This window comes from Pelodiscus sinensis, chromosome 17, assembly GCF_049634645.1.
Source record: "Pelodiscus sinensis isolate JC-2024 chromosome 17, ASM4963464v1, whole genome shotgun sequence".
Classification (NCBI taxonomy): Eukaryota; Metazoa; Chordata; order Testudines; family Trionychidae; genus Pelodiscus; species Pelodiscus sinensis.
This window is the reverse complement of record NC_134727.1, coordinates 33,537,128-34,094,328: the sequence shown is the minus strand read 5'-3', so window position 1 is coordinate 34,094,328 and position 557,201 is coordinate 33,537,128. Positions and strand designations below refer to the sequence as shown.

Here is a 557,201-nt window from a genome sequence, read left to right as displayed (position 1 = left end):
GGAGAGACTTGAGAGGGCACAAGTCATCCTCTTCAAGAGGACTGGGGAAACAAGCCAGGCTCCTAATAAGTCCTCATCCTTCCTAAGTCAACCAGGAAGGTGATGCCAGACATGTTTTTGCCTTCTTAAGGGAAGGGGATGTCCCCTGCTTCCTCTACTACTGAAGGTGAGTGGCTGGCTCTGAAGAACCTGCTCAGGGTTAACAGGAAAAACTTAAACAACAAAGTCTAGTAACACCTTAAAGACTAACACAACATGTAGATGGTATCATGAGCTTTTGTGGGCACAACCCACTTCAGATGACCTGAGTGTTGGAAGTCCAGATCTAAGAATAAATAAGGGGGTGGGGAAAGGAAGGAAAAAAATGGAGGGGAGGAAGAAAAAAGACAGTGAGTAGATAAGCTTCAAAGGGATAGCTGAGTTATTCTGTAACAAAGTTGAAAAAACAACAAATAGTCTAGTAGCACCTTATCAGCCTCTTGTAACTATTTAGTCTTTTAAGAACCATTAGTTTGCACTTGGAAAGGAAGATGAGCAACACCAGATTCTACAGGGTTAATAGTGAGCCTTACTTGTGAATTTCTCCCTTCATAATCCTCCTTAAAGCAGCACTATTCTTCACTTCTCCTTTGAGGATGTGATTAGGCAGAGAAGCCTGAAAAAGGCAATTTCAGGCTCTAACATTCAAGAACCCAAGAGTGAGATGAGAGGTGGATGCCATTTGTTACTCCCTTTGAAGATGAGCTTTCGTGGGCCAGACCCACTTCCTCAGATCAAATAGTGGAAGAAAGTAGTCACAACCATATATACCAAAGGATACAAATAAAAAAAATGAACAAATATGAAAAGGACAAATCACATTGCAGAACAGGAGGAGGATGCGGGGGGGGGGGGGGGAAGGAAGGAAGGTAAGTGTCTGTGAATTGATGATATTAGAGGTGGGGAGAGTGGGATGTTTGTGAGTTAATGGTATTACAGGTGATAATTGGGGAAACTGTCTTGGTAATGGGTGAGATAGTTCAAATGTTTAAGTCCTTGTTGGCAAGTGTCGAATTTTAACATGAATGACAGTTCAGAGGATTCCCTTTCAAGTGCAGATGTAAAAGGTCTTTGAAGCAGAATGCAGGTGGTCAAGTCATTGAGAGAGTCCCCTTTCACCCCTCCTCTACCTACGGTACATCGATGACATCTTTATGATCTGGACGCATGGCCAAGAAACACTGGAGATATTCCACAGAGATTTCAACAACCTACACCCCACCATCAACCTCAGCCTGGACCATTCTACACGAGAGATCCACTTCCTGGACACCACCGTACAAATCAACAATGGAAAATTAGACACCACTCTCTACAGAAAACCCACCGACTCATACAGTTACCTACATGCATCCAGCTCCCATCCAGAACACACCACGCGATCCATCGTCTATAGCCAAGCCCTTCGATACAACCGCATTTGCTCTAATCCCACTGACAGAGACCAGAAGCTTCAGGATCTCTACCAAGCATTTATAAATCTCAACTACCCACCCAGAGAAATAAAAAAGCAAATTGAAAGAGCCAGACGAATACCTAGAAACCATCTACTTCAAGACAGACCCAAGAAAACCAACAATAGAACACCACTTGTCATCACCTACAACCCCCAACTTAAACCTGTCCAACACATTATCAATAAACTACAGCCTATATTGGAACAGGATACCATACTCAAAGAGGCTCTGGGAGACAGACCCATAGTCTCCTATAGACAACCACCTAACCTCAAGATGATTCTTACCAACCACCACAGGACATACCACACTAATACCAACCCTGGTACCTTCCCTTGCAACAAACCCCGTTGCCAGCTTTGTCCACATATTCATTCTGCTGATACCATTATTGGACCTAACCAAGTGAGTTATAAGATCAAGAACACATATTCCTGCGCATCTAGAAATATAATCTATGCTATCATGTGCCGAAAGTGTCCGTCTGCTATGTACATTGGACAAACATCTCAGACACTTTGCCAAAGGATTAATGCCCACAAAACAGATATCAGACAAGATCACAAAGAGAAAACAGTTTCTTGCCATTTTAACCAGAAAGGACACTCTCTAAATGACTTAGCCACCTGCATTCTGCTACAAAGACCTTTTACATCTGCACTTGAAAGGGAATCCTCTGAACTGTCATTCATGTTAAAATTCGACACTTGCCAACAAGGACTTAACAAACATTTGAACTATCTCACCCATTACCAAGACAGTTTCCCCAATTATCACCTCTAATACCATTAACTCACAAACATCCCACTCTCCCCACCTCTAATATCATCAATTCACAGACACTTACCTTCCTTCCTTCCCCCCCCCCCCCCCCGCATCCTCCTCCTGTTCTGCAATGTGATTTGTCCTTTTCATATTTGTTCATTTTTTTAATTGTATCCTTTGGTATATATGGTTGTGACTACTTTCTTCCACTATTTGATCTGAGGAAGTGGGTCTGGCCCACGAAAGCTCATCATCTAATAAACCATCTTGTTAGTCTTTAAAGTGCTGCATTGTCCTGCATTTTGCTTCAACTACCCCAGACTAACACGGCTACATTTCTATCCCTTTGAAGAGGCATTCTACTCTAGGAAACCCATGAATAGAAAGCTGGAGGTCACGCTTGAAGCATCCAGCACCTTACTGCTTTGCTGGAACTGCTTTCCTGGCTGAACAAAATCTTAAAGCTTCTAAGGACGCTCATCGTTCTGCTTGTGGCTTCATTTTTTAAAAGTCCTCCATGCAACAGTAGACACAGCTCCTATCAGTAAATCTCAAAGAGCTTTACAAAGGTTTACAAACCTTCCTCATATAGCCACCCTCTTCTGTACACAACACGTGCTATGGAATTTTATAGAATCATTTTTCAGCAGGATTCATGTTTTTGTTTTTTTAAATGCAAAGGTTTGACTCTCACAGACCACCTCTCTCTTCCCAGTCTTTCCAGAGAACACTAATCTACAGGATTTAGGATTTAAATACCAGACAATTTTCAGCACCAAGAAAGGAAGTTAGATTAATCTTAGACCTTTTTTAAGTACTAGCTTTTTCACAAAAAACGCCTTCAGTTGGAAATCTGGGAAGGGAGCATAGAGATAGGAATTGTGTTGGGGTAGCTTTTCCCAGTGTCCACAATAGTATTTGCTGTTCTGATTTTTGTGTTAAAACAGCCTTAGATTCTGGCCTGGAATGGCTATTATCAGAATAGGACTATGGTGAAAATCTGGAGGATGCTATGTAATGAATAATGCTGGGATTCATATGCTGAACACGCTGTACAACCATCATATACATTACATTGTCCAGCCAGCACACAATAACACAGGATTTCTGTAGAAAAGAGAATTTAAAACTAGTTGGGCTTTTTTGGAGCAGGGTAGTGTTTGTGAGTAATACAGCTGCCCGTGTATTGCCAATTCTGGCTCTTAAGTTTCCCCCTCCCTCTTTTTTGTATGTTTGAAAGACTCAAATCAATTGACTTTACCAGATGCTACTATTCAAAGCAAACGGAACATTATTAACCCCCCCCCCCCCAAAACTCCACCTATTCAGAACTAATTTTGGAGTATCCCTAAGAGAATTAAGACCTGCACTAGCAGCTATAAATCTATTACTTGAATGCTGTTCTTTGCCCATTGATAAAATACATGAGGAAAGAAGGAACTAGTACCCCGAAGCAGCAGGTAAGTGATATATGGGATGGATGTGAGGAAGGGGTCCACCTAATAGAAACAGCCAGAGCAGGGCAAGAGGGGAAAAGCTAGGAGCAAAATTAGACTGTTGTAAACATTTTCAAAAGAATGCCCTGGATTAAGTAGCACAAAATAAAGTAATTGCCCTGCTTTCCACAGAGCCCCATGGGTAGGACACTGCACTGTGGGGCAGTCAAGTGTCCTCATTCAATATCTGACAACTGCACTATCGGCAAAAAACAAAGCAAACCACTTCTAAGAGTTATAAAGTATGCAAACATATCCCAAAAATTAATACCTCACTTCCACTACTTGTCTAACATGGTAATAGAGTAGATGCTGGTAGTTCAGAGTTGACTAAAATGCCCTTGAGATTTTTTTTCATGTAATCAATTGCTGTGTTTGCCAAAAGGATGTCATGTGAGCCTAGCGGGACATTGATCTGCACACAATATATGGATTGGGAGGTAGTTTATTTTAGGATAAAGTAGATGATACCTTGATCTAACAGGATGTCTTAGGGAAATTTTATTCTTTCGGCTCCTAGCCTTCTCACCAAGTAGCTCTGCAGCTGTGTGTCTAACTTGGTAGCATAGCTTTTATTTTTTTATTCATTCTGTCGTTAGCAGGTAACACACTAGGATGAAGCCCAGGGATGGCCAACCCATTCTGGGCAAAGAGCTAAGATAGCAGTGGATCCAGCATGAAGAGCCAGGGCAAAGTTGTTGAACAAAAAGTCCCTTTTGCCCCTTTAAAAGGAGCCCCCGGTTGAGTTTGGTAAAGCAACAACAACAAAAAAACCCTTTAAGAAAACGCATTTTGGCCACACGAGGCTCCTGACGCCATCTTTAATTCTGCATCTTTCATGGCCGTGCCAGACAGCTCCCCTTCCCAGGTCAGCACAAGGAGCCGGGAGGAGAGGGCCGTTTTTGCTGCCATAAGGGGCGGGGGGGAGAGCCGATAGCTGCATGCAGCTCGTGAGCCTAGGGTTGGCCATGGCTGATGTAGCCCAAAGAATAAAGAGCAATATATATAAGTAGAGCTAGTTATGTAGAAAAAGCATTTTCTCTGACCCTCAAGCAATGCAAAACCATGTGGCTATTCTATCAGTTTTGGAAATCATCTAAATGAAGCAACATGACCTGAAATAGCATACACCTATTCAGCTTTGAGCAACTGAATTAGTACAGGCAGTCCCCGACTTACGTGGATCCGACTTACGTCAGATCCCTAGATACGAACGGGGTGAGGCAACTCCCGCACATGCGCAGCAGCATTTCCGGGGCTCGCTCAGCTGGGTCCTAGGATCCTCCTCCTCCTCGGGCCGGCTCCGACTGGGGTCCCGCAGAGCTGCTGGGCAGAGGAAAAGTGCCTCCCCATGCCTGCTGCCCCCCCCAACCTCCCTGCCAGCAACAGGCTGCCCCCTCCCCTGAGCAACAGGCTGCCGAACAGACAAAAGCAGCCTCTCCGCCCCTCTATACATGCCGGGCTCCCGGAGCGCAGCAGCGTCCCTGGGGCTCGCTCACCTGGGTCCTAGAATCCACCTCCTCCTCCTCTTCGGCGGGCTCCAACTGGCCTCTGCCTGCAGCAGCTGGCCACAGGGACAGGGATCCCGCAGAGCTGCCAGGCAGAGGAAAAGTGCCCCCCCCACGCCCGCTGCCCCCCCCCCCCCCCGCGGCCTCGCATCCTGCACGCCTCCCCCCTCCCCCCCTGCCAGCAACAGGCTGCCCCCTCCCCTGGGCAACAGGCTGCCGAACAGCAGACAAAAGCAGCCTCTCCGCCCCTCCTCCCCCTATACATGCTGGGCTCCCTGGGCAAACAAAGACTCCACCAAAACAAACAAAGTGCTGGCCTCATTGTGTTAGCAAAAAAAGGACCCTCCTCCTAGAACCCTGGGTGGTGTGTGGAAATAAAGCTATTAGCTCAAAGCATGGTGCAGAGCTGTTTGGTATTTGATGAGTTACTCCTTTAGTCCTGAGTTTGTCACAGGGACAGAAATAGATGTGAAATCTTCTGAACAGGGGAACAGACAGCAAAACAAACCTTTCCCTATGCTATCCAAAACTAAAAAAAAATGTTTGGCTAGAGTTTCCCCTACAATATGTACCAGTTCCGACTTACATACAAATTCAACTTAAGAACAAACCTACAGTCCCTATCTTGTACGTAACCCGGGGACTGCCTGTACTGGAAAAAGTACAACTGTGTTATTCACAGACTGAGTTTCAGAGACAATCTGACATGATTTTCTATTAGCAAGTTAACTGCTGAAGGCAACAAAACGTATAAAGATATTGCCATTATCAACAATTACATTCTCTTTTCTGGACATTCCCACAATAGTTGTTCTTTATACAGCCAAATGCAATGCTTTCACACGTTTATCAATAACCAATAAGGTACTTACTTCTGGGAATATTCCAACTATTAACAAAATTTAGATAGGAGGAAAAGTACTACTGCTAATAGTAGGGTCCAGCTTTTCTTGGGGGTGATACCTGACAGATTGCTGAACCAGCCATTTTAGGTTTAGTATTGGTGAGTGCTAAGGGCCTTATGGCTGTACGGGGCTAGGGATGTAAAAGGTTAGCCAGTTATCGGTAAACAGGCAGCCTATCAAATTACTTAATTTCTGCAATCTGAAGGGAAGGGCTGCATGAAGTTGCAAACCCAATAGCAGGAATTTTTAATACATTTTCAAACTCAGGGATTGTATCTTTTGACTGGAGAATTGTTGCTATAGCTTCTATTTTCAAGAAAAGGAAGGAAAAAGTGATGTAGGAAACTATAGGCCTCGGGCAACTCTGCCTCGGGCTTCCTGCAGTCAGCGCTGGTCAGTTTCAGCAGCGGCTGACTTGGGGACGCCTGGGGCAGAGCAGCTGGGGTGCTGCTGGGTTGCTCCAGTAGCACCGCTCCTCGGCGCTACTGGACCAACCCGGCAGCACCCCAGCTGCTCTGCCCCAGGCGTCCTGATTCAGCCACTGCTGAAACTGACCAGCAGCGGCTGAATCAGGACCTGGGGCAGAGCAGCTGGGGTGCTGCCGGGTTGGTCCAGTAGTGCCCAGAGCGGCACTGCAGGACCAATCGGCAGCGCCCCAGCTGCTCTGCTCCAGGGTCCAAAACAAAAGCCTGGTCTGCTGGGGGGGGGGGGCACACTAGCCGCCCCCCCCCCAGCAGACCAGGGACACGGGGAGCAGAGCCGCAGCAGCAGCGGGGTGCCGCGCCTCTGAGGCTTTGCTCTGGCAAAGCCTCAGAGGCGCGGGACCCCCCCGCGGCTGCGGCTTCAGTCCCGGTGCCTGTGGTCTGCTGGGGATGGTCCCCAGCAGACCACAGGCACTGGGACTGAAGCCGCAGCCACGGGGGGGTCCCGCGCTTCTGAGGCTTTGCTCTGGCAAAGCCTCAGAAGCGCGGGAACCCGCCCGGTGCCCCTGGTCTGCTGGAGACGGTCTCCAGCAGACCAGGGGCACCGGAGCAGCTTACGAACGGGGCTCTCTGGCCCCAGAGCTCGCAGGTAGCAATCCGCTACCTCGACCTCCGGGGCGAGAAAGCCCCGTTCGTAAGTGCGGATCCGACGTAAGTCGGGGACTGCCTGTACCAGGTGTAAGGTGATGGGTAGTATTTAGGTAACCTCAAAAGGAAGCAAGCTGATATGTCAGGAGTGATGTGTAACTTGTTTATACCTGTGTATAAAGATGTGCCTTGGAGAGGCTGTCTTTCCTCCATCGGACTGAGTGGAGTCCATTGTCAGGGGTACATGGGTATAGTAGTTCAAAAGAGTCTGCTGACAACTATTTACTTACATTTATTTGACAATAAACCTGGTGCCTTTGATCCTTATTTTATAGTTTTTGGGGGGCTCTTTTGGCATTTGCTATATTGGCTACCTGCACAGAGCCAATGCAGCACATACAACTGACAGCACTGGACAGTGTGAGATATTTGTCACCGGTGTGGTGTCCTGACTTCTGACCACAAACTATAATTGGTATAAACTACAACATATCAACAATAGACTAAATCAAACAATCCTGATCACTTTGAAAATGTGCCAGGAGTTCAGTAAGGCATTTAATACACATCCACATGGGGAACTATTAGTTACATTGGAGAAGATAGGGATTAATAAGAAAACTGAATGGTGGGTAAGGAACTGGTTAAAAGGGAGATTACAATGGGTCATGCTAAAAGGTGACTGATCAAGCTGGAGAGAAGTTACTGGCGGAACTCCTCAGGGATTGATCTTGGGACCAACCTTATTTAACGTGTTTATTGTTGATCTTGGCACAAGAAGTTGGAGTGTAATAAAAATTGCAAATGATAAAAGCAGGGAGGCTTAGCCAACTCAGAGCAGGTCCAGAATATCATATAAGAAAATTGGATGACCTTGTAAACTGGAGTAATAGAAATTGGATGAAATTTAACAGTGTGAAGGGCAAGGGCAAGCATTGAGGGCCTAACATGTTATAAGCTGGGGACATAACATTGGAAGTGAGAGGGAGAGAAAGTCGTGAGTCTATTGATTGATCACAGGAGAACTATGAACTGCCAATGTGATGCAGCTGTGAAAAAGGCTAATGCAGGGCATCAGGTGAAATATTTTAATTAGAAACAGGGAAGTGTTAGTGCCATTATACATGGCACTAGCAAGACCTCATGTGGAATACTGTGTGTAGTTCTGGTCTCCCATATTTAAAAAAGATGAGTTCAACTTGGAATAGTTGCAGAGAAGGGCTACTAGGATAAACTGAGGAATAGAAAACAGATTTTATGAAAAGCCACTCAAAATGAGCTTGGCTTATGTAGCTTAACCTGAAGAAGACTGAAGGGAACCAGGATTACTTTCTGGAAATATATCAGAGGGACAACCCCTGGGCAGACAAAGGAGTTAGTTAAGCTTATAGTATAACAAGACTGCTTGCAATGGCATGTAGCTGACGTGCAACTGTTAGCAGAAAATATCTCCACTGGCTGCTATGGTTCTGATGGGGAGGGTTCTGATTACCACAGAGAATTCTTTGCCAGTGTCCAGCTGGTAGGTCTTGCCCACAGGCTCAATGTCTAACAAAATCACATTTGGGGGTGGGAAGGAATCTTCCCCTGAGTTTGATTAGCAGAGACTCCCGTGGTCTTTTCTTATTCTTCTGCAACATGAGGCTCAGGCTACGTGCAGGTTGAAAATGGTGGATTCTCTGGAACTTTAAACAATGATTTGAGGACTTCAACAACTCAGCCAGAGGTTAAGTTACAGGACTGAGTGGGTGAGGTTCTGTGACCTACAATGGGCAGGAGATCAGATTAGCTGATCATGATAATACCTCCTGACCTTATAGAGTCTCTACACAGGTTATAGGAGCAGTGGCATCCAATCTGCAATTTCCCCATTTCCCTCCACATAATGCTTTGAGAGACCCTTTACAGCAGTGGTCCCCAACCTTTTTGTGGCCAATAGCACATTCAAGTTTTCAGAAGAGTGTAGCGGACGCCAACAATTTTTCATGGCTTAGTTTGTATTTGTACATTAAATAATATTAAATATGATGGTTTTTGTATTACATAAAACTCTGCATTAATAAAAAGGGTGGATGTTCAAATATTGAGCAAAAAAAGCACCCTCCCCCACCAAAATCATGGCACCTTTAAATCTCACACTCCCCTTCCCCACCACCTGCTGTCTCCTCCCCTTACTCCATCAGCTCCCCTGGTGCCTGCTGCCCCCCAACCTCTCTCGCTCCTCTGCTGTCCTGACTCCTGCACTTCTCACTGCCCGGAGTCCTGCCCCCCTCCACCAGCCCTTCTCTCCCCCTTGTGCCTACTCCTCCAGTAGCTCCACTCTGATCATGTGAGCTATCCCCTTTCCTAACACCTCCCTCTACACACCTGCCCTGCCTCTCTCCTCTGGTGCTGGTCCCTCCCCTGCAGGTGTCTGCCCTTCTGCTTCACCCCCAGAATCCCCTGGCAACTGCACCCTCCTGGTGCCCCCCTTCCCTCACTGCCCCTTTGCCCTCTTTTTCCCTGATGCCCCTGTTCCCTCACAAATAATTTGCTCCATCCCCACCTTCCTCATGCCCACCCCCTTCTTTCAAGCCTTATCCCAGCAACTCCCCCTCCAGCCCCCAATGCCCTTACCCTCTCCTCTCCCAGCATCACCCTGTCCCCACTCCCACGGACACCTCCCCTACTGCCCTTTTCCTCATTGTCTCCACTTGGCGCCCTTGGCATTTGTCTCTCCTCCACCCTGTCCCTTGGTGCCTTTCCCTTTATTCTCCTGACTTGCCCCCCTCCCCTTAGCACAAGCCCTTCCTCTCTCACCCCTTCCCCCTATTTCCCCCCCCCCCACCTTCTGTCTTCCAGTTTGAGTCTGTGATCAGGCCCAGCCCCAGCTGCTTCCGTGATCCCAGACCATGTGCCAGGCCTGGAGCTGGGCCGCATGGTTTTAAAATTTAAAGTCCCAGCATGTGACATCATGGCATGCCAGGCGTCTCCCCTCTCAGCTGTTGCGTGGGCATTTGAACACGCTGCGCATGCGCTCCCTCAGATGTCTTGTGAACCTTGTGTCTCCCCTCTCAGCTGTTGTGCAGAGGGGGTGCATGAGACAATTGGAAGGAGCACATGCCCCTGCGCAACAGCTGAGAGGGGAGACACTGGTTTGCAAGACATCCAGATGTCTACAAGGAGTATTTTTTTTGCAAAATAAAATTTTTAAAGATTTTTTTATTTTACTTATTGCTATTTATTTAAAAAAAACCCAAACAGTGTGAAGACTAAGTTCATTTTCATAGTTTAACAAAGACTTTATTGCATAATCACTATTTTATTCATAAGTGCTTTAGAAACAAATATAGTCTATATACGTATATTGTGAAGGCACATTCATTTATACACTTGCATTCTAAAGCTTTTTTTCGTAGACAAACTGTGGAAGGCTGACTCTTTTCATGTTCAACTTACTTTGACCACATACAAAACTGTACATAACTAACATAATATAATGTGGAGTATATTAAAAGTGAGTAGTTACAGTAGAACCAGGGAGTTACTGTGTGCGGGGGAGGGGGGAGAGGGGGGGAGAGAAAGAAAGGTGATTTTTTTTTTTTAAGAGAAATCAGTCAGATGTACAAATGTGAAGTACAAAGTTTAAATAAAGAAAATAGTTTTTTATAAAACTCAGAAACGTGAATTTTCACCTCAGTTTCAGCAGGTTGAGCATATTTTCTATGATTTTTTTAAATTTCTCCTACTTGATTTCATTATGAAATATATTAGCAAAACATTAGCTTTCTAATTCCCATAAATACCATTAGATCTTTTAAATTACTTGACCAGTTTTAGAATGGGAAGTGTTGAAGTCTAAACGGGGTATTGGAATTCAGAGTTTAAAAACCAACATGGCTCCTTCTCCAGGATTCAAATGGTCCTCTTGAAACAACTGAAGCATTAGGAAGCATTAGATGAACATCTCTGAAGCAGTAAAGTATGACATGTATCACAAACACGCACAGGTTTAGGGTAGGATGGCAGTGCAAGTTCATTACTGGAACAAGTGTTGCAAAAGATGTCACCACAGTTTCTACAGTGATGCTACAAGACAGTTTAAAACATAATAAAGGTTGAGTAAGCATAAATGTGCAGTTTAACCTTTAACTTCAGCATGCAATTAGCAAGATGTGATAAGCTCCTGCTGGCACCATCCACTGCTTCCTCCCCAAATTAAGGGCCCACTTCCTTCCACTGAGAGAGACTATACAGCCTTCAATCTGGAGGCTATCTTTACAGCCGCTTAGCCAGAAGGGCCTATTTGTGTATCTTGAGGCATTTATTATTCTTTCAGAAGATTAAAAAACTGACTTTTAGCACTTTCACTTCTTGCTGCTTAGAAAAGGAAGCCACAATGGGAACTGAACTTAGTTTTTCCAAGGGCAGTGTATCATGCTCACAGAAAACTACAAATTCCTGATATCAAGCAACAGCCTCGAAAGCACACGCAAAATTCGGATTTATGAAAAAAAAAAAAAAATCAGTTTTTTTTTTTTTTTTTTTACAAACACATTCAGTTTCTAACATTTTTAAAGAACTTGTTCTCCCTCTCCCATCATATTAAAGGGGTAGATTATTACTCAGTAACATCTATTTTCTCTAGTTAGGGATGTATGACAAGATGTGGAATTAGAGACTTTTAAATAATACTTTTTCCCCCTGGCAAATGAGCTGGGCTACATTAGAAGGGAGATGCACCAAGTTATAATTCTCTTTCATTTACTGCTTTAACAAAAAACAAACAAAAAAACCCCCCACCACCAAGGTATTCTTCCTAGATTATCTACTGAAAACCACTACCTTTCTTCTTGAAATGGAGAACTCCTTCTCACATTGTTTACAGTGGGTTGCTTCATCATCTTTTAGCCAGGTATGACCCTAAAACAAAACAATCACATATGCAAGAAAGATCCATTCAGTTATGAATTACTTGGAGAAAAGATATGAAGTTGAAACTGGTTTAGGTTGCAACACTTGTAATTTACCACAGCCATAACTGCTCAATTTTAAGAATTACTTTCAGCATGAGGTCACGTAAAATAAAATATGTATAATACTTAATTTACATTTTCAAAAAGTGTATATTACCTTTAGTGCTTTATTTACTTCTTTAATATCTTCCATCTTCAGTTTGGATCTGGAAAATAATTTAAGAAGTTAGCTCCAATGTTAACATCAGATAAGGACTACTTTATAGATAAAATGTAGCAGTTCAGATGGAACTACTACAGGAAGGGGGGGTGGGGGAAGGTCCCAAACCCACAATCCTTATTTGTGCAAGTATAAAAAACCCAAAAATCATAGGTTGCCCAAAATCTGTGTATACTTTTTCCATACTTACTTTCTAAAATTCACACATCTGATTTATATAACTGGGATGCTCATTAACTGTAGCATATGTTATTGAGTTTGAAACCCCAACCTCATTTAGTTACATAGTTTGAGTTGTCAGAACTTACTGGCTAAGGTGTAGTCCCATTTCTTGTAGAGCTTGTTCCTGTTCTCCACAGATCTTCTCTAACTGCTGCTTCTCTTCTTGCAATTTTCGCAGTTCCTGTAATTAACACACTAACTCAGAGGTGGGCAATAATTTTTGATGGGAGGCCACTCCAAGATTTTGGAAAGTGATTCAGGGTCACACTATTCCAGGATATTAATGGAGGAGGTGCAAGGTGTGGGACAGAGGCGGGGTGCAGAAGGGAGCTTGAAGCACAACACTCAGCCGAGCCGCCGCAAGGGAGATTGGGGCGGGGCAGTGACGTACATGGCCAGGGGGTGGGGCTGTCTACGTCACCGCCCCCCCGTCCCCTCCCCCCGCCCCCCACATGTGGTGGCCCAGCTGAGGGGTGCATCACTCAGTGCCACGGCAGGAGGAGGAAGGGGGGGCAGTGACGTATACAGCCCCGCCCCTGGCCATGTACGTCACTGCCCCGCCCCAATCTCCGTTGCGGCGGCCCGGCTGAGAGCACAACACTCAGCCGAGCCGCCACGGAGGGAGGGGAAGGGAGCGGGGCGGTGACGTACACAGCCAGGGGGCGAGGCCAGTATGTCACCTCCCCCCTTTCCCTCCTGCTGTGGCACTCAGCTGAGTGCTGCGCCCCTCAGCCAGGTCGCCGGGGGAGCCAGCAGCACAAGGGGCTGTTTGGGCTGCCCCGGGGTGGGAGGGCGGTGATGTACACGGCCCTGGCCCCAGCCGTGTACGTCACCGCCCCACCCCCCCTCCGTCGCGGCAGCCCGGATGAGCAGGCAGCCCTCAGCCAAGCGCCACGGTGGGGGGGAAGGGGAAGGGAAAGGGGGGTAGGGAGAGACGGAGGGGAGGAGGAGGAGGAGGAGAAGAGAAAGGGAGAGTGAAAGGCAGGAGGGGGAGAAGAGAAAAAGATGGAGAGAGAGAAGCAGGAGGCAGAGGAGAGCTGAGCAGGGGGAGGCAGTAGGGAGGGGAGGAGAGAGAGAGAGCGGACGAGCGCTCAGGAGAGAAGACCTGAAAATCCCATCTTTTGACGGGCTAATTGGTTAGTTTTGAAATAACAGGCCATGGAATTCAAAATCTGTACCTCTGCTTTTCATGAGGAATAACACTAATTCCAAACCAGTTATTTAAAAATAACGATATAGTGTGGACTCTCTGGTGTCGCTATGTCAAACTAATTACTCCCCCGTGCTTCCTTGGGCTCCAAGTCCAAGGTAGCATGTCCACATTAATGGAGCCTGCCTTGGACTAATTTTGATGCTTCCCTGTAGCGAGGACACACTAGTTTGATTTTGTTAAATCAGGAGTTAATTGAAATTAGTAATTTCGAAATAATTTCCTAGTGTAGACATGGCCTAAGTGACCCTAAACTCCTCTTATCTGCGTTTTCCTGCACAAAGTAAGTTGAGTTGTTGGGCATTTTCCAGTAACAACTTTAGCAAGTGGGCAATCTGGGGAAGTCTATAGACATTAACTAGTTATTCAAGGCAAGGTGGGAAAATTTTGCACAGCTTCTGTTGACTTCATTTCCAAACTACAGATGTAATAGTGTAGTCAATTAACCAATAAGCAAAATCTTATAGGTTAATGGTATAGACTATAAGCATTTCCCTCTCCCTGCCAGGAAACTTTTTAGCAGGCTGGCCAGCAGCCTGGCTCAGTCCTGGTTGGTGCTGTGTCCGGGACCTATCCCTGCTGCAGCTCTGCATTTCAAATGTATTAAGAGCCAGGCAGGCAGACAGCACAGCTCAGTTCCAGCTCATGTTGGATCTGGGAGCACACACCTACCCTAGACAGGCACAGCTGCCACACTGTGCTGTTGCCTTTCTCTCAGAAGCAGCAGCATAAGCCAACAGGCAGATGGTCTGCAAGGGAAGCTGTTTTTTAAACTGGCTCCCCTCATGGGACCAGCTCCCACCTGACAACCCGCGCTGCTGCCTCTGATACACTGGCTGCCAGCCCCACCCCCGGGGACTAGAGAACAGTCGACTAACCGTTAAAGTTTCATGAGGTTACCCGACTATTCAATTAACCGATATTTAACATCCCTATTCCAAACCACTCACCATGAGCCCAAAATACTTACCTTTTTCAACCCTTCCATTTGTTGCAGTTCTGTTTTTAGCAGACTAGTAGTATCCTTCTCTTGATGTAGCTCGCCTTGCAGAGTCTGTCTCTGTTCTTTTTCAGATTTTAACTCCTTCTCTAGAATTGAGCTGTTAAAAAATACATTTTGGTTTTAACAGAAGCTGTTTTCATAATAAAAGTTAAGAAAAAGAAAGGCAGGAACAGTTGTCCAACTGAGGGCAAAACTGGAAACATTGTCCTCGGAGGTAGGAGGAAGAGACACCTCTTAGCAACACAGAGATAAAAAAATTATGTTCAACAATCTTTTTCTTTGGTCACAGCAAGTGTGGGTTGGAGGAGTTGTGGAATTTGTATTCAGTTAGGTTTTCTTTTTCCTACATATGTATGAATAAGTATTGAACATACAAACCATTACAAGTCAGAGTATATGCGCATGCGTACTTAGCCCCATCAGTGAAATCCTGGAAAGACTTGGATAAGAATTGGCAGCACAGTGGGATATGCATTTGGTATTAATTCTAGACCCTTTTAATGCAGTAAAAGCTTGTTTCTTAATTTGAGCACTGACTCAAAGTGAATCAGATGGGAACAGGATAAGCCACAGAAAGGAGCAAGACAGCATCCCATAAAGCTTCCAATCCACAATCAATTTAAAAACTTTTGGAGGCTACTAGGGGGCTGTGTCCCTTGCTCGCTGCACTTGCCAACCCCCATCTCACAGGGGGTAGGCAATCCTGGCTCTCTTCACAGCCACCTGGGAGGGCTGGGCTACGGCCATGCCAGCCCAGGTCCCTTCTCCCTCCCCAACCCCCGGCCAGCCCAGCCCTCTCTCTCCCCCCAACCATAGCCCCTCCTCTGTCGGCCATAGTGCGTACCAGGCCGGCTCTACCCCTGGCTGTGTGCATGCAGTGCTCCGTGGCACAGCAGCCTGCTGGGGTGGGGGAGGCAGCTGTTGTCCTGACCTCTCCCCTGCGTGGTCCCACCTGCGCTGCTCACTGCCCCAGCCCTGCCCGCCGAGCCCAGGGCTGCCTGTCTGCCCACCAGAAGCAGAAGGCATGGAGCAGACAGGTCAGTGTGGCAGCTCGGGGGCGCTCTGGCAGCTACGGGAAGTGCAGCCTCTGGGGAGGGTGAGTCTCCGCAGAGGCAGCTGGACTCCGGGCAGTAGGGCACCATGCTCCAGTTCCCCAAGAGTCTGCTGCTGCACATAAGCGCAGCTGGGAGCCCAGGGCTGCTGTCCTAAGCACCGTACCCTCCCCCCTTCTGCCCCTGAGCGGTCATGGCTGCAATGTGGGGTCTTGCTGGCTACTGTGGGAAAACAGTGAGGTCAGGCTCAGGCTCAGAGAGGAGGAAGAGGGGAGAGAGGGAGAAGGCAGGGGGGACATAAGAACGGACATACTAGGTCAGACCAACAGTCCTTCCAGCCCAGTGTCCTGTCTGCTGACAGTGGCCAATACCAGATTTCCCAGAGGGATGGAACACAACAGGTAATCCTCACACGATCCCTCTCCTGTCACCCAGACAAAATCAGAGGCTAGAGACGCCATTCCTACCCATCCTGGCTAACAGCCATTGATGGACCTAACCACATATAGCTCTTTTTTGAACCTTGTTAAAGTCCTAGCCTTCACCACATCCTCTGGCAAGGAGTTCCATAGGCTGACTGTGCGGTGATGATATCACTCTGTCACCCCCTAGGAAAAAAATGTTTTACCAGATATATCTTATCTCTAACAGGATAAAGCAGTGTCCATGCATATAGCTAGGAGCTGTAAGGATCCTAGTTTGAGATTTTCTATGCGAGTAAAAGGAATCAAATATTGGTGGGTGTATTTGTGGGAGGGGAGGCATTTGCAAATTTCTAATTAATCATATAGTTCTGTGTAACTATACTGGGTTGCTGTCTTTAAGGAAGCTGTCCAAGTTCTCTGAAGGAACTTTGATAAGTAGGATTCAAGGCCACCCATATAGCAGTGAATAAATCTCTCTCCACAAACACACTTTCCATTCAGCTGAAGCTCAGAGTTAAGAAAAACAAATGTATTTCTAGATTGGCTTATGAGAGTGGTACCATTCTTAGGACTCATTCAGGGACACTAATCTTGTTGAAGATAAACAAAATCTTCAGTCCTAGAACAGGATGTCAGGTTGTTTACTGCAATTCTGAAGACATGGAGGCAGATCTTTACCCCTCCCAAATCCCATTTGTGCCACTCCAGCAGCACAAAGGGGACTGAAAATTGCCTTAAGGCAGCAGCTGAGAATTACCTTATGCTAGGAAACTCATCTGGTATAAAATGCCAGGCTGAATGTGGGTCTCCTTGGAAGCTATTATTCACTGGCACAAATTAAAGCAGCTTGAAAATGACAAGTAGACTTGGGCTACTTTTTAAAACTAGATGTCTCAGTCCAAATAGGGGAAAGAGGGAAATGGTACTTTTACTACTGCTATCATACAACTTTGAAGAGTAGTGTGCTAATAAATTACAAACAATATTTTCTGATGTATGGTCACACAAGTGTTCAGGTTGCCAAGGCAGACCTATTAGAAAATGAAGAGACATCTAAAAATGAAAGGAAAGGAAAGTGAAAACCCTACAGTTCGATCTAAAATTTGATGGTTTATTTAGCACAGGGTTAGGCAATAATTTTGGGGTTGGGGGGCACACAATGAATTTTGATACATGGTCACTAGTCAGCTCCACCTTCGGAAGGGGCAAAGCTTGGGGTGGATGTGATGGGGTTGGGGACTAGCCTCCCCTCAGAGTTATCTGGGTCTGGAGGCTTTGAATGTAAAAACACAGCAAAGGGCTCATGGGCCTACTACTTTCCTTGTTGCCTGGCAGCTGCCTGGGGTTGCTGTGACTAAAGGGCTCATGGCTCTGGCTCCTGTCAGGGTATCACAAAATACTAGAACTGGAAGGGACCTCGAGAGAACCAAGTCCAGTCCCCTGCTTTCATGGCAGGACCAAGCATGGTCTAGATCAGGCATGTCCAAAGTCCGGCCCACGGGCCAATTGCGGCCCGTGTTCCGGTTTAATACGGCCCCCCAGGTAATATGGCAATATCTATCTTTTATGGCCCCCAACGAATCCATATGTATTGAGATGAATACATTGTAAAATCTCAGTTAATGTCAGTTGGTCTAAATCAGTTATAAATATATTTGGACACAACATGTATACTTGGTGTTATGTTCCTGTTCATATTTTTTGAACTTAAAAGTTGACAGACAAACTCTATTACCAATAATATGTAATGTACTTTACAATGTTCCTGACATATATTTCAGCTTCCTGGATTTTTTTTTTAATCTGGCCTTCAGATATGAAAGGCAGAGTGATTTAACACCTGTTTAGATTTGTCATCCATGTGACGAAATGAAAAGTATGCCGTTTGCAATAAACTTTGCATAAAATAGTTAATTTGTGTTTAATTTTAATGGTTCAAAGAATGTCAGGCAAAATGGTCGGCCCTCACGCATGTTCACTTCATCAAATCTGGCCCTCTTTGAAAAAAGTTTGGACACCCCTGGTCTAGATCATCCCTGATAGATGTCTATCCAACCTGCTCTTGAATCTCTCCAGTGATGGAGATTCCACAACCTCCCTAGGCAATTTATTCCAGTGTTTAACCACCCTGATAGGTAGGAAGTTTTCCCCTAATGTCCAACCTAAACCTCCCTTGCTGCAGTTTAAGCCTATTGCTTTTTGTCCTATACTCAGAGGCCAAGGAGAACAATCCCCCCACCCCCGCCCCGTGACACCCTTGTAGATACCTGAAAACTGCTATCATGTCCTCTCTCAGTCTTCTCTTTTCCAAATTAAACAAGCCCAATTCCTTCAGCCTTTCCTCATAGCTCATGTTTTCTAGGCCTTGAATCATTTTTGTTGCTCTTCTCTGGACCTTCTCCAGTTTCTCCACATCTTTCTTGAAATGTGGTGCCCACAACTGGACACAATCCTCCAACTGAGTAATCAACGCAGAGTACAGTGGAAGAATGACTTCTGGTGTCTTACTCACAACACTCCTCTTAATGCACCCCAGAATCATGTTTGCTTTTTTTGCAACACAATGTCACACTGTTGACTCGTATTTAGCTTATGGTCCACTAGGACTCCTAGATCCCTTTCTGCAGTACTCCTTCCTAGACCATCACTTCCCATTCTGTATGTGTGAAACTCATTGTTCTTCCTTAAGTGGAGTCCTTTGCATTTGTGCTTATTAAACTTAATCCTCTTTACCTCAGACCATTTCTCCAGTTTGTCCAGATCATTTTGAATTATGACCCCATCTTATCAGTTGCGTCGTTCCTGAGAACCACGCATCATTTAAATAGGGTCCTGTTGCCTGAGCTGCTGCCTGGAAATTCAGCAGCACGGGCAGCAAGATAATAATAGAAAATGGCCAGATGCAGTCTGTGGGTCAGATCAAAATGCAAGGCAGGCTGGATCTGGTCCCCGGGCCACATCCTGCCCAGCCCTGATTTAGCACATAGCATTTGGTGCGACATTGATCCCTTATGCTCAAAAACCTGAAGTTATTATAACAGATGCCTCCATTAAGTGCATTATTATATGAATTACACTTGTTAAAACACCTGGAATGCTCAAAAACATCCTAATGTACCCTTTCCCATTCTTTTGTCTGAATGATTCCCATTAAGTCTGTAAGCCTTTTGGGTCAGGTATTTATCTGCAGAAGAACTAGCACACTCCCTGATGGGAAAGAAGTTAGTCGTTCATAGCCTTTTGTTATGAAAGAGGCAAAGATGCAGGTTTAATCTATTATTAAAGCATCCATTCAGCATCTTACCTGTGTACATACATAAAGTTAATGATTGCAAATAAATAGTTCTTCATGGATGGTAAATTATTACTCTTTACCACTGATAGAGAAGAAACATAAATCTTAAAAAAATTTAACGTCTTTCATCTTCTTTATATTAAAATATTACAGAAGTAAGCAAAGTACCATTGACTGTCCAGCTGTGAGAGTTGTTGCTGAAGCGTCTCAATTCTGCCATCAAACTCTTGCTTCATCTTCTTGTTTTTACCTTCTACTATCTGCTTAGCCTGTTCTGCCTGCTGCAATCTTAAAACAAAAAAAAGATGGGTGGTGCATTTATTATAATCAATGCACAAAATATTTTTGAGTACACATGATACTTTTTAAATATTCTATTGTATCACTGTATAAAAATGGGTGCAACTGAAAAGGAGTATGCACAGCAATAGGACATTTAAAGCTCTAGCTCATCCACAGAGGTAGTGGGCATGCCTTAACTGAGTGTATGCAGAATACATTACACATGCAGTATGTGTTGTGGGCCAGATCTACATGTATAGGGGCAGAAAGAGAAAGAGGGAGGTCAGCAGGAGACCTTGACACATAGGGCAGAGGATGGTGTGGTGTGAATGGCTGGAAGCTATGCAAAGTTTGGGGGGATGGGAGGCAGTGGAGGGGGGGAAATTTAGCACATACTGCTGTGAAACGTGGGCAGAAGTGGGTCTGTTGAGACAGCCACAGGGAACCCCCCTCCCCCATCACACTGGTCTCTATTACCTAGTTTCCCTGTTCTCATCCATCAGAATAGTCTTATTATTCTAATGCATCAATGTGGCCTGTCACAGACTGACTGGCAATTTCTGCAAAGACTGGAGCTCGGGAGGAGGAAGGCTGTGAAGCTGGACCAGGGAGGCAGCCTATGAGGACAGAGGCAGGCAGCAGAGTGTGTCAGACCCATTAGCGCTTCTCTTAATATATGGGTATGGCAAATAAGGAGAGTAACTGCGTAAGTTTTATACAGGTTGGGCCTTCCTGATCCGGCACCCTCAGGATTTGAGCCGTCCCAAATGAGGGGAGATCCCTTGCTACTGGCCTCCCAAGACCCCGCCCCTCCCTCTGGCTGGCTCCACTTCAGCCCTGCTGCTACGGGGCTTGGGCTTGGCTCCGGCCCGCTGCTGCCTGGGGCTCTCCCGAGACAGAACTCCTTAGCTGTTGTGGCTCCACTTCAGTCCTGCCCAGCTAGGATTTCCCAGGGACTGGGCTTCGTGGCTGCCCCACTGCTGCTGCACCTGGCTGGGGCTTCCCCGAAGATGGGGCTCCATGGCTGTCCTGCTGCACCAGGTCAGGGCTCTGCAGCTGCTCTGCTGCACACGGCTGGGGCTCCCCAGGACAGGGCTTGCTGGTCCCAATGGAGAGGAGAGGCTCCCCACTGCTGGACTCCCAACCGGCTCACACTCCTGGGTGCCAGGAGTCTCTGGACCGGCAACATCCATGATCCTGCCGGACCACAGATGTTGTCAGACCAGAGTCCTGGGTTTAGGAGGTTCAACCTGTATTTATATACATTTATATTTACACTCTATGGGGATCGTGTGAGAAGTGCCTAGAGTTTGGCCTTCATGATGTAAGTACATCTATTTGAAGGCAAAAGAAAGTGTTATGCTGACAGCTCTGCCTCAAGACAGGGGTGGAGTTGGTGGGGAGGCATGAAGGGCCAGTAAATATTACCTCTCTTCCATTTGTTTCATCGTAGACATCATCTGATTTGTTTTTCCTTCAATAGAAGATATTGCTTCTTTTTTCTGTTGCAGTGAACTCTCTGAATTCTGTAGGAAGAAATTTGAACAGATAAATTTCACAAAGTATTCTTTAATATTCCAAAGTATAACCAAAACAACAAGTTTAGGGCCAGAGTTTAGTGCTTGAGAAAGGGAAAAAACAAAACAAAAAAAAACCCCAAACACCCCCCCATACACACAAAAACAATGATATTTTGAAGAATTTGATGCACTTATAAGAAAACTGAAAAAGGCAAGATGGTACTAGGTGTTCTCTTCTTTGAAGAGTTAGGCTATATCTACATTGCCGCGGGGATCCACTGGCAATTAAGCAGCTCTAAAGACTTGGACAAGAAGAGTTTCTCCTGTTGACCCCCCACGGTAACTCGACTTAAGGTATGTTGACTCTAGCTACATTATTCAGTAGGGCCATGTCTACACTAGGAAATTATTTTGAATTTACTAAAGTTCACATTTGTAAAATAAGGTGCCCAGAAGTTGAAGTTGTGTGTGCTCACTACAGGAAAGAATCAAATTAGTCTGAGGCAGGCTCCATTAATGTGGATGTGCTCTCTCGGACTCAGAGCCCCAAGAAGCACTCTGGGGAGGTGCAGGAGGCCTCCTGAAAGCCAATCAGTTCAAATTAGCGGCCCTGGAGCATCCACACTTAACGTTATGTCAAACTTATAAGGTCAGGAATAGCGTTATTCCTCATGGAAAGCAAGACTACAGAATTCGAATTCCACAGCTCCTTATTTTGCAATAATGGGCTTGGCAGCATTGATGCATCACTTACCCCCCAAAAAACAAACAAAAAAAACCCCACCCACCAGCCTGGGGAGGACTAATTTCGGACTAAGGTCCTAGTGTAGACTAGGAGTAGCTGAAATTGTATACCTTAAGTTGACTTTCTGCAGTAATATAAATGTAGTCCTAGAGAGGGAGTAATGGGAGAGCAAAGGTCAGGAAGCTGGCATAAGAAGGGTTCTTGGATCAAGTAACTGAAGGTGGAAGAGATAACAATGGAGGATTGGGAACATTATAGGTTGGGAGGAAAGGAAGGTGACAGTAATTAAAGGGTTATATTAGAAGCTAAGGGGAATTAAGGGTATATAAAACTACTGTTGACACCTTAAAAAAAAAAAAAAAAAAGCTAAGCAAAGGAAAAAAAAAAGATATGACTATAGGACTTATTCAAAGATCTTGAGTCAGTGTTTGCCTTTTATCACGAGCATCAGTTGAAATAGCATTAAAGTTAAAAAGCAAAAGAGGAACATTCCAGTTTCCTCTTTGGAAGCTAACAGTCAGTCACTTAACATATGCAAATCTGTGATAAAGGAGAAGTGAAAAAACCCAAGCCACACCATTTTTAAAGAACTACTTGGTTAGGATGAGAAAAACCATTAGTTAGACCATAGTATTTCAACAGAAGATACACGGGAGCAGATGGACTATTCTCTTACTTCAAAATTCAAAGTAATCAAAAGCTTCTCTTCCTCTAAGTGTGTATTTCTAAAAAGTGAAGCGATTGGGTTGGGTGAACTTGGAGGGTAAGTTAAAGACATGAGTGATGGTGCTCAAAGAAAAAAAAAAAAAAAAAGGAAGTGAAGATGCACATACAGAAGCTGAGACAGGACAAGCAAGGGCAAATGTGAGACCACAACAGGAAGACGTATATGTAACTTTGGAAGTAAAAGTAAATGAAGATACACAAAGTGGTGAAAATATAGGTACAACTGAAAAATGAAATGAATAGATGAACTAAAAAGTACGTCACTATAGTGACTAGAACCCACTGTTATTCAACTATGTATGCAAATATTCATTTGCAAGGGCAAATTTTTGTTGGCTAAATTACACTTCCATAGTACCTTAGTATTATCTTAGTATGTATTTACAATTGTTTTACAGACATCAGGGAATCTTCATAATACTGCCAAGTTAGATTAATATTCTATCCATTTTGGAGGAAACAGGAAGTAAATTACTTTCCTAATCTCTCACTGACTTCCTGTGTGACACTAGGGCTGTGTCCAGACTCAGGGGTTTTTTCGAAAAAAGTAGCCTTTTTTCGAAAAAACTTCCCCTGCGTCCAGACTCAAGCCGCGTTCTTTCGAAATTAATTCGAAAGAACGCGGCTTTTCTTTCGATGGCAGTAAACCTCATTTCACGAGGAAGAATGCCTTCTTTCGAAAGTTCCTCTTTCGAAAGAAGGCGTTCTTCAATGTAAATAGGGCTTCTTCAAAAGAGAGCATCCAGACTCACTGGATGCTTTCTTTCGAAAAAGCAAGCCGCTTTTTCGAAATTTCTTCGTGCAGTCTAGACGCTCTCTTTCGAAAGAGGCTCTTTCGAAAGATGCTTTCGAAAGAGCCTCTTTCGAAAGAAGCCTGCAGTCTAGACATAGCCTAGGGAACAGAATCTAGGGGATTCTATTTTTCCATCCTGCAGAATGCAAGTAACTCCCATCACCAGTTTGATCTTATGGCCCATCTGCTCTAAGCAACTGATATGTAAGCAGTCTAGTGGCTTGAACAGAGGACCAATAATCAGGATTCCTGAGACCCTATTCTCCCCCTGTGCAAGAAATTGATGATCTTTAGTTCATTCCCTTGAGGGTATCAAATGGTATTCCAAAAGGGAATTTACAGCAAAGCCTATTTAATCTACAATAAAAATGCAGAACGTGTGGGAAGAGAAAGCTGTGGAAGCAAAGTTCAGACAGGTGTTAGGGAAGGACCTCCTCAGTGGATTATTGGACAGTAAAACTATCCAACACATAATGATACAACACATATGAGTTTGTAACAAAGAATCATACACTTGCAACAAAGAATGTTTACGTTAACCAAATACCAAAACATTTTTATTTCTCTCTGTCTATAAATTTGATAGGTTTACCTGAGATTTGTGAAACATCTGCAAATTAATAGCTTTAACTTCTTCCAGTTGTTGGCGAAGAGCTACCAAAGTGTCTTGTTTTTCATGAGTATCTTTTTCCAGAAGTTTCATGGCAATTTCCATTTCTGTTTTCATTCCAATCTGCAGCTCCAGCTCTTTCTCGAGTTCCTTAGAAGGAGATTTCCTAGTTATTGCTATTTAGGGCACATAACATATGTAAGAAATTTCTATCGTGCTAAACCTATATAAAACTTGTTTGTGCATTATGTTCAAGGAACGATGTTGAGTTATTATATGTAAAGAGACAGACAGTGCAAATAATACAACATGAGTAAGTAAGAATGGCAAGAAAAAAAAAGCAGCACACAGTATATTGTAGCTATCAGCATTCTTCTATTTTATTTTATTTGCAGTCCTTCTCTAGAAGGTAGGACTGAATGTTTAAGTCTGTCTTTTCCATTCTGGGTATTTCTTGCTAGGTAAAAACTGGCTAGAGGAGCTGAAAGTCTTAATCCAGCCAATCCATAACTGCTGAGAAAATGCTCCACCTGAGAGCTGATTGTTGTAAGTTGCCACAATGCAAGACTGCAAAGAAAATGACAGTTTGTTTTCTTACAGTGACAGTTAAAAAAAAAAAAGTCAAAGTCAAAAATACAGTATTAATTGAAGCAGTCTTTACCTAGAAGCTATATTGGTACGGCACACAAGAGAGGAGGATTGTATTCTTTGGTTTTTTTTTAAATGGACTGTTTGCTGTCCACCTATTTGAGCTATGAGAGATGCTTGAAAAATCTACTGTGCAGCAATGAGCTTAGATTCAAGTAATCCATAGCACTTCCTGTATTACATGCTTAGAATGTTACAGCACTAAAAATTAAGATAACCCCCTCTCCCCCACCCCCATCTCACTTCACCCGCTGCCAGGTAGGGTCCTCACCATCCTAATTCTTTTTTCCTCTTTTAGCTGCTTCCAGACATCACTGTACATTTCATCCAGACCTTGGCGCGACTGTTTATAGGTATCCAGTTCTATTTTTGTATCCTGTATGGTTACCTACATGAAACATTAGGCAAAGGTAGTTTTGAAGTTTGCTTGTAGTTTGGTTATGCACCATAAATATTTTTATTCATTCTTTTAATAGAAAATTTCCTGTGATTGCACAGAATTGATCCTACATCTAATAAAATGGTCAATATTAAAATGAATTCTCAAAAATAAATGTTAGTATGAAGGTTTTTACAGTACAGGACTTTTGAAGATAATTCAGTTCTCAAAAAAAACAAACACCCCCCCCCCCCAAAAAAACCCTACCCACACCTTTGCAGCCTACCTCTACATATTGTACACTAGATACTAACATTTTTAAAAATGTATATCATACGAAAAGCAAATTTTTAAACAGAAAGACCATGTTCAATACCAATGTGCTGCATACTAACAGTATTAGAATTACAATGGTTCTATAATACTAAAGAGGGCTTCCTGTCTTAAAATATTTCCATATTCTTAATTGGGTGTCCAACCTCCACACTCTTTTCACTCTGCTCACGAATGAATTCATTTTGATGTTTTAACTGTTGCTGTTCTTCCTGAAGTGAACCAATCCGATCAGTTGCTGCTGCAAGCTGGTGAAAGAAAAAAAAAATCACCAGTCTGTAGTGATTAAAAACAGACAAGAGCACAGAATCTGGATGAGATTTAAACACACAAGTTAAAATAGTTAGAAATAAGAGTTAGTACAGTATGTTTCATAATACAGCTAATTGAAACAATACTAGTGCCTGCTAAGCTTTACATTATTCATTAAGGGGCTATTTAATTTGGTGAGTTACTACATTTACTTCTCATCGGGAAACACCAGATTGAATTCTGGCACAGAACATAGGAGCTGCATTATTTTAATCATACATAGCTTTGGGATGTGCAAGATTAGGGCTATCATGGGTTGTCAACATAATTATCTTTAGGATGCTCAGAAATGAAATATAAAGCCACACGGACATTAGACCCAACATGCTTTGAGTGGATGGCAGAGCTGTCACAGTCGTATCTCCAGCAGGAATAGAGGGTAGACTTTGCAGAATGCAATGAAAAGTGTGAAATCACACTCAGATTATTTTAAATGATCACATAGGTTGAGAACTGTAGTAAGGTGGGAATCTTATTGTTATTGGCAAATGTTTCTTTGGTTGGAAACTGAAGTGTGAAACCTCCCCCCCTCCATTGTTTCATTTTTGCTTTAGTTTTTCTTCTCAGTTTTAGATAGGAAATGAGAACATGTGCAGACAGAGTTAGGTCCTGTTGATGTGACTATGGAGAGAAACATTTTGAAGAGTAAGTTGAATGAGATATTTAATGCCTCTTCATTATTGGAGAAGTTTGGATTTTTGTTTGTTTGTTTAGAAAAAAAGCTTTATAAGAACACTTGGACAGAGCAGTCTGCAGACATCTTGAAATCTCTGGTATAACAAGGAGTCTTCTTGCATCACCAAATATATTAACTAAAACTTTCTAGGTCTTTATACCACATTTTTCACCATGGCTATTGTACGAGAGAAAGCTTTCACGGTGTTCTGACTCAAGCTAGTCCCATTAGCCCCCACATTTCTCAAGCATGAAATGCATTCCAGATGTCAGGTGAAACTCTGGACCAACAGAAATAAGTAGCAAAACTCTCCTTTTCTTTTTAGGGATGTAATAATGAAACTCTCTCAGTTAACTGTAGAACACATTTGTATTTTAAAAAAGATAAAATTAGCCACCAACCTCTTCCTGGAGTTTTGAATTGGTCTTTTCTAAACAGTCTATCTTGCTCTGAAGATCACCAACGGTACAACTGTGGCAAAAAATTACATTTGGTTTTAAATAAAAAGAATGAAAAATTCAAGCTGGAACCTAGCCTCTGCATGTGACAACTACTTCTTTCACAAGGTGTGAGGAAGAAAGAGAAAAATCATCATCAACTTGCAAAGACATATATTTGGAACAATCAATAGTCTCCTACAATTAGCATACTGCATTCATTTCTCAGGCCCCATTCTGAGCTGGCTGCTCTGAGTTACGGTGGCCTTGAATCATGTTCTGCTGCAGATATACCTGGGTTCCCGCTCCTTTATGGATCTAAAGCTGTGAAAAAGGGGCCAGAGCATGGTCCAGGATTTGGGTCTGAGTTTGAAAAGAATCATAAAACCCCTACATACACCTAAGTTATTTTCCAAGTCAAAGAGTAGCTTTTCTGCGATTTTAAATATTTTAGACCTCACATCTTACATTAGTAAAATGTTTAGTTTCTTGGTATTTTTCTAATACAGAGCCTGTACAAATGGCACCACATACAAAATTATATAGTACTAGTTTTATTTAGTTTTTAAATGGTGCTGATTTTGAATTACCAGATTATCTGGATTTTGACGTAATGTATCTGAGCCTACGGACACAAACATTTAATTAACAGGTAACCAGTAGATAATGGAATGCCAAGTGGAAAAAGTACATACAATGGCTATGTCTACACATCAGAGTTTTTTTGGAATAACTAACGTTATTCTGAAATAGTCCGCATCTACACAGGAAGCAGTTATTTCGACATAATGGTGAAATAATGTTGAACTGTAACCCTCATTTTACAAGTAATGAGGGAAGCTGGAGAAAGAATGCTCTAACAGACTTCCTGCTGCATATACAGTGCCAAAGGCTGAAATAAGCTATTGATGTAGCTGAGGTTGTGCAGCTTATTTTGGCTTTAGCCATACTATATAGATGTGCCCAATGAGATTACCTGTATTTCAATATGGATAATCTCATTATCTACAGGGGATTATTTCAAGTTGCAATAGAAAACAAATAATTAACTTTTAATTATGGTGGAGATCTCTGGTGGGGACCAGTGGTAGAGATTATGCACCCAGAAAAAGAATTTAGGGCTATCTTGGTGGAACCAATCCAGCAAAGCACTCAAAAGCAACTAACTTTAAGCACGTGTAGTACCAGTCAGTTGTCTCCCATAGACACAGCTGGATCAAGGACTATTGCCCTGCTTCAAAATAAATCTTTAACAGAACTATTTGTCAGAGTTTAACCACTGATAAAATCCCAAGGTCAGCTGTAATCCTTGATTTAGTCAGAAGAGTTAAAAATACTGCTCATTGTAATTCTGAAGAGCTGCAAAGTGTCATAGTTAAAATGAAGATCTATCACTGGATTTCCTCTCCAGCCTACCCACAGTGCTCTGTTCATATTTCTACAAGTATTCTTGCTTATTGTATAATTTATTTTTAACATCTAGAACAGTAATACTAGCTTTCTTTTGCAAAAGTAAGTCAGTTCACATTTTAGATTAGGATAAGATTAAGTTTGGTGCAGTCTGTTTACATGAAGTCTGAGAAAAAAGCAAAAAGTACTGGCTAAGAAACCTGAATATATTCTGCAACATTACTGAGATTTCAGTCATTTCTAAAATGGAAGTAATCAACGCTTATTTTGCTCCGTCACTGAAGTTGTTGAATAGCAATATAGTGTGCAGATTAAAGAGAAAGTACTGGTATAGGTGTGGCTGGAAAGATAAGAATTTTGTTTAAACAAGTGTAAACTAGTCATGCTAAAAACATTTGAAGCAAGAGGCACAGTTACAAAACGAGCTATGGAAAAATTAATTTAGTGTGTTGTCAATGTTAAAATAAGTAAAAAAATAGATAAAATTCTAATAAAGTTAATAAAACATACATATAAATACATTGAATAAATTGCAGGGTATTGATTTTTAACAAGGTAAGCAAAAATGCCTGAAAAAAGCAAAAAATATTAAAAAAAACCCACTACTTTTCTCTAGTTAATGTTTTAAAAATGCATATGGCCATCCAAGAAGTCAATACACTGAATACAAAAAAGAAGTTTAATTTGTAGGAGGGATGCTCACAGCAGAATGATTAGAGCTTCTCTAGATTTTCCACCAAAGTTGCGTTTGTTATGCAGATTCAGTCTTGGATACTTCTACTATGCATTTTCATTAAAAAAAAATATCACTGCTAAGATTGTAATAAGTGCCAGAATATATTTAGAAATAAGAGTATGATAAATAATTTTGAATCCACACAGTTGTAGTTCCATCTTCTGATCACAAAAGTTTAGGCAACTGATTTTTTTTTGTATAAAATGATCAAACTGAACAAGATTCCTTTTTTTAAAATTGTATCTCAGTAATATTAATTAATATTAATATCGCTTTCATTTGGAGACTGTGGAGTACTAAGTACAAAGCTGAAAGAGACTTGTTCTAAAATATCCAAAGAAGAAGAAGAAGATGATTTCACAACTGATGAGAAATTAAGTTTCCTTTGGAAATTCACGTATTGTGAAAAGAATCATAATCATTCAATGCAGGGCTGGGGATACGGTTGCCAGATACTTTCACAAAAAATACTGAACATGGCAGGGAGGGGAGGGGGGGGGAGGGAGAGAAAAAAAAAGTCACTGCGCCTTTAAATCTCCCCACTCCCACCAGTTGTGGCAGGGGAGGAATGTCCCACCCGGCCTTCCATCCAAGAAAAATAGAAAATACTGGACATTTTACATGTCCGGTACTTTGTTTTTTTTAAAATTGGACAAAAGCCGCAAATACTGGACACCTGGCAACCCCAACGGGGGAACCTCAGGCCTGTGGGCCAGAGGTGGTCCCCAGCTTGTCTGGATCTGGTCCTTGAGGCTCAGGGGTCATCCCCTCTGTGAGGCTGGAGCACACATACTAACCTCATCCCACCCCCCAGGCTCTGGTGTATGAGAGGAATGTCTTTCTCCTTCTCATAGTCAGGGGCCACGTTAGTGTGGGGGGCTGTTTTTTGGCTCCCCCCCCCTTCTCACTTGTGTGCAGCCCACTGACTGATTTTACTGTGGGTCAGAGGCCCCTAACCCAAAAAATGGTTCCCCACCCCTGATTTAATGTAGACATTTTTAAGTAACTTCTAGAAAAAAAAGTTATAGGAATGGCACAGAGAAAGTCACAGTGGAAAAATGAAAACAGAATGAATGTTTGCACATTCAGACAGACAAATCTTACCTTAGATGACGGTTAAGTTCTTCCACATAATGCTTCTGGTCAAGCACAGCAGTCATCCCTGCATCTCTAATTTTTAAAGATTAAACAATTTTTAAAAGTGTATTCATTTAAGTGTTACTCTGTACTGAACACTACGCACTTTTTACACTGTTAACTGGACACTCTTATTTAACAACCTCTGTACCAGGCTTTAGTATTAGTTTATCTTAAGTGCACTGACAAAGTAGGTCATATTCTTGAGGAAATACAGAAGCGTGAAGGAGTAAAGTAGTAACACTAAAAGCTAAAAAAGAGGAGAGAGAAAGAGTGAATAAAATCTCTCTCTCTCAAAAAAAGGAAACAATAGAATGCCACCAGAAATTTCAAGGATAGAAGTTAGTTACCAAACCCATATACATTCCAAATGAGAATGTTCTTTAGAGCAAATTTAGGGATGCTGATGCTAACAGGGTATCCTGTGACAATGAGAGATTTCAGTTAACCAGACATAATGGAAAAAGTTAGAAAGTAAACAAAGAGCTAGGTATTTAAGTATGTAACAGATGATGCCTTTATAATTCAAGCTGTAAGGGGCAAGGAGGCAAACTAATTTAATCTTAGGAAATGTTAAGAGAAGTAAAAATACGTAACATTTTGGGCATAGCAACCACCTGCATTTGCTCTAAGAGGTAAAAGGGAAAAACAAATGAACTCATTCTAAAGATGTGAAGACATAGCAACAGTTAAATAACAATGTCAACTTAAAATCTAGTCACTTTCAAAGTGCCTTACAGATGCAGCATCTGCCCCTAGTTCATCTAGAAACCATTTTTACATTGACTTTTTTCAATTTTTGTAGATGTCTCCCCTTTGTTCAACTGTGTGAAAATGTCCATAGAGTGTAGGGGAAAATGTAGTTATCTTTCTATGTTCGATAATATAAAAACAAAGTAATGTTTCCATTAACGTTTTAAATACTATAATTATGATGCTGTTTTACTGTGAATCAAGTGGTAAAAAGGTTCAAAAAGTAACATCTTCTTTTGGAACAACCTCTGTTGGTGAAAGAAACAGACTTTAAATTTCCATAGATTTCTCTAGGTCTTTGGAGCTTGAAAGCTTGTCTTCTTCACCAAACAAGTTGGTTCAATAAAATATATTGCCACATCAACTTTGTCTCTTTCATATCATGCAACCAACATTGTAATCAGAAAGAAGTAGAAAGCTTCTTCTGAATGCCTTTCACCCACCCACACAGCCATTCTAGGGATGTTAAAGGACATTTACTAAAGTAACCATGTAACCATTTTAAGATATTTTTTTTATTTTGTTACACGCACTGTGGGCTCTGCAGTATGAAGCTTAAATAAGCAGAGCCCACAGCAAAGATGCCTCCATGGGAGCAGGGTAGAGTTTAACCAAAAGCACTAACCAACGAGCATCAGTTTATTGGTTAATTGGTTAAACTCTAACATCCTTTTCCACCCAGTGAAGAGAGTCACCAAGGAAATCAGATGTTCCCTTAAGGAATTTAATGCACTGGACCCCTCAATACTCAGATCATTCTATTTTAAGGACTATGGGGGCCCCGAGCTCAGGGCATTAACTCTTATCCTGTTCAATATATCTCCAATACTGATGCACTCCAAGGGTAGGTCTACATTAGCTCGTTAGTTCGAGCTAGGTAGGCAAATGAGGGCAATCAGAGTTGCAAATGAAGCCCGGGATTTAAATATCCCAGGCTTCATTTGCATGTTCCCAGGTGCCGCCATTTTTAAATCCCCCTTAGTCCAAACTCCGTGCCCGCGGCTATACGCAGCACGGAGTAAGTAGTTTGAATTAGAGATTCCACGAGGAGTAACGGTAGTTCAAATTAGGATCTCTAATTCGAATTACCTACTCCGTGCCGCGTGTAGCTGCGGGCACAGAGTTTGGACTAAGGGGGATTTAAAAATGGCGGCGCCTGGGAACATGCAAAATGAAGCCCGGGACATTTAAATCCCAGGCTTCATTTTCAACTCCAGTTGCCCTCACTTGCCTACCTAGCTCGAACTAACGAGCTAGTGTAGACATACCCCAAAGGACTAAGAAAGATTCGGCAGTTTAACATTCTGAGTTTTCTATAAAAAGAATAATTAATAAATAAGGGATAGCACATCATTATACATACTGTTTGCAATCATCATTGTTCTGTATATCCTTAAGGTACAAGGAAAAATCAATCACTCCAACCTGATAAAAACAAATTTTAAAAAAGTTACATACCTTCACAATGCAAGTTAGATAATGGTAGCAACTACTGCTTAAAAGACTACATTTCATTTACATGTTTAAGTTTAGAAATTCAATTTTTATCCTCCAAAGCAAAATAAGTTTGCCTTTTTTAATTTAAAAAAAGATCAAAGTGGAAACAAATTATATCCAATGGATTTTATTCAATCTATCCTTGTCCTTTATCCTAGGAAACTGAATATTGCTGACAGTTACTTTCAGCAATGATTCCCTTGAATAGGTACTGAACAATTATTTAAGAGCTACATAGAACAGGGCAACAGTTGCCAGTAGTAATTCAGAAAACAGGACAAATGAATACATGGTAGCCAGCAAGTCTTGTCACACCTTCTGAAATTGTGCAGGAAAAGATTTGTCCATTCTGCACTAGAACTTAAATACTTTTCAATATACATTTGGTACCATCTAACTATAAGAGGTAAGTTTCCTAGTGTAAGCTGTGTTTTGTGAATTTCTGTATTAAACTTACTTTGATTTCTCTGTAATATTCTATATAGGCCTTGTTTTTCACATCAGTAGCCCTTGATCTGATGAAATGTTATCAGTTTTTAAATTTTTATTGCATCAGTAATCCATACTAGAATTATAATTCAGCAGGGGTTTACATAAGGTCATATAAAAACTACAGTAAACTTCCATCTTTGTTGTTAAGCAGGATATGGACTCAAGCTTGAAAGTGATTTTTTTTTTTTTTAGGAACTAAATATCAAGCTGGATTAATTTGCTGGCTGTAAATACAAAATTAAAACCACTATAACTTCTACTAAAGGCAGACATAGAAGGTATAGTCTGGCATGTTTAATGACAGCATTACTTTTCACAAAATTGTATATTTAAATAATTCATTTTCATTTATTGTCTGTGTTACTTGATTTTATGAGAAATGTATCTGCTTCTGACAGCATTAATTCAACTAGCAAATCATATCTGCACATTACTATCCCATTTCAGCATGTGTTTAAGCATAATGGGACCTAATAATATGCTGAAGTTAGAGCCTTTTGAGATGACTTTACAATAGAAAACTAAAGTTTTCACCTGGGAATCCAAATCTTCTCCTTTCAAGCAAAGGTTTGCATCAAGAACATTCAATCCCACCAGCAGACCTATAATCACTGCACCTTCTTCCTCCATCATCAATGCATCAGGTTCATAAAATTCACTAAAATAAATAGTTTAGAGGAAATTGTCACATATTGCGTTTCCAACATCAGCAATAGCACAAGTAGCATTTAACAAGTGTTACATAAAGTGGTATTGTAGCCCTATATTAGTGTATTCTGATCTGCTCCTTATTATATACTGTACAAGAGGAAGATTAGACCTTAAAACCGGAAGGCAACAAATGCAGAACCCCTGTAAGAAACATTTGTTTGCTAACTTGTGAAAGTCATTGCCTCTGTTGCTAGATTTTTTTTTAAATTAAATTGTTAGATTCACAAGCACTAGCATTTGTAGGAATGTAAGGTTTTATATGAACATTATAACTATGACAAAACAGCATTTGAGGACTTGGAAGTACCAACCCTTTATCTATATAAAAGATAGAGAATTACAATCTCTGTTTAAAGAAAGATTACCATTTTAAGGACAAAGATTATGCAAAATAAGCTTCACTGTCCATTGTTTTTAGAATAAGATTTGGTATGTTTTGCTTCAATAATACCAGTATTCTTTTAATTTCTGAGTACTAAGTAATTAATCAATTTGGATTAAGTCATATTAGGGAATGTTGTGCTTGGGATACTATTGGAAATTTTGGTTGTTCAGTAAACTAAGGTTTTAAAGCAACAATTACATTGTATGATCTAAACGCTCATTGTATAGGTTCCAAACTATTTAGAAAGTACATAGAAATTTTGCAGAACTGTTGTGTTCTCTCTCAGATCACCAGACAGGATTTTGAAGAACTGCAACAGCATCCTCTTACAATGTAAAACTACTATTTCAAGCCTTAGATACAAACACTCAGAAGAGAAGGTTGCTATTTAAGTCACTACCTCACATAATTTTTTCATTCCATGATTTTATATGCATATTTTATTTAGTTCAATTCAATCTTGATAGGTCCAGCAAGATTGAAAACGAACACTCAGTTCATTAATAAATGACATGCAGTTTCTGCTCATTTACATCCACTGTCCCCAGCATTTTTCAAATTTAACTCATTCTTTGTTTTTACTTCCCGAGAAGCTTAAAAGTGAAAGGAAATTTATCTCAAAACCAACATGCACAGACATTTCTTTTTCTATATAAGATTGATCATCATCACCACCACCACCTTAATTTGGTGTATAGTTACCTTAATAGATTTTTGTGGTCCAAGAGTACTTTCAAATAATCTGCCAGTTTCTTTTGCATGAGTGCAAGGTAAAGCCAAGCCCTTCCTCTTCCTACTGCTGTCCTAGAATACAATACAGATGCAATATTAAATATTTTATTAAACAAGCACAAAAACCCATGAAAAAATTAAGTGAGAATAGAAGTGTTTCTACAACTATAGAGGAATTATTAAACAAATGAAGTAATTAAGTGAATGGTAAGCATCTGGTGAAAATTCAGCCCAAACAAAGATAGTTTAAGATATAGCAAAAACTTAAGAGAAAAATTCTCTATAATTATTAATGCCAATAAAAACAAAGTCTTTTAAAAACACAAATATTCTGCTGCAATGTTTGTAATCTTCCCATTGCAGCATTCTGTTAGTGTTCAAGAACTTGGAAGTTGTCTAATTTCATCCAAAAGCAAAGGAGACAAACTGCACTAAAAATAATTTTAAAACTGTTTCATATTGAGTAATGTAAAGGTTACTTGTTGCACAGGTAAGGAATTTGTAATGTACTTTTTTAGCCTGACAAGTTCTTTTGAAAGTTGGGATGAGTATACAAGTGTTGAAAACTGATGTCATGAAAAACAAGAAGAGTTTTGTGCTGTATTTACACACTCTCTCCTCAACTGAGAGAAAGAGACTATAGAGGGAATTTTTCTTCACCCAAATTATTGTATTATTCCAGTCTTCCAACTCACTTCAGTTCTGGCAGATTTTTAACACTGGTTGCTAAGTCTGATGCTTCTGGACAAAGTTTCTCCACCAGCTCCAAAGGACCAAAAAATGATTTATTCTGACCAATAAAACTCTTCTTAGCTAAAAGGGAAGAAATATGGTGGTATTAATAAACAGGAAAATGACAAACTTCCTTCTTTAACTCCATAATTGAAAAAAAAAATGCAACAAGAGAGCCTTAAAATATATTTCTTTTTACAGGTTCTCAGTATATATAGGGAGTTCATTGCTCATTCAGGAGATGACAAAGACCCCATGCAGAACATATCAGATTGTAAAGAGACAATGCTATTGATCTTAGCTGTATTCCAATATTTCTCCACAGAATTTTGCTGATAAAATACTAACATTTTACATTGTAATAGGATGTGAAACAACACTACAGCAAATCTGAATTGATTTCCACAGCCTCTCAACATTCTTAGGATTTCAGCAAAATTCATTTAAGAAAGAACTATGGTGCTCACCTTTCAGTCCATGCTTTAGACAGTGTTCCATCACCACAAAGAACTGTTGCAAAGGAGGAAAGTCGGAATCCAGAGTCCTACCCAAGCTCAGTGCTGACTGGATCAAGACTTTGATACTGAGCTTCAACATATTCATCAAGTTTGAACGCTCTTCCATTGTATGGCATTTAGCAGCTAAAAGTTTTAGAAAAATAAGCAAACAATTAAAACATACAAGGTTGTTTGCCCTTAAAAAAAAATCTATGCATGGGAAAAATACCAGCATGAACAGAGGTTCAGTTAGGTGCCAAGTGTGCAGTATGTGGTTTCAGGTTCAAGAATCACCACATCAGATTCAAATTGACAGTAAAACATGGGAAGTATGACTGAGATGTAGCCAACATTTGGCTCTAAAAGAAACTCTTTGTAATAATATAGTTATGAGGTATATGGGTAAACAACCAGCCTGAAGGATGCTCCTGTCACTGTTTCCAGATTCAGGACGGCTCCATGGTACCCTAGACTGTGTCCTTCGATTCCCAAAACCTTAAGCTATTGCAACAAGTATGACACATGGGGAAATGCCACCTTAATCCTTCACCCAGAGAGTGGGAAACTTTGTTGCAATGCAACAACTTTATCCTAGTCCCATACCTCCCCCAGAGAAGTAGGAGGACTGGCAGTAAACACAAGCACACAACTTGTGGTCCTGAACTTCTAATGATTCAAAATCTTCCAGTGGCTCTGAAAGGAAACCCTACTACATCCTTGGCAACTCAGTGGCAGGGTTGCTTGAGTTCCCACAATTAATGTCCATCTAGCATATTTAGGAGAGAAAAAGACAAGTGAAATAACTGGCACCTAACTTGAAGGGGTCCGCTCTTTAACCTCCATCCTCCCACCTCCACTATCCAACTGTCTCTTGTCCTTCCCAATGGGGAGTATCTCCATGGCCTTCTGGCCCCCCAGCATTATTCCCCTGATATCTCCTGCCCCTAACACTCCCTGAGACTTCCATGATCCCCTGCCCCTCCCCCCATTATTCTCCCAAGTGGAACCCCCCTATTTGCAGCTCCTCAGGCTCTGCCCCCCCCCATGGGTGCTCCCCTCCTGCCCCTCATTATAGTTTCCCCATTCTCCTGTTTGCCTTCCAAACAAGGATTCCCCTGCGGCCAGACCCACAGCCCCTAAGCGGGGGGGGGGGGGGGTCACAGGAATGGTACGGCCCCAGGCAGAACACCCATCACTCCCTCCATCCCTGCCCCCCGTTATCCCGCACTGATGTCTCACCCGCTCTAAGTGTTACCAGAGAAACAGCTCCCACCCACTCTCCTAAGAGAGGCCATTGATTGGGCGACGGATGCTCAACATTAACTCCCCATCCAAGCCAATCAGGGCGCAAGGGCCACAAACGCCAATTCCAATTGGCTGGACGTTCAGGCCGGCCCCTCGCACGTTTCCATTGGGGGCGAAAGCCTTCGCCACCTGCCCACCTCGACCCTCATTGGCTGGAAAGAGAGCCGCGCGAGACTTGAGGGACCGGGATGTGGACAAACGCTCCTGGGTCTCTCGCGAGAGGCAGCGGAGCTTAGACGCCATCTTAGACAGAGGGTGCTGGCGCGAGACAAGGCGGGAAATTAGCCCCGCCCTTCAAGCCCCGCGAGTTGCTGACAGTGTCGGTCTCGCGACGCTCTCCCAGCTCGATCGGGAGCGGGAAAAACCTCCTGTCGCGCGCCCTGGTTCGAGAGACGCTTCAGTTAATTTCCCGCCATGCAGTGGGGGTGGGGTGCTGCCTACCCCCGTCCCCTCATTAGTCCCCTTCCTCATCTAGTGGGGGGGGGGGCATGTCTCTCCCATTAATCCTCCCTTACGCAGTGTGTGTGTGGGGGGGTCTGCCCCATTAGTCTTTACTTATTCAGTGTGTGTGTGTGGGGGGGGGGGTCTACCCCCCCTTACCTGCCTATCTGAGCCCCTATTGGGGTGGGAGCTGCCTAATCCTTTTGACAAGATACTTCACCTTATCCTTTTATAACTAGAGACACGTTTTTATGGGGGGCTCTGCCAGCTATTGACTCACTGCCAGACATTTCAAATGGAGAGGGCATCTGTCCCACCCCATGCCAGATTAGGACAGACCTAAAATGTCTTCCCCTGGATCGGATAACAAAGTCCCTCTGCAGAAGCAGTGAGGCAACCGTTTCAGAACTACGTTAAAAGGTGGGTCCCGGTGTTGTTTGTGAGTACAGGACTGCTTGACAGCCTGGATAAAACAAAGTACAGGACTATGTAGTTTCAGCTACACCAGACTAACACGGCTACATTTCTATCTCTGGATAAAACAACTTTATATGTGGTACTTTAGGATAACATCACAGTGGTGAGAAGAGTTATTATTTATGCTACACCTTATGCTTAGCTAAACAAACCTAGAAATAGGAAATCCAGTTACAGCAACATCAACATATCCAGATCGATCTCAGCTCGCGTGAAAAGTTATTACTACGTAAATACTAACAACATGCTGAGAAATCACAACACACTCCTTTCCAACAGACAGCACAAGGTATTCATGAGATTCCTTAAAACCACATTCATAAACACACTGCTGAACTAACTCTATCAGATAACAGATTTCAGGTATATATAATTCATCTTGCTGAAATTGCAGGTAAACTTGTGTTTAAGTGATTTTGAAGAATCTGATGCATGTGCTGTATTTAGATGCACAATACAAGGGAAAAGAAAGTTGATTGTAGAAATAAGGAATTCATGGCTTTGTTTACATATATTTCAGCAGTAATACATGAAGTTGTTGCAATGGTTTCCTAGATCTGAGTTTAGACTGAAAGGAAATACACTTTTGCAACTGTAAATCTAAGGCCTGGTCTACACCTAACATTGCCTTGGTTTAGCTAAAAGTGTAATTTTAAACAGATATAGTTAAGGTGGTGCAACTTTGTTCACGGGCAGTCTTAAATAGATTTAAACCTGACATATTGGTTGAGTTGCACCTGTAACTTAATGCAAATTAAACATGTAAGTCAGTTTTCAACTGATATAAAAGTCTCTGTGCTGGGGTTTGCATCAGTTTAAATAAATTGATTTAAAAATATTTAAGTTAAATTGATGCAATTTCTGAGTGCAAGGGATTGGACTAGATGACCTCTTGATATCCCTTCCAGTCCTATGATTCTATGATTAATGAATGTAGACTCAAAATACCTCAAAGTAAAGTGGTATTATTATCCTCTATTTACAAATGGGGAGCCAAGGCCAAGTAAGAGCCCTTTAATTTCAGGGCCCAATTTGAGATGCTTGATTTTTTTAGAGTACTTATTTATGATAGCATTTTTATATGTCCACTGACTTCAGTTGCAGTTGTGAGTGCTGCAAGAAATATGCAGATTAGGGATGTGAACGAGTAGTCGACTAGTTGATTAACTGATAAGCCTAGGCTTTATTGGTTAATCTGATCGACTGCTCGCATTTCCCCCCCTTGCTGCCTCTCGGTGGTGGAAAGCAGGAGCTGATGCTGTGGGGAGCTGGCTTAAAAGATGGTTCCCCCCAGCACTGGCTTTTCAGTGTTGCCTGCCCACCCCCTTGCGCTGCTGCCTCTAACGAGGCAGGGAAAGCTGTCGCAAAGCATCCTTGGCTCACAGGTGGTCCAAGCTCTCTGTGGACAGGAGCTGCTGCCAGAGCAGCCTCTGTGCCTGGCGACCTGGGCTGGCAGCAGACAGAGGCTGCTCTGGCAGTTTGCTGGGAGGCCGAGCTCCCTGCAGATAGAGGCTAGGGCAGGCTCCTCCACTCTCCCCTTCCAGCAGCCTCTGTCTGCATGAAACCCAGACCCCCCCCCCCGGTGGACAGAGGCTGCTGCAACCCCATGCTGCTGCCTCTAATCACTAAGAATCCATGTGGTTATTTGACTAGTCTTTTACTTGCTATCTAACATCCCTGCTGCAGATCAGATCCCAGCATCTCAAATTGGACACCCAAAAAACTGAGGAGTGTGCAACTGGTGATAACTTGTGGGAAAAAATGTGATTGAAATGACTTGCCCAGCATCACGTATGAACTCTGTTGCAGAGACAGTAAAATCCAGTTACCCAGGCAACTTTCAATTGTCTTTACTATGAAAACATCCTTTCTCTTCTTGCCATCCCTTCCTCATTCAGTACACACCATCCAACTTCTGCAACAAATGAGACAACAGTTTCCTGCACTGGACACAACCTTGATTCCTCCCCAGAGCAGGTTCATTCTGTGCAGTGAACAAGGCATGGATCCTTCCAAGCCAGTCAACCTCCCTGTCCTGTTCCCCTTCCACCCTCGCAAAGTCTGGGTCTTGTTCTCTTTGCATTAGAGTTAGGCAATGCAAAGTCCTCCTCTGCCTGGGTGACAGCATCAGGGCATTGAAAGCACAGGAAAAAAAGTCTCATGACTTTCTATATTTGTATCTGGCACCACAACAGCTATGAGGAATAATTTGAAGGGAAAATTGTGATCAGCTCTGCTGGCTTGGGTTGGAGTATACTCTGTGCAGATGGAATCTTTGAAGACTTTATCTGCCAAACTCTTAAGTCTCTGGGCATGTGTGAACTGTGATTTTTCAGAGGTGTAGCCAGACAGGAACCCCCCTTGTAACATCCATTTTTGCTTGCCTGGATATGCAGGCTCAGTGACCATAAATGGCTGTAAACAGAGATATGCCAATTGCTGACCAAGAGGCTGCAGAAGCGTGCCCTTGCCTTAAACCCATATTGATACGAACACACAGCCATCCGCGGGGGGAGGAATCTCCCGCCCAGCAAAGAATATCCGGCACTCCTAATTTAGCTATCTTCCTCTCTTACAAGTATAAATTATTTGAAACTCCCTTGTAAGAACTGGCGCCACAAAACGGACCAGTACAATTTGGCATCTTAAGATAAGAAAGAGGATACGGGCCCCCAGGGGTATAACGATGGGTCCAGCAGCACATTTACTCTGAGTGTCAATCTACCATCTATTTGCTGGTCGGGTTAGGTGTTTGACCTCCCGAGGTTCCACCTCGTATTCGTCTTTTCTAGGAATTGAGGGACCAGCCCTGGCTTGACCCGCTGGAGTCGAGAGGCACAGAAGGGGTTAAAAATTGTACCTGGATGTGGTCCTTTGTCTTAAGTGTACACATAGACTTGGAGCTCTTTAAAGATTAAGCTGTCACTTGGTACCATTATTTCTATTTTCTACCTTTATTTTCTTCGTAACCATTTTTAAGATCTATATTTGCTAGCAGTTAAGAAATAGAGCAATAGCCATTGTAACCATATGATTTATAAGCTTCTTTAATAAACCTGTAACTGTTTAAGTTTTTAACCTGACTCCTTCAATTGCTGTAACAGAACCAAGCACAACTTAAAAGAACTTCAGCTGGTCATAAAGGACAGGTATAGGAAGAGCTTGGGCGTTTGGATCGTGTCACTTTCAGGTGACAGATCCGTTGGGGCATCTCTCAGTCTTCCCTAGCCTGCCCTCTGCGAAGGGATCCCGTATCCTAGCAGCTAAAATCTGAGATGTAATAAGTTCTTCCTATAAACTCGGGGCGTCTGTCAGCCTGTTGGCTGCCCTCTGCGATGGGACCCCAGTCCTAGCAGTAAAGTCACGAACGTTAAACCCTTTTCTCGGTAACACACACACACACACACACACCCTCCCTTCTAATCCATGATGTTTGGGTGTTTTTTTCAGGAGGGGGGCAGCAAAAAGTATATCCCTGACATCAGAATAATGGCCACATTTTGAGGCCTTGATGGATGGGAGTACTAGGACTCATCAAAGATTTGTAATTTTTTTTAACATGGACTGTAAGCCTGTTTGTTCTCCCTAATCATGTTCTCCAAAATGTATTTACCATTTTAGTTTAAGTTCCTCCAAAATGTGTCAGCCTGAGGAGAGACCAGCCATGGGAAATTTCAACCCAAATGGTTAAAGTTTGGCAAAATTGTAAGCAACTGAAAACAGTCTTATAATGGGAAGTACTGGTCAACCTTAACTATAGGCAGTGCTATCATATTTATCATATCTGCCCCCTTGTAATATTTACAGCAGTGGTGAGCAACCTGCAGCCTGTGGGCAGCATGCTGCTGACTGGGGTTCCATCTATGGCCCGCGCACCCACTGTCTGCTCCCTCCCTCACCCGCACACCTATCGCACACTGGGGCACTGGAGTCCCGGACTTTCTACTCCTCCACCTCTCTCCGAGCACTTTCAGAGCACCATGAATATGCTGATTTGCACTGCATCCCTGCTTCTCCCCTTCCCTCCCAGAGCTTGAACCACATAGAGTCCCGGACCACAGAGGTTCAGCCTGTACAGTAAATTAATTATTGTGCTTTCTATTTATTTTCATGTTTTAAATATCATCAGGATTGCATCAAACAGCTAACTGTTTGCTTCACATCATGACAATGGAATTCAAGTCAAGTAAATAATTTGTTGCAGCTACAAAATATGTGGTTTACTAATCAAAACTAATAGTTATCAACATTCATAATTTACATAATTTAGGATATAGAATAAGAAAAGGAAACTAAAATTAGATTAAAAGAAGTGTTAATTACTGAAGAATGTCACAAAAGCAAGGAATTTAAGGCCGGAAGGGACCACCAAATCATCCTGTCTAATCTGTATATCACAGGCCACCAACACTGAAAGTTAGCGCTAAGTATTACAGCCCACTAGAGACTAAACTATTATATGTCACCACAGGCAAATAATTTGAAGGTCTGAGGTGTACCAATGCCCAAGGCATCAGCAAAGACAGGGAGCTGACATATATCCCGATGATCCTGGCAAGTAGTCAACACTCCACATAGCAGATGGAGGCTTCCCAAAGGTGACTTCTCAAAGAAGTAAATCAGGTTAGTTATGGCACTATCTATCTTTGGTAAAACCATGTTGCATAACATGTTTGTCTCTATACATTTAATTATTCTTTCACAATTTGTTCTAAAACTTTACATACTACTGAGATCAGACGAACTGGTCTATAATTACCTGGATCACTTTCCCCTCCTACCTCTTCCTTACATATGCATATGGCTTTCGCTATTTTCCAGTCATTTGGTACTATCCCTGGATAGACAGAATTGTTAAAAATCCTGGTTATCAGATTAGCAATCTCCCATGCCAATTTTTCAGTACTCTGGATTCAGCTATATATTTTTCTTCAACTTCAGATGTAGCAGTATTTCTGTACACTATCCATATCCCCTTCCAACCCTGGAGTTCTACAACAGACCTTAACACTATCACCACAGATCTTCTTTCATGATCAGATTCAGTTTTGTCCACACTATTACTTTGTATTTTTGAGGGGTTTACTAGATCTTTGATGTACAAAGCTACCTCCACCAATTTTACCTTTATTTGTGACTCTCCTAAAGAGCACATCTTCTTCAGGACTTTTATTCCAGTCATAACTGCTATTTCACAATGTGTCTGTAAGTCCCTAAAATGTCTAATTTGACCTGAACCAGTAGTTCCAGTTCCTCCATTTTATTGGCAAGACTTACTGAATTTAAGGATCTGAGTTTCTCCGAGACCTCACCCAGTTTTCCATCTGGGAATGCAGTGCTATTTAAAAACGTCACACATCTTTATATATTACCAAAGTAATCATGGTTACTTGCTCCTCAAATGGCAAATCTGTAAAGATTTGAAATTTCTGTGGCAGAATTTGTGTGCAAATCTGTGAAGATCTGAAATGTGTGGCAGGAGTTGTATAGCTGCTAAGCTTTAATACTCTGGAGACATCCCATTAATTTCATTACATTGCTCTGTAAGGGTGGCATATACAATTTTAATAACTACACACAGAACCCCATTTAAGCCTGGTCTACACTATAGCATAAGATTGAAATAGGATACCCAACTTTAGCTACATTAATTATTTAGCTGAAGTTGACATCTTAAATTGAGTTTCTGCACAGTGGAAGGCCAATGGGCAGTGGGGTGGATCCTCCAGTGGCCTAATGGGTAAAGTGCTGGTCTCCAGTGTCTGGGGTTGGGAACTTGATTCACACCTCTCACTCGCCCAGGGAACAGAGAGGCAGCAACATGGAGGGAAGGGGGGCACGCCATAGCCGATATATGTGGGGAGCCAGCTTTTAAGCAGCTGGCAGGCAGGAGCCAGCGCTGGGGGAGTGCTACCTCAAAAGGCAGCTCTCCCCAGCACCAGCTCCATTGTGCCATCTCATGGGGCAGGGGCAGGGGAGACTGCAAAGCAACCTCTGTCCACAGCAAGCCTGGGCTTGCAAGCTTGATCACAGAGGCCTGCAGCAGCAGCCCCTGTCTGCAGGGAGCTCAAACCCCATGAACAGGGGCTACTGCCACCTCATGCTGTTACCAATGTATCAGAGGCAGCAGCGCAGGGCAGCAGGCAGCCGGCCTGTGCAGTGAGGGGCTGGTTTTTAAACTGTCTTCCCTTGTGGACTGGCTCCTGCCTGCCATCTTCTGCTGATATAGAAGCAGCAGCATGGGGTGACAGAGGGCTCACTGGCTGCTGGCCCTGCCCTTGGGGACAATTGAATAGTTGTGTAATCACTAAGATTTCATGCAGTTACACGATTATTCAATTACGCAATACATTCCTATTTTTCCGTTTACTGTGCAATTGAGAGCACTATCAGTATTCATGTTCACTGTACCCCACCCTCTAGTTGGTTCTCTCTGTGTACACTAAAACGGAAGGGAAGTTACATAAAAAAGCTAAATATGAATGTTTGTCTTTTAGGTAGGACTTGAACTGTGTTAGATCAGCCTGCCAGGGGACAGAGCTTTCAGTAAGTACAATAGACTATGACACTTCAGGGTCACCTCAGAATCTGATACCTCAATATAGAAATCCTAGATAGAGAGGTGAGCCCTCTTAGAGAATGTAGATAGAGACTTCATGTCCTGCCTTTATCCCCTATGCCTGGGACTATTTTGTCTCTTTTAAATTAATGTTGCATTTAATCTGCAATGTTGGAAGATTTCCAGTTCTTCTGATTTTGTCTGGTAATTTTTGGAAGATTGACAAGAAACACTAGCTAATAGATGCAGCAGTAAACACTACAGAGAAAGTGACATCCTGACCCTACTGAAATCACTGGCAAAACTCCCTTAGACTTCAGTGGAGCAAAGATTATACAGGCAGTCCCCGAGTTACGCGGATCCGACTTATGTCGGATCCGCAGTTACGAACAGGGATTTTCTCGCTCCGGAGGACTGGAGCGGCGGGACGCCTGGTCCCGCCGCCTGCCTCCTCCGGGGCGAGAAAAGCTGCTCCCCGTCTCCCTGGTCTGCTGGGGGAACCAGCAGACCAGGGAGACGGGGAGCAAAGCGGCGGAGGACCCGGGCCGGACCCACGGCGCTGATCTGGAAGCGCCGCGGGTCCGGCCCGGGTCCTCCGCCACTTTGCTCAGCGTCTCCCTGGTCTGTAGACCAGAGAGACGCTGAGCAAAGCCACGGAGGACCTGGGCCGGACCGCGGCGCTGATCTGGAAGCGCCGCGGTCCGGCCCGGGTCCTCCGCCGCTTTGCTCCGCGTCTCCCTGGTCTGCTGGAGGGGGGGGGGACGCAGCTAGTGCCCCTCCCCAGCAGACCAGGGAGACGTGGAGCAAAGCCCGGGGCCTGTGGTAGAGCAGGTGGGGCGCTGCCGGTTGATCCCGCAGCACCGCTCCTTGGCGCTACTGGACCAACCCGGCAGCATCCCAGCTGCTCTGCCCCAGGCGTCCCCAAGTCAGCCGCTGCTGAAACTGACCAGCGGCTGACTACAGGAAGCCCGAGGCAGAGTTGCTCTGCCCCGGGCTTCCTGGAATCAGCTGCTGATCAGTTTCAGCAGCAGCTGACTTGAGGACGCCTGGGGTTCTTAAGTTGAATCTGTATGTAAGTCGGAACTGGTGTCCAGATTCAGCTGCTCTTGAAACTGATCAGTTTCAGCAGCGGCTGAATCTGGATGCCAGTTCCGACTTACATACAGATTCAACTTAAGAACAAACCTACAGTCCCTATCTTGTATGTAACCTGGGGACTGCCTGTACTTATTAAGCAGATTTAAGTTCTGCAAGGACATCCATAAATGTTTGCTAATAAACTATTCAGTTTTTATTAATATTTTTCTAAAATATACATAATTTTAATATATTATTATTAGATTTTTACATCTCTTATTTTATAATTGCTTCATGATGTTTCAATACTGTGTGAATGAGGGAGACAGATTAATGTGATTCGAAAGCAATATATATAGTTTCCTTGTTCTAGTCAGCCCAGCTGTAAGTAAAGAAAGAGACCATACTAGACACTGTTGCGGTCATGCTACATGTAAGCTGAACTTTTCTGGGTAAGTTAGAAAGAAAAATGTATAAAATAAAAAGCCATCCTCCCAAAAATATCAAAAGGTTATGTTTTCCCTGAGCATGTAAAAGTTCGCTGAGATTTGTTCTCTGGGTTCAAAAGTACTTTGCATAAATCATTACAGTATCCACAGGGGATAGGTTTTTTTAAATAAATGCAAAGTAATAATGCATCTCTGACACTTGCAGATTATAACTAACTTATTTGTACACAGTACAAGGAAGTTTACTGAATAAACATAATCATACTTGTTTTTGTTGTGTTGTCATTGCTGACTGGTTTGGGTACGAGTCCTATCAAAGCTGCAGACTTCAGAGCGTTGCCATAGCTCACTGCTAAGTTTTCTGAAGCTTTCTTGGCCAGTGAAAAGATGGGAGCAGACCATCCCGATTCTTCAACAGCTTTTTCTTTCACCTCGTTTTTCAACTCAGTTACATTAGGAATCAGGTTTCTGTCAATTATTTCAAAATCTTCTTTCTGTTTCACAGCAGATGCATTGCAACTCTCTCCTTCAGCCATCTTTAAAATGTCATATGACACTAGTCATGAGCAATCGAGTTAAGCAGAAACTCCCTGCTCTGTAGGTGATAGGAGTTGTTTCATGACAAAAGTGCTGTGCGTGGTTACACAACAACCAGTCGCATGAGCAAAAGTGTCAGATACTAAACATCCTGATTGTGATATGCTCCAAATTATAGCCACAGCTAGTATATTTTCTGGTTACTGATTATCACAACAAATGATACTCTGTTAGATATTGTATAGTGAATGTCCTTTTATATTATTACAATTCTTATTTGTAGCTTTCTGAAAAACCCAATGCAGCCTCTGTACTTCTACACAATATTTTAAGTTAGCATTTTCCCAGAGTATATGAAGTCACAGATTTTGCAGCATTTAAAAAACACATTGAGTCTTTTGAGACTGGATTGTCTTTTCTAAAACGGGACCATCATAACCTAGAAAAGAGTATTGAAAGAAATTACTATATATTATGAAGAGTTTGTTTGTGGATTTGTTTGTGCAAAATAAAGTCATATCCCGATTACCTACAGATACCAAAATTTACATAAACAATCCTGCCACTGAAATGATCTGAATGCACTACTTTTTACACTGGAATATGATGGGTGAAAGGTTTAAATCAGTGTTATTCAAATGGCAAACCGCACCAATGGGGGTACGTCTGCACTGCAACACTATTTTGAAATAAATGGTGCTATTCTGAAATATCTTAGTCCGCGTCTACTCAGCAGGCAGTTATTTCAATAGTGTCAAAATACTGTCAAGCTTGAGGACTTTTTACTCTGACTCCTGTAACCCTCATTGTATGAGGAATAAGGGAAGTCATTAGAAAAGTACTCAAGTTAAGCCTTGCAGTGTAGACATACTCTGGGAGCCGTGAGGCTCTGTAGCTGTGGAGCTAATAAATACACAAACTGGAGCAGCCTGGTATCAGCTTTCTCAGAGTGGGTTCACAGACCACTTTGAGAAACACTGGTTTAAATAGTAATTTTTGGTTTTCATTGGAAAAAAGTCATGACTATTATTATTAGAGTCTATAAAAAATATTTGCTAACAAAATTAAAATCGAGTCGCCTATTCAACTGTCATTTTAGTGCAAAGAAAATTTTTATTGTTACAAATCACAACATAATTCAGATTAGTTATGGAAAGAGTAATGGAAGCTGTATAAGTTTCTGATTCAAATTTACTATGTGTAGTGATTATTCAAGAAAATGAATAATGTTTGAAGTTGAAATCCTACAAATTCAAAACTATTATGTTACTTCCCTTTTGTAAGTACATTAATAAAAAAATCTATTACATATATTTAATTTCTTGAACTTCCTGTAAGTGTAATCTACGCAAAAACGCACCTGGTCAATGTTGGGCCTCACCTTAAGTTTCTTATATATTTTTGAAAGTGAAGTATGCTTCCCTGCAGCATCTACACTACAAAAATAGCCATATTTAAGCAGAGTTGGGAAACATGGCTGCAGCTTAGCCACGATACAACTAGAGATATTAAAAAGTAGGTAATCAGGTACCGTATATTATACTGCTGATACAGAGGCAGCAGTGCGGGGCAGCAGCTGGTGAACGCTGGAAGGTGGCTTAAAAGCATGTACCAGCTCCCAGCTTCCATCCCACTCCCAGAGAGCTGGTTGCTACCCTGCACTGAAGGCTCTAATATAGAGCCAGCTGTGCAGGGTGGCAGCTGGCTTCCTGGGAGCCAAAACTTTATTGGTTAACCGAGTAAACAGTTATCCTATTACATCCCTAGTTACAACATGTCTGTGTGGACAGAAAGGACATATTATAATGATTTTGAGGCAATCAACAAACCTGATCCTGATTAGAAAAATGTGACCTCGCAAATTATCTATTTAGACTAAAACACAGTGCCTTAATATGTCCGTAACATGCAGTTTTCTGTCCAGCAGCAACTATATAACACAGCTGGACTACAGCTTGTTTAAACTTGTCTTAATTATGGTTGATTTCCCTCCCCTGATTCTATACGGTTATTTTTGTTGGATAGTCCTAGGAAATATTTTGTTTGGTGGAAGCTAAAGGACAGGGACAGGTAGGTAATTGGGGACCTCTTGTTACCAACAAACTTGGTAACAAAAGAAATACATCTTTAGGCTAGAACAAGTCCCTTATCTTTTGTTTATTTATTTATTTTTGTTTCTACTTTAAAGTTTTTTATTTGATGCAAAAGAGAGGTGCCAAGCTATAAGGAGAGTTATAGAAGTTTCATTGGGGTGTGTTTACACAGCAGGGCTTATCTCGAAATAAGCTACGCAAATTGAGCTTATTTTGAAATAGCAAAACTTTGTAGCTTATTTTGAAATAGCTTATTTCAAAATTGGGAGCATCTACATAGCACTTATTTTGAAATACAGCACTCTTCCTTTGACTTCCCTTACTCCTCAGACAATGAGGGTTACAGGAGTTAGAATAAGAAGTCCTCCATCTATTTTGACATTATTTCAAAATAACTGCCTGCTGTGTAGATGTGGACCAAGCTATTTCGAAATAAAGCCAGTTATTTCGAACTAGTGTTGCTGTGTAGATGTATCCTTAGTAAGCACAGCATATTTAATAGATAATGGTTAGACAAGACTGATAACAGTGGGGGGAAAGGAAAGAAGCTAGTCATCATGTCCTGTTGTGAAGTAGAGAGTCTTTTTGATCTGGTTAACTTTTGTAAATTAGAAAGATTGGGGCCAGACTGAGGCCCTTTTGTCCCAGGGAAATCTGCTAGAGGGATCTGAGGGAAGGAGTCTGACCATTTCTGTTCTGACCATTACTGATACTATTGAGGCATGCTGGTGAGTGGATGGCCTGTGGTATTGGTGAAACAATGTAACTTCTCCTTCCAGGGCCCATCCTCTGCACCAGTTTTTCTCAACCAGTGGTATGAGTACCCTCAGGGATACTCAAGAGAAGTCTGGGAGGTACATCAACACAACTGAAATTTAGAGAAAACTGAATTTTTGTTTTAAGTTTTACAGTGCTTTATTATTTTTGTACTTTTTACACCCAAAAACTTCATTGCCCGCCCAGCTACGATTAAGTTGTTTAAACAAATGTGTTGCAATGGTAGAAAAAAAATATGTGGGTCTGAAAACTGTAGGTACTGGGGGTACTTATAACTTTTTTTAAGGGAGTACTTATGAATTTTTTTTTGAAAAAGGAGTACTTTATAAAAAAAGGGTTGAGAAATACTGCTCTGCACAATGCTTCTGAGAATGGTGAGTGTGGTGCCAGGGTGGTGGATGAACCAACCCTCTCATAAAGGGAAGGAGAGAGATGTGTATATGTAGATGTATGGAACGCAGTCTGGTCCCAAATATGTGTCTTCCTAACATTTTTTATATAAACTACTGTTCTGCTCTCAGGTACTGTAAAAATGTAAAATTCCACAATTAACTTATTTTCCACAAAACAAATCGCAACTCCTAAGTGTCTGTGAAGGATAAGAGAACCTCTGAACTGAAGTCTGAAGTCCATTATTCACCCAGGATTTATTCAGACTATAGGCTCACTGTTCAGCAGCAGGGTTACAACCATATGTTTTGCACTCCATCTAGTGGGATGAAATGGTATTTGGCACAGTGTCCATGTGTTTGTTTTTTATGGAAAGTAGGACAAAGGACATTTGTTTTGCAATAGTTGTATAAGCCCTAGTCCTGCAATTGACAGTATGGTCAGGGCCTCATAGATTTCATTTTGGGCTCCCCATTAGGTGCAGAGGTCATGTTCTGAGTCAGTTAACAGGAGCAGAACCCCATAGGACTAAGGAAGTCAAACAAGTGTGATATTTCCAAAGACCTTTGATTATATGTCCTCTCAACTGAACTATATGTAAATAAAACTAAATAGATTTCTACTTTCAATAAAGTGGAAGCAGAACAGGGAGGTGGAGGGGAAATAGAAGGCAGAGATTCCTTCCCTTCCTCCTCATTTGCTGTTTCCAACAACTAATGTGTCTGGCAGACACAGATTAATATTACAGTACATACATTCAGTAGCAAAAATATTAACTGGAAGTAAGACACAAACAACAAAAGAATATATGTCCCCTTAAAATAAGAGAAAATGAAAAACTCAAAAAGAAACATGAAAGAGTACAGTGAGATAATAGCAGAACATTTTATTTCAATCTTCCATCATTTGAGCTCAGAAAAGAGCTATTTTACCATGTCCAAGACTACTAACATTCATCCTGCATAGTTTTATATTTTTAAAGTAATGAATAGAACCCAGTTATCTGTATAGCAAAAGTGAATTTAAAGTTAATAAGTCAACTATGGAAATAGCATTAAACAATTCCCCGTTTTTTGGAGGCCAGAGTCCTTTTGGGGCATGTCTACACAGCAGGGCTAAAGCTAAAATTGCGTAGCTTAAGTCAAAATAGCTTATTTCGGCTTTTGATGCTGTCTATGCATCAGGAAGTCAGAGCAAGAGCACTCTTCCTCCAACTTCCCTTACTCCTCATAAAATGAAGGTTACAGGAGTCAGAAAAAGAAGTTCTCCAGCTCAACATTATTTTGATATTATGTTGAAATAACTGCTTGTAGTGTAGATATGGATTATGTTATTTTGGAATAATGTCAGTTATTCTAAAATAACACTGCTGTGTAGACGTAACCGTAATGATATAAGCAACCTGAAATGCTAGGAGTGTTCTAGTTAAGTTCAAATTCCCGTGGAAATTTGAAAGCAACTCAGCATGTTTTAGTGTGGTCAGGCTTTAGCAGAATTGCTGGTATATCACATACTCAGAATAAATTACTATTTGTTTCATATAGCAGGTTGTTACAGTTTATTTTGTTTCAAACCTTTGTTTAATAGCAGGGGCATTAAACCTGGGCTGTGCTTCCGCTGAAAGTTCCCTTTGTTGATACAGATCCCAAAGAGAGTGCAGCGCTTCTGCATGGTCCCCTTCTGCTGTTACATTTTATTTCAGTATTCACCTCTGCCACAGATTGTTAGTGCAGCTCTTACTCTCTGTTTGAAGGCAGAACACAGTTTTCTTCTGACAGCTCATTAAGTTGCCTAGCAAGGTTGCTGAAGAATATAGAGGTCATGCCTGTTCCGTAAGTATCTGTCCTGTTTCTACTTGCCCTGATGTAGAAATCTGCCAGATGCTTCTGAACATGGGCTGCTGTAACAGCCTATCTTTGATACTACTGGAACCAGGTTCTGGTTTCACACAGCTCTTACGTCTCACTGTTGTGTTTTACTATATTTAAAAATACTGTTTTAGATATCAAAATCATACATATGATAATGGAGGGTAACAAGATATATGCTTATTATGGATTCCCAACTTTTATCCCTAAATTACATACTTAGGGATATCTGAAAAAAATATTCACAGGTTTAAACTTTAAGAGGATGACTTATATCAGCGGTGCGCAACCCATGGGTCGTGGCTGTCTTAGGGGGGTCGCAACGCCTTGATCCGGATTGACTGGTATTTTCTTTTCCTGGCTCAGTGCCCATAAATGTGGCGGGGGTGAGGGGAGTGGCAGGAGCAGAGCAGAGCGGCAATTAAAGGGGTCGAGTTTTTTTTTCTCAATGAAAATTTTTCCAGACCCCTTTTATTGGGTCCGGGGGTCGCGAATGCATCAAGGTTGCGTACCACTGACTTATATCAACTGCACTGATCTTCAGTGACATTTAAAAGGATGGAGAAAGTATCACTGACTGAAGTATCACTTAATGTAATTTTACATAAACAGATTCTTCTAGTTCAATTTTTTTCTAGTTCCTTTCTTGAGCTTTAATCTGACATTCAGTAATACAGATTGTAAAAGGTATATTTTTGCTATGGAAAGTAGCCTGATATTTATCAAATGCATCATTCACTTAGTTTCAGTATCTACTAAAGGATGAAATTGTTTTATTATTTACTCATTAATAAACATGCCTCGTGCAGCTGCAGCTTAACTCCAGCCAGGACCGCCTGTGGGGACCCAGACTGTGGTACTAAATATAGCACCGCAGGTGGCCTCTGCTTCAGTCCCGGCACCTGTCGAGCCCAAGCATGTCCCGCCCCACAGCGCACGAGGTGGGCTCCGCGTGGCTCCTGCTGGGGCTCCAAGGAGGCCCAGAGGAGGAGATGGTGCTGCTGGACCAGGACCCCCCATGGCAGAAGTGGTCCCATGGGCAGAGAGAGGGTAGGAGGAGAGGGAAGGGCTTCACGCCACCGGAAGTTGGCTCAGCTGCCATATGTACCCTGCTGGGGGGGAGGGGGAGGAGGCTGCCGCTCTGCGCAGGTGTCCCCATCAAATAGTGAAATATCTAGTAGGGCTTTCCGGGACATTTCATTACTTGATGGGGCACCCGGACAGAGTATTTAAATTTGGGACACACCCAGAAAAATCGGGTAGTATGGTCAGTGTACCTATGGTTAAAATGGGGTTTCAGTTACAATATATGGAAAAAAAAGTTCCCCAAAAAATTACAATATAGATTCTCCAAAGTCAATTCTTAACAGGTTACTAACAAATTAATCCAAATCCCATTCATAAAAATTGGGCCACAGTTCATGAGGTTACATAATATAATTCATTAAAAGGGTGATTTCATGCTGCAGCCCTATACTATGAGGTGTTAGGGTCCGTGAGGTGAGGGGATAACTTGTGTTGGCTGAGTGAGGGGAGTTAAAAAAATAGATAAAGCAGGGGAAGAGCCAGGGCTGGTGTGGGTGGGAAGGGCCTGGGGGGAGGGGAGGGCCAGTGTGGCCTTGGTGCCGGGGGGGAAGAGTCAGGGGCAGGTGGCCTCGGACCCTCCCTGACAGGGGGAAAGCCTCGGCCCGATCCTCTAGTAGCTGGAGGGAGAGAGCTGGACCAGCCTCTGCCCGGCTCAACCCTCTTGGAAGCCAGGAGTGGGGGGAGAGCTGGGGCTGGCCTGGCCTGAGACGGGGGGAGGGCAGCAGCAGGGGGACAGATCCGGGGCAGGCCAGGGCTGCCAAACCTCGGTCTGGCCCTTCCTGGAGGCTGGAGGCATGGGGCCAGGGCTGCCTATCCTCAGAGAGGGGGATTGGTGAGTGTAGTAAACAAGAGGCACCTCCCCCTAGTAGAGAGAAATAACTAGTTCTGACTTTTCAGAGCTTCAGATATAGTAAAGGTTGAACTCTCTGGGTTGACAACATAGATGTTGCTGGACCAGACAGCTCCCTTGGCTAGAGTACCTTTTGGGCTGGCTGGGAGTCCGGTGGCAGAGAGCCCTGGCCAGTGGCTGGGAGGGGAGCCAGTCCGGTGGCTGGGGAGCTGTCTGGAAGCCAGGTGTGGAAATGGGGGGGCCAGCAGCAGGGGGACTGGAATTTAATTCCCTTGGTCCAGCAAACTTCCTCATTTGGGACCAGTCAAGTCCCAAGGATGCCAGACCAGGAGGTCCAACCCGTGTAGTTAACAGAAATGAAACTAATTCAGGAATGTTACCTTAAAGCAGGGCTACTCAACATGTGGCTCAACATGTGGCTCACAGCACGTTCATTTGCGGCCCGCGGGTGGGAGCTAAAACAAAAAGGTAGTCAATATAATGGTCTTCTGTTGATGTGCGTTTTAGTAGGTAAATTCCTGGGCTGTCATTGCCCATTAAAAGTGCTGACATATGGGTGGAAATTGAGTAAATATTACATTTTATTAACATCAGCAGAACTAACTTAAATGGGACCTGTGTGTTGTGTAGTCTTGCCTTAATGTTTGTATTCATGCCCATCAGTGTGAAAGAAGCTATTTGCATATATTTGCATTCAACCACACTTAAGTTGCGGCCCTCGGCATGTGCTGTGAGTATCATTGTGGCCCCTGGGGCTTCCAAAGTTGAGTAGCCCTGCCTTAAAGTAAACATCTACCCTATAGTTGTGGGAGCTGAGTCAATCAGTAGGGCCCCCACTAGATGGCACCGTAACACTTTAATCCCAGGTTAGAGCCTCAGAGAGCAGATTTTTTTTTACCTTGCATTGAAATCAAAGGGAGTTAGACACCAACATACCTTTAAAAATAAGATCCCAATGTCTTGAGAAGCATGTTGAAAGAGCAAGAGGGAAACAGTAACTCCCTGTGGCACCTGCACATTGCATGGACTCTCTAGAACAAATTATAGGTGTCGTATGAAATTACCTGAGACACAGAAAATAACTTGCAAGGATTCATTTTTCTCCCCAAACTCTATGCAGTACTAATACACTGAGTGCAACCCTTAAAATAAGATATTAATTTTGGGGAGACCTTTTAGTGCCTTTGTGTCAGGATAGAGGTTGAAAGCCATGGCATACATACATTAGATATTTTCTGAAACAGTTTTTATTTGAAAGGAAGCCAGCTGATCTGCTTACCTGAGCAACTCCAAAAATCATTATCCCGAGTTAATGTAGCCATGCTGATGGAGGCCATTTTAAGGGAGGAAGGTAGCAGTCTGGAATGCATTTAGAGAAGATATAAAGATGTGATTGGTGAGCATAGGTTACCCAGATCTACTTAGATAATTTTCCCCTTTGGTGCACCTGCAAAATTGGTTAAATCCAGGTGAATTCAGGGTCACTGGAAGACCTGAAAGTCTCTTGTGACCTGATTTTCAAGGGTGCGGAGCATCTGGAGCTCTTGGTGACTTCTGTGAGATGGGTGGGTGTTCAGGGATTATGAAGTAAGAGCGCACATGTCTGTTTAACTTTCTGTGTATGTTAAATTTGTTGATAGTTATTTATGTAATGTTACAAGGCCTTTGTAAGAGCCAAATGAAGTTGCGTGATCTAGCCTACAGTACAAACAATCTGAGGACACCTGTACAAATGGGAAGAGTTATGGACTTTGTAAAGGTCAAAGCTATGATCTACTTGTGTATTTTCCCTCATCAGTGACCCTGTTAATTACTGTCTAAGCCAAAACTGGTTGCATGTAAAAGTATCTCATTCCACGTTGATCCTGACCCAGCTTGAACTGTGGGGGGAGGAGGAAGCAGTCCAGGCCCTGCACACCCGGCGCAGGAACGCCAGCATCTATGGCCGCATGGCTCAGGGGCTGGCCGATAAAGGGCACCACCCAAGGACACTCCAACAGGTCCGGGCCAAAGTGAAGGAACTTCGCCAGGGATACATGAAGGCCCGAGAGCAGAGCTCGGCTTCAGGTGCAGCCCCAGTGCACTGCACCTACTATCAAGAACTGGACCGCATCCTGGGAGGAGAGGAACCTATGTCTGCACCAGTGCTCGTGCAGACAGGGTTGCACACACCAGTGCAGCAGAGCCGGCAGGAGGTCCCCAGGGAAGATGTGGAGGAGGAGGAGGAGCAGACGGAGGACACCCTGACCCTGACTCTGCAGCCTGTCCCAGAGATGCAGGAAGCCTCGCAGGCACCCTCCGACGCTGGAGAAGGAACATCAGGTGAGTACAGGCAGGGTCACAGACACAGCACAGGGGAGGTGGAAGCAGAGAGGATGCAGAGCAGTGTTCACATCTTGGTCCTCCTCCTGGACAGCTTGCATCTCTCTGTGCATGTACAAGCAGGCGGGCAGGTGGTGGGTATGTGGGTGGGGGGCATGGGAGACCCAAGGTGCAGCAGGCCCCTGTCCTACTGTGGCTGCACACTGATCTGGCCTGGACGGCCACAGTGGAGGGTGGGAGGATCTAGGGGGTGGAGGTGGACATTGTCCTAGCCACAATGGGTCCCCTGTGCAGCCGAGGTGGCTGGCAAGGCCAGATGTGGCCTACCAGTAACAACATTCCCATCCCTTGTTGTATGGACTTGTGTGTGAATTGCTAACACTGATCGGTTCTCCCTCTTCTTCTCCACAGCTGGACCTGCTGCTGCTGTCCGCCAAGCTGCTGCTGTCCTGTGCCACCACCCACCCGGTCCCACAGCACCCGCAGGCATTGGAGGACCTACAACGACCTCCTGAGGAGGCATGTGGAGGCCATGGAGAAAATTGAGGGGACCATGGCCAAAATGCAAGAGACCATGGCTGAAAGAGCGAGGGAGGAGGCTCGGTGGCATACTCGCCTGCTGCAGGACTTCCTCCCAGAGTGGAGCACAATGTGTGCCACCGTCCGGGAGTCCCTGGCTGTGCCAGGTCCTCTCCCCTGGCGACTCCTCCTGCCCATGCAGCTCCAGCCCCCTCTGACCCCCTGTCCTCCCCCTCAGTCCCCTCTGACCCCCCTTCTTCTCCCTCAGCCCCTGCCACCCCTTCCTCTCCCTCAGCCCTGCCACCCTTCCAGCCCTGCCCCTCCCCCCCTGCTAGAACAGAATCATTGTCAGCTCCAACTCAAGCCCGAGGACGGCAGGGTCCACGGACAAGGGGTGGCAAAGCCTTGCGGCCCAGGCGAGGCCGCCATTACCCTTAAGTCTGCCCTCCCTCCCTCCCCTCCAGGTTGAAATCCCCCCTCCTACCACAGTTATAAACACAAGTTAATAGTTAAAAAAAAGTTTATTTTTCACAGTTGTTAAACAATTCTATTTTTTATAACAGATCTAAATTCTAACGTTACTCCTTGATAAACATATATTTCAAGTTTAACATGGTGTGTGCGCCTTAACTGTTCAGAGGCTGATGCAGGGATGGATTGTGGGAGGGAAGGTTTTGGGATGGGGGGAAGGCCCACAGACCCCATTGGGGATACCTTGGGGAGTCATAGGGCTCCAGCTGAGAAGCGCTCACGCAGAGCCTCCCGGATGCGAACCCCCGCTTGATGGGCTTGGCGAACGGCAGCTGTCCGAGGCTGCGCAAACCGCCTACCCTCCACTTCAGCCATTGGCCCCCATCCTGGGAGGAAGGCCTCCCCTTTGCTCTCCACCAGGTTGTGGAGGATGCAACATGCTGCCACCACCTCTGGGATATTGTGTTCCCCCATGTCAAGGCAAGTTAGCAGACACCTAAACCTTCCCTTCAACCGGCCAAATGCGCATTCCACCTGTAAACGGGCGCGTGTCAGGTGCGTATTACACACTTCCTTGCTCGGGTTCAGATTCCCTGTGTATGGCTTCATAAGCCAGGGCATGAGGGGGTACGCCGCATCGGCCACAATGCAAACCGGCATCTCTACATCCCCGATAGCAGAGGTTCGCTGGGGGAAGAAGGTTCCTGTCTGCAGCCTTTCATACAGGTGTGAATTGCGTAAGATCCGAGCATCATGTGCCCTGCCCGACCACCCCACACACAGGTCCGTAAATAGTCCACGGTGGTCAACCAGGGCCTGCACCACAATGGAAAAGTACCCTTTTCTGTTGATATACCGGGCGGGTTGATGGGGTGGTGCACGGATGGGAATGTGCGTTCCATCGAGCGCTCCTCCGCAGTTTGGGAATCCCTGCCCTGCAAAACCAGCCATGATCGTGTTTAGGTCTCTGAGGCGGACAGTCTGATTCAGCAGCTGTGAGTTGATGGCCCTCACCACCTGCAAAAATTGACACATACAAACACACACATTATGAAGTCAGAGGGGTTGCCCAAGTCCTTTGGCGACCATCCGCCCCCCTCCCCCCAGTGATTGCTCCCAGTAGTATCATGGTATAAGACACAGGAGCCCTCCACCACCTCCCCTCCATTGCCCCCCCCCTTTTTCGGTTACAGTCCCCTTACGGACTGCCCTCCCCCCGTCCCCAAGGGACTTACCTCCATCAACACAGCACCTACAGTAGATCTCCCCACACCAAACTGCTGTCCCACTGACCGGTAGCTATCAGGAGTGGCCAGCTTCCAGAGGGCAATAGCTACCCTCTTCTCCAGCGGGATGGCAGGGCGCAGGTGGGTGTCCTGTCGTTGCAGGGTGGGGGCAAGCCAGTTGCAAAGCTCCAGGAAGGTGGACTTCCGCATACTGAAGTTTTGGAGCCAAGCCTGATCATCCCACTGCTCCATTACGAGCTGGTCCCACCAGTCCGTACTTGTTTCCATCCTCCAACATCGCCTGTCTGGGAAAAAGTTTGGAGGCAGGAACAGTGCTGCTGCATCCTGAAGGAGGGGCTCCAGTCTGGGCTCAGGTTCCGGACCAGGCATTAACAGCATGATAGTCTCATGCAGTTGCAGCAGCATTTGAAGCACCGTGGAGTGGGGCCAGCACCTGGCCAGGGGAAGCTCTCGCTCCATGGTAAACAAAGGTTAGGAAAAACCTTCAAAAAAAAAAAAAAAAAAACCCCACACTGCTGTGCTGTGTCAGGAAGCAGGGCACTCCAAACAGGCACTGCAGAACCTTTGCTATCCCTCTAGGCAGCTGCAGCAGCAGAGCAATGGCTAGTCGGGGGGTGGCCCTTTTAGCATGCGTCTCTGCAAAGTGCAGGCAGCAGAACAAGGAAGTACATGCTGCTCCTGTGACCTGGCAAAGCAGTTCCGGGTACTTTCTTCTGTCGACAGAGTACCCTGCAGTCTGGACGCTCTCTGTCGACAAAGCAAATAGTTTTGTCTATGGCTTGATGTAGTCTAGACGCGCTTTGTCGACAGAAGTTTTGTCGACAGAATCTGTCGACAAAACTTCTGTTTACAAAACCCTGTAGTCTAGACGTACCCTAAGACAGGGATGGGCAAAAAGACCTCCATGGGCTAGGGATGTAATAGTGTTGTTGATTAACCAAGAAACAAAAGCCTATGGGTTAATGCTATAGACTACGCACATTCCTCCCCGCCCTTCTTCCCCAGCCAGTACATTTTTTAGCAGGCTGGCCAGCAGACCAGCTTAGTCTCAGCTTGCACCAGGTCTGGGACCTACCCCTGCTGTGGCTCTGCATTTAAAGTGTATGAGGAGCCAAGCAGGCAGGCAGTCCGGCTCAGTTCTGGCTCACGCCAGGTCCAGGAGCTCAGATCCCTCCTTCCCCTGGACAGGGGCTGCTGCCACCCTGTGCTGCTGACTCTGTATCAGGGTATGTCTACACTGCCACCCCACCATTATTCCTCCTGCAAGGAGGTTTAATGCTAGTTTGAATTAGGAGCTTTAATTTGAACTACCTAGTCTGTGCCGCATGTAGCCGCAGGCAGGTACTTCGAACTATGGGGCATTTAAAAATGGCAGCTCCTGGGAACATGCAAGTTCGAATGCCTACATTAGCCACCCTAGTTCGAACTAGGGTGGCAGTGTAGACATACCCTCAGGGGCACCAACGCGGGGTGGCAGGCAGTCAGTCTGTGAGGGGAGCTGCTTTTTAAACTGGCTCCCCTTGTGGAACAGGTCCAGCCTAGCACCCCCCACTGCTGTCTCTGATAGAGAGGGAGCAGAGCGGGGCGGCAGGGGGCTCCCCAGGAATGGGGCTGGAGTGCACTGGCTGCCAGTCCCACCCCCCAGGTACTATAGAATGGTCGACTAACTGATAAGAATTCATGAGGTTACTCGACTAGTCAATTAACCAGTATTTAACATCTTTACTGTGGGCTGAATCTGGCCTTCCAAGTGGGTTCATCTGGCCTGTGGAGGCCCTGTCGCTTCCCCGCCCCCAGGCCAATCGGGGCCTGTGGACTCTAAGCCCCGTGTGCCTGAGGGTAGGGAGCAAGAGACTTCGCGTTCCCCCTCTTCCCGTCCCCAGGCCAGTCAGGGCTTGGGGGCAGGGGAGAGCACACAAAGTCTCCTCCCGCCCTGCTCCCATCCTGCAGGGAGCATGGGGCACTTAGAAGCACCTCGTGCTCCTTTCAGGAACAGGAGCAGGGTGGGAAGAGACTTTGTGTGTTCCCCTCTGCCCAAGCCATGATTAACCCGGGGGCATAGGCATGCGCACGGAGTGTGCTGGGTATGCCCAGGCACATCCTAATGTTTCAAAGGGGGCGTGAGCGAAGGAGAGCCGCTTTGGCGCTCTGGGAAATGGACGCTGCGCCGGGTTTGCCGCGCATGCGCGGCCAAAACCGGCAGTTCTTAGGATCCCACGGAAAGAGGCGGGAGGGACGCAGCAACATCACCCGGCCACCCCATCAAGTGAGGTGAGTTTAAACCGTGGGCGGGAAGGCGGGGTGTGTGTGTGCCCTGGGCAGGGGATCGGGTGCAGTGTGGCTGGCCCCGGGGAGGGGGGGGTGGCTGGGGTCGGGGGCAGCCTCACCAAGAGCTGCTTTCCATCCCTCTTCTTCTCGGCCAGTCCCTGCCCCCCAGCCAGTCCCTCTTCCTCCCTGCCCCCCCCCCAGCCACCCAAGATCAAGACCTATGAGTCGGACCCGGTGCAGGAACTTTGGGAGCCAGAGATTGTGGGGTGGGGGTTTGTGGCCCAAAAGGGGGCTAAGAAACCTAAGAAAGACAGAGTAGTGGGAGCACCAGAAGGGTGACAGTCAGGGGGGCCCTAGAACTCTGTTAGGGTATGTCTACACTACCCCGCTAGTTCGAACTAGCGGGGTAATGTAGGCATACCGCAATTGCAAATGAAGCCCGGGTTAGACGAGGGGATGAGGAGGGGTAGCTCACATGATCAGAGTGGGGCTACTGGAGGAGTGGGCACGGGGGGGGGAAAGGCTGGTGGAGGGGGGCAGGTCTCAAGAAGGCTGAGGGCAGTGAGAAGGGCAGGAGTCAGGACAGCAGAGGTGAGTGAGGAGTTGGGGGGGGGGGCAGCAGGCACCAGGGGAGCTGATGGAGCAAGCGGAGGAGACAGAGCAGCAGAGGGGAAAGGTAGAGGTTCATAAGATATTTATTAATAACTTGGGTGCCACAATGGCACATCCAAACAAGCCACAAACTCAGTACTGGTGCACAACACAAAATTTATTGTGCTCATGGGAGAAAACTCTTAGAGGGAACACTTCCCCCAGCCTCTTCACCCCCCGAGTTAATGTCACACGCATTGGGTTAATGCAATTGCAAGATAGTTGCATGAGGGGGGTTTGGTGAGGGCCAAACTAATCCCTATTGGTAAGAGGATGGTGGGAAAAGTCCTTGGGGCGGGTCACGTGACACCTTTTATTTTTGGTCATGTGTCCATATTGCCCCGAAAGTGTTACCTCTAGAAGTGTGGTTAATGGGGGTCAAAGAGTACATTTTAAAAAAATTATTTGGGTGCATACCCTAATGAAATGTGCTGCGCACGCCTATGCCTGGGGGCAGGGGAGTGTGAAGTCTCTTCCTGCCCTGCAAGGGGCATGACACTTCTAAGCATCGCATGCTCCTTGCAGGACAGGGGCAGGGTGGGAGGAGACTTCACACGCTCTCCCCGATCTCCAGGTCTCGTCCCATTGCAAGGGGCATGGGCACCTAGAGATAACCGCCAGCTATTCAGAACAGCTGGTGGTTCTCTCTGGGCGGAGCAAAGACTTTGCATGCCTACCCACCTCCAGACCAATCAGGGTTTGGGGATGGGGAAGAACAGAAGTGTTATGGCCCCACCCCTTCTGCCCAAGGCCCTGCCCCTTCCAAGGCAGCCCAAGGCCACTTAAAAAATTTCTGAAGTGGCCCCTGGTCAAAAATTATTGCCCACCCCTGCACTAAAAGGTTTTTAAAGGGTATTCAATAACTCTATCCTGATATCCCACCAACACAACCGTGGGACCTCTATCTCGTGCTGAATGCTTCAGCTCAGCCACCTTTTGAACCAATGGCCACCACCTCTCTCTTGCATTTATCCATGACGACTGTCTTTCTTGTAGCCATTACCTCAGCGAGATAAGTGGGAGAGATCACAGTCCTGATGGCGGATCCCTCATACACCATCTTTTTTAAAGACAAGGTCACTCTATGTACCTATGACTGGGTGGTGCTGCCCCACACTGAAGCCCAAGGAGTTCCCCTGGCCCAGCTGGCCCAACGGGCTCCACCCCCGCCGTCCTGCCGGGCATGCTCAAGAGTTAGGCCGCAGACAAAAGCCGGGCAGGCAGGCAGGGGGAATAGCTGGAGGGGCAGGAGCTCATGGAGGAGCTCCTGAACTGCCCCAGCCACTCCAGGAGCTGTGCCTACTATCGCTGCCATCCCAGGAGTAGCGCCCACCGCCGCAACCGCCCAGGAGCAGCACCCATAGCCCCAGCCCCAGCCTCAGCCTCAGTGACAGCGCGGGGCGTGGAGAGCGCCGGATTGGGTCTGAACTGGTGAGCAGCCCACAGAGCATCCTGCACAGTGGGGGAAGAGGTAGGAAGGAGCCCAGGGCAGAGGAGTGACCTCCTGGAGGTCGGTGTGTTCCGACAGGCATCCCCGCCGACCAGGCAGTGAAAACTTTTGCTGCCATCAGGGCCCTGGGCTGGGACCTGGTGGAGTGGGAGGGCCCAAGTCCCCCGACCTTTCCACCCCACCACAATTCAGCCTCCAACGCTTTGAGAGGGGCTTATCTAGGAACTAGGCCAGAAGGCTGTCTTCGCCCTTGGAGAGGGCTGAGTACCTGGGGACTAGGCCAGAGGGCCGTATTTCCCCTGAGCAAGGGGCATTGAACTTTGGGAGTAGGCTGGTAGGCTGTATTTCCCCTGAGTAAGGGACATTGAATTTTGGGACTAGGCCAGAGGGCCGTATTTCCTCTGAACAAGGGGCACTGAACCTTGGGACTAGGCCAGGGGGCCGTATTTTCCCCTGAACCAGGGCGAGTCCGTTCTAGGACCTGAGCTCACCTCCTGACAGTACCCAAATTCCTCCGCAAGGTACACTTATCCTTCCACCTTAGTACACCTTCCTACTTTTTCCCCCAAACCTCATGCCAACTCCTTTGAGAGGACAATGCACGTCCTTGACCTATGCAGAGCACTCTTGTTCTACCAACAATGAACTAGGCCTTTTTGAGCGTCTCCGAGACTTTTCGTGTTAATAGCGAACTACAATAGGGGCCAGGCCCTCTCATCAAAAAGACTTTCCCACTGGATTTTGTACTGTATTAATCTCTGCTACCCCAATTTCAAGTGATCCCTCCAGACAATATAAACGCACACTCCACCAGAGCCATGTCTACCTCCATAGCATTCCTCCGCAAAATACCCATAGGAGACATTTGTTCAGCTGCTGCATGGTCCGAGGACTACACTTTCACAAAGCACTATGAACTTATGCAAGGACCACTCTCCAACCTAAAATTTGCTAAGGTGGTCCTTTCCACTGCTTTTCTGCCAGATCCAAAGTCTCCACCTCCCTAATTTGGAATAGCTTTGTAGTCCCCTAATATGGAGCACCCATGGGGACATTTCTTGAAGAAGAGGAGGTTACTTACCTCGACAGTAACTGATATTCTTCAAGATGAGTGTCCCCATGGGTGCTCCACAACTCTCCCTTTTCTCCCCTCTACTTTGGAATCCTGGCCTCCTCACTGGGTAGAGGAGGAACTGAGGAGAGCTGGGGGGCCTCGCGCATGCACGATGCCTGCCACTTAGGAGTGCACAGCTGCAGTCATGCACATGCGCAGTCCCAGGGACACTACTCTAAAATCTCGGATTGATGGCTCAGTGGCGGTGCACCTACCTAATGTGGAGCACCCACGGAGACACTCATCTCGGACACATAACTTGGAATGGACATAAACAGCACATCTCAAAGAACACCAGTTATGGAAGGTAACTGTCTTTTCCCCTCATTCTTTAAATACAAACAACGTCAGTATCTCCTCTCCCTCCATTTCCCCCTTTTTCATTTATCCTTTCTTTCTTCCTCTCTCCTTTCCTTCTTTTATTTCCTCCTCTCCTTTCTTTTCCTTAGGCTCTAGGATTTTTCCTCTGAAGACTGCAGCTAGTAAAGGGTGCCATGTTTTTACACACACACACTTGATAAGCTCTGACATCATCCTATCCAAAAAAGGGCAGTAAATGAGAAAGCAGATAAACCCAGTGTTTTACAGATGTACAGTAAAATTTTGAGGACTCAAAGCTCTCAACCCAAAGTCTTTGGGTAATTGGTTTCTTAGCTCAGACTTTAAAATGTTCCTCATTCTGGTTTCTCCTGATCCCTGAGTGTTTCCTGCTGAGCGGAATCCTCTAAGAACTTGCCCAGCTAGCCTAAGGCTTTTCATATAAGTATGGCTTCAGATGGAAGTCTCTATGAGCTGTAGCTTTCTTGGGCACATGAAGTCATACCTGAAGCCCTATTGAAAAACAAGAATATTGGCTCCGGAGGATAAGTTTCAGGTGTGTACCTAGTTCTGGTATGCTGTTCTGATGTCAGCACACATCATGACCAATATTTCCTCTAATGTTTTCCATCCATATACAGATTTTTTCCATCAGTGTGCATAATAAATTTTACATGCACCAAGACATGTGCTTATATGCACCATCAGGAAAAAAAACCCTAGCTGTGGGTGCTTTGGTAATCAGCTGGGTGGCATTTGAATCTCTTCTCAGTGGCTGCACAAGTGCACAACTTACAAGCTGCTATCACAGTATGTCAGTCATAAGTCTCATGATTTTTTTTTTTACTTTAAAGCCTCAGCTCCTGAAAGCAGGTGACAATGGAAAATCTCAGCTTTCATTAAAAAATAAGGAGATGTCTGCACTATGGAGACTATACATTCAAAATACTGCAACTAGGGGGGATATATCTGTAAAATCATGACTGATGTGGAAAAAGTGAATAAGGAACATTTATTTTTACCTGTTTCCATAACATAAGAACTAGGGGTCACCAACATAACCCTGAGGTGTAGACACAACATTCACCAGCAGAAGGTTTTTTTCTGTCAGTGTCGGAGCATCACTTCCCCAAATGATGGCAGCTGCATCGATTGAAGTATTCTTCCATTGCTATAGCTGTGCCTATGCCAAGGGTTAAGTCAGGATTTCACACTGGCTGATGCAGCTATATTGATCAAACTTTTAAGCATAAACCAGAGCTAAGTTTCTAGTTCTCCTACTTATAGAGAAATGCTTGAAAATATCGCCTGAGTGCACACCCAACATTCAGCCCTCCAGAAGGCAAAGGAAAACAACTTGATGTTTATTTTTAAAAATCTCATCTCATGGATGTCTGATACCTGATTCAGTTTTTCTGAATGTATGGAAGGTTTGCAGTACTGCCATTGAACCAAATAGCTTATGTTACTCCCTTCCCTGAAACTTCATCTTCTAGAAATTTTTCAACATCCATACTATATATGCTGCAAGCTGAGGATTTGCCACGTTGCACATGGTACTCAGACTAGGAAGCATTATAAGTTTTCTGCCCTGAAACAAAGTTGGAGGGAATAGTAAAGCCCAGAATCCTTACATACAGGGGGCAAACCTGGGGGCTGTGTCTACACTGCACCCCTTTTCTGGAAGAGGGATGCAGATGAGACAAGTCGGAATTGCAAATGAAGCGGGGGACTTAAATATCCCCCGCTTCTTTTGTATAAACATGGCTGCCGCTTTTTTCCGGCTCGAGGCTTTGCCGGAGAAAAGCATCAGTCTAGATGGGATCTTTCGGAAAATAAAGCCTTTTCCGAAAGATCCCTTATTCCTGATTTTAAGAGGAATAAGGGATCTTTCGGAAAAGGCTTTATTTTCCGAAAGATCCCGTCTAGACTGGCGCTTTTCTCCGGCAAAGCCCCGAGCCGGAAAAAAGCGGCAGCCATGTTTATACAAATGAAGCGGGGGATATTTCAATCCCCCGCTTCATTTGCAATTCCGACTTGTCTCATCTGCATCCCTTTTCCAGAAAAGGGGTGCAGTGTAGACACAGCCATATTATTCCCTTACTTCATGTAATATATTCCATTTAAAACATCTCTCATATTCAAGATGATTTCTTTTATTTATAAAGCTTCTTTTTGGTGGTGTCCTATGAAAGCTACTGCATTTATCAAATGGTGTAACAGCTGGAATTTATAGTAATCAGGGTGCAAAATAGAGACAAGAAATAATGCTGTATGTGAAGTAAAATGGAGATCTTTTAGGTGAAACTTACCTGAATTGTTCAGCTGTTTGAAAGGGAAAGGGATAACTAAATTGAATTGCTTCTTTGTACAAGTGGGGAGATAAGAACACCTCTAGTGGGCCCCTATGTTTTCTTAACAGAGAACAGTAATTGGCATCCTGCTGTTAAGATTCAGTATCTTGTCATCTTTGCTTTTTTTTCTTCATCCTATTAATTCTAAAAGATTTTACATGTTGCAGTGGCTGCAGTCTGGAAATATGGGGTTAGTCACCATAGCAAAATTTTCAATAGTGCATATGAATAATATCCTCATCTAAAGATGGTCTGGATCACTGAGGTATGAAACTAAAATGCACGACCCTAAAACTAATAAAGGAGGCTGAAGTTAGATACAATTTTATTATTTGTTTTCCCCCAATAAACATAAAACAAACTAGTTCATTTTTTTATTTAATAAGACAAAATGAGATATTGTCATTTTTTCTGTCATTTTCTCAGCCTATGATGTTGTCAGATCTTAAAAGCTAAGCAGAGGTGATTTACATCAGCATTATCTGGGGTATTTTTTCATTAACTCTTGTACTTCCAGGATGTGGTATTATTGATCTTCTCTGAATCATGTTCGGGGTGTCCCCACTATATAACTATACATCTGACATTCAAAAAACTGCAACTAAGGGGGGGATATAAAATCATCACCGGTGTGGAAAAAGTGAATAAGGAAAAGTTATTTTTACTTGTTCCCATAACATAAGAACTAGGGGTCACCAAATTAAATTAATAGCAGATTAAAAAAAAAAAAAGGAAATTTTTCTTCACACAATGCATGGTCAGTTTGTGGAACTTCTTGCCAGAGGAAGTTGTGAAGACCAGGACTTTAATAGGGTTCAAGAAAGACCTAGATAAATTCATGTAGGTTAGGTCCATCAATGGCTACTAGCCAGGATGGGTAGGAATGGTGTCCCTAGCCTTTGTCAGAGTCTGGGAATGGGTGATGGGAGAGGGATTGCTTCATGATTCCCTGTTCTGTTTACTCCCTCTGGGGCATCTTGTCACTGGCCACTGTCAGTAGATGGGATACTGGGCTAGAGGGACCTTTGGTCTGACCCAGTATGGACATTCTTATGTACGTCTAAGATACATTCCAAAAAAGTAGATGTGTAGCGAAATGATGTAAAGCGGGGAATTTTTTTCCCATGACTGACTTCCGTTTGTGCAAACTGATCTTTTTTTTTATGCATGATGTCAGAGTGGGGAATGGGAGAACTTATAATACAACAGTTCCTATTAGTGTCAACAACATTAGTGTGGAACTGGGGCGACATATAGTGGGGACACCCTATGTATGAGTCTTAGTCTCAAACACAGCATCTCTCTTTAGAACAGTAAAGAGCAAATCATATAGTGGCCAAGTGATTCTACAACATACTACTCAAGGTTTCACCCTTCATGCACAGTACTTGGATGAGGCATAGGAAGGCCTTGTATTCCACTTGGTGTCATTTTTCATCTGTCTTCCTGCAATGCCATTATTTTTAAATGCCACAGTCAATCAATTGCAACATTTCAGGGAATTTTTTCAACACCAATGACCAGGACCATTTTGATTTTAAGGAAAATTGTCAGATTGAAAGGGGGAAAAATGGTGGACACATGGAGACAACACCATTTATTTAGCACACCCATAACAGTCAGGCACTTCTACAATTGTCTGTACATCAAACAACTGGATCATGACGCTCATTAACACCATCCAGCATAATAATACGTCACCTCCTCATCCCTTCTACTAGGCTTAACATACCGACACTCTGAATAAAACATCTCTCAGAGGAAAAAAAACAGTGTTTGGGGTGTGTGAGAAAGGTAGAATGGAAAGGGGCAGGCAGCCACTGGAATAGGGATAGAATGGGGGATTCTTCTTCGAGTAGAGTCCCCGTGGGTGCTCCACCATAGGTGCTGGGCTTGCCCCAGCGCTGCAGAACGGAGACTTTTGTGCAGCAGTACTCAGCTGGACCATGCATACGCAGCGGCGTCCTGCGGTGTTCGCACTCTTTTCTGTGCTTGCACGGTCTGGCCCCCTCCAGTTCCTCTCGACCGCTTCAGGCTGCAGGTGGAGTGAACTGCTCTCCTGTGATCTTCTCTTCTGCTTGCGTGAGCCTGTTCCATTCCTAGTTCATTCTCCTCACCTTTCTCCCGAATACCTTCTTGTTAATCTCCTACAAACCCCGCCCCCCAAAAAAACCAGTTTTTCTCTGTTGTTCATAACCCAGTTATAGTCCTACTATACTCCTTTTCCCTCCAGTTATCCCATAGTAATATTGTACATAGTGTGAGATTTAACTAGTTATTAAAAAAAATATATAATATGCCGTTCCCCTCAGGGTTTAAGAAATGTGACGTGTCGTGAGGCAATGCCTGCCTCAGACGGCCACTCCTGTTGCATTTGCTGCCTGGGAGAAGCCCATGTCTCTCAGAAATACCCGCATTGTTTAAAACTGATTGTGCGGGCCAGACGGGACAGAAGGATAAGGCTCCTCATGATTTTATTTGATAAGGCACTTAAACCAGCCTCTTCTGGAAGTGCGGCCTCCTCCACTCAACCTCAATAACATGGGGCTTCTTCCCCTACTACGGCGGCCCATAAGAAGCATAGGGCATCACCTACAAGATCTCTGCCAGTTATAACACAGAGCAGAGTTAGTTCGGGAGATAAGTCAGGGACGTCTGGTACCTCAAAACTGCGCCCCAAAGCTCCGACGGTGGTGGAGATCAAGAAATCGTCTAGACTGGCGCCGGCACCGAGGTCCACATCGGCACTGGCCGATTCCTCGGCACTGAGGGAATCTGCCCCGAGAGCGTCAATGGCACCAGTGGCACCCAACTCACCAACGGCACCGACCGCCCCTGTGACGTGTGATATGGCACCAACCACGCCTGCCGCAATTCCTGCGGCACTGATGCTACACGCACCCGGCACTGATGTGCCCGGCATTGGGACACTGCACCGCCCCGAGTCCATATCGGAGCAGAAGTCGCTCATGCTCTCGATCATTGATTTTTTCACCGTCACCATCACCGCCGGCACCGAGGTCCCCCACGCTACATGATCTGCGTCGGCACCAATTGCTGAGATCCCGAAGGCAAAGGTTACCTTCACCATTCCTGGAGGCTGCCATGACTCACCACCATCATTGACACCATAGTCACCATTCTCTTTCTCCAACTTCATCTAGAGCTTTGCATACTCATTCTCACTCACCCCGTTCAATTCGCTCATCCCACTGGGAACAATCTTGACATACCTACTTTGATCAAATTCCTGAGCTCTCTGCAGCATCTTAAATCAGTCTGGGGTAATTATTGCAATTCCCCAGGACAAATTAAAAACAACTCCAGACAAGTGCCACTCATCAAATCTCAATCAGTATGTGGGATGTGTGCATGTAGCCTTTAAGGGTATGTCTACACAGCCCATGCCCGTGAATCTTCCAGCTAGTTAAAGAGATTTGGGGTTGTAGAACTTGTGATAATGCTCTAAAAAGAGCTTCTAGGCAGCTAAAAAGTATAATACCTAAAAAATAAAACACAGATTTTCAGTGTTGGTTCTTGTACTCAGGATTGAGTTGCCTTTTTACCCCCTTTGCCACCAGCATGAGGGAGACTTGCGTGTGCCTAGCTGGGTGTGAACTCCTTTACACCATTTATTAGCCACTAAAGCACTCTCCTCTGGGCTTTGCCAGCCGCTACTTTTGCCTTGTGGGTTAACAGTACGTGCACTCCAGACTCTGAGACCCTTTGACTACCTGTTATACCCGGTCCCTGAAGGTGTGTCTAGACTACACCTGTCTATCGACAGAGAGATGTACGTTAGGCATGTTGAAATTGCTAATGAAGCCGGGATTTAAATATCCCATGCCTCATGTCAGCCGACGGTCAGGGCAGTGAGTGGTGTGTGTGTGTGCTATACACCCGAGACTTCAACTGCTGAGACCGGGGTCCCTTGCAGTGGGCAACCTGGAGGAGGTTGACGGATGCCCCAATAAGTTTACAGGGAGAGCTTATTACACTTCAGATTTTAGCTGCTAGAATCCGTGATTCCTTCGCAGTGGGCAGCCTGAGGGAGGCTGAGAAGTGCCCCAACGGATCTGCCACCTGGGAGTGACACAAATCCAAACGCCCAAGCTCTCCCTATATCTGTCCCTTAAGACCAGCTGAAGTTCTTTTAAATTGTGCCTGTTCTGTTACAGCAACTGAAGGAATCAGGTTAAAGCTTAAACAGTTACAGGTTTATTGAGGAAGCTTATAAATCATATGGTTGCAATGGCTATTGTTCTATTTCTTAACTGCTAGCAAAATATAGATCTTAAAAATGGTTACAAAGAAGATAAAGATAGGAAAACAGAAATAATAGTACCAAGTAACAGCTTAATCTTTAAAGATCTCTAAGTCTGTGTACACTTAAGACAGAGGACCACATCCAGGTACAATTTTTACCCCCTTCTGTGCCTCTCGACTCCAGCGTGTCAGGCCAGGGCCGGTCCCTCAATTCCTAGGAAAGACGAAAATACGAGGTGGGCGTCCCCATAGAACCTCGGGAGGTCAAACTCCTAACCCGACCAGCAGGTAGAGGGTAGATTGACACTCAAAGTGAGTGTGCTGCTGTACCCATCTTTATACCCATGGGGTCACGTATTTCTCTTTCTTATCTGTGATGTCAAATAGTGCTGGTCTGCCTTTTGTGAGACCAGTTCTTACAAGGGAGTTGTGAACTTAATTTACACTTGTAAGAGAGAGTTGAGAGGATTAAATTGGAAGTACTGGAGATTCTTTTCTCAGTGGGGGATTCCTCTCCCAGGGATGTCTGTGTGTTCGTATCAACATGGGTGCCAGCCGGGCACTTCTCGCAGCCTCGAGGCCAGCTTATTGCCTTAATCGTTCTCTCCTCATATCTATGTTTTCAGCTTCTCAGGATCAGATGAGCCAGCATAAACTATGCTGATTTTATTGCTCCTTCTCTGTCCTGTATGCTTCAGGAACCTCAGAGAGGCAAATAAGATGGATGAGATGGGGGGGGGGGGGTCATTCTGGCTACACCTCATTATCATAAACATGGCTGCCACTTTTTTTCAAAACGGAGTTTTTTTGAAAAAAAAACGGGCAGTCTAGATGCGGATCTGTCGAAAATAAAGCCTTTTTTGACAGATCCTGTAAACCTCATTTTTTGAGGAATACTACCCAGTTTTGCCAGAAGTTTTGAGATTTTTACTTCCATTTCCAACGACTTTCTTGTGTGAATCAGGCTTCTCACATTTGCTTACAATTAAAACCAAATATCGAAATAAATTGAACATGATCTTCGATGTGTACTTGCCACAACAATTCCGAGGATACAACAGTTAGCAAAGCAAATGCAAACTCAACCATCCCATTAATTCAAGTTCAGGTGAAACTGTTTGGTAAAATACTAAATTTTACTTGTTTTTTTGAATAATGTGTATTATGTTTCTAATATTTTTGTAACACCTGTGAGACTCCCAGGCCCAGAGTGTGTCCCCCAGGCCCTGACTCCCAGCCCCTGAGTGTGACTCTCTGTGACTCCCAGCCCCTCCAGCCCTTGAATGTGACTCTCTGAGTGTGACTCCCAGCCCCCCTACTCCCAGTGTGCCCCCCAGCCCCTGAGTGTGAGACTCCCCCTGAGTGTGTGACTCCCAGAGAGACTCCCAGCCCCTCCAGCTCCTGAGTGTGACTCCTCCAGCCTCTGAGTGTGGGGTTTAAGTTGGGGCGGGGAGTGGTTTGGGGACGAGTGTCTTTCCCCCACCACAACTCAAATAAATGTAGTGTTATTATTTTATTACTATATTTTCAGTTTTTCTATGAAATAACTACTATGAATATATAAACAGGAGGGGGCACAATTTTATATTCTTGCCTCAGGCACAAAATTAGCTAGTTATGGCACTGCCCCCACCATCCCCCCATTTTTGAATTACCTTGGATCACCAAGTCTCCCTGAATTGTCAAAATGGGTCCCCATCTGGAAAAGGCTGGGAACTGCTGTTAGGGTACGTCTACACTACAGCGCTAATTCGAAGTAACTTAGTTCGAATTAGTTAATTCGAACTAAGCCAATTCGAACTAACGCATCTAGAACTAAAAACTAGTTCGAATTAGCGTTTTGCTAATTCGAACTAGCGCGTCCACACTGATTGGACGCAGGGGGGCATTTAAGGGCAGCTGAAACCGGTTCTGGCAGGGCATCAGGTCAGTAGTTGCTTTGTGTGGCTGCTGTCTGACGCTATCTCTGAGGCTCGAGCTTAAAGGGACCCCCCTGGACAGCCGGTTCTCAGCTTTTCCTGCTTGCTTGCAAACCTCGCCGAGGGACAGCAAAGCGTTGGTCTCTGTGCCCGTCTGTGTCGGTGCTTCCCTTCGGGGGGGCCGCCGCAGGTGGCAACATGGAGTCACGGCTCGCCCTGCACCTTCTGGTGCACGTTCTGGACTTGCTGCTGCAAGCCTGCCAGCAATGGCTCGAGGCTGCCTGGCACCACCTGGTGAACGTCAGCCCCCTGCCTCTCCGCCTGGCCGCCCTGGGGGCCGTGGAGGAGCCGCGGCGGCGCCCCGGTACCGGCGTGCCCCGCCGCATCTGGCGTCTGGACACCAGCACCGACTGGTGGGACCGCATCGTCCTGGAGCACTGGGAGGACCGACAGTGGACCCAGAACTTCAGGATGAGGAGGGACACCTTCCTGGAGCTCTGCGAGTGGCTCACCCCTGCCCTGCGCAGAAGGGACACTCGCATGAGACCCGCCATCCCCCTCCAGAAGCGGGTGGCCATCGCCCTCTGGAAGCTCTCCACGCCGGACAGCTACCGATCCATCGGGAACCAGTTCGGCATGGGGAGATCCACCGTCGGAGCGGTGCTCATGCAGGTATGGCGCTCGTCGGCCACCGAGCCGGGGGGGAGGAGGGCTGCGAGGAGGGGATGGGCCGCCCCAGGGACAAAGGGGGGGCGGGAGGAGGCGAAAGCGCCCCGCACCGGAGGGGTCGGGCTGCCCCGGCCGTACTACACGCTGCCAGGGGGGTTGCTTCTGGGAGTGGGACGCGGAGCACTGCCAGGGCACGCACGCTCCCAGCCACCCGGGCGCCCCACTGATTGGCGCTTTGCTGTGTCTCTCTCTGCAGGTGGTCAAGGCCATCAACCGGGTGCTGCTCCGCAGGGTGGTCCGCCTCGCCGACCCGGATGCCATCATCCGGGGATTCGGCGCCCTGGGCTTCCCCAACTGCGGGGGGGCCATCGACGGGACGCACATCCCCATCCGTGCCCCGGAACACCAGGCGTCCCGGTACGTCAACAGAAAGGGGTACTTCTCTGTGATCCTGCAGGCCGTGTGGGACCACCGGGGACAGTTCACGGACATTAATGTGGGCTGGTCCGGCAAAGCACACAATGCCCGGGTGTACCGCAACTCCTCCGTGTGCCAGCGGCTGCAGGCCGGGACCTTCTTCCCCGACCGCCACATCAGGGTCGGGGACGTGGACATGCCCGTGTGCCTGGTGGGGGATGCCGCCTACCCACTGCAGCCGTGGCTGATGAAGCCCTACACGGGGCACCTCAATCCCTCCCGCCAGGCCTTCAATGCCAGGCTGACCAGGGCCCGCATTGTGGTGGAGGGGGCCTTCGGGCGACTGAAAGCCCGCTTTCGATGCCTCCTCACACATCTGGACCTGGCCGAGCACAACATCCCTCCCGTGGTGGCGGCATGTTGTGTGCTCCACAATTTGTGTGAGCGAAAGGGGGAGGCTTTCCTGCCAGCCTGGATGGCTGAGGCTGACCGCATGGCTGGACACTACGGTCAGCCCCGCACCGCCGCCATCCGGGAAGCCCAGCGGGGGGCCGTCCGGATCCGGGAAGCCCTGCGGGAGAGCTTCCTGGTGGAGGAGGAGGAGGACTGACCTCTCCCTGCATGCCCCACTGGGGCCTTCTTCCACCCTACCCCCCTTCCCCTTTCCCCTCCCTATCTACTGTAAAATAAAGACACCTGTTTTTGAAACAAAAACGTCTGTTTATTTAACATAACTGGGTGCGGGAAGGGAGGAATGAGGTTTGGGGTGGGGAAGGGGAAACCTGGGACGAGGGAGCTGGAAGGGGAGGGAAGGGAGGAAGGGAAAGGAAAGCTCAGGGGTGGGAGTCCGGCTGCCTCTCCTGTCTTGCCACACTGCGGGTCCGGGGGGCGTCGGTGGGAAATGGTTGTGGGGGGGGGCAGGAGGGACAGGGGGTGTGGAGGAAGCAGGAGCGGAAGCAGGAGCGGGAGCAGGAGGGGGAGCAGGGGGAGCAGGAGGAGCAGGGGGAGCAGGGTGAGCAGCAGGAGGAGGAAATGGGAAGCGGTCGAGCAGGCTCTGGAGGTGGCCTCGCAGGGCACGGCCCTGCTCCTCCAGGGCCTCCAGACTCCTCCGGCGCAGCCTCAGGTCCTCCTGGACCCAGTGGTCCTGGAGACGGAGCTGTTGATCCAGGAACCGGAGGTGCCGCCTCTGGTACTCCTCCTGGTTCCTGGCTGTCCTGCTTGCCCGGGCGTGGGCGGCTGCTGCAGGCAGGGTGGTGTGCCCTGCAGTCCCAGGTGCTGCGGCTGTGGTGCAAGAAGACCAGTGGTCAATTACCCCAGGGGCCCAGGTGTGTGAAACCCAGCTCCCCTCTGCAAGGCCAGGGCCCCTGCAGGATCCCCAGCTGCTGCTCCTTGATGGGCAAAGCCCAGGCACACGGTCCCGGGGCTCCCTCTCGCCCCAGCCCCCTGTACACATAAGGGGAACACGAGGGTACTCACAGGTGGACGCCTCCCAGGCCTCAGACGACACAGGCGAGCGGCTCTGTGGCGTGCCTCGGGGGTCCCGGGTCCTGGGCAGGCTGGCGGCAGGCTCCTGGCTCTCAGAGCCCTCTTCCTCCTCCTCCGTCTCCAGGAGCAGTTCCTCTGCCCTGGGGTCAATCACGTCCCGGGGGGCAGGGACAGCATGAGCCCCCAGGAGGCGGTCCAGGGCGTGGAAGTGGGGGCAGGCCTCCGGGTCGGCCCCTGGCTGGCAGGTCCGGGAGTAGGAGTGCCGCAAGTCCTTAATTTTGCAGCGGATCTGCTCCCGGCTGCGCTGGTGGCCCCTGGCGGCCAGGCTGGCAGCCATGCAGCGGTAGACGGCCGCGTTCCTGTGGCTAGTGCGGAGATCGTGGACATTGGAGGCTTCCCCCCAAACCTCGATGAGGTCCACGATCTCCGCACTTGACCAGGCGGGCGCCCGCCTTTTGCGCCCCCGGGCAGGCTCCTGGGAGCCGCCAGGCTGGTCCTGGGGAGCAGTGGAGGGCTGGGAGCCCTCGGATGGCTGGCTCATCCTGTGGCAGGTGCAGGGTCTGCTGGCACGGGTGCTTGCAGCCTTGCAACTGGCACAAACTGTGTAGCCAGCCCGTGGCCCTTTAAGGGCTCCGGGGCCGGGAGGGGGGCAATAGAGTTTCCCTGGTGTTGGCCAAAGTGGCCACCAGGGAAACCTGGGAAGCCTTAGCCTCCCACTAGTTCGAATTAAGGGTCTACACAGCCCTTAATTCGAACTAGCTAGTTCGAACTAGGCTTAATCCTCGTAAAATGAGGTTTACCTAGTTCGAACTAAGCGCTCCGTTAGTTCGAACTAACTTTGTAGTGTAGACATACCCTAATAGACTAACAGATTTATTGGAGCATAAGCCTTTGTGGACAAAGTCCCCATATGCATCTGACGAATTGGGTTTTTGCCCACTAAAGCTTAACTTTCATAGGCGCTACACATGCAAACCGCTAGTTCGAACTTAATTCGATCTAGCGGAGTGCTTAATTCGAACTAGGTAAACCTCATTCTACGAGGACTAACGCCTAGTTCGAATTAAGTAGTTCGAATTAAGGGCTGTGTAGCCACTTAGTTCGAACTAGTGGGAGGCTAGCCCTTCCCAGCTTTCCCTGGTGGCCACTCTGGCCCCGGAGCCCTTAAAGGGGCATGGTCCGGCTATGGTGCCCATGCCAGTTGCAAGCCTGCCAGCACCCAGCCAGCAGACCCTGCACCTGGCACGGCACGAGCCAGCCAGCTGCTGCCACCCAGCCCTCCGCCTATTCCCAGGACCAGGCTTGCGGCTCCCAGGAGCCTGTCCGGGGCCGCAAGAGGTGGGCGCCCGCCTGGTCTAGTGCGGAGATTGTGGACCTCATCCAGGTTTGGGGGGAGGCCTCCAACGTCCATGATCTCTGCACTAGGCACAGGAAAGTGGCCGTGCAGGGCAGGATAGCTGCCAGCCTGGCCACCAAAATCCACATGCAAACCCAGGAGCAGGTTTGCATGAAAATCAAGGTGGTCCAGTGAGACCCCCAACCCTGAGCCCTGAGTTCAGAACCTAAGAACATGAGAACGGCCATACTGGGTCAGACCAAAGGTCCATCTAGCCCAGTAGCCTGTCTGCCGACAGCGGCCAACACTAGGGACCCTGGAGGGGATGGACCGAAGACAATGACCAAGCCATTTGTCTCGTGCCATCCATCTCCAGCCTTCCACAAACAGAGGCCAGGGACACCATTTCTAACCCCTGGCTAATACCACTCCATGGACCCAACCTCCATGACTTTATCTAACTTCTCTTTAAACTCTGTTATAGTTCTAGCCGTCACAGCCTCCTGTGGCAAGGAGTTCCACAGGTTGACTATTTGCTTTGTGAAGAAGAACTTTCTGTTATTAGTTTGACGCCTGCTACCCATTCATTTCATTTGGTGTCCTCTAGTCCTTATATTATGGGAACTAATGAAGAAATTTTCTTTATGCACCCTTTCCACAACACTCATGATTTCATAGACCTCTATCATATCCCCCCCTCAGTCTCCTCTTTTCTAAGCTGAAAAGTCCCAGTCTCTTTAGCCTCTCTTCATATGGGACCTGTTCCAAACCCCTGATCATTTTAGTTGCCCTTTTCAGAACCCTTTCCAAGGCCAAAACATCTTTTCTGGGGTGAGGAGACCACATCTGTACACAGTACTGAAGATATGGTGTACCATAGTTTGATACTTCCCCTCCTCCTTCTTCCCCTGGCTTCCCCCTTTGAGCTCCCTCCTCCCAGGTTTCCCCCTCCCCTCTCCTACCCTCTCTCTTCTCCTCTCCCACCTCCTTTTCCCAGTCTCCCCAGAGGTTAATCCCCCCCTCCCAGTTTTGTTAAATAAAGAGAGTTTCTATTTTTGAACACACATGTCCTTTATTTTGTACATCAGGAAGGGGGGCTAGGGAGGGGTAAGTGGAAGAAGGTGAGGGAGGAATGGGGTACGAGCCCCTGATGGGGAGGACTGAGGTGGCTCTGCGGGCTCCTCGGGGTGGAAGCTCTCCTGCAGCCCCCCGATTGACCCCCCCAGATGGCTGCCTGCGGCAAGTGCAGCCGGACTGATGGCTGAGTGCTGTGATGTGCTGAGTGTGGGCACTCAGGGCACTCCAAGTCAGGACTGCTTTGCTGTCCCTCACCGAGGCAGACAAGCAAGCGGGGAACCTTGAGAACTGTCTGTCCGGGGTGGGGGTCGGGTCCCTTTAAGCACAGCCCTCGGCTAGCCTGAGACAGCAGCTCCACGCTCTAAGTCCTAACCTGATGCCCTGCCAGCACTGCTTCCGGCCAGCCTTAACCCCGGTTCAGGGTCCACTCAATGTGGACATGTTAGTTCGAATTAGCAAAATGCTAATTCCAACTAGTTTTTAGGTCTAGATGCACTAGTTCGAATTAGCTTAGTTCGAATTAAGTAATTCAAATTAAGTTAGTTGGAATTAGTGCTGTAGTGTAGACATACCCTAAGGTGCCACAGGACTTCTTATTGTTTATCAAGGGAGCTGTGTGGCACGGGGATGGCAGGGCTCATGGGCTGTGTCTAGACTACATGGCTCCATTGATGGAGCCATGTAGATGAGGGTTGTAGGCAAAGGCAAATGAAGCCGCGATTTAAATGATCGTGGGATGAGGTTTACCGGGGCTGCCGACAAAGGGCTTTGATGTCGGCAGGGGAGCGTCCAGACTAGAGCGCTGAGCGGACAAACAGCTGATCAGCTGTTTGTCGGCTCAGCGCAGCAGCCATGTAAATTTAAATGAAGCCGCGATATTTTAAATCGCGGCTTCATTTGCCTTTGCCAAAAAAACAAATCTACATGGCTCTGTCGACGGAGCCATGTAGTCTAGACATACCCATGGTGTCACAAGCCACTTTCCTTCTGCCTTCAGCTTTAAACTATGCAGGAGAAAGGGAGCAGTGGAGTTGTCAGGGGTGTGGCCAGAGTGGCCACAAGTGCGAGGCCTCTAGAGGCCAATTATTTTGAAATAGCAGCTGATCATCCACTAATAACAATTTCAAAATAAGTGTTATTCCTATTCACAAGTCGGAGTAGTTATTTCAAAATAACAGGCCTGTTATTTTGAAATAATTTCGAAATAACGAGCTTGCTGTGTGGATGCTCGCCTTGTCATTTCAAAATAAGGGGAGTTATTTCAAAATAACTCCCTAATGTAGGCATGTCCTGAGATACACTTACAGTAAAAACAGAAATAAGTTTATTGTCAAATTCTAGAGATCTAGGAAATAGTTAGTAAGGACATTGGAAACAAATGGTTACATATAAAATTAAATCATAACACTCTTTCTAAAGACTAAATTTAGCTATCAGGTTAATCTGTCTAAAGGAATTTATTTCATCCCAGTCTTTTGAGTATTTTAAGCCAAGTTAGTCTGAGATTCCATTTTCATGAATGTAAATGCACTGCCCATTACTTTTTAGGGGCAGGATAAGAGGGTGTGTCCTCTTTGTCTCATATGTATATCCCCAAAGTTAATTGCCTGTGCTCAGGGACAGTAAATCCATCTACTGTCCCTGACTGTAGCTTCTCTGTTGACTTCACATTTCTTCATTTATATCTGAATTTGCAGGTAAATGGGCATCCATTATGTTAGCTAATGATGCTTAATTTACATCCTGGCAGAGAGATATACACTTTACTATCTTCAGTCTGAGGAAAACCTGTTTTTCACCTTTCTTGGTAACTAAAATCTTGATACAGATTTGAAAAATGTATTCTCTATATATACATATAGTATTCTTATATATGTTTTAAACCAATATTAACAAGCAGTGCAACTCCAGCTTCTGTTTAAGACCTCACATGACATTCTTTGGTGAAGTAGAATATAGTTCTTCGAGTGGTGTCCTCGTGGGTGCTCTACTGTTGGTGATGGGTCGTCCCGGAGCCACAGCTCAGAGTTTTGATGAGCAGCTGTCAGCTGGACCGTGCACGTGCAGTATGCGCTGCGGGCTGTTCGCATCCTTTGATCTCTCGTGCGGTCTGGCTCCCTCCAGTTCCTTCACTGCCTGCAGTCGCAGAAGAAGCGAGCTCCTTCTCCTCACAGAATCCTGTCAGGAGTTAGGAAACGTTAAATTAGTTAGCTATTTTTAGTATTTAGTGTTAGTTAATCGATTACATTATAGTTTGTTCGTGTTAGTATAAAAAAATTTTGTTCATTAGTTATAGCATAGATAGGACTTAGTTATGCTGGGCTCCCCCTGGTTTTAAAAAGTGCGTCACATGCAGAGACACAATACTGGCTTTGGACGGCCATGCCGAATGCATTAAGTGCTTGGGCGAGGCCCATGTCCCACAAAGTGTGTTCACTGCACCAAGCTTACTGTAAGGGCGAGAAGAGACAGGGAAATGAGGCTGAAGATGATACTTTTTGACAAAGCTCTGCAACTGCCAGAGCTCTCGAAGCCAGCCTCAACCCTGCGATCTCCTAGATCTGAGAAAAGGAGAGACGCTTCACCTATGCTGGCCCCAGACTGAAAGAGACCATCACCAGCCTACCTTCAGCCAGAGAGAGTGTAGGAGACAAGCTGGGAACCTCTGGTGCAGTTGGGCACGGGCAAAAATCAGCTTCAGAGCCAAAGCCACGGCAAAAACTATCTTCAGTGCCACCAGCGGCTATAACGGTCCATCGCTCGGCACCCTTGGCAACCACACAGACCACTGGGCTGGAGTTGGCACTAGCACCGGCGACACCGGCGCAGAAGTGAGTGCCAGCCACTACGGCATCGTCCACATCGGCACCAGTGGAATTGGTACTGTCGACGTTGGTGCCAAACACAGTGGCATGGGGGCGCACAGCACCGACCGCATCGACACTGGCTATCTCACACCCAGAGTCCACATCGGCACCATCGGCATGGAGAGACTTGGTGCCACAATCACCCGATTACATTGTGAGAACATTTTCTAGCCCCATATAGCCCTTCGACCCTGCCCACACCAAGAAAAGTGGCCTGAAAATCGAACCCTCCGGAACAATTAAGCCCTGAGCCTTTGACTGTCTCTCCAGCACCATCCTCACCACATTCACCCTACTTAACAAGAGCAGACTGGCATAGAGCATATCAAGACATCAGGTGTTACAGGTCCAGATATGATGTCTCAGCATTGCCATATAGGGCATACGACTGCTTTCCTCCCCTTTCATCAAGAGGGTCTCCTCGTTCTGCATACTCGTATATTACAGGCATCCTTCTCCATATAGAAGTCATAGCCCCACTTACCATTGGCATTATTCGCTCCATGATTCCAATCACTTGCATCGCCACCAGGAACACCGCTACCCCTGCTGTAGCAATTATTCGAGGTCTTGAGCACCCTCGGCTTCACTGCAACAAGCACAGAAGCAACAGCTGGCAGCAGCATCTCCTGGTGTTCCCTCTACATCTCACTACTCAAGGACGGGAGGATGGAGACCCATTTTAGATCTCCGCAGATTAAACCGCTATCTTCGAAAAAATATTCAAAATGATTACCCTGGCAGCCGTAATCCAAGCACTAGACAAGGGAGACTGGTTTGCGTCCCTCGACTTACAAGAAGCATATTTTCATGTGACTATTCATCCAGCACACAGGCGCTTTCTCCATTTCACGTTAGGATAGGACTACTGCCAATACCAGGTGCTTCCATTCGGCCTTTCCACAGCATCCAGAGTATTTTCAAAGACCCTGGCTCTGGTGGCAGTGTACCTCCTCAGACAGCAAGTAGTTATATTCCCTTACCTAGACGATTGTTTAGTCAAAGGCACATCAGAGGCAGAGATACGATGCATGATTTACACAAGACAAGTATTCAAACTCCTGGGCCTCTTACTCAATGTGCAAAAGTCCACTCTACTACCAACGCACGATCTAGAGTTTATAGGTGCCCGACTAGACGCCGTGTCAGTGAGAGCTTACCTACCGTTACAGTGGTTCCACGCCATTCCAGACCTGGTTACCACTATCACCATCAGCCCTACAGTTACGATACATGTCTTCAACTCATGAGTCACATGGCTGCTATGACGTATGTAGTCAGACATGCACGCCTGCACTTTCGTTGCATCCGCATTGGATAGCTGCAGTTTACTCCCATCGAAAACGACAAGTACACAAGTGAGTATTCCCCCCCCCATTACGGGTACTTCGATCCTTTATATGGGGGACCAAACCTTCCAATATCTTAGCAGGTATACCCTTCCATCGGGTTCAGCCCTCGGTACACATAACCACAGAATGAGGAGCCCTTATGAAAATAATTTCAATACAGGGAAGATGGTCCAGTCGAGAGGCCACTTATATCCATTTCTTAGCGCTCAGGGTGGTTTTCAACACTTTCAAACAATTTGCCATACATATCCAAGGCAAGGTAGTTGGGATATTGACCAACAATATGACAACAATGTATCAGCTGTTGGGGGCACTCGATCCCATCAACTGCGTACCGCGGCAGTCCGATTATAGAACTGGTGCATTCGAAACAACGTTACACTAGTAGCCCCATATTTGCCAGGAATAAACAACATAGCGGTGGACGCTCTCAGTAGGCGTTTTGCACCAGATCACGAGTGGGGAAATCCCCACATCCCCAGTATCTTCAATTCATTTTTCAGCGATGGGGTTTCCAGATATAGACCTATTTGCATCCTACAGCAACAAGAAGTGCGATCAGTATTGTTCCAGAGCTGGCATTGGCTGTGAATCTCTAGAAGATGCCTTTATCCGCAGCTGGAAGGGTTCATTTCTGTACATGTTTCCCCCATCCCTCTCATTCCCAGAGTACTGGAGAAGATCCGTATGGATGAAGCCACGGTAATACTCAGCACCATTCTGGCCACAACAGGTGTGGCTCCCTTACCTGTATCAGATGTCTCTTTGACCTCCCTACCACCTGTTGATCCACCACAGTCTTCTGACTCAGAGACTGGGCACTCTCCTCCACCTGCAACTGCACGTCCCGAGACTCACAGCATTGTTCCTTATTGGTTCTATCAGAGGGAAGTACAATGCTGAGACCAAGTAAAAGAGGTCCTCTTGCATAGTAGAAAACAATCTACCTGGTCCACTTACCTGCAGAAATGGCGTAGATTCCTGTCTGGGTGTTCTAACCAGAATCTGCAACCAATAACAGCACCCTTGGAAAACATTCTAGACTACATATTATCGCTTGTGGATTCAGGCCTTGCCCTTACATCAATAAAAGTACATTTAGTGGCCATTACTGCCTTTTACCAGCCTATAGATGGTTTCTCAATCTTCGTACATCCCACCACAAGAAGATTCTTTAAAGATCTCATGAACTTACACCCACCACGCAGACCACCGTCACATTTGTGGAATTTAGAAATGGTGCTGGACACTCTTATACAAGCCCACTTCGAACCTTCGGCTATCTGTTCTCTTCATATGATGTCACTCAAGGTAATTTTTCTACTAGCAATTACTTCTGCCCGAAGAGTAAGTGTGTTGGTGGCAAGGTGATCACCCCCGTATACCATTTTCACCAAGGATAAGGTTGTACTTCGTCCTCACCCTTCCGAAAGTATATTCCAAATTTTGCTTAAATGAACCCATCAAACTACTGACTTTCTACCCTAAACCTCACAGATCTGCAGCAGATGAAAGATTCCATCTGCTTGATGTACGCAGGGCATTGGTCTTTTATGTGGACAGAACTCAAGCTTGGTGTAAATCAGATTGACTACTCGTATCCACAACGGATTGAACAAAAGGGAAACCCCTATCTTCTCAAAGGATTTCCAATCTAGTGGTAGCGTGCATCAAGCAATGTTACACTATAAGGAATAAGCCACTACCTCAGACTCCAAGAGCACATTCGACGAGAGCTGTGGCAACATCAACCTCTTTCCTTTGTGGGGTTCCCCTCAGAGATATCTGCAGGATAGCAACATGGTCCACCAACACCTTTATGAAACACTACGCAATTCTACATTCTCAAGCAAAAGATACGGCAGTGGCCTCAACTGTCCTATCTATGATAGTAGGACCTTGAATCTGAGCCCACCTTCCTCTGGTCTTGAGTACTGCTACATACTCACCAACAGTGGAGAACTCACGGGGACACCACTCGAAGAAGAAGAGGAAGTTACTTACCTTGGTGCAGTAACGACAGTTCTTCGAAATATGTGTCCCCGTAGGTGCTCCACTCTTCACCCTCCTCCCCGCTTCAGATCTTCCAATTATATCTTTCAGATACCACGGTGGACTCGAGGAACTGGAGGGAGCCGGACCGCGCAAGAGACCAAAAGATGCGAACGGTCTGCAGTGCGTGCTGTGCATGCGCGTTGTGGCTGACAACTGCTCATCAAAACTCCGAGTTGTGGTGCTGGGACGACCCATCACCAACAGTGGAGCACCCACGGCGACACACATTTCAAAGAACCGTTGTTACCGCACCAACGTGAGTAACTTCCTCATATCAGAATCAAGATATTCCTGTAATACACTTGCCAGTTGGTATTAAGAGGTTTTTTGATCACATGGATATGTTTACCTTTTTTCCACCCTAATGCATTCATTTTTATACTGATATTTGACCACAAGTCATGAGATTATCACTAATAATAATAGTTCTTTGAGAGAGACATCCCTGTGAGTGCTCCACAGGAGGTGTTGTGTTCCACCACCACAGATTAGATTCTTCACAGCAGTGATGGGAGGACCCACATATGTGCAGCAAGCATGCGTGGCCTCCCTCCCCTCAGTTCCTTCTTACTAACCCCAGCTTAAGACAGAGCTCGGTAGTGCTCTTCACTCAGTGTCATATCTTGTAGATAAGAAATTTGTTCTTCGAGTGGTCCCCGTGGGTACTCCATTACTGGTGTTGGGCTCATCCCGGCGCCCTGGATCGGAGACTTGCCATAGCCTTGCTCCACTGGACCGCGCATGCACGGCCAGCGCCCCACACTGTTTGCGCTTTTCATCCGTCGCGCACGGTCCAGCCCCGCCCAGTTCCTCTCAACCGCCCTTGGTTGCGGACAGAGCTCCCTCTTCTCCTCAGCGTTCCTCAAACAAGTACCTTTAAATCATTGACAAATTAATAGTTCTTCTTAATCTGTTTAGTCATTCTTAGTGTTATAGTTTTAAAAAGAAAAAAACCCCAACAACCCAGTTTTAAGCAACTTAGTCGTTGCGGATCAGCCGCCTCAAAAAAAAATTACATAGAATCTGAACAACGACAAATAGGAAAACGACGCTACAATGCCTGGTTCTCCAGGTTTTAAAAAATGTACCATTTGCCGCGAGGCAATGCCGGCCTCAGACGGTCATGCAGCATGTATCAGTGCTTAGGTGAGGCGCATGTGCCACAAAAATGCATTCATTGCTGCAAGCTGACTGCCAGAGCTGGGAAGGACCGAGAAATGCGCCTAAAAATGATATTGTTTGACAAGGTGCTCCAACCTTCTGATGCCCCTGCGGCTGCTAGCGCTGAACATCCTACACAAAAACGCAGGGCATCTTCTTCTGGGACTGCTACTTCAAAGACAGTAAGGGAGTCCCCAACTTGGTCCCTACCAGCCACTCCAATTGAGAGAGTGAGCTCGGGGGGATAAACATGGCACGTCTGGGATGGCCACCTCTGGCTCTTGGCAGACTTCGGGTGGCAAGCCAAAGAAATCGGCTAGCACGGCACCGAAAGCATGTCCATCACTGTTGCTGTCAGCACTGGAAAGGCTGCTAAAGCAAACCGGGCCAGCGGCACTGATATCCTTGGCACCAGCCTTGGCATCATCTGTGCCGGCACTGTTACCGGCACTGACATCAACGCCGACGCACGCACTTCCCACTACAGCAGCACTCACATGTTTGCCAGCACCGGGAGAAATGCAGCCGGCACCACACTAACCAGCACCGACAGCGGACAATGCCACGGCACCGAGGAAGGCTGCCGTAAAGACACATTCACGCTGCTGCAAAGACACATTCACACAGTTTCCCTCTCCTATTTTTTCTCTGGAGCCGTCCACCACTTCTGCAGTCTCCTATACCGATTTTCTGTACACTGGCGTGTAGGGACCACCCTCAGCGTAGTCCATCCCCATACCACCAACGCTGCAGGGGCTCTAGCTGTGATCAAAGAAGACTGTCTATGTCGCGTTCTCCTTTGCTGAGACTTTCATCATGCCACCCATGATCACTGATACAATCACCACGTCGAGGTTACTATATCCGACATAGCAGCGTATCATCTTCTAGACATTCGTCACCTACATGCTCAGAACAGTTATATGCAGGGCTTGCCGAACCGCGGCGAGCCCCGCTCGCCAGCTGCACTGTCCGGTGATCTGCGCATGCGCAGATCGTTCTGCGCATGCATAGATCGCCCAAACCCAGCTCTTCCGGGTTACAATCTACTCGCCTGTAGCGAGTAGATTGTATTATTTGTCGAGCCCTGGTAATATGGACACTACCATAAATCATACTACTACATCCCTAGACATGAACGGAGGTCACATTTCTACAGGAGGTCCTCATGTTGCTGCCAATTACCCAGCCCCTGCTCTTTACCCCCCAAATCTCAACGACACTCACCTCTACCACCTCCAAAGAGTCCAACGATTCATTTGGAACAATCGGAACCCGAAGAAGGACAGTTGTCCGAACTGGAGGACCCTCAGCCTGATACATTGCCAACGGGCCATTCATCATCATCACCAGATAAGGCGGTAATTCTGGGCGATGTCTCCCCACCAGATGATCTGAAACAATTTCAGGATCTCTTTAAACATGTGGCGGAGAATCAAGAGGTGCAGTTGCGTGAAATTCAAACAAAACAACATTGGCTACTGAACAATTTACACCCTCAGCACCGGGGTAGGATTGCGCTCCTCATCGATGAGGTGATCACGGAGGCAGCAGAAGAAATCTGGCAGTCTCCAACATCCGTCCCACCAATGAATAAAAAGGCGGACAAAAAGTACTTTGTTCCCTCCAAAGGACTGGAGTTCTTGTTTAACCACCCCCAGCCTAGTTCACTGGTGGTTGACGCAGTCCAACATAGAAACAAAGTGCCTCAATTCAGGAATTCCCTCCCGGACAAGGATAACAAAAAACTGGATATCTTTGGGAGGAAAGTTTATTCATCATCTACATTGTTACTATGTATCGCAAATTACGCCTTCCTTCTTTCAAATCATAACTTCGACAATTATTCGAAGTTACTGGAGCTTATGGAACATCTTCCCGAGATGAAAAGACCACTATTGAAATCAGTGGTACAGGAGGGATACGCCGCAGATCACTCCAAGGACCAACTGTTATCTTCTCAATGCATTGCAAAGCTAATAGTTGCATGTATTACTACTTGTTATTCCATCTGCAATAAGTCGCTCTCATCGCAACCTAAGGCTCATTCAACAAGAGCAGTACCGACATCTACAGCCTTTATAAGAGGAGTCCCATTTTGTGACATTTGCCGAGCAGCAACATGGTCCTCCAATGTCACTTTCATGAGGCATTATGCAGTCATACAGCAGTTTGCTTCAGACTCCTTGGTGGCCTCGGCAGTACTTCCACTCTATCACAAACCTTGATTCTGTAGCCCACCTTCCGGACTGGGATACTGCTCCGAAGTCACCAGTAGTGGGGCATCCATGGGGACCACTCGAAGAAGAAGAAGTTACTCACCTTCGTGCAGTAATGATGGTTCTTCGAGATGTGTCCCCGTGGATGCTCCACGACCCGCCCTCCTCCCCGCTCCAGAATCTTGGTTTTCTTTCTTGTTACAGATGACTGAGCGGATGAGAGGAACTGGGTGGGGCTGGACCGCACGCGACGGATGAAAAGTGCGAATGGCGCGAGGCGCTGGCAGCGCATACGCTGTCTGGCGGAGCACGGCTATGGCAAGTCTCCGATCTGTGGCACCGGGATGAGCCTGACACCAATAGTGGAGCACCCATGGGGACACATCTCGAAGATCCATCGTTACTATACGAAGGTAAGTAACTTCTTCTTTTCACTTGTTTCTTCTCTCGTTACCCTTCGTTTTCATCCAAGTTTGTTTCCCTAAGAAACAAGTAATCAAACAAACTTTTTGTCCAAGTTGTTTTTCCCTATTGCTCCCGTTTTGTCCCCGTTGGACAGCAGTGTCTGGATCACCAGGATTTAAATGCTGCTCCATTTGTAATGATGTGATGCTTGTCTCTGATGGACACTAAGGTGTGTCAGATGTCTAGAATCACATACATCAGGACTGTCACCATTGTGCTAAGCTTAAGGTGCGTACGCACAGGGATAGAGACCTCTGCTTTAAGATGCTTATGCTTGAAAAAGCACAGTATCCATCCTCGGACCCAGGCAGTCAATGGCTGGATAAGCGTAAACCTGACAAAGGGGAAAAAATCCTCTCAGAAATGCACCTTCTCTTTGCCTCATAAATCTCAGTCACACATGCAGCATGTGATCAAGAAATCGGCACTGAAAGTTGAGGCTGCACCAACTCTCACTATCTATGACGTGTCAGGCATCTCTGGCATCAATTGTGGCATCACTAAACAGGGCACGCACAGACCCCATTCTGAGACTACAAGCCTGAATGGGCCTACCTTATGAATTTCAGGGCCCAAGATAGTACTGGCTAAACCAACAGTGGAATTGTAGGTACCAAGAGTACCTGACTCAGCACCGCAAATTGCACCGGCAGTGGACACCGGTACCATTATTACAGCCACTGGTGCCATAACATCTCAGTATTGCAGCAGTCATTGGTGCCAACTACTACCCAATCAACATCGGCACCACCCATGGTGCCGCCATTAATGGCACTGTCCACCCTGGCACTGAGGTACCTCCATCAGAAGAAACTCGCTGTTTTTTCTATGTTTAACTCCCCATTGCTCTGCACTGATACATTGCTGACCACAGCGGCACCAAAGCATGTTTCCCACACCCCTATCCAGTGATGAAGATGATAGAGGGGAGGTATCTTTTTCATTCCAGCTGTCACCCGGCACCAAAGTATTGATCCTGTCCTCTCATCCCAGCTTCAGACATTTGCTGGGTACCGGCATCCCCCCTTGCCGACCATACCCATGGACGCCACCACTCATGCCATATGCCACAGAGTGACAATACTGGTGCCCATGGGCATACAACTACAGGAGAAAGCACACCACAAAGAGGGACAATCAACCTGTGCCCTCTCCTCCACCTCAGTCTCCATCTTTCTGGAGGTTACAGGAGGAAGAACCAGATCCGCAATTGTGTAAATCCGGCCCAGATATGTCTTCTGACACTAATTCATTATCTTCACCAGATGAAGCAGTAATGCCACCACCTCCAATCGCAGCTGACAATTTTATGTCCTTTCAGGATCTTTTCAAAAGAGTGGCGGCAGACCTAAATATCACTATGGAGGAGGTCTCTGAGACCCAACATAAGCTTACCAAATCTACTCTAGGCTGCCCCCACCACAAAGATTGCTCTGCCCATAAATCCTGCCATTATGCACTAGGGATGTAAGTGACTAGTCAACTACCTGATAAACCTAGGCTTATCGGATAGTCAAGTCACTACTAGACTAGTCACTTCCCCCGCCACCCACTGCCTCTGTATCAGAGGCACCAATGGTGGGGGAGAGCAGGAGCTGGTGGGGAGCTGACTTAAAAGCCGGTTTTCCCCAGCACCATCTCCACAGCGGGGCAAGGGAGACAGAGGTGCAGTGGGGGAAACGGCGAGAGCAGGACTGAAGCAGTCCCCGCTCACGTGGGTTCCCTGATGTGCCTTTTCCTTTGAAATGTACAAGAGCTGCCCATGGCTCTTGTATAGTTCAAAGGGAGAGGCACAGCTGTCAGAACCTTATGTGAGAGGGGACTGCTTTGGTCCCTGCTTGCGTGGGTTCCCTGCCTGCGGCTCTTGTACATTTCAAAGGCAAAGGTGCAGTGGGATAGAGAGCATCCCCCCCATATCAACTAATCGAGTAGTTGATGTATCCCTGTCAGATGAGCCATGGGACTTACATTTGGTCCTCAGCTCTCTCACCAAGCATCCATTTGAGCCCATGGTGACCTGCTCGCTTGTCCATTTATCAGGGTAAACTGCATTTTTAGTGGCAATTTTAGTGAGTGGGAGAGATGGCTGCCTTGATGGCAGATCCTCCATATGCTATCTTTTTTAAGGATAAAGTCACGCTATGTACCCATCCAAAGTTCCTCCCCAAGGTATGCTCCTCATTCCACATAAACCAGACCATTCACTTTCCCATATTTTTTTCCCAAACCTCATGCAAATACTTTTGAGGCAAGGATACCCTTGATGTCCACAGGGCACTTTCCTACATTCACAGAATAAGGTCTTTTAGATCTTTGCCCAGACTGTGTATAGCAGAACGCAACCAAGGATAACAGATATCCTCTCAAAGATGATCACATTGGATCTCCGACTGCATCACCATGTGCTATCAGCACAATCACCTAAGGCCACCTATCTTGATATGAGCCCATTCCACCAGAGCCATAGCCACATTAGTGGCTTATCTCTGCAAGATTCCTCTCAAGGACATATGTGCTGCTACCACATGGGTTTCTGACCGGACGTTTGTCAAACACACACAGTTTCTCACAGACCTCCGTCCTCAACTCAGGTTGCTAAGACTGTTCTATCTACAGCTTACCTGCCAGATCCGAAGTCCCTACTTCCTGAGGACATATTGCTTTGCAATCACTTGCTGTGGAATACCCACAGGGATTTGTCTTGAAGAGGAGGAGGTTACTCACTTTTAGCAGTAACTGCCATTCTTCTTCGAGTGATGACCCCGTGTGTAGGTGATGGGTCTTCCCCGGAGCCGCAGATCGGAGACATTTTCTTAGCAGTTCGCAGTTGGGCAACATGTGCGCAGTGAGCCTCTTGTGCAGGTGGCAGTTTGCAGTTGAGCGTGGCCCGACTCCCTCCCTTCATTTCCTCGTCTACTGCAGAGCAATGGGACTCTGAGTAGCCGGGAGGAAGGGATGGTCGAGGAGCACCCACAGGGACATACATCTTAAAGAACAGTTGTTACTGCACAAGGTGAGTAACTTCCTTTTCTTCTTCGGGGGATGTCCCTGTGGGTGCTCCACTGTAGGTGACTACAAAGCAGTATTCACTGTGGCTGGTGGGAGTCAAAGTCACTGCTTCATAATGGCGGATAGAACCATCTTAGCCATTGATGTTTCAGTTGCCAGGTGAGGCATGATGGCATAATGTTTTGAGAACGTGTGGTCCGATGACCATGTGGCTGCCTGATAAATGTCTTTAAGAGGCACCCCCTTAAGGAATGCCATCGACATTTCTGTAGCATGGGTGAAGTGTCCCCGTGGGGCTATCTTTAGTGATTTGTTACCAAAGGAGTGGCACTGGAGGATGCAGCTCATTATTAGTTTCGAAATGCATTGTGTGGAGAGTGGGTTGCCCCTGGAGTAGTTTGCAGTAGAGACAAAAAGGTGTGGGGACTTGCGAAACATCTGCCTTCTGTCGATGTAAAAAGCCAGGGCCCTTCTGACATCAAGGGTGTGAAGCATGGCAAGTGTAGCCGATGTGTGTGGCTTTGGAAAGAATGCAGGTAAAACTATCAGTTCATTAATGTGAAAGTGTGTGTTGACTTTTGGTATAAAGGCTGGATGTGGTCTCAAAGTCACTTTATCCTTAGCAAAGACCATGTATGGGGGGCCCACCATTAGGGCTCCTAACTCGCCCACCCTCCTTTCTGACGTGATCACCACCAGAAACAGCACCTTCATTGTGCTACTCACCACACATGTGCAGTTCCCTTTAGGTACTACTGTAAAGAATCTGCTCTGTGGCACTGGGATGCACCGACACCTGCTGTGGAGCACTTACAGGGATGCTCATCTTGAAGAATGTCAGTTACTGCTAAAGGTCCATAGAAGAGCAACAAGAATGATTAAAGGTCTAGAGAACATGAGCTATGAGGCAAGGCTGAAAGAATTGGGCTTGTTTAGTTTGGAAATCAGAAAACCGAGAGGGGACATAATAACATTTTCAGGTATTTAAAAGGGTGTCACAAGGAGGAGGGAGAAAAATTATTCTCCTGGGCCTCTCATGATAGGACAAGAAGCAATGGGCTTAAACTGCAGCATGGGAGGTTTAGGTTGGACATTAGGAAAAATTTCCCAACGGTCAGGGTGGTTAAACACTGGAATAAGTTGCCTGGGGAGGTTGTGGAATCTCCATGGAGATATTTAAGAGCAGGTTAGATAGACATCTATCAGGGATGGTCTAGGATGGTACGGGGTCCTGCCATGTGGGCAGGGTACTGGACTGATGACCTCTTGAGGTCCCTTCCAGTTCTAGTGTTCAATGATTTTATGAAAGGTGAATAACTTCCTCTTCTGTCAGTGGAAACACATTTGCAATGTACCATATCAAACCAAACCAATGAATTATTATTTTAATACAGTTCTAAATTTGTAATTCATTCCAGTTACTGAGACAGTCAGCCTGGCTTAAATGTCGGAAAATACTATTCAGGTGCATAAGGCTCTAAAGATCACAGCTGACTAGAACACTGAATTTTAATTAGCAAAGAGACCACATAAAACTCAGAAGCTTCCATGCACTAAGAAAGCAACTTTGACATTCTTTGTTCCACTCTGGATATTTGTTACTGACTTTGATTTCCAGTAATAATCTCCAAAGGGTTGTGGTTTTGGCTCACTTAAACAATGGCTTTAACTGTCAAACTTTGCCTATTAAATCATTATTACTAAGTAACACTAGAGCATAGAGCCTCATGAAATGATGTTTTTCTCCATTACGGTTAGGTAACAACATGGTATAAACCAGGGGTGGGGAACCTTTTTTGGCTTGGGAGTGGCTGACCCACAGAAAGATCAGTCAGGGGCCACACACAAGTGAACAAGAAGAAAAAACCCCAAATCCCTCACTGATGGGGCCCCCGACTGAGAAGGAAAAAGACATTCCCCACATTCCCCTCACACACCAGAGCCTAGGGGAGCCCGCCTTGTAGATTTTGTGTGTTCCAGCCCCACAGTGGGGCAGTGGGGATGGGGGGACGGGGGCAGCGCTGGAGTATCACTGCGGGCTTCCCAGTGCTGGGGAAGCGTGAGCCTCGGGGTCCGGATCCAGGTAAGCCGGGAGCCACATCCAGCCCCCAGGCCTTATGTTCCCTACCTTTAGTATAAACCAAAGACATCATTATTTGTCTTTATCTTAGTTTATTTGGTGGTAACTCGAACAATAGCAGTTATTGGGCAATCCCATCCTGTCAGTTTTATGAAAATGTCTTATTGTTTATTTTGTATGTAATAAACAAATGGTTATAAATAGGATTGATTTACACTCATTTGCAATATGTCCTTTCTCGCTTACCAGTGCCATCAGCCCCACTTGCTGACGCTCCACGGCATCACACTGCCAGGGAATACTGCAGTTCACCCCCCTCTATCGGCATTACACTCTTCAGCCTTTCCTCCTCCTTCATTAAGGGTCATGTCCAGATCACGTAGGTCTCCAATGCTGTCAGCACATGCCAGTTATCACGATGATCTCCAGGCACTCCTCCCCTACTAGATACTATTACAACCATCACCGTAGGTACCGCACTCAATATGAACATCCTCGTGCGGCACGCTACTATATTTCACCATGCCGTTCTCGACATTGGTCACTTTGCTGCCATTGATCTGACTCCAGATGACACCATGTTCCGTCTCCTACCCCAGCTGACACCCGCTCTCATACTCTCACACAAAGTACATCCCATCCGCCACAGCAGTCCAACCCTGAGGAAGGTCATCTGTCCGACCACAAACAGCCACAGGCTATTTCTCCCATGGCCCAATCTTCCTCTTCACCCGATGAGGTAGTAATTCTGGGAGATTCATCACCAACCGATGACCTCAGGCAGTTTCAGGACCTCTTCAAGCACCTAGCAGCCAGCCAAGATGTCTAGCTCATGGAGGTGCAGTAGAAACAACACTGTCTTATGAAGAACTTTAGTCCTCTCAAAAATCTAAGGTTGCCCTGCCCGTCGATGAGGCCATTCTAGAGGTAGCAGATGACATCTGGCAAAACCTGGCCTCCGTCCCTGCAACCAACAAGAGAGCGGGCAAGAAATATTTCATCCCCTCCAAAGGGATGGACTTTCTCTTCTCCTATCTGCAACCTAACTCGCTAGTGGTTGATGCAACTCAACAAAGGGCAAGCCACCACAGTACAAAAATAATGCCACTGATAAGGACAGCAAGAGGCTCAACCTCTTTGGCAGAAAAGTTTATTCATTGGCGATGTTAACACTCAGAATGGTCAATTATGCCGCCCTCTTGGCCAACCATGACTTTGACAACTACTACAAGTTAACCACGCTTATGGAACATTTGCCAGATAACAAGCAGCAGATACTGAAATCTGTTGTCCAGGAGGGCTATGCATCTTCTTGTACGGCCCTCCAGATTGCATTGGACATTGTGGACACAGCGGCCCACTCTACGGCAACGTCAGCAGTGATGTGTAGAGCCTCATGGCTTCAGTCAGCAGGGGTTCCTAAAGACCTACAGGCAAAGATCTCCCCTTTGACAGGCAAAAACTCTTAGCAGAAAAAAAATGACAAAGTCCTCCATACCAGCAAGGATTTGAGGACTACGTTGAGAACGCTAGGCATGTATGCAGGTGCTACACCCCGTATCAAAGACATCAGCCCTTCCCGTATTCTGCACCTTAGCTTACGGGATTCGACCAGCACCATGCTAGGCAGTGTCCCCAAAAACGGCTCTCAGAGTGCTTACACTTGTAAGCTTGATTCCTATCATAGAGATATTAATAAAGACATTGGCTGGCTAGCACACTACCTTCCACATTCTCATGATTTAACCAACTAAACAATGGGAACTTAGGGTATATCTAGACTACAGGCTTTTGTTGACAGAAGTTTTGTCAACAGCTACTGTTGACAAAGCTTCTGTCGACAAAGAGCATCTAGACTACATCCAGTTCTGTCGACAAAGCAAGCCGCTTTGTCGACATGAGAGTGTAGACACAAAGGACAGTGTAGACGCAATAATGCCTTCTGTCAACAGAACTCTGTCAACAAAAGTCATTATTCCTCGTAGAATGAGGTTTACATCCGTCGACAAAACTGCTGAGTTATGTCGACAGAACTCAGCGGCAGTGTAGACGCAGGTATAGTTTTGTCGACAAAAGTCCACTTTTGTTGACAAAACCCTGTAGTCTAGACACACCCTTAGACAAGGTGCAAATTGTTCTTATCAGCTTCTTATCATAGAATCATAGAATCATAGGACTGGAAGGGACCTCGAGAGGTCATCGAGTCCAGCCCCCCGCCCTCAAGGCAGGACCAAGCTCCGTCTACACCATCCCTGACAGATGTCTATCTAACCTGTTCTTAAATATCTCCAGAGAGGGAGATTCTACCACCTCCCTTAGCAATTTATTCCAATATTTGACCACCCTGACAGTTAGGAATTTTTTCCTAATGTCCAATCTAAACCTCCCCTGCTGCACTTTAAGCCCATTACTCCTTGTCCTGTCCTCAGAAATCAAGAGGAACAAATTTTCGCCTTCCTCCTTGTGACACCCTTTTAGATATTTGAAAACCGCTATCATGTCATGTTCTCTAAACCTTTAATCATTCTTGTCGCTCTTCTCTGTACCCTTTCCAATTTCTCCACATCTTTCTTGAAATGTGGCGCCCAGAACTGGACACAGTACTCCAGCTGAGGCCTAACTAGTGCAGAGTAGAGCGGCAGAATGACTTCACGAGTTTTGCTTACAACACACCTGTTGATACAACCTAGAATCATATTTGCTTTTTTTGCAACAGCATTACACTGTTGACTCATATTCAACTTGTGGTCCACTATGACCCCTAGATCCCTTTCCGCCATGCTCCTTCCTAGACAGTCGCTTCCCATCTTGTATGTATGGAACTGATTGTTCCTTCCTAAGTGGAGCACTTTGCATTTCTCTTTATTAAACCTCATCCTGTTTACCTCTGACCATTTCTCTAACTTGCTAAGGTCATTTTGAATTATGTCCCTATCCTCCAAAGAAGTTGCAACCCCAACCAGTTTGGTATCATCTGCAAACTTAATAAGCGTACTCTCTATCCCAATATCTACATCATTGATGAAGATATTGAACAGTACGGGTCCCAAAACAGACCCTTGCGGAACTCCACTTGTTATCCCTTTCCAGCAGGATTTAGCACCGTTAACAACAACTCTCTGACTACGGTTATCCAGCCAATTATGCACCCACCTTATCGTGGCCCTATCTAAGTTATATTTGCCTAGTTTATCAATAAGAATATCATGCGAGACCGTATCAAATGCCTTACTAAAGTCTAGGTATATGACATCCATCGCTTCTCCCTTATCCACAAGGCTCGTTATCCTATCAAAGAAAGCTATCAGATTATTTTGGCATGACTTGTTCTTCACAAACCCATGCTGGCTATTCCCTATCACTTTATTACCTTCCAAGTGTTTGCATATGATTTCCTTAATTACCTGCTCCATTATCTTCCCTGGGACAGACCTTAAACTGACCGGTCTGTAGTTTCCTGGGTTGTTCTTATTCCCCTTTTTATAGATGGGCACAATATTTGCCCTTTTCCAGTCTTCTGGAATCTCCCCTGTCTGCCATGATTTTTCAAAAATCATAGCTAAAGGCTCAGATACCTCCTCTATCAGCTCCTTGAGTATCCTGGGATGCATTTCATCAGGACCTGGTGACTTGCTGACATCTAACTTTCCTAAGTGATTTTTAACTTGTTCTTTGTGTATCCTATCTTCTAAACTTACCCTCTCTCTGCTTGTATTCACTACGTTAGGCACACCTCCAGACTTCTCGGTGAAGACCGAAACAAAGAAGTCATTGAGCATCTCTGCCATTTCCAAGTTTCCTGTTACTGCTTCTCCCTCCTCACTAAGCAGTGGGCCTACCCTGTCCTTGGTCTTCCTCTTGCTTTTAATGTATTTATAAAAGGTCTTCTTGTTTCCCTTTATGCCTGTAGCTAGTTTGATCTCATTTTGTGCCTTTGCCTTTCTAATCTTGCCCCTGCATTCCCGTGTTGCTTGCCTATATTCATCCTTTGTTATTTGTCCTAGTTTCCATTTTTTATATGACTCCTTTTTATTTTGAGATCATGCAAGATCTCCTTGTTAAGCCAAGCTGGTCTTTTGCCATATTTTCTATCTTTCCTACACAGCGGAATTGTTTGTTTTTGGGCCCTTAACAACGTCCCTTTGAAATACTTCCAACTCTCCTCAGTTGTTTTTCCCTTCAGTCTTGCTTCCCATGGGACCTAAGTTCTCTGAGCTTATCAAAATCTGCCTTCCTGAAATCCATTACCTCAATTGTGCTGGTCTCCCTTCTACCTTTCCTTAAGATCATGAACTCTATTATTTCATGATCACTGTCCCCTATACTGTCTTCCACTTTCAGGTTCTCAACTAGTTCCTCCCTATTTGTTAAAACCAAATCCAGAACAGCTTCTCCTCTGGTAGCTTTTTCAACCTTCTGAAACAGAAAGTTGTCTCCAGTGCAGTCCAGAAACTTATTGGATAGCCTGTGCCCTGCTGTGTTAGTTTCCCAACATATGTCTGGATAGTTGAAGTCCCCCATCACCACCAAATCTTAGGCTTTGGATAGTTTTGTTAATTGTTTAACAAAGGCCTCATCCACCTCTTCCACCTGGCTAGGTGGCCTGTAGTAGACTCCTAGCATGATATCACCCTCATTTTTTACCCTTTTTAGCTTAACCCAGAGACTCTCTACACAGCTATCTCCTACGTTCATCTCCACTTCAGTCCAAGTGTGTACATTTTTAATATACAAGGCAACCCCTCCTCCCTTTTTTCCCTGTCTGTCCTTCCTGAGCAAGCCATACCCTTCCATACCAACATTCCAATCATGCATCCCATCCCACCAGGTTTCTGTAATACCAATGATATCATAGTTGTATTTATTGTTTAGCAATTCCAGTTCTTCCTGCTTATTACCCATACTTCTTGCATTTGTATATAGGCATCTAAGATACTGATTTGATCTTGTCTCCCTGTTGTGCCCTGACCCTCCTTTCTCCTTGCCATTATAGGCCGTAGTCCCCTCCATTTCCAACCCATCTCCCAGTCCCGCACATTCAGCACTTACCTGTAGGCTTTGCTCACCTGTCCCCGTTATAACTTGTCATATTGATTTCCTGTGGCATGGTGTAAGTTTATTAGACATAGGATTGGTTGACTCCCTAGAGCATGTGTAAAAACCAAGTTTATAAAAGTCTCAATCTTCTTTCATTCTAGTCTAGTAGGAAGGGTTTCTATGATATACATTCAGTTTCTATATACAGATTGTGCTGTTTTCATGAGGGGTATGTTGCTATACCTGTACTCCCCATACAACTAATGATTGATTTAGAGAAGTGTGTCACCTATTGAATTGGTACCACTTCCTATATTATCTACCTATAATATTTCCCATCCACCTATTGACCCTACCTGGCCTAGCAAGAACTGACACCTCAGTGCATGGTTGCAGACCAATAAACAGAGAAAAGGTTGATTTAGGATTGGATCAGAGCAACATAAAATTCAACACTGTGTGTCAGTATAACCACAATAAACCTATCCAGTGGCTGTTTATGTTTACATAAGCCATGCCAACCCTGCAGCCATCTTACATAAGTTCTGTTAGTTGCTATAGTTAATCAATTTGGCATGCAGACCAAAAAGGTACTAAGCCTATGTACATTGAAGTGGAACAATTTCATTAGACAAACTTCACCAATTTGGTTGATAAAATTGACCTAAGCCAAGATGCATGTAGAAAGGCTGGTTGTCGACTGGTAAAGGACAAAAGGAGAGAGTTTCCTGTGTCCAAACAGTGCCATGAGGTAGATGCTTGAGGTTAAAGTGGTCATGGGACGACAAAGAAGATCCACCTGGTGCCAGTGTCTAATTAATTAGATTTAATGTGTGCTCAAAGTATGAGCAACAACTTTGACATTTAGAAGCTTTTTACTAAGTAATAGCATATTTTACAGTGTCCAGATGTTTTCAGTTTGAATAAACTAAAGAGTGTGAATCCTGCAGATGTTAGTGGAAGTGATTTTCACTTTAGGGAGCTGAGCAAACACAAAATCAGCTAATCTAAGGGTCTCTGGAGAGCTCAAACCAAACAGTTAATAACGCAAAGCAAGCTTTGTTAATTGCTTACCTGTGACTGATTTCAGAGGCAGGTTATGTTCTGAAAGAAGACAGGGCCTCACACTAGGTCAGATTGGAGACTTCAGCAATCAGCATCAGAATAAAGACTAAGGGGAGAAGAAAGCAGGAGAGTAAAATTGGCTCTTCAATAGAGAACAGACTGTTATTGTACCTGACTTTTATCCTTCCTGTATCTGTATTAATGTCAGACATTTTACATAGTAGTTTTTTATCTTTGGATCTCAAAGTATTGTCTAAATCTAGGGCTTCATCATACCCTGCTGCTGCAGTAAAATCCATGGAAAGAGGATGAAATGCCAAGGAACTTGGCAACATTGATCAGAAGAGTTAACTTGGAATTCTCTCCTCCGGCCTGATATTGTCCCTCTTGACATGGCTCCCAAGGGCCTATAATGTTTTGGCTCCTTTACCTGAACAAGACTTCTCCCCTTTGAGGCAGGAGTGGGAGTAGAGCACAGGAGTAATGCTACTAAAGCAGCCCTATCACAATAATATCTGCTAGGCGCAGAGTGGCTGCTTTGCTGGCCTCAGCCACTCCTGTCACCTGCAAGCCTTCCCTTCACCCCAACAGGCGTTATGAAAATTGGCTTATTAATATAAATGTGCATAACTCAAAGGTGCTTCGGACAAAATTCCTCATGTAACTTATCAATTTTAATGTTACAGTCTGCTGGATTTGTAAATTTGGTGCATATATCATTCTTATATGTGAATTTAGAAGTATTTAGTATGAGTCTGTTTATAGTTTTAAATGTGCTAATGAGCCTAATGACTGGATGATCAACTTAATGACTTGTAAACATCCTTGTTTGTCCTGCAAGTCTGGAACTCATACTACCTGGTACTGAGACCCATCTTGAATCTTGTAAATTTTCACACAAGGGAAGGTGTAAAAATTCCTGCCCTGGGGGAGAGTCTATTTAAGCAATGGGAAGCTATCAGGCCTTTGTCTTGGGCTGGCCTGTGAAATGGCCTGGCCACAGCCTTAAAGGATACAAGAGAGGGCTGGAGACCCAAGTCTGAGTAAAAAAGTTTGTCTCTGACTTGAATATAATGCCTGAATAGCTCTTTAGGGCAAGAAGTTGATTGTAATAAGTTTCTTAGTGAATTGAAACTAGCTATGCGTTTTCTTTTCTTTTTAATTTAGCAATTTACTTTGATCTGTCTGTTGTCACTTGCAACCACTTAAAGCTTACTGTTTGTACTTAATAAAAAACACTATTACTATCAGGCTCAGTGTAAATAATTGGTACCTGAGAGAACAACCATTGTGCATGTCTCTTGTTCATTGATAAAGTGGGCTTACCTGATGATCTTTCACCGTGTAAAACTTTTACACTCAGAAAGATGGATTTATTTGGGGGTTTTTGGTCCCATTTGGGGGTTGGTGTCTTGGTTGCTAGGCCATAGAACTGCATCCTCCCAAAGCAGAAGTGATTTAGTGTCTGCATTGCTCTGCAGGGGGTCAGTCTTTTCAGTCTTTTCTTTTCCAGACTAAACAAGCCTAGTTCTCTCAATATTCACTCATAGGTCATGTTTTCTAGACCTTTAATCATTTTTGTTGCTCTTCTCTTGAGGCCTAATCGGCACAGAGTAGAGCAGAAGAATTACTTCTCATGTCTTAGTGTACGTCTAGACTACATGCCTCTGGCGACAGAGGCATGTAGATTAGACTACCTGGCATAGGAAAATGAAGCGGCGATTTAAATAATCACCACTTCATTTAAATTTAAATGGCTGAGGCGCTGAGCCAATCAGCTGTTTGTTGGCTCAGTGCGGTAGTCTGGGAGGTTGACAAATGACTTTGATGTCGACCGCGGAGCGTCCAGACTACCGCGCTGAGCCAACAAACAGCTGATTGGCTGTCGCCAGAGGCATGTAGTCTAGACGTACCCTTACTTACAACACTTTTGCTAATACATCCCAGAAAGATGTTAGCTTTTTTTGCAACAGTGTTACACTGTTGACTGATATTTAGCTTGTGGTTCACTATGACCCCAGATCCATTTCTGCAGTTCTCCTTCCTAGACACTCATTTCCCATTTTGTATGTGTGCAACTGGATTGTTCCTTCCCCAGTGGAGTACTTTGTCTTTGTCTTTATTGAATTTCATCCCATTTACTTCAGACCATTTCTCCAGTTTGTCCAGATCATTTTGAGTTTTAATGTTATCCCCCAAAGCATTTGCAATCCTCCCCAGTTTGATATCATCCACAAACTTTATAAATATACACTGTTTGCTATTAGCTAAATCATTGATGAAGATAATGAACAGGACCGGACCCAGAACTGATCCCTATACAACTCCACTCATTATACTCTTCCAGCAAAACTGTGAGCTATTGATAACTACTTTTCTGGGAATGGGGTTTCCAACCAGTTATGCACCTGCCTTATATTAGCTCCATTTAAGTTGTATTTCCCTAGTTTGTTTATGAGAAGGTCATGTGAGACAGTATCAAAAACCTTACTAAAGTCAAGATATATCACTTTACCACTTCTTCCCCATTCACAAGGCTTGCTACCCTGTCAAATAAAGCTATCAGTTTGTTTTGACATGATTTATTCTTGACAAATCCATGTGATGGTTAGTTATCACCTTATTATCATCTAGATGTTTGCATATTGATTATTTAATTTGTTGACCCATAGTATTTCTGGGTACAGAAGTTAAGTTGACTGGTCTGTAATTCCCTGGGTTGTCCTTATTTCCCTTTTTATAGATGGCACTATATTTGCCTCTTTTTAGAATCTCTCCTGTCTTCTAGGATTCTTCAAAGATAATCGCCAATGGCTCCGCAGTCGGCTTCTTGAGCATTCTAGGATGCATTTCACCAGGCACTGGTGAATTTAAGACATCTAACTTGTCTAAGTAATTTTTAACTTGTTATTACCCTGTTTTAGCCTGTGATCCTACCTCATTTTCACTGGTATTTACTATGTTAGATGTTCATTTGCCACCAACCTTCTTGATGAAAACTTTAAGTTTAATCCACTGCTGCTCATCTCCACTACAGACAGTTGAGGGGAGAATATATACCCTAGAGAATTATGGTTAATATTTGTATTTGTACTGCTTGGCCAGGGAGTTAAGTCTCTTACTATATATTCTGTTTTGTAAAAGCTGGTATAGCATGGCATTTAGAGCCTTTTCCTGGGAATTGCTCAGCATGTCTTGTAAGGTACTGCATGCCAGTTCCTATTCAAATGTCCTTCAATGCAGCTGAGAATTCTTATAATCTTATGGGATCTGTCTCTAATACTGTTGCAGTTTGGAGAGTCAGTAGCATTTTCATTTGACAAAATCACAAGCTCACAAACCCACTGCTGCGTTATGTGGTTCAGAAATAAAACTGTAATTATTGCCATCAATTTTAGGAAGAAAACATGTACATTCAGCAGTAGGTATCTGGCTTGTATGCAGAAGACCCTGCTGCAATCAGTAATGGCACTTTTCTTTCATCATAAATGCAAACAATGATACACTGTTATAGAATAGTAAAGGGTGGGCTGTGTAATGGCATTTTCATCATTGCTGCTACCGCAAATGGCCTTTCATGAAGTTCTGAGACAGCAATGCTTTCCTAGGCATATGCAAATCATTCCCTATTGACCTTGGTAAATGTCAAGGTATTTGCATTTTCTGGGAGCAGTTTGTTCCTGCTGTCAATCACAATATTGCTAGGTGCACTAAAATTATTTCAGAGCCGATATTAGTGGTAAGGCAGCCTAAATATTTAATTGGTACTTGGGAGATTAAGATTGCATTAATAGTTCTGTTTTCTAGTATTCCATCATCATGCATAATCATCAATCACTGTAACCTGGAAGTAATCATCAAAAGATAATGGAGAAAATATGGGGACAGTTGTTGCTGTATCAATTTTTGACTGGTTTAGGACCAAGTACAGCCATGGTATAAATGGGTACAACATGTTTGCCTTCACTGGAGTTAAACTTACTTACACGAATAATAGCTCATCAGCTAATGTAAATTCATGTAACTCAACTGAAATTAAGGACAGATCCTTAAATGGTGTAATTTGTCATCCTTCATTGAGTTCAGTGGATGTACACAATATTGTCTGCAATGTAAATGATACACTCCATAGGGAAATATGTTAACATCGCCACCTTTTTCTCTGTTCCTCTGTTTAAACCTTGTTGCATTAAGAATTCATGCAGGCAGGTGGAAGCAGAGAAATGTACCATTTCATTCGTATTTCTCGAGAGTTATTTTTATAACCAAGTTGTCCTCCTGAACCATTAGCTGAACTGCACTATAAAGAATTCCACAGTTCTATAATTTACAGAGGAAATGGCTGAGACTCCAAATAATCAGAACCGTTCATTTGACTCCATGCAGTGGGTTGTGTTGATGTGGCAATTCCTGGCAAGAAGCCAGGACACCACGCAGGGCCCAGCAACTGTCTCCAAAAGTAATTTTATTCAGTCCATAGATGATGCTTACAATTAACTGTTTCAAAATACTTGTCTAAAATGTATATGTTGTATTTTATACATGTTAAACTCATTTTAAATGTTTAAAAATGAAGCATGGGTTTACTCACTAAACTTCCTCTTTCCCCGCAAATCTATAGACTTTCTATGGACAACACTTTTATTTCTGCTGCAGCCAGATGTTAGAAACATAGTGTGCAGTGGATTGTTATCCTTTTTTCTTTTTATACTTAAATTATTTAAATAACGGTTTTGACACAGGAAATTGGTTACTAACAAGAGGTAATTACAGAGCCAAAATAGATTGTAAGAAACATCTAAATTCTTTAGATTATATGTTTGCTACTTTAAAATAAAATTTAAAAAACTGATGACTTTGCAATCTTTAACCTGTATTTATCTGGATTAGATTCCATATGTTTATTTAGATTAAAAATTGTTTAAAGAAACTAATTGGATTCTTTGCTTCAGTACTTCACTACCTAATAAGCTACTGCGATTTATCATTTCAATGACAACAAAATGAAGCTAAAGCTAACATGGATTCCAAAATACTTATATTTCAGTTGTTTGAAGCCTTTTTTTAAAAATCAGACATTTGTATATAATTTGGAAAACAGAAGGCCATTCTATGACACTTTTACCATAAATAGCTAATCAATTTAATTCCTTGGCAGTCATAGTAATATTAATTCAGCTACACTCATTAAGTTTTAATAAAAATATAAAATAGTATGTACTTAATTCCCAAAATATTAACTTATTCAGGTCCCTAAAGATGTGTACTAAGCTTAATTGGCAACTGTACAGAAACCTGAAAGCTACCACATTGCAACTGTCTTTATCTTATTATAAAGATGAGCTCAGAAGGCCCCACATATAGCAGTATTCAGTGTTCCTTATTGAAACAGACAGTACCATCCCGTCCTGGGAGCTACAGTCTCCATAGCTCTTTATTAAAGATTTGGGCAAGTGCAGGCCACATTCCTAAAACTGGGAAACACTGTGAAATCCTTAGGCATGTACAGCATAGTAACAGACCAACACACCTAGTGAGGTGAAGCTTCAGTATCATGTGAGAACAAAACACTATTGGCAGTTGGGTTATTAAACATTCTCAGGTGCCAGTTATAAGACTACAATAAAACTAAGATGGTCAGGCATCTGATGGTCCGGCACCATCAGAACCCGGAAGTGCTCCGGGCAGCCGGACCATTGGAGCTGCTCTGCCCCCAGCTTCCCAGATTCAGCCGCTGCTAAAACTGACCAGCGGCTAAATCGGGGAAGCCGGGGGCAGAGCAGCTGGAGTGCTGCCAGGTAGATCCTGTAGCACTGCCCCTCTGGGCTGCAGGACCCAACCCGGCAGCACCCCAGCTGTCCCCAGTTCAGCTGCTGCTGAAACTGACCAGCGGCTGACTCCAGGAAGCCCGAGGCAGAGCTGCTCTGCCCCGGGCTTCCTGGAGTCAGCCCCTGATCAGTTTCAGCAGCGGCTGACTTGGGTACACCTGGGACAGAGCAGCTGGGGTGCTGCTGGGTTGGTCTGGCAGCGCCAAGGGTTGGCGCTACCAGACCAACCCGGCAACGCCCCAGCTGCTCTGTCCCAGGCATCTGGATTCAGCCGCTGTTGAAACTGACCAGCGGCTGACTCCAGGAAGCCCGGGGCAGAGCAACTCTGCCTCAGGCTTCCTGGAGTCAGCTGCTGATCAGTATCAGCAGCGGCTGACTTGGGGACACCTGGGGTAGAGCAGCTGAGGTGCTGCCGGGTTGGTCCAGTAGCACTGCTCCTTGGCGCTGTGGAACCAACCCGGCAGCCCCCCAGCTGCTCTGCCCCTGGCGTCCTGATTCAGCCGCTGCTGAAACTGACCAGCGGCTGACTCCAGGAAGCTCGGGGCAGAGTAGCTCTGCCTCGGGCTTCCTGGAGTCAGCCGCTGATCAGTATCAGCAGAGGCTGACTTGGGGACACCTGGGACAGAGCAGCTGGGGTGCTGCTGTGTTGGTCTGGCAGCGCTGAGGAGTGGCGCTGCGGGACCAACCTGGCAGCACCCCAACTGCTCTGCTCCAGGTGTCCCCAAGAGCAGCTGGGGTGCTGCCGGGTTGGTCTCGCCGCGCCAAAGGTCGGTGCTGGACCAACCCGGCAGCATTCCAGCTGCTCTGCTGCAGGCGTCCCCGATTCAGCCGCTGCTGAAACTGACCAGCAGCGGCTGAATCAGGGACGCCTGGGGCAGAGCCGGACTACCGGAAGAGGTGGCTATGAGAGGTCTGCGGTGGCATCCCCTCCCACCCCAGACCCCTCATAGCCCCCCCTTGTGATAGTCCGGCAAATCTGATAATCCGGCATTCCCTGGGTCCTAAAGGTGCTGGATTATCGGAAGTTTACTGTACTACTTAAATACTCAGAAAGGAGCAGACATGGTTATGACTCAGAAACAAATCAATTTCTTGTCTGGTGCACAAGTTACACGGCCCCTGGCCAACCTAATTTTTGTAGCAGACATTCAGGTGGTAATATAGTGTCCTCTGCCCTTCAAATGTTTCGTGAAAATCCAGATAGTTTCCCCAATTATCACCTCTAATACCATTAACTCACAAACATCCCACTCTCCCTACCTCTAATATCATCAATTCACAGACACTTACCTTCCTTCCTCCCCCCCCCCCCCCCCGCATCCCCCTCCTGTTCTGCAATGTGATTTGTCCTTTTCATATTTGTTCATTTTTTTAATTGTATCCTTTGGTATATATGGTTGTGACTACTTTCTTCCACTATTTGATCTGAGGAAGTGGGTCTGGCCCACGAAAGCTCATCATCTAATAAACCATCTTGTTAGTCTTTAAAGTGCTACATTGTCCTGCATTTTGCTTCAGCTACCCCAGACTAACACGGCTACATCTCTATCACTATTCCAAACACCTGCTGATCCTTGACAGTGTATTTTTGTTAAGAACTCTCATTGGATTGTTTTTGTTTTTCTCCATAGCTGTCATACATGTCACCATTTCAGGAGGGTTAGGAAGAAATATCTTATCCCGAGAGACTAAAGTAATACAGTCATTTAATTTATCCAAGAAAAGGTTAAAAAATTACTTGATAGTTTTCAAGTTTGTTGATGAGAGAGATTTCTGATTGCAGATAGCTCTTTTATGTAGCAGAAAAAAGCATATTAAGATCCAATGGCTGAAAACTGAAGCTAGACAAATTCAGATTGGCAATCAGGTTTACATTTTAAACGTGGGTAACACTAGATGTGGCAGATTCTCCATCACTTGTATTCTTTAGTCAAAACTGCATACCTCTCTAAGGGTATGTCTACACTACCCCCCTAGTTCGAACTAGGGGGGGTAATGTAGTCATACGGAGTTGCAAATGCAGCCCGGGATTTGAATTTCCCGGGCTTCATTTGCATAAAGCCGGCTGGCGCCATTTTTAAATGTCGGCTAGGTCGGACCCCGCGCCGCGCAGCTACACGCAGCACGGACTACCTAGTTCGAATTAGGCTTCCATCCGAACTAGCTGTATGCCTCGTGGAACGAAGCCTAATCCGAACTAGCTAGTCCGTGCTGCGTGTAGCCGCGCGGCACGGGGTCCGACCTATCCGGCATTTAAAAATGGCGCCGGCCGGCTTTATGCAAATGAAGCCCGGGAAATTCAAATCCCAGGTTTCATTTGCAACTCCGTATGACTACATTACCCCCCCTAGTTCGAACTAGGGGGGTAGTGTAGACATACCCTAAAAGATATGGTATAGATCAAACAGAAGTTTTGGGCTTGCAGAAATTACTGACTAAGGTTCTATCTGTTTGTCAGGGATGGTACTTGGTCCTGCTGTGAAGGCAGGGGACTGGACTCAATGACCTTTCAAGGTCCCTTCCAGTTCTAGGAGATAGGCAATCTCCATTTATTATTATTATTATCTGGAACTGATAAAATATTTTTTATTATAAAATGCATATTTACCCAAACCAAAAGTATTTGTGGGAAAAGATTGGTGTTGACAAGTAAGTCTCCTCATTTAAGAAAATTTTGGAAACAAAATTTTGAAATTGATGAAATGTCTCATTTCAATATTATCAGAATGAATATTTTCATTTTTCAGTTTGAAATTACTTTGTTTTGAAATTATAGTTAATAAATAGTATAAAAGGAACTAATTTTAAAAGGTTAAAATTAAAACAAAATGTTTGGAAATTAATGGAAGCAAATGTTTCAATGGATGTGAATTGAACATTTTTGTGATTAAATTTTTTTTGCAAAAATTTTCAAGTTTTTGACTCTTCATCCCCTACAGGATACATACTTATTTGATTTCTCAAGTATTCTTGCAGGATGGAAAAATGGTTCCCATCCAGCTCAACTTCATGGCGTTTGCAATGCAAGAGGTTAGAATAGATGATCATAAAAGTTCCCTTTGGCCCCAAAACCTATGAATCTTCCCCCTAATTCTTTTTTGAACAAGAACCTGTTACTCTGTCCCTGTTTCTTTGGCTACATATACACATCATATTTATTTCAGAATAAGCTATTCTGGACAAAATATTCTACACAGTGCTGAGCTATTTTGAAATAGTGTCCACACTGATTGGACGTTAATTCACATTTAAGGCCACTGGAACTACTTTAGGCAGGGCATCAGGACAGCAGTTAAAGGGACCCCCCCCTCCATACAGCAGTGTCTCCGGCAAAGGAAGAAAGCCTATCTCCTCAAAGGACAGCAAAGCCTTTTCTTTTGCGGTGGTTGCCCTTGCAGACACCTCAGCAATCCAGCTAAGGAGCCAGAGCTGCCTCCCAGGCCCTGCAGGAAACCAACCCTAACCCTCTGCCCCACTTGGAGACCCTCATCAGCTCTCTGCGGGCATGGCTTATGGTGCTGGATCTCACCCACCCTCCCCTGCGCCCTATACACTGCTGCTTCTGGAGTCTGGACACCAGTTCCGACTGGTGGGACTGGCTCGTCATGGAGTGGTGGGGCGACCAGCAGTGGCTTCAGAATTTCTGAATGAGGAAAGACACCTTTCTGGCACTCTGAGAGTCTCGCTCCTACCCTCATGCGATGGGACCCTCACATGAGACCTGCCATCCCCCTCCAGAAGCAGGTCACCATAGCCCTGTGGAAACTTGCCATGCTGGACAGCTACCATCCTGTTGGGAACCAGTTTGGCGTGAGGAGATTGACCATTGGGGTCCTGCTCATGCTTGTATGGTGCTCTTGTCCCAGAAGGGGGGTGGATTGCTGGAATAGTCCATAAGGGGTAGACATGCCAAGGCTGGGCACCCTGAGGCCCAGTAAGAGGTGCGGGATGGGGTTTTGAAGCCCCTAACCTGAGCACCTTGTGCCCTGGCAGAACCTGGAGGGGGGTGGCTGAAGCCACAAGTCCAGGCTCCCCAATCATTGCAGAAGCTGTGAGGTAGAAGCCCTGACCCCTGTGAGAAGTCATAGGGTGGAAGCCTTGAGCCCAGTTCCAGGACTGCTGCATTGTAGAAGTGAGAGTGTACCACCCTCACTTCTGTGCTGCCTCTGGAGCTAGGTCTGATTTCTTCACTGAGAGTAGTTATGCAGCGGAAGGACACGTCCTGTCCCTCCCCATCCTGGACTATCAGCTTGGAGTCCCCAGGTGGTATACTCCCAGAAGCACAAGAAGATCGAATTTCATGGGGAAGGGCTTAATTTACAGGCTGTGATCTGTTTTTATAATTATATTATTAGGAAATGTGAACTCCATAAATATTCGAGGCATCAGAGTGTGGGTGCATACTCCTTAAGTAAATGAGGTAAATACTTAGAAATTGAAATTTCTAATGAGGATTATTTTTCATTTTTGGCATCTTCAATGGCAAAGTTTTTTTCTCCCTCTACAGGCTTTTGAGTTGAGGGTTGTTGGTCACAGATTTAGTTCAGCATAGTAACTGATTTCTTGTGGTGACTCAAAAACAGTTGAGATTTTGTATGAGCTTGAGTCCTCAGAAAATGTTGTAGAACTTTTATGACCTTAGTGCTAGTGGTGACCAAACTACCAACATATAAAGATCCCATCAAAGGCAACAATTTAACATTTTGGTTTCCTGTCCCACAGAACAGCTGGGGGTCTGAGTCCACATATCCGCAAATATTGTAGAATTCAGTCATAAAAAAAATATGGGCTGGATTCAAATGGAGCAAATTAAATTTACTGGAGGGATTATGGGCTGGGTTCATATCTGTGTTGCTGCCATTGCCCTTGCAGGGTCAGGAGGAAGGTAGCTTGCAACCATGGGACTTCCCTTAAATTGAAGTCCTCCAATGATTCGATGGTTCAGAAGGGGCAGCGAATTACTGGCAGTGGTGTGTGCGTGTTTGTTAAAAATGCCTCAACCATGTCCCAGATTCACCTTCTCTTCAGCCAACCCCCAACTCGTGTGCCTCTGGAAGTGGTGATAAGCTGGAAGAGCTGGCTCTGCCTTTTGTGTGGATGTTCTCGGAAATGAGGGCCTGCACCCCTGGGCTATGTCTACACTCGTGGCTTCTTGCGCAAGAAATATGCAAATGAGGCTAAGCGTGAAATATTGCCGAGCCTCATTTGCATACCTAATGAGCTGCCATTTTTGCAGAAGAGGCTTGTGCGCCAGAAGGAGCTGTCTACACTGCTCCTTGTGCAAGAAAAACCCTCTTGCGCAATGCCGTTATTCCTGAAAATAATCAGTGTAGCGGCATTGCACAAGAGGGTTTTTCTTGCGCAAGAAGGGGCAGTGTAGACAGCTCCTTCTGGTGCAAGAGCCTCTTCTGCAAAAATGGTGGCTTATTAGGTATGCAAATGAGGCTCAGCGATATTCCACGCTTAGCCTCATTTGCATATTTATTGTGCAAGATACTGCGAGTATAGACATAGCCCTGGTGTGGGGTGTAATGCAGCAGGAAAGTGATCCTATTGGAATTCAGGAAGTGTGCCTAACCATGGCTAAAAGACCCTCCCCCAGCCTATGGAGAAGAACAGGAGAGTGGTAGATGGGAAGTATATAAGATCTAGTATAATTAAGGCCTTATTCCCAGAGTATGAGAGAGACCTAATCCTAGACCTAATCCTCCCTCTTCCCCCCATCCCCTTTTAGTCAGGAAGAAAAGGGGAAGGAGAATTGACTAGAATATAGAGGATTATGGCTGTTAACCAGAAGACCAAAATACCAGGGAAGGAGAACCCAAGCAGGGGGGTTTCCCTGACATACAGGCCCAAGGGGATCCTTACCCAAAAGAAAGAAGGTAAAAAGTACACAAAGTGGAAGGGTTTGGGCCCTGAAGTAGGGGGCAGATCTTGATTCCTTCCATGCACTCTTCATTGCAGCAAAGAAGAGTGTGAGATCACCACAATAGTATTGGCCATTTGGGCTATGTTGAGCCAGGAGAAGGACACAGGGCCAGTTTTATAAAAGTATTTAGGTTCCTATATGCATTAAGGATGCTAAATTGCGGTTAATTTACTAGTCGAGTAGTCAATGGAATTTTCATCAACTACTCAACTAGTCGATAGGCACTTCTGCATTCCTCCTTTGAAATGTACAAGAGCCCCCGCTGGGGCATTTCAAAGGAGGAATGCAGAACACCGCGTGCAGCCGGGGCTAGCGGGAAGTCCCACTGACTCTGGGCTGCACGCGGGCCTGCCAGCTTTGAAATGTACAAGAGTACCCAGCTGACCCCGGGCTCCATGTTGTGCTCCCGATTTGAAATGCCATGCGGAGCCCGGGACTAGCTGGGGAAATGCTGTGCAGCGCTGCCCTTTGAAGTACCTCCTCTTCCCCTCCGCCCTTTGCTGCCTCTATCTGATAGAGGCAGCAAGGGAGGGGGGATCAACTAGTCTGACTATCTGATAATCTTCTGCTTATCGGATAGTCAACTAGTCTTTAACATCCTTAATATGCATCTTCCTACATGCATCTTCAATTGCCTAAATCCTTTTGTACCTCTGGCCCTTACTACTTCAGTATCTCACTCATAGGAGCTGACTTCCCCTCCAGTTGGGGGTGCTTGTGCATCTGCCTTGCTCCCATTCCACCCCTTTTTCCAAGCCCCTGCCCTGCCCCCATTCCATCCCTTTCTCCAAGCCCCTGTCCCTGCTCTGACCCTATTCCACCTCTTCCTCCAAGCCCCGGTCTCTGCCCTGGCTGTTCCTTTGCCCTCTCAGAGCTTTCTGAACACTGCAAATCAGCCATTTGCGCCATATCGGTAGTGCTGCAAGGGCAGAGGAGGAGTAGGTCAGTGGGGTTGCTGGTGCTTGGGGGAAAAGGAGCAGAGGGGGGAGCTTAGTGCTGGTGGGCCACTAATTTTTCCCTGGGGATGCATCAGGCTTGGAGTGTGATGGGGTGCGTTCATAGAAGACCTCTTGGAACTGTTCCCTGGTGTGCTGATTCTGCCACTGACCCTTGCCTTCTTGGTCTCTGGAGCTCCCCACCACCCTGTTGTTCTGTGCTGGGTCAGATTCTCTGGTCTCCCCCAGATAAGTCACAGAGCCCCGAGAGAGCAATACAGACACTGAACCATTTCAGCTCTGGGAGAATACAGTTCTAGGGCACAGCACCCATGAAACCACCCTCCTAAAAGGGACCAACCCCCCGAAAATAAATCTGTCTTTCTCTGAGTAAAAAATTTTAAACAAGGAAAGCTCCTGTGGATGTTTGCCCTCTTTAGCAACGAAAGAGAGAATATGCACACTGATTGCTACACTCCAGGTAACAATTATTTACACTGGGCTTGGTAGTAAACAGAAGTGTTTTTATTAAGTACAAACAGTAGGATTTAAGTGGTTGTAAGTGAAAACAGAGATCAAAGTAAGATACAGAATTCAAATGAAAAGAAAACAGATTGCCAGTTCTCATACACTAAAACTTAATACAAATTCACAGGGCTCGCCAAACCGCGGCGAGCCTCGCTTGCCAGCTGCGCTGTCTGGTGATCTGCGCATGCGCATATCATTCCGTTCATGTGCAGATCGCCCGAACCTGGCTCTTCCGGGTTGCAATCTACTCGCCATGGGTGAGTAGATTGCATTATTTGTCGAGCTCTGCAAATTCACCCCAAAACCTGTTCTTATTTCAGGAATGCTTCCAAGTCAAAGTTGATCTTTTTCTCTGACTTGGGTTGTTGGCTCTCCTCTTGTGTGTGTCATGCCAGCCAAAGACAAAGGGAATGATAGCTTCCCATTATTTTTATAGAGATTCTCTGTGTGGGAATCTTTTGTCTTAATCCTCCCCTTCCATGGAAAATTACCTGGTCAAACTGGTATCATGGCACCAGGTGATATGATCACATGTTTTCATAGCACCAACCACTGCTTTAGACTTAAAGGACAAACATGGCTGACCTCAAGCTGTTAAGGCTTTTGGAGTACCATTGATCAGTGTCATTTGCACATTTAAAACCATGAACAATCCCATACTTCACATTTCTAACTTTACATGCAAAAAATGATACATGTACCAAAATAAGACCTAGAGATCCAGCAGACTGTAACATTCAAATTTATAGGTTTACATGAGGTATTTTGTCCAAAGTGTGTCTGAGTTATGCATATTTATAGTCAGAAACCAATTTCATAAGTTACAGGGAAGAACTCGTCACATGGAGCACTCATGGAATTAGTGTCTATGCTTTCACTGCATCTTGAGATGAGCTGGCAGCTACAGCCATCCCTAGATGAAGGGACATATTTGTTGTAAGAAGCCCATTAGATATCACTGAGCAAACTCTGGTTTCAAGAGATAATTTTGTCTCCTTCAGTAAGCTGTCAGTTTATCTAACTCTCACAGGATACTTACTCAGCCTGACACTGTGCTCACTGTCTGAAGCGTGAGGGTCAAATTTAGATTTTACTTATTCCCATGAAAACCCCACTTCCATTAGTGCAGTTACAAGTTTGCAACCGAGAAGACTTTGGAACTGTCCCTACTAAAGTGTTCTTAGAAACAAACCAGAGCTTTATAAAAAAGATTTCCCCTCCTCAACTCTGTGGCAGCTGAATTAGGAAATTAATAGATGAGGCAGGGTTAAGTAGTGTGTAATACATTGTGATCTGAATAATGGATATGTAAAGTACATATATACGAGAATCCGAGCTGTTAAGCAAAAGGCAGCTTGTTTCAAAAGTGAAACAAGGATCAGTATCGAAGAGAAAGGGAAGCTTTTAAAATACAAATTATATGATTCAATAGGTGAATTAAACAAGTTCAAAAGTAATTAGAGCCCAAACTCTATTAAGCATCACTTAATTTGGGAAATTTTTCCTAAGGCTATGTCTACTAAGGCTATGTCTACACAGCAGCGTAGAATGGTTTAATTTATTATTAAACTGATTAAGCATTTCAACTTTCTCATGTTAGTTTAACAAACTTCATTTTAAATAAAGTAAAATATTAATTTATGTCCATCACAAAAGGTTTCAATATTTTCTTTATTTATGGCAGGGTTCGGGAACCTTTTTTGGTAAGGGGCCACTGACCCACAGAAAAATAAGTTGGGGACCACACAAGTAAGAAGCAAAAAAACTCTTCCACAAACCTCCAACCCTCACTAATGTGGCCCCCAACTGAGACACCTTGCTTCTCTGGCACTCCAGCCCCATGGGGTGAAGGGAAAGGACAGGGAGGATTGAGGTTCAGGGCTTCCCATAGGCCAGATTTACTTGTCTGGGGTTCCAGATTTAACAGATCTGTGTGGATCCTCTTAGGCTCTGGTGTGGGGACAAAAATGAGGGGTTCAGTGTGCGAGACAGGGCTGCCAGCGAGTGGGATAGGGATCGGGGTGCAGGAGGGGGTGAGGGTGCAAGGTCTAGATGGGAGGTAGGGTGCAGAAGCAGGCTGGGAGTAGGGTATCTGGCCAAGGGGAAAGGAGCAAAACCAAGGGAGGATGCAGCGTGTGGCCATGAGGGAGGGTGCAGGAGCAATGGTGGATGGGGGTAGGTGTCTGGCCAGAAGGAGGTGCAGGAGCAAGGGAGGGTGCTGAATATGGTCAGGAGGGTGAGTGCAGAGTGTGGCTAGGAGGGAGCGTGCAGGAACAAGGGAAGGTGATCCTGACTCTGGTGTATCTGGTCTTGGTGTATCAAGGATTGGGAAGTTTCAATGACCTTAGAGTTTCCATGGTGGCGACCCCAGCCCATATGCTTCTGTGAAAAGAGAGAGCTACTCTCTCTTTGCAGTCGACCCGGAGCACCATCCTTCACTCCAAATCCCTCCAAACTTTGCTCTGCCCCATAGCTTGTACCCTTCGTGTGAACCCCCAACCCTCTACCCCAATCCAAAGTCACGTATTCCCAGTCCCACCCCAGTGCTCACACTCCCAGCCAGAGCCCTCACAGACTTGCACCCCAACTCTCTGCCCCATGTCTGAGCCCTCTCCCATGCTACAAATCCCCTTGCCTTCCTCACTACATACATTTTGCTATGTGTACCAATAGCAAGGTGATGTGTCTCATATCACCTCCCTGTTGGTGTGCACAGCAAATTTTATGTGGTGAGGGGGTGGGAAAAATTATAGAGAACACCAGTAGCAACCTAGGTTTTTTAATCTAGGGCTTCAGTGTGTACCCTCAATTATAATTCCAGGTTAGGAATAGTTGAACCCTGGGTCCCAACCTGGGGATCCAGTGTCTGTGGGTCCATGTCCAGACTTCCTAAGGCCCTTCCAACAATGTAGCTGCTCTAGGCTTTTCTTCATGGTGCAATGTAGGAAAAGTTGACTGTGCACCAATCTTGACTGCTCAGAGGACAAAGAAGGTTGGCCTATGGGACCGTGGAATACTTTTGGCAGACTCCCATGGGGCTACGTCTATACTGGCAGCTTCTTGTGCAAGAACTGTTTTGCGGAACAGTTCTTGCGCAAAAAGTCTTTCACAAGAGCATGTCTACACTGGCATGTGCTTTTGCGCTAGAGCATCTATGGCAGTGTGGACGCTCTCTTGTGCAAGAAAGCTCTGCTGGCCATTTTAGCCATAGGGGTTTCTTGCGCAAGAAATTCATGTTGCCTGTCTATACTGTCCTTTTGTGCAAGAGCTCTTGCGCAAAAGGGCTTATTCCTCGTGGGGAGAGGAATAACTCTTCCGGAAGAAGCCCTGTTTTCCGATGCTAGACTGTAAATTTACTTGTGCAAGAACACGCGTGCTGTGTAGACACCCGGCAAGTTTTTGTGCAAGAACAGCTGCTCTTGCACAAGAAGCTGCCAGTGTAGATGTATACCCAGATTATGAGTCCAATGGGGCTGCATTTACCCTGCAAAGCAAAAGGGTTTGAACCCTGGGTCCCTATAGGGCCCCTGGGCTTGAGCCTTGGGTTAGTGTGATTTGTTTGTAGACAGAAGGGAGGTTAGTTTCGAGCCTGAGTTTGAATCCTGAACTTTTAGTGAGACATAAGCTTGTAACTCACTGAGGCATTTCTGATCATTTTAACCACCATCTACTATTTCATTGACCTTGTTTGGAGAAAACCAGTGGATTCTAAACACGAGGGTATCTGTTCTTGGGTTTTTTTAAATTCCTTATGTAGCGAATCAAGCTGAATAATTTTCAAACTGCTCAGAAATTAGAACAAACTCAAAGAGATGAATTTTTTGTAAGAAAAGTCAATGTTTAGTGCTCCCTCTGCTGGTTCTATAGCAGTAGTTGTTTGGCAACAATAAATAAACAGCTGTGCAGATTTAGTTATGAAAGATGGTATACAGATAGCAATACTTTGGCATTTGTAACCACGGTACCATATGCTCCCCTGTTTAGACTGCCAGGTGACAGATGCTTTCTAAATATCTATTTAAAAGTTAGGTAGATAGTGGACTAAATTGAAGTTATTTTTTATATTGAACATAAGAGCTACTTTAAGTTGATTTTAGCTCTATTCAAAACAAAGGAATAAAATGTCAATATTTGCTGAATGCAAAGGGACAGATTCTGCAGGAATAAATATTTTTAAACTGTAAGAATAGCATTTTAAACAATGCAGAGGAAATAACAAAGATTAAAAAATGACTTGACATGGAACTTTTAAACGCTGGAAATTCTGAAGCATTTCAGATGGTTACATTTTAAGATGAAGCAAGAGAAGCTAGATGTAAATTAATTTTAACTTACCTAACACAGACTCTTACTGCAAAAACACAAAACCAGATTTGGTTTCTTGTCAGTCAGAAATAGCTAGCACTTCTGTGATAGTGTTCATATAACCCAAATGTATGGCTTTAAATGAGTGTATGACAAGCATTGACTAGACTTCCTAACAGCCGGGTAGATAAGAGGTGCCCACACTATTTAAATAACATTGCCTTTAGGTTGGAACATGGAAACTGTCTGATAGCACATAGTAATGCTGTACAACAATTTAAGGTAGGAAACAAAGTAAGGTGCATACAATTGAAAAGACAGGGGAAATTTAGTTAGGGAGGAAATATTTAAAGGAAATGAAATAACTCCAAAGAGCAGCTGAATAAAGTTTCTTCAGTATGCTGGATACTTTGGGCATGAGTCTGTGTGGTCAGAAGACTTCAATAAGGAGATAAAGTTTTTGAGTATCTCAAAGACTTGGTCTGTCAGCATATGTCCACATTGCAATAAAACACCCGGTCTGGCTCCAGGACTTCCTGAGCTCAGATATTTACACTGTAATTTTATAGCCTTTGTGACTCTGACTCAGCTGACATGGGCCAGCTAAAGCTGTTTTATTACAGTGAAGTCATATCATTGGAACCATATCTTGCAAGCCACTTAGCAGCCTCTATTCCTGCTGATGTGAAAGGGAACTGAGGCTAGGTCTACACTAACAGGTTATTTCGAAATAAGTTATTTTGAAATAATAAATCTTGAAATAACTATTTTGAAATAAGCTTATTCCTCTCCACAAGAAGGAGTTATTATTTTAACATAACAAGCCCATTATTTCAAAATATTTTGGCCTCCGTCGGTCAGTTGACCATGGATGAAGTATCCTAGTTCTCGTCTTGGTTCGTGTCGAATTGTCTGGGACAGCGTCGGGGACAGCGTCGTTGGTGGCTGAAAAGGCCAATCCGGTACAGGCATTCTTTGCCGCAGAAGTCGCAGCTATAGGTGGTCCTCTGGCTGTTGTTGTTGCGTAACTTCCTGCGGGCTCGCTTTTCTTCTGATGCACGCATCATGTTCGTTTCAAAATAACAGGCTTGGTAATGTGGATGCTCATCTTGTTATTTTGAAATAATTCTGCAGAGTAGACATACCCTGAAGGTGCTCACCAACTTTTAGGATATGGACTGGGGTAGAGACCCTATCTTCAAATCTGTTAGCAATAATCTCTGCTTCCTTAGCCTAAGCATGTTATTTAAATAGGCCGAATTTGCTCTGTATTAGAACTGTTCTTTATGTCCCAACTTGGTTTTGTTTTGCATTTTCCATGAGAGCTAGCTAACATTTTTTTCATTTGCACATTCTTTTGGTTGTTAAAAAATGGAAAATTTAAATTAAGCTGAAAAAAAATGTGTGGAAAATTTTCATTTTGGTTGAAAATTTCCTTTTTTTTAAAACAAAATACTATCACATTTTCCTGGAGAAATATTTATTGGAAAGTTTTTTAATCAAACCATTAAAAAAGTTGCACAAAATTCTAAAGCCAAATTTTTCAACGTGTCTGTCAAAATAATTTTGACACTTTACAGTTGGTTGTAGCTTCCTTGTGCTGCACCAACTGGAATCCCATGCTATTTATTGAAGGAAACATGCTGGTTTAGAGAGAGCCTCAGCCTCCATGGCTGGATAGCTAGGAATGCTGCCATGTGTGTGGGGGCAAGGAATCACAGTTGCTATTTTCTGTATGGCATAGAGTACTGTACTACGACACGAAGACTAGCTGGAGTATGTATAAACTCAGATATTTCCAGTTGCACTGGTAATGTAATTTACACCTCAGTGTGCTAGACATACACCCTTCCAGTGTAGCTTTTGTTTCTCTCCCATTGCATTTTTTGCATTTTCAGGACTAACATACAAAAGTTCAAAGGAACTTGAACAAAATTATCATATCACTGATACTCTGTAACTGCCCATACCCTTCACTGCCACTGTAGATTCCTGGACATTTTCTATACAACTATAAAAATATAGCTTTTTAGTTTGCTGCCAGCAAGGATGCAGTTCAAAATTCATTTTTATTGGATTGTCTAAAGCCCTTAAGTGCGTGCACAGACACAGATGGAGACTCACCCCTCCCCAAACAAAATCATATACTGTTTTAGCCTTTTATCTTATTGAACACAGGAGGTTAAAGCGACATAATGAAAAGTCAGAAGCGGGCTGAAGTGGATCAATATATTGCTAAATTTTTATTGAAATTCTAATGCTTTGACTGTTCCATGCAGTTTTATTTCTGCTTAACATTTGCTGAGTAAAAGTCATTGCCCTAGAGATGCAAGCTTTATTGACACAAAGAGATGGAAATGATTAGCTAAAAGGTTTCTCCACAAAGAGAATAAAAATCTGCTGAAACACTACAGGATGGATCATGAAAAGGAGGCTGAATGAGTTCAAACAAGTTATTAATTTTCAAAGGTACTGCATCTTAGAGCTTAGCATGCACAGATCACACCAAACCTTTATTCTATTTCCTTTATAGAATAACATATGTCTCAAAAAAGCTTTGAGTTATGAAGGGTATATACATCCATGCTTTTTAAATTGCATAAAGATATTTTATCATTTCCTAGACAGATGATTATTTTAATTAAAAAAAGAAATGAATGGACTTTCATGGGTTGACATTATGGATGGATCCTACAGTTCTGACAAAGTCAAAACTCCCATAGCAGTAAATTCTGACTATTTGCACTCCTGCCCTCATCTATTTTCTATTTGATCTGTCCTGCAGTAGGGTAGGTGTATTACTTATGAGTGTTTAGTTCTTTAGAAATTTGAGACATGCAGGCATAGATTTTGCTCACTAGGGATGTGAACAACTATGCTTATCAGATAGTTGACAGGATAGTCTATTAGGGTACGTCTACACTACAGCGCTAGTTCGAACTAACTTAGTTCGAATTAGTTAATTCGAACTAAGCTAGTTCGAACTAACGCGTCTAGAACTAAAAACTAGTTCGAACTAGCGTTTTGCTAGTTCGAACTAGCAAGTCCACATTGAGTGGACTCTGAATAGGGCTTAAGGATGGCCGGAAGCAGTGCCGGCAGGGCATAAAAGGAGGACTTAGAGCATGGAGATGCTGTCTCAGGCTAGCCGAGGGCTGCGCTTAAAGGGTCCCGACCCCCACCCCGGACACACAGTTCTAAGGGGTGCCCCGCTTGCAAAGAAGTTCTGGCTTGGAGTGCCCTGAGTGCCCACACTGGGCACATCACACCACTCGGCCATCAGCCCAGCTGCACTTGCCGCAGGCTGCCATCTGGGGAGAGGGAGTAATTGGGGGGCTGCAGGAGAACTTCCACCCCCAGAAGCCCGCAGAGCCAGCCCAGTCCTCCCCATCGGGGGCTCGTACCCCATTCCTCCCTCACCTCCTTCCACTTACCCTTCCTTAGCCCCCCTTCTTATTGATGTACAAAATAAAGATAACGTTTCTTCCAACATTGACTCTGTCTTTATTGAAAAAAAACTGGGGGAGACTGGGAAAAGCAGGTGGGAGAGGGGAAGAGAAAGGCTGGGAGAGGGGAGGGCAACTAACATGATCAGGGGTTGGGAACAGGTCCCAGATGAAGAGAGGCTACAGAGACTGGGACTGTTCAGCTTAGAAAAGAGGAGACGGAGGGGGGACAGGATAGAGGTCTCTAAAAGCAGGGGTTGGGTGGAGAGGGTGCATTCAGAAAAGTTCTTCCTGAGTTCCCATAAAGAAGGACTAGAGGACACCAAAGGAAAGGAATGGGTAGCAGGCTTCAAACTAGTAAGAGAAAGTTGTTCTTCTTCACAAAGCAAATAGTTAACCTGTGGAACTCCTTGCTGCAGGAGGCTGTGAAGGCTAGAATTAGAACAGAGTTTAAAGGGAAGTGAGATCAAGTCATGGAGGTTGGGTCCATGGAGTCCTATTAGCCAGAGGGTAGGAGTGGTGTCCCTGCCCAAAGTTTGTGGAAGGCTGGAGAGGGATGGCACGAGACAAATGGCTTGGTCATTGTCTTCGGTCCATCCCCTCCAGGGTCCCTAGGGTTGGCCGCTGTTGGCAGACAGGCTACTGGGCTAGATGGACCTTTGGTCTGACCCAGTACGGCCATTGTAAGCTCAGGGCTCAGTGTCGGGGGTCTCAGTGGACCCCCTTGATTTTCATGCACACCTGGTCCTGGGTGGCCAGGCTGGCAGCTCTCCTGCCCTAGACGGCCACTTTCCTGTGCCTAGTGCGGAGATCGTGGACGAGGTCCACGATGTCCGCACTAGCCCAGGAAGGTGCCCGCCTCTTGCGGTCCAGGGCAAACTCCCGGGAGCCGCCAGCCTGGTCCCGGCAAGAGGGGGTGGGCTGGGGGGCATCGGGTGGGTGGCTCTGTGCCGTGCCAGGTGCAGGGTCTGCTAGCTGGGTGCTGGCAGGCTTGCACCTGGCACGGGCACCGTAGCCAGCCCGTGCCCCTTTAAGGGGTCCGGGGCCGGGAGGGGGGCATAGAGTTTCCCTGGTGTTGGCCAGAGTGGCCACCAGGGAAACCTGGGGAGGGCTAGCCTCCCACTAGTTCGAACTAAAGGGCTACACAGCCCTTAGTTCGAACTAGCTAGTTCGAACTAGGCGTTAGTCCTCGTAAAATGAGGTTTACCTAGTTCGAACTAAGCGCTCCGCTAGTTCGATTCAAATTCGAACTAGCGGAGCGCTAGTGTAGCGCATAGGAAAGTTAGTTCGAACTAACGTCCGTTAGTTCGAACTAACTTTGTAGTGTAGACATACCCAAAGTCTGTTCTCCCTCACCTCTATCAGAAAGAGGCAGCGGGGGGCGGAGGGGAAATGGAAGGGGTGCTTCAAAGTGGCACTGCTGCATGGAGCCTGGGGCCAAACACTGGGCTTCACACAGTGCTGCAGCTTTAAAACACTGCATGCAGCCTGGGGCCAGCTGGGGTGTCCCCAGGCTGCACGTGGCGTTTCAAAGTGTCAGTGCCTCGTGAAGCCTGATGCTGGGCTCCTCGTGGTGTTTCAAAGCGGCAGCACCTCATGGAGCTTGGAGTCAGCTTAGTCTCTGAGGGTATGTCTACACTACCCCCCTAGTTCGAAGTAGGGGGGTAATGTATGCATACCGAACTTGCTAATGAAGCCCGGGATTTGAATTTCCCGGGCTTCATTAGCATAAAGCCGGCTCCGCCATTTTTAAAAGCCGGCTTGTTCGAACCCCGTGCCGCGCGGCTACACGCGGCACGGGCTAGATAGTTCGAACTATGTAGTTATTCCGAACTATCTGTACGCCTCGTGGAACGCTTGCTCCATAACCTAAGCCATGCAGAGTGCAATGCCCCCTGCGCCTCTTCCTACGGGGCCCCAGGCTCCTGGGCTTCTGGGCTCTTCCTTCCCCCTGGGCTCCTGTCCTTGCTCCACAGCTTCCCAGACTCTCCGATTCGGTGTTCGGGGGAGGAGGGGGGTTCCAGTGTGGGGCAGAGGCGCCCCATTACAGACACACACTTTGCTTCCCTACAGTGAGGATACTAAACTATCTAAACTCCTACATGCCACAAGGGGCCATGACAGTGGTACCCTTAACTCACCCAATAGTGTTAATCTGTTTAGCTACACACTTAGCCTTGCAGAAGAGTCTGTCATACCTCAGCAGTTTTCTTTCTGCCCTACCAGTCCCACATGCACAATACAGTTCTGCGGTGATCTGGAAGCCTACTTCTGCCATCTCCAACTCAAGGAATGTTTCCATCATGCCACTGAACAGTGCAGTAACCCACAGAAACCATCCTACCAACACTAAAAGAAGGATTCTGCATGGTCTCCTGATGATCAAAACAACAGACTAGATTTCTACATAGAGGGCATCTGCTGACGTTCACAGGCTGAAATTGTGGACAAGCGGCATCGCTTGCTCCATAACCTAAGCCATGCAGAGTGCAATGCCATCCACAGCCTCAGAAGCAATTCGGGGAATTCATTATAATGAAAGAGGCCGACAAAGGAGGGGCTGTAGTTGTCATGAATAGGTCTGCACCATCGATGTTCTTACATATTGGAGCTGACAGACTCTGCAGGCCCCTGGGTAGGAGGGGGTTGGCTTTGTGCTTGGGGGAGGGGTGGGACTGAGGCATCAGCATTGCCCAGAGTGTAGCACGTCCTTCCCGAGTCCTTAGTGCTGCCAGGAGCGCACAGTGTGGCTCTCTGGCAGCGATCTAAAGAGCTCGGGGCTGACACCACTGCGCCCTTTTAGTCAGTAGGCCCTGGGGCAACTGTCCCCTTTGCCCCCCATTGTTGGTGGCCCTGCTCCTACAGCTTAGAACAGGACTTAGGCTTCTCTAAGCCGGTGGTTTTTAAACTACGAGTCCTGACCCATTACAGGGTCCTGGAATGTCAGGCCCTGAGCCTTGTTGCTGCAGGGGGATTGGGTGACCAGTGGGGGTGCTAAGGCCGCACCCTGCCTGCCCTGGCACCGCAGACTGTGCTGGGCCCCAGAAGTATCCAGCAACAGGCCAGGCTCCTAGGTGTGTGTGTGAGAGGGGAGAGTGCACAAGGCTCTGCACACTGCCCCTGCCCCAAGCACTAGCAGTCTCATTGGCTGGGAACTTGCTCCTGGCTGCTTCTGAGGCACAGCATGGTCTGCGGTGCCAGGAGAGGCAGGAAGTTGCCTTAGCCCCCTGTTACACTGTTGACTGGGAGCCACTCAAGGTAAGCCCCTCCTGCCCCAGCCCTGACCCCCACACCCCTAAGCCAAAGCCACCTCCTACAGCCCAAAGTTCTCAGCCCAACTCCAGTCAAATTATGTTGGTTGTGGGCATCAACAATTTTCTTCAACTCAGTCATGAGAAAAAAAGTTAGAAAACCACTGCTTTATGCTGTGCCAAGGCTGAACTTGCTCCCAGTTGTCCCAGGGACTGTGGGTAGGCAGCAAGGCGGCACATCTTACAGCACAACTTGACCATATCTAAGGATCTATACTGGGCACTTTTTAAAAACATGGGAACTTCTCAACAAAATTTACTAAATCAAAAAGACTAAATACAAATTACAGTTCAGAGAAAATGAGATGAGAGCTCAGTAAACCTCAAACAAAGCTAGAAGGGTTGAATAAGTATGTATATTGTTGCCAGAAATGTATGGAATTTAATTCTGGTTTCATGCAGGTTTTAAAGCTTTAAGCAGGTTTTATTTTCAATGATTAAATATAATTTTTTCAGTGCTTTTACATGATTAATGTAACAGTCTGAGCCTTCCGGGAGTGCATCATAAATACAATCCACATTGGTGTGCTGTGTATGGTGAGTTTTATTGCCGTAGCACTTTATGAAATTATTCTTTGGGAAATCACAGATAGTCAATGAATAATTCAAGGCACAGAATAAAATAAAATCTAATAAGCACCGGGTATGATTGAACTTTGACATTATTATAGTAAAGTGTATATATAAACCTCCTTGTTCTTCTGGAACCAAGATTCAAATGTAGCATGATTTTTGTAGGAATAGACATTTTCATAAGTAACTCGTTTGAGAAGAAGCGTGACATTGATTTACTAATTGGTAAGCTGTCAACCCTTAAAATTTGGAACTGTTCCAAGAAAAGTGACAAAATAAAGGATAATTGCAGAGGAAATATAAGGTTTTGGATGGGGATCCCAAACACACAAAGCAAAGCGCTGGTCTACACTAATGAGTTATTTTGAAATAATGGGGTGGTTATTTCAAAATCTGTACTCCTGCTTTCCTTGGGGAATAATGCTTATTTCAAGATTGTTATTTTGAAATAGTGTTAGTGTGGATGATCTGGTGCTGCTAATTCGAAATAATTGGCCTCCATAGGCCTCTCACAGCTGCAGGTGTGGCTGCTCTGGCCGCCCTTGCCATCTTCACTGCTCCCCTTCTCCTGTGGAGCTTAAAGCTCCAGGCTGAAGGGCTTATGGCATGTGGTCAGCTTGGCAAGCACTGTGCCATATAGCAGGAGTCAATGGAGCCATGGCAGACCCTAATGCTCCCTCAAACCCTTCCACAGCTGCCAGCACACCTGCAGCACCCCAAACTGCCACTGGCCAGAGATGCAGGAGAGCTCCAGCCTGGACTGATGTGGAGATCCTGGACCTCACTGAGATCTGAGGGAGGAGACCAACCTCCAGGATCTCTGCACCAGAAAGTGGAATGCTGATGTCTATGGCTGGATGGCTGCTAGCCTGGCCGACAAAGGCCATACCCGGACCTTCAACCAGGTCCACATGAAGATTAAAGAGCTCCGGCAGGCCTACAACAAGGCCAGTGAGCAGAGTGGACGCTCCAGGATGGCACCACACATGTGCTGCTACTATAAACAGTCACCTCCCCAACTGTCATCATCAAGTCCGGCCAGGACACACTCAGCATCAGCCTCCACGAGAGTGGGGTTGAAGATGATGAGGAGGCAAACGAGGTGACAATCCCCCCCCTCCCAGGATGCCTCCCAGGCCTTGATCGATCTCAGGGAAGGCACTTCAGGTCAGTTCTATAACTTTCCCTATCTACACATGGGCTGCGAGGGGCTGTGCACTCCTCACTCAGCCTTCTTGGCCTGGGGTGGGGGGTCTCACAACAGCCTGTGCACAAGTGTGTACATGAGCACCAGTCCGGAGCACTCAGCCCCATGATACTCTCACATGGGAAGCCCTCAGTCCTTCTCACAAGGTTCCTGGAGAGACCTGCCTTACTCCAGCCTCTTTGGTGCGACACCTTCCCATGACAAGCCACCACTAAGGAGTCTGGAGCCATGGAACCACACAGCAGTGTTGCACATGGCACAGGGTCATCTTGCACTCAGACAGCATCCGCTCCTGGTCAAGTGCAGCGATGCAGAGGAGACTGATCTCATGTATGGGAACCTTCTGGGAAGGAAGAGGAGGGGAACCCAGTATAACTCTATCCGGAAAGTGGCCTCTGCCGTTAACATACATCTCCCCCCAAGATTCCCACTCAGCAGGCAGGGATAGAATTTCTCTCTCTGCAGGATGCTGGCAGTGCCAGATCCAGAGTATATGAAACACACAAGGAAGCCAAGCCACTCCATCCCCTCTCCCATCCGCAGGCTGCTGTTGACTTGGAACACCAGAAGGCCTCCTGGGACCAGCTGGCATGCCAGCATGATGCCATCTGCACCTCCCTCACCTTGGTGATGGAGCACGTGGCCTTGGGCATGGAGTGGGCCAGCAGCCACCTCCCTGAAACCTCCACCCATGGCTTCCCCTCTTAGCTCCCCCAGGGGCTCCCAGGCCAGAATATGGAGTGGTGGGACCTCTTGGGCAGCTGAAGCCTCCTGAGCTATCCAAGGCAGGCATAAGCCCCAGCCGCAGCCCTGAGCTCCCCTTTCCCTTTCTCCCTCACCCATTCCAGGTTCTTTCCCCAGTCCCTCCACTGTTGCATATTTCCCCAAAACTGTCTTGTTTTTTCAACAAAGAAGGCTTTTTTAGTGACTCTGCGGGCGAGGGAAGGGAAGGTGGGAAGGAGGGTAGGGGAAGGAAGGGCTAGGGGAGGAAAGACACACAGAAGGAATGTAGGGGCCCCTTGTGGAGATGCATGGGAGGGAGTCTCACAGCTCCTTTGAACAAAACTCTCCCTCAAGGCCTCTCTGAAGAGCACAGCCCTTTCATGTACTTACTGAATGGCACTGGTGTCTGGCTGCTCGTATGCTCTGAACGGCTGTTCAAGCCTCTGCCCTCTACCCTGTCAGGAAAGTCTCCCCCTTGCTCTCAGACCACCACCATGAAGGGGTTGTTGCACTCGCTGAGGTCCAGATGGGTGAGGAGACTCCGGAACCTCCCCTATAAGCAGTTGAATGCACACTTCACCACCATGTGGCACCTGCTCAGCCTGGCATTGAAGTGCTCCATGGTGGGGCCTTCCCCAGCCACCTGACATTGATGTCAGTGAAACGTCCCTTGTGAGCCATGAGGGCCAGCAGCACCAAAGAGAAGAACCCCTCTCTGTTGATGTAGTCCGAGGCATGGTGGTTGGGAGCCAGGATGGGGATGTGAGGGACATCTATGGCCCCCTGCAGTTGGGGAAGCCCATGGTGGCAAAGCCATCAATGATGCCGTCTACATTCCTCAGAGCGATGATCCTGCATAGCAGCTGACTTGGAGCTGACATGGTTGCTGGCCTTGGCTACTTGCAGGAGTACGGCCTCAACTGTGGATTTCCCAATGCTGAACTTGTTCCCAACAGAGTGGTAGCTGTCCACTGTGACAAGCTTCTATAGGGCAATGGCGATGTGCTCCTGCATGGGGATTGCAAGTTGCTTGCAGGTGTCCTATCGGCTGAGGCCAGCGGCAAACCACTTGTAGAGCTCAGGGAAGAAGGTGCTCTTCAGCATGCAGAAGTTCTGGACGCACTGCTGGTCATCCCACTGCTGCATGACAATGTGGTCCTTCCAGTCCGAACTAGTCTTCTGCCGTCATAAGTGGTGTTCTGTGGTGTCCAGGGGACTTAGGAGCATATGCAGCAGCAGGAGTGCCAGGACCTGGGTGAGTAGTGCCTATGGTCCAGGCTGGTCCTTGTCCTACTGGAGCAGGGCCTGTGGTCCAGGCTGGTCTTTGTCCTACTGTGGGTGGTGTGGACAGACTGTACCATGAGGCCAATGAGCCTAGCACTGCTCTGCAGTCACTCTAGCTCCATGTTGTGAGTGCTCTGGCATCCACAAAGGCAACCAGAGACACTGCGTCTGTTCTGTGTCCCGTGCGGGGGTAGGCAATGGAGGAGTGGCGTGTGAGACGAGGAGCCTGTGAAAGCATGTGTGTCAGCTTAACTGACCAAGCAGCCACAGGAAATGTCCACTCTCCTGGTTCCTTTCCCAGAGTACTCTCGGGAGCTTTAAGTCTGAGACAGGTGCCAATCAGTATGGACGTGCTATTTTGAAATAATTCTGGGTAATTTCAGTGCTCCCCTGTAATGGGGAGAAGCTATTTTAATTTTGTTATTTCGATTTTAGTAATTTTGAAATCATTTCTTAGTGTAGACAAGCCCTAATTGTCCGCTGGGGGTTGAAAATGCCACCATAAGCAAGACAAAGTAAAAGGGAAAGGAAAGGATGAGTCTCAAGAGAGGATAACACAACTCCGATCCCAGGCAGACTGAAACTGGAGCAGAAATCATGGCGAAAGCCACCAATCCCCCTGCTTAAATTTGAGCAGGGAACTGTAGCTTTGCTGAGGAGAGAAACAGTTACTGTGTTCTTTCTCCCCTAGCACAGTGTCATGCCAGGCCTGCTGGCCTTTTTATGGGCATGAAGGAGACAGAGTGAGAGCTGGTTGGTTTAGGGAGGTAGGCTGCAGAAAGATGAGGATTTAGGGGTGAGACAGAGGAAGACTCAGGCAGGTGAGCTGGTAGTCTGAATGTTAATACTGTATTGAGGCTGATCCTTTCTGGAAGGTTCTGGTGCTTAATTTCCATTCTGTTCCCAGCCTCATGAGTTATGAAACTATCTGGTCTGAGGCCTAGATGTACACTTGATGTTGGTCTGCTAGGAGTCGAGCAACTGATTTCAAATAGAATCTGCACTGGCTCTTCCCATGAACTATGAGGAGCTAGCTAGGGCTCTGATGGGTGTGCATGCCCAAACACTGAGTGTTAGTCACCAGTTTAATCCATCTTTAACATTAGAGATGGATTTAAACCAAAATCCCCAGGAACAGAATGCCTGCTAGCTTTAGAATAAGATAAGATTCAAAATCTGGCCCATCCCCTGTTTCAAACCACACCACTGGATCCAGACTGTACTCATTAAAAACAACGCTGCTCCAACTACTCCTTAGCACTTTCCCATTGATGTATCTATTTTACCCAGCAGAAACACAGGGCCATTTCTGTGGCTGTTGTAAATCAAAGTAGCTCCATTCATTTTAATAGACCTAAGCGGATTTATATTAGCTAAGAATCTGACTTGCTGATTTCAATGGAGCTATACAACCTTAACATCTGGCCCACTGATTTCAATGTAGCGACACTGTTTTACACAAGGTGAGCATATGGCTTGTTCAAGTCAGCTGAGTTACACTGATTTAAAACTGGACCAGGCCCTTTATATTTTTTATTGTCTTTTGCTGGTAATTGAAGCATCAGTAGAAAAAGGAAGTGATGGATAAATGAGCTGTCTAAAGAGATGATAATCAAGGGGGCAGAATTTTCAATTACCTGGACCCGTAAAGATTGGCAAGGATCTTGGTGGATTGCCATGAAAATGACACAAAGATCCATAAATTTGAAATTGCACTTAAGAACTTGCCTCCCTTGTTCTTTAGGGGAGTCTAAAAAATTAGAGCAATTTTCTTTTTCTTAGACTTATCACTATTATGCAAATATGGAAATTTGAAAGTGCCTGGGAATAGACCTGTACTTAATTTTGTTGTGTTTTCCCTGCTCTGTTTGGGGATTTGCACATTTAATTTCTTTTGCTTAGCTTGTGAATTAATGTTTATTTCACTAAGCAAGGGAATCAGCATGATTATTATGGAAGGATCTGGCATAAATGTAAACTAAAATGCAATAAAATACAAAGAAGGAGCTGGTTTGCTCTTGGAAACTGAGTGTAAGAGATCTTGGCCAAAGCAGGTAGGTACATGCTACATATTATATCAAGCTTTTTTGTTTATCAAAAGAAATTATCAAGTTTCAGACAATTCCTATATTGTTTGCAGTGTTGCAGTGGTGTTGATCCCAGGATATGAGAGACAAAAAGTAGATGAGCTGAGGTACAAACTTTCTGAGCTTCATAGAGCTCTTTATTCAGCTGAAGAAGAGCTCTGTGAAGCTTGAAAGTTTGCACCTCCCACCAACAAGTTGGTTCAATAAAAGATATGACCTCACCTATCTTGTCTCTCTCAGTTCTCATATTGTCCGTCTGTGGCTAGTTGATTAGGAACATCATTGTCAATTTGGTCCTGACTCTGTTGTATATTACTGTAATATTTGTGATTGTAAGAAGGTTAATATAGATCCATGTTAATTTTAAAGAACCTAGGGAAAGAATTACTATTTTCATTGGAAACCATAATTAATGGATTGTTTTAAGTCACTTCTCTGTCTTTAACCCTTAAAACACTGGCTAGTCCAAAGAGACCAGATCACAGCCCAGAGAGAAATCAAACTCTTTCCTTGCATAGGTCTTTCAGTTGTTAATGTAGGGAGCAGGAGGTGCTGTAGGGAGAGAAACCCTTAGTCCTACACTGGATCTGCATCAATGAAAAATCGGAGAAATATGTGAAGTTGTAGCAGTTCTAGCAGCACTGGGCAGTTTAAAGTGGGACCCAGTCAGGTGCCATTTTGGTACGATGGGGGGCACATGTGCATGTAGCAGTAGTGTGTGGGGGGCAAGTGAGGGCATGGGGGCAGACTTAGGACAGCAGCTTCAGCAGTGTTACTGAGCATGCTCAATACAAGTCAAACAGCAAATTGGAGGGGGGGGGGACCAATCTTGTTTGCCCTCTCCCTCTGACATCACCTCTTTCCAAGGGCTACTAAGAAAACTTGAAAACTAGTTTTTTTGGCAGACAACTTAGCAATTATTGGACAGGAGCACTGTATCTAATACCTATATAAAAGAAAGAACATTACATAAATATTAGATCCACTCAGCTCTAACACTAACATGTTTGGACATCTTGTGACAAGTCACTTAAGGGACATTGGTTAGGCTTAAATTTTTAAAGCATATTTTTACTTTGTTACAACACTGTGGAGAAAGAGACACACTGTTAGGACCCCTGGGCTCTATCTCAGCTCTGGGAGGTAGGGGAGTCTTGTGGGTTACTGCAGTGGGAAGATATATCTAGGTTCTATGTAAGACTATCAGACTAGTCATACTAGGTCAGACCAATGGTCCAGTATCCTGTCTTCCAACAGTGGTCAATGCCTAGTGCTTCAGAAGGAATGAACAGAAGAGGTAATCATCAAGTGACCCATCCCCTGTCACCCATTCCAGCTTCTGGCAAACAGAAGCTAGGGACACCATCCCTGCCCATTCTGGCTAGTAGCTATTGAACTTATTTCATTCTTATTGGAACCCTGTTATAGATTGAATTTTTCCACCATCCCCTGGCAAAGAGTTTCACAGGTTGGCCATGAAGAAATAATTTCTTTTGTTTTAAATCTTCTGCCTATATATTTAATTGAGTGATCTTCTTGTGCTATGTTAGTGAAGAAGTAAATACCATTTCCTTATTTAATTTTTCCACGCCATTCATAATTTTCTAGACCTCTAGCATATCACCCATTCTTCAGTCATTTTTTCCTAGCTGAAGAGTCCCAGTCTTTTTAATTTCCCTTTATATGGAAGCTGTTCCTTACTCCTAATCATTTCTGTTATCCTTCTCTGTACCTTTACCAAAATCCAATATATTTTTTATTTGATGGGGTGACCGGATGTGCATGCAGTATTGAAGATGAGGACATACCATGACTATATAAAGATGTAATATGATATTTTCTGTCTTATTATCTCAGGAGTGGGCAAAAGGGCCTCCACAGGCCAGATTGGCCCTCCAAGAGGGTTGATCAGGGCCTAGGGACTGGGGAATGTGTGGCGCTTAGAGTCAACCCTGATGGACTCTAAGCCCAGTGACCGGAGGGCAGGGAGTGAGAGACTTCATGTGTCCCATATGCCCCCAGGCCAATTAGGGCTTGGGAGCAGGGGGAGTGTGCAAAATTTCCTTCTGCCCATATCCTGTCCTGCAGGGAGCACATGGCACTTAAAAGAAGGAAGGGGGCAGGGTGGGAGGAGACTTTGCATGCTTCCCCCGCCCCCAGGCTCTGATTGGCCTGGGGGCAGGGGAGTGTGCAAAGTCTCCGCACCCCTGCAAGGGGTGTGGCGTTTCCTTGAAGGATGGGGGCAGGGTGGGAGAAGACTTCGCGTGCACCCCATCACCCCAAGCCCTAATTGGCCGGGGGATTGAGGGAAGTGTGTGAAGTTTCCTCTTACCGCCAGGGGCCCTGATGCCTATAGGGAATCACCACCTGCTCAGTACAGCTGGTGGTTCTCTCGGGAGGGGGGGGCAGCAGGGGCAAAGACTTCACGTGCTCCCCCCCTCCCCAGACCTATCAGGGTCTGTGGGAGGGGAAGCACTGAAGTGTCCTGGCTCCACCCCTTTTGCCTAAGGCCCCACCCCTTCTGGGGCAGCCTGGGGTCACTTCAAAAATTTCTGAAGTGGCCCCCAGTCAAAAATTATTGCCCACCCCTGTATTATCTATTCCTTTCCAATGATTCCTAATATTCTGTTAGCTTTTCAGGTATTTTCAGGGAACTATCCACAATGATTCCAAGATCTCTTTCTGGAGTGGTAATAGCTAATTTACACTCCTTCATTTTGTATCGTGACAGACCTAAGCCAGCAGCCTGCCACAGTCTGGTGGAAGGCAGGAATACAGGGCACTGGATAAGTGGTTTTCTCTTTCCAGAATAAACTACAAGAGCCTGCTGCAATAAAATGAAAGCAGGAAAACACCTGGGGCTAATTAATTAGATTGCTCCTTCAGGCAAGTCACTCAACACCTGCAGCCAATTACAGCCAGTGGAGTTGCTTTAAAAGGCCTCCCCTAAGTAAGAGGAGGGGAAAGACAAAAAGTGTCGGACTGGAAGGAGAAAGGGAGGAACAAGAAGAAGTTCTGTGTGAGCTGAGAGCTGGTTAACAGGTACCAGAGGGGGACATTTTGTAGGGGTTGTTTGGGGACATGGACCAGTGAAAATAGTGCCTAGTTGGAAGGAAAAACAATCTTGACTGCTGCTGCTGCTACTTTAGGGTCCCTGAGCTGGAACCCAGAGTAGTGGGTGGGCCTGGATCCCTCCCAAACTTCCCCCACGCTAATGCAGAGCCTGTCCCAAGAAAGGAGACCAGGACTATCAAGGGGTTTTCACCTCAAAACCATGGACTAGCCTGTAATGCTTATAGCTCACTAAGCTGTGGCTCCTGCCTCCTGTAAAGAGAAATGGGTTGTGTATAGGACCACAGCCAGTCTCTGAGGCTAATACTATCTGTCAGTAGTGTGAGACCCACAGGGCACTGCCAGAACTTTGCACAGTATGTATAGTAGGGATTATATTTTTCCTTGTGCATTATTTTGCATTTATCAACATTGACTTCCATGAAATTCAAGTGTTTAAGTTACAAACCCTATTCTTCCCTACCTGCCAATAGCATCCCAGGACTCATGGGCTTCAACAGACCCCAAAGGCCATCCATGAAGCCAGCTTCTATATTGAAAAGACCTAGAAACTTTTTTCAGTGAAAACTGAGACGAGCATCAGCTCTTGAAGGTGTCTAGAAATCAAGCAACCAGCAGACTTTGCTGGCTTCAGAGATTAGCTCTGCTAAACCATGCCTGAGTGGGGACCTTGAGGCTACGTCTAGACAGCGTTGCTATTTTGGGATACCGGAAGTATCTTGAAATTGGCAGAGCGAGAACTAGAATACTGAAAATTCTGTCTTTCTCTGCTCAATCATCCAGAGTCCGGACTATATTATTTCTCAGACTAAAGGTGAATAACATGTAAGTAATAGAAATTAGACTGAAATATTTCTTAGACATCTGTTATGAAATTTAAGAGGTTCTTGAAACTATAGCAAGATTTACAAGAGTTGAGTCAAAACTAGAATCTTTCTTTTATCTGAATCTTAATGATCTATGATGGTTTGGTTGGAGCAAATGGAGCTATACTAAATAATTGAGAATCTGGGCTTTGAACTGCAACTAATTTTTAGAGCAGCATATCATGCCACAGTAAAGCTGATTATACAACTTTTGTTCTGGAGTTTTGTTTCTTTCCTTATAATGGAAAGGGGATCTGGCTGTCTTGGCAATTAAAGAAACCTTAACTTTATGGGACTTTGTTAGACACCTGCAGCATCTATTATACATGAGGGGATCAGTTATCAAAAAGGTGACTTTTTAATACAGGATTAAGGCTGAAATGATAAATTTTCCATCTGTTAAACAGACTCAATTTCTGGTGACATTATAAACTGAAAAGGGCAGCAGGCTCCTTTTTCATCATACACCAATCTCAAAGAAATTACTGTATAAAACCTGCTCAGAACTGAAGGTACAACACATCCAAGTCCTTGCTGAATGGTCTGAAGAATGCAATTTATTATAATGTCACCTGATGCTTTTGCTGGATGCCATTTGGACAAATGTATCTAGTTAAAATCTCACTGAATTTTGTTGTGACTGATAGAAATTGAGGAAGATTGGCCCATCTCAATACCCAATTAAATACTCCAGGTATTGCATAGTACTTGACAATAGTGAGTCTCCAATCTTCTAGAGTAGGGGTGGCTAACCCGTTCCCCCATTCCAGACGAAGAGCCACAATAGCAGTGGAGACAGTGTGAAGAGCTGGGGCAAAGTTGATTATTTAAAAAAAAAAAAAAAAAGCAGCTATGGGCAGTGTACCAGCACCTATCTTTCCCCAGCACCTATCTTTCCCCAGTGTGGCTTTTTTTAACTCAACAAAAGGGCAGGGCCGTGAAGACCCGGGGAAAAGTTGAGAAGGAAAAAAAAAAGCCATGCTGGGGGAAATAGGTACTGGTACACTGTCCCATGGCTGCTTTACTAGACCAACTAAATTGAACTGGAGAAGATTAATCGTGGTAGCGTCTATCTTCCACATAGTGAAGATGTGGCCTAGGGAGTGTGCTGCTGTCTTTAGTCCTCCCAGTATAGATGCAGAGTACACCCACAGAGTTCTTCTGCTGGTGTAGAAACAGTACCTTGACATCTGCTGTGTTGAAATAAGCACTTTTCTGTTGACATTGCTGCTATATGGGGCTTTTGTCAGCATAACTCTCTCTGTGTTCTTTTCACACCTCTGAGCAACATAGCCATGCCTTGAAAGAGGGTATACTTGATTGGAAACACTGAGTTTGGAATGTAGTTTAATTGGAAAACTGGACCTGAAGGGTAACTGTAAAGATAAGAGGAAACGTCCTCAAAAAATCTCAAATTTTTAGAAATGGTTCTAGCTAGTTTGAATGATAAAGGAAAATCAATGTGGCTTTTAGCTTTGATAATGACAGTCAATATGAAATCCCTTGTTTGTTATATAATAAACATCACTGCTGTATAAAAGAACCAATCCTACATAGTCATTCTGGAGCAAGCAGTTCGTGATGAGAGGGTAATCCCTGGAACAGATCCTTTCATGAGTATTTTGATCAAATGCTTATGTCTCTGTTACTGTGGGATGTATTAACTGTTTATTATTTAGGCTTTCTAGACAGGCTTATACCAATTATACAAAGACCACTCAGCCTTTGGAAATAATAAAGGAGTTTAGATCAAATTGGTGTGATGGTAATATCCCATATAAAAGAATATCAATAAAATCCCAACATTTCCATGAGAATTCAGATTTTTTTATTTTCATTTTTTCTTTTAACATTTTTTTTAGTTTTGTTGAAGTTTTTTTTAAACAAATCTAAAAATATTCAAGGCAAATAGCTTTTGATGAATTGAAGAGTTAATTAGGTCAAATTAAAGGAGATGGTATTTCTTTTAGGGCACATCAGGTTGGCTTCTCATTTAATCAGTTGTTTAATAGTCAGGATGTCTCACATCCATTACATAGAACCAACTTTACATTGGAAAAACAGCAAAGCCTCTTAATTGCATCTGACACTTACATTGAGGATGGAAAGCCAATTAATACACTTAATGAAAGCCTGACTTATCACTGGTTATCCAAGAAAGGCATATCATGACAATAGCTATAGTGCTGAATCCTAGAGTCTTTCAACAACACGCTAAAGAGCAAGGAGCTTATGTTCTTCTCATCAAGGATACCTTTTAGGGCATCAGAGGTAATTTCACTTTTATGACTGGGCTGATAAAGATTCAGGCAATTGTAGCTTACAGCATCTGCCTTAGATCTACTTCTAAAAACAGTGGGAACATTTTCAAGTAGAAGATAAGACAAAGAGGAAAAAACAACTGCTTCAGCTCAAGTTGTTGAAAATCTGTGCTTCTGAAGCTAGAAGGTTTTGGTTCTGTTCCCACTGCCCTATGAATACACTGCACACCCTCTGCTGTTCTACACAAGGTCATAGCCATGTTAATTGCCTGACACCTTGTTGTCATGTCCTCCCTGTAACAAGAGCCTGCTTGCGGGAATGAAAAGAAATGGTGAGTAAAGAGAACCATAAAATGAACTTTTTTCCATGGAAAACTTTGACTTTTCACAGAAAAACCAAGATTGATACTTTTTTTTCACCAAACTGATGGTTTTGGGTTTGTTTCAGCCATGACTCCCTGCAGAAGGCACACCCCACATCACAAAACATTTAGTTTTAGATGAATCCCTAAATTTTTGTGGAAAAATAGTTTAAACAGAAAACTTTCAACAGTTCCCTCCCACTGACAGGTTTGCAACTTCTTTTACTTGCCCCTAATGTGTGCTGGGCTCTGTTTCCCAGTAGTAATGTCTATAGCCTGATGCCTGTTCGCTGTCCTGAATGAATTATGCGTTCAATGCCTGAGATTGAAAGCCTCGATCCTTCAAAAGCTATCGGTGATTCTACCTGCCCCATACAGCTGAAGACCTGTGGAGAGGCCAGACTTTGTGTACATGCGGCCGGTTTTCAGATTATATTCAGTATTCAATGTATTGCCAACTATAAACATTCACAAATCATGACTTGCCATATCAAAACATTTACAAATCATGATCCCACAAAATCCTGAGACAGGCTTAAAAATAATAATTTCAGATTCTTCTTCAAGGAGTGTCCCCATGGGTGCTCCACCGTAGGTGCTTCAGTGCCACTGTGCATGAGATTGGAGACTTGTGACAGCAGTGCCCCGGCCAGTCATGTCCACGAGGAGCTGGTGTGCGTTCTGAGTAGGCTTTTGCACATGCGCAGCCGGTCCCCCCTCCCCTTCTCAACCGCCGCTGGCTACGGTTGCAGATCAGCAGTCTCCTTTTTACCTCAATCAATACTTACCAATCTGTAAATAGTTTACCTCAGAAAACCTGTCCTAATCTCTATTTAACCTTTGTTAGTGGTAGTGGCCCCTTACCCTTTGTGGCCAGGATGGAGTGACCCCTCCCTGGGAGCAGGGGCTGCTCTAATTTGGCTGAAGCGCCCCTGGCACGGGGATAGGCCTTCCACAAGTAGGGGTTGCTCTGGCCGGGCTGGAGCAGCCCCAGGGTGCTGTGGGCAGGGGCGCTCCACTCCAAGCTGGAGCAGCTGGTTAACTGTAACCAGTAAGCATCACCCAGTAAGGTGAATTTGTAAACTAGTTCCCTTTTTTGGGGGTGTCTGACAGTAAATAATGCAGGCATTGGCCCAGTCAGGAACATTCACAGTAAGACATTTCTATTTTCACTGACACAATGAGGCTGTTTAAGAGCCAGGTTTCTAAACAGGTTTGTTAAGAATGGAGAAACTAGCCTGAAGTTGTGTGTGTGTGTGTGTGTGTTTTTTTTTTTTTTTCCTAGTCACTCGGAGGACACCACTAAGGTAGGCTGGGTGCTTCGTGTACAGACCAGATTCACCACAGTGCTGCCCTGACTTCCTGAAGTTGGACATTCTGCTCCCAGCACAGTTCCAAGGCCACGCTTCTTTCAGCCTCTTCCACCAGGCTTCTGTGGAGCCTCTGGCAGGAAAAAAACCACAGCCTTTCCCTCCTACCACCCCTGAAGAAGGGAGCAGGTGGAAATGCCACCTTCCCTGGAATGGAGTGCACCTGATAAGGGTGAGGCTTACTAATTAACCAGTGAACCTTTACATCCCTAATTTGCACTCGTGTGATGCTGGCCCAATCTCTATCATCGAGAAATACAATACAAATCCATGTTTACCAAAGATAAATGTGGCTTGTGTGAACTCACTGACAGTCTTCGAAAAGGTCAGAACTAAATGCAGTACAGCCCCATTTATCACAGTGAAACTGGAGACGCGGCATTCCTTTGGATAAACGGGGAGAATAGAAAAGTAAGTTAGGACAGAGCTGTGAGTGCCAGGAAGTTGATCTGCATTGGTTTCTCACAAAATGGTGTACATTATGTAACATGGTGTCAGTGGTGTAAAGTTTATACCATCTGCATAGCTGATGAAGCGGGCAGCTATTGAGACCTGTAGATCAGATCTGCATGCCTGAGCTCAGTTGGGGTAAATGGAAGCAATGGAGCTTTGACTTTCACCAGCCCACCACTTGAATTCAGTGCCAACTATAGGGAAAATTAGCATCCTGGGTGAAATTGCATTTTGGTGCCCCAGACCCCATGGTTGTGGTGCTCCCCATTGCTCCTGCTCCTTAGGCTCCTCATTCTCCCTTCCCCCTCAAGCCCTGCACATCCCTCCTGGACCCCTAACCCCTGCAGTGTGCCCCCTTCACTCTTACCCCTGCAGAACATAAGGACAGCAGTCACCTTGAGGGACAGCAAAGCCTTTTCACTGTGTGCGCTGGTTGCCCTTGAGGACACCACCGCTCTTCTGCCATGGAGCTGGACTTGCTGCCAAGCAGTCTCCAGCTCCTGGACCTCACAATGCATCTCCTGGTGCAATTTTTGCAGGCTGCCCACATGGTACTGCAGAACCAGGACCCGTAGCTCCCTGCAGGGCACTTCCTCATCTCTTTCCACATGCTGCTCATGCAGCACAGCCCCTCCTGTCCTCCCCTGAGCACCGTGCAATGCCACTTCTGGCAACAGGACACCAGTTCCGACTGGTGGGATGCCCAGCAGTGGCTCCAGAATTTCCGCAAGCGGAAAGACACCTTCCTGAAGCTGTGTGAATGGCTTGCCTCTGTCCTCAGGTGATGGGACACCCACATGCCACCCACCATCACCCTCCAGAAGCAGGTCGCCATCGCTCTGTGGAAACTCGCCATGCCGGACAGCTACTACTCTGTTGGGAGCCAGTTCGGTGTGGGGAGATCGACTGTTGGGGTTGTGGTCATGCAGGTATGGCACTCTGTTATTGGGAGGGAGGTGAACTGCTGGAATGGGGTTCCCTAGGGAAGGGCAGGGGTGGAAGCTCCATCCATGGGAGGTTTTCTAGTCCCACCTTCACAAAGCCCTGCCAAGAGATGGGGTAAGTAGGGGTTGGTCCTTGTGAATGTCCCTTCCACTTCTTCCCTTCCTGGCAGGCTCTCCTAGCAAGGGCTTGGTGCCCTCTGCCTCACTGCACTTGCCCAGGAATGCGTGCTGCTCCGAGAGACTGGGCATGCCCATGTGCCATGCACAGCACTGCTGTGTGTGTCCCTGACACCCTCCTCCTCAGTGGTGTCTTGTGGTGGGAGGGTGTCCCACCACGGAGTTGGGAGTAAAGCAGGCCTCTCCAGACACCCTGTGAGCAGGATCATAACAGTTCTCTGAGTCAGCCTCATTGGAGCTCTGTGCTCTGGACTGGTGCTGCTCTGGACTGGTGCTCCATGTGCACCCACGTGCACAGGCTGCTGCGTGATCCCCTGGCTGAGAGAGCTGGGTGAGGAGCATGCAGCCCCTTGCTGCCCACTGCCTCCCCCCATGTGTGCCTAGGAAAAGTAATGGAGCTCACCTCATGTGCCTTCCCTGGCTTCGACCGATCCATGGGCAACATCCTGAGAGGGTGGTACCAGCTCCAGGGACTGGCTGAGCTCCTGGCTGGCAGGCATTGTGGCTTCACTGCTTGTTCCTCCTCCTCCTTGGCCACAGGCCTGCCTTCTGGGAGGGCCATGATGGGCGTCTCCAGCCCAGATTCCACAACAAGGGAGGGGGAAGGGACTGGCCTCCCCACCCAGGATGTGGTGGAGCTGGTCAAAGTAGGGGTAGGTCTGGGGTTCTGTCCATGAGCAGGATCTGCACTCCCTGGCCTTAGTCTAGGCCTGCCTGAGCTCCTTGACTTTCACGTGTGCATGTGCCCCCTCTGACCCAGGCTGTCGGCCATCTGGCCATAGATCTCAGTGTTCCTGTGCCTGGTGCGGCGATCCTAGAGGTTAGCTTTGTCTCCCATTTCTGCACCAGTCCAGGATGGGGCCTGCCTCCTTTGCCCCCAGGCAGGAGCTTGGGGGCAGCCTGCAGCGGTGCTGGCAGCCATGGAGGGCTCAGGAGGCATGCTGGGATCTGCCATGGCGGGAGGGAAGGTAGAGCTGGGTGCTGCAGTGTGGCACGTAACTATCAGGGCCTGCCTTGTGCCACAAGCTCTTTCCCCTGTAGCTGCAGCTTTAAGGGCTACCGGGGAAGGGGAACTATAGAGTCCTGATGAATGCAGGCAGAGTGTCCACCAGGACACCTGTAGGAAGCCACTTATTTTGAAATAACCACAGCTGCTCTGTCTACACACAGCCTGTTTCAAAATAACTGTTTCGAAAGAGGCATTATTTGTAAAATGAGGGTTACAGAATTCGGAATAATGGGCTTGCTGCGTAGAGCTCACTTTATTTCAAAATAACACTGCTGGGTAGACATGGCTACTGAACAGCCTCTCTCCACCCTCTTTGGCACCCCCCCTTCAGGTAGTTGAAGGCTGATATCAAACCCCCCCCCCTTATCTCTTCTGTAGACTCAATCCCAGTTCCCTCAGCCTCTCCTCATAAGTTGTGTGCCCCAGGTCCCTAATAATTTTTGTAGACATCCACTAGACTCTCTTCAATTTGGGTACGTCTAAACTACATGGCTCCGTCGATGGAGCCATGTAGATTTTGTTTGTTCGGCAAACAGAAATGAAGCCGCGATTTAAATAATTGCGGCTTCATTTAAATTTAAATGGCTGCCCTGCTCTGCCGATCAGCTGTTTGTCGGCAGACTGGGGCAGTCTGGATGCTCCCCTGCCAACATGAAAGCCCTTTATTGACCTCCCCGGTAAACCTCATCCTACGAGGCATAACGGGGAGGTCGATAAAGGACTTTCAGGTCGGTGCGGGAGTGTCCAGACTAGTGCACTGAGCCGACAAACAGCTGATCAGCTGTTTGTTGGCTCAGCACAGCAGCCATTTAAATTTAAATGAAGCCGCGATTATTTAAATCGTGGCTTCATTTCCCTTTGCCGATCAGCCTAATCTACATGGCTCCATCAATGGAGCCATGTAGTTTAGACACACCCTTTGTGTACATCTTTTCTGTAGTGGAGGGCACAAAACTGGATGCAATACTTCAGATGTGGCCTCACCAGTGGCAAACAGAGGGGAATAATCACTTTCCTCGATCTGCTGGCAGTGCTCCTAATCAAGCCCAATATACCGTTAGCCTATTTGCAACAAGGGCACACTGCTGGCTCATATCTAGCTTCTCTATTGTAATTCCAGTGTCCCCTGCAGAAATGCTACTTAGTCAGTCCCTAGCCTATAGCAGTGCATGGGATTAATCTGTCCTTAGTGCAGGACTCTACGTCTTAATTTGTTGAACTTCATCAGATTTCTTTTAGCCCAATCGTCCAATTTGTCTAGGTTGCTCTGGGCCCTATTTTTTCCCTCCAACGTATCTAGCTCTCCCCCAGTTTAGTCATCTGTGAGCTTGTAGAGTGTGCAATCCATGTCGTCGTCCAGATTATTAATGAAGATGTTGAACAAAACCAGCCCCAGGATTGACCCCAGGTAGACTTTCAGGCTATGTCTACACTACAAGGTTTTTGCGCAAAAACCTGTGGCGCGTCCATACCTCAAATGAGCTCTTGTGCAGTTAAATGAGCAGTTAAACGGCAGAACAGATGGCTTTTTCCACCATAAGTAAACCTCCTTTTCTGAGGCATAACTGCTTTTAGTGCTACAGATGTTGTGCAAGAAGGCAAGTGTGGATGCTCCAGAGGGGTTTCTTGAGCAAGAAACCCCTATAGGAAAAAACTCAGGTGCTGTGAAAAAGCACATGGCAGATGTGCAAAAGGCTTCTTGCGCAAGAAACATGTAGTGTAGACCTAGCCTTAGTCGTTGATCACTACCCATTGAACCCAGACAATCCAGCCAGCTTTCTATCCACCTTATAGTCCATTCATGCAATCCATACTTCAACTTGCTGGCAAGAATACTGTGGGAAACCATATCAAAAGCTTTGGTAAAGTCAAGGTACATCATGTCCACCGCTTTCCCCATATCCATAGAGACAGGAGCTCTTTCAAGCTCTTTAATAACATTTAATTCCTTCTTTCCTATTGTATCCAAATACTGCAAATAATGCTATTTATTGTACTGCGATGCTGGCTCATTGGTTCTGAGCAATAACTTTCCCTTAGTTCTGTTATCCAAAGATTAATATTAGTGTGATTCATCTGATTTTTTTCAACCTATTTCAGTTTTATAGACCTTACGCAAATAGATTCTATTTGTTCATCTTTATTTTCCCCCTCGCAATCACCATTCCCTGATATTAAGTCTTCCAGTTGCCTGCATCCTTTATATCAGGGTGTGCTGTTGCTGAGCAACACAAGATTTGCTCTTTCAAATTATCCCAGGGTTTCTACAGCCAGCTTTCCGAGCTGTGCAGTGGGGAAGCAGTAATACTCCTTAATGCTCTGAAAATATGCCCAGGTTTAGTTCAAATTATTTATGAATGTTTCTAGTACTTGGGCCATAATATACAGACAATTGACAATATATCTGAAGTTATATGATATAGTTTCACTTCATTTTTAATTTACTCCTGCTGTGCAGATCGATCGATCCTATATTTTATTTTATATATATATATAATTAAAAGCATAAATATAGTTAGAAAAACATTTCTAAATTGAAAGATTTATAGCTAAAATCTTATTTAACTTTGCAGACAACCTAAAAAGCCTTTGTCCTGTTCTGCTTTCAAAATGCAATATATCACATTCCCCGCCCCTGGGGTTTTAAGTGAAACACCATATATTGTGAGAGTTGGCAAGACTATTATAGTCTAACCTGGCCTTAAAAACTGAAGGCCTATTATCTAACAATGTTTTAGGTGCCTTTTTCATCATTGCCCCTGTTCAGTCAGGATCAGTCTTGATTGCACCACCATTGACGTCAGTGGGTACGTCTAAACTACATGGCTTTGTCGACGGAGCCACATAGATTAGTTTACGCGAAAAAGGGAAATGAAGCAGCGATTTAAATAATCACCGCTTCATTTAAATCAAAATGGCCACCGCGCTGTGCCGATCAGCTGATTGTTGGCACAGTGCGGCAGTCTAGACGGGGATCTGCCGACCCCAGAACCCTTCGTCGGCAGATCCTGGAAGCCTCATTTCACGAAGCATAAAGGATCTACTGATGAAGGGCTCTGGGGTTGGCAGATCCCCGTCTAGGCTGCCACACTGTGCCGACAATCAGCTGATCGGCACAGCACGGTGGCCATTTTGATTTAAATGAAGTGGCAATTATTTAAATCACCGCTTCATTTCCCTTTGCCGTCCTGCCTAATCTACATGGCTCCGTTGACAGAGCCATGTAGTCTAGACACACCCAGTGTGTTGGCACAGGGGTAAATGACATCATTTTGCCAATATTGCTGTTTGCCAGTCGCTTGGTCATTGTATCTACACTGCTAGGGGGCCCTCAGAGCACCAAACCACTTTGATAGTCCATTTTGTCAAGATTTTTAGGGTTCAATTGCCTAATACACCTGTACAATGGGAATAAAAATGCTATATTTAAGGCAGCTCCTTATGTGCCACCATGGACTATCCATAGAACAGGATTGAAAATGGGAGGGAAAAGCAGCTGTGAAGGAGTGGGCACGAGTGATGTGCAAGGACAGCCTTGGCTCTGCCCAGGCTTACCAACCGGCAGAACCAAAGTGGGCAGCTTCCTGGGTAATTCAAAAGGGTCAGGGGTTACTGGCTGCTACTGCCACCACTGTGGAAGCAACAGTGGCCAGAGCCCTGGATCCTTTACATCACTGCTGGAGCCCCATGCAGCATTTTCTGGAACCCTTGGTGATGCTGAGAGGCCGGCAGAAGGGAGGCTAGTCTCAGCCCTGCCCTTTCCGCCCAAGACCCAGCCCCTTCCAGGAGTGCAGAGTTGCACCCCCGCCACCATTGGTTCAGCAATTCTGTTAGCCCCCAGGCTTTGCCACCCCTTCTAATGTGCTGGGCAATGCAGCTGCCATGGAGGAGGAAATGAGGTAGGCTGGGTAAAATACTGGTTCAGCTTTCTCCCCACACTAGGACAAGGGATAAGTAGTAAAGGTACTGTCCTTGTAAGTCACAATTTGATCCTTGTCTTTGGGCAGTGCAACTATAAACTCAGGATTTATGTACCTGCATGACCCATCCAGCCCTGGAAGTCTTTACCCTCTGCGAGGTTATTAACTTGATCTTTTCTATCATTCATGTTTATTATGAAACAAGCTGTATTAAACACAACATAGGTTGATCCTGGATTGGTTCGTCCCTGCCTCCCCCAAACTCCTAGAAGTCGACGGGGAGTTTTGGTGTACAAGGAGTGTAGGGTTATGCTCTTTGTGGATAAATAATGTTCTCTGGATTCCAACTTTCAGAATCCATATGGTGGGGGAGGATGGAAAACTCGCCTCAGCTACAGCTTTTGCCCTTTCCCCTCTTTTCTCCTGTGCAGATTAATGCAGAAATGTAAATATTTAGAGTGGCAATGGGAGCAGATCAGCACCACATCTGCTAACTTGTAAGAAACACATCTCCAGAAGGCCTAAGGAGTTTGGCAGTGGATATGAAGGGACTAGTGTGCTCTGTTGTAGAGCAGGGTTTTCAAACTTTTTCCTCATGATCCATTTGAAGAAAATCATTGATGCCCAGGACCCAACATAATTTGACTGGAGTGTGGGCTCCAGAGTGGTAATGAGGATGAGAACTTTGGGATGAAGGAGGGGGCTCTGGCTTTAGAGGGGTCAGGGCTGGGACAGGAGGAGCTTCCCTTGAGTGGCTCCCCATCAGAGGTGCAGTGGGAGTGCTAAGGGATAAGGCAGACTTCCTGCCTCTCCTGGCATCACAGACTATGCTGCACACCCGAAGCAGCCAGTAGCAGCAGGTTCCTAGCCAATGGGAATTCTGGTACTTGGGGCAGAGGCAGTGCACAGAGCTCTGTGTGCTCTCCCCACCACACCTAAGAGCCTGGCCTGCTGCCGGCTGCTTCTGGGGTACAGCTCAGTCAGCAGTGCCAGGACTGGCAGGTAGCTGCCTTAGCACCCTACTGGTCACCTGACACCCCCCCCCTGCAGCAACAAGACCTAGGAACTGACATTCCACTACCCAGTACTGCAATCTATAGTTTGAAAACTACTGCTGTAGAGGGCTCTGATAATGTAGGTGCGGGGTAAGTAAGAAGTTTAGGCTCTAATAATAATTAAAAAAAAAAAAAAGGCACATGCCTAAAGTTCAGCGCATGCTGCATTGCTTGTCTGAATCAGGGCCTGAGGCTGCAAAAGTTTGATTTATAAAATTGGCTGTTGAGGTGTTTCCTACACTGCTTTAAAGAAAAGCAAATCAGGAAAAATGAATAAAACCAAACAAGGTCAAAATGGTAAATGAAAATAGTCTGCAGCTGGTGCCTAGAAACTGCCAGAAATATTAAAAAAAGAAGACACTTCCATTTTTCATTACCTTCTGAGCAATGTTTGTTTGTAAGGTCTGGTTCTTGTACATTGATTTGAGCGGGATACTGTAGAACTAGGCGTGTTTTTCTGAATGTTGTTAAAATTGCTCACATTTGCATCTGTACTCTAGGGAGAGAGGACAATGGGAGGATTCATTTCTTGGTGATTATGCTCACTTGCAGTTTTGAGAACTTTGAATACTTCCTGTGTTTGATTTGGATTGTTGGTTTATTTTTGTTCTCTTCCAGGCCAAAAGCACAATGGGGAAATACTTGGGGAAATATCTGATCTTGGAGATCTTATTTAATACATTAAAGAACGAAACACAAGTACTTACATAAGAGTGATTAAGTGGGCATTGGAGCCAGCCATCTTTACATCTAGGAATGTAAAGGGTTAATCGGATAGATATCATCCTTATCACTCTTCAAACTACTTGCCACCTTTTCATTCCTGTACTTCTTGATGAATGTGACCTTTACTTCGGCCAGAAGAATAGTCAGATGGGGCACTCATGGCTGATCTCCCATACACATCATTTTCCAGGACAAAGTCACCTTACGTCCACATCCAAAATTATTTTATTACCAAAAATAACTACTGCATTTCACTTGAATTAACTTGTTCACCTCCTGACATTTTATCCTAAGCCACGCAGTAACCCAACAGAGGCTTCCCTACACACTCAAGATGTGAGAAGCACTCTAGCATTCTACCTCAAAAGAACAAAACCTTTCCAGAAATCCCCTAGGGTTTGTCTAGATTACATGCCTCTGCTGACAGAGGCACGTAAAATAGGCTACCTGACATAGTCAATGAAGCTGGGATTTAAATATCCCCGGCTTCATCAAAATAAAAACGGCCGCCGCGCAGTGCCAGCACAGCTGATTGTCGGCACAGTGCACGAGTCAAGACGTGGAACAGTCAACAAGGGAAGCCTTTGTCGGCTGCTCCTGTAAACCTCACTTCATGAGGCGTAAGGGAGCGGTTGACAGTCTTTCCTTGTCGATGATCAGCTGAGCTGGCACAGCACGGTGGCCATTTTTCTTTAATGAAGCCAGGGATATTTAAATCCCTGCTTCATTGACTATGTCGGGTAGCCTATTTTACATGCCTCTGTCGGCAGAGGCATGTAATCTAGATGTACCCCTAGATTTTACCTCTACGGCCGAGCGTTAGAAGGGGGATGCTATTCACTCAGACTCAAAATCTGCCGTCTCCCAGCTCTAGCAAGGAATTGCTCTTGCTCTGGCCCTGCAGCTGTTCTTATAGTGCCCTGCTGGATCCTGATTGGCTGCTTCCCATACAGCCACTCCAAGTAGCTTGGAGTCCCTCTCTACTTGCCCTTGTGGGGTGTGGCAAGACCATAAGTTCTCTAGCAGAAGGCTTAGTGTACCTCATCACAGTTCCTTAATGATGTTCTGTTACTAGAAATCTGTAAGGTGGCCACTTGGGCCTCTGTCAACATATTCATGACCTGTTATGTAATTAAATAGGATTGCAGAACTGATGCTGTAGTGGCCTTCCAGTACTTACTGTAATGACTGAAATTAATCCAAAGTCCCCCCCGGCTCTCAGAGGGGCACTGCCCTACAATCACCTGAAGTGGAACACCCACAGGAGCTGTCCATAGGATAGTTAGGGCAGCCATCCTAGGCCACACGCTTTGGAGCATTGGCCACTGTTGGATGGATGGACCTTTGGTTTGACTGGGCTGGATGGACCTTTGGTTTGACTCACTATGGCCTTTCTTGTGTTCTTTTCTATTGTTCAGAACATCAATTGAGTTTGCTGGTGACGGTTTGAGTCCAAATGACCACCTACAATCCCTGATTCACTTAATTGGGAGAGAGGCGTGTGCACTGCAGCCAGGCCTGGTGTTGTCTCGAAGTCCATTATCTAGGACATAAACACAATAGGGTAAATGTCATTGCTTGAAGAGCTGAATAAAGTTCTAACCTAACAATATCAGTGTATTTTCTTCTTTGCTTTTGGCCTTTTGTCACTTACTTAGGTCATTTGGCCTTCAACTTGTGCCCCTTTTCTGGGAAAGCTGCCAGGAATTTTCATACAGAGAAAGCACAGAATTAATTAAGCACTAATGGCTGACAGGAGGGCGTTTCCTGGCATTTAATGACCAAGTGCAAGAGTTGAGAGCTGGAGACTTCTCTGCACCCAGTTGATCATTACCTGCCAAGAAATACCTGACACAAAGGACATTATTGATGCTGTAAACCTGGTGGAAGGCTTTTTCTTTGGGAGTAAGTGGGGAAAAAGACTTATTAGGCTGTTTAGGAGGAGAAATCATACTATGAAGCATGAGTGTATAAACACACACTAACAGGTTCATTAAATTAATGAAGAAGAGCTCTGCTTTCACTTAGCAGGCTTAGAAGTCTCTGGGCAGAAACTTCTCAATTGTGCAGCACTCTGGGATTCTAGATATGTGGGAAATGGAGTGATGACATGCTTTCTCTTAATCAAGTTCATGCCCATTATAGTCAGTGATTTTAATTTAGTATTGTTACATTATGATTAATTAATGCTATATTTTATATGCTTATTGTATGTTAATCATAATTGATTTGTAGGATTATAAAAGCATAAGTGATTAATATTTAGAGGAGCTAGGCATTAGACAAGCTGAAATTCAATAAGGCTGTAGGTCAGGGTGGGCAAGATACCACCTATAGGCTGGATTCAGCTTGCCAAGCCTCTGAATCCAGTCCATGGCCCATCCCGCTGGGACCCTCAGACACGGACCAGCCCCAAGCTCAAAGGGATGAAGGCTGGATTCACAGGCTGCACCCACCCCTAGCATAATCTCTCAGTTCCCATTGGCTGAAACACCCCAATTCCCTGCCCCAGGTCACCACCCAAACCCTCTGCACATACACCCCCCCCCCCCCACCATCCGCCGCAAGTCACAACTTCCTTATAGACCTGGCATCCACTCTTACCCCCTCCTCCAAGCCAGAATTCACTCCTCCAAGCCAGAATTAACATAACCCATATTATCTCCCAGACCCTGCACCCCAATCTTCAGCCTCACATCACAGCTCCCTCCTTTACCCATTCTCCCTCTCAGACTCCACACCTTCTCCTGCCCCCCAATCTTATGCCCTGATCTTCCTTTTGCACCCTACCTTTGTCCCAGACCCATAGAAAAATGTAGCCCTTGACCACTTACCAAAATCTTGGAGTGGCCCCCTATCAAAAATTATTTCCCATCTCTTCTACAGGTTGAGCAAGACCTTAGCTTAGCTATTTTAGGCCTTAGATACAAGAAATGAGGATATAATTCAATGACCGAGAAATAACCTAGAAATTGTGGGAAGGAAAAAAAACTGGTAATACTGCGAAAGTATAGTTGCGAAGGTTAAATTTAAATAATAAAATGCTGTATCAACAAATATTGCCTTTAACAGGTGCCTTGACCACTAGACAAAGGTGCTATATCAATCTACACATCCAATAGAATTCAGGGTCCCTTGTGTTTCCAGGGCACACAGACCAGTCAGAAAGAGAGGGATGATGCCTTCATGTACCTGTGAAGTATGTAGGTATAGACAGAATCTCATAAAAATGGGATGCCCAGAATGGAAAACTTGAGTTTTTTATGAGAAACACAAGCAGGAATCACTCTTGTATTGACAATCACTCTGTGTGATATGTCTGTAGTTATAGTTAATGCATGGTAAATATCTTTCTTTGAAATCATATATGCTGTGACTTTTATGATTTTATTTGAAACTTTAATAAAGCTACTAAAAGATAGATGCTCTTGTAATTTTATGTGTTACTTGCCTATGGTTTCATGTGTTCCTATGGGCTCCAGATCTAACACAAACAAAAATAACTCTAAACTCAGGGATGCCAATGGGGGTGGGAGGCATAGGGGACAGCTGCCCTCCTGCTTGGTGATCTAAAAGGGGCTCAGGGCTGGTACTATGGCAGCAGCAATGGCTGGAGCCCCAGGCCTTTTAAATTGCTGCCAGAGCCTTTAAATTGTGGTGCTGTGGACTGACTGGGGGCAGCTGGGGAACACAAGTCTCTAGCCCTTCCCCTTCTGCCTGGAGGCCCAAAAGCTGGAGCTGAACTCCCCCACATTGCCCTGGGCCCTGGCAAGTCTATTACCAGTCCTATAGCCCTGAACTGTAGCCACCAGAGCTAAATCCAGAAAAGCATCATCTTACTATATATTTTAGAAATGTGCATCTGTCTCTTCATCCGTCTGTGAGTCTTGATTGTTTAAGATCTCCTCCTAAAAGGTAAGCGCTAGGACCACCAAATCTGGTGTACAGCTTCCTCTGTATAACTTAAAGCAAAGTCAGGGTTTGCTTATGCCAGGACAATGGGATGTGCCTGGAATTTGATTTTTCTCATAAAATAGAAAGGGAGGGGTCTGGTAGGAGGGACAGTTCTATTGTACTGGGACAGCTATAACTCCATTAGGCCAGCAGGAGGCAGGGGTGGATAAAGGGACAGCTAAGTACTATATATTTCAAAGAGTTTGTCTGTTTGTGTGTCTGTTTGTCCATGTATCTATATGTCCCACAGCTAGGGGACATGCACCCTTCCTCCAGCTGTGTCTGCTGCAGCAGTTGCAGACAGGCACTTTTCACCTTTCCCCAAGCTGCTGCGGTGAGAGGACTGGGGCTGCCTTCTCTCCCCAGGGCAGCCTGCATACTGAACCTCTCATTCCCAGCCGCACCCCAGAGCAATGGTATAAAGGAAAAAGACCAAAAATTAACTGAGTTAAGGACCGAGCAATGTTGGGTAAATCTTCTAGGTAATGTTAAATAAAATAAAAAACGACACCATGCACGGTTGGAACTCTGTGGACTTGGAGGGCCTTTTGGCTAATTTTGGCTGCTGTATGTAGCATGTTCCCCTCCACAGCCAGCTGGAGGAAATGTGTGTGAAAGATTCACAGCTCTGAGTAGCACTAATTTCGAAGTGTTCCTATGGGCTCTAGATCTAACACAAACAAAAATAACTCTGAACTCAGGGATGCCAATGGGGGTGGGAGGCATAGGGGACAGCAATTGCTGCCAGAGCCTTTAAATCATGATGCGTGTGGTGCTGTGGACTGACTGGGGGAGGCCATGGCTTCCAGGGCACAGGTATGAAGGAGGTAGCCAGAGGTGACATGCCTGAGGAAGGAGTTGTAGCATGGAGGGGTAGACACAACACACAGATGCTCTGGGATCTGTAGAATTTGCCCACAAATCTTTGGATGCCCCTGGGGTTTTGCAGTTGCCATCTCTACTCCTCTAGGAACCTGAAGGCTGCAGGAGCTCTCTGAGTTCAGAGTTAATGAGGCATTTCCTGTAGGTGTTGTCATGGAATGGAGAAGGGGCAGAGCGGGGAAGGGGAGAAAAGGGAAGTGGGGAGCTTCAGGACAATATCTTTGTGTGCACCCATGGTACTGCTTCCAGAGGAGAATGTAAGCAGGAATAGGTGGGCTCTTCTCTAGCAGAATTTCCTCTTTATTAACTATCCTTCTGTGTGCAGTGCAGAGAGTAATGTACAAATTAAAGATCAGTTTTAAATTAAAAAATACTAACCCCAAAAGAAGACAAGAAGGAAGCTAGGGAGTTGGTGCTCAAATGCATCTGCTGACCATAGAAAGCCAGATAAAATGCCTTGGCAGTCATTGCAGAGGAGGTGAGGAAAAGAATCACAACAAATAACAATCAGAAAATGAGGCTCATGTTTTCCAAATGGCTAGAGCTTCTTGAAAATTTTGGACCAGCATAGGGAATATACCTAGGAGACCCAAAAGGTAATTACTGAGGAGCTAATACATCTCGGCAATAAGACAAAACTGGTATCAGGGGAGAGTCTTAGAATGAAGTGCTGAGGATGAAAGGATTTCTTAAGTCCAGATGTTTCTCCATAAATCCATGGACAGCAACACTCCCTTTGAATAGCACTTTAAAGCTCTCCAAGGAGAAAATTCACATTTGCAAAGTGAACATTTTATAGGCAGTTAGGAATAAAGACCCCATAATGCTCTCGCTCTTTGGCAATCAGCTCCAGGGAGGCGCTCCCCAAGAGAAGGTGTACAAACAGAACAAGAACCTGTACATGGTGCTTGTTGACTTGACCAAGGCCTTTGACATGGTGAATTGGAAGAGCATATAGAAATGCCTTCATACAGTTGGTTGCCCAGAGAAAATGACTGCTGTTATCCTCTCACTTCACGATGCCACAATGGCCAGGGTAATAAGCGTGGTGACTCACCAGAAGCCTTTCCTATCACCAGTGGCACTGAACAAGGATGCGTATTGGTTCCAGTACTAGTCTTTGCCATTGTTTTTTCAGCCATTCTTTTGTGTGCCTTTCAGGACTGTTACAGATGTGTACATCTCTCATTTAGATTTAATTGGGGAAGGTGTCTAGTCATCCTAGAGCAAGTGAGGACCTGCTCCAAAGTAATCAAATGGCTACTAAAAGAGTTCCAGCTCATCACAACTGACAGCATGCTTTTCAAAGGAAATTCTTGAGGAAATTCTCAAAGGAAATGCTTCCAGCGATGCCATGTTAGAATCATAGAGCTGGAAGAGACCTCAGGAGGTCATCAAGTCCAGCCCCCTGCCCAAGGCAGGACTAATCCCAACTAAATCACCCCAGCCAGGGCTTTGTCAAGCCGAGACTTAAAAACCTCTAGGGATGGAGATTCCACCACCTCCCTAAGGAACCCATCCCAGCGCTTCACCACCTTCCTAGTGAAATAGTTTTCCTAATATCCAACCTAGATCTCTCCCACTGTAACTTGAGACCATTGCTCCTTGTTCTGCCACCCCTTGAAGTGACAGGAGAATCCATCGTTCTCATCAGATGCCAAGATGTTTGTACTGAATTGGTTCTAAAAAAGGGTTTCTAAGTCAATGATCTATGTGACCTCAATTTTTGTTTGGTTGTAAACTTTCCCATTTCTTCATGTCCTTTCCATTAAGAGAGAATTAAAGCCACTTCACCTTGTCATAATACCAGTTAACGCCTCTGCAAGACTGCCAGTTTTCTGTTTCAATTGCATAAATTGTCACTTTAAGTTCCAGACAAAATCTTGCAGAAACAACACAGCCGGATCAGTTAATTAACAGTTTGATAACTGGAGCACGTAGCTGAGAAAGGAAGAAAATTTCATAACAAATAAAGAACGCTCTTTCCCACTCAGTTGTTTGAAAGAGTTCAAAGAGGGTGAAATATGGACACACAATCTCCAATATATCACACAAGCAGGTTGTTATGAATTTGTTGAAGGTACTACGGCTGTGATGGCACAGGTTGAACCTCCTGCTTGGGGACTGCCAGGCTATAGATGTTTCAGGACCAGAGAGTCTCGGCTGGGAGAGGAGCCAGGAGCCCAGTGTCAGGGCTGGCAGTGGAGTCAGTCCAGGGGCAGGGAACCATCAGCACAGAGCCCCGTGGCTGGGGTCAGGGCTGACAGCAGAACCCAGCTAGGGGCATGCAGCCCACCTGGTGGCTAGGGCTAGACCCGGCAGTGCAGTGTGGCTGGGGGTGCAGAGCCTATCCAGTGGCTTGGGCTGGAACTGGACCAGCAGCGCATCCCGATGAGAGATGCAGAGCTTGGTTGCTGTGCCCAGCAGCCAGGATGGTGGTCAGAACAGGAGCCAGAAAGGCCAGGTGGGAGAGAGCCTGGAGTCCATCAGTAGAAAGGCCAGAATTTACCTTCCCTGCTCTGGCAAAATCCCTCAGTTGGGACCGGTCAGGTCCCAATGGTGCTGGACCAGGGAGGTCCAACCTGTATAAAATTTTGATCCACTCAGCTAAACAAATTTCTAACAACTCTGGTAGCAAAATGTGCAAGAATACATCTTATTATTTGAACTACATGAAGCAGAGATTAGCAAAAATCCCGAAAGATGAAAGATGGTTTTTATGACATAATTGATATTTCAGAATGTGTAATTTCAGGTTTTGAACATTGCACGTTACAGTGAATGCCACACATCATTATCTAAAACAAACATTCTATGATTTCCCACTGCACATCCTGGAAATAATGATCACTTGCTGCCTACAGAAATTAACAGACAAATATTGTACCGGAGATGGGATGAAATTTGCACTGAAGCACTTACCCATTCTCACTTTGAATTTGCACATTAGACAGATGGCATCTAGAAGAGTCTTTATTTACACACCTATAGTTAAACTAATTAAAAAGCATTGCCGCACACAGGCAAACTTTAAGCTGTATATTTGGTTTCCAAAATCTCATTAAGTTATTTTACTTTTCCTGCATTCCCTCTGACTACAGAATCACTGGATATCGTGCTGTCTTCTAACAATGAACAAGGAGCTTTATTAAAATAAGGAAAACAATTTTTGTTAGTCCAAGGAAAATTATTATCCCCAAAGCTACTTTGTCTCTCTCTTTGCTTCCTTGTAAAGTTTGTGTCTAGGTTTTGAACCAGCTTTTGACTACAGTTTTAAAGAAACAGTACACATATCTTCACACTGTCCCAACATTGCATGGGCCCACACATGAGACTATGCACCATACTTGGTAGGAAAAATTTGCAGGATAGGCCTTTGGGAAATAGAGTCAGTGTGTTAGTTCATCTCCATGGAACTGATTCTGATGTCACATACTTTATTGGAACACCACTGAATGAACTAGGCAGGAAAAGCAAGCTAAGTAGAAACAGGGCCAGCTTTAGGAAGTGCGGAGCCCAATTCGATCAGTTTCGACGGGGCCCCGGCAGCCAGGATTTTTTTGTTGAGCAAAAAAAACCCCCCACAAAAAAAGAGTCACAGCCCCTTTAAATCCCCAGCTACTGGGCAGTCATGTCCCATGCCAATCCTCCCCCTCCCCTGCAGCACAGGGAAACCCCTGTGCTCGACTCCCTCCTCCTGTGGCGCAAGGAAGCCGCTGCACTCCTCCTCCAGGGCTGACGCCCCCTCCCGCAGCATGCCCAGCACGCCACAGAGCTGTGGGAGGGGAGCAGCCAGCACACTTCCGGAACGCCCGGAAGTGGCGCGATGCTGCAGGCAGGACTTCCGTCCACCCCGTGGGAAGCCAGCACTATGCTGGAGGTAGGTAGTGGGGCTTCTCGGGGGTCAGGGGAAAATGGAGAGTGGGGGGGCCCGAACGCCTCGCGATCAACTGGTTGAGGCCTTGCGATTGACCAGTCAATTGCGATCGGTTGGTGATCACGGCTTTAGGGCACGGGGCCCTCATAGACGTGGGGCCCAACTCAGGGAAATCGGTAGAAACCGCCTAAAGCCGGCCCTGAGTAGAAATAAAGATTCTTACATTCCAAGGCCCTTGTTGACCATCTAGTTTGATCTCTTGTATAACCCAGGTCATTAGAACTTCCCCAAAATAACATCAAGAGCAGATTTAAGAAAAAAAAAATCTAATCTTGATTTTAAAATTGTCAGTGATGGAAAATCCTTCACAACCCTAGATACATTGTTTTCAAGGTTATTTACTCTGGGTTAAAAAATTGTCTTAGTTCAAGTCTGAATTTGTCTAGCTTCAGCTTCAGCCATTGGCTTGTTTATAACTTTCTAGTTTAGACTGAAAAGCCTGTTGTTAATTATTTGTTCCCTTGTTTTACATTAAACTCTCCAGCCACACTGAACTGTGGAAACTGATGGAGATAGGCCAGATCCATCCCTCCCATTCTGACTTCTGAATTTTTGGGAATTTGGATCTAATGGCTCAGAACCAACTCTATTCATTAGCAACAATGGAATGGAGAATGTAGAAAAAGCAACAAGGTTTTGGAAACATTAAGCAGCTGCTTGTCTTCATTTCGTGATACCATAGGAAACATTTCCTGGGGATTGCAAGATGAACCATTTCCCCCCCCCCCCCCCAGAGGAAACAGTGGCCGTAGGTCACAGAAAGCCAGGGGATAATGCAGGAATGGCCCTATTGTCTCCTGACAATATCACCATTATTTTTGCATGCTCTATTATATGTGTATTTGTTTGTATGTGATAGTAAGTGCTTAAGGTAGCAAAAGAAAACAGTAAAAAGCTGCTGCCTTACAGGGTCTAAATAAAAGGGCTCTTGCATACTCTGCAAGTTCTCTGTGGACATAAACACACAGTCATTCAACACTGCAGTGAATGGCTTGAAGTGTACTAATAAAATGTTATGGCCAATCATTCAAATCTTCCTCATGCAAATACAGATTGTACTTTCCTGTCCAGCACCCTTGGGACTTGACCAGTCCCAAACCAGGGAATTTGCTGGACCAGGGCAGGTCAATGCTGGCTCTTCTGCTGCTGCTGGCTGTGGGGCTCTGCTCCGGCAGTAGCCGGGGGCAGACATTGACTGAGCGAGGCCTGGGGGACACTGGAAGGAAAGGCAGGGTGTCTGCGGAGCTCCGCAGCCGGGGGCCAGGAGCTCAGCCATGTGGGAGCACACCAAGACTCTCGGCTGCCAGATAGTACTCCGGACCACCAGGTTGCTCACAGGTCACCCTGCCTCTTCCCTAGACCATCCCCCCTGCTTCCCTGCTCCTCGCTCTCCCTCCCTCTCCCTCCACAAATGAGCATCCCCAGGGATGCCGATCTGCAGATGTTGCCAGACAAGGGAAGTCTAGAATATAGGTCCAACCTGTAGGTCTCACTGACATAATGATCTGGTTGAAGTCCATGTGGTTGTCTGCATGAACAAAAAATACTTCTGTGAATAAGGCTGACAAGATCAAGCCCTTGCTCTTTTGCTGCCAACTTTCAGAAAGTCTTTCTTAAGCCGTTCCTTATGAGAACTGGGTTACTATTAAATATGGCCTCCAAAGTTCTGAACATTAAAAGAAATTTGGAGGTTTGGGCACCTGCAAACAACTAGGGTTGTTTGCTTATTTTTCGAACCCCTGGTTGAGTAGCTTCCACAGGCAAGACTCCCACAGAAGTAAAGAATAATTTAAACTTCATAAAGAGTATAAGATCAGCTTTTCCCAGGGTATTTGATTTTAGATGTTTCCATCATAAGCACTGAAATAATAAAGGGCAACTCCAGCAAGTTAATAAGCACCTCTTACTTCCGCTGAATTCAGAGATGAAGTCTCCAGGAATGTGATATCCAGGCATACGTGATGTACCAAAGCACTATTGAGCAAACATGGTTCATGAGGCTGAGCTTGCACCTACTGAAATCAATGGCTCAGCTGATACAGAATTTGACCGCTGGTCTCTTAATTCCATGTTTTCATAAACAATATTTTTGAAAAATGATACAAATGATACAAATCCATTTGCAGTTGGGTAAATGTATGATCGTTACATACTTGACTTATCTAAACACTTTGGCCTACATTCAGAAGGCTAAAGTTTTTTCAGTGTTGTTTTAAACTGGAGTGACATTTAGAATTCCTCTGGGTATGAGTAATAAGACCAGCACTCGGGAAGAATTTGTCTGTTGCATTACAAAAACAAATCAACCCCCACCAACATAAATAAGAGGCACAAATTTGTTGTTCTCTTCAGTCCTCCTCCTTTGGAAAGATCTCACATTTTAAAACTAAGAACAGACTTAAAGAGGAATACAGCAGAAACCAAGCTGTCTTTCTACTCTTAGGCCATGTCTACACTATAAGGAAGATTGATGCTGCCAGGGTCGATCTTCCATGGTTCAATTTAGCGGGTCTCGTGAAGACCCACCAAATTGAACTCAAAGGGCACCCTCATTGGCAAGAGTAAGGGAAGCCAATGGGAACGTTTGCTCCCAGTGACCTCCCACTGCGTGGATGGCGTGGAAAGACAATTTAAGATACGTTGTTGACTCCAGCTATGTCATTAACGTAGCTGGAGTTGCTTACCTTAGGTTGATCTTCCACTTTAGTGTAGACCAGGCCTTAGGAACTCAATTTTTAATAATATGGCTAATATTTATTCTTTGACTTCTTGAACCAACTCTACAATCACCTTAATTTTCATTGTTGCTGTTCCATTGAAAAGGTGCTATGTGACATGTACATATTTTATTAATATCCATATTCACCCAAAACATCTTGCAAAACATCTACAGAACCAGCCATAATTATTAATATAGTGCCATAGGTACTTTGCAGACAAATAATGCTAGAATGACAGATTTCTGCTTCAAAGAGTTTACAAAGTATGGTTCTAACCCTGCAAAGATTTATGTGTGTGAATAACTTTAATAACCTGAGTAGCTTCATTGACTTCCATTGAACCATTTGTATGATTAAAGTTAGTTGGGTGCTTAAGTGTTTATAGAACCAGATCTAAATTAGACACAACATGGCAAGAGATAACAAAGAGTGAAGTTGTTTTATAATAGTGAAATGTCAGAGCCCTATGAACTTGATAGATACACATCACATCAGTTATTTTTTATGTAGCGCCATACCCCTCATTCTTCTCTCTGCAAGTGCCACTAGAGGAGACAGTACACCACACCCAAGAGGTGTGTGGGTTACAATTCATTGGTGTAACTTAAATTGTTCCAGGAGATGGCTTATAAATTATACTGACGTCAGTGGTAGCAGAGACCTAGCCTAAGTCTGTTAGCTCAGACTTTCAGACTCACCAATCACTGTCCTCTTACAGGGGGACAGAGCACCACACTGAGGCTACGTCTACACAGGTTCCTTCTTCTGCAAAAGCCTATGCAAATGAAGTGTGGATTAACATATTGCCGTGCTTCATTTGCATAATTAATTAGGAGCCGTTTTTGTGCAAGAGGTTTTTGCGCAAGAGCCATTCTTCCTCATTTTTTCAGGAAGAATGGCTCTTGCACAAGAGAGGGGTTTTGCACAAAAAGGCACTGTGTAGACAGCGTCTTTATGTGCAAAAACCTCTTGTGCAAAAACAGCTATTAATTATGCAAATGCAGCATGGCAATATGCTAATCCGTGCTTCATTTGCATAGGCTTTTGCGGAAGAAGGAAGCTGTGTAGATGTAGCCTGAGTGAGTGGGATGGTTTTTGTTTTAATTAATATTTTAACTAATATGATTAATGGTTAGCATTGAGAATATAGGTGAAGAAGGAAATCAAGCAAGTATAATTTCCAGTCTAACCATACGTAGTAGTAATGTAATAAATAATAAGGGTTTTTTTAGTTATATAAATAAAAAGAAAATGAGAAAGGATGAAGCTGGGCCACTATGCATGTGGATGGAAAGGAGATTAAAGATAATTTAGGTATAGCTCAAAACTGATTGAATATTTTGCGGATGATAACGTGGAATATGGACATGAAGGCAGGTATGCTGATGGAAATGTGTGTACAGAAATGGAAATTACTACATCTGAGATGGAAGAAAAACTTAAAGCTGAATGTGCTGAAATTGAGGTTGGGGGAGCTGAACAATTCCCATCCTAGAATACTGAAAGAACTGGCACATGAGATTGCTAATCCAGCAGCAAAAACTGTCAATAAATCTGATATGGCTGGAAAATAGCTAACGGCATATTCATATTTAAGAACAGAAAAAACAAGAGAGATCTGGGAAATTATAGACCTGTTAGTTTGACCTCAGTAGCATGCACGGCTTTAGAACAAATCGTGAAGGAAAGAATAACTAAATTCATGGAGGTAAACTCTGTTCCAGGGATGCAATGCAACACGGATTCACCAAAAGTAGCTTGTTCCAGACTCACCTAATTTCCTTCCTTTGAAGAATCAGAGATGGCTGCAGCGAGAGCTGGGACACTGGTGGGGATGGGCGAGTGATTTAAAGTGGCATTGAGCCTGGCTTTCTTCCAGGTGCTTGCTTGGTTGGTTCTTGCTCACATCGTTAGGGTCTAGCAGACCACCATCTGTGGAGTCAGGTTGGCAATGACCTGAGGGGTTTACACCTTCCTCTCTAGCTTGTGTGTGGGGGTCACTTGCCCGGCGTATTTGGGTATATCCCATTGAGTTATTACCCTGCTATTATGGAGGCCTTCACAAATGCTGTACGTTGGTCCCTTCTATTCTCTGCCTATGGCATTATCTATTCTCCTAGGGGCCGTAGTGTTTTTGATCTAATTTTAGTAGTTTGGTTTAGTGTATGAGTGTTGGGTGGTGATAGTGGCTAGCACAGGGGTGGGCAAAAGGGCTTCCATGGGCCGGATGTGGCCCGCCAAGCAGGTGGATCTGGCCCATGGAGGCCCTGCTGCTCCCCCACCCCCAGGCCAATTAGGGCCTGGGGGTGAGGGAGTGCCCGAAGCCTTCACCACTCTGCCCCCGCCCTGTGAGCAGCATGCGGCTCTTCAAAGCGCCGTGTGCTGCTCGAAGGCAGTGGGCAGGGCGGAGAAGGCTTTGCACATTCCCCTACCTCCAAGCCTTAATTGGCTTGCGGGTGGGGGAGCACATGAAGCCTCCTCCCAACCTACCAGGAGCACGTGGCACTTGGAAGCGCCGCGCTCTGCTCTCAGGGTGGGGGAGAGAGTAGAGGAGGCTTCGCACGCTCCTCTGCCCCCAGGCCAACCAGGATGTAGGGACAGGGGAGCTGCTTGAAGCTTCCTTCTCCCTGCCCCGGCCCTGCGAGGAGCCCACAGCACTTCAAAGTGCTAGGTGCTTCTTACCGGGCAGGAGAAGGCTCCTTGTGCTCCCCTGCCCCCAGGCCCTGATTGGCCTGGGGGTGGGGGAACGTGCCAAACCTCTTCCAGGGCATGGGTGCCTAGTGGGAAGGCGGGTAAAAGGGCTCCCCCACCCCCAGACCAATCATGGTCTGGGGTTGGGTAGCTCCGCCCCATCTCGTTTAGGCCCCACCCCTTCTGGGGTGGCCCAGGGCCACTTCAAAAATTATTGCCCACCCCTGGGCTAGCAGGTCAGACTAGATGACCTGGTGGAACCTTCTGGCATTAAACTCTGACTCTGTGGGTAAACTTTTATTTCTGGAATTGCCAGCTTTGGAAAGTGATTTTCCAAGAATACTGAGCCATGACCAATGTATCAGTTTCTGATTCTCTATTCCCAATAGCATCATTTTTAGGAGATTCCAGTTTCTGAAAAGCTATAGAAATGCATGTGCCTTTATTTGGTCATATCAGCATCTGTGTGGCGATGGTCCAAGTAGTACCTCAAATATTGAGGTACACAGCACAAAGAATCCTTCCACATAGTATGAGGCATCACAATACTAACCAGAGATGTACTTATTTACATGGAAACAGGTAATGGCTCTTTTTTGTGTAGATTCAATTGTCTTCAATATGACAGTGATACTAGTTTCACAAAGATCTCTGGCATATAACAGGGATCTAGAAACAGTACATGGCAGACAACCTTAACTTTTAAAAGGTTATTGAGTTTATTTCTAATGGGGAAGCCGACAGTGCTGAGAAACATAAAGATAAAATATTACCAATGGCTATTAAGGGACATCCATCTCTAAAGGTGGATTTTTTTTATTGCTGAAATATATTATGCTAAAATACTCCCAAATGGCCTAATTAAAATTGGGAAACACAGTAAATGTACTCTCAGTGCTGTTAACCTATAGGATGTGCATTTATGCTTGAATAAAGCTCATTAAGGATCATATAATTTCAAGGTAAGAGGTGAAATCAGTGATAATGAGGTGATAAACTCATGACTGTATATTTTATGGTAGTTATAATGAGCTGCAGAAAACTCCATTTAGTAACATTAGGTTTAATACAAATAGTATCTGGAAATCTTGAAACAAACTTTGATTTCCTCTGTACAGTTGTGCATATGAGATATTGAATTCAAACCAGGGTAAATTCTACACCGGGGCTTCTTTCAGGGCTAACTGCATCATAGTCCAGATGCTGGTTAGCAGTCATTGCACTAATACAGTATCCTCCTTGGATATAATCAAAGATGAGCCATGAGAAGAGTTTGTTTAGTGGAACCAGGTCAAAGCTGACCTTTACATTGCATCCTTAGTGTAAATCTTAGCTTATGGGGCAACAGAACTTGTACTTTTAACCTTCATCTCTTAGGGAAGCTTAAGGCAGGAACTGGCTAAGAGATTTCCTACTCATACCAAGGCTGCTCTGTTCTGGTACACAGTTTAAACTGACACTCTGTCTCTCAGGAATTTCTTCTTTTTTTTAGTTGTTGCAACTCAGGGTATGTCTACACTACAAAGTTAGTTCGAACTAACAGACGTTAGTTCGAACTAACTTTCATAGGCGCTACACTAGCGCTCCGTTAGTTCGAATTTGAATCGAACTAGCGGAGCACTTAGTTCGAACTAGGTAATCCTCATTCCACGAGGATTAAGCCTAGTTCGAACTTACTAGTTCGAATTAAGGGCTGTGTAGCCCCTTGATTCGAACTAGTGGGAGGCTAGCCCTCCCCAGCTTTCCCTGGTGGCCACTCTGGCCAACACCAGGGAAACTCTATGCCCCCCTCCCGGCCCCGGACCCCTTAAAGGGGCACGGGCTGGCTACGGTGCCCGTGCCAGGTGCCAGCACCCAGTCAGCAGACCCTGCACCTGGCACGGCTTGAGCCAGCCACCCGATGCCCCCCAGCCCTCCCCCTCTTCCCGGGACCAGGCTGGCGGCTCCCGGGAGCTTGCCTGGGACCGCAAGAGGCGGGCACCCGCCTGGGCTAGTGCGGACATCGTGGACCTCGTCCACGAGCTCCGCACTAGGCACAGGAAAGTGGCCGGCTAAGGCAGGAAAGCTGCCAGCCTGGCCATCCAGGAGCAGGTGTGCATGAAAATCAAGGTGGTCCACTGAGACCCCCGACCCTGAGCCCTGAGCTTACAATGGCCGTCCTGGGTCAGACCAAAGGTCCATCTATCCCAGTAGCCTGTCTGCCGACAGCGGCGAACACTAGGGACCCTGGAGGGGATGGACCGAAGACAGTGACCAAGCCATTTGTCTCATGCCATCCCTCTCCAGCCTTCCACAAACCTTGGGCAGGGACACCACTCCAACCCCCTGGCTAATAGCACTCCATGGACCCAACCTCCATGAATTGATCTCATGTCCCTTTAAACTCTGTTCTAGTTGTAGCCTTCACAGCCTCCTGCAGCAAGGAGTTCCACAGGTTGACTCTTTGCTTTGTGAAGAAGAACTTTCTGTTACTAGTTTGAAGCCTGCTACCCATTCCTTTCCTTTGGTGTCCTCTAGTCCTTCTTTATGGGAACTAATGAAGAACTTTTCTGTATGCACCCTCTGCACCCAACTCCTGCTTTTAGAGACCTCTATCCTGTCCCCCTTCCGTCTTCTCTTTTCTAAGCTGAAAAGTCCCAGTCTCTTTAGCCTCTCTTCATATGGGACCTGTTCCCAACCCCTGATCATTGTAGTTGCCCTCCCCTCTCCCAGCCTCTCTCTTCCCCTCTCCCACCTCCTTTTCCCAGTCTCCCCCAGTTTTGTTCAATAAAGACAGATTCCATTTTTGAACACAATTGTCCTTTATTTTGTACATCAAGAAAAGGGGCTAGGGAAGGGTAAGTAGAAGGAGGTGAGGGAGGAATGGGGTACGAGCCCCCGATGGGGAGGACTGGGCTGGCTCTGCGGGCTTCTGTGGGTGGAAGCTCTCCTGCAGCCCCCCCAATTGCCCCCTCTCCCCAGATGGCAGCCTGCGGCAAGTGCAGCCGGGCTGATGGCCGAGTGCTGTGATGTGCCCAGTGTGGGCACTCTGGGCACTCCAAGCCCGGACTGCTTTGCAAGCGGGGCACCCCTGAGAACTGTCTGTCCGGGGTGGGGGTCGGGACCCTTTAAGCACAGCCCTCGGCTAGCCTGAGACAGCATCTCCACGCTCTAAGTTCTCCTCTGATGCTCTGCCGGCACTGCTTCTGGCCATCCTTAAGCCCTGTTCAGGGTCCACTTAATGTGGACGTGCTAGTTCGAATTAGCAAAACGCTAATTCGAACTAGTTTTTAGTTCTAGATGCGTTAGTTCGAATTAGCTTAGTTCGAATTAACTAATTCGAACTAAGTTAGTTCGAATTAGCGCTGTAGTGTAGACATACCCTCAGGCATTGTCTATTCTCGCATATGGCTTCGATTTTTTTCCCCACTGTTTGCTGCAGTACAGGTTGGATCTAAATAAATATCCTTATTATTAGAGGTCCTGCACATGGAGTGTCACTGCTTGGACACGGGCAATCAGATGTAATAGTCAGAACCACAGGCTATCGGGAGTCTGGGAGGTCAAAAGCAGGAGACATAGTGGAGATCATAACTGTGAGCAGGGAACCAGAATCAGGGTAGATCAGGATACCAGAGAGTCATAGGAGGACCCAAAGTGGATCTCAGGAACTATAGATCAGATGCTGGGAAGCTAGCTGGTTTGAAATGTCAGGAAATCAAGGAGCACTGTTTAGAGCGGGGTGAAGCTCAGTTCAGACAGCTTCCTGTTCCTGCTGCTGGCTTAAGTAGGGCTACTGGGACAATCAGTTGCTCTGGGAATCTACAAGTTAGACCTCAAGGGAGTCCAGGTAAGGCATTATCACCAAGCAAACTGACAGACCAGACCCCGGGCAAAGTTGGGGGAGGCCATGGCTCCGTGCTCCTGGAAGGGGTGGGGCATCAGCAAGAAGGGGCCGAGCTGGGGCAGGTGGTCCTGTGCACCACCCAGATTGCGCCTCCTCCCCCGCTGCATCATCTGGGCCATGCTGCCCAGGGCTCTGCAGCATGCCACACAGGGCTCTGGTGGCAATTTAAAGGACTTGGGCTCTGGTTACTGCCACTACCACAGTAAACACAGTGGTGGTTGAGAACCCCAGGCCCCTTTGAATCACTAGTCTCTGGGGCAATTGCCCCCTTTGCCTCTCCTGTCAGGTGGGTGTGATTGTCACCCAAGTGAGGGGTTGGAGTAGGGGATCACTCATGAGTCTTGTGGGTCAGGCTTTGAGACCCAGGAGCCCCTATTGAAGTTGTAAAGGCTGTGTCTACACTACAGGATTTTGGCGCAAAAACCCACGGAGCATCCACACCTCAAGCACATTTTTGTGCAAAACCAAAAATACAGTAAATGGACAGGACAGAAGGCTTTTGCCGGTAGAGTTATTCCTCTCCCCCCGAGTATTTTTGAAAAGGACAATTATATCAATCTCCTGCATTTACTATCTAGCAGAGTGTTGTGCTTTAAAAGATTCATCTCTTTAAAATAGGGATTTTAAATGCTATACTAGGATTAATAAATTTATTATTAATTTAACTAGTACTATGATAGGACTAGTAACCTAAAACAAAATAACACAGTGAATGAAATAATGTGGGCTAAGTATATACAGCAAGAAGAACTGAAAAGGACCTCCCTTTGGTACTCGAAAGTCAACAGATTTTATTTTTGTAATGGCTAAACTATGGTAAAATGGACTTGATCTTTGGTGTTGGGTCCCTACACCTGTCATAGAATGTGCTCAGTGCTTTTTAGGGTTAGGTGATAAGGCCCTGGATAAAAACTGCAAATGTGGCATAAAACAGAATGTAATTCTTTCTGAACAAAACTATTTTCTGCTGTTGTAATACTGGGAAAAGAACATATCAGTCTGACCCAGGTTTAATTAAGTGAATGTGAAAGAGCCAGACACATGTTTAAGAAGGTCCTCTTGAATGGGAGTGGGATATATAGTACGCAACACACTGAATTTGATATAAATATAAATAAATATGAGAAGCTACTACAGATAAAACAGGGAGCAGAGGAATGTGTAAGAACTATTTCCATGTTTTCTATGGCTTTTGTTCCTCCAAACTTGCAGACAAGCTTTAAACATGAAGTAAGGGCATCCAATTGTGGTCTGTCTTTCTTGGAAGATTTTACTAAGTCGTCTCATCTGATAGCCTCCATACACATTACTAGAGCAATTAAAGGTTGTGACCCTCAGTATTTCTAGATAACACACTGTATGGCTACATCTACAATGCAACATTATTTCAGGATACCAGAGTATCCTGAAATAGCTATCTCATGTCTTCACAGAAAGCCCGTTATTTCAAAATATAATGGGCTCACTATTCTGATGTCCCTGTAAACCTCATTCCACGAGGAGTAAGGGACATTTCAGAACAGTGGGTTATTTTGAAATCTGGTGCTTTGTAGACAGTGCCAAAGTATGAAAAAAGCTATTTTGAAATAAGATCGAAATAAGATACGCAATTTGCACCGTATGTGAATAACTTTGGGTAGCCTGTTACAATCTGGTAAGGTTTTTAAGACTGTGGTTAACTTAATAAACGTGGTTGAAGAGGATTGAAGGCAGATTATAAGAGGAAATTGTGTGTTTCTACTTGAAGATAAAGCAAAAATATGAAATATGTATTAGAATTCATGTGATGGGAGAAATTGGATTCTAATTGTTCTGGCTATGGGATGGGGTTCATGAAAATCATTGAGGAAATTAGCAATAAATGAGCAATATGATCATGCCATGTCCAGTAAATTCTGGACTTGATTAAAGTTAATTAAATTTAAGCACATGCTTAAAATAAAATGCCTAGCTGAGTGGTGATATACTGTTTAAACTACTACAGTTAGAGGCAAACATCAGACAGCTGTGAAAGCAGGTCTACAGGAAGTAAAGTTTCCTGCTTTTCCTGAGTATTTTGGTGAGCTATCAGAACTCTTTTGCCAATAATTACAACCAGAAATATCCCCCTTCACAAGTTTTGACAAGACTAATGAGATATTGAGGTAAGATATTAAGGCTACTACACTATATGATATGGATCAAGTTCATTTTTGGTGTTAGTCTACAAAGTAAACGGAGTTACATCAAAGATGATTTTATTCTTGTGTTTTCCAGTCCACATCAACCGGATACTTTTTGCTAGATCTAAAGTTTTATTGGCCTCCACCTTTTCTCATCAGCTGAGGCTGGAAACTCCTGTTCTTCATGTCCAATCATTCTTGTCACGTACATCTTCCAGTCCGACACAGATCTTCTTCATATCCTTCATCACTATTTCAAACCACCTTTTGGGGGGGTTTTCTTCATTGTTTTTATCCTGTGACTACTAGCTCTTCTCCTCTTTGGCCAACATATCCCACATCTTGTCATCTCACATGATTCAGCCATCTCAGTAGATACTCCATGAACTTTTCTGTGATATGGACTACCTGCACTGTGCTTTGCACTGTTTCATTGCATAGCTTATCAGCTGTTTTCTTACTCAGAGTCTCACCTGGGCAGTATGAAGTGATTTTCTTCTTTTTTCCTTGCTTGCTGACCCAGGGTGTGTCTAGACTACATGGCTCCGTTGACAGAGCCATGTAAATTAGTTTATTCGGCATAGTCAAAGAAACGGGGATTTAAATAATCCCTGCTTCATTAAAATAAACATGGCTGCCGTGCTGTGCTGACGATCAGCTGATCCGGCACAGCGCGGCAGTCTAGACACGGAGCAGTCGACAAAGGAAGCCTTTGTCGACCGCTCCGGTAAACCTTGTTTCACGAGGCATCCTGGAGCGGTCAACAAAGGCTTCCCTTGTTGACCGCGCCGCGTCTAGACTGCCCCGCTGTGCTGATCAGCTGATCGTCGGCATAGAGTGGCGGCCATGTTTATTTTAATGAAGCGGGGCTTATTTAAATCCCCTCTTCTTTGACTATGCCAAATAAACTAATTTACATGGCTCAGTTGATGGAGTCATGTAGTCTAGACATAGCCCCAGACATTGTTGCAGGCCTAATCCTGGTCTTTGCTTGTTAGTTTAACTGGTGTATTCATATCACAGAGAATTCTTATCAGTTCCCTATATCTGCAGTTCACATGGCCTCTGACATCAGCATCCATATTCCCATGATGGCTTAATTCATATACTTCCATTCAATGTTATTTCACAGACTTTAACTCTATAACATCTAGTTCTATTGGCCTTCTGGCTGCCCCTTTCAGTAAAGCATTGCATGTATGCTGTTGTATGTTGGCTGATTAGTGAACCATTGTTTATTATGCAGCTCTCCATGATTGTGGATCCCTTTCCAGTTTTTGCAGAACAGCAAAATGTCATCAGGGAAAACCATGCTTTGTGGCACTTCTCTAATCCCTTGTGTCAACTTGACCATTACAATAACATACAGGAAAGGGTTTAAGGCTGATCCTTGATGTAGACCTACTCTCCTAGTAAATGGCTCACTGTAGTTACATATCCTTCTCCTCACTCTCTTGCTACCCTCATATATCCATGATAGTCTGAACATATGTTGGTCAGATTGCGTGATTGCAAGAAACGCCATAACAATTCTCTAGGAATTCTGTCATAAACCTGTAAATCAACAAGCACTAAATGTAATTCCTGGCATTTCTCCCTATACCTTTGCAATATTCATGCTGAAAACAGTGTATTCTGTGTTGACTTTCTTGTCATAAACCCAAATTGGTAGTTGCTTACATGATACTCCAGTGTGCCACTGAGAGTTTTCTCAATAGTTTTCTTTTGAACTATTTTACTGTGTGATTCACTCACCTGAAGCATTGGTAATTACCACATTTCTCTTTATACTTGAAAATGAGGAGCAATGTGCCCCTTCTCCACTATTTAAGGGCACATCTGCACAGCAGGGCTAAAGCTGAAATAAGCTACGCAACTTGAGCTACGTCAATTGCCTAGAGTAAGTCAAAATAGCTTATTTTGGCTTTTGGCACTGTCTACACAGCAGGAAGTCTGAGAAAGAGTACTCTTCCTCCACCTTCCCTTACTCCTCGTGAAATGAGGGTTACAGGAGTCGGAGTAAGAAATCCTCCAGCTCGGCACTATTTCAACATTATGTCGAAATAATTGCTTGTAATGTCAAGGCGGACTTTGTTATTTTGGAATAACTTCAGTCATTCCGAATAATGCTGGTGTGTACATAGCCTAAGTATTTTCCAGTAAGGAAAATTAAGTTGAAGAAGTGTTATATTAATTAAGATGGAATATATGGCCCCAAAAAGTTCAGGATATTAACATAATCCAGTGACGGTCCAATATCAATAATTTTAAACCAAATTTAGGGTTTGGTATATAGACTTCTCAGCCTGTTTATTACCATGGCAAAGTCATTACAATTTTTTTAAACCTTTAATTAAAGATACCGGAAAAAAGGAAAAACAGTTAAAACCTTTGAAATGTAATTTTAAAGTAAGGCTTTCATTTTAACAACATCCCTTGTTCCTTTTCCCTTTATGGGTTGAGAAAAAAAAAATCCTTGTTTGGCAGTCTGTTAGATGGTAATAACTGTTCTTCTGAGGAAAAGAGGAGAAGTTAGTCAAGATGGGCTGGAGTTATTTTTGTTCAAATCCAATCCCATTTCTTAGAAGACTAAATAAGACAAACATATATAAGAGGGGTAGAACAGAATACCAAACATAGAAAATGCAGTTTCTGTCTCTGGTGTTGACTCTCACATCCAGCCTTATTGCTGGAAAAACACTGGAACAGCACATGATCTTATAAGCCACTCTAAGACCTGGCAAACTCGTACTGGCATCAGACAATTTAAGGTATTGTGTGTAGTTGCCTCTCTTCTGGTCACAGTCTTACAACAGTGTTGTAAAATATGCAGTCTTGGCTTGCTAAATCAGACACTTATTAGACAGATGGAAAAAGGAGAGGGCTAGGGAAGAGAAATAAGATAAGAAGGAAAAAAGAACACAGAAAGCATGTGGGGGAGATAAAACCTCACATCTGAGGTGGTATTTGTGATTTAGTTGGAGATGATGGAAGTGGCAATGTCATGTTGGTCTCTCTCTCTCTTTGGTCCGGTTTGGTCAGAAGAGCTCTCAGGATTAGGATGGAGAAGGCCTGGAGCCCTAAGAGATGTCCAATACTTTTTCTTGTTATGTTTCAGTTATGATTATTCATATTCCATTCCTCTTTGCTACTGAGCCATAATACAGCGTCTGCTAGCCCTTCCCATGGATTTTGATTCCTCCTATTTTGTCTCAGACAGCAACATGCACACTTCTTCTTTTCAGTCTCTTGGCTTCTTCCCTTATCACGGTTCCCCCAGGGAAGCCAGCTTTCATATTTGGGCCACACGCTCCCAGAATAGAGTCACCTTTGTCCATTTTCCATGGCTATTAGGTGAACCCACGATGTATTGATTCTGAGGGATGGCAAAGCATTGTACTAACATATCCCTGAAGGTACAGACCAACAGAGAGGGCGTGATTGGCACAACTTTTACATGCCTGCTGGCGAGGCCTAACATTCTTGTTTGAGATCCAAGTTCTTTCTCCTAGGTCAGTGGTCCCCAAAGTGGTGTCCGTGGGTGCCATGGCACCCGCCGGGGCATTTATGTACACCCGCCTTGTGACCAGGGCCAGCCCGAGCCATTCTTGTGCCCCGGGCCCCGGGCACGTGGCACATGCGTGGTCCCTTCCCCGGGCGCATGGTGCATGTGCAGCCCCACCCCCAGGCACCTGGCAGCCTCAACAGGTGGACTGCCTGCCAAAGCTGCTAAGCCCAATCAGTGTGGAGCAATCTGTGTACAAGGTGGCAGACACCTGCCTTTCTCTCCCTTTTCCTGCTAAGAACACATCTGCCATGAAAATGCAAAAGGTAGATATTTAGCAGTTGGAGGCTGTATATTGTGGTGGCGGAATGTCGCCTTTTCTAGGTAGTGACAGCCTGTCCTCAATCTTACCTCAGCCATGACAGCTCTCTAGATCTAAAGTTATTGGCTATGGTAATTAATCATCACATATGTATTTTTCCTGCAAACAGGACTTGAACCTGGTAGTTAACATCGCTAGATAACCAGCATCTCCGCCCAACACCAGCTGCAACCTGGTTGATCCCTGTGAGCAACAATCTCCATGGGACAGCCTGCCAAGAGAGACCTGAGTGACTGTTGCCTTAGCAATCATTGTTTGGCTTCTTAATTCTATACAAACCTCTGGGGCCTAAAAGAAAGTGCCCATGCAACACTGTGGATCCCTGCCTAGTTGCCATGAATGACCTGTTTCTGATTTGGTATTAACCTTGGCTCTGACTCCTGACTGACCCCTAGAACCTCAGCATAGACCCTGATGCCTAGTTCATTCTCCAGGTCTGACCCTCAGGTCGATCCCAGAGACTCAGGTCGATCCCAGAGACCCCCCCTCAGGTCGATCCCAGAGACTGACTCAGGCTTGATCCTCATCAGGGCTCTGAACCCTGCCTCCCAAACTTCTGCCACTAGTCCTGCCTATCTTCACGGAGGCTACTGCAGCTAGTCTGGGAGATTCTAGCCCACTAACACTCCAGCAATGCAGGAGCTAAGGGTACGTCTAGACTACATGCCTCTGTTGCCAGAGGCATGTAGATTAGGCTACCAGGCATAGGAAAATGAAGCGGCGATTTAAATAATCGCCGCTTCATTTAAATTTACATGGCTGCCGCGCTGAGCCAACAAACAGCTGATCAGCTGTTTGTCGGCTCACCGTGGTAGTCTGGACGCGTGGGTGTCGACATCAAAGGCATTTGTCGACCACCCAGGTATGCCTCCCAGAAGTGGCTGGTACGCATCTCTCCCTGCAGCAGCATGACCCTGGGAAGAAAGACTTTGGGAGTCTCTGCCTGCTGGCCTCAAGCCAAGCACTGACTTTGCAGCTCCCATTGACTGTGAAGTGCAGCCAATTGGAGCTACGGGGGCAGTGCCTGTGGGCGGGGTAGCACACGGAGCTCCCCTCCCTCCTAGGAGCTGCTGCCAGATAGATGTTCTGGTTGCTTTCAGGAACCACCTGAAGGAGGTGCTGTCTGACTGAAGCTTGCACCCCTCACTCCCTCCTCAACCCCCAGCCCAGATCCTACACTGTATCCTCCTCCTACACCCAACTCCCTCTCAGAGATCAGAACCTGCACCCCTCACTCAAACTCCCTCCCAGAGCCTGCACCACCTTTTGCACCCCAAGTCCCTTCCCCAGCCTAGAGCCCACACCCAAACTCCCTTCCAGATCCTGCACCTTACACCCCTTCGTGTATCCAGCCCCCCCACCACAGAGCCTGCACCCTCATTTCCTCCTGTACCCAATGTCCCTGCCCCAGCCCAGACCCTGCACCCTCACTGCCTCCTGCAACCAAATCCCATGCCCCAAACTGGTGAGAAAGAGTGAGAGCAAATGATAGAGGGAGGGGAGATGGAGTGAGTGGGGGGCATGGCCTTGGGAGAAGATGCAGGGCCTTGATGAAGGGGCAGGCAATGGTGTTCAAGTCTGAGCAATTTATCAATTGGCAACCCTCCTATTACTAAACTAAGACCAAGGAGAGGTCGGCCTATTGCTCAGTAAGGAGGGAGAAACAATAACAGTAAACTTGGAAAGGGCAGAGGGGCTTAATGACTTCTTTGTTTCGGTTTTTCACCAAGAAGTTTGATGATGAAGAGATGCCTAACATAGTGAAGTCTAGTGAAATTGGGGTACATTTAGAAGATAAAATAAAAAAAGAACAAGTTAAATATTACTTAGAAAAGTTAGATGTCTTAAAGTCACCTTATGAAATACATCCTAGAATACTCAAGGGCCTTATGAAATACATCCTAGAATACTCAAGGAGCTGATAGAGGAGGTATCTGAGCCTTTAGCTATCATCTTTGAGAAATCATGGAAGCCAGGAGAGATTCCAGAAGATTGAAAAAGGGCAAATATAGTGCCCATCTATAAAAAGGGAAATAAGAACAATTCAGGAAACTGCATACTAGTCAGTTTAACTTCTGTGCCAGGAAAGATAATGGAGCAGGTAATTAAGGAATTAATCTGCAAACATCTGGAATAAAATAAGGTGATAGGTAACAGTCAGCATGGATTTGTAAAGAACAAATCATGTCAAACCAGTCTGATAGCTTTCTTTGATAGGATAAAAATCATGTGGATTAGGGAGAAGTGGTGGACGTGGTATACCTAGACTTTAGTAAGGCATTTGATACAGTCTCACATGACCTTCTTATCAATAAACTAAGCAAATACAACTTAGATGGGGCTACTAGAAGGTGGGTGCATAACTGGCTGGATAGCCATTCTCAGAGTGTGTCTAGACTATATCCCGCTTTCGACAAAGGGATGTAAATTAGGCACTTTGAAATTGCAAATGAAGCGGGGATTTGAATTTCCCATGCTTCATTTGCATAATCACATCATGGTGCTCTTTTGAAAAAGTGCTATTTCGAAAGTAAAACCACAGTCTAGACGTGGCTTTTTCGCAAAGAGAAGACTTTTTTTTCCTTTCTTTCCCTTTTTGAAAGAACCGCTTCTAGACTGTGGTTTTACTTTCAAAATAGTGCTTTTTCGAAAGAGCGCCATGACACAATTATGCAAATGAAGCATGGGAAATTGAAATCCCGGCTTCATATGCAATTTCAAAGTGCCTAATTTACATCCCTCTGTCAAAAGCGGGATGTAGTCTAGACACCCTCAGAGAGTAGTTATTAATGGTTCACAGTCATGCTGGAAGGGCATAACAAGTGGGGTTCCGCAAGGGTCTGTTTTGGGACCAATTCTGTTCAATATCTTCATAAATGATTTAGATGATGGCATAGAGAATATGCTTATTAAGTTTGCAGATTAAGTTTCCACTCTACTTTGTGCTGATTAGGCCCCAGTTGGAGTATTCTGTCCAGTTGTGGGCACCACATTTCAAGAAAGATGTGGAGAAACTGGAGAAGGTCCAGAGAAGAGCAACAAAAATGATTAAGTATCAGAGGGGTAGCTGTGTTAGTCTGAATCTGCAAAAGCGGCGAGGAGTCCTGTGGCACCTTACAGACGAACCAAAGTGTTGGAGTATAAGCTTTTGTGGGCAAAGACCCACTTCATCAGATGCATGATTAAATGATTAAAGGTCTAGAAGACATGTTCTGTGAGGCAAGGCTGAAGGAATTGGGCTTGTTTAGTTTGGAAAAGAGAAGACTGAGAGGGGACATGATAGCTGTTTTCAGGTATCTAAAAGGGTGTCATAGAGAGGAAGAGTGGGGGAAAATTGTTCTCCTTAGCCTCTGATGATAGGACAAGAAGCAATGGGCTTAAACTACAGAAAGGGAGGTTTATGTTGGACATTTGGAAAAACTTCCTACCTGTTAGGGTGGTTAAACATGGGAATAAATTGCCTAGGGAGGTTGTGGAATCTCCATCACTGGGGATATTTAAGAGCAGGTTAGACAGACATCTATCAGGGATAATCTAGATAGTGCTTGGTCCTGCCATGAGGGCAGGGGACTGGACTTGATGAGCTCTTGAGGTCCCTTCCAGTTCTAATGTTCTATGAAACTTAACAAACAAGTAATCATTTTTAGCTTTTTAGAGTGACGTATACTAAACAATATGAGAAATATGCAATTTCATGTCAATGCACAATAGTTAGGATGTGTCCCATAAATGACCAATACTGCAATAATAATACCTTTCATCTAGAGTATGGGAGGGCAGTCCATATGCCCATAGCTATGTGCTGTCTCTATAGAAATCATTAGTGATTCGGGGCTTGGTCTTTCCACTGACTTCAGTGGAAACTGGATTGGGCTTTTAATAATCAAGATGAGGGGAAAGGCAGTGTGCTGAATGAGTAGTGGCTGGCTGGATATTTATCTATGAATACTGATATGCAATGAGGACAGGTATTGTAACTGACCCGGTCAGTGAGTTAAATTACTGTATAGTTGTAGTAAGTTTTGGAATTTCCTATATGACTGTATTGTTCTAACTCAATAAGGGTATGTTTATGCTACAAAGTTAATTCGAACTAACAGCCGTTAGTTCAAATTAACTTTGATAGGCGCTACACATGCAAACCGCTAGTTCGAACTTAATTCGAACTAGCGGAGCACTTAATTCGAAGTAGGTAAACCTCATTCTACGAGGACTAACGCCTAGTTCGAATTAAGTAGTTCGAATTAAGGGCTGTGTAGCCACTTAATTCGAACTAGTGGGAGGTTAGCCCTTCCCAGCTTGCCCTTGTGGCCACTCTGGGCACAACCATGGAAATTCTTCTGCCCCCCTCCTGACCCCGGAGCCCTTAAAGGGGCACGGTCTGGCTACGGTGTCCGTGCCAGGTGCAAGCCTGCCAGCCCCCAGCCAGCAGACCCTGCACCTGGCACGGCACAAGCCAGCCACCCGCTGCCACCCAACCCTCTGCTTCTTCCTGGGACCAGGCTGGTGGCTCCCAGGAGCCTGCCCAGGGCCGCAAGAGGCGGGCGCCCACCTGGTCTAGTGCGGAGATCGTGGACCTCATCCAGGTTTGGGGGGAGGCCTCCAACGTCCACGACCTCCACACTAGGCACAGGAAAGTGGCCGTTTAGGGCAGGAGAGCAGCCAGCCTGGCCACCAAAGGCCACATGCAAACCCAGGAGCATGTTTGCATGAAAATCAAGGTGGTCCAGTGAGACCCCTGACCCTGAGCCCTGAGCTTAGAACCTAAGAACATAAGAATGGCTGTACTGGGTCAGACCAAAGGTCCATCTAGCCCAGTAGCCTGTCTGCTGACAGCAGCCAACACTAGGTACCCTGGAGGGGATGGACCGAAGACAATGACCAAGCCATTTGTCTCGTACCATCCATCTCCAGCCTTCCACAAACAGAGGCCAGGGACACCATTAGTACCCCCTGGCTAATACCACTCCATGGACCCAACCTCCATGACTTTATCTAACTTCTCTTTAAACTCTGTTATAGTTCTAGCCTTCACAGCCTCCTGTGGCAAGGAGTTCCACAGGTTGACTATTTGCTTTGTGAAGAAGAACTTTCTTTTATTAGTTTGACGCCTGCTACCCATTCATTTCATTTGGTGTCCTCTAGTCCTTATATTATGGGAACTAACGAAGAACTTTTTTTATGCACCATCTTCACACCACTCATGCTTTTATAGACCTCTATCATATCCCCCCTCAGTCTCCTCTTTTCTAATCTGAAAAGTCCCAGTCTCTTTAGCCTCTTTTCATATGGGACCTGTTCCAAACCCCTGAACATTTTAGTTGCCCTTTTCGGAACCCTTTCCAAGGCCAAAACATCTTTTCTGGGGTGAGGAGACCACATCTGTACACAGTACTGAAGATATGGCGTGCCATAGTTTGATACTTCCCCTCTTCCTTCTTCCCCTGGCTTCCCACTTCCAGCTCCCTCCTCCCAGGTTTCTCCCTCCCCTCTCCCACCCTCTCTCTTCCCCTCTCCCACCTCCTTTCCCCACTCTCCCCAGAGGTTAATCCCCCCCCTCAGTTTTGTTAAATAAAGAGAGTTTCTATTTTTGAACACACATGTCCTTTATTTTGTACATCAGGAAGGGGGGCTAGGGAGGGGTAAGTGGAAGAAGGTGAGGGAGGAATGGGGTACGAGCCCCCGATGAGGAGGACTGGGGTGGCTCTGCGGGCTCCTCGGGGTGGAAGCTCTCCTGCAGGGTCTCCTGGATCCTGACAGCCCCCCGATTGACCCACCGGATGGCAGCCTGCAGCAAGTGCAGCCGGGCTGATGGCCGAGTGCTGTGATGTGCCGAGTGTGGGCACTCAGGGCACTCCAAGACAGGACCACTTAGCTATCCCTCATCGAGGTAGACCAGCAAGCGGGGAACCCTGAGAACTGTCTGTCCGGGGTGGGGGTTGGGTCCCTTTAAGCACAGCCCTGGGCTAGCCTGAGACAGCAGCTCCACACTCTAAGTCGTAACCTGATGCCCTGCTGGCACAGCTTCCGGCCAGCCTTAACTTCGGTTCAGGGTCCACTCAATGTGGACATGCTAGTTCGAATTAGCAAAACACTAATTTGAACTAGTTTTTAAGTCTAGATGCGCTAATTCGAATTAGCTTAGTTTGAATTAACTAAGTTAGTTCGAATTAGTCCTGTAGTGTAGACATACCCTAAGGGACTGTGGGGAGAGTAAACAAGAAAGCAATGAAAGAGATCTGGATAAGGACAGCCCAGTACATATCCAAAAGACAACGAGTCAAGCTTTTAGCTAACTTAGTGGCTTTGTGGAAATGGGGAAGCCAGGAGTTTGGGGACTCTCGACACCTCAAAGGAGTAAGACTCCGATGCTTTGTAATTAGCTGCAGATTCTGCAGTTTATGGAACATGTGATGGGATATACAAACTCCACGCTGAGGAAAAACCAGTTGAGGAGCTGCTCTGGATCCAGGTGGCTCCGCCCCAGCGCAACTGCAAACCCTGCATAAGCTTCCAGTTCATAGCCTGCATCGAACTACTCCACAGGTGCTTAAAAGAGCAGTCGCTCACTAGTAGGCCGACGAGGAAATGAGCTGGCCTGTGCTCTGCACTCCTATGAAGGAGCATCTCAGGACCACTTTCTGTATGAGGCCTGGCGATAGTGACCTGACCATCCCTGCACAGGAGGCCCTGGTGACTTTTTGTAGATCAGCAATTGCATTTTTGTGTGCAGTGATTTGCTTCACTCTGAGGGAAGAGAGGACACTGGTAGAAAGTGATCCGGGGGGCAGTTGCATAGCACCCCAAGGTGTGGCGCTTAGCTGCCTATCCTTGGGTCCTGGATTGGAGCCAGGTGGAGAGGGTGGGCTCCCCTACCAACCCATAAATGCGGTAGAGGGGGAAATCATAGAAATCTATCCCTTGGCAAGGAGCCAAGTTGAGGAAGACCCTGAAGATACAAGGCTCCAGACCTCAAGACACTAGAAGCCCAGAAGCCCTTGCTGAGTTCTGAAGATTCCCCATCATGGAACTCTTTGGGCACCCTGAAAGTGGTGGACTTGGACATGTGATCTGGGCAGAGGCTGAGCAGTTTAAAAGACAGACCATTGCAGTGCAGCACTGTAGTGAGGAAGGGGAATGCCTGGACGGGAGACTACCTGCCACATCCCTGCGTGACCACTAGGTGGAACTGGTGATGAGTGTTCCCTTATGCAGGGAAGTTCTCTGGCATATTTGTCATAGCTGCTTCATTAGTAACAGTTTAAAGACCAGTAAGTTTACCTCTGCTAGTATGGAGTAACAGGTCAATACTTGGCCCAGGTTTAAGCCCCTTTCCAGTAACTCTTTACTGTGGCTCTAGAAGGAAAGAGGCCATTGTTTCAAATGATAAATTGTCCTTATATGAGGCTATGCTTCAAATTATTGTCCAGTCATATTAGCAACTTTGTTGAAGGTCACACTAATACTTCAGTGGAATTATTTTCCACTGACCTTCTCTTTTCACTGACCTTGTCATTTTTACATCAAGGAATACCCTTGTTTTTTCAGTGAGGTCCAGAAGTCATTGCTTTTTTAGATGAGCCAGTTGGATAGCTCATCATACTTCCATTGAATCTCACTTTCCTTCCGTTACACATGGCTGACAGTTGACAATTGACATAATCCGCTCTTCAGGAAGGTGTCCTGCATGTGTTTCAGTATGACTGATATTTATTTTAATTTTTACAGCATGCATGGAGTTTTATATGTCACTAACTCCTTTCTCCACTTTCGACTCCAGGATTCTGTTTAAAACTAGCATTTTTAAAAGGACCCCAATAGCTGGACACTTAACTCCTATAGGTTCCTTTGACAATCTCAGTCTAAGTGAATATTTGTTGAAGCCCATGTTATCTTCATTTTTTTGAGTCTGCTATAAAGGATCTGAGCCAAGCAGTAGAAACAAGGTCTCCTGCATTTGCTCTGTTATTGCTGGTATAATGTCTGCATTTATCCTTTATTTTACTGATGGATGATGGCCTGCTGTGAAGATTTTACAATACAGAACTTGAATTTTCATAGAACATACATCTTTAAAAAATTCTAAAAGTTGCTAAGAAGGGTGGTGACATCATTTAAAAGTGAGCTAGCAGCCATTGTATTACATACCTGCATGTATTTGTAATACAGATCCCTCCTGGGGGGAGGGATAGCTCAGTGGTTTGCGCATTGGCCTGCTAAATCCAAGGCTGTGAGTTCAATCCTTGCATTTGGGGCAAAAATTTGTCAGGGATGATACTTGGTCCTGCTGTGAAGGCAGGGGACTGGACTCTACTCAATGACCTTTCAAGGTCCCTTCCAGTTCTAGGAGATAGGCAATCTCCATTAATTTAAAAAAAATTAATTGAATACCTGCCAAAGAGATAAAGCAGTCTTGCAGGACTATTCATCATTACCTGAGCTTCTGAATTTTAAAGCCACTGTATTTTAGAACTATATGTATGCATATAACACTTAGGACTACAATCAGAATTGGTCTGTGATGAATACTTTTCTGGTTTATACCTGAAAAGACTCTTTCTGTTGCCAGCACAGACCTTTCCTGTAGAAGGGAAAACTGAGTTCAAATTTAGGACACTTGCCATTTGGAGAGAATATGCTTAAGCCATCCAGATACAATGAAATTTTGCAATGACCCTTAAAACCTGTCACTGCAGAATTGAAGGTTAATCTGTCTTATACCTCAATCAACCATGAACAAGCAATATAGTACATTGAGCAAAAGAACAGGAGATTTCAACATGGTAATGAGTTAGACTCCCAATGTATCTATAACAGGAATTTTAATCCTTTCTGTTGCAAGCCTGAGTCTGTAGGTCATAGTAAATGATCCCCAATAAATTCTTAAATCTATTCAAAACTCCTGTCAAATAGATGTACATGGATGTCTCGTTTGACAAGCATGCATCAGTTAGAAACACTTGGTATTTAGTCCCTTTAATGATTATGAATGCTGTATGGAAAAAGAAGGAACTATGGTATTAGGTGACAGTTACCAACTCACTGACATAATACAAGGACTACTAAACTTATCTGAAGCAGTGTGGTAGAGGGCCACATTTTAATCTGTTCTGGTGGATGAGAGTTACAGGACTCCAAATTTGTTTTTTGAAAATGGAGCTTAGAAGTATCAAAAAATAGTTGTACATTTCAAACTGCATCTGTTATCTTTACCCCCACTCATTATTCCAGGAATTAGTGCTGACTGCCAAAGATGCCAATAAAAGATGTATTCTTTCATTCCCCAAATATAACGTACAGGAATGGTGTTTGAAGTGATCTGGGAGTAAGCCAAAAGGGATGGCATAGTGATGTAAAGATCAGTTTATATCTAGATCCAACAATAAATTCTGGTATCTACATTATTTTTAATAACTGAGAAGCCAATTGCATGATAATATACAGGTAGTATTGATCTTAGCCAGGAGCATCTGAGTGCCAATCCTGGTTTTGACATTGAATGCCTAACATATGTCACTTAACTTCTCTGTGACTTCATTTCCTCATTTGAAAAATGAGGATAATAATCTATACTTGCATCATAGAATTGTTAAGGATCACTGTAATTAGTGCAGCATTTTGAAAATGAAAGGCACCATGAAAGGTAAGTGCTAAGGTTCTTTTTTTTAATAAATGTAGTTAACAAGTGAGATCAAAGGTTTTTCAAATCTTAGGCTTTAAGAAAAGTCTATTAGAATTTAACAGGGATTCTATGGCTACTTCTCTAAAAATGTATGGAATTTAGGAGAGTAATACCTTTAACATAGACATTTTAAACCAGACTATAGGATTTAAGAGCGATAATATCCCTGCTACAGAATTGGTTATTTTAAAGTTAGAAAGGATGTAATTCTTTATAACATTTAGTATGTAACTATAATTGAACCAACTTTTGTCATATTCGTGGTAAATTATACAAAGGGGGGGATGGTAAACATGTAATTGGATACACTGGAAAAGATTAATTAAAATTGCAACGATTTATTTAAAAATAATTTTATATAGCATATGATAACTGCTCAGTGCATCTGATTTTAATTTGCCTAGTTGACAACTCATTAGCAGCTTTGAAAAAAACCTTGACAAAACAAAGAGGGAACACAGCCTCTACTTGGGGGTTATACACAAACTCCAATAAGATAAAAAATGACAGTTAACAAAATTCTGTGAAAATAATTTAAAAGAGTAATCACTGCCTAATTTTAGAGCTGTGTCTAGTATAAAATACGTATTTCTGGAGGCGAAAAATAATTTTTATATTCCTCATCTTTAATATTTCATTGAGTTTTGGGATGGCTTATTTAAAGGTTACATATTAAATGTTTATCGTGCATTGGACATCTTCGGAAGTGTGTATTATGAATTTGCAATTTTTATAAAACAGCATTCCTCATAACATCCTCAGATTTATTTTTAAAAAAATGTAGTGAGCCTTTGGATTGCTTAACAGTTTGTTTGTACAGTAGTGGTCTCTTCTGCCTTTATTTGCATATAGCTCCTATTAAGACTAACGGGAATGTATGCACATGCATAGAGAGGAGACTAAATGGCTTAATTTTCTTGCATCTGGGAGACATCTATACTTTACAACTAGATTGTACTGGAAAGTGCATAAAAGGGATAAGGAATAGTGCTTTCTTTCCTGTTCTATGCTGAACTAGTTCCCACTGTAATAAATGCACGATAGAGAGTGAAGTATTAGCGTGTCCAACTGCTGCTTAAAATTTTACAATTGAACCCATGGGGAGCATGTATGCCAAAAATTAGCTGTACTGTATCTCCAAACCATTCTGTATTTCTGTATTCATGTAACAATTTAAAACCCACTGTGGATATATTACTCAATTTGAACAATACATTGTGTCGGGGGGAGGGGGGGGGGGAATCCCAGCCATATAATAAAAACCAGAGTCAGCCCAAATGATGACATTCTAACTCTGGAGTAGATCTGTGCATAATTACGGAGAGACCTTTAGTGTACATCTTTTTAAAAATGCTTCTTTCTACAGCACCTCTCGGTTCAAGCATTTCTGGCTTGTATGATTCTATGATACACAATTAGTAGTAAATGTAGGTTGTGTAGTGCTCAGGGCAGCCAACAGCCTCCACAGCCTCCTAGGCAAGATGTGGGGGCTGGCTCTGTGCTCCCAGAAGGGATGGGACCTTGAGCGTAACGGGCGGGGCCAGAGGCCGCTGGCCATAAGCCCCACCTAGAGCATGGTGTGCTCCCCTCGACCCCCAGAGCTGCATGGAGCATGCTGCATGGCATTCTGGCAGCTGTTTAAAGGACCTGGGGCTCCAGCTGGCATCACTGCCACTACCACAATAGCAGCAGTGGAGGTCGAGAGGCCCGGGCCCCCTATTCCCCTCCGGTCAGCGGGCCTGGTAATGCTGGATTGATAGTGCTGTAGACCATGGTCTGTTTATTCACAGAAAAGGAAAAGAATGAACAGCGAGCATTGCTGTCATGTTCAGCATTGGTTATGTGTGTCATATACAAACACACTTTATTGTCCACAGCCCAGCAAAGGTTAGCAGTGAAATCCAGGCCCTATTAAAGTCAATGAGAGTTTTGCCATTGCCTTCACTTCAGCATGACCCAGATTTTCCTGTAGGCGAATAGAGATGTTCAAAGGGTCTGGCAGTGCACTGCAGCACTAGTAAGCAAGATCATTTGTTCAGTTAAGATACTTAAAATCGTTCATGCCAGCTGTCTGTCAGTGAGAGGAAAACTGGCTTATCTGACAAATCATTACACAGACAACTTGCTCTAGGGGCAGGGATTGGCGCTGAGCAACCCTGTCACAGTTGCAGGTTCAGGTGTCAGGCCTTACGCTTTCACCTTCCTGGGAGAGGATTTTTGCATTTCTCATTCTTCAGTCAGGCCCTTGGCCCTATGCATCCACTGTGCTTCCCCAGCAGGTACAATTGAGTTCAGCCCCTTTGTATCTACCCTTAGGTCATGTGTAGAGGAGCTATGTGGAGTCAAGAACCCCCCTTCGCTGATTTCTTCTTGGCCAGTTGTGGCAGGGGGGAGGATGGAGAGGGATTCTGTCCTACCACTGGCCAGTCCCCCACACTCTTGGCCCCAGTCCCGGGCAGCCAGGCCCTACACAGGGAGCAGAATCACTGAGACAAGCCACTTCTCATATTGGCTGCTCCAGTCACTGCTCTGTGCAGAGCTGCTTGAGAGAGAGACCCTGACTGGGGAAGTAGTGGTGGCGGCAACAATTTGAAATACGAAGCATTTAATCTAAAAAGCAACATCTCTATTCTGACATGCCTCTTGGGGGTTGCAGTTCCAGTCAGTTCTGCATGCTCCAATTCTCCTCTATAGACTGGGCTCAGTGATCAGACTACATCTCTCATGACGTACCTTGATCTCCCCACCTAGTGAAGGGTGACAGTTGTATCTTGGCAGTTACATGGCCCTGGTGCACCATGGGAGATGAAGTCTTGCTTGCAGGCATGGGCCACAGAGGAGACTGAGAACATAAGGAACCTGAACTATCTGTATGAGGCACTGTGGTAGCATTTCAGAGCAGAAATATTTCAGTTTTCAGGCATTTAATTTTTCAAGCAAAAAAATAAAAATGTCCGTGGACAATAGATACATTTTTAATGAAAAATGTGTATAATTGAAAACCCAAGTTCCTGTTGAAAAACTGGGTGGAATTAGATGCAGAATTTTTGATCACCCTGATCCTGGACATTTTGAATAGATTTAAAAATATGCTGTTCAAATAATGGAATTTTTCATGTGCTGGCAATTCAGAAAAAACAAAAACAAAAACCCCAAACCAAAACCCAGAAAACCTCACTTTTGGTTGAACTGAAAATTATTTTCAGACATTTTGATTTTCAAAAATGTCAAAGAAAATTCAATTTCAGGTGGAATCAACCCAGTCGATCGCCCTGAAATGAAATGTTTCACTTTTGAGAATTTTTAAGAGTTGTTATTTTTTTTTAATTAAAATTGTGAATTGAAAAATTGAAACATTTCATTTTGAAAATATTGAAAGGACACCTTTCAGTTTTCTATTTGCTTTTAATTTTTTTTACCCAAACCAAAACAATTTGGTGAAATTGACACAAATAAAAAAGCTTTGGTTGAAAATCTTCACCCAGTTCTACTTTGAAATGATGGCTCTGATGACAAGAACCTACCCTTGGAAGTGTGAGATGCATGGTCTCAGACCTTTGTTGCCTTAATCTCCCTCCATCCCTCATAGGAAAGGTCAGAAGATAAATTTTGTAGCAAAACCACAAACCCATGCTGGATTCAGGCAACTTCTGAGATCCTTATTCTACTATTCCACTCACAGTGGACACACAGGGTACATCTAGACTACAGGGTTTTGTCGACAGAAGTTTTGTCGACAGATACTGTCGACAAAGCTTCTGTCGACAAAGAGCGTCTACATTACATTCAGTTCTGTCGACAAAGCAAGCTGCTTTGTCGACATGGCAGTGTAGACGCAAGGACAGTTTACATGCAATAACGCTTTCTGTTGACAGAACTCTGTCGACAGAAGGCGTTATGCCTTGTGAAATGAGGTTTACCAGCGTCGACAAAACTGCTGAGTTCTGTCGACATTATGTCGACAGAACTCAGCGGTAGTGTGGACGCAGGTATAGTTTTGTCGACAAAACCCTGTAGTCTAGACACACCCACAGTGATGTGTTTTTTCATCTGATTCCTGACATAGCTGAGACTGCCTCACGTTAGCATAATTATTGCTTCTCTGCACATATACCGAGCAGCCAAGCAACAGCACTTGTTAAGGCTTCCTTCCCATTCTGCAAAGTTGCCTTTGATGCTGGAAGCAATCTACTTTTATTTTCAGAACCAAATTACAGCTACGTTTCTTTTCTTTCCTGCATTATGTGTTGAAATCTGCAGGTCATTAATAACTAAGAGATTAGTTAAAATGAGGTGCCTGGTACAATACATATCATCCTTCATGTAAGTGATACAGTGTTATAAACCTATTTGATGCAATACAAACTTGTGATGAAATTAGAAAATGTAGCCAGGACTATATGCTGGACAGAAGAAAGTGCTGGGAGCTTGTCCAAACACAAGAAGTGCAATTTTTTGAAAAGTTAAAAAATTTTTTTGGTTTAGTCAGATACAAAACAGAACCACTTTCCCCCTCAAAAATTTTTTTCCCAAATGTTTTTTCATAGAAATTTTTATTGAAAATGTTATTAATTTTTCTTTCAAATTGAAAAATATCCAATCAATAACTTTATGTTTGGGTTAAAAAATTGATTAAAATAATACTTATTGTAATGAGCTAGCCAATCCCAAACCCCATGCAGACCTATTTTGATAGTGTCAAATTTGCATATGAACTCCAGCTCAGCAGTTTCACACTGCAGTCTGTTTTTGAAGTTTTCTTGCTCAAGTATGGGAGCTTTCAAGTCTGTAAGGGTATGTCTACACTGCATTCCTCTTTTGAGAGAGGAATGCAAATGCAGCCAAGCGAAATTGCAAATGAAGTGTGGATTTGAATTTCCCGTGCTTCATTTGCATAATTGTGTCCGGCCGCTATTTCGAAATACCCTATTTTGAGATAAAAAATGCCGTGTAGACACGGTTATTTTGAAAGGCACCCCTTCTTTCGAAATAACCCTTAACGGGTTATCCTGCATTTGCATTCCTCTTGAAAGAGGAATGCAGTGTAGACATACCCTAACTATGTACAGGGAGGTTAAAGTGCTCTCCTATTGGTTTTTGTATGTCACTTTGCCATTCTTGATGTCTGATTTGTGCTCATTTATTCATTTGCATAGAGACAGTCTGGTTTGTCCAATGTATATGGCAGAGACGCATCATTGGGACATGATGGCATATATCACATTGGTAGATGTGCAGGTGAATGAGCCCTTGTTGGTATGGTTGATGTGGCTAGGTCTTATGATGGTGTCACTACGGTAGATGTATGGACAGAGTTGGCATTTGAGTTGGTTGCAGGGACTGGTTCCTGGGTTAGTGTTTCTGATGTATGGTGTGTAGCGGTTGGTAAGTTTTTGTTTCAGGTTAGGGGCTGCCTGCCTTCAGGTTGCAAGACTGACCTTCCTCCCAAGGTCTGTGAGAGTGAGAGATTGTCATCTAGGGTAGGTTGTAGATTCTTGATGATGTGTTGGAGAAGTTTGCTGGGGGCTGTAAGTAATGGTCAGTGGCATTCTGTTGCTTTCTTTGTTGGGTCTATCCTGTAGTAGGTAACTTCTGGGTACCTGCCAGTCTCTGTCAATCTGTTTCTTCATTTCCCTCAGTGGGTATTGTAGTTTCAAGAATCCTTAATAGAGATCCTGTAGGTGTATGTCTCTCTCTGAGGGACTGTAGCAGATCCAGTTGCATCTTAAGGCTTGGCTGTAGACAATGGATCATGTGATGTGTTCCGGATGAAAACTGGAGGCATGTAGATACGTATAGAGGATGTGGTCAGTAGGTTTCTGGTATAGCGTGGTGTTTATGTGTTATGACAAGGTCAGGCTACAGGGCTGCTACAGAGTGGGGGAAAAGGCAGCTCAAAGGGTAAAAGGCCTGATAAGTAAGGGTGGAGAGCTACAGGGCAATTAGGAGCAGCTGGCAGGGAGCAGGCTTAGGCAGATTGGAGCCAGATGACTCCACTTCAGGCCTTCTGGAGACCTTTAAAAGCCTCCCCAGTTAGAAGGGAGGGGGGAGCGAAGAGAAGAGAAAGAGACAGAGCCCTCCCCTACCCCTGACAAAGGCAGAAGGCTGTCAGCCCAAATGCTGGCCAGAGAAAGAGGGGCCCTCGCCACAGTGTCCATCACTTATTTGCATTGTAGTGTCCAGGAAGTGGCTCTCGTGTGGAGTAGTCCAGGCTGAGACTGATGGTGGGTTGGAAATTGTGGGAGTTGTGGTGTTTTGGAAATCTGTACCATTAACTTTGAGGTGGAAATAGGGTTGCCAGATGATTTAACCGAAAATACTGAACCCCCCCCCCCAAAAAAACCCCAAAAAACCACTGGGGGAAATATTCTGTTGAGAAAAAAAGGGGGGGAGACCAAAGTTGTTAAGCAAAATAAATAAATAAATAAATAAAATAATAAAAAAACCCACAGCATGGCCCCTTTAAGAAATGCTTTTGAGGCTTTTTGGCCCTAACAGGCTGCTGGCAGCCATCTTGTCTCCCTGCTCCGGGCCGGACAGCTCCCCTGCAGAACCCGGTAAGCACTCAGGATTTTCACCTTCTGGCCGGGAAAAAATCAGAAAATAACCGACATTTTAGATGTCAAGTATTTTCTGAATTTTTTTACTGGACAGGAGGCAAAAATACCGGATGGTCCAGGTCAATACCGGACACCTGGCAACCCTAGGTGGAAGGGAATTGTAGCTATGCAGCACCCGCCAGGAAGAGTTTCTGTGCCTTGTTTATTCAGGTTTCTAACCCTTGGCATACTGTTGATAGTGAACTGATTGTTCAAATAAATGTGTTGAAATGTTTTCAAAACAAGCTCCCATAAAGATGTAGTTCAATTGATGCTTATGGGAATGAGCATCTTAGAAAAACCACCCCTCATACTACTTGCTGCAATACTTCTTGTCCCTGGCTGGGGCATTTGCTTCCATTGGGTTTTTAATAATCCCTTTGCTATCTTTAGTGCCTTCTACTCCCTTGATAAACAGCTTTATCCATATACTGACAGCAGTAGACAGTTGGTATAATTGTCTGAATCCTTTTGAAAACGTTATGAGGCTGGCAAGCATATTGCAAGGATAAGGTAGGTCAGAATAAATGACATGGTTTTAAATTGTCATATGGAAATATATTGGGTTATAGTGAGTACAGTATCTATACTCCTAATTAAAAGCAAAGTGAAACAAAATACACATTGTGAATTGTCATCTCCTGCAAGCTGGGCAGTAATTTTCATTATTAATATTGGCAGATCCAAAGACTCTGAAAGGAGCTTAGAATCAAACGATTCAAGAAGAACAGAAGAACAGAACGGCCATACTGATTCAGACCAAAGGTCCATCTAGCCCAGTATCCTGTCTGCCGACAGTGGCCAATGCCAGATGCCCCAGATGGAGGGAACACAACAGGTAATTCTCATGTGATCCCTCCCCTGTCACCCATTTCCAGACAAATAGAGTTTAGGAACACCATTCCTACTGTGTATTGAATGAATGGACTGTATTTTTCATTGCCTTGCACCTTATGTTATGAGATACCCCAGCACACTGATTTGTAATTCATTCCCATTGTGATTTAATAGCATATCACCCTTGTTTTGTACTCCCCTTGCAATGAGTGGGTGACTGCAGAAGGTGCAGGGTAATGTAGAATCTGTGGAATAAACTGACAATTTGGCTCACAAATAATCTTCTTGAAATTATTCTGATTTTTCCCCATCAACTGATATATTTTTTCCCTTTTCATTTGTGATTTTACAATGGATATTTCATTTTGGCTCCTGCATATTCATTCTAAGTCCACATTCCTATTCAGTTTCTGCATGGTTTTGAAGATTCACTGACTCACTTGTTAGAGCTATTCAGGTTCCAGTGTCTAGCAGACTGGGACCTCTTGTGCAAATTTGAAAAGCAGAAGATAACCTAAATTTGAAGATCTGTGTTTAAAAAAATTGAAAGATTTCATGCGGTTATTTTTGCTTTGGACTCAGGAAGGTCTTTACCTAGCTATAACTGCAGATATATCAACTGGTACGTGTCAGTTTTAATTCTAGTTGGAAGGATTTATAGAAGGTGTGTGGTGCCAGCAGTGTAGGCAGATACGGAAAACAATAAACCAAGTCTCCCAAAGAACCATAATTCACATGCAGAGATTGCCTGGGAGCAGAACCTCTATTTGGCTTTCCGGGAGGTTTGAATTCTTGCATAAAGTCTGGCAAGATTTCAGGCTTCTCCCCTGGGGGGGAAATCGACCAGCATAACTATGCGGAGGCTAATTATTCTGCTCTACCTATGTCGGTATAACTCTCCTTGTCACTTTGGAAGGGGATTAATTATTCTGGAATAAAATCACTTTTATTCTGAAATAGAATATCCACATGGGAGTTGTCGTGGCATAGCTGTAGTTCAATAATTATTCTTCGACAGCTAATCAAGTCAGTTTCCCTTTGGAGACAAGTCAAGAAGGACGGTCAAAAGGCCAAACTGTTCTAATATTTTGTTTGTCTGGCATGTAAGAATCATGTAAAGCTTTAGTCACATGTAGGATAGGAGCATGACGTGAACTGGGCAATGCACCTTCAGAGACCTTTATGCTTTCTCCCACGCCTTTGCCCCTTATGCATAGAAAGGTCTCCTTTTACAATTTCACACCGGTGCCATCAAGTTCCTCCCTAAGATTCTCTTCTGCCATGTTGCCTAAAGAACCCCCTCTGCTGGTCATATCTAGTCAGGTGATGCACTGGTAACAGGTGTGATCCAATCCAGCAATTCCTGCATAACATAAGGCCAAATCCTGAGAGATGCTGGCTTCTGTGGGAGTTGCAGGTGCTCACGACCTTTCAGATTTGGCACTTGTTGATTTGTCTAGAGCTGTAGCAATGAAGAACTTATGGAACCAGATGTCTCCTTGGGGAAAAAACTAGGTGGTAGCTCCAGAAACCAAGCAGCGCAGATCTGTTCCAAAGCAGTCAGAAGAAAAGTGATGAAATCTGTTTAGTTTCTGGTGTCAGACTGGTGTCAGACTGACATGCGCAGATACATGTTTGATTCTTCCCATTTTTTGCAATGCTTCTTATCTATAGTCATGGGCTAATTTAAACTCTAGGGTCATTGTATTGTCATCAGGGATGAGCTAAGCCACTGTGCCAGGTTAGAAAATGTTTGCACAAGGAAAGTGACAAGGACCCAGGTGTGAAATGAAAAGTGAATAGCTTGAGATGCCGATCATTTCTAAAAAAAATAAAGCGTGACAGTCAAGGGTGAGATCTTTACCATCCTGCACACTGTTTTGTTTCCAGGCTTCTGATTGAAGCATCTGAAATAATTCCTTACTAGGTTCCATGCTGTTTATTGGCCAGGGGATGTGGTGTACATGCTGTTGCTGGGAAACTGAGACTGGGAAGAAGAGAGAGAGAGAAGAAAATGCAGCAGGTAGAAGCAGCATGTGGAAATGCTCCATTTAGTTTTAATGCGGTTTCCAAGTGTCCCTGGTTTAACACTCTCTCAACTGCTGGTGGTGTTTGGGGAACATAGGTGTATTTCTCACTGAGAGAAGCTTGGTTTGAACAAAATGAAATAAGGTTTCAGAGAGATTTACTCTCCTTATGTCACACTGCTAGGGGAGAAAATAGCAGAATCCCAGCAATGGTAGGAGAACTACCTAATTTGTGCTTGTGAAGGTTTTTCCACTGCTCAAAGAGTGAAGCTGTTAGCTACTAAGAGGCTTAGTGTAGTGCTATGGGGGAAAACAGATGGGAAAATATTTAGATTGTTAGTTCTTTGGGGCAGGAACTCTTTTTGTTACGTATGTACAGTGCGCGTATGTCTAGACTACAGGTTTTTTTCAAAAAAATTTCCCCTGCGTCTAGACTGCTGCCACGTTCTTTCGAAAATAAATCAAAAGAACGTGGCAGATTTTTCAACCGCGGAAAACCTCATTTAATGAGGAAGAACACCTTTTTTCGAAAGCGCTCTTTCGAAAAAAGGCGCTATGTAATGCAAATTGTGCTTTTTCGAAAGAGAGCATCCAAACTGCCTGGATGCCCTCTTTCAAAAAAGCGGCTTGCTTTTTTGAAAGTACCGGTTGTAGTCTAGATGCTCTTTTTCGAAAGAGGCTTGCAGTCTAGACGTAGGCTGTCCCAAGGTGTCCTGATTCCGGGTTGGGGACTCTAAGCACTACCTCAACACAATCATAAAAGCAAGGAGAGGATCAGGATCAGCAAGAACATTCATAGCTAGGAGTGTCACAAGATTGCTACTGGCACAAGTGCTCCTCATTGAGGCAAACCCGTTAAAGAGAATGGACCAGAAAAAAAACAAAAACAAAAGAGGTTCTCTCCTAGAGATCCTGGGAGGTGCCTTGCCCTTGGAGTAAGAGTACATGTGATCTCTGCCATTTTGGCCATTACACTTGTACTTGAACTAGGCTCTTTTAACGCTCAAAGTATGAGCAGTTACAGCATGAGCTAAAAGGACAAGGCTCCCTAGGGTGGGCTGTAAGACTCGCATCCTCTGTAGGTTGGGCATAAAGGACCGACCTGTAACACCCCCATGGATTGCAGTCAGACCACAGTATAAATTAACAAACAACATGATTTGGTCTACAAGCCATGGTCCCTCTCCCTTGATAGCTAATGTTGTTTCTACAGGCAGCATGCTGAATCCTGATGCTGATGCAGAACTGTGGCAGAGGAATTTATGGAGTGCATATCTGTCATGTTAATCATGATGTGAAAACAAATGATCATGGACTAAAACTGGCTGAGAACTAGAGAACGGATGTGCTTCTTTACTTTTAGATAGCTGTTGAAAATAGAAATGCTTTTCTTTCTTCCAAGGAATAGTCTGACCTAGGTCATTACAGAAACTTTCTCCCTGTTATGTTTTGGTGACTGCTGAAAAAGAACTCAAACCACCAATTCTTCCCCCCCTTTTTTAAGCACAGAAGAGAGCAAATAGGGTTGTTAACCCTCCCAGGTGGCCTGGAGTCTCCTGGAATCAGCATTGATCTCCCAGTGACTATTGAGAGCCATCCGGGAACTATTAATAGGATATTTTAAGAAAAGGATATTACTTCATGATGGAAAAAAATCTCCAGAGTAGCTTCAGTCAGAGTTGGCAAGCCTAAGAGCAAATGAGCTGTAATCCTTCATAAAGGAGAAACCTCTTCCTCAGCAGTGATAATCTGCAACTTCTTTCACATTCCTCCATCAAACCAGGTGAAGGAAACAGGCTACGATACCAGAGGAACGTAACAAGCCCACCCTCAGAATAAATGAGTGGATCTGAAATGTAGGATGACCAGGTGTCTGGTTTTTGATCAGGACATCCAGTCAAAAATGCACTGTGGTGGCTTTGGTCAACGCTGCCGACTGGGTCCTTAAAGTCTGGCCAATGGTGCTGTGGAGCTAAGGCAGGCTTGTCCCTACCTGTCCTGGTTCCACACTGTGACCCAGAAATGACCAGCAGATCCAGCTCCTATGGTGGGGGCGGGGCACAGGGCTCTGTGCACTGCCTGGGCCCTGAGAACCAGCACGGCGCTCCCATTGGCTGGGAACCATTGCCAATGGGAGCTGTGGGGGCAGTACCTGCGGGTAAGAGCAGCACTGCATGCAGAACTACCTGCTGTGCCTCCCCCTCAGAGAAGGACCTCTGGCACCAAGACAGGCAGAAAACCTGCTTTAGCTCCTCTGCTGTGCTGCTGACAGGGAGCCGCCGGAGGTAAGCCCATGCCCAAACCCTGGGCAGCAACTCTCTGAGCCCCCCAAACTCAGAGCCCTCTTCTGCACCGCAAACTACTCATCCTTGGCCCCATCCCAGAGCCCACATCCCATCCCATCCCATCCCCCAACCCCATGCCCTAGTCCTGTGAAAGTGAGTAAGGGCAGGGGAGAGCAAACCACTCAGGGAGGGGGAATGTAGTGAGCTAGGGACAGGACCTCAAGGAAAGGGCGGGATGAGTGGGTTTGACCTCAGCAAAGGGGTTGGTGTTTGGTTTTGTGGGATTAGAAATTTGGCAACCCCACAAATGCACAAAAAATTAGAAGGGCATAGGGCAGCACTGGTATATCATATGCCCCTATATAGATGGTATATGCCCCTATTCAGTTGTTTCTGTATCATTGGTTCTCTGGGCTTTAAAATTGTTATCCTCTGTATTCCAGTGGCACCTATGGGCCTCAGCCCCATTGCATCAGGCAGTATTCAAACATATAACAAAGAACCCTGAAGAACTTGCCACGAGCATCAAATTAATTTCAGCCACTCCTGCTTTTGTTCCTGTTTAGCTTGCCACAATACGAAGCTTATTATTAAATGGGTTTAAACTGGAAGGTATCCAGTGCCTTTCAGTCCCAATAGTTTGGCAGGGATTTACTGAGCACTTTGCAGGAGTAGGTCTAGTTTTGCAGAACAGCAGGAGATGGGTGAGTGTTAAACAGGAGCAAGACTACATTGTATCCTCTTGTGTGCCCTTGTGTCTTGTGTGTGTGTGGGTTTTGTTTTCCAAAGGAAAGAAGGGTTCTAAAGGTTGAACCTCTCTAGTCCAGCACTCTCAGGACCTGACAGGTGCCAAACCAGAGAATTTGCCGAAGCATGGGAGATCAATATTGTCTAGCAGCATTGCCAACACGTCCACTGCTTGCTGAGCTCATACAAGACATTTAGGGGGTAAATTAGAGCTAAATAACAGCACAGAACACTGACAACCAGGACTGGTGGCTGTAAACAAACTTTATGGGACCACGAGAAACTTAGGCACACTCATGGTAAGTTGACATCCAGCTAATTAAAATCATGCCAGACCACGGATGTTGCCAGACCAGAGAGTGCTGGAATAGAGAGGTTCAACCTGTAGTACTTTCTACTCCCCTCCTGCCTGCTCCTTTCCCCTCCTATATGTTTGGCTGTGCAATGAGGGGCAATGCAGCTGTAGAAATTGGCCCATATGGCCAATTAGACTGTGAAATAAATTACACCAACATGTAAATGACACTAATGATTAGGAGTGTGAATCTGCTTCAAAATTGTTTTCAAAATTAATATGCGCATTAACCGACAGGGAAGACATATTCCTAGACATGGTATTAAGTGATACTGGAGATATGATTGACTATATAATGAAAGAGAAGTACAGTAAAACTCCAATAGTCCGGCATCCAATAGTCCGGCACTCCTGATAGTCCGGCATCAAAATGGCAAGAGCCTAGTGAGTGAGCTTCAGCAAAAAATGAGTCACAAGGTAACAGCGGCAGCAGCTGAACTGAGCAAAAAGGGTAAAAAAGGCTTAAAAAAACCTAAAATATTACAGTATACTGTATACAGTATGTATAATAAAAAGGGTTAAGAACACTTTATATACAGTATATAATGTATACAGTATATATATAAGCATCTTATAGTACCTCCTGATAGTCTGGCATATCTGATAATCCGGCACCACCTATGTCCCATAGGTTCTGGATTATTGGAAGTCTACTGTATCTGTAAAGCAGGGATCACAATGACATTAGGTTTGGAATTAACACAACAATGAAAGTAAAGAGAAGACGGCAAAAATATTAAACGTAGAAAAGGAGTGACAGGGCCTGCAAAGTCACAGGGCTTTAAATGGCACAGAGTTATTAGAAGCAGACAGTTGGCTCATGTCGAGACAAGAACTCCTGTGAGATCCTTATCCACTGCTGTCAAAGGGAGTCTTGCCATTGACTTGAGTAGGACCAGGATTTGACCCCTAGAAGAAACCATAAGAACGGCCATACTGGGTCAGACCAAATATCCATCTAGCTCAGTATCCTGTCTTCCGACAGTGGCCAGAAGGAGTGATCAGAACAGGTAATCATCAAGTGATCCATTCCCTGTTGCCCATTTCCAGCTTCTGAAAAACAAAGGCTAGGGACACCATTCCTGCCCATCCTGGCTGGACCTATTGTCCATGAATTTATCTAGTTCTTTTTTGAAATCTGTTATAGTCTTGGCCTTGACAGCATCCTCTGGCAAGGAGTTCCACAGGTTCACCATGCGTTGTGTGAAGAAATACTTCCTTTTGTTTGTTTTAAACCTGCTACCTATTACTTTCATTTGGTGACCCCCCCTAATTCTTGCGTTATGGGAACAAGTCAATAACTTTTCCTTATTCACTTTCTCCACATCCATCATGATTTTATAGACTTCGATCATATCCCCCCCTTAGTCATCTCTTTTCCAAGCTAGATCATCATGAACTCGGTGGAACTGTGGTTCCAATAACAATTCTATACAATGTTCTGAAATAAAACTCCTTCTTTGTTTTAAGAAATAATTTTTTCTTAGTGACATGGCACAGGGGAGAGGACAAAAACTCCTGGCTTCTAAACCCTCTGCTAACTCTCTGAACATGGAGTTAAATCACTCACTATTTTGGCTTCGGTCTTCTCTATCTACAAAATAGGATAATCTTCACTGGATCAAGGATCTTCAACATAAGGTTGTCCATGATGTTTGATGTACTTTAACTGGACTGACCCTGTAGGGAAATACAATGCATATTGCTTAGTCTTCACTCAAGCAAACCTTTTTGGATTGACAGGAGTTTGAGTTAGGAATTGAGGATTTGTTCTTCCTCTAAATCATGTAGGCCATATCTTTCTTCTGCATGTGGATAGTCCTGTCCTTGAAACGCTCCCAGGATTTAAAATCACCCTCTGTCTTTCACTTTGACATTTCCTGGATATACGATGATTAACTGAATTGGAAGCAAGATTTAAAATGAGTCCTTAGTTAATCTCAGTGATGAAATTATTTGGATAGATTTATTAATAACAATTATTTATATTATAGTAATACCTGGAGGCCTTAACCTCCTCTTGGGATCCATTAAGCCAGGCACAAAATAAGTCAGGCTCATATCCTAAGAGGTGTTTAGGTGCCTAACTAATTCTGAGGGGATGGGTCTCAATCCCTCCCCCAAAAGCTGCAATATATGTGGCTGAGGCTTCCCAGGTGGGATATTTCTAAATTGCCTAAGCAAAGTATTTGCTTAACTCCCTATGGAAGTCAGTGGAGTTGACTTTCAGTCATCTTTGGGTCAGGTCCACAACATAACACCAGTGATATGTGCATGAAGAAGAGACTGTGCCTCTTTAGGAGAATTCTCAGATATGATCCTGGTATGTCAAAGAAGAAAATGAATGGTCGGCCATCTGCAGTCTTAGGTTCTTGTTCTGCCACCTTTCCTCAATTTGAGTTGAAATCAAAGGGACTTCTCACACTGCAAAGTACTCCTCAACATACCATTTGTAGCAATAACACATAATTGATTGCAGTGGGTATACTTAACATGCCAAAGGGCTGACAACCCTCAGTAAATAGTCTAGAAAACAAATTGATTTTTTTTTACTCTTCATCCCTATGCGTTTCAGCTTCATTCATTATATAACATCCCCATAATCATCTTGATACATTACAAATTGGGTAGCAATTCAACAACTAAGCTTGTTCTTTTGATTTAAATCTCCCGTTATAGACAGTAGACACAAAAAGATAAATATAAATGTATTATATGTAAAATATGAATATTTCTATTGCTTTATTAATCTCATGCAAAATTCCAATATTTTAGAATTCCTAACGCATTCCTAAAATATCTTGGATCAAGAGGTGCACATAAGCAAATACCGGAACCTCAGGGGAGATGCGCCCGTGAAAGCTGTTAGGCAGGCACCATGCCCAAATCCTTTGGGCAAAAAACTCAGCTGAACGACATACCGGCAAGTTATCCGCCAGTTAGGAAGTAAAGTAGGAGGAAGGGATGTGACTTGTGCTGACTTGTTTTATTGGCACACGTGTCTGCAGAAAATGAGTTTCAAAGTGGCACGTGCAAGCACATGTGGAAACTGAATTTCACATTTGCAGGGTTATTTGCACCCTAAGTATTGCATTCATCCAGTCAGGGAACAGGAACAATACCACCCTGATTTATCTGAACAAGAATAGGCAGCCATCACAGCTTTCATGGCCAATACCAAGTACTCACAGAGAAGTGTTGGTAATTAATCTTTGGGGGTTTTAACTGCCAACATGTCATGTACTAATTTCAGATAAGGAATAAATCAGAAGATATAATTTGATAGTCTATTCATGGCGTATCTCCAAGCAGTGAGAGGTTAAACCTGTCAGATTATTCATACTGGTTTATTCTCTCAGCCATTATCCTTTCAGCAGGAAATCCCTGCCCCAAAGAATTTACTGTCTAAGAGGGGGAGAAAGGAAGTAGTAATATTGACATTTTACAGCTGGAGGACTGAATCACAGAGACTGACATGCCTGAGGACATACAGAACATCTGTGGCAGAGTTGGGAATTCAACTCTGATTTCCTGAGCTCTTTAAGTCATAAGGCCATGCATCCTTTCAGTTAAGCCACACTGTTTTCTAGAGATTGCTCAGCAGTTCTCTCTTTATGCCTGAAGCCCTGATTCTGCAATGATTATCTGGCGGTCCATAGCAGTGCCATTGACTCTCTACATGACTTCTTTTAACAAAGACAAAGGGTTAAGGTTAAGAATGGAATGAATAGAAGTTTTGATTTGGATTTGTGCAGGGAAATGTGGGTGAAGGGTGGACTAGTTAAAACCTAAATGGAAAGGTTCTTTGGTTTATCTGTGGTTTAGGAAAAACATTCTCTCCATCGACATGACTTCAAAAGAAAAATCAATAGAAAACTAGTGTGAGTTATAAGAATTAAAAAAAATCATATCATGAAGTCAAGCTCATTTAAAAGGAGACAGGTTTATAAAATAATTGGTCCTTTAGTTTAATATTGATTAGAGAACTATCTTTTCAAACTGAACATAATTTCTGTAGCAGATTAATGAATGCTACTAATAGGCAAGAAAGAGGGAAGGCAATATAGACTAGCATAATAAATCCAGCAAAGATTTATCTTATTGCATATACAAAAATTAATTACAGATGCATCATTTTAAAGTTACTTAGCATTATTCACCATCTTTATTAGCAGGTGTAACATATCTTGTAGCCTACCTTAATTGCGGTAGCTGATCCAATTAACTATTTAATCAGGTAATTTTTTAATAAAAGCTGTTATCTAAACTGTGAGAGGAGTGAGAGATGTGAGCAGTTAGAGCTTTTTAGGAATTCCTTTAATTCTATAGGCTTGAAAAAACCTTTAGAGTCTTAGGCTACGTCTAGACTGGCCTCTTCTCCGGAAAAGTCATGCAAAGCAGGTTAGTCAGAATAGGGAAATCCCGCGGGGGATTTAAATATCCCCCGCGGGATTTAAATAAACATGTCCGCCGCTTTTTTTCTGGCTTGGGGAAAAGCCTACTTTCAGGTAGGAATAAGAGATCCTCCGGAAAAGGGCTTTATTCCGGAGGATCGCGCCAGTCTAGACGCTTTTTTCCGGCTTTTCCCCAAGCCGGAAAAAAAGCAGCGGACATGTTTATTTAAATCCTGCGGGGGATTTTTAAATCCCCCGCAGATTTCCCTATTCTGACTTACCTGCTTTGCATGACTTTTCCGGAGAAGGGACCAGTCTAGACGTAGCCTTAGTGTATTGTTTCTGAATTAAACAACACCCTCTTTGTAGAATACAGGCTGAGAAAGCATTGTGGGACAGTGGTCTGAACATGGGACTGAATGATACACTTTGGAATTGGAAACTGCTTATTAATTCATTAATATGGAGTTCTTTACATATTATCACTATTGGATTTAGGTCTGATCTAAATACCCACCTGAATTCTGTGACAGTCCAGATCCAGAGGTAAATACTGCATTTGCTCCAACTAATAGCCAGATTAGTTGTTATTCTGTATATAATTAGAGGACTAAGTCTGCCAGTGCAGCATCTCTCATGAGCCGTAGTTTTGCTTTTTAAAGGTAAAGTATTTTTCAAAACAAAACAAAACAAAACAAAACAAAACATCCCCCCTCCCTATTTACAAGAGCCTTAATTGAATTTAAAAAGTTTGGTTGTGTTTTCAGTGCATAGCCAATAGTAATTGAAGCCTATCTAAAGGGTATATATTCTTCCTCTTACAGCCAGCCTTCTCTATTGGTTGACACAGGGAGAGTGAAAGGCTACAGTTCCACTAATCGTCTACCCAGTTGCTTGTGCTAGAAGCCATCTGGGGCACAGTCCCTGTGCTACAAGGGCCTGATCCAAAGCTCATTGTAGTTAATGGATAGATTCGGTAGCCTTTTATTTAAAGTAAATATTGTAATGTGTTCATATACCAGCATGCATTTGGCTGTAGTGGCTACAGTTTCAGGCTTAACAGAGTGAAAGTCCCTTCTGCTACTTGCTTGAGATCTAGAGTCTGTAGGAACACATGAAGACCAAGGTTAGTGACTGCACATACATTCAAAAGTGCAAGTCTCATTTGTTTGACAAGTTTTATTAAAGTTACAGTTGTAACCCTTCCCCCTGGAGCTGGCAGCAACCAGGGCTGGCTTCAATGTCGAGGGGATCCTTTTCAACAATATAACACTGAACTGACTTGAGCCCTTCCCAGTAACTTGGGAAAATTATACACCACCAATGTTCCTTCTAAGATTTTCCATCCATGAGCAGTGCTAGAATGGTGCGGAGCCTGGGGCAGAAGTGACAAATCCGTCACTTTTGGGACCCAAACCATCACTTTTGGGGCCATCTTCACTGACCAGTTGTGCTGGGGGCCAGATTGATCATCCCAATTCATCATATCCTAGGGACAGCTCGGCCTCTGAGAGGCGCTATTCCCCACTTGCAAGCACTGAGGCTGAGTGTAGTAAAGAAATGTTTAATGAAAGGAGAGAAGTCACCCAACATTAATTAAGGAAAATACCACAAGCAGGATTCATAATCATAAAACTGTGAGCAGGACATCCACCCCAGCCATGCCTTCTGCTTCATGTTCCTGAATTCTACAACCCAAAGTTCCTTTTCTGTGACCCTCTCTTCTCCGTTGCCATACCCCATGCACAGGGGTTGTCCTTGGTCAACCTGGGATTCTTACATCGATTGGGGGGAGGGGTATCAGAGGCATTTAGTGGAGACTAGGCCTTAGAAAAGCTGTTCAGCTACTTATATTTGTGTTTGCAGAAGTATCATAAGGAAGGAAAACACACTTAAATGATTCTCAAAGAAACAGGCAAACATGCATGTATTCAGGGAGCTGTACAATTGATATATCATTGTATGGAAAAACCCTTTCCTTATGGAAAGATAATAGTGTGAATTGAATGAATTTACCTCAGAGGTGAACATCAGCCAATGCACTGCCAGGTATGCTCTTCCTTGATAGAGCTGGCTAGATAAAGTGACTGGATGGTCATACGTATAATATACAAGCTCAGTGCTGCAAAATGTGTTCTCTAGAGGTAGCTGACAGGAGGATATTTTAATTAGTCTGGGATTCTCAGTGGGAAATTGCAGGACATGCAGAGAATAGTTAATTATGTTTAAAATGTCATGGAAAAACTGAGCACCAGGCTTCTGTTAAAAATTAGCAGACAAGTTCACAAACCAAAGGGAATGTGTTCACCTAGTGTGCATGTTAAAGAGGAGTTTCCCAAATTTCGTATCACTTTACCCCTTTAGCTCTGAAATAGGGGCACTAAAGCTGTCGGGACAAAGCCCTCAGGATATTATGATAGTCAAACCGAGTCTGAATACCCTCACGTGCTTTGATAAATCCACCCAATAAAAAGACAATAGAGGTTGAACCTCTCCAGTCCAGCACCCTCGGGACCTCACTGGTGCCAAACCAGAGAATTTGCCAAACTACAGGAGGTCAATATTGTCTAGCAGCATTGCCAACACTCCCACTGCTCACTGGGCTTTGAGAAGACATTTGGGGGTAAATTAGAGCTAAATAACAGCACAGAACACTGAGAGCCAGGATTGGTGGCTGTAAGCAAACTTTATGGAACTGTGGAAAACTTGGCCACACCCATGATCAGTGGACACCTGGCTAACTAAAATCAAGCCAGAACACAATTGTTGCCAAACCAGAGTGCTGGACTAGAGAGATTCTACCTGTAACATGCCTTTAAAAGAACAAGCTGAATCCTTTGTAGAAGGATGCTTCCACAGAGTACAGATCAGTCCGACTAGCTTCTATTGGGCAGAGGACAGGGCCTCGGTGTTAATGATGGTGAGATACTTGAAGTCAACATGGTAACAAATGCAACCATAGAACATAACCTTTGGAAGATACTGAATTTGCTATTGCACTGTCACTGCCACGGCTCCCTGGGTTGTAGCTCCGGAGGAAGCGCCAGGATAGACCAACTGCAGGCACTTGAGCTACTGTGACAACAGAATAGTCAAAATGTCCATGGCCAGTCTCATATGTGCTTTATGGCTACTGCTGGCGGAGCTCCTGCACAGAGGGGAACAGCAGCAGGAAATTTTAGAAAATAAGGCGGGTGTGGACACTTCCAGTTTGCCCATGAAATGAGGTAGAATAACATTTTCTAGTGATGCATCTAGTAGCAGATCAAGGAATAGACGCCACATACCCTGAATCCCATTCCAATGCTTTATCTGCGATGTGGCTCAGTTCTGTCTATACTTGCTACATCTACACTGCCCTCTATTGTGCAAGAAAATATGCAAATGCGGCGAAGCAGTGAATATTGCCGTGCCTCATTTGCATATTTAATGAGCCACCATTTTTGCACAAACCCCCCTCTTGTGCAAGAGCCGTTCTTCCTGAAAAAAAGTAGCAGAGGAGCTCTTGTGAAAGAGGGTTGTTTGTACAAAATGGTGGCTCATTAAGTATGCAAATGAGGCACGACGATATTCACCGCTTTGCCTCATTTGCATATTTTCTTGCACAAGAAAGGGCAGTGTAGACGTAGCCTTGTAGTTCACTTGCACCGGCGGTTGATGCTCATTGCCAGCAATGGGCAAATTTCCTTATGGATGGAGAATTTGTTAAGCCCAATGCTTCCTAGAACTCCCCTAGGGCCCTGGGGCTCTGTGCTGCCTGCAAAGCCCTGTGCTTTAAAGGTGCAATAGTGCAGGTATGGCAAACATAACTGAGAAGAGAGAAATAATGCTGACGGAGGGGAGGGGGCAAAGAGGGGAAGTGCCCCAGTGCCTGGCAATTCAAAAGGCTGCTGCCACTGCTACTGTAGCAACAACAGCAGCTGGAGTCCCAGGCCCTTTAAGTCTCCACCATAGATCTGGGTGGCTCTAAGCACTGGTGGGGAGGCCTGCGGTGTGCTCTGGGGGGGCACTGAGGCTACCTGGGAGAGGCTAGTCACAACCCTGCCCCTTCTTCCTGAGGCCACACCCCTAATCACACAAACCCAGACACCCTTGCCCCATCCCTTCCCTGAGGCCACACGCCTGCCCTGCCACTTCACCAACCTCCCCTCCTCCCCGACTCCATTCTCCTCCCTTCTGTGGAGTGTGAGAGGGGGCTCCAGGCTGAGCCCGGAGCAGGGTGTTGGGGTTCAAGAGGAGTGCAGGGTGCAGGCTCGCCTCCCTCTCTCCCTCCCTCCCTCCCCCGTCTCTGTAATATCCTGGAACAAATACTGCTACAACTCCCTGCAAATATGTTTCCTCATATTCTTTTGCTTCATGAAAGAATCAAACAATGGTTGTTTGCAGGACTGGATTTAATACAACAGACATCTCTCAAAATCAAATCTGATGACAATTATTTTTAAACTATGTTTTCTTTATGATTTAAACTTTTGAGTGGGAGCCTTATTACAGCTTTTGGTATTAAAAAAGAGCAAGAAATCCCAGACACTTTATATGATTTGATGTGCAGATTTACTCAATTCTAGTACAAAGCATGAAGGAGGTAATAAAAGATGCAAAAAGGTTGCCTAATAGCTATACCTTGCATTGAGTGTTCCATTTGCTTTTTTACGAGGAACTGAGTGGCTTTGTGGATGGAAAACTAAAACCAGTTTTGAGTATTAGTGTTGACAAGTATGAGTGGTGGCTTGGCAGAGTCAAAAAATGAGTTTCACAATATTTGGCTTACTTCCTTTAAAATATAACACTGCTCACATCCATACGGATGTAAAAGATATTATTAATAAATACTTGATGTGGGACGAGAAATTTTATAAATGAGCTCCAGCCGCTGCAATGCTTTGGAATACATTTATGTACATGTTTTTTCTATTTGAACAAAGTTGTTTGTGTCTTCTGCACTATGTAATTCCATATAATTGATTAATCCATAAGAGCTATTGAATAGTTTACATGATCTTTTACTAATACAGGCTAAATACTTGGTGAATTCAAAGATTTTTTTTTTTTTACAATAAGGCATATAGCTTCAAAACATTATCACTAGTTTAATACATGCCAGGCACTTCAGTGTAGCAAGATGTCTAATTGTGAAGGTTCATTTATGGTAAAGCTGCCCTTTATAGGGAGTTAGGGCTCAGTCAACCAGGAACTGGTTTGCGAAGGCCTCACTTGTGGGTAACTGACTGCCCAGAAGTCTGATTCATAAATGAGCACTGGGGCTTAATATGGGTTCCCATGCTCAGCTGAGGGAACTTCTAAGGCAGTGATTCTCAAAGTGTGGTCCACTAGTGGTCCATGACCATCTTGCAGGTGGGCCACAGGCTCAGGGCTTGCCCCACCCCCTGCAGAAGGGAGCCTGCATTGGTGCTCCAACTTAGGGCAAAAGGGGAAGCGTTGCGGGCCAGATCTGGCTTGTGGGGGAAGAAAGGGCACTGCACACTGCTGCTCCCCCTCCACAGTTGGGGAATGGCAGTGCAGGAAACAGCTTGCCTGGAGGCTTTCCCTGCTGTTCTTATTGGCTGGAATTACAGCCAATAGGAGCATCAGGGCGGTGGTGCCTGGAAGCGGTGGGAGGTACGTAGCCAAGTAGATGCCCTCAGTACTCCTGCTGCCCAGTCCTCCCACCCCTACCCCATTCTTACACTCTCCTTCCCACCCAGACCCCCCTTACTCCTGCACCCTACCTTCCTCCCAGATCCCCCACCCTCAGCCCCTTCCTGAACTCTACTCCCCAGCCAGACCCCACTCTTCCACCTCCTCCTGCACCCATTTTATTATCATGGATGGATGGATGGTGGTCCACGGAAAGGTCTGTGTTGAGCGAAGGGCAGGTCGCTGACCAAAAAGTTTGAGAACCACTGTCTTAAGGAAAACAGAAAGATCTTGTGGAGAGGCATTTCCAAGAGAGGACTGTGTCAGGAAAGTGAGTAGGGAGCCTAAAAGGTTATCGCTCAAGGGAGTTATCTCCTACCAGAATGAGGAGCCTGTAAGAGATGTTTCTAGAGCTGGATTCTCCTACATGAAGGGCCACATTTGACAGGCCTCAGAGAGTAACTTGTCCTAGCCATGAGGGGTCCCAGGACAGACTTAGGGTTCAAAGTTTTATTTATGTTCCGGGTTGGCATTTTTGTTAATGTTCATAAAGGAGACCGTGTGTTTTTTAGCACCTGCTATGTGGACTTGTTCATCTGATCTCCTTTTTTGAGAAAGTAACAGATTTTTTAGATAAAGGAAATGCAGTGGATCTAATCTACCTCGACTTTAGTAAGGCATTTGATACAGTACCACATGGGGAATTATTGGTTAAATTGGAAAAGATAGGGATTAATATGAAAGTTGAGAGGTGGATAAGCAACTGGTTAAAGGGGAGACTACAGTGGGTCATATTGAAAGGTGAACTGTCAGGTTGGAGGAAGGTTACTAGCGGAGTTCCTCAGGGATCAGTTTTGGGACCAATTTTATTTAATCTTTTTATTGCTGATCTTGGCACCAAAAGTGGAAGTGTCCTAATAAAATTTGCGGATGACACAAAGTTGGGAGCTATTGCCAATTCAGAAAAGGATCGGGATATCATACAGGAAGATCTGGATGATCTTGTAAATTGGAGTGATAGCAATAGGATGAAATTTAATAGTGAGAAGTGTAAGGTTATGCATTTAGGGATTAATAACAAGAATTTTAGTTATAAGCCGGGGACACATCAGTTGGAAGTAACGGAGGAGGAGAAGGACCTCGGAGTCCTGGTTGATTATAGAATGACTATGAGCCGCCATTGTGACATGGCCGTGAAAAAGGCGAATACGATCTTGGGATGTATTAGGTGAGGTATTTCCAGTAGGGATAAGGAGGTGTTAGTGCCATTAAACAAGGCATTGGTGAGACCCCATTTGGAATACTGTGTGCAGTTCTGGTCTCCCATGTTTAAGAAGGATGAATTCAAACTGGAACAGGTACAAAGAAGGGCCACTAGGATGATCCAAGGAATGGAAAACCTGTCTTATGAAAGGAGACTCAAGGAGCTTGGCTTGTTTACTTTAACCAAAAGAAGGCTGAGGGGGGACATGATTGCACTTTTTAAATATATTAGAGGGATAAATACCAGGGAGGGAGAGGAATTATTTAAGTTTAATACCAATGTGGACACAAGAACAAATGGATATAAGCTGGCTAGTAAGAAGTTTAGACTTGAGATTAGACGAAGGTTTCTAACCATTAGAGGAGTGAGGTTCTGTAACGGCCTTCCAAGGGAAGTAGTGGGGGCAAAAGATCTATCTGGTTTCAAGATTAAACTAGATGGGTTTATGAAGGGGATGGTTTGATGAGATAACATGATCTTGGTAACTAATTGACCATTCATTATCAGTGGGAAATAGGTCAATGGAGGGATGATAGGAGTTATTATAGAGAACTTTCTGGGTGTCTGGCTGATGAGTCTTGCCCACATGCTCAGGGTTTAGCTGATCGCCATATTTGGGGTCAGGAAGGAATTTTCCTCCAGGGTAGATTGGCAGAGGCCCTGGAGGTTTTTCGCCTTCCTCTGTAGCATGGGGTACAGATCACAGCTGGAGGATTCTCTGCATCTTGGGGTCTTCAAAGTATTTGAAGGCTTCAATATCTGAGATATAGGTGAGAGGATTATTCTAGAAGGGGTGAGTGAGATTTTGTGGCCTGCACTGTGCAGGGGGTCAGACTAGATGATCATAATGGCCCCTTCTGACCTTAAAGTCTATGAGTCTATCTGGACTTGACTCATCTGTAACACCCGGCAGGGCCAACAGCCACCATGGGTCCTGTGGCAAGGTATGGGAGGGGCCTGCCTCCATGCCCCAGAAGGGGCGTGGCCTTGGATGGAAGGGGCGGGGCTTTGGACAGTTAGCCCTTAGTACCTCCCAGACTGCAATGAGCCCCTCACCTCCAGCCCTCAGAGCTGTGTGCAGCAGCATTCCGGCACTCCTATGGCAATTCAAATTGGTTTGGGGTTCCAGCTGCAGCCGCTGCTGCTATAGTAGCATCAGAGGTGGCCAGGAGCTATGTTCCCTATTTTCTCCGAGGGCAGCGATTAGTGTATTGCCCATAGTTATAAGTCATCACGAGGGTTCTTTTAAGCAAGCACATTTATTCCTGTGGGAAAAATAGTGTGCATGCTAAAAAGATTTCTAGCGATCACCCCCTACTTTAGGTCTGGTAGGTTTTAGTCCTTGAAGACTCACCCAAGCTGGGTTTTTTCTGTGATTAGGAATTCATCTGCTTTTGATCCCAAACCAGAACACAAGCTGGACAGATCAGCTGTTTCTTTATACAAGTGGGGCCTTTGATCTTGGCCTTCTGAAGCAGGTAGTCAGCAGATCTTGTCCTCAGGGCATAGCTTCAAAAGACTGGGTTTTTGCATAACTGGAGCTGAGGAATTTACATTAGCTTCTCCCTAGGGATTCCCCCAGAATCCTGCTTCACACATGTTGTCCCCAAAGTCCAGACTTTTCTGGCACTTTTTCAATGCAGTATTCTGAACTACCAGTCTTTCTGAATTTTGTCTGTCACATTTCTTCCTCACTTTTGCTTTCTGCCCCCAAGAGGATACATACAATCCAACCCACAATAATGCTAAGCTGCATACCAAAACGGCTTCTTAAGATACTGCAAGAAATTGCCTTATGAGTCATGTTTCATAGAATCATAGGACTGAAAGGGTCCTCTAGAGGCCATCCAATCCAATCATGTCCATGTTACTGTACATTTCAAGATCATGACATCCCTTGTCCCTAAATATTAACAGTGCCACCTAATGGTGGAGCAAACCACCAGCAGTTCAAAGACAGCACGGTCTTCAACTATTTCTTTGCTACGAAGCAGATGCAAAAATTATAATTGCTACTCTTTGTGCTATGAACAATTAGAATCTCTTAATGAGTTTGTTGCCCAGACTGAATGTTTAAAAACAAGCAGCTTGATGTAAATTATGTGATCTTGGAAGATGATTTTAGGTGCCTAGGAAATGGAACATCTGTTCTATAGGTGAACAGAATGGCAGCTAATCTCCTGTTGTTTTGATCTGCTTATTCTCAGACTTCTTGTTTGATGTGTGGCTATCATTTGGTGTGGAGTGATGAAGAAAGGCCTCCTTTGACAAGACAGTGCAAAAAAGTATTTGAAACTTGGGGATGGCTGATTTGAAATCTTCTGCCGTAAGATGGTTAGGCCAGCTGTTGAAAAGTAGTCACTGTATGCATGTGCTACAGTCAAAAGACACAATTACTAAATAAACCATATATCCTTTAACGTCAACCAAACAGACTTTGACTACTTGAGCTAAAGGAGGATGACTTCGGCCAGCACTAGAATTGGATTCTTTGTCCAGTGTGCCACCTTTGAGAGGGAAATATTACTCATACATAGAAGCAGCATTATCAATAGTTCTCAATGACATTTCTTAGCTTGAGAGAGATTATTGAGCCTCCTAAAAGACATTGGGTTGCAGTCACACTTCTCAATGGGAGTAGCTTATCCCAGAAAAAATGGGAACGGGCTTCATTGTTTTATGAGTTAAGGATTTGTTTTTCTAATGGTAAATGAGCCCTCAGGGATTCATTAACAATGGATTGTTTTTGTCATATTTTGGAGAGACAAGGGAGCAAAGATGAATTATTTTGGAAGAAAACAGTTGGAGTGAGTTGCTTTGAACTAGTCTATCAATTTAACTGGGATGCAAATATAAATCTTGAGCCAGATTCAAATTGTATGCCTGTACAGAGGGATGTAAAGAATTTTGCTCTGCATTGTTCCATGATATAGCATGGAGTGGGATGAGGAGTGGAGGTGGGTGATTGGATACTTATTTCTTCTTTACCCACAAGCCTCCTGAAGAATAAAGTAAGGTCGTGGCCTATAAACCATGCCGATTAGCTGAGGTCCTCATAGGCCACGGTATCCTTTACATTTGCATCAGCTTCCTCTCCTTTCTCCCACTTGCTCCCCTGAAACACATTTCTAATGGCAGGGATGAGTCATTAGGAACTATAGAAAAGCAATGCAGCTTTTGCCAGTATTTCAGAGGAAAGTAACCTCTATGGGGCACGTGTGCATTTCTAGGTGTTGCCTGCCCGCTCTTTTGTTCCACCCATTCCTTAGCCTCTCCTTTTCATGTGAGAGGTTGGCTTTATGCATAGAGGATCCCCTTCCATATTCCAAAGGAGACTCTTTAGGCTTAGAATCAAAGGATGCTTTGGACCCACACCAATGTGGAAGGAGCAGAGTAGAATTTTGTCTTCATTACATATCTGGACAAACATACAATTCATACAACAGACAGTAGAGAGTCTGCGTATTAATTGCCCTCTCATAGGACATATCTAAACTACATCCCTCTTTCGAAAGTGCAAATGAAATGGGAGAATACAGGATCTTTCAAAAAAGTTCTTTAAAAAAAAACCCGTGTCTAGACAGAGGTTTCATTTTCAAAATACCCTTTTTCAAAAGAACGCTGTGACGCAATTATGCAAATGAAGCGCAGGATATTTAAATCCCTGCTTCATTTACACTTTCGATTTGCCTAATTTACATCCCTTTTTCGAAAGAGGGATGTAGTTTAGACATAGTCATATTGTGCCAGTATGGAAAGTACAGCGACTTCTTAGTTGCTACACAATGGTTTGTTTAGAACATCACAGTAAGAGCAAGGTTAAACCACAGATCCTAACACTCAAAAAGCCCATGCCCCTCTCACTTGAGTTAAAAAAGAGGTCTCTCCTTTAGCTGCTATCCAAACAGGACACACACACACATACTCTTACTGTAACCCACGGAAGGCATCGGTCTCCAAACTGTGGTTGATAGAGCACTTTTTGGTGGCCTATGGAGAGCGGGCTAGTCACATGGTACTTGCTCGTTTCCATGTCTCCAGATACAAAATTGCATTTAAAAGACAGCTACCAATAGCAATAATTTTCCAGTACTTGCTGCAGTTGCTACAGCTATTGTTATTGTGTATATAGCAAAGGAGGTGATCTAAGTCAGGGTTTCTCAACCAGTGGTACAAGTATCTGTAGGTTTCGGGGGTACTTCTCATTTTTTTTAAAAAAAGGGATACTTCACAAAAAAAGGTTGAGAAACATGGATCTAAGTAATCATCATGGACTAGGAAAGGCCTGTGAGGCAATGCAGAAGGGGAAATAGGTGTTCCCTATAAGGAGCTGCAGACAGGCAAGGAGAGGTGGGAGAGTATATTGCAGGAGGAGACAGTCCCTGTGAGGCACATGGGGGTCAGGGCCAGCTTGGAAATCCTAGCAGGAAATTGTTTTTGGACAATCAATGGAGGCTGGAGGGATAGGTTGCCAGATGGTTTCAACAAAAATACTGGACACACTTGACATGACGTCACAATCTACATTACATCTTATTTAGAAAATACTGGACATGTATATTTTCTCATTTATATTTTCTCAATTTGTTTCCCGAACAGAAAGCTCAAATACTGGAATGTCCGGTTCAAAACCAGACACCTGGCAACCCTATGGAGGGAAGAGACAACTATTGATTTGCATGTGGTTGATAATTCCCCAAACCAATGAAGAAAATTGCTAGCTTGCACCCCTGCAGTGGCTCATTATTATAATGAGTGACGGTCCCTCTTCACCTCTCCTCTGCATTCAACACATGCTAGCCATTACCATCAACGCACGTGACTATTGCCTGTCAAGTTGTATATTGTCTGACTAGCCTTGTCACTGAGATACTCAGATGAGCTCTTGATTTTGGAGGAACACAGTGTTTTGGATACAAATCCAAATCCTTTGAAATGCTGTAATTATTTCATTTACTGTAAGTATGGTTTGGGAGCGGAAGTCAGTGGGGAATGTCTGTAACAGTTGCATTTTGATGGGAGAAGGGACAGATTACTAACAGCTGCTGGATGCTGAGTTCTCTTTGTAAGAAGAATGTGATTTGCTGGATACCAGTGGTGTAGCCACAAGGGCCCACTTGGATAGGCTTCCACTTTGGGTAGGGAAGTAATAATTGGGGTGGTAAGTCCCCATGCCCCAGCCCCACTATCCGGCCAGGGAGCTCCGCTCCTTGGCCAGAGCTGCAGGCGGAGTGGGGTCAGCCCTCATGTCCCAGCCTGCGTGGGTGAGTCTGACTGAAAAGTGGGTGGGGCATGGCTCATTCAGGCCCACCCGGGCTATGCCACAGCTGGGCACTGAACACATTGGAAAATCTGGCCATTCCATAGAAACTCCTTGAACTGCAATATGCTGTAACACCGCTCTTGATCAAGTGATATTCATGTAAATAAGTTAAATGTGTAAATGTAAATGTGCAGTTCTGTGTCATCTGAGCACATCTTATTCTGAAACTGCAGATAAGCAATACTTTGGGTATTTTAAGGCCACCCCTTTACCACAGTCCTCTGGTGCTAGAGATGTAAAAACTCTCTTATCACAGAAACCTCAGAAATATCCACTAGACAGTTTTCTGGGGGAAAACCACAATCATAAATTCCTAGGAAACTGCTAGTTACAATAAGTCATACTTCAGAAGAAACTGTCAATCGACACTTCTTACCATCAACTTACAGAAATATTGACTTTCCCCATTATTGTTGTAAAGATTGTTAGCACCACTAATAAAATGTTCCTTAAGTTCCACAGCTTGATGGGTTTCCTGTGGAATCATATAAACCCTTCCAATCCTCACTGTTTTCAATATTAAGAAAAGTATTTGCAGAGCTACAGTACCAGAATGAGGCCACCTTACCCGGGAAATACAGCTCCAATTACAATTTTATTGAAAAAAGGCCAACAAGGCCATAGTTGAGTGCTTGTAGCCACATTTTTCCTGTCATGGGTGGAATGCTAAATTATTACCCATGTGCAGAGCTTGTGTCTAGAACTGAATCTGCAGTAGGACGCTTCATACCTTGAGACCAAGAAGGAGACAACAAAAGCAAACGCAGGGGAAAGCCTGCTCCCATTTACCATTATCTGCCATTCATATAAGGCTTTGCTTGTCTGCCCCTTTCTTTGCTGTGGGGTTCCTGTCTCCTTTCCAAAACCCACATGCCACACCCTTCATCCTCCTGAATTCTTTACCACTTTCTGGCATTCATTTGCTGTGTCTCAATCAGAAACGTCTGCTCCTCTGATTCTTTTTTTCTTCTTAAATAAAATTACTTCCAGTTCTTTTGGAGAAGTGTGCATGGGAGACTACTTCTCGCATAGATATCACTGGGCGTACAGAGTAAAATCAAAATGCACACATGCAAGTTCATTTTGAAGAGCTGAAAGTGGATTAATCTTCCAAACTAGTTGGTAGTTAAAAATTAAACTGATCCCTCCTGTAAACGGGTCTATAGGGTGCCCTGTTGGCACCACGTCACCCCCCTTGGTCCCATGCTTCCTTCATCCCTTTTTGAGTGCCCTCCGGCGTCCGAGTCTGTCTTAACAGCAGTTCGTAGGCCCTCCCCTAGGTTGGGGCTTCGCTGGCCCCCGAGGCGGGGCCGTCCCCGTTCCAACCATGGGGAGAGGGGGGTCCAGGCCCGCCCCCTCTCATGGACCCCAGCCCAGGGCCCTAAGGACACGAACGCCTATGCCGTCCTGTCCGGCTGGCGGGGCGTCTGCCGTAACTCGCCAGCCCGCAGGCTCCCTTTGCCCACCCTGGGCTACTTCCTCTCTCCGCAGTCCAACATGCCCTTGTCCTTGGGCTCACCTCCTTGCCTTGGGTCCCATCCGTTGCGGGTCCCCAATGCGGAGCTGCTCTCCCCGCTCTCTTCCCTTCTCCCAGCATCTTCTGGGCTTTAAATCCCTGCTCCGGCTCCTGGTCCACAGGGTCCCACCCCTTCCGGCGTGCCCCCGCTTCCGCCCAGCCGGGGCCTCCCAGGAACAATGGTTGCACCACTGGTAGGCAGGCGCTGGCGCTGCTCAGCCCGCAGTGCACCCGGTGCCGCAACTCCGTCCCTGCCCTGCCATATAAGCGGCCGCCGGCGGGACTGGAGTGCGGGGCGCTTCCGCCCCATCACACCTGCACTTTCAGCTTGATTTTCACTCCCTAAACATTGTTGTTTTCTTTTAAAATGTCCATGGTTGTCATTTTTTGAGGTAGATTTAAAGGGAGTATTTTAATGTTCATCTCTCCATCACTTAACCTTTACCCGTTGCTCAAAGATTTTGCCTAAATTCTGTTAACTGGATTTTGATCTTCCACTGCACAAGCCTGCTATTCTAAGCATAAATGTTCTTTTAGCTAGCTAATAGGCTGCATTCATGAAGTGCAAACACAGACCCATAGGAATTATCATGTTGGATCACACCAGGAGTCCATCTAGTTCAGTACTAACTGTAGCCAATTCTAGATATTCCACAGAAAGGTGTAAAATCCCCATGATGGGTACTTAGGAAATAAATTGTTAATAGTGGTAATCTAATTTCTGAAACCCAAGACATTAGCAGTTGGCTTATGCTCTTGTCCTATGAAATGTAACTAACAATCTTTATCTCATTCATAAATGCCCAAGTCTTTTTGAACTCCTTTTGTCTTGCTTACAGTGATCTCTTATGAGTTTACTGGTCAATTTTTTGACTAAAAAAGGAAATAGGTTTTTAAAAAGTCTTAAGTTTGCTGCCTTTTGTTTTTATTGACATCCCCTTTGTTCTTGCTTTATAAGATGGTAAGTAAGTTTGCAATTTATCTTCACTATAACATCCTCCCTTACTCATCTGATTCGTCAACTGAAAGTCTTGTAAGGACTACGTCTACATTGCGCATTCTTGCGCAAGAAGATATGCCACTTATTTTCAGGCAGAATGGCTCTTGTGCAAGAGGGGGGTTTTGCGCAAGAAGGAGCAGCATAGACTGCTTCTTTTTGCGGAAAAGCCCCATGCGGAAAAATGGCAGCTTATTAGGTATGCAAATGAGGCATGGCAATGAATATCTTCTTGCGCAAGAATGCGCAATGCAGACATAGGCTTTTTCTACACTGGCAAGTTTTGTTGAGGAAAAGTGCCTTTTGTTTACAAAACTGCATGAGTGGTCACACTGCAACATGACTTTTGTTGCAAAAATTGGCCACGTTTGTTAAGAAAAATCTTCCAGCTCCACAAGGACTTTTGTCTTTTCCCCTCCTCTTGCAATAGACAAATATGCGGTGTAGACACCTTGTGGTATTTTGTCGCTGATTCTGGCCTCCAGGAAGTGGCCCACAATTCCCAATTAGTCCCAATTACTCAGCGTTTTTAAACCCACTGCGCTGCAGCCAAGTAACCAGCTACTCTCCCCACCCCCTTGCAAGCCTTGTGAAATTTAAATCCCATTTCCTTCTGCCTGAGCCCCTGGCATTCCCCCCACCTCCTGCATGCTGGTTCAGCAAGCAGTTGTCTCCTGGCATCTTCCCAGGTGCCCATACCTGGCTAGTACACCAAACGCTTCCGCATTTGGAGCACCGAGGAGCTGTTGTGTCCAGTCCCAGCTGCGAGTGACCCATAGGAACTGACACACATACGGGCACATTTCTTGATCCTTGTGTGAATAGTGGTACGTGTGGGACACACTGTAATGCATATTGAAAATTAAAGAACGGAGACAAGATAAGGCCTGTGAAGTGAACCAGTGCTCCAGTACTTCAGTGAAAACCTGTCATTTCTATAAGGAACTGGAGACTATCCTGGGCAGTGACCTCACCTCCACCGCCAAGAGCCCCATGGATACATCGGAGGACATGGAGGACCCTAACCCAGAGGATGAAATTGTAGCTGAGGAAGTTGAGGTAGACAAGGACTAGGTCTCCCCCCTAGTCGCCAAGTGTGTCTGGCAGCTAAGAATTGTTCTCCACTGGTGACGGATAGAGACAATCTGAGCAACCACATTCCGGGGACCAGGAAGCAGGGGATGAGACACATGGTAATGGCTACGGCTAGTGGGGCAGGGCTGAGAGCGTGGAAAAGGGAGAGGCTGGCTGTGTTTCTGTGAGCTGCACGTAGCCCTGTTTAGCTAATCAGTGTGGCTGAGTAGGAGGTTGATGCTCGCCAAGATCTCAATGGAACCCTGCTGAGAGAGGCTATCGAAACTTTTGGAGAGGTATTTGTAAATGTTCTGCTTCAGATTCCATGGCCGTGCAGCTTTGTTCCTTCCCCCATTGCAGGTCGCTAGTCCATACCATTCCGCAATCGATTGTACAGGAACCAAAGTGGAACAGACGTGGGCTGCATATGGAGCAGGGCGAAAGCCACAAGCCTGGAGAAGTTGTGCCCTGGTCTCCTTGCTTACCCTGAGGAAGGGGAGGTCTGCCAGGGTGTTACCCATCTGTGGAGAAGTGGGGCATCATTAGAACTAGGTTCCTGCAAAGGGAATTTTTTAGCCTCAGCTGGAATTTCTTCTGTCCGCATTCACAGCTGCCAGACACCCCCATCCCCTCACTCACCATGATTATGGTGCTTGCTGAGATGCGTTCCTTGCAAGGGTCAGTGGGGAAGTGAGTGGAAATGTTGGAAAAAGGTTTTGTAAATGAATCGTTACAGTGTAGGACTCTATGTGCACAGCCTCTTTTTTTGTGCATAGTGCTGAACAGCGGAGTCTTGGACCGCCCCTCCAGGCTCCATGGCAGAGAAGTTGCAATAGGTAAGGAAATGTCTGAGAAAGAACAGGGAGGATTGGGTTCACAAAGTGCTACAGCAATCCACGAGTGAGAGCAGATATTGGGAACCACTTCTGTAAAGGGAGCTGAGGAACTGCGAGGACAACCAGGCCTTCGCCAGGCAGCAGGGACAACCCTCACGGGGTTCAGGGCCTGTCTCCACCCCCAGTCTCCTAGGCACCCTGCCACAGGCCCCACCCCTGCCCAGTCTCTGCTCCTAAACCATCCTATGGATGGCTTTGCTAGGCAGGTCACAGAATGCACGATCAGGGTCATAGAATCATAGAATACTAGGACTGGAAGGGACCTCGAGAGGTCATCGAGTCCAGTCCCCTGCCCCCATGGCAGGACCAAATACTGTCTAGACCATCCCTGATAGACATTTATCTAACCTACTCTTAAATATCTCCAGAGACGGGGATTCCACAACCTCCCTGGGCAATTTATTCCAGTGTTTAACCACCCCGACAGTTAGGAACTTTTTCCTAATGTCCAACCTAAACCTCCCTTGCTGCAGTTTAAGCCCATTGCTTCTTGTTCTATCCTCAGAGGCCAAAATGAACAAGTTTTCTCCCTCCTCCTTATCACACCCTTTTAGATACCTAAAAATAGCTATCATGTCCCCCCTCGGACTTCTCTTTTCTAAACTAAACAAGCCCAATTCTTTCAGCCTTCCTTCACAGGTCATGTTCTCTAGACCTTTCATCATTCTTGTTGCTCTTCTCTGGACCCTCTCCAATTTCTCCACATCTTTCTTGAAATGCGGTGCCCAGAACTGGACCCAATACTCCAACTGAGGCCTAACCAGCGCAGAGTAGAGCGGAAGAATGACTTCTCGTGTCTTGCTCACAACACACCTGTTAATGTCATGGAGGAACAGAGTGCAATCCCGCAGCATTTAGTGAAGCAGCACAGTGAGCCAACATGGGCTCACCCTTCCATCCAGCAGATACAAAATTCTATGTCCAGCAATGCCCCTTCTCTGCCCTCATGTTCCTTTTCCCTCTTTGGGAGTCCTCAATTTTCCCATGCATTCCACTCCCTGTCTCAACCTGGACCTACACACATTTGTGAGTGAGTAGCTCCTCCCTTACCAGCTCTCAGGGGGGCTTTCTTGTGTTTCAGTGCACTGTTTTCTGATGAATAAAGGCACACTTTTATCACATTTCTATGCTTTGTTTACTGTTTAACATTGTCACAGACCAGTGACTGCAATCCTTGGTGCAGGCATTAAAGGCATATTGCTGGCTATGTTGGGTGGAGGGGAAGGCCACAGAGTAACAGGGGTTTATTTCAGTGCCCCTCATTTTCAAAGTGCACCTTCAAAGTCTCCCTGAGGTCAACAGCAGCCCTGTGAGGTGCTCTGATAGCTCTAGAATCTGCCTGCTCAAACTCTGCAGCCAAGCACTGTGCCTGGCTCCACCCCTGAGCAAACAAGTCCCCCTTAGAGTCACATAAGTTATGCAAAGTGTGTCAGAAGGTGATAACCATGGGAATATTGTCCTCAGTGAGGTCTAGCCTGCCATAGAGACACCTCCATCTTGCCATCAATGTTCCAAAGGTGCATTCGACCACCAGACAGCACCTCTCGGCCTGTTGTTAAAATGCTCCTTACTGCTGTCTAGATACCCCGTGTATGGTTGCATGAGCCAGGGCTGCAAGTAGTAAGCAGGGGCTCCCAGGATCACAATAGGCATTTCCACATCTCCCACTGTAAGCTTGTGGTCTGGAAAGAAAGACCCCACCAGCAGGCCAGTGTTTCTGAAGATGCATGAATCATGCACCTTTGCAGACCACTCCATGCTGATGTCTGTGAAATGCCCACAGAGATCCATAGTTGCCTGCAGCACCATTGGGAAGGGCCCCTTCTTGCTGATGTACTTGGTGGCAAGGTAGGCTGGGGCTTAAACCGGAATATATGTGCCATCTATTGCCCTCCCCCCCTCCCCAGCTGGGAAATCCCATGTCCACCGTCCGCCACTATGTCATGCACGTTTCCCAGAGTCACAGTCCTCCATAGCAGAAAGTGGTTTGTTGCCCTGCACACTTGCAGAAGTACAGCCCCAATGGGGTAGACGCAGGGGTGGCTCGTGACTATAGGCGGACTCGGCTGCTGCCTAGGGCGCCACCGCCTGGGGTGCCCGATGATGACGTCAGTCCATTGACGGCCCTGCAGGCGGGGGTGCCGATTGCGCATTCTGCCTGGGGCGCCAGCTGCCACAGTTGGCCTCAAACCACTCCTGGGTAGATGTTCCCACTGCACGCTGATTTACAACTGACCAGTAGCAATTGGGAGCCATTAGCTTCCACACAGCAATTGCCACATGCTTCTCAACAGAGAGGGAAGCGCTCATTCTGGTGTTTTTGCACCACAGTTTGGGAGCTAGCTCAGCACATGGCTCCCGGAAGGTTGCTTTACACGTCCGAAACTTCTGCACTCACGGCTCTTCATCCCACACCTGCCTGACGATGCGATCCCACCAACCATGCTGGTTTCCCTAGCCCAAAAGTGCCAATCTACCCTGCACAGCTGCTCTGGGACTGCCAAATGCAATGACAGGTTGCCACTGTCCATATCATGCACACTGTCAGGCTCCTCCGAGTCTTCTTCCTCTGTCAGAAATGTCAAGACGATCTCTGCTGCCGTGCATGAAGTCCTCACAACAGTTAACAGAGCGTGCAAGAGAAGTGCGGGATTCATTCTTTCTCACTGCAGATGCTGGATTGCACAGCAGAGAATGGCAGTGAGAAAAAAGGCACAAAAGCATGCTGAAAGCCCTTGAACAAAGTGGGGCCTGATGGGACGTTTCGCTCGGTCCCAAAATGCCCCATACACTGTTCTGTGCTCCCACAGCACCAAGCAAGAGAGATGGTGTCACCAAGCACCTGAAGTCGACTGGGGGAGCTAAAGATGTGGACACAATCTGTCGACAGAGGAAGTGAGTGGAAGCATGGTTTGGCAAATTATTTTTAATGACTTCTGCTTGTTGACATTAGTTCCCTTGAGAAAACTCGGAAATGTAAACACTCTCCTATTTTTTTAATTCTCCCTGTTCGTGTTGACGTATTCCCAGATCTGTACTAACGTTCATCACCTTTCCGCGGACCTCTTTATTTTCCTGAAAACACTTACCTGGACAGTCCCACAGGGGACTTGTGTAAAGTATGATGGCAGGTGAATAATCGTGGGACAAAGTCATGTGTATGTGTGATAGGATGTCACACTAGTGTTGCCATATGAGGATTCAGCAAATGATCTAGGTGAACATGTATGTGTGAGGTCAGACTGTCCATGTATTAGGTCAGTGGTTAAAGTGTGGTCCGCGACCGCCTTGCAGGTGGACTGCAGGCTCGGGGCTTGCCCCTCCCGCTCTGGAGTGGGGAGCCTGCACTGGTGCTCCAACCATGCAGGGGAGAGGGGAGCCTATTGAGCCAGCTCTGGCTTGTGGGAAAAGGAAGCGGCTCTGCATTGCCCACCACCTCAGGAAACTGCTCACCTGGGCTGTGTCTAGACTGCAGGCTTCTTTCGAAAGAGGCTCTTTCGAAAGCATCTTTCGAAAGAGCCTCTTTCGAAAGATCGCGTCTAGACTGCAGGCGGATCTTTCGATAGAGGAAATCCGCTTTTTCGAAAGAGAGCACCCAGCGAGTCTGGATGCTCTCTTTCGAAGACGGCCTCTTTACATTGAAGAACACCTTCCTTCGAAAGAGGAACTTTCGAAGGAAGGCGTTCTTCCTCGTGAAACGAGGTTTACCGCCATCGAAAGAAAAGCTGCGTTCTTTCGAAATAATTTCGAAAGAACGCGGCTTGAGTCTGGATGCAGGGGAAGTTCTTTCGAAAAAAGGGTACTTTTTTCGAAAGAACCCCTGAGTGTGGACACGGCCCTGGAGGCTTTCCCCGTTGCTTCTGTTGGCTGGAATCATGGCCAATGGAAGCTGCAGGGAGTGGTGCCTGGGAGGGGCAGGAGGTACAGAGCCAGATAAGTGCACCCACTCCTGCCAAGACCCCACCCCACCCCTGCATCCTACCTTCCTCCCAGGCCTGTCACCCCCAACCCCCTCCTGTACCCTACCTCCCACCCAGATCCCCACTCCCAGCCTGCTTCTACACTCTCCCTCCCACCCAGACCCCCCACCATCAGACCACTCCTGCACCCTACCTCCCACCCAGACCCCCCACCATCAGACCACTCCTGCACCCTATCTCCTGGGCAGACCCTGCACCTCCACCTCCTCCTGAATCCATGTTGTCATCATGGGTGGTTGGCTGGTGGTCCGTGACATCAGATTATCAGTGACTGCTTATTTGACTGGCTTCTAGTTACTGCAGCTACTCTTCATATCTGGATGGTGTTACAGTACAGGTTGAACCTCTGTCAACCAGGACTTCCTGGGGGGCCTGTGGAAGGACCCTGGATGTTCCAGGACCAGAGAGTCTTGGGGGAGGGCTGGTGACGGGGCTCCCCGCAGCTGGGCTGTCTGGTACACCCCAGGTGGGCTGCCTGGTGGGACCAAGAGCCCAGCTGGGCCCTCTAGCTGGGCTGGAGCTTTGGCTGCTTGGCATAGCAGGGAAGGGGGGACTGGCAGAGCAGCGAGGCCAGCGGCGGTGAGGAGGGGAGAGCCATCTGGGAGGCCGGTGGCCAGTCCAGGGCTGGGGGGCTGGCAGCAGGGGGGCCAGATATGACCTCCCCTGGTCTGGCAAAATCCCTTGTCTGGGATCGGTCCAGTCCCAAGGGTGCCGGACCAGGGAGTGCCAGCCAACCTGTATCTGCAAACTGTGAATATGATTGGGTGCAGATGATGCTGGCTCCTGGAAGTGACCCAGAGTGTATGTGTTCACCTGTCCTCTAATGGATGGAATTAGAACGACATCAGCATACACGAAAGAGCACCTCTCCTCGCTCACGCATGGGGAGCCTTTGCTTTTGAAGTAGAAATATCTGGGTTCTACGTCCACTATTGCGAATTTCACAATAGTGCTGTGAAGTGCCCACATGATCACAGGTTGGTTACAATAATAATCTAATTGAGATATTAAATCTTACACCAGCCTATCAAAGCATTAGTTACTGTTAGGAAAGATTAGTTCACTAACCTGTTGAGTGATATGTGGGATGTGCTGAGAAGGGGCCAACATGCTGAGCTCTTAAATTGGTAAATAGCTAGCTGAGTGGGGTATTTTAACTTTCATTACAAGTCTGTGTGGTTTAAAGTCTTGTTACAAATTCAAAACCCAGGCCAGGTACAGGAGTCTGGGCCAGTGTTCTCTCTAATCTTTTCCATCCATGTGTGGATTTTTTCCATCCATGTGTGGAATTAATTTTTTTATGCATGTGTGAATGTGCACCACCAGTAAAAATGAAGAAAACCCACACAAGCACACAGCTTATAGAGAAATCTGGTCTGGGCTGATCTATGGTTTTGGAGAGACAGCCACGTGAAATTCAGTGGCTTCAACATGCAACTTGGCAAAATTTGGCTGTGGTGCAGTTGTTTGAACAATATTTTGAGGGCGAGATGAGAAATCTCATATTCTTGTGGACAGGACAGTAGGCTATGAGGCAGGAGATTTTGGTTCTGTCCTATGCTCTGCCATGGAACTTTTGGGCAAGTCACAGCTTCTTTCTGTGCCTCTTTCTCCTCCCACCTTTTGTTTGTCTTGTGTGTTTATAACGTGGGCTCTTTGAGGCTGTCCATTGACTGTGTGCCTATACAGAGCCTAGCACCATGGGAGCCTGGTCTTATTAATGGTTCACAAAACTGTTGGAAAGGTAAAACAAATGGGGTTCCGCATGGGTCTGTTTTGGGACCGGCTTTGTTCAATATCTTCATCAACGATTTAGATATTAGCATAGAAAGTACGCTTATTAAGTTTGCAGGTGATACCAGGCTGGGAGGGGTTGCGACTGCTCTGGAGGATAGGGTCATAATTCAAAATGATCTGGACAAATTGGAGAAATGGTCTGAGGTAAACAGGATAGAGTTTAATAAAGACAAATGCAAAGTGCTCCCCTTAGGAAGGAATAATCAGTTTCACACATACAGTATGGGAAGTGACTGTCTAGAAAGGAGTACTGCAGAAAGGGATCTAGGGGTTATAGTGGACCACAAGCTGAATATGAGTCAGCAGTGTGATGTTGTTGCAAAAAAAGCAAACGTGATTCTGGGATGCATTAACGGGTGTGTTGTGAGCAAGACACGAGAAGTCATTCTTCCGTTCTACTCTGCGCTGGTTAGGCCTCAGTTGGAGTATTGTGTTCAGTTCTGGGCATCGCATTTCAAGAAAGATGTGGAGAAATTGGAGAGGGTCCAGAGAAGAGCAGCAAGAATGATTAAAGGTCTACAGAATATGACCTATGAAGGAAGGCTGAAAGAATTGGGTTTGTTTAGTTTAGAAAAGAGAAGACTGAGAGGGGACATGATAGCTGTTTTCAGGTATCTACAAGGGTGTCATGAGGAGAGAGAAAAGTTGTTCATCTTGGCCTCTGACTATAGAACAAGCAGCAGTGGGCTTAAACTGCAGCAAGGGAGGTTTAGGTTGGACATTAGGAAAAAGTTCCTGTCAGGGTAGTTAAACACTGGAATAAATTGCCCAGGGAGGTTGTGGAATCCCCATCTCTGAAGATATTTAAGAATAGGTTAGATAAATGTCTGTCAGGGATGGTCTAGACAGTATTTGGTCCTGCTATGGGGGCAGGGGACTGGACTCGATGACCTCTCGTGGTCCCTTCCTGTCCTAGTATTCTATGATTCTATGATTATGTAAGACCCCCAAATGTTATGGTAATATGTGGATTGCAGGGAATAGTAAAAAGAAATTCCTCAAGCCACTGCAAACTAAAGCTATTAGATAACTAAGGGTATGTCTACACTACAGAACTAATTCGAACTAATTAGTTAATTTGAACTAAGCTAATTCGAATTAGCACATCTAGACCTAAAAACTAGTTCGAATTAGCGTTTTGCTAATTTGAACTAGCATGTCCACATTGAGTGGACCCTGAACCGAAGTTAAGGCTGGCCAGAAGCAGGGCCAGCAGGGCATCAAATTAGGACTTAGAGCGTGGAGCTGCTGTCTCAGGCTAGCCGAGGGCTGTGCTTAAAGGGACCTGTCCCCCACCCCGGACAGACAGTTCTCAGGAGTTCCCCGCTTGCTTGTCTAACTCGATGAGGGACAGCAAAGCAGTCCTGGCTTGGAGTGCCCTGAATGCCCACACTCAGCACACCACAGCACTCGGCCATCAGCCCAGCTGCACTTGCCGCAGGCTGCCATCTGGGGAGGGCGGGAGAGGGGGTCAATCGGGGGGCTGCAGGAGAGCTTCCACCCTGAGGAGCCCGCAGAGCCACCCCAGTCCTCCCCATCGGGGGCTCGTACCCCATTCCTCCCTCACCTCCTTCCAGTTATCCCTCTCTAGCCCCCCTTCCTGATGTACAAAATAAAGGACACGTGTGTTCAAAAATAGAAACTCTCTTTATTGAACAAAACTCGGGGAGACTGGGAAAAGGAGGTGGGAGAGGGGAGGGCAACTAACATGAACAGGGGTTTGGAATAGGTCCCATATGAAGAGAGGCTAAAGGAACTGGGACGTCTCAGCTTAGAAAAGAGGAGACTGAGGGGGGATATGATAGAGGTCTATAAAAGCACGAGTGGTGTGGAGAGGGTGCATAAAGAAAAGTTCTTTATTAGTTCCCATAATAGAAGGACTAGAGGACACCAAATGAAATGAATGGGAGCAGGCTTCAAACTAATAACAGGAAGTTCTTCTTCACAAAGCAAATAGTCAACCTGTGGAACTCCTTGCTGCAGGAGGCTGTGAAGGCTAGAACTAGAACAGAGTTTAAAGAGAAGTTAGATAAATTCATGGAGGCTGGGTCCATGGAGTGGTATTAGCCAGGGGATAGAAATGGTGTCCCTGGCCTCTGTTTTGGAAGGCTGGAGATGGATGGCACGAGACAAATGGCTTGGTCATTTTCTTCGGTCCATCCCCTCCGGGGTAGCTGGTGTTGGCCGCTATTGGCAGACAGGCTACTGGGCTAGATGGACCTTTGGTCTGACCCAGTACGGCCGTTCTAAGCTCAGGGCTCAGGGTCGGGGGGGTCTCACTGGACCACCTTGATTTTCATGCACTCCTGCTTCTGGGTGGCCAGGTTGGCAGCTATCCTGCCCTAGACGGCCACTTTCCTGTGCCTAGTGTGGACGTCGTGGATGAGGTCCACAATCTCTGCACTAGACCAGGTGGGCGCCTGCCTCTTGCGGCCCCGGGCAGGCTCCTGGGAGCCGCCAGCCTGGTCCCCGGAAGAGGCGGAGGGCTGTGTGGCAGCGGGTGGCTGGCTCGTGCCATGCCAGGTGCAGGGTCTGCTGGTTGGGTGCTGGCAGGCTTGCACCTGGCACGTGCACCGTAGCCAGCCTGTGCCCCTTTAAGGGCTCTGGGGCCGGGAAGGGGGCAGAAGAGTTTCCCTGGTGGTGCCCAGAGTGGCCACCAGGGCAAGCTGGGAAGGGCTAGCGTCCCACTAGTTCGAATTAAGTGGCTACACAGCCCTTAATTCGAACTACTTAATTCGAACTAGGCGTTAGTCCTCGTAGAATGAGGTTTACCTAGTTCGAATTAAGCGCTCCGCTAGTTCGAATTAAGTTCAAACTAGCGGTTTGTATGTGTAGCGCCTATCAAAGTTAATTCGAACTAACGTCTGTTAGTTCAAATTAACTTTGTAGTGTAGACATACCCTAACACTCACTATACGGAGCACATTATGCCGATGCTCCAGCACCTGCACTGGCTTCCGGTAGGTTTCTGGGCATAATTCAAGGTCCTGGTTATGATCTATAAAGCCCTAAATGGGTTGGGACCAGGGTGTTTGAAGGACTGTCTCTTCCCATATGAACCTGCCCAGGGATTGAGGACAGCTGGGGAGCTGGTTAACATCTATACAGGGCAGGGCCTTCTCAGCCTTTGCTCACAAGCTATGGAACTCCCTTCTCGCGGACATTCACCTGGTGCCAATGCTGGCATTGTTTCGGTACTAGGCTAAAGCCATTCCTTTTACCCGTGCTTTTATTGGTGTTTGAGTTTGTGTGTGTGTGTGTGTGTGTGTGTGTGTGTGTGTGTGTGCGTGCGCGCGCGCGCGCGCAGGCCCATACGCAGGTGTGTGAAGGGTGTGAAAGTGTAACCCATACGCCTAGTGTGGTTACTGAGCAATGCAAGTGGTATCTAGACCACAGCAACAGTTAAGATGAAGAGACCTCTACAACATGTGCTGGGAGGCATCTGGCTTTTAGCTCAGCAGGTGGAGGCTCCTATACTCTGTTTTAGAGGTCCCAGGTTCAAATCTGCCTGCTGATGGTTACAAAAACACCCCCAGAGACCCCCAAGTAAGCATGCTGGCCAGGGGAAGATAGGCACGCTGCCGAAGCCTCCTTCCCCTGTGCTCTGGCCTGCTGGGGAAAGGCTGGGGCTGATTTCCCTTCTTACATGGGGGTTCATTTGCACCCCTGCAGTCCACATTTACGAAAAAAAGCACCTCCCACTGAAGTTCCTGCATACAGGCCTGGTGTGTCTCTGTGTGCGCCCCTCCTCTTGCTGTGTCTTAGTAGATTTTGTGCTTCCCCTTTGGGGTCTTTTATTTTACTCTTTAATATATTGAGTTTTAAAATTTTATAAACCACCTCGAATATTTTAAATAGAAAGGTGAGGTAAACATATTTTAATTAATTAATTAAACAACTAATATTACACCGCTATTAGTTAATGCTCCTCTCCTTTTCTTCCTCTTTTGTACTGATACTCTGTTAATGATGTCAAAGTTAGATGTGGCCGAGCTGCAAAAATCAGAGAGAGCTCTCAAATTGCCTCAAAGTTTGAGGGGCGTTTGAAGTGAACCTCCCCCTAGTTAAGGTCAGGACAGGATTAGGATATTGCGTAATAAAGGTGGTCACCAGTAGCTTAGTTTGCATTTCAATTCTCTCCAGTTGGAGAGCAGAATTGATAAGAACTTGCGGTCTACTGTCAAGTTCTCTCATTTCCATATGATTTGCACTCTCTTCTCAAACACCCATTTCCCTTCCTTCCCTTTCCCTGCTGCTTTTAACTCCCTGCCTGCAGAATGGGAGAGCAGCAGCAGCAGCCAGCGATTGACAGTCTGCGCTGTTACACCCGTGTCTGTGTTACAATTGCATTAGAAAAGGCGAAGCAGGGTGGAACACGGTAAGTGAGACATAAGAGCCAACATTAGGAACTTTCCAGTGCCAGACAATTATGGATAGGAATGAATTGCTGTGTTTTAGCAGCCTTTGAAAAGGACAAGGATTTAGAAATGCTTTGCTTGATCCAGGCTGTGAGGCTCTTGGGCTGTTTTATGTATCCCCCTTTCTCCCCCCCTTCCCCAGAGACATAGGCAGCTAGTCACTTGAGTACTGTACCCTTCAGAGGACAGAAATATTGTAGGCTTCTTAAGTGCACCAAAAATATTTGTTGTGCTAACTACAATGTTTTGTCTCTTGTTCTTTTTTGGAGGGGGGACTACTTGTGTTAAAATCTCAATAATTGTATCAATTTGTGAGAGAAAACATAACACACATGAATCCTGGTGGATAAAAGATTCACAGTAGCATGTAATGGGGTGGACTAAGCCCTGAGGCTACCTACTGGAGGCCTTGTGGTCCTGCTACACCCACTCCAGAAAAGGGCAGTAAACAGGTTCTCTGAGCTTCTGAGAGCAGCTGTGCAGAAAACAGCCAATCAGGGTGTAGCAGGTCAATATAAGAAGAGCTGCAGGGCCAGTGTATGAGCAGTTCCTTGCGATAGCTGAAGGAGAGGAGAAGGTGTCCTGGGCTGGAATGCCACTGGGACAAGGCCCTGAGGTAAGGGTGAATGTGCAGGAACCAGGAGGAAGTGGCCCAGGGGATTATAGCAGCAATGCAATTAGTCAGTTGCTTTCTGCAGGGTCTCTGGATTGGGACCTGGAGTAGAGGGGGGGGGGGGGGGTCTGAGTTCCCTGCAATTCCCTCCATAAGCTATGGGGGAGAAGAGGACTGGCCTTTGAGGGACCCCAGGAGGGGAGTTGTGGCCAGAAAGGTCCAGCAGGGCAAAGACATTACTTCCAGGGAAGGAGTACTGCTCTTGTCCAGAGCAAGACTTTAGCGGGCACTGAGGCCCTTGTTGCACTTGTACTCCAGAAGTGCTTTGCTTTGTTTCACATATGGGCTGTCTGTGTCTTGGATGGAGTCACCAAAGAGCCATATGAGAGTGCAGGCACATACTCTGCTGGGGGTGCTTGGGAGAGGTGAGTGCATCCCATTACATAAAGAAGAGCTGTGCCCTGAGATCTTTGAAGAAGTTTATTTTTCTGCCCTTGAGGGTGGGATTATTGTGTGGAACTTGCTCTACAGCTGAATTTGCAGTTGATTCACTGATTTTTATCATTACATTGGCAGGTAAGAAACCCCCCTGCTTCTGTCTGTATTCTGGGCACTATCCAGGGGTTTGCCTGGTGGCTCACTGGCCGAGAAAGGGAACCTGTTGGTAATATTGACCTAGATCATATAGAAGATTCCTGCGGCTAAAAATAAGATGGGTAAGTATCACCTCCATGCATCTGACTAAGTGGTTTTGACCCATGAAACTTTTACCCACATCAATCTGTTGGCCTTTAAGGTGCTACAAGACCCCTCACTGTTTTTCCTAGGGTTAACTACAGCCACCAGACACGTTGACTATGGCATATGTTTAACATATGTTCTAATACAGTGTAACTTTGCAGTGTAGACATGGCCCTTGGTAAAGGCCTCACACTGAGCTTATTTTTGAAGCCTGAGTTTTGATTTTAGTTCCTTGAAGGTGTGGATACGTGTAAAGTCAGAGTGAAGTATGGCGGTGGGAGACAGGGCATAGAAACTAGATAATCACTAACCCTAAGAATCCTCCCCTCTTCTCTCCTGCATGTCACTCACATCAGTGCATGTATATCTTATAGAACAGATATTTGCTGTGAACTTTCCCCAGCAAAGAATGAAATCCCTCTTATGAGGACAGATGGAGAGTTATGCAACTTCGGGAGGATTATGCAGATGTGTATATGCGGTGAAGTCACCCAGTAGATTACAAACTTGTGTAGTAGCAGCAGCACAGGTATGAATTTTAAAAAGCTTAACTTTCTTAGATAGTGAATTCAGTGTTTATATAAAGGGCTTGCAGGCCAGAGTCCTCACTATCAGTGCAGCTGTGCACTGTCCCTTTATAGTGTCTGTCTGAGGTGTGAAATGCATTGTTCAGAATCCGAGACAATGCCAGTTCAGTCCTTGGGCTCCCTGCTGATACCAGAAACAAACTGGCAAATGGCAGTCTGGTTTTGTAATGTGGATGCCTTTCTTACTAGTAAATCTCAGAGGGCTACCTGTGTTAGTCTGTAAACTTCAAAAAGTAGTAGTCCTATGGCACCTTGGAGACTAATCAAAATATATAGAATCATGAGCTTTCATGAGTAAAATCCACTTCATTGGATGAATTGGAGTGGAAATAACAGAAATCAATACAGGCAGTCCCCGGGTTACGTACAAGATAGGGACTGTAGGTTTGTTCTTAAGTTGAACTTGTATGTAAGTTGGAACTGCTACATATTGTAGGGGAAACTCTAGCCAAACATTTCTCCAGAGCTCAGTTTTATTCTCCCACACCTCACTTTCCTCAGTCCTTTATTCTCAAGCTGAGGTGTCTGCTAAGAAAAGCCGCTCCATGTCAACCTGGTCTGCTGGGGGGAGCGGGGGCGAGCGGGGGGGGGGGGGGGAAGAGCGCTAGCTTCGCGTCTCCCTGGTCTGCTGGGGGGAAGCAGCTAGTGCAGGGTTGCCTCACCCCATTTGTAAGTAGGGATCCGATGTATGTCGGATCCATGTAACCCGGGGACTGCCTGTACTACTTCTGCTGATGTATATAATCTGTCAGTTGTAGGACCTGTGTTAATGAGGCTAATTTAGTGGGCTGGATGTGTCCCAATCATAGCTTTTGATATAGAAATGCAGATGTTAAAGGCAGGAGAAATTGACTTTGTAATGTGCCAACCAGTAATGTCTTCGTTCAAGCCCAGGGTAATGGTGTCAAATCTGTAGACTAATTCCAGTTCTGCAGACTCTCTCTGTAACTGGCTAGTGAACATCCTTTGTAGAAGAAGGGCTACTTTTAAATCCATGCTCGAGTGACTAAGCAGATGAGTGGTGGGCAACCTACGTGCCTCATGCAGCCCATTGGGATTCTGTGTCCCATGAGACACTTTGTTTACCATTGTCCATGCACAGAATTGCCAGATTCCACTGGTTTCCATCCGTGTAGGTGACACTTCAGTAATACTGGCAGGGGAAAACCTATGGAAAGCAAGGGCATTTGAGGTGCATGCTGATTGCACACAGCACTGACAGTGAGAGCCATGCGCTCCCTCTGCATCTGATGAAAGCACCATTGGTTCAGTTGGCACACCTGTAAATTCTAGGCTTGCAAAACTGCCCTATCTGAGGAGACTGTCTTCCTTACAACAGTCCTGTGGCCCCCTGAGATGGAGGGCCACTCATGCAGCCCACTCACTAGCCTAAGTTGCCTATCACTAAACTAGTCACCGGAGTCGATGTCACAATCACCTGGGAAATGATTACTATAGACCTATGATTGAGAGAGATGTAAGGGTATGTCTACACTAAAAAGTTAGTTCGAACTAACGTCCGTTAGTTCGAACTAACTTTAATAGGCGCTACACTAGCGCTCCGCTAGTTCGAACTAGGCTTAATCCTCGTAAAATGAGGTTTACCTAGTTCGAACTAAGCGCTCTGCTAGTTCGATTCAAATTCGAACTAGCTAGTTCGAATTAAGGGGTGTGTAGCCCCTTAATTCGAACTAGTGGGAGGCTAGCCCTCCCCAGGTTTCCCTGGTGGCCACTCTGGCCAACACCAGGGAAACTCTATGCCCCCCTCCCGACCCCGGACCCCTTAAAGGGGCACGGGCTGGCTACGGTGCCCGTGCCAGGTGCAAGCCTGCCAGCACCCAGCCAGCAGACCCTGCACCTGGCACAGCACAGAGCCACCCACCTGATGTCCCCCAGCCCACCCCCTCTTCCCGGGACCAGGCTGGCGGCTCCCGGGAGCTTGCCCTGGACCGCAAGAGGCGGGCACCTTCCTGGGCTAGTGCGGACATCGTGGACCTCGTCCACGATCTCCGCACTAGGCACAGGAAAGTGGCCGTCTAGGGCAGGAGAGCTGCCAGCCTGGCCACCCAGGAGCAGGTGTGCATGAAAATCAAGGGGGTCAATAAAGACAGAGTCAATGTTGGAAGAAACGTTATCTTTATTTTGTACATCAATAAGAAGGGGGGCTAGGGAAGGGTAAGTGGAAGGAGGTGAGGGAGGAATGGGGTACGAGCCCCCGATGGGGAGGACTGGGCTGGCTCTGCGGGCTTCTGGGGGTGGAAGCTCTCCTGCAGCCCCCCAATTGCCTCTCTCCCCAGATGGCAGCCTGCGGCAAGTGCAGCCGGGCTGATGGCCGAGTGGTGTGATGTGCCCAGTGTGGGTACTCCGGGCACTCCAAGCCAGAACTTCTTTGCAAGCGGGGCACCCCTTAGAACTGTGTGTCCGGGGTGGGGGTCAGGACCCTTTAAGCGCAGCCCTCAGCTAGCCTGAGACAGCATCTCCACGCTCTAAGTCCTTCTCTTATGCCCTGCCGGCACTGCTTCTGGCCATCCTTAAGCCCTGTTCAGAGTCCACTCAATGTGGACTTGCTACTTCAAATTAGCAAAACGCTAATTCGAACTAGTTTTTAGTTCTAGACGCGTTAGTTCGAATTAGCTTAGTTCGAACTAGCGCTGTAGTGTAGACGTACCCTCATAGTGTCACTGGTTAAATGATTAACTGATACTGGCTACGTGCAATCACCTCTCCTTCCTCCCCCTGTGACTCTGCATTTTAAGTTAGGATGTTAAATATTGAGTAACTTAGTAGTCAATGGAATGTCCATCAATTAGTCAATAGGCACTTCTGCATTCCTCCTTTGTAATGTTCAGAAGCCCCCACTGGGGCTCTTGTACACCTCAAAGGAGGAATGCAGAACTCCGCATGCAGCCCAGAGGCAAGTCCCACTGACTCGGGGCTGCATGTGGATGCCAGAGTCCCCTGCTGACCCTAGGCTCCATGCTGCGCTGTCCCACGTGGAGCCCAGGTCAGCTTTCAGGCTCCGCGCAGCATTACCTCCAGTACACGGGATCAGCTGGGGACTCCCCAGATGACCCAGGCTTCATGCAAACGCCACGGTGGCATTTCGAAAGGGCAGCGCCACACAGAAGCTGGGGTCAGCTCTGTGTAGTGCCGCTTTGAAATGCCGAGGTGGCTGTTTCAAAGGAGCAGCACCGAGCTTGGCGCTCTTCCGCTCCCCGTCTCTATCTGATAGAGGCAGCAAGGGGGTGGGGGACGGGAATTGACTAGTTGACTCGACTAGCCGATAAGCAAATGCGCACACCTCCCCAAATACTTTAAAGATATTAAAGCAAGCATGCTGGCTTGCACTGGGTCCGACAGCTACTCCTATGTGGCTCTGACAGGATGGGTATAGGTGTTACTTTTTGTGACTGATTTCTGTCAATTCAATCAACGTGTGTCTCTTAACCAGAGGTGGTAGCTGCAGGAGGTCTCCCAAGGTCCAATGATCTATCTTCAAATCTGCACTGGAGAATTAATACACACTCCTTGTGTACACAGGCTAAAAAGAAGCTATTCTTGTGCCAAAATTTGTGACAGACAAGATTCTTAGACCATCGTCCCTTGTGGATTCTTTAGTTCTCATAAGCTGCCACTAAAGGAGACAAGACATATGTTGTTACCAGTGGAAACATTTGTTTGAAAATGTGAAACACACCTGGTTGATCACTGAGATACCATCTTTTATATAACATCACATTATTTCTCTGGAAGTGAGAACAGATCAGTAAAACCCTGTACCTCGGTTTAACTACTTTAACTTCAAACAGCACAATACTTCCCTGGGCATTCTGAATACATTTTTGGTAAACAGCTAGGATATGACATTGAAAATATGAAATCTGCCTAGTGCACTGCTTGCTTTACTTTCTGCATGATAGGATTGCTTTGCTGGCTGACTATGAAATGCCCTTGAATAACTTCCAATCTCTCCCATGTTAGAGGATCAAACATTAAGCACAGAGGTCTAAAATAATGGGAAAATGTTCTTGTAAACTCTATCTAATATATAGACATTGAACCCGATTCCCATTGCAAACCAGGAACTGAGTATAGTGGAGTTACTTCTGTTTTATATTACAATAAAAGGGAGGAACAATCAGATCTTCATGTTCTGCAATCAGTGTGAAGAACCAGATAGCCAGGAAGGCTGCTATATAGCTTTCAGGTCAATGAATATAATCGACTTGTCCACTGTTGGTTAAAATTGTAGCAAGAATTGGCCTTAGTATTGCTGAAAGCTAAATATTTGAATGAAAATGACTTTTTAAAATTTATTTTGTGGAAATGAGGAGGTGATTTGAAACATTCATGTTTCTCCCTCCCTGCCCCAGGATCTGTATGTATTTGCTGGAAGGAGGCTTTTCCACAGCTTTGAGGTTTCCAAGTGAAAATTATTATGCCGCCTTAACTTCCATTTATATCCACTTGCCTTACTAGTTTTACCAGACTTAAACTAGCAGTTCAGTAGCAGCTACCTTTGGACCACAACAGTAGTCTTGTGTGTGTGCGTGTGTGTGTGTGTGTGTGTGTGTGTGTGTATCAAGTTTTTATTAGTTTATAAAGAAAATATACAATGTGCCATTCAAATAAGGGCTCTTCATATTACAGATGACTCCCTAGTGCAGGAATGGGCAATGTTTTTTCTTTGGGAGGGGGGATTCCAAGAATTTGGTAAGTGGTTGAGGGCTGCACTCTTCCATGATATTAATGGAGGTGGTGTGGGGTCTGGGTGCAGAAGAGAGCTTGGGGTAAGGGATTGGGGTGCAAGGAGGGTGTGGAATCTGGGAGGGAGTTCAGGTGAAGGGGGGGGGGGACTTGGTGTAAGGGACTGTGATGTGGGCAGAAGGAGGTTGTGACCTGAGACAGGGGATTGGGGTCCTGGATCTAGGAGTAGGTAGGGGGACAGAGGGTTTGGGGGTGTGGGGTGGGGGGCAGACAGGGAGAGGGAGGAGGTGGTGCCAGAGGCAGGCACTGGCTGGAAGACTCTTACCTGGGTGTCTCCCAGCAGGTTCCCCAGCCAAGCTCCTTGCCTTCCATGCCACTCAGAGCAGCTGAGGCTGCAGAACCATGTGCCTCTGAATAGTTTCAAGCCCAAGGACAGCAGGGAAGGGATACTTTTGCACACTGCCTGTTCTTCAAACAAGCATCTCCCATTGGCTAGAAACCAGCCAATGGGAGCTACAAGATTGTGCTGGAGGCAGGGGCAGCGGGTGAAGTCTCCCCTCTTCTCGCCTCTCCTCCAGCTTGCAGCTGTTCAGACAAACAGGGCCTCGCAGCCAGCTTTTCTGAGTGGTGCATGGGGGCAGAGAGCCTGCCTGAGGCTCCCCATGGGCCAGATCCAGGGGCTTGGAGGGCTGGATCTGGCCTGAAGGCTGTATTTTTGTCCAGCCCTACCCTGGTGCATGATTTATAGAATGCACCCAGGAGCGTCCGATGTCTTTATTGTTTTACTATGTGCACTTCAATAATGGCCAAAGGTGAAAGAGCTGGTGCACCCTGCTGTAGCCCACCGGTAAGAGTGGCTCGCTGGAGGCAGGGCTCTGCATGCTGCTGGCCATCATACATGGGTAAGGTTCCCATGTTGGTGCTAGGTATGGGTGGCCTGGCCTACCCTTACCCTTCTGCCCTTCGTCCCCATGACTCCCAGCCCCAGCATTGAATGGCAGGGGGGTGAGGTCCCAGCTCTGGTGGGTCCAAGCCAGCATCCAAAGCCCCTGGGCAGCACATCTACATCTCCCCTAGGCTCCAGTCCTGGTGCTTGAGGCTGGGCAGCATGGTGGCTCTTCTCCAATCCCCACCCCACCCTGTCCCCTACCCTGAGTACTCCTCCCCCCCCGACCCCCACTGCCTGTCTTGACTCCTGAACCGCCCCTTCCCTTCACTTAAATTTCTTACATGGGCTGTCCTATTGCACCTCCATGACGAAAGAAAAACCACTTCAAATATGAGCATCTGGTTGGCAGTATATTTTCCTTAACCTAATTTGTAAGGACTTAACTCGGGGATAAGTGTGGGTACCATCAAGTGAACTCAATATCTCCACTCCTACTTATGCTTTCAACTCCTCTCTGAAGATACAATTAGTTACACTTTTCTCCCTTTCAGTGTCAAGGCTTTTGCCAGCCCAAAAGGCACAAGTTTAAAAAAAATACATGTTTTTTTTACAGTATTTATCTTCAGTTTCTAAGCTGCAAGTACACTGGCATCATTGGAGGTGGTAATATAGGATAGTGAGAATAGAGAAGGGAAAGAGCTTGTCTCTCATTGCCAGGGGAAATGCAAAGTTATTCACCTCACTGTCTGTAAATATGAAGAACAAAAAGCTCAAAGGTATGTTTAAAAATTATTCAGCATTGTAAGAACTTAATGTGAGTGCAGTGTGGATAGGGCATTGGACTGGCAGTCAGAGGCGGATATAGGGCAGGGCGAGCAGGGCGGCTGCCCCATGCTTCGAGAAGTCCCGTGCATGTGCCATGGCGTCACGGTGCATGCGCTATGTCAGGGGGGAGGGGGAGTGCGTGAAATTGTGCTGCTCTGGACCCTGCAAAATTGTCGACTGCCCCTGCCGGCAGTCAATCTATTCCCTCCTCCACCTTGGTAAATTACTCTTCTACTGCCTGTCTTCCCTTCCTGCCTTTTGTCAGTCTGATCTAGTTAGACCCATACACTTTTTGCAGGAGGGACTGTTATGCTATGTGTTTATACAGTGTATAACACAATGAGTATCCCATCTCCTCTCCACTGTGGCTTGGAGGCACCTCTGTACAGTACTACAGAAAAATATTCTGCACCTGGCGAATCTCAAATATGCTTTTTTTTTTTTTTTTTTTTTTTTTAATAAAGGGGGATTTCTGTAGAGGAGAACAGTCTGTTCAGAAATGCATCGTCAGACCCAGGGCTGCAAAACAGAAAGTTTAAAAATGAAAATCTGTAAGGTCTCTGGCATTGTAGCTAGTCCAGCCCTCTGGCCACACTGCTATGATTAGCACAGTCTGTGGGTATGTCTATGGGGGCTGGGCAGGACACCTTCCAGCTCCATTGTAGACATAACTTCAGGCACAGACTTTAGGTCTAGTCGCGACCACTGTGGGTGGTCAACCTAAGTTATAGAACGTTAGCTATGTGAATAATTTAGCTGAAGTCCATGATCTTACCTGTCCTTACCATGGTGTCTCGCCTGCACTGTGGCAATGGCAGATGCTCTCCCGTTGACTCTGCCTATGCGTCTCATTCTGGAGTACTGGAGTCAACAGGGAAGCGCTTGGAGGGGTGCGTGTGTTGCTTTCACACCTCTAGATGTGATAAATCGGCCCCTGCTGCCCGGAGTGTATGTCTCCATTGCCATTAGACACCCGGGGCTGGCCTATGCCAGCTGACTCAAGCTTGCAGGTCTTGGGCTGAAGAGCTGTTTAATTGTGGGATAGAGCAGTGGTTTTCAAACTATGGGTTGTGACCCAGTACTGGGTCATGGAAGGTCAGGCCCTGAGTCTCCTTACTGCAGCAGGATCAGGTGACCAGTGGAGGTGGGCTAAGGCAGCTTCCTACCTGTCCTGGCACTGCAGCAGGCCTAGCTCTTGGCTAGGGTGGGAAGAGAACACAGGGCTCCACACACTACCCCTGCCCTGAGCACTAGTTCTGTGCTTCGATTGGCTAGGAACCAGCTGCTTCTGGGGCATGGCATAGGCTGCGGTGCCAGGCGAGGTGGGAAGCCTTTTCTAGCACCCCCACTGCACCACTGACTGGGAGCCACTCGAGGTAAGCCCCTCCTGCCCACCCAAAGGCAGAGCCCCCTCCTACATCCCAACACTCTCAGCCCCACCCTGGAGCCCACACTACAGTCAAAATATGATGATTATCAACAATTTTCTTCAACGGGGTCATGAGGAAAAAAAGCTTAAACTGCTGGTATAAAGACATTCAGGCTCAAGCTAGCGCACCGTCTCTGGGACCCTGTGAGGTGGGAGGCAACATTGCTCGTACTGCAGCCGGAATGTCAACGTACCCTTAGGGTGCAGCAGAACATGAAATGGAACTTGGCTTTCACCAATTCCAGGGTAGGGCTCTAACCACTTAGGCTATGTCTACACACTTAGGCTATGTCTACACAGTACACTCGTGGCGTCTTGCGCAAGAATGGTCGTTCCTGTGCAAGAATCCGCAGAGCGTCCACACTGCCCACCCACTCTTGCACAAGGAAATTTACAGTAGGGCGTAATTTTTCCGTTAAAAGCATTTGCGGAAAATCATGCCAGTCTAGACGTAGCCCTTATGTTGTATTAAAGTGGGAACAAGTAGAAAGTTGTATGAGAGCCTGAGACAGCAATTTTGTAAAATTGCATAATCCCTGAGTACATGGATGTTTGAAGTGGGCATGCGTAGACTGACTTGCACTAAGCATCTCCAGGGTGAGCTTTACCTCATCTGTACACTGCAACCCTCCCTCTTAGCTTGCACCACACAGATAAGGATCTGTGCAGTTGTTTCTCTTGCTCCGTCAATTCCATTCATCCATGTAGTTCTGCCTTAATGTTAGGAAGAGTGTCTTCAACCAGCTGTCTAGAAACATTAGAGAGGAATGAAGACCAGGGGCTCAGTGGTGGTAGGGGCTAGAGCCTCCTGACTAGAGCTTGACGCTTGGCCTAGCCTCTCCTCTGTCAGGCTAGAAAGGCTGGTGAGCCAAATTTGAGTGGAGATGTGACCCCAAGTGCCTGTTTGTACCTCTTCCCCCTCCCCAACCTTTACCATTGTTCCAGTACCTATGGGCACCCTTAGCCTATGCTAAGGAGATGAATCATAGAATCATTGAACTGGAAGAGACCTCAGAAGGTCCTCAAGTCCAGCCCCCTGCTCTAGGCAGGCCAATTCCAACTAAATCAACCCGGCCAGAGCTTTGTCAAGTCGAGACTTAAACACCTCTAGGGATGGAGACTCCACTACTTCCCTAGGTAACCCATTCCAGTGCTTCACCACCCTCCTAGTGAAATAGTTTTTCCTAATATCCAACGTGGACCTCTCCCACCCCAACTTGAGACCATTGCTCCTTGTTCTGCCATCCGTCACTACTGAGACCAGCCTCTCTCCATCCTCTTTGGAACCTCCCTTCAGGAAGTTGAAGGCTGCTATCAAATCCCCCCTCACTCTTCTCTTCTGCAGACTAAACAGACTCAACTCCCTCAGCCTCTCCTCAAGTCATATGCTCCAGCCCCCTAATCATTTTGGTTGCCCTCCACTGGACCCTCTCCAATGCATCCACATCCTTTTTGTAGTGGGGGGCCCAGAACTGGACACAATACTCCAGATGCGGCCTCACCAAAGCCGAATAAAGGGGAATGACGACATCTCTAGATCTGCTGGCAATGCTTCTCTTAATGCAACCTAATATGCCATTAGCCTTCTTGGCTACAAGGGCACACTGTAGACTCATATCTAGCTTCTCATCCACTGTAACCCCCAGGTCCTTTTCTGCAGAACTACTACTTAACCAGTTGGTCCCCAGCTTGTAACTATGCTTGGGATTCTTCCGTCCCAAGTGCAGGACTCTACACTTGTCCTTGTTGAACCTCATCAGATTTCTTGTGGCCCAATCCTCCAATTTGTCTAAGTCACTCTGGACCCTATCTCTGCCCTTAAGCGTATCTACCTCTTCCCCCTCCCCCAGCTTAGTGTCATCCGCAAACTTGCTGAGGGTGCAATCCATCCCCTCATCCAGATCATTAATAAAGATATTGAACAAAACCGGTCCTAGAACCGAACTTTGGGGCACTCCACTAGAAACCGACCACTGTCCTGACATCGAGCCATTGATCACTACCTGCTGGGCCCGGCCTTCTAGCCATCTTTCTATCCATCTTGCCGTCGATTTATCCAATCCACAATCCCTTAACTTGCTGCAGAGCAGAAGGCACCACACACTCCCAGAGGGTGGAGTATTGGAGCTGGGCTTTGGGTACTTACTAGGGAAGTGGAGATGCAGGATGGTGTCTGGGACTCTCATAACCACCTGGCAGGGATGGCGCACTTCAGCATGATGGTCTCTCTGGGCAAGAACATGGGGCTGAGTGCAGAAGGGAGCATGGGATACCTAGCCCTCCTGAGCTATGGGGGAGCAGCAGGGGAGAGATGTGAACTGGATGAAGAGGGAGGGTGCAGGGATGGGAAGAGAAACCTCCTCTAGGGAAGAGAAACCTCCTTCAGGAAAACTCTGGCTGCACTTCTGGTTGGTGCACTCGCCTGAAACATAAGAAATCTGGCCTCAAGCCTGTCTCAGGCCAAGGTGACACAGGAAGTCTGACCAAGTCTCTGAACTACCAGCTCCCTGCTGTGGTGGTATCCATTTTGCTGGGGGAAGTGCTAAGTATATCAGGGTATGTCTACACTACAGCGCTAATTCGAACTAACTTAGTTTGAATTAGCTAATTCGAACTAAGCTAATTCGAACTAACGCGTCTAGAACTAAAAACTAGTTCGAATTAGCGTTTTGCTAATTCGAACTAGCATGTCCACATTAAGTGGACCCTGAACCGGGCTTAAGGATGGCCGGAAGCAGTGCCAGCAGGGCATCAGAAGAGGACTTAGAGTGTGGAGATGCTGTCTCAGGCTAGCCGAGGGCTGTGCTTAAAGGGTCCCGACCCCCACCCCAGACAGACAGTTCTCAGGGGTGCCCTGCTTGAAAACCAGTCCTGGCTTGGTGTGCCCGGAGTGCCCACACTGGGCACATCACAGCACTCGGCCATCAGCCCGGCTGCACTTGCCGCAGGCTGCCATCTGGGGAGAGGGGGCAATTGGGGGGCTGCAGGAGAGCTTCCACCCCCAGAAGCCCGCAGAGCCAGCCCAGTCCTCCCCATCGGGGGCTCGTGCCCCATTCCTCCCTCACTTCCTTCCACTTACCCTTCCCTAGCCCCTTTTCTTGATGTACAAAATAAAGGACAATTGTGTTAAAAAATTGAATCTGTCTTTATTGAACAAAACTGGGGGAGACTGGGAAAAGGAGGTGGGAGAGGGGAAGAGAGAGACTGGGAGAGGGGAGGGCAACTAAAATGATCAGGGGTTGGGAACAGGTCCCATATGAAGAGAGGCTAAAGAGACTGGGACTTCTCAGCTTAGAAAAGAGGAGACGGAGGGGGGACAGGTTAGAGGTCTCTAAAAGCAGGAGTTGGGTGGAGAGGGTGCATACAGAAAAGTTCTTCATTAGTTCCCATAAAGAAGGACTAGAGGACACCAAAGGAAAGGAATGGGTAGCAGGCTTCAAACTAGTAACAGAAAGTTGTTCTTCACAAAGCAAAGAGTCAACCTGTGGAACTCCTTGCTGCAGGAGGCTGTGAAGGCTAGAACTAGAACAGAGTTTAAAGGGAAGTAAGATCAAGTCATGGAGGTTGGGTCCATGGAGTGGTATTAGCCAGGGGGTAGGAGTGGTGTCCCTGCCCAAAGTTTGTGGAAAGCTGGAGAGGGATGGCATGCGACAAATGGCTTGGTCACTGTCTCCGGTCCATCCCCTCCAGGGTCCCTATGGTTGGCCGCTGTCGGCAGACAGACTACTGGGCTAGATGGACCTTTGGTCTGACCCAGGACGGCCATTGTAAGCTCAGGGCTCAGGGTCGGGGGTCTCAGTGGACCACCTTGATTTTCATGCACTCCTGCTCTTGGGTGGCCAGGCTGGCAGCTCTCCTGCCCTAGACGGCCACCTTCCTGTGCCTAGTGCGGAGATCGTGGATGAGGTCCACGATGTCCGCACTAGCCCAGGCGGGTGCCCGCCTCTTGCAGTCCCGGGCAAGCTCCCGGGAGCCGCCAGCCTGGTCCTGGGAAGAGGGGGAGGGCTGGGGGGCATCGGGTGGCTGTCTGGATCCGTGCCAGGTGCAGGGTCTGCTGGCTGGGTGCTGGCAGGCTTGCACCTGGCACGGGTACCGTAGCCAGCCCGTGCCTCTTTAAGGGCTCCGGGGCCGGGAGGGGGGCATAGAGTTTCCCTGGTGTTGGCCAGAGTGGCCACCAGGGAAACCTGGGAAGCCTTAGCCTCCCACTAGTTCGAATTAAGGGTCTACACAGCCCTTAATTCGAACTAGCTAGTTCGAACTAGGCTTAGTCCTCGTAAAATGAGGTTTACCTAGTTCGAACTAAGCGCTCTGCTAGTTCGATTCAAATTCGAACTAGCGAAGCGCTAGTGTAGCGCCTATTAAAGTTAGTTTGAACTAACTCTGTAGTGTAGACATACCCTCACAGAGTGAAGAGCTCAGATCCTACATGCAGGGGGAGCTCTGGAAGCACAACAGATCCCTGGTGCCTTCAGTGTTTCTACCACCAGTTAAGTTCTGGCCACTGATGTGGTGAAAGTAAAGTATTACAGAAACATCTGGATGGTCTGTGCTACGCAAACAGAAGACTGTTCTTCATGGCAAAGCTCATTCAGCCCGTGCCCCCAAAGCTGCAACCAAAGGGGACTTTCCAGTGTTTAAGTTTACCACTAATGCTGCAGTATTCCATGGTGTGGAATACAAACTGAGCCTGCACAGCAATTAGGATGCGCTATTGGTAGAAGCACATCATAGGTTCTTCCATACTTTTTTAATAGGTAATTGCAATCTGTTCTGTTACGCCACTCACAAATGCACGCACCATTACAGCTATTATCTCCTCAGTCCTCTGTCTCTCACTTTGACCTATGTTCCCAAAAAGACTAAACTGCAAAGGAGATTGTGGCAGATGAAGTAAGAGGTGTCGCACTAAATCTTAGGTCTTGGAGTTGGGAGGCTCCATCAAATGCCTCCAGAAAAGGGTCCTTCTGTCACTAAGGGTGTGTCTAGACTACATGCCTCCGTTGACGGAGGCATGTAGATTAGCCAGATCGGCAGAGGGAAATGAAGCCGCGATTAAAATAATTGCGGCTTCATTTAAATTTAAATGGCTGCCCCGCTCTGCCGATCAGCTGTTTGTCGGCAGATCGGGGCAGTCTGGACGTGCCGCGTCGACAAAGAAGCCTTTCTTGATCGTCACAGGTATGCCTCGTGAAACCAGGTTTACCTGTGCCGATCAAGAAAGGCTTCTTTGTCGGCGCGGCGCGACCAGACTGCCCCGATCTGCCGACAAACAGCTGATTGGCAGAGCGGGGCAGCCATTTAAATTTAAATGAAGCCACGATTATTTTAATCGCGGCTTCATTTCCCTCTGCCGATCTGGCTAATCTACATGCCTCTGTCGACGGAGGCATGTAGTTTAGACGTACCCTAAGAGAAAATCCATCCACAGCACGTGAGAACGGCCATACTGAGTCGGACCAAAGGTCCATCTCGCTCTTCTGAAAGTGGTCACTGTCAGGGGCCCCTGAGGGATAGAACAGGTAATCACCAAGTGATGCCACCCATTCCCAGCTTCTGACATACAGCCTATGAAGTCCTAACATTGGGCTTAACTGGTACTTTAAGAGCCCATTTGAGCCCCACTGCACACAGCTGACTGTCCTTCTATTTGGTTTTTTTGCAATATTATTGTCATTTCCTTTTGTTTCTCTAGTCAGTTGTTTTCCCGGCAGTTGTTGCTTCTGTAGAGGCTTCTTTAGTTGCCTCTCTTTCAGTGTCTCTGGCACTGGAAACAGCTAGTCCTGCTGTCACCTTCTCGTACAAATGAGTTATCCAAAAGAGCAAGAACATTCACACGGATGGACTAACTGTTGCATCAGGCCTGGCTTTTAGTTACATTTTCTTTTTGTCACTGAACTCAGGCTAGGGGGAGGGGAGGGCTGTTTCAGTTTTAGCTGCAGCTTTTTGGCATGCAGTGCTGCAAAATAAAGTTTAAATATATGTTAGGTAGTGTCTAGTACTGCCACGTAACAGGGATAAAAAGGGTTCAAACAATAGAGTGCCTGGAAATGTCAAGTGTGGAGGAAATGAACTGGCACGGCACTTTAATTTTTCTTCCTTTTTAATTAAGATTTATGATGGTACATAGCCATATGTATACATACCAGTTGGGAGTGAAGGCAGAAAGCCACGATCTACATGAAAAACACAAGCAGCAGATATAGTCCTTTCACGTAAAAGTAACACCGTCCCCAATAAGAAGTCCGAAATAAAATTTCTTCAAGATTCTCCTGGGGCATTGGGGAGGACCAGGGGCCATGTCATGCCATTAGATTTTAAGCAGAACTCCCCCTAGGAATTTCACTGGGGGGGAACTTCTGCTTAAAAACAGATGGACTAATGCACTTTGGAGAAGGCAGAATGCCATTAAGGCTTCCCTTCCTCTTCTCTCCCCCCCCACCCGAAAAGCTTCAGTTCAAAAACATAAGGAAGAAACGAATTTCTCCACTATAACAAATAAGGGCTTTGAACTCTCGAAATAACACGTCCACACTACAAATCCCCATCGAAATGGCGCAGCCGCACTGATTGGAGCCTGACTCACATTTAAGCCCCGCCCACCGCCTCCCAAAACACTCCAGGCAGGGCATCAGGACAGCAGTCCTTTCCTGTAGCTGCTACCTGAGTGATCTGAGGCATGTGCTTAAAGGGGTTCCCCGCTACGGCCAGGCCTCAGACCCTTCTCCATTGCCTACTTCCTTGAGGGACAGCAGACACCACACTGCATGCTCTGGTTGTCCTTGCGGCCACCACAGCACTTCCACTATGGAGCTGGACCTGCTTCAGAACAGTCATTGGCTCTTAGACCTCCTGCAACTCCTGGCACCGTTTATGTAGACTGCCCTCGTGACACTGCTTGAGGACAATGACCAGCCTGGAATGGGGGACCTCCTTACCCAGGCCTGGGCACTTCTCATGTACTACCGTCCCCCCTCCTCCCACCCTGCACACTGTGCACTTCTGGCGACAGGAGACCAGTTCTGACTGGTGGGACCGGATCGTCATGGAGCGGTGGGATGACCAGCAGTGGCTCGAGCACTTCCGCATGTGGAAGGATACCTTAATGGAGCTCTGTGAGTGGCTCGATCCTGCTCTTCGGCGACGAGACACCCCCATGTGACCCGCCATCCCCCTCCAAGAGCAGGTCGTCATCACAGTTTGGAAGCTCGCCATGCCAGACATCTCTGTTGGGAACCAGTTCGGCGTGGGGAGGTCAACCGTTGGGGCCATGCTTATGCAGATTTGACTCTTCTGTTGTTCTCAGGAGGGTGGAGAAGCACTGCAATGGGTTCCCTAAGGACGGGGTGGTAGTGGAATCTCCCTCCCTGGAGGTTTTTCAGTCCCATCCTCATAAAGCCCTGCTAGGGAAGGAGGTACTTGGGTTTGCTCCTACTGTGGGGAGGGCCTTGAGCTCAGGGAACTCCCAAGGGCTCTGGCAATCTTGTGAGTCTATGATTTTTATCACTGTACAGGTGGTGAGGGCCATCAACACCAGGGTCGTCACCCTAAGCGACGTGGACCCCATCATCACCGGTTTGCTGCCATGGGCTTCCCCAACTGCAGGGGGCCGCTGATGGCACCCACATCCCCATAGAGGCCCCCGACCACCTGGACTCTGATTACATCAGTTGGAAGTGTACTTTTCCATGGTCCTGCACACCCTCGTGGACCACTGGGACCGCTTCACGGATGTTAACGTCATGTGGTTGGGGAAGGCGCACAATGCCAGTGTCTTTTGTAACTCTAGCCTTCTCCAGAGGATGCACCAGCCGTACCATCAGGGTAGGGGATGTGGACATGCCTATGGGCCTCATGGGCAATGCAGCCTACCTCTTTCTCCCCTGGCTTATGAAGTCCTTCACAGAACACTTAGAAACTGAGGGGGTGCCACATCAGGGTGGAGGGCGCCTTCGGCCCTCTCAAAAGGAGGTTCCAGTGTCTCCTCACCTGCTTGGACCTCAGTGACCAGAACATCCCCCAGGTGGTGGTGGCCTGCTGTGTCCTCCACAACCTTTGCAAAAATAAGGGGAGACTTTCCTGCCAGGGTTGGGGGCAGAGGCCAAGCAGCTTGCAAGGGCTTTTGAGCAGCTGCATACTGCTGTCATCCAGGAAGCCCATCAGGGGGCTGTGTGCATCCGGGAGGCCCTTAGGGAGAGTTTCAGACAAGGCCAGCTGTGAGACTCTTTCCCCGGACTTCCCTACAAGGGGCCTCTGCATAGCCCCTGTGTGCCTCTTCCCTTCCCCCCTCCTCTCCTGCAGACCAAATAAACCAGAGTTTTTTTTATTTAAAACTTTTTTTAAAATGTGGGGAATCTAACTGGGGAGGGACTAGAGAAAACCTGAGAGGAGGGGCTCAGGGATAGGGCTGGGAGTGGTGCCTGTCTTGGGTGGTCTCACTGCCTCATGGGTGGGGCGCTCAGCCTGGGGCGGGGGGGTCTAGGAGGAGAACCCAGAGTGGGTGCAGGGGAGGGGGGGAGCTGCTGGACCACTCCCTGATGTCAACCATGCACTTGACGGCGTTGGTGTAAGCTGCGCACGTGCTCTCCTGCTGCCAGGACAGCTGCTTCCAGATGGTGCCGCACAGCTTCCAGTCAGCACAGTGCTCCTGGTGGTTCTTCTCAAAGTTTCTCTTGAGGGAATGGAGGCACTCCAGGAGTTCCCTTGCTAGGTCATCCTGGGGTCGCCTCTGCTAGCAGGTCTTGCAGGGTCAGGAAGATGGCGGTGGGGAGGGGTGATCAGTGTCCTCCACATTGCTGCACTTGACTCAAAGTATGCAGGCAAGAGTGACTCCAAGAGTGCAGGCATGACCCTGTGCTGTGCTGTGTGATGCACTGCTCTGTGTTTCCCTGACCTCAGCCTCCTTAGTGGTGGCTTGTTATGGGAAGGTGTCCCACCACAGCGTCTAGAATAAGGCAGGCCTGTCTAGGAACCTTGTGAGAAGGAGCAACAGGTTCCTGTGTGGCAGCTTCATGGGGCTGTCTGCTCCAGACTGGTGTTCCATGTGCACCCACTTGCACAGGCTGCTGTGCAGTTCCTCCAGAGTTTTGAGGAGTGTGGACAGAGTGACCACCAGGGCAGCTCTGAGAAGCCCTGGTGGCCAATTATTTCAAAATAAGCACAGCTGCACTGTCCACAGTTGCCCTATTTTGAAATAGTAAACCCTCATTTCATGAGGAATAATGCCTATTTTGGAATAAGAAGCCTGTTATTTTGAAATCATTTCAAAATAAGAGGCTTGCTGTGTAGATGCTCACATTATTTCAAAATAACTTTGTAGTGTAGACATACCCTGGACATAGGCTTTTACTCCAACAGAAGTTAATAGTATTTTTTTCTGAATAAATATGTAAGGATTTAATTTAATGAAAAATTAAGCCTAGAGTTAGAGGAGAGAGAGAGCCTGAGTGGTGCTTTGCCGATTCTGTCATATAGGAAATTTTAAAGTTTTATGCTTGAGGCTGGCCGCAGAGGAAGCAGCTTCTACCTTCATTAGACACAACGGAGCTGTTGATGGTGGGTGGTCTAGTTAATTTAGACTTCCTACACTGGATTACTCAGTTGTGTTCCTTGCTGCAAGGATTCCTGTTGTGGCAGATATTATACCAATTCGGAGAGACTTGCCTGCTCTTGTGATGTCAGAACAGAGTGCAGAAAATTTGTATCTGCAGCCACAAAAATGATCCATGGATATCCAAACATTTGCAGGGTTGTAGATACAACACTAGTATGTTCATCCTTATTGGCAAAAATGAGCTACAGATATCTGTGGATTTGGATACCGGCAGATATAAAACATTATCCACAGACTTGTAGGGCTCTATTAATGGGACAAGTGCAATTGCATCTTGAATTCCAATTAATTTCACTCTCTGAGGCTCTGGTCTTGGGAGTGCCTGGGACTGTTCCCATTGACTATGACAGCACCAGGGTTTCACCTATTAACTTTAATGGAACTTACGATGATTTATAGCAGCTAAGACTCTGGCCCCATCACTTAGACTGTGTCTGCACTACAAAATTAAATCAACCTAACTTCAGTTGGCATAAAGCCACTGCAGTAAGGGTGTTGCTTGTGCATGTCTACGCTTTGCTCCTTGTGCTGATGGTGTGTGTCATCACCAGGAGTGTTTGTATTGATTGTACTGTCAGCAGCACGGGGCATTGTGGGAAGGCTCCTGAAAGCCAGTAATGGTAGACAAAAGCAACACAGCGTCGAACCTTGCCACTGCATTGAGCTAACTACATCGACTTTATGCTGCTTGAGGAGATGGAATTACTAAATCGGTATAGCGGGGCAGTTATGTCCGTTGGAGTAAAATTAAGTGTAGACACTTCCATAGTTAGGTTGACATAAACTGCCTTGCATTGAACTAACTCTGTAGTGTCTCGGCAGTCACTCGATAATGAGTAGGACATCTTCTTGTCACCCTCCTATTTGTGGATCCATTGATGGCTGACCAGGCCAATTCTGGAGCCGCAGGTCTTATCGTGGAAGGGGCAGGTGCACATGGCTATTGGAGGGATGCAGGGCAGTTTTTGCTGCTCTTTTCTCCTTCACCTCACCTCGTCTGCGCTGTGGCAGGACTTCTCAAATTGTGCCACCCTCTCATGGATTACCGCTCTCCACTGGGGACGGTTGTGGGCAAGGTTCTCCAAAGTGTCAACACCAATGCTGCCCTTTTTCATATTTGCCTTCAAAATGTCCTTATTTCACTTCCTCTGGCTCCCAATGCTCCTCCGTCCTTCCTTCAGCCTGGAAAACAGAATCTGTTTTGGAAGGTGCTGATCAGGCATCTGGACCACGTGACCAGTCCAGTGAAGTTGTTGGAAGATGATGATAGCTTCAATGCTGGTCATGTTCAACTCTTCCAGGACACTAGTGCTCGTGCGCCTGTCCTCCCAAGGGATATTTAGGATTCATTATATAGTTCAAGTGCCTTCAGGTGACTCTTATATGTTGTCCAGGTCTGTAGTGTAGACCATACCTGAAACTCTCACTAATTATTGATTTGTTTCCATTCTTTCTTTTCCTAAGGGAGGGTTACTGAGAAGATTGTAAGCAAAGCAGTTCTGGAGGTACCAGGAACCCATGGATTTCCTTTGATTTTGTTTGGCTGTGGTAAAACAATAACAACTGCATGTGAAACTAATTTTCTCCTTAGAAATAAACCTTCCACAAGTTTCCCCATCTCACACTTCCTTGCTTATATCACCATCATCCTTCAATGCAGCTCTCATCCATATTAAACAGATTTGCTAATCTCCAACTCTTCCAACTAGATTCCATCTCAATTAACACAACCGTCTTGTTGGCCAGTCATATTTTGTTTTTCCACAGCATCTGTTGTCACTGTACTCTCTCTGACACATATGCACGTGAGACCTTTGGTAATCAACATGTGGCCTGTTCGTGCTCCCGTCAAAGTCAGTGGCGGAACACCCGCTCAGTAAAGTCAGAGCAAGACTGGAGCAATTGAATCTAAAGGAGCCATATCAGTTTAAAAGCCCCACACTGGGGCTTTACTAGCGATGGAGCTGTATTGATGAGCATAGATGGGATTCTGTTGCCCAGGCTTCCCCCAAGGAAAAGGGCATCCAAGAAAATCACTTAATAGAAGAACAGACATACTGAGTCAGACCAAAGGTCCATCTAGCCCACTATCCTGCCTTCTGACAGTGACCAATGCCAAGTGCCCCACAGGTAATCATCAAGTGATCCATCCCCCTGTTGCCCATTCCCAGCTTCTGGCAAACAGAGGCTAAGGACATCATCCCTGCCAATCCTGGCTAATAAGCATAGATGGACCTGTTCTTCATGAATTTATCTAGTGTTTTTTTTTAACCCTGTTATAGTCTTGGACTTCACAACATTCTCTGGCAAGAAGTTCCACAGGCTGACAGTGCTGTGTGGAAAAAGACTTCTTTTTGTTTATTTAAAACCTGCTGCCTATTTTCATTTGGTGACCCCTACTTATGGGAAGGAGTAAATAACTTTTCCTTTTCCACTTTCTCTGCACCACTCATGATTGTATAGACTACTATCCTATCTCCTCTTACTCATTTTTTTTCCAAGCTGAAAAGTCCCAGTCTTATTAATCTCTCCACTTATGGCAGTCCTTCCATACCCCCAATTATTTTTGTTGCCTTTTTCTGAACCTTTTCGAATTACAATATATCTTATTTTTGTAGATGAGATTACCATATTTGCACACAGTATTCAAGATGGGGGAGTGCCATGATGGATTTATAAAGAGGCAATAAGATATTTTCTTTCTTAATGAAGCCTTGCAATCTGTTTGCTTTTTTGACTGCCGTTGCACATGAGTGGATATTTTCAGAGAACTATCCACAATGATTCCAAGATCTATTTTAAATGCTAACAGCTAATTTAGACCCCATCATTTTATATGTATAGGTGGGATTATGTTTTCCAATGTGCATTACTTTGCATTTATTAACATCAAATTTCCTCTGTCCTTTTGTTGCCCAATCACCCAGTTTCGTGAGTTATGTATAGCTTTGTAAATAGTTCAGCTCTTACCGATATCTATCAAAATAACGTTTTCCTTTTTACCAGCTTTAAAGATCAGCCTACCCAAAAAAAGGGGGGGGGGGAGACAAAGGGAGATAGACATTGCCAGACTGAATCAGAAGTGAGGTCCATATCCCATATCCCATCTCCCATCTCCCACATTAACTGGTACCAGATTTTTCTTATAGGCTTATCTTGCTCCAATATCTTTATCTTTGTGAGCTGGTCCTACTCCTTTCTCTCAAGTGTAACCCCATTGGAGTTAAAGGAGTTAATCATGTAAAGGCTTCATGATTGAGCCCTTAATTATGCAGGATTAGCAGTAAACAGGAATAGCTGATGCTCTGCCATACCATTTTTCCCAAGGAAAACTTAATCCAGGAAATTATCAGATGCAACAATCTTTGGGATGCAAAGCATACAAATCTACTTTTCAATTTACTGTGAGTGAGACCTTAAACCAGTGACAGCAAAGAGGCAAATTTCCACTCCATGCATCTGACAAAATTATTTTTACCCACAGAGCTTATGCCCAAATAAATGTTAGTCTTTAAGGTGCCACAGGACCCCTTATTTTTTATAGATACAGACCAACATGGCTACCCCTCTGAGACTTGTTTAGCTTTATTTAGCAATGCTGGGAATTTCTAGGGGATGTAGCAGTTAATCAGACAAGAACTTAGATGCGTCCTTCAATTTATAAAGTATTTGAGATCCTATAACTAGCTCATCTGAGGAAGTTGGTTTTGTCCACTAAAGTTCACCATGCTATCTATATATTTTTTGTTAGTCTCTAAGGTGCCACAGGACCACTTGTTGGTTTTTAAAGTTACTGACTAACACGGCTACTCCCTAATGGCTTTTTGCATTTTATTAAGAGGGGAGCTGACTTGAGTGGCAAAGTTGAGATCCAAAGAAGGTAGTCTTTACTGCAGGGGCAGGCCAAGTTTGGCTTCTTTGGGAGAGGGGCCTGAGTTGAGGTCTGGCTCCAACTTTCCCCCAAGGTAGGCAGCACCATAACTAGTTTGCACCTGAGGCAAAATATTTAATTATGCATCCCCTCTCCTTAGGTTAGCAGGAGCCCTGCTCTTTACTTCTGCAGGTTATTATTTTTAGGTCTTTGTGCCCCTGATTATGATGCGCCCTGGAGTGAGCACCCCCCTTGTCCGCCCCGCTTGTAGGTGGAGGATCTGGTCCAGGACTTTGGATCACCCTTCTCCAATTCATCTGATGAAGTGGGTTTTACCCGGAAAGCTCATCCTTCTCTGTATTTTGGTGAGTCTCCCAGGTGCAAGGGGCCCCCATGCCTTGCCTTTGGATCAGTGAGTCCTGGACACCGGCTGAGAGGAGAAGCGCGTGGGCTCCTCCTCCTGCGGGCCCGGGGGTCAACATGATGTCAGGGCGCAGGAAAGCACCAGAGCCCCCGGCGGGGCGTCTCGGGACAGGAAGGCGAGCGCGTTAGGACCTGGAGGGAGCATGGCTCCCCCCCCTTCCTCCGGGCTGCTGCGAGGGAAGCGCCAAGGGCGAGGAAACGTGGCTGTGGACGCGGCGGGTGGGGAAGTGTCCCGCCGCCGGAGTTGGCTCCACGAGGGAGGGGAGCCGCGGGCCGGCTGCCAGGGCTGCGCGGGGTGGCAGCGCCTCTGTCAATCAGCCTGACTCGCTCCAGCACGCCCCGTGCTCTCCGCGCGGCGCTCCCGCCGCCTCCTGCTGGCTCTGCCTCGCCGCGAGCTCTCGGAGCGGCGGCCGCTGCTGCTGCGCCTGGCGCGGGGTGCATGCCCCCCGGGGAGCCGGGCGGCACCGAGGCGTCCCAGCCGCTCGCGGGGCGGCGCCGGGCCGCCCCTCGATGGTGGTGGGCAGCGGCGGGGAACTTTGACGCGGGCTGCAAGTCCGGGGCTCGGGCTGCGGGGCCATGGATCCTCCCGCGGGGCTCGCCTGTCTGCTGCTCTGCTGCGCGCTCCTCCTGCCCGCCGGCGCCCTGCAGAGCTCCGGGGACAGAGGTAGGTCGGGGCGGCTCCATCCCTCGGTCCCCCACGCCCTGCTGCGACTCGCGTGGCTCGGCCCCCCTCGGAAGTCCTCGCCCGCCCGGGGGCTTTCAACTCCCCTTCAACTTCTTCTGCCAGCACTTTTGGCCAGACTCGCCCTGGCCGCTCACCTCTCCCGGCCGCGGCAGCGAAGGGGCGGGCGGGCGGGTGGGGGGGGGGGGGCCGTCTGGCATCCCCAGGAGGGACCCTTCCGTGCCAGGCGCTCTGTAGCCCCAGTGGGAGGCCAACCCTCTGCACAGACGGGGCTGCAAGAAAATCGGGTTAAATCCCAGGTCGCATGAGAGAGTTGAGTCGGAGACGGGGAATTGGGAACCTGGAATGAACTCTGGCTCCAGTGTAGCACAACTGACAGATCAGAGTTTAGTGTGTCAACTCCTGGAATTCCATGTGTCCAGTGAAACACATGGTAGCAGCTCCCCCCTTCAGACAACACGAAGTTAAAGGCTCCAGAAGTCAGGGACACATTCCCGCTGGTCCCAGCCTGAGTTACTAGTTGTATATTGTCTGGGGGAGGAGGAGGTAGCCGGGTTAGTCTGGATCTGCAAAACCAAGGAGTAGTCCTGTGGCACCTTAGAGCAGTGGTCCCCAACGCGGTGCCCGGGGGCGCCATGGGCACCCGCCGACAACCTGGGCTGGCCCCGCCCCCGGCGCACGGGAGGCGCCGGCCCCAGGCACGCGACACGCACCGGCGCTGGGTGCGCGGCGCTCGGGCGGCCTCAGCCCCGGGGCACATGCGAGCGCTCGGGCGCGCGGTGCTCGAGCAGCGCCGGTGCCGGCCCCAGGCGCGTGGCTCGAGCAGCAGTGCCGGCCCCGGGCCCATGGCACAAGGCGCTCGGGCGGCCCCAGCACCGGCCCTAGGGCACACGCCGGCACCGGGTGCAAGGGCATCCCAGTCCCCTGGTGTGTCCCCGGGCGCCCGGCGCGTGAGTGGCCCCCACCTCCCGGGCACCCGGCGTGTGAGTGGCCCCACCTCCCGGGCGCCCGGGAGCCTCTAAAGGTTGGGGACCACTGCCTTAGAGACTAACAGATTCATTCGGACATAAGCTTTCCTGGGCGAAACACACGATTGTGTCTCCTAATCACACGCTTTTAACTTCTTCAGGGTTTGAGGCACTTCTCCTGGCTCCCGCAGTTGTTTTGGGGCAAAACATAGTTGCATTTTAAATCTATGACCTGCAAATGTTGATACTATACACGTTTCCTTCCCCCTAACCTCTGTGTGCAGCCCTGCTCAGAGGTCAGTTTAATAGACACTGGAACATTCTAAAGGATTGTGCCAGCAGTCCCCAGAAATTCAGCTCAGCTGTCTGAACTGATTTCCTTTCATAAAACATCTGGAAAGGGGACACGGGGCGCTTATTGTGTCGGACGACTTTGTTGTCCTACATTTTCTTATAATTGCACTTCGCTATCTGCTAAGGACTAAGCAGTCTGATGAATGACCTGTGCACGGCGTGTTTAGCCACACTGACCAATGAAATGGCTGTGGAAAATGCGGTGGTCATTTCACTTATGTCATCGTCTAATGGGGGGTAATGGATCATGGACTCATAATTCTCAACCGGGGGTAATTTTTAGTTTTAATACTTTTTTTTATCTTTAAAGATCACATTTTGAGGAATATAGAGGAATACAGACTCGTTGTCCCAATCAGCACAGATTCCGAGGGCAGGTTCCTCTCTAACCTGGTGTCTGGATCTCCAAAGGGGCGCTTCCGAAGAGATGCTGAGGATGTGCAACATGAAGATTCCAACCAGCTACTATTTTATAATGTCACTGTATTTGGAAGAGAGTTTCACTTCAGGCTGAGGCCGAACTCTAGGTTGGTTGCTCCCGGAGCAACAATTGAATGGCAAGAGGATTCTGACATGACTCATATTGAACCACTCCATGGGAATTGCCTATATGTTGGGGATATCACTGATTTGCCTAACGCGTCAGTTGCTATAAGCAACTGTGATGGGCTGGTAAGCTGCTTTGCTATTATACCTAGTACAATTACTTTACTTATTTTTCCTATAGTACATATATTTAAAACGTGTTGAACCTTGCCCTTAAAACTTGCACCTCTTATGGTGAATTCAAATTTCAGAGAGGTAGCCGTGTTAATCTGTTTCAGCAAAAACATTAAGGAGCCCGATGGTACCTTAAAGCCTAACAAATTTATTAGGGCAGCTTATCCGTTGTTAGTCTTTAAAGAGCCACAGGAATCCTTTTGAATTCAAATTAACTAGGTGTTTCTTAACATAGGGGGAGCTGTGTTGTGACAACCTTTTTTTTTACAGGAGCTTCAGGGGGTAGCCGAGTTAGTCTGTACAGAAAAAAACAACAAATGGTCCGGAAGCACTTTATAGACTAACAAAACTCAGTGGTGATTCTCATTCGATCTTACCTGAGGTTTCTAGCATTTAAAAGAGAAGACCAGGTGCCTGTGCTGACAACATATTTAATCTTTGTAATATGGATTTTCCCTTTTCTCATTTCAGTTTAGGGTGAGAAGGGGACTTTTAGACAAGGGGAGCATAGCAGAGAGATTTGACATGTGTTCTGCTTTTGTCTTTGAAAATGAAACTTGTTCAAAGGATTGGATTGGATTGTTACAGTTTTATAGATCTTTCACTTGAGTGAGTTCTATTGCCTAACCAAGTGATTTATGAAAAATATCAAAAGCATTAAAGGGTTTCATCTACAGGGAGCAATTTATGTTGCTGGGTACATGAGAATTTGTTATGGTTTTCTATTCAATGGCCAAATGATAGCTGTTTGTCAGACATCTGAAAGAAGCATGCTGTTGTTTTAACAGTAATTGCTATGGAGAGCAAACTTTGTTTAAATGATGAAGTGACTTTATTTGGGAATGAACTTCTAATCTGTTCAATAACTTCTTGGTAAACTTTTGTGATTATTTAATTTCTATACAGTTCTGTGATCTTTTGAATCAACAATTTGACTCGATTGTAGTCCATTTTTTTCCCCCAGGTAGGCATAGAAAACTGTTGGTTTGCAGCACCAGAAGACATGTCTCAAAAAAGTAAAATGAGATGACATTTCTCTCGCCTCTATTTCCTTATTTCACGCCTGTAATTCTTCCCCTCTCTGAACCGAGTATTCTTATGTCTAGAAGTAGGCTTTAATGTTGCTGTAATTATTTTTTGATGCAGACAGATTGCTAGGGGCAAAAGTTCATTCAAGAATAGGCCCTTTTCTCCATGGCTTTGCACCTTGTGTTGTTATTTATACCTCTGCAGAGTGGGTATATAATACCGCAGTTTGCACAGGTGTAAATAACTTCACAAAGTGCTAGGGAGTGGATAATTAGACTCCAGTGAGCAGTAAAGCCACCTTTCACATAATGCTAGGAAAAGTTTTAAATAATTAAAAGCAAGAAAACAGTAGTTTTCCAAAGAATGCTACCTGGTTGTCTAGTAGTATCCAGAGATAAAGCAATCTTGTTTAATTTATCTTATCAGCTTTCTGAACCTTAAAGACTGAATAATATTTGACTCAGTTAAGAGTATGATCACCAAAGTGCAGGCATTATTTTCGCTTATAGCAGGGGTGGGCAATTACTGGCTTGTTGCTTTTTACTGCCCACCCCAACCTATTGTCTGATGAAAAATCTTTTTTGTGGTCTGTATGCATGGAATAAATTGATTTGTTTCATTGTACTAACTTAAAACTGTCTGTTGCACTTTATTCATTTAGGCCATGTCTTCAGTTATGCACTGGAGATCAATCTTCTGGCGTTCGATTTAATGGGTCTAGTTAAGACCTGCTAAATCAAATGCTGAGGATGGCACCGGTCGGCACTGGAACTCCTTGCAATTGCAAGGAGTAAGGGAAGCTGATAGGAGTATTTGCTCCTGTTGGCCTTCCTCTGTGAAGACAGAGCCAAGCTCGGCTTGCATAGCTGGAGTTGCATAGCTTAACCTGACCTTTCAGGTTAGTGTAGACCTGAACTTAGGCCCAGTTCTTGAAAATGTTTATGCATGTGCTTAATTTCAAGCTCATAAGTAAAGTGCTTTCAGGATTTGGGCCTTGATTTGGAATAGTAGAAATAGCTCTGGAATACTGACCCAAATAGGGTATTTTCGGTTTTTCAAATAAACATCCTGTTTTATCTTTTGTTTGCTTTATGTCACTGCCTAGTACAGGCTTTGGCATTTAGCGAGCAGCTGGAGACTGTTATTTTGCGACAATGTTCTACGTTAGTGACTAGCTCTTCGTAAATATGGGAAAGAGAATTAAATAATAATAATTTTAAACTTCAGCCAGATGAGCATCAGCCAAAAGTTGAAAGCAAATGCAGAAAAACACATAGGGGATGATTCAAATCCCATTAAGGTCAATGAAAAGATTTCTGTAGGTGCTGGATTAGGTCTTAATTATTGAAGTAGATTACGTTAAAAGAATACTTACAGAGATTGCAGACTATGCTGAAATACCGTGGGTTAGTTTTTTATCTGGGTCCATACTTAATATGCTGGGTTCTGCCAAGCATTCTGATTTTTCCCCCTGTCCATTAGGAAAATTAACATATTAAAGAGAGAGGGAATCTAGTGGTCTGAAGATAGGTATGAGACTTGGCAAATTCTCATCCGTCTCTGACACTGATTTGCCCCGGGCCACGTTAATCTCTGTGTCTCAATTCATCCACTTCTAAATGGTTAATTTTAGATACTAAATTGTTTAGAACAGACCATCACTGACAAGTTTATACAGTGCCTGAATTACTCAGGTCTAGTAATGCCCAAATACCTTTTAAAAACAGAGGGGGTTAAGTAATTTTCCCAAAGTCACACAGAAAGTCTGTGGTGGAGCAATGAAAATTGCACTTGGGTATCCTGAGTTCTAGGTTAGTATCCTAATCACTAGGCCATGTTCCCTAGAGCCGCCTTAGGTTCTTAAGCTATGTAATTTAGAAATGTGCATCTGTCTATCTGTGAGTCTGTTTGTTCAGGTATGCCTCCTAAATGATAAGCGCTACGGCCACCATTGCTATGCAGCTTACTCTTCTCCTTACTTAAAGCAAGGTCGGGGTTTGGGTTGTGCCAGGAAAATGGGACCTGCCTGGAATGGGATTGTTTTCCATAACATGGAAAGGGAGGGGGCTGATTGGAGGGACAGGATACGGCAGAGTGACCACTGGGGACAGTGAGTGCAGGGGAGAGCTTTACTGAAGAGAGCACTGGGAGAAGCTGCACCACCAGGAGAGTGGCCGGGTGGGGTTCATCACTTGCTGGCCATAGGACCGGGTAAGTGGCACCCCTGCTCTAAACTCCTCCCCGCAGGCCCTTGGCCTCAGTGCTGGAGTGGGGGCAGGGGGAAGGGGAGGGGAGGAAATTTCCTACCAGATGGGGGCTGGAGGGAGAAAGACCCTGCTGGATGGGCAGAGGCCAGAGAAGGCCCCACCACCTCCCAGAAGAGCCACAACCCAGCCCCTCCAGCACTGTCAGTCTATCCAATGCCCTGACCCCTGGCCAGCCTGTGCAGCCCCCTCTTCCTTCCCTGGGCCTGGCTCATGGAGCACCACCAGGGCCAGCCTGCATGGATCCCTCCTGCCGGCCCCTGGACTGGGTCTGGGGAGAATCAGCCAGCATGGTGCCCCCTCTGGACCAGGATCGGGGAGTGTCCCCCGCTGCCCCAGGCCTCCCCCAGCCCAGCCCACCAAGGACAAGCTGGTGGGCAGGGTACGTGTTCCCTGCTGCCCCCAGGGAGAAGCCAACAGCCACTTCCATTCCCTTCCCTGAGCTCCCCCTCCTCCTAATCCCCTGCCCTGATTCCTGCGCCCCTTGCCCTGAGCCCTTTCTCACCTTCCGCCTTGACTCCTGCCCGCCCCTCCTCACCCCCAACCCTTACTCTCACGCCCCTCCACATCCCCCACCCTGAGCCCCTCCTTAACCTCCACCCTGATTCCTGCACCCCCATGCTCTCAGCCTCCTGCCCGAAGCCCCCCGCACCTCAAGGTGCTCCCCTGACTCCTGCATCCTCTGCACCACCAGCCCTCTGCCCTGAAGGACCTGAGCAACACCCGGTAAGTCGTCTTGTTGATTCATATGTGGGACCCCTAGGAGGCTACCCTGAACCTGAATCCTTCCCATTCTGTTAAAGGTCCCTTAGGGCACAAACAAAGCACTGCTATCCCTGTCTATCCTGGGCTGTGCGTTGCAAGGCCCTGTGAGTTCAGTGCCGTATGTTTTCCTTCTCTGTACAGTTCGACAAGGTTTATCAACACCGGCCCGTTTACGTGTCCCTCCAGCTACCTAACGGCACGCCTGCCATGGCAGATGTTCTGGCGTCATTCCTAACACATGTCCCAGATATTTCCTCCTTTGCGGGATAACTTTGAAGATAAGGGGTGGCTGAACTCTGACGAATCTTGGCACGTGTTATAAATTCATTCTGTTTAATACCTGATATTTTCCTGAGGCATTTGCTTTCAGAGGCATGCAGACCTCTGTGCCTTCTGATGGCTTGCCTGCGTTCACTTCGTCTGTGAAGGTGGAAATGACATTTCAGTTGGACATTTGTGGTTTGGTCTTACGTTGTAGATTTTCAATAACTTAAATCTTGTTTACACTGGTGAATGTAGCTGCTGCCTTGCCAATTCATGACATTATTTCCCTCTGTGTATCCTTGTTGGCTTGCATATTGCTAACACGTGTATCTTAACATACCGGTTAATACGCATGAGAAGGCTGAAAGCTGTGGTTATTGGAATGGATATCCATCGCAGCAGTCAATCTGCAAGTGAAGTTACATTCTTTGCACGAGAGGGTTTTTTTTTTAAATCCTCTTGTGTGATCATTCTAAAAAGCACAATGGGGTGTACACACCCAACTGTATAAGACTTCCTTCAGAACTGAGGATTGGTCCTTTCGAATGTGGTTCTTTCCACAACTTGCCCGAGTAGAAATCATTATCAATAACCACCAGTTTTACTAGCACTGGAATCGGGGTGCACCGGAGATGACTCCCAAAGTGTGCAAACCAGACATTGTTTTTCATAGCCGAGTTAGGATTTGAGAGATCGTTGGCATAGTGAAGCTAATTAGTGGGGAGCTTTCCTTATGAGCTCGCGAGAGCTGTGAGTGCAATTTTTAGCCACATAAAGGAAGTTATCACTGTACCATGCCGATTTAAAATAAAAACCAATTGTTCTGTGTGGGGTTACTGAATATCTTCACTGTTCACTGAAGCACAGCCAAAATGGGTATGAGTGTGTTCTGAGTTTACACATGTCCCCAGTTCTCCATTAGGGATATGATCGGGTAACCGGTTAACTGGTGCCTGGGAGTAGCTCCAAGCCTGTGGCCTGCCGTGAGTAGAGGGCTGCTCCAACCCCGTGGGGGTCAGGACGTGGCTGCCCTGCATGTGGGGGGGGGAGAGGCCTGGATTAGAAGCTGGCTGCCCCACGTAAGGGGGGAGGGGGAGCAGCAGCCCTGTGCGTGGGGGGGGGGGGGGGCTGGGAGCAGGAGCTGGCTGCTTTTGTCAGACTGGAGAAGTGCCCCTTTGGATCCTGCTTAATCAGTTCATTGCTTAAACCTGAGGTTTCACCGTTAAACTGATTAACTGGGATTTGGGGATTTTACATCTCTGTTCTGTATTCCAGCAAAGCTGTGCACAGTGCAGCGTACCTTTATGCCACCCTCGTGCCGCCCCATGGCCATATGAGAGCCTGCCCTAATGTAAGAGCCATCTTAAGGCAGCTCTACAATTCTCAACTGCCTGTGGCCTGTGTTGTCACTGCAGAAGACACAGTGCTCTGTCCTCCAACTTGTCCGCATCAGGCTCTGTATGTTAGGGATGCTGCTGGAGCACAGTGAAGAGCCGGCTCATTCCTGGGTTAGGACTGTTCTCTGATGGGCAGATCCACACTCTTCTTTGCTGGAAGGGTACAGCCATGCTGGGGCAGTGAAAAATCAAGCTGCAGGCATTCTGACCTGACTTCCCTCCAAAGGGCCATATTTGCCTCTCCCTGAAAACCAAGGATCTTCTGAAATCTGCTAGCCACCAGTGCCACCTGCATGAAAGACCAGTGTCTCTGCACTGTGGGCTAGTCTTCCTGGCTGCAGAGTCCTATAATGACCCTCCTTTCCGGAGGGTTTTCATTGAGCGGTGGGCGAAGAAAGGAAAGTTCCGGTTGATGAGTTCAGTGTTGACTGCATATCTGCCCAACCACAAAGACTCTACTGATCTCTGCTCAGCTCTAGGGCCCAATGAACACCAGTGGTGGTGAAGAAAGGGAGGGAGCATGCCAGGGAGCCAGAAATCTTCATTTTATCTCATTCAGCTCTGCTACTTCTGGAAAGAGAGGAGGACTTACTGACTGACCTCATGTTGATGGTGGCTTTGAGAGTCTTCAGCGGCATTAGTATGAGTCTAACAGGACTGGCTGTCACATTCCAGAGATTCTGAATATGCCCTTATAACAGTGTTTCTTAAACTTTTTAAGACCGAGGAACACTAAACAATAATTTTTTTTAATGGGGAACACCAAGGATTTTTTTGTTGGGGGGAGGGGAAGCCCCCAAAGAAAAGGAGGCTTGTCACTTTAAGGGCGGCCATTTTGAATTCTGTTCTCTCTGCAGCACACCTCCGACTGTCTCGTGGCACACCAGTGTGCCATGGAACATACTTTAAGAAACGCTGCCCTTATAATATATTCCTATGCCCGTAGAAAGATTGGCTAAAGTGTGGGCTTAAATACAGACACGTGAGATAAACACACTGAGTCATGTGCCTAGTTTGTACTGTCAGAGGTACACGATGCACACTATCAATGTGAAAGACTTCTAAGTCTTTGGAATAGTACAGAATTTAGCTTTGTGATGTATTTTAGTGGATATGCAAATGATGCATGCTAATTCGAATGCTTGGGTTTCTTACCCATACCGCTATCTATGCAATAATTTGGACTATCGCAAAACCTTCAATGGTTTTAACATCTACAGTTCAGTGCCACTGAAAAATACCCAGTGGTTAAAACCTGAAAAGCAAGAACTATGTATAATAATTTTTTCATGTCTGGAGCACAACAGAAGGCTCAAATGTAACTTTGAACTTTGATGTTCTGCCATCTGTGTAAAGTAAAATTTGGGCAGCCATAAATAATAATCTAGCCATAGTGTTCACTTGTGTTCTGAGGTCTAGGAAGCGGGCGTGTAAGAATATGTGGCTGTATGGATTTGAAGAGAATGGCAAGGAATTTAATCTCAAAACGATGAGGGGCAAGATTCTTAACTCGTGTAAATGAACATACGTCTACTGAAGTCAATAACGTGATACCAATTAAACTGAGGGTAGGACTCTTCCAGCAGTGGCTCCTGTAGGATTCATGGGACCCCACTCCTGCTGCAGGGCTCTAGCCTTGAGCCTTGTGCTACATCAGTGTAATTCTCTGATATCCGTCTATATGGGACTTTTTTCTTTTGGGCACTTTTCAAATTCAGTATCAGGTATGCAGGGACCCGGCTGTGTTGCTGTTACAATGGTAAGTTGTTACAAATGGAGACGTAAGAAGTAAACTGTTAAGAAAACGTCTGGCTGCTTCAGTCTTCTGCAAACCACATGGAGTGCCAAGCCCTGCTTGCCTTATTTACCTGAGGAGTTGAGTTGAGGGGTGGTACTCAAGGTGAGCAGCAGCAGCTGGAACCCTGGGCCCCTTTAAATCGTCCCCAAAGTCCCAGGCAGCACTGAAGTGGGAGGAGGGGGGAAGGAGGGTGGGGAGGCTAGCCCAGCCCCACCCCTTCTGCCCAAGGCCCCACCCCTTATGGGGGCATGAAACTCCCCCCCCCCCGCACCTTGCCCAGGGGCTCAGCAATTCTGTCGGTCCCCTGGTGAACAGGGATTGCTCTTCAGAGTTTCAGATTGGGTTGTATCCTATAACAAATCTCACAAAATATTTGAGAGAGAAACCATTGTCTGGCTGCTTGCCCAGATGCTAATTGCTCTAGAAAGGCCTGGTCCAAATGGTGGGTCTTTTTAAGCTATTTTCCCTAATAGCAGCAGTGACCCCAGTGCAGGGCCCATCTTGGTGAGTTAATGACAATCAAGACTGTCCTAGCCTGTCATTAATCTTCAGGAAGTAACTCATTGCTTGGATTGTTATTGCTTAAGTGCCTGTTTGCCAAATGTCTTAACGAAAAAGATTTTATGTGGGATTTGTAAGTATCTTCCTGTTTTAGAAACCAAGTAAAGAAATTGGGTGCACTTAAAGTCTCTCTCTTCTGTTGACAGATGCTGTGCTCTGAAGTGTTAAGTTTATGGGCTTCCATTTGGGAAGGCGCTTAGACACATAGGCTACGTCTATATTGTAGCCTTCTTGCAGAAAAGCATATGCAAATGAAGCGCTCATTTTATGAGGAAGAACGGCTCTTGCACAAGAGGGGGGTTTTGCGCAAAAAGGAGCCATCTTCACTGCTCGTTTTTGCACAAAAGCCTCTTGCGCAAAAACGGCTGCTCATTACTAATGCAAATGAAGCACGGCGATATTCCATGAGGTGCTTCATTTGCATAGATGTAGCCATACCGAAATCCATCCCTGTTTAGGACAATCTTTTTAGCATGTGCCTGAGTCCCTGTGAATACAATGGGATTTAAGTATGTGCTGAAGTGCTGTCTTGTTGGGGTACTTTCCTGAACTGGGTCCAGAGGATCTGATCTCTACCCAATTGAAGTCAAGGGGAATCTTCTTTCCATTGACTTCAGTGCGCCTTGCATTAGGCCCATCATGCATGTGTTTTTGATAATGGCTGCTCTGTAAAATATTCACTGTTAATTTTTTAAAAAGTTTAAAGTAATTTGTAGCAGCACTTTGTACTTGTGATTTGGGGCCTGTTTTGACTTATCTCTTTCCTTAGAAAACTCTGACTATTTCAAGCAATCCCTGTGCTCTTTCTCCAATAATATGGTGTATACATGTTTGCAATATTTTTCTAGTTCTAAATATCAGTTTAGTAATGTGACCTCAGAAGTTACCTTTGATTATGATGATCTGTTATTGCTTGTCAGTGAGACTGATTTCTGTGCTATTTGAGAGCTCAATCTTGCAAATACTTATGCACAAGAATACAGGAAACCCCCAACTTCCGACCGCCCAAGTTACGACCCCCTGCGCTTACAACCATTTTTGTAAGTGCAGAAGGGGCCAAAAACGCCTGACTTGTGTCCTTGGCCCGCATTTACGATAGCGCCTATTGTAAATGAGGGTTCGAGTTACGACGCCCCCGACTTGTGACGCTTCCCCGGGAACCTATCGCATCTCAAGTTGGTGGCCGCCTGGAACTCTCTTATGCAAATAACTTTACTCAGGTAAGTGCTCATAGAAAGCCTCCATAAAAATACACCACACAAAGGCAAACACATTCTTCTATAACTTTTTTGTTCTTTCTCCAAGCTCATATATTTTTGTGTGGATTTGAAATTGTTTTGTTTGTATTTTATCTTGCCCTTGGATCACAATGGTTTGTGACATACAAAGTAGAGTAGAACTCAAGATAAGGCAAATTATGTCTACGCTACTGGCTAAATCGGCACTACTGTGATTGATGCAGTGGTGTTGATTTTGCGGGTCTGGTGGAGACACACTAAGTCAATGGGAAAATGCTCTCTCTTTGTGTCTGTACTCTTCCAGCCCTAGAGGCAGAAGCTCTGACAATGGGAGAGCGTCTGCCATGAAAATAGTACGATGTAGATGCTTTTGTAAGTCAACCTAAGTTACAGTGAATTCTGTTATATAATTTATGTAACGGAACAAGCATTATTTAGACCAACTTATAGCACAGAGCTACTCAACACGCAGGCCGCAGGCAGCCCGCAGACCATTTGTTTGCAGCCTGCAGTGCAGTTTGTGTTCACGCGAGGCTCAACATGTAGCTTGCGGGTAGAATCCTTTGAACATGGCCTCCACTGGGAACACTCTCCACAATGGCAAAGTGTCTCCCGGGGGGGTTGAGCATTGAAAGACGCAAGTGGAAGGGCTGGCTGGAACAGATGGGTATATGGTGTCAGCGTTTCTAGCCCCCAAGGAGGGGGTGCCAGAAGCGCAGGAGCATTGTGGGAAGTGCTGGCTGCTCAGCTTTGTGGGTAGAGCCTGAGAGCTGCTGACTGGCTCACACTGGCCACGTTTTGGTCTGGTGCTGTGGCTGGGAAGCCTTGCCTCCGTCTCGCATGGAACGACAGACTGCAGCATGGGGACGTCAGTCCTGATGGGAGGCCCGTCCTGGATTCCCAGGCACCTGTCCTTTTTGCCTCTCATTTGTGGCTTGACTCGCCCAGCTCCCTGCCCACCGCAGGTTGGAGATCTCGGGCGTGGAAATTTTTCTTTTTGTAGTAAAATCACTCCAAGAAACGCACAACCTGAAGCTTCAAGCTAAACACCCAAAACACTGGTGTACAATTTTCTTTTTAATAAGAAGCATTAAAAACAACAACATTGTTAAAATTGTGAAGCCAAAACAAATAAGTAGTAAATATAATGGTTTTCTGCTGGTATGCGTTTTAGTAGTTAAATTCCTGGACTGTCATTGCTCATTAAAAGTGCTGTCATATGGGTGAAAATTGGGCAAATATTGCATTTTATTAATATCAGCGGAACTGACTTTAATGGGGCCTGCATGTTGTGTAGTCTTGCCTTAATCTTTGTATTCATGCCCGTAAGTGTGAAATACGCTATTTGCATATATTTGCATATATATTTACCTGTATATGCAACCATACTTAAGTTGCTGCTGTCAGCGTGTGCTGTGAGTATCATTGTGGCCCCCAGGGCTTCTATAGTTGAGTAGCCTTGTTACAGCATTAGTATAAACCTGTCCATAGTCATGTCCTTTGAATGATGGCTAAAATAGATGTTTACTACAAATAACGCTAGTAGATGCATTTGCACCAAGTTCTTAGCATGTGCATTGTAATTGACTGAAATCTGGCCTATAGCATCTTATTACTGAAGAGCATTATTTCCCTTTAAAACAAACAAACAACAAAGACTCAAAATTATCTTTGGATACAATGTAATGGCAAAAAAACCACCCCACCTTTTTTGTGCATTACGCAAATTAAACTATTAAACATAAAAACTAATTTTACATGATCAGGGCCCTTATCTTACAAACACATAGGCATAAGCTAAACTTATTTAAGAACATACGTAAGAATGACCATAGTGTATCAGACCAAAGGTCCATCTAGTCCAGTGGCCAATGCCAGATGCACCAGAGGGAGTGAACAGAACAGATAATCATCAAGTGATCCCTCTCCTGTCATCCATTTTCAGCCTCTGCCAAACGGAGACTAGGGACACCACTGCTATCCATCCTGGCTAATAAATATTGATGGACCAATCCTCTATGAATTTATTTTGAATCATGTTAATGTCCTGGTCTTCACAACATCCTCTGGCAAGGAGTTCCACAGGCTGACTATGCCCAGCGTGACTATAATAGTACCTAGGAGCTCTAGTCATAAACTGGGCCCCTTCATTGTGCTAGATGCTATACAAACAGAACACAAAGATTGTCCTTGCCTGAAGGAACATACTAGCTGAATAGAAGACACTGTGTAGATTGAGACAGAAGGTGTTGTGGGAAGGAGAGTGCCAGTAAAATATGGGACGGTATTGGTCAGCATGTTAAACAGTGGTCTAAATCAGTAGTTCCTAACCTTTTTGGAGCATACTGACCCCTTTTCAATCTATTACAATTTCATGCATCCCCCCGAAAAAAATAATATAGCTATTTTCAAACATTCCATTAGTTAGACTTGGTCCTGCTTTGGGCAGGGGGCTGGACTCAATGACCTCTTGAGGTCTCTTCCAGCCCTATGATTCTATGATAACATGATCTATAATACATTTCAATGATTATCTAAACAAATGTAGTAGTATTGAGAGATAATACATTGAAATGTAACAACTTTAAGGTGCTATATATTTTTATTGAATAATGCGAATAGAAGAATATGTACACAACTCCTAGGTAATATGCTTAAATTACATTTGGCATATAGGTACCCATTAGACGTGCACCATTCATAGCATGGACTATGTCACACCGATCCTCAGTTTCCCTCTACACATTGTCTAAGATCCGTGTTGATCTGAAACACAGAAGAACATAAGGAAAGAAACATATATATCTGTGCAAGATTCAACATTCTTACATACACAGTTATAATGCTTCAAAGTTGTTACATTTCAGTATGTATACCCTGTACTTTACCAACTTAATGAGATGGTTGGTGCTGTAGAACGGATGACAGAGTGCAGATGTCTGGTTGGATTGATGACCACCTCAGCCTTAGATCTGATTCCACATTCAGTTGGCTCTGATACTTCAATATTAATGCAATCAGCATGAAAAATGCAGTCTCACAAACATATGTTGTTGGAAAAGGCATCAAGTATGTTGCAGCCTTGTAAGAAAGTTCTAGCTAGTCGGTAACAACTTGTAGCCAAAAGTCAGCCAGGTGCTTTTGTTTGAAGACAAGCTTCAATGAGTCATCACATGATGGTTCAGTGTTAGACTGTCTTGTTCTTGGGATGTCAAACTAGTGTTTATCAGTGGCAAGGTCCACAAACAGGTTTCTGATCCAGCTGTTGTTCATGTTGGTAATAGGAAAGTACTCACGCAGCTGCACTTGGAGGTTTTGCATGTGCTCTCTGATTTTACATCTTACATTATCTGTGAGTTGCATTTCTGAGCAGGCCAAAAAAATATGACAGATTTGGGAAAGAATCATAGTTGGACTGATCAAGTTGAGCTATCCACAGGTCCAAATTCTTGATCATAGCATCGATTTTTTTGTCATGGACATGGAAGATGGTCACAGCTTTTCTCTGCACACTCAGTTTAAGCCCATTTCGGTAGCTGAAGATATTGGCTAAATAAGCCAATTTAGTTAGCTCAAAATGATGGTCCAGCAAAAGAAATCCTCACTTCATCACGTAATTGCAACAGGTGCGAAAGAAACTCCTCTTGAAAGCCAGTGAATTTCTGTGTGAAGAAGTTGGCTGTGATCACTGTCCATCTTGTCACACAAAGCAGCAAATAGTCTTGAATTCAATGAACGGGCCTTGATGAAATTGACAATCTTCACCGACTTGTCCAAAACCGTCCTTTGATCATCAGGCATTTTTTTTTTAGCAGCTAGCACTTCCCTGTGAATGCTGCAACGAATGAATGTAGTTAACGGTGCCACTGCTTTAACTTGTGTGACTACTCCAGTGTACTGGCCAGTCATTGCACGAGCCCCATCAATAGTGATCCCCACACATTTTGACCAGTTGATATCATGCTCTCTTGTGAAATGGCTTAACACATCAAAAATAGCCTCACCAGTTGGGCATGGAGACAAAAATTTGCAAAAGAGACAGTCCTCTTGGACCTCTCCACTGTATTGGTATCTAACAACTGACACGAAGTTTGAACGGTTTGCGATATCCGTTGAGTCATCAATTTGCAAAGAATAGAAGTGACTTTTCCACACCTTTTCAGTCAGTTGTTCCTTAACATTCTGAGCCATTTTGTCAATTCTGCGCCGAACTGTGTTATTTGAGAGAGAAAATTAAACCAATCTGTTTGCCAGCCTCATCTCCGAGCATTGCACTCACCATCTCTTTTGCTGCGAGTAATACCAGTTCCTCTCCAATGGTGTGTGGATTTCCTGTCCAGATTATGAGTTGAGTCATCTGATAAGAGGCTTCCACTGCCTTAGCATTGTCACTGCCTTTGGCTATGTGCTCGATTCATTTCTTACTTTCCTTTAATTCTTTGAGTTTGTTCTCAGAAAATTGAGTTGGTTTAGAAACATATTTGCCATGTTCTGTTTCATGGTGATGTTGAAGATGAGCTGGTTTTAAGCTCTCGTTTGACAGCACCTCCTTACAGAGTAAGAATAATGGACGTGATTCAGATTTATTGCCCGTCCACATAAACTCTAATTCCAAGGGTGCGTCTAGACTGGCAAAATTTTGCGCAAAAACTTTCCAGCTGTCTACACTGGCTTCTTGAATTTGTGCAAGAGCACTGACTTTGTAATGTAAAAAATCAGTGCTTCTTGCGCAAATACTTTCATGCTCCCGCTCGGGGAAAAAGCCCTCTTGCACAAGAATACTTGCTCGAGAGGGCCAGTGTAGACAGGGAAAAATTGTTTTGCACAAAAAGGCCCCGATGGCTAAAATGGCAACCGGGGCTTTCTTACGCAAAATCACATCTAGACTGGCCACGGATGCTTTTGCACAAAAGCACTTTTTGCACAAAAGCATCCGTGCTAATCTAGACGCGCTTTTGCGGAAGTACTTTTAACGGAAACGTTTTTCTGTTAAAAGTATTTCCACAAAATCATGCCAGTCTAGACGCAGCCCAAGTGTATATCGCTATATTTTTCTGTTTTCCCTTTCCTTTGTGTTCCACAATGGTCTCCTGGTTCCTTTCTTTTCAGTGTCCCTGTCTTGATCCAGCGATTCATTTTTGCCAGTGGCCCATCTAAACCGTTCCCGCCACCCTAATAGCTTTTGAATGGTTAGAGCAGGGTGATGTATTCAAAAAAGAGGGAAAAAAAATGGTAAAAAGGACCGACCAATTTATAAGCTGACTCCAGAGGACAGTTGCAGCTTGGCAGCTACAGCGTGGGCTGAGGGACATACAGACTGCAGGGCAAGGAGCTTCTCCGGACCCATTGGCTGCTGTTCTCCCGCGCTTCTTCCTCAGCCCCGTTCCCTCCGTCCTCTGCCCATTCACAGAGCGAGGGGGCTCTTGTGGCCAAAGGGAGCTCTGGAGCTGCCAGCTCCTCAAGGACGGAACTTCAGGAGACTGGGCGCAAGGGTGGAACTTTGGGAGCCCAGCCTTGCATGCTGGGTTGCATCTTGCCTTTGATCCTGTTCCCCGGATGCTAAGGGAGTGAGAGGAAAGTGCTTGCATCCCATACATGCCTCTCGCACATCAGCCAGGCGTGAGAAGCATGCACGGTATGCAAGTACGTTCCCCTCGCTCCCTTAGCATACGGGGAACAGGATCAAAAGCAAGCCGTGACCCAGAGTTGCATGGCTGCTGCCCTCTCCCCACGCTCTGGGAAGAAGGGGGAGAAGAGAAGAAAAGGGGGGGGGAGTATGGATTGGTGGGCCTGCCAACCCCCTACATGCCCTCGTGGACCCCAGGGTTCTGCAGACCACAGGTTGGGAACCACCGGTCTAAATAGTTTTGAGTTCTGTGAGGCTACTCATGTGCTTAAAGCTAATAGTGTGTGTGAGTGTTTGCAGAATCAGAGCCCAGGTTATTAGCTATAGAGAACTTTCTGGGTGTCTGGCTGGTGAGTCTTGCCCACATGCTCAGGGTTTAGCTGATCGCCATATTTGGGGTCGGGAAGGAATTCTCCTCCAGGGTAGATTGGCAGAGACCCTGGAGGTTTTTCGCCTTCCTCTGTAGCATGGGGTACAGATCACAGCTGGAGGATTCTCTGCATCTTGTGGCCTTCAAAGTATTTGAAGGCTTCAATATCTGAGATATAGGTGAGAGGATTATTCTAGGAGGGGTGGGTGAGATTCTGTGGCCTGTACTGTGTAGGGGGTCAGACTAGATGATCATAATGGTCCCTTCTGACCTTAAAGTCTATGAGTCTATCAGCTTAAACCCCATGTACATGCTAACTTTAAGAACATACTTTAACTTAGTGGGACTACTCGCTTGCTTAAAAAACAAGCACGTATGTCAGGCTTTTTTTTTTTTTTTTCTTTTTTCAGAACTGAGACTTAAATAATTAACTGGTTCACTGGCTTTTTACCGCCAATTGCAACATTAGCCTGGTAAGACAATATGGTAACGTTAGCTCTTGACATATTATAAATTGTACTTTCAAAAAGTACATTCTGACACACAGTATCTAATTAGCATGAGGCAGACTCTTACTGGAGTAAATTATCCACTCTATATGCTTTTCCCTAGAAGGAAAATCTCCCATCACCGCACACTGTATTTTTCTTTGCATCTTTGTACGTAGATATTCTCACCTGTTCTTCATCGAGAAATGGGCTAAGTAATTTCCTACAAGTGGACACCATGTAGACAGAATAGCCTAAAGTAGTCAAAGTTAGTATCTTTGTGCTATTTATGAGTCTTTGGATAAAAGATAGGCATTTCTTTATGTCTTATTTGACCTTGTGTTGTGTTCTTTGTTGTCGTATCTCAGATGAACTCTGCCGTGTGACCACACAAGAACTAATTTTCCAACCAGAACATAGAACAGCATACACCCCCAAAAATGTGCCCGATTCTGTACCCTGTACTTTCCATCCCGAAAGGTCCAAAACTGGTAACTAATTTTCAGAGTCATAATTATCTTCACAGACAAGCAGAAGAACGTCTATTTTGAGCGTCCTGTCCCTCTTCGGCTTCCAGAGCATGTTGTTAGTATAATGCTGTTAGCTTGCAATGACCTTATTGCTTCCCTCTGGTGTGGTTTGTAGGCTTCTTTCTGGTTTTGCAATATTCTCTGTGGAACTAGAAGTACAAATTCTTGCAACTGGCCAAAATTTCCTACACTTGAAGCTTATTTAGAATTTTGCTTGTTATAGGAAGCTGGAAAAGATTTTTCTCAAGTCAAGCAGGTCCAACCTCTGCAGAGAGCAGTACCATTGTTTTCTATAATCTGAAAGACAAAAGTATTCTGTCTGGCCTATTTTTGATTATGGTGACAGCTACCTCTGTGGGCAAATCAGTCCATTGCCTAGTTGCTTATTTAGATAGGCAAATTCTCATGTCAAACCTTATTACCTAAAACAAAGACATAGAGAACAATTCTTTGTCTTACTGCACTGACTAATTACACACAGTTCCCTTCCACTGTGTCCTGTTAACAGCTCTACAATATTTTACAGTATTTTCATGTTACCTTGTCCCTCACTGAAACGTTGGGATCAAAAACAGTAAATCCCATCAGTCTCTCTTCATACGTTGTAGCCTCTATTCCCTTTATCCGTTATACCTGTATCTGTTTGACATTCATCTTTGTTCTCAGTGTCATCTTGACACAGCTTATTTTCTTTTGTTATGTAACTATGTAACGAAAGGCCTACATTTCCAACAGTATTTTTAGTGCCATTCCACCAAAAAGTAGCAGTCTTTTCCATTTAATAACAAAGGCTCTTCCATCATATAAGAGCCTCCTGACTAGGCAAAGTCCAAGATAGTGATTCTTCCTTGTTTTACTTAATGGGGCTGCACTGTTTGGTATCAGCCATTTTATTGTCCACTAGAGCCAACTCTTTTGATAGTGGTAGTTTTCTTTGAGCCTCAATGCCTGGAGTCATGTGATTATCTGAAAATCTCAATTCTCATTGAAAGTAGAAGTACATTTTTAGCTTTCATTGCTACAGGGGAAAAAGGCAAGTATCTTAAAGTCTCAAAAATCAAAAAAGCCAATTAAATCACCCCAAATTACATATAATTTCTTATGATTTTTAGTCACTCTCAATTTTTTGGGGCTTGATTCATGATTTTTGAACTGCTGTTGCTCCCCCCCTTTCCTGCAATTGCATCTTTTCACTTCCTGAGTACATTTCACACATTTTAGCTCTGCTGATTGTTTCTCTCTCCAGGTAAAATTCTGCCTTCATCTGATGGAGGTGTTATGGCATCAGAGCAGGGAATGGAGAAGCACCAGCTACTCCTAGTACAAGACTCATTTTAGCAGCCTATGGAAATATTGCTTATGGTAGACTGGGTTGGTTGATAAGGGATGTGCTACTGGGCACACTTTCCTCTTCTTTGTGCAGTGTTTACCCCTGTTTTGCAAGTGCGTGTGCTAGCCAATTGGGTCTTGTGCTCTGTGTGTGACACATCATAGTCCAGTAGAATATGACAGGGTGCTCTCTCTTCTGGTGCTAGTGAGGATTCTGTAGTTTTGGCTCTATGCTCTTCAGCATCCCCCTCCCTCCCAATTTGAACCACCCATCTATGAAGTCTAATAAATGTGTGGTCCTTGATGTTACTATATTCATGATTCCTGTAAAGTATCCCAGTATCGACCACTGTCAGGTTCCATTTAATTCCAGCTGTGCCACCATTCTGAGGTGGGTTTGTTCAGCAAATGCTATTTATTTATGATTATTACAGCGGTGCTCCTCTTTTTGGTTCTTTTTCCTTTGCCTTATCTGGGGGATTCTACCCACCAACTCCTTTAATTTCTTGACGTTTGCTCCCTTAAAACAAAGTACCCTAGTTGTACAACTTATTGTTACACGTCATTCTTAATATACTAAATAAAATTATTTTGTGATCTCCTACTTACACATTCCTATTCTTCTGTATTGGTTTATGCCAAATTCAAAGTTTCCTACCTTATCATAGTGGTAGAAATGTAGCCGTGTTAGTCTGGTGCAGCTGAAACAAAAAACAGGACTATGTAGCACTTTAAAGACTAACAAGATGGTTTATTAGGCGATGAGCTTTCGTGGGCCAGACCCACTTCCTCAGATCAAATAGTGGAAGAACATTGTCACAACCATATATACCAAAGGATACAAATAAAAAAATGAACACATATGAAAAGGACAAATCAAATTTCAGAACAGAAGGGGGATGGAAGGGGCTAATGATATTAGCTCACAGACATTTACCTCCCCTCCTTCCCCCCCATCCCCTTTCTGTTCTGAAATTTGATTTTCCTTTTCATATGTGTTCATTTTTTAAATTTGTATCCTTTGGTATATATGGTTGTGACAATTTTCTTCCACTATTTGATCTGAGGAAGTGGGTCTGGCCCACGAAAGCTCATCACCTAATAAACCATCTTGTTAGTCTTTAAAGTGCTACATAGTCCTGTTTTTTTGTTTCAGCTACCTTTTCATGCTCTGCAGCTTCAACCTCAACAGAAATAATAACTGGTTACTCATATGCATCTTGCCACAGGATACTCAGGGAATAAAAATGTCTCTGAGCAATGGTTCCTCTGCTGTTGTAATCTTTACATCCGATAAGCACTGCCATCTTTGCTTTAATTCTTATTTGGTGATCTGTTCTGAAGTATAAATAAATCCCACTGAGTTTCCCTGAGTTTTAATCTAAAACTCATTTGAGCAGGGTGCGTGAGTGTCAGCCCCTTCTTCAGACAAGGAGCACAGCTGTGGATTTATACAGTGCAGCTTTTAAAAAACACTTGAACCTGTGAACAATGAATGGAAAAAGGGTCCAACAGCATTACTGGTGTCTTGGTGAACAACAAAAAGCTCCTCTTTCATCTGTCCTGATAAAACGAATGTAATATTTGTGAGGGTCTAGGTTATTGCTCTTTGCTGGGGATGGAAAGTCAGGAGCTGCCATCCCTGCTGTGTAATGAATGTGAACAACACCACTGTGCAGCTAGCTCTCAAATATCCATCTCTTCCTCTTTAAAAATGGGGAAACAAAAATCTGGATCAGCGTTTTAAGTGGTCTCTAGAAGCCATAAAAGCAAAACACCTTTGTACTGCTTTCAGAGGGCAGGGGGTTGTATCTTGATCTAGGCCCTGAATCTTTTCAGCCCTTGCTCATGTGTCTTCTGATTTATTCCATGCTGTAAGAATAATGAACTGAACAGCTTCTGGAGGAAAAATTGCACTGCTAAGTATTAGGGTTGCTGGCCACCACTTCAAGATTTCTTTTCCTTCCCTCTTTCAGAGGTGATACCTAAATAGGTTGCCCATTAGAAAAACAGGGTCAAGCTTCTGAGAGAGCATCTTTTACAAACAGAGGCAACACCTGGGAGGTGCAATAAGGGTCTCATGCACCTCCCCAGACCCAGGAGGCCTACGTAGCACTTTGGAGCTGCTGTGCTCTTTGTCTCTCTCTCAGACATAGGACAGAACATTGCTGCAGTTGGTAAGGGACTTGAACGTATGTGCAACTTTCAGCAATTAAGAGTCAGGTGCTTAGGTGCTTTTGGAAATCCCCTCCAAGGCATATAGCTGCACGTTTAGCCCTACGGCCTAGGTTCACACAAATACTCAGCATTGCAGTTGCTCTTCCTGTCTCTGTTCCACCATTTCCCCTGAGTTTCCCCCTACCTGTCTCTCGTGTTTCTCCTCCACTTCCTCCGTGACCCCCCCCCCCCCACCAACCCACCTCTTCCCTTTTTGCCCTCTGAGTGTTGGTGGGCAGATTCCCTGGGGAGGAGAGTGGCGAATGAGCGAGCAGTGGGGAGGCGCTCTTGGAAGAGGGGGGCTACGTGGCAGTGGAATCTGGGGCGAAGCAGGGTGGAATGTGGGTGGGGCCTCAGGGAGAGGAGGCTGAGTGGGGACAGGCTTTGGGATGGAATGAGGGGTGGAGCCATCTTCTAGGTGCCCATTGAGGAGTCCACTACTAAGTGCCGAAAGCTCCCTCAGTCCAGCCTCTCTGACTGTAAGAGTCACACGCTGCCCATGTTCTCAATCCCATCCCCAATTCCCACTGGGCCATATTTACTTGCCTTCCTTATTCCTTCTGCACTAGCAGTCACCTACCATTTTATATACGCCACATCAGTGTGGAAACCCTACATGGTATGCAACCTGCTACATTTCTAATGTGCTTCCACACCACTGGAACAGAGCTGGGGGCTGGGCGTGGGTTCTATGCAGCAGTCTGTTAAAAAGAAAGATGTACATTAAAGATTTTTGCAAATCCCCCTCCTCTCACAAACCCTACTTGACATTTTTTGGTACTGTGAGTCTTTCACAAGAACAGGATTTCTCTGGAAATGAGCAAACCCTTATCAGAATGTATTGTAAACTTCAAAAAAGATCATTGCGAGTAAAGATTTAGGGTTTCTTGGTGTAACTGTTCTGGTTCCACTACCTCTAATCTCAGCTTTTTTGCTTGTCTCCAGAGAGACTGCATTCCTTTTGTATAGCCTTTTTCTCAATAGGGAACAGTTGAATGTGATTGATACACAATCTCTTATTGTCAGCCCAAGAACATCCATTCTGCAAGTACAAACTCTCTTCTTTTTCAAGTGCTTTCCTCCAGGTGAGCTACTTTCTTGTTCTCTTTCAGCAAAATCCTCATGAAAATATTGTCCAAATAAACTCTCTCTCTCTCTCATTTAACCAATTAGAGTAGGTTTTTTTTTAATTGCAGCATTGTGAATTGCTCAGTTTTTTGCTTCAAAAAGTGCTGTACTTCCTTCGAACCTTGTCTTTAAGTGGCCTGCCCTGTGTGCAGTACTACCTCTATTATCAAAGGTGTCCCAGGACACCCAGAATTTAAGCATAATTAGAGGGTTGACTTGTGATGCTGGCCATTCCTTCAGTTCTATAGGCAGCTGGCTTGCTTCCCCACACAAGGCACAGCAGGACTAAAGCACTTTCAGATCCAACTAGTGTGATAGCCAAACCACGCTTATTTGGAATCCCAGTGACCTATGAAAAGGTCCTCTCTGCAGAACTTTAGCCAGGTAACATGTCTCTGACAAGGATAATGGGAAGGTTTAGACAGATGAGGTTCAGGTAATGAAGTTTGTGCATATCATGTTAGTCCCCATGGAGTGCATGACTTGGGCCAAATACTTACATTTAGTTCTTGGATAAAGTTTTCTAATGTACTTAAGTCACTTGAGATCATACATATAATCAGACTCTAGCTCCCCTGTGCCTGTTATGACTTAGTCACTGAAGTCACTCAGGTCCTCTTGAAAATTTTAAAGTTAGTCAAAATAATTTTTAATAACTCAGTGCCTGCATCTGTAAGTAGCAAGCTACAATGAGCAGTGCCTTTCTTGGCGAGTATATTCTATGATGGAGTTGCTTAGCCACCTATGACGTGAGCTAATCTTCCGGGAGTACACACTTTGGGTGTCAGTGGTGTTATGAAATTGAATGAATATACTAAAGCAAGAAAACAGACATACTAGACGATTGATGACAACCCCCTTTTTAAGGGCACAAACCTGATGGAAAAGATTTTCATGAAACGTGATGTGAACCATGAGAATCCACATTAAATAAGATGGAAAGCAATTTATGAAGGATCAAATTCTCTGCTGATGTAAACGGGTAAAGTTTGGACTATTTCCATGAAGTTTTGTTCATAGGCTCCAGCAGAGAATTTGGCCCAGAGATTGAAAAAAAAATGATAGTCAGAAAGCCGTAATTGTCTCCAGAAGGCTGACTCATTTTTCTGTGGTGTATTTAGCTAGGTAATTCTTAAGATTCTGTTGTTTTGTGGACTGGATCTTTAAGTCTATCAGGACTCTGAGTTATGTTGTGTACCATTTAGTGCAGGCTGCTGGAAGATGCCCTCCATATGCTTTTTCTGTTGACACTTTTGTTCTTTGCTCTCATCTTGCACAAAGGTGGGTCTGGCTGAAAGTATCCATGTTGTATGAACAAATCATAACGCTTTATTACTAGAGTTCTGTACATCTGCACTGGTTGATACGTGGAAGGAAATGCTGAATGCCACATCTAGCCAAGCCACACACAAGATAACCCCACTCCCCAAATCTGATCAAATATCAATTAATCTTAGAATGATCAAATGTGAAAGCAATAGAAAGGTCAAATAATGAACAGCAATGGAAGAGGCTGCATGAAGAATCTTGATGGCTATCTTCGCTGGATGGTAACAAACATCAGGATTCAGTCGTCTGTAAGACATGAAAAAGCTAGGCTGGATATCAAAGTAGCATATGCAAATCTGGAAGTATCTGAGAAGATAAACACAGCTCCTACTCCCAGACTTTGCTGGGGAATTGCAAATGCTGTATGAAGTTGGAGAACTGCAATCTGGACTGGGCAATATTGTGCCCAGTAGAGCCAAGTGCTCATGGGAAGGAGATTGGGCACGATGAGCTTCCCTTCTACTTGCGCTTCCATCCCCGTGTGGGAACCATATCATGCTGTCTCTTGTGTTTGCATTCCAGGGGCTTGATCCAACTTCATCTGAATTCAATGGAATGATTCCCATTGTCTTCTAGGGGAGGTGATTTGATGCCTGTTTGTGCACAGAGCCTGGGACATGTGCACCAAGAGCAATGCTAAACATTCTGTAGGACGTTGGAGGAGGGTTGGGTAGTACCTCTGCTCTCCTCCATGGCAGCCAGCCAAACTGGACTAGTGCAGAGGGGAGCTCATGCTGCCCCCTTAACCAGGCCATACCAGCCCCTAGTGCTGTTTGTACTTCTCTTGATACCCTCAAAGGCATCGTGACTCCCTTGCACCTCCCATTAATTTAGAACTGAGGGGACCTTTGAAAATCAGGCTTCAGGCATCTTAAATTGGGACCCCAGAATCAGAGTCCACTTTTGAAAGTTTGACCCTTAATGATCTCACAGAATCATACATACAAGTTATTCTACTGAGCACATTCTATCCAGAGCACTGTAATTCCCACTGCCCTGACCCTAATGAATACTATACCTCAGTACAGTCCGGAGAAAGCAAGAAGAGAGAGCTTACCAAAATAAAGAACCAACTTGGCAGATGCAGTGGAAAAGAACAAGGCCTATTTTTCTTGAGGAAATGAGTCAAAATATCCCAGGAGCAAAATTCACTACAAACCCTGTAAAAATGATAAAGCGAGGGGGAGGGGAAAATATACCTTTTACATGTAAAAGCCCTTTTTTGCAGTGTTTTTCTTTCATGTATGCAAAAGAGAGAGCAGCTCAGTGCATTAACCTACTAGACGGTATCCTACACAATTTGACTACCAGGTGTAATGTGTACCATTATGTTTCCAGGTGTAATGTGTACCATTATGTTACCAGACTTCTTGCTTGCTGTTTTTTTCCTGAGCAGTCCCATCAAAATTAAGTGTTTATAAGACTAAGTCCTGAGTATGGATATGAGAAAAAACCCTCTTTAAACCAAACGGCAGAAACCAATCAAGGAGCGGTAACCTCACAGGCTATGATTATGTCACTGATGGCTGAAAGCTAAATCCTCCAAATGACTAAAAAGCAACTCTCAGCCTATTTTATAATTTTCATGATGCTTCAAACTGTTAATCACTGGACTCCCCCCACAAACAAAGCTGCTGGAAGGGGAACGTGAAAGACGTTTTCTGGAAAACGTACAGCGCAGCAGAATGTACTTAAAAACATTATTTGAGAAATAAATGGTTACCTGATGATGAAGAGAGCAAATCTGGGCCAAGACCATTTTGTAGTCCAACTCTTCCCTCAGTGGCGAAAGTTTTACTAAAAAGTTGGCAACCATTCACAGCCTGCAACGCTCAATATGTCTTTTCAAAAGTTTTGCATATAGTTAAGCAAAATATGTAAGTAACAGCTGGACAAAAACATGATTTTAGAACCTTTTAAAATATTTTTTGTAGAACAATGCCAATCCAGCTCAAAGCACAACTGTATACTTATTGCAAACTTCAAAGATTTGTCTGTAACCACAAAGTTTCACATCTTTTCAGTCCAATACCATAAAGTATTAAAAAAGTTTGTAAACTTTAGAGATGAGTCTGGACTAATTTAAAATGTGTAATACAATTTGAAACCAGATATTAGAAAAAAGTTTTAGGTTTCATTGTAAATTTTAACACAGGTCTAGAATGCAATTGAAAAAGCTTCTATGGTTAAAATAAATATTAGAAATGTCTACCGATTTTATATTTTCTTCTAAGTTTACAGCGCACTAAATCTGGAGTAAGCAGTGTGTGGTAAAGACAAAGGAGGTTACTTAGGGTGTGTCTAGACTACATGCCTCCTTCGACGGAGGCATGTAGATTAGCCAGATCGGAAGAGGGAAATGAAGCCGCGATTAAAATAATCGCGGCTTCATTTAAATTTAAATGGCTGCCCCGATCTGCCGATCAGCTGTTTGTCGGCAGATCGGGGGAGTCTGGACGCGATGCGCCGACAAAGAAGCCTTTCTTCATCAACACAGGTAAGCCTCGTGAAACCAGGCTTACCTGTGTCGATGAAGAAAGGCTTCTTTGTCGGCGCATCGCGTCCAGACTCCCCCGATCTGCCGACAAACAGCTGATCGGCAGATCGGGGCAGCCATTTAAATTTAAATGAAGCCGCGATTATTTTAATCGCGGCTTCATTTCCCTCTTCCGATCTGGCTAATCTACATGCCTCCGTCGAAGGAGGCATGTAGTCTAGACACACCCTCAGAGAATGGCTTCCCATTCTTAAAGCAGGGAAGAGGGAAATACAAATTATCTGAAAAGTAATGACCTGCCAAATTAAAGAAGGGGAATTTACAAGACATTTTTCTTTCTTTGAAGTTTCTCAGTAGAAAAAGTAGAAATACTGTGGCAATATAGTTGCTGCAATATTCACTGCAGGCAATTATATTCAGTAATAATCCTGCACATCTTGACTTTATAAAATGCAGGAAAATAGGTCCAATAAATACTGAATCTCTTTGAAAACCAGAATTTAAATTCAACATAATTGTAACATCTTCAGCACTGAGAACAACATGGAATAAATCTGCTCACATCTATTTTCATTGCAGTAGACTTACTGTTTTGCATTAGAGCCTCAGAGGCCCACTATGAATGACTGAGATTTGGACTTGATCTGAAGCCCATCTGAGAATGTTTCCATTGATTTAAGTGGACTTTGGATGAGCCTTATTTGAATCTGCTTCCCTTGTCTTTGACCATGTTTCTTGTCCCCGGTACGTTGGCAGCAGGGAAAGGGAATGGCATGCGAGCTTCAATTCCAGTTCTTTGCCACCAGAGGATCCCCCTTCCACCTGAATGATCCTCCTATGTTCTCATATGCTGCCTTATTCATGTGGCAGCATGGAGCAAAGCAGATGAACCCCATGGCACCATGCATGCAATAAACTTCCATTAGGTGGTGTGGCCAGTAGTAGAGGGCCGAATGACCATTGTCAGTGCAATTCTGACAGCTCAATTATTCACTGGTTCTTCCTGTTACTCTAGTAATTAGTGATGGATAAACATGCCCAGCCAATTAGGAATTTACTTTTCTCTGATGCAGCCGCTTTCCAGCTGCATGCCACCTTCCACTGGAGGGCTCGATTGCCAAGGTTCCAGCAGGCTGACTGTAGATGGGCTAATTAGAAGATTGGTCCGTTTAGTGATCTTGGGCGAGATCTGCCTCTAATGTACATCATCTTAGCTCCATGGACTTCAGTAGACCTCTTCCGATTTGAACCATTAGAGGACTTGCCCCAGTCAATCTAGTGGTTGCTCTCTTTTGGACTCTACCAAAATGTATTGGGCGCTATAATGATTTTCGTATGTGTGTGTGTGGGGGGGAGAGATTGGAAGATCTGTAACTGCAGATAAGCTGCTGTCCTGAGTGGGGAGATTTGTGAGAGTTGAGGACCACAGGATTCTATCCCTAGAAGCAGCAAGAGAATATTTAATAAATAAATTAAATGTCCCTAAAATTGCTTGAACAGCGGTGGGCAATAATTTTTAAAAGCAGTCCTCGGGCAGAAAGGGTGGGGCCAGGAAACTTCTCATGCTTCCTCTCCCACAGACCCTGATTGGCCTGGGAGTGGGGGAGCATGTGAAAGCCCCCGGTGCCTAGAGATAATTGCCAGCTGTTTTAAAACAGCTGGTGGTTCCCTCTAGGCGGCGCAGCAGGAGGAGACTTCTTACACTCGCCCACCCTCAGGCTCTGATTGGCTTGGGGCAGGGAGGAGCATGCGCAATCTCTCACCCCCTACTCCCACCATGTCCGAAGACCCCTTAAAACAGCCAGAGTTTCTCTCTAGCCGCCGCGTACCCTGATCAGGGGAGAGGAGACTTTGCACACTCCCCGGTCCCTAGGTCTCAATTGGCCTGGGGGCGGGGGAGCAGCAGGGCAGCTGTGGGCTGGATCCACCAGCTTGCTGGACCAGATCCGGCCTGCGGCGGCTCCTTTTCCCCCCCCGCTTTTAAAGCTCTTGTAGCTCTTGGTCCCAAAGTAGACAACAGAGTTAAATAGTCTGACTCAAGTTCTAGATTGCACATCCCAAATATGTGATGTCTCTAAAGGTCCCAAATTTTTTGTTGTTGTTTTGGGCTATAGAGCACATGATTATGCCATGGTATGCAGTGCTGTTTAATAAATTGTTAATACTTAGAGTGAAATATATGCCGCAGTTCCTGCAGCTTCCCTTGGCTGGAAACGGCAAACCACAGAGAATCGGAGCTACGACGTTCTGTGGCTGTGGAGCTTTAGAGTAAACAAAGCATTGTGGGCCTACCAGGGGCTTTCTCTGGTGTGTCTGTGACCCACGTTTGAAAACTCCTGTTTAGGGAATCAGGAAGGAAGAATTATCAAGGGTATCAGTGGTTAGCATCTGAGGAGCCATCCCTATAAAGAATGTTCACATTTGGGTGCTGTTCAGCTGCATTGCCCCGTATCACGCGTGGCCATTTCTAATCCATGGAAGGTGACCTTGCAGGCTTGCTCTGATGCTGAGGAGATAGGTGCTTAAATTGTGCATCATCTCACATCGCTTCCTATTTGCCCCTGTGCTACCGTATCTAGTTTTGGGGCCAGCCTTTTTTGAAAGCATGAAGCTAACTATGTTTTGTTAAACTCCTATATCTTTGTGGGAGCCAACTGGGTGATATATTTCCCAGGGCATTCTGTCATATTAATTTTTTTAAAAAAAGCACAATCATGGGTTTCACCTATAGAAATTTTAGTTCCCTACACGTTTCACCTGTACGTGGTCAATTGGAACATCTGCTCCCTCTCAGCTGATGTCTCATTCTGAATTACTATATTTAACCTGGTTATACACGTGTTAGGGTTTCTTTCCAGCATCCATGCAAAATTCATGGGGGGGGGCAATTGTTTCCCTGTTTTCCCCTGCATTGGTGCAGGTGGAAAGATGGCAGGAAGCCACTTCTGGCCCCATCCCCTCAGGGGCACCCAATGTAACTCCTTTAATGTAACTTTATTATTTATTCACAGGTTTCACTCTTCTTGAAGCATAAGAGTGCCAGTGCCCGAGGGCAGTGAATTACATTTGAAGAAATAGTACTAATTCCTGTGTTCAGTGTGTCCCTCTGTATGGTGGGGTGCTCTGATGCACCCTAATTTCACTCAAACTCCATGAGCCTGGATTCTCACACATCCCCGCTCCAAAGCCAGTGACCATCTCAGCGTTGTTCCTGTGTGTAGGCATGTGGGGCAAAGAGTCACCTTCAGGACTGGAACCAGGAGTCACTAAAGTGCAACCCCACATTTACAGGCTTTGAATTCTTAGACTAAATATTTTCACGTCTAGCTCCCCCGGGCTACTTGTTAGCTGGTGAGCAGTAGTGCTCTTCTTTTCATTAGCTGGAAATGCTTCTTTCACTGGAGAAAAATGTGCGGTGGTTTATGCAAAGCAGCCAAGAGTGTGCTAAATGACTGAATCTTTTTCTCTGTTGGGCAGGAGGGGCCAGGAGAGAGTGAGGGTGAAAGATGGTGAGAACATTTGGCTAGCAGAGGTGACCCATGCCTGTTGGTGGGGTGTGTGGAAAGAAGAGAAGAAAAAGGGCAGCTGGCTTCAGCACTGTTACTGAGCCTGCTTAGTATAAACCAAGCACAAATCTGGTGGGGGGAGGAAGTGAACGTGACCCCACATGCCCGCACCATGTGCATCACCTCCAAGGTTCCAAGCTGCGTGGCAGCACAATCCCACAGCTGTTTAATTAGCCCGGCCTAGTCAGGGGCGTAAGGCTCCATGCACAGAGCTGCCTGGCTGATTAAGCAGCTTCGGGTCTATGCTTTCGCGCAACGTAAAGGGAACCGTAATCACTTCTGCTGTTCGTATTAACAGGCTAGAATGTTCCATGCCATGGCAGTTCAGAAGAAGCGAGCAGACATGATGAGTGGACCCTACGCAGCAATGTAGAGGTCAGCAAAAAGCTTCAAGTCCCTCAGTCACCTATGCCACCTGGCTATGCACTGACTACTCACAGCAGCAGTCTCTGAGCTCTAGAATGTACAGGAAATACTAACCAGTCCCTCCGAAAGGGGCAGTGAGGAGACAGGTTCATGGCTCTTTTCCACCTCAACCCCAGCCTGCAGAGCGCACCATAGGGTTCACAGATCATCATGCTAGCTAGGGCAGATTGCATTTCCTCCACCTCTCTGAGACACTTCTTTCTGAGGAAATGCAAGCAACGAAGACTTGGAGGATGACAAATTGGAAAAGCTACAGACCATTCCCATTATGTACTTGGCTTTGAGCAATCCCAATGGCAAAAGTCAAGCCCAGAACAGGAGGAAGAGGCTGCATCCTAATCTTGAGTTCCTTTGAAGTGTTACCAGGAAAGGTTTCCTATTCCTGTGCCAAATCTTTTGCTAAGTAGTTTGGTGACCACTTGTTGCAGGGGTGGCCAACCCGTGGCTTGCGAGCCGCATGCAACTCTTCACCCCTGAAAGTGCGGCTTGCGAAGCTTCTCCCATGTGCCCCTAAAAACGGCCCCCATATTCCTGTGATCACCAAGTGCAGGAGAGTCATCTGGTGCGGCAAAATGGCATCAGCAAGATGGTGGTGGCCGGTGGGTGCCTGATGTGGCCAAAAAGCCTAACCCATGGTTTTTAAAGGGGCAGCGTCTTTTTTTTTAAAACAATTCTGGTGCGGCTCTTTGCATTCTTTCCGCCGCTGTTTCGGCTCTCTTCATTTAATGGTTGGCCACCCCGACTTGTTGTGTTGACGCAGAGGACAACTGTGGAAGCAAAATCCCAGAAGACAGGACAGTTGGGTTCAGATTTCTGTTCATTTTAAAAGTCCCATATTCCTGGCCAATCAGCTCAGCCTCAGAGCAACTTTGTTTTTTTAGCACTCTGTGATTTGATCAAAGTTTGGAGTAGCCTTGGTCTTGAGAATAACAAATATAACATTTGTTTGTATCTAAGGGTGATACACAAGAGTGGTAGGCCTGTCTCATTAAGGGACTGGGAACTCTAATGTTCCTGTCAGTTTTTCATTAGGGACAGCATGTGCTTTTAAATGTTTGAGTAATAAACACATTTTTTGAAGGGAATTGTGTAGTATATCTGGTTTCATTTCATAAAACCTGTTGTGGTTTTTCCCAATGTTTTATTTTTTTTTCGTGTAGGAAGTGGGTTGGTTAGTGAAAATCACAACAGTCCTGTGCTCTGTAGATCTCTTCTACAAAGTTCTTAAGCGCCTGAGGAGGGTTCAACATCTCTTTTTAATGAGCAACATCTTTGCTTGTTTTGCTGTTCATTATTTTCTGTAGTAAATAAGGTATGTAGGCTGAGGGCTGCATGTCTCATTACCAACTCCATCATAAAAACAGCTGGTCAGCCCCATCTTGTCAATTTGATTAAGTTGGCTGATGGAAACTCAAGTGAGTATGTACTATTGTCTGTTCTACTGAATAAAGGCTTCCTAGGGTTGGATCGGTAAACCTGAGTTTGAAACATGCAACAAAGTTAAGAATGTATCATTAAAGTGTGTACAATTGGAGTATTGATTACATTTTTTAACCATCCTAAAGTGTGTGTTATAGGATCACAATACTAATCTAGGGTGTGGTCCATAGTTTATTAACATCCCTGAAAAGAGTTTTATTGACTTCAGTGGACGTTGGATCATGCCCACACTGATTATCTTTAAGGAATTTTAGTTAAAGAAACAGAAGAGAGAGCTGCAAAATACGGCTCTAAGAAGATTAAGGGGGGACATGATAGCGGTTTTCAAATATCTAAAAGGGTGTCACAAGGAGGAAGGCGAAAATTTGTTCCTCTTGGTTTCTGAGGACAGGACAAGGAGTAATGGGCTTAAAGTGCAGCAGGGGAGGTTTAGATTGGACATTAGGAAAAAATTCCTAACTGTCAGGGTGGTCAAATATTGGAATAAATTGCCAAGGGAGGTGGTGGAATCTCCCTCTCTGGAGATATTTAAGAACAGGTTAGATAGACATCTGTCAGGGATGGTGTAGACGGAGCTTGATCCTGCCTTGAGGGTGGGGGGCTGGACTCGATGACCTCTCGAGGTCCCTTCCAGTCCTATTATTCTATGATTCTATGATTCTATGATACCTCTGAAGTTGAGAGAACAGTAGGCAAGATGGCAGCATGTCTAAAGATATCTACAATATCTCTATTCATAAGAACATAAGAACAGCCATACTGGATCAGGCCAAAGATCCATCTCGCCCAGTATCCTGTCTGTCGACAGTGGCCAATACAGATGCCCCAGAAGGAGGGAACACAACAGGTAATCATCACGTGATCCCTCTCCTGTCATCCATTTCCAGACAAACAGAGGCTAGGGACACCATTCCAAAGGCTAATAGCCATTCTTGGACCTATCATGAATCTATCTAGCTCTTTTTTGAACCCTGCTAAAGTCCTGGTCTTTATAGCATCCTCTGGCAAGGAGTTCAAAAGCTTGACTGTGCGCTGAGAGAAGAAAACCCTCCTTTTGTTTGTATTCGTGTCTCTTTTTTTGCAGAAAGATATTATTGTTTTTTTTAAATATATCCAAATGGGTTTATAGATGTCCATGCCACCAGATGCTTTGTTTACCTGTGCGTCTGCAGGCATGGAACCCTGCAGCTCTCATTGGATCTGGTTTACTGTTTCCAGCCAATGGGAACTGCAGGAAGTGGTGGCCTGACCCACACCACTTCCCACAGCTCCTGTTGGCTGGGAACAGTGAATCATGGCCAATGGGAGCTGCAGGGCTCCATGCCTGAGGATGCTCAGGCAAGCAAAGTGTCTGGTGGCTTGCCAGGGTGAACCCTGATGAACCACATACATTCCCAACCCTTGATGTAAAGAGTGTGATAGGGAAAAAAAGGGTAGGCAGTGGAATATGAAGTGAAGAAAAAAGATAGGACCACCGCAGAGCCAGGCTTATATTACACATGATGGTGTTGTGGTTTTTTAAATTCTTTCCCAGTCATTCTGGAATCCAGGCTGGTGGTAGCTGCCAAGAAGAGCAGAAATATTTTCTTGGAGCTAGCTGTGCTATAGGATGAAAGGCCCCGTGAGGAGAGTTCAGCCTTTCTGTTTCAGGGAGGTTGCTTTCCACATTACATGTACATTGTGTAAAAGATTGTCGAATATCAAGATAATATTTTCTTGTTGCCATTTAAGTATGTCAGCTCTGATTCTTCATTGCCTATTGCCCAACAGCTGATATAATCCACCCCAAAGACGTTGCCTAACTCATCCATTTCATCCTCCCCTAAACCAGAATAGTGAATGCATTATAAGGCCCTGATTCTGCAGCTGGCCCCCTTGTACCCATGTGGAACTTCATTACCATTAATGGGACTTGCACATGCATAAGATTCTGCCCTCACAATTCCTATGGGATGATCATTGCTCAAATTCAACTCCATTTAGGAATCGTGTGGCTTTCCCCTCTGGGACTGACACGCACCGGCAACCACTTAAAATTCCTGTCCTTGGAGTTGTCCAGGTCCTGCATGACTCATCACCTTCCAGTAATTTGCTTCATGTTTGGAACAGCTGGAAATAAGGCATCTGCTTTTGACACAATATATTGCTTTCCCCTCTCCCTTCATTGCCGGAGGGTCTTCATGGCTCTGCGGAACAAAAGGCAGGCAATACATTTATCCATTTCACTGCTAAGCATCGCAGAACAGCTTGCCTGTAGCACTCCTAGCTCAAGGCTTGAAAGGCTGACTTCATTTTTGTTCCTTTATTCTAACAGCTAAATCCATTTCTTCTGGTGTCACTGATTTTTGTGCTCCTTGAGCCCATTCCAAAGTCCACTGATGTTAATACTTTGGCTCAGTCCCTTTGGGACCAATTTTTCAAGCTGCTGAGACTGATTTCAGTGGGTGCTCAGCATTTCACAGAAAGTTTCAGTGTAGAAACACACACAGCAATGATCTAGAGTGTACTGGATTGCATGAGATCACACTGTTTTATGCAGGGCAGTGATGGCATCACTAAGTAACAGAGATCTAGGTAAAAAACAGGGAGTGCTGTTGTGGAAGCAGCCCCAGAATCAACCATGTAGTGCCAGATTAAAAATAAATTAATAAAGGTGGAATTTGTACGTGCTGCCTGCTGGATACAACATTGATCTGGCATTTAAAACTGGAGAATGCTGCTCCTCATTCATTTTGTCACAGGCCATTTTACATGGCATGTAGCTGCTGTCTATGGAGTATCTTCCCCCCATCTCTAAATAGGAGGGCTAGGGTATAAATCCAATTTAGGGATAATGGACCACCGAGCTACATTTTGTGTGCATGATGTGAGTCCAAAAATAAAGACTTTTTGTTCCCCCCAAAGTGAAAAAACATTTCACTTTTCAAACTCAGACCTTCGAAAGCCCACAGCTGCCTAATTTTTCAGGGCGCTTCAAATGGTTTTCGGGCAAGATATCACACCTGAGAAAATTTGGGTGGGAAAGGTGTTTGTTGTGAAGACGTTGTGTGTGGCTTTTGTGTTTAAAATCAAGCTGCTGATGGAAAGCTAGCGAGAGTCTTATCTGTGGAATCACCACCATAATCATCCCAGACTGTAATTTAGGAAAGTGAAAGCAAACAAAACCATAGCTCTGTGGAAAGAGCACAAATCAGAAAAGATTGTCACTCCAGAATGGCACAGTGAGAGTGCTAGAATAATAGTCAGAATTGCAGGTATCATCTTTCAAAAATGATTGGGTTTAGAAAGAGGCAGGCAACAAGGTAATACAGAGAAGTCAGATGCTAAATATCTATTCAATGATCCCATTTCAAACACATGGATAATTTTACTCCCACAAATAGTCCTGTGGAACTCAGTGTGGGCTCTCAGATGAGGATACTTACCTACCTGCATAAGATTTAAAGGAGGAGGTCCCAAGGTAACAGAAGGACTGGCTAGAAAAGGAATTTAATATTTATGCAGAGGCTAATCAATATTGAATTGTAGCATGGACAGCTGGGTACAGAGAGAAACAAACACACAAAGGAAAATACAGATGGATCTACCATATATGGATCACAAAAATCTCATCCATACAGGAATACCATTATTTTATAGGAGCTCAAATTCCTTTCTGTGCTGAAGAAAAGGAACCAATTTACAATGTAGGATATAAAGCTTGCACTACATTAATTTGCAATGGTTCTAAATTAAAATGCATCCAGTCTCTGAACAAATGACAAACTAATTTTTTTCCACTGAAAACTTTTAATTTGACAGCTCTAGTGTTTAGTTAAAGTAAAATGTTGCCTTATGTTCCATGCATTGCAGAATGTACTTTTTACTGTGTAAATTGACTCTGTGTATTTCCATAGCAACCTCACCTTTTTATGTCCTGAATCTGCAGACATCAGCGGATGACTTTTAAATCTAGAAAGCCTTGGTACATATGTTTAATTACAAAACACAGAAACAAATAGGGGAACTGGGATAGGAGCCAGCAGCAGTGTTTCCTATAAGCTGAGCACTTGTGCGGTCGCCCAGGAGAAATTCAAATGCCGCCCTGCTGATTAGCAGAGTGCCCATAGTCACCCACAGCTGCAACATGTGTTTCTATTGGCGGTGCCCATCTGCACGTGCCTCGGCACACATAACAAAATTTATTCCACACCAGTATGGAAAAAATTAGAGGGAACCTTGGCCAGCAGCCTGCATAAGTTTTCAAAGGAAGGTCTTTCAGTGATGATGATGCAGATGGGTATCCATGTAAACTATTTCCTGCTCTCATGGCTCAGAAGGCTAGAGCAAAGCCTATCCACTAATGACTCACTCTTTTAGGACTCAAGTATGTTATAGTGCTTCATAGTTCTTGTGTGTGCCCTTTGCACAGGGATGAATTTCATCATTGTACTAAGGTGCATAAGGTCTCATCTGATTTCCAGCAATGGAATAGTGTACTAGGACTAGATTTTAAAGGCCCAGTCGGACATGTAGAAGACACAAGAGACACTATAAAACCAACATTCATGGCACTCATGGACATATAAGCTTTTGAGGAGCCAATACTCCACGAAAAGTGAAATCTTGGCCATGTTGAAGTCAATGGAAGTTTTGCAACTGATTTCAATAGGACACAAGATTGCTAGGGGTCTTGGTTTGTGGCCCAGTGTAGTTTTGTATGCCATAAGATTTTGCTTCTGCAGATTCTGTTGCTTGAATCTTGTTTATGCTGAGCTCCTGTCAGCCCCTGGCTACCCCTGGCTACCTCTTACCTGCATCAGTGCAGTCACTGCACTAGGGATGTAATAGTGTAGTCGATTAACCGATAAGCAAAAGTGTATCAGTTAATGTTGTAGACTTTACGCATTCCCCCCTTGCCAGCAGTACAAAGTGGCAGGGGGCTTCTCGAGAGTGCTGATGGAGAGCACTGGCTGCCAGCCCCATCACCGGGGACTATAGAAAAGTTGAGTAACTGATAAGAATTCATGAGGTTATTCGACTATTCAAGTAACTGATATTTAACATCCTTAACTTGCACATGAAGTTGTTTGATTTTTGCACTTGCAAACCCTTAATGTTTTCATGAGGAGTTATTTATCCAAATTCTCATTTCTGCAGTCTGCTTATATCGTTGTTGGAATGTGCAAAAATGGGATCACTTTCGTGCAGGTGTAACCCACACAAGGTTTGGTGCAGGTGTAACCCATACTGGCTAAAAGCCAGCTGGCTTTCAGCTCAAGCTATAGAGGCTCATGCACTAAGCTGCAGAGGCCCCAGGTTCGGTTCATGTCAGCATACACGTGTGCAAGCAAATCGATGTGTTACAGGTTGGCTGGGATTTGAGCTCCAGGACTTCAGGTTTTTATGCCTATATTGGTGAAAGTTTTCTTTTTTCCTCTGCCTTGCTAGCTAACATCCTGCCACCCTCCAAAGCTCTGGCTTCAACTCTCCAATTGCCCCACAGTCTTATCTCTTCTCTCTGATGAAAATGTAGCCTGGACATTAGAAATGTTTGCAAGGGAAGTTGTTGAAGCTTCAGAACCTGTCCAGATAAAACAGAGGGATGGATTGTGTGACCTAACATGCCTCATCCATTCTCAGTACCTGTAAGGCTTAGTCATTGGGCCCTGGTCTACATCAGGGAGTTATTTTGAAATGACAGGCTTGGTAACGTGGTCGCTCTGCTTGTTATTTTGAAATAAGGGGAGTTATTTTGAAATAACTCCCCTTATTTTGAAATAACAAACGGCACGTCCACGCTACCAAGCTCGTCATTTCAAAATACAAAAATGGTTATTTTGAAATAATAACTCCTACTTTCCACAAGGATTAACACTAATTCAGAAATAGCAGTAGCGTGGATGCTCTGCTGCTGCTATTTTGAAATAACTACTCCCCAGAGTAATTCAGACTAATTACTCCCCAGTGCTTCCTGGGGCTCTAAGTTGAGGTAGCGTGTCCACATTAATGGAGCCTGCCTTGGACTAATTTTGAGGCTTCCCCATAGGGTGGACACACTATTTGGAAATTATTATTTTGGGCATTATTATTTCGAAATAAATTATTTCAAAATAATTTCCTAGTGTAGACATGCCCTGGATGTTTTCCATAAGGCTAACTTCCAAGGTTTGTTTAGCATTCTACATTTAATCCCTTCACATCATAAACACATTAAGTAAATATTTTCTTGTACTGGATAAGATTTGTAATGTAAAAAGTAAAGTAAAACTAGTTCAGTTCGCTTCACACACTCATAGAACACATCAAGTCTCTGTTCTTGTAAGTAGGAGATAAAGCTAATCACAAAGGGAATGTCTACCCAGCAGCGTTATTTCAGAATAACTGACATTATTCTAAAATAATAAAGAGCATGCCTACACGGCAAGCCTTTACTTCGAAATAATGGTGAGCTGGAGGACTTCAGCTCCTGTAACCTTCATTTCACAAGGAGTAAGGGAAGTCGAATGAAGAGTGTTCTTCCTTCGACTTCCTGCTGTGTAGACAGCGCCAAAAGCCGAATTATACTATTTTGACTTTGGCTACGCAGTTGATGTAGCTGAAGTTGCTCACCTTAATCTGACTTTTGCTCTGCTGTGTAGACTTACCCTTACTGGGAACATTGTCTTTGCTGTCCTCTTCTTCTGTACTGTGGCTTTAATCGCTGAATCAAACATTTTTTAAAAATACATTTGTGGAAATGGACAACCTGCCAAAAATTTGTCACTCATTAAAATTGCTTATTGATCTCTCTTTAAAGCTCTTGGGGAAATTATCATTATTCTTAGGAAGCTGATCATCAATGCTCGCTTACTGTAGTATCTTTACAATACACTTTCCTGAAGGATAAATGTATTTGTACTGAATAGAAGAGACAAGGCAGTGGAATAGTACTCTCTACCTACAGGCTGTTAATATGTATTTGAATTGATCTCTTATATGATTATATGGGGTGGGGGGGAAGGACGGTCTAACCTAACAGAATTTTTCATTGCCCATAAACCATTATTATAGTGGTAAATTTCTGTGCTCAATTAACATTATGTTATTTGTGACCAAACCTGGCTTGTAACAAAGGAAACCACTTCAAGGTTCATCGTGCCTTCATGGTATGAATGGGATTGGCTTTCTCCTCTGTCGTGAATCAAACTACAAACTGATTGTGATAACACACTGCAGTTGGTAATAGTACTGAAACCCCCACTCCAAAGATGCTTATTACTGAGGTTTTACCAGTGCTCCATAAACTCAGCCCACCCACCAACACACTTGCAAATACCAAAATACCGGGTTAGTAATGATACTTCCTTTCCTGAACAGCGGTATAGAATGACAGTGCTGTGTTCCACAGGAGAGGTGGCTATATTTCAGAGTGGGGAAGTGACCATTTTCTATGTAATCGGTGAAATGTTTTGGGGAGGAAAGATGCTACTGTCCACCAATATGAGTTGTCAACTTGGACAGAACATTGACTTCCGATCTAAATGCACGGTCTGTGTTGTTTGAGCTACAGGAGTTTGTGCAAGGAAAGACAGGTTGTAAAACTGTCCCGGTACAGTGTCTAGCCATGGATTATTGCCTCTTTGTTGCTGTCCTGTATTTTGAAGCCACAGACTAAACGCGATATTATAGTTGTCTTCACTAATGCGGAATTAGACTAGATCGTACACAGGACATAAGCATTTGTTTTGCTGAGCTGAAAGAACATGGGAGGACACTGGGAAATCATGAAATCCTTAATTCAGGAAAGCACTTAAGCATGCGCTTAATTCACTAGGTCCCTGGGCAGGGTGAGGGGGTGGCTCCATCCTCCCAAAAGGGGCGAGGCTTTGAGAGGAAGGGGCGGGGCTTTGAGTGGAAGGGGCGGGTTAGTGCCACCCAGACCATGCTGCACAGGCCTCCAACGGTGATTTAAAAGGCCCTGAGCTCTGGCTGCTGCTGCTATTACTGGGGTAGTAGTGGCCGGGAGCCCAGGCCCTTCTGAATCGCCAGGCCCCAGGACAATTGCCCCTTTTGCGTACCCTCCCCTCCTTCCCTGTCGGTGAACCTGGTCTACCTTCAGCCACCTTGTGAGGGAGAATCTATCACATCCCTTCATAAGAATGTAAGAGCGGCCATACTGGCTCAGACCAGAGGTCCGTCTAGACCAATATCCTGTCTTCCGACAGTGGCCAATGCTAGGTGATTAATTACTTTCACTGTTTTAATTTGCACCTACGACCAGGTTTACAGAAGTATTTAGGTGCAGGAAGGTGCCTAGTGAATTTACAAAAGTACATATGGGAGTTGGGTTCCTAATTTCATGCCTTTCAAGGGGAGTTAAGCACCTATCTCAGAAGGCTAGTCACCTTTGTAAATCCCACGGGGTACTTATTTACATACTTAGACATCTAAATACCTCTGGCCCCTCATCACTAGTTTGACTTTTTCTGTCTTCAGATTGCAGCCATGGATTATTCTTTGATCTAAATCAGTGGTGCGCAACCTTTTTTCCACCACAACCCCCATGGCTGGGCCTGGTGGTTGCGTGGTGACCCCCCCCAGGAAGATGTCTGTGACCCCCTTGGCGGTCGTGACCCATGGGTTGCACACCACTAATCTAAATCATAGACTGGCAGGCATTCAGATTTGCAGTAGACTTTACTGTCAGACGTTTCTGCTCAGTCTGTAGGAGCTTTGAACGGATGGGGCACTGTGAAGTGAGTTTAGATTAAGCTAAGGAAGTAGGAATAGGGATAGTAGTGATCCCTTCCTAGAGGTCCCCAGGAGTAGAAGTGTGTACATAGATCCCCTGAGTTCTGGTCCCGCTTTTCTGCCATGATAACACTTTATATTTGTGTAGTCTTTTACTAAGATTAATTAGGCCTCACAGCTCCCTATTCAGCAGCTACTATACAGTAATTCCTCATTTAACATGTGCCCGCTTAACACGTTTTTGTGATAGCACGATTTTTTTTTTAGGGAACTTTTTTTCCCCCGCCTCCCTGCAAAGTGGCAGAGGGTTCGCCGCTCGCTGCGCCGTTCCCCTTGCAGGATGCAGTGTGGGTTCCGGCAGACTCATCACAGGGGCATACTCCCAACCCAATCCCCCTCCCCTCTCCTCCCCTACCCCTCCCTAGAGCCAAACACCTCCCCTCCCTGCTGTAACCCAGTCTCCTTTCTCTCCCAACCTTATGTCCCGGTCCCAACAGACACCGCCGCTTGAAATGCAGCCCCCACCTTTTCCATTATTTTCAATGGGAAAATTGACCCCGCATAACACGTTTTCACTTAACATGATCATTTTCTGAAACATATCCATAGTGTTAACTGAGGAATTACTGTAAACATTGGTATTTTAAAGATCAGGAAACAGAGACCCAAAGAGTTTCAGGTGCCCAAGAACTTTCATATGTAACAACCTAACATGCTCAAACAATCTAAGTGGTGTTAAATTGTCTACAGTGGTGTTGGGGAGGGACAGTTTCTATTACACTGCACCTTTTTGCATGAGTCATTGTGGATAGTTCTCTGAAAATATCCACTCAGTGTGCAGTGGCAGTCAAAAGTTGGGAATCATTAAGAAAGTATAGAAAGACAGAAAGTATCTTATTGCCACTATATAAATCCTTGATATGCCCACATCTTAAATACTTCCTGCAGATGTGGTTACCCCAGCTCAAACATCATGCCTTGGAATGGGAAAAGGTTCAGAAAAGGGCGATATAAATGATGAGGGGTATGGAACAGCTGCTTCATATAAGAAGAGACGGGGGCTTTTCAGCTTGCAAAAAGACGAATTAGGAGGATGAGACAGAGATCTGTAAAATCATGATTAATATAGAGAAAGTAAATATGGAAGTGTTATGTACTTCTTCTCAAGCCACAGGAAATAGGTGGTCACCAAATGAAATTAATAGACAGCAGTTTTAAAATAAACAAAAGGAAGTATTTTTTCACACAATGCATAGTCAACCTGTGGAATTCTTTGCCAGAGGATGTTGTGAAGGCCAAGACTATAACATGATTTAAAAAAGCACTAGATAAGTTCATGGAGGATAGAGCCATCAATGGCTATTAGTAAGGATAAGCAGGGATGCTGTCATTAGCCTCTATTTGCTAAAAGCTGGAAATGGGGGAGAGGGGATGGATCACTTGATGATTACCTGTTCACTTTATTTCCTCTGAAGCATCTGGCATCAGCCACTGTTGAAATACAAGATACTGGAATAGATGAACCTTTGGTCTGACCCAGTATGGCCGTTCTTATGTTTTGCCTCTTTTGCAGATGAATCTGCTGGCTAGTTCTATGTCTTCTCTCCCTCTTTTTAGCTCTTGTTAGCTTTTGTTGCACTAAATAGGCTGTAGACAGAAGATGTGTCAGACCCTTTTAATCAGGCCTGGGCAATGCATGGGGAGTTGCATGCCTCACCCAAAATCAATTGTTGAATATTGTTGGCTTAGTTGATGGCCAGCCTTTCATATGTTAGCATAAGGCCAGATTTCAATTGTAAATACCGCCTGGAGTTTACTTACAAATTCTCAGTGCAGTGAAATTAAGGTGCTTATGGCACCACTGTTCCTAAACTACTCTAACAAACACTTGATACACTATGAGCTCTATGCCAAAAATCTATACAAAGGGCTCTAAATACAAGGTGGTAGTAGCATTTGCGTTTTCCCTTCACCTAATTTTTGTTAGAACACATATAAGTTAAGCAATTCCAGATAGACCAACCCAGTGTTTTCAGAAAATACTGAACAGCAAAAAGGCTGGAGAGGAGTTGGTGGAAAAGGCTGGTTGTCAACAAACTTCTGACTGCCCAAACAGCTGTGTCTATGGTTAGTCTCTTATAGGGTGTGTCTAGACTACATGGCTCCACTGATGGAGCCATGTAAAGTAGTTTACTCAACATAGTCAATGAAGCAGGGATTTAAATAATTCCCGCTTCATTAAAATAAAAATGGCTATCGCGCTACGCCAACAATCAGCTGATCCGGCACAATGTGGCAGTCTAGATGCAGATTGGTTGACAAGAGAAGCCTTTGTTGACCGCTCCTGGAAGCCTTGTAAAACGTGAAACAAGGTCCGCGTCTAGGCTGCCGCACTGTGCCAGGTCAGCTGATTGTCGGCACAGTGCGGCGGCCATTTTTATTTTAATGAAGCAGGATTATTTAAATCGCCGCTTCATTGACTACGTTGAGTAAACTACTTTACATGGCTCCGTCAATGGAGCCATATAGTCTAGACCCTTGGTCCCCAACACGGTGACCGCGGGCGCCATGGCGCCCGCGGGGGCATTTGCATGTGCCTGCCAGGTGCTCGGGGCTGGCCCGGCCCCGGGCACATGGCGCACGGGCGCTTGCGGGGGGGGGGGGGGCGCGCTTGGCAGGGGGAGCGCCGGCCCCGGGCGCGCGGCGCTTGGTGGGGGGGAGTGCTGGCCCCGGGCGCGCGGCGCTTGGGGGGAGCGCTGGCCCCGGGCGCGCGGCGCTTGCGGGGGGGAGCACCGGCCCCGGGCGCGCGGCGCTTGCGGGGGGGGCGCCGCCCCCGGGCGCGTGGCGCTTGAGGGTGGGGGCCCCGCCCCTGGGCATGCGGCTGGGGGGGGCCGCCCCCGGGCGCGCAAGTGTCCCCGCCCCCTAGCGCCCGACAACCTGAAAAGGTTGGGGACCGCTGGTCTAGACACACCCGTAGTGACCTGGATTTCCATTGACGGAAAAGCTCACAGGCAGAAGAGGAGCACTACTTTCTCTGTTGCAGTTTGGGAATGAATATTTTCTATGCACTAGGTTCTGCTTTCTCAAGCTTTGAAGAAACAAAAGACCTTAAACATCCCTTAGGCTGTAAATACTTAGGATGTCATTATCAAAATTGCAGTGGCAAGTAAAGTAGGAAGTAAATGTTATGTTCCCAAGCTGCTGATTAAAGAAAGACAAATTTACTCTTTTTTTTTAAAATGCGGTGTGTGTTTAAAGGCTGTAATTGGCACTGAAGAAGGCCTTTTACTTGTGTTCCCCAGGCCTGGATGTCTGTACTTATCTCATTCTTGGCATCCTCCCATTTTCAAGTGAGACGTGGCAGTAAAGTACTCTGAGGCTGTGCCAAAGACCAGCAGCAGATTGTTGAAGGAAAAAAGTGATTCTTACATGTTATGCTGAGATCTAAGCTGCTAAGGAATTAAGCTAATGTGTTTACCCTGTAGAGTTAAGGGAGAAAGATTGGTTTTTGGAGTGGCAGAAAGTTCTTTGCTAGTGGTTCTGAGCATTGTGAATATGGCTGGCTGAAGAAGAACTCACATCTGTGCCACAATTTAACTGCTGCGCTCTCAGAATCGGCCTCCCTTGTGATAGTTACTTTGGTTAAGTGCAACAGAGAAACATTCGATGACACTAACCGGTCTGGATCTGAGATAGTCAGTGGTGTGAAGAAGAGAGCAGCCCTGTAAGAAACTGTGAGAGAAAAGACTTTTTTTAAAATGTATCAAAGAAATGGGAGTGATAAAGGTTGGGGGCATGTGATTTTAAATGTATATTACCTTTGGATCAAACTTCCCTACCAAGAGTATTTTATAGGAAAAGAACATTTCTGCTTACCCCCTGTGGCAGACTAATGCATTATCAATTAACCTGTGTGTGTGGGGGGAGGAGGGGAGAGAGGAGGTAACCCCAATCCAACATATTTATTAAATGCTATCTTGGAATATTGAATGGAGTAATGGTGCTACAGTTAGGGAGGAGAGTACTGAATGGGAAATGAGGATTGTTATTTTGAACATATATATCAGTCCATAAACACATGTGTATTAATTTATGGGAATCTGTTCTAAAAAGTGGTAGTATATCCTTCTAATATAATAGATCTGTGCTGGAATAGGAGAAAATGGTAGGATGACTAGACAACATAAGAACGGCCATACAGGTTCAGACCAAAGGTCCATCTAGCCCAGTATCCTGTCTGCTGACAGTGGCCAATGCCAGATTACCCAGAGGAAGTGAACAGAACAGGGAATCATCACATGATCCCTCTACTGTCAGACATTTCCAGCCTCTGACAAACAGAGGCTAGTGACACCATTCCTACCCATCCTGGCTAATAAGTATTGATAGACCTAACCTCTATGAATTTATCTAGTTCTTTTTTGAACCCTGTTAAAGTCCTGGTCTTCACAACATCCTCTGGTAAGGAGTTCCAGAGGTTGACTGTGCATTGCATGAAGAAAAACTTCCTTTTGTTTACTATAAACCTGCTACCTACTAGCGATGTTAAGGAAGAGGGTTTTTTTTGATAGCATATGTTTTTTGAAGGCTAAGAATGGAATAGGATGCAGTGCTGAATGATGGAGAGGGACGGTAATGTATTTAAATTTTAAATTAAATGGAGAGAGGATAATATTCCTGATCAGGTTTTATGAGAGAGACAAGTTCACTGGCCCGAGAGAGTTTGTCTGCATCTGAACTGGAACCAGGAAATAGTTTATTCCAAGTATTGGATCTGACCAGAATCTGGTTCAGGTTTAGGATCCATCTGAAATGTTATGGGATTCAGATGTGAGGTTCTGGTTTTGCCCCATGTTTGGTTAAAACACACACTTTTTGATCTTGCACTTCATTACAGTCTTAGATCAAAAATCTCTCCAAAATGCATTGAAGCAGATTGGAAAGGGATGTAATATCACATGAGAAGAAATAGCTATAAAATTTTCATCAGGCTGGTCACCTTGAAGATGCAGAGTCTTTACGTTTGCATATCAGGCAAGTTGCTCTAAGCTCTGCTCTGAGCGCTAATTGTCACATGGTTCCAAACAAAACATCTTATCCAGGCAATGAAACATTTGGAAATGAAAAACAGATTTTGCTTGGTTAACGTATCGAATTTGGCCACATACCTAACACACAAAGTTAGCCCCTCCCCCTCATTTCTCATTCTGCTAGTTAAAGATGCCTGTTCCCCTCCTTAATTTATTAAGAAGATACTTACAACAATGCAGATAAAGTCATGGGGGGAGGGCAAAGAGAGCAGTTGCACAGGGGCCTGGCATTTTTAAGGAGCTCGGAGGTTGCGACCGCCACAGCGCAGTAGCAGTGGCTTTGAGGGCTGGTGGGTAGGGCCCAGTGCTGCATTCTGGGTGGAGCTAAGGGCTGACTGTCCACGGCCCCACCTCTTCTGCCCAAGGCTCCACCCCTTCCGGGGTTGTGGAGCTGCCCCTCCCACTCCTTGCTTCCGGGCCCACGATGGCTAAAGTTTTATTCTTGGGTAGAAAAGGGGAAGAAACATGGCAGCCACCACCCCGTCTTGAGTCCCTCCTCATCCTCAACCCTCACTCTTGTACCCCCTGCATTGCCAGCCCCCTGCCCTGGAGGACCTGGGCACCCCAGGTAAGTATTCTAGTCTTAAATAAGTGTTGCATTATGCAACAGTGTGTAAATTGTGATGGGGATGGATGGGAACAACAAGCCTCTCACATAGCACACTCTTAAAATACAAAAATGACAATTAAATCTCTAACGTATCAATGAGCCTTTGGATAGCAGACTCTGAGAGCCTGCAACTACAATAATGATTAGAAAAAGATGCTTTTAGGTGGAGAAAAATAAACCCATCCTGCATCATTGAGTTGAGTAATTCTACTACTTGAGTAATGGCCAGTTTTCATATTATGCTTCATAAATATTAATATTAGCCTCATGGATTTAATGGATCACATTAATTCCTGCCCGAATGCCATTGACTTCAGTGCAGTTATATCTGGGATTAATTTGGCCTACCGTTTCCCAATGGCGTAAGTGTGGCAAGCGAAAATGGTCTCCGTTATGGTTTATTAAATGACGTTGGTTTGCCCAGGTTACATAGGTAGAGTCCTGCATGGATACAAAATTTTGCATCTGTATTTGAAAAATGAGCCGTGGATATCTGCATCCACATTAGCGATGTAAGCGCTTAGTCAACTAGTGACTCATCTAGTCGCTTCCCTCCCCTCCTTGCTGCCTCTATCAGAGACAGGCAGCAAGGGGGAGAGCAGATGCTGGTGCTGTGGGGAGCCAGCTTAAAAGACGGTTCCCCCCCAGCACCATTGCTGTGGGGGGGCCAAGGGAGGCAGAGGCATAGTGGGGGACCGGGCGCAAGCCAAGAATCAGCTGATTATTGGCTTGCACGTGATCCCCCTGGTGCACTTGGGCTTTTAAAATGTATTAAGAGCCTCCCGGCCCCGGGAGCTAACCCTGCTGCGTTTTTGCCTTTTAAATGTATTAAGAGCCGCCAGGCTCTAAACCGCAGTGTGGGAACCAGGTGCGACCTGGGACAGCTGATTCCTGGCTTGTGCTCGGTCCCCTACACTGTGCTTCAGCTTTTTAAATGTATTAAGAGCCTGGTGGCCAGGAGCTAACCCCGCTGAGACTCTGCAATTTCCCCCCCTTATCAACTAATCGACTCGTTGATGGAAATTCCATCGACGAGTCGATTAGCTGATTAAACGCCATTTAACATCCCTAATCTGCATCCATAGCCTGTGGCTATAGAGTGGATAGATGTACATTTGTAGGGTTCTAGATATGAAATTTTTATCTGTATCTGCAAAAAACAAACCGTGGATGTCCACATTCCTGCGGGTATAAAGGCAGATATCTGTGGATTTGTAGGGCTCGTTACATAAAGGTATGTTTTGGAATGTAGCTGATTCTCTTACGTCATGAAATTTGTCAAAGTAATTTCTTAATACAAAAACATGCCACCTAGATGGGAAATAAAAGTGTTTTTTTTTAATTTTCACTTTCATTCATGAGAGATGTTTCATGCATCTGGCTACTTTAGAAATGATAGAGGAAAATATCTACAAAAAGGAAAAAAAATGCACAGTTAGTGTGTAAAGACTTGGTCTTCAAATATTCACTTTTTCTAATGTCTGCGACTAGGACTGCTGGATCTCCCATTATATGATTTTATTAGGCTCAAGTTCTTCCCAAGTGCCAGAACTAGCTACTCTGAACTCCGGAGTGAATTTAAAGTTAGTATGTTGGGTGAGCATCTGGAATGTCTGCTGCTTTTCTGAACTTACAAAAATCCCTCCTCCTATTTCCTCCTCAGGCTTCCTACTTTTCATACCTCATCATAGACTTGTTCCTAAGCCTACTGATGGCTTTGCATCAGGCCCTAAAAACAAAAGCTTTTGAAACAGATCTGTTTGTCTGGCGCTTAGCCACTTGTCTGGTTTAATAGGTGCAGAAAGATTTTTTGCATGTTTTGTCAGCTACCTTTTAATGTGGACAAACATCTCTAAGCATATGGTTTTAAGAACGAGGGGATTCGTATGTCCACAGTAAACTATTGGATACTGCTGTAGCATGTCTGGGCACCAATTTACCCTCTTCTAGAATCTTCCTTCTTACCCCAGTGACAAACTGCTCTGGACCATAGCCTTCCCTTGGCGCTTTGAAATCGAATGTATCTCATTCCAGCTCATTCTGACCTTTAGAACTGGAATTTTAAACACGCTTTGTCAGCATTGAGCCCTGCAATATGCTCTACTCAGTAATCTGCTGAACCACTCCTGTTCCTTCCAATATCCATCTCTCTCTCTTGTAGTAATGTAAACCTTCAGAAGAGCCAGCTTCAAGTAGCGGATGCTGCCTTCTCCCAAAGCTTTTAACCTTTTCCAAATAAGGGAATTACTTGGGAAATGTGTGCATTTGAAGGGTTTGTTAACTGACAAATGAAACTGTCAAAATTAAACTGGAAAAAATCTATGCAGTATTGACTTTATCTCAAGGAAATAATTGGGGAAAGGGGTCTTTGTTCTTAACAAGCAAATTGGCATGATTGGTTCTGTACATATGCGCTTAATGCGATCCTTTCAAGATAATTATGGGTTTCCTTTGATTTGTTTTTTTTGGGAGTCTTCTAGTGATGGCAGAGTTCATTCCAATTTTCCTAGGGAGGAAGTGCCTGTAGGAATAAAGTATAGTATCTTGACAGTTTTGCTTGGCATACATGATATCACTGATAAAACAGGTTCTGGAGACACAGCTCTCTGAGGTAAGGCAGCATTATTTTACTGCTGGGTGCAGTGCCTAATCCAGGATCATGCACTGCCCTGGGCAAAGCCCAGCTAGCGCTCTAACCACTAGCTTAGATTTGCTATGCTAAAAGAAAGATTGTCTTCTAAGGCCAGGTCTATGCTAGGGGATAAGTTCAAATTAAGACACACAACTCCAGCTACTTTAATTGCATAGCTGGAGTCGACATAGCTGATTCGAAACACTCCTGTCAACTTCCCTTGCTTCTCAGGAGGAGTAGGGGTCCTGGTCTCGATGGGGATGCTCTGTGTTTGATTTAGCAAGTCCTTACTAGACCTGCTAAATAGAGTGCCAGAAGATTGGCCTCCAAAGCATTGATCCACAGGTAAGTATAGATGCGGCCTCAAATTCATTGAAGTCAAAAGGAGTAGAAATCAATTAAAATCAGGCTGCCTCTATTTAGGTGCCTAAATATGGGACCACAGAGCAAATTAGTTTGTTGTTTTCTTTTCAATGTTCCTGAAACTGAGGCTTTTCCCTTTGTATCTGCTACTTTAATGGACACAGCACAGTCAACTGTTGAAACTCCTTGCCAGAGGATTTTGTGAAGTCCAAGACTATAACAGGGTTCAAAGAAGAGCAAGATAACTTCAAAGAGAAAAGGTCCATCAATGGCTATTAGTCAGAATGGGCAGTAATGGTGTCCCTAGCCTCTGTTTGTCAGAAACTGGGACTGGGTGACAGGGAATGAATCACTTGATGGTTACCTGTTTTGTTCATTCCCTCTGGGGCACTTGGCATTGGCCACTGTGGGCAGACAGGATACTGGGCTAGATGGACCTTTGGTCTGACCCAGTATGGCCGTTCTTATGTTATGTTCTTAAGACTGGGGTCAAGATTGCTTAGGAGTTCAGAAGAAATGGAGATGGCCAGCCACCTTTAAAACAAGATGCAGTTGGAGGAGAGAATAAGGTTGACATCTTGTCCAAGTCTCCATTTTTTCCTTGATCCAGATCTGTGTGAGGCTTGCAGTCTGAGTGATAAGGGGATATTTACTTTGCTGTAGTTCGAAAGGATTCTGCATCTGAATCAAGCCCAGTAGTAAAGTTGTCAATAGACTGAGAATGTTGCGGAGCACGTGATAAATAATTTCACTGCATGTTCTCTGGCTAGTAATATTATAAACATTATTGGCAAAAAAACCCACCCCCAAACCAAAACAAACGAACAAACAAAAACCAACAACCCCAACCCTCAAGATTATAGACACTGCAATGTACAGCAAAGGAGATAGAGCAGATAGAAAAAGTCTGGCACTTACATACTCACATCATCCCTTGCAGGGAACACTGGATTCGGTGAGGCTATCTGCGTAAGGTCATTAGGCCAGTGTGTTCCAACATATCCCCGCTGACTGTCCATATGCTGGGTCTTTTATGGAGACTTACACTGATGCCCCCTATGTTATGCATATTCAGTTATGGTTTCAACCTTCTTTGTCATACATACTTCCATGCCTCAATTATACTGGGGTCTGGTGTTCCCTGTAAGCCAGTGTGTCTCAAAGTGGTCCATGGATCAACTCTGGGAAAACCTGCTAACTGGCTGCTCTGGTTTGTTTATTTACAGCTCCACAGCCAAAGAGCTCCCATTGTCTGTGTTGCACTGGCTCCCATTGTCTGTGTTTCACTGTTTGCAGCCAAGAGGGGCTGCAGGAAGCAGTGTGGGCCAGGCCGCTGCTCCCCACAGCTCCCCTTGGCTGCAAATGGCGAACTGGAGCCAATGGGAGCTGCAAGACCTCGTGGCTGCGGAGCCAGTAAATTAAGCAAATTGGAGTGGCCAGTTAGCAGGTTTCTCAGAGTGTATCTGCGGACCACTGTGAGACACATGGCTGTAAACTGAATGTTTGGGTGGCCACCCACAAGAGATTCAAATGACTCCCAGCTGATTAGCAGAATGCCCACAGCCGATAGCATGAGTTTCTATTGATGGTGCATATCTGCCCATGCCTCCATGCACACAAAACTGTATTTCTCACATGGATGGAAAAAATTAGCTGGAGCCTCTATCTTCAATAGGTCAATTAGTCATGTTATAGCCATTAGCACTTATGTCATTTGCAAGGGCACACCTGTGTTTAAAAACAGGTAAATTCTGGTGTTTAAAAACAGGTAAATTCTGGTTAAGATAAACATCCTTTTTAATTTTCCCTAACATTCCAAAAGTATACTTTTATGGTACTTCATTTTGCCTTTTTCCATCTTTTGTTTACTATAATACTTATCTTGTGACTTATGGTCTAACTGTTGGTTAAATACAACTTGCCTTGTAACTACCTATATCGTTATTGCCGTTTTATATCTAGGCCTTTGTTATGTTCAGCAGAGGTCTATAGGTTCTTGCGTTACAGCCTTATAATATTAATGCTTTTCTTATGTAAGCTCAATTTATATTTGGCTGGCTACAAACTCCATTAAAAGATACATACACATGTGGACATTCCTTTCATAGCTCTACTTCTGATCTAAACCTACTCTTTCTCCCTTCACCAACCCACTTTTCTGGTCCCAGGCATTCAAGGGGAAATCCAGTAATCTGTATTGTTTTACTCTTGTTTTATTTGGAGTAAACCTCCTAGTTATCCCAAATGTTCCCCCTGCTGCAAAAATTCAATTTATTGAATGTAATGAACCTTATTGTTAGTAATCTCCATAGCTGGGTGGAGCCTGCTGTTCTACCTTTTTTTTTTACTTGTTTATTAAGTGCTCTTTATTTTGGCTGTCATGTTTGATGCTCTATTCCCCTGGGGTTCCTCAGGAAAATAAGACATTGCCTCTTAAAATATCCTGTTGAATAAAACTGCCTGAAAGAAATACAGATACTTGTTTTATGACACAGACTGACTATGCAAAGGAAAGTGGGGAATGTAGGTCCCCAAGGAGTAAGGGAGAGGTGCTTGTGTGCTCCATCACCTTCTCCTTTGAACATGATGATGAAAGTCTCCTATTACTTTTAATTGCCCTTTCCATTCTCTGCAGCAAATTGAAGCCTGATTTTAGAAAGACTGTAAATGAACAATACTAAAAAGACCATAATCCCTTTGCTTCAACTGTTGTACTGTAGCTCATTGTACCATGAGTCATTACGTCATTCGGATGGTCTGAAGCAGGCCTTTCACATGAGTTCGTTAGTACATTAGTGCAGGGGTCTCCAACCTTTTTAAGCATGAAATCACTTTCTGAATTTAAGTGCAATCCAGGATCTACCTCAGACCCAAATACTCTTGCCCTGCCTCCTTTGTGCTCCTTCTCTGAGGCCCCGCCCCTGCTCACTCCATCCCCCCTTTTTCCCTCCCCCATTCTCCCTCACTTTCACCAGGCGGGGCAGCGGGTTGGGGTGCAGGCTCTGGTCTTCGATTTAGGGATTTGGAGTGCGAGAGGATCTGAGCTGAGCTAGGGGCAGGCAGTTGGGGTGCCGGTGGGGTTCTAGAGGCAGGCTCTGGGAGGGTGTTTGGATGTAGGGGTGCTTGGGGCAAGGGAGGGATTTGGGGGATAGGAGGGGGTTCATGGCTGGGGTAGGGTTTCAGGATGTGGGCTCTGACTGGGCACTGCATCCCTCAGGTGGCTCCTGGGTGGTGGTGGAGCAGTGGGGCTAAGGGGGGGCTCACCCCTGCCCTGGCCCAGCACTACTCTCAAATGCAGCCAGTAAACTCCCTCCCAAGTCCTGATGTGCCCCCTCTCTGCTCTGTGGAGATAGGATAGAGAGCGGGAGGGGGGCACCTTGACATCAGCACCTCTCCTCTCCCTCCCCTGACCTGCCCAGCAAACAGGAGGTTCCTAAGGGTCGAGGGAAGCAGCTCCAAGGCAAAGGGCCAGAGATGTGCAGCAGTGGGGGGAAGGGCATCTGAAGTGCAGGCGCTTGACAGCCTCTTGGCCAAACCAGTCAGGATCACCTGTCAGAGGCTCCAAGATCTACCAGTCGATCCTGATCGACTGGTTGGTGACCACTGCATTAGTGTATACATTAGAATAAAATCTGCTGTTGCTGACACTCTGCTTGTAACTAACGGGCTTAATTGTGCAAGTACAAAGTATCTCTGGCCTGTTATTCCTACAGGTACCTTCCTCTTGCATCCTCAGGATCCTGCATATACAACATGGGCCTTGCCTAGCATCAGCAGCTTTCTCTGCACAGCTCTACTCACCAGTAAGCATAGCTCTGTGTTGCCTATGCTAGGCAAAACTCATTTCTGACAACAGCATGGTATATTCTGTAGAACTCATGTATTAACAAATTTGAGAGGCCTACTTTAAACCTTAAGAGGGTAAATCAGAGTTAAAGGTGAAAAACATTATATTACATGTTAAGAATATGGTGGGCCCATTAATTATCCCATACATGTCCCCTCCATGATGTAATGCACTTTGATGACTATATAAACAAAATTGCAATTAAATAATATCTTTCCTTTACAGACCTCAAAGTATATTACTTGGATTAACTACCTTTTGTAACACCAAGGTGAAGTTAATCATTTTCTTTTCATTTCCATTTCACAAACTGGGAAACTGCAGCAAAGAACATTGATTGTGAGTTGGTGATGAGTTAATGACAGAGCTAGGACTGGAAGTCAGGATCCTGCAGGAGCTCTTCTCATTAAACCAAATTCCCTCCGAACTTTATACTAGCTGCCTGCAGAGATCTACTGAGAAATTCTCCCAAAGTCTAAAATCAAGCCTATGTGTATGTACACAGATGGTATGGCATATCAAATGTGACAACATTCTGAAGCCACCCGTGTAACACAGAGCACGTATAAGGGGTGTTGCCTTATGAAGGGGTTATCAGATTTATTATTATAATCCCATACAATAATCTCTTCTGAAAAATAATTGTTCAACGCTGTGTAACTTATAATATAATTATAGTATAATTCTGATCACTCCCCAGTGTAAATCAGTAAGTAGCTCAGTTGAAATTCGTATTTATACACATGTAAAGGGCTCAAGATTTTTAAGTCGTTGTCCCATCTAGTGCCCATTTCGCTGGTACTAAATATACTATGAATTGCAAAATAGAATTCACCCCTTCCCGTCCTGGGTTGAGCCTAGAAAGTCATTATGATCTGGCTGCTGGCTCTGCAACTATGGCTAATTGAAACCTAATCCTCTCCAAGTTGCATTGATTTCATTGATACTATTGCATGACAAGGTTCTAATACAAAGAGAAGGGAACTTTCTATGAGAATAGCCCCATAAACATTGGTTCTCTTCAGATTACAGGTAAATCAGTGTCTAGGAAATGGAAGAGAATACATAGTCAAAGGCAAAGGAAATGTTTACAAACTTCAAGTGTATGGAAAACCAGCACTGTGTACAAATGAATAAGCAATAACAATTGCTTGCTGGTGTCATTAAAAGCCAAGTGACGTACTTCCTAATTAGGACACTGCCTCTTGGGATAGGGCTAATTAAGTGATTTAAGTTGGAGAGGGAAGAGATGAGAATAGTTTTTTTTATAGTTTATTTGCTCATTACTAGAACTCTTGAAATGCAGCTGAAATGTAGCATTTCTTTCCAGAAAGTTCTCTGCTTTTGCAACTACTATGTAAGGGATTTTCTGAGAAACCTATTTATTGTTTTTTGCATTTAAGCTGCCATAATGTACATGCTGCATAAACTGCAGGGAAAAAGAAAGCTGCCAGACATACTAGAAAACACTCAAGACTCATCATCTGGATTTGTGAACTTAAACAGTTTACTGACCTTACTACCCTAACTTTCGAAAGCTAGAACACTACAGGAACCTGTTGAGATTCCAAAGGCCTGGTACTATGAAACTCAACCCCAATAAAGTTAATGGAGCTTCTGAAGAGCAAGGAAGTTTCTTCTTTCATCCTAGGAGAGAAGAGAAAAGAGTGGAAAAGTTCAGGGCCTTGTTGCACGAAGAAAGGTGAGACTTGCAGAGACAAGATTGATGCTCCTAAGGTTAACTCTAACAGTGTCTTTGGAGACCAACCTGCCAGGCTTCAGAACAGGACAAACTGTGCCAATAGCCTTAATCTCAGGGGGAACTGATGGCAAAGGCTAGAGGTCACATGTCCTTGCTAATTCATTTGTTCTTTCAGTTGCCTCCAATGCAAGCAGCTGTGAGACATAGTTAAAGAGGCGCCTCCTCATTTCTTTGGGTGAGATCCCAAATGGTGAGGTAGGCCCCTGCTCTTCCTTCTTGAAGGCTTTTGCCTGATTCTTGTCATCACACTTGTTCCCTGTGGGTGAGTGCTGATAGGGGGAGGCTCTATGAGGCAACACGGGCTGCCCTGTGTCATCAACAGGCTGATAATAGCTGACTGCTTCCTTTTCAGGGGGCCCATGTGGTACAATTGTATTGCTTTCCCAATATCTGGCAAGAACAGATACATGGAGACATAGGGTTGCCAGGTGTCCAGTATTCTACTAGACAGTCAGGTATTTGCGCTCTCTCCGGTAAAAAAAAAATCAGAAAATACCGGACATGTGCAATATCCGGTATTTTCTGATTTTTCTGGCTGTGCACCAGACAGAAGCCTAGTGGGGTCGAGGAGAGTGGCTGGGAGGCGGGGCGCTATCAGCGTTGGGAGTTCTCTACAATCATTTCAGCTGCAGGATAAAAAGGAGTTCTTCTAAATTCTTCCATAGCCTTAGTTTTAGAGGAATAGAAAACAATGAAAATATCATGCACATTTGCACAATTACTTCTAAGCCTCTTTACATAGAGATGGTGTAGGATGAAGACTGTTTATAATAAGGGTAAGTATTTTTTAAATTTTGTTTTGCTTGACAAATATTTAGCCCGCGTGTTCAGTATTTTTTGGGAGACCATCTGGCAACCCTATGGAGACAGCCAGGTGGCTTAAAATCAGCCAGGATTAGAGTGGAGATGAAGCTGATTGGCAGATGTATTTTAAGGAAGGATGAAGTCTGATTGCTCCTTCAGTGCTTAGGATTTTGTCGCTAACTTTGTATATGTGGATGCTTTAATGGGGCCACATTAATATGAAAGCTCTGCTGAAAATCTCGAAGTGTGGCTTTCATGATCTTAGTCTGGAAGAAGGATTATGCAACCAGCTTGACAAACTACTTCACTAAGCTGTGTTTGTGGCTGTCAAATCAGCAGTCCCTGCTTTATCCCATGCAAAGAATGTATTGTTAAAGGAGATTGAAATTCTTTTCATTTATGAATAGAATGTGCCAGTGTAAGGTCCAACATGCTCATGAAAATTTGAGTGGCTTATACACCCTTCCAATTTGTTAGACTCGTGCTGTCTCCAACTGTACTATCAGAGATTTGCATTTTTTTGTTTCGCTCCTATTAAAGATGAGAAATTAAGAGAAAAGGCCAGTAACCCTTAAAATACAGAATCAAGATGTCCTCTCGGTTACACTGCTGAAACTACATTGACTCCAATGGGAGTTTTGCCAGCATAATTGATAGAATTTGGCACAAAGACATGGACTATGTGTTAATATAGGAGTGGGAGAGGAGGTTAGCAGTTGAATGTATGGTGGGTAAAGTCCAAGCCAATGCGTTGTCATCATGCTATGCAAACAAAATAGCCTCAAGGCTCTGAAACGGCAGTTTTGTAGAAAGTACTTGCCCATCTTTGCAATAAAATCAGTCTTCACCCTGCAGGGGAAGGGGAGGGAGTCTCTCCAAGCCAAATCCCTGTATTTAGGAGTATCTCCCAAGTCCCAAACAATCTCAAAGTGTGTCCTTTTACCCATATATCCCATATTCTCGGAGTTTTTCAAAATCTCCATGTCTATGTTTCATCAAGTATGACAACAAAGCACAATAATACCATAAAGTATGCGTCTAACTTTTACATTCTTTTCTATCATCCGATTTCAATTGACACTCTTAGGTTGCTGTGTACAGCAGATTCTTTGAAAGCTTTTTAGAATTTGGCTCATTTGACAATAGTCTTTTTTATATTAAAAAAAAATTAACAGTGTGGTGGGCTTGAAGTGTGCTAAGATCCTGGTCTCACAGTAGCTGCATGGGTGGGTGGGGCCAGTCTGAACTGGGCATTTCCCATATTTTATGCTTGCTGAGTTTTGAAAAATAACACACTTTTGACATGAAATTTAAACAAAGCTATGACTTTTTCTCATCACTTTTTAAAACTGAGCCAAGATCATATTTCTTGCAGTATCTAAAGTTATTAAGATATTGTATATGCTTCTCATTTTCTTTTAAATCTTCCTTAGTCTTGGAATATCCTGTGATCTAGAGTTACTCTTGGGGTGTGTCTAGACTACAGGGTTTTGTCAACAAAAGTGGCCTTTTGTCAACAAAACTATACTTGCGTCTATACTACCACTGCGTTCTGTCAACAGTAAGTCTACAGAACGCGGCAGTTTTGTCGAGAGCGGTAAACCTCGTTTTACGAAGAACGCCTTTGTCGACAGAGAACTGTCAACAAAAGGCGCTATTGCATGAAAACTGTGCTTTTTCGAAAGAGAGCATCTAGACTCTCTTTCGAAAAAGCGGCTTGCTGATCGTAGTCTAGACACTCTTTTTCGACAGAGGCTTTGTTGACAGTATCTGTTGACAAAGCCTCTGTCTAAAGGCGTGCAATCTAGATGTAGCCTTGGTTACCTATGTCTGCTAGGATTTTTGAGTCTTGTGCCTTGATTAGGTCAGCTAAGCTATTGTTTTATAGCCCTTGAGGCTTGTAAGCTTAGTGGATTCCTGCCTTTTCTTACACCTGTGTCTTATGTAGCACATATCTATACTTACAGGTGACATTGGAAATGCCCACTACATCACAGAATCATAGAATTCTAGAACTGGAAAGAACCTCAAGAAGTCATCATGTCCAGTCCCCTACCCTCATGCACAGGAGCAAGCACCGTTCTAGACCACCGCTGACCTGTGTTTATCTAACCTGCTCTTAAAAATCTCCAATGATGGAGATTCCACAATCTCCCAGCGCTTAAATAACAAAACAACAATAAAAATGGCCCAAAACTGACTATACATAATCTATTTTTGTCTTAACATAAAGCAGCTTAGCAGAGGCAGTACAGTATATTAAAAAGAACAGTGGTGCAATCTATCTCTGATTTGGGATGAGAATTTTAAGACAGCCTTCCTGATAACTGTTTGCCTCCCTCTCCCTCTCCCCAGCAAGTGGAAGACAAATGAGGTAATCTCAACATAAAGGTGCAGTGCACAAGCTGTATGATGGGTATAAAAGACTATAAATCATGAAATTGTTCTTTCAGTGCAAATAATGTTAACTAGAAATTTATCACTGTGCTGTGTATGCTTTGGGCTATAGACAAATGTTTATTTTTATCTATAATCACTTATCTATAGACCAAAACATATATTCCCTTTCTCTGTCTATACAGTATGTATGGATATATATCCAAGCTATGATGCATTTATCTTTTAATATATATTTTTTCACTCAGTGAAAGATATTGTGAATGTGAGGGCATATGCTCTGCATTATCTCAAAGACCCAAATCATCTTCCCTCATAATGCTTCTTTCCTTTTACTTTTCCAAATGCTTAATAGCAAATCTTCAGTGTGAAGCACTCAGATTTATTCCTAAACCCTTACACAGACAATTTACTCCTTAAAGTTGAAAGCTCGGATTTAATTTAAGCTGCCCTAGCAAAGCACACTCCTTACTCTTAGAAGACAAACATAAAACTCGTAACTTTTGTCTAACTTTTGCATGTGCAAGGCAGTGGGGAACACACTAATTTGCCATTAGTCTGTCTGGCAACTTGTCTGAAGTGCTTTGTCAGAATCCTTTTCTCCCTCCCCTGGTCTCCTTTTCTGTGGTTTTTCATTTGGTGTCATCCTTGCATGCAGATTTGACGGAGCGGTTTTGGACTGTGACCCTGTCACAATGTGAACATGAGAAATATCTGATGATAATGGTTGTGTACATGGATGTAAAAATGGGCATTGTCAAATTGATTCTGAGTAGCTTGCTAGGATTGTTATTTTCCCTACACTTAATTATCTTGTTAATCAAACAGATTGAATACCCTAGTACACTTCACAGGCCTGGGCCAATTTCATGTATAGAAGATAATCTGCAACTTCAAACAACATCTGAGGGTAAAAGTTATTGTGAAGCAGTCATTATCTGCAGACTAAATGAAAAGATTAAAATCATGTGTCCTGTTGACACAGTGTGTAAGTCACTAAGTCCTTCAAGACCTGGAAGCAAACCTACAGTCTCATTGCATTGCGGATATATTTTGCAGATATGGTTGCTGTCTGCAATGATGATGTAGATGAATCATGCCTCAGGTAATTGGCAAGACTTTGGATACCTTGAGGCTATGTCTAGACTGCAGGCTTCTTTTGGAAGAAGCTTTTCTGGAAGAGATCTTCTGGAAAAACTTCTTCTGAAAGAGAGCATTCACACTGCAAAAGCGCATCGAAAAAGCGATCTGCTTTTTCAAAAGATAGCATCCATACTGAATGGACGCTATCTTGCATGTAAGCTGAGGAATGGCCAGCAGGGCACCTGTGTTTTTTCCTCTTTCCTCCTCTTGCGAAAGAACTCCCTTTTCCCCATCCACACACTCCTTTTTCTTTCGGAAAAAGGCTTCTTCCTCGTAGAATGAGGATTACCGATGTTGGTAAAACCCCTTTGTGCTTTCGATTTTCTTTCAGAAGAATGCAATTGCAGTATGGACGTAATTGAAGTTTTTTTGGAAAAACAGCTGTTTTTCCAAAAAATCTCTATAGTGTAGACATACCGTCAGTTTCCCGATAGATCAGACAGCCATGGGGTTCATATACCATGCTGAACTGCCATCATAGGGCTTACACAGAGCTTTATTTAAACCTTCCTGGCTCACTGCCAACCTCAAGAATTGTGAACGAGATTCCCAAAATAAAAAATAAATCTCCGACTGTCTTAAAAAACAAGAGATTTAAAAAAAGAAATCTTTCAGCTTTTGAGGCTTGTATCTGCACTTCAGTCACATTTTCAAACTTTTCTCCACAGCCAGGAGAGTGGAGAAACTTTTAACTTACCTTTAAAAAAATAAAGCTGAGAGTCTCACATAGTCACATGACTTCAAGGGCTGTGGCTTTATGCAAAACACCGAATATCGCAAGACTTGTGAGGAAACCGTAAGAGTTACCAATGCTGTGTAATGTGAGCACAAAGATGACAGACTCCGTGTTCTTAAGCAGAGAACTAGAGAATAACATCTTAGCTGGGAGTCTTTTTTATTAAATTCCTCCCCGCAATATCCGAGTCGTCTTTGGGAACTGGAGGATAAACTCAGCTCTGCAGAGTCTGTACACAGGAGAGCAGACAGAATTGCTGGGCCCCTGGTAAGGTGGGGTTGTTGTTGGTGGCTCCACGTTCCCAGAAGGGGCAAGGCCTTGTGTGGATAGGATTGCCAGATGGTTGAAAGAAAAATACCGAACACCCCCGTCCCAAAAAAACCCAAAAACCGGGAAAAAATTCTGTTGAAGGGAAAAAAAAGGGGGGGGGGGGAGACCAAAGTTGTTGAGCAAAAAGGACGCCAAGGACTTAAGCCAAATAAAATAAAATAAAAAAGCATTAAAACATGTACCCTTTAAGAGTGAGTGCAGGGTTAGGAACAGGGGAGCGGTTGAGCACTAAGACTCAGGGGAAGCATTGCTTCCCTTAGGTCTTTTGGCCAGCAGCCATTTTGTGCCGGCAGCCTGGGGGAACCAGGTAAACATGGGGGCTGGGGTTGGAGGACTGGGGATGTTGGGGCATGGGGGGTATTCCCTGAATTTTTTTTACTGGGCAGGAGCTGAAAATACCGGACTGTCCGGGTGAGTACTGGACACCTGGCAACCCCTATGTGTGGAAGGGCCTGCGCCCCTTCCCAGCCATCCCTCAGTGCTACACAGAGCGCGCTGTGTGGGGCTCTGGTGGCCATTTAAAGGGCCTGGGGCTCTGTGCACCACCACTGCTGCGAGGCCTGGGCCCTTTTGAACCTTTGGGCCTCAGGGCAACCGCCCCTTTATCTCCTTTGTCAGCAGGCCTGTCAGTACATTTCCTAACCCAATGTGCCTCCTGACGCAGCATAGGTCTCCAGGAGCGGTAAAGAGGCCTTAGTGTAAATAAGAACTGTGCATTGACCCCAGAAGAATACTGTTGTCCTATAGGTGGATCTGAGATCTCTGGAGCTTGGGGCATGAGCCTCTACCGCATGAGCCAGAAGCCAGCTGGCTTTCAACTCAGGCACTAGACAGCAAACTCATTTTTCTCTCTGTAAGTGGTCGGCGGGCCATGACATCGGAGGGTGTGCCACACCCAGCAGGTGCCAACTGCAGGCTTCTTTTGGAAGAAGCTTTTCTGGAAGAGATCTTCTGAAACAACTTCTTCCGAAAAAGAGCGTTCACACTGCAAAAATGCATTGAAAATACGATCTGCTTTTTCTAAAGATAGCGTCCATTCAGTATGGACACTATCTTGCATGTAAGCTGTGGAATGGCCAGCAGGGCACTTGTGTTTTTTCCTCTTTCCTCTTCTTGTGAAAGAACTCCCTCTTCCCCGTCCACACACTCCTTTTTTTTTTCGGAAAAAGGCTTCTTCCTCGTAGAAGAATATCTGCAGTGTTTGAATTTTTTAGTTCAAGGGATGCTCTTTTTATACAGAAGTAAGAAGGGGTTGCAGTGGCTTTTTTATTGTTCCGAACTCCTTTGTGTGTTTGGATGTGGTGGGGTTCTCCAAATGGGAAGCCAGTTGTTGCAGCTATTGCTGGTACTGTGAGACACGTACGCCCCAGCAGGGGTTTGTGGATTGCCCATTCAGATGAATGGGGAATGCCAGGACTCACAAGATACATCTGGCTATTGATGAATGCTTTCACTGGCCAGCACCAGGCACTTTGCAACATTAGTAATCAATGAAGTGATTAGCAGTATTGGCATTTAAGCATGAGCATCTAATAGGGAAACTCCAAAGTTACCATGCTATGAAGATGAATGGCGTAGCTTCCACCTCTTCTCAGTGCTCAGTCATGTTGCAGACATTGCAGAAAAACAGTTCTCCAAGCAACACTTAACTGTTATATCCTCTCCCTGAAGAGCTGGACACTGTTTAAATAAAAACTTAACTGGTAACAATGCAGGCTTGAATCTCCCCTTCCAAGCATGTGAGCAGAGGGAGCAAGCCTGTGCAGAAATAAGGAGACTAGTCACGGTGCAGAGATGATGGGGGGAAAGGAGGAGGGGTAGAGGAAGTGGCTTTGTGGCATGTTTCCTTTTCCGTGTTCCCTGGAAACCCTGTCAGGCAAACTTGATGGGCTCCAGGAGTGGGGAGTACCAGAGTGCATGGCTCCAAGGGGCACAGCTGAATGCAGTATGCTCCCTCAGCTATCAGAAGACTTCCAGTTGGAAATCTATTGGGCAGTGCTGGCTGAGTAGCATTTGCTTTTCACTCCCCTTCAAGAGTCTTTGGCAGCACAAATACGTCAGACAAACTGGCTATTACAGTACTGAGCAGAGATGTGGGTTAAAGTCTCTGCTCTGTCTGACTGAGTGATCTCATTTGAAAAATTCCACTTGGAATACAGAACAAAACCAAATTTCAAAACATCAAAAGTGGCTGTGAAATGGAATTATTCTTTAGGCAGCTTTATGATAAGCCCTCTCCTGCCATCTTTTTCTCTGTGAAAGCACAGAACCAACCACCCAGAACTGTTTCTTACTTTGCAGAATCCGTATTGAAACTCTAATTCCGTTTCGGTTCTACAGAAGATTCTTAGCATCTCGTGGTTACTTTAATTGGAACAAACCTGTTCTCCATCTGCCTTCGCTTTTTGTTTCTTATTGCCTCATTGTTAAACCAAAGACCGGACACCACGGTGGCTGGAAAATAAGAAGGAAGAGAACTTTGGAAAACCTGAATTATTGTAACTGAAGAAAAACCAGCTGGACTCTGAAACAAAGCAAAGCTCTTGTGAACTCTAAAGTTTAGATTCAATGGATGCATCTGGGGACTCTACTTTAGAGTCAGTTTTCAAAGAGCCTGCAAGGGACATATATATAGTGAGCGAGAATGAGATTTTGTGATTGATTTTGCTTTTAAAGTGAAAAATGGCTCTGTGGTTAAAGGTGTGTGTGGAAAAACTTTGAAGTTGGAATGTGGGAGCAGAAGCCGCACAGAGGCTTTCTTATTGCCAAGTCACTGTTTATCAGGAGATACGTGCGAAACAAATAGAACAATAGAACACGACTGGACCAAAAGGACTGGTAGGAGGGTTGTGAAAATAAACAAAAGGGGAAGGATGAAATGGGAGCTGTGTAAAGAAGCAAGCTCATACATACTAGAATAAATACTGGGATCCCCATAACTTCACAATAGCTATCTGAGATATTGAGGGCATTTCCCACTGACTCAAGCCATTTAGTCACTTGTTTAGAAATATCTGGAACCTGATAGCATCACTAGCAAAGATGCATGAAGTGTTCAGAGAGATTGTATCAGTCCAAGGAAGCTAGGTGGGTCTGGCAAGCCATGAGATAGTAGCAATCTGGTCAGCGACGAAAATGAAGGTGATGGATGTGTGGCAGATCTCAGTTTTTGAAATAAGAACTTCAGTTTGGGTTGAATTCATTTTATTTTTCAAAAGACTATCAAAGTAATTAATTCTCCATGAATGATCACAGGAATGTTTTCATAACATAACAGGGCTGAAAGCTTTTGCATGCTAAGGGCTAAATATTCAAACTTGATTTTTCTTTATTTGCTAACACAATTTTAGGAACGGCAAAGAAGTTTGTGTGCACAAATCAGAGAACTGGTTCCTTGATTTGTACCTATGTAAGCCTATTTGCACAGGGAATTCTGGTTATATGTGGACAAATTGGTTCATATGCAAAATTTTCAACAAGTTTAGAAGTTGGTTTAAAAAATTGGCCCGGACTACTCTATTTGAGATTGTAAAATTGTTTGTGAAGTGACATAAATATACATTACTGTATAAACGATGTTAAATAATAGGTTAAAAAGCAAGAAAAGAAACTGGCTCTTTGCATGAAAACTAAAGGAAATTAATAGAAAAAGCACCTTGTAAATAACTGCTAGTTTCTTAGAGCAGTTTTAAAATAGCACAAGGGTTTAATATAGTGAGGCATGAATGGATGGTATCAGAATGCATCCCACAGCATGAATTTCAAGACATATAACTGGGAACATTTATAAGGTACAAACAAGTTAAGCTGTAAGCATGAAGTTTGTGAATATGTCTGAAATAAACTGGGGGAAATGAATAGTAGTAAAGGATAGAGGAGACATGTCAAATATGAAAAGCACTCAATATACTGGTCTGTTCTGTGTGTTAATTTATCTTTATGCTATAATCAGGCCCAACTTTTAGAAGCATTAGTAGCAAAAATGATGCTTCTGTGAAGAGATGTACTCTGTATGTAGTCAGCTGCAAAGGGAAGCTTTGGAGCTTTGCCGGAAAAAAGCGCCAGTGTAGACGGGGATCTTTCGGAAAATAAAGCCTTTTCTGAAAGATACCTTATTCCTTATTTTAAGAGCCGGAAAATAGCGGCAGCCATGCTTATGCAAATGAAGCGGGGGGATTTAAATTCCCGCTTCATTTGCAATTGCGATGTGTCTAATTTGCATCCCTTTTACGGAAAAGAGATGCAGTCTAGACACAGCTGCTATGTCTACATTGCAGGCTTCTTTAGGAAGAAGCTTTTCTGGAAGAGATCTTCCAGAAAAACTTCTTCCTAAAGAGAGCATCCCCACTGCCAAAGTGCATCGAAAAAGTGAACTGCTTTTTTGAAAGATAGAGTCCAGACTGAATGGATGCTGTCTTGCATGTAAGCTGTGATTCCTATGGGTGGAATGGCCAGCAGGGCACCTGTGCTTTTTCCTCTTTCCTCTTCCTACAAAAGAATTCCCTCTTCCCCATCCACACATGCTTTTTCTGAAAGAGCTCTTTTGGAAAAAGGCTTCTTCCTCATAGAATGAGGATTACCAATGTCAGAAAAACACCTCTGTTCTTTTGATTTTCTTTTGAAAGAACGTGATTGCAGTGTGGACATAAGTGAAGTTTTTTTTGAAAAATGGCCATTTTTCCGAAAAAAACTTTGTAGTGTAGACATACCCTCTTAATGCCATGACTCCAGGAGTTGAGGCTTTTAGACATAAACATTCTATATCAAGAGACTTGCCGAAGGCAATCCATTTTTTCTGCAGGCACTTTTATACAAGGAGAAAGGCCTCAAAGGAAATTGCCTGAGATTTTGCAGGATAAGCCTTTTGTTTTGTGGGCCATACTCTTTAATCAAAATCTATACTGTGATCAAAACACAACCCTGAGTTGAGATTAAATACGTGTACAAAGAAAGTTTGTTATACCAGGAAATAAATGATGTGAAATGTAATGAGTCTCTAGAAGTGAAAAGGTAAACCTTAATAATAATTCTTAGCACACTTCTAAAGCTTTTCTTCCAAAGAGCCTTACAAGCATTGGTCTGTTTACATGCTATTGAGGGCACTTCAGTGAAATTCCATCCTTCATAGAGCTAAGGGAAATTGTTTTCCCTGAAACCTTTTTTGGAAAAAAAGTACAGATCCACTGACAACAGAACGTTTCTACGAGTTTGTGTTGATTTTGCTGGATTGTTCAATTAGAAATCCTCTTGCCCCCCAACCCCTCCCCAAAAATCTGAAAAATCAAACCTGGTCTGTGAGCAAGGAGCTGATATTGTTCTAAGCATCTATTGCCCGTCCCACAACCATGCCAAGCAGAAGTTGGCCACAGCTGAGAACTGATCCCTGAGACTTTTAGGGCATTTGTCTATCTAGCTTTCATGGAGGGCCTGGGGTTGGAGGATCCAGTGGAGAGGGATATGTTTCCTTTCTTCTAGGAGTATGGCTGGGCCTTAAGCAGTTCCTTACAGCAGATGTCAACTCCTTACCCATCCTCCCACCTCACCATTTAAAAAAAAACCTCTTGGATAGGTGGCACCCCATATATTATTTATCTTATGTCAATTCTAGTCTATTTCAACTCTTATTCCAACCACAAGGATGGAAGTGGGATGGTTATAATCATCAGCCATCCAACAGGACAGATATTTTGCAGTCTGTTACAAGTAGCGTTGCCAGATGGTTTAACCAAATACCCAATTGCCTCCCTCCCTCTCCCCAAAAAAAACAACTACTGGGGAAAAAGTTCTGTTGAGGAAAAAAAGGGGGGGGGACGACCCTGAGAGTTATTAAGCAAAAAGAAAAAAAAAACAACAACCCAGCATGGCCCCTTTAAGAAGTGGCTTTTTGGCCCTAACTGGCTGCTTCCTTGTTTTCCATCTTGTCTTCCTGCTCCGGGCCAGACAGCTCCCCCGTAGAACCAGGTAAGCACCCAGTATTTTCACCTCCTGGCCGGGAGAAAATCAGAAAATACTGGACATTTTAGGTATCCGGTATTTTCTGAATTTTTTTACCAGCCAGGTGGCAAAAATACGGGACTGTCTGGGTCAATATCAGACACCTGGCAACCCTAGTTATAAGACAGTTGCCATCTTAATGGCGGTGGGACCATACAGTTAAGATAATTTTCTTATAGTATTATAGTTCTTTGTAGTGCTGCTTACTACAGTATATATTTTTCCAGGCCTTTTCTTACAAGAAAGTAACAGAGCAATCCTGTCATGTGCCTTTAGTAGGGGTGGGTTGAAAAACACTGAGGAAAAGGGTCTTCAGTAGATCAGGGTCTGATAGTTCTCCCCCGCCAGCAAGGAACTTGCCACTGCCAGAAACAAAATACTGGACTTAATGCACCAGAGAGCCGGTCTGGTATGCAAAGTCCTATAATTCTTCGGCCAGTTTGGAAGGGATTTGTGAATCACACAAAATATGGTGCATGTAACTTGCTGAAATCAAGCTTTGGAATGGCAATTCCAACATTAATTTATGTAAACAGGAAACTTTTTTCCGCCATTCAGATGTTCTCAAACAGCACATATTTCTTTTATAATATTAATTTGATTTTCTTTTATAATATTAATTCTGTTTGCCCTAAAGAAATGGGGAAATACTTTCAGCAAGCCTGCCTTACTTTATCTTTCATACCTGCACACAGACTTGTTTTGCCTATATCCCTTCTTCAGGCTGCATTATTTTATCTTTGAATTTGAAAACCAAGTGCATCTGTAAAAACAAAATGCACTATACAGCATTTGCGTTCTTTTGAATTCATGTTTCTTAAAGTTTATAGGCTGCATGTTTTATGCATCTCAGGATGGTAGAATTATGTGGATTTAAAGAAAATAAAACTTATTTTCATTAAGGTCAACTTCTAACTGGCTCCAGGTTCATTTAATTTTGATGGTACATAACAGTTGTAATAAAAGGAATAGTGCTGGTAGAAACTTAGAATTGCTGTGCAGAGTATATATTTTTATAGCTCCTCCACAAAAAGCATGTCCATTACATTCTCCTTTTTCTTGAAAAAATACAGCTGCAGAATAGGGTCCTATATTCTACTACTCAATACGACTGAATCCAGCCCAATGTACTGTGAGATAGGTAGTTGGAGGGTATCAGATTACAAACACAGGAATTACTATACCAATTCTGATCAGTTGTCCTATTTCTGAAAGTGGCCAAAGCTAGATGCTTCAGAGCAAGGTATAAGAAAGTTACAATAGACAATTATATAGTAGACTGCTTTATGGAAAGTTTCTTCCTAATTCCACGAAATGATTTTTGTTAACATCTGGGAGCATGATGCTTTATGGCCCTTACATTTTTGTGTAGTCTGATGTAAATGTGTGTGTTCTTTCTACCAACACTACATTGATATTTTAACTAACTTTTAAAATCCAAGAAAGGGGAACTGCAATATGCTTATCTCATATAGTCTTAACTTCAGCCACATGGTAGATTTTAGATTTATTTAAGGAATTCTGGGAGTACTTAGCTAGCAACGTCCAGACCACTATGGGAAAAGGACTGTTTATGAGTAGATTAGAGCTGATTAAAAACAAAGCAGCATTGAATATCAGCAGATTTTACCAAAGAGATTCTGTGCCTGTGGCCGAGGTCAGTTTATTTGTATTTACCCTTCCTCTGCAACTCCATTTGGAATCCAGTTTACTACCAAATACATGACAAACCATCTAAAGTAAACTGTCTAATTAAAACAGCAGATTGCCAGACTCTTGTTGCCAAGAAAAATTAACTTTAAGTTTTCTTTAAAATGACTAAACTTGGTTTGGTAGATAATAAGCAGCGGTGGGAGCTGTTCTGCTAATGCAGGGGTGGGCAGTAATTTTTGATGGGGAGCCACTCCCAAGATTTTGGAAAGTGGTTGAGGGCTGCACTCTTCCATGATATTAATGGAGGAGGGGCAGGGTCTGGGATGGAGGCTCGGTGCAGATGGGAGCTTGGAGAAAAGGATTGGGGTGCAGGAAGGAGAATGGGGTCTGGGAGGGAGTTTGGGTGAAGAAGACAGTTGTGACCTAGGGCAGGGAACTGGGGTGCAGGTTTTGGGATGTGACCTAGGGTAGGAGGGGATTGTGATCTCAGGCAGGAGATTGGGGTGCCATATCTGAGAGGGGGTACGGGTGCATGTGGAGTAGTGGGGCAGGAGTGTGGGGCAGAGGGTTGGAGGAGGAAAGGGCTGAGGTACCAGAGGCAGGTTCTCACCGGGAGACTTACCAGCCTGCCTGCAGGGCTAAAGGCTTGCAGAACTTAAAAAGTTTCTGCCTGCTTGGCCATATGCTTGAGTGAGTGAGCAGGAGGGTTGTGTTTTGTGGCTTCCTGTTATTCAAACTGTGTCTGTCCAGAAACTGGCCAATGGGTTTGTGCTGGTGGCGGAAGCAGCAGCTGAATCTTCCCTCCTCCCCTCCAGACTCAAAGAGAAAGTGTCCTGCAGTCGTGTTTTCTGAGTGACATGTGAGACAAGCAGGGGACCTTGCCTGGGGCTTCCCACTGCCTCCATGGGCCAGATCCGGTGGTTTTGTTGCCGGCACACAGTGCCCGAGGGGGGCAACAGCTGGGTTCGTTGCCCGGTGTGCGCACTTCAATAAACACACCGGTGTGGAGAAGCAAAAAAAAGTTTATTTGAACGCTCAAATGGGTGCCAGGAGACTAGACCTCAGATCAAGCACACCAACGTAAGCAGTTTTCCCTCCTTATATACCCAGGTTGTTTACTTGCAGGAACATAGTTAACTGTAACAAGGTTCCTACGCTGGGACATCCTCCTCCTCCCTCCTCTACAGAAACACATCTGAATTCTTCTTCTATACCACTGATAGTAACTAGGCAACTTCAAGGTCTTGCTGCCGTTCCCAGCTATCAGCGAGCTAGAGAAAAGTTATGCCTGGGGGGGAAAGGGGCGGAAAGGGGGGGCTGCTTTTAGGGTGCTTGGGCCTAGAGTGGGAGCGCTTCATCGATCCTTGTGATCTTCCACTCCCCCGAGTTACCTAGGATCATGCCCAACATGACCCCAACAGTTTGGTGGGCCGGATGCGGCCCGTGGGCCGTATTTTTCCCATGCCTGTGCTAATGTCTGGCATCAGAACTGATACCTACCTACCCTTCTTGAATTGGATTTCACTACATGGTGGTGAGGCTCTTTTAGGAAATTTAAATTACATTTTTCCCAGGAACTGAACCAACTTCCAATGATGAGGTCTCTCTTCTTTCTTGTTGCTATGCATGATTGTGATTTTAAAATAGCTGCAGAAATCACATCTGTGAAGTTGGGCTCATGTTTCTATTTGGGACCACTATCAGGAATGGTATGTTTCTTCTCTCTGACAACACTCACTTTGTAGGCCAAGTTTGCACTGTCTTGCTGAAGGCTGCTGGGTGACACTTTTTGCTCTTGTGGTGTAGACTTTAGTAGAGTTGAATGAATAGTACAAAGAATTTCCATGAGTACTCTTCCCCCCCCTCCACTAAAAAAACAAGTTCATATTGAATCCAATGAGATTCATGGTGTGGGTAAAGTTACTCATGAACAAGATTTTTGCATTAGACTCTAGGGCCTGGTCTATGCTACAGCAGAAGGTCGAAATAAGGTATATAACTTGGAGTCAATGTATCTTAAGTTCACATTTCCGCACTGTCCACACAATGGAAGCATTTCCCTTACTCCTCACAAAAGGAGGAGTGCAGGACACCGGCCAGAGCTGCCCTAGTGTTAAATGTACAGGTCCATATTAAATCTGCTAAACTGATGCTCCAGAGATTGATCTTCTGGCGTTCAATCTTCTGCGTAGTGTAGACACATCCTAGGTGTGTTATTGATCTCCACAACAAGTAAACCAGATGGGTGCAAGGCCTGCAAAACTGGGTTTCAAGTAGATCTCTTAGGCCTGATTTAGTGCACTGTTGTTTGTTGGAAATTTGTCACTTCAGCATTTGTTCCTCTCTCATTCCTTTCATAACTAAAGAATTATTGCAATAGGAGTTATAGCTTCCGAGTTACAAGAGTTGTTTTTAACTTCCATGAATTATTCCAGAATTCCTACTTGGTTTCTCCTTAGCGCTGAACTGTTTTTGTCACCAGTTTGTTTAACTATTCTGTGCATTAGTGCCAATTTAGTTATTTTTTAGACAGCTGTAACAGGCCAGGCTCTGGCTCCAGCAGTGTCTCTATGTTAGGAGAATCCTCAGCTGCCCTTCTGGCAGTGCAAAGCATCCATAATGTGGGATGAGGCAGATGTGTTTTCTGGTATCTGAAGTTTTTCCTGGAATCTAAGTTTCCCCTGTATATTCATTGACCCCCTCCACCTAACGCACAGCTGGAGGTATATTCTATCCCACTGTCTTAAATGGAAAGAAAAAAACATCATGTATTAACGTCAAGCACAAAAGATAGTGTACAAATTATAGACCCATATCTACGAAGAAGACTGAACTCAGGCTCCAGTTAGAATGCAGATTATTTTCTTCAACTACACCACTTACTGGAGCATGTGTTACTTATACGTGGCATGCCACATGTGGTTTAAATTTAAATGGTAACTTTCTCCTTTTTATTTTTTGTCTCCCCTCATCTTGCCTTCTGTTGCTATCTTTTAAAGCTCCTGGCAGAGGTTAGATGAGCAGGTCTCTTCAGAGCCAACAGCAATATCGCTTTTTCAGTCAGCTGGCGGTGATACTTCATACAGCTGCTAGATTATAGATTTCCTTTACATACTTCGCATAGATATACATTAAAATAACATAAAATCCATTCTCTATGTTTGTTCATCTTAAAACTACATTTCTGTGGCTGCACGTGACTTTTCACTGGTTGCAGGCTACTTTTATTGGATGGATCGTATAGCCGCATCCAGGCAGTTTTAGGTATCTCAGAACCCACAAAGAATGTAATGTCTTTTTTTGCATTGAAGGCATACATGGAGTAAGGAGAGGAAACTTGGAATGGAATTCTTGGCTATGCATGGTGATTTTTCACCAGTTTGTAATTCCTGCTATATGCATCTTTCATTTTTAAAAGAATCCGTTTCTGGCAGTTGGATTGCAAACTCTTTGCGACAGTGGCTGTGAATTTGTTCCTTTTCAATTAAACGTGAACTCCATTCTTCTCCCAGCCACCCATCCCTTCTTTCAGAGCTCATTTCATGTTCCTGTACCTGTGGGCTACATTGCCCTCTTCCACGCTGCCTTCCTTCTGCTCCCATTCCCTTCCTTTGTTTTGCTACTTCCCCATTGTTCTCCCCCCCACCTCATGCCATGTTGTCTTATTGGCCTTCGTGCAGTATCCTCCCTTTTCTACATAAGAAGGTAGATCAGGGCTATTTAACTTTGGAAGCCCCGGGGGCCACAATGATATTCACAACACATGCCGAGGGCCGCAACGTAAGTGTGGTTGCATATATATGCAAATAGCTTCTTTCACACTGACGGTCATGAGTATAAAAATTAAGGCAAGACTACACAACACACAGGCCCCATTTAAGTTAGCTCTGCTGATATTAATAAAATGCAGTCTTTACCAATTTCCACCCATATGTGACCACTTTTAATGAGCAATGACAGTCCAGGAATTTAACTACTAAAATGTATATCAACAGAAGGCCATTATATTGACTACTTTTTTGTTTTTGCTCCAACCGTAGGTTGCAAACAAGCAGTCTACCTGTGGCCCACGTGCCACGTGTTGAATAGCCCTGAGGTAGAGGAGTCAAATGCTATCTGCAGCTTTCCAGCTGCTGATCACCTCCCTCTCATTCCTCCCCCCCCCCCGGGCATTTTCTGTGGAACAGCTGGAGATAGGAGGCTAGATCAACTTGTGGGAACAATTGTAGCTCCCTTGAAGTCAGTGTGCTGTAAGGAGAGACACCAGCTAAGTATCTGTCCCATGGGCCTTTGGAAGGCCAAGATCCAGAAGAATAGAGCTCCTTACCGTGAATCTTGGCTTTGGCAACTGACTCCATACTTGCAAGCACTCCCAGAACATATCTATGTTCTACTCTGACAAGCCTCTGCTGGCTGCCCTGCATCCCTGCCCTTTCTATCTTTGCCTTATCTAATGTCAGCTACTCAGAATAGCAATTACTTGTGGCGTGTATTGCATTATATGGCAACTTATGCTACCCGGAGATGGCACGGTGCCATGTCCGGAAGGTCCTTTGACTACTCCTCTATTATGCATAGTCCTTGGCTGTAACACATATGTTGGAGCTGTCAGGGACAGAGAAACTACAAAGCAGGGCTGATGCTGATGTATAGCTGCTATGGCTAGTTGAAAAAATGTCCATGCAGCCTTCTTTTGATTTTAAAAAACAAAACAGCTTTCCAACTAAATGTACATGAACAACCATCTGCTTTCATCAAAATGTTCAGATTTCATTAAAAAAACAGAAACTAAATATTTTTTAAACAAAAATCCAATATACTGATTTTTTTTGTATTTTTGTTATTTTGTTTCCTTTTCTTGAGAATTTTTAGAAGGGAGAAAAATTACTTCCTATCCAGCCACTTTTCCACTCTCTGCTTTCTTCTGCTTCTGTCTCTCTTAGCAGCATTTTGGACACTACATGTGGGTGCAGGAAAAAAAACTGGGGTGCTACATCCCTATTCTTCCCTCAATCAAGTCCCTAACATTAGGGTTGCCAGATGTTTTCAAAAAAATACCGGACACACTTGACATTACATCACAATCTACATTACATCTTATTTAGAATATACCAGACATTTATATTTTCTCATTTATATTTTCTCAATTTGTTTCCCGAACAGAAAGCTAAAATACGGGATTGTCTGCTTCAAAACTGGACACCTGGCAGCCCTACCTAACATCCTACCTCCAAGCTGCCCTGGAGTGCCTCAGGGCTTTTACAGAGGCATTGCACAAATTATCTGGGCTTTGGGGTGAAGGGCAAGAGATTCATACTTACTTTATGGCTCTTTTGTGCCAGCCAAGTTAGTGCAGAGACTGTAAAAGAACAAGGGATCAGGCCTCTCTCATTGCTTATTATGGAAAGCATAGACATGGGTATAAGGGAAGATGTTCTCTGCCGAAAGGTTTTGTGACGTGCCAATAGCTTTTTGACAGTATTTTTAAGATTATAAAAAACCCTGAAATACTGTAAATCTGCATATAGCCCCCCCTTCTATTTGTTACTCACTGAACTGCCCTGAGGGTGGGGGCCATCTAGGTGATGGCAGAATAACATGCATTCAAATTACCAGTGGTATGCAGGCTTTACTCTAGTGAAGTGTTGTTTTACCTTCTGGTAACATACGGTATCTTATCCTCAGGGTTGTGCTTGATACTATAATGTACTGATTTGCAATTCCGTGACATATGCTAGTTACCGTGGCACATTAGCTTTCATAAACACAATCCTCACAGTGCCTTTGGAAGAGACCACACCAGATGACTGTCATGAAGGATATCTGAGATATCTTATTTAACTTAATGCTAGACCAAATGGAGACACTTTGCAGCAGTGTCTGCCAAATTATTTTCTGAAGACCACAGCCTGGCCATTTGGCTGCCAGTAAAACGATGCATCCCAAAGCAAGGAAAAGGAGTTGGTAATGCTTTAAAATAGACAGTAGGAAAACAATCCTTAGTAATGTATCAGGCTTTGCTTAGAAGAACTGGGGTTTGCCAATTAACTGGAAACCCAAGTCCTCAAATTGCTGAGATAACAAACACGGAGCCCCACTGTTTGAGTCTGGCCAAACAGTGCTTAGCACTGACCCTGACGAGGATAATGATGGCTTTATGCCATTTTACTGCAAAGGGCAGATGTGGCTCCCAGCATAAGTAAGATCAGCTTTCAGGCTACTCTAGTTTAACAGCAGCCAGGAGGCTAAAGTGGCAGATGGATGCTGGTAGAATTTGCAAGAGGGGGGTGATATTCTGTGGCATTTCCCTTTTACGAACTTGGTCCAGTTGTACATCTGCTTTGCCTTATTAGAATAGCACAAAGCAGCCTGGAAGGGGCCAAGAATTGGGACCCCAGAATTCGATTATGCAAGTGGCATTATGTTTTCCATAATCAAGGATAAAATTTTGTCACAGAGGTCATGGAGGACACGGACCTCTGTCACGTGTTCCCTTCAGCTGCCATCCCATGCCTGGGATGGTGGGTAGGAGCTTTCAGCCCTGAGGGGTCCCTGGAGGGCTGAGCAGCAGCTGGGACCCTGAAGCTTTGAGCCCCTGGCCTTGAAGTTGTCTGGTTCAGCCTCCGGTCATCCTGCTGTCTGCTCCCGCCACCCCCTTTGTTTTTACTACAAGTCACAGACAGGTTGCAGGCTCCCTGGAATTCTGTTTTATTACCTGTGACCTATCTGTGACTTCTACTAAAAATAACCAGGACAAAATCTTAACTTTACCCTTGATGTTCAGATTCTTCACCTGCAATAGCTACCGTTCTCGGGGGGATGAATTACTACGTTTTTTCTGTGTACACCCATCAGACAGTAGGACAGCCATCGCCAAATGCAGGCTTCTGTTGCTTCCAAAGTGCTTGGAGATCTCCTCTAGACTCAACTGGGTGTTGACTGACACATGCAGCAGTAGCTCCATTACCACTTCAGATGTCAGCATGTTATTTTCCCCCAAGTAAGGGGCCGTGGAGGTGTTGAGGATGCCATTTTTTACTGCAGGATTTGTGTGCATAAATTGCTTCGGGGACTATGTTAAAGGGACCAAGTGAGTTGTGCTTCTGGGGCCCATATACCTGTTTCCAGGTCAGATCAAAGAAAAGGAGGAAAGGAAGTGATGTCAGACAGCAGATGGATTATAGGAAACGAAGAGTTCATTCTAGCCCAGTGGCCATCCATTGGGTAAGGTAGAAGGCTTAAGTTCAAGGACTTCATCTTGAGATGCATATCAATAACACACTGTAGGGACAATGACTGTGTCATTTGAAACTACTGGTATATCTTGAAGTAGGTCAGTAGGTTATGGTCCAATTGCTTTAGTTTCTCTTGAATAACAAAGCTCACAAGTCAGTTGTTGGAGGATCCAGTGTCAAAATCCCTAAAGAGGGAAGTGCTAAACTATAGACCATGCTGCATTTGTGTGGAAACAGACATTTTAGACACAGAATTAGTTGTTATGACTAGCTCTCCTTCCTATGAAATGTTTCCAAGATTTCACTGCACACTGTTTATTTTACTCAATAAATTGTTGAACTTGTCACCACACAGTAGGATTTAGCAAGGAAATTGGAAATTAGAATTGAGTGAATAATTCATAAAGATTAATTCATTTTATGAATGTCATCTCTTTTTCTGTTTGTGGATTGACGATGAGTAGACCATGATTTGCATGAATTTATATGTTGATCAAAACAATTCACCAAATAATTTCAGCTAACCACTCTTGGTGTACAGTTAGCTCACAAGCAATATTTGGTACTCAGAATTCAAACTGCTTAATTACACGTTTACTGGCAGACTTACCCGGCATTGGCTAGGCCCTTTGGGGCAGGGGGCTGGCGGTGTGGAGGGTATAGGACTCAAGGCAGGGCCTTGGGGATGTGTGAAGTAGTGCAGAAGGCTGGGGGGGTGCAAGAGTGGGGGGTGGAGGAGGGACTCAGGATGTGGGATCCCATCTGGAAGGGGCCTTCCCCCTCTCAGTGCTGCAGCCATGGGATGGTGGGAGAGAGAGGATTTGGGACGGGGGGCTACTTACTCAGTGTGCTGGCAGGCAAGAAGGTGGAGCCGCAGCCCTTCTAGCTACTCCCTTGGTGGTGTGACTGCCCCCAATGGAAACTCTGCAAGATAGCTCTCCCCTGCGCTCATTGCCCTCAGTGGCCACTCTCATATCATGCCCCTCCAAACAGCAGCCCCTACTTTGCATGTTATGGAAAACAGTCCTTTTCCCAGGGCTTCCAGTTGTCCTGGAATAAACAAACCATGTCCTTGCTTTATGTTAAGATAAGAGGAAGCTGCCTACCAAATTTAGTGGCCCTATCTCTTGCTGTTTAGGAAGAGTTCTTAAACAAACGAAGGCACAGATACGCAGACAGACATGCTCTAAAATAGCGCTCTCTCTCTCTCTCTCTCTCTCTCAATATAGATATATTTCTCTTCCCTGATTGGAAGAGCCTAACTGTTTTTATTTTAAATTATTATGATCAAGAATCAAAATTTGTTCTCTATGAATATTCTGCAGTATTTGCTAAAAAAAATCCCTCTTTTGGCCAGCATTTCTGCCAATAAATTTGTTCACTTGAAGTCAGTTGGAGCAATTTCATTTACCAATTCAGATACATATTTGTGGTCAACATTTTGAACTTTTCACCTTGCTGTAATAGGTATTCTCATTTCTAGTTCTCTCACAAACTGTTTGCATGTGATAACTCCACATAGATGTTCATACTCACCAGAGTACAACAGGTACCATTTCAGCACGCACTTTGAAAACATGGAAATAGCTCTTTCCCCTCTGCTCAATGGCCATATATTTGGTCTACGTTAGTCAGAATTTCAAATGTTTGGTTATCAGATCTTTGAAAACATTGATGAGCCCAAAGTAGCAGACAAATTGTCACTCGCTAGCGTAGCTGTTCATAATACTCTCTATAGCCCTGCAGGGAATGACACTTTCTCTTTTTTCAGTTTTCACACGTCCTCACCTTATCTTAATTTTACTAGATCTTTTATTTCAGAACTGGAAACTAGTGTAACCTTTTCAGCTACACTAATCTGCAGGAGTTCTTCCAAACCTTCATTCTATACGCTACAGATGTGACTTTAGGGTCACACTTATGTGCAGAAATATCATTGGTTGCAGTATGTCGCATTTTGGACATTTAAAAATCTTCATGTTACTATTGGAGTAGGGTATTGTGCTTTGCCTCTCCCCAGTATACTTGTTGCAACAATCTCTGCTTAAGGGCTTTTTCTTTATATTGTCTTGTGGTTAAGGACTTGCTCCTATAAGCTGACATTAACCTTATGAAACACGCCTCTGGTTCTTATCGCTCTCATGGACCAGTTCGTCATATAAGGTGCTCTGTCTGTAGTGGCTAGAGTGTGATAGAGTGAATAGCAACTCCAGTAAATGGTTGTAGTTTATCCAGCTTCTTTTATTTTCTGGAACAAATAGTAAAGAACAGCTACAGAAAAACAAAGCTGATGTATCTAATGCTTACATTGAACTTCTCCCCTGCAATGCCATTCCTTGCAGGGATCTTTCACTGTGACAAAATGAATATCCCTCAGTAGATTGTACTTTATACTATTACTTCAACCTTATTGACAACCAAGCCCAAACATCTCTTATGTAAGCATCCGGCAGAAACCTGGCTAGAAATTTTAGCATTGTACACAGCCTCTAATACAGACCTTTTCATGGTAAAGATGCTTTATTAAAAATAAATGATTGAACGCCTTAGTGGTCAAGTGTACCCATCTCATGCCATGTGCCTGTTGTTGCCACCTACAGGTCGGAGTTTCTCTCAGAAAGACTGTTAGAATGCACCACGTTATTCTGAAAGAAGCCATTATGGCAGGGCTACTCAACTTTGAAAGCTCCGAGGGCCACAGTGATACGCACAGCACATGCCGAGGGCTGCAACTTAAGCGTGGTTGCGTTATACATGCAAATATATTACAAATCTATGCAAATAGCTTCTTTCACCCTGATGGGCATGAATACAAAGATTAAGGGTGTGTCTAGACTACCGAGTTTTGTCAACAAAAGTGGACTTTTGTTGACAAAACTATACCAGCATCTACACTACCGCTGAGTTCTGTCGACATAACGTCGACAGAACTCAGCAGTTTTGTCGACGCTGGTATACCTCATTTTACGAGGCAAAACACCTTCTGTCGACAGAGTTCTGTCGACAGAAGGTGTTATTGCCTGTAGGGTTGCGTCCAGACTACGGGGTTCTGTCGACAAAGCAGCTTGCTTTGTCGACAGAACTCAATGTGTCTGGACGCTCTTTGTCGACGGAAGTTTTGTCGACAGTATCTGTCGACAAAACTTCCGTCTACAAAACGCAGTAGTCTAGACGTACCCTAAGACTTAAGCCATGGTGCTGGACCCAAACGTGGCCAGTGTGAGCCAGTCAGCACCTCTCAGGCTCTGCTCACAAGGGTAAGCAGCCAGCACTTCCCACAATGCCCTGGCACTCCTGGCTCTTCCTCCCTGGGGGCTAGAAACACCGACACCCTGTACCCATCTGTTCTAGCCAGCCCGCTCGCTTGCGTCTTTCAATGCTCGCCCTGCCCGGGAGACGCTTCGCAGTTATGGAGCATGTTCCCAGTGGAGGCCATGTTCAAAGGATTCCATCCACAGGCCGTGTGCTGAGCCCCACGTAAACCCAAACCGCACCGCGGGCTGCAAACAAACAGGCCAGGGGCCGCATGCGGCCCATGGGCCACTTGTTGAGTAGCCCTGTATTATGGGATCATTCCTATCAGAATGCCATTTCTTTGTACTTTAGAAATGTATTTGTGTAGTACCTGTGTTCACATATACACGTGTTCAGGAATATAGGTATATATTTATAACTAGAAGATTTACCTGGTGTTGCTTGGATCCTTAATTCATTTTTGCTTTGTGGAAAATGAAATGAAAATGGCCAAGCTTCATTTAATCATAGCTCTGGAGTAGGGCTGGGGATGAGGGGTTCGGTGTGCAGGCTGCCCTGAGGAGAGAGGATTACCCCAGCCCTCTCTCACCGCAGCAGTTTGGAGCCAGGTGAGAAGTACTTCTCCATGGTTGCTGGAGCTCCAGTGGGCACAGCCAAGGGAGGGGTGCCTGCCCCCTGATTGGTGCAGGTCCACAGTCATCTGCCTCCTGCACACCCCAGCCAGAGTGAGGAATACAGCAGACTGTATACTTTTTCCTTGCTCTCTGAGGCAGGGAAACAGCCAGTGACGTTCCCATCCAAATGCAGGGGGAGGAGCTTCAGCCCCCCTGCCTTTCCTAAAGGACACTTGGGGGTGAGGGGAAGGGGGGAGGGAGGGGATGCTCAGGGCCGGAGCATTCCTGGACTGGGGCGGGGGGCATCCCTTTCACATGCCTGGTGATTCTTTTCTGCATGGTTTTATGAGAAGCAATCCCATTCCAGGCACACACATCCCATTTTCCTGGCCCAGCCAAACCCTGAATTTGCTTTAAGTTAGGAGAAGAGGAAGCTGCATACCAAATTTGGCGGTCCTAGCTCTTATTGTTTAGGAGGAGATCTTGAACAAACAGACACATGAACAGACAAACACACAAACTCTCTAAAATACATAGTAGATAATCCAAAGCTTCAGGGGACAGCCGAGTTAGTCTGTACAGAAAAAAAACAAGAAATGGTCTGATTGCACTTTACAGACTAACAGAACATGTAGATCAGGGGTCCCCAATGTGGTGCCTGTGGGTGCCATGTGCACCTGCTTAGCGACCAGGGCCGGCCCGAGCCATTCTTGTGCCCCAGGTGCACGGCGCATGCCACCCCCCGGCGCGCGGCAGCCCCAAAAGGTTGGCGACCACTGGTGTAGATAGTATCATGAGCTTTCGTGGGCACAGCCCACTTCCAAGAAAGCTCATGATACCATCTACATGTTTTGTTAGTCTATAAAGTAATAGTAGATAACTTCCTGCCCTGTCTATAAAGTTCACACCCACATATGGAGGTAAATTAAGTCATATAGGGTATGTCTACACTACCCCGCTAGTTCGAACTAGCGGGGTAATGTAGACATACCGCACTTGCAAATGAAGCCCGGGATTTGAATTTCCCGGGCTTCATTTGCATAAGCCGGCCGGCGCCATTTTTAAATGCCGGCTTGTTCGAACCCCGTGCCGCGCGGCTATACGCGGCACGGGCTAGATAGTTCGAACTAGCAAGCCATTGTACGTTCCACGAGGCGTACAGATAGTTCGGAATGGCTTGCTAGTTCGAACTATCTAGCCCGTGCCGCGTGTAGCCGCGTGGCACGGGGTTCGAACAAGCCGGCATTTAAAAATGGCGCCGGCCAGCTTATGCAAATGAAGCCCGGGAAATTCAAATCCCGGGCTTCATTTGCAAGTGCGGTATGTCTACATTACCACCCTAGTTCGAACTAGGGTGGTAGTGTAGACATACCCATAGATAGTAGTAAGATAGTGTAGTAAAGTTGCTTGTTACTGTCAAATCAATTGTTGGGACTGAAAATTTACATGCTGGCTCTCTGCTTCAGGCTGAATTTTTTGCAAAGATTTTCAGCAAAAAAAATTGTTCAGCCTTTTCTAAGAATGAGGTTAGAAAAAAACACGTTGTTTTGTCCATGTTTTAAAAAACAATCTTACCATTTCACACAATCTCTAACACCTTTCTGCTCTGGAGCAGGGATCTCCCTAGATTCAGGGATGTGATTTTTGATGCGCAAACTACTCCACAGTCAACCTGTGGAACTCCTTTCCAGAGGATATTGAGAAGGCAAGGTCTTCAACAGAGTTCATAAAAGAACTAGATAAATTCATGGTCCTTCAATACCTTCAGTGACTATTAACCAGGATGGTAGGAATGGTGTCCCTAGCCTTTGTTTGTCAGAAGCTGGGATTGGGCGTCAGAAGATGGATCACTTGATGATTGCCTGTTCTGCTCATTCCCTCTGGGGCACTTGGCATTGGCCACTATGGTCAATGGATCAGTATGGCTTTTCTTATGTTCATTCAAGTCAGTTTCCTTCTCCTGCTCTGTAGTACTTGGATGCCAGTAGGGGGAACCTTGTGAGCACAGGAGAGGCAGTCTCTGTGCTATCAGTTTCTGTGCCTAGTGCCAGAGCTACCCATAGCAGCTGGACTGGAGGGAATTGCACTGAAAGCTCTGCTCAGATCTGCAGTCCTGGGTTAAAGTTTGCTCATTCACTCTGTGGGGATGGGGAATACACATACGAGTTGACATGTAATAACTGTGATGAGATTCAAGCCCAAACCCAGAATATTAACTACACGTCCCTGATACGATATCACAAAAGTGATTTTTTTTCCTTCCCCTCACAATCAGCATGCGTTTACAGCCCAAATATGTGGAGCGTCGGGTCACTGTGGGGAAAACAGATGTTATTTTTTGCAGTGATGTCTGTGAAGAGTCAGAAAATCCAATTTTGCTTTGCTTGACCTGAAGCAATCATCATTTTCCTGTTTGCAGAAACTACAGTTGCATTTTATTTTTTAAATCGATGTCCCAAATAATCCCCCCCCTTAATAGAGCATTTCCATGTTTATTTCCCCCACCAGCCTGTCTTTAACAGAAAACTTCTCCTTCTACCCATGAACCTGAGTCATAACAGCAGCCTTCCTTCATTGAGGGAGGCTAATATAACCACAGGTTTCACTGCAGTGACCCCAGTGACTCCAAACCTCCCTGGTCTGGGGAGAGACCTTGGATCTCTCCCACTGCAGTGCATTGTTGCTAACTGTGAGGGCCAGTAGGCCAATGCCCATCTTGTAGCATCAACTGTATTATTTGGTATAAATGAATGACACTATCTAGTTATACCATATGTGCTGGCTTAAATGGGCTTGGTTTAGATGAGCTGGTATGTTGTGACTGCTGCTTCTCCTATTAGTCATAACCTTGTTGCTTTTATCATGTATCCACTGCCCCCAATTGGATCCGTTTGTTTATCTCTGTGTTTATAGTCCAAATGTAAGCTCGGTGGTAAGCTGTGTCCTTTTGTTACATGTGTGTAAAGGTGTCACATCTCCTATTACTGCCCTGAAAAGGTTTAGCTCGTTTTTAGGCTGAAAAGCTCACATTTGCTCTCCATTGCTCTATCTGCTCTGTACCTTTTTAATTCAGGAACATTCCACAAATAAGATCCAGGTCCTTCTGTGTAAAGCTATTATTCATTAATAATAGAATACAGCTTATTGGCATTTGTTCTTTCTCTTTGCTGTGACCTGACCCAAATGTAAGCAGCTGTTCACAGAAAAAAAAAGGGTTATTTGTATGCGGAGAGGCTATTTTCCTTTTTTCATAACATTTCAGACATGACAATGTACAGTATTCTCCTACCCAGGATATCCAATGTCAGATCAAAGTAAGTGATGTTAACCTCATCTATTATTAAAGCGAGTCTTCTAAATATAATTCAATACAGGTTTACAGTGTCAAACCCCACTTTTGGCAGCCTATAGTTCTATCTATGGTTAAGGGTGTGTCTAGACTCAGATATACATGTGGCGAAAAAGCAGGGAGAGAGTTCTGAAGAAGAGAATTCACCTATTCTAACTGAACCCTACATTATTTTGGCTGATGGTAATGGCAGTTTTCAATAGTATTATTATTTATTGTTTGTCCTGGGGTAGCACCTACAGATGCCAGCCCTGTTGTGCTAGACACTTTAGGGAACACCCCTTTAAAACATAATATTTGATGGGCAGTCTTTATCCTAGACTTACTTCTTGCTATCAAGAAGATAGGCTAGTATGGTCTGATGCTATGTTAGTGGAAATTAGCAATATGATTAACCTCTTCTCTGCTAAGAGTTCCTACAACTTTCTTGTTCTAAAAAATAGTGTGATAATTGGCTAATCTCCTTCATAATGTCTGTATTCATGTATAGCTTATTTTTCATTTTAAATCATGTACTTAAAGTGTTGGGATCACATGATCAGAAAATTCTATTTAAGAATGTAATCTATCTGGATATTTTCCTGGGAGTACACTGGAGATTATGATCTACATATCTACACCATGAAGTTATTCTGAATGACTGCAATACTTATTTTTGAGCCTGATTCTGTGAGATGCTGGGTGACCTCACTTCCTGCTAATTTCACTGGGACTTCATGGGATCAGGCCTGAGTGTAGTTTTAGAAAATATATCATAGAATCATAGAATCATAGAATAATAGGACTGGAAGGGACCTCAAGAGGTCATCGAGTCCAGCCCCCCGCCCTCAAGGCAGGACCAAGCTCCACCTACACCATCCCTGACAGATGTCTATCTAACCTGTTGTTAAATATCTCCAGAGAGGGAGATTCCACCACCTCCCTTGGCAATTTATTCCAATATTTGACCACCCTGACAGTTAGGAATTTTTTCCTTAATGTCCAATCTAAACCTCCCCTGCTGCACTTTAAGCCCATTACTCCTTGTCCTGTCCTCAGAAACCAAGAGAAACAAATTTTCTCCTTCCTCCTTGTGACACCCTTTTAGATATTTGAAAACTGCTATCATGTCCCCCCTTAATCTTCTTTTTTCCAAACTAAACAAGCCCAGTTCATGAAGCCTGGCTTCATAGGTCATGTTCTCTAGACCTTTAATCATTCTTGTCGCTCTTCTCTGTACCCTTTCCAATTTCTCCACATCTTTCTTGAAATGTGGCGCCCAGAACTGGACACAGTACTCCAGCTGAGGCCTAACTAGTGCAGAGTAGAGCGGCAGAATGAGTTCACGAGTTTTGCTTACAACACACCTGTTGATATATGTGCCCCAGAATATTCAGCTAATATTTGGATGCTTATTTAACTGGGATAGTATTAGGTTCAGGTGTGAAATATAAATTTGCTCACTTTGGGCATGTCTACACAGCAGTGTTATTTCGGAATAACTAACATTATTCCGAAATAACAAAGAGTGTGTCTACACAGCAAGCCATTATTTTGAAATAATGGCGAGCTGGAGGTCTTCTTACTCCAACTTCCTGCTGTGTATACAGCACCAAAAGCTGAATTAAACTATTTGGACTTCAGCTGTGCAGTTGACGTAGCTGAAGTTGCGTAACTTAATTCTACTTTTACCCTTCAAGTATTCTATCAAATTTAGATTTCTTTTGTTGATTCTTAATCTATAGTCTATATTTTAATTTAAGCACTATATAAAACACATGTACATGCTGACTAGAAATTTAACAAGTACATAGGCGTAAATATAAAAAATAATTTTAATATAAATGTTTTTCTACACATTTCCTCCTGTGATTCACTAATAAAATAGGAAACCTCTATTTGCGCACATTTGTTATTTAGGCTGGGTATCTTGATTATTGTGATACCATGTGTAAGCCTTTTCATAAGAGAACAGATTGTTGGGGATAACTTCTTGGTACAAGTGCTGAAGGAACCGGCCAGGGGCCATGTGTGGCTTGACCTGCTGCTCACAAAGAGGGAGGAACTAGTAGGGGAAGTAGAGGTGGGTGACAATCTGGGAAGCAGTGATCATGAGACTGTAGATTTCAGGATCCTGACCAAAGGAAGAAAGGAGAGTAGCAAAATACACACCCTGGACTTAAGAAAAGCAGACTTTGACTCCCTCACAGAACTGATGGGCAGGATTCCTAGGGATGCTTATATGAAGGGGAAAGGAGTCCAGGAGAACTGGCTGTATTTTAAAGAAGCCTTATTGAAGGCACAGGAAGAAACCATCCTGATGTGCAGTAAGAAAAGCAAATATGGTAGGCGACCAGATTGGCTTACCGGGGAAATCCTTGGTGAGCTTAAACACAAAAAGGAAGCTTACAAGAAGTTGAAACTTGGGCAGATGACTAGGGAGGAGTATAAATATATTGCTCAAGAATGCAGGGGAGTTATCAGGAAGGCGAAAGTGCAATTGGAATTGCAGCTAGCAAGGTATGTGAAGGGTAATAATAAGAGGTTTCTGTAGGCATGTTAGCAATAAGAGGGTGATCAGAGAGGGTGTGTGGCCCTTACTGGATGAGGGAGGTAACCTAGAGACAGATGATGTGGGAAAAGCTGAAGTACTCAATGCTTTCTTTGCCTCTGTTTTCACAGGCAAGCTTCAAGGGGTAGCTGAGTTAGTTTGTACAGATAAACTGAAAAAAAAAGTAATAGTCTGGTAGCTCTTTATAGGTCAGCTTTCAGACTAATGCACTAGGCAATGCAGTATGGGAAGGAGGTGGGCAGCCCTTGCTGGGGAAAGAACAAGTTAGGAACTATTTAGAAAAGCTAAACATACACAAATCTATGGGTCCGGATTTAATGCATCTGAGGGTACTAAGGGAGTTGGCAAATGTCATTTCAGAGCCTTTGGCCATTATCTTTGATGACTGAAAAAAGGCAAATGTAGTGCCCATCTTTAAAAAAGAGAAGCAGGACAATCCAGGGAACTACAGACCAGTTAGCCGTACCTTAGTCCCTGGAAAAATCATGGAGGGGATCCTCAAGGAATCCATTTTGAAGCACTTGGAAGAGGGGAAAGTGATCAGGAGTAGTCAACATGGATTCACGAAAGGCAAGTCATGCCTGACCAATCTGATCAGCTTCTATGATGAGGTAACTGGCTCTGTGGATACGGGGAAGTCAGTGGATGTGATATACCTTGACGTTAGCAAAACTTTTGATACGGTCTCCCACAATATTCTTGCCAGCAAGTTAAGGGAGTATGGATTGGATAAATGGACTTTAAGATGGATAGAAAGCTGGCTAGACTGTCAGGCCCAACGGGTAGTGAACAACGACTCGATGTCAGGTTAGTGTTCGGTTTTTAGCAGAGTGCCCCAGAGATTGGTTCTAGGACCGGTTTTGTTCAACATCTTTATTAATGACCTGAGTGAGGGGATGGATTGCGCCCTCAGCAAGTTTGCAGATAACACTAAACTAGGGGGAGAGGTAGATACGCTGGAGGGCAGGGATAGGGTCCAGAGTGACCTAGACAGATTAGAGGATTGGGCCAAAAGAAATGTGATGAGGTTCAACAAGGACAAGTGTAGAATCCTGAACTTGGAATGGAAGAATCCCAAGCGTTGTTATAGGCTGGGGACTGACTGGCTAAGTAGCAGTTCTGCAGAAAGGTTCCTGGGGATTACAGTGGATGAGAAGCTGGATATGAGACAACAGTGTGCCCTTGTAGTCAAAAAAGCTAATGGCATAATAGGTTGCATTAGGAGGACCATTGCCAGCAGATCCAGAGAAGTGTTTATTCCCCTTTATTCAGCTCTGGTGAGGCCACACCTGGAGTATTGTGTCCTGTTCTGGGTCCCTCACTACAGAAAGGATGTGGATGCAGTGGAGAGGGTCCAACAGAGGGTGACCAAAATGATTAGGAGGCTGGAACACTTGACCTATGAGGAGAGACTGAGGGATTTGGGTTTGTTTAGTCTGCAGAAGAGAAGAGTGAGGGGGGATTTGAGAGCAGCCTTCAATTACCTGCAGGGAGGTTCCAAAGAGGATGGAGAGAGGCTGTTCTCAGTAGTGACGGATGACAGAACAAGGAGCAATGGTCTCAAGTGACAGTGGGGGAGGTCTAGGTTGGATATTAAGAAAAAGTATTTCACTAGGAGGGTAGTGAACACTGGAATGGGTTACCTAGGGAGGTGGTGGAATCTCCATCCCTAGAGGTTTTTAAGTCTCGGCTCGACAAAGCCCTGGCTGGGTTGATTTAGATGGAATTGGTCCTGCCTTGGGCAGGGGGCTGGACTTGATGACCTCCTGAGATCTCTTCTAGCTCTATGATTCTAGATTCCTAGAGGACCATCTCCACTTGTGATGTGAATTTTTTCATTCATGATCTCTTGTCATTCACAGTCTCTTTATTGTGCAGGCCAGTCTGCAGTGACTGAATACACACTTTTCCTTATTTACTCATGATCCCTTTGTGATTCAGTCCACTTCCATACCCCTGAATTCTTTGGAGGCATGGTAGTCCTGTCTGGGTTTAAATCATTCTGTGTCTCTCAACTCCTGGCTTAATTCACAAACAAAGAAAGTAGGCAAGGTGTCCATTTACAATTCAGACTTCAGCACTGTAACCCATTGGTTCTTGTGGCTTTCTGCCAACATCCCTGCTAGCTACCTGACTTTAACCCTTTAGTCTCTGGTTGCTGGCCAGCACTCCTCCTATCCATCACATTAGGTCATGAGTTTTATTGAGGGGAAGTTCAGCTCTCCATTCCCAGAATCCTCTTTTTCTGTAGTTTTAGATAAGGGGCCCAGATTTTTAAATATATTTAAGGCTATATCTACACTGCCGTTTTTTTTTTCTGCAGAAGATATGCAAATCGTGCTCTCTTTTGCATATCTTCTGCTGATCCTTTTTGCGGAAGAGGTTTTGCCACTAAAAAGTCCCATGTAGATTCCTTATTCCTCAAAAAATGAGGTTTACAGGACCTTGCACAAAAGAGTTTTTTTTCTGACAAATTGCCCCGGGTACACGGGACTTTTTAGTGGCAAAACCTCTCCCGCAAAAAGGATTGGCAGAAGATATGCAAATGAGAGTATAATTTGCATATCTTCTGTCGAAAAAAAGTGGCAGTGTAGACATAGCCTGAGTGTTGCTGCATTTAGCATTGCCTAAGTTTCATTTTAAAAAGGGACTAAGGCATTTGAGAGCCAACATTTTTTGACAGGTGATGAGATTTAAGCTCTAAGTCAATTTTGACAAAGAGGCAAAAACTCCTAAATCAGATACGTGTTTCAGTGCTGAATGCAATAATGCCATTAAAAATCTGGGCCTCTGTTTATGCACCAAGGTATCTCGCTGCTGAGGTACTGTTTTAGTACCAAAGTGAGGAAAGATTCTCAATTAATTGTGTGCCTGAGGTGTAGCACTGGGTGCAGAGAGGCAAATACTTTCTATGCAAAATTTTGAAAATTGTATTTTAAAAATATTCACTGAGTTTAAATTAAAGATGTTCATGTTAGTGGTAAAAAACCTGAAAAAAAATCTCCTTTTCGTAGTGGAAAAAGCGGAGAGAGAGACCCTGAAAACCAAGAGGTTTTCAATTCTCAAGATGTGAAACAAACTTTTTTTTTCTTGAAAAAAATTGAAATTTTTGAAGGCAACAGATTTCTCCAGAAATGTTCATTAACTTAAAAAAAAACCCATTTTTGACCAAAAAGAGGGAAAAAAATGCAAAAATCTCTGCTCAGTGGTATGCTTGACTGGTTTTTGTATCCCCAGAGTATGTCTACACTGCCGTTGGGAGGTAGAATTGTGGTATGTGTAGACCCTCATGTTGAGGACCCCAGAAACTGTTTACTTGACAGGTAAAAGGAAGCAAAAAGTAAGAGTTTGTAGTGGGGAACAGTTCATACAAACAGTTTTGGGGGTAGTGGGAGCCTTCCTACTGCCCTGTGTGAGGCCTCTCAGGTAATCCCCCAGGCCTCTCTGGGCCACGAGTCTTGCCCATAGGACTGTTGAGGCATCCACTACAGCGCCCCCCAAAGCATGGAGCCTGGGGTGACAGCCCAAACCGTCCTATAGACGGTGCTGCACAAGACTAAGGACAGAACATACTATAATTCTGAGCAATGGATGACTTCTTAAAAGCTAGAAATAGAACTAAAATTTAGAGGTTTCTCATCCTCGGGCTTTTCCAGGACTGTTAGTGGATCTTAGGCCTTTCTGTGGCTTGTTCTTCCCACTCACCTCTGAGTCTCTCTCGTGGTTTCACTCTAATTGCTCTGCAGTACATATTGGCTGTGTCTACACTGGGCCACTTATTCCGGAAAATCAGCCGCTTTTCCGGAATAAGCTGCGAGCCGTCTACACTGGCCCTTGAATTTCCGGAAAAGCAACGATGCTCTACTGTACAAAATCAGCTGCTATTCCGGAAAAACTATTCTGCTCCCGCTCGGGCATAAGTCCTTATTCCAGAACACTGTTCTGGAAAAGGGCCAGTGTAGACAGCCCAGTAGTCTTTTCCGGAAAAAAGCCCGATCGCGAAAATGGCGATCGGGGCTCTTTTCCGGAAAAGCGCATCTACATTGGCCACCGACACTTTTCCGGAAAAAGGGCTTTTCCAGAAAAGCAGCCTGCCAATGTAGACGCTCCTTTTCCGGAAAAACTGAAAACGGAATAGTATTCCGTTTTAAGCATTTCCGGAAATTCATGCCAGTGTAGACACAGCCATTGGGGCCACGGAGTCACAACAGGGCACTTCTGTGCTGCCAACTGGTTTGTGGTCAGTTCGGTGCACAAGCTGACGCCATTTGAGGGCTGATAGGTTCTTTGCAGGAGTGAAGCGACTGCCTGGTACTCCAGCAGACCAGCCTGACCAGACAAGTTGCATTTATTGCTCTATTGCTCAGGGAGGTGACTGTTTCCACTCGCTGCGGAAGCGAGGGGAAGAGAACAAAGGACACGGACAAATGCAATTACTAAAGCAAATCAAAGTATTGAGCCATCTGTTCTGCAAGCACCGGAAAACCAATGAGCTGCAGGGAAATGGCAGAAAATATGCTCAAAACTTGGTGAAAATATGGATGAGAAATGAAGCAGCTGAAAAGGGATAGCAGTCTGGAGAACACCAGAACAGACCAACACAAACAACAAAAAGCAGGTTGAGGCCAAAAATGTGTAACCTGCGCACTTGCTGGGGGCAGAGCACTGTCCCATCCATTGGAACTGAGACCACTTACAGAGAAACTAACGGGTTTGCTGTACAGCAGCCGTGGCCAACCCGCGGCTCCCCCCCCCCCAGGGTGTGGCTCGCAAACTGCCCCTTCGCCCCATGGCTTGCAAAGCCGCCACCATGCTCTCAAAAATGGCCCTCTCCTCCCAGCTCCCTGTGCTGAACTCGGCAGGGGAGTCATCTGGCATAGCCATTAAAGAAGGAGAATTAAAGATGGCATCGGCCGGTGGAAGCCTGATGTGGCCAAAACGTGTTTTCTTAAAGGGGCAGAGTTGTTGGGGTTTTTTTTCGCTCAACCAAACGCAACCAGGGGCTCCTTTTAAAGGGGTAGTCCTTTGTTGTTGTTGTTGTTGCTTGACAACTTTGCCCTAGTTCTTCATGCTGAATCCACTGTTATCTTGGCTTTCTGCCCAGCTTTAGCTCATAGGCAGCTGGCTTTTAGATGATGTCATAGAAGATCATGGCTTTAGCCCCTCATGTCCTAGGTTGCATCTTGCCTGCCGACAATCTAGGGCTGTTGGTGTTACAAGTGTAATAAGAAAAGCCACCCTAAAACACAGTTGGAGGAAACCACTATGCAACCTGACTTGCATAGATTTCCTTCCTTGTCTCCCCATCTTCCTTATGCCTGTTCATTTTTCACAGGAAGTGCTTATTGACCTTGGCTCCAGAAGAGTGAAAATAGGTAGCATTTATTGATTTGAAATGGTACGATACAGCAGAAGCCTCAAATGTCTTCCTTGCCTTATGGGTGAAAAGGACCACTTGAGGCCAGCAGCCCTGACAAGGGGTCCCAGGAGGGCAGTTTCTGAAATAGGAACCATGCCTTCCTGAAATGCTGAAGAAATGCATAAAAGTAATCCAGGGAACGGCTGCTGTGTATTTTTTAAAAGATGGGGAGAAGAATTGTATGAAACAACATAAAACACGGAAAGCTTTTTCAATCACCTCTATAGTTTTGTGAAATTCTTACTTCCCTGGAGTTTGGATGAGTCCCAAGAAATCTGAATGTCATTTAAAGAAACATCTTAATTGTACAGTTACAGTAAAATTAAAGGGCTGTGGCTGGCGGTTTTGATATAAAGATAGCAGAAGAAACCTTGAGGCAGTGGCATTCTAGAAGAGACAATTAGTGGCAGTGCTACATGCAACGGAATAGAAGGACGAGAGCGAGAGACAGAAAGATCAGTGTAATGATGTTTTCCTTAAAACAACCATATTATAATGAGAACCATTGCAGTGCTGTAAGTTAGTCTAAAGTGCTAGAGCTGTTAAGAGTATGAGTGAGTTTTTGATCAGCAGAGCTGCGGAAGAGAGAAAGGATACCTTGTTGGTTAGCCAGTGGGTTAAGACTCAGGAGACCTAGATTCAATTTCCCACCCCTGGCACAGGCTTCCTGTGTGTCTTTGGGCAAACTACTCAGTTTCTCTGTGTCCCATTTCCATGACTGTACAGTCAGGATGTTGCTTTGTTACATCACAGAGTGTTGTATGACTAATGCCATTAATGTTATTGAGCTGCTCAGCTTCTACAGACCCGTCAGCCTTACCTCATTCCCCGGAAAAATCATGGAGGGGATCCTCAAGGAATCCATTCTGAAGCACTTGGAAGAGGGGAAAGTGATCAGGAATAGTCATCATGGATTCACGAAGGGCAAGTCATGCCTGTCCAATCTGATTAGCTTCTATGATAAGGTAACTGGCTCTGTGGATATGGAGAAGTCAGTGGATGTGATATACCTTGACGTTAGCAAAGCTTTTGATACGGTCTCCCACAATATTCTTGCCAGCAAGTTAAGGGCGTATGGATTGGATAAATGGACTGTAAGATGGATAGAAAGCTGGCTAGACTGTCGGACCCAACGGGTTGCGATCAATGGCTCGATGTCAGGTTGGCGGTTGGTTTCTAGAAGAGTGCCCCAAGGATCAGTTCTAAAACCGGTTTTGTTCAACATCTTTATTAATGACCTGAGTGAGGGGATGGATTGCACCCTCAGCAAGTTTGCAGATGATACTAAGTTAGGGGGAGAGGTAGATACACTGGAGGGCAGGGATAGGGGTCCAGAGTGACCTAGACGGATTAGAGGATTGGGCCAAAAGAAATGTGATGAGGTTCAACAAGGACAAGTGCAGTGTCCTGCACTCAGGATGGAAGAATCCCAAGCATTGTTACAGGTTGGGGACCGACTGGCTTAGTAGCAGTTCTTCAGAAAAGGACCTGGGGATTACAGTGGATGAGAAGCTGGATATGAGTCAATAGTGTGCCCTTGTAGCCAAGAAGGCTAATGGCACATTAGGGTGCATTAGGAGGAGCATTGCCAGCAGATCCAGAGAAGTGATTATTCCCCTTTATTTGGCTATGGTGAGGCCACATTTGGAGTATTGTGTCCAGTTCTGGGCCCTGTACTACAGAAAGGATGTGGACACATTGGAGAGGGTCCAATGGAAGGTGACCAAAATGATTAGGGGGCTGGAACACATGACCTGTGAGGAGAGACTGAGGGATCTGGGTTGTTTAGTCTTTAGAAGAGAAGAATGAGGGGTGATTTGATAGCAGCCTTCAACTTCCTGAAGGGAGGTTCCAAAGAGGATGGAGAAAGGCTGTTCTCAGTAGTGAGAGGTTTCAAGTTACAGTGGGGGAGGTCTAGGTTGGATATTAGGAAAAAGTATTTCACTAAGAGGGTGGTGAAGCACTGGAATGGGTTTCCTAAGGAAGTGGTAGAATCTCCATCCTTAGAGGTTTTTAAGTCTTGGCTCGACAAAGCCCTGGCTGGGTTGATTTAGCTGGAATTGGTCCTGCCTTGGGCAGGAGGCTGGACTTGATGACCTCCTGAGATCTCTTCTAGCTCTATGATTCTATGTTTCTAGGTAGCTCCCCTGGACAGAACTTTTATACTCATTTGAAAAAGGATGGTGGTAAGAGATTGGTCATGTTAGTCACGTGACATGGCTCAGCATTACAAAAGCTGATAACACTGTCACATGATAGGTGTGACTAGCTAGTAACCCCAGTGCTGACCATTACTTCTTCCTCTTTCTTAAAAAAAAAAATCAAACGTCAGCCCAAACTAATAAACAGAATCTAATAAAATGGAAAAATGGAGACTTTCTGAGTGATGGTAAGAGTTAGATAATCTGAAGCCCACTAACTAGTGCTGCTTTAAATTTTTCATTTGGAATTTATTTTAGATGAAAAATAGTCCCCCTGTTTTTAAATGAAAACTTTCAGAAAATACATTTCTCTTTTACATTTTTCTGATTTTTTTCATTGAAACCAAAGCTTGACATTTCAGTTTCCCCTTTTCTGCCCTTTCCCCTCCTTGTTCCTGTCTGGCAATAGAATAAATGATAGGGGCAAAAGAGGCAACACTTTCTTCATTTTATTTTCCCTATTTTCAGTCTAAGTTGATAACATTCATTCTTCAAGGAGTGTCCCGGTAGGAGCTCCACCGTATGTGCGTGGGCGCCGCTCCGCGCCTTGTTGGAGATTTAAGGTAGCAGTGTCCTCCGGTAGGCTGCGCATGTGGAGCAGATGGTACGCACGTTGCTGCTACTACTCATGCTCAGCCAACTGTCCCCTCAGTTCCTTCTTTACTGCTGTCGGCATCTCTCAGAACCGCAGTTGCTCTCCAACTTTCAAACTTTATCTTGTTCTTGTTGTTAGTAGTGTTAGTTATAGTGTTCATAGTTAGCAGGCGCAGCAGTGGCATCTGGTGGGGTGGCGACAGTTGGTGCGGCGGCAGCTGGTGTGGTGATGGCGGGCTAGGGTAGCTGCAAGCCATGGTTGGCATGGCAGCTGATGTCGGCATTGTGGTTGGGGCGGTGGTTCAGGCTCCAACAGCAAGGGCAGCTGATCCTGTGCTCCAGCAGGAGCTCCTTCCCCTTCAGAGGTCAGCCCCAACTGAGCTGCTCCTCTGGCCTTTATACTGGGCCTGCAGTTGGAGCATGACCAGCAGGGCCATGGGGGAGGGGCCTTCTCAGCCCAGCAGACCTGGTTAGCCTCCCCTTGGCCAGAGCTGGGACACGCCATCAAAGGGCCGAACAAAAGCGTGCAAACTCATCGACGATGACACTTTCGGATGTTCTCGAATACCTTTTAGATCTAAAAGACTCAGGTCTTTTTCATATAATCCATTAAAAGATCACCTTGCGGCTATAATAGCCTTTCATCAACCCATTGACAACAAATCATTTTTTGCCCATCCTGTAACCAAACACTTCCTTAAGGGCACGCAGAATACTTTTCCACCTGTCAAACCTCTAGTCCAAGCCTGGGACCTCAATTTAGTACTTTGGGCCCTCGCCCATAGGCCATTTGAACCCATAGTGACATGCTCCATGCTCCACCTTTCCATTAAGGTGGCCCCATTGGTGACTGTCACATTGGCTAGCAGAGTGAGTAAAATTGGTGCCCTAATGTTATTCCATAAGATAGTGGTTCTGCGACCACACCCGAAGCTTTTGCCAAAGGTTTCCACCTCTTTCCACTGCAGTGAACCTATAATACTACCTGTCTCTTTCCCAAAGCTTCATGCTAAAGAGGTTATATGACACACGCTTAATGTTTGCAGAGCAATTTTCTTTTACTTGGGCAGGATGAGGGGAATCTGCAAAACACCTAGGCTGTTGGTATCCACTGCAGAGCGATCCCTGGGCATGTCAATTTCCACCCAAAGGCTGTTCAGATGGTTGGCCTACTCCATCTTTAACCAAGAACCTCCATTGCAACTATGTGCACACCCCCACGAAGGCCATGGTGGCTTTTACAGCCTATCTGAGTAACATACCTCTTGTAGACATTTGCAGATCCCTGACGTGGTCTTCCACCCACATGTTCACCAGACATTAAGCCTTTGATACTTACCTATCCCAGGGTACTAGATTTGGGCACACCATTCTGACCACGGTCCAGGTTACTGATTTGCTGAAGCATGCACTTCCGATCATGGGTACTGCTCTATAGTCACCTGAGGTGGAGCATCCACGGGGATGCTCCTCAAAGAAGAAGAGAGGGTTACTCACCTTGTGCAGTAACGGAGGCTCTTCGAGATGGTTGCCCCTGTGAGTGCTCCACCACCTGCCCTTCCTCCCCTCTGCTTTGGATATTATTAATTGTTTCTGTGGCAGAGAAGGAATGAAAGGGATGTGCAGTCTACCAGAGGGCATGGCTACTTTAAATCTCCGACTAGGTGCACCGCAGCGTCCAAGCACCTAAAGTGGAGCAGCCACAGGGACAACCATCTCAAAGAACTTCTGTTACTGCACAATGTGAGTGACTCTCTCCTTGGAAAAATTACAGGCACAGGGACGAATGAAACTCTGTATCTGCAAAGTTCAGGAATTCTTGCTAAGTCACAGAGCATTACAGACAAAATGCCCAATGTGATCAGATGCAAAGTCCATCCAGCTCGCTATCCTGTCTCTGACAATGGCCTGCACCAGATGCTTCAGAAGAAGGTGTAGGAACCTTACAACAGCTAATGATAGATAATCTGCCCCCACATTAGGTCTCCTGATCTAGCTAGAGGTTGTTTTACTTGAAACACAAGATTTAATATCCCTTCCAAGAGGTTTATTATAATTTATTATGGTAACTCTGGATATATAAATGTCCAATCCAGTTTTGAATCTTGCTAAATTATGGTTTCAATTATTTCCTTTGGGAGTGAGTGTCACAGTCTAACCACATTTATGCCACATTTTAATTCAATTGAATGTCCCCTTGTTCTCATATTATGAGACAATGAGATCAGATGTTTTGGACCTACCTTCTCTTAACCATTCATATTTCATATACTTTTTCATCTCCTGTCTTATTCCTCTTCTTTTAAGGTAAACAATCCCTATCTTTCCAATCTGTCCAGACGAGAGTTTTTCAAGGCCCTTGATCATTCTTGTCACCCTTCACTGAAGCGCCTGTAGTTCTGCAATATCCTTTTTGAGACGGGATGACCAATACAGCACATGGTGCGCCAGACAAAACCACTTCATTTATTTATAAGCAGGCATTATAATAGTCTCTATATTATTTTCTATCATATTCCTTAGGCATCCTAATATTGTCTTTGTTTTTTTTTTACCACAACTGCACATTGAGCAGAAGTCTTCATGAGATGTCTACAGTGATGTTCAGGTCCCCTGAGTTGATAACAGTAAATTTCAAACCTACAAAGATGTGTAGGTACTTTATATTTTTCTTTCCAAAGTATATTAGTTTGCATTTATAGTATTGACATTACAATTAATTTATCATGTTACCGTTCACCTACGTTGTTTAGGTGTCTGAAGTTGTCTGAGCTTTCTCACAGTGCTCTCTAATCCTGACTAACCTAAATGATATTGTGCACAGCATTTGTAGGTGACAGTTGAGATTTCTGTTTTTCGTTTGTCATTTTGTAACTTTTGGAAAAGTTTTGAAAGTTACAGACTAGTAAAAGGAAAAATTAGAGAAAAAGTGGGAAAGAACCCAAGCCTGTACATATATCATTTCATTCCTCTCAGTGGCAAGAAGAGCAAAAAGTGAGCAAAAGGGGTAAAAATGCAAATTTTGAACTTTTGAAAATTAATTAAAAAAATGCGTTTGTTAATACTGATCATCTGTGAACCTCACTGGCTTTCTGATCACATGGCCATTTCTTGCACTCAGAGGGGTTCCTTCAGTATTGTCCTGTTTGGTCAATGAGGTAGACGGAAGGAACAATGTAAAATTCTTCATTCGAATAAAGTGGTTATATCAGTAACTGCATCTCCGGGGGATGCAGAAGATCAGGAAAGGAACAAATGGTAAAGACAAGAATCTAAAAAGGGAAAGGCAAAGAAAAGGTCATCTTATCCTCCATCCTCTTATGCAGGGATATTCACTACAGAATGTAGTCTTTGAGTCTAATTTTAAATGACTCTACTGATGTGGCTTTGTTTTTATTTCCGAGAGACATATATTTGATCTTAAGTCTTTTATTCTGTTCACCAGCAGAGAAACCTCAGCTCTCTTTTATATTCTTCTCTTCTTCATTAGGGATAGACTTGAGAGTGTGGTAGATCTTAAGTGTTCTAAAGCTACCAGTTGCCCATAGGGTGCCTAGAAAATAGAGTTGGATTTTCTGGGCCTTCCCACAGTACAAATGATTAATAATAATTTAAATCAATTAAGGCCAGAAGGGACCATTGTGATCATCTACTCTGAATTGCACAAAACAGACTATAGAATTTCAATCTATTCAACATGAATTTCCCTTCTCTGTTTTATAGCGTTATCCCAACTGAGAGGGGTTCTCTCACTAGTGGACGTAATCCATCTCCCCGAGAGGCAGTTAACAAAATAATTTGTTTGTTGACCTAGCATTGTCTAGATCCGGATTAGATCGGATTATGCCGTTCCAACGAGTGGATTTTTCACGACTCCTGAGCAAGGAAGCTGGGTCGACCTGACAGTTGCTCTACCCCTTGTATAGTCATTAAGGGTGTGTCTAAACCACATATATGGAGCCATGTAGATTAGGCTGATCAGAAAAGGGAAATGAAGATGCGATTTAAATAATTGCGGCTTCATTAAATTTAAATGGCTGCCGTGCTGAGCCGACAAACAGCTGATCAGCTGTTTGTCGGCTCAGCGCGCTAGTCTGAACACTCCCACGCCGACCTGAAAGCCCTTTATCGACCTCCCCGTTATGCCTTGTAGGATGAGGTTTACCGGGGAGGTCGATAAAGGGCTTTCATGTCGGCAGGGGAGCGTCCAGCCTAGCGCGCTGAGCCGACAAACAGCTGATTAGCTGTTTGTTGGCTCAGCGCAGCAGCCATTTAAATTTAAATGAAGCCGCGATTATTTAAATCACGGCTTCATTTCCCTTTGCCGAACAAACAAATCTACATGGCTCCGTTGACGGAGCCATGTAGTTTAGACATACCCTAACAGTGCAAAGTGAATGTGAAATCCATCCTTCTGGTTTGCTAGTGGTTCACACCCACGGTTTGCTTACTTTTCATCAATGTAACTGACTGCCCAAGTTGCAGGGCAACAGAGATTCAGGCTCTGTGAGCTCACAAACCTTTCCAGGAGACACCCATAGCTGCAACACGGGCAGATGAGATTTACTGAGCTACACATGGATTCTTAAATTCTCTCCCATGTAGTTACAGGCCAGATTCTTCACTGGACTAAATCAGCGTAGCACTCTTGACATCAGTGAACCAGCTGAGCTTTTATAATGTGTGTAAGGAGCAATTTCAGATGCAGTTTCCACCCAAAGGAGTTTTATTTAGTTTTTCATCACATTTCATTTGTCTGCAACATGCGCTTGTGATCTAAAATCTTTGATCTTATTCACTGGAGAAGAAACCAACACCCTTGTTTTATACTCCTGTGTTCTTCATTATGGGCCTGATCCCATTCCCATTGAAATCAGGGGAAGGCTCTTTTTCGGGGGAGGGAGGCAACAGAATTGCTGGACCCCTGGGCAAGGCTCAGTGCTCCTGGAAGGGGTGGGACCTCAGGCAGAAGGGAAGAGGACAGGGCCGAGAGCAGCCATCCCTCAGCACTGACTAGAGTGACCATGCCACACCTCCCCCAGCCAGCCCTTAGCACAACCTGGAGTGCACTACTCGGGGCTCCGATGGAGATTTAAAGGACCTGAGGCTCCAGCTGCTTCAGAGTCTTCGGCCCTTTAGAATCGCTGGGCCCCAGGATTGTTGCTCCTCTTTGACTCCGCCACCCTCCTGTTGGGGGACCTGTTCTTCTTGGACTTGATGCAGTGATCAGCTGTGAAAGTCTATTCCTGTGGTATGCAGGGGGTCAGACTAAATTATCGTAACGGTCCCTATGGGCCTTAAAATCTATAAATCCATGACTCCTATTGACTTTTGTGGGAGCTGGATCACGCCCTAAGCAAACATACATCGGAAAGAAAAACTCTGTGGTAACAGAACTTCCTTGCTCTGAAGAGTCCAGGTGGAAGAGTTTCCATTTGGAAAGCATTAGTTTTTCAGGTGGTATGTTCATGTATTCTTTTCCTTGTATTGCTTAGGGTAGAATTCATCTTTGCCTTAGTTGAAGTCACGGCAGAAGCTTTCATTCCACATGATGCCTGAAGTTGCAATTGGATGCAGTTAATCCCTTTGCCTCTTGCTGTTAGCAAAATGTGTGGACTTGATAATCATACTTTACTTCTCTGAGAAACTGTGTTGCAAGGAGCTACAATTATTATGCCCAGCTTGCAACAACAGCAATCCAGCTCAAGTCCCTTGAGTGCCAAAAATCTATCACGTTTTTCATTTTTATACTTAACGGCTATTTAATAACTTTTTCCTCTTTCCCATTTAGAACATGAGGGCCACAAACCTAAAGAGTTGCCAAAATGTCTGTTTCTGACATCATTTCTTGCTGAAGTAACTGCTGTCTTTTTGTTTCAAAAGCTATAGAGATGCAAAATATCGGGCGCTGAACTCTTCAGTGACAGGGAGGGGCGGATATACGGCAGGGCGAACGGGGCGGCTGCCCCGGGCCCCGCGCTTCAGAAAGCCCCGCGCATGCGCCGTGGCGCCACCGCACACGTGCCGTGGCAAAGGGGGGGCCCTGCGGAATTATGCTGCCCGGGGCCCCGCAAAACAGTCATCTGCCTCTGGTGACAGGAACCCTCCCATCGGAAGCTGGAGGCATCTGAAAGAGGGTAGGCAAAACTGCCACCCAAAGAAGTAGTGGGGAATGTTTATTTTAGATTCCACTCAAAACACAGTAGCTCATGTGTAACCTTCATTTTACACAGAGATTCTTTTAGCAGTGCCGTTTCTTTTAGGAGAAGAGTTATCCAAAAAGTAACATGGGTAATAGTGTCTAATGGTGAAAGCAGGGGGCTGGTAGTCCAATTTGTAAAGCCAACCGACCCTGCCGACTTTTCTCTTGGAAGCTAGCTGGCTTCCCTGTAGGGCAGACTTCACTCTCCCTTGTTGGTGGTCTCAGTGCTGCTGGATTACAGACTTCCTTCAGTTGAGCCTCTGAGACCTTCCAGCGATTCATCGTGGATGAGCCCCCACTTGTAAAGTCAATGGACCCAGGTCGTTGGCAGGAAGGACTGAATCTGCAATTTTAGGGGCAAAAGCCATGTGTCTCTAATGCATGAGCTAAAAGTCAGCTACCTCTCAGCTAAGGCCATAGAGCAAGCTCATTATTCTCTTTGCAAGTGGTCTCGGTGCCAACAGATGGGACAATCCACCATAACCAGCAGATGTATGGGTTACATATTCCCAGTGGCAAACATGAATTGCCATGGGGCTTTGAAAAAGTCTTTTTACCCCTGTGTCTATTTTTCCATGTCTTCGATGGGGATAATATTTAACATCCCTCACTATTGTGCTATTTTCCCTCTCCCTCATAAAAGCTTTGGGTTTCTATAATGAAATGTGCAACATAAATGCACATAAATACTAGGCTAAAGTTTCAAGCTGTGTAAATCATGTGGCTCCATAGACTTCAGTAGACAGCAGCTGAGTCATTGTTATTTATTACCTGTGAATGTCTTAGTCTCTATGTTATGTGATTGCACTGACAAAGCTTTATTGGAGATGGAAGTAAAATTCCATCAGCCGAGAGGCCTTTTGTGGGTAGAAATTCTTTCCCTTTCATTTGCTTGGGATTGCCCTGTACCAAATGTGGAAAACCAGACTAATATATCAAACAGGATATTATCCTGAACCGTGTATGATGTAGATCATCATTTTTTTATTTTCACCTAATAAAAGTGGACACTAAGTTGCATAACTATAGAAGGGGCATGCAAGATGTTGCAAAAGGGTTGATTTCTGGTTGTCAATAAGAAAAATTCGGGCAGTAGGTATAAAACTCCCTCTCGGGACTGTATAAAATCATTGTCGCTCTGGGGTAGTAGTAACATACAATAAAATATGTGCCAGTGTGTTTGAAATGTTTTATGCAACTCTTCAGTGCTTCTGTTCAGTTAAAAGAAAAACAGCTTTATCATACCCTGCAATTCTGACGCTGTAATTCAAGACATTCTCTTAAAGAAACAAACACAATATGTCAGAAGAAGCTTTTTGCAAAGCTTTCTTGCAGGATGAAAGAAGCTAAACAGCATTAAAAATGTAAATGAATCCTTGTTCCCTTCTCTTGTGCATTTTTCTAACTTGAACTATTGAGGGATTAAAATGGTTTATGTAGCACCTGTGAGATCACATGCTTGGGTTTAAATTCACTGTGTGAATTTGGACAAGTCAGAACAGAACAGCTGTCTGTGCCTTCATGTTTTCCCTATTTGTAAAATGAGGATAATGATGCATATCTGTTATCCCAAAGGGAGTAGGGAGGGTGGGGTTTTGAAGGCTTGAATTTACAAGATCTCTATTCTGTTCTTGGGTCTGCCACACCTTTCCTGTGAGATCTGGGATAAACCATTTATTTTCTCTGTGCCTCAGTTCCTTTTCAATGAAACTGGGACAATATTTCTCTGCCTTGTTTTGAGATTGTGGAGATAAATCCACTGATTGCCAGAGGCCTATATTTCATAGTGATAAGACCCAGAGAAAACCTATAAGTAAAAATAAAACTTATAAAATGCTTTGAGATGCTCTACTGTAAAGTGCTAGTTCAGTTCCAAGTTTTATTATTATAAGAGATGTGTCTGTGCCCAGAAAGCATTTGATTTCTCTATGCTTGACTATGACCTTGCCTAGCCACCTTGCTCCTGTGTAAATACAACTTTTCCTCCTTTTTAATTGCCTAACAACTCTCTTTGAAGCTAAACAATGAATTGCAAACCTGTAGTATTCTTTGTTTCTGTGATTTAATTGAGCAGTATGAAACATAAGAACGGCTATACTGGGTCCGACCAACGGTCCATCCAGCCCTGTATCCTGTCTGCCGCTAGTAGCCAATGCCAGATGTCCCAGAGGGAGGGAACACAACAGGTAATCCTCAAAACAAAAAGTAATAAATCAGGAGTGGGCAAAGACCAGATTGTGGGCCAGATCTGGTCTACCAGGGATAGCCATTGGTGATCTCCATCACTATATTTACCTGCGTCTTTGGAGATACCAGCCATCGTAGCTCCCTTTGATCACAGATTGTTGTTCCCAGACCATGGGAACTGCGGGAAGCGGTGTCCTGGTCTACACTGTTTCCCACTGCTCCAATTGGCTGAGAACAGCAATCTGCAGCCAACCGGAGCTGCAATCACCAGTACCTGTGGGGAGACAGGTAGATATCGTGGCGGCGGCCTGTCAAGGGCTAACCCTGGAGAACCGCTGTCCTTTTATTGCCCACCCCATAACAAATACAATGTAGTCAGTGTAAGTATTTGTCACCTGTTAGTTATCAAACGGGCATGCATAACTGAAATGTAAGATCACTTTTTGGGATTTGTTAGTGTGCAGTTCATGGATACCCACATAGTGTTGATTGCCTTTTTGCTTGACTGTAACCAAATATTTCGCAAGAATGGAGGTTTGCTGCATTTACAGAATTCTTGTTTCCCCAAGCACAGAAGCTAAGAGCTTCCAAAACATTCTGATTTCCTTCAAGCTACCATTTTATGAATTGACTAATTAATCAAAGACTTGGATTTATTTCTTAAAATATGAATTTGTTGGTAATGCATATTTAATCCCAATTTTCCTTTTCTTGGCTATTGGGAGGTAAATCTTTCCTTGTGTGGAATAAGCAATTCTCCAAGCCTGTGTGAATAAAGGGAAAAGTGATCAATTAAACTGGAAGCCACAGGATGGGTCAAAATCTGGGATCTTGAAGGAGTAGAAGCAGCAGTAGTTAGGGCTTATCTTCACCACATAGAGAATCATCGCTGCCGTGTTCGATCTTCCAGAGTTCGATTTAGAAAGTCTAGTTAAGACCTGGTAAATTGAATTCAGAGGGTGCCCCCACGTGTGTCTGGTATACCTCCTTTTGCAAGGAGTAAGGGAAGCTGACAGAAGCATTTGCACTTATCTGCTTGGGGACGCTACCAAGCTTGGCTTAAGGTAAGCTGACTCCAGCTACATATTCCACCACATTGCCGAGTCTAGTGTAAACCTGGCCTAGTGTGGTTATTTCAGTGCAGCCTAGGAAATGAAGCTGTGATGCCAGAGTGAATGAGGAGACAATGAAGTCACTCCCTGAGCACAGAGCTACAGAAGACATTTAATTAGCTATAGAAACTGAAGCTGTAAAACCTGGAGTAATGCCTTGTAAATATCGAGAGGAGGTGGTGGTCACTGAGGGGACTGGAAGAGAGGCAACTTTTGAGCTGAGCTCTGCAATACTGTTGGAAATCCTGATGCAGCTCCCAGGTGATGGAAAGATAGAAGGTTCGAGCAATGTGTTAGGGTCACACATGGAATTTCTCTTGCAGAAAAAGCAAAGGGGTGGTGGCATAAATGTTTCTAGGTCCCTGGAGATATTTAAGAGCAGGTAGATAGGCATCTATCAGGGATGGACTAGACCAATGTTTCCCAATTTTATTTGGCCATGGAACCCTTATAAAAAAAAACCCCCGCCGGGGGGAAATACTTGACCAAAAAAAAGCAAAAAAACAAAAAAGAAGAAGCCGCCAGGCCACCCCTTAGGCCCTGGCTTGCCCGCCCCTAAGACCGCCTCGGGGGATGGGGGCAGGGAGGAGTAATCGGATTCTCGCAAAACCCTTACTTTTACTTCACAGAGCACTATTTGGGAAACACTGGTCTAGATGGTACTGGGTCCTGCCATGAGGGCAGGGGCCTGGACTTGATGACCTCTTGAGGTCCCTTCCAGTTCTAGTGTTTTGTGTTTCTATGTTATGGGTGGGTTTTGTGTATTTTTGGCCCTTTAAAATGCTGGCAGGCCTTGGGTGTTTACTTCGTTTACGTAATGTGTCCAGAGCCACAGAGCTTGCAGTGAAGCATGGCCAACGGGAGCTACAGGCTCCGTGGCTGCGGACACATTAAGTAAATAAGGCGGTGTTGGCCCGCTAGCAACTTTCCCTGGCAGCCATGTGACCCAATTTTGAAAAATGCTGGGTTAGCTTATAAGAAGGCCAGGGCATTATTTGTGCTATTCCTGTGACAAATCTTGATGCAGGAGCAGGAAGAGAATATGGTGTTTGTCAGAGACAGTGGAGAAAGAGTGGGGAGCACAGTGAAGGTCAGGGCATAGTGTTAGGAGGGTGAACAGTCATCTCCTGCAATAAAACATCTTGCCAGATTCCCCGGTCTCAGTTAGGAGGTTCACAGCGCATGCCTTTTTCCAAGCTTGGCAGGCCTTCAGACCTCCAACTTCCACATGGCTTATAGGCTCATCAGTGACCATCAGTGTCACCTTTTCCTCAGTGGGATGGGATAGATTCCCCATGCTTGCTTTCTGAAGAGCCCTGGACATGGCTCCCTATTAATGCTTTTGCTAGGCTGAGGAGGATTTGTTCTCTTAATTGCATCTTCCTTGTGTTTAATTATCTTCTTTTGCTCCCCTTCTCGATGCATGTTAATGAGCATTATGCGGTGCTTGACTTGAGTCATTGGTGGTCTGGGTATAAAAGTCTTTGGAAGGGGGGGCAGGAGATATCCTCTCTTGAAGAACATTTGCAGATTATGGGCTGTTTGATACTTTGGTACTTCCCAAAGGCAGATACCATTTCTCTTCCTTGGTATTTTTTGCAAGCTAGTGGATAATGCACTGCCCTATAAGAACCCCAAAACAACAGGAGACAGCAGAAAGGCAAGTGTCAGCTTAGCATTTCTTCCCAAATTTCGAGTCATTTGTATGGCTGACGCCGAGTTCCGACTCCGGTCCTGAGTTACACAACGTTTACTGTGTCAGGAGAATCATAGTAAACTGAAGGCATTGTTTATAGGTGACTAATGAATATGCAGCAGTCCTGGGCATTGGCTAAAAATAAAAAGCTAGAACAGAATATAGAAGACTGCTCTTTGAGGCTACCTCTGAATTTGCAGCTCTCTTGAAGCAGCCACCTCTGCTCCAAAAATGAGCACCTTACTAGTGAATTGGCACAATTCTGTTTTACTCTCTATTGGGGTAAATCCAGATGATTTCCTGTGACTTGTTGAGTTCCCTTTGGACTAGGGATATTAAATGGTGTTTAAACAGCTAATCAACTAGTTGATGGAATTTCCATAGACTAGTCAATTAGTTGATATGTGGGGGAGCTAACCCCGGAGCTGACCCCACTGTAGCTCTGCCTTTTAAATGTATTAAGATCCCTTAATACATTTAAAAGGCTAAAACAAAGCAGGGAAGACCTGGTGCAAGCTGGGACGGCTGATTCCTGGCTCACACCTGGTCCCCCCTCTGTGCTTTCGTGTTTTAAATGTATTAAGAGCATGGTGGCTCTTAATATATTTTAAAAGCACATGCGTGAGCTGGGAATCAGCTAATTGTTTGCACCCGATTCCCCAGTACCCCTCTGTCTCTCCTGCTGCCTGCGGAGATGGTGTTGGGGGGGAACCAGCTTTTAAGCCAGCTCCCACCAGCACCAGCTCCTATCCCCCCCCCCCGTTGCCTCTGATAGAGGCAGCAAAGATGGAGGGAGCAACTAGTCGAGGGACTAGATGACTAGTCATTTACATCCCTCCTCTGGACTAATGTCAGAGGACCTGAAAACAGAATTTGGTCAAAATAATTTGATCTTTCAGTTTTGACCCTCTAGAAATACTTTCCAGGAATTTACTGTAACTTTTTAATCCTATTATAAAGTTGCTCGGGTCCTTAGCTCAATTAATTTTTTTCCATTTAAAGCATCGCTCTGGAGTGGGGGTGAAGATGAGGGGTTCAGTGTGCAGGCTGCCCCAGGGAGAGAGGACAACCCCAGCCCTCTCACTGCAGAAGGTTGGGGCCAGGTGGGAAGCACCTCTCCATGGCTGCTGCATCTCCAGTGGGCACATCCGGAGGAGAGGTACATGTCTCCCAGCTGGGGGACAGACACACAAACGCTCTCAAATATATAGTTTCTAGCTGCCCTTTCTTCACCTTGCCTCCTGCTGCCCCAATGAAGTTATAGCTGTTCGGATTCCCATCTCTGGCCCCTGGCTTCTCCTTTGTGGTCATTATACAGGATAACTGTCCCTGCTTTCCATCCCATATCCCTTGCTGCCCCCATGTGGTCATTGTATAGCAGAGCCCTCCCCTTCGGTTTTACGAGAAACAAACCCATTCCAGGCACATCCCATTGTCCTGGCACAACCAAACCCTGATCTTGCTTTCACTTATGTTAAGAGAAAGCTGCAAACCAAATTTGCTGGTCCTAGCTCTTACCGTTTAGAACAGACAGACAAACTCTCTCAAATATTAGTGACTGTTAAACTTTGAGATCTTCAGACATTTAATTTTTTTGGCACAAAGAGTATTGTTACTATTGTTGGATATGGTTGTAGTGAAGAAAGAACTTATGTAATTGGCATATCCAGGTTCATATGAACACCCTGGCTGCCTTTAAGTTGCACTTATTACACTATTTGCTGGGTCATAAAACCTTGCGATGTTGAGCTTGTATTCACAGATGTGCTATAGCAAGAACTACTTTTTTCTGATTGACTGAGTTGAAACAATAATAAAAATACTTAGCAGTTATGGTGAGCTTTTCAATTTCAAAGCACTTGACAAACATCTAATCAGCCCTCATGGGGAAATGAGGTAGAGAGATTAAATGATGCACACAGTAGTACAAGGCAGAAAGGCGGAAGTTCTTAGAATTTCCTTCTATCCAGTCCCCTTTTCTAGACATAAACGACACCTTTCTTCTAGGCCTCTGCTAGCATCTTTCCTTAGAGGCCTGCACATCAAGCTAGTGATAAGTTTGAAAGGTAAAGCTCGGATCAGATTCTATACTTTCCCCATGTGCGGAGTGCGGAGGCTGCAGATTTAACATTTGAGTCCAGCTTGTTACATAAAGAGATATGGATTTTAATGTATGGATTTGAAGTTCCCCAAAATGGGTTTGCATCTAGGGTTGGGCCCAACCCTACATGTGACTTTCATTATCGTTTAGTTTGTGAACTCCTCCAGACTTATGCCATCTCTTGTGTTTGGAAAGCATCTACTGTATAAATAAATACAATTATAGCTACAATTCATGTTGATTTATTTCCCCATGAATGGCAACATCTTTGCTGTACTTTACTGTATCTGTGTGCGCAATTTACCGCAGTTACACTCACAAAGGATTGGATGGGTGCAAACATATTTGTTGCACTACTGTGCTATAATGTCCAGCAATTCAAAGCAGCCATAAAGCTGGCTTTGCTCGCTGCTGATTTGAAATGCCACCCGGAGTCCCGGGTCAGTGGGGAACTCTGAGTGCCCCGCTGACCCTGGGCTCCATGAGTGCGCTTCCGCTTTGAAAGCAGAAGAGCCCTCACTGGGGACTCTTGTACATTTCAAAGCTGGCACCTGCATGCAGCCCGAAGTCAGAGGGACTTCCTGCTGGCCCCGGGCTGCACGTGGAGTTCCACGTTCCTCCTTTGAAATGTACAAGAGCCACAGCGGGCACTCTTGTACATTTCAAAGGCAGAATGTGGAAGTGCCTATCAACTAGTCGAGTAGTCAATAGAAATTCCATAGACTACTCGACTAGTAAATTAACTGCTAATTAACATCCTTAATCTGAACTGCAAACCCCCCCATCTGGAGCTGGATCTAAGCCTTGTTGATTTGTCCTAGAAGAAAAGACACCTCTGTAGAGGGCCTTTCTATGATTCAGCCCCTTGTAGCATAGTGTCATGCCCAGTTCAATTAGGATTCTCTGAAACTTCCAAGTATGCTGGGTGATCTTTTTTTGTCATCTGGTCTTGTGTTTAAATTGTCTTCATTTTCTCAAGCAGTCATGGTGCATCATTCAACCTGAATAAATTCCCTTTTTCTTTTTCAAAGAGCATCAACACCCTGGAGCAGGTTTGCTTTTCAGGTCTGTGTTTTGGAAGATCTGTTAGACTATTGATGGCAAGAATTTTCCAGTTATTATTCATTTGCTTAGAATGCTTAAATCCCTCTAAATTGTCTGTAGTTCATCATGCTGACTTCAGTCCCTGAGCAACATTTGCCCTAGTGTTGTGAGGTGTCTTTGCCTATTAAACACGCAATGAATTATTAAGCTCCATCATTAATTGCTTTATTATTGGAGAGTTGAATTCAGCTAGAAATGCAGACTGACCTTTTATACTAGTCCACCTATATGTTAATTGTAAATGGCAACTGCATACCTATATCCTATTGCAGTTAAGCCACATGTATATTTGCACTGGATTTAAATATGACATGCACATCATAGTTTGTGCTTCTTCCTGAGCAAGAAAATTTTGCATGTTCTCTAGCTGTGCATATTTCATGCAAAGTTTTGAAAACGTATTCATATGTTTTTTAAAAAAGATATAAAGCAACAGAACATTAATTCTAAAGTTTCTTTGTATTCATTCCTGTTTATAGGAACCAGATCAATTGCTTTCTACTCAGTTTAGCGTTTGTTTTCTTAGTTGTCTTAGCTTGCTTGGCTACTGAGCCTGTTTCACCTTCCTTGGGTCTGATGTAGAATCCAAATTAGATAAAAGGAATCAGGAAAGGATTTCAAAATCAGTTTGCTCGCTGTACATGCAACAGAGCAGCAACATAAACTGCTTCTAATGTAAGTTAAAACATGACAAATGAACCTGACATTTTTCCAAGAAAGGATTCCAGGAGCATGCTGTGGCAAAAGTAGTGTATTGTGGGTAGAAAAAGTATTTTTGGTCACTTGCATTGTATTAGAATGTTACCTCTGGGGTATGGTGGAATGTTCAAATGACAATGGTAGTTGTACATTGACTTCAAGGGTCCTGGAATAGGGTCTCTTTTTGGTTTTCTAGGAAGTGCTGTGGTCTACAAATAATTTGGACACCAAGATGCTTACATAAATACCATAATGAGTGTGGTATACATGTGCAGATGCACTTGTTTGCACATGCAGTAAGTCTAGTGACCGGATAGGGGACTGTGATTAATGGTAATCGGCTCTCTAGTGTCACCAATTTAACAGGATAAAAAAAAAGAGTTATTAATAGGTGAAGTAGCCAGCTTCCAGAAAGCTACATGGGGTGATATTCCCCTATTCAGTGCTATTAATAATGTCTTCTTCTGTATTTAATGTCATGAACATCAAGGCTTTCTGTTTAGAATTATTTAGTTGATGTTCTCAAACAGATGTGCAAACACATATGCACCCATCTTTTTGGGAAAATCGATGCAAACCAGTTGTTGAGTATCTTAACTTTTCTCAGCAGGGCAGTACTGTAAAATTACACAGACGTTTGTGGGGAAAGGATAGATATTTTTATATCTGAATAAACATGTTTGAAAATTATCTTGTTCACGGTGGTACTAATGACTTTCATACCACTCTACTTAGCAATGGAAATGCTGAGAAGTGTCATGGCAGACTTTTCTTTTGTGTTTCATTGGACAAGTAAAGTTTTACAGTTTTTCATACCAGTATATTTGCCCCGGATTGGATTTTTAAGTTTTTATCCCTTTGAAATGTATTACAGAAAATTATAGTTTTTTTGTTTTTTGCTAACTGGCTAAGAGAATTTCTGTGCCAGTACAATCTTTAGTGTCATTTTTACATAATCCATTAATACAGGAGAAAAAATTATAAAGCTTATTTGCCAACTATTAAGGTTTAGCGCTTTACCATCTTGTCTCTGAATAAAAAGGTCTGGCCAAGCAACAGAATTGTATGTCTGGAACGGCCCATGATGCTGAATTGGTCCTTTATTTAGCAGGCATGGGTATTTGTACAACACTGTAGCAATCTGTGGCTGACAAATTACTATGGTCTTATTACCTGTTTCTTTGTAGCTGATTTCTAATTGAGAGTCCACTTCCACATGCATATTTTAGTCCCAAACCTTGCTAATTAGATTCCAGCAGAAATCCCTTTGGTCTGGGGTTTTACCTTTGTCCTTCCTTGTCAAGTTGAGGCATTAATGCTACAATTTTGCTCTAATAAAGAATTCATCTCGCTTACTCCCTTCACTCTAACTGCTCTCTAGAGAGCACTAAAGTGTGCTTAAGCATATTGTAACTGTTTACTCACAATATCTGCTGTATGAATAGTAACTTAAAATGTTCCATCTCTGCCCTGTCATTCCTAGGCTGGCATGATTCGCACAGACAAGGACGAGTTCTTCATTGAGCCTCTGGAGAAGGGCAATCAAGAGGAAGACGGAGGCAGGATGCACGTGGTGTATCGCAGAGGAGCTGCTGAGACGCCACTTCCCACTGAGAACACAGCTATCCAGTATAAAGGCAAGGCTCAGACGTTAATAACAACTGGTGTCTAAGGCATAGCTTAAAGCATGTGTCTAGTAAGCAGCCTCCATGATCTGCTACCTCTGACTGTTTGTCCTTGAGAGTGGAAATACCTTTTCTGCCCATTATGGGTAGAAGAGTGAAGGGAAGTTGAGCTGGATTGAGCAAACATGGCAGCAGCCAAAACACTTATCAGACTGGCAAATTGTTTCCCTTGTTAATGTTCAGTTAGGAATAATAATTTGCCCCGGTGAAACTGGCTATTACAAGGCACAGTTAAGCCCTATGTAAGAGCAGTACCGGGGTTGGTATTACAGATAGAGCAGCAATGCGGCGGTTCCTGCCCTGGGGGATGGTGGTTTATTTCACCCCAGAGGAATAAGATGTTGTGTCTTCAGACAAAGACATGAAAGGAACTAGGGTTGCCAGGTGTCCAGTTTTCACCCGGACTGTCTGTTATTTGGATCTCCTGTCTGGTAAAAAAACAGAAAATGTCCAGTATTTCCTGTTTTCCTTGGATAGAAGCCCAGCAGGGACAATTTTCCCCTGGTATGTCTGGTGGGGGCGGGGTAGTGAGGGGCGCAGGACCATTTATAGGTACAGCGTCCTTTTTCTTTTTGCTCAACAACTTTGGTCTCCCCTCCCTTTTTTTCTCAACAGAATTTTTTCCCGGTATTTTTTTTTGTGTGGAGGAGGGTAGTCAGTATTTTTTGTTAAACCATCTGGGAACCGTAGAAGGAACTTCCATTGAATTGTGTATCCACGGTTGTGGGTAGAATTTGACTCAGTATGTTGTGGACAGAGCTGTATGAAAAGGAGTTTCAAAGCTGCCAAGAAGTCTGTCTACACTGTCTGAGGCTATATCTACATTACAGAGTTTTTGCAGAAAAACAGCTGCTTTTCTGCAAAAACTCGTGGAGCATCCACACCTCAAGCATGTTTTTGAGCAAGTAAATCAAAAGAACAGAGTTTTTTTTGCGCAATTGGTAATCCTGATTCTATGAGGAAGAATGCCTTTTGGCACAAGAGCTCTTGAACAAAAAGGCGTTTGTGGACAGGGAAGAGGGTTTTTTTGTGCAAGAAGAGGAAAGAGGAAAAAGCACAGGTGCCCTGGAGGCCATTCTGTCCATAGCAATCACTGCTTACTTGTGAGAGAGCATCCAGGCAGTCTGGACGCTCTCTTTCGCACAAGTGCATCACTTTTTCTATGCGCTTTTGTAGTGTGGACACTCTCTTGTGCAAGAAGTTTTTGTGTAAGATCTCTTCCGACAACAGCTTCTTGTGTAAAAAGCCTGCAGTCTAGATGTAGCCTGACATAAGCGGTCTTGTACAGAAAAGAATTGTACTTGCTATATCATCACCTACAGTTATGCTAACTGCTTTTGCCCAGTACCTTTTTAGCTGAGTGAACAATGAGTACAAGCATTATAAGTGGGTGTTTTCACGGCTAGTGTTAATACTGTATTGACTGGATTGTTTGGGTGGTAAAGCAAAAAGTAGTCCCATATTGGGCCCAATTCTGTTGTACAGTGTAATTGTTTAATTGATGACTAATAATTTAAGAGCAACCTAATACTTTAGTTTTTGTGTGTTGCAGTTGTGTGTGTTGTTGCATACAGTATTAGGTGCATGTTTGCCATCAGTAGAAGGGATTTTTCCTCATAGTCCTCAAGATCCCTGTATTTAGGTAGCCCCTGCAGTACCAACATCTACAGACAAATATAAAATGCAAATTCCTGCTATTTCAGTGGCAGAAATGAAGCACATAGACCAGTTAGAATGCTACTCATTCTCAGAGCCCAGGCTGTAGAATTATAAAAAGGCAAATAGGATCTCTTATCCTTCAGGCCATATTTGGAGGGTTGGGGATGTCAATTATACTGGGCCCAAACTGTAAAACTGAAAGTAATAGCAGTCTTCTGATCTCCTCAGCTTCGCCTACCTGAGACATCAAAATGAGATGCCAATCAAAATAGATTGTGTAGCTGTGCCTTGCTAGTCTGCTTGAGCTGGCTCACTTCCAGTGGGATTCAGATACACCCATGAACAGAGCTGGACAAAGGCAACTGGCATGTGCCTATGGTCCCTGGTCCCGGAGTCACCTGGTGGAGCTTGCTATATTAATACATGCTTATGCTGTTGTTATAACGTTGGAAAATATATCTGTCATTCCGTTTCCTTTTAAACAAAAGAGATTTAATTTTATTCACACCTTATGGCAGTGTTTTTGTTTTTAGATGGTAAATATTCATCAGGAGTAGGAGTTTGGTACACAGAAAAGCACAAATCATATTTCAGTTTTAGTAGCTTAGCTCAAATATTGGCATACTGTACCTGCTAGAAGAAGACCCTTTACCAGTAGAATCTCAGAACACCTCAGTAAAATGTAGAGACCTAGGACATACCTTAAGCTCACAGAACTATCAGAAACTGACCTCATTGTAGTAGACTGGTAGGTATAATAAAGCACTTACAGAGCCAAAAGGACTATTATGCTACAACATTACAGATTAATCTGTGACATAAGTACACAACAATTCCATGTTTATACAGCACCTAACACACTGGTGTGAAAGTTGTTACCGTTATGCAAATTATTATTTTTAATAATAGAAAGATAAACAAACTGTAATTAAGGATTAGGAAGCATGCTTACTGAAGAGGGTGATGAAAGAGACCCTGATCCTGCTGGGCGGAGGCCCATGAGCTCATGAAATAAGTGGTCTGGTTGGGGAAGAGATGACTTTTTAAAGTAAAGATCATTTAAAGTTCTTCACATTTCAGAATCTCAAAAATCTGGGAAAATTTTGAAGAAAGTTTGCAAAATTCCTACCGACTCTTACCCCATTTTTTTTTTTTTACTAATTGGCTGAACATTTTCATTTTTCTGACAGTTTGAAAAAAAAAAGGGAAAAACAATGTTAAGAAAAGTTAACGAAAATATTTTGTTAAAAAAAAACAACCTGGATCTCATTTTAAGTCTTCTAATTTTTTTTTATTCAGTCTGGTTTTCCCATTCCTACTGAAAATTTGCAACCTTGATTGCTGGCAGTTGGTACGCTCTGGTCTTGTCCGAGTTTCAAAAAGTGTTTAAAGACAACAATAGCTTAGTGTTCAAAGGAAAAGACTAGCTGACTTCCCTTCTTTGGCTTTCTGGGTAACCATTGTTCCAGTTCAGTCTTGCATCTGGAGACTCCATTTCCCATTTGAAATGATGGAGCAGCTGTAGAACTGGGTTTAGCTGGCTGTTCACGGAGCACACGACAGGGTAGGATGGTAGGCGGATGGCTGGGCCTATCCCCAGAAGGCATAGGAGGTCATAGGAGGACATAGGAGGAGCCAGTATCTGGTTGATGAATTGATGCCCTGTTTCCATAGGGTATAATAGGATGACGTCACATTTACTCAACCTTTTTAATAAATGGAATGTCTGAGAGAGAACAGATGTGAAAAAATGGCAAGGATGTGTTATGATTCAAGACAATTTCAGATTTTCTTCTGAGTTTAAACAAAACATTCTCCAAGTAGAAGGAAAAAAGTAAATACCAGTTTCCGACAGCCTAAATCACTGATTTTGGCAGGATTATCTGTTTTTGGCCAAGTGACAATAGTCTAAGGGTATGATATATCCACCTACTCCTGCCTTTCTCACACAACTTTGTTTATTAATATCTTGAAAAAATAAATGACATGCTTTAGACAAGTACACGTCTTCAGAGATTGAGCAGCACGTTAATACTGTATGAATTATTATGTTTTGGCCAAAATCTGGATAATGCTTTTAAAAAGAGGCAGAAACATTTTTGTGTGCTAGTTCGTGTGTTGCAGAGAAGTTGTTAGATTCTCAGGGCGGAATATATTCTGTATTTTCTGCGGATTATATTCGTAATATGAAAGTGGGGGTAATAATTTGTCTTCTAGTAGGTTAGAATCAGCAATGTAGTGGGAATCTTTAAAACATTTTATTGATTTGAAAGATTCTACTGTTCTATGACTTCTTCATTCTATAGATGGTTAATATTGCTTGAGAATGATAACAACTTTTGACACCTTAGAACCAGGCCAGCCGACGGGGAGAGAGTTGCCCCAGGGCCCGGCGATTCAAAGGGGCCCAGGGCTCCCTAATGCCCCTGTTGCTACTGCAGCCGCTGCCAGAGTCTTGGGCTCTTTAAATCACCGCCAAAGCCACATGGATATGTGCAGTGGCACTCTAAGGGCTGGCAGGGGGACCAAGTGTTGCAGTCCAAGTGGCACTGAAGGCTGGTTGCCTGGTCTCGCCTCTTCCACTTGAGGCTCCTCCCCTTCCAGGGGTGCAGAGTTGCTCCCCACACCTTGCCTGGGGTCTGCAGAAGCTGTTGACCCTCTAGTAGAACTTATTAAGTTTTCCCATTATATCATGCCTAGAGTACTATTTTTCTAACTTTTACTTATTGTGATATTTTGTTCAAATGTTCTTTACATGTGGGAAAAAATGATTTTAATTAGAAGTTGAGATCATGTTTAAAAAAATATAGGAATTTAATTTTGCCCAGGCAAAAAGAGGGTTCTGATTAAAGCCAGTCCAAAATTCAGGCCCATAAAAAAGGAATGTTTTTTATAGCATGTGTCCAGTTAAACCCTCATGTCCAGTTTGACGATGTGTGAGATCAGTCGAAAGGAAATAATTCTGCTAAAGTTTTCCTTCCTGTGCATTCGCTTTCTTTACAATCATAGGCTAAATACACCCCAATTGTCCAAATTTCAAGTGAGTTTTGATATTGCTTTATGGAGATGCACTGACTCAATTTTAATTGACAGATTCATTTATTATGCAAACGAAGGATTGCTTTAACAAGAAAGAGTTTATTATAGAACAAGGATGCAATTTCATTAGATAGCACCACTTTGAAATACACAATTTTTTTCGCCCTTGTAACCAACTCAGGCCTTGGAATTTCCAAACCTGTTGAGATGTTCAGATCCCACCAGAGACATATGCGGAGCACTTGTACAAACTTGTAGCTTCCTGAAATTCTGTAACCTGTAGATGGTCAGATGCTGCGTGCCTGAACACAGAGTCCTTATCTACAAACTCAAAGCCTGCCAAGATGTTCTAAAAAGCAAGCACATTTATTCCATTTTAGACCTGTCCACAGGCTAAGGCAAAGCTCTGTCTGACCTGACTCCATATCCTGCAGTGGTGCCTACTTTCCAGTTGGGTTGTTTCACAGTTCCTATATAATTAAAAACAGCAGACCTCCTTTCCAAGGGGATTTGCAAACTAAGGTGAGCCAGTCTGCTGAACAGAATGAGAGTTAGACCAGTACCTATGAGAACAAGACTTTCTCCAGAAAATTATAGTGACTTTTTGGTTTGATGAGCGTGCTTGTTAAAGTGAAACCTGGTCATTTCTTTGTTAATTATTTTAGCTTGTTTAATGGATGAATCTCCTTCCCAATTGCGCACCAGTTCAGAAGGATGCTACAATAAGCCAATTCAAGGAGCTGAGCTAACAAGTCACCCAAGAATTCTGAGGGAACTCAGATATGACATGGTAGAACTCATAACAGTTGTATTTAAGCTGTCGCTTAAATCAACCTCTGTACCAGATCCGGGGTAGTTAGCTAATGTGATGCATATTTTTTAAAAAGGCTCTAGCGGCAATCCTGGCAATTACAGCTGGTGAGTCTAACTGTAGTACCAGCCAAATTGTTTGAAACTACAGTAAAAACAGACTTCTGACACACATAATAAACATGACATGTTGAGACACAGGGGCCAACTTTCCTTCTATCCAGGGAGATCTCAAACCCTCCTCTGCACCAGGCCCTGCCTTCATTCCACCCCTTCCCCAAGCCCATACCTACTCCATCTCCAACCCACCCCCAATCTACCCCTTCCTCAAGCCCCCGCCTCTTCCCTGCCACCTCCTCTGAGTGCACCCCATTCCTACTGCTCCAGGAGCTTCGTGAATGGCACAGATAAGCTGTTTGTGGCACTCGAAGTACTGGGAAAGCAGGGGAGGAGTTGGTCAGCATGTCAACCGGTGGGTGAAACAAGGGTGAGGGGAAAAGGAAAACCTGCTAATTTTTCCCCATGGATGCTCCATCTGCGTAGCACCCACGGAGTTGGCACCCATGTGTTGAGAAAGAATCAACATGGCTTTTGTACAGAGAAATCATGACTCATCAACCTATCAGAATTCTTTGAGGGGAGTCAACAAATATGAACAAGCTGATGTAATGTATTTGGAGTTTCAGAAAATCCTTGAAGAGTTCCCTCATCAAGGGCTCTTAAGCAAAATATGAAGTCACAGGTTAGAAGGGAAGGTCCTCTTGCGGGAGAGTAATGGATTAAATGATAGGAAACAATAGCTGGAAGGAAACCAGCAGGTCCCCAAGGGTCTGTTCTGAGAGCTATTCTGTTCAACATATTCATAAATGTTCTGGAAAAGGGGGTAACCTTGAGATCAGCCACTGGAACTAGTTGGTTCAAGTTCACAGTCAATCAGCAATGGCTACGCGGGGATGGTTGCGGTACCTGCCATCCTCTAAACCTGTACAGAAACTCCATGAGAACAAGGCTTATTCCCAATCTCATCTCCTGATGTTCTGTTACATTGTGGTGGGCAGGTGTTGGGATTTTGGGGCCCTATGCTGACATAATTCTAAGGGCTGGGGACATTTCCCTTCCTCAGCCCCGATGGCTTATTAGATAGCCACTCCCTCCATGTTTGGTTTGAGAGCCATGTTCTTCTAACGTCACTAAGGCTATATCTATACTGCAGAGCTATTTTGGGATACTGGAAGTATCCTGTCATTCCTGCAAATTTCATTCCATGAGGAGTAAGGGACATTTTGGAATAGTGCTCTATTTAATTTCGAAATAAGCTATTTCGAAATTAACTCAAAATAAGCTACGCAGTTTACATAGCTCAAATTGGATAGCTTATTTTGAGCTCCGGGTGCAGTGTAGACGCACCCTAAGTGTTGAGGGGGAGAAACACATGGCCATTTAGATTTAACTGAACAAAAAAGGGAAAGTGAAATGTTCTGTAAATTATAAACCTACTAGATGACAGATTCTGTAGGTTTCAAAAAATTCTATTTCAGAGGAAAGCTCTTCCATCAGAATTCAGCAGGCTGTCAATGCAATTGGTTTACTATGGTATTCAAATTTCTTTTAAAAAACAAAATGTACATGTGTTTTGTATTTCTCGGGTCTGCTTGAACGGACATACAAATTGGCTGAGAACTGGCTGGTTGCCATTCTAATTTAAAGAAGCTATGTCCGTTACCTTTGCAAAGGAATTGTTCCATTAAAAAATTGAAGTTCCTCCAAATCTAATCGATATTTCCTTTCAGTGTGTACCCCTGATGATTAATTACTGTTCTCTTATTTTGCAGTAAATAAGGTAGCAGTGACAATATTTTTTTTGTCTCCTTCCTACATCATATGTGCATGATAAATATATCTGTCTTTCTCTTGTCTTTGATTTTCTCTGAATTTCACTCTGCCGACTCACAGAGCTTCTCTGGGAAGAGCTGGATTGATTATTCAGGAGCAATTCAACTTTGGAATAAGATGCAGGGTTATGCACTTGTGAAAAACAAGTCTCCAAGGATGGTTATTAGGCCATTGGATGCCACTCTTGCTAACTGCAGACGTGGCCAGTGAAGCATTTCTTTGCTGGTTTCAGAAATGTGTCTTGAAGTAGTTTTCACATGAAGTTTTTGGATAGTCTTAGAGATGTCACTTTTCATAGCTCAGACAGCATTCTTTAACGTGCCAACCTGTTGTCTTAATTCTCTCCATACACACAGTAAACATGTATCTGTAATGCTGACTTTTCTTAAAAACATTCAGTCTTGCCTGTTAAGCAATCTCTCGATGTCAGTGGTCTCTAACCTGTGCGGCACTCCCACAGGCTACGTCAGCACTGCGTGGTTTTTTCAGCGGAAGATATGCAAATGGACGCTCATTTGCATATCTCACACTCTAATTTGCATATCCTCGTCCGATCCTTTTTGCGGAAGAGGTTTTTGCGATAAAAAGCCCTGTGTAGACGGGGCCATTTGTCAGGGGAAAAAACCCTTTTGTGCATGAGCCTGTAAACCTCATTTTTTGAAGAATAAGGAATCTTGTGCAAAAGGGTTTTTTTCCCTGACAAATGGCCCCGTCTACACAGGGCTTTTTATCGCAAAAACCTCTTCTGCAAAAAGGATCAGATGCGGATATGCAAATGAGAGTGTGAGATATGCAAATGAGCACTCCATTTGCATATCGTCTGTGGAAAAAACCATGCAGTGTTGACGTAGCCTGTGGGAGTGCCCCACAGATTAGAGACCACTGACATCGAGAGATTGCTTAAAGAAGGCACTACAGCATTTAACAGAATCAGGCCTCTATTTATTTAATTATTTTTCCTTAAGTATTGCCAGTCTGCTCATATAACACATCAGTAACTGATGCAAATAAAATTCAGTTCATTCTTCATTGATGAATTCACTTTAAATTCTCTGAACTAAATTACAACATGATAGATCTGATTATTCTTAACTGTTTTTGTAAACACTGTACAGCTGGAGCTGGATGTTACTAAATGCACGAAATTGCTAAATATAACAACATGAAAATTAAGCCTGCTATTGCTTAATATGATGACCGATTCCCAGTTTTGAAAATTATAAAATGTTTCCATGACCCATTAATGAAACCTATGGGAAGTCCTTTGCATTTTGTTTCTTTTCTTTTTTCTTTGGCTTGTGAAATTCCAAGTTGCATTAAACTATGGCACGTTATACGTGCTCATATTTGCATTTATGTTTTAGAGGCAAAACATTATTAAAATTGAGGTTTCAGGAATGTTTTTGTTTATAGGCTCATAAATAATATGATATCCCCTCACTTCACAGGTATTAATAAGAACATAAGAATGGCCATCCTGGGTCAGATTGTCAATCTAGCCCTGTGTCCTCTCTTCTGACAGCGGCTAATGTCAGGTATCCTAGAGGGAATGAACAGAATAGGTAAAAATCGAGTGATGCATTCCCTGTCACCCATTCCTAGCTTCTGGGAAACAGAGGCTAGGGATCCCAACCTGGCTAATAGTCATTGTTGGACCTGTCCTACATGGATTTAGTTCTTTTTTGAATCCTGTTATAGTCTTGACCTTCACAACATCCTCTGGCGGAGTGCCACAGGTTGACTGTGTTGTGTGAAGAAATATTTCCTTTTGTTAGTTTTAAACCCTCTGCCTATTAATTTCATTTAGCTCTTCTGTTATGAGGAGTAAATTATATACTTTCGCTTATGTATGCACTTTCGCTTGTGTACTTTCTCTATGATTTTATAGACCTCAATTAGATTCCCCCCCTTCATCGACTCTTCCAAGCGGAAAAGTCCCAGTTTTATTAATCTCACCTCAAATGGGAGCTGTTCCATAACCCTAATCATTTTTGTTACCCTTTTCTGAACCTTTTCCAATTCCAGTATATCTTTTTTGAGATGGGTTGACCACTTCTGCAGACAGTATTCAAGGTGTGTATACCATGGATTTATATAGAGGGAACATGATGTTTTCTGTCTTCTTATCAATCTCTTCCTTAATGACCCCCAATGTTCTGTTTGATTTTTTTGACCGCTGCTGCATATTGAGCAGATGCAGTGGGGTTGACAGCTTTGCTGGGCCTCTGGGCAAGGCAGGGGGTGGGGACTGATCTGTGCCCCAGGAATTGGGGAAGCCTTGGACAGAAGGGGTGGAGCTGGGGCTAGCAGCCCTTAACGGTGCTGGGAGAACACTATGCTTCCCCTCCACCCCCAGCCTTCAGTGCTGCCCGGACACTGCACAGTGACTCAGCAGTGATTTAAAGAGCTTGGGGTTTTGGGCACTTTTGTATTGCCAGTCCCCAGGGCAATTGTCCTTTTTGTCTCCCTTTTTCGCTGGCCTGAGTGGATGTTTTCAGAGAACTATCCACAATGAACTCCAAGATGTGGTTTGAGTGGTAACAGCTAGTTTAGACCCCATAATTTAATCTGTATAGTTGCGGTCATGTTTTCCAAAGTGCAATGCTTTGCATTTATCAACATTAAATTTCACCTGCTGTTTTGTTGCCCAGTTTCCCAGTTTTGAAAGCTCCTTTTGTATAGCTCTTCCCAGTCTGTGAGGGACTTATCTATCTTGAGTAGTTTTGTATCACCTGCAGATTTTCCACTTCACTGTTAATTCACAAATGTATCCTCACAACATCCCTATGTAATAGGGAACTATTTCACTGATGAGATAAGAGAGACCAAATGCTTTTAAAAAACAAACAAACAATAGTACCATATGAAATGTATGTACACAGCAGGCCAATGTTTAATGTTGATTTCTGCTGATAAAGACCCACTCGGGCACATCTACTCAGCAGTGCTAAACTTGAAATAAGTTACACAACTTGAGCTACCTTAATTGCGTAGCTCAAGTCAAAATAGCTTCTTTCGACTTTTGACATTTTCTACCCAGCAGTTATTTTGAGAGAGAGCACACTTTCCCTACACCTTGTGCAGTAAGGGTTACAGGAGTCAGAGTAAGCAGTCCTCCAGCTCGACATTATTTCAACATTATGTCGAAATAACTGTTGTGTACACGTGGACAATGTAATTTTGGAATAACGTTAGTTATTCTGAAATAACACTGCTGTGTAGACATAGCCTAGAGAACATGAAGAGCAGCAGTTCTCAGGTGAAATCTCTGCTTACTTGATCTCTCTCTCTGTCTCTTTGCTATTGCTACTTAATTTTTAGTTATATTGCCAGAGATTGTAATCAGATTCACAGTAACTTATTTATACTCCATGTTCCCATTGTCTAGCCAACCAAGTACTAAATACATCAGCAGTGATGTCAAAGGCCTGCTCCGTCTTGGCTAATCAAGTGCAATTAGAAGGGAACCTTAGGTCACTGAAAGACTCAGCTATTCCACTTTGTCAGTGGAAAAAAATGTCCCATAGTCCGTATCTTTGTTTGGAAAATTGATTCTGGAACGGAGGCTCTAAGAATGTGGCTAGCATGTATTATTTGCTGTTTTGTTCCATGCTAGCAGTTCTTAATCCGCGTGACAATTGTCAAGAACAGTGCTTAATAATTGCGTGCATGAGTGTGTTCTAGGGTTGCTCTTGTTCTTTACCACTTTGTTTTCCTCAGCAGATGGATGAGTGGGATAATTTGACTTAACAATGGTGTTTCTGCATTGAATTGTTTAGCAGCCCATACATAATTTCAGGATCTAAAAACAAATGTTCCACCATAGTGTGTTGAGTTGGAATGGATGTCAAGGAATTTACCGTGATCACAGCCCCGTTTCACGCCTATGAAATGCCAGCAAAAGTTCATGGAATTCCTCCTGGCTTACATCAGTGTGAGATCAGAACTTCTGATCTCATGAATCCTATGGGCATTAACTGTTGGTGTGAGTACAGGCAAGCTGATAATATTTAGACCATTTGGTTGTATTTTGCCTGCCTGGTGTTATAAATTGCAGGGGTTGTATTTGGCAACTGGTACTGTTAACAAAAATGGGTCCAGTTCTACAAACCTTTACTCCTTAAAATAGTTCTTATTCATATGAGTTGTCCCATTGAAGTCAATCGAAGTACTCGCATGCATGAGTAAAGGCTAATTGTATGTAAGCCTTTGCAAAATTAACCTGCATGTTCAGAGACACTAGGCAGAGTAGCATGTAGTATGTGTCTGTTAAATGAACTTCTGTAGTAGAGCCCTAACAAACATTTCAAGCTTTGGCAGAAGTAGGTGGCAGAAGTAGGTTTAAATCTTGTCTACTGACATTAATAATGATTGTGAAGTGGTGATTGTGCTAAAAACTCTAGTCATGAACAAATTGAAACAATGAGCAAACCAAGAGTTGTGAGTGAGACAGACTTCCTTAAATGCTCACGTTGTTGCTTGAGACAGAAGAGCCATATGTGAGACCCTTGAAATGATCCAGGCATAAGTAAGATATTTCCAGCTGGTTTTGAATATTCTCGTCTGTGGGTTTGTTTGCAGGAAATGTGCGACTTGGAGCCCAGCCATGTTAAAATGAAAACAAAACCACACTTGTGTCTCTTTGCTTGCTGCAAATGGCATAGTGGTGGTGACTGTCAGGGCAAATGCCAGGCCCACAAGCAGAGTTAGAAATAACAACTACTGAGCTAAATTCCATTGTCAGTGGGAGAGGAAGCTACTGGACAAAATTATTTTGCTTCTAAAACTCTGATTACGAGTAAAATGAACAAGTGTGGTGGCATCAAACCTGAGCTGGGGCTGGATAGGCAGCAAGCAGAATTTGAACCCTGGGCAACTGAATGGTAACCTTCCTTTCTAGCATCAAGACATGAGATGTCTCTCTAAGATTGGGTAGATTACTGAAGTAGATGAGCAAAGATTCATTTGTGATAGTTAATATTGGCAATAGTGACTCTGCATCATAAGTTATCTCACAGATCGCAGATGACTTTGGGGGACTCAGAAATGTGCTGGGGAAGACAAATGTCTAAGCAAACGTCTCTGAGATTCTTCTTTCCCAGGAATGAAGGAAAACAGAAAGCAGAAGATTCTGGAAATAAACCCCTGAGTAAGTAGTGTAGGGTACAAGACTTCTGTGGGAGGAGGGTGCTGCATGGTTTGGAGGCCTTCACTCCTGTGGGGGGTGGGGATACCATACATGGGTACAGGCTGACTAGAGGAGCCAGGTCAGAGTTGAACTAATAGCGAAAGGAAAGGGTAAAAAGAGGGAAGGTATGAATTAGGGGTGTGAATGGGTAATATTACTGGGTGATGCTTAGCAGGTACTGGTTAACCAGGGGCTGGGAGTAGTCCCCCACCTACAGCCCTTGGGGCTCAATCCTTCTTAGTCAGTTAACCAGCTAAATGTTAGGCTAGCCTAATATTTAACCCGTTGGCTGATTAATCAGGATTTTACATCCCTAGTATGAATACTCAGCACAAAGTTGAGAGGACCCAAAGGAGATGAAGAGATGAATTTGTTGAATTGGCTTTACACTAATGCTAGGATTTGGCAACAATCAAGAAGAATAGGAATGTCTCATTTATGAGCTTAAATTTGATCTAATTGGGATGCTTTGCACGATCGGGATGCTAAAATCGATCGTTATAACTATAGCCTTGCAAATCCGCGGATATCTGCTTTATATCCGCAGGTATCCACATCCGGGGATGTGGATGTAGATAATCCGCAGATGATTTTTGCGATTATGGATGCAGATACCAATTTCATGTCTGCACGGGGCTCTCGTTAAAACTTATTCAGCAAGGACTGAGTAGGAAAAAGAGGAGGAGTGGCACCCTGTCAAAAATGGCATACCTGTTTCCGAATCACTGACAACTCAGAAGAAAATGATATTGAATAGTTAGGGGTCAGTGTCCTAACAGATAAATGATAGAGATGTAGCCGTGTTAGTCTGGGGTAGCTGAAGCAAAATGCAGGACAATGTAGCACTTTAAAGACTAACAGGATGGTTTATTAGGTGATGAGCTTTCGTGGGCCAGACCCACTTCCTCAGATCAATTTGTGGAAGAAAGTAGTCACAACCATATATACCAAAGGATACAATTAAAAAAAATGAACAAATATGAAAAGGACAAATCACATTGCAGAACAGGAGGGCAATGCAGGGGGGGGGGGGAGGAAGGAAGGTAAGTGTCTGTGAATTGATATTAGAGGTAGGGAGAGTGGGATGTTTGTGAGTTAATGGTATTAGAGGTGATAATTGGGGAAACTATCTTGGTAATGGGTGAGATAGTTCAAATGTTTGTTGAGTCCTTTTTGGAAAGTGTCGAATTTTAACATGAATGACAGTTCAGAGGATTCCCAAGTGAAAGGATTCTGGCTCCCCACCCCTTCCGCCCAAGGCCCCTCAACCACTTCAGACATTTTTGAAGTGCCCCCCCCCCCTCAAAAATTATTGCCCACCCCTGATCTAGATGGTTCTTGCTCCTGCCATGAGAGCAGGGGACTGGACTTGATGACCTGTCAACATCCCTTCCAGTTGTGGTGTTCTATGATTGTAGGACCAGCTGAGTCTGGTGGGTGCTCCTACAGGCTCTTAAAGTGCTTACACCTTTGCTGAGGGAGAGCAGTGTTTGCTATAGGTCAGTATGGAGGAAGCTGGGGACATGGCCCCATCTTCATTATATGCCCCTTTGGGACAGCTCATAGCAACAGGATTCTGGAGAAAGCAAGCAGAGAAGAGATTGGGAAGGTCAAAGGTCTTTCTGCAACCCACTGGCCAATGTATGACGTGCTGAAGAAGACGAGAGTTTACAACGGGCCCTAGCTACAGAGCTGCTTCTTTAGCTGTAGAGGCTCGTACTTCGTTCTGAAGACATCTAGTTTCATCCCTGGTATCTGGTGACTGTCACATTTGCACCCTGACTCCTGCATCTGCACCCTGTGAAGAATCTGGCCATTGAAGAGATTTCACAAAATATGTTCTGGGTAGCAGGGTCTAACCTGTATTGGCTTCCTGTAGCCACTACATAGTGGTTGCTCATTTACTTCCTTTTTGAACTTCCTACACAAGGTCTCAGGCTGCCTGGGCTTATTTTGGGTAAGAAGAGCCTGGATGTGAAACACAATTACTAACAATGCTATCACGCACCATGAAGAGCAAAATCTCCCCTTTTTCAGTGCTTCTCTAAAATTGCAGGCAGCTGGATTTAGGTATCAAGAGAAATGTGAGAATGGAAATGTGCCAGTAACTGGTCTGATGCAATACCCATTTTGAAGCTTCATTTTGGCTTTGTAGCAAATCAGGTGCTTCCTGACTGTTTTATCTGTGTCTAGTCCAAGAAATGGAAATGAAGAAGTTTTGGCTGGTGGAGATAAAAGATGTTTAATAAATCAATCAATCTAAACCTTCAACTGTGTGGGATTGATCTGAGCTTGATTTATTTCTAATATCATCTGTTCTGTTTTACCCTCCCTATTTAACAGAGGCAAGTTATTCAGTATGGAGGAAAAAGTGAACCTAAATCAAGCGTGATGCAGCATCTATAATGCAAGCTTGTCTTCCAACATTTTGCAGTTAAAACAGTAGATAATTTAGCTTCTCTTTGTTTTAACTAACTCATATATAGCGCTTATATAACAACGGTTTTGCTAAATGATCATGTTTGCTATAATTTTAATAATTACATTTTTGTAATTTACTGATAAAATTTACACACAAACTTTAAAAACACAGACTTATCAGTAGAATCCATGGACTTACCAGTAGAGTCTCACTTTGTTAACGTGCAGATTTCTGAAAGTCCTCATGTGCATATACATAGAAGCCACAGTGTTAGTGTTTGAAACGACTGTCTTGTTTGGATGTGAACTTCAGGAATCACATTATCAGCAGTTTCCATCGAAAAAGTTCGATGAATATTCTTTTTCAGGGCTGACTATCTCTTGGCTGACTGAATCATTGGTTTGTATATGGAATGCTTTCATCACTGGGTTAGACAGATGTTACAGCATGCTAGGATGTTCAACCAGGAAGTTGTAAATACATACAGGGACTAGTGTTACCACACGCTGCCATCTCACCATAGGCTTGCACTGTTAATCTTTTACATAAACTGGCACCATAATTATTGTTTTTACACATCTGCAGTAATCTAGCCTAAGATCTGTATTATCACAAAAACTTCCATGCCCTACTGAGAATAAGTCACTCCCTTTACCCTGATGGGTCAGGGCCTTGGTGTGTATTGTCAGGATGGGGAGGGTGAGCAGAGCCTTTCAGACAGCTAACCACACCTTAGGAAATTGACTCAGGCTGCTTGGGTGTCCAGGGGAACCATGGAGGGATGCCTTTCATGGGCTGACTGTCCTATAGAGAAAAGTGTCCGATAGAGAGAAGCAGCACTATAAATTGAGCCTCTCAGGTCTGGCACTCTCTGGTGTGGTAACATCCGTGGTCTGGCATGATTTTAAGTTAGCTGCATGTCCACTTTTCTTGGGTGTGGCCAAATTTCCCACGGTTCCATGAAGTTTGTTAACAGCCACCAGTCCTGGCTCTCAGCGTTCTGTGCTGTTATTTAGCTCTAATTTACCCCTAAATATCTTTTAAGAGCCCAACAAACAGTGGAAGTGTTGGTAATGCTGCTAGATAATATTGACCTCCGTGGTTTGGCAAATTCTCTGGTTCAGCACCAGTCAGGTCCCAGAGGTGCCTGACTAGAGAGGTTCAACCTGTACATACATGGGTTTTACCCACAAAAGCTCATAATCCTGTCTATTTTTTTGGTCTCTAAGGTGCCACAGGACTACTTGTTTTTTAAGATAGAGAGAATTTGGGTTTAGATCTCTGTTTATAAGAGAGTCGGATTTATACCATTTTACTGTGTCTGCTGCTGTTCTTGGAATCTCTGGGTTCTGTTTCTGGAATAAACAGAGCTTTATTCTCTGGCGAAAACTTTGATCTATTGCCGTGGTTTAATTGTGTTTTTGCCTTATCTTGCTCAGACACAGAGAGTTTTTATGTGGCTACTTGTTTGCTCCAGTACTTTGAATATGTGGGGACCATCTGGCACAGCTTGTTAGGTTGACAGCATGTAGTCCTTCCAGGAGGGGAAATAACTAATTACAGTCTGGATGATTGGAAGATTAGGGATTATTATTTCAGCCACAGGATGTTGAAAACTCCACTGAGAGAGCAAGGAGTTACCTCAGAGGGGGCTTCGGCAGGCCCATGTGTGTGAGGGGAGAGGCCTTAAACCAGTGTTTCTCAAAGCAGGCCATAGGCCCGCTTTGAGAAAGCTGCTAATGGGCCGTTCCAATTTATTTACTTAACGGCAAACCGCAGCCAATGGGAGCCATGAGGCTCTGTGACTGCAGAGCTATGAAGTAAATAAACTGGAGAGGCAAACCAAAGTCCAGAAGGGCCAGACCCCAGAGATGGGAGCAGTGGGCCTCCACTAGCATTCTTTCTCCACAAGTGTGATGGCCATCTCCATGCTTTTAGTGACTGAGAATTGCTTTCTTTAGCCTTACCGTGCTTCATACAATGGTCCTTGGAACAGAGCCCGTTTATCTGGGTTTTGTGCAACGTGATGATTTGGGGAATCTGTTTTTATACAACTGGTCAATTCGGATTGGTTTTATGAACCCAATATATAACCCCAACCCTCAATGAGGGTATGTCTACACTGCACAGCCTTTGGCGACAAGGCAGTGTCCACACAGCCCTGCCATTAAAAGTCAGTGCGTGTGAATGCTTTTTGCCAGCAGTTTCACTTTGTCAGCAGGCAGAGGGGCTGAAAAGCCTTGCAGGCCCCAGGGCAAGGTGAAGAGGGGCAGGGCCTCAGGCAGAAGGGGTGGGTCTGGAGGGGGGCAGCCAACCCTCAGTGCCCCCAGGAGTGCTCTCCTGCCAACAAAGCAGCATTCACATGCGCACCTGCCGAGGCAAAACCTTGTCATTCATAAGCGTTACATACCCATGAACAACAAAAGTTCTGTCAAACTGACAGACCTCCTGGGAAGTATCATATCCCCTGCCTTGAAGAAGTTACAGAACAAACAAAAAAATCATTAACATTTTAATCAGGATATTCTGGCAGGTCAGTGGATGGGCTATGGAGGAGGTAACTAAAAGGAAAAAAAATCCAGTTCTTCCAGGTGGTCTGCAGGGAGGGGAGCTTGGAGCACGGGAATTCCTCCACACAGGGATTAAGGGGTAGGAACAATCCTATATACAACACAGGACAAAATGGACAGCCTTAGAGAGGACTCTCTGAAAGACCAGCCAAAGCTGAAGGAAGCTAACTGCAGAGATAGAAGAGAGATTCTATATGTCAGAGGAGAAACTGTGGGCAAGACAGGAAGGATCGTGGACTCTCCAGGATAAGCTCAGAGAACTTGTAGGTAAGGTACCATGGGAAGCAAGACTGAAGGGAAAAACAACTGAGGAGAGTTGGAAGTATTTCAAAGGGACGTTGTTAAGGGCCCAAAAGCAAACAATTCCGCTGTGTAGAAAAGACAGAAAATATGGCAAAAGACCAGCTAGGCTTAACAAGGAGATCTTGCATGATCTCAAAATAAAAAAGGAGTCATATAAAAAATGGAAACTAGGACAAATAACAAAGGATGAATATAGGCAAGCAACACGGGAATGCAGGGGCAAGATTAGAAAGGCAAAGGCACAAAATGAGATCAAACTAGCTACAGGCATAAAGGGAAACAAGAAGACCTTTTATAAATACATTAAAAGCAAGAGGAAGACCAAGGACAGGGTAGGCCCACTGCTTAGTGAGGAGGGAGAAGCAGTAACAGGAAACTTGGAAATGGCAGAGATGCTCAATGACTTCTTTGTTTCGGTCTTCACCGAGAAGTCTGGAGGTGTGCCTAACGTAGTGAATACAAGCAGAGAGAGGGTAAGTTTAGAAGATAGGATACACAAAGAACAAGTTAAAAATCACGTAGGAAAGTTAGATGTCAGCAAGTCACCAGGTCCTGATGAAATGCATCCCAGGATACTCAAGGAGCTGATAGAGGAGGTATCTGAGCCTTTAGCTATGATTTTTGAAAAATCATGGCAGACAGGGGAGATTCCAGAAGACTGGAAAAGGGCAAATATTGTGCCCATCTATAAAAAGGGGAATAAGAACAACCCAGGAAACTACAGACGGGTCAGTTTAACGTCTGTCCCAGGGAAGATAATGCAGCAGGTAATTAAGGAAATCATATGCAAACACTTGGAAGCTAATAAAGTGATAGGGAATAGCCAGCATGGGTTTGTGAAGAACAAGTCATGCCAAACTAATCTGATAGCTTTCTTTGATAGGATAACGAGCCTTATGGATAAGGGAGAAGCGATGGATGTCATATACCTAGACTTTAGTAAGGCATTTGATACGGTCTCGCATGATATTCTTATTGATAAACTAGGCAAATATAACTTAGATAGGGCCACGATAAGGTGGGTGCATAATTGGCTGGATAACCGTAGTCAGAGAGTTGTTGTTAACGGTGCTAAATCCTGCTTGAAAGGGATAACAAGTGGAGTTTGGCAAGGGTCTGTTTTGGGACCCATACTGTTCAATATCTTCATCAATGATGTAGATATTGGGATAGAGAGTACGCTTATTAAGTTTGCAGATGATACCAAACTGGTTGGGGTTGCAACTTCTTTGGAGGATAGGGACATAATTCAAAATGACCTTAGCAAGTTAGAGAAATGGTCGGAGGTAAACAGGATGAGGTTTAATAAAGAGAAATGCAAAGTGCTCCACTTAGGAAGGAACAATCAGTTCCATACATACAAGATGGGAAGCGACTGTCTAGGAAGGAGCATGGCGGAAAGGGATCTAGGGGTCATAGTGGACCACAAGTTGAATATGAGTCAACAGTGTGATGCTGTTGCAAAAAAAGCAAATATGATTCTAGGTTGTATCAACAGGTGTGTTGTAAGCAAAACTCGTGAAGTCATTCTGCCGCTCTACTCTGCACTAGTTATGTCTCAGCTGGAGTACTGTGTCCAGTTCTGGGCACCACATTTCAAGAAAGATGTGGAGAAATTGGAAAGGGTACAGAGAAGAGCGACAAGAATGATTAAAGGTTTAGAGAACATGACATGATAGCGGTTTTCAAATATCTAAAAGGGTGACACAAGGAGGAAGGAGAAAATTTGTTCCTCTTGGTTTCTGAGGACAGGACAAGGAGTAATGGGCTTAAAGTGCAGCAGGGAAGGTTTAGATTGGACATTAGGAAAAAATTCCTAACTGTCAGGGTGGTCAAATATTGGAATAAATTGCCAAGGGAGGTGGTGGAATCTCCCTCTCTGGAGATATTTAAGAACAGGTTAGATAGACATCTGTCAGGGATGGTGTAGATGGAGCTTGGTCCTGCCTTGAGGGCGGGGGGCTGGACTCGATGACCACTCGAGGTCCCTTCCAGTCCTATTATTCTATGATTCTATGACCTAAATCCCAAAGAATGCCCATGACTAATGAGGAAACTGAGGAAGGTAATGGTCTGTAGATGTGTACTTATTTTGCATGGATCCGTATGACTTTTATGATATCCAAAATAAAGAGCATTTGTATTAGAAATCCTGTGCAAATCCTGGGTCCTTTTAATTCAGCAAATATTTATCCTTGACTGCCCACAAGGTGGAAACTCTGGGAGAAGGTGTGTGTACACAACAGGCGTGTGTATGGGTGTTGACACTAGTCTTAGGTTCTAGGAAATTGGTTCACGGGGTTCATTGTTCTCAAAAGGGGATTCTAGAAATAGAATCTGCACCCCAAAAGCATATGTAGAGACCCACAGCCATAGACAGCGCCTATACCTTGCTCAGAATGAGGAAAACATAAAAGCGCTCATGGGAGCCAAACACAGCAGCCTGGTAAGCGTCTTACAGAGAAAGAGAGACCTGGGCTCTAAGGCTATGTCTACACTGCACATTTATTTTGAAATAATAACTCATGTTATTTCGAAATAACAAAGTGCGTGTCTCATAGCAAGCCCATTATTTTGAAATAACGGGCTTCTTATTCTGACGCCTGTAACCCTCATTCCTTGAGAAGTAAGGGAAGTCAAAAGAAAATAGTTCTTCCTTCGACTTCTTGATGTGTAGACAGCGCCTAAAGCCGAGTTAAGCTACTTCAACTTCAGCAATGCAGTTAGCATAGCTGAAGTTGTGTAGCTTAACTCAACTTTAACCTGCAGTGTAGACATACCCTGAGAATCCATATCTCAGAATTTGGACCTTTCTGACTGGCTGTTTTAAAAGAAGCACAATTTTCTGCTGCCAATACTAATATTAATGCTCCTTCAACAAGTGTAGATATCTTCAAAATATCAAGATTTGCTTTTTAAAAAAATATCTATTTTAAACAGATTTCCATTGCTGAAAAAGAGCGTATGCCAAATATAGTGAGCCCCACAGTAGCGTGAGAGTAAAAGCTTAATTGTGGAATTACGGGTGACACCTGCAGCAGTTCTTTCACTTACAGCCCTGTCCAGTGTATCAGCATTTTATGTCCCTGTCTCTTTGCCTTTCTAGAGATTTTTCCCCAGCGTACGTGCAGAAGCACATTATGGTTGGCTAAAGGACTTGCTGACTATGAATGGTGAGAGAGACGAGAAATGTTTTATGCCTGAAGCAGCTGCCTCTAAAATACATATCCCAATGTCTCTCTTCAAAAACCACCATGCATACTGAACAGTAAAGTCAGGAAAGAAAGTTTGACTCACCGAGGTGGAGATCTTTGACTTTTAAAGGGACACGAACCATTATTTTATCTTCTCACTCTGCATGATCGCTTAAAAAAATGCACCCCACTCTTAAATAAATTGCTTTCACAGTTTAAAGTGGCCAGAAATTCTATTCTGGACTCTTGATGTGGGAACTGATGACATTTTGAAAATCTTTTTTCACAGGCTGGCAAACCCAGGTCACCTCAGAAAAAAGCAGCTTGCATAGCTGGCAGCCAATGTGTTTGTGGCAGTTAAATGATTATATGAGTTTTGCCAGTACCTGGCTACTAATAACAATTAATTTAATAAGTATTAAAAGTTGTATCTCATGAGCTCAGTTTGTGTTTCTGTCCAGTCTGTAAAAGTAGCACAATGCTGCTCTGCCATGTTTCAGAATTCATTCACCTTATTTCTCTCTAAGGTTTCCTTCTTTTATGTGTCCCGCATTAACATAGTAACACGTACCTCACAAGCTTTTAATGTATTTATTCTCAGACTACCCCTATGAGGCAGGAGAGTGCTACAGATTGAACCTCTCTCGTCTGGCACTCTCTGGTCTGCCAACATCCATGGTCCGACATGATTTTGGTTAGCCGCTTATCATGGATGTGGCCAAGTTTTTCACGGTCCCATAAAGGTTGTTTACAGCCCTCAGGCCTGGTTCTGTGCTGTTATTTAACTCTCATTTACCCCTAAATGCCTTCTAAGAGCCCAGCAAGCAGTGAAAGTGCTGGTGATGCTGTCAAGGGTAAGCCTGTTTTTTTATGCTTTATCTATTTATTTCCTTGTGCCAATACAGTAAAGCTGTGTTACAACATTTACGCTTTACCATGAAGAGAGCTGCTAAACGCTGGTTGGGCATAGGCTTATATAGAGTATATCAGTGCAGGAATATGTTATTAAGCAGCATTGCAAGCGCTGTTCCATTTATTCTCCTCGGTGTAATGAAAATAAAGAGACCCACTCACTACAATATTGACCTCCCAGTGTAGATGTAGCCTAAGACACAGAGTGGCTAAGCCACATCTCATGATCACACAAGAAGTAGTGGAGCAAATATGAATCCTATTCTCCAAAAGCCTCGCTCAGTGCCCTAATCACTGGAGGTCCTATTTCTCTATTAAATTGTTACCCTTTTCACATTTCTAGTTAACAAAACAGTGACTGCACTGCAGACTGGAAAAGACAGATTTTTAATTTGTTAATTTGACTGTCAAGCTGACGCGCTTTTGTTTTTTAAAGTAGATTCACAGGAGACCCATTAAATTATGAGATGCTGAGAAAGATCAGGCTTAAGACTCCAGCTGAGGTCACTAAACGTACCAGGGAACCATAAATTACTAGCACCAAATCTGCAGTGTGCACACAAGTGTGGCCACGCACAAAAAAAAAATCTAATATAGGTGCCTTGTCTTCCATTGCTGGGTTTCCAGGTAATTTTTCTTGAACAGCACGGTTGCATGTGAGTAGAGAACCAGACCATATTGACATTTCCATGGCAACACACTGTGGTATTTCAGATTGACATTCAGGTCATAAATGATCAAAACAGGATATAAGATTTGAGGAAATCTATTAGTATGGTACAAATAATAAGAAATCCAGCAACAAAGTCAGGATAGAAAATCCAGGGGTTTTGAATAATATTAACATTTTAATTTGACGGGGATTGTTTGTTTAATGAGACCATTGGTAGTGAGTTAGAGCAGATGCCAGAGATAGAGATCTGTTTGTTTTGGCTGTGTGTTTGTTTTGGATCTATGGCTGGACCTGGAAAAGAGAAAAGTGAAGTCTTGTAGCACTGTGTAGCAAAGACAACTTCTCTTGTACTTTTAGGAATGGTGCAGGAAGGTTTGATGGAGAAATTCTTGTTGTCGGTGTGCTAAATTTGCCTTTTCCACACTGTTGTTTGGCAAAAATGCTAGGATATGCCACTTGCATTATTACAATGGAAGCTATGTAGCAACCAATGTTCCCTTGAATCTTTTCCAGCCATGTGAGGATTTTTCCATCCATGTGCAGAATAATTTTTCTATGTGCACTGAGGCATATGCAAATGCATCACCAGTAGAAACAAAATCTTGCTGTGAGTGCTGTTGGCAGCATTTGAATCTCTACTGAGCTGCTGCCCAAGCACTCACCTTACAGGGTACTCTGATAGCAACTACTCATGTTTTCATAGCAGCTGATTTTTCTATGTGGGGCATCATATCAGTCTGGATCTTGCATGGGTGTATTAAAAGGCTCTGCTGTTCTATTGCTGAAGTGGTAATTCTGGAAGGCACTGCCAAAGGGGTTGGGTTGGGTTCCTTACAAGACTGACTTGTAAAAAGAGGATGACAAGGAACTGAAATTCTGCTATTGATAAGATTTTAAATCCTTGCCTATTTGAAAGTCCTTAGAACTCAAAAGCCTTTATAATTGTCTCTGCAGCTGATCCTAAGCATTTCTAAAAGGCCCTCCTCCTATCATAACTGTCATCCCTAACTTGTAAGAGTCAAGTCCCTTCTTAGGATGCAATTCTTTCTTCTTTTCTAGTTCACATTTTTAAACACGTTGAAATGGCTTATAAAATCATGAAAGTTTTCAGTGTGGGAGATGGAACTTGACTCCTTACCAAAATTGCAACAGCTTATTCCAAATTCCCATGAGCTGTACGTGTTCCATGATCGTTAGCTCTTACTGACCTTCTGTGAGTAACGTTTGCTGTGAATTTATTTAATAATTATACATTATTGGTTGGCAAATGTGCAGTGTTTAGCCAAATGGCCAGGCTGATGCATTTCTCGTTGATCTCGGTGGAACAGGCTGTGGGAAACTTGCTGCTTCCATTTCACATGGATGTCAACAGCCATTTTCATCTGTTTCTGTTTTACTTAATTTTGCACCTCTTGGGTTTCATTGTTTAGTCTGAGGTTCAGTCAAACTCAACGAGGCTAAAGCGAAACTTGAAATGAGACTAGCATGTTTCAGTAAGCTGTGGCCATTGTGTAGGGTTTACAAGACAAAATAGTCAATTGCCATAGATTTTCTCAGGTAACCACAAAACTCACTTCTTCTCCATCACTCATCAAATTTGCGACTGTCCAAACATGAAAAGTCTTTCATCTTCTTCTTCTTTCTATATATTTTAGAAATGTGCCTCTGTTTGTCTGTTTATGAGTCCTTTTGTTCAAGAGCTCCTCCTAAACAGTAAGAGCTAGGACCACCATATTTGGTTTGCAGGTTCCTCTTACCATAACTTAAAGTAAGGCACGGTTTGGTTGTGCCAGGATAATGGGATGTTCGTGGAATTCAATTGTTTCTCAGTAAATGGAAAGGGAGGGGTCTGGCTGGCTGGAGGGAGTTATACTAGAGAATGACCACAGGGGGGCAGCAAAGGGCCAGAGATGGGGACCAGTACATCTATAACTCAGTTGGGCCAGCAGGAGACAAAGGTGGAGAAAGGGACAGCTATCTATTAGATATTTCACAGAGTTTGTTTGTGTGTCTGTCTGTCCGCCAGCTGGGGAGCATGCACCCCTCCCTGGCTGTACCTGCTGCAGCAGCCATGGCTAGATCTTTGTCCCCTCTGTTCCCAGGGCAGCCTGCTACTAAGCTCCTCATCCCCAGCCCCAACCCATAACAATGATTTAAGTGAAGAAAAACAAAACTTTATTTGAGCTGAGGACCCAAGAATCTTCTAGTTTTTGATAAAAGATTCTCAGAGCCCAAAACTGTTTATTCCTTCATTTCTTGTTTGCAAGCCCAACTACCACACAACCACCTGGCTTTGGTTTTCTTGTGAAAAGTTCACAAAACACCACCATCTCTTAGGATATTGCCCCCTCCCTCATTAGGTATTATATTTTAAAAATATTTTCAATAAGTTCCTCAAAGTCCAGTGGATCCACTATTTTCATTGTGTGCCTAATTCAGGGCAAAATAGGGATCAAGTGGTCCATGTTTAGCCTCCCAAAAGCACATTTAATGCGAAACACGGCAGCCTGCATTTGAGTGGGAGAGGTGACTCAAAAAACACAACCACCTGTTCTCTTCATTGAGTACAGTACCAGGCACAATATTCCTATCCAGTACTAGGTACATATTTCCTGTCCACCGTGGACAGGTCTCCTGTTCTCTATGGTCTCCTGAAAATGAAACTGCAAGAGTAGTTGGAGAAAAGGATGAACATTTTCCTGTAAATAAGTAAATGGGAACTGTAGTGTAATGAAAACCTTCGATGTAGTATTTGGTCTGCCCTTGTGTTGAATGCCTACTGAAGGCATTTCAGTGCAAAGGGAATACTTCCTTTTTCTATTTCCTGGTCATCTCTAAAATTAAGTTGCCAAGTAGCTCAGAGCAAACTGAAGAGCCAATATGCAAACAGCCTTCCATTGTCATGTGTTCTGTGATTATAAAGAAATCAATCAGCCAGCCTTGTTCTGGGTACAGGTTCATGGGAAAATATATGGTTGGTTTCAAATTCGTCGTAGAAAGAGTTCCAGTCTATTATATTCTTGGTAACACTCCACCTGAACATCTGTCACTGAAAGATACATGTTGACAATTTTCACCAGAGCTGCTAGAAATGTATTGTCTCTTTTGGCTTTAAGAGGAAAAGCCAGGGCTGAATGTGTAGTTAAAAACCCCACAATACATACTATGGAAGGAATTTATCACTGCAATAATGAAGTCATTGCCACATGTTTTCTTGGCTAGTTGAGACCTGATTAGACTTTTATTGACAGAAACCAGTGGTTTTCGGCCTTCTCCATACTATGACCCTGTGTTATAGCAGAAGAAAGTTTGGGGATCCTCCTATGTAGCCATCAAGAAAAGCAGGCTTGGTTAGTTCTCTAACAACTGAGAATCCATGATACAGACAAGCTGGTGATGACTTTTTTCAAAGGCCTGATCCTGAAATCTGAGTGGAACAAACTGTCCTTATTCGCGTGACTATCTCGTTTGCAGTTTGCAAACTTCCCTCACCAAGGGTCACTGAGAAACTTTCTTAGACCAGAGAGCTATCAACTGCACAGTCTCAGGCCCCAGTGCAGCCGCTATCAACTCCTGTGACTAGCTTTTTGCTTGAGCAGTCCCATTGGTTCCAGTAAGACTTTTTGGGTGTAAAATTACTCCCCAGTAGAGTTTTCATGCCCTCCATGGGGCCATTTAGGTAAACAAAGCCTCTTAATTTCTTGAAACCAAAGCAGGACAAAACACAGCCCTTGTTACAGTGATTATCTTCTCCACCAAAATTGCCTGAGTTCCTGTTATTCCTCTCTGAGATGTCAAGATATCCTAAGCCTCGAACCGGGCATGCTTTATACCAGGGGTCTCCAACCTTTTTAAGCATGAGATCACTGTTTGAATTTAAGTGCAATCCAGGATCTACCACAGACCCAAATACTCGTGGCCCACTTCCTTTGTGCCCCTTCTCTGAGGTCCCGCCCTTGCTCACTCCATCCCCCCCTTTTCCCTCCCCCAGTCTTCCTCACTTTCACCAGGTGGGGCAGCGGGTTGGGGTGCAGGCTCTGGTCTTCAATTTAGGGATTTGGAGTGCAAGAGGATCTGAGCTGAGCTAGGGGCAGGCAGTTGGGGTGCCGGTGGGGTTCTAGGGGCAGGCTCTGGGAGGGTGTTTGGATGCAGGGGTGCTTGGGGCGAGGGAGGGATTTGGGGGGCAGGATGGGGTTCATGGCTGGGGTAGGGTTTCAGGATGTGGGCTCTGACTGGGCACTGCTTGCATCAGATGGCTCCTGGGTGGTAGTGCAGTGGGGCTAAGGAGGGCTCACCCCTGCCCTGGCCCAGCACCACTCTCAAATGCAGCCAGTAAACTCCCTCCCAAGTCCTGATGTGCCCCCTCTCTGCTCTGTGGAGACAGGATAGAGAGCGGGAGGGGGCCACCTTGACATCAGCACCCTCCTCTCCCTCCCCTGACCTGCCCAGCAAGCAGGAGGCTCCTAGGGGTGAAGGGAGGCAGCTCAAGGCAAAGGGCCAGAGATGCTGTCATGGTCATGAGGGATGGTCAGCAGCCTGGAGACTAAGGGGTTAACTGTACCTAGCCAGGTAGCAGTCAGCCAATAGAAATGCAGATAGGGATTTCAAACTGAGACAAAGGAATTTTGGGGTTTTCCCTCCTTTGTGTCTCAGCCAGTTTTACTCTCTAGATACTGAGGGAGACAGAAGACGTGTTTCTCTCCAAGAAAAGGGCTCTTCAAAATGTATAAGTAGGGTAAAGTTTAGATATATCCGTTTTATTGTTTTCTGTTCTGGGACTTTGGTTATAATGTCTGTGCTGTTAGAAATGGGTTTTCCTCTCTTTTGTAACTAAGTTTTGGCCCATGGGAGTCCCCATAAGTTTATTAATTGGTGACTTTTTCCATCTGGTCATTATGCTTGCAACAGGAGTATTGTTTTGATAATAAAAGTTCTTTCTTTTTTATTAGCCTGGTATTGGTTCATTTCTGTGTCCTGGAAAATCTGTCAGTGGGATCTGCATAGCTCTGACTAGGGGATAGCAGCCACTCACTGCAGTCTGTATTTTCTCTTTTCTTTTTCAAGCTCTTTGGGGAAAAGAGCTTGGGGTGCCCTGGGGTTGGTTTCAAGTGTCCACCCGTTTGTGGGTTCAAAAGCACTTGATGGTGGCAGCGGATTTTTATCTCCGACATCTAGATTTTTAGGATTTTGGAAGGAAGTTTTATACCAAAGCCTGGAAAGATAAGGTTTTGGGGTTGCTTTTGTGGCCCCCCACTCCTGCATTCATCGTGCCAGAGTGGGGAATCTGCCTTGACAGATGTGCAGCAGTGAGGGGAGGTGCACCTGAAGTACAGACACTTGATAGCCTCTTGGCCAAACCAGTCAGGATCACCTGTCAGAGGCACCAAGATCTACCAGAAGATCCCAATCTCGGGCTTATCTAGACTACACTAGAGTGTCGAAATAGGATATGCAAATTCCACGGGAATTTGCATACCTTCTTCCGATCTCACTTTCAAAAGTGGAGCTTTTGAAAGTGAAAGTAGTTTAGATGTGGCTTTTTCGGCGAATCTTCCCCACTTTGTCAAAGCGGTTCTTCCTCAAAAAAATGAGGTTTACGCGGCTTTTCGACAAAGGGGGGAGGGTTTCACTGAAAAAGCCGCGTCTGAACTAATTTCACTTTCGAAAGCCCCGCGTAAACCCAAACTGCCGCAAACAAACGGCCCACGGGCCGCATGCGGCCCACGGGCCGCATGCAGCCCACGAGCCATGTGTTGAGTAGCCCTGTGCTAGGTTATTACAATTGACTCTATTACAGTCCCCCAGCTTTCTTTATAGTCCTGTAGTGAACTTTCCATTTTTTTTCTTTCATTCTCAAATTAAAAGAAATGGTTCCCAATTCAACCCCCCTTGGAACTTCGGCGGATGAGAGCTTGAGCGGAACTTCATGACTTGGAACCCACTCTGCAAATTTCACAGAAAATGCTCTTATACATTTATGCTTAAGTTAATATCTTTAAACAAAGCAATGAAGAGTTCAAACCAGGACATAGCTATACCCACAGGAGAGCATAGAGCCACAGGGTTAGAAGGGACTGCTAGGGTCACTCAAGTGACCAAACGAGTCTGATGGTAAAATGAGATGAAAAAGGGTCCAAAACAAAAGGACATGAAATGATCAGGGATTACATTGATTTTTATTTTCATTGCTGTAGCACTTAGTACCCCAGTCCTGTATTAAGACCCCACTCTAGGTATTGCACAACAAAAAAACTGTGCTGCCACAGTCTGTGCTGTACAGTCTTCATTATATATATATATATAAAGTGCTCTGGTGCAACCTGTTGTTGTACTGATGAGAGGTGCACAATGGTACCACACTGCCTGGGCCTTCACAGCAAAACTTACTGCAGTATCAACTGAAAATAATTATGATCCAACACAAATACCTTTACTACCCTTACAATATAAATTAACAGTGCCATTTTTCATTGTACATTTCAAGTTCGTAAAGTAGCGACATAAATATTTTTGGCAGTTGAAGAGAACCTGTTATGAAGATTGCTTTGTCAATTTCCTAGATGGGGGATGGGAGGAGGATCTACAAGGCGTTCTAGGCTATCCCTTCCTGAACTCTGTACCTGTGGCTGCTCTCTTCTCTCCTTTTTTTGTTCTGGAGAATCCCCTTCATGACTAAGTCAGTGTAAGCTCAGGGACTTCATTTCTTTACACCAGTGGATACCAGCCTCTGGTTCGTGGACCCCTAGTGTCTGCGACAGTACTGCAGTGGGTTCATGGCAAGTTTAAAAAGAAAGATTGGACCCACTTCAGTAGGCCCCAATCTTTACTTTCCTTACTTTTCTTTTTCTTTTTTTTTCTCTCCCAAGGAGGGGATAGTCTGTGAAATTGTAATAGATTGAAAAGAGGTCCGTATGCTTGAAAAGGTTGGGAAGCACTGCTTTACACCCTTCGCTTTACACCCACTGTAATTAATGACGTATTTCAGAAATGCTCCCAAGAGCTCAGTGTAAATTTACTGGTGTTGGAAGCGCTGAGCACAGGCTGTGAGAAAGGAGAACCCATACAAATCTGACCAAGGCCTTTGTGCAGAGGTTTAAAAATATAAGCAACTTTGATGGAAGTGTTTTCATTCTTTGTGCTGCTATGGAACCTTTGACGAGAAGAGAGAGTGCTCTCACGCTTCAACAGCCTTTCAAGGATTATGGTTGTATCAGTAAATGGCGAGTTCATTGTATGCACATGAACGAACAAAAATATATCCATGCACAATAATGTAAATTTACGGATAGGCAAAGCAAGAAAATTCTATAATAGAACTTATTAGATTTCAAATTCAGTGATTTAGACCCTTGAATTAGGTTTCTGACATATGGACTAGTGAATGAATAGTAAAAGCAAAGATGATTTCCTGATGTGAGAATATTTACTTTGTATATTTTGACATATGATGTTGATAATTTATGTTTGAACAGTTATAAAGCTTTAACTTTTGGAATTGCAATGTCTGCTGTCACTAAATAAATGTTTGTTCTCCGTTTCCTACAACTGAAAATTTAAGTGGATAGAAATACAAAACATTCCTGAAACCCATAATTTCATGCAAATGTGAATTTAGAACAATAACACTCTTTAAAAATGCTTAAAATTAAAATTGGTACCTATCTGTCTGTCTGAGTCTCTGTCAATTGCAGGGGTGGGCAAGTGTCTGGCAGGCTGAATGCAGTTCGCTAAGGTTTAGCCCCTGGTGGGCCGACACATGTATTATTGACCATGCAGGTACAGCTGCTCACAGCTCCCATTGGCCAGAGATCGCTGTTTCCAGCCAATAGGAGCTGCAGGAAGCAGTGTCCTGGTCTGCGCTACCTCCTGTACCTCCCATTGTCCTGGAATGCTGAACTATGGCCAAAGGGAGCTGCAAGCTGCCGTACTTGCAGATACGCGGGTAAATAACACATCTGGCAGCCCATCAGGAGTTAACCGTGGCAAGCTGCCTCCAGCCTGAGGGCTGCTTATTGCCTACCCCTGATCTGTCTAGCTGTCTGTCTATCTTAAAATTGAATTTTGCCAAGTCTGTGCTTAGAAGGCTGGGCAGCCTTGTGGCCAGTTTCGTTGTTTGGGGGGCTTTGTGACATACTGAGTTGGGAACACTGGGCAGAGCTATTCCTAATGCACCCTGATTGTTGAAACCATGGAAAAGGTTCCAGTGCACACTCAACCTGCAAGTATTTCCTGCCAGGAATCTGTTCCTGAATCTGTGTAGACTCTCTACTTCATCTGTGAGAGTGCTGGGAAAGAGGACCAGCACATAGAGCAATGGAAGGGTGAAGAAAGGAAGAGTTTACTGGACTCTTCTTCCTTACTGCAGGATAGTAAGGAGTTTTTGATGTTCTCAGGGCTAGGAAGGAGCTTTCATGCACGGAGGAAATCTCAATAGACTTCAGATTTCACCATATGTCTCTTTTGTCTGTCATGTGCCTTGCACAATGTGCCTAACACCAGCTCATTTTAAAGCCCCGCTTTTATCATAACAGGGTCTCTCTGTCTCCTGGCTCAACATTTCCTATCAGATCCATCAGTGGAAACATAATGCTAGATTTTAATGACCTAAAACTGTCCATCAGCGTGATATCTTCATTGCGGGTCTCCCCAGCCTGCCACACATGGCTTCTCAATGGCAGCAAGAAGCAGGGAGTCTTGATCCCAGGATGCTGCCCTTCCTGCCGCCACAGAGAAGCGAGTTACAGTGAACTGGGAGGGCGGGGCGGAGCAGATGCCTGGGCTGCTCCAGCTCCCGCTGCTGTGGTGAATGCAGGGAAGGAGGAGGTGACTCCTGCTGCTGCCAAGCCCCTGGTAATTCTCTGGGCTGTGTTGCTTGGGGAAAGGAACAAAAGGGGTGGAATAGTGATGGGAAGGGGCACAGCAGGGGTGGGGCTTGGGGAAAGGGGTGGAGCAGGGGCGGGCTGGGGTGGAACAAAAGTGAGGTGGAGCCTGCAGGAGGATTGCCCTTGGCCCTCAGCCTATGGCACTGAGGGGGGAGGTTTGCCCCAGGCCCCACGCTTCCCAAGGGATGACCCTGTATGCAACCGTTATTTAAACAGTTTTGCATGTAAAAATGAAACCAGGGGTTTTTTTTTTTTTTTTGCAGTTTTGTAGGAAACCTGTGTTCCCTGTAAACTGTGCACCTGGGCAGCTACTCTAGAGAGATTCAAATGCTGACCAGCTAATTAGCAGGGTGCCCTCAGCCAGTTTTTTTGTTTCTCTGTGTGGTGCACACCCACATATGCCATGGTGTACGCAGCAAAATTTATTCTGCACACATACAGAAAAAAATCTGCACATGGATGGAAAAGATTAGAGGGAACACTACAAGAGACCACCCTAAAAAAATACTTCCGTTTTTACCCAGGAAAATATCCTGGATTTAGACTTATATTCACAGTCACTTTTTCTATGACATATGATCTTAACCAAGTAAAGGTAAAGTGTAGTTTGAACTATGCTAGTGCTAGTGATAGCAGGGAGGCATGTTTAAAAATGTTTTGGTAAAAATAGTGATGAAAATTTTACATAAAATATTTATCAGTAAGGTTCTAAGGCCCTGGTCCTGCAAGTTCATGTGTGACTAGCTCCCTAGGTTAACATGTAACCTCTTTCATGTCAACAGGTCCCTGCATGATTGCAGAGGTCCTATCATGTGTATGAGCCTAGAGGATCAGGTCCTAAATGTATAAATATTATTTTGCAGATGGCTACAGGTCTGGTATGAAATTAAAAATGAACAGTTTGATTGAAAGTGCATTAATGATAAATTATAAACAGTTTGGTTTGGCAAGGATTTTAATTTCTGTGAGGTTGATCACAAGTTATAGGGTTAAAACATAGTCTTTTTTTTAACCTAACATTTATGATACGATAGCTGCTTGACAGCTAATGTTCATGTGGTTGCTTCTCTTGAGAAAACGTTTCTTTCCACTGGGTACATGCAGTCCTTGTGAGCAAATGGGTTTGGAATGTACTTAGTTTGCGAGTACCTAACAATATCCCCCCGAAACTCCCTGTAGGAGCGTGCATTGTAATGGTAAAAAATTATTTCTCCTTTATCCACTTCTCTCTCTTGCTCCGCATTTATCGTTTGCCTTGTGGACTGATGTCTGATTTTCCAACATCATCAAAACTGCAAAAATCTGGTTTTGTATTTGAGTCATTTATGCTGTTGAATGATTCAGGAGCCAAATATGCAGATTCTTGAATTTGTTTATGTAGTGACATTAGTATCAAAAATTTATTACAGAAACAATCCAGTAAGTCACTCAGTCCACTCCCAAACATGTGCCGCATTAGTCCCTATTGCACATTTGCAAACATTTTGCTCAGATTTATTTTAAACAGTTCCAGAGATAGAGCTTCAACACTTTACGCTTAGAGACTGTTCTGAAGCCTGCATGAGCTAAGTTTTTGAAAATGAGGTCCAGGCCTAGCTTTAATTTTGCTGTACACAATCTAATAATACCCTTTATCATTATTTCCATTTCCTCTCTGAACAGTATTTTCTTCTCTATGGGTACATCTAGACTACAAGCCTCTTTTAAAAGAGGCTTTTTCAAAAGAATCTTTCAAAAATGCACAGTTTGCATTCAATAGCGCCTTTTTTCAAAAGAGTACTTTTGAAAAAAGGCATTATTCCTCATAAAATGAGGTTTACTGCAATCGAGAAAACTACCATGTTGTTTCGATTTACTTTCGAAAGAATCCGGCTGCAGTCTAGATGCAGGTGAAGTTTTTTCAAAAAAAGGCTACTTTTTTCGAAAAAACCCTGTAGTCTAGACACACCCTATAAGCTGACATCCTTTAGATATGTTGATTGTTTCATGTTGCATTAGTAGCCTTTCTAACCAAGCTGTACTTGTTTAGTTCTCAGGAACCATTTGTCATAAATCCTTTTTTTTCTACTCCTTTGTCATCTTTAGCTTTGCATACACTCAAAAATTTGTACCACTTTAACTTTATTGGTATGATCAAAAGCAGTGCAAATCTTCTTTGTGTGGATGTAGTTTTGTTAGTATGGCTTATTCTGTACAGGCAGGAGAATAAGCTATACCTGTAGAGCTTTGTCAAAATTAAAGTTGTTTTAATATAACTTTTTCAATAAAAAAAATGCACGTCTAACCAAAATATTTATTCTTACATATTGTGTGAAAACCAGGCTTTAGTTACCCTTCTGCGTTCTTTTTAATTTATCTCCTTCCTCTTGGGTGATTCAACATTAGTGATTTAGAAGCAAGGAACTGCTGCAAGTTGGTGGAGAAGGTATCCCCAACTATTCAACATCACCACTGGGGTACTCAGGGCCTCCTTTTATGTTAAAACATCAGGTGCCCTGGCACACAGGTGGGCATGGCCTGCTCCCAAGTATCCCAGGGAGGAAAGAGGGGGCTATATTAAAATTTCAGTTCTTCCCTAACTGCAGATATTATGAGTAGAATTTGGACCTAACTAAACAGAACTGTCCTCTTCTGTCAAAGTTATCTTTAATTTAGAATTTCTCACTTTGATTTGCCTTTTATGTGTTCTTAAAATAATCCAGATGGCATGGATCTGGGACAGTTCCCCTTTAAGTAAACAAACAAGACATTTTTTATTCTTATTTTAAAAAATAGTTAGACAGCTTGGCAGCATAGTGATCATCCAAATAAGCACGTGTCCTCAAACCGAGTTCATATAGTGCTGTGGTTGGGTGGTCTTTGGACGGAGAGTTCAGGAGAGCTGATAATTAATTAATTAATTAATTAATTTCTGTTCTGAGATGAGTCTCAGTGATTACAACCTCCAGAGTAAGCAACTGCAAATATTTTGCATGTCTAGAATTAGGGCAAAGCAACATTTAGTTGATTATGCTGTTGAACCCACAGTCTTAGCCTGACATGGGTTATAATGCATCATAGCACAGATGTTAGATGGCCATTTCTTTAAGGGTTTTGATTTCCAGAAATGCTGTGTGTGGTATTGGAGAGCCAGTGTCAAAATGTAATGCCAAACCAAAACCCCAGTGATGTTTAGAAGCTGAAAAGTTTTAGATGCTAATTCACTTGAAGATCAAAGTTTTTTAGGATTTTGTGAAATGGTTTTCTCTCTCTTCATGTTGATGTAAATCTGGAGTAACTCCAAGGACTGTCCACAAACTCAGTCGAGCCTTGACACAAAGACATTGACTTCACTGGAGTTAGTCCAAACATACAGCAGCATAACTGAAGGTAGAATGTATCCCAACTCTTTATCTTTACACATGCTAGATACTTTCCAAAAATGGCATGAATGTTTTTTTCTGAAAGGAGGACTATAAATCATCCAGTGTCGGTGCTGTGGTACATGCTAACCAAAACAAAGTAAGTAATGCCAAAATGTATCCAAGCTGTTGCTTTAACTATTGCTCAGCAGTTCAATTAAATTCTTGCCGGTTAAATCATGAATGTCAGCAGGAACTTTCGGGAACATGAATAGCAAATAGAACTCAAAGGTACTGCATAATGAAAAATCTAATGGCACTTACATTAATACATGTTCTCTCTCCTCTTGCAAGTTTGGGTGCAGTGATACTAGGGATGAGGAGATAAAATTGAACCTGTCTAAAGCTGGTCTGAACCAGCCCTGTTTTGTCCTGAAAAAAACACTATTTCACTTGATAAAACCATCTGAAAGGTAAAAAAGGCAGATGAAAATAGAATTGAAATGCCATCATGCAAACACCCACCTTTCCACAAAAATGCTAGACAGTTTGGAAAACTCAGAGTCTTGGGTTAAAATCTGGTTGAATTCAGTGGGAGTTTTGGCATTGACTTCAGTGGAGCCAGGATTTCATCAACTGCTTTTAACACATGAAAAGTTTCCCTCCTGAAATTTGGAAACACATTCCTTGTCTTCCACTCACTCTCTGTGTTGAAGCAATATGTCTGCCTTACCAAGTGAGGGGATTCCTTTTGTGTTGCTGAACTAGCCTAGCAGAAGCCAACTTTATAAGCAATTCAATCTGTTGGAAGGCAGAGTGTCCGCTATATATGCATACATCCACTTACAAGGCCTTCCTAGGGCTAAAAAATGGTAGGAGGCAACAGCATGGGAGTTGAATGTGCTTATTACCTCACAGGATTGAGCTGTTCAGTCGTTCCAACTGCACTTCGCCCCTCTCCCATCAATCTTTTCTACAGTATGTCTCTATCAATACTAGAAAGTGTTGTCAGTGTTAACATGAAATAACCAGGTCCAAGAGACTGAAGGCTATGTCTGTATGGTATTTCTATTCTCTGACGCCTCAGGGAGATAATGTCCTATAGTCATCCACCAAAGTGTAATGTATAAGCCAAGACAGGGGCTCTCAACCTTTCCAGACTATTGTTCTCCTTTCAATACTCTTGATTTATTTTCTATATCCCCAAATATCACCTCCCTGAAAAACCGCTTGCTTACAAACTCAGACATAAAAATTAAAAACCGTCAGAGCACACTAATATTGAAAAATGGCTGATTTTCTCATTTTTACCATATAATTATAAAATAAATAATTTGGAATATAAATATTGTACTTGCATTTCAGCGTATAATGTATAAACCATGCAAACAGCTCACATCTGTATGCAATTTTAGTTTGTACTGACTTTATTAGTGTTTTTTATGTAGACATTTGTAAAATTAGGCAAATATTTAGATGAATTGAAATACCCTCTGAAAGACTTGGTGTACCCCCAGTAGAGAACCACTGAACTAAGGCTATGTCTACACTACCAGGTTATTTCGAAATAAATTATTTTGAAGAAATAACTCCTGAAATAACTAATTTGAAATAAGCTTATTCCTCTTCACAAGCAGGAGTTATTTCAAAATAACAGACTTGGTAGTATGGATGCTCACCATGGCTATGACTACACAGCAACATTATTTCGAAATAACGAGTGTTATTTCAAAATAACATAGTCTGCATCTACATAGCCGGCAGTTATTTCAACATAATGTTGAAATATTGTCAAGCTGGAGGACTTCTTACTCTGACTCCTGTAACCCTCTTTTTATGAGGAGTAAGGGAAGTTGGAGGAAGAGTGCTCTATTTTGATACAAGTGCTGTGTAGACAGCACCAAAACTTGAAATAAGCTATTTCGAAATAAGCTATGCAATTAATGTAGCTCAATTTGCGTAGCTTATTTTGAGTTAAGTCCTGCTATGTAGACATACCCCTTGTGATTTTGAAATAAGGGGAGTTATTTCAAAATAACTCCCAAGTGTAGACATGTCCTGAGAGAGCAGGCATTCATGGAATAAGAAAACGGAAAAAGGCTAAAGGTAACAAATCATCCATGCTCTTTAGAACTTCCAATAAAAATCATTGTATGATTTTGTTGATCTGCTCATTAGGCTTATATTCAATTTTAACTGTTCTGACAAAATATCTTATTCTCTAAATTCATACAGAAAAGAGCTTGTAAAAAAGTTTTTTTCTTATTATTTCCAGCAATCCAAAATGTATGTCCTTGGGTTGCATTATCAGTATCATACAAACAGTTCTTTTGTATTTGGCTTCCAAACTATTTATTTGTGTCTATATAGCATTCAGGGGCGTGACATTAGCTTGATCTTTGGGCATCATATAAATGTTTAATAATACTAATTATTATTAATAATTAATAATTAATAAATATGTAGTGCAGTAATGCTGCTGAAACTACCATCTCCATTGTCTTTCACAGTTCTAAGAATATAAAATTTGAATATCCATTTTTGCCACGTAGGGCAAAACAGAGCAAGGGAAGGACACTTGCACTGTTTTCCTGAATTGTGCAACTATCATAAATATAATTCTGTAGAAATCTACCTAAATCCCTGGGATCTGAATGTCATAGGGAGGGAAACAGAATGGTGCATAAACTCTGGCAAGTCAAATAATTAGGCAGACCAAAAAGAATTTGTAGAGCAACTAGCAAAAGACACACAAACTAACCACAAAATGCTTTAAGTACTGCAGAAGCAGGAAACCTGCCAAACCAATCAGTAGGCCCACTGAAGGATCAGGATGCTAAAGGAGCATTTAAAAAAGATGAGGCTGCTGCAAAGAAGCTAAATGATTTATTTTTATCAGTTTTCACTGCAGAGGATGGGAGGGAGATTCCCACATCTGAGCCATTCTTTTTGGTCACAGATCTGAGGAGCTGTCCCAGATTGAGGTGTCAATAGAGGAGAGTTTGGAACAAATTGATCAATTTAACTGTAATAAGTCACCAAGGCCAGGTGGCTTTCACCTGAGAGTTCTGAAGAAACTCAGACATGAAAATGCAGAGCTAGTAACTGATATGTACCCTATTGCTTAAATCAGCCACTGTACCAGATGACTGGAGCATAGCTAATGTAGTGCCATTTCTTCCTCCTCTCCTGCAAAGACTACAAAGATGATCCTGGCAATTACAAATCAGTAAGCTTAACTTCAGTGCCAGGCAAATTGGTTGGCACCATCGTAAAGAATACAGCCTCTCTCCGAGTTACAAACGTGTTACGGACCAAACACTTGGCCGTTCGCAACTCGGATCCCATTGAGTTACGCGCGTCCGTGCTGTTCGTAAGCGTGGGTCGTGCTCGTAACTCGGGGACCGCCTTTACATCCGCTCCATGGGAGCTTTGGTTGTAAGTGCGAACGGTCGTAACTCGACCGTTCGCAACTCGGGGAGTGGCTGTAGACTTATCAGATGTGCAGATGAACACAGTATGTTGGTGACGAGTAACAGTATGTAGGCATTTGTAAAGGGAAATCATGCCTCACCAGTCTGTTAGAATTCTTTGCTGGGTCAACAAACATGGCAGCCAAGGTCATCCAGTGGATATGGTTATTTGGACTTTCAGAAAGCCTTTAACAAGGACCCACACCAAAGGCTTTTAGACAAAATAAGCAGTGGGATAAGAGAGAAAAATAATTGGTTAAAAAATCTTAGATCAATAATTGGTTAAAAGATAGAGAAAAAAAGATAGGAATAAATAGTATAAAAAATAGCCTCCAAAGAAACCTGTGTTGTTCAACATATTCATAAATGAGTTGGAAAAAGGGATAAACAGTGAGGTGACAAGTTTGCAGACAGTATTCAATTACTCAGGATAGTTACTCAAGTCCAAAGCTGTGTGTGAAGAGTTACAAAGGGATCTCACAAAACTGAGTGACTGGACAACAAAATGGCAGATGAAATTTAATGTTGATAAGTACAGAATAATGCCCATTGGAAAACATAATTCCAATTATGCATACAAAAATTTTGAGTTCTAAATTAGCGGAAACACTCAAGAAAGAAATCTTGGAGCCTTTGTGGACAGAGCTCTGAAAACATCGGTTCAGTATGCAGCAGCAGTCAAATAAGCTAGCAGAACTATTAGGAAAGGGATATGCCAGAAAATATCATAGTCCCACTGTGTAAACCGCTGCATCTTAAATAGTGCATGCAGGTCAGGTTGTCCCCTCTCAAAAAAAAGAGATGCATTAGAATTGAAAAAGATATAGAGAAGGGCATAAAAATAAAGAGGCATATGGAGCATCTTCTATGTGAGAAGAGATTAAAAAGACTGGGACTGTTCAGTTTAGAAAAGAGATGAGATGTGGAGATAGGAGAGAGGTCTATAAAATCATAACTGTTCTAAAGGAAGTGAATAGGGAAGTATTAATTACCCCTTTATGTAACACAAGAACCAGGAACCACCCAACAAAATGAATAGGTAGTAGGTTTAAAACACACATGAGGAAGTAATTCTTCCCACAATGCACAGCCAGCCTTGTGGAACTTCTTGTCAAGGGATGTTATTTAGGCTAAAAGTATAACTGGATTCAAAAAAGGAATAAGGGACGCGCATCGACGGTCAGGTAAGCAAGCCCATGCTTTGAGTGTCCCTAAAACTCTGACAGCCAGAAGCAAGGACTGGACAAGAGGGGATGGATAATTTGAAATTGACCTGTTGTATTCATTACTTCTGAAGCTTCTGGCACTGGCCACTCTTAGAGACATGATACTGGACCAGATGGATCATTGTTCTGACTCAGTAGGACCATTCTTGTGAGGTTAATGAGTGTGAAATTTTAATTTGCACTTGTCAGTCAGAAGCAAGAGGAGCACAAAATAATAGGCTCCATTTCACACTTTGTACTGAGCAAAACAGTACATTAAGTTTCTTCTGGCTTTTGAATGAAATTTTGTGCAGGCAGTTTTGAATTGGTGCTAACTCCACTGGCACTGCCAATTATTAAGGTTGCCTGGTGCTTTCCGTTACAAGATGCTATTTCCGTTGCTTCTAACTGCCACACTTTAACTGTTCAGGCTGAAATTCTCCATGCTGGGTAGCTGCCTCAGGCTGATATTTAATTTCCACCCGTGTGGTTTGGGCATTTGCAGAAATGAAGTTATTGTTTTGCTCGTTTAAAATAATTGTGATAACCTTTCCTTTAAAAAGTCCTAGTGCCCCCATCACAGTTCAAGCCGACTACACTTGTACTTCCTGCCTGTGGCCCACTAAGGGCAGCTACTCGTAGGCTTCTGGTTCCATAAGCATCATTTTTCTTGGGCAGAGACCTACGTCTCTCTCCTTATGACTGGGGTGTACTTTCAGGCTGCAGAGTTCCCTGCCTCCACTGTGACTTTCCCAGCAAGTCAGGTTGCCTAAGCAGCCCAGTTTAACTCTCTCCTCAGAAGTTACAAACATCACACCAGCCCACTGTTAAGGTACCACACAGCTTTCCCTAAGCAAGCACATTTATTCTGAAAGTAAAAGTATTACAGTGAAAACATATTAAAACAATTAAAGAAACCATATGCATGCTAATAGACTTCTCTGAGATCACCTCAGCTCCAAAGATTTTTTTTTTGTGGCCACAGATTTATAACTGCACCCCCATGGGTAAGTCACATCCTTTCAACTCTTCCCTGCAATAGTTCAGATCTATGTTACCGAGTGTGGTGTTTAGTAAATGGCTATCTAAACCATTTTGAGTCATTTTGCATGACCTCATTACAAGCTGTGATTTATAAGGCAATGTCAAAGAAACTTGTCCATAAACAAGCTAGTGACAGTACTGTACTTTATTTGTTCTACTGTGAGAAAATATTTTAAAAATTGCATTGATGCATTTTTAAACAGAAAGAATTTGGGTCATGTCTTGGGCAGTGGAGTCAACAGCGTCAGTGAGCAGTCGGGCAACGGGAGGGGATGTGGCTTCTTGTTTCTGGAAGGGTCAGGAAGGGGTGGGGCTGAGGGCAGCCAACCCACAGCACTGTCCAGAGGTAGTTCAGCAGTGGTGGCAGCTAGAGCTCCAGGCCCCTTTGAATTGCCAGGCTCTGGGGCTACTGCCCCCTTTGCACACCTCCTGTCGGTGGGCCTGGTCTTGGGACAGAAGCTCCTGCCCATATGCTTGGTCAGAAAGCAGGGTTTGAGTCATTTTAAACTCAGGTGGTCAATCCAAAAGTCCTTTCTTTGACCATTGATCTCTAGAGAATCCAGTTTGAGCTAGAATATGGCTCTCCGGTTGGTAGCACCTTTCAGAAGGTGTTACAACCTGAGGGAGTTTGCCAGATCACTTCCCACCATTCATAGTTTCTGGAGGGCTGTGGTGTTCCTCTCCTACAGAATATCATTGACCCACAATGAGTCATATACTTAATTCTACAGGGTTTGTCTGGGATGTTGCAGAAAATTGCTGTATTGTTTACATCCTCCTGCTTTGGAGCAGGGAAGGATTTGAAAATTGGAACAGGGGAGGTGCCCTTTGTATCAGGCAGGTGCCCTGTGCTGTCCTGGTAAAAATCTGCCCCCCCCCCCTCCCACACACACACATTGCCCAGGGCCTGGTAAAGTCTGTTACCAGCTCTGGCGGAAAAGGAGTACATGGGGACAAAAAGTCTGGTGAACATGTAATTTAAAAAAAGGTCTCCCAATGCACAGACACGGGCTGAATTATGTGGCACAGGTATTTTACTGTCACTTTAATTCTGGCATTTCCTAACTTTTGAGTGCTTGACTTTGCAACCTGGAAAAGATCTTGTAAAATAAGGTCTTTTGTGTGTGTATGTAATAGAAAATAGGAGATTAGCTCCATTTGTTACCATTTAATGCTAGTCTCAGTATAATTCAAATTACTTCCTGACAAATAAGTAGGATGGGATTGATTCCTCAAAACTCTCATAGGATCTAATCCAAATCCCTTGAACTCAGTGGGAGTCTTTCCAGTGACTTTAATGAGAGCTGGGTAGGGCCTGCAATAATTCAGATCTATGTTATGTGGGTGTGGTGTTTAATAAATGGCCATCTAAAGCATTTTGAGTAATTCTGCACTGTCTCTGTACATAACTGCAGTTCATAAGTAAATTTACCAATAAACAAACAAATGACGGTACTGTACTTTATTTGCTCTGCTGAAAGAAAATATTTTAAAATATGCATTGAACACATTTCTAAACGTTTTGATGACCAGTGTTGCTACTAGCCTGGAGTATAGATTTTGACATTTTGAATGTCTTAATGTTGCAGCGTTATGGTCAGACTGTGTCTAGAGAAACTGATGTGAGTTTCAGTAATTCTGAGATTGGAGTTTCCGATAATGAGGATTTTTATCTCCTGGGAACTAAATGTTGAAGGGAAAAAAATACCTTTTAAAATAAATCATATTGATTCTTCGCAAGAGAGATTAAGCTACGTAAGCATATGACTGTAGGTTAAATGTCGCACTGCAAACTGATCAGTTCAATTTTAATCAAGAGGGTTTTGCTGTGGCAACTATAAAATCCTGCTCTAGTTGATGTTGTGGAAACAATTTTGAGAAGAAATTCAGATATTTTCTTTGGGAGGGAAAGGAAAATTGACTCCTTTTGAATATTTAATATTTTAGTCCTGTAATAATGTTTTGGTTGTGCTGATGTGCAAATTATGATTTCATAATGTAATGGAACATGAGCAAAAACCTGAATTAGTGCTTTGCATTGTAATGTGACCTCACATAACATTGACCTTTCCCTTCTGGCTCATTCTGGCCAAATTCTGCAGATCTTAATTAGGTAAGACTTCAACTGGAAGGCATTCTTAATTAAGGGCGTCTGAAATTGGCCCACAGTGACTCTCAGTTAAGACTTGTGAATGAAAACAATTGCAAAGTATCTTAATGCATCCAGTGAAAATAAGCATGTTAGATGGAGCTCATCTGTTAGTGTTTATTTCCTCTTGTCTCTCTTCTGTGGTCCACAAGAAGCATTCTGCCTCCCAAACAGGAATGGACCTATCCTTTACGAACAGTAAGCATAAGCAGCACAAAGGGAAGCTAAGCTGGCTAGAGACCATCCCTGGGGAGTTCCTGTTCTATAGAGGCAATCTCTGCTGGTGTGGGACTGATAGAGACAGCTCTACTCCTTCCTCTGCTGGAACCATTCTCTCATAGTGTATGAAACCATAAGGAAACATTGTGACCTGGTAGTTAAGGCAGGTTTTTTTAAGTTTTCCTCACTGTGCCTCAGTTTCTCCATCTGTAAAATGGAGATTCTCCATCTGTAAAATGGAGATGATAATAATTCCTTTGTAAAAGCTTTTGAGCACTACAGATGCCACGGTGGAGGAGCTCTCTGTCAGGTCTGCTTTGTGTACGCTCCACCAGCAGACATTGGCTCAATAATGGATATTACCTCATCTACCTTTTCTCTCTAATACTCTGGAACCAGTAGGGCTACAACTATACAGAAAACAACTGTGGAAAGTTTATAATAGCTAGGTATTATTATCATGAAGGGGAGGGGTAAGCATGTTGGGAACATGGAGGGAGACATAGTAGCAAAAGGTATTGGCATGGTGGAGTGAGGCTTTACTACTTCCAGTTCTCCAATGGAGGAGAGTCTTTGAGGGACCTTGCTAGAGTGAGGAAAAGTAAAGTTGCCCATAAGTTATTTTTGCTGATGCATGTGAATCAGGATGCCACAAACAGTTCTCCAGCTGCCCTATCTCTCCACTGCACATGAGCTGAGGAGAGTTTGTGTGTAGCAGAGAATGAAGCTCCTCAAATCCATTTCTGGCACTATGAAATGGAATCGAAAGATTCAAAGAAAACATTCCATGAAGTGCAGTGACCATTTTGCCAGGAAACACACAGGAGAATAGATATGTCAGAATATTCATTGCATGGCCATAGAGATAAACTGCATTTTGAGCAGACCTTTAACAGCAACCTGGTGTTAGGTTGAAGAGCCTTTTCATAGCCAGCCAATGTCTGCATTTTGCATAATTAGGTCCGGCAAAGAGATCCAGTTAGCATTTCAACAGCAGTTAACCGAGTGTGGCTAGTAATTAGGAACCCCTTCTTCAGGTCATGTAATCCTTACTCATGCAGTGGAAATCTTAGAATAAGTTTCTGGGTCAAATTCAGCCCTTGGTCTAAGTGAGTGCGACTGCATTGCCTTCATTGTTTACGCTCAAGAACTGAATATGGCCTACTGACTTGTCAAAAGTCTGCACCAATTCACTTAAAAAACCTGAAGGATCCTAGAGGAATGCACTCAAACACATTTCAGTGACTGTCGTGCCATGTTATTTTCCCTTTTTTTAAATTCTCAGAGGGGTCGCCGTGTTAGTCTGTAACTTTAAAAACGAGTAGTCTTTAGGGTGCCACAGGACTACTCGTTCTTTTTTAAAATGTGATTTTTGAATTGCGAACTTGTGAAATTTTTCAGTGTGCACCTACTTAATGGAAACATTTGAGCTGCATTATGGCATCAAATACTACTTTTTGATAGGACTCTGTCTTGAATAGATTTTTCTGTTTGGACCATCAGTGAAGATCACATCTGCTAGGTGACAGATTTTTTTTTGATGGTCTTTTAAATATACACTACTCCAGTGCAGATTGGGGGCGTCTGTATAGCTTTTTGTTAGAGGAGAGAAAGGACTTTGATGTGACAATAACTTAAATCATTTTAGGCATGTGATAACAGTCTATTGACTTATTTTGCTACCAACTTCAATGGAAGTGGGTTTAGCTACAGAAAGAGTTTTGAACCAAAGGGGGGACAGTGTAAATACAAACATTTTCTATAGATAGATGAATGCACAAGTTAGCGCTAACCATTTCTTCCATTTGTTAGAGTTGCCATTATTAATAAAAAAGACTAATCAGTCTTCAATCTATAAACCTATAAATCTGCTCTCAGGGCATTTCCGCTGAAGATGTGTTGTTTTACAAATCTTACCATGTATTTTAGAAATGTGCATCTGTCTGTCTGTCCATCCATCTATGAGGCCATTTGTTCCAGAACTCCTAAAAGGTAAGAGCTAGGATCACCACATTTGGTATACGGCTTCCTCTTATCATAACTTAAAGCAAGGCAAGGGTTTGCTTGTGCCGTCAATGGAGCCATGTAAACTAGTTTACCCAGCATAGGCAAAGAAGTGCTGTTTCACGAGGCATAAGGGATCGGTCGGCAAAGACTTCCCCAGCCGACAGATCCACATCTAGACTGCCGCGCTGTGCTGGATCAGCTGATCGTCGGCACAGCGCGGCAGGCATGTTTATTTTAACAAAGCGGGGATTATTTAAATCCCCACTTCTTGGCCTTTGCCAGGTAAACTAGTTTACATGGCTCCGTCGATGTAGCCATGTAGTCTAAACATACCTTTCAATCTGCTATTGTGTGTCCAGGGAGATTGAAATGTTCTCCTACAAGTTTTTGTATATTGCCATTCCTAATATCTGATTTGTGTCCATTTATTCTTTTGCGTAGGGACTGTCCGGTTTGGCCAATGTATATAGCAGAGGGGCATTGCTGGCACGTGATGGCGTATATTACATTGGTAGATGTGCACGTGAATGAGCCAGTGAGGGTGTGGCTGATCTGGTTAGGTCCTGTGATGGTGTCGCTGGTGTAGATATGTGGGCAGAGTTGGTATCGAGGTTTGTTGCAGGGATTGGTTCCTGAGTTAGAATTACTATGATGTGGTATATAGTTGCTGGTGAGAATATGCTTCAGGTTGGCGGGTGTCTGTGGGCAAGGACTGGCCTGCCTCCCAAGGCCTGTGAAAGAATAAATGGACACAAATCAGATATTAGGAATGGCAATATATGAAAACCTGTAGGAGAACACTTCAATCTCCCTGGACACACAATAGCAGATTTCAAGGTAGCCATCCTGCAGCAAAAAAACTTCAGGACCAGACTTCAGAGAGAAACTGCTGAGCTGCAGTTCATCTGCCAATTTGACACCATCAGGTCAAGTTTAAACAAAGACCGTGAATGACTAGCCAATTACAAAAGCAGTTTCTCCTTTCTTGGTGTTCACACCTCCAGATCAGCTGCTAGAAGCGGGCCTCATCCTCCCTGATTGAATTTACCTCGTTATCTCTAACCTGATTCTTGCCTGCATATTTATACCTTCCTCTGGAAATTTCCACTACATGCATCAGAGGAAGTGGGTATTTGCCCACGAAAGCTTATGCACCAATACATCTGTTAGTCTATAAGGTGCTACAGGACTCCTTGTCGCTTTTGTCTGTGGTGTGTCTGTCTGTCTGTCCTCTAGCTGGGGGATATGCACCCTGCCCTTGGCTGGAAAGGGCTTCTCAAGCTGCTGTGATGAGAGAGGGCTGGGGTTGAACTCTCTGTCAAGGGCAGCCCTCACGCTGAGCCCCTCATCTCCAGACCCACCCCAGAGCAGTGATATAAATGAAGAAAAACAAAACTTATTTGAATTAAGGACCTGAGCAACTCTGGGTAAATTTCTAGTGAAAAATAGTTTTTTAATCAAAGCAATGAAAGCGCAATTTAAAATGTCCCTTATTTGTCCACAGTGTTATTAGTCAGAATAGGTATATATGAAGAGCTATATGGGTTTCTATGAATATTAATATGCTCCAAGATTTGACAGTTTAAATGTAAGCTACAGAGTTTCAGTTCATGAGTAATTACAGTATCTGGGAGATGAATGACTAGTTTCCAGTGGTACCCATTTAGGTCCTTGGCATTTGTTGCTGCAGCTGGGTGAAAGTCTCTTTCTAGACACACACACAGCAAAGTACAGCTGGTCCCCGAGTTGCGAATGGTCAACTTATGGCCGTTCACAGTTACGACTGAAGCTGTCATAAATGGTGGACCCTGAATGCGATCTGTACTTATGAACTTAGGAATGCGATCTGTACTTATGAACAGTGCGGTCATGTGTAGCTCTATGGGGTCCGACTTATGAACAAACCGAGTTACGACCAATTGCTTGGTCCATACCTGGTTCATAAATCGGGAAGAGGCTGTAAATCTCTCCAGTGAAAATAAAAGCATGTAAATGACTACCACGAGAACTGAAGAGTGACTGTATTGCTTCCTTTATTATGTCGGATTGTTGTGACTATTAATTTATTCATTTACGAGTTGCCCTTCAAAAGTCCAAGATCTGATTTTTTTAGTATGCCATTGAGAATGTGTTTATCTGCCACAGTGTTCTAGCAAAAGGAAACAGATTGGTTTCTCTCTATAGTTTCTTTGAAATTATTGCTGAGTGGGGTAGGGATTTTCTTGTACCAAACTGTAAACTACATTTAGGTAGTTTAAGGAACCTGTTCTTTCCTTTTTTCATTTCAACCTCAACTACTTTGGATTCCCACCTTCAAATTGCCCTAATCCTGTGTTCAAGCAAGACAAATTTGCCTTGGATAGATTTACCTTTATTGTAAACACTGTCCTACAATCCCTGACTATTTTGATATCCTATAGATTATTTTTGGAATATGCTGTTCCTCCAGGCACACTGTTCAAGTAACAGAATATGTCTTAAAGCAGACAATTGAGTTTGGCAGTCTGTGACAGGTAATCCATATTTCTCACCCAATCTGGTTGGCCTTGTATTTCAAAACACATATCCTGCCTTTTTATCCTCCTTCTGTTGGACATCCTGAGTGACCTAATTTTTTCAAGGTGGCCACTTAGTATACAATCTATGACACGTTAAGGTAGCAAGCTTTTCAGAAGGTGCTCAGAGCACCACTCTCTGAAGATCAGACTATTTAGGGAGTTTGATTGAACTCCTGAAATTGCATATGCAAATCTTGGCTACAGACTTTTTGTTTGTGTGATGTTAGAAAGAACTGATTTACCAGGCTTAGGATATTAGCAAGGCTTTAAATATAATTGGTATTAAGCTACTTAAAACATTAGAATAGTAAAGTCACATGTCCTTCTTCCTGAGAAAGTGAATGGAGATCCTGATTATTAATCACTCATAAATCCGTGTTAGGTCATTGGACAGCTTGCTGGGTTTTCCATTTTGATTTTTTCTAATAGGTTTAAAATACCATGTTGTTATCTCTACATTTCACTATTTCAATTACGAGGGCTAAATCAAGCAAGAATACTCCCTAAAATCTGCATTAAAAATGTAAACAAATAGAAACAGATGAGAGATTGGCTAGTCTCCTTTTGGTGACATATCTGACTTTTTCACAGTGGAGGGAATCCTGCTTGCTGCTATTTATGCCTATTTTCTGTTTTACACAGCTACAGTGTAGTAAATAACATAGCTTGGCACCATCTCCACAGCAGGAGGTCAATGGGAGAAATGCTCCCATCGGCTTCCCTTACTCCTTGAACAACGAGAAGTACTTGCACCCACAAAGGTGCCCTCAGCATTCGATTTAGCAGATCTTTACTAGACCCACTAAATAGAACCCTGAAAGATCGATCATCAGTGCATCAGTCCTTTAGTAAGTGGATATGAGGCCTAAGAAACTGCCTTTCTGATATGACTGTATTAAAGGCCTGATTTTTCTCCCATTCAAGTCAATAAAAAGTTGCCACTGATTCAGTGGGAACAGGCTCAGATAGTAAAACTTAATACTCATGGGCTACGTCTAGACTGGCATGATTTTCCGCAAATGCTTTTAATGGAAAAGTTTTTCCGTTAAAAGCATTTGTGGAAAAGAGCGTCTAGATTGGCACGGACGCTTTTCCACAAAAGCACTTTTTGCAGAAAAGCGTCCATGCCAATCTAGATGCGGTTTTGCGCAAGTAATCCCCAATCGCCATTTTCGCCATCGGAGCTTTTTTGCACAAAACAATACCGCGTTGTCTACACTGGCCCTCTTGCACAAAAGCATTTGCGCAAGAGGGCTTTTGCCCAAACGGGAGCAGCATAGCATTTCCGCAAGAACACTGACAATCTTACATGAGATCGTCAGTGTTCTTGCGGAAATTCAAGCGGCCAGTGTAGACAGCTGGCAAGTTTTTTTGCAAAAGCAGCTGCTTTTGTGGAAAAACTGGACAGTCTAGATGCAGCCATGCAATTTTATTAACAAGATATACTTTTTGTAATGGGAATTGAGATTTTCTTTCCGGTTTAATGAACAGTAGTATTTAACAAGTATAAAAAGCATTCTGAAAATATAATAGTGTATTTGACTTTTTTCCAACTGTATTACAATTTAAAACTTTGAGTTACCACACACCAAATTAATAGTCCCATCTAAACCAGTGATTGTGCAAACATTAACACATAAGTGGCACTGCTGATTTTAGTGGCACTGCTCTTGTGTTTAAAGAGAAGCATGTAAGTAAGCACATGTAGGAGCAAACTGTAATGTGGTAAGTAATGAGTCGTAGGGCTAAAACGTACTTCTTTGGCCATGTCTACACTAACTATGCAAATAGAGTAGCCGAAGTCGACATACTCACCATGGCGTTTTCCTTGCGATAAGATCACAGGGGACTGACTTCTCAATTACTCCAACTACTCTTTTTGTCCTGGTGGAGTACCAGAGTTGATGGTAGAGCACTTGCAGATCGATTTATCACATCTAAGCAGACACGATAAATTGACCATCAGTGTAGAGTCAGTCCATCACATAGTGAAGACAAGCCCTCAGTGGCAATCCAACACAAGATCTAATTTGCACCAATATATTCTCACTCTAACTTTATTTTGAGGGCTTTGGAGAGGGAGGGGCATAGGCTTCTGCTGATCCCCTGTAAAGAGATTAATTTAAACCACATATATCAGAAAGAGCGCACTATCCTGAACTAACAAAGCATCTGCAGCTATGCAGAATATTAACATAGTTATAACCAGCAAACTTTGTGTAAAATCTCTACAGCAGTAAAACTTTGCTCATTTAATGAGAGTGACATCAGTACAACGATTTGCATCTCAGTGCAAATTTATACAGCCAAATTAAAAATTCCTTGGATGTGAGGGGGTTAGCGATGTTGTTTTCATTACCAGGCTGACCGTTGGAGAGGAGGTGGAAGTACAGCAGAGGAAGGGGGTTGGAAAGTGGAGTGTACAGGCAGTATCTCACCCAATCATTGCTGCAGCAGCTGGGCAGTTTAAAAGAGCTCTGTATAGGAGCAATAACTACATTGTAAATAAATAATGCACTAGCCAACGTGGGTGAGCAGGGCACTCTACAACCTATATACAGGGAGGCTGACACACTTGTAGGGCCCCTAGGCAAGGTGGGGAGAGAGGCTCAGCTCTGCACTCTTGGAAGGGGCAAGGGTGCGGGGGAAGGAGAAGACAGCCTTCAACATCACTTGGAGTGCACCATGCCCCCAAGTAGCCCTCAGATCTACCCGGAGCATGTTGCATGGGGCTCCAGTGACAATTTAAAGGGTCCAGGGCTCCAACCATACTGCAGTATCAGCAGCCAGGAGCCACAGGCCCTTTTGAATTGCCGGGCTCCAGGGCAATTGCCCCTTTTTCCTTCCCTCCCCCACCCCATCAGCAAGTCTGCCTATATATGATCACCTGTTTCACCCAAACAGGATTTCTAGTCTTAATACAAGCATGGGACAGTGCGCTTGCAGGTCAGTGATCAGAAGAGAACGGGTAGAACATTGAGAGGCTGCCATTTGCTAAGGGGGGGCGGCGGTGACTTCTGTTTTCAGTAGAATAGGTGGATGATTATTGGGATAGAGAGAACCAAGGAAGTTGTCCCATGGAATTGTGGGATACTTGAAGCTGACTTCTGGGACCTGAGTCAAGTGGGCTGCATCTATGCTGCAAAGCAATAGGACTCTGAGCATAGGTCCTGGCTTAAGTGAAGCTTTCGGGACCCTGGATCCAAATCCTGAGGTAGCGCAGATGCAATATAGACATAAAGGGGGGGTTAAACTTGATGCTCAGGTGCAGGTGTATGTTGCAGTATAGACATTCCCTGACACACACTGGAAGCTGAACAAGGAAGGCACAAGGAAACATCGATTATATATAGGAAGAGTCAATGGGTTATCTTGACTTGTATCTGTACGGTATCACCCAAGTACTGATGGCCACTTAAACAACATCCTTGTTAGACAACTGACCATCCACAGCTCCAGCCCCCAATTTATTGATCTGCGAAAGGCAGAGAAATTGCACATCCACACTGGCTGATTTGACCTAAGAGGTTAGGTAAGTGGAATTAAAGCTTCATTTCGCTGACAGGAAACCTACTTCTTTCAACTTTGTTTCAAAGCCTTTCTGCAGTCTGGTTTTTAGGAGTGTACTTTTTAAGTAGGGCAAAACTCCTAAGTCTGGACTGACATAAACAAAGCTCCCAGTGCATGTCTAGGCCCCTTTCGGTGTTACCTTGGCTGGCCTTTGTTGCAGCAGATTTTTCACCTCCTCTCCTGGGCCTAGAGCTAAAGGTTATTTTCATCCCTCCAGATTCCTGCTTCTTATCTCTCTGATCCTCTGCCAAAAGTTAACAACTGCAGCAGAAGGAGGTTGACAGCACTAGGCTCACATAGTTTGTTCTGGATCTGTTGTTCCCCAGTCTTCTGTCTGGCTGTGACGTGCTCTGACCTTTGGAATATTGCACGACTGCCTAGTTTCTGTCTCTACATTTTTATTTTTCATTCTTGTAAGATCTTGTTTGCTTTATTTCTCTCCCTGCTGAAGCAACAGTATCAATCAGTGATCAACTTGGACACCCCATCGCTTGCAGAATCATAAACCTAACACAGAAATTCCTGCTAGACTCCTCCTTTCTGGGTCAAGGGGACCCTACAGTTTTCGGTTTCAGAATGTTTTTGCATTTTGTGGATATTTAGCCACAGACGACTCTGTTTGCAATTCCTCCTTCAATATATCTTTTGGGTGGGTCTCCTCTGTGGTTTACTTATTTATTACATTCAGGAACCTTATAAGATTGGAGATAGTCAAAACAGCAGCTGACAAAGACAGCCTCAGTAATGTCAATGGGATCTTTTTGCCTAAATAAAGGAAGGAAATATATATTCAGGATCTGCTGGAAGATGCACTATTGTGTGTACAGGCAGTCCCCGGGTTACATGGATCCGACTTACATCGGATCCCTACTTACAAACGGGGTGAGGCAATCCCGCACTAGCTGCTTCCCCCCAGCAGACCAGGGAGACGCGAAGCTAGCTCCCCCCCCAGCAGACCAGGGAGACGTGGAGCGGCTTTTCTCAGCAGGCACCTCAGCTTAAGAATAAAGGACTGAGGGAAGTGAGGTGTGGGAGAATAAAACTGAGCTCTGGAGAAATGTTTGGCTAGAGTTTCCCCTACAATATGTACCAGTTCCGACTTACATACAAATTCAACTTAAGAACAGACCTACAGTCCCTATCTTGTACGTAACTCGGGGACTGCCTGTAGTGGAAAAATACATGGCAATCATACTAAACCATATGTGGCTGCAATAAAGGAGGCAGTGGTGCCTACTGGATAGAACACTGGGGCTTAGGAGACCTTGCTTCTATTCCTGGCTTTACTATAGGCTTATGAGATGAAGTGGGCAAGTCACTTCACTTCTCTGTGACTCAGTTTCCCAGTCTGTAAAATTGTGATAATGTTGCTGACCTCTTTTGTAAAGCGCTTTCAAATCTACTGACAAAAAGTGCTGTCTAAGAGCTAGCTGCTGTTATTATTAAGGTCTGTACCTTAAAAATCCTTTGGGAAACTAATGCGGAATATATTCTTTGTTGTTTTTGTATTACCACTTGCCTATTTCTCTGCTGAAAATTGTTTTTCCTAGAGTTAATAAAAAAGGAGCTTGAAATGTAGCATGAAAGAGAGACATGGTCTGAGCACAGAACCCTAGTCCCAGAGCTAGTGACTCCTGAGAATTAATTACGTCTCTCATGCTTACTTTTTGTGGTCTCAGGCTAGTCTTTGCCACCATTTGAGATTCAGGATAAATAATATAATCACCTCACCAGGGAGGGTGAATGGTAATTAGTTATTATTTGAAGGAGAAAAGCCCCGCCAGTACTATCATTTGCAGCTTTTATCAGCTCATGGCCAAAAATGCATCATTGGAATTCTGATTTATCATTTGTCCTAATAATTCTCCCAGCTTTTGTTGGTCGAAAGCCTGAAGTACTCACAGAACTAGAAAGTAAAGAGAGTGAGAACTGTTCAGTATATTCTTAGTGAAAAACAGACGCTTCTTGTTAAATAATTGGTGTGTTTTCAGAATTTATTTGGTATGGAAATCAGGATCTGCTGGAAGAACTATTATGTATAGTGGAAAAATATAAGGAAGTATTAATATATTATATGTGGCTACAATAGAGGATCTGAGACTGAGCCAGCGAGCCTGCCCACTAGCTCTCAAGTTCCTTTAAATGCAAAGCCACAGCAGGAGTAGCTGCTGGACCCAGCATGAGCTGGGACCGTGTCAGCGTGCCTGTGAGCTGGCCCCCTAAATACTTTAAATCAGTGGTCTCCAATCTTTTTAAGCACAAGATCACTTTTTTAATTTAAGTGCAATCTAAGACCTACCTCAAATGTAAATGCCCTTGCCCTGCCTCCTTCCTGCCCCTTCTCTGAGGCCCCTCCCATGCTCACTCCATCCTCCCTCTCTTGCCTATCCTCACTCACTTTCATCAGTCTGGGGCAGCGGGTTGGGGTGCAGGCTCTGGTCTTCGATTTAGGGATTTGGAGTGCGAGAGGATCTGAGCTGAGCTTGGGGCAGGCAGTTGGGGTGCCAGCAGGGGTCTAGGGGCAGGCTCTGGGAGGGTGTTTGGTGCCTGGGGCTAGGGGAGCAGTTTGGGCTGCAGGAGGGGCTTCATGACTGGGGTAGGAGTTCGGGGTATGGGCTCCAGCTGGGCACTGCTGACCTCAGGTGGCTCCTGGTTGCTGGTGCAGTGGGGCTAAGGCAGCCAGCAAACTCCATCCCAAGTCCTGTTGTGCCCCCCTCTTCTCTCTGGAGATAGGATACAGAGTAGAGGGGGCACTTTGACATCAGCACCCCCCTTCCCTGCACAAAAAGCAGGAGGCTCCCAAGTGGGAGGGGCAGCTCCAAGGCAAAGAGCAGGAGATGAGGAGCAGTGGGGGGAGGGATAGCTGAAGTGCCTGCACTTGACAGCCTCTTGGCAAAACCAGTCAGGATCACCTGTTATAGGCTCAAAGATCTACCAGTAGATCCTGATCGACTGGTTGGTGACCACTGCTTTAAATATTGAGCCATGGGGGGAGGGGTGGTGTTGCATGTAGTTCGTAGCGTTAACTGATAAGCATCCGCTTATTGGTTAATCGTTTAACCGGCTACACTATTACACCCTGTGAGGAAGTGAGACCGGAGCCTGGCAGTGCAGAGGCTAAACAAGGCCTTTTTGCCCAACTAGCTCCACCCCATTTTACCTGCAGCCAGTGCCAGGCCTGGAGGGAGAATAAAAGAGAGGAACCTGGCTCAGTCAGGGCTGACGGGCGAAGAGACAGGAGTTGGTTCTGCTGTCCGCAGGACCTGCGCCAGAGCCATCTATTGGATCAGCCACAAGAGCATGTAAGCCTCCAACCCCCCTCCCTGGCGCAAAGTGGGGAGAACCAGAAGGAACCCTCACTGAGGAGGGGGAAACCGGGCTCTTGGGCCACACCCCAAACTGAAGAGCCAGACTCTAAGAGGCTGGAATTCCTAGGCCCGGGGTCTCAGTGGCAGGGGACTATATCCCGGGCCACCAGCCAACTCCAGGACCTAACCACTAGACCACCCCGCTGCCCAGGGGTCATCCCTACTGAAGAATAGTTTAGCTGAATGTTTCTGGCAAAATGGACTGTGTGGCCTCATATAATGTTTTCTCATGGAAATATGTCTTGTAGAACAGAACAAGGACCATTAATCTAAAAGAAAAAGTAAATGTAGGCAGTGCACAAGATTTCAGTAGAGTGAAGAGGTTAATATCATATCATATCATATCATAAATACAGAATCATAGAACACTAGAACTGGAAGGGACCTCAAGAGGTCATCAAGACCAGTCCCTGACCCTCACGGCAGGACCAGTACAGTCTAGACCATTCCTGATATAATATATGTATTAATTATGACTGGTGTGGAAAAAGTGAATAAGGAAAAGTTATTTACTTGTTCCCATGACATAAGAACTAGGGGTCACCAAATGAAATTAATAGGTAGCAGATTTAAAACAAACAAAAGGAAGTTTTTCTTCATGCAGCACATAGTCAGCCTCTGGAACTTCTTGCCAGAGGATGTGGTGAAGATCCGGGCTTTAACACAGCTCAGAAAAGAGCTAGATAAATTCATGGAGGTTAGGTCCATCGATGCTTATTAGCCAGGATGGGTAGGAATGGTGTCCCTAGCCTCTGTTTGTCAGAGGCTGGAAATGGATAACAGGAGAGGGATCACTTGATGATTCCCTGTTCTGTTAATCCTTCTGAGTCATCTGGCATTGGCCACTGTCGGTAGACAGGATACTGGGCTAGATGGACCTTTGGTCTGACCCAGTATGGTCATTCTTATGTTTATGTTACGTTATTTTATTCCTTTACAGAGATCATCCAGGATAAAAATGTCGTCCAGTACATTTACATTTAGATTTCTTAGAGGATCCATTTTTGCTTGACGAGCAAATTCAGCTTACCCTTGATATGGAACCACAACATGTACTTCTATAATATCTATAGAGCTATGCTGATGTACACTGCATGTCTGTGGTGTAGCTTGAAAGAATTAAATCATTTTTCCTTTTCTAAGCTTGTATGCTTTATATTAGCCACACTAATTCCAAATACAGTAAACTTCCGATAATCCGGCACCTTTAGGACCCAGGGGTGCCGGATTATCAGATATGCCAGACTATCAGAAGGGGGGGCTATGAGGGGTCTGGAGTGGGGTGGGAGAGGATGCCACCCCAGACCCCTCATAGCCCCCCCTTACGATAGTCCGGCTCTGCCCCAGGTGTCCCTGATTCAGCTGCTGCTGGTCAGTTTCAGCAGCAGCTGAATCGGGGGTGCCTGCAATAGAGCAGCTGGGGTGCTGCCGGGTTGGTCCCGCAGCGCGAAGGGGCGGTTCTACGGCACCAACCCAGCAGCACTCCAGCTGCTCTTGGGGACGCCTGGGACAGAGCAGCTGGGGTACTGCCCGGTTGGTCCTGTAGCGCTGCCCCTCGGGGCTGCGGAACCAACCCGGCAGCACCCCAGCTGCTCTTGGGGACGCCTGGGGCAGAGCAGCTGGGGTCCTGCCGGGTTGGTCCCGCAGCGCCGAGGGGCGGCGCTACGAGACCAACCCCGCAGCACCCCAGCTGCTCTGCCCCAGGTGTCCGGATTCAGCCTGCTGGTGAAACTGACGCTGCTGGTCAGTTTCAGCAGCGGCTGAATCCCGACGCCTGGGGCAAAGCAGCTGGGGTGCTGCCAGGTTGGTCCCGCAGCGCCGCCCTTAGGCACTGCGGGACCAACCCGGCAGCACTCCAGCTGCTCTGCCCCAGGCGTCCCCAAGAGCAGCTGGGGTGCTGCCGGGTTGGTCCGGCAGCCCCGAGGGGCAGCGCTACGAGACCAACCCGGCAGCACCCCAGCTGCTCTGCTCCCGGCTTCCCTGATTCAGCTGCTGGTCAGTTTCAGCAGCAGCTGAATGGGGGAATCCTTTCTGGCTGCCCCAGCACTTCCGGGTTCCTGATTGTGCCAGACCATCAGGAGTCCCGGAGCATTGGATGCCGGACTAATGGAGTTTTACTGTACATTGTATTTAGCATTTGCCTGATTTTGGAAACTGATGCTGTGAATACTAGCCGTGCTTAAATGACAGAGAAACTTCCAATTGTTTAATTTTACTTACTAATCTGATGGTATTCAGTGTTCTTCCAGTTCCTATCTATTATATAGCAATGCAGGTGTCCAGGCTCTGCTGAGAAACCCAAAAGGCCTGAATATTCTTTCACAGGCACAGCAGTGATTTTCTACTATGTGTTCTGATTCTTAGCCGTTAAGTTTCTAGTTGTTCTCGTATTACTAGATATTCTGCAACAGTATTAATCTGAAGTGAACTGGAAATGAGCTTTGAAGTAATCACTTAGTAGCTGAACTTGATGATTTTTGAAAACTCATGGGGAGTTGTTTTTAAGCTTTCCTCTCTTTTTGAGCAAGTAGGAGGCAGCTTCAAAGATCTGTTTGTTAGGGTTTTCTGGGTCCACTTGTGTAGAGGTGTGGGGCCTAGAATGCAGATTTACAGAGTTTAGGATGGCTGGCATGTCCACCAGGCCACCGGGAGGTCATGCAGAACCACAGCCAAGGAACACTGTGGAGAATAGACACAGCAGGAAGTTCTGCCCAATGGAGCCAAAGGGACACTACCCTGCAGCCCTTTGATTGGCCAACCACCTTATTTTAACCCTGGTAAGTACCCCCAGAAGCTGCATGGGCAACAGCATGGACTTTGGTTCTGTTGTGAATCCAGCCCTCACTTGGCTTTCAGTCCCAGCTTAACTCTGAACCTGACTTTGGCCTCCTGATGCCAGCCTGGTACTACCTCTGATATCTAGTCTTCACCTCCAACCTGGTGCTGGCCCTGATTCTTGCCTCCCAGTTCCAGCCTGGTTTTATCTCTCATCTCTAGTCTCTGACCCTGGCCTGGTTTTGACTTCAACTCTTGGGGTACGTCTACACAGCAAAGTTATTTCGAAATTACAGCCGTTATTTCAAAATAACTTTCTTAGCATCTACACAAGCCAACTGCTATTTTGAAAATAATTTGAAATAGCGGAGGGCTTATTTCGAAATTTGTAAACCTCAAACCATGAGGAATAGCGCCGATTTCGAAATTGCTATTTCAAAATAAGCGCTGTGTAGATGCTTATTTCGAAATAGGGGGCCTCCAGCCCTTCCCAGGGTGCCATGTTGGCCAACCTGGCCACAAGGTAACTTCTAACCTGATGCCTTGCCGGAACCAGTTCCGGCTGGCCTTAAATGCAATTCAGTGTCCAATCAGTGTGGACGCGCTATTTCGAAATAGCAAAAAGCTATTTCAAAATGCATTTTGTGTGTAGATGCGTTATTTTGAAATAACTATTAGATATTTCGAAATAACGCTGTAGTGTAGACATACCTGTGGTTATTGAACCCAGCTCTAGCTGTTCCTCCAACCCTGCTACCAACCATCATCTGTAACATATGGACTCCAGCCCAGTTGTGACTGCCAGGCCAGACTGCCTATGCCCCAGTGCCTTACAACTTGTCTTCTGTGTTTCTGACCTATGAAGCAAAATTTCTGTTAAACTACCTGTTTTCTACTAGTGTGCTATGAGGAGCTTAACTTCTGTTATTTCAGTGACACCAGAAAGATCATGTCATGATAACACAATCCTGACCATCTAGTCTTTCTCATCTACTCCATCTACTTCTCAGTTCTGGAAAATCCCTGCAGAGTGGAGAAGCTTGGAAGTGGTTATGTCCCGATGTCTGGTTGGGTGTATTTTAGAAATATAGGGTGAAATTCTGGCTCGGAATTCAATAGTAAAATTCCCATTAGCTTCATTAGGCCAAGATTTCATCCATAAGAGCTTAGGTCTGAAATTTTGGCCCAGGTCCATCACTAACAAAAACAAAGACAGTATGTTTGAGGAAAAGGAAGAATAATATCAAGCAAAAATACATCAGTACAGGGTGGAGACCAATAATGCAGAGTGAGACATGAATCTCTGTGTTTTTTCCAAATTTGACTTTCATGCTTTAGAAGATGTTGTTCAGGAATATATACAGAATCTTTATGTTTAGGTGCCAGTTATCTCCTCAGACTGGAATTCTATATATTGGATCTTGACTTAAATATTGTCCACATTAAGGATGCTTATTCTGGGAATTTAACAAATCCCGTCAGCCAGCACCTTTTCTTCTGGCAAGTTATTATTTCTGCGCTAATAGCACAGTGTCATGGATAGTACCATGGTGGACACGTTCCTTTGACATCGAAGCTGCAGTAGATCACAGTTGAAACAGCTTTAGTGTATATTTCTCTGCCAGTCACATATCTAATTTTCAGAATTAATTGGCAAGGTTAGTGCAGTTTGCGCACATGCTTTGAGTATTTTTCACTGGTCTCCATGGTGAATAGCAGCGTTTAGGGCCTTGACAGTGGAGGAATGTAAGCTAGAAGAACAATGGGAGAGCAGCTGCATTTCTTGAACACATTCTTTGAGAATCTCTTATGTCTAGGTATCAAAACCCTGTGACAGCTGCTAGAGTCTAATAGTACAAAAATTCATAGAATTGTGAGACTGGAAGGGACCTCAAGAGATCATCTAGTTCAGTCCCTTGCACTCGTGGCAGGATTTGATTTTAAGCAAAGGATTAAAAGAACTCCCTCCCCCAAAATAGTCTGAATTGTATTTAGAACTATGGTGTTTGTTATCCAAGTGCATTTCTGAAACTCTGATGCTGTCGGAAAATATCAACATTTTCATGATTTTTGAGCAGCGGAGGAAGGGGAGGAAATTAGAAAACTGAAATGTTCAGTACTTAGATGGCTCCTTAATTTTCTCCATCGTCATTCTGCTATCTGACCTTCGTGGAGAGATCTGTCACTTTAAAAACTACTCAGCTAGAGGAGATGAAGTCAATGGCTGAAGTGGACTTGAGGTTCTTCAGTCACGGAGGCACTCTGTCAGAATTGGGAAAGCTCTGTGACTTAAGGCCAATGCCTTTGGGAAACTCTTGAATTATGATGAGTGGACACACCAACATGGGCATAAGTCACTGAACGGGCAGTCAACCACTCCCTTTCATGCAAACCATATCTCAGACTCTGCCATGTTGGCATCACAAGTTATGTATCTGCTGTGTGTCACCTTATGCTGGCTTGTGCACATCCTCAAACCTCAGAAGGCACCATAGTAAATTTCTGGAGTGTTTTAGGCCCTCTTTCAACCATCATATCCTGCCATGGTACACACAGGCATTAAGTATTATGTGATCTCTGACCCTTGTTTACAAACATAAGTATAGATCATAGAACACTAGCACTGGAAGGGACCTTGAGAGGTCATCAAGTCCAGTCCCCTGCCCTCATGGCAGGACCCAGTACCGTCTAGACCATCCCTGATAGATGTCTATCTAACCTGCTCTTAAATATCTTCAGAGACGGTGATTCCACAACCTTCCTAGGCAACTTATTCCAGTGTTTAACCACCCTGACAGTTAGGAAGTTTTTCCTAAAATCCAACCTAAACTGTTCTTGCTGCAGTTTAAGCCCATTGCTTCTTATCCTATGATGATGAAAATACTTTTAGAATGTGTTCTTTAGAGTGTCACATGTAATTTATCTGTATATGCATATAATGCACTGCATGTGAATATACTGTATGTGAGAAGCTGACAACCACACCAGGCCCTTGGGCAATGTGGGTGGGGGATGGAGGGCTGACTCTGTGCTCACAGAAGAGGCGTGGCCTCAGGATGTAGAGGCGGGTCCAGGACAGCCAACCCTCACAAGCGCCTGGACCATAGCATGCCATCCGCCCCTCCATAATTGTCCGGAGCACACTGCAATGGATTGGTGGTAATTTAAAGGGGTTGGGGTGCTAGGCACAACTGCCCCAATAACAGCAGATCCCTGGGCCCTTTAAAATCACTGTTGTCCCATTTTGCCCCTCCATTGGTAGGCACCTCTGAGTGTAGGTATTGTATAGGGAAACATCCTTTCCTGCTGAAGTCATTGGCAAATCACTGATTTCAGTAACATCAAGTTTTGGCCTAAAATATTGATTTAAGTTCTGATCCAATGCCCCCTGATGCCAAGGAGAATTGTGCAGATGACTTCAACAGCCTTTGGATCGAGCCATTAATGTTATAACAGAGGACTCCCTAACCAATGTTTAACACCACAAAACATGTAAGTTTGATGACTCCATTGCTTCTGGCAGATTTTTCTTTTAGCCAACACAGATCAATTTGAAAGATGCTGTTGTTTGAGGTACGGTATTTTCTAACAAAGGCAAAAGAAAGTCATGATGAAAGGTTTGTGTGTAAGTCATTATGGCACTTCTGTATTCAGTGCAGGCAGAAATTAAAATATGAGGTGAAAATGTCAAAATAAAAGGTCAAGAAAGTGAATTACAAAGGAAGTTTAACATTAGCTAAGAAGCACTGTTTGTTGGCAGAAGCTCCCTGCAGTATAAAAAAGGTTAGGAAGGGGACTTATAAAGACTGAATGTTTCACACTTAATTAAAATTCTATATAAAGTAGATAAAGAGTCATGTCGCATATTGAAACGAGGACAATTAATATAATGAAAAATTCATGTTTATGGCTTCTGGGGTTTTGCCTGAGGATACTTCATGAGTCGAAAAGTGATCTTTTTCTGTAGACGTGATTCTGAGAGCAAGACATGAGACAGGTGTGTTAAGGAAACTGCATTCAAAGAATATAGAATTCTTTAAAATAAGAACTACCAAGTATCTACATTATAACTTAGAGGTGTTTAATAATGATATTCCTTACAGTGAGCTGAGCTATCCTTTATTAGGAGAAAGCCAATCTAAAAATTACATGATGATCTAACAGAGTTTATAATGGTGGAATCACAATAATCATCAATAATAATGAACCATATAGTAGGATGTTACTAATAAAATCCATGGCGAAAATGCACAGATTGAATTTTCAAGTGAAAATGGACAGGCATATTGAATCAAAGTGCCCTTTGTGTTCCTTAAAATTTCACCTGCTCTGAGTTTTGAAAGTAGATAATGTATGTTGTTGAAAATTCATAATTTTCATGATTTTATACTCTAGTGTTTTTTTAAATTAACCCATCTGATTCCAATAAGTGATTCCTTGATGAGTTATCACAGTCCATTTTGCAAACGGAGCTAGAAGTCAGAAGAAGTGAATATATACTTCCCCATGGGCAGGGATTGGCCATTGTTGGTGTTATTCCATTCTACTCACTTCAAAAATAATATGTTTATTTAGAAAGAATGGCTTAGTTCAGATACTTGTTTCAATCTATTGTCTCTAATTGTGAGTGCAAAGAACTGCAATTTTATGCTAGAATTACTGATTTGTTTCCTTTTGTAAACATTTTTAAGAAGAGAGATTAAATGAATGTGAACAAACATCTCACAGTAAGTATGAGAGGATTTTTGCCTTGGCTAACTTCTGTGGGAAGTCTGTATTAGGCCTTGCATGTAATGGTGCACTGACATTTTAGGACTCTACAATAACAAAATATGTGTGGAATTCAACTGTGGGGACTAAAAAGTGATTCTCTTCTGAAGGTAGATAGAAACCTTTTGAATTAAGGTGAAATGTTCACTTTTCCCCATTGTTATTAATGAAGACTCTGTGACTTAGGTGCTTGTGGGTAGGATGTACTGTGTGCTGGATCTGCTAAAAAAGAGTCATAAGTCCCATCAGCTCCTGCCCCATTGCATTTCACTTCCCCCTGGCCAGCTAAGGGGTAAAGTCCTGATTGGAGAAGTAATGGCCACATTGTAAGCCAGGAACTGCAGAGAAGCTGGAAGGAGAGAGAAATCACCAGGAACTGTACAGAACAGGTTGTCAGTGCCGAATGCTCCAGATGGGTGCACCTCTGTGTGGGACTGATGAGGAATGTACCAGTCTCTGGGGTTGCTGGGCAGGAAGCCAGTGCAGAGGGGCCCCAATGAGAGACATTATCTTAGCCTGACCTGGAACCCTGCAATCTCCTATGTGCTTGAATCGGGACTAGACAGGAGCAGGTGCCCCAGCCAATAGGCCTGGAGAACCTTGACTCTCAAATGGACTGCCCCACAGACTCAACAAGAACTTGCTGTCACTCACTTTGAGCTATAATGGTGCAAGCTTCCGTACCTAAGGTGTTGGCAATCTTCCCTTTGCTGTCAGCCCTAATAAAATACCCTTTCACTTTGCTATCTCCCTCGGTGGTTATTGGGACTCACCAGAGCTAGCATTGCAAGGCCTTGCTGCTGAAGCCTCTGAATTACAGCACACCTTGCATGCCACTAGCACCTTTTGGGTTTGGTTAGCAGCCCTATTATCACAATTATACACAGCACAGAAAAGTGGAATCTTCTAGCTAGAGGAGCTCAGCGGAGCTGCTTGCAGCTCTGGGAGGGAAGTATGGTCTTAGGCGGCAGAACTGTTGCCCACAAACCACCAGGGTCCACGTTCAGCCTAGTCTGTGGTAACATGCAAGTTGCAATTAATCCCGAGTATTTCTGTGGTGTAAGTCCTCTAGCTAACGGAGTTTCGTTTTATCTACACCAATATAAATGAAACCAAAATTGGCCTCTGCAACTTTAGGAAGGCTATTGAATATTAAGTCAGTGGGCCAAATTCTTGTCTGTGACAGTTGCTTAAAACTGGAGTAGCTCCACTGACTTCACTCGAGTTACTATAGAGTAAAGTTGGCATACCTAAGAGAAGATTCAGGCCCTTAGCAGCTAGTCACCAGATGGAGAGTTTTGGTAGATTAACTGTGCCAGTTATCTTGCCTGGTTACCAGATGGCAGACACAAAGCTACACAGTCATCTCTGGCCTGTGACATTATAACAATATTGTGTAACTATATCCAAAGACAAGCTGTACTTTTTGCTTCTTCAGACAGAGATGTACTTCACTAATGGAGTTCGTGAGATCCTACCCTGTGGATCTTCTCTCCTGTAACATGGCATGGTACAGGTTGCAATAAGAGTCCTTCCCGCAGCTTGGATCCATAGTCAGTGTAGCTCTATTCTGAAAAGTAACTTTGTACAGAGAACATTGTGGAGTTCCACATGTATGGCCTCAAAATGACTTCCAGATCAACTCTGCCACATGTACAAATACAAAGTTGTTTCTTCGAATGCCCAGCCCTACAATTTCAAGCTGGGGTCTGCAAATCAAAATGCATACTTTCCTGCTTATAGAGCATCAACAATAAAGATTCTGAATATGCAACTTAATTAAAAGTTGTTATATCAATCCAAATGAAACCCACATCTTTCTTCCATACCACTACTCCTCAATAACAGTAGGAAATATTAGTGTTAATTATATGTAGAAATGCAGTTAAATACACAACTGATCAAGAAATAAAGGCAAGATATAAAATATATTTTTAAAAACAGGCCTGGATTAAAACACAGAGCATATGTGCCTGAAAAATTTTCAACACAACAAATAAAGCTGGAATTAATAAGACATGTGCCTGTCGTTACCCTAACCACTTTGCATGTGTAGCGCTGATTGAGGAGGTATCTGAGCCATTAGCTATTATCTTTGAAAAGTCATGAAAGACAGGAAAGATTCCAGAAGACTGGAAAAATATAGTATCCATCTATAAAAGGGAAAATGAGGACAATCCAGGAAATTCCAGACCAGTCAGCTTAACTTCTGTGCCAGGAAAGATAAAGGAGCAAATAATTAAGGAATCCATCCACAAAAAAACAGGAAGATAATAAGGAGATAAGTAACAGTCAGCATGGATTGGTCAAGTAAACATCATGTCAAACCAACCTGATAGCTTTTTTTGATAGGATAATAAGCCTTGTGGATAAGGGGGATGTGATAAACATGGTATATCTAGACTTTACTAAAGCATTTGATACAGTCTTGTATGACCTTCTTATCAATAAACTAGGGAAATACAATGTAAATGGGTCTACTATAAGGAGGGTGCATAACTGGTTGGATAACCATTCTCAGAGGGTAGTTATCAACAGTTCACAGTCACACTAGGACAGCATAACAAGTGGGGTTCTGCAGGGATTAGTTTTGGGACCGGTTCTATTCAATATCTTCATTAACAATGTAGATAATGGCATAGAGGGTATGCTTATTAAGTTTGCAGATGATACCAACCTGGGAGGCATTGCACGTGTGTTTGATGATTGATTTATAATTCAAAATGATCTGGATAAACTGAAAAAATAGTCTCAGGTAAATAGGATGAAATTCAATAAAGACAAATGCAAACTACTCCATTTAGGGAGGAACAATCAGTTTCACACATACAAAATGGGAAGTGACTGTATAGGAAGAAATACTGCAGATTAGGGTATAGAGGTCATAATGAACCACAAGCTAAACATGTGTCAACAGTGTGATGCAAAAAAAGCAAACGTGATTCTGGGATGCTTTAACAAGAGTGTTAGAAGTAAGACATGAGAAGTAATTCTTCTACTCTGCTCTGATCAGACCTCAACTGGAGTGTTGTGTCCAGTTCTGGGCACTACATTTCAGCAAAGATGTGGAGAAATTGGAGAAAGTCCAGAGAAGAGCAACAAAAATGATCTAGAAAACATGACCTATGAGGGAAGGCTGAAAGAATTGGGTTTGTTTAGTTTGGAAAAGAGAAGACTGAAAGGGGACATAACAGCTTTCAAGTACAGGCAGTCCCCGACTTACGAACGGGGCTTTCTTGCCCCGGAGGTCGAGGTGGCGGATTGCTACCTGTGAGCTCTGGGGCGAGATAGCCCCGTTCGTAAGCAGCTCCGGTGCCCCTGGTCTGCTGGAGACCGTCTCCAGCAGACCAGGGGCACCGGGCGGGTTCCCGCGCTTCTGAGGCTTTGCCAAAGCAAAGCCTCAGAAGCGCGGGGAACCGCCGCTGCTGCCGCTTCAGTCCCGGTGCCTGTGGTCTGCTGGGGACCGTCCCCAGCAGACCACAGGCACCGGGACTGAAGCTGCAGCCGCGGCAGGGTCCCGCGCCTCTGAGACTTTGCCAGAGCAAAGCCTCAGAGGCGCGGCACCCCGCTGCCGCTGCGGCTCTGCTCCCCGTGTTCCTGGTCTGCTGGGGGGGGGCGCAGCTAGTGTGCCCCCCCCAGCAGACCAGGCTTTTGTTTTGGACCCTGGGGCAGAGCAGCTGGGGCGCTGCCGATTGGTCCTGCAGCGCCCCTCTGGGCACTACTGGACCAACCCGGCAGAACCCCAGCTGCTCTGCCCCAGGTCCTGATTAAGCCGCTGCTGGTCAGTTTCAGCAGCGGCTGAATCAGGATGCCTGGGGCAGAGCAGATGGGGTGCTGCTGGGTTGGTCCAGTAGCACCGAGGAGCGGCGCTACTGGAGCAACCCAGCAGCACCCCAGCTGCTCTGTCCCAGGCGTCCCCAAGTCAGCTTCTGCTGAAACTGACCAGCGCTGACTACAGGAAGCCCCAGGCAGAGTTGCTCTGCCCCGGGCTTCCTGGAATCAGCTGCTGATCAGTTTCAGCAGCAGCTGACTTGGGGACGCCTGGGGTTCTTAAGTTGATTCTGTATGTAAGTCAGAACTGGCGGTCAGTTTCAGCAGCGGCTGAAACAGTCCCTATCTTGTACGTAACCCGGGGACTGCCTGTACCTAAAAGGATGTTAAAAGGAGAAGGGAGAAAAAATATTCTTCTTGACCTCTGGTGATAGGATAAGAAGCAATGGGCTTGACTTGCAGCAAGGGATGTTTAGGCTGGACATTAGAAAAACGGTCAGGGTGGTTAAGCAGTGGAATAAATTGCCTAGGGAGGTTGTGGAATCTCTATCATTGGAGATATTTTAGAGCAGATTAGTAAAATGCCTGTCAGGTATGATCTAGATCAGTGTTTCTCAACCAGTGGTACGAGTACCCTTAGGGTTACTCGAGAGAAGTCTGGGGGGTACATCAACACAACTGAAATTTGGAGAAACTGAATTTTTGTTTTAAGTTTTACAGCGTTTTATTATTTTTGTACTTTTTACACCCAAAATTTCATCGCCCGCCTGACTACGATTAAGTTGTTTAAACAAATGTGTTGCAATGATAGAAAAAAAAATGGTGGTTCTGAAAACTTAGGTACTGGGGGTACTTATAATTTTTTAAAGGGGTACTTCATAAAAAAGGTTGAGAAACACTGATCTAGATGGTGCTTGGTCCTGCCATGAGTGCAGGGGACTGGACTTGGTGACCTCTCAAAGTCCTTTCTCATTCTAGTATTTTATGATTATTCCCTTCTCTCACCCTGGGGCTGCCTGTTGTTGTATTTCAAGATTGTGAATTCTTTGGAGCAGGGAGCATGTCTTGTTTTGTGTTTACACAAGGCAGTTGACAATGGGGTCCTGATCCTGACTGGGGATTTTGGACACAGCCACGATACACATAATAATAGTAATGCTTTTGGGTGTGTTAACAGGAAAGCAATCCACGGTCTCAGAACATGCCCTTTTTAAGCCCTCCCTCCAGGTGGGTGGTGCGTGGGAGAGGTTTGAGAGCAAGAGGCTGGGGAATGGGAAATGAAACAAAGGGTGTGTCTACTCTGCAATTAAAGACTTGCGGCAGGACCGTGGCAACTGACTTGGCCTTGGTCTGTGGGACTGTTTTAATTGTGGTGCAGCCGTGCATGCTTGGGCTGCAGCAGCCATGGCTTTCGGACCCCGTGGAACTGGAAATAATCGATCAAGCAGCAGCTCAGACAAAACAACCACAAATATTGTACTGCCTTAGGGCTTCAGCAGGGGCGGAGAGGCTGCAGCCGCAAATGGGGGAGGAGGAGTTAGGGCTTTGGATGGAGGGTGGGGTGGGACTCAGGGCTTCTGACCCTTAGGAGCACTGGGGCTGAGATCTTTAGACTGGGGGGAGGCGGAATGCTGGGGCTCAGAGCTTCAGCCCTATGGGTCCATCCCTGGCTTCAGCCCCACTGGGGACACCAGGACTTGGTGCTTTAGCCCCACAACTGCTGTCAACTTTGGGGCTTTAGCCGTGAGGGGAGTGCTGGTTTCAGCCTCAGTATTAACCCCCATCGCTAAAGCCCTGAGCTCTGATGTCTCTGCTCCCTCTGAAGAAAGAAACAGAGCTGCAAGGAGCCCTGGATCCTGACCCCCTCCCCCACAAGACTGAAACAGGGAGTGGAGCCACAGGGCTGAAGCCCCGAGTCTAAGTCCTGAGCCCCCAGTGCTCCCAAGGTTCAGAAGTCCTGACCCCACCTCCCCAGGCCCAGAATCCTGACCCTTCCCCCCTGATGGCTGCAACCCCAGCTGCCCCGTGGGTGAAGTCTGCGACCTCTTGCTCAGAGTTACGGAACATTTCAGAGTTGTGAACAAACCTCCACCCCCGAGGTGTCTGTAACTTTGAGCTTCTACAGTAAATGGTCTGAATTGTCTGGACCATCTGGAAGGCCACTGTTCAGTACGAAAATCAGAAATGATTGTATGCAATTTGCTCTTATTTAAATCAGAGATTGAATCATAGTTTTTGTACCTTTGACTGTTTTAAAATCTTAGACAGGTCTATGCAGCACTTTAAAGACTAACAAGATGGTTTATTAGGTGATGAGCTTTTGTGGGCCAGACCCACTTCCTCAGATCAAATTGTGGAAGAAAATTGGCATGACCATATATGCCAAAGGGATACAATCAAAAAAAGTGAACACATCTAAAATAGACAAATCATATTTTAGAACAGAGGGAGAATGGAGGGGGGGGGGGGAGGTTAGTGTCTATGAGATAGTGATATTAGAGGTGATAATTGGGGAAGCTATCTTTGTAATGGGTAAGATAATTAGCATCTTTGTTAAGACCCATTCATAAAGAGTCAAATTTAAGCATGAATGACAGTTCAGAGGCTTCTCTTTGAAGTCTTGTGTTAAAGTCTCTTTGAAGCAGGATGCATGTAGTGAGGTCGTTGAGACAATGCCCAGTCTGGTTGAAATGGCAAGAAACTGTTTTTTCTTTGTGAAACTGTCTGATGTCTGTTTTGTGTGCATTGATTCTTTGGCGAAGTGTCTAAGAAGTTTGTCCAATATACATAGCAGACGGACACTGTTGGCACATGATGGCATAAAGTCCTGTCTTTTGTTTCAGCAAGACCAGCCTAACATGGCTACACCTCTATTACAATTCTAGATAATCCTTTCTTAGTAGGTCCCCTATTGAACACATCGGTCAGTCTTAGGGTTTATATGGTTGCCTATCACCTTGGTATCTGCATGCCTTTCACGTGAAATGAATAGCAGTAATAGTGGCCAATCCAAAAACTGCCTTATAATCTGTGTTGTATTCAGTATGCTGACTTCTGCTAAAATCACTTATTTCCTTTTCTGTTTTTGTTCATTTATTACTATAATTGTGCAATGACCAAGTCCAAAGAAATACAGAGCAGTGCAAAAAATATTGGAACTCTCTAACTAGGAGGTAGGGGAAGAATGCATGGAAAGGCACAGTTTAATTAAGGCTACCAGGTGGAGAGGCAGACAAAGCAGGTCAGGCTTAAGTAACCTGCTGGAGTTCTTTGAGGCTATTTCAGCCATAATAGATAGAGAAAAATCAGCAGCTATTGTATAAAGGAAAACCTCGCCATTCGCAGTGGACACAGGAATGTTCCCACATCCACCACAAATGGCAACATTTGCAAATACTGGGAGCCATGGCTTCTGGCACCTGCAGTGAACTCCCCGCGGCTCTCAAACTCATTATGGGGGCCAAGAGCTGTGAGGAACTCACTGCAGCTACTGGGACCTGTGGGAAACACCGGGGCTTCTGGCTGCTGTGGTGAGCTCCCCGTGGCTCCGAGGCCCTGCTACTCCCCCACAGGACAGGACAGGAGACCCACGAATACACGGAACCGTGAATAGCAATTCCACTAATTGCAAAGGTCTCTGGAACTTAGAGTTGGAAATAGCATTTGACAAGGCGTTGCAAGATTAGTGGCCAAGAGGACGGAGTTGTAGAACAAGACTGCACTGGGGAATAGCTGTCATACAATGCCATTTCCACTGGGAAATGGAGAGAATCAAAAGAACTGATACTATTACTTTGAAAGGGACGTGCAAAACCCTACCCAGAATACCATGTGCCTCATTGGTCAATGTATCCAAAATAAGATACTGCATTAGAAACTATACCATGGGCAACAAAGGTGCTAACTGGTGTGGAGAGTCTGAGTGATGAAGATAAGTGAAGGGATTTGGTCTTTTTTTCCTCCTGGGAAAGAGATTTATCTGATTATTTCAGAGGGCCAGATTTTGCATAGCCTCTATGGGAGTGTATTCTCTCTCTGTGTGCAGGAAGGATATAAAAGCTGTTGCCACCATAACATCACCCGTCTGAACCGTGCATAGGGGTGCACATCCCTCCTGAATATGGAAATGGTTAGAAAGAATTATAACCTCTCTGCTCTTGAATTCCTGAAGGCAGCTCCCTCCCTATGGCATCCCAAAACCGGCAAGGACAGGGAGCAGGATGTAAACTGCTCCAAAAAATGGGAAGAAAACATTGGGCTCTGAAAAGCAAATAAAGGAGCAAGACACTTGACTGAGAGGGAAGAATAAACAGTCCTATAATTTCATTCCAAACCAGAACGTTCCCTTCTGTCTCTCCATGCACCTAGTTCTTCCCCCCTGCATGATTACTTACCATGGAGGAGGACTTTTGCCCTCTCAACTGAGAATAACTGGAAGTCTCTTGATGTGATTTCCTGGGTCAAATGAAACAAAATTGCCAGCAAGACAAACCTCAGTCTTCCACCTCTTCTGTGGAGCTGACTGCCCTTAGCAACTGCAAGTTGTTCAATGTAAGGGTCTTCTGGGAATGGTGCAAGATTCAATTGTTGGAGTCAGCTTTCATTTGTGTTTTTGAGTTGCAGGTTTTTAAATTGGGTTCCAAAATGGCAATATGGTTGCTAGCGTTCCCGCAGACAGCGGTGTTCTGGTTGTGGGGGTGGGGGGACGGGTAATTTTAGATCAAATGTGTTTTTTTAACTTTGTAATGATGTGAGGGGCTTTTTACCATTAAAGAAGAGAAACTAGTGTGTGCTTGAAAGAAAGCCTAGCTCATATAGGCCACTCAATACAGAATACAGAGGCACCTAATCTGTAAAGGGAAACTGTCATCTTTTGAACTTATCTGTATAGCGCTTAGCATAGTAGAGACCTGATTCTTGACTAGCATTGCTTGATGCTCCTGTAACTCTGATATATAACAATACTGATTTAAATGCCTAGTGCTAGACTGTCTAGGCAAGAAAATTAGGGGTGAATGTTAGCTACATAAACTCTCTCATGACACATCCATTATGTATTTTGAGTAGTTTTAATAACTCAGACTATGAAACGAACAAGTTCCATGCAGCAGGATTAACCTTGATTTAATGGGAGCAATTTGTTCTATTGCTTTTAAATAAATTGACAGGTTAGAGCTACCTCCTTGGAAATGGCAGCACTACATGCTAAGTCTGAATGACAGTTGATCTGAGAGGTTTAAACATTAAAACCTCCAGAGTGGCTTTTCGCATCCCTGGGACTTGGCTGACATTACTCTGAAATTTGCCCTTCAACGTTAAGTGAGGCACATAAGTTCCTATATCTTAGAAGAACCAGAAAGCTCAGAATTGAGCAGAAACTTGTAAATCCTAGTCTGCCGGTAAAAGTGACTCTCTTCTCATATGGTGTTATATTTCACATATGGTTTTATTAGAGGAGATATTTCTCTGCCCTGTTAGGTAGGACAGGTTTGATATTATTAATACGTTTAAACGTCGTATAGAGGAACAACTGTCTGCTTACACAATGTATAGCTTGTTGCATTGCTAATCAGAGCTCCTACTCACTGTCTAGTAGGAGAACTAGGAGCAGTGGAGAGGCAGGAATTGTACTCTGACAGTGCACGGTAGCTGCGTAAATGTAATAAACTATCTTGATTTGTTTTTCCAACTTCTAGTTACGGTTCTAACAGTACATGCGCCATATAGAAAAATATGAATGAAGCAGTGAATTCTGTTGCTCTGTTTTTTAAGTATAGCTGATAAGAGTCATTCTTGCACAGTTACCTGATTTGCACAGGCAGGCGCAGCACTTGCACACAAAATAGGCATGCAATTCCCTGCATAATGTAGCCCTTCTAGGTGACTGTGTCGCCGTAATGTCACCTCCTCCCTTACCTACGTGGAAGGAGCCACAGCTGTGGCCAGGTCTGTGGGAGTGGCTGAACCAGGAAGGAGTAGTAGCAATACACCCAGCGTGGGATGCTTCTTGTGCCATGGCCAGTTGGAAGTGTGCATGCATGTATTCCAACATGCCTTACTTCACAAAGCACAGACGGGAAGAAGAGTTACAGCTGTGCAGGCCCACCGATGGTGGGCAAGAGGCACAGTTGTCCCAGGGCCCGGCTGTAGCAGCCGTGGTGGCCAGAGCCCCATCCCCTTTGAATTGCCACTGGAGCAGTGCTCCACGTGGCACTGAGGGCTGGGGAAAAGGGCGCCATGGTTCACATGGCATTGAGGACTGGCTGCCCCAGCCCCGCCCCTTCTGCTGATGCCTCGCCCCTTCCAAGGAGGCAGCTCCCTGCCCCACACACACACCTTACTCCAGAGTCCATAGTGGCTGTTGTCCCCGCTGCAGCTGTGTGGTTAGCCCAGGCAGCCACAGACTGGAAGTGAGAGCCCGCATGCTACAGCACACAAGTCCTAGTGATTTACTGCAGTGTGTTCCAGTCAGACTTTGAAATCAGCTGAAGCTTCCTACCAAAATCATAGAAGCTACGCATCGGCCTTCACTCGTCTGCTGAGCAGAACAACCTGCTTGAAATCACTCCGCTTAGATCTTTTATGTGTTTTGATTCGTGAGCCGTTCTCGTGCTGTTGCTGCTTCTCTGTCGTTAGCATTTTGTCAGTCCTTCAGGAAGTTCATTCCTCACCTTATGATCGTCTACCACTTTGCACAGACTCTAACGAGTTTGCCAGTTCCTTGTCGAATAACATTAAATATACAAATAATGAAAATGCATGCAGGGCTTAGTACCTGCTTGCATGGCGAAGGTTTAACAAGGCAAAAACTCTCTTTCCATTACAATAAACTGTCAATACACACCCTGCTTTAAATTCCCAGAGTAGCACCGATAACTGTTTGGTCAGCTCTCTTTTTTCGTTACCCTAATGCAAGTCATGGTCTCAGCAGTACAAGCTATTGTTATCATGTGTAGAAGACTGTGAAAAGTATTGGTGCCTGACTGTTCACATTGGAGGTCTGAATTAGCATTCTTATTTTAAGAAGTGGGTCTGGCCCACAAAAGCTCATCACCTAATAAACTATCTTGTTAGTCTTTAAAGTGCTACATATTTTTTTTCCTTTTGTTTCATTCGTTTTAGTCACTCGTTCCACCTCAGTGATCTTCCCACTTTTCTCCCCTCCATGCTCATTTATGAACCCCAAACATTTTGGGGCTGTCAGCTTGTCTTTTTGATGTTTCCGCTGCAGTTCTCCCAGGGGTCTTCCCTTCCATGCCCTATTTACTAGAAGCGCACACATTGTGCTTTTCCCCTCCCATGTGTCTGTTTTCTGAGAACTCAGACCTCAGTAAATATCACAAATCTTTCTTTCATTGTATCTTTTAAAAACAAAACAAAAATAGCTCTTCACCTCTCCCTTCCCTCTCAAAAAAACCCACACAACCCAGATGAATAAAATACTGAATATGGTTTTTTTGAGTTGTGCAAAATGCTTACCTTAAATGTACTCACAGTGAAACTGTTTTGGTTTCAATTTGACCTGTGAATGTAGAAGTGGGTTGTTTCATTGTGAATGGCGTGTGTGTGTGTGTGTGTGTGTGTGTGTGTGTGTGTGTGTGTGTGTGCGCGCGCGCATGTCCCCATATAAAAGTGAAATCCAGGCTCCACTGAAGTCAGTGGGAGTTTTGCCATTGACTGATAAATTAGCTGCAGAAATGCAGGCTTGATGGCGCTACCATTAAATTAGGCAACAACTGCAAACTAAGCGTAATTATTAATGGAATGATGTCAGATTGGAAGCAAGTCTCAAATGGGGTTCCGCAGGGAGCTGTTCTGGGTCTGGTGTTATTTTAACATCTTTCTTAATTACCTGGATATAGGAATGGAGAGCATACTCATCAAATTTGCAGAAGACACAAAGGTATTTTTGGGGGAGGTGGAGAGGGGTTGCCATCACTTTGGAGGACAAAGCTAAAATCCAAAATCTCTTGATAAATTGGAGAACTGGGCTAAGACAACAAAATAAAATTCACCAAGACAAATATAAGTTGTTACACTACGGGTACATCTAGACTGTAGGCTTCTTTCAAAAGAGACCTTCCGAAAAAACTTCTTCCAAAAGAGAGCATCCATACTTCAGAAGCATATCAAAAAAGCGATCTGCTTTTTCAAAAGAGAATGTTCGCACTCATTGGACGCTTTCTCGCCTGTAAGCTGTGCTTACTATGGACATAGTTGCCACCAGGGTACCTGTGCTTTTTCCTGGAGGCCTCTTCTTTTGAAAGAACTCTCTCTTCCCCGTTCACACATGCCTTTTTCTGAAAGAGCTCTTTTTCTGAAAGAGCTCTTTTGGACAAGGCGTTCTTCCTCATAGAATGAGGTTTACCAATGTCAGAAAAACCCCTCTGTTCTTTTGATTTTCTTTCAAAAGAATGTGATAGCAATGTGGATGTAAGTGTAGTTTTGTCAGAAAAACAACTGTTTTTCTGAAAAAACCTGCAGTCTAGACTCAGCCTTAGGGAAGAAAAAACAAATGCACAAATACAGAATGGGAATATTTGGCTTGGGAGCTGCACTGCTGAGAAAGATCTGAGAGTTGTGGTGGATCAGAACCTCAACATGAGTCAGAAAATGCGATGCTGTTGCAAAAACAGCAAACACAATTTTAGGTTACATTAACAGAAGTATAGCATGCAAGACATGGAACATGAGAGTACTGCTGTATAGCATGTTGGTTATGCCTCAGCTGGAGTACTATGGCCAATTTTGGTCACTGCTATATAGAAAAGATGTAGGGAATGTAGCCTTTGTATGTAAAGTAAATATAGTGACGCTGTATTACATCACTGTGGGTGTGACTCTGGTGTCTACAATCTCAAACTCAACAGTTTCTTTTGCAGCTTGCTTCAGATCTAGAGCTTATAGGAACACATGAAGACCAATGAAAGCAACACAAAGGTGCAGGACTTAACTTGAAATAAGCTACACAAATTGAGCTATGTCAATTTTGTATCTTATTTCAAAATAGGATCCACTCAGCACTTATTTCAAAATCGAGCACTCTTCCTCTGACTTCCTTTATTCCTCGTACAATGAGGGTTACAGGAGTTGGAGTAAGAAGTCCTCCAGCTTGATAGTATTTTGACACTATTTCGAAATAACTGCCTGCTGTGCAGACACGGACTAAGTTATTTCAGAATAGCGCTAATTATTTCGAAATAGTGTTGCAGCGTAGAAGTACCCTAAGTGACAAGAACAATATCTAATATCTTTTACCAGTGTTATTGTTACTGTCAGAATTATGAATATCCTTGCATATATAAAGCCTAAATATATCCATGCACAAATTGTAGCTATACTCATACTTATCTTCTTAGATAGTGTTAGGGTCCGATGAGTCTCTCATGGATTGATCATCGGTAGATGGATGGTTCTTGCTGTAATTTTCCTATAGGAAAGTCAGTTTTCTCCATCTAGACAACTTTTTATAATGTGATCACTGATTCTGACTACATCTATATTCTGTGCATGTGCATGAAAGTGTCAACCTTTTTTTTATTTTCATGGTCTACCCTGTTTTCTATAGGTAGTGCATAGTTCCTTTTATTCTCATTATAATAGATGCACAACCTTTAAGACACACATGGTTAAGGTATGTGTTTGAAAAAATGTGCCTATAGAACATTTTTGAGATCTAAAATTAATCTTACTGCTTATTTTTCACAATATAGTACCACCCTTTTCCCATAATCTTGTGTCATTGGATTATTGTCTGGTCATTTACTTATAGGAAGCATTTCTTAATTGTAAGGTCTAAAATGGCTAAGCTAAAATCTTACACCCCTCAAACTGTAGACCTTGCATTTTAGCCCTCCTTCCTTAGATACTTAATACATATTTGTCCCTTGTTGCATCTATAATTCTAACATGATGCAACACACAATAAATTAATGATAAAATAAAAATCATTGGCTACAAGAAGCTGGAAAGGATCCAGAGAAGAGTGACAAGATGATCATAGAATACTTGAACAGGAAGGGACCTTGAGAGGTCATTTCACGAGGCATACCAGAGCAGTCAACAAAGGCTTCCCTTGTCGACCAAGGAGCGTCTAGACTGTCCGCTGAGCCAGATCAGCTGATCGTCGGCACAGTGCGGTGGCCATGTTTATTTTAATGAAGCGGCGATTATTTAAATCGCCATTTCATTTCCCTTTGCCGAGTACACTCATCTACATGGCTCCGTCGACGGAGTCATATAGTCTAGACGCACCCTAACAGTTAAGAAGTTATTCCTAATGTCCAACCTAAACCTCCCATGCCACAATTTAAGCCCTTCACTTCTTGTCCTATCATCAGAGGTTAAGGAGAATAATTTTTCTCCCTCCTCTTTGTAACACTCTTTTAGGCACTTGAAAGCTATTATCATGTCCCCTCTCGGTTTTCTCTTTTCCAAACTAAACAAACCCAGTTCTTTCAGTCTTCCCTCATAGGTCATGTTTTCTAGGCCTTTCATCATTTTTGTTGCTCTTCTCCACATTTTTCCACATTCTTCCTGAAATGTGGTGCCCAGAACTGGACACCTTGTTCCAGTTGAGGCCTAATCACCTCAGAGTAAAGCAGAAGAATGACTTCTCATGTCTTGTTCACAACACTCCTATTAATGCATCCCAGAATGATGATCAAAGGGATGGAACGCAACCCATCTGAGTGAAGCTTGAAGGAACAAGGTATGCTTAGTTTGGAAAAGGGAAGAAAAATGCAGGACATAATAGTAGTCTTCAAATACTTGAAAGGCTGCCATAAAAAAGATGGAGAAAAGTTCTGTCTTGTCACAAAGGGAAGGATAAGAGACAATGGGTTCAAACTACAGCATAGTGGATTTAAATAAAATCTCAGGAAAAACTTCCTAACTGGAAGAGCAGTAGGGACAATGGAATAGCCTAGGACAGTTGTGGAATCTCCTTCACTAGAAGTTTTCAAAGTTTTCAAGGATGAAGCCATCTGTTTTGAATGGTTCAGATACATCAAATCCTGTATCTTGACAGTGGGTTAGATCTGATGATCTTTGCTATCTCTTCTTCTACCCTTATGATTCTATGATTTCAGTGGAGCCAGGATTTAACACATAGTCTGCTGATGTGTTCTGCAACCCTTTTAGCTTCTCTAGATATATCTGATCATTTAATGGCTCGATCCAAACACCAAAGTCCCTGGAGGTATAAGTGTGGTGCATTGAGCCCACTTTCATTTCATTCCTCTCTGAATTATGAAGTCAGATACATCTGTGGGACAAGAGCTTGTTTGCTTGGGATGAATCCAGCACAAATGTGCCAAGTCAAATGGTTTTTTTGCAGACCGCATATTTTAGGCCTTTTTCACATGGCAACTCAAGGCCGGTTTCGTTAATTTTTCTGGAGCTGTGGGGATTGTAAATGAAACTGCAGAGTGATTTGTTTGTGTTAAGAAATAGTCCTGGCATTCAAATGCGTCAGTCTGATCTCTTTCACTGACGGCTCTCTTAATCCAGATACAGATGTTCTCTCCATCAGCTGTTATCTCTCATTTTCAGAGCACTGACAGGTTTTTAGGCTGCATTTGTTTAAAATATTTCTGGTGCAGTTGTTTGGAAGTGCTATTGGCAGGAACCCATCCACACCACCTCACAACTTCCATACAATTCAAGACTTTTGTTTCTTGACTGGGTGTCTGTGAGCCTTTTGTTGCAGTGAGGAAGATTAAATTCTGAGGGAGCCAACATTTTGCTTGATCCTTCACCCTAGGAAAATGTAGCCAGGACAGTACATATTTGAATCTCACATTATCAAGTAATGGAACCTTCTGCCTGGAATTCAAATCTCTGCAGAGTAATGGTCATCTCCTTTCCCTCTCAAGCCTTTTTTTTGCATAATACCTTCATCACCACCCACCAAGAAAAAACCTGGAAAACTTGAAGATTCTCATATGGAAGCAGGCAGCTGACTCCTGTCACTCTCAGATAGTTATGCATCTTTTCTCTCCCCTTCCAAGCTCCAACAGCAATATGTTTGTGGTAGGGGAAGCTGAGACAGATGAACTATGCACTGGCTGCTGACCTAATTTCACACCACAGCTTGACACTCAGGCTGCGTCTACACTGGCATGATTTAGCGCAAATACTTTTAACGGAAAAGTTTTTCCATTAAAAGTATTTTCACAAGAGAGCGTCTATACTGGCATGTGCCTTTGCGCAAAAGATTTGCTTTTGCACAAAAGCATCCATGCCAGTGTAGACGCTCTCTTGTGCAAGAAAGCTCTGATGGCCACTTTAGCCATCGGCCTTTCTTGCGCAAAAAATTAACGTTGCTGTCTACACTGGCCCTCTTGCGCAAGAATACTTGCGCAAGAGGGCTTATCCCTGAGTAGGAGCATCAGAGTATTTGCGCAAGAAGCACTGATTTTGTACATTACAAAGTCAGTGTTCTTGCGCAAATACTTGTGGCCAGTGTAGACAAGCGGCAAAATTTTGCGCAAAAGCGTCCGCTTTTGTGCAAAATCTGGCCAATGTAGACACAGTCTCATGCTTTTTATGATTTCATCCTTTCAAAGGATTTTTTCCTTTAGAAGCTGCTTTCCCTTCCCTTCTTCCCCCATTATATTTTATCTTCCATAGTGTCCTGGTCTCATCTGGCCACACAAAGTTAATATTTCCTCATTTGACAGGGACTGAGAGATGTTGCTTATGGCATGAACAATGATGTACCGTTTGCATAGCTTCTGAGTGGCGAGAAGTGGTCAGTTCCATGACTGTAGTCAGGCAATTTTGTGGCTTTGCAGGATTCTGAGGGCTACACCTAGTTTTTCATACTTTTAAAACTAATGTACACACCCGTGCTATTTTCTTATAGCCATGCCCTCTGAGCTAAGCTAAGAAGCTGTTTGTTCCCTGGACACATCAGTTAAAAGGCAAAAGATAAGGTGTACAGAGAGCCACCAGAACATTAGGGATGAAGAAGGTATGATATTTGCCTGACCTGGTACTGAACCCTATTTTCCTCCCCAAGGTTCCCAAAACTTTGGAAATGTGTGTGTCACTGTGCTTTGTAATCGATGTTACAACATGCTAGCAATGTAGTTTGAAGTTTACGAGCCTAACTCTCTTCTCTCACTTCCACTTAGTTAATACTGGTGTATCTCCATTGTGCTACAACGTACTTATCCCAATTTACTCCAGAGTCAGTGAGAGAAGACTGGAAAACTTGTGATATTTCTGATCCAGGGTAGACACCAGAAATGCGAACCAAACAAAAACCACAACAGCACGCACATGAAGGCTTCAGGAACGTGAAAGGATCACATGACATTTGGTTCTAACATCTGCTGAAGGTTTGGGTCATTCACCCATCGCTAGTAGAAATGTGGTATAAGGTTGGGCTTAAAGCTTTATGCTAGAAGAAGGCAAGGGTAACTACAGACTCTGGTAAACCAGAGGGGGGAAACACCTAAACATGAGCGCTCTGGTTTCTTTTGAAGCTGAATAGGATAAAAGCAGCTGCTGGTGTCATTTTTCTCATAAAGCTGAAAACTGTGGAAGAAATTATGAGTATTGATTAGTGCTAGATTTATTAAATACTATGTCCAGCTGCCACACTGCAGGGGGATCAGGTAGAGGCACACATGCCCCTAACAATTAATCGTGAGGAACTTGTGGGCATGTCTGCAGCGCTCAAATCAAACAAAATTTTTATGGATGATGGTCCTTTTATATCTTTTCTTCTTGAGTAATTGAATAAAACTTGTCAGCCAAGTAAATGCGATTTCGTACAATCTCTTGAAAAGCATTCATTTGGTGCATTGATTCAGCCTTTCAAAGCTGCTCACTGAAAAGAATAATGTAACTAAAACAACTGAGAACGTCCTTGGACAAGGATGTAGTGAACAGCCTCCCAGTAGAATTATGAAAATAATGAGTGTTTATGCTTGTGACTTAACTGCAGATTTATTTTTTTACTAGTTGGATAATGGACAGAATATATATCATTGTCTTAAAATTTGGAATACTAATACTGTCTTGCTTTGCAGAAGTTTAAGGGAGGATACCTTCATTACAACTGAGAGAAGGCAATGGTAGTTCTTAGATATCTCCAGGGTGCCTTTTAAGTTATATTAACACAGAAATGCTTAATAATTATTATTAGTGATGTGTCTTGTGTTTGCCAGATGAATAGTCTTCATCTAAGCAATTTCTGGGAAAAACAAGAAAAAGAAAACGTGTGTATACATCTATTTATAAAATATATAGATTTACAGCAGCTAATTAAAGAGAGTGGCTTTACATTTGTCCCACATAATCTTATACCAGGGCTGTGTCTACACTGGGCCACTTATTCCAGAAAATCAGCCGCTTTTCCGGAATAAGCTGCGAGCTGTCTACACTGGCCCTTGAATTTCCGGAAAAGCAACGACGCTCTACTGCACAAAATCAGCCGCTATTCCGGAAAAACTATTCTGCTCCCTCTCGGGCATAAGTCCTTATTCCGGAACACTGTTCCGGAAAAGGGCCAGTGTAGACAGTCCAGTAGTCTTTTCCAGAAAAAAGCCCCGATCGCGAAAAGGGCTTTTCCAGAAAAGCAGCCTGCCAATGTAGATGCTCCTTTTCCGGAAAAACTGAAAACGGAATAGTATTCCGTTTTAAGCAGTTCCGGAAATTCATGCCAGTGTAGACACAGCCCAGCTGTATAACTTGATCAAAGGCTTTTGTAGCTTTAAGCAAAATAGCTGCAGCCAAATCTTTTAGGTGGATAGATCATATGATAAGAGCCCTGCGCGGGCACAAAATTTGTATCCGCATCTGAATCTGCAAAAATGAGCCATAGATATTGGCATCCACATCTGCAGATGCAGATACCAGTGGATATAAAGTAGATATCCATGGGTTTGCAGGGCTCTACAAATTGTACAGGTTTGAATGATCAGAACCAAATATTTATATGGAAACCTCAATTCACTTCAGAAGCTGTGTTTTACCACAGTTTTAGTATGTACTTTCCAATCCAAATGTATTAATTAATGGCAGCCTATAATCCTTACAGGTGGGCTCTCTGGTTGGTTTTTTGATTAGTGTAACTCATGCGTCTGTAAAAGGTTGAGTGGTTTCATAGCTGGTGGCTTTGGGGTTTTGCATTCATTATGGAAAAAGAACAGGTTAGGGCTACACAATCTTTAAGTAGAACTCGGAATGCAGTGAATGTATCAAGCACCGAAGCAACCTTTTGCTTTTACCTTAATATCTTCTGTATTTCTGTAGTAGCTATATACTTGTCTAGCCTTTTGCCATCAGCTAGGCTTCATAACACTTAGTTCAGTGATGCTTTTTGACTATCTCAAGGTTTGCTATTGGTTATACCAAGTGTAGTCAAGTAAATCATTCTAACAGTTTGCTGATATCCTTGTCTTATAATAAGAAGTCATTAGCAGAAGAATCTGACTGAAAAAAAGTCTTTGTTTTTATCTAACAAGTGACATTTCCCCCATTTGGATTATATCTCATTAAAATACAAACATAGGTTTTATTATATTTATACTTAAATGGAAGACTTTTTCATATTTTTATCATTTGACTTTGCACATTCACTTTTCAGATTCTTCATTTCACTTTCTAGACCAAGGACCCAATTCTCACTTACACTAAGGCCATTTTACAGGGCTCTGGAGGTTAAAGGGGCCTCAAAGTAAGTATAAATATGATTTATGACCTTTTAAAGGATGCTTTGCACGGCCAGGGCAGTGTAAAGTTTCCTTGTGTAAATGAGAATCAGGCCTATATAACTTTGTTTTTGATACAATGGGTGGGTATGATTTTACTCCTTTAAGATAGTTCCTAAATATATGGTCAGTAGCACTATCCAGTACTATACACTTGTTCAATAGAAAAAATCACCTCAATTTGATTACATAGCAGGCTGTTCTGAAAGAGGGAAGAATTGAACCTTCATCTTCTAATAGGAAGTCAGACATCACTGAAGCAGTCCTGGACACCAATCATGAATAATTTTACAAATATATGCATGTTCTGAAAGTACCTTGGTGCCAATGGAAGAAGATAGATGGGTAAGATAGGGAAATAAAATAAATTCCCAGACAGCATCCACAGTATCCTCTGGCTTTGTAAGCCCATAGATATCAAGGCTAATCTTTGCTTTGCTGAAACATTACATCTCTAGCACTTTTCATTGCAGAGATCAACTTGACTTTTTTTTTACTTTATCTTTTCCTGAAACTGCAGTGTTATTCACATTCCCAGGGTCTGGACTTCATGGCTTGAGAAGCACATGACTGTTGGTTTGCCTTGATTTTTTTTATAGGAGATAGCAGACTAGTGCTGTTATACACTTTCCCCCCACTTTTTTGTGTTTGTATTATTTTAACCTTAATTTCATGATCTGGCTCACACATGCCACATTCACTCGATAATGTTTTGAGTATCCACACATTGCTTTTTCTTTTCATTATTTCTGTCCTTCCCCGATACGCACTTATGCTATGTGATGCGTTCTAAGAGCCTCACTTCTCAGCTGTTGCTGGTAGGGTCCACATTTCAGACCCATGCATCCTCCTAGAACAGGAGTGAGCAAGACAGCCTCCATGGCCAGATCTGGCCTGCCAAGCCTTTTGACTCGGCCCGCAGCCGCTCTGCTGCTCCTCTGTCCCAAAGCCAATTGAGATCTGGGGGCAGAGGGAGCATGCAAAGTCTCGTCATGCTGCCAGGGGCCCACAGCACCTAAAGGGAACTGTCAGCTGTTCAAAACAGCTGGTCGCTCTCTTTAGGTGCTGGGGCAGGGGGCAAAGCCTTCATGCACTCCCCAACTCCCAGGCCCTGATTAGCCTGGTGGTGGTGGGAGCTGGCAGTTCTCTCTAAGTGCTATGTGCCCTGGCGGGGGGGGGGAGGGGGGGTCAAAGACTTCATGCACTCCTCCACTCCCAGGCCAATCAGGGTCTGTGGGCAGCAGGCAGGCAAAGTCTCTTGGCCCTGCCCCTTTCCACCCAAGGCCCCACCCCTTCTGGGACAGCCCACGACCACTTCTGAAATTCACGAAGTGGCCCCTGTTCAAAAATAATTGCCCACCCCTGTATTAGAACAAAGCATTATTTATATTGGTTTGCCTTTTATAGTACCTGACAGATTCTGAGTTCCAAATTTTGTTTTATAAAAGTTTTTAAAAAAAGACTTTGGCAATGTTTTTGAGATGCCTTGAGAATAGACCTCACATTCATTTGCTAGAAAACAGAATGGTTTTACTTTCTGGGGATTTCTATAATCATTTTTTATTATAAGTACCCTCTGCTTCCCCAGAATGAGTTTCTTGCAGTCATGTGAACAGTTGATGTACTCATCTTCAGCTACTCTTATAACTACAGAAAGTTGAGAAATATGGATATAATCAAACCACTAGTACAGTAATATTAGAGGCTATGTCTGCTCTGATTCAAATTCTACTATCATAGCAAACCAAGGGCATTATACATTACAACCTCAGTGTAAAGACTGAACTGATGATGTGATATATAATGCATATCACTTTCCTGTTGCTAGCCTCCTGTTCTAGCTTTGCTCTGACTGCTGCTTTCTGGTTGCAATATTCTGTAGAATTATAATAAGCTGACCGAGTTTTTTCAGTCTCTTTCAAAAACTGAAGACAGCTTGTTATTTATGAAGCATTGTATGATTAAAAGATTTTTTTTTCTGGGCAGCAGCTCATTGTATAGGAGGAAATGGAGTTGATCATATGGGTCATTGTAAAATAGGATCAGATTTCTATGTATTTGTATTGTAGTTAACATTTACAACTTTAGTTGAGTGATTTTTAGTTTGTGATCATCTAGCTAGGACTTTTTTCCTCTTAAAATGTATGCTACATTCAGTTTTTAAAATGTAAACTGAACTCAAACAGGATGTGTTGTTCTGTTGGTAGAGCAAAAATGCGTTTATAAAGTAAATGTTTGCTTAGAACCTTTGTTATTTTTCCAAGGTGCATCTAATAAGCTCTCACCCATCATGTGAATTTCTTTGTTTATTTTCCAGTGGTAGGGAACTGTAAGTTTTGATTACTTGCAAAAATTTTATGTCCGTTTGTTTGCACTGTAATGAAATTTCATTTTCCCTTGCTGCAAAATACATGGCTTTTTAAAAAGAGCGTTGACACATCAGATTAAACTGTTGTAATTCCAGTCTTGTACCTCAGCTTGGCAGTTCATTCCGTTACAATTGCAAATGAGGTTGTTAGACATGTCACTTACAGTGCCAAGGGTCACCTATCTCAGTCATTAAATGTTCTAATTCTCTGTAATTTACTCATGCTTTGCAGTAAGGACTGAACATTCAAATGCTTCATTGGAAGAAGTTAATTAGAATAGTCCTGAACCACTGAGCTTAAGGCCATCGGAAAATAAATTGTGGGACAAATCCTGATCCCAAATTGAGAACCTGGGCAAAAGAGCACTGCAAGGGAGAGTTATATTGGGGATTCGTGGGGACAGACTCCATTCTTCCATCTGCAAGTAGGTTCTTGGCCACCTACACAGTTCTAGGGCTGGTGGTATGGTGGAGATCATACTAGAGGATGTTCACAGTGGTCACTTCTGGCCTTATCTGTGGAAAAATGAAAATAAAGAATTTACTTCCAAGCCAACACAAGAAAGCTGTTGTGCTTGCTCATTGTTTAATTGCTCTTGGTTTGTGGATTAGCAACAGTCACAGTCCTAGGTTGTGATTCAAAAAAGTTCTTAAGCACCATGCTAAAAGTAAGTGATGTGCTTAAATCCTATTGAATTTAAATTTAATTAAACTTGCAGTTGATGCTGTCTTGCTTGGGAATACTTTTCTGACCAGTGCCGTAAAGCAGTAACATTTTACTGGTACGCCGAGTGGGATTTGTTTACTCTTTGTTTAGGACCATTTTTCAATTTGCTTGCACCTCTCATCACCTCTCCTCCATTCATCAAATCAATGAGATTGCCACCTGCCTGTTTTTGTATAGAAAGACAAAAGGAGCAGTTAACTCTTGCTCCAAATCCTGTGATATAATCTCTCTGCCCTCACTTTTAAATAGCCTGTTGGCTTTTTATTTTTGCTAGCTGGGCACGTAGTTGCGATGTGTTTGGCTCAGCTACTAATCGTTACTCTTTTTTAAAACCTCTAACTTTTCTATGTTTTTATAGCTCTGCCCTATGATCCTCTTTTCCACTTTCTTTGTAGAGTTTGGACCTCCCTGGTCTGGCACACCTGGGACCTGACTGGTCCTAGATAAGGGATTTTTCCAGACCGGGGGAGGTACTTTGTGGAGCCCCTGCTGCCAGACTTCCCCTGACCTGGTATGCTCCCCCCCTCTGCCTGGGCTTCCTGGCTCCCCCCGCTGCCCAGCTGAACCGCACGTTGGCTTTCAGCTCCTCCCACCCTGCAGCTCAGCTGAACTACATCTCAGCTTCCATCTCCTCCCCCATTGCAACCCAGCTGGGTTGCACATTTCCTTCCCCCACATAGTGCCGGGCTCCCAACTCCCTCTTCCCCCTTTCCCCAGCAGCATGCTGGGACTTTCTGATCCTAGAATATCTTTGGTTCTTCTGGACCACAGATGTCAGACCAGAGAGATCCAGTTTATAGAGGTGCAACCCGTATTTTGTTTCTGATGGCCTTTATTTGTGCTTTCTCTTTTAAATGGCTACTTAACCACATCAGCCTCTTCATCATTCATGAATCCCTTTTGCATAGCATGGTTTGCATTTGAACCCTTATGCTATATATCACGCATCCGAAAACAGAACAAATCCAACAACGGGAATCTGTCCCAGGGGGGACAGATGAGTATTTATGTATCACATAATTAACAGACTTAATTTGGAGATCAGTTGCTCATGGGAGGGATAGTTAAAATGAGTAGAGTGCAAGTAATAGGGGTGATCATACAAATGTTGGGTGCAAATTAAGGGGCTTGGCTCAGAAGTGCTGAGGAAGTAGCTAGAGAGTTGTGCAAGTTAAGTATCTGTCAAAGGAAACTGAGGATGGTACTTTCCCTTCTCCCAGTCCAGCAGTACACATAAGCCAGCTTGCTCAGCAAGAGTGCAAATCTGCAATTTATAGCAGCCCAGTCAAAATGACAGGAAGCTGAACTCAGGAGTTTCTTCAGGCGCATGCCTGTGAACACTAGGCTCAGGTCCACGGAGTCACAAATGCTGATCTTCGTGGCTTGTTTCACAACAAGAAGCATTTTGCACCATGTGACCATCATTCTTATTGCTAAGCAATTGGCAGAGGAAAACGAGCTGCGTTTTTAAAAGTCAGTTGGACAATCAGAATGCGAAAGCTCATTAAATTGCAGTGTCTTGTCCCACCCTCATATCTCAGATGGCGATAATGCCTCTGTGGGCATTTCCTTCTCAGGTGGCTTGTGTTAGGTTCTGCTCTGTGCTTTGCAGAATGCGCTGTTTCACGTTCACTAGTGTGGGCCTTTCCTAGCAGGAGCAAAGTGAGCGTTTCCAGAAGAGTCTGTTTGTTATCCCTTGCGAATGTTAAGAGTGTTTGAGGAGATGGAACACAGAAACTGACACAGATAACTAGTGGCTGGTATATGGATAGGCAAATGTTGCTGCGGATGAACACCTCAGAGAGACTTTAGGATAATTTACTAAAATACGGTGCAGTCTGAGGTAACTTTTAGAATGTTATTGCACAAAACGCTTGCACATGGATGGTTATTTGGAAGGTGGCATGTGGGAAATGTGAAGAGGCAGTTCAGACTTACCGTAGTTTGTTCTTGTCTCTCTCTCTCTCGTTTCTGACACTCGCTAATTAGCAGAGCAGGAATGTGATGGTTGAACAGTAAAATTGCTGGTGCAATTAATGGATGCTGAAATGTCAAGGCTGGGGTTAGTGGACCGATATGAACCTGCCATTGACAAATCACTAATTTATTACAGATGCGTCTGCTTCTCATTTATTTTTCCTGTTACCAGATATAAGTGTTGTTTATTTTGCATCTTTTTTAAAAAATTCTGATTTGAACATAATACGTTGGGAGGGGGAGGTAGGAATAATGCAAACGAATGAATGTAACAATGCACCATCCATTAAGCTGTGATGGTGAGATGAACAATGATTAAATGAGGAAATCAAAAGGAGGCATCTCTAGCAGCAACAGGGTAATCAACTCGGAAAGGATACTAAGGAAGGGGACAGAATGTGCAGTTACTGTGCAAAGTGCTTTGTATGACTTGTGAGAAACAGTGTGGGGCAGTGCTGCTTGTTGGAGAGGGGTGTTCGCTGTCCCACAGGAAAGATGTTGCCCCAGATCCTGAGGCATACTTAATACCTGCGACTCCCTTAATTGTCTTGGAGAAGATACAAACAAGCTGGGGAGCAAAAATGACGTTGGGCATGAAGAATTTGTGCTGCACCAAATAAAAACTAAAGGCATCTGTTGGCTTGCCTTCAAAGTGCCCAATAGGAGAACTTCAGTGCAAATGGTTAGGTCACTAAGGCCTGGTCTACCCTTGACCAGACAGACCGGCTTAAGGTACTCCATCCATCTATGCAAAATGTGCAGCTGGATTCAGCTTACCTTAAGACAAGCCGTTGCAGCGTCTACACTGTGGGAGGCCGACTGGAGCAGATGTTCTTATCGGCTTCCCTTACTCCTCACAGAATGAGGAGTACAGGACACCAGCGGGGGCTGCTCTCAGCGTTCGATCTGGAGATCTATATTAGACCTGCTAAATCAAATGCTAGAAGATTGACCGCCAGAAGGTAAATCTTCTCCATAGTGCAAACAAACCCTAAGGGACATAATAAGGAAAAGAAGCATGAAATGATAAGGAATCCTGCAAGTAACTGGCTGCAAAGGTCAATAAATGCATAGAGCTAGGATCATCCCATGCTTCTTTACAGGATTATTCATGGCAGGAATATAGAATCCAGATGTTGTCAAGTTTCTCACCTCCAGAGCACCCCCTTAGGTCTGGACATGATATTGCAGCTATTCTTCCAGTCTAGTGCGCCCTTTGTCCAGGCTAATTCCACAATGGCCCGTTGCTTTAAGTGGCCATACCCTCTCTTTGGATCTAAGTGCAATGTCCAAAATAAGAAAACTCAAAATCTAATGTCCTTTAAGTCTGACCTTCAACCGCCATCTGGGATTTTAGTTCTTGGTCCTTTCCTTGTCTAGTACTCTTATCTTCCTCTTTGTTCTGGGGGAGAGGCAGAGAAACCCAGCCCCCCTTTTCCTCTGGGTTCTGTTTGAGGTGGATAGGCACTAATCATTCTACCTCTCTACCCCTTCCTTGGACTACTCCTGCCTTCTCCCTTGACGTCTTCACTAGACCTCAGGATGGTGCTTACAACCTGTCTGACTGTGTGCTTCTTTCCAGCTCCTTCTTAGCCAGCTACGGAGAGGCTTCCCAGAAGACCACTTGCTTACCTTGCTTTGCAGCAGGTGGGCTGTATTGTGAGCAGTTAGAGCAGTCGATCTCTTGCTCCACCAAACTGGAGTTCTCTGCAGCCCTCCTCCTGGAGCTGGGGTTGTGCCTCAGGACAGCTGCAAGGCTTTGGTGAGCTTCCTTCAGCAGGCCAACCTTCACCTGCCAATGTTTAACTGCTGTAAGGGAGGAGGCCGCCTTTAGGCTGGTGCCCTTCTCCCAACTCCTTCCCAGTGGGTTGGGTGAGAGGGGAACAGGGCCTCATTCTCTCTATAAGACTCCTGGCCCCAGGAAACAGGTAACAATAATAGGATTCCCTCTGCAAGCATTATTCCCTCCCAGGGCTGCTTCCTCTCTCTATCCCTATCCCCTTAGGTCTTTCTCTATAGATATCTGTCGAACCTTTCAAACTCTTCAAGGGCCGTGGCAGGCAGTTGGCTTCCCATCCTGTCACACCTTCTAGGAATCATTCTTTTATTCTGACTTAAACATGTACGTGGTGATGGTGGGGAAACAGACACTTCTGCCAAGGACAACACCACAGTCCATTGAAAAAACAGCAACAACAGAGCATAGACTGATCTGACAGCACAGCCATCAAAACTGCCTGTCATCAGCAATATCAACAGGGTCTCCCTATCTCAGCTCATGCCAAAGCATTCAGCCCCTCAGAGATTCAGTCTCCCTTCCCCTGCCAAGCCCTGGAAAGAGAAACCATTCCTCAATATCATATTCAGGAGCCTTTGCTTTGCCATTTTTTCAATTACATCTCTCTGTGTGCAAAGTAAGCAGGACGTGACCTATAGCCCATGGCCAAGCCAGTCTGGTTTTCCAGAAAGCTCACAAGATTCACTGTCAAATTTCCCAGTAACGACAGTTTGCTCCGATAGAGAACAAAAATATGGTTGCCACAAGATTTCATAGTAAATCTCATGAGGTTTTGTGTGATTGCTAAATAATTACTTCAGGTTGCTATAAAAGATTAACAACAAAACATAGGCTGATTGACAAGTTTTTTAAACCCTGATGAAGAACTCCCTTCTGGATTGCTCGTCTAGAATGTTTACATTTTCACAGTCAGCCTTAAGCAGTCGATTTTCAAGTTGAGCCATGGATTCTGGCCAAAAACTTCAGGTTGACCCAAGAGTTGGAGCGGAATAGGATTGCTCCATCCATTAGCTACATTGAACACTGTCCTCATCATGGGAAAAGCTCCTGTTTGGAGCCACGGAGGAAAGAAGGGGTACTGAAACAAGTATTCTGTCCTATGTGTGTGATCAACCTGTTGCATCTTGTTATTAACTAAGATTGTAAACTCCTTGGTGCTTTTACTATGTGTTTGTATGCCTCCCTCGCTGGGGTTCTGTTTCATAGACATTTAAGGTCAGAAGGGGCCATTAGATTCTCTAGTATATTGTTTCTCAAACTTCATTTCATTGCAGTCCTCTTCTGACAACAAAGGGCAGGTCTACACTACAAGGACGGGTTGATCCAAGCTCCACAATTTGAGTTACTATAGTAACATAACTCAAATCGACATACTGTAGATCTGCTTATTGCATGATCCACACTGAGGGGAGGGAGGGGCGACAGAAAAAACGCTCCCATTGACTCTCCTTACTCATCTTGTTCTGCTGGAGTACCGGAGTCAACAGGAGAGTGATCAGAGGTCAATTTAGTAGGTCTTCACTAGACTCACTAAATCGACTGCTGGTGAATCAATCACTAAAGTATTGATCCACCCATTAGTGGAGACAAGCCTTATAATTACTACAGTACCCCAGGAGAGAGGGACCAAAACCTGAACAATCTGACAAATGCAAAGTGCTCCACTTAGGAAGGAACAATCAGTTTCACACATACAGAATGGGAAGCGACTGTCTAGGAAGGAGTACGGCAGAAAGGGATCTAGGGGTTATAGTGGACCACAAGCTAAATATGAGTCAACAGTGTGATGCTGTTGCAAAAAAAGCAAACATGATTCTGGGATGCATTAACAGGTGTGTTGTGAGCAAGACACGAGAAGTCATTCTTCCGCTCTATTCTGCGCTGGTTAGGCCTCAGTTGGAGTATTGTGTCCGGTTCTGGGCACCACATTTCAAGAAAGATGTGGAGAAATTGGAGAGGGTCCAGAGAAGAGCAACAAGAATGATTAAAGGTCTAGAGAACATGACCTATGAAGGAAGGCTGAAAGAATTGGTTTGTTTAGTTTGGAAAAGAGAAGATTGAGGGGGGACATGATAGCCGTTTTCAGGTATCTAAAAGGGTGCCACAAAGAGGAGGGAGAAAACTTGTTCATCTTGGCCTCTGAGGATAGAATAAAAAGCAATGGGCTTAAACTGCAGCAAGGGAGGTTTAGGTTGGACATTAGGAAAAACTTTCTAACTGTCAGGGTAGTTAAACACTGGAATAAATTGCCCAGGGAGGCTGTGAAATCTCCATCTCTGGAGATATTTAAGAGTAGATTAGATAAATGTCTATCAAGGATGGTCTAGAGAGTACTTGGTCCTTCCGTGATGGCAGGGGACTGGACTCAATGACCGCTTGAGGTCCCTTCCAGTCCCAGTATTCTTTGATTCTATGAAAAGGGGTTAACACATGCTATAAGAGACCATGTAAGGTGAAGGGAGTAGCTAACATTTCTACAGTTGTGTAATAAAGGAGGGGTAATAAGTCACAGATTGTTGTAATGAACCATAAAATCAGTGTCTTTGTTGAGCTTTATCATTTTTCTGTGCAAGTTTATTCAAGAGCATGGTGGGTGTTTGATTTCACCCATACTGTTATTATTGATGCCTTCTGGTGCACAGGATGTGGTGGAGCACAGGTTGTGATAAGCATTTGTAGGACCCATGAATCTTTAAAGGTTTGTTGGGGGCAGAGGTATTGCTCATCATGGAAGAAGGTACAGGTTTTGTACGTGTTGCCGTAGCAAGGTCTGGTGCCTTTTGAGATGGTCTGTCCTGGACTATGGGGCTCTTGCTTCCAATGGGCTGAAAAAGTCGGTGGGTTTTTTGAAAGCTGGGAGAGAGAATCATACAATCTTAATCTGAAGGCTTCAAGTGACAGTGAATTAAATGCAGGGCTAGGTGCCAATAGTTTGTTTTCTAGCTAGTTTAAGTGGACGCAGATCATCCATTAACTGTAACCTATTTGTCAAATAATGGGCTCTATTAGAAATGAATAACTATCTAATTACCTAATTTTCCACCTAGGAGGTTGTACGGTAATTCAATATGAAATGTCAAGTTGGGAACAAAGAATGAAAAGTTGTGTTGTTGTTTTTGTAAATCTTGAATATATTTCTCAGGGTTTCTGTTTAATAAGTAAGTCCATGCGTTGTAAAAAACTTTTCCACATCATTGCTTTTCAGATAGATTCACATTTCTATGAATAGATCTAATATCTCCCTATTGGCAGTGGTTTGTTTGTCCTCACATGGTTTAATACATGGGCAATTGCATTTGCAATGAAACTTGACTCTAGAGCTGGAAAATCTGAATAATAAAAGGAAGGCATATAGGCACATGTCCTCAAAAATATTTTAGGCACCTAATTCCCATTGGGCACCTAATTTCCATTTAGGCACCTAATTCCCATTGTCATATTTGCAGTAAGGGACAGCTCCCCAGCACAAGTCATCTGAAAGGTCTTTTTATTCCAGAAACTTCTAACCATAGCAAAGATCGTACTTCACACAGGCCCATGGTATATCAATGTATTAGTACACTCCAGCGCCATCCTGGATGTGTTATTTATTTTTGTTGTGGTTGGCCCAAACACGGCTTCCTCCAGGGGGTGTCCAACCCCGCCTCTATCCCAGACCCCATCCTCACCTACCCCCTTTTTCCGAGTCCTGGCCCCACCTTTTCCCACCCACGCTCTGCTTCGTTCTCCACCCCCGCCCCTTCTCTCAAGCACCCACCTCTGCCCTGCCTCTTCCTGCCCCAGCTTCACCTCTGTTCCACCTCTTTCCTACCAGGTCCCTCCCTCTCCTGAGCACACCCTGTCCCCACTTCTCCCTCCCTGTGGCTCCTGCTGATTGTGGTGCGTGGGAAGGAGGGGAAGAGGGTGATCAGTGGGGCTGTCAGTGGATGGGATGTGCTAGGGAGAGGAGGAAAGCTGGATGCTGGTGGGTACTAAGAACCCCTTAATTTTTTTCCATGCATATTCCAGCCCTAGAGCACCTGCTGTGTCACTGCCAATGGTGGTAGGGTCTAGAGGCTCGGCCCCATTGTCAGGCCCACCAATGGGGGAGGCAGTTGCCCCAGGACCTGGTGTTCCAAAGAGCCCCAGAGGTCCCGCTGCTGCCACTGCTACTGTGGCAGTGGCTGGAATCCTGGGCTCCTTTGATTGGCCACGGGAGCAACGGAGCGCTGCTCCATGCAGCTTTGAGAGCTGGAGAGGAGGGCCAGCGCCATGCTCCGTACTAAGGGCTGACTGCCCTTGGCTCCACCCAAAGCCCTGCCCCTTCTGGGATACAAAGCTGGAACCCACCCATTACCCTCGGGCCCATGATGGCTGTCAGCCCTGCTGTCCATTGTCTGAGGCTCTGTAAACACATGTAAGAAAGAGATGGTCTCATACAATCTAAACATGCGGCAGTATACAATTGGGTACCACAAAGATATGTGGAGAGGATTCACATTTGTTGCAGTGTGGATATATTGTAGGCCGGATTTTTCTCTTAGTTACAGCGGAATTTTAAATGTAAATTCTCTACAGTTTAAATGAAGAATAATGCTAATGAAGTCACTTACACATATATAACAGTGGAGTAAAAGCAGAAGCCCTCTTTCTTTCTCTCTCTTTCTCCCCCATATTTTATCCTTTCGATGAGGATTAAGACAAGCACACCTTAATATGCTCCTGATTTCTATTTCAGCACCTGACCTGAGTAATCTGGATAACCTTGTCAGTATGCTGAGCCTTGTTGAAGACCGAGTCAATAGCTCAAGAAGGAGGTATCGGAGGCATGCAACTGATGATGACTACAACATCGAAGTTCTTCTGGGAGTTGATGACTCGGTTGTACAGTTCCATGGAAAGGAACATGTACAGAAGTACCTTCTGACCCTGATGAATATCGTAAGTGACTTATTGTTACCTGCGCCGAGGATTGAAAATTGAATTTGAGTAAATTTACTTTGCTTTAGCCATTTGAATCGGATTTTTCTCAATATAGGAAATAACATAAAAATTCAGCCCGCTTCTATGTAAGTATATAAAAAACGTGGCCAGAAATGGTACTGTCAGTGGGACCATTCACTTGCGTCAAGATAAGCTTGTGCTTTAGCGCATTACTGGATCAGAGCCCAGAGTCATGAAAGGGGCATTTGGAATTCTAGGAGTAGCACTGGATAGCCGTCATTATGCTTTGGGATGTATGTTCCCTTACCTTACATTCCCCATAGGCAAACTAGATGGTGGACTTGTTTTCACTACCGGCCTGATCGACAGGGCAGTGATCAATCCAGCAGGGGTCGATTTATCTAGTCTAGTATAGATGCAATAAATAGACCGTCGATCACTCTCCCGACAACTCCAGTACTCCACCTCAATGAGAAGCCCAAGAGGAGCTTCCCCTGCATCTCCTGTCAATACCTTGCAGCAAAGACACCGCAGTAAGTATATCTAAGTATGTTGGCTTCAGTTACACTATTCACATAGGTGAAGTTGTGTAACTTAGATCAACCTCCCCCGATAGCAGGGGTGGGCCACAGCATGGTGACAGTTCACCTGGGTTAGCCCCTGTTGGGCTGCCATTATAGTTACCTGCACGGCCACAGGTACCACCGATTGCAGCTCCAGTTGGCTGCAGATAGCCGCTCCTGGCCCATGGGAGTGGTGTGGACCTGGACACCGCTTCCCACAGCTCCCATTGGCCAGGAACAGCAATCCACGACCAATGGGAGCTGCAATCACCGGTACCTGTGGCCATACAGGTAAATATAGCAGTGGGGGCCCGCCAGGTGCAAATCCTGGCAAACCGAATCTGGCCTGTCAGCCAGTATTTGCCCACCCTACCCCATAGTGTAGACCTTCCCATTATGAGCTATGTTCTAATAATTGATTTGGTTTCAAACTTTTTAAAACGTATTTGATTAAGTCTTTTGATACTCTGACAATGACCCAAACCACCGGACCAGTGTTTCCTCACTTTGCTTTTGAATATATACAGTAATCTACTTAGTTTTCTGAAATTTATATTTTTGCTCCGTTGTTGGCATGTCTGGGTTTGTCTAATTAAATATGCAATCTTTTAGAGCCCCAATCAACGAAGTGGACCATTGGCTCTGGCTCTGCTCCAGGTTGCCAGCTCTCCCGGACTGGATGTCACTACAGTAAATGGTGTCCAGTCCAGGAGCATTCGCAACCTCTTTCCCCCACAGCTTCAGTCCCCCCCACACTCCCACCCCTGGGGAGGGTACCAGTGCTGAGTTGTGTAGGGCACCAGCCACCAGTAGAAATCACCTTGGGTAGGACAGTAATTCGTAAAGATTCCAGGTCCTACACTTATTTATGAATGGCTGATAACTCAGCAGGGCGTGATAGTAATGGTCAGCTGTCTTTCTGAAAAAGCATGCTGCAGTTCAACCACAACATGATGCAGGAACTGGTGTCTGGGATTCTCTGCTTTTGTTTTGCAGGAAATTAGACTAGATAATCCCAACGGTACCCCCTGGCCTTAAAAATCTATGGAGTTCTGTTACAGCTGTTCTACCCTTAATTATACTGAAATAAATATATAACAATAGATACAAGAAGTGACATTTAAAAACAATTAAAAGTGGTTTAGAATCTAGTGATTTAAAAGCCAATGTTGTTTCCATTCTAATTCTCCTTTTAGGCATAGCTTACATGCGTATCCTCACATTCTTGCATAGTCTGATTTCCTTTCCATTCTTGCATAGTCTGCAGTTCTTACTTAATGCTGCCCTTAACCTGTATCTTTCCTATGTACTTCCCACAAGAAGGAACCACAGTTGAAATCTACAGGCTCCAGCCCTTAGCTATTGCAAAGTGGGATTACTCTAAAAGAATATATTACAGGAAACATAGTCTCACAGCTTGGTTCCCTCTCCCATCTCCCTGCCTGTATCTGCTTTTTCTGTCAGCATTTTTTGCAGGGTTCTGTCTAATGGGGAGCTTCCAGGAAGAGTACTGATACCAATTCCATGGGCAGACTCTTCAACAGACTAATAATTTCGAAGCTCATTTTTATTCTATTTTTCTTGGTCACAGCTCTTTCGACCACCCCAGAAAATGATCTGCTTGATGTTTACCAGGGGCAGCAAAGCCCCACCTGAAAACATGTATGTGTGGGAGATTGATTTGCCCTCACACTCACACCTTTCTCTTCCCCTCCTTCTCCCCCACACTCATGAGTCCCTGCACACATCCCCTCCAAATCTGTGAACTGAGGTTGTAGTACCAGTCAGGTTTGGCCCAATGCAAAAGTGGTTGGCCCATGACCCAATTGCTACCGGCACTCGGTTCTATGGACTATGACCCTTTAAAGTCCACCCTTTATAATTTAGCCAAGATAGCTATAATTAGTTGATTTATTTCTTTATATCAACCCCTTCAGCCCCCGCCTCCAATAATTTTGTTACTACTTTCTCAGAAAATGCAAGAGACAGCTTACTAAATATTTTTGCCACCCTTGATAGTGTCAAAAAAATGACCAAGGAGTGTAAACAGTTGAGGGTGAAGAGAAAGTAGATGCTGCCAAACTATTGGATTGGGTGATAGACTCTGAAGGAAAGGCAAGCAGTGCAAAAAAATGTACAGTAGGACAATACATAGGAGAAGTGTAGATACCAAACCATTATTGTATGCTCCAATGCAAACTGCAACGTACTGTAAAAAATAGCAGAAGTAGCATTAAAATGTAGCTGTCATTAAGAAGGAAGGTCAGTACAGGATGAAAACCCAGACTAAAGTGTAGACCCTGGAATTTATCTCTGTATAAAAAGGAAAACTTCATATTTCAAATAATATAAGGAGTTGGACCTAAAATAGCATACCAGCTTTTGGCTCAATCCTAATTCCACTGAAGTCAGTAAGAATTTTGCCATTAGCTTCATCAGGAGGACCAAACTACTGATGTTTAAATAAAAAGGCTACAGAACGAATCAGAAAATGTAGCAATCGAGAATTTGACAGAAAACTTCCTTTAGACAAAAAATGTCATCCCACAAGAAATAGAAATACCTCCGGGTACGTCTACATTGCGGCGCTATTTCAGGATACTTCTGGTATCTTGAAATAGCTATTCCGGGTCTTGACAACATGCCTGTTATTTTGAAATATCTTTTGAAATAACGGGTGCGCTATTCCGATGTCCATGTTAATCTTGTTCCACGAGGATTAGGGGACATCTCAGAATAGCAGTTTATTTTGAAATTTGGCGCTGTATAGACTGTGCCAAATTATTAAATAAGCTATTACAACATTAACTTGAAATAAGATTCACAATTTGCGTAGCTCAAATTGCGTAGCTTTTTTCGAATTAAGGGTGCAGTGTACACGCATCCACAGAGAGTAAATTTACTGAAAGAACCATTCAGAACAAAAATCTAGTGAAACCACAGGTAGGCAGGGACTATACTAAAATTTGGGATCACATTTCCTATTGCTGTGCCAGTACCCCACCATCTATGGTATCAATGGCAGAAGTTCTGGGGTATGTTATCGTGGCATCATCAAATTCAGATCAGCGCTGGTGTAGATGACATGGCAGTTGAAATGCTGGTGCCGATGTTTCCAAACTGAAAAAATAAAACTGCAATCTGACCCTGATAAAAAAGAATTCAAAGAAATAAAAAACAGACCAAACATTCTTTTCCTGGTCAGTGATATCTCCACTGTGAGCATTATTTACTTATTGTGTTTTTCAAACAAAGATATATACAGATAATTTGCCATGAATACCAATGTACAAACAAGCCAGTGAAATAGAACATTGTGTGAAACCAAAGATGTGAAACAGGGCAGAAAGCACATACTGAAAAACATAAAACAATTTAACAAGCCCTCAGGACAGTCCTTTCTATGGATTATCTAAGTGCATACACACATTCAGAGTTACAAATATATGTTGTGTTAGCTTCCTCCAATAACATGCTATAAAGTCTAAAATAAAGACCCATGTTAGTCTGGTGAAAGTGTTTACTGTAAGACAGCAGAGATGATTGAAGAAATTAAAACCCATGGCTTGCAAAATCATCAGTGCCATTGAATTCTCCATGTTGAACTGATTCTGAAAAGCTAAATTCTTGTGAGAACTCACCTTCCCCAGGCCTGAACACAGGAATTTCTGTGTGGGAGGGCTGCAAGCAGTGGGAGGGGCTGGTGGCTACCCTGCCCCCGTGACTCATCTGCACCCGTGAGGGAGGGAAGAATCAGCTCCAGCCTTCCCCCGGCTGGTCGGAGCATGGGAGGAGGGAGACTGGGGTAACGCACCACCCCAACCTCACGCTTACTTGGAGAACCATGGTCCGGGGGTGCGTTCGCTCCCTTCACACACACCCTGAATATGAGCCTGTATCAGAAACACGGAAAGAAGGCACCCAAACATGGTTACTTTTCCTGGTTTTGTTAGGTTGTACTGTATGCAAAGGGCATTAGGAGAAAGTGTCCCGAATTAACCTTTCCCTGTGAGGCTGGGTGGGGCCCAATGCCAATCCAAACAAAACAATATTTTTTTCAAGCCCAATGTAATGACTTATTCAGTCAATCTGTTTTATGCCAGCAAAGTGACAGGTCAATCTCGACACCTAAAAGTCCATCATGAGAGGAAAAACCAGGGGGTAGAGTGCCCGGAATGGCCTGAACAGCTACTCTGATTTCCTCCGCCCATCATTTGGAAATGAAGGCACAGTCTGGCCATAACTAACAGTGAGAGATGCCAGCGGATTGTTCACACTTTGGGCTGCAGCCAGTCACAACCTGGCTCAGCTATCCGAGTGTCAGCAGAGTGGAGAAAGCCACTTCCCACCTCATTTTCAGCCTTCAAGCATTTCCACATATGAAACCTCTTGCTTCCATTAGCACCTCGGTACCTCCCCACATCATAGATTAAGCCTTGTCAGTGCAGCCTTTTTAAGCAAACACTGCGGCTTTCACTTCAGCGAGTCCTTCAGGGAGCAGCCGAGTGCCCTTGCCATTTCTCCTGCCATTACAACCGAGTGGTTTCTACCATGTAGGATATTGTCTGGCAAGGTGCGCTCTGTACCTCAAAACACTGGCTCCGCATAGCAACAATGCAAGTGAATTTCAAATTCATTGGTGTCGCAGTTGTGCTGTTGTATGCAAGGGTACGCAATATTGCTATGTGTGATGGGGTGCACAACCCCATGGAATACAGCAGAACAGATTGTGTAGTATCTTGAAATATCTTCCTACTGTATAGTCATGGAAGGGGGGTGGAAAATACTCTCCCTTTCCAAATGAAAACTGCAAATATCAAAGATTCTGTTGATTTATCACCTTTCACCATGCTTTCCTAGGTCATGGGGGGTGTCTAAAACACACCAGGCAAAATCCATTGTCTGGGGAGACTTACTGTTTATTGTGAAATAGAAATTACATACTACATGAAAATAAGGGAAGAAGAACTGAGCGCTTAATGAGTAGTGTAGTTCTGGTTGTGACATGCATGGGTGACATCCAGAAAGTGCCATATGCGCTGAGAGGTTTTAAATAATTCCATAATTTGATTACAAAAGGTTTTTAAGGTTTACACAGGAATTCCACTGCCAGGTCTGCTGGCCAGCAACCTGTGCATGGGGGTAATCTGTGCAGGCCCACCAATGAGGGGGAAATTTTCCCGGGGCTGGTGATTCTAAAGGCAGTGCTTGGAGCTTAGAGCCCTTTAAATCACTGCTGGAGTGCATGCAGGGTGGCATGTTCCAGACAGCACTAAAGGCTGGAGAGGGAGACAGTATGGAATGCTCTGGATGCTGCTGAGGACTGGCTGCCACTGCCCCGTCCACTCAAAGCCTCTTTCCTTCCTGACACCCCCATGAGCATAGAGCCGCCTCCCCCACACCTTGCCTAGAGGCCCAGCATGGCTGTCGGCTCCCCTAAATCTATGCTTAAGAGGTAGTCCAAGCCGCCATTTTTCTGAACTGGATCTTGAATTTTGGTGACGGGGAAGGTTTCAACCTCTAGAGCAGGTGGGGCAATAAAATGGAAGCAGTTCACCAGGGTTACTCCCTGGCGGGATGCCGCTGTATTTACTTGCACCTCCGCAGGTATGGGTGATGGCAGCTCCCATGCGCTGTGGATTGTTGTTCATGGCCAATGGGAGCTGCAGGAAGCAACATGATCGGGACACTGCTTCCCTCAGCTCCCATTGGCTGGGGAGTGGCGATTCGTGGCCAATGGTAGCTGCAATTGTCCATACCTACAGAGGTGCGGGTAAATATAACAGTGCCGGCTGGCGAACCACATCCGCCTGCGAGCCGGTATTTGCCTACACTTGCTAGATCCAGCTCCTTCACACTCAAAACTGAAGAAACCGTTGTTGGGATGAGATGACACCCAAAATGGCATAAATCTAATTAGAATATCTGATTTCCATTGTTCAAGATTGCTGAAGTGTCAGGAGATCAGGTAACCCAGTGGGATTTTTTTTTTCAGTATATCAGCCTTTAAGAGTCATTGCCACTCACCCTGAACTTCTGGGTTACAATCTTAAACTCACCTCAGAACTTAACCCTACTCTCAACACCATCTCTAAGTTGCCATTGTTTCTTTTAATTAGGTTCCAAATATTTGCAGGTTTACACAATCTGTCTTCCAGAACTTAATGGGCAAGTAGCTCATCAGATTTCTCCTCCGAAGAGTTTTTGTCTCATGAATACACCCGTCAAGTAGTTTTCCAGTTTCTCTGTAATTTCTGTGACTTTTGTCACAACAATTATAACCTTGGCCATTGAGGTCCTATTTTGTCTCTTCAACCTAACATATTTCATTTCATTCCCTGTGCTGAAACCTCACTTTAGGCATCTCATTTTGTGATGTTGGCACGACTCCTTATCACAACTTTTTGGGCAGAATTTGGGGGAAATCTTCACACACTGCTGATTTCAGACTTTATGAAATTTGAGGAGCCTAAGTGATCATGAGATGGTCAAGTTCAAGATCCTGACCAAAGGAAGAAAGGAGAGCAGCAAAATACAGACCCTGGACTGCAGAAAGGGTATGTCTACACTGCAACGATATTTCAGGATACCGCAGTATCCCGAAATTTCTATCCCGTGTCTTCACCGCAAGCCCATTATTTTGGGCTCGCTATTCTGACGTCCCTGTAAACCTCATTCTATGAGGAGTAAGAGACATTTCGGAATAGTGCTTTATTTTGAAATTTGTCCCTATGCAGACAACACCAAATGACAAAATAAGCTATTTCAAAATAGCATCGAAATAAGATATGCAATTTGTGTAGCTCAAATTGCGTATCTTATTTCAAGTTATGGTGCAGTGAGGTCACCCATAAGCAGACTTTGATTCCCTCAGGGAACTGATGGTCAGGATCCACTGAGATGCTTACATGACGGGAAAAGGAGTCTAGGAGAGCTGGCTGTATTTAAAAAAAAAACTTATTGAAGGCGCAGGAACAAACCATCCCAATGTGCAGTAAGAAATGCAAATATGGTAGCCAACCAGCTTAGCTTAACAGTGAAATCTCTGGCAAACTTAAACACAAAAAGGAAGCTTACAAGAAGTGGAAACTTGGACAGATGACTAGGAGAATAGTATCAATATATTGCTTGAGCATGTAGGGGTGTAATCAGGAAGGCTAAAGAACAATTGGAATTGCAGCTAGCAAGGGATGTGAAAGGTAACAAGAAAGGTTTCTACAAGCATGTTAGCAATAAGAAGATAGTTGGGGAAGATGTGGACCCTTACTGGATGGGGCAGGTAACCTAGTGACAGATGGTGTGAAAAAAGCTGAAGTACTTGATGCTTTTCATGCTTGATTCACAGACAAAGTCAGCTCCCAGACTGCTGCACAAGGCAGCATAATATGGTGAGGAGATGGACAGCCCACACTGGAGAAAGAACAGATTAAGCATTATTTGGGAAAGGTGGGCATACACAAATCCATGGGGCTGGAGCTAATGCATCCGAGGGTGCTAAGGGAATTGGCTGATGTGATTGCAGTTCCATTGGCCATTATCTTTGAAAACTTGTGGTGATCGGGGGAGATCACCAATGATTGGAAAAAGACAAATGCAGTGCCCATCTTTAAAAAAGGGAAGAAAGACAATCCAGGGAACTACAGACTGGTTAGCCTCACCTCAGTCCCCTGAAAAATCATGCAGGTAATCCTCAAGGAATCCATTTTGAAGCAGTTGGAAAAGAGGAAAGTGATCAGGAGCAGTCAACATGGATTCATTAAGAGCAAGTCATGCCTGACCAACCTGACTGCCTTCTATGATGAGGTAACTGGCTCTGTGGATACAGGGAAGGCAGTGGATGTGATTTCTCTTGACTTTAGCAAAGCTTTTGAGACGGTCTCTCACAATATTCTTTGTGAGTACGGATTGGATACGGTGGATAGAAAGCTGGCTACATCGTTGGGCTCAACGGGTAGTGGTCAACAACTCGATGTCTGGTTGGCAGTTATTATCAAGCCAATGGTCAGTTCTGGGGCCAGTTTTGTTCAGCATCTTTATTAATGACCGAGATGAAGGGATGAATTGCACCCTCAGCAAATTTGTTGATTACACTAACATAGGGGGAGAGGTAGATATGCTGGAGGGTAGGGATAGGGTCCAGAATGACCTAGACAAATTGCAGGATTCGGGCAAAAGAAATCTGATGAGGTTCAACAAGTATGGAAGAATCCCAAGCACTGCTGCAGCTTGGGGACCAACTGGCTAATCAGCGATTTGGCAGAAAAGAAGCTGGGGATGACAGTTGATGTGAAGCTGGATATGAGTCAACAGTGTGCCCTTGTAATCAAGAAGGTTAACAGCATATTGGGGTTCATTAGTAGAGCATTGCCAGAAGATCTAGGGAAGTGATAATTGCCCTTTATCCTGCATTGGTGAGGCCACATCTGGAGTATTGTGTCCAATTCTGGGCCCCCCATTACAAAAAGGACGTGGATACTTTGGAGAGAGTCCAGCAGAGGGTAACAAAAATGATTAGGGAGCTGGAACACATGACTTACAAAGAGAAACTGAGAGATTAGGGCTTATTTAGTTTAGGGAAGAGTGTGGCGGGGGGGGGGGTGATTTGATAGCAGCCTTCAGCTGCCTGAAGGGTAGTTCCGAAGAGGATGGAGAGAGGCTGTTCTCAATAGTGACAGATGACAGAGTGAGGAGCAATGGTCTCAAGTTGCAGTAGGGAAAGTCTAGGTTGGATATTAGGGAAAACTATTTCACTAGAAGGGTTGTGAAGCACTAGAATGGGTTACCTAGGGAGGTGGTGGAATCTCCATCTCTGGAGGTATTTAAGTCCCAGCTTGACAAAGCCCTGGCTGGGATGATTTAGTTGGGATTGGTTCTGCTTTTAGCAGGAGATTGGATTCGATGACTTTCTGAGGCCTTATGGTTCTATAATTTTCAGTCCTATTGATGAACAGAGAGACTTAGGCTGTGTCTACACTTACACTTGGTTGACAACATTTTTGTCATTCCTGGCTGTTTAACAACCCCCCCCCCCCCCCCCGCCACCCACTCCCATAAATGATAGTTTTGCAGCAGCAGGTGCATTTGTGAATTCTGCTTTGTCACTTGCTTGGGGTTTGAAGTATTTTATCTGCAGAAGTGTTGACACAGCTTTGTCACTAAAAGCTGCCTAGTGTAGACATACCTTCAGGCTACTATGGGTAAGATTTTAAAAGATATTCAAAGTGCCTAACCTTGTAAATAGGCACCTTTGGGATTTTCAGACATGTCTATGTGCCTAATTCTCATGAAAAGAAATCACTAGGTGTTAGGTATGTTGGGGCTTTTGAAAATCTCAGTAGCTACCTATTTACATCTTTAAGTTCATAAATAACTTTGGAATCTTACCATTAGTGGCTTTTGAATATGTTATACTTTGTCTTTAATAGGATATATGTTATATAGCTATCATATGTGAGAATTTAACTTTTGTAACTTTGGATGATGGAAGGTGAAGATATTCAGATACAGAACAGCAAGTCCCAAATGAGTTGAAAGGGCAGAAAAGTCATTATTTTTAACTGACAGTTTGATGAAAGCCTGCAAAGCATGTCTGATTTAAACTGTTGGAAAAGACAATGGCTGAACTCTGAAATAATGTTGTACTCTTGTAAGCAGAAACACGTGTGTTAAAGCTTGGTAATATTTTTCAGGGAGGGAGGATATTTCAGTAATACTTAAAGAACATGCTGGGTGAATTTTTTTTTTTAAATCAAATAATCTATATCCATAAATATTCATTACTTCAAGTAATTTATTTCAGCACATACTCTTTTAAGTTTGAGCTAATTCTTAATAATTATGCAGCTAGTAAATACCAGTCTAATACTATACCCCCAGATTTTAGTTAACAACACTCATGTATGCTTTAACTGTGTGGGCTTTTGACTATGCCTCAGTGCGTTTTTTTGGTATCTTTGTTGTTACATTTCAGCAAACTTTGTGTGTACAATTTGAAATCCTACAGATTTATTGGGAAATGTTGTTTGCTGAACTCTGAAGTTTGGTGTCTTTCCAGTGTAACTTTCAACATGTGCTGGATTACATGTGCATAAGAACGGCCATACTGGGTGAGACCAAAGGTCCATCTAGCCCAGAATCCTGTCTTCCAATAGTGGCCAATGCCAGGTGCCCCAGAGGGAATGAACAGAACAGGTAATCATCAAGTGATCCCTGCTCTATCATTCATTCATAAGTTCTGACCAACAGAGGATAGGGACACCATTCCTGCCCATTCTGACTAACAGCCATAGATGGACCTGTCCTCCATGAATTTATCTAGTTCTTTTTGAACCCTGTTAAAGTTCTGGTCTTCACAACATCCTCTGGCAAGGAGTTCCACAGGTTAACTGTGTTGTGCTGTGAAGAAATACTTCCTTTTGTTTGTTTTAAACTTGTTACCTATTAATTTCATTTGGTGACCCTTAGTTCTTGTGCATTTCCCATTATTGATAATGTCTAGTCTTTTCCCATGAATAAAATCTGTATCTTATAATAATGAACAAACCTCCCAAAGTTCAGATTAGATAAAACTGCCAGTTAGGTTACCATGTCTAGGTAAACTTACCATGTTGTTTTGGAGTACTCATTCTCATCATCACCTCTCACCAGCATCTTCTGCATATTGGACAGTCTTTGAAGCAAACAGGGAACTGGTTCCAATCAGAATGGAAAGTTGGCATTGACCAAATGCTGTTTGAATTTACCCCAGATCTAAACGTGAGCCCTAGACACAAAGTTTGCTTCCTGATGTGAACTTTGATTAAGTATGCAGATGTTTCAGTGTTATGATTAGTTGTACTGTGAATCGATTTGCAGTAAGACTTTGTGATAAACATCTTGTGGACATAATGAAAACTAGACTCCTTCAGTCAAGACTTAAGTTTATGTTGTTTGGAGAAACATCTCAGTGCTATAGTGTGTAGGCAGAAGCTGGAATTCAAAAAAGCTTGGGAAGGAACAAAGCAAAACAAATTAGTCTTGCATCCAGTAAAAAGTCTATGGCCTCTCTAAAACCAAGGTTGCTATCAAAGATGCGATTGGATCTATAATACTAAGCTAACTAGTTTCTTGCCAAGCCAACACATCTGTGCTGTGGACTGTTTTTCATTTGGATCATGAGCAGCTAGCTTGAAGTTAATTATATTCACTGTGCTCTCACATAAACTTAGGTAAAACAAAATGCTAACATGCTGTTTACATACAGAATGCTATATTCTTCTGTTTTGCAGTGTACATTGTTTCATAATTCCAGAATGTCCATCATTGCACATATATGCTTGAGCAAAATCAGGGGGACCCACTAGGGCTGCCAGATGGATTCACAAAAAATGCCGAACCCCCACAAAAAAAAGCCAGGAAAAAATTCTGTTCATCAAAAAAGGGGGAGCAGGGCCGAAATGCAGTCGCGGCCCCTTTAATTCATGAGCCACTCCCCCCTCCCCAGTATGTCCCAAGCAGCCTTCCATCGAGTGCCTGAGCTGGGCCTCAGGAAAAACAGAAAATACTGGACATTTTAGATGTCCGGAATTTTCTGAAATTTTTTACCAGACGGAAGGCGCAAATACAGGGCTGTCCAGTGCATTACTGAACACCTAGCCACCCGAGAACCCACAGACTTGCTGGGCCCCACGCAAGGTCTGTGGGCGCGAGAGGCAGCTTCATGCTCCCAGAACGGGTAGGTCCTGGGGGAGGAGGGGATTGGCTCCCTCAGCATCACTCAGAGTGTATCATGTGGTGCTCCAGCAGTGATTTAAAGGGCCAGGCGCTCCAGCCCTGGCCACTGCTGCAGTAGTGGTAGTGGCGGCCAGGAGCCCCGGGCCCATTTTGAGTCGCCAGGCCCCATGGCAATTGACCCCTTAGCCCCCCCGGTTAGCAGGCCTGAGCACAATAGTAGATAGTTCTTTCAAGCAGTGTGGGATGCACCTCTTCACATCTTAGTTTAGAATTTGACTTCCAAGTTGTGTCTAGATTGTGCGCTCTCGTTATTGTTTTTCCTCACACCACAGACTTTCAGGAGGAAGTGTCCTTCACAGGGGAAATGAAAAAGTGTCGTTTTGGTCATTAGACGGGGGGGCTGGGAATCATGATTCATGGGTTGTGCCCACAGACTTGCTGTGTGACCACTGGAAAGAGTCATTCAATCTCACTCTCTCTTGGGTCTCCCTGCCACAAAATGTGTGTAATGCTGCTTGGAGAAAGAGAACGCAATGACAACATGAATGGTGTGGGAGGGGGATTTTTTGTTTGGGGAGGCTCTGGGATCACAAAGGGTTGAATGGCCATGCCCTCCATCATGCTTTCTGCTTAATGTGACAACATTAAAAACAAATATTTGTGTAGTGCAGAGAGAGGCAATGAATGGATTGGCCCCTGGACACTCCATGTCTTCTGCTGGCAACAACCATACAGCTGTAATCCAGATGAAACGCTTGTATCTCAGTGTCCTAAAAAATGCTGTTGCACCCGAGGAAGAGTCTGGATTAGAAGGAAAAACCACCCCACTGCAACTGATCCAGCTCTAACAGTCTTGCCAATGGGGCAAGCAGGGGGCATCAGGACCAATTGTCCTGGAGCCCAGTGATTCAAAAGTGCCCAGGGCTGGACCTATTGGCCATTTAAACCACACAGTATGCTCCAGATGGTGCTAAGGAGGGGACTGAGGGTGCAGTGCAGTTTAGTCAGTGCTGAGGGCTGGCTGCCCGCAGCCCCACCCCTTCTGCCTAAAGCCCCACCCCTCCTGAAAGCATGGAGCCACTACCCCCCACCTTGCCCGGCAATTCTGTTGGCCCCCCTGAGCACTGACCTCTTTAAATCATTATTTCAGGACTACGGTAACTCCGCCAGAGGTTCTGGGTCTATTACAGAATTGGGTAGGTGAGATTATATGGCCCGCGACGTGCAGGAGGTCAGACTAGGTGATCATGATGGTCCCTTCTGACCTTATAGTCTGAGTCTGTCTGGCCGCTCAGGCCCAGTCCCCCTGAGATAATGGGTACAGAAAACTTCAGCAGTGAGTGGATTTTGAGTCTGTGCTTTTCAGTGATCGTAAAGATGTTTGAGTGGACTGGCTGGATCAACAAACTGTGGTTGCTGAAAAGCCAGATGAGCAAGCTGAGTCTTGCCCTGTGCCCTAAAAATGGCTTAGGTGCAGGAACTTTGACATACTATGTAGCTGGTTCAAATCCAGTTTAGGTTGCTTGTAACTGGATCTTGTGGCTACCTGAGGGCTCTTGGAGTCCTACATTATAGATAGGTCTGCACTAAAAGGGAAGGTCAAATTATGATACTCAACTTCAGCTACTTTAATTACTTAGCTGGAGTGGACCTACCTGAATTTGAGTTTTCCATCTGTCCCCACAGTGGGAGGCCAATGGGAGCAAACACACCCATCAGCTTCCCTTACTCCTTGCAGGGGCAGGCGTACTGACTGCCAACAGGAACACCCTCTGAGTTCGATTTAGTGGGTCTTTACTAGACTCATTAAATCGAATTCCGGAATATTGATTATGGCAGAGACGATCTTCTGCGTTGTGAAGATGTGGCAAATGAGTTTGAGGCAGCAGTGGGTTATACAGTTGTGTGACGTTGTATAGACACAGCAAAGGGCATGCTTCAAAGCTTGGTTTGAACTGGCTAACAGCACAATAGTCACATTGTTTAATTACATGACTACCAGTGGGTTCATTGAAATTCCTCTGAAATGAGAAGCAGTGACTTTTAATAAAGCGGGCTGTCCACTGCATAACAAGTATTAATAAAGATACTTCTTACAACTGCATAAATGAATCCACCTGTGACTTTTTCCTCACCGTTGTTGCTTTTATTAAGAGTGGCCCTAATACAGAAACACACTCACCATTTCCTGCCGATCCTGTCAAATTTATCTGCAGATAACTGACCTCAGATAACACTTGCAAAAGTACAGAGCAATTATTATTATTTGAATTGAAAGCCCTGATCAAGATTGGGGCCCCATCATGGCAGGTTCTTTAAAAACCCATTCATGTTTCCCAAAGCTAATCCACACAAAGCATAGCGCATCCCTCACAACTAGGTTTACCACTGTCCAGGTTTTCCCTGACGTGTCCTCTGATCCTCCGGCCGGGCAGATTTTTCAAATTAGAGGAAATGTCCAGAATTTTTGTGAATCAGACCTAGCAAGTCAGAAAAAGCTGGCTCCGTATCCCAATGGGTCCCTCCCTGCATCCACAGCTGCCAGATCCCACTCACCCAAGCCCTGGCTCCCAGGACTGGGGAGGGAGAGAGGCAGGGAGGCACTGACAGATGGCTGGTGCTGCATCCCGAGGCCTGTGGCAGGATGCAACAATGCCCTCACCTCAAGAGTGAGGCTCTATCATGCTCTCAGCACATGTACAGTCCTCAGCACCTCCCAGATACTCTCCTCCCACGCCTCTTCCAGCACCCTCCAGATACGCCCTTCTATTCCCTCCAGTTGTATCCCCCTCCAGCAATATCCTCTTTCTGGGAACCCGAAAGATGCTAATCAGAACAACTGCACAGCTTTGTTTGCATTGTACTTGGTTACAGAGCTGGGTTCAAACTTGCTTGGGCAAACCAGAAGAATGTGTGTGGTTGGGTGCGGGGGGGAGGAAAGAAATTCTGATGCAAAAGTAACCACAGCGAATATATCTCATGGAAAGCACCTACTTATGTCAGCCTAACTTTCAAGAGGAACATTCTTTATCCCCAGTACCCAACATAAGGCTTGCATTTAGATAGCACAACATTGATTTTAATTAAAGCATCATGACAATAAACCGTAGAATTAAATTACACAGGGAGAAATGGTCTGTGATCTCCAGTAGTTTAGTCAACTCCCCCACCCCAGATGCCTTGCCAAACCTTGAACTCTTTTTAGATTCCCCCAGCCCTACCAGTCACCTGCTGTAAATGCTGAATCACCATGTGACATCTCGAGATTTAATGCCAAATCTGCTCTTCCCAGAGTGCCAGAGCTGCAGTTCTGAGAGCTCCAGTTTCCTGTGCACCAGCATAACATTAGAATCTGACCCTCACTGCTTTGAGGACAAACACAGAGCTCCGTTCTGAGATCTCTTAAATGGTATAAAGCAGGCTATAAACTAAAGAAACGAGTTACACTGCTGAATAATTAGGATGAAATCAGAATCAGGGCTACACTAATTACTTTAGACACATCTTTTGTTTTGTACACTGAAGTAAATAGATCTGCTTTTCATGTAGAAATGCTATGTTTGAGGAAAGAAACCAACCAAATGGTTCTTCTGCTAATTTTCTGTAATACTCATACAGATTTGAGCACATCCATTTCAGAGCTCAGTCACTTGGATCTCCATTCTTTACAAGCACATGGAAGCAAACAGATGCCATTCACATCACACATTTGAAATGCGTGTGAATCTATTTCAGAGCATTGTCATATGCTTTCCCCTCCATGTTAAATAACCAGGGAAATGCAATGCAAAGAAATTATTAATAGTAGAGCTACTCAGGAAATTTCTGTCAGAATATTTTCCCATTGAAATATGCCATTTTGTCAGAATAAAAACTTTCCATGGGAATGTGTCAGTTTGGATGAAATTTTGTTAAAAAAATGCACTGTAAACTTATCAGAATGGAGCGATTTCATATTTTTGTTGGGAAATAACTTATTGTTTTGAAATGTACTTGATATTCTATTTTAAATTGTTACATAATATAACATTAAAAGAATCAAACTCTGACCCACAATCTATTTCCTAGAGTGGCATAACAGCATTCCTTGGTCCAGCTCCAGTTTTGCCCCGCGATAGAGAGAGCAGGTCCATCTCCCACCGGAGTATTACATTGCAGTTGGATCAGTCCCTAGGTGTGAAATTAAGATCCAGGGCTTTGATTTGGTCCTGTGTCTGAGAGAAAACCCACTACAAATTATACTCCATAGCAGGGCCGGCCCACAGCATTTTGGCACCTGAGGCAGGGAGCTCAAATGACGCCCCCATGTCCCCTCGCTTGGGCCAAAACTTTGAAAGGTCTCAATTCTCTGACACTAGTGGCGCCTCCTCCCCACCCACCCCCAGTCTGGCACCTGAGATGGCCACCTCAGTTTACCTCACGGTAAGGCCAGCCCTGCTCCACAGATGCCAAGGAACCTTTGTAATGTTTATGTTTTTCGATTCATTAGCAAAAATGTGTTTGTTAAATGTCACTTGGGTGAACTGTATAACAATGTTTCAAAGGCATTCTGTCAACATTTCCCTGCCAAGTTTTAATTCAGCGAGTAGTAGTGATATAGTTGCTGTTTGGCTTCACTATTGTTAAAAGAGGCTGAGGTTAAGCGCCAAAGGCTAATGGGAAAGGAGCATGTAACAATTGGGGTTTTGCCTCAGGAATTAATAAAGCACTTAGTTTCATGTCACACTTCTGTCCTACGCATAGATTTCATTCAGTTTTTAGTTTAGGTAATATTTACATTACTGCAAATTTGAGCTTATTATCCAAGAGGTGTATATTCTTATCCCAATGCACAAAGAATCAGGCAAATTAGTATCCCTGCATCAAAATGCAAATAGCCTTAAGTGTGTGGGGGCATCTAGTAAAGAACACAATGAAATGTCCTTTTCAGTACAAAACTTTCCTTTAAACATGTAATTTGTTTTATACAAAAGTGTATACAGGTTGAACCTCTCTAGTCCAGAACTCTCAGGTCTGGAAACATCCATCATCCAGAATGGTTTTAGTGAGCCACATATCCACTTTTCATGAGTGTGGCCAAGTTTCCCACAGTCCCATAAAGTTTGTTTACAGCCACCAGTCCTAGTGCTCAGTGTTCTGTGATGTTAGTTAGCTCTAATTTACCCCTAAATGTGCTCTAACTGCCCCGTAAGCAGTAGTAGTGTTGGTAATGCTGCTAGACAATACCGACCTCCCATGGTCCAGAAAATTCTCTGGTTCAGAACTGGTTGGGTCCCAAGGGTGCCACACGAGAGAGGTTCAATCTGTATTTGTAAATCAGCCTTTGCAAAAGTTCCTGAAAGGAAGGCTTAAGATATTTCAAATACAGGAACCTAAAGTTAGGGTTCTAAATTCACATTTAGATACCGAAAAAAATGACCTAATTTGGGAACTACAGGGTTCTCAGTATGTTTGAAAATCAAACTTCTTTTAGGTGTCCAGTGTGAATTTAGAGGCAAATTTAGGCTCATATTTTTTAAAAACTAGGCCAAATGTATTAAAATATATGTTCAAATAACGGTTAAAGCCTTTTTTTTGTAAAACAGTACAATAATTCACTGTTAGTATTTTTACAAAGAGATCAAAAATGAGTTATATTTTGATATTGCCCCTTTGGGACAAAGGTATATTGAAAACACAGAAGTGTATTATCTTGTTTTTAATAAACAACTCTCCAGAAACTTAATAACTTATACCAGTGAATATGTTTCTTATGTCAGAAACAAACCATAAATATGAGCAATTATTTATATCCCACTTACAAAATAGTCAATTTTTGGCCCATCCTTTACAACGGGTGCTAATGATCAGGAGGGAAGATAGTTTGGAATCCTTGCAGATATTTATTTATCTATTTATTCTAATTTGTGAAGCAAAACAATCAAATGTATTTATAAGACCTTAAGTTGGCCTTTTTCATTCCCTCATCATAGATTACCCCAATCAGCCCTTTTAACAGGTAATCTTTTGTCCAGTTTGGTTATAGTAGCATTTCTTCTGTACTCCTTGAATTTCTGTAATTTCATTCTCCATTATAATATTCATGGTTCTATTTTCAGTGCAGTTAAAATAGTTTGCATCTATGATTATATATGTATAATACAACCCCCACCCTGTTTTCCATATTGGTATTTTATAGATTTTGCTATGCTTGTATCATTTGAAATTAATCAATTTTGACACAATAAAACCAACCAGTTTGACGGACTATTTTATAAAGATATTTTAACAGTTTAGTGCCTGGTTCAGGGAGGCATTTTATGCACCTGTGTAAGTATGATTCACTTTCAGTGGTTTCCTGAATAATGATGGTTCCTGATTTGATGCTTATTATGGAGCTTTTCCGGGAGAGCCCTGTAGTGCATGGAGAAAAAGGTCTCTCTGAGGTAGTGAGAGAATGCCTCTTTTTTACAAATGAGTGTGGTTGCTCTGTATTTTAACAACAAAGGTTGTTTTTTCATTGCTACTGTGATAGCTTATTGACAGGATCATTATTAAAAATATCTACACTCTTTTGCAGGTTAATGAAATCTACCATGACGAGTCCTTAGGTGCCCACATTAATGTTGTTTTGGTGAGGATAATCATGTTGAGCTATGGAAAAGTAAGTAAAAGCTAATTTTAGTAATGGATTAAGATGTTTTCAGGATTCTTTTAATGAACTGTGTAATTTATTTGTGATATACACTGCTGTGTTGTAATTTATTCATTGCCCGTGTGTCTATTAATATAGCATTAATGTATAACATGGATTCTACATCAACACTTGTTTGTTTGTTAGGTGAAATGAAGTGCATTGTGGGCTCCATCCTGTTGAGCATGATGGCTCTGATCCAGTAAATCTCTTAAGTTTATGCTTACCTAAAGATGTACTATGCATGCTTTAAGTTAAGCATTTTCTTTGCTGGATTGGAACCAGAGTGCCTTGTGCTTTACAGAATCAAATCAAAATTAAGAGTGTACCATTTTTTTAAACCATTCTGATGCTGTTTCTGTGGGATGGGACAGTTTATAGACAGAACTGTAAAGAACATGGACACTGTGAGTGGTTTTGAAAGTGGGATTGCTTTAAAGCCTATTTAGAACTTTTACCTCAGTTTTGCTTGAGCAACTTATAATTCCATGGAAACTGGAGGAGAGTTATAAGAGCATTTGCAACATTCATTGAATGAGGACAGGACCTGCTAATACCTCTTAGGTACAGAAGCATCTGCAACTATTCAAGTGAAAATATTTTTATGAACTAGTTTGCCTTTTTGTGACTACAGTTACTGTCATTGAACATTTGTGAACTGTACCTGATTTGCAGGAACAGCTCAGTATTTAAACATGCAAGTGGCCTCCATAAACAATAGTCAGTTCAGCTGGGAGTAGCTCCAACAAGTCAATAGACTTACACTGCGTTACAGCAGCTCAGTGGTTTTCAAACTTTTTTCTCGTGACTCAGTTGAAGAAAATGGTTGATGCCCACAACCTAACCTAATTTAACTAGAGTGTGGGCTCTGGGTTAGGGCTGATGATGAGAATTTTGGGGTGTCAGAGGGGGCTCTGGCTTTGTGCAGGGGCTAGGCTGGATCAGAAGGGACTTATCTCCTGGTTAGTGGTGAAGTGGGGGTGCTAAGGCAGTTCCTGCCTTTCCTGGCACCACAGACCACACTGCCCCCAGAAGCAGCCAGCAGCAGGTTCCCAGCCAATGGGAGCGCGGAGCTAGTGTTCAGAGCAGGGGCAGTGCACGGAGCCCTGTGCGCTCTCTCCACCCCCACCTAGGTACCCAGCCTGCTGCCAGCTGCTTCTAGAACACAGCGCAGTTTGCATTGCCAGAACAGGCAGGTAGCTGCCTTAGCACCCTGCTGGTCACCTGATCCCCCTGCAGCAACAGAGACCCAGTGCCTGACATTCCACTACCCAGCGCTGGATTGCAACTCCTAGCTGAAGATTTGATATGGCACCAGCTCTTTGCTCAGTATCAGTGTGTTGCGCTTTGGAGATGTAACCCCCTTTTTCCTCCCTGGGTTATTTGGGAGCAGGTCACACTCACAGGTGTGCCTGATGTTTTTAGCATAAAAGGAGATCCTGAGTACTCCAGTGGTGATGTTGTTTCATTGGGGATTCCCTGTCTACCCCCTTGCTGCAGTCCCTTGCTCCTAAAGAATATACAGTGGCGGTGCCTCCACCTGGCTGGCCCTGTACACACTTATGGTGTGCTTTGGGAGTCTCCAGAAAATAAAATGATTCCAGTTATAACCCGGAACTAACTCCAAGACAACAATGATAAATAAGATATACCCAGGAATGGCCCGAGGCCGGCTGCAGCAGCTGGTGCCCCAGGTGGAATGCACGATCAGCGCCCCCGCCTGCAGAGCCATCAATGGACTGATGTCATTGGCGGGCACCCCGAGCGGCGGCGCCGTAGGCGGCAGCTGAGTCCGCCTATAGCCATGGGCCGCCCCTGGATATATCTAATCGATTAAATTAGAATTAGCACATCTTTATTTAACAACTTAAAGAAACCAGGTTTAACAGATTAAAAGTGAACAAAATCAATTAAAAATACACAGAAAGAAAGGAAACTTATCTATCTGACATTTGCATTGCCACCACTTATCCCACCCCAGAGTGTGTACTCCTCTGCAGTCAGAGTCCCAGACACTTGCTTGCGTGGGCATGCTTGAAGGTCTGCAGGTGGAGTGGAGATAGCACGGGTCAGGTTCTGTGTGTGTTAGTTCAAGCTGAGCAGCCAGCTGCAAAATCCCTCTGCTACTGGTGAAGGCCCCACCAAATGCCAGCAGCTCTGGTTCCCTGGGCAGATCACTTTGGCTCTCATTAGATCCAGAGTCAGTTTATCTTTTGTGCTCCGTCCCAGGCAGCACTTTTCCAAACAGACCAGTTACTCACAGTCACATCCTATTCAGGTTTATGTAAGATCTTCCCAGCAACAGTCACAGCCAGGATCTCTCCCCTCCAGAGACAATCAACAGCAGCCTCCAAAGCTACCTGCTAGATCCAAGCCCCAGAAGTAACAGTAACAGGCTCTAGCTGCAACACAATAGCTCCTGGCCTGGAAAAGGCTTCACACTAGCAGCCTGGCTCCTCTCCCAAAAAATGGAGCCTAGCCTAACCCTGTGTCTGCATAGCCTGGAAGAGGCTCCCCCCGCTCTTTTCCCCCAGGCTCATGGGAGTTGTAGTCTCTAGGGCTAGATTATAGCACAAAGGATCCTCCCAGTAAAAGTCAGAGGACTGTGTTAGAACTAAGGGGATGTGCACACATTGAAACAATCCAAGAGTCAAATGCCATGTTTGGCTTCACTGTGTGAAAATGTCACCACAGAATCTTGTTTGAGTAACGTGTTGGTTTAGAACCTTTGCGCTGGATACCTTGTTGGCTACATTCCAAGCAGTTTGGTATCTATCTCATCAGCCTGATAAATAACCATAAGAATTACACTGGGGTTCAGTACTGGAGAGACATGGGTGAGTGACGCATTTGTTTTCCTTTGAGCTTGTGACCCAGCTGTGGGTTATTGCAAGTACCCCCCCCCCCCCCCCCAACAACAACCTTTCACTGTATTATTTTTAAGAGGATTATTTTATGTTATACAATATGCCATCATTTGGTGAGGGTAACCCAGACAATATTGTAGGTTGCATAGCAACCAGCTCTCCAATGGCTGTTTTCTAAAGGCATCACGGTCACAGAACTGCACTCATTGTCAGTATTTTCCCAGCAATAAAATAAACCCAGCTGCAATAAGTTTCGGGTCCTTGAAATTTCAGTAATTAGATGAAAATAAACAAGTACAGAAGGGATACAAGAAGTTGTTCCTCAGTATTCTTTGTGGTAATATGTTGCAGCTATCTAATGAATTGAAATCAAAACATCTGAGAGAATTGAATTAAAATTGCCCATTTTTTCAGGCACAAATTATTGCTTCTTCACTTAAGCCACCATAAGAAAATTGATATATTTTCATATGGAATAAGGCTAGACTGTAACCTTTCAATCTGTCTTGAGTAAAGAGCAGAGTCAAAATTCATTGACTTTCTGGGTCCCCTCTTGTTTACATCAGTAGCAGATTTCTGTCCCCTCTTCTGCATAAACACAACTACACCAGCAGACATGTTGGGGGCACGTGGTGTCAAAGCTCCACCCAGGCCTACTTTTGCACCATCCCTGTGAGTGGGACGGGGTATTGGCTCTCCCGAGCCTGTTTTCTGCACTTTACCATGAAACATTTAGTCCACACAAAAGACACTTTGGCTGCATCTAGACTGGCAAGTTTTTCCGTAAAAGCAGCTGCTTTTGCGGAAAAACTTGCCAGCTGTCTACACTGGCCGCTTGAATTTCCGCAAGAACACTGACGATCTCATGTAAGATTGTCAAGTGTTCTTGCGGAAATGCTATACTGCTCCCGTTCAGGCAAAAGCCCTCTTGAGCAAATGCTTTTGCACAAGAGGGCCAGTGTAGACAACGCGGGATTGTTTTGTGCAAAAAAGCCCCGATGGCAAAAATGGCGATCGGGGCTTTCTTGCGCAAAACCGCGTCTAGATTGGTACAGACACTTTTCCGCAAAAGTGCTTTTGCAGAAAAGCGTCTGTGCCAATCTAGACGCTCTTTTCTGCAAATGCTTTTAGCGGAAAAACTTTTCCGTTAAAAGCATTTGCGGAAGATCATGCCAGTCTAGACATAGCCTTTCTCTCCACTCCCTCCCCTGAACAGGCTTATAAAGCAAACAATGATTGTGTCCGTAATCAGTTACTTGAAAATGGGTTATTTGGGCTGCATGTGCCATTTCAGCCATACCAATGACAGCAAAGAAATAGTGAGGAAATTTGTTCAGTCAAATGCATATTTACCAATTAACTTTGTCTGATTTAGTTTGTCTCTTTCTAATTTTAATCTAGATTCAGTTTCATAATTCATGAGAGATACGCAATGGATGAGGTAAAATCTTCTACTGGACCAATTTCTGTTGGTGGGTGGGACAAGATTTTAAGCCTCTGGAAAGCTATCACCCATAACAATTCAAACATATTATTTGATATAACAGCTCTGTAATCCAGTCTAATATTGAAGTAATCACAGTGAAATAAACCAAATAAATAGAAAACCCATGGAGATGATGAATGACATGAAAATGAATAAAAATGCCCATCTGTAGCAGGAAGATTCCTAAGATTTTGATGGCGCTTTATATTCCAAAGCACTGAACAAACAAGAGCTAATTTATCCTCCCAACTCCCTGTAAAGTAGGCGAGTAAAAATTATTCCCATTTTACAGCTATGAGGTTGTGTCTACATTGGCAAGATTTTACACAAAAGCGGCTGCTTTTGCACAAAATCTTGCCACCTGTCTATACTGGCTGCGAGTATTTGCGCAAGAACACTGACAAAATCAGTGCTTCTTGCGCAAAATCAGTACAAAATCAGTGCTTCTTGTGCAAATACTCTGATGTTCCCACTCAGGGATAAGCCTTCTTGCGCAAGTATTCTTGCGCAAGAGGCCAGTGTAGACAGCAACGTTAATTTCTTGCGCAAGAAAGCCCGATGGCTAAAATGGCCATTGGAGCTTTCTTGCGCAAGAGAGCATCTACACTGGCACAGATGCTTTTGTGCAAAAGCAAATCTTTTGCGCAAAGGCACATGCCAGTATAGATGTTCTCTTGCGCAAATACTTTTAACGGAAAAACTCTTCCGTTAAAAGTATTTGCACCAAATCATGCTAGTGTAGACACAGCCAGGAATGTTCAAGTGATACACAGCAAGTCACTGGCAGACCAGCGTTTAGAATTCTTACATTGCTGACTTCCACCACTATGCTCAGTCCACCAGACAACACTGCTTCTGCACAAATGTAGCAAGTGCACTAGAATATGTGTGCTTCTCATCGCAGCAAGAGAGAGCGAGCAAGACACACAAGAACAGTATCAGGCATCATTGAGACAGAAAAGAATTCAGGAAGGATTTTTCTCTAGGAGTGTTTTGGACGCAGTTCATCAAATGGACACCAGGGTTAAAATCTTGCTTCTACTGATTTCTGGGGCCAGGATTTCATCTCGTATTTTTTTCAAGAGATGATGTTTTATGTATCCTCATCATTTGAAGCTTGGAGCCAGCTTCCTTTTTACACCATTCTTCACAGAAGGGTAACGTGAGCCGTGGTACCAATAGCCACAGCAGGCCCCAGGGCAAGGTTGGAGAAGGGCCTGGCTCTGCACCCCTGGAAGGGGTGGGGCAGAAGAGCGGAGCCTAAAGCAGTCAGCCCTTAGTGGGCTCCTCTCCCCCCCAGCCCTCAAAGATGCATGGAGTGGCACTCCTGCTAAAGTTAAAATGGACGGGGGTTCTGGCTGCCACCGCTACCACAGCAGCAGCGGCCGAGAGCTCTGGGCGCCTTTGAAATGGTGGGTCCCCCTGCCTCCCTCCTGCCACCGGATCTGAATGTGAGTAATGTCGCCAGGTCCCTTGGTGTTGGGAGAAGGGAGCAAAAGGGACCATTGTCCTGCAGCCTGGTGATTCCAAAGGCTGTGGCAATCCGGGCCCTTCTATCCACCCTGAGAGCCCTGTGCAGCACACCCTAGTGCAGTACATTCTGGGCAGTGTTCCGGGCTGGTTGCCCCCAGTCTTGCCCCTTCTGCCCGAGGCCCTGCCTCTTCCGGGAGCATGAAGTCAGCCTATCCACTTTGCCTCAGGGACCAGCAATTCTGTCAGCTCCACTGAATGTAGATAAGATGGAGCTACATGTATGGAGAGGCTAGAAGGACGAGCCTAAGCCTATCCGATACTGAATAAGGTGCCAGACCTGACCACTTTCCATTTGCTCCTGGTTGGTTTGGAAAGGGGACTGCTGTAGTGTGAGGTCTCAGCTGGGTAAGCTGCTGCACACTCTATACTTCCATTGACATCAGTGGGCATAGGAGGCCCATAGTAGCAGCTTACAGAATGAATGCACTTTTACCAAACTGGTAACTGTTACCGATGGTATTTATTTAATCAGTCAGTCCTTTATTTAGTCTCATTAGTGCTTATTACATTAAGTGCAGCAACACCAAAAAGCACCAGTCAGGATCCTGCTAGGTACTATATCAGCACATAGGAAGATAGGCACCTGGACCCCAAATGCATGTAGTCTAAGGCCCTGATGCTGTACTTTACCTGGTGCAGGTGTCGAATGAGTTGCAGGACCCGCCCCTAGGTATTATTTATTTGTGCCTGGAGCTTTTCTTGTTGTGTTGCTGTGTATGTAACTTTGCACCATTTTCCCATTAGTTTATCTGAGGAGTAGAAGGATATTTTACCCTCTTTAATTCTGGGGAAATGAATTAATTACCTTAATTTTAAATCAGACCCACCACCTATTATTTCTCAGCTCATTTTGTTGCAGGTCTTGCTACACTGGCTGACTCCATACAGTGTACTTTATATTTCCAGTTTTCTTATGGCAGATGAAAATCGGTGTTGATAAATGCAAAGTCATGCACTCTAGAAAATATAATCCTGACTATACATATAGAATGATGGGGCCCATATTAGCTGTTACCACTCAAAAGAGAGATCATGGAATCATCATGGATAGTTCTCTGAAAACATCCTTTCAATGTGCAGTGTCAGTTCAAAAAACAAAATGTTGGGAATCATCAAGGAAATGATTGATAATAAGACAGAAAATAGCGTATTACCTCTGTATAAATCCATGGTATACCTACATTGTAAATACTGCATGTAGATGAGGTCGCTCCATCTAAAAAAAAAAGATATATTGGAATTTGAAAAGGTTCAGAAAAGGGAAACAAAAATCGTTAGGGGGTATAGAAAAGCTTCTATCTGAGGAGTGATTAATAAGACTTTTCAGCTAGGAAAAGAGACGATTAAGGGGGGATATGATAGAAGTCTATAAAATCATGACTAGTGTGGAGAAAATAAATAAGGAATTGTTATTTACTCCCCATAACACAAGAAATGAAATTAATAGACAAGAAGTTTAAAACAAAAAGAAGCATTTTTTCCCACACAATACACAGTTATCCTGTGGAACTCCTTGCCAGAGGATGTTGAGAGGTCCAACTATAACGGGATAAAAAAAAAGAACTAGATGAGTTAATGGAACATAGGCCCATCAATGGGCAGGACGGGCAAAGATGGTGTCCCTAGCCTTTGTTTGCCAGACGCTGGGAATTGGTGACAGGGGATGGATCACTTGATAATTATCTGCTCTGTACATTCCCTCTGGGGCGTCTGGCATTTACCACTGCTGGAAAACAGGATACTGGGCTAGATGGAGCTTTGGCTAGATGGAGCTTTTTCTGTTAGTCTGGTTACCATGGACACCAGATATCCCCCCCCTTTTATTTATTTTCCTTATCAAGTTCAGTATGACAAGTGAGACTAAATAAGTTAATGTAATATCAAATAAATAACAGAAATGCCATATAACAATAATGTGAACAGAGTATTTTATGGAGTGCTCACTCATTTAGAGCAGGGAAAGCATAGATTTTAGATCACCTCAAAAATATGTGCGCAGCAGCATTCTTTCCCTGTCAGTGCTTTGAAGACTAACAAGTTATGCTTCTCCTCATCACTTTATGGAGCTTCTGCACATTCCAAAGCATGACCCTGTGTTGCCAGTTGTTACTCTTGGAGCACCATCTAATGGATGAGTTATGAAAGGTCCCTTTTTGCTAAAAAGACGACAAGCCAAAGTTCTTTGCAGTCATTAGATACCCATTTATCAGCATCAATGTACAACCAAAGCTAGTTCATCCAAATACCAGTTAACCAAAACCCTCAGTTAACCAAAATGGGATCATGTTCTTGATATCAATATGTGGCTTATAGATATTCCCAATTTTAATGTTCCTGGAAACTCTGAATTATTTTGGATTACATTTTTTTCTAGTATGCACCCATGAAAATGTTTAATATTTGGAAAATCTCTAATGTTCCATAGGGAAGAATCTTGACTCAATGTGCAGCATCAGTCAAAAAAGCCAACAAATTGTTAGCAATCATTTTACAAGAGATAGACAATAAGGGTATGTCTAGACTACATGGCTCCGTCAACGGAGCCATGTAGATGAATTTACTAGACATAGGAAAATGAAACGGCGATTTAAATAATCGCAGCTTCATTTACATCAAAATGGCCGCCGTGCTGTGCCGATCAGCTGTTTGGCGGCACAGCGAGGCAGTCTGGACGCGCTGCGATCGACAAGGGCTTCCTTTGTCTACCGCGGCGCGTCCAGACTGCCCCGCTGTGCCACCAAACAGCTGATCGGCACAGTACGGTGGCCATTTTGATGTAAACGAAGCCGTGACTATTTAAATTTTATTGCCTCAGTATAAATCCATAGCATGCCCAAATCTTGAATACTGTGTACAGATGTGGTTGCTTCATCTCAAAAAAGGTATTTTAGCATTGGAAAAAGTTCAGAAAAGGACAACAAAAATTGTTAGGGGTTTGGAATTGGTTGCCATATGAAGAGCGATTAAAAAGACTGGGATTTTTCTGTTTAGAAAAGAGGAGACTAAGGGGAGATATGATAAAGGTCTATAAAATCATGACTGGTGTGGAAAAAGTGAACAAGGAAAAGTTATTTATTTGATCCCATAACATAAGAACTAGGGGTCACCAAATGAAATTAATAGATAGCAGGTTTAAAACAAATGAAATATTTCTTCATGCATTACACAGTCATCCTGAGGAACTCTTTGCCAGAGGATGTTGTGAAGACCAGGACTTTAACAGAGTTCAAAAAAGAACTAGCTAAATTCATACATCAACAATGGCTGTTAGCCAGAGTGGGTGGAAATGGTGTCCATAGCCTCTGTTAGTCAGGGGGACAGGGGAGAGATCGCTGGATGATTACATGTTCTATTCATTCCCTCTGGAGCACTTCCCATTCGCCACTGCCAGAAGACAGGATACTGGGCTAGATGGATTTTTGGTCTGACCCAGAATAGCCATTCTTATGTTCTTGTGACTATCAGCTGTCCCTGCTCTGTCCTCCACACATGGGGGTTGTTCCCCTACCCATCACCTGTCTTCTTGGCAGACATCTCTTGGTTTTTCTCTTGCCTGAACCCTGAATCATCCAGAAAGTTCCTGGTTCTCTTGCTGCAGTGAGAACAAACAGTTTCTCTCTCCACAGACAGCCTTCCCACTGATCAGTTGAGTAAGTTCTGCTGGGAAATTTGTCCTTTCAGCTGTTTCTAGACCCAGCCGGCTGCAGCACCTGCAAGCTCTTGGCAACCAGCAATGCAGGAACATCCTTAGCAACCAGTACCACATGCTTCTTCACCTCCTACTCAGCAAATGCCTGATAGCCCACATACCTCTGTGTTTGCAGACTAGGATTTTTGCCTCACTCAGAATCTCGGAGTGTTTTTGCCCAGTCTGTTTCTACCCCAATTTTCTCTTCCTCCTTAGAGACTCCGTTTCTTTGCACAGGGATCAGTTCAACCCATGGTCTGCCTTACCCTCTTGTTTACAATGGGAAATAATATAAAGAGTTATGTAGCATCTTGGTATCTCAGCTTCTGGGATGAAGACCATTCATTCTCTCCATGAACCACCTCCAACATAACTCATGACCCATCTACCATGCCTGCCTGGGGCCACAGAACCATCTTTATTGTCCCCATGGATTTCTAAGGAGTTCTCTTCAACAAGATGGAGGTATAGTAAAACTCCATTGGTCCGGCATCCAATGCTCCAGCACTCCTGATGGTCCGGCACCATCGGGAACGCGGAAGTGCTCCAGGCAGCCGGACAATTGGAGCTGCTCTGTGTCCGGCTTCTCTGATTCAGCCGCTGCTGAAACTGACCAGCAGCTGAATCGAGGAAGCTGGGGGCAGAGCAGCTGGGGTGCTGCCGGGTTGGTCCCGTAGCGCTGCTCCTCGGGGCTGCGGGACCAACCAGGCAGCACCCCAGCTGCTCTTGGGGATGCCTGAGGCAGAGCAGCTGGAATGCTGCTGGGTTGGTCCCGCAGCGCCGAGGGGCAGCGCTACGGGACCAACCTGGCAGCACCCCAGATGCTCTGTCCCAGGCGTCCCCAAGAGCAGCTGGGGTGCTGCTGGGTTGGTCTTGCAGCGCCGAGGGGCGGCGCCACCGAACCTACCTGGCAGCACCCCAGCTGCTCTGCCGCAGGCATCCCCGATTCAGCCACTGGTCAGTTTCAGCAGGGGCTGAATCAGGGAAGCCGAGTGCAGAGCAGCTCCAATTGTCCGGCTGTTCAGGGACGCCTGGGGCAGAGCCAGAATATCGAAAGGGGGGGCTATGAGGGGTCTGGGGTGGCATTCCCCCCACCCCAGGCCCCTCATAGCCCCCCCTTCCAATAGTCCGGCATATCTGATAATCCAGCACCCCCTGAGTCCTAAAGGTGCCGGATTATCAGAAGTTTACTGTAATAACTCTGAGGGTATGTCTACACTACCCCGCTAGTTCGAACTAGCGGGGTAATGTATGCATACCGCACTTGCTAATGAAGCCCGGGATTTGAATTTCCCGGGCTTCATTAGCATAAGCGGGGAGCTGCCATTTTCAAATCCCCGCTGCTTCGAACCCTGTGCAGCGCGGCTACACGGGGCTCGAACTAGGTAGTTCGGACTAGGGTGCCTATTCCGAACTACCGGTACACCTCGTTCCTTTGAAGTAGGAATAAGATCCTCCAGAAAAGGGTGCTTTTTCCGGAGGATCGGGGCCAGTGTAGACGCTCTTTTCCGGCTTTTCTAAAAGCCGGAAAAAAGCGGCGGACATTTTTATTTAAATGCCGCGGGGGATATTTAAATCCCCCGCGGATTTCCCTGTTGCGATCTCTGAAATTAACATGCCCCTTCCGGAAAAGGGGCCAATGTAGACGAGCCCTAGGTGTTTAGATAGAGGCACCTGTATAAACCAGCCAGGATTCCCTTTGCATGATTCCACCCTGTGGTGAACAAGGAGTAGTGACCAATGGACCAGTAGATATTCATGCTCAAAGATCTTTGAATATAATTATTGTGTCTTCATGATGAAAGTGGAATGAGTGTTTCCTGTCCCTGAGGTGGACTCTTAAATCCTTCCTGTTATCTGAGATCATAGCTTCCCTACTGATGTCATTGGCGATCTCTTTAATGGACTTCCCAGTGGGTGTTTAAACTTGTAAGTGCTTGACTGCACCATATCTTTTGAGTAAGGCATGTCTGAATCTAAACTCCAACTGGTTTATTAATATGTCATTGTCAAAGCTTTTAGTGCTGCAACATTTTTTTTGCCAAAGTCCAGACATCAATTTGGCAGGCAGTATTTCAGTTTTCCCCCCACTCTCACAACTCCTTTAGGATTTCCCTTCTCCTGTTCTCTGTACTGAATTAGAAGACATGACAAATGCATCCTTATGTCTAAACATTAACCATATTTATTTTCTCTCATTTTTGGCACAAGCTAATCTTTGTTCCCCGTTAAGGACTTTGAAATGATAAGGGATTCGTGTATTGTATGTACATTTAAATTGCTGTCTGTCTTACTATGGTAACATTGTTGTTCTGGCAACATCATACAAATTTTGGAAGACACAGGATAGATCAATTAGTCATCCATTTTATAGCTTCTCACATAGAGTAGCCTTTCATAAGGATTAACTGCACACTTCTGAATATGCTTAAGCAAATTCTATTTTAAAAAACACAAATATTACAATTTCATTCTAAAGTATCTTTTTGTCCCTCATACAAGAGTAATCACCCAAGTAATCACTAGGGCCTGGTCTGCACTAAAGGGGAAAGTCGACTTAAGATACATAACTCCAGCTATGTTATTTACATAGCTGGAGTCGAAGTATCTTAAATCGTGTTTTGGCACTGTCCACACAGTGGAAGGTTGATGGGAGCACATGTTTGTGTCGATTTCCCTTACGTCTTGTGAGGAGCAGAACTACTGGTGAAAACAGGGGTGCCCTCTCTGTTAGAATTAGTGTGTCTTCACTAGATCCACTAAATCGAACCCCAGAAGATCAACTGTGACGGTGTTGATCTTCTCCATGGTGTAGACAAGCCCTAGGTGTCACAGGTATGATATGCTCCCTCATAGAAAATATTGCTTAATGAGTGACTGGCTACATTCTGTGCCATTATCAGGTGGTCTTCTGATGTTGGATGAGTTGAAGTAATGCCCTGCGAGTGAGTGAGATGGAACACTCCTGGCTCTCCTTCCCATGCACCATATTCTATAAGGATAAAATGACTCTAAGGACTCATCCTAAATTTGTGCCCAACATCTCATCCTCATTCCACATAAACCAGCTAGTGCACTTACCTACATTCCATCCAAAACCACACAGCCCCCCGTGGGTGTGTTACATGCATTAGATGTCTGTCACACTCTGGCCTTTGAACTGGACAGAACAAAGACCCTTCGTAAATACCCTAGAATATTTGTATCAATGAGAGGAAGATCAAAAGTTGTGTCTATAGACTATCCACACAAAAACAATGATAGTCCTGTGACACCTTAAAGAGTAACAACAATATATATAGTATCATGAGCTGTCATGGGGAAAAACCACTTCATCAGATGATGAACTGGATGGAAATAACACAAACCAAGTTATTTATAACAGGAAAAAAAGGTACCTGTCAATTGTAGGACCGGTGTTAATGAGGCTAATTAAGTGGGCTGGAAGAGTGCCATAGTTAGTTCAATTGACAGGTATCTTTTTTTCCCCCTATCATAAATAATTTGGTTTCTGTTATTTTCACTCCAGCTCATCATCTAAAGAAGTGGGTTTTACCCACCAAAGCCCATGGTACTATATATTTTTTTGTTAATCTCTAAGGGTATGTCTACACTACAGCACTAATTCGAACTAACTTAATTTGAATTAGTTAATTCAAACTAAGCTAATTCGAATTAGTGCATCTAAACCTAAAAACTAGTTCGAATTAGCATTTTGCTAATTCGAACTAGCATGTCCACATTGAGTGGACCCTGGACCAAGGTTAAGGATGGCCGGAAGCAGTGCCGGCAGGGCATCAGATTAGGACTTAGAGTGCGGCGCTGCTGTCTCAGGCTAGCCGAGGGCTGTGCTTAAAGGGACCCGACCCCCACCCCGGACAGACAGTTCTCAGGGGTTCCCCACTTGCAAAGCAGTCCTGGCTTGGAGTGCCCTGAGTGCCCACACTCGGCACATCACAGCACTCGGCCATCAGCCCAGCTGCACTTGCCGCAGGCTGCCATCCAGGGGGGAGTCAATCGGGGGGCTGCAGGAGAGCTTCCACCCCAAGGAGCCCGCAGAGCCACCCCAGTCCTCCCCAATGGGGGCTCGTACCCCATTCCTCCCTCACTCCTTTCCACTTACCCCTCCCTAGCCCCCCTTCCTGATGTACAAAATAAAGGACACGTGTGTTCAAAAATAGAAACTCTCTTTATTGAACAAAACTCAGGGAGACTGGGAAAAGGAGGTGAGAGAGGGGAAGAGAGAGGGTGGGAGAGGGGAGGACAACTAAAATGATCAGGAGTTTGGAACAGGTCCCATATAAAGAGAGGCTAAAGAGACTGGCACTTCTCAGCTTAGAAAAGAGGAGAGTGAGGGGGGATATGATAGAGGTCTATAAAAGCATGAGTGGTGTGGAGAGGGTGCATAAAGAAAAGTTCTTCATTAGTTCCCATAATAGAAGGACTAGAGGACACCAAATGAAATGAATGGGTAGCAGGCTTCAAACTAATAACAGAAAGTTCTTCTTCACAAATCAAATAGTCAACCTGTGGAACTCCTTGCTGCAGGAGGCTGTGAAGGCTAGAACTAGAACAGAGTTTAAAGAGAAGTGAGATAAATTCATGGAGGTTGGGTCCATGGAGTGGTATTAGCCAGGGGGTAGAAATGGTGTCCCTGGCCTCTGTTTGTGGAAGGCTGGAGATGGATGGCACGAGACAAATGGCTTGGTCATTGTTTCGGTCCATCCCCTCCAGGGTACCTAGTGTTGGCCACTGTCGGCAGACAGGCTACTGGGTTAGATGGACCTTTGGTCTGACCCAGGACGGCCATTCTAAGCTCAGGGCTCAAGGTCGGGGGTCCCACTGGACCACCCTGATTTTCATGCACACCTGCTCCTGGGTGGCCAGGCTGGCAGCTATCCTGCCCTAGATGGCCACTTTCCTGTGCCTAGTGCGGAGGTCGTGGATGAGGTCCACGATCTCCGCACTAGACCAGGCGGGCGCCCGCCTCTTGCGGACCTGGGCAGGCTCCCGGGAGCTGCCAGCCTGGTCCCGGGAAGAGGCGGAGGGCTGGGTGGCAGCGGGTGGCTGGCTCGTGTTGTGCCAGGTGCAGGGTCTGCTGGCTGGGTGCTGGCAGGCTTGCACCTGGCACGGGCACCATAGCCAGCCCGTGCCCCTTTAAGGGGTCCGGGGCCGGGAGGGGGGCAGACGAGTTTCCCTGGTGGTGCCCAGAGTGGCCACCAGGGAAAGCTGGGGAGGGCTAGCCTCCCACTAGTTCGAATTAAGTGGCTACACAGCCCTTAATTCGAACTGCTTAATTTGAACTAGGCATTAGTCCTCATAGAATGAGGTTTACCTAATTCGAATTAAGCGCTCCGCTAGTTCGAATTAAGTTCAAACTAGCGGAGCGCTAGTGTAGCGCCTATCGAAGTTAATTCGAACTAATGTCTACACTAGTTCGAACTAGGGAGGCTAATGTAGGCATTTGAAGTTGAAAATGGACAGCTATCTATTATATATTTCAGAGAGTCTTAATATCCCGGGCTTTATTTGCATCTTTCCATCCGGGCGCCATTTTTAAATCCCCTTTGTCCGAACTAACTGCCCGCGGCTACATGCGGCAGTCAAATGTTAACTCGAACTAAGTCCTTAGTTCGAGTTAACTGTTACACCTCATTCCAGGAAGGACTTAGTTCGAGTTAACGTTTGACTGCCACGTGTAGCCGCGGGCAGTTAGTTCGGACTAGGGGGATTTAAAAATGGCGCCCAGATGGAAAGATGCAAATAAAGCCCGGGATATTTACATCCCGGGCTTCATTTGCAACTTTGAATGCCTACATTAGCCTCCCTAGTTCGAACTAGGGGGCTAGTGTAGACATACCCTAAGGTGTCACAGGACTGGACTACTCATTTTTAAAGTTACAGACTAACACGGCTGCCCCTCTGAGACTATGCACACAAAGATTATCTAAATGGATAACAAATTACATCCAGTTGTGCTACTCCCTATGCAACACTGAAGCCCCAATGGGCATTAGAAGAAGTCTAGTGACTTCCATAGCGTTCGTGCACAACTCACCCATCTTAGACATATGTGGAGCAGCCCCATGGGCATCTGAACAGATGTTCACTAACAATGATTCTGTCATGCTCAGCTTGAGCACAGACACAAGAATCCTAGCCCCAGCTGCAGACTCAACTCTGAAGTGCCTTCCAGCCTCCTTAGGGTACTCTACATTCACCTGGAGTGGAGCACCAACAGGGAAAGCACTTGAAGAAGAAGAAAGGGTTACTGCAAATTGGAACAAAAACTAAAATTTTGAAATTTCAGAATTAAGAATAAACATCTTGTCCCAATGATTAGATATTAGGATGGCTTCACAGCGTGCCAACCTTTGTGTATCTGCATTGTGGAAGAAAGGGACAGCTATCTACTATATATTTCAGAGAGTTTTGTCTGTTTGTGTGTCTGTGCACCCTTCCCCTTCTCACCTGGGCCCTAGCTGCTGTGGTGAGAGGGGGCTGGGGTTGTCTTCTCTCTTCAGGGAAGCCTGCTACTGAACCCCTCACCCTCAACATCTCTCTCCCCTCTTCCCCCCGGAGCAGTGATTTTAATTAAGAAAAACAAAACTTATTTGAGTTAAGGACTCGAGCCATGCTGGGTAAATCTTATAGTAAGGTCATACTAGGGACTCCATTTGTTGCTCTGTGTACTTTCTCACAGAGGGTGCCTCAGAGCTCCATTCTTTCATTTCTCCTCTTCGGTGTGTATGTGATAGAGAGATGGTTGATACTTGGAATTTCCCTAATTGTTGTTGTAGCTTCTTGGTCCCATGGAGGTTGCCAGACCAGAGAGTCCTGGTTTAGAGAGGTTAAACCTGTACAGCCTCTCCCCAACTTTCACACTGGTTACAGACCAAGCAATTGGTCGTAACTCAGTTTGTTCATAAGTTGGACCCCATAGAGTTACACGCAACCACACTGTTCATATGCACGGATCGTGTTCATAACTCAGGGTCCACCATTTACGACAGCTTCGGTCGTAAATGTGAATGGTCGTAAGTCGACCGTTCGCAACTCGGGGACCGGCTGTATAAGCAGTTCCTTACCCAAATGAAGTTGTTCTTATTTCAGGCCACACTTCAAGTCAAAGATGATCCTTTACTCTGACTTGGATCTCTGGTGTTTCCCTTTGTTTCTTTTGTATCTTAGTGGGCCAGGCTCTTCCCCCAGCCAGCCAAAGACAAAGGGACAGATGGGGTATGTCTACACTGCAACACTATTTTGAAATAATTAGCGTTATTCTGAAATAACTTAGTCCACGTCTACTCAGCAGGCAGTTATTTCGAAATAGTGTCAAAATTCTGTCAAGCTGGAGGACTTCTTACTCTGACTCCTGTAACCCTTATTATATGAGGAATAAGGGAAGTCAGAGGAAGAGTGCTCTATTTGAAATAAGTGCTGTGTAGACACTCCATATTTTGAAATAAGCTATTTCAAAATAAGATACGCTATTGACATAGCTCAATTTGCGTAGCTTATTTCAAGTTAAGCCTTGAAGTGTAGACGCACCAATAGCATCCCATTGTTTTTATAGATTCCACTCTGGGTGGGAATCTTTTTTTCTCTATCTCCATCTTCTATGGAAAATTACCATATCAAACTATCTCAGAGGGGTAGCTGTGTTAGTCTGTAACTTAAAAAAAAATTTAAAAAACAGTGAATGATCCTGTAGCATCTTAGGGTATGTCTACACTACCCCGCTAGTTCGAACTAGCGGGGTAATGTATGCATACCGCACTTGCTAATGAAGCCCGGGATTTGAATTTCCCAGGCTTCATTAGCATAAGCGGGGAGCCGCCATTTTTAAATCCCCGCTGCTTCGAACCCCGTGCAGCGTGGCTACACGGGGCTCGAACTAGGTAGTTCGGACTAGGGTGCCTATTCCGAACTACCGGTACACCTCGTTTCACGAGGAGTAACGGTAGTTCGGAATAGGCACCTAGTCCGAACTACCTAGTTCGAGCCCCGTGTAGCCGCGCTGCACGGGGTTCGAAGCAGCGGGGATTTAAAAATGGCGGCTCCCCGCTTATGCTAATGAAGCCCGGGAAATTCAAATCCCGGGCTTCATTAGCAAGTGCAGTATGCATACATTACCCCGCTAGTTCGAACTAGCGGGGTAGTGTAGACATACCCTTAGAGACTAAAAAAAAAATACAATATCATGAGTTTTTGTGGGCACAACCCACTCCACTCATTTAAAGAAGTGGGGTGCTACAGGACCATCAGTTGTTTTTTAAGTTTTTTCCTGGTCAAACTAGTATCCTCCTACCAGGTGGCATGGTCACATGTGTTCCTAGGACCAACCACTGCTTAGACCAGAGCTACTCAACTTCGGAAGCCCCGGGGACCGTAATGATACTCACAACACATGCTGCAACTTAAATGTGGTTGCATATACATGCAAACACATATGCAAATATATGCAAATAGCTTCTTTCACACTGACGAGCATGAATACAAAGATTAGGGCAAGACTACGCAACATATAGGCCCCATTTAAGTCAGTTCTGCTGATATTAATAAAATGCAATATTTGCCCGATTTCTACCCATATGACAGCACTTTTAATGAGCAATGACGGTTCAGGAATTTAACTTCTAAAATGCATATCAGCAGAAGACCATTATACTGACTACTTTTTTGTTTTGGCTCCCACCCGTGTGGGGCCGTGTGTTGAGCCCAGCTTAAACCCAAACTGCACCGTGGGCGGCAAACAAACAGGCCGCAGGCTGCATGCGGCGCATGGGCCACGTATTGAGTAGCCCTGGCTTAGACAAACAAGGCTGTTCTCAAGCCACTAAGTTGATCACCCAGTCATTAAGGCTTTCAGGTGCACAATTGATGGCTCACATTTCCACATTTAAAACCATAAAAAATCTCATCCCTCGTATTTCTAACTTTACATACAATGATACATGCTCCCAAATAAGATATACAGGTCCAGCAAATTGTAACATTAAAATGGATAGGTTACATGAAGAATTTTGATCAAAGCATCTTCGAGTTATGCATATTTATACTCATAAACCAATTTCATAAATCATGGGGTGGGGGTCATCACAGTTTATTTGTTTTGATGAGTGGCACCATGCAGAAACCCTAACTCATTTTAATTGTAAATGCTTTACATATTAGCAAAAGATAGACATTTGAGATCTTATTTTTAGTAAAGTAAAAATACTAAAGGACTCTCAGGTGAGAGGAAAGAAATTGTGTTAATGCAGTCTATCAGAGGGATCACTAAGACACATAATAATAAATACATAATTAATAATATAAAGCCAAATGGGTGTTTTCCATCTCCATAGTCTATGGGTCAAACTCTCTGCTGCTGTAACTCTGCTGAAGTCAGCAGAGAATTTGGCAGTAGGTTTCTATAAGAAGGCGAAAAATGTAAGAATATCAGGACAAGTTGCTGAGAGTGAGATCTAGCAGCCTATGGAATGATCTGCCAAGAGACTTTGGAAGACAAAGCCCTGGCAGGAAGATAACTGAATGAAAATGTTCCAGCTCTAGATTCTGTGCACAGTGAAGACGGCCGACAGACTTGTCAGGGCCCTGGGTAAGGCAGGGGGGAGGGCTTTGCTCCCCGGAAGGGGCAAGTCCTTGGGTAGAATAGGCAGGGCTTTCGGCAAAAGGGGTGGGGTTAGCATTCCTCAGGCAGCCCTCAGTGCCACCAGAGTGCACTGTGCAAGGTTCCAACAGTAATTTAAAGGGCCTGGGTGTCTGGCCGGTGCTTCCTTCACAGGGCCTTTTGAATTGCTGGGCTCGAGGGCAGTTTGCTCCCTCTCCATCAGTGGGCAGGTGTACAAAACAGTACATTAGACACCAGCATCTTAAATCCAGCATGACTTTGTCTACATGTGGCTCGACTAAAGAGAGGGCGATATATGGCTCACAAATTTGTTATCAAGTTAATTGTCATCTTTTCTTGCAATACATCATAGGCAATACGAATAATGTCAAAATGTCGTAGCTCTTGTGTGAATGGCCCATGTGATATTTCCATCCCAAGTTTATACAATAAGTTTTCTTCTTGCAGTATTTCCTTTAACATGAATGGAGCTCTCCTACAAGGTTGAACATATATCTGAGCATGTTTTCAAAGGTAACGAATGGTGAAAGGTTGGCCAAAGTTAATTGGACTCAAATGCTTTGGTTTAAATAAAGATTTTGGGTTCCAGATAGAGGTATCTGGGTGAAATGTCTGCGCTTGGGATGTGCCAGAGCGCAGAGTAGATGATCTAATAGTCCCTTCCGGCCTAATCATCTACAAAATGATAAAATAATCATGTTCTTTTTCTTCTTTGAATATCCAGTCCATGAGCTTAATAGAGATTGGGAACCCTTCCCAGAGTTTGGAAAATGTATGTCGCTGGGCCTATCTGCAACAGAAGTCTGACACTGCACATGCAGAGTATCATGACCATGCTATATTTCTTACAAGGCAGGATTTTGGCCCGTCTGGCATGCAAGGTAAGGTGTATGCTGAGTGAGAAATTGTTTTATCAATATTACAGACACTGATCGGGGATTCTTTCGCAGTTCAGAAAAGCTCATTTCGCTTAGGAGCAACTAACAGGCTGGCCTGCTGACTGGAGGGGAAGAGAAACTGCCTCAGGGCCCAGCAATTCCAAAGGGCCCAGGGCTGCTGTCAGCCGTTGTTACTGGAGCAATGGCGGACGGAGCCCCGGGCCCTTCCAATTGCTGCTTGAGCCCTGCGTGGTGCGCTCTGGGTATTTCTGAGGGCTGGCTGGGGGGAGGGGTGAAGCAGCATGATGCTGAGGGCTGGCTGCCCCACCCTGCCCATTCCAGGAGCATGGAGCCGAAACCCCCAATGCCTATGGGTCCCACAGTTCTGTCAGCCCCCCTTGCTAACATGTACCAAGTGTGATCATTTTGCCAAGTGCTATTTGTGTTCGGGTGACCTGTGCTAGGAATGCATTTATTTCTGTTTCAATCCCCATTGCTTTACCGTTCTACGACAGTAGCACTGTTCTGAGTAGGGTTTCCAGGTATCCGGTATTGACCCAGACAGTCCGGTATTTTCACCTCCTGCCCGGTAAAAAAAATTCAGAAAACACCGGACACCTACAATGTCCAGTATTTTCTGATTCTTTTTCCTGGCCAGGAAGTGAAAATACTGGGTGCTTATCAGGTTCCTCAGGGGAGCAGGAAGACAAGATGGCAGACAGCCTCCGGCAGACTGTTAGGGCCAAAAATCTTCAAAGCATTTCTTAAAGGGGCCACGCTGGGTTTTTTAAGTTTTTATTTAGTAACTCTCGGGGTCCTTTTTTTTTTTTCTCAACAGAATTTTTTCCCCAGTATTCTTTTGGGGGGGGGGAGTCAGTATTTTTGGTTAAACCATCTGGCAACCCTAGTTTTGAAACACATGTAGGGTAACTAGATAGCGAGTGTGGAAAATCAGACTGGGGAAAGGAGGGTAGGTGCCTCTATAAGACAAAGCCTCAACTATTGGGACCATCCCTATGAAATCAAGACATTTAGTCACCGTAGGAGCATGTCTTTACTCTTATTTGTATAGAAATTGTATTGCTTTGATCCATGTATTTAAGGGGTGTGTGTGTATATATATAATGCCTTAATAGACTAGAAGAGTAGCCCCTGCTTTTACCCCCTTTACAGGGCATAGCTTGCACTCTCTGCTCCCTTGTGGAATCATCCTGCTCAGCAGGGCTGACAGCCACCACGGGCCTGAGGGAGAAGTGGGAGGGGGAACCTGACTCCGTGGCACTGGAAGGGGTGGAGCCTTGGATGGAAGGGGCGGGGCCTAAGGCAAACAGCCCTTGGTGCTGCCCAGAGCACAGCGTTACCCCCCAGCCCTCAGAGCCACCCAGAGTGGCAGAGCAGGGCTCCCATGGCAATTCAAAGGGGCTCAGGGCTCTGACCACCACCACTGACACAGTAGCAGTGGCAGCAGCCAGAAGCTCCAGGCCCCTTTGAAATGCTGGCCCCTATGTAATTGTCCCCTTTGCCCCCACCCCTATCAGCGGGCCTGTTCCCATGGGCTCCTCTCTGCTCCAATGGGATTGACTAGCAGGAGCTCATTGAGGACCTGAGCGGGAAGACGCCTCTGACATCAGGCTAAAGTAGCGAGTCCTTGCCCCCGCTCTCTCGACCCCTTCACAAGACTAGGTACAGAACGGCCCGAAAGGGGATTTCACGGAATTCTTGGTGAACTGCGGAAGTAAATGTAATTGGTTCAGTGGCCAGACTTTGTGTTTTCCATAGAAGTGGGAGCACATCATTAAAAGTCCAGGGCAGGGATCTTATTACTTTTCAACGCAACAGTTTAGTTGTGTCCAGGCCACGCATGAACTAGGAGATGAATATGCTTGTTTCACCTGGGATAATACTTGGCTGACTTGGAGCCTGATTTCATGTTTCTTTTAGATAGCCATCATGTAATAGAATGCATCTGATCTAAGGCCAGGTCTACACTAAAGGGGAAGGTTGAATTAAGATGCACAACTCCTGCTACATTAATTACATAGCTGGAGTTGATGTACCTTGATTTCCCCACTGTCAGTGAGAGGGTAACAGGAGCTTCCAGCCCCTCCCCTGCTCTCACAGAGCTTTCAGAGTGCTGCAAATAGCTCGTGTGCTGTGTCCAAGCTCAGGGACAGAGGGAGGAGCAGGGACAGGTGGGCCGGTTGGGGGAAGAAGCAGGGGAGCCCCATGCCTAGGGCCCGGGGAGGGGGATTGTCCCAGGTCCTGCACCCCCCTTGGAGTAGCTCTGGTACCATCTTACACTTCTGTGCTACTGCAAGACCCAAAATGCCCAGCAGTAGAGATTACATGGAGGTGTTTGTTGAATAAAGAGTTCTCAGAAACATTCTCTCCCCCAGATTCACTTATTTCATGAGTCATGCTTTCTCTGCTTAGGCTATGCGCCAGTAACTGGAATGTGCCATCCTGTACGGAGTTGCACCCTGAACCATGAAGATGGTTTTTCCTCTGCATTTGTGGTGGCCCATGAAACGGGGCACGTGTAAGTACTTGAAAAGGGCCTCTCTTATTATGTGGTGGACCCTGGGGACTGTTTGTGGTGCAGGGAAGATGTGTCCTTGTGGTTAAGACACAAGATTAAAGAGTTAGAGGTAGAGTTCATCCTTATTTCTGACAAGTCCTTTGCGACCTTGAACAAACCCACAAAACTGTGTATATCTGTTTTTGCAGCTGTAAAATGCAGATATGCTTACCTATTTCCCACGCACATTCTCAGGCTAAACTGATCAAGGCCTACAAAATGCATTCTGATCTCTTGTCAGAGGAGCAAAGCATTTATTGTTATGGAAAAGAATTATTTGCTGTAGCGGAAGGCATGACCCTCGAAAGCAACTCTCAGTGAATAGACTCACATCTTCTGTGTGTACATCTCCATCTAGAAAGACAGTAAAACATCTCATAGTATGGGGGTTGGGCAAACTCAGGGCCGGGGGCCGGATCCAGCCTGCCAAGCATTTTTCTCTGGCCTGGCCAGCTGATTAGCAAACTGTGCATATTTACAGCCCGCAGCATGTGTTCTGCCGCCCCTCCCCCCCACCTTGCTCATCCTGCAGCCGAGCTGCTGCCAGGATTCTCCTGCTAGCTGTGCAGAGTGGGGGAGGTTGGCAGTAGAGAGGGAAGTATTGAAGTCAGGGTGTTCCCCTGTCCCTATACCCCATCTCTGCAGAGCAGGGGTCCTAGACGGAGACACAGTCAGCAGAACTGCTCCAGTCTGAAGCATGTGACTCAGGAGTGCAGAAGAAGTGGATAGGGAGGACAACAGAGCAGGACTGATTTCCCTTAAAGAGACAGAGCATGGCTTCTCTCCAACTTAGCCAGCACATGCACTCTCTGTGTCACTGCCAAACACACCCAGTCTGTGCAACAGTGTTTCTGTGCCACACACTCAGTCACATACACACTCTTCCAGTCTCTGTGCCACATATACTGCCGTACACACTCACTCTATGCCACAGAGTCTGTCTCTCACACACAGAGTGTCTCTTTCACACACACACACTCGTGCATTCTCTCTCTTTCTATCTGTAGCCCCAGCCCCACCCTTTCCCCCGAGGTCCCACCTTTAACCATGTACCAAAATTTGTGAAGTGCCCCCCCTGCAAAAATTATTGCCCACTTCTGTCATAGAGGGGCTGTATGATACAGCATAATAACACGTCAAGAACTGCAGCTACAGCCATTTCCTAATACTTTTCATATGAAGGATCCAACTATTTTATTTGTTTGTGTAACAAGAGCTGTTTCCAGGTAGGGAGCTGATGAATCTTTTTATTTTAGGACAACTCGGTTTCTTTGGGAGTAAAGCACATTCACTGAGTTGCCCTCATCCCCTCAGACGAATCTAAAATTCCAGAAGTCTTTTAATTGAACAGGGCTTTACTCGTCCTACATTAAGAATACTTGTTGGAGTCTGGTGAATCCTACGGTGCATATTAATTAGACAGGGACACTGACTTCATTCCTACCTGTATCGGTTTCTCATATCACTAAATTTTAGCTTCAGCATTTCAGTAGCTGGGATTAAAAGAAACATATGATCAGATTGAATGATACATCACTAAAGATATTTTTAGCTTGTGAAATCACCTTTAATCAGAACACATTGCTGTACAGTTCGTTATCAGTGATATGTCTCCCAAAAGAAGACCCAGCATTAGTCAAATATCATTCTCGAAAAAATAGAGTCGAAAGCCCTAACAAAGGAAAAGCGGGAAGATTGGTTTTGTTTTGTGTTTTTAATAAAGAAAAATGGAATAAAAAATTGCTGTCACTTGGGGATCTACATCCCATTTACTGTTAGTGGGACTAAAGACCATAAGCCACTTAGGGACTTTGGATTTTACCCATGATGAAAATGTGCTTATTCTCTTACCTTTGTTCTAGATTAGGCATGGAACATGATGGGCAGGGCAACAGGTGTGGGGATGAGGTCCGATTGGGGAGCATCATGGCCCCTCTTGTCCAGGCTGCGTTCCATCGCTTCCACTGGTCTCGCTGTAGCCAACAAGAGCTGAACAGATATCTACAGTGAGTAACATACGAAGCTGACTCTGCCTAGGAAGTTTTTGAAAATGTCTCTGAGTGTTGTATTTGAACTTTGTGCTTTTATTAGCTACTAAAAGGGATTTAAAAAAAAAACTAATCCCTTCCTGCCTGAAACAAGCCACTTTTTCAGGAGATGCTAATAACAAAAGCTCAGGTTGACTTTTCATTTCATTATAGCTATTATTGATATTGAAATTTGATAATACACTTGAACCTCCGCACTCTGAGAGTCCCTAATCCAGGAACACCCGTGGTACAGAGGAGGAACAAACTGCGTGCTGCCTATCTCCTCCCCCAATCTGGGGGCACGGCAGAGCAGCAACATGCTTCCTCTATGGTTTTTCCCTGCTGCTTCCAAAGGGTGGAGGGTGCAGGGCACCAGGTACACACCCCACCACCATCCCCTTCACGCCCAGATCCTGCAGTCCCTCCCCAGCCTGGCAAAATCTTTAATCCGACATACCCTGTTTCCCGGGGTTGCTGGATTAAAGAGGTTCCAGGATATGCATGCTGTCATCCTAGAATCTACAAGCAAATATCATTACTGGTCATGTGACGAGCTTGCTTCCACCCAGGCTGCAGCTGATGGAAACCCTGTCTCATTAATCTGAGTAACACTTTTCCGCTGAAGCTGGATAATTCACTGCAAGTCTGATGGGTAGCAGTAACACATCAGCAACATTTCCAAATACTAAAGATGTACTGAGCAAGTTGCAAGGGGAAATTGTGCCCTCTGATATGTGTGCAGGCTTCCCCTTGTCTTCGGAGGCAACCTCTCAAGAACACCAAAAGGAAGAATTTGGCCCTCTAAGGCTTTCTTTCTTTACCTTTAATAGGGTTACTATATTTGACACTCCAGAGAGGGGGATATATATATATATCTATATATATAGACATAGATATACACTATCTAACACATTAATACAACGTGAGTTGGTAGATATTGATACAGATACACTTCCTCTCAGGAATGACCTCTTTTTTGGAAGTTCAAATATGGTAACCCTTCCTTTCAATACTCTGTCATTACAAAGGCCGATCCCTTTCCCATGATTTCTGCCAGTCTCCTCTTTGTTTCTTTCCTGCTTACAGGAAAACCATCAACTTGAAACATAATTTTTAAGAACTAGCAGAGAACTTGGCCTATTTCTGTGTCCTTGTTACGGGCCAGGCACTCACCCCCACGGTGCCTCCCACTGATCACTCAGGGAATCAGCACCTCCCAGGGAACCTCCAAACCTCCTGTACCTCAGTGGCCTGTGGTCATCTAGCCCCTTACCTCAGGGGCAAACTGCCATCTGAAATGGCCACTCATCATTGGCAAGGGGGTGTGGACCTGCTGCCTTCTCCTGCCCTGGCTTCCTCCCTGCAGCCCTAGTACCCTCAGGCGTTACCTCAGCCCTGCAGCCTGGGATCGAGGTGAGGTCAGAGTTCCCCAGCCCTGCTCTGTCTCAGAAAGCCTCTAGCTTCCCTATCAGTCAGGTCCCTTCTGCGCCCCAGCTAAAGCAAGAGTGTCTGTTCTCCTTTGGCCAGGAGCCCTTTTTTACACAGCCACAGCTGGGCCCTAATTGTCTGCATCTGCCTCAGCTGTGGGCTCCTCCCAGGGCTGGATTACCCAGACTAAGCACGTGCTTAGGGCACCAGCAAAGCAAGGGCACCAAAAAAAAGAGAGATTTTATGGTATAGTATTGTTTTTATTTTGAATTACGTATGGGGGGACACCATAATCTTTTCAGTGTTTAGGGCCTCTATAGGTCTTAATCTGGCCCTGGCTCCACCCTCTCAGCCTTCTCCCAGGGCAGGGTATTAACCCTTAAACTTCCAGTGCGGGGCAGACACCCCATCACAGTCTTCCTGTCAGTGGATGTGTTTTTAAAAATCACATTTTTCCTATTTAAAAAAAAATCTTTTTCTGTCTCTGGTTGCTGTGTGAAAGACATACGAACCACAGGGAAATCTATTAACTGAATATACCGGGGTGGGGGGACACACACTCTGAAAATGACTAGAAAAAAGTTGCAAAATACATTAAATAAACCAATTGGTAGAATCTGTTCTTTATTGTCTCACTTTTTTTTTAAGTTACGATATTTGAAATGTTATTTTTGGTAATAATAGGTAAAAAATTATCAGGGGAAAATGTACTTTTTTTCATTAAAGTCCCTTTAAGCTATTTGTGTTAAATGAAAGTAATCTGGGCTAGAGTTCGAATTCATTTTTTAAGCATCTGCTACAGTTATATGCTTCTATGAATATAAATATTGCACAGATAAGAAACGCATATGATGTCTTGTTCTAAAGTAGACCTTGACTCAAAATTCTGTCCTTCATTCATTGAGATCACCAGATTCGCCCAAATAACTGCCAGATAAAGGGCAGTCCCGTTCTTTTTACAGAATCCACAAGGAATTTGATCCTAATGGACTTTTCGTTGCCATTTCTTGCAAGAACAACTTTTGTGAATATGATGAATAATGGCAGAAAACTTGAGAGGAAAATGATGGACATAAAAACAGATAAATGAGTTTGTTAAATTTAACTTATTTTGTGATATCACAAAATAATACTAGATCAAATATGAATACAGAAGGGATAGGGCCCACCATGTGATACTTGAGGGATAGGGCCCACCATGTGATACCTGGCTATTAGCCAGGGGATAAAATGGTGTCCTTGGCCTCTGTCTGTCAGAGGCTGGAGAGGGATGGCAGGAGACAAATCGCTTGATCGTTGTCTTCGCTCCACCCTCTCTGGGGCACCTGGTGCTGTCCACTGTCGGCAGACAGGATACTGGGCTAGATGGACCTTTGGTCTGACACAGTATGGCCATTCTTATGTTCTTATGTTGAGAAAGTAGCTTAGTCAGCCATTACTGCTTGCAACAGTTTGGCTCTCCTGTGGTCCAGCAGTCTTCCCCATGTATGTTTCAAGTTCATGTGTTTGCAGTAGGGACGTACAAATGTTTAAGACACCTAGGCTGTGTCTATACTGGCCACTTATTCCGGAAAATCAGCCGCTTTTCCGGAATAACTTGCCAGCTGTCTACACTGGCCCCTTGAATTTCTGGAAAAGCACTGACGATCTACTGTAAAATCATCAGTGCTTTTCCGGAAAAACTATGCTGCTCCCGTTCGGGCAAAAGTCCTTTTTCGGAAAACTGTTCCGGAAAAGGGCCAGTGTAGACAGCACAGATTTCTTTTCCGCAAAAAAGCCCTGATCGTGAAAATGACGACCGGGGCTTTTTTGCGGAAAAGTGCGTCTACATTGGCATGGACGCTTTTCCAGAAAAAGTGCTTTTCCGGAAAAGCATCCTGCCAATGTAGATGCGCTTTTTCCGGAAATACTTATAACGGAAAACTGTTCCGTTTTAAGCATTTCTGGAAAATTATGCCAGTGTAGAAGTAGCCCAAGAGAATCAGCAATAGGAACACCTCCTCCCTCCCACAAACACACACACAAACACACTCATGAAGGAAGTCCTGTCTGAATCTCAAAAAGAGAGGAAAGCTGTCAGAAGAAATGTGAAGATGGATCAGCCCTATAATTTAATAAGACAAAGGCCAAAAAGTACACTTGCTTGTACGTGAACTTGCTTCTCCTGGACTAATGCATGGGAATGTATTATGGAACTCAGCAATATTCATGGATGGCAGTCCTGACTTTAGTTTCTAAAGCTTTACTTGAAAGGCAGCAGGCAAGAAAAAATTCCACAAATGGCAAATTAATTAAATCTTTTCTTCTCAGCCTCATTTGCAGAGGATTCTTTCTTGAGCCTGCAAGCTAAATGGATATTATAATGGAAAGATATAAGAAAAATAAAAGATTGAATGCTGTCCCATGTTAAATGCAGATACAGCATGGTAAATACCATATAAGCATAAGTGAAATGCTAACTATTCTTTATGAACAAGTATCTGAGAAATTATACCTTGTATTTTGTTTTGAATGTAAATTTAATGAAGCCACAAACACTACAAAAGTCTCATGTTCCTGTCTATTATTGCAATTTTTGCCTGTTGCAGTTCCTATGATTGTCTGCGCGATGATCCTTTTGAACATGATTGGCCTTCCCTTCCCCAACTGCCAGGAATTCACTACTCCATGAACGAGCAATGTCGTTTTGATTTTGGTTTGGGCTACATGATGTGCACGGCTGTAAGTAGATAGCTGAATTCTGCTGTTCCTCATCCAGGTTGTAATTGTCCTTGAAATTAGATTAATAAGAACATTATAGCTAGGGCTTCTGATTTTAGGTTTTAATGGATAAACAGTGATTTAAAAAACACCCTGTTGGGGAGGGGGAGAAGAAATCAGTGATTATCCAATAAACATGGGAAAAACACCAAAAATAGTTACTTGCATCTAAGAGCTAGTCTACACAGAGTAGTAATGTGGACAAAAAAGAGGTGATTTCTAAAGTGCACTAATGTGTTGCAGATTAGTTGATCTTTTTTAGACCCTTCTTAATGCACACGAAAAGTTCTGCAGCACATTTTAACGTAGTGCTTACCTTAAAGCGCTCTAGGGAATGTTACAAAGAAATTATTCATTACGGTATATACTGCTGTCATGAGTAATGTAATATATGTGACAGATATTGCAACTGCATACCATGTCTTTGGGGAAACATATTGGATTAAGGTTATGAATGATTTATGTATTGCTGTGGGCCAGGGATTATAAGCAACTCTGGTGTGGGAGATTGCGTTTAGCTCCTCCAGGAATCACGCAGGTTGTAAACATCTCCAGGGAAGTACCGCCCTCTAAAGAGGCTTGCATATACTGGCACAAACTGGGTTTTCCAGAGATCAACAGATAAAAGAAGGGCTTTGGGCAGAACAAAGCTTCATTTAAACTGACTCGGGACCTTCTTTCTGATCCAAGCAGGGGGGAGGGCAATTAAATATGTGTTTAGCGTGTGTTTAAATCGGTTCATTGTTTTTGTTCCATTTTCTCTGCAATGTTTTTGTCTTACAAGAAAAGGGGCTTACTTAGGCAGAACAGGGTGGTAATGTGTAAATGCTGGCAATACGCTGGTCATAGCTGTTGGAGAGAGAGCTCAGGGCTTTAGGCTGGCTGGCTTGCTGGAGGTATCACAGTGTGAGGCCGGGAGCTGTGCAGCCTTAACTTCCTCATCAGAAGGAATGGGAGAAGAATCCCTACCTATAGACATGTAGCCCAAGGTCCAGCAGGCTTCAGGAGCAGCCTTGGGAACTACAAGCCATGGATTACAAACTGCAGCATTTTGGGAGAACTTCCTGGTTCCTCTGTGCCCCTCCCTTCCCCCACAGCAGGGTCTTAGCGCTGCCTGAGCTGGGCGCATGCAAGCTGCAAGCAGAGAGGAGGCTGCTGAACTGGAATCCTGTTCTACGTTCTTTACAGAATAAAGCCTGTTCCGGGTGGTTTGCCTGAGTGGGTCTGGTCTGAGGTGCACACACCCAGACACACAACGCACAGCACACAAAGGAGCCACAGGTCTACTCGCCCAAAGTTGTGTAAAAAGGCACAAGGCTTCCCCTATGGGGAATAACCTCATACTGGGCTAGTGAACAGGAGGGCTACAGACAGATGCTGGTTGGAGGCCTAACCCCTAATGGGTCGTGCTTGGAATGGACTGTGGAAGTGGAGAATATAGGTGATATTAGCCTGAAGCTGTGACAATACATATTACCCATTTACAGTATATATAACAAGGGAGCCCCCCTCCCAACCTCTTAATTTTTGACATCTACATAAATCTCAAAAATTGCTACAAATAAGTCCTGCAGAGGAAACTAATAAACACTGCAAAACAGAAGTGCTAATTCTACGGAAGCCTGCCCGGAAGGGTGGTATGCCCAGCTAACCGTAAACAGGAAATAATAAACCAACGTCAATGTGACACGGAAACTCTTACTCTTGTTGGGCCTTTTTTTTTTAATCAGAGGTCAAGACATTACTGTGTGCTAATTTCATTAGCAGTGCCAGGCTTGAAACACAAAGTCTGCGGTGCCATTTAGCCTGAAATGCACTGTGCTGGTGGCTGCTTACTTCTCTTTTGCAAAACTCCCTCCTAGGCTAGAGAGGATCAATCATGCATGGTGGGTATAAGAAGACATGCTCTCCCCCAGTGCCCAGAGCAGAGAGCCACAGGAAGCAGCCAGCTGCTTAAAGTGGCATGAGGCTGCTCTGTGCCGGAGGGTCCTGGTGGAGTAGCCCATGGGCTGGATTCAGTGGCTTTGCTGGCCTGATCCAACCTGCAGGCCAGATCTTGCCTGCCCTGGTCTACTGCCATCTAGTGCATGTAGCTCATCACAAGGTGGCTCATTGCCCTTGTCCATTCGATCCTGTGGCATTGAGATGAATCACGTTTCCAGCCTCATGCCACTCAAGACAGAATTCCACTACCAGAGTCAGTGATGTTGCCTGAAAAAGTTACTCAGCTGGGACCTGGCCACAGAGGTATTATTAAATGACCTTTATTACTCAGGGATAACATCTGCCTTTTCCAAAGCTGGACGAAAACAAACGACAGAGCATGTTTCTAATGGAATTCTGGCTCGGACATTTCCAGAAGCAACATGTGCTCTGCTTTTTTTGCATCCTAGTTCCGTACATTTGATCCCTGCAAGCAGCTGTGGTGTAGCCATCCCGATAACCCTTATTTCTGCAAAACAAAGAAGGGGCCCCCACTGGATGGGACCATGTGCGCACCTGGAAAGGTGAGACTGTATATGGCTTATTTTTACACTACAGGGCATGCACGTATGTGTTTGCGCATTTGAGGGATTTCATTGAGAACCAAGGAACGAGATAGCAGTGTTCTTTCTGGTTTGACCTTCTTAGAATATGAGGGCAATCTGGCACACTCAGTTCAGCGGCAATACAAAAACGGTCCACAAAAGTGGGAACATTGGAGATTAATTCGTTGTCAGTCCTCAGAGTTGTGTTCACTGCAGACCACGAGAAAAAGACAGAGAAAGTTGTGAATTAGAAGGACTGTATGAATCTGATTCAAGTGCAGATGCCAGTGTCTTATAAAGTGGACTATAGAATAATGGAGTTGGATAGTCATTGTTATATAATGGTTCTCAGGGAACAAAAGGAAATATTAGGAGTTTTGGAAATGAGGGAGAGAAACTTGCAGATGGCAAAGGTTTGGGCTGGTTCCTAGTCTTTTGAAGCCACTTTACTTAGCCCTACCATATAAAATGATCAGTTAACCTTTTACAGACCTAACTGCATGCTCATTAAGGGTCTGATCCCCAAACCCATTAACATTAATAGCAACACGCCTTCAAACACCCCTGGGCTTTGGATCAATCAGTCTGTCTTTTGGGGGAGGGGAGTGTTACCACTTGGAAAGGATTTTTCTAGATGGTGTTAAAGTGACACAGTTTCCCCGATGGATCACAGAATTTGTACAGCAAGTAAATCATGTTAGCAGCTGCTGCTGTGGCTTGAAACTTCTCCTTTTGGGTAAAAAAATGTCATGTGTGGGTCTAAATTCTCTCCCTCTGTACACTGTGATCTGTTGGAACCAATTGCTTTTCTTTTTTTCCTCCCCAGATGATTCCTATCTTGTAACACCCTATTACCTCTGGGAAATGTGTCAATAAAACTTGAAAATGAAACTTTTTAGTTAAATAGTCATGGCTTTCCTTTTGGTTAAAAATATAAAGTTAACTATTTGGGCAATTAATAAATATAACAAATATGCAGTATTGAACATAATCAACCTTGGAAAATGCTTTCTTGTTTAACTGTTGTTATCGTATAGCACAACATTTGAATGTCAAAGTAACTCATTCTTTATAATATTTATAAAATTTTGTTCCAAATATGCTATTGAATGGAGAGAGCACTTCAGAACAAACTTTACTAATCGAACCTGCCTTGGTTGGTGAGAAGGAAGGAGGTCTCTTCTATTTCTCTTTTCTATTACTGTAGTTAGACATTTAAATTCACTATGTTGCCAGATAGCTAGTGAGCAGAGACAGAGAAAAAAAATGGGAGCCATTCATAATACATGGCAGGAGAAGGTTGAATTTTGAATGCAATCAAAATAATATTATTTAGTTATATTGAAGATAGTACTTATATCATAGATAGTATGTGAACTGTTTTTTGTTCTCATACGGAACTGGCACCCTTAGGAACAGCTGATACTGCTGTATGTGTTTAGGATGAAGTCCTGTCTCCATTGTAGACAACAGCTTAACACCCATTTCTTCCTTAGTTATTTACTTCATTAGACAATTAGCTAAGGCAAGGGATAGCTGCAGTTTTGTCACCTGCTAATTATTCAGCGTTCCTTTCTTGAGTCCTGCCTTGAAGCATATCAGCTTGTACTTCTGGAGCTTCATCTGGAGGAAGGTTAATAAAAACCACAAACAAATAAAAAACAGAACTTCATCTTTGCTCTGACAATCAAAACTACTGTGGTTGGTTTCACATGGATGGACAGAATGCACGTGCCTGAGATCTGTAACATGATTTTGCATTAAATGTTTTTATGAAACTGGAGAAAAATACAATTATTTTCATTTTGCTTGCTCTCCCTTTCTCATGGCCCATCAGTTCACTTCAGTGCTTCACACAAAAATTGGAAGAAACAAAGGACATTAACAGGCTATAATAGCCTTGTTCTTGAAACCATATAGTCAAGGATCAGCCAAAGTTTCCATTATAAACAAAGATCTTCAGGATTTTATGTCCTTCGGCTGAAATGTTGCATACTGAGTTTCAGGCTGGAGAAAAATTTTACAGCTAACTGTATAAATTGGCCTTTTTTTTCTTTTTTTTTTATTTAAGTGCAGGGGAAAGATGCAAGAGAGTTTATGCATATTTTGAAACTTTAATAGATAATAGAACTATCCCTCAGGACATTTCCAGATTTTTTTGGTCAACATTTTGTATTCTTTCAAGAGATCCTTAGAAAATTATACAGGAGGGACCTCCCTGGTTCGCGACCCTGGGGAACTGAGCAGTCTTTGAACCATGGAGTTGGCCAGATCAGGGGAGGTCAGGGCTCCCTTTCTGACGGTCAGTCCTGGGCACTGAGCTCTGCTCCTGGCCACTGCACTGTGCTCCCCACCACACCGGTCCTGCTGAACCTCCTGAACTTGGCCAGCTGGGGCTCTCTGCTCCAGCAATATCTTCGGTCCTTCCAGATTTTAGAGGTTCAACCTATATAAAATAAAAAATACCTTGTTAAGTAATATTCAAAAAACTGAGCTGAACCATTCTTCTCAAGAGCATGAGTTTTTAGAACGTCCTTAAATTTGAACTTGCTTGCTTCTGAATTTGCACATTATATTTATCAGGAAGTCAAGGGTAATTGATGGTTCTGAATATAGGCAAATCAGACGAATTCCCTGCCACCTTGTCCTTGCTTCTTTGCCCCTATTTTTGATGCCTGCTCTCTGATCACTCATTTTGAAATATACCAAGATCTTTTTTATCTAATAGATTACGTTGGGCGGATGTGATTGTGCCATTCACACAGTACAGGGAGAGGAAAGTACAGCCCGTCCTTGGCAATTCCCTTTTATATGAAGTGCAAGGTCCCACACTTCTTCCTACCTGATCAGAGTCTAAGGGGAAAAAAAACAAGTTGAAAATTTTGTCTACACATGGAAACTTTGTCTACGAATTTGGAATAATGTCAGGCAAAAAACAGAGCAACCATAATCAGCTAAAAGTGTTGGTTGAAAAAAATCCATTTGTTTCCCATTTCTGAGATTTGCAGCTATCGTCACTAATTCCTAGTTTCCATTTTAATACTGGGCCAATCCAAACACTGGTGGTGTGTCACGAAAACATGCTGGCGGAAGGATTTGGATGCCAGAAATGGTTATGATGTAGTTTTGGAGACTAACAAAGAGATTTTCACCAGAGTCTTGCTTGCAGAGTACTGATAGCTGCTCTTTGAACCTTGCCAACCACAGTTGACCTTACTGAACAAAATCTAATCTAGCCTGTCCTCTCCTGCATGGAAGAAACAGTCAGAGGATCAAGACCACCCATGATAATGACAAAATGACTAGGACGTTTTCAGCAGAAGTGATATGGCAACATAACAGTCTTCAATCTGAATTCCCAGCTCTTATCTTAGACACAGCTCTGAAATTAAGGAGTGAAAGAACAAACTGTTACATTTTCTTAAACCTGACATGTTTGTCTGATCCAGCAAGATTTTCCAAAACTCATCACAGTTTCCGACACCAGTCTTTTGCCTATCAGTAGGGCCCTACCAAATTCATGGCCATGAAAAGTACATCATAGTCTATGAAACCTGGTTCCCTCCTCCCCCTCTCTCAACCCCCATGAACTCTGGTCTTTTGTGTGCTTTTGCCCTGTATTATACTGTCATAGGGGAGATTAGAATTTCTTAAATTGGGGGATCCTGCTCTAAAATGGGTGCAGAGGGACAGATTGCAATCCTTATTTCTGCACTGACTTCGGAGCTGGGTGACCGGAGATCAGCAGCTGCTAACAGAGTGCCCAACTCTGAAGGCAGCGCCCACCAGCAGCAGTGCAGATGTAAGTGTGGCAATGCCATTCCATGCCACCAATGTTCCTTGTAAACTGAGTGCTTGGGCAGTCACCCAGGAGAGAGTCAGATGCTCCCCAGCTGATTAGCAGAACACCCACCACCGGCAGCATGTATTTCTAGTGGTGGTGCACATCCACACATGCCTTGTTGCATATAACCAAATTTATTCTGACAAGGATAGAAAAAATAGAAGGAACACTGCATGCCACCCTGACTTGTGCGGTGCTGCTGATGGGGGACTCTGCCTTCAGAGCCGGGATCCCTCCCAGCAGTCATTGCTTTCCAGCTGCCCAGCTCTGAACGCAGTGCCACTGCCAGCAGCTGTGCAGAAATAAGGGTAAAAATAGCACAACGCCGATACAATAACCTTGTGACTGGGGTGGCCCGTGAGCCTAGGCAAACTAGGCAGTTGCCTAGAGCGCCGCCGGCCCGGGCGCCCAGTGATTACATCACGGCCATTGATGGCCGTGCAGGCGGGGGCGCCAATCGCGCCTTCTGCTTGGGGCGCCAGCTGCCGCAGCCGACTCAGGCCGCTCCTGCTTGTGACACTGCCACCCCCCCAAAAACACACTCATACAAAACTCCTTTTTGGGTCAGGACCCCTACAATTACACCACTGTGAAACTGCAGATTTAAATGGCTGAAATCATGAAATTTGCCACGTTAAAAATCCTATGACTGTGAAACTGACCATGAATTTGATAGCCCTACCTGTCAGTTTATCTTCAAATGCTTCCATTTGAAGCCTAATATGCTTCTAGGAATTACTGGAAAGAATTACTCTAAAGTATTTGATTTTGCCACTTCCCAGCACTTTCAAATGGATTTCCATTGAGCAAATGAAGACAATTAATCCACTGAATTTTGTTCATTCACAAAAGGCTGACAGCTCTGTCTTTTTAGTGACGAAATGACAAAATATTTTCCTCACTTCTTCCTTCCCAGGTGGAAAAGGAAATATTACTGTGAAAAACCCTTCTTTTTGTCAAGCAAAATATTGATTTTTGTTACATATTGTGGAGAACTTGTTTTGCATTGCAGCAACATCTCATTTTTATCAGTAAGGTGATAAAACTCTGGACAAGGAGGAATTGCAGGATCTGGCCCTATACTAAAAAAAACCACTTTGATCTTGCAATTATTTTACACATGAACTTTAATACTATGAAATCTGAGCAGTCCCATTAACTTTCATGAGACTACTCCCATGTGCAAAGTAAAGCATGTGCACAAATTCTTGTGGCATAGGAGTCTTAATATGAAGTTGTGTATTTTGCATAAATTCCTTATCTGCAGATAAGGAACAACTATACAAAGCTTAAATCTCATTAATGCATTTTGACCTAAAAAAGCATGTGTTTTCCAGCTGATGATTTATTTACTTGTGTCTGATTCTCTTAGCCTCAGGCTTCTCTAACTGCATGAAGTCATTATAAATCTTCTGGCGTGTTTTTTTAAACTAGCGCTTTTTGGTTGAGACATTTGCTTTGGCTCAGACAGCTAGCCCTTCCCCATGAGAAAGAAACAAGGAATAAGAGAACTTTTGCAAGGAGAAGCTATAATCCTTTTGCTTTCTACAAAGAGTAATGCACTGACTTATGCCACCTGGCAGTCTTTTATTTTGTTCAAAAGCTTCAGAGGGGTAGCCGAGTTAGTCTGTAACTGGAAAAACTTAAACAACGAATAGCCTTGTAGCCCCTTAGGGCCGTGGTCACCAACCCGTCGATCACGATTGACTGGTCGATCGCGAGGCCTTGACCAGGCGATCGCGAGAGGTTCAGGTACCCCCACCCCGCATTTTCCCCCCACTCCTGAGAAGCCCCACTACCTACCTCTAGTGTAGTGCCAGCTTCCCACGGGGTGGACGGAAGTTCTGTCTGAAGCCCGCGTCACTTCCGGCGGATCCAGAAGTGCGCGGGCTGCTCCACTCCCACAGCTCTGTTGCGTACTGGGGGAGGGGGCGTCGGCCCTGGAGGAGGAGTGTGGCGGCTTCCCTGCGCCACCAGCACCAGAGGGGTGAGTCGAACGCAGGGGTTTCCCGGTGCCGCGGAAGCAGGGGTCGGCCCCAGGGTTTGGCCGGGGCAGGCACCCGCGGGGGGTTGGCCGCACTGTGGAAGGGGAAGGGGATTTGGCCGGGGCAGGCACCCGCGGGGGGTTGGCCGCACTGTGGGAGGGGAAGGGAGGAGGGGGGGTTGGCCGTGCCATTCCGTGCCGCACCGTGCCGTGGAAGGGGGGTTTGGCCCTGGGGCAGGGTCCCGCAGGGGTTTGGCCCCGCTGCGGGGGGGGGGGCAAACACGCGAAGGATTTCCCTCTGCCACGGGGGTGGGGGAGGAGTCGGGCCCGGAGGAGGCATTTGCTAGCTTCCCTTAAGGGGGGGGGGAGAATCCTGGGAGGAGGCAGATGCAGAGGACTCTCTGCTGCCACTGGCACCCCGCCCCCTGTCCGCACTCCCCACTCTCCAGACCCCACTCCCCTGTCCCTAGCTACAGAGCTCTTTCCCCGTTCCCGTACCCAGCTACAGAACTCTGTCCCCATTCCCTGAACTCTGTCCCCACTGGCACCCTGTCCCCTGCTGCAGAACCCTGTCCTCTGCCCTCCCAGCATCCTGTTCCCTCTCCCCTGCCCCCAGCCGCAGAACTCTGTCCCCACAAAGTGTATAATTATAAATGCTTCATTTTAGATTTAAATAGCATGAATAAAAAACAGACCATTTATTTCATAACTATAAACATGTGATTTTAATTTTATATATCGCATAATTTAAAAATTAACTGTTTATCAGAGTGTGTAAGTAAGGGCTGGGGATAGCAAGTGATGGACAGGAGGAGAATAGAGAGGGCGAGGCTTCAAGGAAGGGGCGGGGCTTCAAGGAAGGGGCGAGGTGGTAGATCTTCGCCTGTTCTGAGATTTAAAAAGTGATCTTGGGTGTAAAAAGGTTGGAGACCACTGCCTCAGGGTGTGTCTAGACTACAGGGTTTTTTTTGAAAAAAGTGGCCTTTTTTTAAAAAAACGTCACCTGCATCTAGACTGCAGCTGCGTTATTTTGAAAGTAAATTGAAAGAATGCGGCAGTTCTTTCGACTGCTGAACACCTCATTTCACGAGGAATAATGCCTTTTTTCAAAAACCCTCTTTCAAAAAAAGGCGCTATGTAATGCAAATTGTGCTTTTTCGAAAGAGAGCATCCAGACTGCCTGGGTGCTCTCTTTCAAAAAAGTGGCTTGCTTTTTCGAAAGTGCTGGTTTTAGTCTAGACGCTCTTTTTCGAAAGAGGCTTGCAGTCTAGACATAGCCTTAGAAACTAACAAAGCATGTAGATGGTATCACAAGTTTCGTGGGCACAACCCACGTCACTTTTATTTTGTTGCTTGAGAGAGAGGTAAGAACCCTGGTATATTTCAGTGACAGTGACATTATTCTTGAATTTTGCCACATAAAGCACAGATCCAAGCACACAGTTGAGTTAGCAGCTATTTTCTTCCCTGGCACCATTTTAACAAGAAGATGATCCAATTGATCATTTCGTTTTGTTTCCCCTCCTTCATCAAATCGAGGAAATCATTAAAAAAGTTGACCAAGGAAAAAGAATTTTGACGAGGCTTATGTACACTTGGGGCAGTCCAGGTAACTGCCCACTAAAAAAGCAGACCTCAACTTCCCTCAGGAAACAGTTGGATACATTAGTCACCACAAAAGCTGTCGCTGTGTCTACACTACGAGGGTATTTCAAAATAAGTTATTTTGAAATAATAACTCCTGAAATAAATATTTTGAAAAAAGCAGGAGCTATTATTGTGAAATAACAAGCCCATTATTTCGGAATAACAGGCTGGGTAGTGTGGATGCTCGCCTTGTTATTTCAAAATAAGGGGGGTTATTTTGAAATAATTCCCCAGTGTAAACATGTCCTGTGAAAATACTTGACTCGCCACTCAAAGAAACATATATTCTCTGTAAGCTATGCACTTGTGTGGCCACTCAGAAGAGATTAAAATGCTGCCCGGCCCACTGATTTTTTTATTTCTACTGTTTGCACATGCCTCGGGGCACATAAAATTATTTTACACAAGGATAGAAAAAATTTGCACATGGATGGAAAAGATTCGAGGGAACATTGGCCATGATGAGGAAATCAAAATCAATCTCTCCTTGGTAGGATATCAGCACTGCATGGAGGAGATTGAGAAGCACAAACCTAGCCTACATACAAGGACTATCCTACAAATGTTTGGACCGAAAAAACCAAGATGTGTCCTAAACAGGGCAAACAAGACCCACCTCTAGTAACTGAGGATCAGACACAGAAAGAAGGTTTACCAATGCTTTCCTAAAAATTCATTTGGAAATGCCCGTGTCCCTTTGAACGGGGATTCTCAACCATTTTCTTTTTGAGCCTCCGACATGCTATAAAAATTCCATGGCCCCTCTGTGACACAACTACTATTTTTCTGCATAGAAAAGCCAGGGTTGACATGAGAGGGAAGCAATGAGGGCTGTGCTATGGGGACCCCATGAAGCTAGGCTGCTCAGGCTTTGGCCCCAGGTGGGTGGGGCTCAGAGCAGCTTTCTCCTCTGGTCCCCAATGAGTTTAATACCAGCCTTGTTTGGTGACCCCCTGAAACCTGCTCACAGCCACCACGGGGGGCTTGGACCCCCAATTGAGAGAGGCTGCTTTAGAAACACACTGGCACGATCTTGGCCTCTATACCTTTTGCTTCAAAGAACAGCTGGAATCAGCACTGGAACTTTTACTGTAATAGATTTAAACTTCCTCTCCTGGAAATTGAACTTGTTTTTGACTATCCCTTTTGCCAGAAAAAGTGGCAAGACTATAAGCAGAGTTGTCTCCTCTTCTACTCAGAAAACAGTTGATGTTTACCCTCCCTTTTTTTCCCTTTCTTACCAAAAAACAGTTTGTGCTTGAATGTCAGTTACATAATTAAAATGAAAACCTCTGCTTTTGCTAGAGTAGAGGTTCCAACTGGCCCTTCTCCAGCTGATTAAGAAGTTAACTTGGTTAATGGTGGGAAGGAAAGAATCCAGTTTCCTTCATTACACGGCAGATCAAGCTATTTATAATTGACATCCTCACGCTCCTTCCCCTTGCAAAAGTAGCACCATGCTGGAGTCTATTGCAGATCTTAGTCTCCTGTGCAAGCGTCCCCTGCAAACTCTTCTCCTTTCAATCCTAAATGAGAATTGGCAGAGCTAAAGATGACTCATTTTGCATGTTTTTTTGATGGCTAAACTTCAGCTTCTATGTTTACCATGTGGAGACTGGCAATCAACAGAGGACTCACTGCTCCTGTGAAAAATGAGACCGTTTCTTTTCTTGGTACAACAGTTCATCACTTCTATTAACTCACCATTTTGTGAGCCAGTCAGTGCTTCAGATGGGTGGTTTTAGTAGCGGTTGCATCCTACCCCATTTCTCCCTGCTTTTGGCTGAAAAAAAAATGGGGAAAAGTTTAAACCATGCCATCATTTTTGGAGGGGGTGACTTCCATCTCCCCTCCCTTCTGCTTCCTGAGTTCAAGCACTAGCTCATTTCCGAGTAAGCTGTATATATGCAGTTGATCTCCTATAGGCTGTGTGGTTTGGGAATAATGTCTATATTACACATCTGGGTTCAAGGCTTTGACCATGTGAGAAGGATTTTTAGACAATTGCAAACCAGGAAAGATTAAATGTCATCTTCTCTCAAACAAGGTTGAAATTTGGACTGATAAACCGATGCATGCTTCCATGCAGGTCCCAGCCACCTTCCGACTGTTGATCAGACTAAAACAGTATCAGTAAAGAATCTGAGAAGGGTGCCACGCTGGCCTTTCAAATTCTTATGAAGCTAGAGAAAAAAATAGGGATTTTTCACATTTCTTCTGTGGTGTGTTGGCTTCTCTGATGTTTCCTCAAACAGCATGAGAAAATTAACATTCGCAAGGCTAAAGAAAATTCACCATGAATGGCTTTTGCTGGTAAATCATCTCCTTCATAAAGCTTTTCAGCAATAATGTGTACATACTACTTTTTGTTTCTTAACTTCATAGTATTTTTTACTCACATCTTTAGATGTGAGCCCTTAGGAGCAGAGTATTGGGTTTTGTTTAGGTGTAGTTTATCTGTTTTAGAGCCATGTGTAAATATAGTCCAATGCCCCAGTTTTATTTTGGTATAAGGCATCTGGCATCGAGGACCAAATACTGAGACGGCTGAGCAGTTGAGATCAATGATACTGTCCAGTTATTACATGATGTTAGTGAGGATGTTGCAGTCTGGCCCTTTATTGACTTTCACGGTCTTCTGTAATGGATGTGATCCCTTAATTATGCTTTGACTTAGTGTATTTTACAGTCATGATAGAGAATCAACAATTTATATCCCGTTTCTCCTCTATTTGTGCGAGTTATGTAACCAAATTAGTGATACAATAAATAATCTGAATAGTGATTCAAAGTGTCACTAAACAATTCAGCCTATCAGCAAAATACATCATGTCACAATTTTATGAATGATTCCCCTTTTTATTGAGTTTATTGATGATTGTCCATCACATCTAATAATTTATCTCCCTTAGTACTAACCACTCTCCACTATAAGGAAGCTTTTGTGTTATAAATCTTCTCTTTTTGTTTTTGCTGGAAGCATGCATTTGGCCATATGCTCTGCTTGTACTGGCTGCCAAATTCTTGGATTTGAAGGCTTGTTAAGCTGTGTAAAATGTTGTTGTTGACTTGAATGAGAAGAAATGTAAGTGAATGATTGCACTTGTTGGTATGGCCATCTGTGTGTGGGAGCCAGGCCTCTCACCTTGACGGGAACTGTTAAAACAGACAAACTGCAGTGTCAGTGGAGTGTAAAATAATTACTTATTCTAAAATATCTGGCACCTAGATTTCCTCAGTGTGACTGTTATATAAGCAGGAATGAGGAAAAGTAAGGGGCAAATTTTGCTGTTCTTAACCGAGGAAAAACTCCCATTAACTTCTGTGGGAATCTTTCTTAAGGACTGGAGAATTTGGCCTTGACCTATTAGGGGTCTTTTTGAAGAGGGCAGGGAGGAAGTTGAAAAGATAGAAACTTTTTTGGTGTTTATCAAGGGTGCAGCTTTCAAACTTTTTAGGACCTGTGCTATGCAATGTTGTGCTATACACATTGAACCTGTATGGTCCAGCAACACCTGTCTTCCAGCAAGACCATGAATGTCACAGGACCAAAAAGCCCTAGACAGAGAGGTTGCCAGTGACTAGCAGCCCACAGGACCAGTGGTCTGGAGGCAGGGAGCCTGACCAATGGGCTAACAGTGGGGAGCGGGGAGCCCTATTGGCTGGGACCACAGAGTCCTGCTGTGGCTGAAGTGAGGCCGGTGCATAGAAAAGTGTCACCGCGGGGGGTGTGGAGTCCTGCTGGATGGGGGTGTAGAACTCTGCAGCAGCCTGAGTGAATTAATTGTACAGCTGGTGTCAACGTACCTTGTTTCTAATTTCCCCACCGTCTCACAGTGGGAGGCTTACAGGAGCAAATGCTCCGACCGACTTTCCTTCCTTCTCCCAGAAGCAGGAGTACCAGCCACTGATGACGAGTACCCTTTGAGTTTGATTTGGCAGGTCTTAACTAGACCCGTTAAATTGAACTCCGGAAGATTGATTGCAGCAGTGTCAATCTTTCGTTTAATGAAGACATGGCCAGGGAAATAACTGAACCCTTTCTCCACTGCCTGCTGGAGCCTTTCACTAACATGTAATGTGGACAGGGTTCACGTTTCACTGTCTTTTGGTTAGCTAACACAACCAAAAATTTTGTGCAGTGTAGATGTAGCAACAGAAACAGAGAAAACCTTTTAGGTCAGAGATTAGTTTCTCTAAGGTATGATTTTTGAGACTTGTTCTCTACTTTCCCCACTGCCTTTGGAAAAATACTTCGAGGTTTAATGATTTCACCGGGCAGTTATCCATTAAAATGTGGTCTAGAGGAATGTGCACAAGGTTGGGAGTAAAATGGCCCTGAGTTCTAATCTTGTTCTGCCTCTTTACATGAGTCTTTTTTCCCACTTGTATTTTGAGGATAATAAAACCTATCTACCTTGTAGGGTTGAAGTGAGGAATAATTAGTTAATGTCTGGTACTGTGCATCTAAATGCTAAGTATTGTTTATTTAATGCCATATCTCTTCCAGTATGTTTGGCTTTGTGATGGCTGACTTGAGGAGACATACCTACGCTACTTCTCATCAAGCTAATGCACTAAAAACAGAGTGTGGGTGCAGCACATGAGCAATGAGATGGCTGTCAGTCCTGAGTGGTGTTCCCTGTAAGCTGAGCGCTTAGGTGGCCACCCAGGAAAGATTGAAATGCCACCAGCTGATTTGCAGGGTGCCTACAGCAGACAGCCGCTACGTCTAGACTACAAAGAAAAGTTGGAAAAAGATACGCAAATTGCAAACGGCACTGTGCTTTTTCTGCTTTTCTTTCTAAAGAGGCTTTTCTGAAATTTGGCACATCTACCTGGTGCCAAATTTCGAAAAAACCTGCTCTTTCGACTCATCCCTTATGCCTCATAGAATGAGGTTTGCAGGGATGGCGAAAGAGTGCATCCGCTTTTGAAAAAAAAAGTGTCTCCTGGAATTGGTAATCACGTCCCTTGCTTGAAGGTTAGACATCTTCTGACAGTAATTGTGCACCTTAAAGCTTCCTAAACAATGTAGGGGGTGGAGGGGTGCTACCTTTCCCTCCTCTGCACACAATATTTTATGTACTGTAAGGACACTATGTTGCTGAAAGAATCCCCATCCATGGCCAGATAAACCGAGTGCATCTGTGCTATGAGAACCAGGACTTTGGATTTTTGGTTCCAAAAGCTTAAGTTTCTACCACTAGTTGTTGTAAAGTTAGGTTGCAGCCATAAGATGGAGCCATAACATTCTGGAGGAGATTTGACATTCCAGGCAATAGAGGGGCAATATACACACTTAGACCTGGTACACACTTAGGTCTCAATCCTGCAAGAACTTACGCACATGCATTTCTTTATGATAGGTAGAGTTAAACATGGGTATGTTTGCAGGATTGGAACCATAGACACATCAGGGCAGTGTGGACTCATTCTTATCTTCTGGAGAAGTGAAGAAATTCTTAACCTGTGCCTGCAACCGAAACCTGGGTATTATTTTCAGATTTCATGCGCCGTAATAATAGCCAAGTACTCTGAATAGGCGCTCAACTTTATCAAGGTGACAGCTACATCACATTAATCCTTCTCATTGTTCTCTTTTAGCACTGCTTTAAAGGTCACTGCATCTGGTTAACTCCAGATATCTTGAAACAGGATGGAAACTGGGGGGCATGGAGTAAGTTTGGCTCCTGTTCTCGATCCTGCGGTACAGGGGTAAAATACAGGACACGGCAATGTGACAATCCACAGTGAGTTCAACATACAGCGGGAGCTGGGGGTTTTCCTTTATATACCATGAATGATTATGGGGGGGTTGCTGTTAAGTTGCTGATAAAGACTGTTGCATGCCCAGCATTGGTACAATAGCAGTATAAATGGCGAGGCACAGCTTAGGGGAATAGAGAAGAGAGCCGTACATGCCTCAACCCCAGGGTCCCTCCCATGTCTTGAGTGGTATTTTTAGTGAAAGGCTCCAGCAGTGGGGAAAAGCTCTGGCAATGGGGAGTAACCAGAGATTTTCCTTGCTCTTTTCCCCGCTGACAGAACTTTCCCTGTGGCATGGAGCTGCATGGGGAGTGTCCGTACACGGCACAGCGCTATATATGTAGACCTAGCCTGAGAGACAGACCCCCTGGGCTAGATGCTGCCAAAATTTCTAATGACCCACATTTTGTCTGAACCACTGAAGTTGGTCGTAACAATACAATACATCACAGATATTTTGTAAACATTATTGTATTATTAACATCAATGGAAGTCGAAAGAGTCCCTAAGGGATTTCTAAAAACAAAACACCCCCCCTTGCTTTACTCATTAACGCTATAGTTAACCATTAATTCTTTCCTATTCGCAGCCCAGCTAACGGAGGCCGTACATGCTCGGGGCCAACCTATGAGTTCCAGCTTTGCAACACTCAAGATTGTTCTAAGGAGTTTGATGACTTCAGAGAGGAACAGTGCAGACAATGGGATCCTTATTTTGAATATCAAAATACAAAGCACCATTGGCTCCCATATGAGCATGTCGATGGTTAGTAATTCTCTATCTTGATCTAATGTTGTCTTGGGCCAGGCCTACACTTACCCCGAGATTGTCGCTCCAGAGATTGATCTTCCAGAGTTCGATTTAGCAGGTCTTGTAAGGACCTGCTAAATCAACTGCTGATAGCATCCCCGTTGACCCCAGTACTTCACAGGGTAATGAGGAGTAAGGGAAGTCAGTGGGAGATTTTCTCTCATCAGCTATTCTCGTAGTTGGAGTTACATATCTTAAGTCAAAGTGATGTCGCAGTCCCCACCACTTCCCGTAGCTGCCATTGGCCAGGAATGGCGATCTGCAGCCAATGGGAGCTGTGATCGCTAGGGATGTAAGTGACTAGTTGACTAGTCGACTATCCGATAAGCAAAAGCTTATCAGATAGGAGACTAGTTCCTCAACTAGTCACTTCCCTCCCCAACAGAATCAACAAGAGGGGAAGCAGGAGCCAGTGCTTGGGAGAGCTGGCTTAAAAGCCAGTTCCCCCCAACACTGTCTCTGCAGAGGGCAGGAGAGTGGAGGGGACCGGGCGCGAGCCAGGAATCAGCTGATTCCTGACTCGTGCCCAGTCCCAGATGCTGCGACTCTTAATACATTTAAAAATCAGAAGTTCAGCAGGGGGAACCTATCACCAGCCAGCAATCAGCTGTCCCGGCTCACACTGGGTCCCTTCTGGGTTTAGCTGCCGGGACCGGGAGCTAACCCTGTTGCGGCTCCCTTGCTTATCAACTAATCGACTAGTCGATTAGTTGATTAAACTATATTTAACATCCCTAGCAATCACCTGTACCTACGGAAACGCAGGTTAGTATAGCAGTGACAACCTGCCAAGGATTAACTCTGATGAACTGCCGCCATTTCATTGCCTGCCCCTGCCACAGTGGATTGAAAATATGATGAGTGAGATAAAAAGCAAATGACTTTATGACAGTCAATGGAGCAGCTGCGCATCTTTAAAATCAGAACACTTTGTTCAGTTCCTTAGTATGGATTAAGAATCCTAACTGGCAGCCAAGTTTTCAAATTTTGGCCTCAGCAAAGAGTGAATAATAGGGAACCCAGTTGCCAGAACATCAGTTCTTTGCGAGAGTTGGCCACATCTGGTTTCTCAGATCCCAACAAAGGAAACGTCAATCAGTATGCATTCAAAAAGAGAGTTAATGGCAACCAGGAGTTGCTGGCAAAATGCCCGTGTTGTTCATGTTCGTTGTATCCGAATTGCTCCCTAAAGTAAGTCTCACTTTTGTTTAACTTGTTTTTTGGCTTTACTTGTTTCTTCAGTTCTTGTGCAACCTGGGATTTTAAGAAGAGCAGAAGCAGAGAGCTTCATGGTTTCATTTCAAGATGACCATTTTCTTCCACACAGAGTGGGGGGAAGAACAGTGTGGCCCACAAACCTGTTTGTATGAAATATTCTTCTACAGCACAGGGGTAGGCAATAATTTTTGACCAGGTGCCACTTCAGAAATTTTTGTTTTGGAGGAAACCATGTGGTCCAATAGTCTTTGGAAACCAGTGTCAGATACAGTGTAGCATTGTAGATACACGAGGGCAAAATCTGCCTTTTCAGTGTTATACAGAGTGTGGCCAAAGCAGCGTTCCAGTCCTGAACTGCCCCAACATAGGCCAGCTTACACAGTAGAGAATGCAGCCTCTTAAGAAGTAAAATGGCCTCTTTGGGGTATGTCTACACTGCATTGTAAACCGGGGTCTGTGGGACCTGGCCTCGTGGACTCGCTGTTTCCAATTCCTGCTTGAGCGTCCACATTGCCATGGAAACCCTGGTTCTGATTGCTGGGCGTGGGTCTCAGAGCCACGGTAACATGTCTGTTCTGCACATGATAGATTCAGCCGTGGGTCTCAGAGCCTGGGTTAGCTGCCGTAGGCTTGCAGGGCTTGTGCTATGTGACTAAAAATAGCAGTGGAGATGTGAAACCCGCCCAACTGACTGGCTCCGAGACTTGCAGCTATGAGAAGGAAGAATACCAAGGAGGGGATGGGGGTGCTGCAGCACCCCAATGTTTTGGGCACTCTGGCCACATGCTCCTGCCATCCAGGGTCCCAGCTGCCAGCCCAGCTGCTCCCCACCCAGGGTCTCCGCTTCCAGCCCCAATTCCTGCTCGGCTGTCATTCCCTTGCACAAGGGGCTTGGCCATCGGCCCTGGGGCTCACTTAGCTGCTGGTCCCACCTAGGGTCCTGGTCAAGTGTCCTGACTGCTGACCCCAGCTCTAAGGAGGCGGTGAGGTTCTGGAGAGAGGTCAGGAGGTTGCAGCTCAGCACCCCCACTCCAAAAATTGTTCCCGTGCCACTGAGCAAGATACAGTCCCAAGACCAATCCACCAGGTCTTTATTACCCAGCAGTTTCCAACCAAGCCTTTAGAGAATAATGCTGATAGCGCGGATCTCTACTGGGAGCAGACACCATGCTCACGGCTGCAGAGAAGGTGATACAGGCCGAGAGCCATTCGAACCGGCGTTCAGACCTTGCACGCACGAATGGTTCAAGTTGACTAATAAAACACGGGGTGTTTTGCTTTCTAGCTAAAGAAAGGTGCCACCTGTACTGTGAGTCCAAGGAGACCAGCGACGTCGTGTATATGAAACGAATGGTACACGATGGGACCCGCTGCTCGTATAAAGATCTGTACAGCATCTGCGTGCGAGGGGATTGTTTGGTAAGTAGCAGCACTTCTAACATTTCTCAAGGCTTGCTGCTGCCTTGAAAGCATTAGAACAGGAACTTGAATGTTCTTCTCTGAAAACGGATGTTTACGTGAGCGCTGTAACGTTTTGGGCAGTAGAGAGATGTCATTAGAATGACTGTCACAATATTGTGTGTGATATTTGCAGTTGCTTTGCCTGGGAATTGAGTCCAACCGCATCTACCTACACAAGCCGTAGTAGTGGCAGCGTTTTTCAAGCTGAACCACGATGGTTAGCTTTCAGGGAAGCTTTTCCTATGGAAGGCTTGGTGGCGATGGAATGGGTAGTAAAATATGAACATGCAGCAACTTTTGAAGACAGTGGTGTTGAAAGGTAGCAGATGGGAATGCTGTATGTATTTTGAGCCGGCTATAATCACCAACAATTTGTATAAATCAGGATCTGCCTGTAATTCATCATTCTGTGAAATTGCAGTTTGCAACTGAATTACAGCCCCGATTCAACAAAGCATCCCTCCAGGTGTTTAACTTTAAGTAGGTGGTGGCTGACCCCCACTTCGTAGCGATGCTTTCCTGAAACAGGAGCCTAATGGATCACAAAATGTATTTACCTGAGCTGCAATTACTGTGACAACTGAAAACGCATTAGAACCTTTTTGGGCATTGACCAGTAGATTCTTAGGGAAGAACTATAATTTTTTAGCTTAATCTTACAACCGTGTTTTGATGTCCGAGGCCAAGGATCATTTGAGTTAAAGTTTGGATAAACAAGTATCATTGTCTCTCTTCTGCTCACAGAAAGTTGGATGTGACAGGGTCATAGGTTCCTCTAAGCAGGAGGATAAGTGCGGTGTCTGTGGAGGAGATAACTCCCACTGCAAGGTGGTGAAAGGGACATTCTCCCGGGCACCGAAGAAACAAGGTCAGTTCACTCAAATTGTATTGTTCTGGGTGGATGATTTCAGTGAGTTCTTTTGTTTGTTCGTGCTGGATCTCTTTGTTCCCATGACAAGGGCAGACCTACTGCAGAGAGCTCCAGGCTTAGCTATTCTAGCAGGCACTGTTGGAATTTTATCCTTGAGATGCACCTGGAGTTTGGAAGTATGTGAAGACCTTTTTCCAGGTGTTCATCCCTCTATATCAGAACTTGGCAAGAGATGGCCTGAGGGCTGTATCTGGCCCGCCTAACACTTTGATCCAGCCCGTGAACTGCATCTGGCTTCTTTCTATCTATATTTTGCTGCCCATGCCACCAAATTTCCAGGTGGTAGCTCAGGCAGTAGGATCCTATTTAAATGGCTCCCAGCTCCCAATCGCAGCACTGCCGTGGCAGGGGCCAGAGCCATGAGATCTTTAAATAGCAGCAGCAACCGAGGTGCCTGCCAGGCAACATGGTGGCAGTGGGGCTGGGAGCCATCAGCCCTTTGCTCTGTTTTTACTTCAAAGCCTCCGGCCCCAGACAACTCTGCAGGGAGGCTAGTCCCCAGCCCCGCCCCTTCTGCTTAGGCCCCACCCATTCTGGGTAAGGGGTGGAGCCAGCCTGTGACCAGTACCAAAATCCATGAAGTGACCCCCCTCGAAAATTATTGCCCATCCCTGCTCTATACTAAGATCAGGTCCTACATATACCATAGTTGGCACCAGGAAGTGATTTTCAAGGTTTCCCCGCAAGAGACTTTTAGACCGATATGTGTTGCAAATGTCTCTGCAGACTATTGAATCTGATTTCATGGAGTGCTATGACACTGTCTTATCTCTCGTCATCACCAGACTGGAACCTGGATTTGCTCCTCTTCAACATATTGTTTGATCAGTTGGGAAGAAGTGGCGTCAGTTTGCTGATGATCTTCGAGTTGTTTTTGTTAATCCAGAAGTCACTATTTCCTTCCTCATTCCCTAGTAGAGGGATAGGAATGGCATCATTGCTTAGGCCCAGCTTGTTTTAAAACATCCTGAATTTTGTAAAATAAATCTACTTGCATATAGTAAAATAGCCTTGTTCTGGTTTTATCATATTGACCAGTTGTTTTTTTAATTATTGCAATAAAGGGTACATTAAGATGTTTGAAATTCCTGCTGGTGCAAGGCACTTGCTTATACAAGAAACAGATGCCACCATTCATAATCTCGGTGAGTGTTCATCTGTGATATATTTTCTGTAGAGGCTTAGAAAGCTTTCCTCCTTCTCCCTCTGCCTCACCCTCCCCAGCTTGTAATATGTGTGTGTATCAGTCTATACATAAGAACTCCTCTCCCTTTACATCAGGGCTATTCAACTTCGGAAGCTCCGAAGGCCACAGTGAAACACACAGCACATGCTGAGGGCTGCAACTTAAGTGTGGTTGCATACACATGCAAATAAATATGCAAATATACGCAAATAGCTGCTTTCACACTGACGGGCATGAGTACAAAGACTAAGGCAAAACTACACAACACGCAGGCCCCCATTTAAGTCAGGTATGCTGATATTAATAAAAATGCAATATTTGCCCGATTTCCACCCATCTAACAGCACTTTTAATGAGCAATGACAGTCCAGGAATTTAACTACTAAAACACATATCAACAGAAGACCATTACATTGACTAGTTTTTTGTTTTGGCTCCCACCCACGGGCCGCGTGTTGAGCCACCGTAAACCCAAACCGCACCACAGGCCACAAACAAACAGATCGTGGGCTGCATGTGGCCCACGGGCTGCGTGTTGAGTAGCCCTGCTTTACATGCACAAATTAGGAAACTTGTTAGAAAATGTGATCCTAATTCCCTTATATTTTATTTCTTAGCAGCATCGCAAGATGATCCCAGAATCAGTATGTGTCTGCTGCTGCAGGGGGTGATGAATTTCATTAGAAAGTGTGATAGCATTTGCATTGTCCTCACGTGTATAGTTCGCAGTGTGAATCCTGTATTCAGCTATTTCCTAGCTACCGCCAAAGGTAGCAGTGTCATTCTCTCTGTTTCAAATTCTGCACCGTTGTTAATGCTAATGATACTAGGATATCCAATCAATCACAAAGTTAAGACAGTAATTGAAATCCTCTCCTTACCGCATAAAAGGGATCAGTCAGAAGTAATGTCCAATAGGTTGTTAGCTGGAAGTGGATTCACAGCAAATGGTTTGCTAATTCTGCTATGAATCATTCAAGTTTCTCTTTGGTAAATGCTTCCTTATAAATGCCATTCTTTGCATGGAGGCTGGGAGGGGGGAGGTCTGGACGGAAGCTACTCAGTGAATTCCAGTGTGTATAATGAATACTTCCTCTTCTACCTTCAACACAAAAAAACCCTTAAGTCAACCATGTACCTTGGCACACGATGGGAAATGGTTGCTGAGAAAGGGATCTAAGGGTCATAGTGGACCACAGGGTAAATATGTGTCAACAGCGTGACACTGTTGCAAAAAAAAGTGAACATAATTCTGGGACTTACTAGCAGCAGCGTTGTAAGTAATACATGAGAATCAATTCTTCCTCTCTACACTGAACTGATTAGGCCTCAGCTGGAGTATGGTGTTCAGTTCTGGGCACCACATTTCCAAAAAGATGTGCACAAGTTGGAAAACATTCAAAGAAGAGCCACAAAAATGAAACGTCTTTAGGGAAGACTGAAAGAATTGGGTTTGTTTAGTCTGGAAAAAAGACTGAGGGGGGACATGATCACAGCTTTCAAGTACCTAAAAGGTTGTTACATGAAGGAGGGAGAAAATTGTACTTCATAACCTCTGAGGAGAGGACTAGAAGCAATGGGCTGAAATTGCAGCAAGGGAGGTTTAGGTTGGACGTTAGGAAAAATCTCTTGTCAGGGTGGTTAAGCATTGGAATAAATTACCTCGGGAGATTGTGGCATCTCCTCCTTTGGAGATTTTAAGAGCAGCTTAGACAAACATCTGTTAGGGATGGTTTAGTTAAAAAAATAGGCACAGGGAACTGGAGTAGATGACCTCTTCAGGTCCCTTCCAGGCCTTCTATAAGAGAAGCCACTTCCTTCATCCCCAGTATAAATGGTGGGACAGAAGATCAGCAACAGATAAAACAGTGTATGGTGTTGCCTATTTTGCTGCCCTGGCTGGAGAACATCTGACTGCTTTTCTTGTGCCCAGATACTCTCTATCTGCACCTAGCACAAGAAACTCATAACTCTGAATCCAAGTGCTGCAATTTCAAGCCATGTTTGCTGGACATTAGGGAAAGAGAAATCGAATTGTTGATCGAAGCAGGATATAGAGATATTGTAGAGTAGCCCCAACTCAGAACCATCTCCCTTTAGCCTCCACTTCGGGAAGCTGGTTTCATCAAGAGGGGGAACAACAGAGAATGGAGGAAAGACTCTCTTAGATAGGGTTGCCAGGTGTCCGGTTTTTGCCCAAATGGTCTGGTATTTGTGGCCTCGGACAGAAGGCCGGTGGGGACATTCTTCTCCTGTCGCGTCTGGCAGAGAAGAACGGAGAGCATGGGGATTTTTATATTTTATTTTATTTTTTTTGCTCCGAAACTTTGGTTCCCCCTTTTTTTTAATCTCCTTTTTTTTTTCCTCCTCAACCAATTTTTTCCCCGCCGTGTTCAGGATTTTTTGTGAAAGTATCTGGCAACTCTACTTAGATAGGACCCACATTCTAACAGGTGAGAAAAGCGATTGTTGCCACCTCAACAAAGAGTTTACTCCAGGGGATAGGGATAGAGCTGTGAAATACAGACAGGCTGCAGTGATAGGAATCAGTACATGGCGCCAAGAGGTCCACTTGGTGATGGACATCTAGCGAAACATCTAGGGATTGCTGGGATACTCGTTGGTACCTGTATTTTAAGGCTGTAGAGGACAGAACAAGAGAGGTCTGGGAGCTGAATTTAGTTTTCTAGAAGAAGTTTTGAGTCAAGACTTTCCCTTTTAGTTTACTCTAAAATGCTTCCAATTCCATGCTCCTTGGTATTTCAATGTATGGATGTATGGATAAGTGTAGGAAGTAAAGAGGTTTACATTCATTATGCACCAGGGAACATTCTCCTGAAATGGAATCACCCCAAATCACTAGCCACTTCTGAAAATCTTGGCCCGTGGTGGTTGGTTTATTTAAATTATGAGGTGGAGGAAAGCCTGCAGCTGCTGAGGAACACTTGAGTCAGATGTACACATTTGCCAGGGACATCAGTCAGACACTCCCATGTCTGGTAGGAGAAGATAGGATAGAAGTTACAGCTGAATCGGAGAAAGAATAGGTTCAAATCACAAAGGTGTATCCTGGAAAAGTAACTGGAGCTAATACAAATACACAAAGGGTGAAAAAAATTCCTCAGAATTCTGTGCACTAGAGTGAGAACACAAAATGAGAGAAAGCAGAATGCCTAAAAATCTCTCTCTTAAACCACTGAGAGAACTGAGACAGGACAGATACTGGCGAGCTTAGAGCTCTTTCATTTTGTCATTAGTAAAAAAAAAAAATTAGAAATTAGATGAAAACCCCAGGTATTCATATTTTGTTATGTTCCTTCTAGCAATTAAGAATCAAGTAACGGGGAAATTCATTTTAAATGAAGACAACTATGTACCGGATTCTAAAGTATTTGTGGACATGGGTGTGGAATGGGAATACCGGAATGATAATGACAGAGAAACAGTGCAGACCATGGGGCCTTTGCACAATGGAATAGTCATCCTGGTAAGTCACTTGAAAACCATCTTCTGTGGGCTGAGTCATAAAGTGCTATAATATATTGCAGTTTCCTTTTGTGAAATACATTGTCATCTGCTTTCAGAATAAAAATGATGTGTTTTAATCCCTTTCCAATTTGCTCATTACCACTTACTGCAAAGGTGTTTAACAGTGACTCCAGGCTTATATGTCAAGGTTCTGTCCTTCCCGATTATTTCCTGTGGATGGCCTAATCATCACTAGCTAATAGATATCCAACTTACTGATCACAGCTGAAATGCGAACATTACAGAAAAAAATCAAGGTAGCACATCACAGTCCGATACAGTGGCGGCCCGTCAATACAGGCGGTCGCCTAAGGCACTAAGATAAACGGTCATTGAGGGCTTTGGAGGTGGGTGTGCCGATAGCGCACCGATTGCACATTTTGTCTAGGGCGCCAGTTGCCGGCAGCTCGTCTAGGGCCGCTCCTGGTTCGATATACATTACCCTTTAACAATTTCTGCACCCACTTTTGAAAATCTCTGCCACAGGATCCTTTTGCATCAACATTCGTTTCATTGAGTCCCCTAGATGGTTTAATTCATATCAGAATTTTATTTCAGAAATCTTTCAAACTGTGCTAGTGATCTACTATATATTGAAGAGGGTTTGTCTGTCTGTCTGTCCGTTTGCTCAAGAATGGCTCCTAAATAGTAAGAGCTAGGACCACCAAGTTCAGTATACAGCTTCCCCTTTTCATAACGTAAAGCTACATAGGGATTCGGTTGTGCCAGGAAAATGGGATATGCCTGGAATGGGATTGCTTCTCATAAAACCAAACAGAAACGAGACAGAATCACCAAATCAAATACAGTCCTTAAATTTGACGTAACCGAGTGAATGTTGAAAGACACTGAACCAAGATGAGCCAGAAAAATAGGATGAACCTGGAAAAGGCTTGTGTCTCAATAAACCTTACGGAAAAGAGATAAAACAGAGAAATGTGAAATAGTACTCTGTTTTGGCACAGCTAAATCAATGCTTATGGTTTGAAAACTAGAAGAAAATAGTACTGGAAACCAAATTGACTGTAGCTCTTTTTTTCTTTATTACTCAACAAAAAAATAAAAATAAAATAATAAACACGGGAAATAACACTGAGGAAAATAACAAATAAGTATAACTTAATTGAGTTAAGGTCCCAAGCAACGCTGGGTAAATCTGCTAATGCTGTATATTTTAAAACAGTAAATGCAGGTTAAATATATTTGGGCCAGGCCAGCCATATGTGTAAATTGAGAGTCTCACTGAAGTTTGTGGTGCTGTGCTGAAAAAATAAAAATTACATTCTCTAAGGGCCAGATTTCAATATCTTTCCTCATGTGGAATAGCAACATATTCCATCCATGATTTCGTTGGCTTCAGTACTACAGAGGAAACTGGCTCTATATTAATTTTTTATGTGAAAGCTCCTTTCCTTGGTTAGGTAATGTGTTTATTATTCGTAACCTTTGAAAGACTGGTGTAAGAAAGGTTGTGTTTATGGTGGAAGTCATGAAAATCCTTTCCACCTCTTTTTGTTAGTCTTTGCATTTTAATTCACCTTTGTTTTCAATGGAGTCACCATTATTATGGTACCCTAATGTTTCTCTACTTTAGAATATGAGATGGAAAAATTTACGGCTTTAAAGTCAATGCAACACTGGCAAGAAAAATCCAGAGCCGTGGCAGTTTATGTAAATGTACAGTATTCGAATCCCTGTGTCTCAAAGATAAAGAGATATTTTACAGCAAGAATAGATCTATTGGGGTTTAAGTGTTTAAATCTGTTGGAGAGTTTTTTATATGCATGCCATGATTGTCCTTGTAAGATTGATCTAAGCTTTTTAAAGGTTTTATTTTGTCTTTTTTGCTGACTAGGTGATTCCGCGGGGTGGTGCCAAGATTTCTTTGACTTACAAATACATGATCCATGAAGACTCCTTAAATGTAGATAACAACAATGTTTTGGAAGATAATTCAGTAACATATGAATGGGCTCTGAAAAAATGGTCCCAGTGTTCAAAACCTTGTGGAGGAGGTAAAAAAATCGAAAACATGTAAAACTGATGAAAAGAAATGCCTTTTTTATTTAAATTTGTTTCACGCAATGCAATTAATCCATGGAATTCATTGCCACTAGATCGTAATAAGGCCAAGAGCTTAGCAGGATTTTATTTAAATAAAGGATTATACAAATAAAGACTAAGGACATCCATATTTGCATTATGCAGGAAAAATGTGTGAGGAATATTAACCACTGTGCCTCAGGATACAAGTTGAACACGAGCATATTTAGCAACTAGCTTCCTCTTTGCACAGCTTATCCCATAAGAGTCCATTGTCCATAATTGTCCAGAGCATCCCTTACTGGTCCTAGAGGCAGGATATCTGGCTAAGATGGACCTTTGGTCGGATAGTTTCTGTCTTTGTCCCTGTCTGTCACTGAAACGTCAAATAGAAATGACACGCAATGGCAGGTGAATCCCAAATGCTTTATGTCCAGCGTTGGAGGGGATGGGAACACTGGCTTTATAGTTAGAGCCCTGTGCGGATACAAAATTGTCTATCCACAGTTGTATCTGCAAAATGAGCTGTGGATATAAATTGGATATCTGCAGTCTTGCAGAGTTCTAGATACAAAATTTGGATCCGCATCCACATCCGCATGCAGAAAAATGCACCATGGATATCCGCATCTGCAGATGTGGATACCTGTAAATATAAAGCTAGATGGTACTGGGTCCTGCCATGAGGGCAGGGGACTGGACTCGATGACCTCTTGAGGTCACTTCCAGTTCTAGTGTTCTATGATTCTATCTGTGGATTTGCAGAACTCTATTTATAGTCATCCTCCAGAGAGTGAGGGTCCCTGGACCTGATCCTGCCACCATTCAGTGGCTTGTGTCCCAAGCTGAGAGGAGAGCACCCCTGTTGGGTGGAGAGGAGCAGCAGGACCACAGTGCCTATGGGGTAGGTGGGATTCCTCTGGCAGCTTGATGAGGGACTTCTGTAGAGAAAGCTGGATCCTCAGCCCTGGCCACCAGCTAGGTGTGAATAGCCAGAGTCTGATGGTCAGGTGAGGTGGATCCTGACCCCAGGGGCAAAGGCTGGAAATTGTTGTATGTCCAACCTGACCACCAGGTCAACCCCAGTCTAACAAACAGGTTCACCTGATGGCTGGAAGTATCGTGGTCTTCTTACAGGCATCCACAAGAGGGCACCTAAAAATCATACCCAGGCCTGACCTGGTGACGGGCCTGTGCTGCGGTTGACCTGATGTCGGGGTCAGGCTTGTCTGCACGCTTCCAGAAGATTCAGTTATTTATTGTGATTATAGCTTTGTTGTGAGAAGACAAAGAGGCCTGGTAGTTCTGGGTGCTAAAAGGGTAGCTGCTTGTAAGGAGTAGAGTCAACACTAACCAGGTTCAGTCTACAATCTTGTAGAATGTTCATCTACCATTAAAAATGCGCCATTAGCCACTTGATGGACCAAGACAGTCTGAGTTGTGTGTAAGTATTGCAAATGCTGAAGATAAAAGAAGTATCTTTCTTAAGGTTATCAGTTTACAAAATATGGTTGCCGGAGAAAGACAGACCACAAGATGGTTCATCGGAGTTACTGCGAGACGATCCAAAAGCCAAAGCCTATTCGCAGAGTGTGCAATCTGCAGGAATGTTCCCAACCAATGTAAGCTTTGCTGTTCCTTAGAACTGGTCCTAACCCATGTCCAATTAATACGAATGGTTGATTGGAATGAAGTGCCTTCAGCTATCCCTTTATACCTTCCTACTCTGATATATGACTGTTTTAGATTAGGAGCCCTTGACCATCTTATCACATAATTGCCTAGACAGTGTTATGCAATGATACAATGTTATTGGTAAAGTGTTGCTTTCAGAAATACTATTTCCGGGAATGAGAATTTCCACCGATTCCGAGATAGGCTGGGTCAGAAAAATGCCCCTCTTAATCTAAACACTTCAAGTCAATAAATCAGAAGTGAATTGGTACATTGATTTTTGAATTTATATGAAAGCAAACATCTGGTGTGTTATTTAAGAGAACAAATGTCAGACAACGTTTGTCATACAAACACCAATAAAATCACAGCATATTTTTAAAGCTGCAAACGAGGTGGAGGGGGGATCATTTGGCTCATGCAAATAACTGTTTCTATTGAAACATTTGTGTTGATTTCCATGGATATCTCACAACAACATTTTAAGAGATTATTGTTCGTGCTTCCTTATTGTTGTACATAGTCAGTTATTACGGATGTATTTATTCACATTTTACAGGTGCTTTTTTGACTGGCAGCAAGTTAACCCTGTCACATGTAGGACTCACATATTTCCCCTGTTGCTACCGCAACAAGTAAGGAGTAAGTTGATCTACAGCTTTTATGTCTGGCAAACAAGTCTAGATTCCAGTGCATGTGATGAAGAACTAGACAATACCAGTCATTATTTTGTAACATCAGAGAGAAACATCAGAGAGAGAGAAGCCAAATAACTGTCCCATCAACATAGCAAAGATCAAGGTTTAACAAGTTTATTTACCAACAATGACTTAATGACCATAACAAGAACGGCAAGTGTAAAGCTATATTCTTCTATTACTCATTTACAAGCTCTTTTGGGTATTAAAACTATAAATGAAAAATAAATAAAATTACACCTGTGCGTGAGTCACAACATTCAGATATGGATTTCAAAGTCTCCAAATTTAAATGTGCTTGGATCTGGAATTTTGGCTCAGTCCATTATAGGGCTATAAGCTAGCTACAAAATTAATATTAGAATCTTGATTCGATACCCCTAATATTTGTGTAATATCTGGGTTTTGGGTTGGGCCCTTCTCTAAGTCATTTCATTCTCTTTTAGAAGGTGGCTTGAATCCCAAATGGGGCTTGGACTCAACCAACATTCTAGGTCTCTCCCCACAGAATATTTTCCTCTCAACTATCCCCAATTCCAGATGGTCTTTTCCAGCCTGACCTCATTCTCTTTCATAGACAAGGAATTTTGATTGGACTTTAGCACTGAGACTGACAGCATATCCCTGCCAAACTGAAGTTTCCACTTCATGCACCTGATGAAGTGGGCTCCAGCCCATGAAAGCATATGCCCAAATCAATTTGTTAGTCTTTAAGGTGCCACAGGACTTTTCATTGTTTGTTTGTTTGTTTGTTTTTGTTAAGTACAATACTGTAAGCAGCTTCTCTATCAAAATTAATGGAGGATAATTGCAGCTCAGTTATCCCAGAGATCCTCTCCATATAAATGATCTTGTGCTTGGAGGACTGGTGCCGGACTCCTCTACTGTTTAATTTCATAAAATCATAAAAACAGAAGAGACGTTTGAAGTCACCAGCCCATTTCATGGTCAATGCGGGATTATTCCCTACACCACCTTTGCGCACACATTTTCAATGTCCTAAGTAATGATGTTTTCATCCCCTGCTTAGCACATCTCAAACTCAGGGCATTTTTTCAATCAATATTTATATTTATGCCAATTGTCCCTGCATGTACCACACTAAATAGGCCCTCTTCGTGCTCTCTGCATCTCTTAAATATTTGTAGACTGCGATCACTTTGCCATCACTTAGCCAACCTTTCCGTATTCCTTGTAAATTCCCTCCAGTCCCCGACTCCTTTTACTTTGTCACGACAGTTCTTGCAAAGTGGTGCCCAAAATGTAACACAGTTCTAGGGACAGTCATGGAAGAGCTTACAGCCAAATCACATTGTAAAGCATGGGTAGAAATTTCAGTTGTGCCTAAGGATATGTGTCCACAGCCAAGGAAAATTGTGGTTGGCCCATGATAGCTTGATTCGGGCTCCCATGTTCTGGCGGTGGGGCTGTTTTATTGCTCTGGAGACATCTGGGAAGGGCTGGAGTCCAGGTTCTCAGATCCTGCAAGGCAACGTAATCTCCTAAGTAAATTTTGGGAAAAAGGAGATGTCAGCATTGACTTTCAATGACATTTGCACATCTCAGGGTGCGTCTGCACTGCAGGGCTTAACACAAATTGAGCTAAGTCAATTGTGTATCTTATTTTGAAATAGGGAGCGTCTACGCAGCATTTATTTCGAAATCAAGCATTCTTCCTCTGACTTCCCTTAGTCCTCATACAGTGATGGTTACAGGCATCCGAGTAAGAAGTCCTCCAGCTTGACAGTGTTTTGACACTATTTCTAAATAACTGCCTGCTGTGTAGACGCGGACTAAGTTATTTCTGAATAGCACTAGTTATTTTGAAATAGTGTTGGAGTATAGACGTACCCTACATGCCTTAGCTGCTCTTCAAAATGGGACATTTGTGTATTAGCCAAGATTAATTTCACTTTATTTTTTCCCATGTTTCTAATCTCTCTTGGTCTCTGTATTATTTCTCTGTCCTCTCTTGGCCTCACAGCTTTTCTCGTCTTAGCATCAGTCAGTTAACAGAAGTCAGCCCCTCCGGCCCTCACCAAGGAAATGGTTATTGTTGTATATCGATAGCTAAATGTCCCCTTATCCGTTAGGTTGTAATTGTAATTTAAAGGGCTATTTCCTAAATTGCCATCACAGGGATTAATTACTTTTTTTGGAGAGACCCTCGTTAGATCTTCACATAACATTGTGGAGCTGAGTGGTGTGAAGGCAATATTGTCGTCTGCCAGTGTGCAAGAGGGGGAACCCTCACACCTGCTAAGAATGAGCTCAGAGTTCTGAGCTCAGGATTAGAAATATTGCACTGCAATATCCTGTGACTGACATGGCTACCACATCACTGCACGTCATCAGCAACACTAACGGTTCCTCTGCGCTGTGGCTAGCATCACAAGCACCACGACAGCTTCCCTCTAGAGAGAAAACACTTCGCCTTTTGCAACATTCTGGGTGTCTCATGATGTGGGGAGAGGGTGTCTCAGCTGTGTCTACACTACAAAGAAAAGCCGGAAAAAGATACGCAAATGGCAGTTCACAATTTGCGTATCTTTTCCCGACTTTTCTTCTGAAGGAGGCTTTTCTGACATTTGGCCCATCTACATCGGCTCCAGAACATCCTTTCTTCCTCGTAAAACAAGGTTTACAGGGATGCCAAAAAAATCTCATCTGCTTTTTCCAAAAAAATTTTCAGAAAAGCAGGTGCATTCTGTAGTCTAGACGTACCTTCAAAATGGATTAAGCTCTGGATGCAACAGAGGGCTCAAGGAGACCCCCAAAAGGATGCTGAGCTTTTTGAGGCTCCCTCCCTCCCCTTTTTTGCCATCATATAATAGCTCCCCAGATACTGCTCTGCCTCCTTCGGTAGCTTATTGCTTCACCCCATCCCTCCACAGAAGCCCCATGGGAGAATAAAAGGGACCTACGCATTAGTTTTGTTCTGGCCACAGCTGTACTATAGATTCTATTAGAGACTCTTCCAAAGGAAAACAACTTTTGTAACAAAGTCCACTTTGAAAAGAAAAATAAAGGTGACCGTATTCTCCTCTTGGTTATGCATGCCACTTCTGTTAGCACTAATGGGATGTATGTATCTGCCTCAGAAAGGGAACTTAGCCCAACGAGCATCTCAGTATGAGCATCCCCGGGTAATCATGCTGTCTACATGTTCTGTACGATACTGAATGCTGAACAATACAAGATGCTTCGTGGTTAATATTCTGTTCTTTAAAATATTACTGCGGGATTTAGGAGGCCCTTAATGTTGCTCCTAAGAGAGACTGGATATATTGCTTTGAAGTCTGCAAAATTACTTGACAAACAGTTTGGTTCTGGCTTTCAGTCTTCCGGCAAATGAGTCTGTATTTTTTCCTGGTTCTTCTTAGTGGTTGGGTGAACTGACACCCGCTCTGAAGTAGTAAACTAATCTGTGAGAATTACTGCTATAACCCCATCCTCTGCTATTAACAATTGGTTTAGTGATTTATCTCCCTCTTGGTTCCAGCATGAATTATTTAGAAGTTTACAAATAGCTACTGTTAAGGAAGCTGCAGGGAAATCGTTCTCTTCGCTTCAGGGTATCTGCAAAAGACAAGTCTGCTCCGATTGCTATTCAGGGATCTAACATGGAATTATGAGGTTATACATAGGTCCATGGAATCTCTCAAAACCGGGATTCTCTGGTCTGGTAACCTGGACCAGAGAGCTCTGGTGGCTGGGTGTCCAGTGGCAGGAGGACTGGCAACTGGGAGCCCTGCCGGGGCCAGAAGCCTGGCCAAGCTGGCAGCAGTGGGGCTGGCAACTGGCAAGCCGGTGGCAATGGAGCCAGGATGCCTATAAGGGCTGGGAGCCCAGCTGAGCCAGCAGCAGTGGGGTCAGGAGTCCAGCCGGGACAGCAGCAGGGAGGCCAGACCTCCCCTGGTCCAGCAAACTCCCTTGTTTGGGACCAGATAGATCCCTAGGGTGCCGGGCCATAGAGATCTAACCTGTTGATGGAAACATTTGCACACCACTAATTAAGCCCTTGTGACTTAGGGGTCACATAACTAATTGCACTAAATTTGAGAAACTTGTAGATTTGGGGTAGACTTTTCAAAACCACCTGACGGACTTCACACCTTAAGAGCCACATTTACAAAGCTGTTTAGGAGATGCCAAAAGGAGCAGAATGGTGCTTAGTGGGATTTGAAAGGCACTTAATTCTCTTTGTCTTCCAGTGGGAGTTAGGCTGTAGCCTGCTGATGTAGTTTTGGAAATCCCATTGGGTACCCGTCTATATCTTTAGGTTCCTACACGGCTTTGTAAATCTAGTACTAAGTCCCAGAGAAAGTCAATATAAAGCTGAATGAAAGTGAATGGGACTTCACTTCCTAAGTCACTTAAGCAGCTTTAAAAATTGGGCTGGGATTCCAAAGGCCTGTAGGCACTTTTGAAAATGTTGCCATTTAACACTGAAGAGAAAAGGCAGATGAGGTGGACCAATTTCTGCTGGTGAGGACTGCACAGAGCACTCGCTCGCCAACGGAAGCTGGTCCAATAAAAGATATTGTCTCACTTGTCTTTCTAATATCCTGGGACTGACAAGGCTGCAGCAACACGGTATACAACCACTTAATGCCATTTTGTTGTAGGGCTCATGGGTTTTCTTTGGTTTATAATGTTTGAAATAGTAAATCTGTAATTGGTATCTGGACAGTGCTCCATACCTGGACCTAGTGTGAGGAGAGGCCTCATAAGGGACTTCTGAAGAAAGAGAAGTTAAGTGGAAATATTCAGGTTGAGATGACACTATCAGGAAAAAAATAACATTTCCCTTTTTTTTCCCCTAGCCTGGTCAGTGATTTGAGTGTTTGATCTACGCTCTCTGAAAATAAATAGAATTTATAGTAAGGGTCTCCAAAGGGAGCCAAAACATGTTAGGTGTCCACATGGCATTGAAATTCAATACAAATTAGGTATTTTACTTCTTTAGTCTCCTTTGGAAATCTCAGCCTTTTTACATGCAGTCCTTACAGGACCAGATTATAACTAAAATAAATGAAATGAAGTAATATTAAAACCTTCTCAGGATTGGTTTACTCTACCACAGTAAGTTGATCTAAGGTATGCAACTCCAGTTATGTCAATAAGGTAGCTGCAGTCGATATACCTTAAGTTGAGTTATGTGGGGTCTACACCGTGGGGTGGTCGACAGGAGAAACTCTCCCATTGACTTATCTTACTTTTCTCTTCAGAGGTACAAGGGATTGACTGGAGAGCAATCTGCAGTTAATTGGGAGGGTCTTCTTCATTAGAACTGCTAAATCAACCCCCTGGTGCATTGATCTCGGAGTGTAGATCCCAGCTGTAGTGTAGATGTAGCCTCAGAACTAAAGAAGCTGTACTTGTGCCACAGTTAGAAATCATTACTACAGTGATGTCTTTGGTTACCTCACATGATACAATACTGACATACAGGAGGAAGAGATGTGACCTTCATTATAATGAGATTCATGCCTCTGGTTTTTATGCTTTCAACTACAGTATAATTGTAGCGAAGCTGCCTTCTCACAAGAATATCATAAACAGTAAAAAGTTGAGAAGAAAATAAGTTATTATGAGATGAGTGTAGGGAGGGGTTCAATAGGAGTAGAAAGTGCAAGCTTTGAAATGGGTATGTAAATGTGCCTCCCTAACCTGCTTACATCTTTAAGGGATGGGTCCCCATGAGGGCAGGGGACTGGACTCGATGACCTCTCAAGGTCCCTTCCAGTTCTGTTGTTAATATTAAAGACAAAACACCTCTTTTGCCAGGAGCACATATGGGGATTTCAACCTCCAACTGAATACAATGAGAGAGCACTGAATTCAAAATGGCAGCACTGAACCAGTCTAAACCACGAAAGTGACCCTACAACGGACAAAATTTCACATGGTGCAGGTCAAAAGCATTAGTTTTTAAGGGCTGTTTTTCAGAATAGGCAGCACTTTCCCCTTATTAAAGAACTAATCATGTAACAGGTTTGGTTCTGGAACGCTGCACTTTGAATTATGCCAGTGCAGAAAATTCTGAAAGTCTCAGAAATGTATTTGTGTGTGTTCCCTTGTCCTGTCCTAACCAGTCTGAGACATGTACAGGAAGGTTTAGCTATTGGATTTAGAATTCTGCTAGCATCCCCTGTATGCAAAGTTCACTTCCATCTGATCTTTCTTCATAATCCTTTCCAATGCAAACCTCCCAGTATTAACAGCGGCTGGAACTAAAATGTTAAGTTGCTAAACTAAATTCCTTCCGTAGCTTGCTTGGAATGGTAAGACACATAATCAGGCCACTGATGTGGGGACCAAAGGGGGCTATTGCCTTGGGGCTTGGTGATTCAAATGGCAGCTGGAGCCCCAGACCCTTTGAATTGCCCCTGGAGCACTATGCCATGTGCTCCAGGTTGCTCTGAGGGCTGGGGATTGAGGTGGGTGCACTGCGGTGCTGGCAGTGCTGAGGATTGGCTGCTCCACCCTTTCCCTCTGAGGCCCTGCCCCTTCTGGGGGGTGCACAGCCAGTGCCCTCCCCCACACACCTTGCCCTAGGGCCCATGGTGGCTGTCTGCCTCGCTGCACTAAATCAGTTCTAATTACAGTAGCCATCACTGCTACCACAATGATCCGCCTTGCAGTCTCTTTCCAGTGCAGAAGACACTGCTTGGATACATTTAGCCACTTACTCACAGAGTCGGTGCTGTGCCTAATTCAGCCTTCCCGGCACATTTAGTTATTTTTACTTATCCTCTTTCATCTGCTAGATTAGGATCAAGCTCACCCAACTGCCAACCTTGACATTTTAGAATTATAGTTCAACAAACATTTACACAAGCCCTGTATGTTTTACCTCACATGTTCTATTTTTCATTCATCAGATGGGTTACAGGAGACTGGGAGCCCTGCAGCAAAAGCTGTGGAAAAACAGGTTATCAAGTGCGTTCTGTACGGTGCATCCAACTCCTGCACGACAACACAAATCGTTCTGTTCATACCAAATATTGCAACACTGAGCGTCCCGAAGGCAGAAGGCCTTGCAATCGAGAACTTTGTCCTGGACAGTGGAGGCTGGGACCCTGGTCACAGGTAGGTCGCATTCATAACAAATTAGCAATCATATTTTTCGTAAGATTTTATAAAGTGGGGAAGGGGGACTCTTTAGCCAGTTGTCCTGTCCAGCAACTGCACTGACTGGAAAACTTCCACTTGCCAATGTTGAGTGTGCTGTATACACTGGAACTAATTCAGCCTCCAGTGGAGTTTAGATGGGGTACTGGCAGTATGGACAGCAGTAAAACACCTCGTAATTTATTCTGAAACAGTGCTGCTTGATTTAACTCCCATAAACCAGATCGATCTGTTCCGGGTTGCAGTTGTAGAAGTAAAAAAAATGGCTCTGTCAGCATTTCTTTTCTGTGTGTCATTTCAACTATTTCACCAAATGAAGTGAGAAAAAAATGCTGTTGATGCTTGTGTCATCCCTTTTCCTTTTCCCCTTCAAGTCCTTTAGTGACGTGGCTGGGATTTTTAGAAGTGCCTAAGGGAGTGAAGCACCCAGCCTCATTGGAAGTAAATGGGCATTGGGCAACTTTGACAAAGAAAAGGCATTATGAGGGATACAGCTATTAAGACCAATACAGGTTTCTGAGCTTGAGCAAAGGGAACTACAGGGTGGTTGTTCTTCTGATGCTGCTTTTCCATACAGAGATGACAGGTGCAAAGCAATTCCAATGGGTTTAACAGTGTTCCAGGAGTCAGGCGTTTCAAACTTCCTATTCCTGACTCTTCCACTAACACAGTGTTTCTCAAAGTGGTCTGCGAAACCACTTGAGAAATTTGCTAACTGGCTGCTCTAGTGTGTTTATGTACCGGCTCTGCGGTCATGGAGCCTTGTGGCTCCCATTGACTCCAGTTCACCCTTTGCAGCCGCGGGGAGCTGTGAGAAACAGCATGGGCCAGGCCATCACTTCCTGTAGTTCCTCTTTGCTGCAAATAGTGAACCGGAATCAATGGGCGCCACGAGGGTCTGTGGCCACAGAGCCAGTAAATAAACACACCGGAGCAGCCTGTTAGCAGGTTTCTCAAAATGGTTTCACTAACATAACATGAGACTTCAGACAAGTCACTCCCCCTCATTGTACTCAGTTTCCCCGGGTGGAAACTATTTAACAACTTCCCAGGAGTGTTGCAGGGCTTGATCTGTTCATATTTGTAAAGTGCTCTGAGCTCATCAGCTGGAAGGAGAGATGCAAGTGCAAGGCGGTGGCATTACATGTAGAACTCCACGGAAAATGTTGATGTACATGATCATTCCAGTTTGTCATGGTGATTCTCTATGAAGCAGTTTGCAAAGAGTAGCTGTATCGGTTAGTACAACATATGATTGTAGAGCTCTGCTATACCATCAGGAGCTGTAGGATTCTTTTTTCTTGGTGGCTTTCATAGGGATTGTAAGCAACACAGTCCAGCACAGGGGCCGTGGCTAGATGGCTCTCATATAGTGTTAGTCATCTACTGTTTGGACTTTGACCTATTCTAGGGAGGAACCATGTTTTCACAGTGCCTAGCACAGTGGACTCTCACCAGAATAGGAAGGGTCTATGCTTGGTCCTGGTGTGTGAATGTGAAAACTTAGTCAGGACACATTATGCACCATACATAGCTGGACTGCAGTCCAGTCTAAAAAGAGAATTCCTAATAAATCAGATGCCAAAGGTGAATGGAGGCCTAATTGGTGCATTTTCTCCCCAGTGCTCTGTAACTTGTGGTAATGGCACCCAGGAAAGGCAAGTTTTGTGCAGGACAAAAGCCGATGCCAGTGGTTATTGTAAAGAAGACAAACCAGAGACAGTGAGGATCTGCAGACTAACTCTGTGCCCCCGTAAGTACTTTGCTCTTTGTCCTTGTCGTCGGCATGTCTTGCTAATTTTGCAAACATTATTTCAATTCAATCTGATTCAACAGTGAAGCTGAATTCCCATGCGTGCCAGAGGCTAATTTGTATTCTGCAGTTTGTGCCACAGGTTTTGAGTGTCAATGGGATTGTGGACCTGTGTAAGTCTGTGGTGGGCAACTTTTGTCCCACAGGCCTCAGGTGGACCATTGGGGTTCTGGGTGTGGCCTGAGAGACATTTTGTTTACCTTTGCCCTCATGCAGGGCTGCCAGATTCTGCTATTTTCTTCCCAGTGAGATGAAGGAGGGCCCCTTGTATGACCCACTCACTGGTCTCGATTGCCCCTCGATTGCCATAAGTGATCTGTATCGCTAGCATGCTTTCTATGCCTCATTATTTCACAGTGATACGGGGCACTAGCCAACCCAGCTGCTATGCTATTGCAAGCTAGAAGCCAGAGAATGGCACCTGTTAGTTGATGCTATGGGAACTGGTGCAGCTCAGTACCACTGCGTCTGAGAAGGGTTGGCATTGGGCAGAGTGTGGGGGGAGGGGGGCAGTAACTATTAAAGCAGCGGTGGGTCCTCCTCCTGTTCCATCTCTCCACCAATGACACCTCAGAGCTGTAGCTCTCTTCCTTTCACTTCTGTCAGGACACGTCACCTTAGGAGTTACCTGAGCCTGTTCCTGGCTTCATTAGCTTTTTTGCCTTTTGTAAATATCGCCTGTGAGGTCCTTTTAAATGATACATTGTATCATTTTAGTTATTATTCAATAGGTAGAAGATTTACCCAGTGTTGCTCAGGTCCTTAACTCACATACGTTTTGTTTGTCTTCATTTAAATCATTGTCCTGTGGTGGGGCAGGGGAGGAGGGGTTCAGTCTGCAGGCTGCCCAGGGAGAGAGGACAACCCCAGCTTTTCCCCATCACGTCAGTAGTGTAGGGCCAGGTGAGAAGCACTTCTCCATGGCTGCCACAGCAGGCACAGCCAGGGGAGGGATGCATGTCCCCCAACTGGGGGACAGACACACAGACAAACTCTCTCAAATAGATAACTGTCCTTTCCCCCCACACCTACCCTCTGATGCCCCATTGGGGTTATAGCTATCCTGGTCCCCATCCCTTGCACCTTGCTGCCCTCCTATGGTCATTACACAGTATAACTGTCCCTGCTAGCAGAACCCGCCTTTCTCATGTTATGAGAAGCAATCCCATTCCAGGCACATCCAATTTTCCAGGCACAACCAAACCTTTTCCTTGCGTTAAGTTATGATCAAAGGAAGCTGCATATCAAATTTGGTGGTCCTAGCATTTAGGAGGAGTTCTTGGACAAACAGATGGACAGATAAACAAACACACTCACTCACTGACAGACAAACTCTCTTAAATATATAGTAGATTAGTTAATGTTCTCAATAATTATACTGATGTTTTTCAAAGTATGAATCCTGCCTTTGAATTACACTTCTTAATAAGTCAACAGGCCATCACTTACATGTACCACGCCAAAGATTCTAAAGGATACAGCTGTTAAACAAAAATCTGATGACCCTTACTCTGCAGTAGAGGGTTAATACTGCGACTGGAAACTGGTACTTTTCAGTCTTCCCTCAATGTTTATTATTCCACTCCAAACCCAGCAAACAAAATGATTGATGGATGTTATAAATTAACTATTCAGTTATTCTAAAAAATACCGACCTAGCAACATTCTAGTCTTTCTGCTGCTTTTTCCACTAAATCCAGCTCAATGTGGCACAGTTAAGACCTAGCAAAGCTACTAATGTTAATATATTTTGTGCTTACATTCTTTCCTCTATTCCAGGAAATGTTTCTGATCCATCAAAGAAAACCTACATGATACAATGGCTGTCAAGACCCGATGGAGAATATCCCATCCAGAAAATATCTTCAAGTAAAAGACCCATTTATAACTCTGCCTTTGCCCTTAAATGCATGCCACAGCAAATGTGGACTTTGCCTTTTGCTTTTTTCCTCTCTCTATGTGGAAAATTCCCTTGACTTTACCAAGTTAAATCTTGGGCTGAATCTTTTTCTCACACGGGGCCCTTGGCACGTGGTGTCTTTCTTCTCTAGAGTTCGGGCACCACTGATGGCAGAGGTATTGAAGTTGTTGGATGTGTGAAGTAGGATCTCCGCAGTATGTTGCACTTCTCTGAAAGGGAGCTGGGGTCAGTTTGCTTGTTGGTTGGTGATGGTGAAAAAAGGCTTACTGGTTCATGATGTTCAGTTTGATAACAAAACTGAGAACTTATTGTGAATGTGATCACATCACAATAATGACACCTTGTAGTGCTAAAGTTCTCCTTTATCTCAAGGCCCTGAATCTCATAACACTCTAAGTTTTCCTTACGGGGTAGTTTGCTGAATGAAAGAATTCATTCCATTTTCCGTTGCTGTGTCATCGCTTACTTACCCATGCTGCTCAAATTGATTCCTAACTTAATAACTGTGTTTTTTATTGTGAAAAGGTTATTACAAGTTGCTCTGTTTCCACTGATATTTTAAATGCTTCTATTGTGCTGTAGGCTGTCTTCAAACTCTTCCTGGTTTGAGTATTTTCTTTTCCAAAGCTGAAAGGTTCTTTTTTTTCATATAGTTTTGCCAGAGTTATGCATATTTTCCTATGTTTTGTTAAATGTAAGTGATCCAAGCTAATGGTTTGTTGTTCGCTTTTTTAAAACATGGTTGAGGCATTAGGACATTATCATTGACTATGGTGTCTCACGTTGCACAATATTGAACTATTTATGGTCATTACATCCATTGGTCTTTTTTCACCATATGCATGTTTGACTTGATTGGTATGAGTGTGTGTGCGTATGTTGTATCTATGTGTCAACTGGCAAACATAACAGTGTGAACTACAGAATTACCTCAATTTTTATTGCTTTTTTTTTTTTTTGCATAGAAAAAATAAATTTTAGAAAAATGCCTTAATGTTTACATATAATGGCATTAAGTACCAGATCCAGCTTTAAATACAAACAGTATACTGGGAACACGAGTTAATCTTCATAAACAAGCATTTTTACTTGAATGAGAAACTATTAGAAGGAAGTAAATTTAATCCAAGGTTAACTTGCACAGTTCATGTACATTTCATAAAGAAAAGGTCAAAATATAATTGCCATTGTTGCTTCACCTTATGTGTTTGTGTTGAAGATTTGGAATTCACTATTCATAAAACCATTTGTGACATCGAGTAATAGTAGAAGCATATCAGTTTTTAAACAGCAATGTTTGATTTACATAGCAAATTGCTATCTTATTCCACTGACCATATCCCTTAGGAAGGTGGCACTTTCAAATCTTTGTTATCTTCAGCAATGTAGCACTTCAAACTTGTCATTATCATGTGATCACATATTTAAATTTTGCTGTTAATATGATAATTTCTTGAAACATGTTAATAATTTACATGACAAGATACAAAAGCAAAGACATCTCTGGCACTGAGTACTGTTATGTAAAATAATTGGTGTTTAACTGTATACATATATTCATGACTGTTACCTTTAAATAGACAAATGTTTAGTGATGTTTCAAGATATGGGTGGCTATCGAGAATGGTGCAATAAGGTATCTGGGCATTGTGCACTATGTCTATCTGCACTTTGGTTTATCAGGGATATTTTATTAGTGTTTTGTATGTATTGAACATAACTATTAAAGATGTGCCAATTCAGTTTGCTTTCCCAATATTTTTTATGAGACCAATTTAATGTGTACCAAAGTGACTTTGAAACAGACTTTTTTTTTTAACCGATGATTTGAAAGTATACTTCCAGTCTGTTATGCATACTGCAAATAAAACAAATAAAAGTTCAGCACATCTGAATATTTTGGTCTGGAAATGCAGAATAAATTTCATTCTGATTTTCATTGAGTTATAAGATTTTGGAAATTCATTCATGTAAAATAGCTCATAAAACTAAACATTTTTATTAGATACTAGAATTTGATTCTCGTGTAGTTTTTATGCTTGATACTGCATATTTTTACTCAAAAAAACAAGGCATTTTTCTAAAGAGACTTTGAGTAATCCTTATAATATATAAACATGAATGGCTGTGCCTTTTGTAACTAAATTTAAATGTCAGCTTGCAGAAAATTCAGCGGGCACAGTGTATTTGGAAAAGCCTGTACTAAAGTCATACAGGGCAAAATGTTCAAAGTGGCCTCAATGTGATCTATACAACTTTCTTCATGCATAAGTTTTGCATGCAAAAGCTTGCACACATTAAAATGCATCTGCAGGTTTGAAGCTGCTTTGAACATTTGTCCAAAATTCAATTATTCTCAGATTTCAAGGAAGGAGTTCCTTCTGGCTGTTGTCTCAGTTTATCATCTGAAAATAAACTGACAAAATAAGAACCATATTTTTGTTTTCTACAGAAATTGCAATAATCAATGGATAAATGGGTTAGTTTGCAAAGATGCAGTTTCAGCCTTGTCAGTCAACCCTAGCTTTTCAAAGCAAGAGCAATAGAAATTAGCATACGCTGGACTGATATGTTTGCCAATTAAACACTATATTTTTAACGGCGGATGAATGAAGAGATGACACTTATGCTTTCTAAGTTCACGTAATATTTCTGAATCTGCTGCGGTGCTTGTCATTTACTGCAATGTTGCTGAGAGCCCATAAAAGGGTAGCAAAGAATGGTATAGTAATGCTAACCGTACATAAAGCCATATATGTTCTGCAATCAGGTACACTGCAAATTAAGGCAAGTATTTGAAATTACACATCTCGTCCTAAAGAAGTTCACAACAACTTTTGTTATTATGACTGGTCAATAGGTATGATTGTCTCAGAGAGGTAGCCATGTTCGTCTGTGACTCCTGGGTTACTGCAGAAGAGAGTTTATAAAGCTACTGTCCACATCATGAGTGCTGAAAAAAAATAACTTGTGCAACTAATGATTCAAAGTGTCATTCTAAGCTCTACCTCAGCACTTTTCCCCAGTTTGGGTTTATTTGGATGGCAAGCATCAGGGATGTGAATGGGTAACCAGTTACCCGGTAAGCATCATCTTTACTGGGTAACCCATTGACTGGTATCCATTCACATCCTTACCAGGTGATGCTTGCTGGGTACTGGTTAACTGGCATCCTCCTTACTGGTTTAATCGGGTGCTCAGGAGCAGAAGCTGGTCACCCTGCACACAAGGGCCCAGGAGCGGTCTATTTAACTGGTTAACTGATGAGCTGGGATTTTACATCCCTAGCAGGCATTAATGTAATTCTGTTAGCTGCGGTGCCCCAGTATCTCCTAGTTCTAGGCAAGACAACAGTCCCACTGCTGCTATCATAGTGAACAGAACAGAGAGCTCCTGTAGAACTGGGTCTGTGCAGGGGAATGGAACCTTCTGTCCCCAACAGTGCAGTGACTCCTCTGTGGGTAAAAGGGAGACAGGGGGAAAGCGCTAGCCTTGGTTAGCTTCCACTGAACAAGAATTGCTGATTAAAGATGTCTCCCCACCCCTGGGCAGACTAATAAAACCCTTTGTGCCCCAACTAGTGTCTGAGTAGTGCTTTACCATAAGAAGAAAAATATGGCCAACCCCCTCATTCTCAGCTTTGCACATACAGTTCACTGAGGGCAAGTCTACACTAGAGTTTTGTCGGGAAAATGGCCATTTTTCCGACAAAACTTGAGTTACGTCCACACTGCAATCTTGTTCTTCCGAAAGTAAATTGAAAAAACAGAGTGGTTTTTTCCAGTGTTGGTAATCCGCTTTCTATGACGAAGAAGCCTTTTTCCGATAGAGCTCTTTCGGAAGAAGGTGTGTGTGGATGGGGAAGAGGGAGTTCTTTCGAAAGAAGAGGAAAGAAGAAAAAGCACAGGTGTCCTGGTGGCCACTCCGTCCATAGTAATCACAGCTGAAATGCCAGATAGAGTCCATTCAGTATGGACACTATCTTTCGAAAAAGCAGATCACTTTTTCGATGTGCTTTTGTGTGTGGACACTCTCTTTTGCAAGAAGTTTTTTCGGAAGATCTCTTCTGAAAAAAGGTTTTTCCGAAAGAAGCCTGACACCAGAGCATTCCTCGTGACCCATTCAGACTAGATGCTCTAAATCATTCCTTCAGGCCTGAACACATCTATGAATTATCCTGGATTAATTTGTATTACTTTTCATTATTCCCAGATTTGCAAAAGTGAGGAATTTGCAGTGAGTCTTCCAGTCACAAACGTCAATTAGCACAATTCTACCTCGCTTGTGTAAAAAGTTCACCACTTCCAAATTCCACCTGAAAGGTTGGAATGGTTTGCTTCAAAGTCTTCTCAGGCAAGATAACCATGCAGTCTCTCAGACAAAACTATGGCTTTTTGAAGCTCAGAGATATGCATATGTATGTAAGCCCAGCCCACACCTGAGACTAGTAGCTGTTTAGACTCAATTTCTCCTTGTTTTAATTAAATTACAGTAATTCCTCATTTAACACATGCCCGCTTAACACGGTTTCGCGATAGCACGATTTTTTTGTAGGGAACGTTTTTTGAATTACACGACTGTCCCCGGAATAACAAGATTTCCCCAGCTGGCCCGTTGCCGGTGGCTGTGCGTGGCTTTCCCTGCCTCCCTGCAAAGTGACAAAGGGTTTGCCGCTCGCTGCGCCATTCCCTGGTGACCCCCCCCCCTCGCCGGATGCAGTGTGGGTCCCAGTAGACCCGTCACAGGGACATACTCCCAAGCCAATCCCTCTCTCCCCTCCTCCCCTTCTCTTCCCTAGAACCAAACACCTCCCCTCCCTGCTGTAACTCAATACCCTTTCTCCCCCAACTTTATGTCCCGGTCCCAACAGACACCACCGCTTGAAACGCAACCCTCACCTTTTCCATTATTTTCAATGGGAAAATTGACTCCGCAAAACACGTTTTCACTTAACAAGATCATTTTCTAAAACATATGTATAGTATTAAATGAGGAAGTGCTATTCTGCATGAGCGCATGTAAAAGGAGTGAAGGAATAAAGAGTACCTGAGTATTATTTGTGACTTTAGCTATCCATGAGTGGAATTCAGGAGTAACAACATAGTTGTTATACTTCACAAAAATGCCATACATTCATGTCAGCACCACACCTTAGTGTTAGTACAGCATAAGGGAAAGACATCAGATTTATCATAGTGATAGGGCCAACATGGCAACTCAGATCTGATTTTGATTACCTCAGACTTTGATGGTGGGTAAGGATGTAGGGTTTCAGTTAGCCCCTCTATAATTTAAAGGGCCCATTTGTCAAAAGATACCAGCCCAGTTTGCATTACAAACCCTGTCCCCTTTGCCAAAGCCTGAGTGTGTCTCTTGCTAGTTCTGATTTTATAGGATACAACTTTAAAAACTTTTCTTGAAGACGACTTTTCTCCACCTGCTGTTTATTTACTTTTCCTATTTTTCTCTTTCAGGGGAGCAGTGCCAAGGAGACAAGTCCATGTTTTGTCGCATGGATGTTCTCTCTCGTTACTGTTCCATTCCTCGGTACAATAAGCTGTGTTGCAAGTCCTGTAAAACGTATAACAACATAACCAAGGATGACAACATAACTGACTCTAACGGACGTAAGAATGACATTGAAGAGAACCTCCTGCCTACCCTCACTCCTCCTACAGGGGTTCTTGTCATGCAGACTACTGCTGGACCCCTTCTTGTTTCCAAATCAAACACTACCCGTTCCAATGCAACTGAGGACCACCCAGAAATTAATGTAGTAGACGTGCCATATAAAATCGACGGGCTGGACAATGAAGTACCACAGCACAACATCATCCCAAGGAGGAAGCTCCCTTATGAAAGGACAAAGAACCAAAGGATTCAGGAGCTGATAGCTGAGAAAAGGAAAAAAGAGACGAAGAGAAAGCTACGTTAAACTGGAAATACGGCGCAAATGACTTTTTTTTCTCTTATAGAGATTTTACCACTACCATAGTAATGCCCATGTCATAGAAGCTAGAAAAAGAAAAAATAACGGTGCTATGGCAGTAATGCCAAATTCTAACATCTACCACAAAGAGAAATGTAGGATTGTTTCAAAGTACTAGTATAAACATTTTGATGGGCTAGGATTACAGGGTGCTATAATGTACTAGTGCAATATCATTACAGTATTTCACTGAATCCAAACAAACCATAATACCTAGCCCAGATCAGCAGGTTTTTGGATTATCGGCTGTCTTCACCCCTCAATGCATTGCATAACTCCCAGGAAATGATAATAGATGTTACAGTCAGCAAACAGACCCTGTTACTGACAGATGCCTTTAATAGTGTCTATCAAGAGACACGTTGCATCAAAACATACACTAAATTACTCCCAGATTCAGAAAGGTATTTAAATATATGCGTGATTTTAAACATGTCCTGTTGCCTTAAATGGAACTATTTTCATGGCTACATTTACATGGACACTTACATACTTTTCTTATCTGGGATCTTATGTTTGAGATTATTTGTACAACCATGTATTTAATCAAAGTTCAGAACTGATAACCAGTATTTTGCATGTTCCCATAAACAACTTCAAAGCATTTTTTTCTAAGCAGTTGAATCTATAAAAAATATTTACTGTTTGACTGGACCTATACAGTTTAGTCCGACAATGTCCTAGCCTTTTGTTTACAAGAATCTTTGTTCCATAATCATTAAATTCCTGCAATACAATATGCCCAATGGTTTTAGTGGCCATTCTTTTTGGTCTACCTTTTATCCACACTCTGGCTCCATCTACACTGCTTTGTTTTTGCAGAAGAGGAAATGCAAATGAACTGCTCATTAGCATTTCTCATGCTCTCATTTGCATACGCTTCCAATCCTTTTTGCGGAAAAAACCTCAGTGTAGATGGGACCATTTTGCACAAAAAATCCCTTTTGCACACAAGCCTTAGTCCTCATTTTTTGAGAATAAAGATTCTTGTAAACAAAAGGGTTTTTTTGCACAAAATGTCCCCATCTACACTGCGTTTTTTTCCCCGCAAAAACCTCTTCCGCAAAAAGGATCAGAAGAGAATATGCAAATGAGAGCACGAGAAATGCTAATGAGTGCTTCATTTGCATTTCCTCTTCTGCAAAAACCTGACAGTGTAGACGGAGACAGTCTGTTTAATGTAAAATGACTGGATTCTCTTTTCCTTTCCTTTGGTGCTTCATGATGAAAGTGTAATTTTGTGTTAATGTTTTCTGTAGTACAATGTTACATCATTCTGAAGGAAAACAGTTTGCATTCTCAACCTTCCCTTAGGACAGCTTTGTTGCAGCAGAAGTGAACAATTGTTCATCATGCTTATATATAAACACAGTACCAAGTTTGTTTAGATCTTAGAAATGTGTAGCCCGACAGCCCTTTGAGTATTTCCTTTCCCTGCAATGTCTTCTGATAGCTAAGTCACCTCTCCATTTTACATAGCTCATTTTGGATCCCTAGCAGCTAGACGACCTATTTTACTTGGTGGTTTGTACCTTTTGGCGAGGCCAGGCCTGCTTTCAAATGCCTATATATAATACAAGGATGTTACCAGCTGCCACATAGGATAACTAATGTGATTAGTAGGTACTGAACATTTCAGTCAAAAACTCCCATTGCCTTCAGTGGGTTTTACAACCCTGTAGTATTATGCGAGTAGGAATTAAATCCTTTGTGTTTGTGGCATTTATTAATTTTGCTTTCGCCTATTGAGCCAACTTTCCCTTGTCTGCTCAAGTTTGTTACTATTTTCTAGGCATTAGGGCCACCTTGACACTGTCATTTCACATAGGAAAGGCAAGTGAAAGATGGCAAAATGCTCTCGCGGGTTTTTGATCTTGAAGTGAAACTGTCACCATGTATCTCCTCATTTGCATTGCTATCTTGGTCCTCACGGAAAAAAACACCACAATTGGCTTTCTGCTGGGGTCCCCAGTTCTGCTTTTAAATGTTGTGAGTGAATGGGCCACTTCTGCTGCAAAGTCCCCCAGTTTATATCGTAAAGAGAAAGAATTAAAAGTAACCTTGAGTGCACTGAATTATTGGAAACAGAAGGTAAATCTATGTCCAGAAACTGTCGGAAGGACAAGAGACAAGGTTTAAAAAATAATAATTTACAAAGACTATTAGACAAAATATTAGAGAAGGGGGCTACGTTTTCCCTGCATAACACCATCAGCTTTCCTTCTTCGCAGGAAAATGTGGAGATAAATTCAAAGTAATATGTCTGAAGTGCTTAACCACAGCAGTGATAAGGGTATTTATAACAGCCTAAATTGGCAGATGTTATATCAGGGCTTGAAAGAGGTCAAGACCCCTATAACAACCTCCCTGGTTATGGTATCTGCAGGAACAGAGATTGGACTTCCGGGTTCAAAGCATTCGCTTGAGCCATTGGGGTAAGGAGCGAGGGTTCATTAGCAGAGTCAGAAATCTCTTTAAAAGGGCCCACTCCTGCTAGAGGGGGACAGAGAACTGCCCTTTTCCTGTATGCGCTGTACTTCCACTACCTCTTCCAGGCTTTTCCCACAATAACCTCTTCCCATGGATGGTGGAAGAATGTTTCACACCTGTCTGGGTTTCTTTTTGGGTCTTTAAAAAAAAAAAAAAAAAAAAAAGGTCCAACTCGTGAAAACACTAAGACAGGCCAGGTTTGTGGGTGCGACTGAATGAATGGCACAGCGGAAGAAGAGAAAGGAAGAGCTGTCTTGCTCACACACAGTGCTACATCCGAGGCACAATGCCATCTCCTACAACCCCCGATCGCATGCATGTTGCAGAAGCGGAACAGCTGCCGGTTTTGGCAAGGATAAGAAAGCTTGGAAGAGGCAGTAGGTGGGAGTCGGTGTATACCTACCCACTGTGTTTGTGATGGGGGAGAGAGGCGCGAAGGAAGACAGGAGAGGCAGAGAGACAGCAAAGGGGAGAGACTGTGAGTGTGGCTGCTGGCTGCAGATGGTAGAGAGAGTTTTCATCTTCCCAGAGCGACTTTACTTTAGCTGAGGTGTGTGATTTTATGCTCAGCGAGTCGGGCAAGTGCTAACTGTGGTCCTGGCTTATGCATAGGCTGAGCAGGGAGAACCTCAGGTGCATTCCTCAATAGGTATTTTAGTATTTGCCTCAGTACCTGCATGCTTAGCCCCCTAGGCCAGCAAAGTAGGTGGGTCACCACTGCAGATAGCCGTAGTTATACGCACCTGTAACAGAGGCAGTTGCTGGTAATCACATTTATGACATCGTCACCTAAGGATCACCCAAGAATGCCCCTCCACCCTTGCGCATGGAGCCATAGCATGGCCCTGCCATGAGATGCTGACAGCCAAATAGATGAGACAGTCCCCCTTTCACATTGTTTTGCCCGTGTGCTCCCAAGCATTGCTTAGCGTGACCTGTGCTGTCTGTCAGGTGCCAGGATGGAGTGTGTGGGTGTTTAAAATTGTGCAGCAGCAGCCTTTCCTGGGGGGTTGAGAGCCTCTAACAAGCTTACCTGACAGACCCCGAGTGCTTCAGAGGCTGCCATGTCATTGTGCGTATGCATAAAATATAAAAGTGAAGTCATGAGTGCCAGAAAGGGAACACTGGCAACTTTTATGTATGCAAGTCATAGCTAAAATGCTGCCCCAGTTCAGCTGCTGTGCCTCAAATCTAGATTCAGGAGAGAGGGATGAAGGGGGGAGAGAGAGAGAGACAGAAATGTGAGCTATTTTATGCTTTTCGAGTTTCCTCTGCTCCATTGAGATTGTTCAACTTAATACTCTCTTCTTTCCCTTTAGCAGCATAACGTTAGGTCTATGAGGGCAATACAGTCATCAGGGAACCCCACCCTAATGTAGCCAAACAGTATATCCAGTCATGCACTAAACTAGACAAACCTATTTGTGGGGAAACCTGGAAGGGTTGGGAACCTGTGGTGGTAGCTGGCAGACCCTGGTCCTTATCGCCCCAAAACTCCTCTTCTGCCACTGGACCGTGTGAGCCCTTTTCCCTCACCTCCGTCTCCTCCTCCCAAAGTGTTGCCCAACACAGTCTGGGAGAAACTCTCCACATCTAATCTTTGTTCTGCCTGGCTGCATATTGGGAGGAGTTGATGGACCCTTGCCAAATTCATTGGGTAGCTTTGAGGGGTAACAACTTCATACTGTCCTCTGGCACCCTCTGGGGGTTGTGTTTCCTTCTTCACATGCAGTCCAGAGGTAACGTTTAAATGGGTTCTGCTGTTCCTGAGTTGATGGAATAGGTTTAGCCAGGGCACCAGGAAGAAATACATGACAAAACCCCCACAATGTCAAAAGCTGCCCTAAACCGTGCCTGTTACCACCGAAAAGAGGGTGGAATGTTGTGTGTCAGAATTAGATAGCAAAGCTACATTCTCACTGACCCCAGGAAAGAGCAAATACTGGGTGGTTCTGCTTTTCTGTATCATCTCAGCTCTACCCCCTGCCCAAGGCTTCATATTTACCAAGTGACCAGATGCATTGTGGCTGATGTTAGAGTTACGAACCCCCTGGAGCTGAAGTCTTTGAAAACCTCGTAAGCTGCCTTTTGAGTTTCAAAGCTCATTGAAAGTTCGGAAACAGACTTGGCACAGCAACATTTTCCCTCTTTCCCAAGGGGGGATTCCATTTTTAAAATCAAACAAACGAACAAAACCTCCCCAGATTTGCCAACCTAACAGGCAGCCTGTGCTAGATGACAGGAACAGAACACGTGCCACAAAAAGCAAGGCTGGTGCTAGTATCCATGGGGTAGTCACAAAGGACCTTAACCAATGCAAATGGGAACCTTTCCTTTGCCTTCAACAAGTATTGGATCAGACTTTAGAGCATCTGTTGTTCTGTTCTGTTCCAGAACTCATTCCTTTTTCAGGCTCTCTGTACTGAGTTTTCTCTCTGCCTTCTTGCTTTCTTTCGGACTGGGTGTTAATTCCATTGGTGTGCTTTTTCAATGTAGGCTTGTTTTTAGCATAAAGTCAGTGATATCTGAGCCTAAGTCAAACTCTTCAGTAGACATTGTTCAGGAGGGAAAGCTTCTGGCCATTGAAGGTTTGTCCAGACCTCTGTGAAACAGACCTGGCAGGCACCTTCTCCTTGCAATATTTCCATATGAGAAAGAATCGTCCCCTTAAGAACAGCATTCCTTTAAGCTGACCCTAATATCTGCAGTTTGTGGAGAAGTCAGGAGCCTAAATACCTCTGAGGAATTGGGCCGTTTTGGTTAAGAATAACGAATGTGGAAGCAATAGCTGGGGTCTGGCTCCCAGTTGCTTTTCCTTCTTTTTATATGGTGGCAGAATATGTGGCTTGTTTGCAGGCCTGTTAAACTTTGGACAGCAGCTTCCTCTTGTGGTGTTTCTTTTTGCGTAGGCAGCACCATTTCATGCATCACCAGCCTTGGGCACCAATTTAACATAACGCCCAGGAATAAAAGAAAGGAATCTAGTTATGGATCTGGTGTTTCTGCAGAGACTCTGTCTGTCATATAACTGCCTGCTCTCCATGCCAAAACAGTGTTCTCTCTGCAGAAGGGGCATTTCCCGGTAGGTATTCATGCAGTCATGGAAATTAAATCCAACACCCTGCCCATTAAACCCAACCACTAAATTAATGCAGTCTGATTTTGAACACAAGCTGATCAACTTTCTGAATTAATATTTCTCTTCTTTTTCTAAGCTCAGTATCTTAGCGACACTAAATCAACCATATTTCCTTTGGCAGCTATCAAATCCCATTTTTAACTCACCTTAATACTTCCTTTAGAATTCCTTTACCATTCACCAGTACCCAATTTAACACCTACCATTCAACATTTAGGTTCTCTTGGTTCTCACTTCAAATGCTTTAAGAAATTTGAACAGCTTATAAATGGTGCTTTACGTGTACTCAAAGGGCCTGCATGATTTACTTTATTATATAATACATTAAATGCCTTATATATTCATCTACAATGCACGGTATTAGCTATGTTCATCTGAATAACTGTATGGCACTGCCATTCAATTACAATACATATGTCTTCACAGCATTTGCAATGAATAGCCATTTGTTGTATATTAAAATGTATATACAAATTAGAACTTTTAATTTTATAATTTATTAAAGTTCAAAGGTCTGTGTTCTTTTGCAAACGTGTTGGACTTTTCCCTTTGGTAGCTCATTCTGTCCAAAGGAACATTGGTTGTGGATGTACGGAGGAGAGGTGATTTCAAAAGTCCAGTGAGTGTCTTTTCCTTTCTTAGGCTGTGTCTAGACTACAGGGTTTTGTCGACAAAACTATACCTTCATCTACCCTGCCGCTGAGTTCTGTCGACATAACATCGACAGAACTCAGCGGTTTTGTCGATGACAGTAAACCTCATTCTATGAGGAATAATGCCTTTTGTCAACAGAGTTCTGTCGACAGAAGGCGCTATTGCATCTACACTGTCCCTTGTGTCTACACTCTCATGTCGACAAAGCGGCTTGCATTGTTGACAGAACTGGATGTAGTCTAGATGCTCTTTGTCGACAGCTTTGTTGACAGTACCCGTCGACAAAACTTCTCTCGACAAAAGCCTGTAGTCAAGATGTACCCTTAGATGCTATGTTTAGTTGAGTGTTTCTCAAACCTTTTTTTATAAAGTACCCCTTTTTCCAAAAAAATATATGTGCCCCCTTTTCAAAAAATTATAAGTACCCCCAGTACCAACTGTTTTCAGACACACACAATTTTTTTCTACCGTTGCAACCCATTTGTTTAAACAACTTAATCGTGGCCGGGCGGGCGATGAAATTTTTGGGTGTAAAAAGTACAAAAATAATAAAGCGCTGTAAAACTTAAAACAAACATTCAGTTTTCTCCAAATTTCAGTTGTGTTGATGTACCCCCCGACTTCTCTCAAGTACCCATGGGGATTCTTGTACCACTGGTAGAGAAACACTGGTTTAGTTCACGGTGATCAGGATGGGGTTGCTACAGAAGTCTAAGCACAAAACACGTTGTTAGTGTTTGGTCTGGGCCAGACCTGCTGATGGCAGGTATGGGGGGGGAGAGGTTGTTAAGGGGGCAACTGCCCTGAGATCTGGCCTGGGGCTTCCAGCCACCTCTACCACTCGTATTGTCAATTTCATAGATCGAGTAATTTGGGCTCCAGTTTATTATTTTTGCTTTGGAAGAGAGATTTATCCTCTAATTGCACCTTTCATAACATACTTCCCGCAGGCATATTCTCCTACAATATCCTGCATGTTCATAGATTCTGTCCCAAACCTCTTCCTGCTAATTCAACTGTATTTCTTGATGATTTGGAAGAGTTTTCCTCTCCTTGTCTACTCAGAACTAGCACCCAGTATGTAGCATGCAATGTGATGCAACCCTTTCTTTACTCAAACTAACTTCCGTCTACACTGTTTGTTTTTTGAGGAAAAGGAAATGCAAATGAAGCGCTCATTTGCAAATCTCACACTCTCATTTGCATAGTCTCTTCCGATCCTTTTTGTGGAAGAGGTTTTTGAGAAAAAAAACTCAGTGTAGACGGGGCCATTTTTTCGGGAAAAACCCCTTTTGTGCAAGATCCATTTTTGAGGAATAAGGGATCTTGCGCAAAAGGGTTTCTTTTGCGACAAATGGCCCCGTCTACACAGGGCTTTTTATTGCAAAAACCTCTTCCACAAAAAGGATCAGACGAGAATATGCAAATGAGAGCGTGAGATTTGCAAATGAGCGCTTCATTTGCATTTCCTCTGCCGCAAAAAACAAAAAGTGTAGACAGAGCCTTACTGTTTTCATGTTTTTAGTTGAGTACATTTGTTTAGAGCCTGGGAAAGATCCTGGCCTAGATGCACCCCTGCTTTGAGCCCATATGGCAATTTCTGTGTTTCCTGAATTCAGACTTGTTGAGTCTCCCCTCCTCAAAAATGTATTCATCTGATACAGTTTAGACCCTGACCCAAAGGCCACCAAAATCAGAAGAAAGACTTCCTTTCATTGACTCCAGCAGGCTTTGGATCAGGGCTTCACGGCAATTTCTGCAGGACATTGTTAACAGTCGATCAAAGAGGCAGTTGATATTTTATTCTCAATCAGACCATTTTACCTTTAAATATTAAGCAGTGTCTGAGACACATCCTCCTTGAAACCGAAAGGGAATATAGATCACGGTTACGATTTTTAGAACTTACCACTGAATTGCAGGATTTGTCCCCATTCATAAAACTGAATGTCAGTTTGTTTGGCATTGAGGGTACGTCCACACGGCAATAAAACACCCGCTGCTGGCCCGTATCAGCTGACTTGGGCTCATGGAACTCAGACTTCAGGGCTACAGAATAGTAGTGTAGACATTCAGGCTTGGGCTGGAGGCTTGACCCTAGGATCAATGTTCCCTCTAATCTTTTCCAGTTGTGTGCGGAATAATTTTTTTCTACTTGCACCACAGCCTGTGTGAATGTGCACCACCAGGAGAAACACAAATCTCTCTGTGGACACTCTGCTAATCAGCTGGGTGGCATTGGAATCTCTCCTGAGCAGCTGCACAAGCACCCAGCTTACAGGGAACAACCCAATGAGGGGCTGAGAGGGATGGTCTCAGAGCCCAGGCTCCAGCTGGATGACTACACTGCAAATTCCTGGCCCCGCAGCCATTCTGCTAACACGGGCTAACTGCAGGCATGGGCAAGGTATGAACACTGGCTGAGGGAGGTTAGCCCCCCCAACCTTGCCCCTTCCACCTAAAGCCTCTTCCAGGGCCAGGACTCTTTCCCCTCCCACTCCCACAGCATCCTGTGGCCACCATCCTTCCGCACGTTTCCCCCCTTCCCTCAAAGAGGAGGGCAGGACCCCCCGCTCCAGACCACAACTGGGCAGATCGTGGCTTCAGGCCCCCTACCCAAGTCCCAGAAAGGGGAGCAGGCCATGCATGGTTACAGCCCCACCCCCAACACAGCCCCAAGTGGCGGGCAGTGTACAGCTCCAGCCCCCAGCCCTGGAGTGCAGGGAAGGCGAGCGGCGTGCGGCCCCAGTCCTGGCCAGAGCACGGTTGGACTAGAACAGTGGTCCCCAATGCAGTGCCATGGCACCAGCCGGGGCGTTCATGTGCGCCTGCAGAACGATCTGGGCCGGCCCTGCCCTGGGCGCACGGCACATGCGCGGCCCCATCTCCAGGCGCCCGGCAGCCCCAAAAGTTTGGGGCCCACTGGACTAGAAGCTGCACCAGCAGAGGCGGCCTGGGCCGAGTGGCATGTGGGCAGGACCATGCCTCATTGGTGAGGGAGGCAGGTATCGCAGTGCAGTGCAGCCATGCCCCGAGAGACCTGAGGAACGAGTGAGCGTGAGTTGGAAACGTGTGTAACTTCACTTTGAGCAGAGGGCAGGTTAATATATTTAAATGTTATTCTCGCTTTCACAACGCAGTGAACACGGAAGCCACTTGACATGGCATAGTCACAATAAAGGCAAAGCTTACAAAACGCCCCACCAGCGCTCTTCTCGGCAACAGCAACTTCAGCAGCTGTTAGAGCAAGAGGCAAGGCGAGATAATGAATGGTTCCCCTTATGATCAGCGTTAGGCTGTTATTTTCACGGCCTCGCTGTGTGTCTTAGTTGCCAGCCACTGACAGTATCTTGTCACAAAGCTCTTCACCAAAATGCAACCATTGGTTACCAGCATCTGAGCCTCTCGGGGCAATCCCTTGCAAGGGACAACCCTTTAGACATTGTATTAGCACAGCATTTGCCGCTATAAAACGCGACAGCACATTTTAAAAGCAGTAACAAGACCTCCGCTCGCAAGAGCAGATTGGAAAGCCTTTGTGTACATGGCTTGAGGATTGTATCTATTATTTTAGGGTCTGATCCTACTGAGGTCACTAGATCTTTTTAATTGAAGCAGTGGCCCATGGTGATGTTGCTATTGCAATTTGCTTTCGACCGTGTGGGGGGAAAGGAAACAATGTTATAGCAGATAGCTCAGAGATCAAGGCTGGACTACAAAGGGTTTCTTGTTCAGGCCACAGGTCTGAAGCCTAGCCAGATACATGATTGTGGCTCTTCCTACAGCACTGTGGTGTAATGTAATAGGGTTTCCCCTGGGTGCAGCCTTGACGTTTAAGAATGACATCAATTCATGCCATGCCTGACTCAAAAGAAATATGCCTCATGCATATCTTTTATTTGGGGTCAAAGGTCCAGATCCGCAAAAGCTATTTAGGTGCCTGACTCTTATTGAAATCAATGGAAACTAAGCCACTTAGGCACAAATCCTCACAAGTATTTAGGCAACACACAGCCACTGAAATCAATGGTGGGATCAATGTTTCCTCTAATCTTTTGCTCTCGTGTGCAGAATAAATTTTGCTTTGTGCACCAAGGCATGTGTGAATGTGCACCACCATGAGAAACACAAACCTCACTGAGCACTCTGCTAATCAGCTGGGCAGCACTGGAATTTCTCCTGAGCAGCTGCACAAGCACCTAGCTTACAGGGAACACTGGTAAAACTGCATTCGGCACTTAAATACCTTTGCAGATCCAGGCCTCTGCTTTCCATGTGTGACATGGGCCTCATACAACTCCCTTTCTCCCATCTTTTCTCTGGCTTTCTCTTCAGTCCTTTTGTCAAAGACTACAGCTACACTGCAGTCTGGCTTGACACACTGATACCAATCCATCGGTGCTGGATTTAGCGGGTCTAGTTTAGACCTGCCAAATCAACTGCAGATCACTCTCCCATCACCCCTGTTACTCTACCCTGGCTGAAAAAAGTAAGGGAAGTTGATGGGAGAGTTTCTCCCAGTGACCCTGCCTTCTTCCCACCCTGCAGTGTATAGCTTGCGGTAACTCAACTTATGTTACATCAACTCCAGCTATATTATTCACATAACTGGAGTTGTGTAGCTTGAATCGACTTTCTGCTGTAGTGTAAATGTAGCCAAAGAGTTTACAGTTTGGCTCTTGCTACATGTCTGTACAGCACCAAGCACAATGGGGCCCTGATGTCAGTTGGGACTGCTACGTGCTACCAGAATACGAACGATAGATTACCAATATGAATGGCTAGATAACGAATGCGAATGACAGATAACAAATCAGGTTACAGCCAGGAATGTTCATGGAATGATACAGAAAAACCTCAACCCTAAGTAAGTATTGGCTCTAGAAAGCTGATTCTAAGAGTTAAGCTTCTCCAAAAATGAAATGAACCAACACTGCTCTCCAGTGCTTAATTTGTGCCACAGCTGAATTCCAGCACCTCTAGGCTTGGTAGTTTGTAGCCCTGGCATCTCTCGACTTGCTGCATCAGTTCTGAATGTAAATAAATTGCTTGAGTCCCGGCACCTCTCATTACAAATTAAGCACTGTCGCTCTCATGTCAGACAGTGCCTGCTTACCAGGAAACGGCTCACAGCCTAAGAATTTTTCTCACAATAATTTCAAACAACAAATGCATTCAAGAAATAACAGACCTGTGGATTAAATTCACTGACTAGCACACTTGCTGTGATCTCTCCATTCTGCTCTTT

At 44.4% G+C, this 557,201-nt stretch overlaps 3 protein-coding genes and 3 long non-coding RNA genes across 10 annotated transcripts; 4 read left to right on the top strand and 2 right to left on the bottom strand.

Annotated features, from left to right (window-relative positions):
* Positions 1-10,496: 10,496 nt before the first annotated feature.
* On the bottom strand, positions 10,497-55,426 carry RUFY1 (RUN and FYVE domain containing 1). 5 transcript variants are annotated; one of them, XM_075900505.1, is made up of 18 exons: positions 55,354-55,426; positions 36,136-36,309; positions 35,632-35,749; positions 34,907-35,008; positions 33,643-33,766; positions 32,483-32,544; positions 30,334-30,399; positions 27,048-27,117; positions 25,805-25,906; positions 25,218-25,334; positions 24,281-24,448; positions 21,333-21,430; positions 19,791-19,910; positions 14,818-14,947; positions 12,724-12,818; positions 12,353-12,401; positions 12,065-12,142; positions 10,497-11,308 (listed from the first exon to the last, which is right to left on the bottom strand). In XM_075900505.1, the coding sequence occupies exons 1-18, from the start codon at positions 55,409-55,411 to the stop codon at positions 11,165-11,167; spliced, it is 1,875 nt and encodes a 624-aa protein (XP_075756620.1). In that variant the 5' UTR covers positions 55,412-55,426; the 3' UTR covers positions 10,497-11,164. The 5 variants fall into 5 exon arrangements, with proteins under 5 accessions (XP_075756620.1, XP_075756618.1, XP_075756621.1 ...); XM_075900503.1 differs by lacking the exon at positions 55,354-55,426 and adding an exon at positions 46,739-47,037; XM_075900506.1 differs by lacking the exon at positions 55,354-55,426 and adding an exon at positions 37,405-37,562.
* Positions 37,734-186,905, top strand: LOC112543882 (uncharacterized). The gene is made up of 4 exons (XR_003087166.2): positions 37,734-38,331; positions 42,860-43,011; positions 44,886-44,934; positions 186,720-186,905. It is a non-coding gene; the product is annotated as an uncharacterized LOC112543882 (long non-coding RNA).
* Positions 51,360-56,990, top strand: LOC142818742 (uncharacterized). The gene is made up of 3 exons (XM_075900509.1): positions 51,360-52,102; positions 55,873-56,396; positions 56,808-56,990. The coding sequence occupies exons 1-3, from the start codon at positions 52,092-52,094 to the stop codon at positions 56,909-56,911; spliced, it is 639 nt and encodes a 212-aa protein (XP_075756624.1). The 5' UTR covers positions 51,360-52,091; the 3' UTR covers positions 56,912-56,990.
* Positions 81,309-83,182, bottom strand: LOC142818677 (uncharacterized). The gene is made up of 3 exons (XR_012896264.1): positions 83,137-83,182; positions 82,925-83,054; positions 81,309-81,413 (listed from the first exon to the last, which is right to left on the bottom strand). It is a non-coding gene; the product is annotated as an uncharacterized LOC142818677 (long non-coding RNA).
* LOC142818676 (uncharacterized) lies at positions 132,396-137,907 on the top strand. Its single transcript, XR_012896263.1, has 2 exons — positions 132,396-132,465; positions 137,270-137,907. It is a non-coding gene; the product is annotated as an uncharacterized LOC142818676 (long non-coding RNA).
* Positions 186,906-247,430: 60,525 nt separating the features above from the next.
* Positions 247,431-551,830, top strand: ADAMTS2 (ADAM metallopeptidase with thrombospondin type 1 motif 2). The gene is made up of 22 exons (XM_075900502.1): positions 247,431-247,944; positions 249,595-249,956; positions 358,142-358,295; positions 451,451-451,653; positions 470,491-470,574; positions 490,540-490,696; positions 493,127-493,232; positions 495,134-495,277; positions 499,318-499,450; positions 501,883-501,996; positions 515,100-515,245; positions 515,851-516,026; positions 518,575-518,708; positions 519,495-519,618; positions 520,746-520,826; positions 524,191-524,354; positions 526,251-526,410; positions 527,928-528,060; positions 535,698-535,905; positions 537,571-537,700; positions 539,540-539,629; positions 545,156-551,830. The coding sequence occupies exons 1-22, from the start codon at positions 247,857-247,859 to the stop codon at positions 545,614-545,616; spliced, it is 3,552 nt and encodes a 1,183-aa protein (XP_075756617.1). The 5' UTR covers positions 247,431-247,856; the 3' UTR covers positions 545,617-551,830.
* The last annotated feature ends 5,371 nt before the right edge of the window (positions 551,831-557,201 follow it).

Bases quoted from the DNA above. Each gene is read 5' to 3' on its own strand.
- LOC142818742 (XM_075900509.1), top strand. The intron at 56,397-56,807 runs GTGAGTACAGGC...TCTTCTCCACAG, and splicing joins CGCTGGAGAAGGAACATCAG to CTGGACCTGCTGCTGCTGTC.
- ADAMTS2 (XM_075900502.1), top strand. From the start codon at position 247,857: ATGGATCCTCCCGCGGGGCTCGCCTGTCTGCTGCTCTGCTGCGCGCTC. The intron at 247,945-249,594 runs GTAGGTCGGGGC...TTATCTTTAAAG, and splicing joins GCAGAGCTCCGGGGACAGAG to ATCACATTTTGAGGAATATA. The intron at 358,296-451,450 runs GCAAGGCTCAGA...TTTCTATTTCAG, and splicing joins CACAGCTATCCAGTATAAAG to CACCTGACCTGAGTAATCTG.
- RUFY1 (XM_075900503.1), bottom strand. From the start codon at position 47,009: ATGGCTGAAGGAGAGAGTTGCAATGCATCTGCTGTGAAACAGAAAGAA. The intron at 36,310-46,738 runs GTATGATTATGT...TAAAACTTTTAG, and splicing joins TGACAACACAACAAAAACAA to CTGCTAAATGCCATACAATG. The intron at 11,309-12,064 runs GTAGTGGTTTTC...ACTGTCTTGTAG, and splicing joins TCTCCATTTCAAGAAGAAAG to CATCACTGTAGAAACTGTGG.